This window comes from Halichoerus grypus, chromosome 14 (assembly GCF_964656455.1).
Source record: "Halichoerus grypus chromosome 14, mHalGry1.hap1.1, whole genome shotgun sequence".
NCBI classification, from domain to species: domain Eukaryota; kingdom Metazoa; phylum Chordata; class Mammalia; order Carnivora; family Phocidae; genus Halichoerus; species Halichoerus grypus.
Genome location: NC_135725.1, coordinates 64,615,652 through 65,192,367, shown reverse-complemented (window position 1 = coordinate 65,192,367; position 576,716 = coordinate 64,615,652). Strand labels below are relative to the sequence as shown.

The 576,716-nt window shown below is 40.2% G+C and overlaps 9 protein-coding genes, 2 long non-coding RNA genes and 2 pseudogenes across 24 annotated transcripts; 8 read left to right on the top strand and 5 right to left on the bottom strand.

Moving 5' to 3' along the window:
* Positions 1-130,135: 130,135 nt before the first annotated feature.
* LOC118518881 (single-stranded DNA-binding protein, mitochondrial pseudogene) lies at positions 130,136-130,571 on the top strand (annotated as a pseudogene).
* A 48,082-nt stretch (positions 130,572-178,653) lies between these two features.
* LOC144380163 (uncharacterized) lies at positions 178,654-192,094 on the bottom strand. The gene is made up of 2 exons (XR_013443994.1): positions 191,973-192,094; positions 178,654-179,552 (listed from the first exon to the last, which is right to left on the bottom strand). It is a non-coding gene; the product is annotated as an uncharacterized LOC144380163 (long non-coding RNA).
* Positions 192,095-249,154: 57,060 nt separating this feature from the next.
* Positions 249,155-397,841, top strand: GRIN3A (glutamate ionotropic receptor NMDA type subunit 3A). 4 transcript variants are annotated; one of them, XM_036065886.2, is made up of 11 exons: positions 249,155-250,672; positions 292,637-293,241; positions 308,228-309,275; positions 346,885-347,030; positions 350,965-351,080; positions 359,507-359,658; positions 387,944-388,108; positions 389,363-389,439; positions 390,862-390,990; positions 393,800-394,128; positions 396,061-397,841. In XM_036065886.2, exons 1-11 carry the CDS (start codon positions 249,974-249,976, stop codon positions 396,105-396,107), a joined length of 3,513 nt encoding a protein of 1,170 aa, XP_035921779.2. In that variant the 5' UTR covers positions 249,155-249,973; the 3' UTR covers positions 396,108-397,841. The 4 variants fall into 4 exon arrangements, with proteins under 4 accessions (XP_035921779.2, XP_077917657.1, XP_035921780.1 ...); XM_036065887.2 differs by lacking the exon at positions 390,862-390,990 and having other exon boundaries at positions 249,157-250,672; XM_036065888.2 differs by lacking the exon at positions 390,862-390,990 and having other exon boundaries at positions 249,157-250,672; positions 393,800-397,841.
* On the bottom strand, positions 278,320-278,381 carry LOC144380177 (U4 spliceosomal RNA; annotated as a pseudogene).
* Positions 374,526-375,038, top strand: PPP3R2 (protein phosphatase 3 regulatory subunit B, beta). Its single transcript, XM_036065889.2, has one exon. The coding sequence runs from the start codon at positions 374,526-374,528 to the stop codon at positions 375,036-375,038; it is 513 nt and encodes a 170-aa protein (XP_035921782.1).
* Positions 397,842-403,738: 5,897 nt separating the features above from the next.
* On the bottom strand, positions 403,739-429,641 carry RNF20 (ring finger protein 20). Of its 3 annotated transcripts, none has more exons than XM_036065890.2 (20): positions 429,495-429,641; positions 428,235-428,389; positions 423,005-423,172; positions 422,741-422,888; positions 422,405-422,587; positions 417,799-417,917; positions 415,983-416,129; positions 415,729-415,806; positions 415,412-415,531; positions 413,231-413,410; positions 411,924-412,059; positions 411,474-411,595; positions 410,988-411,358; positions 409,478-409,595; positions 408,724-408,873; positions 407,167-407,379; positions 406,171-406,296; positions 405,879-406,019; positions 405,079-405,180; positions 403,739-404,846 (listed from the first exon to the last, which is right to left on the bottom strand). In XM_036065890.2, the coding sequence occupies exons 2-20, from the start codon at positions 428,361-428,363 to the stop codon at positions 404,670-404,672; spliced, it is 2,928 nt and encodes a 975-aa protein (XP_035921783.2). In that variant the 5' UTR covers positions 428,364-428,389; positions 429,495-429,641; the 3' UTR covers positions 403,739-404,669. The 3 variants fall into 3 exon arrangements, with proteins under 3 accessions (XP_035921783.2, XP_077917658.1, XP_077917659.1); XM_078061532.1 differs by having other exon boundaries at positions 428,235-428,385; positions 429,495-429,631; XM_078061533.1 differs by lacking the exon at positions 429,495-429,641 and adding an exon at positions 429,061-429,083.
* A 15,644-nt stretch (positions 429,642-445,285) lies between these two features.
* LOC118518877 (uncharacterized) lies at positions 445,286-450,363 on the bottom strand. Its single transcript, XR_004908907.2, has 3 exons — positions 450,235-450,363; positions 445,862-445,948; positions 445,286-445,430 (listed from the first exon to the last, which is right to left on the bottom strand). It is a non-coding gene; the product is annotated as an uncharacterized LOC118518877 (long non-coding RNA).
* On the top strand, positions 450,218-482,926 carry PGAP4 (post-GPI attachment to proteins GalNAc transferase 4). Of its 7 annotated transcripts, XR_013443780.1 has the most exons (3): positions 450,643-451,049; positions 466,077-469,167; positions 482,868-482,926. XR_013443780.1 is itself a non-coding variant. In XM_036065896.2 (2 exons), the coding sequence occupies exon 2, from the start codon at positions 466,154-466,156 to the stop codon at positions 467,363-467,365; it is 1,212 nt and encodes a 403-aa protein (XP_035921789.1). In that variant the 5' UTR covers positions 450,218-450,352; positions 466,077-466,153; the 3' UTR covers positions 467,366-471,839. The 7 variants fall into 7 exon arrangements, 6 of the variants coding, with proteins under 6 accessions (XP_035921789.1, XP_035921792.1, XP_035921787.1 ...); XM_036065896.2 differs by lacking the exons at positions 450,643-451,049; positions 482,868-482,926 and adding an exon at positions 450,218-450,352 and having other exon boundaries at positions 466,077-471,839; XM_036065899.2 differs by lacking the exon at positions 482,868-482,926 and having other exon boundaries at positions 450,642-450,892; positions 466,077-471,839.
* A 15,430-nt stretch (positions 482,927-498,356) lies between these two features.
* On the top strand, positions 498,357-512,041 carry ALDOB (aldolase, fructose-bisphosphate B). Its single transcript, XM_036065901.2, has 9 exons — positions 498,357-498,471; positions 502,907-503,028; positions 503,847-504,058; positions 505,117-505,171; positions 506,042-506,202; positions 507,104-507,187; positions 508,010-508,184; positions 508,596-508,795; positions 511,522-512,041. Exons 2-9 carry the CDS (start codon positions 502,917-502,919, stop codon positions 511,615-511,617), a joined length of 1,095 nt encoding a protein of 364 aa, XP_035921794.1. The 5' UTR covers positions 498,357-498,471; positions 502,907-502,916; the 3' UTR covers positions 511,618-512,041.
* Positions 512,042-520,133: 8,092 nt separating this feature from the next.
* ZNF189 (zinc finger protein 189) lies at positions 520,134-532,550 on the bottom strand. Of its 3 annotated transcripts, none has more exons than XM_036065891.2 (3): positions 532,223-532,550; positions 531,402-531,528; positions 520,134-522,873 (listed from the first exon to the last, which is right to left on the bottom strand). In XM_036065891.2, the coding sequence occupies exons 1-3, from the start codon at positions 532,253-532,255 to the stop codon at positions 521,153-521,155; spliced, it is 1,881 nt and encodes a 626-aa protein (XP_035921784.1). In that variant the 5' UTR covers positions 532,256-532,550; the 3' UTR covers positions 520,134-521,152. The 3 variants fall into 3 exon arrangements, with proteins under 3 accessions (XP_035921784.1, XP_035921786.1, XP_035921785.1); XM_036065893.2 differs by having other exon boundaries at positions 531,402-531,483; XM_036065892.2 differs by having other exon boundaries at positions 531,402-531,486; positions 532,223-532,549.
* Positions 532,551-532,770: 220 nt separating this feature from the next.
* MRPL50 (mitochondrial ribosomal protein L50) lies at positions 532,771-541,598 on the top strand. The gene is made up of 2 exons (XM_036065902.2): positions 532,771-532,919; positions 535,587-541,598. The coding sequence occupies exons 1-2, from the start codon at positions 532,828-532,830 to the stop codon at positions 535,972-535,974; spliced, it is 480 nt and encodes a 159-aa protein (XP_035921795.1). The 5' UTR covers positions 532,771-532,827; the 3' UTR covers positions 535,975-541,598.
* On the top strand, positions 537,333-554,777 carry LOC118518876 (bile acid-CoA:amino acid N-acyltransferase). The gene is given in 4 exon segments (XM_036065903.2): positions 537,333-537,459; positions 547,514-548,029; positions 550,647-550,849; positions 553,351-554,777. Coding segments are annotated over 3 exon segments (1,266 nt in total). The 5' UTR covers positions 537,333-537,459; positions 547,514-547,563; the 3' UTR covers positions 553,948-554,777.
* A 4,588-nt stretch (positions 554,778-559,365) lies between these two features.
* On the top strand, positions 559,366-573,572 carry LOC118518879 (acyl-coenzyme A amino acid N-acyltransferase 2-like). The gene is made up of 4 exons (XM_036065905.2): positions 559,366-559,523; positions 566,981-567,480; positions 567,746-567,948; positions 570,776-573,572. Exons 2-4 carry the CDS (start codon positions 567,018-567,020, stop codon positions 571,367-571,369), a joined length of 1,260 nt encoding a protein of 419 aa, XP_035921798.1. The 5' UTR covers positions 559,366-559,523; positions 566,981-567,017; the 3' UTR covers positions 571,370-573,572.
* Positions 573,573-576,716: the final 3,144 nt, after the last annotated feature.

Sequence of the window (576,716 nt, the reverse complement as noted above, 5' to 3'; positions counted from 1 at the left end):
TCAACTCTTTTGGAGCAATTCTTGAGCATGGATGTAAAGTAGCAACCATCCTCTGCAAGCAGGTGTTTGTAAGGCATACAAATCCATCATTTTTTTTCCTACCCACTGAAATCTGATAATGAATTCCTCATGAAATGTGGGTTGAGGGAGAGGCAGTAAGGCAATAGGAGCAGATGCAGCTGCTTGTGCCATTTCCTGGAACCTCCTGGGCTTGCCACTGACTCTTAGGAAGTATTTCTATTTCACAATGAAATGCAGAAACACACTCCAGTGCATGCAAACTGTATGGTCCAATGAATTAGTAAGACATATTTCATGATAATTAGTTCGACTCAAATTGTTATTTGGTGTCCAACAATCATGAATTCAGTCATAGTGGTTTAGCGGTCCCATCCACAGAAGCTTCTTTCAAATGGAGACTACGTTGTCCTCAGAAAATGTCATGACTTATTCCAAAACCTTAGGGAGCTTACTAGTGATTGCCAGAGGCTCCATACAGCATCTCTGTTTGCCACAGACCTTGCCAATATATTTGGGTGTGCTGAGTCATAAGGACCCAAATGACGGGGCGGCTTGTAGCACAGCCTGGACCTGCTGCAAGATTTTTCTTGCTCTGGCCCCACTCAAAACTGGCAGCCTGCAGGCACATTTTGGCAAGAGCCAGAAGAGCCTACAGAGCTGGTAAGACGGCAGTCACAGTGTGGGGAAGCAACCCAGCCAATGCTCAGTGGATTTAGGGCATCCATGTAATATTCATATAGCAACTTCTGCTAATCAACAGATGAGAACAGATGCACTACTACTTTCTTTTGTAGCAAAAAGTAAGTTAAATTAAAGTTAACTTACAATTAAAAATTTCTCACCCAGCCTTTCAAGAAGAGGTACAAGAGTTAGGTTTTTTAAATTAAAATTAAATAGCCCACTACCAACAACAGAACATCTCTTTGGAGGCATTGCATTGGAGAACAACCATCTATGATCTGAAGACCTGATGATCCAAGATCTGGGGGTGGTGGGGGGGAGGAAACATATTGAGGTAGTGAGGGTGACCTTCTCTATCAGTTTTCCATTGGGTCATATGCCAACTAGAGACAATGGCATGGAGACCAAAGAGAAAGCAAAGCACTGGAGATTGTGGCTGTCTTGTGTGGCCAGGGAAATGAAAATTGGAGTTGAATCACCCTAAGGAAGTTGACCCTTAATATGTCATGACCAATGAAGATAATAACTTTGTGGAGTAAATAGTCCTTGCTCTATCAGTCAGGAATCAATGTATGAATTCTGTGGTTACTAAGTGTGTATGTATGTATGTATTTATCTATCATATATTTTAAGAATGGGGAGGTAGCCACAGTGGGACAAAGGACCACACAACCCCAGGAGACACAACTGGAACTCAAACTGTCGATCCTGTGACCTCCATGGAGTCCTGCTATGACTCAAGAAACATGGAAGACTTCTGGATCTCTAATAATAAGAGTATATTATAAGTTGACATCCAATAATCTCTAGAAGGTCTAGTTGTCTCCCTTTTCCCAGTATAAAGTCACCCTTGTAAATTGCTATAGAACGCTATTAGGAAGGTTCATACTTATTCAAAGGAAACACTTAGTTGACCCAAAGATCCTAAGATATGAAGGTTTATATTTTATTCTTTGTTTATATATAAAATTATCACATAATTAAATTTACTTTTTATGTACAGTTTATAAATTTTAATATATGCATAGATTCATGTAACTACCACTACAGTCAGGATACAGAACAATCCCAAAAGCCAAAAAGCTCTCATACTATCCCTTTGTAGTCACAGCAACTTCCCAACCCTGGCAACCACCAATCTGTCCTCTGTAATTATAATTTTGTCTTTTCCAGAATGTTACATAAATGGAATCATACAGCATGTACCTCTTCGAGACTGGTTTCTTTCACAGAGCTTAATGTGTTTGAGATTCACCCAAATTGTTTTATGTGTTGATATTTCATTTCTTTTTGTTGCTGGGTAGTATCATATAGGTGTGCCATAGCTTATCAGTGCGCCACCTATTGACGCACATTAGAATTGTTTCCAGTTTTGAAAATTATCACTGGAGCTGTTTAAACATTTGTGTATGGATTTTTTGTGTGAACATACATTTTTATTTCTCTAAAGTAAATACTTAGGAGTAAGGTTTCTAAGACATATGCTAAGTATATGTTTAATTTTACAAAAATGCCAAATTGCTTTCTAGAGTAGCTGTACCATTTTGCATATTCACCAACAATGCATGAGACCTACGTTTGCTCTACAAACTTGTTAGCACTTGGCATTGTCAGTACTTTAAATTTTAGCCAGTTTAACAGATGTGTCTCATCATGGCGTGGTTTTAATTTGCATTTCCTTAAAGGCTGATAATAGTGAAATCTCTCATGTACTAAGTTGCCATCCATATAGCCTCCTTTGGTGAAGTGTCTGTCTTTATCCAGTTTTGTTTTGTTTTTTTTTAGATTCAATGATATTTTTTCTTTCTGTTGAATTTCTTTAGATTATTTTGTTTAATCTCAGATTTAGATTTTCATTTTAGATTTTCTATGTATGCCTAGCATAATGGAGATTGGTAGTAAATAAGTTCATGATATTGATGGCCCTAATGTGAGACCACAAGAAAACAACCGAGGAAAGAGAAAACTTCACTTGCTGCAGTTAACATAGAGTTCATATGTTAGAGGTACTTAAGTTAGGTACTTAGGCAGGTCCTAAGGACAAGATACAAAGCAAATACTCTGTTTATTCTCAGAAGTAGATGGCCTATTGTAAGAAAATATAGAAAAATGCATCCTGTGAGCTCAAGTTTGACCAGGGAAAGAAACATTCTAAGTAAGTTGTAGAATATGTTCCTTGGCTTCAGGGTTAGTCAGAAAAAAATGGGTGATTTAGGCCAGAAGCTTACATTTGTTAGGTAGGTGTGACAAAAGAAATAGTTTTTGGATATATAAGAGTTGCAAAAAGATCTTTTAACCCTTTACATAGAAAATTAGTAACTGATTGTTTTAAGTTTTAGAATCTGTGATCCCATTATTACTGTGAATAACTAAACATTAGTTCTATAATACCTAGCTATTAACAGCTGTCTCATCATTTCCTTCCAAATCATTTGTAAAGGACTCTAGCACACTGTGAATTTTCCCAGGTTAAATATTATTTGGCTCATAAAACCATCTCTCATTTCTTAAAGCATCAACTAGCAGAGCATCTTCCACACACAACTTTGTTTTTGTCTTTCATCAGTTTTAAAGTCAATATGTAAAGTGGATAAAGTGATTTATCATTGTTGTCAGTCTGTCTCTTTTCGTCTGTGAAAGAGAACTTTCATCATGAAGGAAAATTTATGGCCTTATGTTGGTTTTATAAGATCATCTTTGTTTCATGAACTGTTTTATAATTACTCAGATAAACTCTACATCTGATTCTTTAAACAGAAACTACTATTTTATGTTTTATCTTGAAGAATAAATTAGATCTCCGGGGAATATACATTAAAGCATAGGAATTTCTCCAGTTTATTACAGAATAAATCAACCCACCAAAAATTAATCTCCTGGATTCCAGACAAATAGTACGGGGAGCTATTAAAAAGAACAGTTAAAAAATGAGGTGTAATACTGGAGTTTAAGACCACTGCAAAAATTATAAACTTTTCTTGTAGAAAAACAAAAGAACTTTCTTTAGGTAATCTGCTTCTATGGAAACTATTTCCCAAATAACTTTAAGGAGTTAAATCCAAAGTCAAATAAGAAGTATCAACAGAACCTGAAAAGTGAAGATAACAGTGAGGGAGGCTATTTCAGAAGAGTCTGAAGTGAGGAAAAAATCATCAAAGGATACTGAGTAATATGTGCCAGGAGGGACTTTAAGAAAAATAGATAAATAAGAGCAACAGTGATCTTCATATGTGAAAAAAAACTCGAGCTTACCAGTCAGACGACATTCTGCTGGAGTGCGTCCTGGCTGTGTAGACCTCATAGATAGGATTGTGAAGAACTTTGCTCTTACCAGTTTGTGACAGAGCCTTAAGTGCCATAGCTTACAGGTAAGGCTTACAGGTAAAGTCCAAGTGACCGGCATATCATACAGGTTTGGTTAATATCTGTTTTATGAATGAAGGAGTGAATCTACTGAAGTTAAAATTTCTCTCAAAATTACCCTCCCTACACTTGCATTTAAAATTAAAGTTCTGTTACTCACAGTAAAAATATGTTGTAGGCAAAATGAAAGAGAGAGGGAGAGGGACTGAAACAGGAAGCACATTAATCCCACAGCCCAGAGACACCACCTTACTCCTTTTGAGTGCAACCTCCCTCCCTGCCATGGCAGAGGCTCACACCGAGGAGCGAGTGCTGGGAGTAGAATCAGAATTGAGCAGAAAAATAACAAAATTTCCATAGTTTGGAACACTACAAAAAAGCAATAGAAAAGGAAGATCTGTGAAGTTAAAAACATTACCTTGAACCTCAGTATTATGTTCAAGAGAACTAAATTTGCATAAAGATTAAGTTCTAGAAAACTAAATTTACATAAAAATTAACAAGAGAAAAAGTATCAAAGCCAAATCCCCATGCAAAGTTAATGTAAGAAAAAAGAAAATAGGGCGCCTGGGTGGCTCAGTTGGTTAAGCGACTGCCTTCAGCTCAGGTCATGATCCTGAAGTCCCGGGATCGAGTCCCGCATCGGGCTCCCTGCTCGGCAGGGAGTCTGCTTCTCCCTCTGACCCTCCTCCCTCTCATGCTCTCTGTCTCTCATTCTCTCTCTCGCAAATAAGTAAAACCTTAAAAAAAAAAAAAAAAAAAAAAAAAGAAAAAAGAAAATAAGGATCAGAATAACATTCCCTACAGACCAAAAAAGACATGACTACAAAATAAATTAAAATTGTATGGTGACTAACATAACATAATAAAATTTAAAAAAAAAATTGAATCTTCTCTTTCATGGCATTAAGAAAATAATACAAAAGATGCAAGTATAACAGAAATCAGAATTGGAAAATCTCAGAAATGTTCAGAATTCAGGATAGATTAGAAAGAAAAGAAAAAGATCAGAAAATGAATTCATACGAGAAGAAACACAGGACTGAATAAATACCCTTTTGATTCAAGAAAAAGTAAAAAAGAAGACTATTTTAAATCAAAAAGGAAGATATAGGATGGTTTAAGAGAAAGTGATAGGAACCCTTGAATAAGAAAATCAATTTTAAAAAAATCAATTTCATGCAAAGAAACAGCAAATACTAAAAACTATAACTTCAGAACAATTTCTAAAATAAAAGATGATTTGAGGAGTATACCATGTGCTCTGGAATATCAGTCCAGAATGATGCACAAGACCTAGCAAAATTCTTAGACTTAGGAAAAAAAGAAACAAAAAATTCCTTGGGCATCTAGGGAAAAAACAGTACTTGACATACTGGGATAGAAAATTAAATTATTTTATTTTCAACACAATGTTTTATGTCAGAAAAAAATGTAAAATCATATTTAAGAGACCCAAGGAAAGAAAATATGAGCCAAGGATTTTTATCCAACAAAACTCACTTTCTATAAAGTGTACAAACTGTTATCAACATACAAGAACTAGTAGATTTTTTTTCTTATGAGAGCTTCCTGAGCAATCTGCTAGAGAAAGGGCTTCAAATAATCAAAATGACTGGAGAGACTTTGACATAAGGACTGCTAATTCCTTTTAGAACTAGGACTAAATAAAGGTGTGAGGAGAATATATAGTAATCTTGAAAACTGACAAATACAGGGAAACAATCCCGCCTGTGATTAGAATTCTAGAAATAGTATCACTTGGTTACAAAATAAATAGTAGATATGGTAAATCATGTCTTTATAATGGTTTTTCCACTTAACAAATTTTAAAAGAATTGATAGAATATGACTAATTTACAACCCTGAATACTTAGTAGATCTAAAGGTGATCAGCAGCAGCTACAAGCATCATAAAATATGAAATGATCTGACATTATGCATGTATTAATGAAGGAGTACACCACTCCTGACAGATTTGCAAAAAGGAATCAGATATTAATTTTAAAAAGCCTCTGGATCCAGCTGACAGTGTGCAGGAAATACAGAGGACAGAAAAACAAATTAAAGTGTACCAAGCATATGCAACTTATGAAATCCAGACCAGAAAACTCTACAGGTCAAAATACTATCAGGGTCTTCAATATATACATTGCCAGGAAAAGAAACACAAGACACAGAAGAAAACCTACAGATAATGAGAGACTGACAAGGCATATCAAAATTCCTTTGTATTTTTGTTTTTTTTTTTTTTAAGTGGCAAGAATGAATATTCAAGTGATGAAACCAATAAAGAAATAAGGAAGTGATTGCTCTAAAAGTCAGAATAGTGGTTATTTGTGGAGATTGGAGGGGATGGGATTGAGATGGGACACATGGAGAATCCCTGCTGGGGCTGTTTACAGAGGCAGTCAACTCGAAATAACTCATTAAGCTATACATATTTCACACGGTCTTCCATATTTGCATTTCACTGTAAAATAAAAATATATAAGAAGTTAATTTCAAATGTACCTAATCTTTTAGTGTTTGGATATACAGTATTTTATAATTCCAAATCCCTATTGTATTTAAGTTACTTCTACTGTTTTACTAGGCATATAATGTTGTTATGAACAGAATTTTGCTAAATCTTTATGTACATCTTTAATTTTATCTTTTGAATAAATCTTAGAAAGGGAATTGTTGGATCAAAGGATATGCACATTTTATGGTTTTCAATATACGTTGCCAAAACACATTTGAAAAAGGTGGTAAATTCTTATTTTACAGGCTGCCACAACCTCTTGTCTTGCTTCCATTATTGATTATATTTCTGCAAGTTTGATTTTTAAAGCATTCTAATTTTAAAACATTAAAAACATTACTGAGTTTCAGTTACATGGATAGAAATGCCCAATTATGAAAAAATGGCTTGGGATAAATCCAATAATACATGCCAGGTGCATCCAGTTGTGTTATTACTGCTATTTGTATTAATTAGAGTGTAACAAAAACTTCAACAATGATATATACAAGAAAATCATTCAATCTATTTTAATTTCAAACACATAGAATAAAATGTACTTTCTGCTATTTAGGTCAATTGCAACTATTATGCTAAATGGAGCAACATAAGAGACAAAGTAACCATAAATTCATATTTTAATAGACTTGTCTCTACAATGTCAAAATGGCATTATGTGGATTCATTGCTCTAGGAAAATAGGGAATGAAAGGAACAGATTTTTTTCATTGTTGCTAAAGCCTATGTTGCTGACAACTGATGTCTATATTGCTGACAACTGTTGTCTCAATGATTTTAAAACCAGCTCTTAATTTTAATGGAGGGGAAGTATTTTGCCTTTCAATACTCATAGAAACTAAAATTTACTTTGTGATGGGACAGCAGGTTAGAAACAGATAGAAATTGACCCTGTAAATATTAGTGTGTCTGTGCATATGTGTGCATGATTTCTATTTCTGCCATGAGCCGTGTTTCACTGCCTTCTGTTTCCTACATTGTAATGCAGGATCCCAACACTCTGAGAAAACCAAGTGACCAGTCAGGGAGTCACAAATGGTTCTATCACCTACCATGCGACATTCCCTAGGCATCACTGATTCTTCTGGCTGTATCAAAATCACTGGGTTCCACTCTTCCCTTCTCACTCTGATGATGTGAACATCACTCTTGTTTCAGTTGGGTTCCAGTCCATACACTGGACTCCACTCCCACCAGGTCCTGCCATTCCTCTCCAACATGGGTGTTATGAAGGACACTGCTTTGTCTCCTGCTAGGTTTAGCCATGCCCACTAGACACCACCACTACTCTAGACAAAGATATCTCTTCAAGCAGGTTACTCTAATTTTGCTAACACAACTACTACTGCTAAGTTCCATACTCTGTGCCATGTCAGGACGTCTCTGCCTGATGCCATTGTTGTCCCCGACACATATGGCACAAAGCTGCCGCAGAAACCCTGTACTCCTGCAGTCCCCTGCAACTGCCCAGGGCTCTGGAGCTCCTGCAGTCCCCCGCAACTGCCCAGGGCTCTGGAGCTCCTGCAGTCCCCCGCAACTGCCCAGGGCTCTGGAGCTCCTGCAGTCCCCCGCAACTGCCCAGGGCTCTGGAGCTCCTGCAGTCCCCCGCAACTGCCCAGGGCTCTGCAGCTCCTGCAGTCCCCCGCAACTGCCCAGGGCTCTGGAGCTCCTGCAGTCCCCCGCAACTGCCCAGGGCTCTGCAGCTCCTGCAGTCCCCCGCAACTGCCCAGGGCTCTGCAGCTCCTGCAGTCCCCCGCAACTGCCCAGGGCTCTGGAGCTCCTGCAGTCCCCCGCAACTGCCCAGGGCTCTGGAGCTCCTGCAGTCCCCCGCAACTGCCCAGGGCTCTGCAGCTCCTGCAGTCCCCCGCAACTGCCCAGGGCTCTGCAGCTCCTGCAGTCCCCCGCAACTGCCCAGGGCTCTGCAGCTCCTGCAGTCCCCCGCAACTGCCCAGGGCTCTGGAGGTTGTGGTCAAGTGGCTGTGATTGCCTCTCTCCTCTTTGTTACACTTCTTGACAAAGATACTGAAGCTGTGCTGCTTGCAGCTTACGTTCCTATTAATACCTTTGTGTAACAGAGTTTCTAGCTTGTACATGCATTCCTATGTTCTAATACACAGCCATGGTCAGAGAGTGAAGAGTAGACCTACTGACCTCACCAGTGCTGACTCAAAATCTCTCTTCCCCCAGACCACCAAGCTCATTGAGTCCTACTTTAAGATGAATTCTCTCATAAATAATAACTCTTACAAGTTAATAATTTAGCTATAGCTCAAGTAGGATGAAGAACAGATTAACTGAATTTAACTGAGCCACACACCTTATCATGCACCCGTCAATCTTTCCTTCCCACTGTGTTGTCTCGGCCTTGTGCAAACATGCTCCAAGTTTGGACTCGCCCAGAAATTCTCTCACTGAGTGATCACATGAAGCTTAACCCAGGATCTGAAGAAGAATTAGAACAACTATTACCAGATTAAACTAATAAGAAAATAAATAAAAGTGTCTATGCTCCTATTCTAAGAAGAATAAAAGCTTCTATGACAGTCTGCTACCTACCAGTACTCCCACAATGTTTTCACTTTTTCTCATCTACTTGTCTATTTTAGCTGATAGCCAGTTACTACTTGAAGAGTAATATATATGTCCCTGACTCTTTCTCTGTCTCTAAGTATGAGAGGGAGGAACTGAAAAAATAGCCATTAAATTGTAGAATAAGTCATCCCTTAGGCCTCATGCTTTCAAATTTCTGTATGTGTTGTAGGTTCTTCTTATCAGTCAATTCCAAGTTTCTGTCAGACTCTTTCTTTCTCCATCCTCTCTCCCTCTTCCCACTCTTATCCTCTGTTCCCTTGCTACTTTGAAAATTTTAAGCATATTTTGGAACTACCTCTCACAACTATTTTAAATAGCTTTACTTGGTTCCACTCTTTCAACAAATGATTATTATCAGCATTTTTTTCTAAAGGCTTAATTTCTTACCCACGAAATTTTAAAATGTAGGCAACATAGCTTTCAACAAGTAAATAACTTTCTCCTTCAGAAAATATTAATCATGACTTTTGATTCGAAAGCACTAGAAAACCTGACTGATTCAAATGGACTTGACTAAAAGAGAGGAGGTTTTGCCTCACATCCCAGGAAATTTCAGTTAATATCATCTTGAGAAATGGCTGAATTCATGACCTAAACTTACTGGTCCTATTTTCCTTAGGGTGGCTCCATTTTTTGGTAGGCATGTGTCCTAGCAAGATGGCTGCCAGACAGACATTCTAGGCTTATACTCAATCCTCCTAGAAGCTCCAGTGGAAAGCATGCATGCCCCTCATAAATATTTCAACAACTGGCCCAGGAATGAGTCTCATCAGGTCTAACTGGTAACATACCCGTCACTGTTACCATGAGTAAAATGTCTCCAGGAAGGGGATAATTCCTCAGAGATCAGAATGCCATTAGTAAATGGAGGGTGATCAATGCTGAGCCAATAAAAACAACAGATATCCATTGTAAAGGATACCTAATATTTTCATGTGATCATTTTATGGGGAAAGGAATGAGTGGTGAAATACATGATTGGAGTGCATGGCAGGACTCTTCACCAACTGTAATGCACTATCCAGTCATTCATGAGTCCTCCATCTAGTCCAAGAAATCCATGGAGCAGTATATAAAAATATTTCTGCTGTATTTGCAAACAGTATTAGTTCTTGAAATGTCCTCACTCTGAGGTATCCTCGTTCCTTCTGGTCATCCTATTACTGATTCTCACCCTTGGTGCATCTATTACCAATTATTGCCCAGCCACTCCATTCCATATCTTTGTTCCAAGACCTTTCTCCCCATATTCTAACTTACGTTTCTTCTCCTAGCCCAGCATACTCTTGACTTTACTAAAGAACCTTCTAAATGTAGCCCCAGACCTCTCATACATGAATATTGCCCTTACAGACAGCTCTATTGGTAAATAGCCAGTCTGATTTTTACACACTATTCTACTTTTGGAGTATGATTAGGTTAAAGTATTTAGATTTATTTCCTAATGAGAATTGAACGTTAAGGCCAGTGCATGTGACCTGAGAACAAGTTAACTCAGGAAGGATGTAGTGCCTTTATCCTAAGGAGGGTATATGTGGCAAGGGAGGCAGTGACCCCAGTTATGTACCTTGTCAAAGAGTCAAGCATTTTACCATTTAGTCTTTTATACTTTTGTAAACAGTGCTATCCCAGAGCATGCCCATCAGGTTGATAAATATCTACGTCTGATAAGTAGTCTAGAACAACGATTTTCATTTGGGAATAGAGAGCCTGGGAGTGGGGGATGTAACTGAGTAACAGGCAGAGTTTTCTTCCCCACTCCATCCCATACCAAGATTTGGACCACTGATATAGAGCAGTGATCTGCAAACCTGAAATATTTATCTGGAGCTTATTTCAAATTTCTATACCCTAGCCAAGATATAATAAATTGAAATTTCTGATACTGATATTTTTAAAAGCCCCCTGGATGATTCTGAAGATTAACCAGGTTTGGGAATTACTAGGATACAGCATCTGGTCCCAAAGCAAAAAGAGAATTAGAACTCAGTGAGCATATGCTCCAATTGAACAAACAGTTGCTTATCACCTCTTGCTTGCTTTGAATCAAAAATAACCCAAGCATTTCTTCATTTGGGGTTTAAGCAGAATGCATCAGCAGAGCACCCACTCTGCAGAAGCAGCACATTCAAATGTCCTTCATGGATGGATTCACTTTAATAGGAAAGCTGTTCTCTGTGCAGGTGACCAGCTGGCTAAACCTGCCACCACACCACTCTACCAATTATCACGCTGCCCTATTAAAAAGTCAGGGCAGGTCAGTTCCCCATCTGAAAGAGGCTGTAAAATTCCTTGTGCAGTGAATATTAATGTCTTTAGAAGTTTGTTGGTTATATACAAAAGCTAAAATAAAAACCAGAATATTCCATTCAACAGAAAAAATGTTCAAGCAAATCAGGCACTTAATGTGATATGCACTAAACTACCAGTGTACATTTTCACTTTTCCAATATTTATTTTTGTTAACCCCCGTCCATAGCCTCTGAGATGTTAGAACATTTTCTACCTTTCTAATGTGAAAATTGGACAACTAGAATAGTGTAAGTGTACACTTAATGAGGTATAAGGCAATTCAAAGTTAATGTATAAATAAAAATACATTTTTGTGCTTCTTTGTGAAGTGTATGTACATGTAGTGAAACGTGGAAGGTCTCTCACCACCAGGAGTTACTGTATTTCCTTGCTGTCTCTCCAGCTACTCGACATCTGTTCCTACAACAGCTTCTGTGCCTATAGGCAGGGGCTGTAACCACCCAAGGTCTGTGACAGCCCTGTCCTACCGCACCTGCAGTCCAGACCCAGCCGCCAGCAGTGAGTCACCAGGCTTCTGATGGTACTGGGGCCTCAGTTTTCATCAACACTGAAACTGGTTTTCAGAGTTATGTTTAAAACAGCAAGATGATTAATAACACCATTTTTTTACATTGCTATCAATGATAATCTCCCTAACTGCCAACCTTTCTCTACATTTTTCCTCTCCCCTCTTCTCATCCCCACACTGCTCATTGGTACCCCTCCTTGATTCCACGCACTGGAATCCTTGTCCATATTTAATTTATTTATCTGTTGTCCTTAACTCAGACTAGGCTCTCCCTGAAACACCCAGATTTGCCAGAAGATACCTCCGATCAGACTTAACCATTCTTGCACTCTGCCTGGACCTCCAAGTCAGAAAATGAAATAGGATTCCTTTTTCCAAACCTGTTTGCTATAATTACTATTCTACCCTCATTTAAATCCTAGCTCCCTGGAATTTAATTGAGCCATACTGGTCTCTCCTCATCCCTGATATTTACTAATCTCATCATTCCACATTCTTTGAATACTTATACACCACAGTTCATTCCATATATCTAAATTCTCTCATAATTCTGAGGGATTTCAAAACCATATGAATATACAAGACCTGATCATTCTTTGACCTCAACTCTAATGATCTTCAAGTCCTCTTCAGTTTGGTCATACATTCTTGTCATTAACTAAAATGGTCCCATCTTTGAAATATTGAACTTCCATTATGATTCTAATACTATTTACTCTTGGGTGCTTTGTCTACCCTCTTACTTTCATTCCTAAACTTAGTTTAACCTCACTGAAATTTCAAAACCATTTTTCTTCTCATTTTCTACCATTATATCACATCTGTCTTGGGTTATCTTCCATTGTTGGTCTAGACTTGATGCTTGATCATCTGAAAAAATATTTCATAAACCCTAAATGCATTATTGCATAAGCCTAACAAAACCCCAACACTGGAATAATTTTAAAGTCTATCTTCTCTTCTTGTTTGTCATCCTTAGTAAAGCTGAAAAAAAAAGTGTATAACCATAAAGCCTTGTGTCATTACAAACCCATATGTGTGTGTGTGTGTGTATGTAGATATACACACGGTGATTTTATATGCATATATATAAAATGATCCAAAAAAAATCCTCACTTTTTTAGGTTATCTTCCAGTTAGAGAAGAGCATTTGGTTGACTGCATTTGCTCCTTCCAGAGATTTGGAATACCATGCACTTTGTATCTTAATTCCACTAGAACATAGCATAGAGAGCCTGGCTTATTACTGTGTTCACTGAAGTGGGTAAATTCACCCCAGAGTTATCAGAACATGTCCATGAGCAGTTAGCACTCAAGAAAGCATAATTTATTTAACAGGAATATATGGCAAACAGCTTAATACAGCTGGTGCCATGGGATTATGATGTAAAAAATATAAGTACCACAAGAAGAGATTTTAATGGTCATGTTTTACCCTTTCCTATTCTATGTTCATACCATAATCAACTTAGAATAGAAAAGAATAGCTATTTCTGAATTGTCTCTAAGTAACATTGGACTGTTATCACTCCTGTATTTTTCTGTTTCTGAAGTGCAATTCAGAAGAAATTGGGCTTGGTTACTTTGGATGCTTGCCTCATAGAACTATTTATGTTAAAAGTCACAAAACCCCCTGGACTACCATCTGCTCTCTGCAGCAGCTCCTTCTAATTTCTTTTCACTTGCTCCAAATTTCTTATTATAGTACAAGTTTTGTCCCCAAAATAACTTCTATAAGTGTGTCTGCCTCTCACCTGCTGCAAGTCATCTTCTAGCTCCCTAAGTGGTGTAAAGGCACTCATTCTGGGTTACGTGCAGTGTTATCACTACCAGAATACTTAGCTTTTGTTTAAAACAATGTTTGGATTTATCTATAAATGAATATTTTATTTATTTTAGGATATGTATAAGAAAGGCAGTAGAGGAGGAATAATGGAGAGGTGGGAACAAGACTGGGAGATAGTAGAAACTGGGGAAGCTTAGGTACATTTTAAATAGTGAAAAGGTTTGATAAATCAAAGACTGGCTAGAAGCATATATTTACTCAACCATGCTATTTTTACTATACTTTCGATTAAGATAAAAAAAAAAGTGTGTCCACATTCTCTTTCAATGATGTGTGGCATATAATTATCAAAAATACATATTTGTTCAGTGAATTATTTCATGGGTAGGAGATGGAGTAGGCATCAGTCAAATAAAGGACTTTTGATGTGAACCAAACACAAGCACTGGCAATCAGAACATTTCAATAAGGGCTGACAGCTAAAACCCTGACTAACAAAAGACCTTCAGGATGTTAGCAGCTTATAGACTCATTCCCATCAAGACCACAAGACCTATAGGCCTACAGAGAAAAATCAAAAGTAAAATTACCGAATGTTAATTATTTTATTTTTAACTTGTTTTGCTTCAGGCTAACATATGTGTGTATATGTGTATGTATATAGAAATGAATAACAAGTTCTATCTAAATTGCTATTAAATAAACACATGTGGATGGACACACATACATACATGAACATAAATTCACTCTTTAGTTCTATATTATAAAGACACAAAGGCAAAGGTTGATATGATAGGAACTGAGAAGGTCAACTACAGGGAAAAAAAAACAAAAACATCCACATCACAAATAGAAAGGTAGATTGAAACAATATAAGAAGGCTCCACTTCTTTTTTTTTTTTCAGTTTTTTAGTTTTTGATGTAGTGTTCAACAACTCATTAGTTGCATATAACACCCAGTGCTCATCACCACACCTGCCCTCCTTAATGCCCATCATCCAGTTACCCCATCCCCCCACCATCCTCCCTTCTGTAACCCTCAGTTTGGCTCCCAGAGTCCAGAGTCTCTCATGGTTTGTCTCCCTCTTAATTTCTTGCCATTCAGTTTTCCCTCCCTTCCCTTGTGGTCTTCCACACTACTCCTTATGTTCCACATAATGAGTGAAACCATATGATAATTGTCTCTCTCTGCTTGACTTATTTCACTTAGCATAATACCCTCCAGTTCCGTCCATGTCAGTGCAAATGGTGGATATTCATCCTTTCTGATGGCTGAGTAATATTCTATTGTATATATGAACCACATCTTTATCCATTCATCTGTTGAAGGGCATCTCGGCTTCTTCCACAGTTTGGCTATTGTGGACATTGCTGCTCTGAGCATTGGGGTGCACATGCCCCTTCTTTTCACTACGTCTATATCTTTGGGGTAAATACCTAGTAGTGCAATTCCTGTGTCATAGGGTAGCTCTATTTTTAACATCTTGAGGAACCTCCATACTGTTTTTCAGAGTGGCTGCACCAGCTTGCATTCCCACCAACAGTGTAAGAGGGTTCCCCTTTCTCCACAACCTCTCCAACACTTGTTGTTTCCTGTCTTGTTAATTTTTGCCATTCTAATTGATATAAGGTGGTATCTCATTGTGGTTTTGATATGTATTTCCCTGATGAGAAGCCTCCACTTCTATAGTCAACTATAAGAAAGACGCCACCCCTACCCCGATTCTTGTAGGTGTTAGTATATAGAAGGGTTCTGTGGACGAGTTAGGAGGAAATACCCTCAAGAGGCAATAAGAAGAGAAATACTACAGTCCTTAAGGATAGAGAGAGAAGGTACAAATTAGGTTCTCTCCACCAGCTAAATTAGGAAGAGTTCAGCAATGTGAAAGCATGGGTTGAATGAGCAGGTTAAGTAGCTGGTGATAACCACATGATTTGTAGATTCTTAGGAATGTGTAAAGATGGCAGTACAGGTGGAGTGGTTCAGTTTGGAAGGTTTTATACACAGCCCCAAAATGGAAGGTACGTTGTACACAAAGACTGGTTCTGAGAAAAAAGGGATCAACACACCCGTTCAAAGATGTGTCCAGAATGGGTCTTGAAAGCTGTTCAAGTTAGTGTCTTCAGTGGAATTCCAGGAAAGTGGCAGTCCTTACAGTTGTACTATAAAGCGAATACCCCCTCCCCATGCCATTCCTAGCATCTAGCTTACACCAGGTTGTATATGTGGACCCAGGGTGTACTAGTTTTCTATTGATGCTGGCAAATTACTCCCAACTTAGTGGCCTAAAACAATGCAACAGGTCTCATTGGACTAAAATCAAGATTTCAGAAGGTCTGCATTCCTTTCTAGGAAAAATCTTTTCCCTTGCCTTTTTAAACTTCTAGAGGCTGGCTGTCTCCATTCCTGTTTGATCTTCCATTGCCCTTTCCTCTCTCTTCAAAACTCTAACTGTTGCTTCTCTCTGACCTTCCTCCTGATGTCACCTCTCTCTAACCCCAGCCCAGAAAGGTTTTCCACTGTTAAGGACTTGTATGATTAGATTGGATCCATCTGGATAATCCAAGATAATCTCGCAAACTCAAGGTCTTTATCCTTAATTATACCTTCCAAGTCCCTTTTGCCATGGAAGGTAACATTATCACAGTTTCCAGGGATTAAAATGTGGAGATCTCTGGAGGTCATTATTCTGCCTACAAAACAAGGATATAGAATATCAATAGATACAACAGAGACAAATGGGCTTTCAGAGATAGACATTAGAAAGAAGAAATGCTCAAGGCACAGGGGCAGGCCTACAAAAGGTCCAACATAGTCATTTTTGATAATCATTTTCCTATAACTTTGTGATAAATGATATATTGATTTTTTCTGAGAGCAACGATTTTATTATGGACAGAATGTTAACAGAATGAACCAGGATAGTAAGAAAGCAATTTAATTTCTTATAATAGTGTAAATATTACATGGTAGAAGGTTAGCCTATTATATTTTTTTTATTTTTTTATTATGTTAATCACCATACATTACATCATTAGTTTTTGATGTAGTGTTCCATGATTCATTGTTTGCATATAACACCCAGTACTCCATTCAGTACATGCCCTCTTTAATACCCATCACCAGGCGAACCCATCCCCCCACGCCCACCCCTCTAGAACCCTGCTTGTTTCTCAGAGTCCATAGTCTCTCATGGTTCATCTCCCCCTTCGATTTCCCCCCCTTCATTTTTCCCTTCCTACTATCTTCTTTTTTTTTTAACATATAATGTATTATTTGTTTCAGAGGTACAGATCTGTGATTCAACAGTCTTACACAATTCACAGTGCTCACCATAGCACATACCCTCCCAAATGTCTATCACCCAGCCACCCCATCCTTCCCACCCCCCACCACTCCAAAAACCCTCGGTTTGTTTCCTGAGATTAAGAATTTCTCATATCAGTGAGATCATAGGTTACATGTCTTTCTCTGATTGACTTATTTTGCTCAGCATAATACCCTCCAGTTCCATCCACGTCGTTGCAAATGGCAAGATTTCATTCCTTTTGATGGCTGTATAATATTCCATTGTATATATATATACCATTTCTTCTTTATCCATTCATCTGTCGATGGACATCTTGGCTCTTTCCACAGTTTGGCTATTGTGGACATTGGTGCTATAAACATCAGGGTGCACGTACCCATTCAGATCCCTACATTTGTATCTTTGGGGTAAATACCCAGTAGTGCAATTGCTGGATCATATGGTAGCTCTATTTTCAACTTTTTGAGGAACCTCCATACTGTTTTCCAGAGTGGCTGCACCAGCTTGCATTCCCACCAAAGTGTAGGAGGGTTCCCCTTTCTCCGCATCCCCGCCAACATCTGTCGTTTCCTGACTTGTTAATTTTAGCCATTCTGACTGGTGTGAGGTGGTATCTCATTGAGATTTGGATTTGGATTTCCCTGATGCTGAGTGATGTTGAGCACTTTTTCATGTGTCTGTTGGCCATTTGGATGTCTTCTTTGGAAAAATGTCTGTTCATGTCTTCTGCCCATTTCTTGATTGGATTATTTGTTCTTTGGGTGTTGATATTGAGAATACAGATTTTGGATGCTAGCCCTTTATCTGATATGTCATTTGCAAATATCTTCTCCCATTCTGTCGGTTGTCTTTTGGTTTTGTTGACTGTTTCTTTTGCTGTGCAAAAGCTTTTTATCTTGATGAAGTCCCAATAGTTCATTTTTGCCCTTGCTTCCCTTGCCTTTGGCGATGTTTCTAGGAAGAAGTTGCTGCGGCTGAGGTCGAAGAGGTTGCTGCCTGTGTTCTCCTCTAGGATTTTGATGGACTCCTGTCTCACATTTAGGTCTTTTAACCATTTGGAGTCTACTTTTGTGTGTGCTGTAAGGAAATGGTCCAGTTTCATTCTTCTGCATGTGGCTGTCCAATTTTCCCAACACCATTTGTTGAAGAGACTGTCTTTTTACCATTGGACATTCTTTCCTGCTTTGTCGAAGATTACTTGACCATAGAGTTGAGGGTCTATTTCTGGGCTCTCTATTCTGTTCCATTGATCTATGTGTCTGTTTTTGTGTCAGTACCATACTGTCTTGATGATGACAGCTTTGTAATAGAGCTGGAAGTCCGGAATTGTGATGCCACCAGCTTTGCTTTTCTTTTTCAACATTCCTCTGGCTATTCGAGGTCTTTTCTGGATCCATACAAATTTTAGGATTATTTATTCCATTTCTTTGAGAAAAGTGGATGGTATTTTGATGGGGATTGCATTGAATGTGTAGATTGCTCTAGGTAGCATTGACATCTTCACAATATTTGTTCTTCCAATCCATGAGCATGGAACGTTTTTCCATTTCTTTGTGTCTTCCTCAATTTCTTTCATGAGTATTTTATAGTTTTCTGAGTACAGATTCTTTGCCTCTTTGGTTAGATATATTCCTAGGTATCTTATGGTTTTGGGTGCAATTGTAAATGGGATCAACTCCTTAATTTCTCTTTCTTCTGTCTTGTTGTTGGTGTATAGGAATGCCACTGATTTCTGTGCACTGATTTTATATCCTGCCACTTTACTGAATTCCTGTATGAGTTCTAGCAGTTTTGGGGTGGAGTCTTTTGGGTTTTCTACATAAACTATCATATCATCTGCAAAGAGTGAGAGTTTGACTTCTTCTTGCCGATTCGGATGCCTTTATTTCTTTTTGTTGTCTGATTGCTGTGGCTAGGACTTCTAGTACTATGTTGAATAGCAGTGGTGAGAGTGGACATCCCTGCTGTGTTCCCCTAAGGGGAAAGCTCTCAGTTTTTCCCCATTGATATTTGCTGTGGGTTTTTCATAGATGGCTTTTATGATATTGAGGTATGTACCCTCTATGTCTATACTCTGAAGAGTTTTGATCAAGAAAGGATGCTGTACTTTGTCAAATGCTTTTTCTGCATCTATTGAGAGGATCATATGGTTCTTGTTCTTTTTTTTATTAATGTATTGTATCACATTGATTGCTTTGTGGATGTTGAACCAACCTTGCAGCCCAGGAATAAATCTCACTTGGTCGTGGTGAATAATCCTTTTAATGTACTGTTGGATCCTATTGGCTAGTATTTTGGTGAGAATTTTTGCATCCATGTTCATCAGGGATATTGTTCTGTAGTTCTCCTTTCTGATGGGGTCTTTGTCTGATTTTGGGGTCAAGGTAATGGTGGCCTCATAAAATGAGTTTGGAAGTTTTCCTTCCATTTCTATTTTTTGGAACAGTTTCAGAAGAATAGGTATTAATTCTTCTTGAAATGTTTGGTAGAATTCCCCTGGGAAGCCATCTGGCCCTGGGCTCTTGTTTGTTGGGAGATTTTTGATGACTCCTTCAATTTCCTTAGTGGTTATAGGTCTGTTGAGGTTTTCTATTTCTTCCTGGTTCAGTTTTTGTAGTTGATACATCTCTAGGAATGCATCCATTTCTTCCAGGTTATCTAATTTGCTGGCATAGAGTTGCTCATAATATGTTCTTCTAATTGTTTGTATTTCTTTGGTGTTGGTTGTGATCTCTCCTCTTTCATTCATGATTTTGTTGATTTGGGTCATTTCTCTTTTCTTTTGATAAGTCTGGCCAGGGGTTTATCAATCTTGTTAATTCTTTCAAAGAACCAGCTCCTAGTTTCGTTGATCTGTTCTACTGTTCTTTTGGTTTCTATTTCATTGATTTCTGCTCTGATCTTTACTATTTTTCTTCTCCTGCTGGGTTTAGGCTTTATTTGCTGTTCTTTCTCCTGCTCCTTTAGGTACTGATATTTAAGATGTTTCTAGAAATGCTGGGAAAAGGTATAATCACATGAAACCAATTACCTGGAGAAGTTCGCAAAAATAGTAACACAGAAACAGGTGCTACACAAAGCCAGAGACAGGAAAAAAATTCAAGTACCTACTACATAGACTGAAACTCAGTAAAATTGATACAATTCATATCTCACAGCCCCACATATACACACACACCTACAGAGAGGCACAAAAATTATCCCTCCTTTTTCATATAACTTGCTATTGATGTTATTTTTAATGGCATAAAATCTTTGTAAATCATGCATTTAGATTACATATTTTCATATGTGCTCTGTATGCTAGATATGATAAAATAAGTGTTCAAGAAGACACAGTATCTATCCCTTTAGTAAAGTATTGGAAAAGTTAGAGATTTCTTGCAAACATATTAGTGCTTTGTTGCATGATGAAAATTCCCCTTGTCAGAATTTGTTACTACAACTAATTCAGTTACGTTCTAGTTGCAAATTGTAATCATTTTGTTCCACTTCTGACTTGCTATGTCTAAACATGCAAAATAGATCAAAGAATTGAGATATAGTGATGCTAAGAAAATACTTTATCTTTTTCATCTGAATTATCCAAATAATTGAGGCCAGAGGTTTCAAGCATCCATCATTTGAAGACTTTCCCAAGTCTCTAAACTTTCTGTGCCTAGAGACCATCTTGGGAAAGCTAATAATTTAGTCAAGTTTTCAGTATCAGTTAAATTCTTGAGTATTCTTCATCTTCTGCCTTGAAATGTATTTGTAATTTGGTATGTTTGGTACTTATCATCTTTGTACATTAAGATGAATGTAGGAGCACCTGGGTGGCTCAGTTGGTTAAGCGTCTGCCTTTGGCTCAGGTCATGATCCCAAGGTCCTGGGATCGATCCCCACATCGGGCTCCCTGCTCAGTGAGGAGCCTGCTTCTCCCTCTCCCGCTTCCCCTGCTTGTGCTTGCTCTCTCTCACTGTCAAATAAATAAATAAAATATTTTAAAAAACAAACAAGGAATGTAATGAAGGAAGGGTATTTACATTTGTGGTGGACTTGTCATGTACCAGGCACTGGCTTTATGCTTTTTATACATTTCACCATTATACCAATCATGCAAGTATTTTTGTTTTTATTTCACAGAAGAAAAAATATAATTCAAGCACAAGGAATTTAAATCACTTGCTCAAGATCACACAGATAAGTGGCAAAACGGAAATCGGAATTTTGATTTGAAAAACAGGGCTAAGTATATTATTTTTCAGTAAAATATGCTGCTTCCAAAATTACACCAATCTGAAAGGTACTGCAGGATCAGAAGAAGAAAAATACAGCAAATTTCTAGGATCAATTGTCCCAACAATGTCACTGAAACAATAGCCACTTCCAAATAATTCCCTTTGATCCCAGAGTGGTGCACAGCATGCTCACATTTGCCCATGAGAAGTGGTTGCCGTCTTCCATCACTTCCACTGATTTTCCTGTGCTTGGCACCCCGGTTGTCGTAACACCCAAATGGAGAACCAGACTTCCCAACTACTCCCAAAAAGGTGCGACTACAGGAATCCTTCTTGGCTGTCAGCTCTCCATTACCCCCCACTGATCTTTCACGGACCCTTGCTCTTCACTGGCCCTGATGGAGACTTTCCTCCTCTCTGCTTCAGTGATTACTCTGCGGACATGACATAGAGAAATGCCCTTCCTCTCTCAGCGTGGCCCTGGGTCTTTATTACAAACTTTCATGTCATCACTTTCTATTTGAATCAGGCTTTATTGAGGTCACTTCTCCTCGAGACTTTAGCACTAGTCCAATGGCAAAGACGGCCTAACACTCTCCTCAGCTTGACTAAACTTTACACAGTTTTCTTCCTGATCATATGCCCCTGACCTCCCTTTTCTTAGAACATTTACTTTACAAAATTTGCAATTGTAAATTATTTCTCTTCTACTCTGAAATGTATGTAAATCTCCCAGCCTCTTGCCAGTTTTACAACCCAAGAAATGTCTTTCTCAAGGACCAGGGAACCATCTCTTTGAAATGTTAAACATTGAAGGAGATAGCTTCAAATTTCCCAGTCTCTGTGGGAGAATAGGAACCTAACTTGGGTGGGTGCCAGTTAGCAAGCATAAATGGTCTAATAGCCTAGAAAAACATTTGCAAACTCAGGAATAATTCAATGTGCTCAACACATCTCATTGATCAACCTATCCCCTAGTGTCCACCAGTATTTGTCCACTAGCTCACCCCCGTGCTTAAAAGCCTCCCACGTTTTGTTTCAGTGTAGTTGAGTTCAGTCTCCTTCCCTGTTGCAATAGTCTTAAATAAAGTCTTCCTTGTCTGTTTAAATTTATCAGTGCAAGTTTTGTTTTGACACCAGTGTAGAGGCTGGAAGATAGTCTTGGTGTCTTAGAACAGCATATATTGGACATTGGTGCCCCCATCTGTTATTATGCACCTCAACCTTCCCTTTACTCAAAATGAGTCCCTTCCCCTTTGAGCACCTTGCAATGAGGGGAGACCCTTCTATCACTGTAGCTTTGATGTCTTAGTCCTGAAAGTCTACATCATGTCAGAATCCAGTCAGGTGTCCTTTCTGTAAAACTGTGTAGTTCAGCATGTAAATCAGTTCTCAGTTGGCTGATGCAGTGAGCACTCAGAACAAGCCTAGACATGCACAAATTGATCATTTGTATGCAGCTGAGGCTCTCATTCTGGTGACACTGCTAGAGTAGTAAAAAGAAACTCTTTATTAACAGGCGATTCAACAAGCCTTAAACCAGGAAGACTTGTATATAATATTTAATCTTTCATAATAATATATTCACAATATATATATTTTTTAAATGACCAAATCTATTATCACACAAAGAAGGACAGACAAAAATCTTCTGGCATAGAAAAGTACAATTACATTGTTGGCTGCAGACACATGGGAGATAAATAAATTAACTTCTTTTTCTTCCAAATCAGTAATGCAATGTTATACTCATTCAGAATAAAACACTATATCATCCCTGTACAGTATCTACCAGATATTTGTGGAATACAAAGCTCTGCAAATAAAATAGCGTTCAGGGATGCCATGACACAAGAGGCACTTAATTTTTGTGACACCTCACGGTGTCTTTAACATTATTCATGTCCAAACATTCTACATAATGGTAATCTGTTATGAAGTCAGTTCTAAGTTGTTTAAGTCTGGCCAGTTTCAAGTGATAAAGAGATAAATGCAAATGACTCACATCGCACATACACTTCCAACTTGAAATGGCAAACTTGCCCATGGTTTATGGTAATCATAACCCAGCATCTCTTTGTTAAAAACATTATCATTAACAGTATAAAACACTTGAGTAACTTAAAACCACTTTGTGCCTGCAGAGAAACCTCTAGTGTTATCTGTTTGAATATGTTTGTACCTTTATTTATCTGTTGATTCAGAGAAACAAGTAAAGTAGTTGCTGTCAGGAGCCAGCCAGTTCGCTTTTCTACAGGAAATATGGCCGGGCAGCTTCAATAAAAACAGAGGCTTCCAATTAACTCCCTCTATTACATGGAAAAGGTAATCTTTCAGCCAAGCCCAGAATAGAAAGAAAGGCAAACAAGAGAAGAATGAAAAATAGGGGCAAAAAACAGACAGCGTAATTCTTAACTGTGACTGCACATTCAAAATACCTGGGGAGCTTTCAAATAATACTAATGTTCAGGCCCCATCCCCAGGGATTTTAACTTAATTGGGATGGTGGACTCCATGTACAGTATTTCTTAAAACTCCCCAGATAATTCTAATGCGGAGGCGAGTTTGAGAACCACTGAAATAGAGGATGTCTATGAGCCATGAGATAATTCTTGATTACCTATTAATTTACAATATTACTTGGTAAGATTTCTTAGCTTTTAGGATTTTATGAATGCCACAGTAATCTGAATGAATATATTAGCAAAATCAGAGTTGAGGCTCTAAATGTCAACACCAAAAATGACACAGACTCTCACTTAATTTGAATATTTCAATAAATTATAAGCAAAGCTATGATTCTTAATCTGTTTGGCTTCAGGGGGAACAGATATGGCCAGGATATAGAGAAATATTATAGAAACTGCTGAAAAGATGCTTTGTACTCAAAAGAATGAAAGAAACACACAAATTTCATGCCTGCCATTTAAACAATTTGGATCCCAACATAGTTCTTCCTCACCTCTAGCTGTTATCACTGTGCAGAGAATTAACCTGCAATTTATATGAACCAGAGGTAAACATAGAATTATATGTTTATTTGGTCCAGCCTGGTTTACTTTTACTATTTGTCTTAATCATTCTGGGTTGCTTTAACAAGGTACTGTAGACGGGGTAGTTATAAGCAATAGAAACTTATTTCTCACAGTTGTGAAGGCTGGAAGTCCAAGATCAGGGTGTCAGCAGTCAGGTTCTGGTGAGAGTCCTCTTCCAGGTTTCAGACTTCAGCTAGAGAGCTCTCTGAAGTCCCTTTCATTAGGGCACTAATCCCATTTGGGAGCGCTCCACCCTTATGAGCTAAATCCTTCCCAAAGGCCCCACCTTTAATACCACCACATTGGGGGTTAAGATTTTAACATAAGAATTTTGGAGGAATACAAGCATTCAGTTTATAACACTATTCTAAGAAAACATTGTATGGTGATTAACATAACATAATAAAATTAAATTAAAAAAAAAAGAAATGGAAAAAAAAAAAGAAAACATCCTCTTTTCCAGCCAGCTATGTGAGAAACATGATCAATGTCTATGGTAGGCAGAATAACAGTCCCCCACAGATGTCCATGCCCTAATTCTCAGAACCTCTGGATGATATGTTTTGTTACATAACAAAGGGGAAGTAAGGTTTCAGATGGAATTAAAATAATTAAGGTTGCTAATCAGCTGATATGAGATGAGGAGATTATCCTGGATTGTCCAGCAGAGTAGAATGTTATCATAAGGATCCTTATAAGTGGAAGAGGAAGGCAGTGGGTCAGAGTCAGAGTTATATACTGTGAGAAAGATTCAACAGACCATTACTGGCTTTGAAGGTGGAAGGGGGCCATGATCCAAGGAATTACAGCAGCTAGAAACTAGTAAAGGAAAGAAAATGGACTCTCACCTAGAGCCTCCAAAAAGGAACACAACCTCAGTGACCATTGATTTTAGCCCAGTGAGGTCCATCTTGACCTTCTGAACTCCAGAACTGTACAATAATAAATTTGGGTTCTTTTAAGACACCATATGTATGGCAATTTGTTACAGCAACACTAGGAAAGTAATACAGTACTAGTGGATTTAGATACTAGCTTATCTTAACCTCAGATTTGGCCTCTTTTAGGCTCCAGTCTGTAATGTCCTTGACTTCTGACAAACTGCATAACTGTTTACAGCCTAGTTACTCAGCTTCCATTTGGACACTTGGTCCAATTTTTCTTAGCCTTTGACTTAAACTGTTCTATTGATTTAAATTCCATCTCTTTTCCCTGCCTGGAAACTTACATAAATTACTCTTTAGTTAAAAAAAAAACCCTTTCAGCTGAACCTAGCCCCCAAGAACACCCCTAACAATGATATACTTATAAGAGGTATCTTACAGGCACACACATGATCTGTTTCAATTTCCCAAGCAGAGCTCATTCACCATATTCCAACTATCTGTTTGTGAAAACTATTGTGAGTAAATTTTATAAAGTGAGTAAGACTATAATTTGTCAAGAGAGCATTCAATAGATGATAAATCTAAGATTTCTTTTATTCCCTTTTCACTAGAAGAGAAATAGGATACGGCTGGCCTCATGATAAGGGAAATAAATCTGCCATCTACTGGTATCCAGTGAAAACTACAGGCATGAAGCCTTTAAATCCTAGCACTACACAGCTATGGTATAAAGTTTAACTATAAAAACAAATTTTCCCCCTTTTACCATTTCATGAAACATAATAACAACCAATATATTGTTTTGTGCCACTTTTTGTACCACAAATTCATTTCCCTTGTTTCAATTGCCAAACCCTAATTATGATCGCAGGAACAGAGTAAGTTCTAAGATTCATAATTAAATTATGTTTATAGACCCATTGTAAGAGAGGCCATTTTCAAGATTATATCTGTTCTTACTGCCTGAATCAACATCTAAAAGAATCTTGTAAATGCAATATCACTCTATGTACCCACTATTACACATGCTGCACCCAAGCACTTACACACACACACACACACACACACACACACACACACACAAGCATTTTGCTTCCATGTAAAGTAAGTGCTCTAAATCAAAACGACAGATCTGCGGGTGTCCTGCTGAGTAAAGGACATCTTGAATATTACTGGATAATAAAGATCAGCCTCTGATAAATAAATTATATTATAATGGTAAAATCAATCCCAATTTTGACATTTATGTGTATTTCGTTTTCACGGTCACTTTAGGAATATGATGGCACTATAGTTATTTCTGTAATAATTTACTGTCAGTTCTTTTTGATTAACCTTTTATTTCCTAAATTTCTTTATACTGTTCTTCTATTGAAAAACAAACAAACAAAAAACACTCTATTGCTATAGTTTGAAATGGGACCTTCCAGCCAATAGAGGATGTAGATTCTATTATTATAATTTACCGTCTGTACACCAAGTGATGAGAACTTGGTGAATACACATGTGAAGGAGCTACACAATTATATCTGGCCTAGTGCAGAAGTAAGTCACTCAGGATACAGAAGACACATCACAGTGAATAGAATAAACAGCCTTTGCAGGCGGGAAGCTTAGATCTCAAATTAAGAATTTTCTAAATTTCCCAATAGTGGGTCTACATGCAAGACCTGGAAACATTGGAAACAGTTATGAGAAATTAAAATTGGTGCCATTCTCATGTGGGGTAAATCCTGGTAATATGGATGTCACCCTGTTGCAGGTTCTTAGAAATACAAAGCCACCTAATTGAGATGACTGAAATATGGGGGTGATTTGTCACAGCACTTAGCTTTACTTTTGGTAATAAATGGAGAGATTAAAAGTCAAATGGGGCAGCGCCAAGTTTCTACAGTGGAAAGATTAAGAAACTATAGTCCCAGTGTAAAGATTAAGAAACTATAGTCCCAGTGTGATAACTCTCAAAACTTTGAAAAGTTTGCATACACTTACATCTTTTTACCTAGTTGTGATTAGCAAGGAAACCTTTAAAACCAAAAAGAATTCAGTCCTGTCTTTTTTCCCCATGCTACCCTCTTTAACATCCCTTCTATATATTTTATTCAAAGCACTGAGCAAGCCAAGTAATAAATATAGAAGAAATATTGGAGGGGAAAAATTATCAATGTTTAGAAAAATTAGTGAGAAAAAGTTTGATGAGAAACAGAGTATTTGCATAGTCTCAAAGACTCTCTCCACAAATTATTTATTAACTTAAAAGGGAAACAGAGTCAAGTTACAATGGAGAAATCTGGCAATTACCATCTTACCCCAGTAAACAAAGCTGACATCACCATTCTTAGGACAATATCATGTGGCTTCTGAATATGATGCATTGAGGATGCAATATCATTTCTGATATCCATGCTGAAAATGTATAGCCTGCATTTAATCATGAGGAAACATAAACACGCAAACACACACACACACACACACACACACACACACACACGGTCTGTCTTCTTCAAAAATGTTAAGGTGGAGGACAACATAGAAAGGCTGAGAAACTGTTTCAGACCAAGGAGACTAATGAGACATGACAACTAAATGCACGACATGACCGGGACAGCATACTGAGCCAGGACAAAGGTGGTTATAAAGGACATTACTGAGGCAATTGATGAAATTCGAACATGAACTTCAGATTAGATAATAGTGTTGTGTCACTGTTATAATTCTTGATTTTGGTACTTGTACTGCAATTATGTGAGAAAATTTCTTATTCGTATAAAGTACATGCTGAAACATATAGAAAAAGAACATTTTTTAAAGTTATAAAGTGAAATGTGCTATACAAAAGAGAGGCATAACTATAGTGGAAATGTTAACATTTGATAAATAGAGAAATATAATTAATAAGGTTTATATAGCTAATAGAAAATATCTACATATGCAACCTGCAGGAAAAGAATATGCTTTTTATCAATTACACGTGAGACATTTATAAAAATTATGATATGTTAAGCCACAAGGAAAATCTGGGCAATTCCAAATGAACAAAAATAAGGACTGTGTCTTCTGACAACAATGAGAAAGGGCTAGAACTGAAAACCCATTAATATATGCACTCAGAGGAGAAGCCTGCCTTAAACATATTACTCACTAGACAGGAAAAAATAGATCAGTTAATCACTGTTGGTTTGCCAGTTGACCCCTGTACATGGAGGGCAAGGAGAGACAGAAGAAAGAGGCAGGTCACTCCAGATTGGCAGGTAGCAGGTTTAAAAAGCAAGGGAACTTCTTATGAGGCTTGTCTTAGGCAGCCACAAGATGGAAAAGTCTCTGCACCACCAGAAACTTAAAAGTTTACATAGAGGCCTTGGGGCACATGGGTGGCTCCGTCAGATCTTGGTCATGATCTCTGGGATCCAGCCCTGTGCTCAACAAGGAGTCTGCCTGAGATGCTCTCCCTCTGCCCCTCCCCCCACCACGAGCTCACTCTCTCTCTCTCAATCTTTCTCGCTCTCAAATAAAAAAATAAGTCTTAAAAAAAAAAGTTTATATAGAGGGCTTAATGGGCTTCAGTCACATCTAGTCCAGATGGTCTCAACAACACATTGCTCTCTCAAGGCTGCATCCCTGAAAATGACTCCCACTATGGGAACAGTAGGCAGAACATACATTCCAAGGGCAGGGAAGGCGGTGAGGAGCCTCCGATTGCCCACATCCAGCTCGCAGTTCAGCCAGTGGTCACATCCTCTCTATTACCTCCTCCAACAATTACTAACTTAAAAGTTAAAATCAGAACAAAATACACCTTTGGAAATAGAAGTAAGGAATTATAAAAGATAAACTTGGAAATGAGAATGGCAAAACAATAATCAAAAACAATTTAGAATTATAAAAAGAATTTATAAATTTCCTTATTGATACATTTGAAAACCTTCCAGTTTAAACATTAAGTCACCTTGGAGATTGGGAACCCAAAAGAAAAAAATTGTAGTATGATCCTAAGCAATTTAAAAATTAGTAAAGATATAAGACATCCATGTAACATTGGGAGATAATGGCATTGATGCTACATAAATGCTGGGAAATATAAAATGAGATGGATCAGTCCAGATCATGTTCTTCACTGAGCATGTTCTGACTTGTCAGATTATTCCACCCAGGAATTTGTATCCTGTAACAACAGAGAGCAGAGCAAGACATATTCATCAGTCCTCTCTCTCTACTCGTGTGTAATGGGACATTTATATGCAACAACTGATCATGTCGATGGCAGAAACTGTGTAGAAGAGATAATGTGATCAATCCCAGTATCTCTAATTAGTGTTCATATGGGCTTCACTGTGTCAGGAAAGCCCGGGAGAGGACACAGCTGGTAGTACTAATTACAGTTAAGGATCAAGCAATTAAAATAAAATGATCAGCCTTGTAGAGGCCAAAGTTTAAGGATAACAGGAAACAGCAGAGTATCTTTGATGTAACATTCTAGAGGTGTTCCTCAGAAGAATAGAGATAGGGTCTAAGCATGCTTCTATTGAAGGCTCAGAGAAGTGATGGGAAGAATATGGTTTATTTGACTTTTTGAACTTTTTGGGATGCGACATTTGGACACTGATCTTGGACAAAGGGATGTAAGCATCTTACAAAGAAATGAGCTATATTATATAATTTTTAATAAATTATCTATTTATAATTTTCCCTCTTCACGTTTGGTCTAATACTAGTGTGCGAAAAGGATTATGTATTAAAGTTTGATTGGGAATTTCAAGCCCAAAAGATGGGGGGGGGCCCTAGACGTACAAACTTCAAGTGATTATTTCTTCCTCTCCTAAAATCTCAACCATAAATAGAGAATTAAAATCACAAGATAGTCCACAAAAATCCTGGAAACTCATTTTTCTGGTATCAGAAAATAGTTCAGGCAAATGTACAATTTCTATAGTGGAATAAGTTAACATTTATTTATCTTCTTTAATTTAAAGCATATATATTTTTAGTGACACAGACCAATGAGAAGAATATGGGATGCAGAATGTGAAAATTAATGTAGCCCTAAAACACTTTTTGAAACTTTTTCTACATATTTACTCTCTGGGAGTCCTGAGATGGTGCTGATATACATTGGAGGTTTCTTTTTATTGGGGAGAGCCCTTGAGAAAAATTACTACAAAGTCTAGCCAGGTCCCTTTACATGGATTAAGATACTCATAAGAAATACAGGACATTAAACTTGCCGTTTGATTGAGCACTTGACAGTGGGTGAAGTACTGTTCTGGATGATTTTCATATATTATCAGTAATTCTCATGACAGTCCTGTAAGATGAGATTTATGTTAGTATTTCGCAGGCATTAAAAAAGGCTAAATGACCTGACTTCATAAGTGGCAGAGCTGAGACTGGGTCCCAGGTTAACTTGACTCCAGCCATCATACCTTGAGGACTCTCTATAGCTGGCCATACCGGGACTCCTTAAAAGAGAAATTTAAAAAAAACAAAAACAAAAACACCTTGTGTCCCAGACAAGGGACGGTCAGGGAATACATTCACTTAGTCATGGCCACAAAGAGAGTTTTGGAAAAGAAAATCGCCTCAGCGTCACTTCCCAGTTAATTAGTCTCCATTTCAGACTCCTGAGAACTAGTCTAGTTTTTTAACAGAAGGAGAGGTAACTGTAGGTGATTGCATTCGTCAGGAACCCTAAGCTAGCTGAGATCTCATTCACTTTTTGTGCTCCCTCAGATAAGGGGCTTAGATGAGAGTGAACTTGAAGGGAACCAAAGCCTTGGGCTACCGGCAGTGACCACCGCTGACGGGGGCTACAGCCTACAGACAGGAAGACGGATTCTGGCCCAAGGTATAAGCGCAGCAGTGGCACAAATAGAAGGCTGCAGCTGCTGACCTGAAACAGGCAGGTTGGGGAAGGGATAGACTTCACCAAAGGTGAAATTGAGAATATCCGAAGCCAGCACACAGGACAGAGGAGGAAGGGAACCCAGACCTTTGAATGGACCTCTCTGCATATATATCACTGCTCCCACAGCGCTGGAGTGTCTGCCTACATTAAATAAGCTGAGAAGGATGGGTAAGGACTTTTCCTCCTGGGGACACATCATCTAAACACAGGGAAAAGACACATGGCTGCCAGGAGTCTGGTTTAAATAAAGTCCCAGGAGATAATAGCCTCTCTTTCAAAGCTCGGTTCATATAAAGGCTTGTGCTTCTTGTGCTAATCAATCCTTCAAGTTAATGCCCATATATCATTATAATAGAGCTATTCTAAACTGAATTCAATATGGTGACATGTTTATGATTATTTTATTTACTTTAAAGAACATTATGGAAGGTGTGTTTATTTTGTACTGCTGTTAGCAAACTATAATGCCACAAATCTTTAGATAATTCTTTCTAAGCAAGGCAGCAAACTCAAAAGCTATAAAGGAGGAAAATGAACAAATTTGATTACACTAATTTTTTTGATATTCTGTATACCAAAATATACTACAAAGCAAATGAAAGTTATTGGGAGAAGGAAGAAAAATATTTGTAAAACACAAAATAGGCAATGAATTAATGTCCATATTACAGAAAGATATCTGAAAAATTATTTTTTAAAAAATACTGAATCAAAAAATAAAGGATTAAAACTGCCAAATCTCTGAAAAAGAAAAGCAAATGGTAAGTAGGCACATTAAAGGAAGCCCACAATTAATAATCAAGAATATACAAATTAAAACAATAATGAGAAAACATATTTTACCCATTAGATAGTTTTGACAAATAGAGTACTTATCTTTAAGAAGATGGCTTATTAGAGAAACAGAACCAATAAGATATATAAATTTAAAGAGATTTATTATGAGGGATTAGCTTACACCATTATGGAGACTGAGAAGTCCCACTATCTGCCATCTGCAAGATGAGACCCAGGAAACCCAGTGGTGTAGCTCCAGTCCAAACCCAAAGGCCTGAGAACCAGACAAGCCAATTGGTTTAAGTCCCAGTCTGAGTATGAAGGCCTGAGAACAGGGAGCACCAGTGTCTGAGGACAGAAGGTGGATGTCCCAGGGAGCAAATTTACCCTTCTTCTACCTTTTTTTTCTATCCAGGCCCTCAGCAGATTGGATGATGCTCACCTGCATTGTGAGGGGCAGTCTTCCTCACTCAGTCTCCAGATTCAAATGCTCATCTCTTCCAGAAACACCCTCACAGGTAATGCCCAGAAATAATGTTTTACCAGATATGTCAGTATCCCTTAGCCTAGTCAAGTTGTCACATAAAATTAACCATCACCAATGGGCAGGTTATACCCTAGTCTCTTTACACCCTGACTGCCATTCAAGAAGTCCATTCCTTTGCTGGAGGGATGACATGAAGAGGCCCTGAAGGAGAAGGGCCCAGCTGAGTCAGCCTTCCACCATTCCCACCAAGGTGTCAAATATTTGAGTGACAAAATTGGGGGCCTACCAGACCCAACCAGCTACCCACCAAGTGACCCTAGTCAGTGTGCTGCAAAAAAAATTGCCCAGCCAAACACTGCCTGAATTTTTGACTGACAACACACACACACACACACACACACACACACACCATACGTGTATATTATATAATGAAAATATATTAAATATATTTGTGTATATATATACATATATATGTACATATGTATATATATATATCCATTCTATTTTTGAAGTAGTTTGTTATACAGCAATAAATAATCAGAATAGATGCCAACCAGTAAACAGCAGAACAGCCCTCTCAATGGAGAGGTCTTTTAAGATATCTGAGACAAAACAGGCAAGAGGCCAGAGAAAAATCAAGAATAAATTGCACCAAAGACAAGAAAGGAGAGAGAATATCAAGAAGGAGAGTGAGGGTGAATAATATCGATAATAAGAAATGCAGAAAGATGTTCATTACATATTATAATTAGAAACTCACTAGCAGTGGGGTGTCTGGGTGGCTCAGTCGGTTGAGCATCCAACTCTTGATTTCAGCTCAGGGCATGATCTCAGGGTCATGAGATGGAGCCCCGCATCAAGCTCCACACTGCTTAAGATTCTCTCTCTCTCTCCCTCTGCTCCTCACCCCTCTAAAAACAAAAAGGATTCTCTCTCTCTCCCTCTGCCTCTCTCTATCTCAAAAAAAAAAATTAAAAAGAAAAACTCACTAGCAACTTTAGTGGGAACAGTTTTGGGTGGGGGCGGGGGCAATGGTAGTAAGCTAATGAGTGAATGAAAACCCAGCAATTCATTCCTAGGTTTATACATAGACAAAATTTCCATACGTAGAATGTATAGTAGTGGTGTTAATCCTGGAGGAAAAAATGAAACAACTCAAATGTCCATTGGCAGAAGAATAGATAAAAAACATGTTACATTCAGCAGCAAAGTGGAATAAATATGGCCATATGCAACATGATGGATGAATCTCAGGCACAGAAGCACATCTCAGAAGATTGTGCAGAGTAGAATCTTTTTATAAAGCTAAGAAAACTAAGCACATCATATTTATGTATGCATATAATATATATATGTATGAATGTATGTACATAATAAAAAAGCCAAAGAATGTCAAACACAGAATTCAGAATAATGGTCATCTTACAATGAGAGTCAAAGTATGCATGTGGGGTGGGGGGGAAGAAACACTTTAGTAAATGGAATGATATTGGTAACGTTCTTCTTCTTGCATAGGTGATGGGTTTATAACTTGTATATAGGCTCATATGTTCTTGTATACGTATCAAATATAACATTGCAATATTTACAGGAAATTTTAAAAAATAAAATGACAGGGATAAAATGAAGATAGCACAGAGTCTACTTTTCTAGGAAGCTTTGCTAGAATAGGAAGGCTAGAGATAGACCAGTGTTAGAGGAGAGAAAATCTTAACATACAATTTTAAGAGGGAAGAAACAGAAGCATATTCCTAAACATATAGGGAAAGTCATTTTTGAGAGATACTAACTATACTTAAGGGTGTGGGGAAAAAATCATTGACTTCATGTCAACACTGACTGATGGGGCCTCTGGAGATTCTGCTGACATGTCACATCCCACTGAAACTCAGGTTGCTAATTGTGAATGGCTATCGTCTGGCTATTATTTTTTACTATATCCCTCTATCAATTTTTTTGTTTAATAAATGTGTATTGTCTTTAAAAAGAAAAGACATTTTGCTGTTATGCTATATCTGACAGGAAAATGCTAAGCATGCACTATTTACAAATCTGTATTTAGCTTTTGATGGACAGGCAGAAATTTTCTGAATATAAGTCAAATAAAAGAGTATGTTGAAAAGAAAATGGATTGTTTCCCATATAGAATTACATTCAAATATGTACCAAGGAGACTAACAGTTGTCAATCTCCATGGATACCCTTCAACTTCTAAGAGGACTCCAATGTTTTTTGCCTCCAGAAACTGCAAGGAAGGCTCTTTAGCAAACACCAAGGCTTTCCCCCAAAAATATGATGTGAAGATGTATCTGATATCTATCTCGAGCTTTATGGCAGTGCATCAACCAAAAATAATTCACCTGGTTCTTGGGGACTGAGCCATCATCCCTATCATATATCTTGGGGAGATATTAGACAACTCTTTTTACTCTGGAATCAAAAGCAAAACTTTAGAAGCAAATATATATATTTTAATGAACGCTAGCACAAGTGTATTTCTGAATTCGTTCAATGCCTGTCCTGTCCTTGGTGTTTTGCTAGATACCAAGCAACACGGCCTTGAATAGCAGATTCATCTTCAAGGAGAGATGGCCCTAACAATGTAACTAGCTACTGAAGCAACAGCTGAAGAGGAGGTCAAATCTCAGAAGCCTGCGGTTAGCAATTCTCTTTTATCTGCACTTTCTATTCTCTACCTCTTCCTTTTCTCTTTTGAAAAGGAAAGTTTTTTTTTTTCCTCCTGAGGTTTGAAATAATAGGAAAGGGCAGCTTATGCCTTGATAATGGACCAGTGAGAAAAATTCCATTTATTGCCACTCATTCCCTTGAACCTAGGACCAAAATAGAGGTGCCCCTGATGTGTGGGAGCATGAAGGCTATGGGTCTATCTGCTGAGGCGCTTGGGGGTGTGGCTGTCCAGGAGAAAAGCAGGCAACTACAGTTTGACCATTAAAATGAAGTGGACTATGGGCAGAAAAACGGTTGGTCAAAAGGCGTAGAATCAGGGCTAACAACATTTGAGTAAGAATCTAGGAAGAGAAGTTTTTCTCACAAAGCCATAGTTTAACTTTATGAGAAAATGAGGATTTGCAAACATGCGCTCAAGAATGAAAATGCCAAGTTTCAAAATCAGGAATGAGGTGAGTTGAGTATATACCAGGGTGCTATTCCTATACTGTTGGATTCTCATGGCACTAGGATTCAAGCATAAATGAGTCATAAAAAGCCTTCTGTTCATGTTGACTTTTTCTTGAATTAGAAAGATCTGAATCTCTCTGTTCCATATATCATGGTTCCAATTTATTTTTAATTGCAAATATATGACATCATCAAGACTTAATCCAGTTTGAGCTGTGGAGTTTGCAGGGGCATAAGCCTTCAGCTTTATTAAAAAGCCACAATATTTTTGGCAAGACAAAAAAACTACTTGCATCTCTTCATTGGAACAATATTCAGAGAACATAGAAATATGAACCATAGCCTAAGAAGATGCTCAACATTATTAGCAACATTATATCATGCCTAACACTTGTAAATCATTCCTAACATATACCAGAAAAAAGAACTCATGCTTCAAGATATAAGATCTGTTCCTGAAATGGAAATAAATAACTCTCTAGCCGGCTCCCAGACATGTCCTTGTATTTATACAAAATTGCTCGAGTCAGTTCAGCCTTCTGGGACTCACCTCTGCATGGAGCAAGCTTCTGATTCTCTTACGGGGTCTCCCTCACCTTCCATTCCTGTCACTGAAACGGAGTGAAGGACCCTAAAAATGGGAAGGCCTTTGCTCAGACTTGAAGTCTGGTTGTAAACCAGACTGTCTTTAAGTGACTTGTTTAATAAGCCTGGAACAACTTTCTCAGAAATGTTTTAAAGCCTAATTTTCATACCCCCGAAAGATATATCTAAACAAGCAAATCTCTGAACAGTTTTAAAGTACCATTCTGAGTTTTACATCTTAAAATAGGATATGACCCAAAGATTAAAAAGTAGTCCTAGATTTATGATGTGGGCATGCAGAGAAGTACAAGATTCACCCAGGGAGAAAATAGGCGTATCCTGGTTAAAATCTAATCAGCATTATGCCCTTTAGGCAAGTTGGAAATTTAGTATAAGAAAAACCAGTTTTTTTCTCCCAGAGCAAGAAATGTCTTTTTTTTTTTTTACCATAATTTAGAAAGTTATCTAAAACAGAAAAAAAACGATCTTTTAAAAAAACATCTTAGCTTCAAAGATTATCATGACTTTCTAGAATTAAAAAAATGTCCCCCTAAGAAATTTTTATTTATATTGATATTATTTTCATTTGCTTGCCTTTTCATCATAGTAGTAAAAACTGTAGCAACTCATATGGATAGCTGTTTACCCGAAATCTGCTCAGGACTGTCCTCAGCCAAAAAGTCTGTTTTCTTCAACATTGAATCACCATGCGGCGGTGTGTCAAGTATCCATTTTTTGCCTTTCTGCTCAGAATGTACTCTTCAATATATGTTCTATGATAAGCAGTGGAGCCCTTCTAAGTATTTCTCGTTTAAATGGACAGGATGTTAAGCTCATGTAGAGGTGCTTAAGGGACATTGCAAGAGGAAGAGCCTCTCCTACCTTTTTCAGTAGGGGCTGAGGTTCTATGTTGTGGATATGAGGATATCCGATGGAAAACTCCCCCAACCATAGATTAAAACATAGTCCCCTCTGTGACCTCATAGCCTCAGCCTTGAGAAAACACACGGAAAGCAGAGCTCTCATGCAACAGACATAATCTCAGGGCCTCTTGTGCCAACTGGCACCAGACACCCCCGCATGGTCCATATGCTTTGAAGACCACTTTGCCCCCATTAGCACACTTACGCCACCAATCACTGACCAGCTGCTCCCCCACCGGCATTCTGTAGTGTTGCCTATTGCCTGCCTAGCAACCCCAGCCTGGCCAAACCAGCCAACTTCTCTGTGAATTGGTGGACTAAATCACACCTTCTCCAACAAGGTCTGAACCCCTTCCAAACCTGTACTTCCTTGAGTACTCTATTTCAGCTCCAGTGTACCATATAGAGTTTACTCGTATGTCATAATTACTCTTTTCTCATATTTAGTCATTGTTTTTATTAAGTTTTTCCTGCTTATCCTACTGTCTGCTTTCAATCTCCTGACGGGACCCAGACTGCTACATGCATAGTTCCTGGAACTCAGCAAGAACTCAACAGTAAACTAAAACTGCCTCTGAGTGTTCTAATTCTTCACCCATTTTCTATTTATTATTCATTTTTGTGTCATTTTGTGGTCTGTTCTACCACTAAATAATCCCATATGTTGCATCAAGATTAAGCTTGCTGGAGCATAACTGACATCATGCACACAATACTAATCTCTACTGAGTGCGGATGTGACCAATACTGTTCTAGATGCTTTGGATATATCATTATTACTTTTCACAGCAATTCTGAAAACTGGGTATTATTTTCCCAATTTAAAAAAAATATGTAAAATGAGCTCAAAGAGGTTAAGAAACTTGGCCAATATCACATAGTTATTAATTACTGTAACTAGGATTATAAACATGCTTGATTCTAAGGCCTGTGCTCACTCCATCCATGCTTCATGTAATTCTCTATTTTAAAAGCATTTATTGGTGTCCCATCCACACCTGGGCCCACAGCAAATGCAATCTTGATTATGAAAACTTTTCTGATCTCTCTCTCTGAACTCTAGCAGTACTTTTTAGTGAATACCTCCTAATAGCAATATGCCTTGAATTATATCTATTTATGCTTGAATTATAAGATGATAAAGAAAAGAAAACCTTTTATTTTTATGCCCCATTCTTCCTACCAGAACTCTCAGAATATTAATATCCCCAAAGACAAAAGAAAGATCTTTGATGAAACTACAAAGATGGATATTCAATTAAGTAGGTAAAAGTGAATGCATGATGAAAATGTTGTAAATTCCAGGAAAGGAGAAATAAAAGTATACTATCATAAGGTTCTTACATTATCTGTGAAGTTGTATTATATCACTTAGAGATAGATTGTACTATAAACATAAAACAAGTACTGAAATAACAAAGCAGAATTATAAGTAAAAAGCCAAACATAGAGATAAAATGGAATTGTAAAAAATACTTAGTACAAAAAAAGGCAGAAAAAGAAGAAAAAAGAAACAAAGAAGAGATGAGAAAGACAGAAACCCAGAACAAAATCTTTGGTTTAAACTTAACCACTGCAGACTCTTTAAGATTAAGAAGAAGTTGGAATGTTTGTTCTAATGACATTATTCAACATTGTACTGGCAATTCTAACCAGTGCAATACAGTAAGAAAATGAAATAAAAGCCATGTAGATTGTAACTGTTTTTAATCACTAAAAACATGATCATCTATGTACAAAGCTGATGAATCTACAAAAAAGTAACAGAACAAATAAGAATTTAAATAAAAACTTGAAACAAAAAAAAGGAAGAAAACTTTCAAGTCATCATTTTACAACTCCATGTTATTTATAAATTAAAAGATAACAAAACAGAAAAGTTAAAAATAAAGTTATGTACAAAAGACAATGTAATTTAAGTCATAATACCCTAATTGGATAAAGGGATTGCTAATTTTGAGGAAAAGTACAGCCTATAATTAATGTCATAATCTTTTTATAAAAACATGTCAAACATTTAAAAAACTGAAAAAAAATAAAACCCATTAACCATCATTTATATTAAATAAATGTTAATATGTAATTGTATTTGCTTTAAATCCTTTATTTTTAAATTAACATTTACAGATATAAACAACCCCTTTGTATCTTTGTGTTTCTATGCTATCAATAACAGTTATTAATAAATTATTTCACTAATAAAAAGAGTTTAGTGAAGTGTAGGATATAAGATCAATAAGCAAAAATAACTGTATTTCTACATAATAGAAATTGGAAAATGATAATTAACAATATAATACCACTTATAATAGCACTAACATATGAAATTTTAAGGATAAATCTGACAACATATGTGAAATTTTTGTATACTGACTATCAAACAATGTTGAGAAAAAAGGCAAGACTTAAAAATAATAGAGATATACTGTGTTCATGGATCATGAATCAGAAGACTTAAAATTATCAAGATATCAGTTTATCCCATATTAAGTTAAGAATCAACAAATTCCAAATCAAAATCTCAGAATGCTTTAAAAAAAATTACTAGCTGATTCTAAAACTCAAATAGAAATGCAAAGAACAAGAGTAGTATAAACAACTTTGCAAAGAACAAAGTTGGAAAACTAATACTATTTGACTTCAAGTTATATTATAGAGCCATACTAATCAAGACAATGTGGTATGGGTGAAAACAGAAAAAGAATTGATCAACGAAAGGGAATATAGGGTCTAGAAATACACTCACACACATATAGACTACTGGTCTTCAACAAGAGTGCACAGGTAATTCAGCAGAGAAAAGATTATCTTTTTCAACAGATGTTGCTGGAACAATTGGATATCCATGTGCAAATACATGAACTTTGATCCACACCTCACACCTTACCCCAAAATGAATTCAAAATAGAGCTAAAACTAAACAAAATTTCTAAAACTATGAAAGTTCTAGAAAAATATGCAAGGAAAATCTACGTGAGCTTGGGTTCAACAAAGATTTCATAGATATGACACCAAAAATACAATTTTTAAAATAAAAATTAGATAAATATGACCTCATCAGAATGAAAAACTGCTGCTCTTATTGTATGTCAATTATACCTCAATAAAGCTGTTAAAAATAATTCAGAAAAATAACATAAGATGACCTACTTTTTATTATGCCAAATTAAGAAAAGAATTATTATACTATTACTATTATTTCATAAATAATTTCACATTTTTTCAAAAAGAAAAAAGAAAAATAATTTCATAGTAATAAATGAAAGTCCTTTTGATTAAATTAATATATATAGTTTAAGCTTACTATGTGTTGTATTTATTTTTCTCAATTTTCAAGGACTAATGAAAAGCATTTCACTAAATTTCCCTGGCATTGGCAAATAGCTGACCTTCAAAATTAGTAAGATTAGCCTGCCTTTATTAAACATCGTTTATTGCAGCTGGAGATTTTGAGGAGGCTAGAAAATAGATATTTCAAGGTTATTATTTTTTGAGAGTCTTAATAATGGCATTAGTATTGTTTCTTGCTATAATAGATGTTTAACACGTATAAATCATTGAATCAATATTGTCAGTAAAAAACAAACTGTCCCACAAAAGAGACCAATATAAATGCTTCTAAAGAAATAAAATATTTTTCATTATAATACACCCTTGGTAATGTATTTCCAATTTGTGTTTTACTTTTTCTAGCATTGTTTAGTGTGCTTCAATTAAAAAGTTCAAAAATGGCCTTCTCCTAATTGAAACTTAAGCACAATCCAATGGATGAGAAACATGCTGGGAAAAATTTGTCATTACAAATCCCCAAATAAATCTGTTGGTTTGCCATTTAAGAAAACTTATGAATAAGCTTGACAAGATTCCAGGTCTGCACACTGTTATCTTGTTCTGACTTTCCTATTAAGACTTAAAAGCCTAAATATAGAGCCTTTGGCTGATTTCTTTTTTGGTGAAACTATAGTAACTGGATATCTAATGCAACAGTTTAAGCCATGACAATGATAAAATTTGAGTATTTTCCTTATCCATTCTCTAGACGCTGATTTTAGTAAGTTGCCCCAGGGGTGCTTTGGGTGAGGCTTTGAGATCTTAAGAAAGTACTTTTGAAGTGGTCTCTGGGGAAAACACATCAGCACCAAGACAGAAAGTCTATAGAGCTGTCTCAGCTCACAATTACATGGTCAAGGATGCTCCATAAGCTTAAAGAACGAAAATGCAGCTTTTGAGCAATGGAATAAAGACCCGAGTCAACCTGCAGTTTTAAAACAAACCAACAGAGTGAAGAGAAAACTAATAAAGAAAAATCCAAGTTCAGCGAAGTTTCTGATTTACTCCCAATTTGATGCATATGGGGTGTGAGAATAACAGTTAAACAATAATTTATTAATAGGCTGTAGCTTCAAGTTTATATGCTGCATTCCCTAAGAAAAAATGAAGGAAAAAACTTTCCTTGAAGAATGAGGACATTTTAATTAGAACTGGAGAACTAGAAGAATAAAACACTATTCTAGATTTTGTTAATTCCCTATGGATGTAAAAACATGTCATGGATTGAGACACAGCTAATTAAAAGGTAAGTAAGCTTATTCATAAAAAATAAGCCCAATTTAGCACTTTTTTTATAGAATCAAGATTTAAGTTTCTGAAGACAAATGAGATTGTGAAAGTGTATCTCAATACTCTGCTCATTAAAATGACTGTATTTCTCACAAAATAACTTGAATATTTGCATTAAAGAGCATATATCCAGGGGCACCTGGGTGGCTTAGTCGTTAAGCATTTGCCTTCAGCTCAGGTCATGATCCCAGGGTCCTGGGATCAAGCCCCGCATCGGGCTCCCTGCTCCACGGGAAGCCTGCTTCTCCCTCTCCCACTCCCCCTGCTTGTGTTCCCTCTCTCGCTGTGTCTCTCTCTGTCAAATAAATAAATAAAATCTTAAAAAAAAAAAAAAGAGCATATATCCAGTATTCAAGGAGGTCTGTGTAACATACCACACACTCTTTGAGGAATACAGTGACTCCTAGAGAACCCTTTTGGCTCCTTTTATGGCTTCTTTTATCTGTGCCCTTGTCTCATCGTCAACTACCAGTAGAAAATACTTGTTTGAATAGGTTAGCCAACTCCAAAATTCATGATGGGCCAACATGAAGCACTATGGTAGTAAAGACTATAGCAACACTCTGTGTGTAATTGTGAACTTTCAAATAATTAAACGTTTAGTGTATTTAAACACAGTATAAGTTTTTGTAATAACAAATTCATATACCGAGGCAGCAATTCAAAGATTTAGGGGGAAAAAGAAATACATAATCTTAATTTGTTTTGCACTGTGCTACTCTTGTGTTTATGTCCAAAGCTATATAGCTTAAGAATTTCCATTTTAGGGGCGCCTGGGTGGCACAGTTAAGCATCTGACTCTTAGTTTGGCTTAGCCTCAGGGTGGTGAGATGAAGCCCCGAGTCAGGCTCTGCACTCAGCTGGAGTCTGCTTGAGGATTCGCTCTCTCCTACTCCCTCTGCTCCTCCCTACCACTCTCTCTCTCTAAAATAAATAAATCTTTAAAAATGAATTTCTATTATACCAACATATTGTACTCATTGCTTTATCGTGGGTTTATCCCTATTTTATTCAGTGGAAGGGACAGAGTCTGTACAGTTCATGTGTTTACATAAATATCCACATTCTTAATTATTGGAGAGATGAATAAGAAAAAAAGACTTACATCATAAATGACAGAAGACATAGGGCTCAGGGTATAGAAAAAGAGTATCTGTTTTGTGTTCAGAACACAATTCAAAAAATGTATGGCAGGAGGGGCGCCTGGGTGGCTCAGTAGGTTAGGCGTCAGACCCTTGATTTCAGCTCAGGTCATGATCTCAGGGCTGTGAGATGGAGCCCTGCACTCCACGCTGGGTGTAGAACCTGACTGAGATTCTCTCTCTCCCTCTGCCCCTCCCCCCAGCTCCCCTGTACATGCGCGTGTTCTCTCTCTCTCTCACAAAATAAATAAATAAAAATTTTAAAAAACGTATGACAGGAAAGATAACAATTATGGAAGTTAGAGAATGGTGATCCAAATAGAGATAAGTGTTCCTTAAAAAGATGTTAGATAAATACATCAGAGGCAAAAATATGACAGCTATTATACAGACAATGGAAAAAAAAGCATATTCTCTGCCGAGCAAATATTAGGAATTTATCAAGTAATCAATTTTATTGTAACGTGCAAATTTACTTGAAACTTTAACAGAAGTGTTAAAACTTCCAGGAGCAATTTTGCATTTGTCCACTTCTTATATTTTAAATTGATTTTGCTTTATGGTTTTGATACTATAATATTTGTATAATAATTTAGTATCTATGACTCTTTATCTTTAATCACTATAAAATAAACTTCATTGTGTTGACTCCATGTAATCATGGCTTCACTTTCATATGTGTTTGATTGCATCCAAATTGAAAAACAAAACACTAAATATCATGGAAAATATCATTTGAGAATAAGATCATTCTCTACCTTTAAGTTCTTTTTAAATGTAATTGCTAAGAAATGACACACATATGTGAAACATAAATAATAATAAATTCAGCATATAATTTCAAGAGTGTTAAAGCAGAAAAAAAGTTTTAAGCGCTTGGTAATAGCTGCGGTGATTAGAAAATGCAATGTAGGGGCACCTGGGTGGCTCAGTCGTTAAGCGTCTGCCTTTGGCTCAGGTCATGATCCCAGGGTCCTGGGATCGAGCCCCGCATCGGGCTCCCTGCTCAGCGGGGGGTCTGCTTCTCCCTCTCCCACTCCCGCCCTGCTTGTGTTCCTTCTCTCGCTGTGTCTTTCTCTGTCAAATAAATAAATAAAATCTTAAAAAAAAAAAAAAATGCAATGTAAGGAAGGCAAGATTCAAGTGCTGATTTGAAATATAAAAGAATAGAGAGGCATTTTAAGAGGGAAGCACAGTTTAAGAGGGAAGCACAGGTAACACTTACCTGCTGGAAAAAGAAGAATCTTTAAGACAAAGTCCATGCCTATAGGAACCTACAAACTTTTATTGGTAGTGAAAATCTGTTGTTTTACTTTCTGCCTTATCTGATCACAGAGCCTCCGTTTTGGGGGGGGATCCATTCTCTGCTGCTTCCAGATCATATGATTCAGGCTGGTTTGGGATCACTTCACCTCCAGTTCTTGAAATAACCATGACCAAGTTCATTCTATAACATGGGAATCATGGGATTGTTGCTAAAACTATTGAAAAGAAGGAATTCTCCTGTAGGAATTGCTAAGCTGGGAGTATATAAATGCCTGGTGACCAGTGTTCTCCTTGAAGAGGGAGTATAAACAAAACCCACAAGGAAGAAAGCAGAGCCAAAACAGAGATTTTTTTAATCACTTGAAGACCTGGATCCACCTGTGCCTGAAAAGTTACCCTTGATTTTTTTCATCATATGATCTATTAAATTTCCTTGTTTTCCCCTCTGCAAATTTTAAATTGGAATTCTGGGTTTTGCTACTGAAATGTTCTGATTAATTTACTATTATGTTAATCTAAGAAGGCAATGGGTCTGGCTGGAACAAGTTCGTATTAGAGAACAGAAGGAATTAATCTTGGAAAGGCAGGTAACAGAGGTTAAGAAATATCCTTACAGCTAAGGAGAGGCACACCTTTTTGCTCTTATATTTGGTGATCCCCTGAGATTGTAGAGAGTACCAAGTTAAAATTGAGTGGGATTCCCAGGTATAACTACAATTTGAGTGGGATCACCAAGTATAACTATTATTTGTCTCAGGATTAAGGCCATGAAGGTCCTCCAATTGCTGCGTCTTAGTAGATATTAGAGTTAATTCAGAACCGATGCTGCAGGGTTATAAAAGGCAACCTGCTCCTTTTCATCTTTTTATCGTATAAATTCTTTCAGTAAATTTTGGATTTCCCATTGGGCAAAAAAATAAAAATAAAAAATAAATAAATTATCCTTAAAGAGTTTGGGCCCACTGAAAATTTAACAATATTAGAGGATCATTTTAATATCATAATCTAAAATAGTGTGTAAAAATGATTGAAGAAGAAGAAGAAATCAGAACAATGATGCTTAAGCTATTTCCAAAAATGAATCAATAGTACTTGTAGGCTAATTGGAATTGGAGGTGGAGGTGAGGAAAGAGTTAAAAATGATTCCAAACTCCCATAACTGAGACAGTAGTACAGCATTCACAGAATAGGGAGTCCAAAAGGAATACACATTTGAAGAAAAGATAAAGTACCATAGGACAGTGAAATGTCTAGTTGGAAACATCTGTATGGGAGATATAAGTATAACACTGAAGCTTTGTTAAAAGTCACTTATGAAGAATATATTTGAAGTGATATTTGAAGTAAAGATTCTGTTTATACTTCCTGGAGAAAATGAGGAAAGAGATGAGCAATATATTAGGGTGATGGTATAATTTGTTTCCAAAATGGGATACTCTGGAGAGGCAATCACTCACAACCTGTGCCAGGAAAATAAAAGTAAATCAGAGTGTCCCTGGGAAACTGGGATATACAGTGATCTCAACTTCAGTAGAATTAAAGTGAATGAAGACTTCTGTTTCCAGCAAAGACAGAGTAGTGCCATTCCTTCTGGGTCTTTCTCTTACAACTAAAACCCATAGATACAACAGAGCAAACAAACATAGGGAGACTCTGAAGGTGGAAAGAAGACAAACTGCTTAGGGACCTCAGGACTTGAGGAAATGAGCCTCTAAACTTCCTTATTATCTCCATACATCCCTAACAGAGCACTCTAGAAGCCTCCAACCCAAAACAACCAACAGGCACAACGTCTGCACACACACACACACCCCCGCCCCCCAAAAAAAGGCTACAAGAAAAAACTATTCCCCTAGCCCAAGGACCTGGGAAAGGATTACCTGATAGCAGAAAACCTTTGTTTTTGGAAATTCCTGCCCAAATCCAATCAAACCCAGTGGGAAAATCACACTGTTGGTGATGGTGTGACTAGGGAACTTGGTTTTCACTCCATCTTCCTGCCCCACAGAAGAAAGCCTCCAGCCCCGATTCCCCAGCCCAGCATCTAAGCAGGGAGCTAATCTTCCGTCTCCTGCCTGGTTCTTCCATTCTCTTCCTGGGTGGTGTCTACAAACTTAGATGGAACTGAGTACAGAGCCTACCTAATCCCTGCTTGCTGAATGTAGGCAACTCTGACTCCTCAGCAGAAGAAATATTGGAGATCTGAGCATGGAACTGACTTTCTATTCCCCCATCCATCAAAAATAAGTGGTGATTAGATTTTTTCTGCCAGACAGCAGGGTCCAGCAGCATGGTCATTGGGAAACTCTGCTAATGGAAGACAAGAGCGGAAACTGCAGCATCAGATAAACCGTTTTCTTCGAGATGTAGACACATGTAAAAATAAGCAAACAAATGAAAAAGCTAGACGGCATGAAAATAATGAAGGCAGTGTAGATAAGCATGACCACCAATAGCCAGATAGCTGGGCAACGGTGAAATCCAAGATGCGGGCCTGTGGGGGTTCCTCGGAGAAAAGAAAAGTGCCTTTCATCTCAATCCCTGAGAAGGAGAAAAAAACAAAAGGCAAAGGGAGTAGGGGCAGAAGACTATATTTTGGATGGTTTCACTCTCCTAATTAGGCAAAATATCCTGACAATAGATGCCTCATTTTGTGAGGAGTATAGGATAAGAATTATTTTTCTCTGCTCCAGTCTGCTTCCAGTGTTTCTTTGGGGACTCTGTTCTTAATGGTTTGCTGATGGCTGACTCCCTGATTGCTCTCTCTCCAGAGGGGGGAAAAAAATGAGTAAAATTAGGCTCTTGGGAAAACCCTAACGGTGCATCAGAACTGCACTTTAATGTTCCAGTAATTAGGAGTAATTATTTCTGCATAGTTTTGGCCTGAGAACTCTTCCTTTTTGATGGTCAGAAGCAGCAGCCTGAGAAGTCCTGTTCGGTAGTGTAAGTGGCAACGACAACAAAAAATCTGGGTGAAGAACGTATGTTTTACCTGCAGGAGGCAGAGTCACTATGATGGAGGTGTCATATAGGCCCTCCTCACCAGAGAAGCCGTTTAGGTATCCGCCAGGCTCACGGTTTGAGGCTGTTGTTTCAATCCTGGCTATCTGAGACATTGATCAAGTATTTGTATCCATTTCTTCCTTCCTCATAACTACATTTCATTGTGGTACAAAGTCTTTGAAGGGAGACTCATCAATTGGATCAAAACTGTCAGACTGATCTGACAAAAATTCTATCTCCTATTGCTATTCAGGAAAAAGCTTTCCATCTTCACTGTTTTATTCTAAGCAGTGTTAAAGCCAGCTCTCTTCTCTTTTCAGTTTGGATTACCTGATGATAATCTGGTTTCTCTTATTCTCTTATAAAGCTTTCACCTTTCCTCCAGAGGATATTAAAGATTTCCATAATTTTGGTACTCACCTGACCTAGTGATGCTGGAAGCAAAAGAAGATCCAGTTTATATACATATACATGTACCCTTGGCTATTCAAGAACATATATACAGAGAGAGACAGAGTGAACGACTCCTCTTAACTCATTAGTTAACATTCTGCTTCCACCTCATATCAATCTATATGAAAGTTTACATTGTGAAGAGAGGGTAAAATTGGAAGACTTTGGAACATTTTAAAGAGATTTTTTTCTTATTAATTATATGATTTGGGGCTAAGATGTAGTTCTTTGAGTTAAGTTCAGCTGAAGTAGCTCATTGCCATTTTTAATGGGGCTCCTTGACCTCATGAGAACAATAAAACGTCCCAGGCTACTACCAGTCATGTCAGTCTTTCTATTTCTGTATCAGTTGTGCATACATGTGCCAGAAGCCACATGGTAATTTTTCGAACAAGGAAGTTTTAATATAAGGAATTATTAACCTTTTACAAGAAATTAAGAGCAAATAAAGGGAACTCTAGGGCTGAGGGAAGATACCCAAGAAAGGAATAAACTTGGAAATAAAGGAGTGAAGTTCCTCCTTAGGGTGGGACTCAGCCCTATTGAAGAAGGTAAGGTTGCAGCCCACTGGATAACAGAGAATAGTTCTGCATGTCCTAGGCTAGAGCTTGTTCAAAGTCAGCAGGCCAGGGGTAGAAACAGAACCATCTTCCAGAGTAACCACAAAGTTATCCGGGAGCTATATGTTAGGATTGCTGTTGAACTTGCTGAGAAGCCAGTTGGCACACCAGTTGGCATTATCAGAAGCTACTAGGAAGCCGCCACAGAGAACTCACCAAAAGGCCATCACTAGGAGGGCTCCAGGAAGCCAACTGGAGTGCCCTTGGAACTTGCCCTGTAGAAGCTAGCTATGGTAGCCATAGAACTTGCCCAAAAGCTGAGTGCCTCCGACCTTCCTTCCAGGAAGCCAGCTGTAGTGTCCATGAAACTCACAAAACTACCTGCTGAACTCATCAGGGAGATACAGATATCTCCACGGGATGCCTTGCATGCCAGCAAAGCACACCAGACCCAGGGAGAGAAGCCCCTTCCCCTCAGTGTCCCTCCAGAGACTTTTAGTAACAAAGATTAGCATTGTGCCAGCTGGTGAGAAAGAAATGTTCCAGTATCATAAACAGGGCAATGAAGGGTGGATATGGAGCTAAAAGGCAATAAATTTGTAATGGGCACAGTACCCAAATGAACAAACTAGTAATACATTCGCCTTCACTTAAGTTATTAAGATTCTGCTATGTACTGTCTGAAAGAGTATGAGCCTCCTAAAGAATAACAATGTATACATTTCACAGCATTAAAATCATGCTATTTTCTAAAAGAACTTCAAGATTTAGCTTACCTTTGATGTTAAAAGACAAAAATGATATCCCTTCCATAACACAACTCTAAAAACAGTTGTTGTTTTATTCAATTAGGATATTGGAAATCCTAAGGTAAATCTAGTGAAATAATAACATTCCATTTATCTAGCAAGAAATCAACATTTTACTGTGATTTCCTTGAATGTTCCTGTGGGCAAGTAAGTCTATAGCTATTTGCAAGGGTTCAAGCCCCAGCAAGGCTGGAATTGACCTGAATTGTTCTGCTTAAAATACCTGTAAGGTACAATCGCTGACCGAGGCATGAAAGATGTTGATTAATAGTGTTGCTTTGTAACCACGAGTCTGAGGAGTTTCAGGGCCATTCATGCCATCTTGTCAGCTTTGTTTATTGATAAAAGTGAAATTGGCTGGGGCGCCTGGGTGGCTCAGTCGTTAAGCGTCTGCCTTCGGCTCAGGTCATGATCCCAGGGTCCTGGGATCGAGCCCCACATCGGGCTCTCTGCTCGGCGGGAAGCCTGCTTCACCCTCTTCCATTCCCCCCTGCTTGTGTTCCCTCTCTCGCTGTCTCTCTCTGTCAAAATAAATAAATAAAATCTTAAAAAAAAAAAAAAAAGTGAAATTGGTGATTTACAACTCATCTTGGCAGGACCCCTGCAGCCAAGCAGTGGGTGTGGGATGCTTTGTTTTTAGGGCTGGTTATAGAAGAAGAATATGCCTACCTGACCAACAGGCTATGAGAAACCGTGGCTAAGACTCCATTTAGAGCTCCTTGGTTCCAAGATATTCTGTGCCCACGTCTGTGCTTCCTGGTCCAAGAGAGGAAGTGTTTCCAATATGGCCCTTACAGAGGGAAGGCAATTAGAAGTCACATCTGGTTTTTCTGGACCCCTTGCTGCCAGACAGCCTTTGACAAGTATGTATATTCGTCCTTTAATAATGTTGCTCTATTGTATGCTTTTATTGAAACAAAGCATAGATTTATAAGCATTGTCATTTTGGGTCCCGTCTTCTTTAGCAGTCGTTCCCTAACTGCCATTGGTAGTGCAGCAAAGCCTTTTTTAAGGTATAATAATTCCAGGCCTCACAAGGTGAGTGGAAAATGTTCCAAAGGGTGAATAGGTTTTGCCCCAGAGAAAACCACTGGGAAACTATTTTGTAAATACTTTATTTTTTAAGAGCCTCAGAAACTTTCCATTGGCACCGCCCCTCTTCCCTTGCTTGAAATTTCTCTAGATTTGACAGCTATTAACAGGATCCTACATCCCATCATGTTGCCTTTAATATTTCCAAGCCAGTAAGTTTTTGTCATTTTTATAATGAAACTCAAATGATGAAATGTGTTGGCTCTGGGCTGCATTTTTCTTTTTTGTGAAAAGCCAAATATTGAGAATAGTTTGCAACAAATGATACTTACATTTTTCATCTCATTTTTTTGTCTAGTATAGGATAGTACTATCACTTCATCTCCTTATTCAGTGTCTGAGGAGTCCATTGAATTTGCTTGATTTTTGTAAAGGATCATCCCCTCCCAATAAAAGCCATTAATTCCTCCTGCATAGATATGTCTTTCATTTTGCAGAGGTTATTTCTTAAAGCTCTGATTGTGAATGTTTAATGTAAATTGGGATAAAAAGTAAAGTTTTAGACATTTTCCAATATATTGTTACTTTAATAACATTCAAATATAATTTATTCTCCTTTAAAAAGTAGAAATTACAAACTACAGTTTTATTTAGGGCTTAAAACAGTAATTATGTTTAGATTTTATGTGATTAATGTATTGGACATAATTTTTTACTAGTTATTGCAGTCTAGCTAAAGGCATGTCTTAATTTCTAAAATTGCCAAGAATTGGGGCGCCTGGTTGCTCCGTCAGTTAAGTCCGACTCTTGATCTCAGCTCAGGTCTTGAGCTCATGGTTGTGAGTTCAAGCCCTGATAAAAAATAGATAGATGATAGATAGATAGATAGATAGATAGATAGATAGATAGATAGATAGATGGATAGATGATAGATAGATAAAATTGCCAAGTATTAAATGCACAGGTAAGGCAAAACATCAAGCCACTCCACCCCACCTGCCATTTCTGATGTGATAGCGTCGGGAAAGAGTCTAGTTAAGACCTAGCCCTATTTTGATGGATACCATCTGAGGAAGAAGAAGCATAATCGAAGAAAAGAGAAGTGGTCACAGTGCATAGCTTTCTTGTTTAGATTATTTAAGGTCCAACTCACACCTCTGAATTTCCATAATAAAATCAAACCAAGCAACCTAAGATAAGGACCCAAAATCAGCATAGGTCCAAGAGAGACAAATCATCACCTCCATCTCTAGCTACCTCTTTTACCTGTGGGGCCTAAAGCAAGAAATTAGGATGAGGGCAATTGGGGCTAGTTCTACTTTTTTTCCATTCTTACCAGTAAATAGCCCCCCTCGCTCTTTTCAGTTTTTAAAGCTTATTTAGTTTAGTTAAACCATGAGGGTGCAAGCTAGAGAAAATTGAAACAGGCTGCCTATAAATTAAGTGAGCCCAGGAGCCATACCCAGCACATTTCAGACTGTTCCTTTAAATGAAGATATTCCTCTAAAATATTTCTATTTTATTAAATTTTAAAGGAGGATGTCCGCCTGCAGAAGGTGACAGTTTATAAACTGCAAATATATGGCAAAATCATTAGGATAGGTATAATTATAGATAAGTATATGTAGTTGTATAAAAATGTCTTTAAAATAGTTGCAAAAATCTTTCATCTATAACTCCATCTTTGTTAAACAGAAATAGTCACTCAGCAAATCTCTCTTCTCTGTGACTTTCCTGCAATGTAGCAGAAAGACAAAGCTTAATTGATAGGATTGTCAGTCTTTGAGCATAGATATTCTCAGTGGAAGACATTTCTTTGATTACCGTATTCAGCTTGCTATCCTTAGTCACTGGGCATAGATGTAAAAGGAAAGAAGGGATGAGTTAGCAAACCGAAAAATTAGCCCAGACTTTAGATTGCTCCAATCTAGGTATAAATCCCAGCTCCCAGCTGCACCACGGATGATTGTATGAAATAAGTTATTTGAATTCTCTGAACTTCAGTTTTCTCTCATAAAAAAATGAAAATGGTATTGTGCTTATTTTAAGAACTTAAATGATGCCTAACCTACGGCCTGTAACATCAGACATATTTAAATCATTGTGGATACCATAATTATATTTATTATATGGTTCATCTGAATTTTATGCATGGCTTTTTGTGTTTTTCTCACTAGGCCTCTGTTTGCTCATCTATCAAATGCTCAATTGCTTTAGACCTACGATCATTGACTTGGCATTATCTGTGCTACATGAAGGTAGCACTGGGGTCTCACTTCCCCAGGTTCACAGGAAAGCTCCCTTTAATTCATCTCTTAGAATATCTCTCAATACAAAAGGCTAGTGTGGTCAGTGTGACTGTAGAAAACATGCACATTTGAGAATCAATAAGGAAGAGGTAAATATGCTCAATTATACATCAAACATTACTATTTACGATGGTTAAAAAGGAGCATATGCACATTTTGCACAAAATTTTTTAAAGAAATATGATTGCTTAAAGCAAACAAATTATGTTGGAGTGTATAAGAATTTAAAAGGCAAGTAATCGGGGCGCCTGGGTGGCTCAGTCGTTAAGCATCTGCCTTCGGCTCAGGTCATGATCCCAGGGTCCTGGGATCGAGCCCCACATCGGGCTCCCTGCTCGGCAGGAGGCCTGCTTCTCCCTCTCCCACTCCCCCTGCTTGTGTTCCCTCTCTCGCTGTGTCTCTCTGTCAAATAAATAAAATATTTTTTAAAAAAATAAATAAAAGGCAAGTAATGGATGTATTATAGTTGGAATTTCAAAATTAGTAATATTAATCAATGCATTGGAACCAAATGCCTAAATATTGGGTGAAGGGGAAGATAACAATTAAGTTAGGTCCCTACCATATACCATGCAAAAATAAATACCAGACAGAGCAATGGTTAATTTTCTTTAGAAACTTTTAAAAATAATAATATCGAATATATTTTTTAAGTTTTATAGTGGAAAAGGCCTTTCTTAACATATTACCAAAGTCAGAAAAAATATAGGAAAAGACTAACAAATTTAACTACCATCCCACATGAAGTTTCTCTATGGCAAATATTCTTTTTTTTCAAGTGGATATTTCATCTTTATTTTTTATTTTTATTTAAAAACTAGTTAGTTAACATACAATGCAATATTGGCTTCAGGAGTAGAATTCAGGGATTCATCACTTACATACAATACCTAGTGCTCATCGCAACAAGTGTCCTCTTTAATACCCATCACCCATCTAGCCCATCCCCCACCCACCTCCCTCCATCAACCCTCAGTTTGTTCTCTATTATTAACAGTCTCTTATGGTTTGTTTCCCTCTCTCTCTCTCTGTCTCTCTCTCTTTTTTTTTCTTTCCCCTATGTTCATCTGTTTTGTTTCTTAAATTCCACCCATGAGTGAAATCATGCGGTATTCATCTTTCTCTGACTGACTTATTTAGCTTAGCATAATACACTCTCACTCCATCCAGGTCATTGCAAATGGCAAGATTTCATTTTTTGATGGCTCAGTAATATTCCATTATATACATATACCACATCTTCTTTATCCATTCATCAGCTGATGAACATTTGGGCTCTCTCCATAGTTTGGCTATTGTTGATAATGCTGCTGTAAACATCAGGGTGCATGAACCTCTTCAAATCTGTATTTGTGTATCCTTTGGGTAAATACCTAGTAGTGCAATTGCTGGGTTGTAGGGTAGTTCTATTTTTAACTTTTTGAGGAACCTCCAAACTGTTTTCCAGAGTGGCTGTACCAGTTTGCGTTCCCACCAATAGTGCAAGAAAATTCCCCTTATGGTGAAAGATATTCTAAAGAAAGTTTAAAAAGACAAACCACAAATTTTGAAAATACTTTTCAATGCATTCCAGACAAAGGGTCAATATCATTTTGGATGAAGTTATGATAGCATTTGAAGTCATTGCTACCTTGAATCCAAGAGATATCCCAATCCATTGCCAACCCAAGCCATTCCTATCTTCACACAAGAGGTTTCCAAGGGAGCCTTACATAAGGAACCAAAACAGAACTTAAGTCAAATTACCATTTAATAACAGCTAACATCTGTGCAAGCAACTAATATTCCAAATGCATTAAAAGTTGATTCAGAATACAAGCCTTGGTCTCTAATTCTCGCCTTTCAACACTCCCCCTTCCTATATAAATAAGGAAGAATATTTTCAGGAATGCCTACATAGAGAAAGCAAGGTGACCAGGCCTTAACAGTGTCCTTAACTTGGTTTGTCAGTTCTGCCATATGGAATCCAAGTAGGAATGGCAAGCAATTAGCCATCTTGGCCTTGGTGCCTGAAACTGGAAGCCCTAAAGAGAAAGGGAATATAGCTCTCCATGATTTTATTTTATTTATTTTTTTTTTAATTTTTTTTTTTTAAGATTTTATTTATTTATTTGAGAGAGAGAATGAGAGACAGAGAGCACGAGAGGGACGAGGGTCAGAGGGAGAAGCAGACCCCCCGCTGAGCAGGGAGCCCGATGTGGGACTCGATCCCGGGACTCCAGGATCATGACCTGAGCCGAAGGCAGTCACTTAACCAACTGAGCCACCCAGGCGCCCGGTCTCCATGATTTTAAAGTTACAGTAATCTTACCTATTTTTAATTGTGACCCAACCAATGATACAAGCTTGGATATATTAACAATATATTTCTCCCTTGGAGAAAAGTGAGTGACAAAAAAAGAAAACACTAGTGTGTGAAAGACAAGGAAATTCTTTGTACTGTCAGAAAATACTAAGCAGAGGGGCGCCTGGGTGGCTCAGTTGGTTAAGCGTCTGCCTTCGGCTCAGGTCATGATCTCAGGGTCCTGGGATCGAGCGCTGCATCGGGCTCCCTGCTCAGCCAGGAGCCTGCTTCTCCCTCTCCCACTCCTCCTGCTGGTGCGCTCTCTCTCTCTCAAATAAATAAAATCTTTAAAAAAAAAGAAAATACTAAGCAGAAACCCAAGAATTTATTCTGAGAACATTATAAACACCTTTGTTCTCACTGAATTCTGAAACTACCCCTAATCACAAAGCATAGGAGAGTTATTAAGAAAATGGCCCTAGAATTAGAAACCTGTCTCCAGAATGATCAATTGTGTAACCATGAGTACATATCTTGAGCTCTTCAGCTCGTTCCTTTACCTATTGATTTGAAATAATACTTACCTCTTTGGTTCTGTAGCAAGCATTACGTGAGATAAACTCAGAAAACTCTAATTTATGATACCTTGTACTATGGTATTTATCACTGAGAAGTAATCCAAATTGTAGGGTTAATCCTGTGCCTAACGCATGGTAAAAAAAAAAAAAAGTAACTGTTGTATATTTTAGCCCTCTACCAGTCTTAAGAAAATATCAAATTTCTCAGGAGTATCTTTTAACTACCACAACAATAGCCAAACCAACATGTCCAGCTTTTACGCTAACAAAGAACCTGACTCAATATATGGTGGATTCTCAGTACATTCTTACTTCATCAATGAATTTTATGTTCAAATCTTGTACAAGTGACTGCCAGAGGTGAAATCATTCAGCAAATGTTCTGAAAAAAGTCTCTGACTTCCTGGTGGCTTGTCACTTTTGATTTAATGACTTGTTTCCAAGAAATGAAACATTTTCTTTGGAATTTAGTGCATTGGCCTTTGGTCCAAATCCTTAGAAAACTTTTACAACTATTGAAATGACTGTTGGACAGATTAGACCTCCTCTTCGGTCCCACCGTTCATGCTCAAATCATCCTGGGAGTGCTACAAACTACCCAAAGTCAAAAGCTGATGCTAAAATATCACTGTAGGCTGCTGGAAATAAGCCGGAGTCTTCTTAGAGGAAACTAGATTGACAATTTTCTTTAGACAAGAGAGTTTTCAAATAATTTGCAACTGTACATCCTAAGGGCTCCATAAGAGTTTTTTTTCCTGTCTTCTACTTTCTATATTGAAATTATAATGACTTTTAATTTAACTTGTAGGTGTATTTGCATGAGATAAAATGTAAGTCCCTACAGCTTCAATCTGCCTCACATTATGAAGTCTGCTATTATTGGCTAAGGGCTTTACAGAGAGAACGTATAAAGGGTATAAAACTGGCTTAATCAACTTACCTGTCCACATTTTGCTACCAGGCATGATTAAAGCTACATAAAACCAACATGCAAAGTCACCTTATTATTCTCCTTGGGCTCCTAAGATTTCTAACCCGATATTTGAGATAAAACTGCTTTGATAACATATTTAAATATATTTTCATTCCAAACCTTGATCTCGGTCACAGCTAAACCATGGAGTTGATGAACCCTGGTAGGACAAAGAGAAGAAGTCATTCTCTCTTATAACTCATGTAACACTGCGTTCTTACAAGTAACCAAAAAAAAAAAATCGCAGTTCTTTTACTTAATGTGTGACTGTACATCTTGAGTCAAATGAGAAACACAGTAGTCCCTCACACAGCAATAAGGGCTAAGCTATGTTTTATTACACGGACATAGCTCTATTTTAATTTAGAAGGAATATAAAGATGGCTGCCTCACAAAGATTTCAGAGCTTTTAATATTTCATTCCTTTTTAGTTACTACAGAAACTTAAAATCTGAAAAGTCAAACTGTCAGTGAAGCAACACATTCTTTTCTTATTCTTTCATAGCTGTTTTATATTAAATGCATCTCACGTAGCAAAGCTCTTTCTCTCCCCCAGAGAATCTGGCAGCCACAAGACTTAGCTTTACCAGCGTCTGTGGTTGTCTCTGAGTAACAGTCAAGCACTCTGAGAGAATAACAGAGAAGTCACTGATATTTTCTAGAAAATCACTCCGGCAGCTCATCAAAACTTTGGCATAAAGAAAATTAATTTCTGAGATCCTTAAAGATTTTATTTAAACTCATTTTTGGATACCAAAGGGAAATCATATTTTTAAAATCTCATATAAATGACTTCCATGGTCCATTAAAATCTTTTTGCTTTGTATGATTTTTTTTTTTTTTTTTTGGTAGTAAAACGCATTGGTCATGAACACATTTCCACTCTATAGGGCCCTTAAATTAAATAACAGAAAAAAATGCAGGGGAAAAGGGAACTGACATTTGTCAGGCACTGATGCTTTGTCAAGAAGATCATAATTCACTGTATGTACGTTATCTCTTTTAGTCTTCATCACAGTCTTTAAAAATGTGGTGGCCGTAAGTACAGTGGTTAGAGACACAAGCTTTGGAATCAGCTTTGTTTGGGTTCATATCCATTTACTAGCCAAATGACAGTCAAATTACTTAACCTTTCCAAGTTTCAGTGTCTTCCTCTGTAAATAAGAGTGGAATGTGTCATGATGTTATGTTGAGCATTTAAGTAGGTAATGAAAATAAAAATCCTAGCAGAGGACAATGCACATAGCAAATACTCAATATATGGAAGCAAAATAAAAGATCAGCACTATGGTTCACTTAACAAATTCTAAAAGTGAAGCTCAGAAGTGAAATAATTTGTCCACACCAAAAAGGTAGATATCAATGGGACTCTAGTTTAATTTTTATCTCTCAAGTCCCAAAGTACGTGGTGCTGTTAGAAGATTACTCTAAGAATTAGCTTCCACAATGAAAATCAAAAGAAATGTTGATATGGACTTGAAAGTTTGTGTCCCCCTAAAATTCATATGTTGAAGCTGTAATTCCCCACATGATGGTGTTTGGAGATGGGCCTTTCGGAGGTAATTACAGTTAGATTAGGTCATGAGGGTGGGGACCTCACAATGGGATTAACTGGTTTATAAAACGAGGAAGGACAGAGCGAGGAGATAGCCATCTGTAAGCCAGGAAGCGAGCTCCCTGGCACCCTGATATCGGACATCCAGCCTCCAGAACTGTGAGGAAATAAATTCCTGTTGTTTAAGCCACCCATTCTATGGTATTTTGTGATGGCAGCCTGAGGTGATTAATATAAATGTTTTAATTCTATTTGGGAAGAGAGAAAATATTGTGCGACTCTTTCCTGCCCCTTCAGTGTCCCTTTTTGTTTATGTATGAGATGAATAATGCAGGTATGCACTCTCTTACCCATCCATATCTCATAGGAATAATTGGAATGTTTCCCACAGAGAAGGGTAAGTAGGCAGATGAATGAAGTTGAAATGTCACATAGTAGAATACAAAGAGTCCGTGAGCTGGGTAGTCTCTTCAGATGGGACATGGGCAAGATGGAACTGTGACTGACATTTAGTTCACAGATGCTTCCAGAGGTTAGTGACTTTCCCATGGCCACACAACTGCTACAGAATAAAACTAGGATTTGAAAAGCATAATGTATCTTGCACTCTCAGCTACAGGTTTAAAAATAATAAAAACTATACTCTTCGAGTCTTGTTTTTAATCACAGTAAAAAATATATTTGTTCATATGTCAAAAAATCCAAACAAATCCATTCCAGAAAATCTATGTTTTCATAAGACGTAATCCTAGTGACGTTTTTAAAAATAGGCTATTCTCACCCATACTGTTTTCTTTTTTAAAGATTTTTTTTTATTATTATTCATTTGAGACACACAGGTACAGAGAGAGAAAGAGCATGAGCAGGGGGAGCGGCAGAGGGAGAGGGAGAAGCAGGCTTCTCCTCCCCCTGCTGAGCCAGGAGCCCAACGTGGGGCTCAATCCCAGGACCCTGGGATCACGACCCAAGCCGAAGACAGACACCCAACCATCTGAGCCACCCAGGTGCCCCCCGCCCATACTGTTTTCTTAAACAGTGTCAAATTAGTGATTGTATTATATGAAGCTTTTCTTATTGTTATTTAAAAAGATATATCTCAGATAGCAATGCCAATAATTCCTTTTATCCCAGAACATATAACGTTTCATGGTTTCTTGCTTTTGCACATGGAAGGCCACTTCCTGGCGTATCTTCTGTCCTTCCCTCCTTGTCTGTATGGCAACTCCAAGTTACCTGGTTAGCATTTTAAACCTTAGTTCAAATATAGTTTCCTCCAGTAAAACTTCCCAAGCCAACAGCCCTGAATTATAAATTGTTCCACTCTCTAGGAAATACCTGTTCCTTGTGTATATTTACATTGCAGTGATCATACAGTGGAATAATTTATTAAGATCTCTGTCTTCCCTACTAGACTAGAAACTTGTTGTGCATATAGGTACTGTATCCTAGTCACTTTTTTTGTGTTGTTGCTTTTATTTATTTTTTCCAGGTTTGTGTTTATAAGGCATGACCAGGTGAATGAAGTAATGGCTGGCAAGAACCATCGCACTCTCAGCCAGTTGAACTTCTGCTCATTCACTTTTGCATTCATTCCTTCAGTCACTCATCAGTTATTTACTGGGCTCCCATTACATCCCGGGAACTATAACAGGAGCTGGGAGTGGAGTCGCTTTGCTTCTTTGCTCACCTGTACCCTCCTGATTTTATTCCCCATCTGGTCTTGTTTGCAGGCACTTTGAATGTATCACATTTATCACACTACCTAGAACATTACAAGCAACCAATAATTTTACTTAATTGAGTTTACACAGAAACCCAGAAAATAAGCATCCTGTTTAGGATTATTTAAAGACCTAATTCCTTTATAGGAAGTCCAGAAATAAATTTCTACATACATTCTACTCTTTCACAATCATTGCAAAAATAATATCTTAAGGTTTTAAGATTTATACGTCTGGTTATCCAGGCATAACTATCACTTTATAATTGGATTTTTATGCCTACAAGTAGCCATTTATAAATAAAAGTACTACAATAAAAACTTGGATATTTTGAATCTATTTGTATTTACTACTTAAAAATCATGTTAAACCTATGGCTCTGTTCACATTCTCTAAACTTTAGGTAATTCCAAAGTGACTAGTCTAAAGGTAGAGTTTTCCAAATCCAGATTATTTTAAAGAATTACATTTAATAGTTTCCAACTAGGGGTGCCTGGGTGGCTCAGTTGGTTAAGCGACTGCCTTCGGCTCAGGTCGTGATCCCAGAGTCCTGGGATCAAGTCCTGCATCGGGCTCCTGGCTCAGCGGGAGCCTGCTTCTCTCTCTGACCCTCTCCCCTCTCATGCTGTTTCTCTCTCGCTTGCTCTCTAATAAATAAATAAAATCTTTTAAAAAATAGTTTCCAAAAAAAAAAAAAAAAAATAGTTTCCAACTAATAACCATTCTGCCAAGGTAGGAATTGTTACGCAATGTAATTCTCTTTCCCTCCTTCTTAGTATTTTTGGTTTATAAATTATATTGGAAAGCACTTTTGACAAAGATCACCAACTATACATGGAAATTACCGTGGCCTTTAAACTTAACCGCAACCCTCAGCTTGTGCTCCCCAGGCAAATAACAAAAGGCAGCAGAATCATCCACAAAGCTAATATGAAGTGCTCCCAAGCCCATCTGACATTCCAGTATAATCACTGCTTAGAAAACCAAAAATATATCTGTGCAAAATTATAGAATATTTGTAACTAGCAGGACTTTCTTTCAAGACGTTCATTTTATAGGGACTTCTGATTCCTTAAAAACATACCTCCGCCTTTATTCTCCTCTCAAGGCATTGTTATATCAGACGTCTGCTTAAAAAGATCCTTGGCACTATTTGGAAGGTTTTTCACTTTACCTGAATTGCATTTCACTGACCTCCCAGTGGTTCCACTATTTCACACAGCCGGATCTGCCCTCTATGTCCCCTTAGAGTGTGGAAACGGAAAAACATAAAGGCCGTTCAGGTACAGGAGCCTCACTGTGAAAAGTCTGGTTGTTCTCAACAGTATTCATCAAGACAAATTGGTTTTCTGGCAGGCTGTTCTTGAAAGTAGACATTAGTACAGTTGCTTGTGTGTTTGGGTAATTTTTCATTTATTCTCTTCTGTTTTTACTCTTCCTTGATTGGCAAGTTCTGTTTATTTATTGAGTACACATGGTTTTAGAAGTGGAAGAGTCATTTCTTAGCTACCCCCGGTCTATAAACTATTTAGTTGTAACTTCACTTCCCTAATGTTGCTGATTATGTTTTTGACTCATTAGTACAGTTGCTATTGATGGCATATTTCAGGAAACTCCTTGGCTCATGTGTCTGTCTAATGTTAAGAAATCTAGTGGTAGCTAATGTATGGGGATTAACATAACAATAAAAAAATTAAAAAAAAAAAAGAAATCTAGTGGCAGCTGAGACTGGGCAACTTTAGAGTTGACTCCATTTTCACATCCATTTCATTCACTCATTCACTCAGCATTTAGAAGGCAACATTATCTTCAAAGTACACATTAGAAATTGGAGATAAATACCACTTTCATCCTCAACAACAAAAGTATGGTGATTCCAGGTGAGAGTGATGATTCTTTGAAATTTTCATTGTTTAATTGACTTAACTTGACTAAAATATATTGTTCTTTAGAGTTTAAGTTCAAAATCAAATCCTGACACATGCTACAACATGGATGAATCTTGAAAACATCATGCTAAATGAAAGAAGCTGGTCAAAAATGACCACATATTACATGATCTCGTTTAAACAAAATGCCCAGAATAGGCAAATCCATTATCTATAATAGGGATAGTAGTAGATAGGTGTTTGACAGGGCTGGGGAAAAAGAATGGGTGCAACCACTAATGGGCTGGGGGTTTCTTTTGGGAGTGATGAAAATATTCTAAGACTAAATAGTTGAGATGATTGGATAACTCTGTGAACATACTAAAAAACTATTGAATTGTACACTTTAAATGCATGAATTGTATGGTATGTGAATTAGATCTTTATAAGCTGTATAACGTGCACACACATACATATTAACATATACCAATGAATTTTTTAAATATTTTAATTCTATGTTCTGACACTTTAAAAGTTTTAAAGAATTTCACAACTATTATGAAATCATTTTATCTATGTGGTTAGCTGGTAGAAACTGACAAATTCTATAATTCAATAATGCCAATAATTCCTTTTATCCCAGAACATATCATAACGTTTCATGGTTTCTTGCCTTTGCACATGGAAGGTCACTTCCTGGCGTATCTTCTGTCCTTCCCTCCTTGTCTGTATGGCAACTCCTAGTTACCTGGTTAAGTTAAATATTTTGGTTACGTTTTATTTTAGATTTTATATTTTAATTAAGTTTAGTCACATGTTTTAGATATCATAATTAGGCTAGTGTGTAATTACATGATTATGTGTCTTTCTTATCTAAAAACTTAAGATGCTAATCCTCACTGCTTGAAAAATTACAAAATGCCTCTTTTGCTTTTACCTGCTTCAAAAGCTTCTCAAAACCATTTAAATTCATTTGTGATCACTGGCTATACAAAGTGCCAGCAATTGTCTAGAAAAGTACAATTATCTAGAAAAGCATACCAATAAGAATATACATACTATTTCTGAAGTTTTTTTAAAGTACAAAAAAGGCTTTATTTTATGAGAGCTTTGTTTTGCTTTGTGGACAAATGTGTATCTAGTTACACAAATAACCCATTCATTTTTTCCAGTATTTATTTATGCATACATGCTTTGGGCAAACACTGAATACTGGCTATGTCCCACACATTATCTACTACACTAAGGAATTCAAGGTCAAGTCACTGTCCTTGAGACACTCACAATCCAGTGAAACTATTGCTGCTAAATGAATCAGTAGAGATGAGAACATAAATGTCAATGCTAGTCTGAGAAAAAGACATGTGAGTATATCGTATTATTGTCTATCATCTTCAAAGGACATTTTTTTTAAGATTTTATTTATTTGAGAGAGAGAGAATGAGAGAGAGAGAGCACAGGAGAGGAGGGAGGGTCAGAGGGAGAAGCAGACTCACTGCTGAGCAGGGAGCCCGATGCGGGACTCGATCCAGGGACTCCAGGATCATGACCTGAGCTGAAGGCAGTCGCTTAACCAACTGAGCCACCCAGGCGCCCTCAAAGGACATTTCTAAGAATAGTATTTCATTCTACATATGTAAAAGACAAAGCCACATCAGAAAGGATAAAGTAACCTGTTAATCCAAAAAGTTTAACTACTTTTAGCTCTGCCCTTTGCTCCCGGTAGTTCTCTGAGGTAAAGGATGCAAATGACTAAAACATAGAAAAAGGTCAGAACCAAATTTTGATCCCCCCCTTGAATAACTCCTCTCACTGTGACTTCTAGAATCCTATTTCTTTTCATTTATATTTTCTCTAGGAGTGTAAACAAACTCCAAGATTTTTAATCTTCATAGAGCTATAAATATCTGGACATCTGTAGATAAGACCACTGGCCAAGTGGGCTTTAAACCAGACCTTCAGCATCTTGAGTATGGATTATCACAATTGCCTCTCTTTTTCATTGTTTTTCTGTAAATAAGGTATTGTTTTCTTTCAATATTGCTTCCAATATTTTCCCTTTGTTTTTAGTTTTCAGAAGTTTAATTATTACGTGTCTTGGAAAAGATTTCTTTAGATTTATCCCATTTGTGTAGGTATCTTGCCAAATTTGAGAAGCTTTCAGCCACTATTTCTTGAAGTACTTTGTAGCCTTGCCCACTTTCTCCTCTTCTTGAGGGACTCTGATGATACCAGTGTTATGGTCTCACATATCTGAGGCTCTGTTCTATTTTTCAGATTGGATAATTTCTGTTGTTCTGTCTTCCAGGTCACTGATTCTTTCCTCTGCCACTTCTATGCTGCTGTTGAGTCCATTCAGTGATCTGTATATTTAACTCTAAATTTTTCAAATCTATTTTCAACTCTAAATTTTTCACTTGGTTCTTCTTTATATCTTTTATTTCTTTGCTGAGACTTTCTATTTCTTTGCTGGTGAGGTGTTGAGGTGCCTTATTATAGCTTCACAAGGTGAAAGTCTAAACTCCCACTCAGCCTTCGTTGTCATGACTAGAGATAGGCCCCAATTTTTTTATATTTTGGAGTTTTATTTTGTTTTTTTGTTAGAGTACTGTGATTATGGTCTAAATATTTTCTCTCTTTCTAGGCCAGCACTTTCCTGGTTTTCTGTTGGTGGGCCCATTTTTTTGTTTTTTTGTTTGTTTATTTTTTAAGAGAAAAGTATGACTCTACCATGTTTCCAGAAGCACAGGCCTGAATTATAAAAATATTGTTGAAATAACAAAAGCTTAAGAAATTTGAAGAAACAAAATGTGATTTCTCAAAATTATAAGTGAAAACAACTTTATTTTGATGTAGTATTTTTACATTTTTCTGAAGAGTATACCAAAGCTATTGGGTATAATGAAAAACATTCCTGGCCAAGACAAAAATGGTATGGACTGGGCTCAACTTTTCCACCCAAGAAATGACTGTATTTGGATTACAATCCATAGATATCACTCCAAAAATATGGCCTAAATAATATACCACATAAACTCTCTGTGAAGAATTGCAAAAATAAAGAGAAAAAGGGGATAGACAAGCCAACCACAACTATAGTATCTGCACACACGGTAATGGAAAAGATTTATAATAAAGAATTTCATCATCCCATTGAACAGTAATAGAGAAAAACTAAACCAGATAAATGTTAAGTTTTAATACTCTAGAAAATTTTAATGTACATTATCACTACCATTCCCCAATTTTAAGCCTTGTGCCTCTGTTCAATGATTGCAAATGGAGTGGTTAAAATGAAATTGGTCAAAATGTTAAGTCAGTTAAAAATAAATTTTCCTCATCACTGGTTTTTATATAATTGTAATGTTAAAGTAACATGAGACAGTTATGAAATGACTTCTATAATTTAAACATTTTCTCATTCTTAAGAATTTTGGAAGGTTTCTCCTTGTTTTGAATTTCTAAATAATTTTAAATGTATTTTAGCCAGTTAAGTGTTCTTTATTTTATTAGCAGTTTCCTAATGAATCAGTCAATTTACCTACAGTTGTATGTCAATTATCCTAAAATAACTTGGTGGGGTTTTTTTTTTTTTCAGTAAATAGTCATATTTTTAAACTTTATGTGCTTTAATGTGATTTTGTCAAGTTGGTAAATGTAGACTTTCTTCTAAGTTATTTTGTTTTCATGACTTTTAAATTAATTTTTAAGCAACAAGGCCAATTTTCCATATTGGACTGTATTTTTAAGTATTCTTTGTATTATTTTGTGTTCACATTTAAGCAGTTTTATATGAAACAATTGTTGCAGCTTCAAAAGTGGTTATCATCACTATTTGATACTTTTGTGCTGTAAGACTTGAATCCACAGTACACAACATATGTAATCTCAATACAGGCTCCTGGAAGAAAATAATGCTGGGCCTGGATTACACAGAGAAGTGGGGATTTTGTTTTATCTGCCAGCATCCCTTCCTTGGTAGGATTGTCAATACATGAGCACACCACAACTCTCACAGTAGATGGCATAAACACACAAGGGCCAAGCATAAATCCTTCTATGAGCCATAGTATTACTTATTTTTAGCTTATGGTTATAATTTAAGTTCAGGAACTTGCAACTGAAAGTCCTGACAAATACTTCAGTATTTGTGAAGAAAAAAAATTTTTTTTTTCACAAAAAAAAAAATTTGTGAAAGAAAATGAATTATAAAATGTCAACAAGAAATGGGGCTGTCATATGGCCAGCATCATGTAGGTCATAAAATGATGAAAGAATCTAAAATCATTGAAGATAATCAGTCAAACTGAATTGGTGGATAAAAATGCAATTCATTTGCACCTTCATATAAATTACTAGAATTCAAAACATTGCAAATAATCAGGACATACATAACTGCCTATAGTAAAATTAGGAAAATAGATTCAAGTGTTTTTAATAAATAGAAAAATATGCTTAAAGATGAATAAAGCCCACCAAACTCTAAAAGTATTAATTTGATAAAAATAGTAATGACAAAAAGACATAGATATGGGTATGAATACATGTAGAAATATAGATATTTCTCAATTTGGGGGAGCCTGGGTGGCTCAGTCGGTTGAGCGTCTGCCTTAGGCTCGGGTCATGATCCCAGGGTCCTGGGATCGAGCCCTACATGGGGCTCCCTGTTCAGCTGGGAGCCTGCTTCTCCTTGTCCCTCTGCCCCTCCTCCCTGCTCGTGCACACACACTCTCTCTCTAGCTTAAATAAATAAATAAACTCTTTTAAAAAAGAAAAAAAGATATTTTTCAATTTGTTCTTTTGGTATGCTCTTTTGACCATATTGTTGTTTTCTATCCCTTTTTTTTTCATTATAAATTGCCATCCTCAACAAGACAGAGTTATACATATGGATGCAGGTATTATTTTCCATCTAACAAAACTAAAATTAACTGTTAGAGCAGTTTCCTACTCAACCATTTGAAATAGTGGCATAGTGTCATGTAAGTGCAGAAACAGCCAAGGCAAGAAATGACTGTGTCTTAATTAATCAGACCGATACTGCCCGCAGTTCTTGAGTAGGCCTACCTAAAACAATTTAATCTTCCCTATGGAATATGAGACAAAAACAAACAAAATGGACTGGATTTATAGAGACAATACCCAATGAGAAAAAGAGAATAAAGGAGTAGAAATTGGGGGAAAAAAGATTTCCATTTGAGTCTTTACACTCACATATTTTTCCATATCTCCTATTACAAAGTACTTTTAACATGTTGTTTATTTTCTTCTCTGGGTTTTCTCATGGAAGCAGGACCAGCTACAAAATCTGGGGGGGGGGGGGTCCAGTACAAAATGAAAATGAGGGACCTCTGTTCAAAAATCATTAAGAATGTCAAGATAGCAATAGCAAGGAGCATTAAACCAAGCATGGGTCCTTGCGAGTATGGGTCCCTCTACAGCTGCAGAGGTTATGTACTCATGAAGTCAGCCCTGCAGGGAAGTGTAAATCGTAAAACATGTAGAGTAATTTGGTGATAAGCATCCAGATCTCTGTAGCTGCATATGCTCTTTCACCCATTTATCCCATTTCCAGGGCTCTGTATATGGGAAATATTCGTTTGTATATTTGTATACAAAATACATTTGTCCCAGCGTTACTGTAATAATGGAACATTGGAAATTTAATAGCAGAATGATTTGTGGGCTTTTTAAAAAGATGTTAGTTAAAAGATTTCTTAGTGAAATTATAAAATGTTGTTAAATGAGAAAAATAGGACACAAACCTAGAAATACAGCGTGTTCCCTACCTCTACTATTTTCTTCTATACGTATTCTCAACACCGAAGTGGCATTTAGTAAATATTAATAGTGGTTAACTATGGGATATGGAATTACACGTGACTCTTATTTTCTTTATGGTTTTCTGAGTATCCTATATTTTCTGCAGTGAACACTTATTACTTTTATAGCTAGAGGGAAAAAGAAGAAAACAATGAAGTAAGCCTTTCACCTAAAATGGACAGTTTCTAAGCCCACAGCTGGGAACAGTAAACTGTTTGAGCAGTTATTACAAGTGGCCCGACTGCAAACATGTCTTACTTTCTCCCTCTCTCCAATAGCGTCCTCTGGAGAAACAAAATTTAGTGCAGTAAGGAATGTTCAGTTGAGTTTGCATAGTTTTCCTGGTCTACTTGCCCTGCTACCTTTTTCCATTTACTCCATCCCTGAGCAGACTTAGTGCTTGAACTGTTTAGCAAATTTTGGACATGATACTATTGAAAATGGTTTATTATAGAGTAGACGCCAATGACTTAGACCCAGAACAACGGTTATCCTATTGTCAAAGCAATAATGATCACGTGTTGACCAAGACTACAGAGGATTAGAAAAAAGAGTTCAGAATTTTGAAGTGTCTTAGCTTAGGTCCTCCACAGCAAAGCCTGAGATAAAGACTTGGGTATAGGTAGTGTATTTGGGAGGTGATCATAGGGATCACCCATAGTAAGGGAGCAAGCATCAGAAGTGAGGGAAGGGGGACAATAAACCGTCACAGGATCATTACTGAACTGCATAGCAATAAGCTATGGGTAACTGGGGCTCAGTTGCTCTGGGGACCCTCCCAGGTGCTGTATGCAATGCTTCTTGGAATTTTCCTACCCAAAGACAAAAGCTGAGGTATTAAACTTCTGCACTGGTTGTGGGTTTTCCTGGAGGCATTCACCTCCCTGTACTTCTGGACTAGCTACATACAAGTTGAGCAAGGCTCCCAAGGCTTTGGAGAGGCCCAGACATGACTGAGATGGGATGCTGCCAAGGTGCTTGGAACTTTCCATCACAAACACAAATGAAATTAGAGGTGGGCTGAAGGAATCTGACACAGGGCTCAAAAAATGTCCACAATTGGAGAATAAAATAAAAAGAAAGTAGAGGTGCAAGAACGAATGTTTTGCAGTGTGATACTGGGGCAGATAAAACTGAAGAGAAGTAGATCTCAATCCATCTGCATCTGTTAGTGAGGAGGAAGAGGAAACTAGGGAAAGGAGACTCGTAGAGCAGCAGGGCCATAGTCCTTTTATGTGAGTTCTGCTCTGGCAAAAAAAATAATAATAATAATAATTATATATATATATATATATATACACACACACATATGTTCTCTCTATATATAATGGGCAAATTAAAGATACAGGACATTGCATCTTGGGGAAGCAAATTGGAAAAGTACTCTCAGATGCATGTGGGAATCCTTCACTTGCCATTTTATGAAGGCAAAATATATTTTCCCTATAACTTTTTCCTTTGTCAAATATCCAAATAGTTCTGCATTTCTGGATGTGTATCAGAGTCTGTTTTTAGGGATTATTCTTTCAATGCTTCTTATATTCAAACCAAAAGTAACCACAATCATGCAGGTCTTTGCACTATAGTAGAACTAGGAATCCCTTGGACAATCAGGTCATTTCTGCAGGGTCCAGAGTTAAGTTATGTGATATATCCCCTCTCACCACAGCTTCCTTGAAAGAATGTTCAGTGACTTGGAAGGACATGACAAAAACATCATAATAAACTGTTTGGTGAGTCCCTCCTCAGTGATTTCTCAGCGTTTTATCCACGTCCCCATTGTAGCACTTAACACAGTCTACAGTAATGCATCTTGTTACGTGTTTAACTCCCCAGAAACCGGCAAGCTTCACAGTGAGCAAGACCTTATTTTATCCACCTCTGTGCACATAATTCCCAGCACATTGCCCAATGCAGAGTTGGTGACCAATACAAATTTGCTGATTGAGTAGGCAAAATATTTTCCAGGTTAACATTTTCTGATTTGTGTCAAATAGATGAATACTGACATGGCTTAACCCATCTGAGATCTGAACTTGGTTCTGCTACCATCAAGTGGGTAACCTTGGATAAGTCAAAAACCTCCTTTCGATCTCTGTTTTTTTTTTTTATCTTATAATTAAGGGGGTTGAGAAGTTGATCCCTAAGGTAACTTCATTCTCCTGCCATCGATGATCTATGTGTCACAGCTGTTAGTTCATTAGAACGCACTGAAGGAATTCTGTCCCCAAGTCCCTACCTAGCTTTCTAAAGCACCTTCGAGTACCCTGTGACTAATGGTATGTTTATATGTAAGTGTGTAGATATGATAAAAGGGAAATTAGACTTTTAAATCAGGAGACTAATAAGGAGGTTGGCACCTTTGTTCTCTTGAAGTTTTAAAAGCTGGTACCAGTGTTTTCTTTGGATTTTCTGTCATCTTCCTTATTTTCCATTTCAATTTCTAATCTTTGGTTTTAGGGATCCCTAGGCTTGCTCATTAACCTGTCCATAGCAAGAAGCAGCATTTGTGTTAATGCACACCTTTTTTGCAACTCCAACTTCTGGCTAAGCAATAAACAACAAAAAATCAAATTTAATTCGTTCTTTCAACACACCTTAATGGAATGTCAGGCACTGTACTAACTCTAGAAACTGGGAAACAAATTAGAGCTGTATTAATGGGCTAAGAAATAAAGCTAAGGCCATTCATGAAGACCTAGGGAACTAAAAATTTTTATTTTAATTTTTTTTTAAAGATTTTATTTATTCATTTATTTGAGAGAGTGAGAGAGAGAGAGCACATGAGAGGGAGGAAGGTCAGAGGGAGAAGCAGACTCCCCGCCAAGCAGGGAGCCCGATGCGGGACTCGATCCAGGGACTCCAGGATCATGACCTGAGCCGAAGGCAGTCGCTTAACCAACTGAGCCACCCAGGCGCCCTAAAAATTTTTATTTTAATAAATAAATGTTTATCCTTAGTACTGCTTCCCTCGTAGGTATTCTAAAAAAACAAAATAGCAACTGAAGAAGCAAATGCAAGTAAAAATCACGGAATCTATGTTCAGAACAAGGCAATCAATTGAAAGCTATAGTTTGATGGATTGAAATCTTTGAAGGGTGAGTGGAGAGATTTTTTTAAAACATACTTTAGAATAGCCATGATTTTAGTCAGGTAACCTGATCCCATTTTGAGGGGTTTTTAAGTGCTTTTTTCAAATTTTTATCCCAAAAGTATACTTGAACGACTTTGCCTTACAGAGCATACACTAAATCCACGTTAGAATCTCAGTCTTTCAGAGCACTCACTAATAGAAATTAATGCACACTACATGTGGCAGTATCTCAGGGTCATGACTTCAGCAAAAGTGTAAAAATGTACTCACTGTACCACAAGGGTGAAGAGGGAAGTTTATATAAACTGACAATAGAAAAAATAATAAATAAATAAACTGACAATAGTTCCTAGTGATGGTATTGGAAAAAATATAATGGTGGGTCACAAAGGAGAAAAATCAGAAAGGAATGCCACGGAAATGTGGGTATATTTACATTAAAAGAATGACTGGGCAACAACTTGGATGAATCTCCAGGGAATTAGCCTGAGCAAATAGAGAGGTTACATGCTATATTATTCCACTTATACAACATCCTTGAAAGGACAAAATTGTAGAGATACAGAAGAAACTAGTGGTTATCAGAGAAGGTGTGGAGAGGATGATTAGGAAGATGGATGTGGTTATAGAAGGGCGATAGTAGGAATTCTTGTAGTGATGGAACTGTTCAATGTCTTCACTGTGGCAATAGATACACAAGCTTACATGTGATGAAATGGAAAGAACTAAATATGCATACATGTACAAACACACACACACAAATACCAGTACATATAAAATGAGAAATGTGGATAATATCTGTGGATTTTATTGATGTCACTTTACTGATTGTAATATTATTCAGTAGTCATGCAACATGTTACCATTGGAAGAAGCTATGATTAGTGGGATTTCTCTATATTATTTTGTTACCATTGCATGTAAATCTACATAATCTTAATTTTTTAATTTCATTACAAAAATCAGTAAGAAAAGTGCAGACAATGAGTTAGAAATATGAGTTGAAGATTTGAACAGGCACTAAGTGAGAAGGAAACTCAAATGACAAATCCGTGAAAAGTTATTCAGCTCATTGGCAACCAAGAAAGTTAAAACTAAAATCACAACTAGATACAACTGCACAGATTGGCCAAAAATCAGAACATCATATAAAATTAAATGTTGGTAAGAATGAAACAATCAGAAATCTAATCCACTGCTGGTGGGAGTAGAAATGAATATAACAATCTTGAAAAACAGAGTAGCATTTTCCAATGAAATTGAAATGTTCTTACCTTTCCACCCAGGAATTTCACTCCTAGGCATTAGAGAGATGCTTGCTATGTATGTACGAACATACATGCTCATAAGAATACTCACAGTGACTTACGGTGTTTTTTTTTCTTTTTGGACAAAAACTGTAAATCCATTTACAATAGAAAGGTTAAATAAATTGGAGTATATCAATACAATGTAATTCTATGTAGCAACTCTATATATGGAATTTTATATATGTGATGTATAGCCACACGCATCAGCATGGATGAATCTATGAGTAAATAAATATGAGTAAATACACAAAATAAAGTCAAATGAAAGTTACCGCATCTCTAAATATTAAACATTTTATCATACATTCCTTTTCCACCCCCACATACATGCTAATAAAATATCAAATGCAAAGGGAAATAATTAGGTATCCATAAACACAAGAAGTCTTATTAAATGGTGTATGGAGAATGAATAGGCATAAATAATTTTAGCCTTTTGTAGGGACAATCTACATTGACAACTTTGGTCTTTGTTTCTCCTCATCTAGAACATTTATTTCTGATATTGAATTTTTTTCTGGTACCATAGTAAGCACTTCATAAATCTTTGTAGAATAAGTATGTTTTTATTTAATTTAAAAAATTGTATTTTATATTTTACATTATGCCTTTAAATGGCAACAAATTATATTTTTATGCTTTCACATGCATAGAAAAAAGACTAGAATAAAATAGACCAAAAATGCTTTCTTCTTTTTTCGCATTCTGGTATATTTTACATTTTCTCATTTTCTGCATTTCCTTTTTATTATTAGAAGAATAAACAATAGGAAAAACCTATTTGAAAAACAAAACTGAAAGCCATAATTTAATGATCAATTTAATTCACTGAAAACATAAACAGGAATTAACCATCATTTTGACTGTCCATTACCAGAGTCTTAGGAAATGTGACCTCACTACCTTATTTATTTATTTATTTATTTATTTATTTATTTACTTTAAGTAGGCTCCACACCCAGTGTGGGGCCCAATGCAGGGCTTGAACTCAAGACCCTGAGATCAAGAACTGAGCTGAGATCAAGAGGTGGATGCTTAACTGACTGAGCCACTCAGAGGCTCCTAGACCTCACTGATTTTAGATTGGCTTCGTTTAGATTGGTTTTGTTGCCACAGATACCGTGGTGTTGCCTCATAAAGTGAGAGATATCAGTGAAAACAGATATTCCTTAAATTATTCAGTTACAATTTTAGCCTTTGCAGTTCAATTTGGGAGTTAAAATTGATTACTGTATTCAAATGTTTGTAAGTCCTTCTTCCCACATCCTGCCTTAATCCACAATTTAAGTTCTGCACGTGATAATTACTTGTGCATTAAATTTGCATAATTTTGTAGACTAAGGATCTATGATCTCTCTGAAAGTCCTCATTTCCCAAACAAGAAAAATTAATATAGTAGCATTAAGATCGTATCTCCTAAATTCTCTTATAATCCATGTGTGTATGGCCTCCCATGGCCAGTATCCAAATTCAGCCTGTATCAGTCTTGAAGCAACTCTCATTTCTAAAATGCAAATCACTTCCCAAGGTTTTAGTGAGCTACTGGGCTCCACTAAAGGTTCCACAGAGACCATAGGCATGGAGGTATATGTGGCAAAATACAGCATTTTTATTTCAACATAAGGAAACTTCACTCAACATCTCTTTCCAAGACTGTTTTCTTCCCCACTGGCTTCTAAATCTCCTTTCCTCTCTTCAAACCTCGTCTCCCCAGGCCTCCTTCAACCTCCGTGATTGCTGCTCTCTTCCATTACTTTCCCTTTCTTAACCAGAGAAAAGTATCTGTGTCTGATCCTCCAAATTTGCATCACCATACCCATCATTACAGTTGTTTTCAAGTATGCAAAAGGCCAGTAAACTAAGGATAAAGATTAGGGATGTGTGTGTGTGTGTGTCACACGCACACATGGGTGCTCACATGTGCAAGCACTTAGGAAGTAAATGGTAGTTAACAGACATGCCCTCCTCAGAAAGGGGAAAAGAAATGGGACAAAAGGAACATAACTAATAAAAATGTTTTCCTGTCCCGCTAAGTTTAATTTTTTCTTCACCTTTGTGATGCTTCTGAATTTGGGATGCACCCTACACCTGATATGTATATTTACTACGAGAGTATTCTATTTTTCTACAAAACTTTTACCCAGACTGGTAGCCATCTCACAATACATAGTATGTTGAAATTGAAGAATAGGGTATGTATTTTTTAGATTTTCTTTATTACTTTTTAAATTATGATTTTACATAAGTCATACTAACTTACTGCATTTGATGATGTAACTGCAAGGATAAAGACATACAAAAGTATATGAAGAAGTTAATAATCTCTTCCTAACCTCATTCCCTCTCCTGAGCTTACCAACATTGGCAATGTGCTGATATCCTTTTGTGGAGGGCTCAGACGTAGTATGTGTACCTGTGTAGGGTTTTGGTTGTGGTGATTTTTACAAAAATAAAATCATATTACTCCACTCAGTTTTCTAATTTAAACACCATGAATATCACCTACAGTTTAATAAATAAATCTCTAACTTATTTTTAAATGTCCATAGGATAATCCGTAGCATAGACAGGTCAGAATTTATTCAACCATTTCCCCCACTCAAACAATTTCCAGTTTTTCTTTATTTCAATTTCCAGCAATTTTTCAATACATACTGTTGTACAGATAGCCTCATGTATCAGTGCATTTATTTCAACAAGCTAGAGCCCCCAAAGTGAGATTGCTGGATTAAAGTATGTGTGAGGCGGCCCACTTCCCTACACTCTCTAGTCATTGCTTCTTTTAATTTTTCCTGTCTAATGGATAAAAATGGTCTCATACCCTATAATTTTCATTATCCTCACTACTAGTGAGGTTAAGTGTCTCTTCACACATTTCTTGTCCATTTGGGCATTGTACTCTCTCTCTAGCCTTTGTACACTCTGGGTATTTTTCTACTGTGTTGTCTTTTTCATATAAAACAATTTGTAAGATCTTATTACTCATTAGAGATACTCTTTGTCAGGCATATATGTGACAAGTACTCTTTTACGGTTTACCATTTCTGGTTAGCCTCATACTGTAATATATATTCTTAAATTTTTATGTAGTCAAGTATGTCTGTTTTTTACTCTTTTGTTTAGGAAGCTATCCCTTACCCTGAGATTATAAAGTCTCCTAAATTTTCTTCTAATGATTTTAGTGTTTTATTTTTATTTACTTTTTTGGTCTTATTGAGGTGTAATTTACATACAGCAAAATTCACTCATTTTAAGCATACAGCTTGATGAATTTTTGTAATTCTATATAGTCACGTAACCACCAAAATCAGGCTGTTGAACATCCTAAAATGTTTTCTCATACTACTTCACAGCTGGTACCCTCTCCTGACTTCTGGCCACAGGCAACTACTGGTCTGCCTTCTCTTTCTATAGCTTTACCTTTCTAGAATTTTGCATTAATCGACTCATGAAGTATGTGTCTTTCGTGTTTGTCTTCTCTCATTTGTATATTTGGGATGTATCCACATTTTCACATATGTTAATGTTTAATTCATTTTTATTGCTGAATGATGTTCCATAGTGTAGATAATGCACAACTTGATTACCTACCAGTTAATGGATATTTGAAATTACTTTTGGTTTTTGGTTATTACACATAATGTTGTTATTACATTATTATAGTATTATTATATACTACAATATTATTATTTACTCAAATGCAAAAGTCTTTGAGTAAAAGACTTTGTACAGACATACCTATTTCATTTCTTTTGAGTAAATATCGAGATGTGAGCTTGCTGGGTTATATGGTAAGTGTATGTTTAACTTTAGAAAGTACTGCCATACTATCTTTCCGAATAGCTGTGCCATTTTGCATTCACAACAGAAATGTATAGTGTTCAGTTTTTCCACATTCACCCCAGCACTTGGTATTGTCGAGCTTTTTAATTTTAGCCATTCAAATGGTGTGCGGTGATCTCTCATTGCAGTTTTAATTTGAATTTACATGATAACTAGTGATGCTGAGCATCTTGTTTATGTGCTTATATCTGCCATTTATAGGTGAAGTGTCCAAGTCTTTCCCTCTTTTTAAAAAAAATTGGGTAGTTTTCTTCTTAAGTTGTACCTGTTCCTAATATATTCTGGATGCAAGTCCTCTGTCAGAAATATGTTTTGCAAATGTCTTCTTGCAATCTATGGCTAGTCTTTTCATTTTCTTAACTGTGTCTTTCACAAAACAAAGGCTTTTATCTTGATAAAGACATTTTATCAATTTTTTAATTTTTGCTTTTTCTGGCATGTTTAAGAAATCTTGGTCTAACCCAGTGTCACAAAGATTTTATGTTTTCTTCTAACTATCTAATAATTTAAGATCTTATGATTAGACCTCTGTTCCATTTTGAGTTACTTACTGTGTATGGCATGTGGTAAGAGTTGAGGGTTTTTTTTATACAGATAAATTTAGCTATTCCAGCACTATTTTTTAAATTGTTGATCCATCTAGCATTAATGTTTTTGTATATGAGGATATACTCCAGCTTAATTTTTTCTTGACGAGTAGCCAATCACATCCATATTTTCTATTCCCTAAGTTATCCTCTACTTACAGTATTGAAATATTTGTGATTTTTTTTAATTTCCTATTCATAATTGTGATGCTTTCGAGACCTTATACTCTTCCACTGATTTATTTTTGTGATAAAAGTCCAAAACAGAATTCTTGGTTCTCAACACCTTAACCTCTTTCTCTTTCCATTTTTCCTTATTTTATTAAGTGGTACTACCGTCTCCCCAGTGGGTCAAGCCAATAACATAGGTATTAGCATTTATGTCCCTCCTTTCCTCGCCCTTATAATCAATCCATCACTTTGCCCTTTGTGTGATAAATGTATCCACTTTACTCCATCTCCATTGCTAACAGACTCATCCAGTCCCCATGCCCTTATCTCATACCAGGCTTTTCCTTGCTCCCTAACTCTGTCCACATCAGCCAGCTTTCTGTTCTTTCACCATCCAAGTTTATATCTGTCTCAGGGACTTTGACCTTGCCATTCCCCCTGCCTTGGGTAATCTTCCTTCATCATAACTATCTTTTGCATCTTTCAGGCCCCAGGTTAAGTGATAACTCAGATCTTTTGAAATATCTTATATGTGTAAGTCCCCCTGAGGATAATTCCCCTATTGCTAGTTTGAGTTTAAAGTGGGTTCTCACCCAGGAATTTGCATTCTTAATAAGCGGCACGTCTGCAGCATCTACTGAGCTCAGGCACTAGATCTTTCCTTTCTTAAATGATGTCTTCCCATCTTCGTAGTCTGAGCCAGAAGCCAGCCCAGGGTTATTGCTAAGGGACAAAGAAGAGCAAATGATTAGCCTTGATCAAACTGATTATTATCCAGTATGGTGCTCATAAAAATGTGGTGCCCCGTGCCTTCCAGAATGTCACAGATTTCCAATATGAGAATAGCTCTGGCTTCACCCTCAGATGAGGAGTAGAAGGTTCTGGGACCACATGGCATATTTCTAAATATCAGTCCATTCCAGAGGGACAATTACATAAGTCCTGGAAAGCAGACCTGGAGAAGTGAATCCTGCTGACAAATGGACCCTTACACTTGGAGGGGTCTCTTCTGGAGGCCTTGAGCATCATCCAAAGAGAAAGATCACACTGGCCTGGCTGGCCCATTCTACTGAATTCTGTGTGTGTGTGTGTGTGTGTGTGTGTGTGTGTGTGTGTGTGTGTGTCTTTACTCATTCCAGCTCCCCTTCTCAGAAGGTCCTGTGTATTGAATATATTCAGTGCCAAAGCTGCAGCTGCCACTGCCCTTGTTGCTGTGACAACGCATAGCAATTTGTTGTTCAATGTGAGAGTGAGCCCTGGGGTACACCTTGCCCACCAAACCTCTCCCTCAAGCTCCAAACACCATTTGACTCATTTTCCATTACAATCATCAGAGGACCTTTCGCAATACTAAGGGAGTTATCACTTTCCTTCACACCTTTTCTCAAATATCTGATTGCAATTCAGCTCTCCAGAGAAAATCCAAGCTGCCTCTTTAATCTTTATGAAGAGAAAGTGTGAATTTTATCCTAGATTCATCATTTTAAAGCTGAGAGGGACCTTGAATACAATCTAATTATATCTTCACATTTTATACATGAAAATAAAAGTGTCTGATCTACCTAGAACAGGATCTGGCATGTGTGGCAATCATTCAAAAGCTTGTTCAATGAATGGATGAAGTTTGGGAAATCATGACTTCTCCAACATCACACAAGTCTGTGGCAGAACAGATATTAGAATATAGATTTTCTCATTCCAAACTTGAGTCCATTTATAAAAATAATTTGATCATATTTATTTATTGAAATAATCTAAAGAAAATACTTTTATATTTTAAAGATTTGCCATAAAGGTATAAGTCTTATAATAACATCATTGTTAGCTGAAAGTAGCCTTAAAAACAAAGCAGTCTATTTCTCAGCCTAGTAAAAATAAATACATGCAATGTACCTATTTCAATTTTTTAAACATCTTTATTAAGGTATAATTGATATTCCAAAAAAAAAAACTGAACATATTTAATGTATACAATTTGATGAGTTTGGAGAGAGGCATATGCCTGTGAAACCATCACCACAATCAAGGTAATAAGCATGTCCATCACCTCCAAAATTTTCCTCCTGCTCCTGAGTTGTCTTTTTGTTTGCTTGTTTGCTTGGTTTGTTTTAAGAACACAACATGAGCTCTACTGTCTTGGCAAATGTTTAACTATACAATACAGTGTTAACTATAGGCATTATACTATACATTAGATCTTTAGGATTTATTCATCTTGTATAACTGAAAACTTTGTACCATTTGATTAATACTTCCCCCGCTCCCAGCTCCTGGCAACCACCATTTTACTCTATGTTTCTATGAGTTTGACTATTTTAGATTCCTCATAAAAGTGGTATCATGTAGTATTTGTCCTGGGTCTGATTCATTTCACTTAGAATAATGTCCTCTAGGTTTGTCCATCTTATTTTATACGGCAGGATTTCCTTCATTTTTAAGGCTGAATGATATTTCATTGTATGTATATACCACATTATCTTTCTCCATTCATCTGTTGATGGATATTCAGGCTGCTTCTATACCTTGGCTATTGTGAATAATGCTGCAGTGAACACAGAAGAGCAGCTCTTTCCTCTCAATCCTGATTTCAATTCTTTGGGATATATTTTCAATTCTTTGAGGAACCTCCATACTGTTTTCCATAATAGCTACACCATTTTACATTCCCACCAACAGTATACAAAGGTTCGCTTTGCTTCACATCCTTGCTAACACTTACCTTTTTTTTTTTTTTTTTTTTGGTAATACCATCCTAACAGATATGAGTTGATAACTCATTGTGGTTTTGATTTGCATTTCCCTAATGACTAGTGATGTCGAGCATCTTTTCATATACCCATTGGCCATTTGTATGTCTCCTTTTGAGAAAGGTCTATTCAAGTCTTTTGTCCATTTTCCTAAGTCAATTTTGACAAACTCTTTTCCCCACTTACTTATTGTTAAATGCACATTTCCTAATTTCAAATTTAATTAATTTTAATTGGCTAAAACCAGGACAAAATCTTCAAGTTTGACAGATATTTTTAAAAGCCACAATAGGAAAAATAATTAAAATGCACATCACACTGATGTTTAAATCAGGTAGTATCAATAATAGCATATGTCTAATAGCATGTGATTCAAGGAGTGGAAGGAACTCCTTTCATCTCAGAACTGAGCTATCTTAGTCCATGTAATTGTGAAATGTTTTCCTTGAGAGAATTGGAAATAAGTGGGTAGAAAAGAAATAGAATGACTTTAGAGCCAGTATCTTGGGAAAAAAAGTTTTAATTTGATAAGGAGCATAAAAGCACTCATTGCTACAATCAATTCAAAGTTCAAACTAAGACATTCTCTACTTTGTAGAAGAAGCAGCTTTGAATTCAGTTTTTTTGCCACCCAATCATTTGTAGTGAGAAAATTCCCAAGAAGTGTCATCTGAAATGGTGTAATTTGTGAAACTGGTTCTGTATGACAATGTAAAAGGCCATCAAGTTTCCCAAACTTGTCTTGCTTTAGAACCACCTGTGGCACTTTTTGAAAATATGCATATTCTTGAGCTTCAAAGAAAACCCACCAAACCAGATTCTCTGTCTATGAGACCCAGACATTTGTTTTAATAAGCTTTTCTGGGCTTTTTTGCAGCCAGCCTGGCACTTCAGCAACAGGGCTCGTGTGTATTGACCTATCTTTGGAGAAATAGTTGTGTCTTAACTTTATGCTGTGTCTACAGGCAGTTGGATTTTCTTGTGAAAATGTGAATTTCCCATAGATATGTAGAATACAGACCTGGAATATGCCAGGAAAAGCTGTCAGGTCTTGCCTTTACCTGTCCCTCAGAAAGAACCATAAAAACGGTGTGATCTGTTTTAGTCTAATAACTCAAAATTTGAGTAATGTTTCCAAAGTTATTGTTTTGCACTGGAACAATTCTGATGAGAGGCCACAAATCATGAGCAATCCCCATCAGCAGAAAGATTATTTTTCCAAATGTGGTGAATATTCCAAGTATCATCCCAGGAAAAAGATCCAAGATCAGAAGATAAGGACTTAGGCAGGTAGTAAGACGGGAACTCCTCATTCTAGGTCTTGGGGTTGATAGAATCTAGACTAGAAGGAGTAGCAAACCCCCCACCCACAAGGAGCCACCTGGATTTAAGGAGAAAAGAAAGCCAGCTTCTACCACTCATAGGCAGGTTAGGAATTAGGCAACGATGGATTGTGTGCTTTAACAGAGCTGTGGTGGTCCACACTTCCAAAAAAAAGTTAGAATGCCATTGTTAGAATGGGCCATGTCTCTATACCCATAAATTCATCCTCTCTATGGTGGTTTAGAGAGTGAACTTCTTATCTTGACACCGAATTTCAAGAGGACTTGTTGATTGAACTATATGCTACCCCCAGATGGATTTAAGGCTGAAAAGCTACAGCACATCTTACTCCCTGATTAGAACTGTGGTGATATCCCATGGCTAGGGCTAGAACCAGTTCACATAGATCCATATCCTGACTCCAGATATAAAACAAGGTGAAATAACATAATTTTATACACTGTGCAGTGTGGCAAGTCCAGAATATGAATAGATTTCTAATATAATGAAAAGTGATAGAACTTTGTGAAACAGGCAACCTTGTAGTGACAATTACATTTCCTTGGCATTGATTTCAAAAATCCAATTAATGGTCAAGGATGTTTATCTTTCATATTTGTCCAGAAAGAAGGCCTACTTTCATCTTGAAAGGATTACCGACTTGATTACAAAAATATTGTCCTTTTATTATCTAGGACCAAAGGCTTTTGTACTTGACACAAATGCCTGGTGAATAAAAACTACTATCACATTAAAAAAAAAAAAAAGGTGCCCATTTAAAGAGCATCCTACATATGCACTTGTTTTATTAACATAGCACCAAAACAGCATGCTATTTGTACTACAACTCATATACCTAAAATCACTTCACATTTTCTCCTTTAAAATATGTCATTCTAAGATTGAATCTATATAAATCACTTGACTATAACAAATAGCCTCTTAGAAATAGTGTCTTCAAATTTTAAATAGCCTTCAGTTTGTTTTTGGAGATAAAATAAAAAGGACTCAGAAGATTCTCTTCAATTGCTTCTTGGTAGTTAAAAAGTGCTTAATAGCAGAGTAGCTATTGGCCTTGTCAGAGTGTCGTACTGATGCCCTGACTTTGTGATGATCTGGGATCCTACTCAGGGGTTGCTTGTAAAGGTTTGGGTTCATCTGGTTGACTAATGAGATTAATTAATTACCCAGCAAGGGTATGATTTCACTCATGAAGCATATGCTATTCAGAAATGTCCTGGAAAGATCAGCTCTATTTTGCTTCCAGGATAAAAGAGAGCTATGGATTGCTCAAGAGAAAGAGATCCCTTTAAATGCCCATGCCAGATGGGAATTCAGGCATCATCTAGAGGGAGTCAGGTACAAATGGGACTGGACTCTGGCAACTTACCAAGAGGTATTCAGGATCATCACACTGGCCTTTGTTATGCCATCTGTTAGTTAAATTTATAAGATTGCACTGTGTGATCCTCTCTACTTGAGCTCATTTCTCATTTCTTTCTTACACCTGACAGTGGACAAATTAGATCTGAGTGATTTTAAGAAGTATGCATTAAACAACATTATTTCAAAATATATTTTTAATAAATTTTTATGACAGACCACACTTTTAGAAGCATCTGGTATATATATATAAATATATCTCATCTCATTTAATTCTCTCAATAATTCTGTAAGATGTGTATGATCACTACTTGCATTTTGTAGCTGAAAAAACTGAGTTTTTCATCCAGTTCAGAAACTTGACAAAGACTGTATCATTTATACATGTCAGAAACTGTGATTTCAATTCAAATGTTCTAATCACAATTTTTTTCGTATTTTTACTACAATACAAACTAAAAAAGTCATTTTAAAAAAGATTATCTATATCTTTTCCCTTATAAGTCACATGCTCTTTTTTTCTAGGTGTTCCCAAAACATATTCTCTCTTCTTTTACTATTTTTTTAAGGTTCAGCAATTTTATTAGAATATGCGGTGGTGCTGATCACTCAGTGTCAATATTCCCAGGCGCACACACATATTTTTCTCAATATGTAGTTTAGAATTTTTTTATTGTTTTATCTTCAGGACTTTTTTATGTTATTTTTTTAAATTTTATTTTATTATGTTATGTTAGTCATCATACATTACATCATTAGTTTTTGATACAGTGTTCCATGATTCATTGTTTGCGTATAACACCCAGTGCTCCATTCAATACATGCCCTCTTTAATACCCATCACCAGGCTAACCCATCCCCCCACCCCTCTCCCCTCTAAAACCCTCAGTTTGTTTCTCAGAGTCCACAGTCTTTCATGGTTCATCTTTTTTTTTATGTGATTGCTTTCAGTATGTATTCTATTTTCTTACTTTGGTTTTCTACTTCTGTGATTTTTCTTATCTGTATTTTTAATTTCTTGTGTCTATTTTCAATATCTTGCTTATTTTCCTCTTAACTCTTTTTACCTCTTCCTTCAATTTTTATGGGTATTTTAAATTTTCCTATTTTTCACTTTGTCTAAAGGCATTAATTTGTTGTTGCTGTTGTTTTTGTGTTCTTTCAACTTCAGTATTCTTTTCTGAAATATTTTTCTATAGTTTCTAATTCTTTCTTGAGTTCTTTGATCTAATAGTTCTAATTTATGTTGCTCTTCCATGTTCATATTACTTTATTCATGTCTTTTAGCTCGTTTTAACATAGTAGATGTTAAATACAAATACAGCTTTGCTCTCTTTTGTGAGCATGTCTTTCTGACATGCTTTCCTTGTCCGTAGAGATATTATTCTGTACTTTATTCTCTTTATTCTTATAATAAGTTTGCATGGGATTTGATATCTATGCCTTTCCTTTTTTCATTTTTTGGTAAAATTAGTCTTCCTGAACTATATAATTAAGCCAAGTTCAGGAAAGCTTTTCTGTCTTCTCAGAGGTTCTGCTTCTAATGTTTTTGTACGATGTTCAGCAATACAATGGCTTGCTTTTCTGTGAAATCCTGGTTCTCTTTCCCTCTCTAACTTTGATCTGGACCTTCTCTTTTGTTCATCTCTGTCATGTTCAATTTCGATTTCACTGGCATCATTACTCCTCAGAGTGGGGCCTTGTCCAACAAGGAAGCCTTCACAAGTCAGTTTTGAGAGTGACCAGCATTCGTATATTCCATGTCCTTCAGGCCTTCTTACTGCCAGTACCACCTCTGACCCATGCTGGAGAGGGCAAACCTCCAGTTTTAGCTGTTCTTCTGCAATCAGCCATCTGTGGTTTTCACTGAGTCCATACTGGCTCTTTGGAGGTCTGCTGATCTTTTGTCAGACATTATTCTCATGGCTCCCTTTTCTTCCCCACACACAGGACTGTAACCAACTGCTTGAATTTGGGGATTGGTAGGGATGCCTTTTCACCTAGTTTGGTTGTCATCTGTAGATACTTTGTTTTGCTATCTATTTGCCTGTCAGTTTTACTGGAGAGATGGAAAGAACATAGTATCGTTGTCATTGCCATCTTTCCAGAATCCCAGCTATATAAAAAAAATTACAGTATCCAGAGAGCAAAAATGCACAGAATGTATAGCTTTATGTATAGATTTACAAAGTGTGTTAGCAGTACCCAGATAAAGAAATACTTCATCAATTGAGGATTGTTAACATATTCTCCCATTTTTTTTCTTCTAAATCTTAATTTTTAACAATCTGAAAGCAATATATTGAGAACAACAGAATATGAATTGAGGTAATTATGGCAGAGTTACATAGTCAATATATATTTTTATGTTATTATAACTTTATTAAAAAATATGTATATATTTGTATTCCTCTGTCCCCAACTACATCAGACTTACACATGGAAATACTTGTGCTTGAACTTATACGTGATGCTGTAAATTAAATTTCTGGCCCCAGTTCTTCATCCCTCCATTATTCATATCTTCAGCAGATAACTTTGCAGTCCATCCTGCTATAGGTACAGGATACATATCTCTTTACCTTGATGTTAGCTTTAACTCTTTGACTTACTTTGACCAATGAGGATATAAGTTCATGGGCCACAAGCAAGAGTTTAAAATATGCTCTAACACTTACTTTTTTGTTTGTTCTTACACTCTGCCATTGCCCTCTTGCCCTGGCCTAGCTAACCTGTGGGGCTCGGGAGGAGTGAAAAAGACATGTGGAGCAGAACCATCCCAAGCTAACTCCACTGTGAAACAGGTCATACCAGCCGACCTGTGAACTCAGGAGGAGAAAGAACTGCTTGTATATTTCACTGAGGATGTGAGATTATCAATACTGCAGCATTATTGTAGGAAGTACAAACAATCCTCATGCAATGTGTTGAAATTCTCAAAGAGAGTTTATGGTTGTTGCATGATATAATTTGTTGTTTTTAATAATTATCCATATATGTGCTGCTGTTTATGTCTTTATGATTTCTTCCTAATTGCTTTAGCTGCTTTTCCCTTTTTGCTCTAGTTAGATGTTATTTAATTAAGTTCTTTTTTTTTCTAATACATGTATTTAAGGCCATAAATTTCATTCTGAATATTTTGGGGCTAGTGTATCCCATTTGTACATTGAGCTTTTATTTTTCTTATTTCTAAGTAGTTTGTAAGTTTTTAACCTTCCTTTTTAACATGGAATTAGTTAGGAGTGTTTTTGTTTAATTTACAGGTGTTATTTTATCCTGTGTTTTTTTTATTTTTAATTTTTTTCTAATTTTTGCCTTTAATAAATTCTTCTCAGATTAAATAAATAAATAAATGATTATCCAGATCTAAGTGAGAAAATAGCACTGTTCTGGTAGCTCCAACTCCAGGTAAATGTTATTATTCTTTTTTTAATCCATGACTCTGAATTTCCAGACACTAATAAAGTAGAATCCTTTTATACTACCCAGATTTAGTTAGTTGAAAAATCATTTAAAATCATTTTAAAATGCTATACTCATATTTTAGCTTAAAACAAACTACATAAATATTCATTTATTCCCCTTGATATTTTTCCAGCTTTACTGAGATATAATTGAAGGTGTGAAATGTTTATTTGATACAATTATATGTTGCAAAATGATACCCTCTTCTATCATGTCACATAATTACCTTTTCTTTTTTCTGGTGAGAACATTTAAGATCTACTGTCTTAGCAACTTTCAAGTATATGATACGGTATTATTAGCTATAATCATCATACTGTACATTAGATTCCCCAGAACTTATTTGTTTTATAACTGGAAGTTTATATCCTTTGATCAACCTCTCCCCATTTCCCTGAACCCCTAGCCTCTGATAACTACCACTCTACTCTCTGTCTGTATGAGTTCAGCATTTTTAGATTATACCTTTAAGTAAGAGATTATACAGTATTTGTCTTTCTCTATCTGACTTATTTCATTTAGCATAATGTCCTCAAGGCCCATTCCTATTGTTGCCAATAAGAGGATTTCCTTCCTTTTTGTGGCTGAATAATATTCCATTGTATGTATATACCACATCTTCTATATTCATTCATCTATTGACTGACACTTAGGTTGTTTCCATGTCTTGGCTATATGAATAATGTTGCAAAGAACATGGGAGGTCAGATATCTCTTCAAGATAATAATTTAATTTCCTTGGATATATACCCAGAACTGGGGTTGCTTGAAGTTCTATTTTTAATTGTTTGAGGAACCACCATACTGTTTTCTGTAGTGGCTGTACCAATTTATATTCCCACCACAGTGCACAGGTGTTCTCTTTTCTCCACTTCCCCTACCAAATACTTGTGATCACTTATCTTTTTGATGATAGTCATTCTGACAGGTGCAAGGTGATAATTGTGGTTTTGATTTGCATTTCCCTGATGATTAGTGATGTTGAGCTCCTTTTCATGTACCTGTTGGTCATTTGCATGTCTTCTTTGGAAAAATATCTATTTAGTTCCTCTGTCCATTTTTTAATAAGATTCCTTTTTTTGCTATTGAGTTGTGTGAGTTCTTTATATATTTTGGATTTTAACCCTTTATCAGACGTATGATTTGCAAGTATTTTCTTCTATTCTGTAGGTTACCTTTTCATTTTGTTGATTGTGTCTTTTGACGTGCAGACGCTTTTTAGCTTGATGTAATCCCACTTATTAATTTTACTTTTGTTGCTTGTGCTTTTGGTATCATATCCAAAATATCATTGCCAAGACCAATGTCAAAGAGCCTTTTTCCTATATTTTACAGTTTCAGGACCAAAGTTTTGTTTTATAGTCTGGTCCAATGCCATTTTTTACTAAATTGCACCAATAATGCATCATTTACAATTTCTACATTATTTAAAGTATTTAATGATAGTTTTGAAACAAACTAAGGAAAAATGTTCTATGATTTTTTTCCATTTTTCAGCTGTGTTGTTCACACCTAATTTTTTAGGGAGCTGACTTTATTGAATCTTTCCAAACTTTAAGTTGATTTTTTAAATATTTTAAGGATTTTTAAGCTTTATTGAGGTATACTTTTTTTTTTTTTGTATATATCTCTTTTATTGGGAATCTGCAGAGTTACAAATCCTTGTGGAAATACTTTCATTGAATTTATGAGAAATGTAATTGTTATAGGGAAAAGTTAAGGTTGTTCTACTCTAAAGAGTGAGAACTAGGATCATCATTCCCTCAGGACACTTACATGAAATTTCAAGTGATAGGTTATTATATCTCATTCTAATTTGTAAAGGGATTCAAGTAGATTTAACAAACCTGAAACATTATAAAATAACTACCCAAGTTCTTTTTTCCATTAGAAATTCTTGTTCTTATAAATAATATTTAAGAATATTCATAATAAACTTGTCTTAAAAATAATTGTGTTTCTGTTGTTAGGTAAATCATAGAGATCTTTTTTTCCCTTACTGAACTTACAAGTAAACAATTAAGACTAAGCAAAATGTAGAGCATAAGCTTTTCCAGTTTCATTAATCTAAATGCTCATAAATTGAAAGACTTAAATTACAAATATCAAAGATATACTTGATCTGAATGAAACTTCCCTCAACAGCAATATTCTATGCTAATTTTTTTTATTATGTTATGTTAGTCACCATACATTACATCGTTAGATTTTGATGTAGTGTTCCATGATTCATTGTTTGTGTATAACACCCAGTGCTCCATTCAGTACGTGCCCTCTTTAATACCCATCACCAGGCTAACCCATCCCCCCACCCCCCTCCCCTCTAGAACACTCAGTTTGTTTCTCAGAGTCCATAGTCTCTCATGGTTCGTCTCCCCCTGAGGTATACTTAACATACAAAAAATTGCACATATTTATGTATACATTTTGATGAGTTTGGGCATGCATATGCATATATCCATGATACCATTATCACAATAATTCGATTTTAATAAAATCTATAATTTTCCTTATCAATCATATATTGTCAGTTAATTATATTATGGAATTACAATAACAAAACAACTGGAGTAAATAGGTTTATGAACAAACACAATATTTTTAAAGATTTTATTTGTTTATTTGTCAGAAAGAGAGAGAGCACAAGCAGTGGGAGCGGCAGACAGAGAGAGAAAAAGAGACTCCCTACTGAGCAGGGAGCCCGATGTGGGACTCCATCCCAGGACCCTGGGATCATGACCTGAGCTGAAGGCAGATTCTTAACTGACTAAGCCACCTAGGCGTCCCAACAAACACAATTTTATCATGATCAGCAAACAGCCTAAATGGTGGGAGTGATAGTAGTGAGCATACAAGCTACTACCTAGGGCTTCTATCAGTGCATGTTACAGATAGAATGGACAGTCTGGGTTAATCTAGCAATTCAATTAAGTGGAAGTCAATAAGAAATCTAAAAGCAGGAATATTTGTCTCCCTTCCCCACAATGCAGTGTATTTGACCAGTGGGTCCCTTAGACTTGAGAGGGGCATCTACATTAAGAAGTTAAGAGGATTTTCTAAGGAGCTGATATGGAGAAAGAAGACTCTTATTTAGGGCACCTGCTATCAACCAGGCCATTCCTTTATTTTGACCTTTTCATTTTCCCCATAAACCTCCAATAAAATGTAAAGCAAATGGAAAAAATCCCTAAGAGATAAAATATTAAATATTAAAATGCTCACATAATAAATGTTTCATTGAAGGTCAAATAAAGCTAGACTTCTAAACTGAAAGCAATGAAAAACTTCAAGATAAATGGAATCAGAGAGTGCATGCAACTTGACCTACTTTGCATTAGGGTGCTTGAAAGGATTCTTCAGAAAATAAAATTAAGAAAGGATGCATTCCAGGCAGAAGACCTCAGGTGGAGACTCAGGCTTATCACAAAAGACCCAGGCCAGATGCTGATAAATAACATAGTTTTTTGAATCATAAAAATTTTGAACCTCCATTATGTGTGCTTGGGACATAGTAATAATAAAAATAGACCTGATCTGTGCCTTCAAGGGTTTACAACCTAGTAGACAGAGAAGACAAATTTAATCAGTATGTAAAAAGGAGTAGTACAGGACCTGCCTTAGAGCAAATGCCAAATTGGCCCCCTGATATTCAAACTTGAATGTTTAGTATGGATAATTGATATGCAAAGTATTTTAAAAGAATTATCCAAATTATATACATAGATCACTTTGAGGAAAGATTAAAAGCCAAAATTAAGAGTATTTTGATTCTAGATGCCTAAATCTAGAACTCCAATTCTCTAGAATTAGTGGGTCTTCTGTCAGGGACTCCAGACCTCTAAGTCTTCACATGTAGTAAAAAAAATGTCCTTTAGCTGGTTTTTTTGTTTAGTTTTGTTTTGTTTTGTTTTAAAGATTTTATATATTTATTTGAGAGAGAGAGTGAGTGAGAGAGAGAGCACAAGCAGGGGGAGCTGCAGAGGGAGAGGGGAGAAGCAGACTCCCTGCTCAGCAGGGAGCCCCACATGGGGCTTGATCCCAAGACCCTGAGATCATGACCTGAGCCAAAGGCAGACATTTAACCGACTGAGCCCACCCACGTGCCCCAAACTGTTTTTTATAAAACAAAATCCTCTTAACTTCTTAATGTAGATGTCCCTCTCAAGTCTAAGGGACCCACTGGTCAAATACACTGCATTGTGGGGAAGGGAGACAAATATTCCTGCTTTTAGATTTCTTATTGACTTCCACTTAATTGAATTGCTAGATTAACCCAGACTGTCCATTCTATCTGTAACATGCACTGATAGAAGCCCTAGGTAGTAGGTTGTGCTTACTCTCAGTAATACAAAGAACAATTAAAATTCTGCCTTCAATCAGACTTTCCTTTATTAGGGATCTGATTCAACCAAAAACTGATTGGTATTGATGGTTTTTATGAACTATAGATACAAAGATAAGCTTATTAGCACTTAATAAATACAATTTGGGGGTAGATAATGCCTTATAAAACATGAAGTTTAAAGAATAAATAATTTTTTAGAAGCCTGAGAAACACTACAGTAGACTAAATGTATCTTTACTCAGAATCACAAAATCAATCTACAAAACTATTTTTCTAAATTTATCTCAGTGGTAGACTTCTAAAACACACCCTGTGTATGGTTAATTTTACTTTTAACCACTGAAAACCAATCTTTGAGTCTATTATACATAACAAAATAGCCCAGGAATGAGAAGCCTCCAAATATTAATGGTGACCCCCTCTCCCATAAAGAAAATGGGGGGGAAGAACAAGAGAAAGGAGAGGAGGCAGAGAAGGAAGAAAAGGAACTTTCTGTTCTCTGCCTGGAATGAGCTTCCTTTTTCCAACTATGGATTGCTTCTTCTCATTTTTCAGGTATTTGCTTAAATTCCTATCCTCTGAGAGACCTTCCCTAGCCAACCTATCTAAAGTTACCTGCCCCACTCCGCCCAGCTCTTTACTTTCTCTCATATACATTCTTTATTAACTTTATGGCTCTTATCACAGCCTGCAATTATTTGGATTATTTATTTGCTTGTGTGTATGTTATCTGATTCTCCCACTATGTAATGTAAGTTCTGTGAGGAGGATGTTGTATAACTTATTCCCCTATTTATTTCCAACTGCTAGTGGGCACTCAATAAATATTTATTGAATAAATACATAAACAAGAACCAAAAGCTCTATTTGGAGATTTACTGCTATTCTGCTAGATACTTTTCATCTATATGTCATCTTTACAAGATCTCACTAAGTAGGTGTTAACTACCTGGATTTAAAAAGAAAAAAAAAAGGAAACTGAGGCTTAGAAGAGCTCGTAATTGGCTTTACCAGTACCAGTTAAGATGGGACAGTGATTCAAATACCTTTCTGTCTGCCTCTTAGGTCTATGTTTAAATATAGCCTTTTAGCTGAGAATCTCAAGGTACAATTACCTCATCTGTATTGTACATGTTTGTGTGACAAGAAAACACAATCTCCCTTAACGATTTATTCATCTGCTATGGCATTTTCCATGCTGAATTATAATGGCATCTTGCTACCTGGATGCTTCCTCCCTCATTCTCAGCTCCTCAAGGGCAATGAATTATTCTGTGTACCAAAGAGCTTCCCCCATGTTCAATGGCATGAACGAAATGAATGGGTTGAGGATCAAGGTCCTATTAACTTTTCAAAGTAAAAGAAAAAAATCAGGCTCTTTCTAACAGGAAGAATTCTGGAAGAGATGGTGGTTTTTCTACAATACAATATGTATTCAGTGACATACAGACATCTAGATTATTTCACAACTTTAGTGAACTTGTTATCAAAAGTTTTAACTGAGGGGGTGCCTGCGTGGCTCATTTGGTTGAACATCTGACTCTTGATCTCAGCTCAGGTCTTGATCTCAGGGTTGTGAGGGTTTGTTTTTTTTTTTTTTCCTTAAGTAGGCCCAGTGTGGAGCCTACTTAAAAAAAATTTTTTTAGGGCGTCTGGGTGGCTCAGTTGGTTAGGCGACTGCCTTCGGCTCAGGTCATGATCCTGGAGTCCCGGGATCGAGTCCCACATCGGGCTCCCTGCTCAGCAGGGAGTCTGCTTCTCCCTCTGACCCTCCCTCCTCTCATGCTCTATCTCATTCTCTCTCTCAAATAAATAAATAAAATCTTTAAAAAAATTTTTTTTAAAGTTTGAACTGAGGAGTAAGAAATTTGAGTAAAGAAAATTAGGTAGTTTGCCCAAGGTCACACAGCACTTTTGCATTTAACAATGAGCCTAATAGTCACATAATAAGGAGGGACTTCAGGTCAAAACTAAGGATGTTATTTTTTAATTAATGCCACTTAAAAGCAACAAGTAAATATTTTGGTGGGGGGCTTGAGGAAAGATGTATTATGTGGACCAGCATTATCTCTCAGCCCTCCATTTAAATTTACTAAGAAATGTTGATAGGAAAAACCCAGTTTGGCACAAGAGTCTATGTTCTTAATCACTAATAATAATAGCCCATATTTACATAACATATACAGTGAGCCAGATATTCTTCTAAATCCTTTACATTTACTGACTAATTTAAGCTCATAACAAACCCAGGAAGTAGGTACTATTACTGTCTGTATTTCATAGTTGAGAAAACTGAGCACAGAGAAGGGAAAGCAATTTGCGCTGGTAACGTGATTAATAAGTGGCAGAATGAGAATCTGAATCCTGACATACTACTCCATGCTCCTTTTAAATGGAAGCAGAGAAAGGAAAGGAGGAGGGGAACTCTCTTTTGGTATAGGGATTATGGACAATTTCTTTCTTTTTCCTTTATTGCCCACAAATTATGTGACAAATGCATTTTTCTAATGAGAAAAAAATGCTTTTAAAAAGATATATTTTAAAATAAATAGCTGCAGGAATAAAAATATTCATAAAATCATAAACCTATGACTTGGATATTTACCTGAGTGCTTCTCCAACTTGCTCTCTGATGTTTGTGTATCCTCCACAATACCCTGACAAGTGGATTTCCAGCCTCTTCTAGATCAGCCTCAAGTGTTGGCTGATAATTAACATGCACCTCAAGAAACTGTGGAAAGTCTACCCATGAACACAGGGCTAGCATCGCCCCTGCATTCCAACAGGAGATGACCGCAACCAAAATCAAGTGACTCAGTTTTAAAATAATTTTACACTATGCAGAGGCTGTGAGGTACTGGGAAAACTGGGCTTTCTCAAAGAAAACTATTCTTTTTTTAAGTAGGCTCCTCACCCAGCATGGAGCCCAATGCGGGGCTTGAACTCATGACCCTGAGATCAAGACCTGAGCTCAAGACCTGAGCGGAGATCAAGAGTCAGACACTTAACTGACTGAGCCACCCAGGGGTCCCTCAAAGAAAACTGTTTTTTGAAATAACATTTCAGCCTTTTATAAGGACTGCTTTCAGACCACCTAAAGAAGCAGGTGGAATATAATATTTTAATCACAGCAATTAAGATCACTGAAATCTATATGATTTTTTTTTCTGACAAACTTTTCTGAAGAAAAGGTTTTTATGTGTTTTTCTTTTTAAAACTGGTCTTTTTATGGCCCCTTAATTGTCTCTTTCCCTATAGAAATAGTGACTCCTTCCCCACTACCCCCGAAGTACCCCGTATGTATTTCTGCTACAACTTTAACAATTTATGCTCCTCATTATTTACATGCCTGCTCCTCTGTGCTATTCCTACTTTTACTTTGTTTCCCTGGCCTCTAACTCATTTTAGGAACATTAGGTTCTTAAAAAAATTACCAAAAAGTAATTTTATAATAGCTCAAACTCTTTACTTGATTTTTTTACCCATTAAAATAGACATATGTGAATAATTTCTTTTTTTAAAAAAGTTTCCCCTTTTTCAGGCACCTGGGTGGCTCAGTCGGTTAAGTGTCTGTCTTCTGCTCAGGTCATGATCCCAGGGTCCCGGGATTGAGTCCCGCACTGGGCTCCCTGCTCAGTGAGAAGCAGGGAGTCTACTTCTCCCTCTCTCTCTACCCCTCCCCCCTGCTTGTGCTATCTCTCTCTCTCTCTCTCTCAAATAAATAAATAAAAATCTTTTTTTAAAAAATAGTTTCCCCTTTTTAGCATGTTCTTCACTCATCTTGTCTACTTTCTTATTTCTCAGACCCCCAACTACCCTGGAAAAATAAGCCATCCCTCAGCCCCTTCCCCAGAGCACCTCTAGTTCTCTCCTTTCCCTTCTTCCTTCCATTCTATATTAAACCAAAGAACTGAGCTGGCAGAGAAGGAAGCTTCTCAGAGCTTCCCAGAATCTGCTTTTTTACCAGCAAATATAAGTAATTTGGTCCTGTGATAAATATCTGTTAAGTGGAAGGGAGGGTGGAAAGGAGGGAGAGAGGACCAGGAAGGAGAGAGGGAGAGAAGGAGGTTGGGAGGAAGTCACCCTAGCCAACTTTTATGTCAAAAGTTTGACAACTTTCTTCTGCGGTTCCCTTTTTCTTTTCCTTTTCCTATCCCCAAACACTAACTGCTAGTTATTTAATATGGTCTGTAACTACTGTCCTTCCATATCATTGGCTTGAAACAGACTCAAAAACTTTAATGAGAGGTTATCATGGAACTATTTTAAGACTAATTCTAAGTGGAGAATAAAGGTCATAATACCACTGTAGCAGCTAAAAGCACTTTTGCTGACATTATCTAATTTTCAAAGAACTCTAGAGACATAGGCAATTATTTTGATTATGCTTTTACAGATAAGGTGTTTTAGGCACAGTGAGTGGAATAATAGAGGTCAGTCACTGCTTGCACCAAAAATAGACTTTTATCTACTAATATTCAGGGGAGACCTATTTGGATGATACAACTTGGCCTTCACAAAAGGATCTTTTATTATCCTTCTCTTGCCTAGTACTGAAAAACCCAGACTTAGATGTTTTCATTAGTAAGTTGGAGTAGCTGCACTGTTTAAGTCATACATCCTAAGAATGAGAGATTTCCCTGCCCCTCCACCACAAAAAAAAAGTGCTGTCTCTGAGCATAAACAGATGATGGCCAACATTTGTATGGCAGCTTCATTTAAAAGAAATACTGTATAATAAAAAAAAGAGAGAGGCTTATTTTCACTAAAAAAAAAGCCTCCTCAAGTTGTTGATTAATTGAAATTAGTGGAAAATTCTATCACTTAAAATGTTAGTTACATATATTATTTTATATATTCCATTTTATTTAAAAAGTTGATATCTGAATCACATGTTCTTATTACAATTCCCACTGGAATACATTCTGGAAGTGTATAAAATCCTTTACTTAAAATTCATCTGGACCATTTCCCCTGGGTCATACTTCAGAATCTACTATTCCGTTTAACTTCATATATTCATCCTAGGTACTTTCCACAAGAATTTCTGCCCTACTAACCCATTCTGGATATACTACCCAGTTTAAACTTGAATGTAGAAAGCAAAAAGATGCTAATACTTTACCTGGAAGGTGGAAGTACAGGATGCATGAGTAAGAGAAAAGAGGAAGTGAAGCAAGGAAAGGAAGGTATGATACGATGCTACGTGTTTTGCAATGTGTTTATCATACCTCTTTCCCTTCAGAATATGCTACAAAAAGACATAGCTGATCATTCAACAGGCGTGTCCACTCAACATCCAAGAATCCTTCAGAAGGGTTTCAAAGAGGAAGTGAACCTTAAGGTTCACCTTAAGTAGCCTACAGGAGGAAGGAAGGAGGAGAATTTTGCTTAGCCCCTTCCTGTCTCATACTTCACATTGATCTTACCATGGAGAACTAACTTCCCTGCACTAGTAGGTTTGATTATCCAGTCCCTGAGACATCTCAAGAAGCCAGAACTCCTGCCCCATTGTGTGGGGATTTATCCACGTTCAGAAATGCAGGGGCTATCTCGTGTCTGTGGAGTGATGATCAAGAGAGAAAGAAAGAGACCGTGTGAGGAGGAATACAGAGTTACTATCCTAACACTGATACCTAGAACATAATTATGATATATACCTACTTGCTGAAAACACTACAACTCTTGATAGATAGAATATTTCTGGCCTTTCTCGGCTGGGCAATCAATATGTTTAGGGATCAAAAAAGGATCAGACAACAGAGCTGCAGGACTGGAGTTCAGATCCTGACCCATAATTAAGCCAGGGTAATAAATCTAAGAGAGCCAGAAATAGAAACAGAGGCTGAGTACAAACCAAAGTTTTTAGAAAGTACTAAAAGTTGAAGTTGAGAAAACCAGAAGCAAACACCAAAGCTGGGGTCATAAGTGGATTCAAAGTTTGTTGATGAAGCCCAAGACTAAAAGCAAGAAACAAAAGTGCAGCCATAGCAGAACAGAAGGAAAGTAAGCAGAATCCCATGTAGCTTGCTTTCAAAGTGCTGAAAAGATGGGACTTACCTTGATATGCCATTAGGCATGTGGCAAATGAGTAGGCAGGTCTCTCTTAAAAATGTGGCAACATGCAAACCAAGGAAATGCATGCGAATGTAAGACTTCTAAGAGCTTCTGAAAAGAAACTTTATGTAACCTAAGTATCCCTTGGCCACACCAGTCTGACAACTAAAACGAAGTCACATTGTCATTAGTAAGCATACTATTCATTTAATCAGAATTTTGTATCAAGAGCCCATAATGATCAAAGAACTACAGTTAGGACTGCATCATGTGGTGCTCATTTAGTCATAGCCCCTGCCTTCATGGATTTTGTAGCCTGGTAGGGAATATAGATAATTAATAAACAAATATGTATTTATCATTGTGAAGTACCGTGAAGTAAGTGAACAAGATGCTGTGAGAGAGAAAAACAGGGAAGGAGAGAAGCGAGTACACTTAAAAACCATTGTCAGGGAAGACCACCTTAGACGCTGCCAATTAAGCCGAGATCTGAAGTGCAAGCAACAGAAGACAGAGCTGGTGAAAGAGTCTCCTGTACAGAGAGGACAGCATGGCCCGGCCCCCAGAGCTAGAGGGAGAGAGAGCGGCTTGATTAAACACCAGACAGAAGCCAGGATGGCTGAAACCTGCGATGAAGATGTGGAGGGCCTTCGAAGCTTTGATTAAGATTTGAATTTTATTTTTACTCCAGTGTGAGGCCGTTGTTAGGTTTAACTATTTCAGTTGTAATGACTTAAAGCCCTCATCCTGCTTACCTGCTAGAATCCCCCTAACAGGTTGCCCAAATATGACCAAGAATCCCTGGAGTGCAATTAAATGTTGCACAGATATGTCCTGTTGTCACTTGCTGCCTTGACCCCTGTCCTGCTGCAGATCACTGACCTGAGTGCTGGGATTACCCGCTCCCTTCACTGTCTCGTTTTCTCCCTGAAACTGTTTTGCCGCAAGCATGAATAGCATTGCTAAGACAGGCTGAAATCTTAATGGTCTTTACCGAAAGTTGAGAGGCATGAACGAGAAGTAGAACTCAGAGAGTAGCTTATAACCACTACTAGATAAATGTCCTCTTAGGGCTAATAGGACCAGATCTATCCTTGTGTTTGGACAGTATCACAGGAACCCAGACCATCCCAGACAGTCTCCATGACGAAGAGAGGCCAGATTACCTTCCTTCTATCCCACCCTTACCCCCAGTTCTTGTTTTCTATCCCAGGACCAGTCTTTCTCAAGGATGTTTGATAACACAATGAATTACCTTCAAAGGAAAAGTTAACCCCCAAGGACTTCTCACCCGCATGAGCTACACTAGAACCCAATAATCCAACATCAAGAAAAGCTGAGCACATATAGTGTTTGGGATATTAACATGTCAGTCTAGTTTGAGCTTATCCAAACTAAGTCTCATTCTTTTCTATAATTCAAGATAAAGATTAGGCTTGCTACACATCCTTTGTGCAGGATCTCTGTTCATAAGATGAAGCAGTAGGTTTCAGGCATAGTTCATTCTAGATCCATATTTAAAGTAGACATAATTCTCTCAAGAATACAGCCACAGCTATGTAACCCCATCCATCATGTGGACCATCTTTAGTGTTGCCACAAAGTAGTTTGCTTCCTTCACATCACAAAATCTTCACGTCTGGGTTATGTCTCCATTTTACTTTTGCATACCAAAAATATTTCTTTGGTTCCTCCAAAACAAAGGCATAATTTGCAACAAAAGTAAATCCAAATCTCCACCCTGAGCAACACAAAATGCTGAAAGCTTGGAAAATATGCAAATAGTTTTCTTCCTTTCTAGCTTGGTGGGGGGTGGAGGAACAACCGTTGCATTTGACTTCTTCTCACCAATAACGTAAGCTTGTTTTATTTAGAAGTCACTGTAGTAAAACAGCTGTCTTCAAACTCCAGCTTCAAGGGTTCTCTTCAGTCTCCTACCACTCCCTTTGGCCTGCCCACTGTTGCAGACCTTCACTTTGATTCAAGTTCTCAGTCTTCACCCACCCATGGGAACTATGTTTGCATCTTAAGGAAGGCTGCTCTACCTGTCAGAGCAGTTTCCCTTGTCATGGATCTCTCAGTCTGAGGCTCCCATGATGGGATCCAGCTCCTGAGACCCTAGCCTAGTTTAGAATTCTGTTCACTCACCACCCCAGCCTCCAGTATCACCTGAGAAATAGACTGGAGCTGCTATTCTCAAGAAGTTGCGGTTTCAAGAACTCTCCTGTGAACTGTGTGGCACACACAACAGCATGTCTGAAGCCAACATAGCTCAACTTACTTCCACTCTGGTTCAGTGCATTGTAGAGGACCTGCACATTTTATTAAGCATGAATAAAGAATGTGTTTGAAACTTTTAATGCCAAGTTCCCTAGCCTTACTTACTCTAACCTTTGCCTCCTCACCTACTCTAATCTTTTCCCAGTGGCCACTGATGGCTAGGGTTTCATTCCAGAGCCACCCTTTCCACAGCTATTCTAATAGTGCCCTCCAGTGGCAGATGATTCAAATGCAATTAAAGAATCATACCATAAGTGGTCCGCTAATTCAGTATCTACCGAGTGCCTAGGGACTCTCCCTGAGATATTCACCTTTGACCTGGATACTTTCTTGTTCTCTGTCTTGCACAGATATATGAATACATGAAATAAGAGTCAGGCAGCAAAGAACTAATCAAGCTTTTTCCAGCTGGGAATTCCACTGATCAAAGACCAGTCTGCCTGTCAGATAGTACTGAGTAAGCCATATCATCAATAGTGCCACTACCATTAGTCACAGACATTGATAAGGGGAAAAGTGGAAGGCCTATAGCTCCACCTGTCCTACAGGTATGGCTTCTCATAGAGAATCTAAAAGAAAATGGTCTAGGTCTATGGTCTCAGTTCTGGAATGCACTTAGATATGAGCTCTTTAATAACTCTTCCTCTGTTATTTAACCCTTTTGAAGATAAAAACGAAAAGACACTGGGTTCACACTTTCTAGGCTAAGTTCTATTAAGTAGTTCGGGGTGGAGGAAAGAGGCTATATAGAGTAGTCAGCCAGGATGTCCAGCTCTAGCTCTACAGAGGAACCCTCTGCTCTCTCATCACCATGTCATGTAGCTTAATGAACGGATGGCAGGGACATGCATTCGTGTGAAAATAATTATGTACTCAAGTGTGGTGAACAGCTTTATAGACTAAACAATTATCACTTATGTGCAGTTTCTCACAAAACCCATAAGGGCAAATATTGCCAATGGCCCCATTTTGTTCCCCATCCTATTTGTCACCTCTATGCCATGAGTCCAGATAAATATACCATCTATGGAGAAGAAGAATCAGACAAGGAAGTAAAAAGCTCCCTTGGTGATTATGATACATAGTCAGATTTGGGAAGCAATGCAAGCTACCCTCAAATACCTTCTCACTGTTTGGAATCCCACGATGTTTATGTGTTATAGTTTAACTATTCTCTGTAGGTGAAATTTGAAATTTGTGTTATTTCCAATTTTTCAATATAAAAAGCCCCTACAATTCAGGGAATGACTTAGAATTGAGTTTCTTTTTTCTTTTGGGTAAATTCTTGGTCAAAGGACATGGGCAATTTTAACCCTTTTTAGACAATACTTAATTGTTTTGTGGAAAGACTAAATCCTCTAACAGTGCCACCAGCAGTGAATGTACTCCCTAACCTCCTATCACCATTGGATTTTATCATGATCATTAAACTTTGTGAGAGTAATGGTTATGTAAAAGACAGTCAAACTGCTCTAGTTCACACTGCTATGATAGCCTGCAAGCTTCTACATGATCGAAGCCTTTAAATAGCCTCAGATACCCACATCTAAGCAAGATACTTCAAGCTAAATATTACCTCACCTAGTAGATGTATTTATGTAGTCTTGTGATAATAGAGGTTATTCTTTTCTAGGACAAAAGTATTCAATGAATATGCAACGAATTTAAAAATTCTAAAGGGATTTGTTTCGGGTATATCGGGAATTTCCTTATGTCAACATTCTTTGTTACTATGATAGCAAATTAGGCAAAATCAAACACATTGGTTATCTTTCAACTTTTGTGATCTCTGATGAATAGCTAGAAGGTTTTTTTAAAGTGCAAATTAAGGCAATTTTTAGAGAGCTGAGTGGGTTTAATAAATCTATTTAAAGCTATTTTTATGATTCCACTAGTGTAAACAATAAATGAGACCAGGATAGAGTTATAACATGCAGGAATCTTGTTTATGCCTTTGGCTGCCACTAAAATCTGAAGGGAACACAAGAGTGTAGTCCCAGGGTCTTTTCATAAAGAACAAAATTATGAAAAATTTCGGGGTCATATACCCATGGTTGTGAATCTTTGGTAATGGGCTGGGGCAGGCCTAAAACTGTCCCTAGGAATATAAACACTTTTTCTATTCTCTCTCCTGTTATTATTACAAAGAAGATGGAATAAGAAATATCCATTAAACAAATATCCCCAAAGTTTGCATATAAATAAATTTCAATGCAATACCACAAATACATCCTTGCTTCATTCTCTCCAAAGTTTTATCTATAAACAAACAAGAAAGCACACTCATAAATATGAATGGGATAAAGAACTTGAAAAGATACCAGATATATTGAACGACAGATTCCAGATCCCAAAAGTTCCCATTTGGACCATAAATAGGGAAAATGATGCCAGAGGTCAGGCATCTAGTTTGGGAGGGGGGGTTTGGGAAGGGGTATATGCAATGAACACTGTGAGGCAAAGAATCCCAAGATACCTTCCTGTTGCATGCCAGCCGTAGGGCACAGTCTCCTATTTACTGATTTCAAGTCATCCTTACTGAAAGCAAGCTCATCCTTCACACTCCTTTCACCTTACCTTCTCTCAGGCACTGTTAGAAGTACCACAAGTTACTTTCCGTCTCCCTGAAGTATAACATAATCTTTTCTTATAGGCAAGTATGTAGTAAAGTTGGCTTTGCCCAAAGGGAGATAATGGCTTTTTCCCTTGACTTCTGGAAGGTAATTTATGTCATACTTGATAGGAATGTCTTTGTTTAGGTGAGGGTGGCCACCCTGGATTTTCGGGTGTGGCCAGCCACTCTAATAGTTTTAAAATGGGGGCTGGCTATAAGATAAGGGCTTTGGATCATTCCATACCAGTCAACCTGAAGACTGAGCTCAGTCATGTGAGCAATCAATCAATCGTGCCTATATAATGATGCCCAAATAAAAACTATGGACTAAAGCTCAAGTGAGCGCTCCTGATTGGCAAAACTTCATGAGTGTGTCACATATTGAGGCTAAGAAGGTAATACTTCCTAACTCCATGGGAGAGGACAATGGAAGCTTCTTTGTAACCCTCCCAAACTCTATCCTGTGTCTCTTCCTTTACCTAAATTTCCCCCCAGCCTTAGGGAGATATAATTGATATATGACATTGTATAAACTTAAGGGGTACTACATGATGATTTGATATATATTACAAAATGATCACCACAATAAGGTTAATTAACACAACCCCATCACCTTATTTTCATTAGTCTTCATTTTATCTGCACCCTTTCCCTGTAATAAACCTTAACCATGAGTATAATAGACTTCCGTAAGTTCTGTGAGAACTTCTAGAAAGTTATCTAACCTAAGAGTAGTTTGGGGAACCTTCCAGATTTGCAGTTGGCATCAGAAGTGAGGGCAATCTTGTGGACTGCGTCTTTAAACCTCACAGTTTGGCTAACTCTAGGTAGTAACATATACATGTCTGCTATGAAGTATGGCCTTCAACCCATCAACCGTGTGCCTTTCCAAAGTGTTACTTTATACATGGGGGTCAACTTACCCTATTTTTATGCAAAATCTAAGTTCACTGCACTGATATGAGGACAATCTTCTTACATAAGGGAAAACTAAAGTTTTTTGTTGTTGTTTTTTCTCTTTTGAAAAGATGAAAGTTCTTTGTGTTTTATAAAGTTCTCTCAGATTTTTGAGATTATTCTGTTTAATCATTAGGAACAGAACTGTAATTTCAGGTAAGTCCCATCATAGGTGCTAATTGCAGTTGGTCAGTAATCACACTCACACAGAAATCTATGAAAAGTACTCTACAGTAATAAAACCCAGGCACTCCGCTTCCTAGCTGCTGCTTCCTTCTCTCAATTTTCTCATCTTCCTGACCTACTGAAATAGTATTTTATCTCTTCCAACCTATGTTCTAGGTACCCCAGAGATTGTGTCATCTATTAAATATTCTTTGCTAGAAGATATGCCTGAGGTCAATTTCATCAGCTCTTATTTCAAAAATGGAAAATAGGCCTTTTTAAATGAAAAGGCCTCCTATTGCTCAGCAGAATTTTTATATGTTTAGTTTATGTGTGTGGTTGTATTTAATTATTTTTATTTATGTAAAACGATCGCCATTCATATCAGTCAGCTTCAGCTGCAGTACTACTAATGCTAAGAAGAAGAAGAAGAGGGAGGGGAAAGAATCATCTAAACCCTCAGAGAGTTATGTTTCTTTCTAGCTCTTTTTACATGTCCACTGTGGGATGGCTTTAGCTCTGCTTTATATCTTCTTTGGACACAGATTAAAAGAGCACACCCCTGCCCAGTTTGGGACTACCAGTTTCATGATAAATAAAAAAGATAGTGGGACCATGCAATGACTTGCAAAGCGTCTGCTTTGATATTGCTAAATCACTTCCATTCACATTCAGTGGGCCATACCTAGTCACCAGGCTAAGCCTATTCACGGGATCAAACCCCAAAGTCCCATTCAATCATAGCCTCATACTAAAAGTTCAAGATTTCGTGATAATCTTTTCATTAGAACTAGTTGTTTCTTCTCTTGATCCAGAGACCCGTGACCTGGAAAAAACAACGTATTTGTATCCTACACAATATAAAATGATGGTAAGAAGTCCAAAAATGCACAGTAAACACTTCCTACCAGAAACAAGAAGACTCACTGTAGTCATTGTTCATAGCATTTTGAAACCCTGCTGGACAGATGTCAGAGAGCCCCCTACCTGGGCTGGGGAATGCTTTTTGATTAGAAGCTTCCTGTTGTAGCCTGGAGTCCATTGGCCTTCTTGACCAATATGGAGCTTCCTAAAAAAAATTAAAAATATAACTACCATATGATCCAACAATCTTACTGTGAGGTATGTATCCAAAGGGAATGAAATCACCCTCTCAGAGAGATATCTGTACCCCCATGTTCATTGCAGCATTATTCACGATAACCAAAATATCAACTGTTCCAATGTTCATTGACAGATGTACAAATATGATAGAGAAAAAAATGTGGTTTATATGTAGAATAATAAAAAAGAAAGGAATTTGTCATTTGCAACAACATGGAGGAACCTGGAGGACATTATGCTAAGTGAAATAAGCCAGACACAGAAAGACAAGTACCACATGATCTGACTTTTGTGTTAGAATCTAAAAAAAATTGAACTCTGAAAAACAGAGAGTACAATAGTGGTTACCAGAGGCTGAGGAGTGGGGGAAACAGGGAGATGTTAATCAATGGGTACAAAATATCAGATATTCAGGATGTGTAAATTTTAGTACAGCATGGTGACTGTAATTAAATAATGTATTGTATACTTGAAATTTTCTGAGAGTAGGTCTTAATTTTCTGAGAGCACGTCATGCATATGTGTGTGTGTATAAAATATATATAATAAATATGTAATAAAACAAAGGGTCAGAAAGCCATATCCATGTTTAGGTCTTTATCAAAAGGCTGAATTTTAATCAGCCTATCAGTCTTTTTTATTCATAGTTGATTCTGTTTTATAGCCCAGGTGGAAAACCATCATTAATGGTCTGTTAAATTCAGCCATAGTAACCAGGAAGCACCACTGACACTGTTTCCCACATCTCTGCCTAAAGCCTTGAGACCACTTGGTATTCTATCTGCCTTCCAAGTTATCATAGCAAACCTTCTATCAAATATCTCACCATTGCAGAACTAGGCTTCCATCTTTCGAGCTTCAATAACAAGTTCTTCATGATCCACTGCTCGCCTGAAAGCCAAGGCCAATATATAGCTTCAGTATTTGTTATAGCAGGTCTCCGCTTGGTATACCAAGAATTGACCCAGTCAGTTTAGGCAAGTCATACTGTGGTAAAAAGTGATCCCAAATTACCATTGGCTTACAATAACAGACATGGATTTCTTGTTCATCTTTCATGTCTATCATAGGTTAGCTTCAGTTCTGATTCACAACACCTTCACTCCAGGATCCAGGCTGAAGGGAAACCCACACAGCCAGGCCTCATGGCAAAAGGAAGAGAAAGGCTGGCAGAACCATGCAAAGGCTCCTAAGCTTCTGATGGAAAGAGGTATGTGCCACTTCTGTTCATATTTCATTGTCCAAACAGTAACAAGACCTACTCTTATATCAAAGAAAGATAACCTTCCTATAGGGAGAAACAGTAAATACTTTGAACAAAAGTAAATCTGACATACCATTATTCATAGGTAATGCATTTTTATTTAATCATTGACTATGACAGTGACGTATGAGAGGTGTTAAAGAATATAATAAACTATGCAACTATCCCTTTTTAATTACCAAGGACCTTCAAGTCACATCACCCTTGCTAGTAGGTAAACAAGTATAGAGGACATATACAGATAACTTGGTCTATCTGACTTCAGCCTCATCCTCCTCCAGTCTTGCTATAAGCATTTTTTGTTATTGCATAACAGATCACCACAAACTTAAGCAACTCAAAATAATACCCATTTATTATCTCATTCATTATCTCTAGAAGTCTGGGTGGGCCCAACTGGGTCCTGTGCTTAGCATTTCACAGGTCAAAATCAAGATGTTAGGATGCCTGGGTGGCTCAGTTGGTTAAGCGTCTGCTTTCAGCTCAGGTCATGATCTCAGGCTCCTGGGATCAAGCCCCACATCAGGCTCCCTGCTTGGCGGGGAGCCTGCTTCTCCCTCTCCTTCTACTGCTCCCCCTGCTTGTGCTCTTTCTCTGTCAAATAAATAAATAAAATATTTTTTTAAAAAATCAAGATGTTGGCCAGCTGAGCTTTTACCAGGAGACTCTGGAAGTAATCGTTTCTAAGCTTATTCAAGTTGTTAGCACAATCCAGTTTTTTGCAGTTAAAGGACTGAGGTCAGCATTTCCTTGCTACCTGTCAGTCAGAAATTCTCCTTCAGCTCTCTGGGGCTACCCACACTTTCTCACTTCACCCCCTCCCGCTTCAACACAAGCAACAGTGCAGTAAGTCCTACACAGACTTCAAATCTTTCTGACTTCCTCTTTGGATGCCAGCCAGAGGAAACTGTGCTTTTAAAGACCTATGTAATTAGATCAGGCCCACCTGGGTGGTAGCCCTATCTTAAGGTAATTGTGCCATATAACATAATGTAATAATAAGGATGATATCTCATTATATTCACAGGTTTCAGGGATTAAGGAAGGAATCTTTGAAGGCCATTTTAGAAAATTTACCTACCACAGCATCCTTTCACAGACTTAAAACATGCAAAATGATTGCTTATATCGAATCAATGATCTTTTATGTCTCACTAAAGCTAGTACGAGAAAATCCGATTATTTTCCTTGTTTTAGAAAGGCCTTCACATACTACTTGGCACCTACCACACAACTTCTCACTAACTTCCAAAATGAACTCTTCATTCAGAGAGATCTATTCTCTTGCAGATTCACATTGGTTATTTCTACCTTTATTATTTTGTTAAGGTGTTATTTTGTACGTGTGATATTTTCCCACCTCCTCTCTACCTGTTCAAGTTGTCTGATTCCTTTAAATTGAAACATAAATTTTATATTACTCATTAATTCAACATACATTTATTATATATAGTACATAGTAAATGTCAGGAACTGTTCCAGGCTTAAAGAGTACCTAGTAACCAATGGAGATAAGGCCCTTGCCCTTGTGAAGCTTATATTCTAAGGAGAGACTAAAGCCTTCTCTAATCACAAAACCGTGGCAAATCTTTCCCTGTCGGATTGAAGTGTTTATTAACTGTGGCACTTACCTTATGCATTTCATACCATGTATTATATCATATCCATATTTCCATGCCTCTACCCTGTCCACCCAATGAGATCCTGACCTCCTGCTGGATATGTATAGTATAATATCCATAACTCCTAGCATTCTGCATTGAGGATTGAGTATTTACTTGTTGAATGATCAATTCCTATACTTGAGTTTGGTCAAAGATTGAAATATATTTTCCCCAAGAGACACAATGGAAATCTCCTTTGCAAATATGTTCTTTGGGGGGAAATGCAAGAAAGAAGAATATTGACGAGAGGACCAGCAGTATCAGGAAGAAAAGTAGAGCGAGGATCAGTTTTCTGAAACATCCATAACCTGTAGAATCCTCTTCTGAATGGTTGCAAATTATGTCTGCTCCCTGTGACAAAAAAGTTCAAAATTAAATGTTAGGTTTGGGTACCTCTGCTGGGGAGTTATCTTGCAGAGCGTCTGTAAGAAGACATTCTTATGTGATGGAAGTGGAACTACTATTTAATATGTGAATAAGAAACTTGGTGTTTGTTATATCATTGAATCCAGAATATTTTTAAATTGGGCAGTATTGCTCCTCTCTACAAACTTCAAGATGGTAAACTGAGATCAAGCCAAGACCATAAAAGATTAGAAGAGAAAAACAGGAATTTTTAAATGTATAAACCCACCACAACAACACAAAAAGAAAACAAGAAAGGGAGCATTAGCTGAAGATGGATTTGAACAACTTTCTGGAAGGTAGATGTTGGAACGTTAACTAATGAAGCAGATAGAAGAATGCTGTAACATCAAAAAGATGTGAAGAGAATGTAGCAAAGAAGGTATCTATTCAACCAACAAATCCCTAGAAAGATTATCTTGATTTTCTTAATACAGTATAGAGCAGAAGTGAAAAGTGGGACTAAGAAGATTAACTTATACTCCATGTAACATGTAGAAAATTTTCTTTCCACAATTTTTAATCTCTGCTCACCAGGATATAATAGATAATAGATAATCAGGGGTATTGGTCTATAGGAAGGCATTTACCCCCTGTCAAGAAAAAGGGATGGAAGCAGAGTTCTTTTGAAAGAAAGAACTTTAATTAAGCAATTAATGAAGTGTTTAGGGAGAACTACATTATTAAAATTAAATGGCTGAGAATCAACAGACTTTTGAAGGAAAAAAACATACGGCATAAAAAAGAAGGACCAAAACAAACAAAAGAGGAGGAGATGACCCCAGATAAATCAAGGAAGAAAAAAACAATTTAAAATGTTATAATTAGTATTCTAAGGAATAGCCCAGACAATATGATATCCATAAATCATGAACAGGCTACTGTGAAAAAAATAACAATAAAAGAAGCCAGAAAGAGCTCTTGGGAAATTACAAAATAATATTAACAAAATAAAAATTTCAATAGTCAAGTTGGGAAATAAGATTAGGAAAACCCCACCAAGAATGGAAAGAAATGAAAAATATAAGAGCAAATATAAAGGCATACCAAAGCACAAACATCAGTATCTGTGCCCAAGTAATAGGATTTTCAAAAACAGATTACAGAGAACCTAGAGAAAAAAAACAAATTACTAAATAAATAATCGATCATAATTTCTCAACACTGAATTCCTATGTCTTCAAGATGAAATGAAAGCACCAGCACAGGAAATAAAGATCCACGTCTAGGTCCATCGTTGCAAGATCTGAAAACACAGGCAATAAGAAATCCTAAAAACATGAAGAATGAGACACAAAGGCATTTTGTTACTTGCTTAAAGTCTTCAGGGTGAAAGGTGGCAGAAAGTGCTACCCCAAAATATGCCACCTTGTCATGTGGAGCTGAAGCCAATTAAGACAGAACAGACTCAAGAAAAGCTTTTTACCTCCCCTCTTAACTGCCTAAAAGAATTTAGAAAGGAGGCCTACATCAGGAAGAGAGCCATTCCCAGAGTTAACTTTTCCTCTGAGAGACTTACCTTCATGGCTCTGCAAAATTTGTTTACCAAGCATTTCCTCTTCTCATCTTTCTGTGAAGTGCCTCCCTCCCCTTTGAAGCCCCAGACCCTTGCAAATTTCCTTAGCTCAGGATGGTATATAAACCTCAATTGCTTGGCTGCCTTCTTTGTGAGGCTCTCGTATGTATGAAATTTAATTTATTTTTCTCCCGTTCATCTGTCTTATGTCAATTTAATTATTAGACCAGCCACAGTACCCAGAAGGGAAGAAGTGAAAATTTTTCCTTCCCTACAGTCTGGCAACCTTAACCCAGTGGCTGGTATTACTTGCTCTGAGGCTGATAAATTTCTTATCTTGATTATTGTGGGAAGTTTCACAGGCCTACATTAAATGTCAAAGCTTATACCATTATACATACTATTCACAGTCTACTGTATTTCAGTAACACCTCAACAAACCATTTCATACATACACACCACACATTTTTTTAAAGCCTGATGTTATGGGCTGAATTGTATCCTCCCCAAATTCATATGTTGAAGTCCTAACCCCCAGGACCTCATAGCGTCTTAAAAGAAATAATTAAATTGAGGTCATTAGGGTGGGGCCTAATCTAATATGACTGGTATTTCTATAAGAGGAGGGGATTAGGACATAGTTATAAGAAGGGAAGACCATGTGAAAACACAGGGAAAAGATAGCCAACCACAAGCTCACGAGAAGAGGTCTCAAAAGAAATAGTCTACCCTGCCAACACCTTGATCTTAGACTACTAGTCTCTAGAACTGTGAGAAAATTAATTTTTATTGTTTAAACCACGTGGTCCGTGGTACTCTGTTATGGCAGCCCTAGCAAATTAATCCATCTGGTTGGACATTATTCCACAATATATAAAAAACACATGCTCTCCATGTGGCTGTATTATTTATTTTTCATCTAAGTGATTTCCTTTGCTTTTTTTTTACAATAATTACATGTGTCTGTTATAATTATAAAAATAGTCATAAAGTGTTACATGGAACCATCCATGGAATTCCATCTGAAAATCCTAACAAAGAAGGCATGATGGAAAATCGTCCCATTTTCTTATTGTAAAAGAAGTATGTTTCTAGTATAGGAGAAAACATGGTAATTTTAAAACAACAACTTAAAGAAAATTGGCAAGTATACTTTAGAAATCTTTCTATAAATATTCAGGAGGAAGCCTGCCAACTCTAAATTGCTGATACTGCTGTTTCAAAGATGCCTGCAACACAGGAAAGACTCAGTGGAACTATAAACGAGCTGTTCATTAAAGATACCTATGTAAATTACAAGACAAAAGGTAATATTCAATGTAAAATGTTCCTATTTTTTTCAGGAAGCTTCACAAAATGAGTTTTAAGTTGGCAGTGATTACCAGCAATGTTTTTGTTAGGAACTTCACATGGCTTTCTTTTATTCTTAATTACTTTTGTAACTACCAACACTTATTCAGTTAGATATGTTAATAGTCCCTGGATTTCTGTACACCTGTTTCTTCCAGCTGTCTGCAAGGCTGGTTCTTCGACATCTATATGGAGTTGGTAGCTCCATTTCCTACCATTAAAATCACAGGAAAACCAGTCGTAGGATCAGGATGGGGCAAAAGAGCTTAAAATAAAGACAAAAGGCAGTTTAGTGTGAATATTCTTCCAATGAAATCAGTGCTATAAGGATAAATTCTGGGATACACTGAATAATTACCAGAAGGTCTCCTATGCTCTCATAGATAGAAAGGAAGTTTCCCCTACTTTATAAACCCTCTGGTGATTGTGTTGTATTTACAACCACATACATATATAAGGTCCAGGTTGTAGAGTAATTTTGGCTATGAAAATTAAATACTTAGAAATTGAGTCATTTATAATAGACTAAGGTACTATCTAAAAATGCTTTCCAGAATATGCTTTCCCCCATAGAAAGAAAATACTTACTGTGTACTTTCTCTGCACTGTAATTTAGGATGTAGGGTCTTTAGAGAAGTAATTAAATTAAAATGAGGTCATTTGGGTAGGACCTAATCCACATGACTGGTGTCTTTATAAGAAGAGAAGATTAAGACAGACATACATATACAGGGAGGAAAAACCATGTGAAGACATAGGGAAAGTTTCCTAAATTCAGGGAGTACAGGAGTAAAGACAATGCCCCTGACCTCATGGAGCTTAAAAGGGAGTGGGAGGGACCAATAAATTCAGATTAATTGAATGTTATGAAGATGATATGATAAAATTACAGGGAGAAAGAAACTGGTTTGCACAGGAGAAATGCTATTTCTGTAGGGTGGTTAGTCTTTTCAAAGGGGTAGTATTGAAACGAGATAAAATCTTTAACTTATACAACCAAGAAAGATTAAGGAAATAATTATTTTAACCAAATGTTGGTGAGACTCCTGTGTAATGAGCACCCTAAATTGAAGAGAATGGAGGCATAACACATTTTAAATGTACATAAATTAACCTACAATTATATCTGTAGGATTTTATCTAAAGTGTTTGCACCAAGAGTTTATTCTAAGGTTGTTCATTGTACCATTGTCTATAGTCATAAAAATTGGAAGAAAACGGAGTTTCAACTACAGAACACTCATTAAACAAATAGAGTGCAGCAGCAAAATAGAATATCCTGCATTCATTAAGATGATGCTGTACTGTTTCTGATGCAAAGGGGCAAATCTTCCTCTCCCTTTCAGACTCTTTCATGATAGTAAGGGAATGTTTAAAAGGTTTAAACCTACCAGTAGGAAAAGAGAGTAGCCAGCAATAAACAATGGGAGGTAAATGGAAAAATCTCAGTAGATGAGGCATGTCAGAGGAAGCCCCAGGCTGGAACTCATGCACTGTGAGCATCAGTAAAGGAAGACGTTAATCCACCCAGCAAGTACAACATGTATGGCAAAAGGAAGAAATAGTAAAAAGGGCTACAAATGGCAGTAGATGAAGTCTATGTAGAGATATTCATGAAACAAGTTGTCCCCCTCCCTTGCCTCCCTCTAGTTGCCTGAAGCTTTATGCTCAACCCCAAACAAACAACACCAAAAAAAAAAAAAAAAATAGCTAAAGCTTATGGTTGGTGCCGTAAGATAAACAGCTCCTCATTCTATTATCTAGACGTACTCTAACCTAATAGCCAGTTCTGGCCCTTAGCCCAAAGAAAGCCTGGCAGTCAGTAAACCATAACTAGCAGTTTGGATCATGCAGTCAGACTTACTCTCACCTAATTCTAAATATAAACAAATGAGACATTTGCAGAAAGGCTGCAGCATGCAAGGGAAATACCAAGATTTAAAAAGAAAAAATAACCTTTGGAAAAAGTAAGAGAAATAAGAGATTACAAAGAAAGAAACACCTTCAAGTTAGAGTTCTCAACAACGTTTAAGATATCACTTCTCTAAAATAAAACACTACATTATAAAAGCAAAACCAAGTCAGAGAATAAGAATGAATTCTTAGAAATTAAAGATTTGGATTTGGAGAAGAGAACCATGTAAACATATTTCTACTGCCCTGCCATCCCAGTTCCAATCTATCTATCAGCCTCTTGAGTGCAGAAAATGCCAGACAAGTCTGGAGATCATAAATAATGTCTTGGGCTCTGCAGGATGGAGATGAGCCCGGATGGCACCAAAAAGCCCAGGGACATGAAGTATCCTTGGCTGGCAGAGGACCAACATCTCTTCAGGAAGGGAAATTCCTGATAACTACATGGAAACTTAACAAAGTTCATGACCCTGGCCATGAGGCCGGTAAAGTTCTATCTAGCCCAGTGCTTCTCCAAATTAGAAACATCTGGGAAGCTTGTAAAAATCCCATTGCCCAGGCCACATGGCCTACCAATTAAATCAGAATCCCTGGGGGTGAGATAGAATCATTAGTATTTTTGAGGTTCACTACATGATCCCAAAGCACAGCCAAGTCTGACAACCAGTGCTCTAGCTACCGCCAGCAGCAGCAGTAAGAACACCTGGGAATTTGTTAGAAATGGTGAATCAGGTCCTTCTCCAGACCTCTAGAGCCAGCATCTGCATTTCAACAAGATGCCCAAAGGATTCACATTTGCATGAAAGAATAAAAAAGTCCTGCATCTAGCCTAAGGACTAGAAATCCAGACCAAATAAGCCAAGGATGGGGACTAGGCATTGCTACCCAGTGCTAACTGGGAATACTCCTAAGATAATTCCCATGTGCACACAGGTTGAAGACCCCTGGCCTAGACATGACAATTGAGGAGACAAGAATAGCAGAAAAGTTTTTCCCTGGGGGCCCAAATGGGAAAATGACAAATTATCAGCTGCTGTATCGTTGGCCTTCAGGGAATGAGATTGCTACAGTTCCCATTTCCACATAAGGTAGACCCCACACAAGACAGGCAAGCAGCCCCATGCCCAAAAGCTGAGACATGAGCAGATGAGGAAAAAAAGACACATCTTTAAGGCTTCAGCCAAGCAGAACACTCAGAATAGGCAGCTTCTAGCAAAAAAAAAAAAAAAAAGGCATTAAAAACATGTAAGGAGATTCAATTACAACACAAAATAAAGATATTTTTATCAACAAAAAACATTTTTAAACAATTTTAAATTTTAATAGATTAATTAGAAGTGATACTAGCTGTTGAAATATATGTCCTTGATTTTTCATCTTTAAAGTAATCTCCATGCCCGACATGGTTGATCAAGAGTCGCATGCTCTACTGACTGGGCCAGCCAGGCACCCCAAAATATGTGTCCTTGAATATAAAGCATAAGTATATAAAGTTTAAATGTCTCACAAAGAGATGGATATCATGAGGTTAGAGACTTGGATGATGTTGAATTGTGTCCTCCAAAAAGATGTTGAAGTCCCAACCCCATACCTGTGAATGTGACCTTACATAGAAACAGGGTTTTTATAGATGGAAGCAAGTTAAAATGAGGTCATACTGGATTAGGGTGGACTGTAAATCCAGTAACTTGATGTCTTTGAAAGGAATGAGATATATCAAGACGCAGAGGAGGCTCAAGGAAGAAGACCATGTGAATAAGGAGACAAACAGAAGGTAGGCTCCCACAAGCCCAAAAGCATCAAGGATTGCTGAGAACCACCAGAAGCTAGAAGAGGCAAGAAACAGTTCTTCTCTAGAGACTGAAAACAGAGCATGCCTTACTGGCACCTTGATTTTGGACTTCTAGTTTCCAGATCTGTTAGAAAATACATCGCTATTGTTTTAAGCCACCCTGTTTGTGATATTTTCTTACAGCAGCCCTTGGAAACTAATACAGACAACCAATCTGGAAGATCTAACATATACACGGAAGAACAAAATAGCAACTAACAGACAACAATTTTATGTCCCTGAGAAATTTTTGAAGCTTCAGATTGAAAAGTATCACTGAATTCCAATACTGACTATAAAAAAAAAAAAAAAAACCATGCACCTAGATATATGTATATCCTGGTAAAAAAATTCTGTCTCCAAAGATAAACCCCCTACCCTCTTGCACAAAAAAGGAGAAATTTCTAACAAAGAAAAAAAGAAGCCATTGGACTTCTCATCTGAAAAACTAGAAGCCAGAATTTAGTGCACTCGTGTCTACAGACTTTTAAAAGACTGCAGTGTAAGAATCTGATGCCTAGGTACGCTATAAATTTCATCACCTGCATAAATGCAAAATGCAGAAATAAACAAGCATATGTGAGATACCGTATCTGAGGAGAATAATGGAGAATGGATTATAACAGAGCTGCCAATGAGTCAGAATACAGACTTCAAAATAAAGATGAAAACAAGAGATTACAGTGGTATACAATCGATCTTATAAATGTATAGTTGAAACAAATAATACATTATATGTTAAAAAAAGAAGAAGAAGAAGAAGATAATGGGAAGGGAAAAATGAAGGGGGAGAAATGAAGGGGAGATGAACCATGAAAGACTATGGACTCTGAGAAACAAACTGAGGGTTCTAGAGGGGAGGGAGTTGGGGGATGGGTGAGCCTGGTGATGGGTATTAAAGAGGGCACATTCTGCATGGAGCACTGGGTGTGATATGCAAACAGTGAATCATGGAACACTACATCAAAAACTAATGATGTAATGTATGGTGATTAACATAATAAAAAATAAATAAATAAATTAGAAAAAAATCTAAATGAATAATGAGAGAGTGGGAAATAGGTTAAGTACAAAATAGGTTATGATTTAAAATAGGATGTGGGGGCACCTGGGTGGCTCAGATGGTTAAATTTTAATAGATTAGGTCTTGGTGTCATGGTGGTGAGTTCAAGCCCCGTGCTGGGCTCCATACTGGGTGTGGAGCCTACTTAAAAAATGAAATAAAATAAAATAGCACATGAACCTTACTGGTACTTTGTGCCCATCTCTAAGTCCACCTATTTAGACATAATTTTTGGCTGAAATGGATTCAAAGCTAATAACTGATTATTATATATCCCCCACCCTGTACTTAGAAGTTCATTGTTTTTATTTGCCCATAGATTAGAGTATCTTCAGAAGTTTTTTGTTTGCTTGTTTCTTTCCACCCTTAAAGTTATCAAGTGATCACTTTCTACTACTTTTATATTGAAGAAAAACTCTTCCTGTAATAGAAATTTTTAACTTGTTTTGAAATATTGTTCTACTCTTTCTAACATCTTTTGTGACTGAGAAGCAACCATAAGTTTGTTCTCCCTTTTAGAAAATATGTTTCTGCCCCTTTTACATACTTGTACAATCCTTCTGAGTTTTTGAAATACAGTAACCTCATCAGAAGAGATCTCAGTGTTGGTTGCTTTTCATTAATTTTGCCTGACACATGGAGAGCCCTGCAGGTAGACAGATTAAGATCTACCCTCAATTCAGGAAATTTCTTTTATATTTAATTTCTACTCTGTTTTATTCTTTTTCATTTCTTCTGCTCTGTTCTATTTCCTTCCCTAGGAACACAAATTATAGGTATATTGAATCACCATTATCTTATTCTTCACTTTAATCTTTTTTATTATAACTTTTATAAAAATCTTACAGCTTTCCTTTGGTTGGTGTTCTAGGTAATTTTCTCAACTATGTCTTAATGATCCCATTTTCTGCGGTGATGATTTTTCTCTTTACTACTTGGAATGCTTTAGTAGTATTATTACATTTATTAAATCTATTTAATTCTTTAACAAGAATCTCTGTGGCTCATTATTTAATATAACATTCATGTTCATTTCAAACCCCATGTTATCCTTAATATTAGTGCAAAATAGATAGCACCTAAAATATGATTTTGTTTCCTTGGGTAAGTCTTTAAAAATATACTCTTCAACTAAATTTTTCACACTGTTGTAGGATGTGATCATTCCATTGTTTATCATAGTATAAGGGTTGTCAGTTTAGCATAATGGATTGAGAGCAGGAGGGTTTCTGTTGACTCAACTTTCTTGGTTTTTCCTAACATCTTAAAAAATATACTCCTGGAAAGTAAGCTAGAAGATGATCGTGTAGGTTAATGTTGTCACCTCAAATCATTCAATGGTTTAAAGAGTGTGGGAAAGAAGTTAACACTGTAGGAAGTTGTAGCCAAAGTATGCCTTGCTAGAAAGCATTTTCTCTACATCTGTTGAAATCCATTGCATGGAGGCCAACTCAGCTAGGTTTGGAGAAATGTTTTTCCCATTGTGGGGGGCACTTGGTTCTCTTCCACTTCTAACTCAGCTGGCCATATAGGCAAGAACTTGTGTCTGGGAGGTGGGGGATTTCTTTTTCTTTCTTTCTTTCTTTCTTTCTTTCTTTCTTTCTTTCTTTTTCTTTCTTTCTTTCTTTCTTTTTCTTTCTTTCTTTCTTTCTTCCTTCCTTCCTTCCTTCTTTCTTTCTTTGTTTCTTTCTTTCTTTTTCTTTTTTCTTCTTAATTGATACTTTTACTACTACTGATATAAAAATGTTAAATGACTCTAAGTAGATATTCCCCTATCCTTCCAATGACTCATCCTTATTTCCAGACTTCTTTGATCTGAATTAGTAGATGTGGTAGCAGACAGGCTCTAAATAGGTCCCCGAAGGTCCCTATCTCCTGGTATTTTTGCCCCAGTATAATCCTTTCCCCTGTACTTTGAGTAGAATCCATGAGTTGCTTCTAATAGACAACAGCAAAAATGAAGGCATGTCATGCATGTGACAAGAAACTGATAGTCAACAAAGAGCTGAGGCCCTCAGTCTGACCCTCTGCAAGGAACTGAATATTGCTACAACCACTTGAGGTTAGAAATGGATCCTTCCCCAGTTGAGCCTCAGGTGAGACCCCAGGACAAGACAAAACATTGATTTATGTTTGTCTGAAAGCAGAAGACCCAGGTGAGCCATGCTTAGATTCCTAGCCCACAGAATGTACATTGTTTTAAGTCACTACATTTGTGATAATTCATTTTGCAACAGTAGATAAATACTATAGTGTGTTTCCTTCTCAAATAAGAACATTGCTACTAGAAAAACATTTCAGAGAAATGCAAATAATTTCGACTGAGCCACTTTACTTTGGAATATAATATAGATCTATGTCAAGGGGAAACAAACTCCAAAATGGATTTTCTCAATCCTTCCCATAACCTATTAAAACCTCCAATGTCTGTAGGCTCCCAATTAGGAGATATTGGTAGAATTCTCCAGAAATTTTTCCACCTGCTTTCCACAATGAACTCATAAGCTATCTTTGAAACATCTAGTTCCCTAGAAGCAGAGACATAGAAGGGGATTATAAGGTGTTTTATTGTGTATTCTCAGGAGGAGAATAAGAAAAGCAGGAGAGAGGAAAGGAAGACAGCTAAGCAAGATATGGTCTCTCAGCTGGAGACTAACTTTAATCTTATTCCCTTAGGTACCTTTAGAGCAAACACCGCACCTCAGAATTTATTCCATCTTTAGGAAGGGGCTCGGTCTTTTTTTTAAAAATTTTTATTTATTTATTTGAGAGAGAGAGGGAACAGAGTAAGAGAGAAAGAGAGAGAGAGAAAGAGTGGGGGGAGGGGCAGAGAGAGAGGGAGAAGCAGACTCCCCACTGAGCAGGGAGCCCAACTTGGGGCTCGATCCCAGGATCCTTGGGATCATGACCTGAACCCAATGCAGACGCTTAATCGACTGAGCCACCCAGGCGCCCCAAGGCCCTGTCTTTTGTCCCCTGTAGTGATTAGTCATTGGTCACTGGCTATCCTGAAGCAGTCTGGGCAGATTTGTATGGAAAGGATGAGTCCTTAGCAGCCAGCACTCACAGAACCTGGAGGAAAGTTGCACATGCTCAGTGAAGGGCAGGGAGCTGACAGCACCATCAAAAAAGGTAAGTTGTGTTCTGCTTCTTGGCATCATCTTTGAAAGTGTGCTAAACTATGTTATATCTGACAAACAGTCTTAAAATGTTTGTAATTGGCAATATCTTTAGTTTCAGTACTGCAGGCATTTTCTTCCCTATCTTTTTTTAATCAATTAATATGTGAAAGTTTACAAATTTGCTTTTACCCCACTATCTTTCCCAAATGTTTCAAAGTTTATGAAAATGAGGCAAACCCATGTGGTGAGTTATTTATGCATTCTGCACTGGTAGTACTCTGAATTAGCCAAATCTGTAGTTTCCATTAAGGACCTGTTGACCATTTCTTCCCCGCCCCCCACAAAAGAATCTGTCAGAGCTCATGAGTGAGGGATTCAGGCTTCTGCTTCCGGATAAAAAATAACTACTGTCTCACACAGATTGTGTGTTTGCTGGCCCCGTTCCCAACGAGTCAGGGGCACGAGTCAGGGGCACGGTGTCTGAAAAACAATCCCCAAGGCCCGGGTTACCCTCCCACAGTGCTGCTGGGGTGGCTGGCAAGGTTTTTCCCGTCACAGCTGGTATTATCCCAAGTTACTCAGCCAGAGGAAAATTGCTTCCTAATGGAAGCCCTAAGCCCTCCATTCAATTTTCCCTCAAGGTCTGAAGAGAGCAATCCCAAGAACTCATGCTAAGCAGGGCCTCTTAAAAAATTATGGTCTGTGCTCACTTGAGAATCAGAAATTTTCAATTATATAGCCTCACAGGATACATTTTAAGGAAAAACAAAAGACAGTTGTTTTTGCTCACTTGTTAAACACGAACCATTTTGTTCCTAGCTCTGTGACTTTTTTTTTTTTACTTTATCCCTTTTATGCAAATAAGCAGCCCATTTTCAATCTTCCTTGAAATAAGCAATGTAGGCTTTGTGTATGGGAAATCTGTAGTTCTAGAGTTTGCTTTGAAAATTATCTTTGGGAGCAACTTGAAGTTTTCCAACACTTCAGAGATTCATAAATGCTTTCACACCCATTGTTCCATCGAGTTTCGTCGCAAGCCTGCAAAGCACACGGGTGTTATAACCCCCAATTTACAGACCGGAATTCAGAGATCACCTAACTTCTTCAAATCGTGTTGCTAAGAACAAACAGACCTGAGACAAGAACCAGATTTTCTGAAGTGAGTCAGATGCTGTTTCTCCTCTTCCATGCTGCCTTTTTAACTGTCAGCAATAGGCATTCTCAATTTCTTTCTTGATCCTGGGGGTGCTTGCTTTATTATTATTTTTCACTCAGGGATTCCACAAACACACAACAGGACTTAGCAACGCCCCATTTAGTGTCATTCAATATTAGCATTCCCTTTATGGATTTCCACAATCTCTAATGAGGACCCTGACTTAATTGCCTAATCCAGACATGTTATTTTATCAGTGTGACTCCAAGATGGACTGGTGAGTCCCGAAACTGGCATATTATTACAGTTTATTTGAATTTTATTGTATCACCCTTATGCTTTATTTCAATCTCATTTCAAAGCAATCCTTAGCATGTGTAATATCACTTAAATAAGACATAGTGCTGCAAAATGAGAGTTCTCTAAATATCCCCTGTGCAACCACAGGAGGCCCCTTCCAAACCGAAAAGCTGTGAATCTTATCTATGGTTCTGTTGTAAATTTTGATCTGGAGGCATGTTTAATAGCTTCTCAGTGACTATTGTAAAGGGAGTATTTACTCGAAATGATGTCTGCTTATATTATTTCTTTGCCAAATTGCTCCCAGCAACTAGAAAATCTGCTTGTACCTCTCCATCAGTATCCTCCCTGGAAAGGAGACATTTTCTGTTTGTATACTGCCTGAAGTATTTGATTTTTCTTGATGATCTTTAAAGTTCAGCCAAAAGGACAAACAGCACATCCAGTGATTTTCAATCTTTTCACCACTTAGGATACTTTCATTACTCCGCTCCTTGATTTGAAATATTTCATCTGCCAAACCTCACATTTACCAAGGAATTCTTTATTTTCCCACTTTTAGTAACATATATATAATGATAACAAATGCACAGGGCACTTGATGTGCTGGGTGCTGTTCTAATGATTCACTAATTAACTTCTTTAACTTTTCTGACACTAGAGGAGATGAGTACTATTATCTTCGTTTTACATATGCGGCACAGAAAATTTAGGCAACTGGAGGAGCTAGGAGCTGAGACTTGAGCACAGGCATCTGAGCTCTGGAATCAATGCTCTTAACCTCTGCACGTGCTGTTTCCCATTTGTAGTATCTAATTAGCAGAGATCGGGGAAAGCGTGTGCCTCTTTTAATTTCAGAAAAATGGAACCGGGAAAAACATGATTTCCCCCAACGGGCAGACACCCCAGGTAGAAAAACCATTCTCCCTGGAGTCAGGTCACTAGAATCCAAGGTCCCACCTCTCCCTTTGACAGCTTTATACCCGTGAGGACATCTTTTAAATTGCCAAGTCTCTAATTCTTAGAGTGCAAATAAGGGTATAAAGATTTATCCTGCCTATCTCATTCATTACTTCAAAAAAAAAAAAAAAAGAAAAATCCTTCATGGCACAACCTACCATGTGCCAGGCACTGTTGCTAGATCTTGGCGTGCAGATATGAATGGGGTGAAACTATTTCCCTGAAGGAATTCAGCATCTAGAGTGGACGCACGGGAAAATAACCACATACACCCAATGTGACAGGTTGATGCCATAGGAGTTATTGAATACTAGCAGAGTGGAAAGGAAGAAGTGTGTCCCATTTCTCTGGAGTAGGCTGATGGGGAAGGAAATGTCAGGAAAACATCATAGAAAGGATGATTCCTGAAATGAGTCTTGAAAGACCAGGAATATTTCACATGGCACATAATGATGGGGAAACAGGATATGTGAAAACATGAAGATACAAAAGGAAGATATGTTCTAATTTCAAGCACTTCTAAAAGTATAGAAGACACAACCTTTTTACCCCTTCTCATCCAGAATTTCAAACGAAATACTGTAGTTCTCAATTAGATGCTTTGCAGCTAGAGAAGCCAAACTTGTGCTTCTGACAGAACCTTAGAGAAATCACAGAGGCCTAAAGGATTCTAAACAAAGAACTCTGGCCATCCCGTTTTGGAGAGACATGAGGGCCGGGAGACAGGCTGGATTATTCAGATAATTGTTTTAATTTTCTATTTCACTTTGCTTTTGTAAATGAGGAAGGAAATGATGAGCAGAATAATTTAACTTAGGTCTCCTGAAAACACATTTATTCTCCCTTCCCTCATTCACTCTTCATTTTACTTTTGGAGAATTTCAGTAAAAAATAGGAATATGCATTGTCTAGGGGAAATTACACTGGCATAATAAGTCCATGAAATTTTCAATGGGGCACAGGTGGGAAGAAGACAGCTGTTGCCCATTTAGGCAAACGTGCATGTTTTTTAAGAGGAAATTATGTGTAAATGACCAAAATAACAGCTTTCCTGAATAATTGAGATAATTGACACCATTCTCCTTATTACTTTGTTGGTGTAAGCAAAAGTTTTGTGGACTTTAAAGATGCTACTCTATTTCTTTTACCTTCACTTTCGCAGGTGTACAAGGAAGATGTTGCTAACTCTATGTACAAAGCTCACATGGATTTGATCATTTCATTTGCAAGCAAACGAATAAAATCTTTTTCTTTAAAGGTTTTATTTATTCAACAGAGAGAGAGAGAGAGCACAAGCAGGGGGAGGAGCAGACGGAGAGGGAGAAACAGACTCCCGCTGAGCAGGGAGCCCGATGCGGGGCTCGATCCCAGGACCCCAAGATCATGACCTGAGCTGAAGGCAGATGTTTAACTGACTGAAGCCACCCAGGTGCCCAAAAATCTTAAGGACATAGTAGCTTGTTTTGTTACATGTGTAGTCTATGCTACCTTGTGTCAAATAGCAAAGTCAAATCAATGTTCATAGAGGAGAAATTACCTGCAAGTCACCAGATTAGGTTTTAGATAGTGAAAGAGAAGTCCTACAGTATTATAACAGCTTTCAGTTAAATTAGGGATAAATGTGTAACAAGTTTGCAAAATTAACTGATACCTCAACTTGGATTTGGAGAAATATATAATTTTTTAAACTAATTTGATGTTTATCTAAAGCCCCAATCTGTTAGGAAAAATGATAATGATATTAACTTCTACTCCTATCCAATTTAGACTTTAATCTGAACCAATATTATAAATAGCCCATTTAGGCAATTTTTAGTATTTTCTGAGTGAATATATTTAATTTCTCAGATAGTTTCCACTTCCCGGTTTTTCTCCCCAGGACGATACCCAATCTACAGGGAAGAGGAATGATATGCCAAGGCTGGCAGCGGTGGGGAGAGGTGGCAAACAGGACCCCTGACCTCATGGTTGTCCTCGGGCTTGCACTGGCTCTCACATTCTGACAGGGGCTCACCTTCCTGCATTGCAGATGCTGGTATAACTCTTGATCCGAATTCTTTCAATTCTGTGGGCCTGCTACCTGGCACTGAATGAGCCAGCCTCGCAGGGCCTCCTTCCACCACCCCCCAGCCCTGCAGCCCATACTGGCCTTCTGTAGTGCCTCCCCTCTCCTGCCACACAGACCCATTGCCCCTCAGTTCACATCAGGACCACACAAGAACCTCAGAGGTGTCCCCAGCCCCTACCCACACCTCACCAGCTTGCCTCCTGACAACAATGTGCTCTTTGCTCCATGTTACTCTCAACTATCTCAAACATTTCCCGATGCCTGAGCCCTGACATGAAAAGAGAAAATCAGGAGACCTCTCTTTCCCAACATTTATGTATTAAACATATATTAAACATGGAAAGATTCTAAACAGCAGCTAAAGGGTTTTCTGTTATGATCTGTTACCATAACAACAACAAAAAAAATGTTCCAGAAGTCAAACATGCAGCCCTAACTCTGTCCCTTCTTCCCTTCTAAGAGCAAGAGGTTATTTGCCCATATTCATTTAATTCACTCAAACCAGGCATGACAGACACTCGTCTAGGCCTGGCATCTCAGCAATGAAAAGCAGCCAGGCCATCAGAATGTTACTTCTCTAAGGGAGAAGACAGAGAAATAGATGCAATCAGAGGACACAGAAATCTGCTGTGATGGAGGAAGCACAGGGCACTGGAGAGCCCGGAGCCAGATGTGGGAGGCCAGGGAAGACTTCCCTGTGCGTCAGCCAGCGCCTGAGCCGAGTCCTCAAAAAGAAACAGTACTTGTCTAGAAAAAAGCAGCAAAAAACGTGGACTGCATGAGAGGCAGAGGCACGGTAGGATGGGGAGGTGCGAGAGAGTGTGGCTCAGTAGCAGAACTGCCAAGTTCCTTGGCCTGGCTCCCCTGCACAGATTATACATTCATCTTTCCTGTCCTCTCCTGAGAGGCTTTGATTTTGATTTGATTTCCCACAGCTGTGAACAAAGGCTTAAATGCAAAGTAGAATTGAACAGGGTCATACAAAATGAAAAACTTGTAGATGGATACCTTTTGGAGATGAAAGCAAAAATATTTTACAATATTCCTTAAAAGCATATGATTTCACTTCTAAAGATTTCAGGCTGCCTCTTGATTTCAAACAGCAGAATAACTGGCTGTTATTATTGGTTTCTTTTTTTTTAAGATTTTATTTATTTATTTGACAGAGAGAGACACTGCGAGAGAGGGAACACAAGCAGGGGGAGTGGGAGAGGGAGAAGCAGGCTTCCCGCTGAGCAGGGAGCCTGATGCGGAGCTCGATCCCAGGACCCTGGGATCATGACCTGAGCTGAAGGCAGATGCTTAAGGACTGAACCACCCAGGTGCCCCTATTGGTTTCTTTTTTTTTTTTTTTTTTTGCCTATCTAAAAGATTTTCCTTTAATATTCTCCACCAATTACAGAATAGTGGAAAGGTAAATAACACAGGAAAATTCCAGAATTTACAAATGCCATAGTAACAAGGCAGGATACCTAAAGAATGCATTGCTTAAACTATAAAATAATTAGAAAAGAATAGCACTGAATATTTTTGTCTTCGTCCTATTTTTATGTAAATGAGGATTCTTTAAAATGTGCACATCCCACATTTATTTAGGCCATGTAGAAATAAATAAAATAAATTAAAGGCAATGATGCCACAAAAAGGAGGACTCCCAGTAGAACACAAAAGTATGTCAAGAGGATGATAAATCAGTAAAGGTTGAGTATATTCCTAAGGTGAAATTCCTAGGAAATTAGCTAATTGGAATGGTTGTCTTTATAATGGATGAAGTTTACCTCTAAACTGAAAACTACAAATGTTTATGCAGCTCACCAGAACTACCAAGATTGTCTATCTGTTCAAGCTGGTTAAGAAAAAATATTTAGAGGGGTGCCTGGGTGGCTCAGTTGTTAAGCGTCTGCCTTCGGCTCAGGTCATGATCCCGGGGTCCTGGGATTGAGCCCCACGTCAAAGGGGAGTCTGCTTCTCCCTCTCCTCCCTGCTCATGCTCTCTTCTCCATATCTCTGTCTGTCTCTCTCAAATAAATAAAATCTTAAAAAATATATGTAGAGAAAAGGTGAACATATCCATTCAAAAATATGTTCAATATCATTTTAGTCAAGGGAATTCCACCTGCTAGCATGGCATATAAAAAAGTTTAATTTGAAATCTTGAATCTGCCTTCTAAAAAAAATAATACTTATCCCCATAAGAATGTATCAGCATTTCTACATTTTAGAGAAAAGAACCTATGCTTTCCTTTCGGTACACAGGTCAATCTCTTTGTTCAAACCAGTAGATTTATCAAGTACTACTCATTCTTCTTACCTTGTAATTAGCTGTGATTTCCTTCAGGGCTAAAGTTCTTAAGACATGCCTTCTAGGGGCACCCGGGTGGCTCAGTTGGTTAAGCGTCTGACTTCGGCTCAGTTCATGATCTCAGGGTCCTGGCATCGAGCCTGGTGACAGGCTCGTCTGCTTGTCCCTCTTCCTCTGTCCCTCCCCCTGCTTGTGTTCTCTCTGTCTCTCTCTCAAATAAATAAATCTTTAAAAAAGAAAAAAGACATCCCTTCTAACAGAATTAGCTTGGGGTGTAGAGGGGAGAGAGGACATGGAGATCAAGCTGAGAGAGCATTTATGGAGTCAAGAGAGTTCCTTACTAAATTCATGTGATTGTTACAACTCCCTTACTCCAAAGGTCCCAGGGTAGAATTCACTCAGTGTTTCTGAAGGATTGCTGGGGCTAGTGTCAAGAGATCAGTTTACACGAAGAACTTTGAAGTCTCCCTTATAAGGCTTTATCCTCACAACAGAGTTGCAATGGCACACAGGTTGGATCCAAGAGTAACAGACTGGGTGGCTCAGTCGGTTAAGCGGCTGCCTTCGGCTCAGGTCATGATCCCAGGGTCCTGGGATCGAGCCCCGCATCGGGCTCCCTGCTCGACAGAGAACCTGCTTCTCCCTTTCCCTCTGCCTGCCACTCTGCCTACTTGTGCTCTCTCTCTGTCAAATAAATAAAAAAAAAAAAGAGTAACAGGCCAGTGATAGAAATTGGACAAAGAGGGGAGAGGATTCTAGGCCCAGAGCAGTGCCTGTCCCTGAGATTATTTTCTGACCCAGCCTTGATAGTCCAAAACATGAGTGTGGGGCAAGGGGCCAAAATAGAAGAACCAGAATCACCATACTCTCTAAAACACTGAAAATAAAAGTTAGTACCTGTAGGATCGTGCCAGAGATTTCATTTGTTTGACAGGAAGCTTACAGATGCTTCCTTTGCATCAACAGGCTCCGCATGGCATCAACACCCAAAGTCGTCACTAGCAGCCACCACTGTAGGACTCTGGAAGTAATGGGTAATTGTTGGTTTGACACCTAGACTTAGCTTTTGCCTGAGCGTGAGAGCTGGGGTTCTCTTAGTCGATCTGACCTCCGTTTTCTCACCTCTAGTCCTTCATGGGTTTTTCTTAAGGATATAATAGAACATTTGGGGTGACTGAAGATATCATCACATTATTCCTTTCAGTGTGTCATTCCTTACCAAGATGTATATGGGAAATCTTTGCTTTGCAACTGGAGAATGAGGGAGTTTGCTCTAGAGAGAAGTGGTGAGAGAATGACGAGGGGAGGAACAAGTCCCCAGCGGGCTCCTAGGCCTGTGTTTACTATCTCTTATTGGAAGGGTAGAGGACTGACAGCCACACACCTGTCTTCATGAGGTTTTTGTCAAGAGGGATGGCCAAAATTATACTCATCCATTCAAATGAGACTTTTGGAGACAAGGAGAGCTGCTTTGAGGGCACTGATGATACAGTGAGGTCACAGCCAAGGAGCAAATAGATCTTCTTCCTTCATCAGCTTGCATGGAACTCAGAACAAGTCTGTCCCCTCAGGGTTGGATTATTTTAAGAGCAACTGGAGTGGGTGTCCTTAGCAGGTACATTGCGGTTCTCAGGGGAGGCAACTGGCAGCATTGTGGGTTCTCTGGACCATAATATTAGTGGGTGACAGCTGTGAGGAAAGGGAAAACAGAATAAGAGAGGACAAACAGCATGTTTGCTGGATGCAGATGGCTGCCACTGATTCATTGTAGGCACAAAGAAGTCCACCTTCAGAAACTCTTGAAATAACTCTTTTCAGAAAGAAAACTGTGTAAGAAATTGGATTTTTTCTCTACTCAGTCCCCCATGTCTGGCACTCCACATATATTTGTTGTGGAACACATTCAGGATGCTTTAGGGAAGCTGATTTCCAACAATTAGTTCAGTGAGCACTAGAGCTAGCATCCGTTGATCATTTAAATATTTGTGACATAACTTTATAGACACAAAGTCGTGGGTGATATTTGTCTTGTGGGCAGAGCAATTTAGTTTAGGTCACTCTGTGAAAGAGGCTTTTCTCTTTGGGATGGGGGAAAGGGGGTAGAGGGGCAATTAGGGCAAAGGGTGGGTGTGATTTCTGCAGTGGCAAATCCAGTGAATCTGGGCACTGGTTCTGTTTTTATGTATGGAAGGATGCTGCTATGCTCTCCCAATTCTCTTCGGCTTCACTGATCAGACAAGGCTGCCCACAGCCATGTGAACAGCCTCGGGGCCCTCTAGAATTGAGCTGTCCTTGGTGCGTTTCTCAAACACCAAGACATGAGGTATTCTTTTTTTTTTTTTTAAGATTTTATTTATTTGTTTGACAGAGAGAGACACAGAGAGAGAGGGAACACAAGCAGGGGGAGTGGGAGAGGGAGAAGCAGGCTTCCCGCCGAGCAGGGAGCCCGATGTGGGGCTCGATCCCAGGACCCTGGGACTATGACCTGAGCCAAAGGCAGATGCTTAACGACTGAGCCACCCAGGGACCCCAACATGAGGTAATCTTAAGGATATAACAGAACATTTGGGATGACTTGAAGATATCATCACATTTTTCCTTTCAGTGTGTCATTCCTTACTAAGAAACTTTTACAAGAAATTTTTGCTTTGTAATTGGAGGGCCCAAAGTTTCCTTTGAATCAAAAACTTCCTCACACCAGTCTGTGCCAAGGATCTGATCATCCACATGAGGCAGTCTCGGTGTAACATGCCTGTTTAAAATGCAAATATACTGGGGCACCTGCTTGGTGGGGAGCCTGTTTCTCCCTCTCCCTCTACTGTTCCCCCTGCTTGTGCTCTCTCGCGCTGTCAAATAAATAAATAAATAATCTTTAAAAAAAAATATTTAAAATAAATAAATAAATAAAATGCAAATATACTACCTTGGAGGGGTAACATATTAATCCATTACCAGCCATTAATACCACAACACAAATTAGTTTGTCAGCCACTGAGTAGGCATTGCCTCAGGGAATGGGACATAGGGCAGATCTGTTACTTTTTCCCCATCTTAGATTATGATTTATGATATAAACGAAAATTGCAGCAGCAATAAAAAAGTCTAAAACAAGGACCAAATTCCCCCCATGTTGCTACTGCAGTAACATATTAATTGTTTTATCTGGGTTCCCTTTCAGTTCCTATTCAAATTCAAAATCAGCCTTAACTCAAGTGTTTCCCATTTTTTTTCTGAATAATAATAGCTAACATTTATTAAGTGCTTACTGTGTGCCGGGCACTGTTCCAAAAACACTTAAGCAAATTAAATCATGTCATTGAAACAACAGCTCATGAAGGAGATACTGTTTTATCTTCATTTACACATGAGGGGACAAAGGCCCAGAGTAGTTAAGTAACTTGCCAAAGCCAGTAAATAATTCAAACTCAAGCATTTGGCTCCAACATCCATGCTTTTAACCCCAGGACCATGCATCCCATTTACCAGTAAGGAAACTGAGGCATTGGTGAGTTAATTAACTTGCCTACAGTTCCTTAAATAAAATGTGGCAGAGCCAGAGTTTGAGCGGGCTGCCGGGTCCTGAGCCCACCGTCTTAACTGCACTGTGCAGATGACTCAACGCTTTACCCTCGTTGATACAGGTCTTGAATGAGGTTGATGGCATTATACCTATTTTACAACGTGGGGGTTCAAGACAACTGATTAATTTGCCCGAGTGCAGATCATAAATGACAAATCCAGGTTATAAATCCAGATTTTCTGACTTTAAGTTCAGTACTTGTTTGTTTATGTTCCTTTTTATCTGCCTCTATTGACGTTCAGTTTTTTTAACATAGTTTAAACAAAACATATGATCTGTATGTGTCCATATAATATAATTCAAGAACACTTCCCCTTGTTACTAGGTAGTTTTTATAATTTTCATTGTATTACCAGCCCAATAGTACCCTGGGGTTATGAATCATGATGTACTTAAACACCCTGGTTGAATTTTTGTGGTTTTTTTAAAATATTTTTCTGCTGTTATAAATAAATGTCACAATAAAGCCATCTGTGCGGTATCATTTTTCTTTTAAACTCTTTTTTCAGGAATGACAATGTATAGCATCTCTCATTTTGTTTGATTTTCCAACAACGATTCAACCTTTTTACAAAACAGAGCATCATCTCCTTGCAGACAATAGCAACAGGCACTTTCCCGGCAGCCTCTATAATGTGAGCTGCCTGGAGAGATTTAGACATTTCTACTCTGTGGCTTCTTCAGAGGCATTCAGCAAATCAAACTGTGCTACCCATTTGGTGACAGAGTGACCATTAGCTGGAACATGGCCTTCTCCTTTTTGGTGCCAGCTTTCTTGTGGGCTGCTTTGTGCAAGGACCCAAGCCTGAATCTCAGGAATGATTGCCGAGGTTGGGCTTTGGATTGATACCACCTCTGGGAACAGAAACGTACTTCTTAGAATTGCCCAAACCCCCCAACACCTGCCCCAACTGTGCCTACCCAGTTGGGCTAAAGAGCACAGATGCCCAGTAATTAGTTGTGCATCTCTCTTGGTATTGTCACCAAGGCAAAGTAAATTCTTAAAAGTCTTGCCTCATCTGTCTTCTAGAATATAAATTCCTTGGGAACATAAACTATGTCTTGGTTGGGTCTCATTGTGGGCTCTTGATCCAGCCAATTCGCAAATGTTAATTGATGTCTTCATATGTTGGTCAGGATGGGTGCCTTATGCTTTATAGTTAGTTAACTCTAACAACCATTTTCCCTAAAATGAAAGATTGATGATTATAGGGAGACTTTGTGTACTTTGGAACACATTGCAGAAATAATCTATTTATGCTAATTATCATGTCTCATTCCATAACATTTTCACAAAGTGAAATATTGATTTTTAAAAATAAAAATAACCTTGAAAAAGTGATAGGTAACATATTCTGCACAGAACTGATAAAGAATTATTTTTGATTAATCTCATTACATAAATATATTTGAGAAAATATGTATTTTGCAAAGGTTTATTTTTTTATAAATTCTTCTCAGGGTTATATTTTTCTAAGCACTCTGATTTAGAAAAAAAAAAGGTCATCATAATGTCTTATTTCAAAATAAATTATTAAGTTAAACAAAATTTGGAGTTAAAGTGTTGATGCCAGGATATTCATCCATCTCAGCCACAGCCAAGAGCTTTCATTATGGGCCGAGTTCTTGAGAAAACCTGTATGTCTTAGGACTGTTTATGTCATTGCCCCTTTGGACATTTTCAATATTTTAATTATGAACTTTAAATTTGTTTATCTCACAACTGTATTCTATGTAGCAACTGAACATGAATTGTAACCAGCTGGAGGAAAGAAATAGAAATATACTGTGATAGGGGCGCCTGGGTGGCTCAGTTGTTAAGCATCTGCCTTCTGCTCAGGTCATGATCCCAGGGTCCTGGGATCGAGCCCCGCATCGGGCTCCCTGCTCGGCAGGAAGCCTGCTTCTCCCTCTCGCACTCCCCTGCTTGTGTTCCCTCTCTCGCTGTGTCTCTCTCTGTCAAATAAATAAATAAAATCTTAAAAAAAAAAAAAAGAAATATACTGTGATAACCTCTAAATATAAAAATATCAATACATCAGTGTTGATAGTCAATAACAAGTGAGTTAGAAGCTATTAAATATGACCATTAGATAATTTCTCAAGTTCGATAGTTTTCATAATCTATAGAGCAAAATTGTTACTTGTGTCATGACCTAAATTTCAAATTCTGTTTTATAGAAATTAGAAAAAAAGGGGATCAATTATAGAAATAATTAAATCACTTCTGAGGCTTGCCTCTGGAATAAAATCCCTGGAAGTTTTCTGTTCTTTTCCAACTCTACAGTATCCTAGGTTCCCAACGATAAGCCCATAGGGCATCAGAATAGTTGATCAATGATAAAATATAATGGTTCTCAAACTGTTACGAGAAAGTGTAGCGTCCTGTGGAAGTATATCACTGACTACTGCAACAGCAGAGAGAGGCCAAAGACTCAAGGACCCCAACTCTCCCATGACTTTCCAGCCAAGTGGTGCCATGTTTGTCTGTTTTATAGATTGTCCTTCCATCTGAAAGTTCTTTCTTTTTCTTTTTTTTTTTTTTAAGATTTTATTTATTTGACAGAGAGAGACACAGCGAGAGAGGGAACACAATCAGGGGGTGTGGGAGAGGGAGAAGCAGCCTTCCCACGGAGCAGGGAGCCCGATGCAGGGCTCGATCCCAGGACCCTGAGATCATGACCTGAGCAGAAGGCAGACGCTTAACGACTGAGCCACCCAGGCGCCCCCTGAAAGTTCCTTCTTGGGAACTCACAGGGGATGAGGAGTTCCATTGATAAAACTATTGCATTAATTTGATGATGATTTCATAGTCCAAGTAAAGAATAGGTCAAGTCAGTCATTTATCTTTTTAACTTCTTTTGGCATTCTAGACAAAACATAATTTTAGGTTAGATTTAACTGGTTACTTAAATCAATCCACAAAATAAGAGAGGGATTAATAGAGACCAAAAGGAATGTGTTTGTATCTTTAAGTGATTTAATATACTGAAGAACAGAGATAAAATTGAAGAGGACTAGCAAAGTAAATCAAGTGGTAGAGAAAGAGAAAAGAATGTGAAAGTCAAAAGTCCAGTCCTAGCTCCAAGCTGTTCCAGGTAGAGCATCAGGGAGCAACTACACTCTAGCAAAAGCAAATAGAAGCCATGTTTTGAAGACCTGTATTACAGGCATTTCATGAGTTTGTAAGACATGAATCTGAAATAGCTAGCAGCTTGGTTCTCAAAAGATCTCTGAATCATGTGCAGTTACTTAGGTGAATGGGTCAGGATCTCATCATGAGACAGGTGGAAGGGAAAAACCCAGCCAATATTTTCTCTAGCAACGAATGAGATATGCAATCGGGAAATTTTCGTGAAACATACCAAATGGGTGATGTCAGTCAAAAGACAATAAGGCACAGAATTTCAGTATTCTGATCAGGTCTCAGAGATGCGGCACATTGGTATGTGAAAAAGGGGTCCCAAACATATGCAGAAGGGGAGGTAGACGATGGTGAATACACAGATAAAAACAATGTGAGCAACAACAATCATGGCTAATAACATATTTCTGAGTGACCAAACCAAAGACAAGGCATAGATAGACTGGACAATTCTTCTTTGGCCATTGTTTAGTACAGCCTCATTTCCAAATCATGTAGAGTCTTTATAGTTCCTAAGGACAAGAATTAACATATTCTTTTATATATAAATTTTAAAAAGAGCTGAAAGTCCAGAGGGGAAAAAATGTAAAAATATGTTTTCACTTCAAGCTTTGATTTAGATATTTAAAGTGGGAAATGTTATTTTTTTAACAGTGATTTAGGCTTATCACTGCCAAGATTTTTCATGGCTCTTGTAATCTGAGATTATAAACTAAAAATAGAAGAAAAGAGGCTTACCTGGGAAACAAGACCCAAAGGAGTGTAGACTGTAATAAAGCATGAGGCTTCCCCAGGAATCAAGGTCTTTCTCTGTCTAGTAGAAATTTCAGTTTACTCTTTTACCACATTATTCCCTCAACAAGTATTTACTAAGGCTTTGCAATGTGCCAATTTATTCTAGGTCCAGGAAAATATGATGAATGGCTTTATTGTCTCCATTAGAGAAAAGGAAAGTAATATAGTTGGAAATCTTTGAACCCCCACTCTTATCCCACCTTCTAGGTTTCGACAGTTCTTTCTAATATTTTTTACAAGTATTTATCACATTTTTTTTAAGTAGAGTTATTTTTTCATGTGTTAAAGGTACCTTAAAGGTACAAACCATGTCATGCTCCTTGAGCCCTGATATGTTGTCTTCTACACAGCGGGTATTCAATATATGTTTAGTGAATTAAATGTTTAAAAAACATAGATATCACTTAAATTTTCATAAAACACACCTTCAATAGTGATTGTAGAGCAGGCAGAGGATGAACTTTCATTTACTTGCTATTGTACTAGGACACCATGTTACACAGTACCTTTCCTCAAAGAGCTATCATATTATTTCATTTATTTTCACAAGTGGCCTCAAAGGTGAGTAGAGACAGGTATTATTAACTTTATTTCTTTGAGGGGGGGAGGAGCAGAAGGAGAGGAAGAGAGAGAATCTCAAGCAGGCTCGCTCCATACCCAGCATGGAGCCAGACCTGGGGTTCAATCTCATGACCCTGAGATCATAACCTGAGCCGAAATCAAGAGTCGGATGCTTAACCAACCAAGCCATCCAGGTGCATCCTTAACTCTACTTTAAATATGGAACAGATCAGTAGCTGAAATCATACTAAATATCATTTATTTTATAGGAGAGAAATCCAGGTCAAGAATACAGTTTTCAGGGTGCCTGGGTGGCTCAGTTGGTTAAGCGACTGCCTTCGGCTCAGGTCATGATCCTGGAGTCCCTGGATCGAGTCCCGCATCGGGCTCCCTGTACAGCAGGGAGTCTGCTTCTCCCTTTGGCCCTCCCCCATCTCATGCTCTCTCTCTCTCTCATTCTCTGTCTCAAATAAATAAATAAAATCTTTAAAAAAAAAAAAAGAATGCAGTTTTCATACCTCATACTTCAGTTGGTTTTTTTTTTTCCATAAGTTTCCACTATCTAATTATTAGTCAATGTGCCTGGCCAGCCACTCTCTCTATTTTGGTCATTTAGGTTGATTATATAGGGAGAGAAAACCTCACATTACTGTTCGCACACCAGATAATTCTTGCCAAATATCTTTTTGAATGATCAGATCTGTATGTCAGTGAAGATCGCTTGAGAGTTACTTAATGCCATGTTCAGACATGAGATGCTTATACTGCATACAGATGTGCCAGATGGTGAGAAATAAAAACATCACCTTTTCATCTGTTTATACAATACATATTTTAGAATATTTAAAATATGTATTATGTGCTAGGCACTGGGCAAAACTTCGAGTTTACAGTGTAGTGGGGAGATAAAAAAATAAGCAAGCAAACGCTTAGTGTGTTTAATTTAATAAAAATTATTAAATTCAAAATGCAATGAAAGAATCAAATGTAGTACTATGACAGAGAACAAGGTGGAGAAGAAACCTATTAAGAAAGTGTAATTAATCCTGTATCACCCTTAGGAAGTGATAATTAAGCTGCGAAGGATCCAGCCATGTGAAATTCCAGAAAAAGCATTTCATAAAGAAAGAATAGAATGAAAAAATATTATAAAGTGGGTGAAATCCTAGAAATGAAAGTAAAAGGCAATGTGACCAGAACATAGTGAAAGATAATGAGTTGAGATTCTAGAGATAAGGAAGAGTCACTCCACACCAGGCCTCTTAGGCCAGTATATGAAGTTTGGATTTAACTCAAAGTGCAATGGAAATCCTTTGAAATATTTTAAAGCAGACAAGTAGCAAAATTTATTTTGAAAGATCATCCTGGATGCTACAAGGAGAATAGATTGCAGGGAAAGGGTCAGTTAACAGAGTAGGGAAGCTTGGGAGATTGTTGAAGTAGCTCCAAGTACGACTATATTTATATGGCTTAAATTAGAGTGCTGGTAATTGTGGAGAGCAGTGAAATATGAGATGTAATTTGTTAGTAAAACGTGCAGGACTTATTAATAGATTAGAAGTGCAGGGATTGGGAGAAGAAAGAATAAAGGATTTTTTCCAGGTCTCGGGAGTAAGCAGTGAGGAGAAAGGTTGAACCATTTATTGACATGAAGAAGACTGTGGATGGAATAGGATCAGAAGACCAAGGCTAACTATGGGTTGTTCCTAGAATATCCAGACGAAGATATCAAATGGAGAGTTATATACATATTGGTGGTCTAAGAAAAGGTTGGGCCCAGAGATATAAATCATAAGTCACCAGGATACAGATGGCATTTAAATCTGTGGACACATGAAATCTACTACTGAATAAGGCCTTTATAGGGAAAAAAAGGTCTATTACCAAACACTGAAGAGCCCAAACACTTAGAGATCAGTAGAGAGGGGAGGAATCAGTAAGAGAGGCTGAGAAGAACAAAGGGATAGGAAAAAACTAGGAAACAGAGACATTACCAAGGAAGAGAAGGAGGCTGCAGGAGGATCCTCAGTGTCAAAGTACAAGGAGGACAGAAAGCATAGACTAGATTTGGCAACATGGATATGTCAGAGATCTTAACAAGAATGGTTTGGGAGAGATGCTGGAGGCAGAAACCAGACTGGACCAGATTTGGCGAATGAAGAGCACCGGACATAGGGCTTAGAGAACTCTTTGGAAAAGGTTAGCAGTAGAAGGACCATTCATGCGTTTGAGTCTTTTATTCATGTCGCTCATTAAATTAATTAAGCAAAGAATATCTAATTCTAGCAATGAAATTTTCTGATGATACCTTCAAGATATATGAGTTGCAAAATGTGCTTGGAAGTAATGGAACGACTTGATCTGACATACAGAATTGTTGACAGCCAAATAATTGTAAAAGAATGTCCAAAAAACGATAATTTTTGTTTCAGAACAGTTGATTGTAGGCCATTTTTCTGTCAGTAGTTAAAAGAAAGGACTAATTGTCTATTGAGAATTTTGCTAGCATTTATTAATAAAACCTAATCATGAAAAAATAAGAATATATGTACCCTTTTTATCTCAGTGACAGGAAGCATATATATAATTCAACTAGGAGTTGCTTGGCGTCACTGAGGAGCACAGTCAGTGCTAAGCTAAAATATTTGTTCTCAAGATGCTTAAATGGAGACGTGACATCAGCACTTTTAAATTATACAGCAGGATCAGCATGAATGATAGATTAAGATCTGTGAGAGTTTGAAGAAGCATGAAGATACATTCCTTATGTGTTTTAATTAAACTTATATGTTAAACAACAAAATTTTATGGATCTGAGCCTTTATATAACTATGACAAAACTGTAGAATACAAGTTAAAATAGATGCTTCATTGAGCCAGGGATATATTGTGAATGTTATAATGAAACCTCACTCTCGTATAAAAAGATATGATTTTCCTGCCAAGCTGTGCCTTTCAGAAGCATGGTGACACAATCTTTTCCAACATTTCCTTTTTATCCAGATAAAAGTTCTACAGGGAATATCATCTATTACAAAAGGAACAAAATTAAGTCCTGTAGCTGTTAGTAGTCTTTCAGTTGCAAGTGACAGAAGACAGAACTCAAAATGGCCAGTGGAAGAGGTAATCCCCCCTGAATGACATGACAAGAAATGAGAGATGGAGCCTTTACAAAGGTACTCCTAGGAAGGTGGACAATGGATATTATGCCATAAATAAGGAAGTTGCATTCCAACCAAACAGGATCAAAACCACATTATTGACTAACCTTTCTAAAAATTTTCATGGGTTGTAGAGATAAAGACTAGAGAATAAAAACTATCTTTTCATTAGAATAAGCTACCGCTAAGATAAAATGCCTTATCTAGGTCAATTCCTTTGAGAAAGTAAAACTTTAATTTTTTTTAAAAAATGATTTTAGGTATCTTTACTGAAATAAAGAGATTTCCTACTGTTCTAATTAGCTTCTCATGTGCTTCCCCAGAGATTTTTCTGATGTATAAACAAGTGTAGTACATGAAAGGTTTACCTATATATTTAGAAATAATTGCCATAAGTCTGAATTTCTATCAGGGAACTAAAACTATATATAAATTACTCTGACCTATCTTTCGTCTATAAGCAGTGGGTTATCTACTAGTTAGTATCTTCCTAATTAAATGATCTTTCAAGTTCTTCTCACTCTTAAAGGTAGAATTCCTAAATCTGTGTTATTTCAAGTAGAATACAACACAGATTATATTTTCATTTTTACCTAGGAAGGCTTGTATTAGCTAATCAAAGGAAATGAAACTGTGTAAGATTTATACCATATTGACTTTACAATATGTATATATGAAAAAGTCCTCATGTGTGTATACATATGGTATCTTCTCAACTTGGAAAATATCTCTGGATGACAATCCTTGTACTAAATGATGAATGAACAGAGATACTTTTTAATTTCCACATTTACCATCTTTGGGGTTTTTTATGTTAATTCCAGTATAGTTAATATACAGTGTTACATTAGTTCCAGGTATACAATATAGAGTCCACAATTCTGTACTTTACTCAGTGCTTATCATGACAAGCATACTCTTAATCCCCTTCACCTACTTCACCTTTCTCCCCACCCAACTCCTCTCTGGTAACCATCGGTTTGTTCTCTATAGTTAATAGTTAAGAGTCTGATTTTTAGTTTGTCTCTTTTTTTTCCCCTCTGTTTTGTTTCTTAAATTCCACATATCAATGAAATCATATGGTATTTGTCTTTCTCTGACTGACTTATTTCACTTAGCATTATACCCTCTTGATCCCATCCACACTGTTGCAAATGGCAAGATTTCGTTCTTTTTTATGGCTGAGTAATATTCCCTTGTATATATGTACCACTTCTTTATCCATTCATCTGTTGATGGACACTTGGGTTGCTTCCATAATTTGGCTATTGTAAATAACGCTGCAATAAACATAGGGATGCATATATCTTTTTGAATTAGTGTTTTGTATTATTTGGATAAATACCTAATAACGGAATTAATGAATCAAATGGTAATTCTATTTTTAATTTTTTGAGGAAGGTCCATACTGTTTTCCATAGTGGCAGTACTAGTTTTCATTCTCACCAACAGTGCACGAGGGTTCCTTTTTCCTCACATCCTTGCCAACACTTCTTGTTTCTTCTGTATCTGATTATAAACAGGTATGAGGTAATACCTCATTGTGGTTTTGATTGGCATTTCCCTGATGATTAGTGATGTTGAGCATCTTTTCAAGTGTTTGTTGGCCATCTATATGTCTTCTTGAGAGAAATATCTGTTCATGTCTTCTGCCCATTTTTAATTGGATTATTTGTGCTTTGGTGTTGAATTGTATAAGTTCTTTATATATTTTGGATACTGACACTTTATGGGTTATATATCACTTGCAAATATCTTCTCCCATTGAGTAAACTGTCTTTTAGTTAAGTTGATTATTTCCTTCACTGTACAGAAGCTTTTTATTTGATGTAGTCCCAATAGTTTATTTTTGGTTTTGTTTTTCTTGCCTCAGGAGACCATATCTAGAAAAATGTTGCTATGGCCGATGTCAGAGAAATTACTGCCTGTGCTCTCTTCTAGGATTTTTATGGTTTCAGGTCTCATATTTAGGTCTTTTAAACAATTTTGAGTTTATTTTTGTGTATGGTGTAAGAACGTGGTCTGGTTTCATTCTTTTGTATGTTACCTGTCCAGTTTTCCCAACACCATTTTGTTGAAGAGACTATCTTTTTTCCTTTGCATATTTTTGCCTCCTTTATCAAAAATTAATTGGCCATACAATCATGAGTTTATTTCTGGGCTCTCTATTCTGTTCTATTGATCTATGTGTCTATTTTTATGCCAGTATTCTACTGTTTAGTACAGGTTTGTAGTAAATCTTGATATCTGAGATTGTGATACCTCCAGTTTTGTTCTTCTTTTTCAAGATTGCTTTAGCTATTTGTATCTTTTGTGGTTCTATACAAATTTTAAGATTATTTGGTCTAGTTCTGTGAAAAATGCTGTTGGTACTTTGATAGGGATTGCATTAAATCTGTACATTGCTTTGGGTAGTATAGACATTTTAACAATATTTGTTTTTCCAATTCCTGAGCATGAATATCTTTCCATTTGTTTGTGTCATCTTCAATTTCTTTCATCAATGTTTTATAATTTTCAGAATACGGGTCTTTCACCTCTTTGGTTAAGTTTATTCCTAGGTATTTCATTAATTTTGGTGCAATTGTAAATGGGATTGTTTTCTTAATTTCTTTTTCTGCTACTTCATTATTAATGTATAGACATGCAATAGATTTCTATACATTGATTTTGTATCCTGCGAACCTACTGAACTCATTTATCAGTTCTTTTCATTTTTTTGGTAGTCTTTTGGGTTTTCTGTATAGAGTATCATGTCAACTGCAAATAGTGAAAGTTTTAATTCTTCCTTACCAATTTAGATGCCTTCCTTACCAATTTTATTTCTTTTTGCTCTCCGATTGCTGTAGCTAGGACTTCTAGGACTATGTTGAATAAAAGTGGTGAGAGTGGATATCCTTGTCTTGTTCCTGACCTTAGAGGAAAAGCTCTCAGTTTTTCCCCATTGAAGATGATATTAGCTGTGGGGTTGTTTTTTTTATATATATATATAACCTTTATTATGTTCAGGTATATTCCCTCTAGACCTATGTTGTTGAGGGTTTTTATCATGAATGGATGTGTTGATTGGTTTGCGAATATCAAACCACCCTTGCATCCTGGGAATAAATCCCACTTGGTTGTGGTGAATGATTTCTTTTAATATATTGTTGGATTTGGTTTGCTAGTATTTTGTTGAGGATTTTTGCATCTATGTTCATCAGAGATATTGGCCTGTAGTTCTCTTTTATTGTCATGTCATTATCTGGTTTTGGTATCAGGGTAATGCTGGCCTCTTAGGATGAATTTGGAAACTTTCCTTCTTCAATTTTTTTGGAATAGTTTGAGAATAGGTATTAACACTTTAGATGTTTGATAGAATTCACCTGTGAAGCCATCGGCTCCTAGATTTCTGTTTGTTGGGAATTTTTTTTATTACTGCTCATTTCATTGCTGGTAATCAGTCTGTTCAAATTTTCTATTTCCTTCTGGCTTGGTTTTGGGAGGTTATATGTTTCTAGGAATTTATCCCTTTCTTCGAGGTTGTCTAATTTGTTGGCAGATAATTTTTTATAATATTTTCTGTGGTGTTGTTATTTCTCCTCTCTCACTTCTGATTTTATTTGAGTCCTCTTTTTTTTCCTCAGTGAGTCTGGCTAAAGGTTTATCAATTTTGTTGTTCCTTTTAGGGGGGCTTGGGTGGCTTGGTCTGTTAAGCATCCAACTCTTGATTTCAGCTCAGGTCAAGAGATCAAGCCCCGCATCAGGCTCCGTACTCAGTGGGGAGCCTGCCTGAGATTCTTTCCATCTCCCTCTGCCCCTCCCCCTGCTCTCATGCTCTCTCCCTCTCTAAAATAAATAAATAAATCTTTTTAAAAAATTGTTGATCTTTTCAAAGAACCAGCTCCTGGTTTCATTGATCTGTTCTATTGGGCTTTTTTTTTTTTTTTTAGTTTCTATTTCGTTTATTTCTGCTCTAATCTTTATTATTTCTTTCCTTCCCTGGTTTTGGGTTTTGTTTTTCTTTATCAAGCTCCTTTAGGTGTAAGGTTAGGTTGTTTATTTGAGATTTTTCTTGCTTCTTGATAGGCCAGTATTGCTCTAAATTTCTCTCTTAGAACTGATTTTGCTGCATCCCAAAGATTTTGGACTGATGTGTTTTCATTTTCATTTGTCTCCATGTATTTTTTTATTTCTAGCTTGATTTCTTGGTTAAGCCATTCATTGTTTAGTAGCGTGTTATTTAACCTCCATGTATTGTGCTCCTTCCAAATTTTTTCTCATGGTTGATTTCTAGTTTCACAGTGTTGTGATCAAAAAAGGTGCATGGTAATGACTTCAGTCTTTTTACATTTGTTGAAACTTGTTTTGTGGCCTAAGATGTGACCTATTCTGAAGAATGTTCATGGTACACTTGAAAACAATGTATATCTGCTGTGTGTTGCATGTGCACTACTGTTGTGACTAAGCCATGTTTGCCTTCAGTCCAGTTGTCTGCAATGGCTCTCTGCCTGTTGTGGGCAGGGGTTGGCCCCTATGTTGTTAATGGGCCAGTCTAGGGCCACCTTGGGCTTGAGTTGAGTCAGATCAGTCATTTGCCAGAGATGTGGCAGCACCAAACTGCCAGGGCTGGTTGTACTGCCATGCTCATGGCACCACTTTGGATGCGCTCCGGCCAAGGGTATATTAGAGGGGGCGAGTCCTCAAGAGAGAATGGGGGGTGGCGGGGGGGGGAGCACTGGTCTGCTGTGGGAAGGGAGCTGCAGCCACCCGAGAAAACTCCTGTCCAGGCTGAGATGCAAGTGGCATTTCCGCAGGAGAACACGAGGGCAGGTTGTGTGGTGCCAGCAAGGTCTATGTCAGTCCTCTGCAGGAGGAGACCTGCAGCTGCCAAGGAAAACTCTACTGGGAGGGGGCATTTCTGCAGAAGAATGCAGGCTCGGGCATGCAGTTGTAGCAAGGTTTGCACAGGTTTGTTGTGAGAGGAGACTTGGCGCCGAGGCCATGATGGAGAGGGCAATCCAAAAAAGTGCAAGGAGGTGGGGCACGCTGATATCTAGTTAGCTGGAGAGTGTGGGTGCAGCACTGTTTCCTGCAGGTGGCCATGTGTTTATTCTGGGGATGGGGATGGCAAATGGTGCCTAGCAGCTCTTTTGTTCCTGGAGAAGTCTCCCAAAGATCCCTGCCCCTCCAACACATGCTCTGAGATTAGTAAGCATATCTCCCTTCCATGTACCCCAGGTGTTTTTCAAACTGCCACTTTTATGCTGTATGTCCATGGGGCTGTTTGTTTTGCTGTCTCTTTAAGGGTGGGGGACTCAGTTTCCTATCACTGTCCCTACTCTCCCAGAGCCAAGCGTCCTGAGTTTTAAAGTTCCCAGTGTTAAGCCCCACTGATTGTTGGGCTCCTCTGGTTTTGGAAGTCAAATGTTAGGGGCATTCGTCTTACCCATGCAGGATCCCCATGCCTAGGGTACCTGGCTTGAGGATCTGCTCCTCTCCTCTCTCTACACCCACTGCGTCCCTCCCTTCCTTGGACAGCCCCTCAGGTCTGTTTGTCTTTCCACCCCATCGCTGCCCTTCCTGCCCTCTTCAGTGTGGCCTCTCTCTCTACATTTAGCTGTAGAGAGTTTGTTCTGGCAGTCCTTGCGTCATTTTCTGGTTTACTTATACTGATGTATGTGCTATCTAGTTATATCCATGGGAAGAGGTGACCTTAGGATCCTCTTACTAGGCATCTTCCCACTTTCTCCCACCATCTTATGGTTTTAATCCCATTTTCAAAAGTTAGATATTTTAAAAGTAGTTAAGACCCTGTTTCTCTTCTCTAACATTCCCCCCACTTTGCCTTTTATCTGGTGATGTTAGATCATCTGTGGCCACTTTGGCAATCTAGCTAAGGGGATATTCAGTGGTTACAGTTAGCTCACATATGAAGAAGATTGATATAGAATTCCTAAAATTTGACAGCTACTAAAAATGTATGTGACATAACCAATAACAATTTGTGAAACTATATTATCAATAAAAACAAAAACACAAAATTCTTTGCTTCTGGCCATGGCAGAGTAATGGGCTACAGACTTACCCTTGCCATAAAGACAACCATATCACTGGACAAATAGGTGACAGAACTGCTTTCAGGCATTAGACTATGAACAGAATTGTAATTCTTGAGAGAGGGACAGCTCTAGGGGTGAGTCACCCTTTTGCCCTGGTTTCCTATCAGAGAGCATCGTCCCTTCCTGAAGCAGGGAGTTGAGGCCCAAGCAGAAAGCAATGGTCTTGCTGAGCCATGGTAGATTGGCTGGACTTTGCTGAGCAGGATATCAGAAGGGCAGGAGCTAGAAGAAGAAGCAGATATGGCATCCCCATAGGGCTTTGGAGGGGGCTGGGCTGCACATGTGCAGAACAAAATTCTGCAAGGCCTAACAGATAGGAGTGGCTCTGAGGTCAAAAACTGAACGGAGAGGCCACATATTGTACAGTCCTGGGAAATGTCGAGTTCTTACCCAGAGTGGACAGACCTTGCTAAACCTCGAAGTCATTTAGTTGAGACCCAAAAAAGCTGCACATAAGAGCCATGCTGTAGGACAAAGAACAAAATACTCAAGAAGAGCAAAAGATGTGATAATGTCAGGGCCTAATCCATATGTGTATTAAATTAAAAAGCTTCAAAGTGAAGAAGCAGTGTATCTCTGTAAGTTGGCAACTAACAGAGGCAGAGATTCCTGGGAGGCCTGTCATCAGTTAGTGTCAGGAAAGTCAAGGTTCAGCCACCAGCAGGATGGGGTTTAGGACAGGGCTCTAGCCCTGAGAACAGCCTGAGAGAGAGCATGCTAGCATTCAGGACGTGAGAAACTTGACATCAAAACAGAACCCCAGTCATGACAACAGGACCCCAATTAAGAGAACTTGGGCACATGTTAGGATCAGACCAACAGCAATTGGGACACTTTGGAGAGAGAATTATTTTGCACTTCCTGTGTCCAAGCAGAGTTAGCTAGATTAGCAGCTAAGTGGTTCCAAACATGAGGATCTAAATGGCGGGGGAAGATGGGGAGATCATACAATCAATGAAGGGAGGAAGCTTGGTGACCATAAGTCTAGGTTTGGAGGAGATAACCATGGCCATACCTGGACAGGAGAGGCCTAAATGGCATGAAGGGAGAAGAAACACAGGGTAAGATCAGGTGGGCAGAGGCTGTGAGATCCTCTGATCAGAGAGGACAGGCTAGAACTAGGAAGGCAGCTTGCCTCCAATGCAAAATTGCCTTGGGGGAACCATCCTGAGTTTTCTTTCTGCTGTTTTGAATGCACAGAGTCTGCTTCCTAATTAGGACCATGTGTCACTCACAGACCAGGATAACAGTGGCCATTAGATGCTTCTAAAATTACCAACAAGTGTGTATGTGAAAGAATAGAGTTGCATTCCCGAGATGACATTGCCACTCACTAGACTGACATTGTTAATACAGATCAAAGAACTAATTAACAATCAAAGGGAATATTTTTGCCACACAGAACTGTCTAAAGCTGACTGCATCTGAACACCTTGGCAGTCCTAGGAAATCAATCATTAGGAATCTGCTCTGGATCCTTCAGGCCTGACACAGCCTTGCCAGTGATAATTATAAGAGACTGACAAGGCTGAACAACAAAGGAAAGAATAAGCCAATCTCGGTGACTGGGAGTTCTGGAATGCGGGCCTTGCTAGTTGCTTTCGGTAGCAGCAGAGGGTTTTCATGTTTATTTCTGCAAAACCTGCAGAGAAATAAAAAGCAGAAATAAGAGACAAAACTATTGTAAAGGAATAGATTTTTATGGAAAATTATAGATGGAATGATTGTGTATATAAAAACACAAGTAGATGAACTTTCTGATCATCATCAAGATGGTTAGCTACAAAAATGCATGCAAAAGTCAATACCCTTCTAATGTTACCACTTTTATTTCTACCAACTTCCCCCACTCACTGCCTAATCTAGAATTTTATACCCAGGTTTTTATTATTACATTTTAATAATTTATATTATTAATATGCTCTTTAAAATTTGTTTTGAAGTTTATATTTTGATTATGATTGTAATCATTATAATTACTTGCATTATTCATTTAATTGATTTTACTACTCACTGCCAGCGCTCCTATAATATAACTTCACCATTCTCAGTGGCTCTTTATTATGATTCATCCTTTTGTCAGTTTGAGAATATCTCTGAGTAATATCATCAGGGATGGGACTTGTGTACTACGTCTCATGATTTGTGCATATTATATGGTGTCTTTTTGTCACCACTGCTCAAGAAAGGCAATATCCCTGCATGTGGGATCTTTAGTCATTATATTGTCATTGTCTCCCTCACCACTTTAAGTATTGCTCCTAGCATTGCCATCCAGCAGTGGAGACATCCTAGACCCACTTCATCTTTTTCAGCACCAATAATCTGATTTTTCATACTTGAATGTTTGTGAGATATTTTTTCTTTATCCTTTGAAATTCAGATATCTCAGCAGGATGAACCTAAATATTGGCTTCATTTCATTAATGCTGCCTGCTTCTCAGTGAGACTCTTCATTCTGCAGACTCAGCACTTTCTTCAGTTCAGGAAAGTGTTCTATAGTCACAACTTTGATTACTGATTTTTTACCATTGGCTCTGAGCTCATTCGTTTATCTGTTATGTTGGTTCTCCTGAAGCTTTCATGTGTTATCTTTGCTGTCATCATCTTCATATCTTAATTCTTTCCCTCTGTATCCTGGAGCAGTTTCTCAAATGTGTGTCTCCCATCACTGATTCCCTTTTCTGTGGTGTCAGTTTTTATCTTTATTATATCCAATGCATCTTGTGCTTCTCATATGGCAGTTTTTAGTATCACACTAATATTTAATTACCTTGTCTGGCTCTGTTTTCATCTCAGCCTTTTGCCTTATTTCCTCTTTGTTCTTTTTGTTTCAAAGTGTTCGTGTTTTGGATTATTGAAATTATGAAACAACAGCTTTAAAATTTACCTCCATGTGCTACAGTGTATTATTGTCATATTTGCACCAGCATCTTAAATGTTCTTTTCCTTCTATGCCACAAAATCTATTCGTAGATCTCATATCAGTATATATTATTTTCCTATATACTCATCTTTGAGATCAGACATAATATTTGCCCATAATGGGGGAGAGGGCAGGGATTCTTCATGATTCCCTACTATCCATCTGTATCCTCTTAAACTCTCCACTGCAGGCGTTAATCTGGAAACCCCAAGTGATCTGCACATGTCCTTGGCATTGTTCCAGCACTTAGCAATCCCTTATTGAGTGTCTCCGCTGGAATAAGGAGGGGGGTCCCATTCCTGTACCTGGTTAGCCAAATGCATAGACGGATACATATTGTTTGCACAATCAAGAGGGGGGAAACCCAGAGCTAACAAAGGGCAATTTGCCCATGGTTGCCCTTTCTAACTAACACCTTCACATCTCAGAATGAAAAACATTGTTTACACTTCTTTTTTGCCCCCAACTGATGTTAAATTACTAGGAATTTTATTTTTTTTATTTTTTTTTAAGGACTTTATTTATTTATTTGAGAGAGAGAGAGAGAGAGAAACAGCATGAGAGGGGAGAGGGTCAGAGGGAGAAGCAGGCTCCCCGCTGAGCCGGGAGCCCGATGTGGGACTTGATCCCAGGACTCCGGGATCATGACCTGAGCTGAAGGCAGTTGCTTAACCAACTGAGCCACCCAGGCGCCCCTTACTAGGAATTTTAGACCCTCAATGGATATAAAAAGAGAAGCTCACTGGAAAGATCAATATAATAGTAGGGTAAATTGGCCCTAGCTACCTCTGACATTTGGTTGACTAAGATCTTATCTCTTTGTGATAGATGCATTCAATGAGGAGAATGGAAATCTCTCTTGCTTTTCCTGTCTGACTTATATTGTGCCCTAGATCTCCATGATGTCAACATAACTGGAAATCTCTCCTGGGATCTGGCAGAGAATTGGCCACATATTCCTAATGCTGCATGTTTTTATGAATGCATGTATTTCTGTGGCTGTAGTAATATTTAATTGGAATTTGTGACTGTATTTAATCAAGATTAATTTGTGAGTATTTGTATTTAATCAAAAACTGTAAGCCACTGAGATGCTCAGGGTTCCTGGCTGGCTCAGTCGGTTAAACATCTGACTCCTGATTTCAGCTCAGGTTATGGTCTCAGGGTTTGTAAGATCAGGCCCTGCATTGGGCTCTCCACTCACTGTGGAGTCGGCTTGAGATTCTCTTTCTCTCTCTCCCTCTGCCTTTTCCCCCACTCGTGCATGTATGCATTCTCTCAATAAATAAATAAATAAATAAACAAATAAATAAATAACATTAAAAAAAAAAAGAATGAGACATGCTCAAGACTCCTTCCTCCCTCCCTTACTTACATTCTTTCTCCTTCTTGCTCCATCCTGCACATGTTGGAAAGAAGAATCTGATTGATCAGGGGCATCTGGGTAGCTCAGTCAGTTAAGCATCTACCTTTGGCTCAGGTCATGATTCTAGGATCCTGGGATCAAGCCCCACATCAGGCTCCTTGCTCAGTGGGGAGCCTGCTTCTCCCTCTCCCTCTGCCACTCCCCCTGCTTGTGCTCTCTCACTCTCTGTCAAATAAATAAATAAAATCTTTTTTAAAAAAAAGAATCTAACTGATCAGATTCAAAGAGAATGATCAGACCACCATTACTAATAGAAGTAACTATATATTAAAAGGTCTCAGGCACAGTTAAAGCCCCTTTCTCCCACTGCTGGGAAAGTAAGGTTCCCCAGAGTCTGCCTTCCCTGAACCCACCCTCTCACCTTTCTCTTTCACCTGTCCTTTCTCCAACTAGTGGGAGAGTAGTAAGATCCAAACTGCTTTGGACTGGGAAGGGGTACTATCAGCAAGAAACTGAAAAGCCAGGCTCTAGCCCAGTTTTCCACATTAGTGGATTTGGGACACAAACCCAACTGATGGTGAAGTGGCCACTCTTTATGTCTTTATCACTTTTTAGAACTATACAAAGTGGAGAAGCAGTGATTTGAAGCAAGATAGAGACGTTCCTTAGTCTTTGGCCTAATTTTATCTAATATACCTTAATCCATTACAGATTCACTGGAGAGTAAGCAAATAGTCATTTGTCAGTTGCTTAGACCAGCTTGTATTTGTACTAATTTAACCCATATTTGAAATATTGAAAGGAAGTTTATAATATAAAATGTAACCAAGATAACTTCTATAAGGAGCACATTAAGGAAGGCAACAAAAAACAAACAAAAGAGGCTTGTGTTAATTAGTTTTTCATTGCTTGAATCTTCAAAAAAACTAATTTTATATTGACCAAGTAGTACTAAATTCTTCAAATTCCATCTCAATCCTCTACTAGTGTAATAACAATTTTGTCTTAGCTCTTCAAATAGTACACTTATATACATACATTTTTATCTTTCTTTACATGATTTTTTGACAATTTTTTAATTGAAGTATAATTAACATACAGTGTTATACTAGTTTCAAGTGTAGAATATAGTGATTCAACATTTCTACACATTACTCAGTGCTCATCACGATAAGGGTGCTCTTAATCCCCTTTATCTATTTCACCCATCCCCCCCACCTCCCCTCTGGCAACCACCAGTTTGTTCTCTGTATTTAACAGTTTGGTTTTTTGTTTGTCTCTTTATTTCTTTATTTATTTCTTGTGTTTCTTAAATTCCACATATGAGTGAAATATGGTATTTGTCTTTCTCTTTCTCTGACTAACTTATTTCACTTAGCATTATACCCTCTAGATCCATCCACGTTGTTGCAAATGGCAAGATCTCGTTCTTCTTAATGGCTGGGCAATATTTCTTTGTATAGATATACCACATCGTCTTTTTCCATTCATCTATTGATGGATATTTGGGTAGCTTCCATATCTTGACTACTGTAAATAACACTGCAATAAACATAGAAATGCATATATCTTTTCAAATTAGTATTTTCATATTCTTTGGATAAATACCCAATAGTAGAAGTACTGGATCATATTCTATTTTTAATTTTTTGAGGAATCTCCATACTGTTTCCCACAGTGGTGGCACCAGTTTGCATTCCCACCAACAGTGCATGAGGGTTCCTTTATCTCCACATCCTCACCAACGCTTGTTCTTTCTTGTCTTCCTGATTCTAGCCATTCTGACAGGTGTAATGTGATATCTCATTGTAGTTTTCATTCGCATTTCCCTGATGATTAGTGATGTTGAGCATCTTTTCACATGTCTGTTGGCCATTTGTATGTCTTCTTTGGAAAAATACCTTTTCAGGTCCTCTGCCTGGTATTTGTTAATAGGATTATGTGGGGTTTTGGGTGTTGAGTTGTATAAGTTCTTTATGTATTTTGGATATATTTGTAAATATATTCTCCCATTCAGTAGGTTACCTTTGTTTTGTTTTGTTTATTGTTTCCTTCACTGTACAGAAGCTTTTTATTTTGTTGTAACCCCAATAGTTTATTTTTGCTTTTGTTTCCTTTGCCTGAGAAGACATATCCAGAAAATTGTTTCTACAGCCAATGTCAAAGAAATTACTACCTATTTTTTCTTCTAGGAGTTTTATGGTTTCAGGTCTCACATTTAGGTCTTTAATCCATTTTGAGTTTATTTTTGTGTATGGTGTGAGAAAGTGGTCCAGTTTTATTCTTTTGCATGTGGCTGTCCAGTTTTCTCAACACCATTTGTTGAAGAGACCCTCTTTTCCCCATTGTATATTCTTGCCTCCTTTGTCATAGATTAATTGACCATATAAGAGTGGGTTTATTTCTGGGCTCTCTATTCTGTTCCATTGATTTATGTGTCTATTTTTATGCCAGTACCATACTGTTTTAATTACTACAGCTTTGTAATACATCTTGACATTTGGGGTTGTGATACCTCCAGCTTTGTTCTTTTTTCTCAAGATTGCTTTGAGTATTTGGAATCCTTTGTCGTTACATACAAATTTTAGTATTATTTGTTCTAGTTCTGTGAACTCAGATGATGATTTTTAATAAGCATAGCCCCTCCCACTCAAAGCTCCAATTATATCAATTACATATACAACATATAATTACATATAATAATAACATAATTATATGTAATATTATATGCACACACACACCACCAATTATTGGAAGATATTAACAGAATTATATGCAGTGCCCATATACAGTTTCAGGTGTGTCTAATATATACAAACATTAAGAATTCCTAATCAATTTCAGTTTGCAAACATCAAATTCCTTTATTTCTACTTATTCAAAAAATATTTTCTGTATGACTCTTTCTTAGACACTTAGAGTATAGACAAGAATAATAAGACAGCAACAATCCCTAGCATGTGACCATTGATTTCATTCCTTTTTCTTAATAAGCAAGCAAGGTTTTGGTTACACTTGCTTGCTTGTTTAACCTTGCAATAATTTAGAATTCTTCCACATGGACAGAATTTAAAAGGGCCACAAAGTTTATCTCAGCTTGATTTCAAGTGGATTACCAGCCCCTGGTTCTCAAGCACTGGAACCACCTTCTTAGTTACACAGGGATTGTGATAGGTTCCTATCCTGGAAAGCACAGGCCACACCTAAATTACTTTAGGTGATCACTATGTCATTCTTCTTTCCTTCCTAGATTTTCCTGACTCCCAGTCATTTCTTAGCACCAGTTGGATTTTTCCCAAGTGTCCTTCAGCTTCCCATTCTGCACTACAATTTATCACTTTATTGTTGCCTTACTGTATCTGCCACAGTGGAATTGCTGCATGCTTTCATTCCATATAGTGGGTCTGCATTTAACTGGCTAGAATTTGTGGGTGAGCAAAGTTGTCGAGCTGTCACAATTACACTTCATCACCCTTAAGCCTCCCATCGGTTAAAATATTGGGTTAGTTATAGGTGTTGAAATGTTCAGTAAGTTTTTGTTCCTTTTGACTTTCTGCAATCATTTCCTACAGTGATTTAGGGTGAAGTTAGCCTAGGGTAGGTATTTGTAGCAATAAAGCACTGTCCTCTGGAAGATTTGCTAGTTCCTTACCTGTTTATTTCTGCTCTCACATTGAGTACTGAAATGTAATCACCCTTTATCAGAACACTTGTTCCCCCACTTACGATGAGCTAGTCTTTCACAGGGTATGACAGAGCCTATGTGAAAATTCCTTGTAGGCAGAGTTTTAGACAGCTACAATCTTAAAAGATTTCCCAAACACAGTTCCAAGAAACCCATTGTTTCTGGCTGTAACATTTGTACCTTTGAACTCTGCAGTGTTGGTACATTCACAGTAAGTGACATACAGTGAAATCTGTCGTTTCTGTAAAGAGTGGAACGCACTAGAATAATTCAGGCATCATGTTGCAGGGTTTACATGTATTGCATTCTATGCTTTTTCCTTATACCTGAAACCTAGTCACCAGGAACTGCCCATATTCCAGACTAAGAGAAAATGAGTATGTTACTAGAGAGATCAAGGTAAAAAGCTATTAGATGTAATCTGTGCTCAAATAGATGTCCTGGAAGATATTCACCAATAACGAATTGTGGAGGTGTGCTCTCTTATGCCTACTTCTTTGAGCTGTGTGTTGCCTTTTTGCTTCTTCAAAAAGAAGGCAGTCAACCCTAGACTGTCCAATATGCCTGTTTTCACCCAATACCTGACTTTATCACCCCCTTCTCATACATTTTGTGATTAAAGGCTTGACCTTATCTCAGCCTCATACTACCAGTTTTAAAAGGTAGCTCCCAAATTTGCCAGACTATGAAACTGGATCTGGTAAAATCTTTTTAATGAGTGAGAGAAGATCCACATCTCAGCCAACCAGCAAAGATCCATCTTCTGACTTTTTATCTGACTGCAGTTTGTGGAATGGACCAGACTGACCCATGGACCCAGGTACCATTGGATTTCAGGGGCAGATAAGGAAAGTCAAACAGTCCAACTAACCTGAAATGTCTGTTCTGATAAATCTCCTAAACTTCTTCCTCTTTCAGTAGTAAATATTGAGTTTGTTACTTTATTTTGGTGGGTAGGAGGAAGAACTGTCAAATTATTGCTTTCAACAGCCCCATCCTACCGCATATACTCACTAGATAGTAAAAGGTTTAACTTTGTTTCCTCTCCACATTTTTAGATACTGTGCCTTAAATTTACAAAATACCTGTGCACTGATTAGAAAGTAAAAAATAGAGATTATCATAAGTTCTCTTTTCTTCACAAAGCTTGAAAGAAGCAATTCTTTGATGGATATATGGGGGTTTGATTTTCAGTGATTTAGACTTCAGGCAATGTGATGTAATAGCAAAACCCAGACCCAGAGTCTGGGTTTCACACACTGTTACATTCCCATCCAATAATTTGGTGACCTCATCATGACATCTCTCTGAGCTCCAGATTCTCCTTTCTAAAATGAAGAGATGTAGCTAACTGTCCTTTTGGAGTCTTTGTTTTTTGTTTTAATGGAAATATTTTGTTGACTAGAGGGGAGGAAAGAGACAGAGCAACTGAACGTGATCTAGAGGTTAGATTGTACAAACGTGCCTGATTTGGAAATTTATTTGGTTGGTTTTCTTTTTGTTTTCTTTTTGGTTTTCTTTCTTTCTTTCTTTCTTTCTTTCTTTCTTTCTTTCTTTCTTTCTTTCTTTCTTCCTTCCTTCCTTCCTTCCTTCCTTTCTTTCTTTCTTTCTTTTGATAAAATGGGCCATTTGGGGGGCATCTGGGTGGCTAAGTCAGTTAAGCATCTGACTCTTGGTTTCAGCTCAGGTCATGATCTCAAGGTCCTGGGATCAAGCCCATCGGTCTCCATGCTCAGCAGAGTCTCGCCAGATTCTCTCCCTCTCCCTTTGCCCCTCCCATGGCAACATTATCATGAGTGGTTGAAATTCAGGCTCTCTGCACATACAGGCAGGGCAGTTAGCTACCTTCAAAATGTGAAAAGTACAAGTACCAGGAATGTATTCACTATTCATTTAATGAAGAAGTCACTGAAATAGTGCATGTGCTTCCCAAAATCAAATCATGGCTCAGACAGGAAGAATATTTAGACAGTGAAAGCCATGACAGATAAAAGATCATGCCGTTAACTTCTAAACAAATCAACACCTGATTTGAAAATTATTAAATTGGATGAATGATTTATGTAAACAGCTGTATGGTTTTGTACATATACATGTATATTTAACTTAGAGAATAAAAGGAATTTTAAACGCATTTTCACTTACACATTAGTTTATATTGACATGGCAGTTGTTATGTATTTTGAATATCATCCCTGATCATTCTCAGATAGAAGCAAGTCTTATTAAGTTAGAATTTTGTAAGAAGAGTTGCCTTTCTGCTTTTCACACTCTAGACATCAAATTCCTGACGCCATTCAAGACCTACTCAGTGATGATTTGTCTATCTATAAAAATAGCTGAGGGATATTTTACTTTTAGACTTCATTTAAAAAAAAAAAGCACTTATGATGAAATGACATCATTAAGAACAATAAAACACCTGTAATGAGAAAAGAACTATAAAGATATCACAATCAACATAAACTACAAAACACTGTGATCTAACATTAACTCACAATCCATCTCTAGTAGGAACTGATGAAACCATCCGCTAGGTATTTGTAAGGGAATTGTGTCTCTTCTACTTTACCTACTCTTTTGATTTCACCATAAAGATTCTCCAGTTCTCTTTTTCCATGTTTCAAACTCTAACAGTTTTGGAGGTTGTTCAACTTCTTGTATCAAGAACTTTAATAATTGCAAAGAATTCTGTCTCCTCTCAATTGTTCTTCTCTCAGACTTAATTAAAATATAGGGTCTTTATCAACTGTATTTGTTAAGATTTTTCTTTCTCTCAATTATGATCTGCAGAATTGTTACCCCCAATTACTAAAAGCAGTGGTTTTCAAATACTAATCTTTTGGCCCAATGCATCAGAATCAATTCAAGAATTTGTTAAATAGGAGCACCTGGGTGGCTCAGTTGTCAAGTGTCTGCCTTTGGCTCAGGTCATGATCCCTGGGTCCTGGGATCGAGCCCCACATTGGGCTCCCTGCTCAGCCAGGAGCCTCCTTCTCTCTCTCCTGCTCCCCCTGCTTTTGTTCCCTCTTTAGCTGTCTCTCTCTCTCTGTCAAATAAATAAATAAATCTTTAAAAAAAAAAAAAGAATTTGTTAAATATTCACATTTCCAGACCGTGCTCCCATAAAATATTCTAGGTGAGCCTAAAAACTGTACTTGAGCAAGATCTCCAGCCCTGAAATCAAAATAACAGCCATATTTGAGAAACTGATATTCAGAGAAAGGCTGCCCTTGCTACTTGGTGAGGCTGAAGCACTGCTCTGATTTTTTTCCCTCTGTAATCAAGTTCTTTAGGATCTTCCCCTTACTACAACTATTGGGTCTGGAATAGGAAAGGGTTTGAAGGCTCACTCTGAATTTTGTTAAATAGATGTACTTTCCAGAGTCAAACATGGTATGAACTCAGTGTGGAAAAGTTCAATCTCTAAGAGGCAGAAATTTGTATCATGTGTTTCTTCCTCAGAGACATCATCTCATAACGCCTATGGTTGCAGTCAACCCGGGGTTCACTGTATTGCACATTCATTTTTGGGTAACCAACTTAAATAACTCTGGGAAACAACAATGAAGAATTATTAAGAAAACTGTAGAATAAACAATGAATCATGGAACACTACATCAAAAACTAATGGGGGGGCGGAGCAAGATGGCGGAGGAGTAGGAGACCCGGATTTCGTCTCCTCTCAGGAATTCAGCTGGATAGGGATCAAACCATTCTGAACACCTACGAACTCAACAAGAGATCGAAGAAAAGAAGAGCAACAACTCTCTGAACAGAAAAGCGACCACTTTCTGGAAGGTAGGACGTGCGGAGAAGTGAATCTGAGGCGATATTCGGGAGGATAGACGGCGGGGGAGGGGCCTCCATCAGCCGCTTCCAGCAAGTGATAGAGCCACGGAGCACAAAATCGGAACTTTTAGAAGTCTGCTCCGCTGAGGGACGTCACTCCGGTGGCTAAGTGGGGGGTGGAACCCTCGCGGGACAGTGTGGTCTCAGGACCCTTGGGGTCACAGAAAGACCGGGGGTGCCTGAGTGTGGCAGAGCTTCCAGGTATCAGAGCAGGGAAGCCGGCTGCAGAGACGGAGCCGAGGCACGGGCTCTCAGCTCCGGGTTGCCATAAACCGTGATCCGGGGCACAGTCGGGCCACTGCTCCTCCAGCAGGGACCCAACAAGCAGCAGATCTGGGGAGACTCACCTTCTTCCCCCGGGAGGAGAGGTACGGGAGCGCACCGCAGGGATCTGCTGGGTTTGGAGACTCCACCCGGGGTCGGGTGCCAGATATAGAAAGGCGCAGTCACAGGCCGGGTGAGCACAGAGTGCGGCTGGAGACCGGGGAGACGGGAGTGACTGACTGCTTTTCTCTGGGGGCTCACTGAGGAGCGGGACCCCGAGTTCTCAGCTCCTCCGGGACGGAGACTGGGAGGCCGCCATTTTCACTCTCCGCCTCCAAAGCTGTATGGAAAGCTTGCAGGGAACAAAAGCTCCCGAGAGCAACCCAAGCAGATTACTTAGCCCGGACCGGCAAGGGCGGGGCAATTCCGCCTCCGGCAAAGACATTTGGGAACCACGGCAACAGACCCCTCCCCCAGATGATCAGCGAGAACAGCCAGCCAAGACCACGTTTACCGGTCAATGAGAACGGCAGAACTCCACCGCTAGGGGAATACTGCACATAGAATCCATGGCTTTTTTACCATGATTCTTTAGTCTTTCAAAGTTAATTTTTTTTAACTGTCTTTTTTTTTTTTTTGAATTTTTCTTTTTCCCTTTTTTCAACCAACATCTTATCAATCCCTTTTTTAAAAAAAAAAATTTTTATTTTTCATTTTTATTTTTCATTTTTAGAGTCATATTCTATCCCTTCATATTAGTTACTCGTATTTTTGGCATATATATATAAGTTGTTCTCTCTTTAAAATTTTGCGATAGTTTCTTCTAACAGATCAAAATATACCCTAAATCTCTAGCGTATAGTTTTTTTCTGCTGCCCTGCCTGATCACATTCTCTCCCTTTTTTTTTCTTTCTTTTTTTTTTTAAATCCTCTTCTTTCTTTTTTCAAACAACTTCTTATCAATTCCTTTTATAAAATTTTTTATAATTTCCATCTTTACAGTCATATTCCATCCCTTCATCATATCAACCCTTATTTTTGTACATATATAAGTTTTTCTTTCTTTAAAATTTTGGGAGGCACTTTCTTCTAACAGACCAAAATACACCCAAAATCTAGTGTGTGGCACTGATCTACATACCAGCCTGATCATATTTGATCACATTCTGGTTTTTTGTTTTGTTTTGTTCAGTTTTTGTTTGTTTTTATCTTTATCTTTTTCTTTTTCTTTTTCTTTTTTCTCTCTTTCCCTTTCTTTTCCCACTGCTTCAGGTCTTTAATGATTTGTTTAGAGTATATTTTCTGGGAACGTTGTTACCCTGTTAGCATTTTGTTCTCTCATTAATCTATTCTCCTCTGCACAAAATGACAAGATGGAAAAAATCACCTCAACAAAAAGAACAAGAGGTAGTACTGACTGCCAGGGACCTACTCAATACGGACATTAGTATGATGTCAGATCTAGAGTTCAGAATCATCACTTTAAAGATACTAGCTGTGCTTGAAAAAAGCATGGAAGTTATTAGAGAAACCCTTTCTGGAGAAATAAAAGAACTAAAATCTATCCAAGTCGAAATCAAAAAGGCTATTAATGAGGTGCAATCAAATATGGGGGCGCTAACTGCTAGGATAAATGAGGCAGAAGAGGTAATCAGTGATAGAGAAGACCAAATGATGGAAAATAAAGAAGCTAAGAAAAAGAGAGGTAAACAACTACTGGATCACGAGGGCAGAATTCGAGAGATAAGTGATACCATAAGACGAAACAACATTAGAATAATTGGGATCCCAGAAGAAGAAGAAAGAGAGAGAGGGGCAGAAGGTATAATGGAGCAAATTATAGCAGAGAACTTCCCTAATTTGGGGAAGGAAACAGGCATCAAAATCCAGGAAGCACAGAGAACCCCTCTCAAAGTCAATAAAAATAGGTCAACACCCCGACATCTCATAGTTAAACTTACGAGTCTCAGAGACAAAGAGAAAATCCTGAAAGCAGCTCGGGAGAAGAGATATGTAACCTACAATGGTAGAAACATTAGATTGGCAACAGACCTATCCACAGAGACCTGGAAGGCCAGAAAGGACTGGCAGGATATATTCAGAGCACTAAATGAGAAAAATATGCAGCCAAGAATACTATATCCAGCTAGGCTGTCATTGAAAATAGAAGGAGAGATAAAAAGCTTCCAGGACAAACAAAAACTAAAGGAATTTGCAAACACAAAACCAGCCCTACAAGAAATCTTGAAAGGGGTCCTCTAAGCAAAGAGAGAGCCTAGAAGCAACATAGACCAGAAAGGAACACAGACAATATACAGTAACAGTCACCTTACAGGCAATACAATGGCACTAAATTCCTATCTTTCAAGAGTTACCCTGAATGTAAATGGGCTAAATGCCCCAATCAAAAGACAGAAGCTATCAGATTGGATTAAAAAACAAGACCGATCGATATGCTGTCTGCAAGAGACTCATTTTAGACCCAAAGACACCCCCAGATTGAAAGTGAGGGGGTGGAAAACCATTTACCATGCTAATGGACACAAAAAGAAAGCTGGGGTGGCAATCCTTATATCAGACAAATTAGATTTTAAACCAAAGACTGTAATAGGAGATAAGGAAGGACACTATATCCTACTTAAAGGGTCTATCCAACAAGAAGATCTAACAATTGTAAATATCTATGCCCCTAACATGGGAGCAGCCAATTATATAAGGCAATTAATAACAAAAGCAAAGAAACACATTGACAACAATACACTAATAGTGGGGGACTTTAACACCCCCCTCACTGAAATGGACAGATCTTCTAAGCAAAAGATCAACAAGGAAATAAAGACTTTAAATGACACACTGGACCAAATGGACTTCACAGACATATTCAGAACATTCCATCCCAAAGCAACGGAATACACATTCTTTTCTAGTGCCCATGGAACATTTTCTAGAATCGATCACATCCTAGGTCATAAATCAGGTCTCAACCAGTACCAAAAGATTTGGATCATTCCCTGCCTATTTTCAGACCACAATGCTTTGAAACTAGAACTCAATCACAAGAGGAAAGTCGGAAAGAACTCAAATATATGGAGGCTAAAGAGCATCCTACTGAAGAATGAATGGGTCAACCAGGAAATTAAAGAAGAATTAAAAAAATTCATGGAAACCAATGAAAATGAAAACACAACTATTCAAAATCTTTGGGATGCAGCAAAGGCAGTCCTAAGAGGAAAGTATATAGCAATACAAGCCTTTCTCAACAAACAAGAAAGATCTCAAGTACACAACCTAACCCTACACCTAAAGGAGCTGGAGAAAGAACAGCAAATAAAGCCTAAACCCAGCAGGAGAAGAGAAATAATAAAGATCAGAGCAGAAATCAATGAAATAGAAACTAAAAGAACAGTAGAACAGGTCAATGAAACTAGGAGCTGGTTCTTTGAAAGAATGAACAAGATTGATAAACCCCTGGCCAGACTTATCAAAAAGAAAAGAGAAATGACCCAAATCAACAAAATCATGAATGAAAGAGGAGAGATCACAACCAACACCAAAGAAATACAAACAATTATAAGAACATATTATGAGCAACTCTATGCCAGCAAATTAGATAACCTGGAAGAAATGGATGCATTCCTAGACATGTACAAACTACCAAAACTGAACCAGGAAGAAATAGAAAACCTGAACAGACCTATAACCACTAAGGAAATTGAAGCAGTCCAAAAATCTCCCAAAACACAAAAGCCCAGGGCCAGATGGCTTCCCAGGGGAATTCTACCAAACATTTAAAGAAGAATTAACACCTATTCTTCTGAAACTGTTCCAAAAAATAGAAATGGAAGGAAAACTTCCAAACTCATTTTATGAGGCCACCATTACCTTGATCCCCAAACCAGAAAAAGACCCCATCAAAAAGGAGAACTACAGACCAATACCCCTGATGAACATGGATGCAAAAATTCTCACCAAAATACTAGCCGATAGGATCCAACAGTACATTAAAAGGATTATTCACCACGACCAAGTGGGATTTATCCCTGGGCTGCAAGGTTGGTTCAACATCCGCAAATCAATCAACGTGATACAATACATTAACAAAAGAAAGAACAAGAATCATATGATCCTCTCAATAGATGCAGAAAAAGCATTTGACAAAGTACAGCATCCTTTCTTGATCAAAACTCTTCAGAGTATAGGCATAGAGGGTACATACCTCAATATCATAAAAGCCATCTATGAAAAACCTACAGCGAATATCATTCTCAATGGGGAAAAACTGAGAGCTTTCCCCCTAAGGTCAGGAACGCGGCAGGGATGTCCACTATCACCACTGCTATTCAACATAGTATTGGAAGTCCTAGCCACAGCAATCAGACAACAAAAAGAAATAAAAGGCATCCAAATCGGCAAAGGAGAAGTCAAACTCTCACTCTTTGCAGATGATATGATACTTTATGTGGAAAACTCCAAAGACTCCACCCCAAAACTGCTAGAACTCATACAGGAATTCAGTAAAGTGGCAGGATATAAAATCAATGCACAGAAATCAGTGGCATTCCTATACACCAAGAACAAGACAGAAGAAAGAGAAATTAAGGAGTCGATCCCATTTACAATTGCACCCAAAACCATAAGATACCTAGGCAAAAATCTAACCAAAGAGGCAAAGGATCTGTACTCAGAAAACTATAAAATACTCATGAAAGAAATTGAGGAAGACACAAAGAAATGGAAAAACGTTCCATGCTCATGGATTGGAAGAACAAATATTGTGAAGATGTCAATGCTACTTAGAGCAATCTACACATTCAATGCAATCCCCATCAAAATACCATCCACTTTCTTTCAAAGAAATGGAGCAAATCATCCTAAAATTTGTATGGAACCAGAAAAGACCCCGAATAGCCAGAGGAATGTTGAAAAAGAAAAGCAAAGCTGGCAGCATCACAATTCCGGACTTCCAGCTCTATTACAAAGCTGTCATCATCAAAACAGTATGGTACTGGCACAAAAACAGACACATAGATCAATGGAAGAGACTAGAGAGCCCAGAAATGGACCATGTACTCTATGGTCAACTAATCTTTGACAAAGCAGGAAAGAATGTCCAATAGAAAAAAGACAGTCTCTTCAACAAATGGTGTTGGGAAAACTGGACAGCCACATGCAGAAGAATGAAACTGGACCATTTCCTTACAGCACACACAAAAATAGACTCCAAATGGTTGAGAGACCTCAATGTGAGACAGGAGTCCATCAAAATCCTAAAGGAGAACACAGGCAGCAACCTCTTCGACCTCAGCCGCAGCAACTTCTTCCTAGAAACATTGCCAAAGGCAAGGGAAGCAAGGGCAAAAATGAACTATTGGGACTTCATCAAGATAAAAAGCTTTTGCAAAGCAAATGAAACAGTCAACAAAACCAAAAGACAACCGACAGAATGGGAGAAGATATTTGCAAATGACATATCAGATAAAGGGCTAGTATCCAAAATCTATAAAGAACTCATCAAACTCAACACCCAAAGAACAAAGAATCCAATCAAGAAATGGGCAGAAGACATGAACAGACATTTTTCCAAAGAAGACATCCAAATGGCCAACAGACACATGAAAAAGTGCTCAACATCACTCGGCATCAGGGAAATCCAAATCAAAACCTCAATGAGATACCACCTCACAGCAGTCAGAATGGCTAAAATTAACAAGTCAGGAAATGACAGATGTTGGCGGGGATGCGGAGAAAGGGGAACCCTCCTACACTGTTGGTGGGAATGCAAGCTGGTGCAGCCACTCTGGAAAACAGTATGGAGGTTCCTCAAAAAGTTGAAAATAGAGCTACCATACGATCCAGCAATTGCACTACTGGGCATTTACCCCAAAGATACAAAAGTAGGGATCCGAAAGGGTACGTGCACCCCGATGTTTATAGCAGCAATGTCCACAATAGCCAAACTGTGGAAAGAGCCAAGATGTCCATCGACAGATGAATGGATAAAGAAGAAGTGGTATACATATACAATGGAATATTATGCAGCCATCAAAAGGAATGAGATCTTGCCATTTGCAATGACGTGGATGGAACTGGAGGGTATTATGCTGAGCGAAATAAGTCAAACAGAGAAAGACATGTATCATATGACCTCACTGATATGAGGAATTCTTAATCTCAGGAAACAAACTGAGGGTTGCTGGAGTGGGGGTTGGGGTGGGAGGGATATGGTGACTGGGTGATAGACACTGGGGAGGGTATGTGCTCTGGTAAGCGCTGTGAATTGTGCAAGACTGTTGAATCTCAGATCTGTACCTCTGAAACAAATAATGCAATATATGTTAAGAAAAAAAAAAAGAAGAAGAAGATACCAGGAGGGGAAGAATGAAGGGGGGGAAATTGTAGGGGTAGACGAACCATGAGAGACAATGGACTCTGAAAAACAAACTGAGGGTTCTAGAGGGGAGGGTGGTGGGAGGATGGGTTAGCCTGGTGATGGGTATTGAGGAGGGCACGTTCTGCATGGAGCACTGGGTGTTATGCACAAACAATGAATCATGGAACACTACATCTAAAACTAATGATGTAATGTATGGGGATTAACACAACAATAAAAAATTTAAAAATAAAACAAAAACATTAAAAAAAACTAATGATGTAATATATGGTGATTAACATAACAATAAAAAAGTTTTAAAAAAAAGAAAACTGTAGAATAACCAAATGAAAACATAAAGAATCATGTCCAAACATTGAAGAGGGCAGCAATCATCAGACAAAGCAAAATGAGACGTTTTGAATTCCAACCAGATTTGAACAGATAGGAATCTGAAGTCGGAGGAGCCAGTGGGTCAGGAATCCAACAGGTCTTGCAAACTGGGACTCCTAAAATAGAAGTCTGAAATCAGCAGAGAGCAGGAAAGGGTTAAGTGCATGGTTTTAGGCAACAGTGGAGAGATCAATAGAATCTTAAAGGTCACAGCAGGTTCAGAATCCAACAGCTTCTGAATTTGAATTTGAAAAATTTGAAGAAGCGGCATTCAGTAGAAATAGTAAAGAAGCTCTGAGCCCAAGGCAGTGAGTGGTTTTCATACTCAAGTTTTTCACTACCTCCTGTTGGAGACGCGTGGCCCCAAGACCACAGGTGTGTAATCACTGACAGGATGATTAGAGACTGAAAGGTACACTGTGTACCTGATTAAAGTAAGGACAGAAGCATGACAATTACTGGAAGCTCTTCAACATTAAAAGTGCCCAGCAGGCAATTCATTCCTCCGTGTTTATTAATCCTTCCCTTGTACCTCACAGTGTACAAAGGCAAGTTCTGGTTCCTGCCTGCTGTATGTTTACAGTGTATAAAAGACCTAGGAAAATCTTTCAAGTCTCTCAAGCAGCTTAATTCTTCATTAGCTTTCACAAAGGCCAATTCAGGAGGTCAAACTCAGTTCTATTTTTGTAGAAATTAAAATATTCTAACCAGTGAAAGGTTTTAGCATCCACATGAATAAGAAAATGGAAGATGTTAGTGGGAAGCATGGAGTGCTCAGCCTTCACCATAATGTGGGATAAAATAATAAATAAATTGTGACCTTGAACAGTCATTTAACATCTCTAGGCATCAGTGTCCTCCATTATAAAATCTAAGGATAGCATTTGCCCAGAATATTTCATGAGATTGTGATGTAGTCAAAATAAGTTAAAATATAACAAAGCACTTGAGAAGAAAATCACTATTAATGTCATTATTAATTATATTCATTATATTTCTTTGGCCAGTATTTTATTTTAATTGGATATATTTACATGAGTATGTTATTGCCAATAATCACATTTCAATAACACTGAGACCAAAAACATTCATAAAATGGACCAAAAAAACCCAATAGTTACATTATTTTTAAAAGATTACAATAAGAAAATCCCACACCAGAGAAGGAGAAAATATAATCAAAATTTAACCTTGTTTCTTCATTGGTCAAAAACCTATGGGATACTGCAAAGGCGGTCCTAATGGGGAAATACATAGCCATCCAAGCCTCACTCAAAAAAATAGAAAAATCCCGAATTCACCAACTAACTCTACACCTTAAAGAACTAGAGAAAAAGCAACAAACGATGCCTAAGCCGTGCATTAGAAGAGAAATAATTAAGATTAGAGCAGAGATCAATGAATTAGAAACCAGAAACACAGTAGATCAGATCAACGAAACTAGAAGCTGTTTCTTTGAAAGAATAAGATCAATAAACCACTGGCCAGACTTATCCAAAAGAAAAGAGAAAGGACCCAAATTAATAAAATTATGAATGAAAGAGGAGAGATCACGACTAACACCAAGGAAATAGAAATAATTATTAAAAATTATTATCAACAATTATATGCCAATAAACTGAGCAAACTGGATGAAATGGATGCCCTCCTGGAAACCTATAAGCTGGCAAGACTGAAACAGGAAGAAATTGACAACCTGAATAGGACAATAACCGTAACGAGATTGAAGCAGTGATCAAAAACCTCCCTGAAAAACAAGAGTCCAGGGCCTGATGGATTCCCTGGGGAATTCTACCAAACATTCAAAGAAGAAATAATACCTATTCTACTGAAGCTGTTTCAAAAAATAGAAACAGAAGGAAAGCTTCCAGACTCATTCTATGAGGCCAGCATTACCTTAATCCCCAAACCAGGCAAAGACCCCATCAAAAAGGAGAATTTCAGACCTATATCCCTGATGAATATGGATTCCAAAATCCTCAACAAAATCCTAGCTAATAGGATCCAACAATACATTAAAAGGATCATCCACCACAACCAAGTGGGATTTATCCCCGGGATGCAAGGGTGGTTCAGCATTCGCAAATCAATCAATGTGATAGAACATATTAATAAGAGGAGAGAGAAGAGCCATATGGTCTCTCAATTGATGCAGAAAAAGCATTTGACAAAATACAACATCCTTTCCTGATTAAAACTCTTCAGAGCATAGGGATAGAGGGAACATTCTTCAAGTTCATAAAATCCATCTATGAAAAACCCACAGCGAATATCATCCTCAATGGGGAAAAGCTGAGAGCCTTTCCCTTAGGATCAGGAACACGTCAAGGATGCCCACTCTCGCCACTATTGTTCAACATAGTACTAGAAGTCCTAGCAACAGTAATCAGACAACAAAAAGAAATAAAAGGTATTCAAATTGGCAAAGAAGAAGTCAAACTCTCTTTTTTCGCAGATGACATGATATTTTATGTGGAAAACCCAAAAGACTCCACCCCCAAATTACTAGAACTCATACAGCAATTCAGTAATGTGGCAGGATAAAAATCAATGCACAGAAATCAGTTGCTTTCTTATACACTAACAACACAACTGTAGAAAGAGAAATTAGAGAAACAATTCCATTTACAATAGCACCAAAAACCATAAGATACCTTGGAATAAACCTAACCAAAGAGTAAAGGATCTATACTCTAGGAACTACAGAACACTCATGAAAGAAATTAAAGAGGACACAAAAAGATGGAAAAACATTCCATGCTCATGGATCGGAAGAATAAACATTGTTAAAATGTCTGTGCTACCCAGAGCAATCTATACCTTCAATGCCATCCTGATCAAAATTCCAATGACATTTTTCAAAGTGCTGGAACAAACAATCCTAAAATTTGTATGGAATCAGAAAAGACCCTGAATCGCCAAGGAAATGTTGAAAAAGAAAAACAAAGCTGGGGGCATCACATTGCCCAATTTCAAGCTATATTACAAAGCTGTGATCACCAAGACAGCATGGTACTGGCACAAAAACAGATGTTTAGACCAATGGAACAGAATAGAGAGCCCAGATATGGCCCCTCAACTCTATGGTCAAATAATCTTTGACAAAGCAGGAAGAAACATGCAATGGAAAAAAGACAGTCTCTTCAATAAATGGTGCTAGGAAAATTGGACAGCCACATGCAGAAGAATGAAACTCGACCATTCTCCAACACCATACACAAAGATAAACTCAAAATGGATGAAGGACCTCAATGAGAGACAGGAATCCATCAAAATCCTAGAGGAGAACATAAGCAGTAACCTCTTTGACATCGGCCGCAGCAACTTCTTTCAAGATACATCTCCAAAAGCTAGTGAAACAAAAGCAAAAATGAACTTTTGGGACTTCATCAAGATAAAATGCTTCTGCACAGCAAAGGAAACACTCAACAAAACAAAGAGGCAACCCACAGAATGGGGGAAGATATTTGCAAATGACACTACAGGTAAAGGGGTGGTATCCAAGATCTATAAAGAACTTCTCAAACTCAACACCCAAAAAACAAATAATCAAGTCAAAAATGGGCAGAAGACCTGGAAAGACACTTCTCTGAAGAAGTCATACAAATGGCTAACAGACACATGAAAAAATGTTCATCATCATTAGCCATCAGGGAAATTCAAATCAAAACCACATTGAGATACCATCTTACACAAGTTAGAATGGCAAAAATGGACAGGGAAAGAAACAACAAATGTTGGAGAGGTTGTGGAGAAAGGGGAACCCCCTTACACTGTTGGTGGGAATGCAAGTCGGTACAGCCACTTTGGAAAACAGTGTGGAGGTGCCTCAAAAAATTAAAAATAGAGCTACCCTATGACCCAGCAATCGCACTCCTGGGTATTTACCCCAAAGACACAGATGTAGTGAAAAGAAGGGCCATATGCACCCCAATGTTCATAGCAGCAATGTCCGCAAGAGCCAAACTGTGGAAAGAGCTGGGATGCCCTTCAACAGGTGACTGGATAAAGAAGATGTGGTCCATATATACAATGGAATATTACTGAGCCATCAGAAAGAATGAATACCCAACTTTTACATCAACATGGATGGGACTGGAGGAGATTATGCTAAGTGAAATAAGTCAAGCAGAGAAAGTCAATTATCATATGGTTTCACTTATTTGTGGATCATAAGAAATAGCATGGAGGACATTAGGAGAAGGAAGGGAAAAATGAAGGGGGGGAAATTGGAAGGAGAGATGAACCATGAGAGACTATGGACTCTGAGAAACAAACAGGATTTGGGGGGGGGATGGGTTAGCCCAGTGACAGGTATTAAGGAGGGCACATATTGCATGGAGCACTGGGTGTTATACGAAAACAATGGATTGTGGATCACCACATCAAAAACTAACAATTTGTATGGTGACTAACATAACATAACAAAATTTTTTTAAAAATTTAATCTTGTTTCTTATTGTCACATGTATTTTCTTCTTCCCTTTAATTGCACAAAAACATCAGACAAAATTATAAGTAGTGTTTAATGAGGTGCCAATGGATATTTACAACTAGATAGATGGTCAGTTCTGCTTTTGACAAGCAAATTCCCAAGGAACATATGGACATAGAGGCAGTAGAGCATCTCAAGGGAACATACTGTTCCTGGCCAGCTTTCTTCTCCACATTCCAACAGAGGACTCTGTTGGACTACTCTAACCTTGAGAAGAACCTCTAGTCTTCTTATCCAAATGATTCTGAGAGACTTGGAACCAAGTAGGCTGAAAGTCTTTGCTTATTTCTATAAGCAATGGTCAAGTGCAAATCTCTATACTCTTACCTTCTTACCTCCTTACCCCTCCAATGCAAGTAAAGACCAATAAGTAGGATATGAACAAATGAAAATTAAAAGAGGAGCGGAAGAATTTATGACAGTGCCTAGAATATAGCTGACATAGTCTTCATACCCAGACATGCTCTCAGTGTTTTCACGACAGAAGTGTAGCTCACATGTGGGAAAAGAAAAACATACAGAGAAATGACAGCCGGAAGTACTCAACCCTTAGCCCTCTAAAAACTACTTGCTGGACATTTTGCCCTATAGAGTATCTCAGAATAACTATTGGTTATATAGTTAACAAATTTATGCCTAATTAATAATTCTTTTTTTTTTTTTTAAGATTTTTATTTATTTGTTTAACACAGAGAGAGAGAGCACAAGTAGGCAGAGCAGCAGACAGAGGGAGAGGGAGAAGCAGGCTCTCCGCCGAGCAGGGAGCCCGATGCGGGGCTCGATCCCAGGACCCTGGGATCATGACCTGAGCTGAAGGCAGCCACTTAACGACTGAGCCACCCAGGTGCCCCTAATTAATAATTCTTTATATCAAATTCTTTCTGTTGAAATGACAGTTGTGAGTTCTGAATCCTGGTTGGACCCTGACTGATAGAAATACAGACCTGTACTGTACTTTCTTTCCCCAAATTAGGGAAGTTCTCTGCTATAATTTGCTCCAATATACCTTCTGCCCCTCTCTCTCTTCTTCTTCTGGGATCCCAATTATTCTAATATTGTTTCATCTTATGGTATCACTTATCTCTCAAATTCTGCCCTCGTGATCCAGTAGTTGTTTCTCTCTCTTTTTCTCAGCTTCTTTAGTTTCCATCATTTGGTCTTCTATATCACTAATTCTGTCTTCTGCCTCATTTATCCTAGCAGTTGGAGCCTCCATTTTTTATTGCACCTCATTAATAGCCTTTTGGATTTCAACTTGGGTAGACTTTAGTTCTTTTATTTCTCCAGAAAGGGTTTCTCTAATAACTTCCATGCTTTTTTCAAGCCCAGCTAGTATCTTTAAAATCGTCATTCTGAACTCTAGTTCCAACATCTTACTAATGTCTGTATTGATTAAGTCCCTGGCAGTTGGTACTGCCTCTTGTTGTTTTTTTTGAGGTGATTTTTTCCATCTCGTCATTTTGTCCAGAGGAGAATAGACAGAATGAGAGAACAAATGCTAACAGGGTAACAATGACACCAGAAAAATATACACTAAACAATCAGAAGAGACCTGAAACCAGTGGAAAAGAAAGGGAAAGAAAGAAAAAAGAAAAAGAAAAAGAGAAAAACAAACAAACAAACAAAACAGAATATGATCAAGAAAGAAAAAAGAAAAAAAAGAAAAAGATAAAAACAAACAAACAAACAAAAACAGAATATGGTCAAATATGATCAGGCTGGTGCATAGATCAGTGCCACACACTAGATTTTGGGTGTACCTCTGAAACAAATAATACATTATATGTTAAAAAAAAAAAAAAAAGAATTAGAAGAAGATAGCAGGAAGGGAAAAATGAAGGGGGGGAATCGGAGGGGGAGACGAACCATGAGAGACTATGGACCCTGAGAAACAAACTGAGGGTTCTAGAGGGGCGGGGGGTGGGGGGATGGGTTAGCCTGGTGATGGGTATTAAAGAGGGCATGTACTGAATGGAGCACTGGGTGTTATATGCAAACAATGAATCATGGAACACTACATCAAAAACGAATGTAATGTATGGTGATTAACAGAACATAATAAAATAAAATAAAATAAAAAGAAATATAGATGGTATTTAAGCCATGAGGCAAGATGACATTACCAAAAGAGTGAATGTAGATAAAGAAGGCAACAGTTCAAAGAAGTGAGCTTTGGAGCACTCCAACTAATTTAGAAGTTTCAGGGCATAAGAAGAAAACAGCAAGAAAAGACAGAAAAGAATTAGCAACTAGTGAGTTAGAAGGAAAATTACATGATGTGATACTCTGGAAGACATGTAAAAATAGTCTTTCAAGGAAGAGAGTCATCAGTTACCTGTTAGTGGTAGGGGGAAATGCTGATTAGTATGTGTTTAAAAGATACCAGAAATGATTATCTTGATGTCAGGTAAGGTTGAATTCAAGGGAGAATGCATAAATTATAAAAATAGGGTATTTGGGGGATGCCTGGCTGGCTCAGTTGGAAGAGCATGTGACTCTCGAATTTGGGGTCATGAGTTTGAGCCCCACATTGGGTGTAGAGCTCACTAAAAAAAAAATAACCTTTAAAAAATAGGGTGCTTTCCAATTATAAGATGCACAATTTATACTGAAAGAATAACAGTTATTAATATATGCACCAAATAACATTTATAAGGCAAAAATCACAGAAGATACAAAGATCAATAGGTCAATATTCAAAATAATGGGTTTCCATTTTTTCTCTTAGCTCATGGCAGATCAAATGGACTAGAATACATTTTTAAAAACTATCAAAAGTGAAAAATATATGTAATTGATATAAATATAAAAGTCTATACTTTGAATATAAGTAATAGACCTTCTTTAAGTTAATGCAACAGTCACAAAAACTGATTATAGAGTCAACCACTAAGCAAACTTCAATAAATTCCAAAATTTAGAAGAAGTATAGGCAACATTCTCTGATCATAACAAAACCGAGAACAAAAATTCCTCCAACTGGGGTGTTACACTAGTGCTTCTCATCCATATTTCTAGTATCTCTACTTTTTGTCATTCCAGAACACGGTAGGATTGTGTTTCCCTACACTCCTGAATGTAGATATGGTGACTTGAACTAGCCAATAAAATGTGAGCAGACATATTTAAGGTGCGATTCTCGATTCCTCTCCAACCTATGCTGCAGTGACTGGCAACATTTCAGATGGTTCTGGGTAAGCATTGACTGAGCACAGTCTTCAACTGACCCTAATCAACATGAAGTTAGCATTAATCTATCCCATATTGACTGATACAAACACTTAACTAAATAAGTCCAAATTGAAATTATAGAACATCTATAAAAAAAATAATAAAAACATTTTATCAAAGCCTATAATATACTTTTTTAAAAGCTATGCTTTAAGTAAACATAAAAATATACAAGAAAGGCCTTCCTTCTAGAACACTGCCATTAATGTGACCCACTTTCAAAACTTGCAGTCTCTCTTCCTCCCTCTTCCAAAATTCACAATTCCAGGAAAGGAAACCCAACTGGCCCAGCTTGAGTTAGTTATATAAAAAAAAGTGGGGGATTCAACAGCACAACCATGGCCTCTTAGGCTTTCAATGCCCTCCACTGTGTTTTGAGCTATTTCCAGATGAGAAAAATTATTTTATTACATTTCACTGTTTAGTCACCTGCTGCCTACAATGACTCAACTCTGTAGATCCTGGACTTTGTTTTATTTTAAGATTTTATGTATTTATTTGACACAGAGAGAGAGAGAGACAGCACAAGCAGGGAGAGTGGCAGACAGAGGGAGTGGGAGAAGCAGGCTCCCCACTGAGCAGGGAGCCTGATATTGGGCTCGATCCCAGGACTCTGGGATCGTGACCTGAGCCAAAGGCAGATGTTTAACCGACTGAGCCACCTAGGCGCTCCAGATCCTGGACTTTCTAAACAGTGACATCAAGATATAGTTGCTAAATGGAAGATTACTACATGATGTTCTACTGTCTCCCACTGAGGAAGTACTTGGCATTAGTGATACATGTCCGGTGGACAGGGCTATCACTTGAATAAGAAAGTTAATAATATGCATTGAAAACTATATGTTCCTTGCCAGTTTCTCTCAGAATTGTCATGAATTCTAAACTTAGAATCTAGAAATTTATAAAGTTTTATGATAATGCTAATGTGCTGTGTATATACTGTACAAAGAGAAATAGTGTTTATGGAGAAAAATATGAGGAGAAGCAACATACATTTCTTTGAATTAATCAGTTGAGGCATTTTGGTCCAACTTCTTTTGGCATGGTTGTTTGTATGTCCTGACTCCTAGAGCCACCACAAATGTCTGGTACAGGTTTTCCAAGTTTTCTCTCTTGTCCTCTCCACCCAAACAAAGGATTTTCATCCAACTTGACTCTTGCCTTTGATGGGACAAAAGCCAATTTAATTCAGTAAGGCCCACTCTTTAAACAGCTTCCAGAAGTAGAATTGTGTACTCTATAAGGAATCATGGACATCACTAAAGCCTCTTCAATGGCAAGAGCAAGGGAAAAAAAAAAGAACATCCAGATGGCTATGCTGGAAGTCTTTTCTCTCTTCTGGATCTACCCAGGGATGGATTCTGATCAGATGAATGCTACTGGACTCCTTTCAAGGCATTAAATGTAATTAGCTGTTAATTGTTATCGTTAAAGGACTCTGCTGAGTGGCTATCAGGGCACCATCTGGACAACTCATCGCATTCACTGGGGAAACCCTGAAATCTCCGTCCAAAAATGTCTGTGTCACTCGAAGACATTTACAATACCTGTCAAAAACCTTTGTATCCAGTGGGAAAGTTGTTCACAGGTGGTTGATATTAAAGACAGAAATGCTCTTTTGTGGGTCAAAATTTCACTTTATTTGCTCTTTAAAGCAATCAGTTTTGAGTGAGTATAAAGAATAATATGTTTTCCTACATCTTTAACAACACCATCTATATCATCTGGGCATTTGGTTGCAAACAACAGAAAATGACACAGATAGTCTAAAGCACAAAGAGAATTTATTGGAATGATATCGGAAGACTGGAGGACCAGGCTTGTAAACTTGACAGGTACCAAGTGAGTTCTGGAGAGCTATGCAGAAGGTAACCAGGGAAGGTCACACAACTCCAACAGTTACCGATTTGCTCAAGATTCCAAGTCCTACAAGATAACACCTGTTGGCCAAGCCCATGTCTGATTTTACTGGGATAAAGAAAGGGGACATATGTCTCTCAGTTCATACAGTAGAAGGTAACAACTGCCTTCAAGTAAAAGGCCTCTGAATGCATACAAGAATACAACTAAGAAGCATGCCTGGAAGCCAAACATCCCCCAAATGGCAGCTATTTACGTTATTTTTACCACAAATCAAACCCCTATATGACAGCTGGAAAAAACTCTCTTCCAGTTATATTTGGAAAATCATTCTTGACCCAATCATTAAGCAAATCTAAGCGCATTTTATTTAGAAAATATTACAGGGGGAGGGGCACCTGGGTGGCTCAGTCAGTTAAGTGTCTGCCTTCGGCTCAGGTCATGATCCCAGGGTGCTGGGATCGAGCCCCACATCAGGCTCCCTGCTCAGGGGAGCCTGCTTCTCCCTCTCCCTCTGCCTGCCGCTCCCCCTGCGTGTGCTCTCTCTCTCTCTGTCAAGTAAAAAAATAAAATCAAAAAAAAAAAAAAAAAAGAAGAAGGTATTACAGGGAGATCCTGGCAATTGTGGAGGAAGCAGTACACTCCTTACTTTTTGAGATCAGTATGATAAAAGGAAAAATCATGCTGTTCTCCAAGATAAGCTACTGGGCTCAGTAGCCATTTTCATGATACATAATGTTATTTTTAAAGTTTCATTAATTTTTTTCACTTATTCAGTCCATATGCATCTGTTAAGTTTTTTATGTGTCCCCGTGTATGGGGATGGTGGATGGATACGAAACAGTATTCAGCACTGTCTCTACTTAATCTAATTGGGAAAACAAGATGTATTTACCCCAAACAATTAGTGAATAATATAATATAAATTATATACTTTGATTAAAGTCAATTAAAATTCTGAATATCCTGATGCTTTCTTAATATTCAGTTCCCGACAAGTCTTTCTGGGCTTGGAAAACAGATATGGCAGAAAAGCTAATTTTATTTTCTACTTCCCATCTGCTACATAATAATATGCCAAAATGTTACCAATTTTCTCCTTTTACCCAGATATTTAGGTACATCCTATCTAGTTCTAGCAACCTACCCGCTCCTCCTTTTTCATCCTGTTAACTCCAGTTCATCCTTCAAGAGTCACTTCTGATGCACCTCCCGTACGAAGAATTTCCTGATACACACTCTATAGATTAGGTATCTTTAATCTGTGTTCTGGACATCCTGTTTCATCCCCTAATCCCCCAGAAAATTCATCACCACCTCTACTCCCCTACTTCACTTCCCTTCACCCACCCCTCAAAAAGAAGGAAGAGTACCAATGAGGATCAAGGACAAAATGGAATTCTCAGGGACATACATGTAAACCAGAATACCATGGGATGACATTCACGGTCGGGGGTGGGGGTGGTGGATGACAGGATTATAAAGAGAATTAGAGGAGAGAAAATGCTGGCCCTTGGAAATTTGGCAGGGCCCAGAAGTTCTAAACAAGTTAAATAATGACCTCTCTGCAGAATCCAACATGTTTCCCTTCTTTAGCATGCTTAGCTGATTGATCGTCAGCTGCCCCGTGGCAAGACCTGTGGATCAGCATCATTATTGTATCTGTGTGTGGAATAGAGAGGAGAGGTGCAGGCTGTGCGCTTCTACGGTGAAATCAAAGTAGCACTGGGGCTACTGGAAACATTCCTGCGAAGTAGATGTATCAGTCACAGTCACACTTATCAGTGATTTACTCTAAAGAATTAATGAATAGGATAAAAGGAGTAAAAAGGCAAAAAATAAATACTGAGGTATTACAGAAATGGTAAATGCAAGAAGCAGCTACTGGCCTAGGGAACTAAGAACTTAGAAGCTTAGGAGAAAGGTTCTAAAGAACTGGGCATTCACCTCTAAAGGGGGCACTGCTAGCTGGCCCTGGTACCTCCCAGCTCACAAGAGGCCCTGGGGGGGGGACACAGCTGGCGAGTGTTAGTAACCTGGAAAGATTCAATGAGGCTGGCCCAGGAAATATAAAAAAGGAAGTGAAACCTGGAGCCACCTGCTGCTACTGGAACCAATGGCTGTGTTTAAAATGAAGACCATTGGGGCGCCTGGGTGGTTTAGTCGGTTAAGCGTCTGCCTTCGGCTCAGGTCATGATCTCAGGGTCCTGGGATCGAGCCCTGCGTTGGGCTCCCTGCTCAGTGGGGAGCCTGCTTCTCCATCTGCCCCTCCCCACTCATGTGCTCACTTGCACTCTCTCTCTCAAATTAATAAAATCTTTAAAAAAAAAAAAAAAAATGAAGCACCATTGCTAGAGTGGCCCTGATGGGATTAGGAGACAAAACAGAGCAGTCTCCTCTTCCATCCCTCAGGCTTCCCATTTCTCTCTAGTGCCCCATCTTAAGAGTGTCTACTAGGAGCCAGCTGGTAGAAGGGGACTGTGTAGCTTGCCGAATCCCAACCGCCAAAGTTGGGAGATAAGCACTTCATAGTCAGTAGGGAAGGCCAGTAGGCAGGGAAGGAATCTCTAAGGTTAAAGTTAGGTGTCAATTCTTCTCCTTTTTTAGATTTCAGACTCTCAAGTTTAGGTTTTCAACACTTCTGAGGCCATCCCAGACACTGCCATAAGCCTCACAATTATACTTTTTATCAGACCTCTGACATGAACCAACTTGTCCATCCATCAGGGAATGGCCTCTAAGTTGCCTCTAAATTACCAACTTGTCCATTCTTTAAGTTGCATTGCTGATTTTTTTTAAAGTTTCTAGAAAGTGACTAATTTCTTGCTGCTTCTTTCATCAGTGTAATTACTGATCCAATTAGAAACATTTCTTAAAAATGCAAATTTCCCTTTAGTTCCCAGGAACAGGGCTTTCTTGATCTTGTCTGCAAAGGTAGGGACCCATTTCTACTCTGAAAACTTCTGACCTTTAGACAAAGAAAGAATTCGCACACCGTAGAGAGAGTAATGAGTCTGATCCCTAGGCAGCCATGAGCTGTCAGGCACATCTCGTTTTCATCACATTTATCAATTTTTGTTCTTAAAAAAAAAACATGTTTGTAATCTCTGCATGCCCTTCTTTAAGCATGATTAACCAATACAACAAAAATGAAAGATAAGTTCTCTGTGAGCCTCATAAGGCTGTACTCCAGCTGAGCACAGTTTTATCAGTGAAATAATGATGAATGGTTTTTTTCATACCTACGCACAACATTGAGTTAAAATCAACACTGCATGACTCTCTTTTAAAACTCTTCTGACAGTTCTACCCTGTAGCTTGGCCTTAAGCCTGTCTTGTCTTTATGGGTTATCAGATTTGTTCAGGAATCTCCAACAAGCTGGAGCCCTCAGGACATGCAGCTTAGTGGTACACAATGGAGGAAACATTCTTTCCTGGCTTTGAATCTACTAAGCAATTTCTCCCCCTCTGATTTTACAGCTGGTGTCCAGTTGGTCAGTGAAGCATATCTGCAACGAAAGGAAAATAGCTCTGGGGAAGTAACACGCACTGTAGAGTAAAACAATCAACAACGGAAAGGTCCTTTGTGGTTTATTCTCTCTCAATTTTTGGAAAACGTCTTTCATACTTCCCCTCAAAAATTAAGCAATATAAAATCATTGTTCAATTCAAGAAATTAACTTTTACAATGACAGCCTTAGCACTGTGTTAGAAACAGTAAACCGGAGTCTTAAAATTCCCAAAGTTTTTTTTACAATGTAGTAGGAATAACATACTTTTTTTCACTCAACATTTTAATTTGACCATGGAGAGGTGAGGGTCTATGCCCCTTCCCCCTGATTTCGTGTGCAGTCTGTGATTGCTTTAATGAACAAAATACTGCAGGACATAGGAAACGGACAGATCCACTTCCTCACTTCCTATTTCTTTTGGAACACTCCCTCTTTTTTTAAAACACATATAGCAATGTGTAAGTTTAAAGTGTACAACATGTCGATTTGATAATTTCTATATTGCAGTATGATTACCACCATAGTACTAGCTACCATCTCTATCACATCACGTACTTATCATTTCTTCTTTGTGCTGAGAGCATTTAACAGTCGACAGGCACCCACTATACAGGGTTCGTCACCTAATGGAAGATAGCATCCTTAAGACATTTTGAGGTTTTTAGTCGAGCACACTAGTAACCCCCCTTTTTTTTTGGCCCCAGCACACACATATATCCCACCTTTGTGTAATGTGTACTCTGAAAGAGGGAGAAAACGTTGACATACAAGAGTCCATGATAAGGTAGACAATTCTAAGTTCCATGTCCTATGATTTACCCTGACGTGAGCAGCATCTCAGGAAGGAGGATTAGTAGGCATTGCCTCTGATTTCCCTCCCATCTTTCTTTTGCTCCTCCTTCAGCCGTAGTATCTTCCTCACTCATTCCCACCTCATCTCTGTATTTGATCTCACCAAATCCAGAATGAAGACTCTGGCGACAGAGAGGGAGAATAGAGCAGGAAAATGAGTGTCAAACCACCAGAAATAATCCTTCATCAGCCGCAAAGCATTGTTTTTTGTTTGTTTGTTTGTTTGTTTGTTTTGGAGTGGTGTAGGGGGTTTTTTGTGTTCACGGCTCCTGGAGCTTTTCTTCAGCCGCTGCAATGAAAACCACCTATTAAAATTGCAACCCTGGGGCGCGTGGGTGACTCAGTCAGTTGAATGTCCGACTCTTGATTTCAGCTCAAGTCATGATCTCAGGGTCGTGAGATGGAACCCCATGTTGGCTCCGCAATGGGCTGGGCATGGAGTCCATTTAAGATTCTCTCTCTCCCTCTTCCCTCTGCCCCTTCCCTCCCACTCACATTCTCTCTCCCCCTCTTCTCTCTTAAAAAAAAAAAAAATTGCAACCCTACTGATACATTCCACGTTCCTCTATCTGATTTGTTTTTCTCTATAGAACTTATTGCCAGATGCTATACTATGTGTTTACTTATGTGTCTTGCTTATTTTTGTCCCCCCAATAGAATGTAAGTTCCAAGAAAACAGGAATATTTGTCTATTTTATGCACTAATATATCTCTGTCCCCTAGAATAGAGCCAGGCCCATGTAAGATTCCCAATGAATATTTGTTAAATTATTGCTGTTAAATGAGCTTGTATAGGTAACCCTCAGAACATATCATTGTTGATATTAGAAAAATGTGCTCCAAAATTCAAAGGGCCTACTTTGGAATATTGCCTTTAAAGCAGTCTACTCAGAAATAGGGGTTTCATTTTTTATTTATCTTTGCAGCATCTAATTTTTTAAGAAACTCAGCAGTGTAAAAATATTCCATAAATTAGTGTTAAATAATATCAAATACATAATTTTCTTCTCGGATTTTTCTCAGCCTTGACCTTGGTCAAGACAAACTATTAATAACTTGCTAAGGAAGAAAATTTTGCTTCTTGCTAATGAAAATTTTCTATACTTAACCCATTTCTGTGAACACAATCTGGTGACCTTTTTCCGTATCTAGTTTTTAGCATTGGGCTTTTCTCTACTGTTTCCTTTTTTTCTAATTATTTGTAAGTGTTAAGAACTTCCAAGCCATTTGTACAAATAATAGGTGACTACAATAAATATATATCACTTTGAACAACAACAACAACAAAAACCACATTGACATAATAACTTGAATGCTTGGATAAATGCTAGAAATAACTAAAATTAAAATAACTAAAATCTATGTCTTGTCACTCTTCTGCGTCTTCATCTCCAATAACCCGTATCTTAAGGATTTTTTAACTCGTATGTGTATATATTACTTCACAGTTTGCAAAACTCATTCATGCACACGGTCTTACTTAATTCCCACAGTAACAATGAAGTATTTTTATCAGTTAGCCATTGTTGTATAACAAACCATCACAAAACCTCAGTGGCATAAATCTTTTATCTTGGCTCATGAGTTGGTGGCGTTGGCTGCACTGTTCAGCCGAGTTCAGAGGGGGCTCATTTATGCATCTGCACTTAGCCGCACATCACCTTTACAGCTTTGGTGACCTGACCTGGGTTCCCTCACATGCCCTGGGCCTTAGCTGGTCAAAGTGGGCTGTCTTAACTGCTTCATATTCCTCATCCCTTAGTTTGGGCATGTTCTCATGACAAAAAGTAGAGGAGCAAGAGAAAAAAGCCAAGCCTCAGATTGTTTTATTTGCTACTGTACCATTGGACAAAGCAAGTCACATGCTTGACCCCAGAGTTACAGTGTGAGGGAAAAAAATGTTGCTATAGGAGTGCCATTAATTAAGGTCATGAAAGAGATCAACCTACAGCAAGGACTATTATTTTCATTATTTTATATATAAGGGAACAAGACTTGAGGAGGTTAGATAATTGCCTGAGGGAAATCAGCCATGTGAATGAGCCAAAAGCTCAGGTCTTCTGACTCCAAATGTGTTCTTTCCTCTAACATGACTGACCTATTCATTTATACTTATAGAAGCTGACAACTTCCCCCCAGCCCCCACACTCTGGAAGGATAGAACCACCCACACTCTGGAAAGATAGAACCATTTCAAATGACATGGTACTTCAGTATTCCAAAAACAAAAGTTAGGACGTCAATAAGATTACGTGCCCTTTTGTTTAGTAGATAAATGCAAATCCTATTAGTTCATACTAATCCCTATTGTTTTTAATTATCAAATTGTTATTGAACCTTTGATGTGCATTGTTTGTCCCTCCAGCTAAATTACCACCTTCTTCCAGAGATTCCACGTCCTATATGTTCTATGGCTTTGTATTTCTCCTCGTGCCTGACAGAGTGCTGATGCAGATAGTAGCTGTACCCCGCGATCGATAAGCTAAAATAACATGAGGTCAGCTTAATAGAGTTCTCTGTTGAAGAAATTAAGATTAAAAGGAGAAATCAAAATTGATCTGGGATTGAGTGAATGGTAAGAAATGATTTCCAACTGTGCTTCCTTAAGATCATTCCAGCTAATATATATGAATATTTTCCTTATATTTATTTGCTCTGCTCTCACAGTTGGAAATCAACTAAGGTGAACTGCCAAGGGCTAATTGGGGAACTAATTCTTTTATTCAGTGTAATAGCCATCACAAATGTTGGGTTCAATGAGGTAATCACTTTTCCATTACAAAAATCGCATCTAGATTTTTTTTACTACACTCAGAAATAACTGGGTTAATGTCATTCTCTATCCTCTATAGTTTTTTAATTCAATGACTTTATCAGAATTGGAAAGGGTAACTGTTGAAAGGAATATAAGGTTCTGCAAATATTTTTGTGTATGGGTAAGTCAGATTGTCCCCTTTCCCATGTCTGAGTCACCCTCTGGAAATGGAAGAAGGGAACAAAAAGGTAATGTAATAATTTTCTGTGAAAACTCTGAACACGCCATTCTCTTTTAGCAGTGTTTGAGTTTTAGAAGAAAGCACCAGATGATGCATGTTGTTTAGTTCCCATTGACAAGACTCTATAGAGAAAGGTAATGGAAAAACTCTACGGTGCTAAAATATATGGGCATCAATTTCCACAGTTCAGTAAAAACTGAAATACTTTCTTTAATGTTGAGTTTTAGATCTTCAGTTGGGAGCAACTCAAAGCCAAATCAAAGTATATTGGCACCTCAGAATCTTTGAAAAGGGGAACTTATCTTCCTCATAAATAAACCTCTCAAAAGGATCCTGTTCATAGTCAAGGCTAACTTCACTATTAAAGCAACAATTAAGTGGCTATAAATGTGAAGAATGCTTCGCATCACCTATAAATAGGTCTATACTTTTTGAAGCACATTGTGGTAATGCCTGAGGATAATGCTATTTCCTTCTGACTTAGAATGACATTGGCTGAATTGTTACAGATATGGAAACATTGATTGATAGTGACAGGCAAACCAAACTGCTGTACGAAATTTGAGATAAGGGTGGATTCAATGGTAGATTATTTTTCAACAATAGGACAACATAGACACTGGAATTTTGAGTTCACAGTTAATCAATGTCAGTTTCTGAAAATAAAAAACATAACCACTATGATGGTTGATTTTATGTGTCAACTTGACTGGGCTAAGAGATGCCCAGATAGCTGATAAAACATTGTTCCTGGGTATGTCTGTGAGGGTATTTCTGGAAAGATTAGCATTTGAATCAGTAGACTAAGTAGATCTGCCATCACATTGTGGGCAGGCATCATCCAGTCCACTGAGGAACCAAATAAAACAAAAAGGCAGAGGAAAGGCGAATTCTCTTTTCTTGAACTGGCATGTCCATCTTCTCTTGCTCTTAGACATCAGAGCTCCTGGTTCTTGGCCTTTGGATACCAGGATTGAATTACACCACTGGCTTCCCTAGTTCTCCAGCATGCAGATGGCCAATCACAGGACCTCCCGGCTTCCATAGCTATGTGAACCAATTCCCACAATAAATCTCCTCTTTAATCTCTATTTGTATCCTATTGGTTCTGTTTCTCTGGAGAACCCTGATTAAGACAACCACTAAGAAGAATCTTTTCCTATGTGCAGATTGACAATAAACAACTCATCCCTCTAACAACAGCATTCACATAAAATGCATCATCAGGAGCAGCTTCATTGTGGAATAACACGGCCAACAGCATGGCCCTAAAATGTTTTCCTTCAAGACTCTTTATAAGTTGTAATAACAACAGTTTGTGTATGTGAAAATCAGACAAGGCCTAAAGGAAATAAGATTTCCTATAAGAAATTTTTTAATGTATAATAATGAAGTATATTTTTAAGGGACAGCAGTTCATAATCACCAGATATATTTCATGGTAATAATGATGAGGCTGAAAAAGATGCCAAAAAAATTAGGGGAATAATGATTACAACCAGCGTGATTACAACAGTTATAAGCTATTTTAAGACTGGATGTTCGAAGAAATGGGTGCTGTATCCCTATATGCCACCAACAAGTGTTAGGAAAGTCTCTTTATGGTTTTCTCTCCAACACAGTGGGAGATTGGATTATATGATCCCTTCTGCAATTGGGACACATTGACCTTTCTCTCTCTGGATTTTGGGAAACCATACAGTGAACCTCATTATTACCTTTTCTAATTTTCATTATGCTTTAATTTATTCTCTATGATAATTTTCAAAAGTTATTGAATACCAGGGAATAATACCTCTTATTTGATTCACAATGATGATGTGGTTATTAGGTCTCTAGCATTTATTTTAATTTCTTGGAAGAAAGCAATAGAAAAAGGACATTTTATGCTTCAAATACTGTTATATAATGGTTGTCATTTTTTATAAAATCACAATTCTTATGAAGAATAATTTCCCTTATTAATAATGAAATATTAAAATATTCTTCAAATGATATTTTATTGCTGAGGATTATGTAACAAAAGTTGTACTTTCATAAATTGTTAGTGAATAGATTAGTATAAGCCTAGTAGAATGAAATTTGATAGCCTGATCAAGAGTGACGAAAATGTTCAGTATTTTATTTCAATGTTGGCTGTAGAATTCAAGTAGCTCAGTCCTACAGAAAAAAGCAACTTAGAGCTTAACTCTGTATCATTATATCATATTTGAAAATGTGTTCAGAAGATAGAAAATGGGATCAAGCACGAAATCACAAAATCAGCACTTAGGCTTGTGGATCTTAAAAGATGTTTCCCAAGATTTCACATCTTGAAGTTCAGGTTGTTTCAACTGTTCTATTCAAAGCAAAAGTCACTATTCCTGAAGTCCAGTTCCAGACATAGAAAGAAAAGGAAGAAGCAAGAATAAGTCAATACATGGAAAAGCATGTCTCTTACTGCCTAAGTCTAAAGAAGTAAGATACCAGTTTATCAGCAGTAAAACTCATTTGATTACATCAAAAAATAATGGCTATCTTTACATTTTTGTTGTCATTGTTGTCATTGTTGTTGATGTCCAGGGGAGAGTTTGCCAAAAATAAATAAAGAAATACAATAAAATAAAAAATAAAAATAAATAAATCACTGTAGCTGGTGGCAGGAAGGCAATGTGCTGTGAGTTGCCCAATGCTTGGAAATAAGACATCAGGTGCTCTGCTCATCTAGTCCACCAGGTGCCGTCTCAGGATGAAGGACTAGGCCTATAGGTACTTTTTAAGATTTCAAAAATGTATATCTTCTTCACATGTGTTACTTTTTTATTTTTCCTTTTTTGTATGATTAGCAGCTAAGCCATTAAAAACAGCCATTTCTAGTTGCCATCTTGGTGTGTGATAGCAAAGTCAGTTGAGTGGAGAGGACCACTGGGAAGGCTGGGGAGATGGGAGACCGTTCCACTTCATAGCCATATCCTGGGGAAGCAACGCCCAAGGCGTGGAGTAGATGATAAACCAACTGCAAAGAAAAAAAGGAGATACAGTCCAAATCTGAGAAGTGGGATTTAGCTGGAGAAAAATTGGGGGAAGGGGATGTGCGAGGGAGTTCAGGCAGCCTAAAAATGACCATAACAATTTTAGATACAGATTTAAGATGAGTCCAGAAAATCAGTTTGCTAGAAAAGTGAAGTAGTTGTTTTTCTGCCAAGGTTCATGACTCTATTATTTTCATGCATCTATACTAAAATCCTTACATTGCCATGTTCCCTCCAGGGCCTCCCCCATTGTTCCACACCTCTAGCACACACTGCCGAAAGCTGACTCTGGATTTCACCTCAAATGAAAATGTTCACAGTTTGAATTTGCAAAGCAGTGATACTAATTCCCTCTAAGGCACCAACAACCTATAGAGAGGTGAGAAGCTTCATATTTTTTAAATTTCTGGAATCTATATAGCAAATATGACTATATACATACATATGCATATATATACATGCATACATATTTACACCTTATGTGTATATATATACAAACATATTATCCATGCATATATATACAAAATATACAGACACACATGTTAGGAAATGTTAAGGAAGTGACAGAACCAAGAAGTTGTTGTATTTTCCTAGGACATTTATCCTATTTCTTGGTAGGATTAAATCCAAAGCAGTCCATTTTATAGGAACTGAAAACTAGGGAGAAATAATCCAGAAGCTCCATTTCAAGTGGTTTTCAGGGGGAAAACAATTAATTTAATCATGACCTAAACATAGCACAAGCCACAGATATTGGAAGAGCAATATTGTCCAGGAATACTATTGCACAGAGATCAGGCATTGCTGATTTCATGTAATAGTAACCTCTTGGATGTGGTTGACAAGCATACTCCAAGTTGAAAAAGAGAGAGGAACTCACAGTTATGAAAATAGAGCCTAAATAGAGCTTGAAATGCTGTAAGATGGTATTCCCTGAGTGGGTCCTCCTAGTCTGATTCACTTGGGAGTGAGAATCACTAGATTAATACAACATAAACCAGAAAACCAGCACTAATTTAATCTACTTGTAGTATTAAAAACCCCCTTCCCAGGGCACCTGGGTGGCTCAGTTGGTTAAGCATCTGACTCTTAATTTCCGCTCAGGTCATGATCTCAGGGTCATGAGATGGAGCCCTGCATCAGGCTCCATGCTTAGCACAGAGTCTGCTTGAGATGCTCCTCCTCTCCCTCTCCCTCTGCCCCTCCCCCTACTCTCTCTCTCTCTCAAATAAATAAATAAATAAAATCTTTAACAACCCACTTCCCTTCTTTCTTTTTTAAACTGGCAACTCAGAAGAATTTCTTGCTACTAGATAAATAACTTAGTGATAAGCACCAAAAAAGTTTAAATTCTTGAGAACATCCAGTTTCCCTTAATTACATCATCTTTCAATATTCTTGTTAAATATCATCAGTTCTTTAACAGTTGTGTAATTTGTGCCCTGCATAAATGCATTCGGTCACGGGGTGCGAAGACAAAAGAATCCAGCCTCGGATCTCTTTAAGTCATGCGCCCTGGGAAGGGGTTGCCTCTGCCAGGAAGGAGGGAGGACCTTTTCCTAATTCACCTCCGCTGGCATTCTCAAGCTAACATCGGCTCTGCTCTAGCCTCCTACTGCAATACCGAAACTTCCATTCTCTGTCTTCTCTCCTCTTTTCTCTATCCACCTCCAAAATCCTCTTCTTTTCTAAGGCAAACTCTTTTGGTTGTCACCTAGTTTCTTGACCCCTGGTGACCCATTTTCTCAGTCTGACTTTACCCAGAAGTTTCTTATTTTGGTGTTGACCATGATCACGATCTCTTTTAACCCCATGATTTTTGCTCCTGTTTCTGTGACAATGCGGCTTATTAGCCATAGCTCTTGTAGCAACGGGGCACGGAGCTGCCTGCAGTGAAGGCTAATACATACAGCAGGCTGAAGATTGCTTTCTCAGGGCAGGAAGCCGTGCCAGGGACATCAGGCCCAGGTAACTACAGTATACACATTGATGGGCATCTCCAGAAGTGCCGCATTTCCTTCAGAAATAGTTGCAAGGGGACTTAAAGTAAGAATGGAAAACTCACACAGTGAAGTGCAAGTCAACCTAAAACTATAGATACAACCATATTTGAGAACTTAGTTGGATTTAGAAAACATAATTTGTTTTTGTAGCAAGTTTATATAAAGTACATAGTGGACTATCTCAGAAGATTAAGTTCAAAACATTTACTTAGGCAATAATTTGTACGGTTGTGACCCATGTCGAAGTGAGACTATACAAGTATATCTAGTGCTAGAGTATGGAACATCAAAGTTTAAAAAATATAATCTGGAGTTGCACCTGGGTGCTCAGTCGGTTAAGCATCTGCCTTCGGCTCAGGTCATGATCTCAGGGTCCTGGGATCAAGCCCCACGTGAGGCTCCCTGCTCTGCTGGGAGCCTGCTTCTCCCTCTCCTTCTGCCCACCACCACTCCCTCCCCCCACCGCTTGTGCTTGCCCTTTCTCTCTGTCAAACAAATAAATTCTTTAAGAATATATATATATGTGTGTGTGTGTGTGTATATATATATATATATATAAAATATGGAATATAGAAAGTAGACATGATAGCCTACAGAAAGAGAGGGACTAGTTATAAAAAACAGTGATTGCATATTCAGGGGATGGAAACTATAGGCCAGTAGATTCAATAGGTATCTATCCTCTAAGGGGTAAAACTATAGTCTTAGTTTAGTCTCTCCTTAATTTAGGAGAGGCACTCCCTAAAATTAAACAAATCTATTTTCATCAAATGAGGTTTCTGATTAAATGTTGTAGCCTTTGTCTATTGCCTACAGGGAAAGAAAATGCTGATCTGCTAACAAGAGTAATTCAATCCTAGCTATGGTTATATTTTTTCATTACACGTGAGTAAATTGATATTCTAGTTTATACATCTCTCTGTCTTTATTGAAATGAAACAATTTCCTAGGGTCTAATTGTCTCAGAGTTGTGACAAGATCAAATTTCTGGCCTTGCAAAGCTCAAGACTAGACCCTGGAATGTGATGAGTCAACCACTAGACCATATCTCTAAATGGTCTAACCTGCAGTCACAATCCCCAGTGGACATCGCAACATCATGAACCTGCAAAATCACCACACCTTGCTTTCTGAATTTCATATGAATTTCATTTGTTTGCTTTCTTAATACTTTCATTTGGTATATTTACTAAAAGATGTTCACCACATTAGCAGTTAGGGGACATATATAGTTTATACATCGTGAATAATTTAAATTTAATAACTTAATTTAAAAAGAGTCATTTTTTACACATGCATAATTTAAGTTAAATTCCAGGATTTCTAAGGCTGAGGGTGATATTTAATAACATAAAATAGGAAAGAATATGAAGCCAATATCTTTTGCATCAAATGCAAAACATTTTCCAGTACTCAACTAGAGGCTATTGTCATTCAATCAAAAGCTAGCACAGCCTATCTGGTCCTGATAAACCACAAGAGAAGAGACAGAAACCACTCTGGGCCAAAGGTAACTTCAGCCAGAATGTTTCAAAGCTTGTATCACAGGAAAATTAAACTCCTCACTTTCTAATGAAAAGAGCTAAGGGGTTAAATAAAGAATTGATGAGAACTGCACTTAAAATTTTATAGTTGAGAAATTACAGCTAAAGACTGGGAATTCTCTGCAATTTGTACAATATTAAAGATCTAATATTCTTCCCCATTCCTGTGCCACAAATAAATGCCTATTGTAATACTGTGATTTATAATGGAAATATATATTTGGTCTTCATCCCCATTTCTGGCACAAAACTCCTAAAACCCTTGGAATTTCCTAAGTGATTAGAGTGATAAAGATGTCTTTTGTTGTATTACTGAGGTGACTTTTGGAAAGCACCTAAGGCTAGAGGCCAGTTGCCAGAGGACCCAACAAAGTGGATCAGTCATTAATGGCCAGTGATTAATCAATCATGCCTATGTAAGAAGCCTCCATAAATACCCAAAAGGACTGAGTTCAGAGAGCTTCTGGGTCGGTGAACACATGGAGATTTGGAGACAATGGTGCTCTTTGAGAGGGCATGGAAGCTGCACATCTTTTCCCATACCTTGCCCTATACATCTCTTCCATCTGACTGTTCCTGAGTTATAGCCTTTCATAATAAACTGGTGATCCAGTAAGTAAAATGTTTCTCTGAGTTCTGTGAGCCTCTCTATTAAATTAATCAAACCCATGGAAGGGGTCATGGATACCTCTGATTTATAGCCAGTGGGTCAGATATACAGGGGCTCTGTAACGACCTAGGCTTGCAGCTGGCATCTGAAGTCGATGTGGGAGGAGGGGAGTCTTGTGGGACTGAACCCTTAACATGTGGGATCTGATGCTATCTCTAGGTAGATAGTGTCACAGTCAAGCTAAATTGTAGGACACCCATCTGGTGTCTGACAATTGCTTATTGGTGTAAAGAAGCCCCCACTGCCCACCCCCCATACACACACACACAATCACACACACGTCAGTATTGGTTTCAGGAACCCAAAGACCTATGCTCAGGTAGACCAGTGCATCTTGTGTAGAGGTCCTAAGTAAGTGGGTGTGCCATATGTTTGTACACTTAAAATTTGCACATGGACCATGAGGCCAAAATGTCTAATATTCCTTTCTAACCACAAGGAATTTACCTCCCCATCTAAAAAAAATTAAACTGTAAAAGCTTTTCAAAAAGTTTGTAGAATTGTCTTCAGATATATGTACATAGCACATTATAGAAGAAGCAATGAATAAAAGACTACCACTGCCTTCTGGCTTCCATTCAGTGGGGAGATCATATAATGTCCCTGTGTTCCCATATGCGAAACATAAATAATCAAACCAAACGATCCAAGGTTCCTTCCATTTCTGACTGTCCAAGATTCTCTAAGACACCAAAAGTGGGAGGTTTTGAAGAACAGTTGAAGAAAAACCATAGTGCCCTGCAAAGCAACAATAACATATTGGCAAGGCATTATGCAATTATGTCCAGTAACATTCTCAGTTGATAGTTCCTCACCAAATGTGATTCTCTGGTGACATTTTTCTGCTTATAGCAGCTAGAATTTTCAGAGTACAGTCAATAGTGGAATATTAAACAGTGTTTTCACTAAGCATCTTCAAAATACCTTCATTATCTCCCATAACTTCATTTTTTAAACTCAGAGGTTTTATCTGAAAGACACATGGCTTTTCTTTACTAAATGTCATTTCCTGTTTTTCTACATATACAATAAGTATGTTTATATTTTACTAAATTTGGAAAATATAGCAAAATAAAAATTATTTGCAGTTTCTCAGATGACTCTCACAAAGATCAAAGATATTCATTAATAACACCTTTCAGTCTTTTTTTCCATAAAAAGAATAGAATGTTGTAATTTTTTTAAAGATTTATTTATTTATTTGAGAGAGAGCAAGCAGGAGTGGGAGAGGGGGAGAGGGAGAGGGAGAGAGAGAATCTCAAGCAGATTCCCCATTGAGCACGGAGCTTGACACAGGGCTTGATCCCAGGACCCTGAGATCATGACCTGAGCCAAAACCAAGAGTTAGTCGCTCAACTGACTGAGCCACCCAGGCGCCCTGAAAGTTGTTATTTAAAATTAGACATTCTGGGCGCCTGGGTGGCTCAGATGGTTAAGCATCTGCCTTCGGCTCAGGTCATGATCTCAGGGTCCTGGGATCGAGCCCCGCATCGGGCTCCCTGCTTGGCGGGGAGCCTGCTTCTCCCTCTCCTTCTACTGTTCCCCCTGCTTGTGCTCTCTCGCTCTCTCTGTCAAATAAATAAATAAAATCTTTAAAAAATAAAAAAAATAAAAAATAAATAAAATTAGACATTCTGTAAATATGTTTATAACTTACATTTTCCATTTAACAATATATCTTGAGCACTTAAATATGTCATTAAATAGTATTATTAAACATGATTTTAATAATTGCACAATACTTCATTCAACTCTTTATGGGAAGACATTGAGTTTGTTTTGAATATTTCAATATTATAAATCATGCCTCAACAAAGATTCCTGTATGTAAATCCTTTGGTGGATCTCTTTAGATGTTCTAAGAATATATTCCTAGAGGAGAAATTACCCAGTCAAAAAGTGCAAGGATGTTAAGGCTCCTCTGGCATATTGCATCACTTCCCTCCAGAGAAGTCATAATTGCACCCTAGCCCAAACTAGGCATTACCATTTTTCAAAGCATACACATTTGAAAATTTAAAGCTGATAACATGCTTCTATTTATTTTACTTTGGTTGTTCTTGGAGTTGAATATTTTTCCCATATTTTATTGGCTAGTTTTCTGCTTGTGAATTTTTTGCTCATGTTCTTGACCTATTTCTCTATTGGGGCATTTGTATTTCTCGTATTGATTTCTATCACTGTTTTTTATATTAAAGATATTAAACTCTCACAAAATACCCAAGATACTTAAAGCCAGGTTGACATGTGACCTCCAGTAGGCATATATATTTATTGTTCAGATATTTTTAGTAAAATCTCATTATAATGTTCTTTCCTTTGATTTTATGTTTGGAGAATCTTTTCCTACCCTAAAATTAGAAATATATTCAACACTATTTTCTTCTATTTTTCTATACTTTCATTTTTTTCTCTTAACCCTATTCATACTGACTTTATTCTGATATGGAATCTGAGATAGAGAACTAACTTTATCTTAATTCCAAAATGTTTATCAATTATTAAAATAATATCTGTTTAATAATCCCACTGATTTGAAAAGCTAGTGATTCATCCATTCAGATGTTACTGAGTGCCTATTATGTTTACTTTTCTGTCATACAAAACATTTTTTACTTATTCTGTTTTCTGTACCTAGGTTCATTTGGATTCATTGACCTATCTGATTATCATCAGGCCAATACCATACTTTTTAAATTATTATAGCTTTGCATATCTCTTAAAGAATTTCTCTGCAACTGTTCTAAGTAGTCTTCAGCCATCACTTGACTTTAATTTTGGCCCAATGCTTATTGAGAATGTCTTTTTTTTCAATTCCCACAAAAGTAAGTTTGAGTTTACATGGGGGGTATATTAACTTACATTAATTTCAAATTTTAGCCCATTTTGATCAGAGAATACGACCTTTCATTTGCTGGTTTGGAGAGTTAATTGATGCCTTTTATAGCCTAATTTAAGGAAAGGTTTGCACATGTTCTATGGAATTTTAAAAAGAAAATATATTCTCTGTAGCACACAAAGTTTGCTAGTTGTCTATTAAATTAGAAATGTTTTTCTTTAATAATTTCAACTAACTAATTTGTTTAAGTTATTCCATTTTCTTCAACAAATGATTATTTGAACTCTCCAAGGCACTGGGTAAAAAGTGAGCAGCAAGCTACATGGTATTTATCTTCAAATATGAAAGTTGAATATGTTGATGTTTATCTGAATGATTTACATATTCCAATTTGAACTTTGTTTCTGCTCCTCTCCACTCATTGGCTCTCATTGCTGTTAACTCTTTTTCTTCGTGTCTGCCTTCAGGTAGAGTGTTTCAGTTTTATCCACCCATGATTGATATGATTTTTTTCATGTTGTTTATCTTGCTTTTTCTTGTCAATAATGCATTTTAGTTCGTTTTGTTTTTAAATAATGCATTATAGTTTTAAATCCTAGATAAACATTCCTTATTTCCTCAATCTCTATTTTTATCTAAACCTATTTACCATTTTGACTTCTTTTTTTTCTTGACCCTATATTCTTGCATCATACTGGAAACACCAAACAATCGTCTCTGTCCCACAGTACGAGTTTTCAGAAGTATACGTTTGTCTGAGTCTTCAGGATGTTGTTCCCTTTCTTTTGTTCTGCTTTATTCATTCATATGTTTATATTTTTCTCTTTAGTCATCTTCAAGCAAGATAAGATTAAATTTAATTCTTGTCATTAGAGAAATTTTGCATTTTGCCTTCAGCTTCAATCACTTTATTATTTACGTGACAGTTGGGTTCTATTCTCAAAATCTACAGCTGGAAGACAGACAAGCAATTTTCAACCCAATTTCCTAGAAAATATGTATTTATAATCAGGTTATCTGATTTTTTTGTTTTGTTTTTGTGGTGTAAGAGTTCTTGGTGTATTTGGATATTAACTCCTTATCAGATATATAATATGTAAATATTTTCTCCCATTCTGTAGGTTGCTTTTTCACTCTGTTGATGTGTCCTCTGATGCCCAAAAGTTTTTAAGTTTGATGTAGTCCCATTTGTCTACTTTTGCTACCAGTGGTGACATTTTTAATAGTATCCCCAGACACTTAGTCAACAACAAACCTTATAATTTTCAAATGGCCAGAAGATTAATCTGTTTGTTTACAAAGTATGTTATTAGAGATACAAATCCTAAAGGGTCATTGTGAAGGGTTGTTATCTAAGCACTGTGTGAAGTTTCCAAATTTTCTCAATTCCTAACACCCTTAGTGTCTTCTGAAAAAATGTCACCCCCTAAGTCAAAAGAAACACTGAACATTTCTGTTTATTAAGTAGTTTGGTACTAATAGGCCCTGGAGCAAGTCTACTAGCAAGATGGCATCTTATATATTGTAACAATCAGTGACATCCTATCACCTTTGTCCTATTCTGTTAGTTAGAAACAAGTCACAGATCCCACCCACACTCAAGGGGCAGGGATCACACAAGCACATGAACACTAAAAGTTGGGGATCATGGAGGTTACCTTAAAGTCTGTCCACCACAATAGTTAATATGAAAATAAGTACATGTTTAATCGGTGTTAATATTTGATACTCAGTGATATAAGTGTGCTAAAAAAACTTGAAGAAACGTTAATTATCCAAATCAGGTCTACTATCTTAATGAGCATTAGTTGTTATTGCCTTTATTTAAATGTCAATTTTGACAAAAATATAACAGCACCTCACAGGCAATTTCAGAAAACTGAAAGTGTTTTTAGCAATAATTTGGTCCTACATCAACACTCAGCAGTGAGGAACGTGACTGTCTTCGTGGAGGCATCATTTTCTCTTCATTTAATGACATGTCATAAGTATATTACCTGTTGGAAGGTGTTAAGGTGTAAATGGGCAAATCATACCAAGCAAGCAAAGATCCAATGCAGACTGTACATTTTTATGAAAGAGTACTGTGGTATGGTTTCTAAAAGTTCCCTTATTTATTTATTCAGCAAATTTTTTTTAATATATATATTTTTTAAAGATCCCATTTATTTATTTGACAGAGAGAGACACAGTGAGAGAGAGAACACAAGCAAGGGGAGTGTGAGAGGGAGAAGCAGGCTCTCCGCGGAGCAGGGAGCCCGATGCGGGGCTCGATCCCAGGACCCCAGGATCATGACCTGAGCTGAAGGCAGACACATAACGACTGAGCCACCCAGGCACCCCTTATTCAGCAAATATTTATTGTTCATTTACTATATGCCATATACTGTGCTAGTTATTAAAGACACAAAGAGAATAGTAGGTAGTTACAATGGATCTGTCTTTGTATTAGTCCCTAAGTATTTCCCTAGGAACTTATCCCAGTCTGACTTACTTAAGGTCCAGATTTCTTACAAATTACATTTTTATTAATGGTTTGGCAAGATCTTCATTACTCTCTAATCAGCCACATTTATTTTCTTTCCTTTTCATATTGATGAGCAATGGGCTTATTATTGCCTTCATTTTAGAGTCATTAATTTTACACTCTTCATTTCTTGGAATAATAGAATAGAATGACAGAAAGGATCTTCAAATGTCATTTTTATGTAAAAATCCATCTGATCCTGGAATCCTGTATACAACATCTCAGCCAACAGTTATGTCTAGTTCATTTCAAATACATTCTGTGATGGGCAACTCCCTCCCTCCAAAGGCAACCTATTCAGTGTATGTGCCCAGCCAATGTTTCTTAAACTACTGCCCATCAGTTGGGTATTATACGAGGTGCTGGTTACACAATTGTTGTGTTGTGGGAGTCAAACACTCATGGCCCTTGCCCCTCAGGGGAAGACAGACAATAACCAAGAGAGAAATTAATGATGCCTACTGGTAAGTAGTAATGGGCTCAAAAGGGAGGGAGCACAAGGCTATGATAGAGAATAGCAGAGGATAGTCAGAGAGGGAGTTTCTTGGGAAATAACAGTTAAGATCTTAGGGATGATGAAAATACAACTGTGTTGGTAGTGAGGCGGCCCGAAATGTCTGGGTATGCTTAAGGAACAGAAACAGAGCTAGTGTGGCTCTGGCCTGGCAGACAAGGAGGGAGAGTGGCATGAGACAAGGCTAGAGAAGAAAGTTCTCATTTTAAATGGAAATCAGTCTCCCTTTCATTCCTACTCATTAGTCCCACTTTTCTCCCTTTGGGCTATTCAGAACAGATGGACCTGATCTGCCTCTAAGAGCATTTACTAGAAGCATCTCTCTTGGACATCTGTGGCTTCCCTTCACTCAGTGAAGCCTCTCCATCCCTTCACTCCTTCCTAGGACTGAGAGGCCTCACTTCCAGAGTCTGGTCTGGGTTTCAAAGGATGTTCTTCTTCTTTTTTTTTTTATTACTATGTTATGTTAATCACCATACATTACATCATTAGTTTTTGATGTAGTGTTCCATGATTCATTATTTGCGTATCACACCCAGTGCTCCATGCAGAACGTGCCCTCTTTAATACCCATCATCAGGCTAACCCAAATGATGAAAAATAAAGAAGCTGAGAAAAAGAGATAAACAACTACTGGATCACGAGGGCAGAATTCGAGAGATAAGCGATACCATAAGATGAAACAACATTAGAATAATTGGGTCCCAGAAGAAGAAGAAAGAGAGAGAGGGGCAGAAGGCATATTGGAGCAAATTATAGCAGAGAACTTCCCTAATTTGGGGAAGGAAACAGGCATCAAAATCCAGGAGGCACAGAGAACCCCTCTCAAAATCAATAAAAATAGGTCAACACCCCAACATCAAAGGATGTTCTTCTCAGTAAAAACACAATTAGTTCAAATTGCCTTCTAACCAAGAAGGAAATACCTCACTACTTCCCGCTTCATCCCCTGGGTTTGAGTCTTTTTAAATATCTTCTTTAGACTTAGGGATTTACCAACTCTCTCCCTGCTAAACCTCCCCTCATTGTTCTAACTTCTGTAAAGAGCACCACCTTAACCCTGGCATCCCAAACTCTCCGGATTTTGTATTCTCTCACACCCTTCTCTGTACCACGTCAAATCGCCTCTGGTCTGTGACTCTCTGCTGCCCTCTTTCGGCCATAATCGGTGTGAGCTGATAACAAGCACTCTGTTGCCACTCATCCCCCTGTACACTGAAGGCGGGAAAGCTCCATCCTAAAACAGAGCAGCCCCTCCCCTGAGTACAGGCAGAAACCATTTCCTCAGACAGAAGGTACAAAACCCACAGGATATACCAGCCCTACCCACACACTGTGAGTGTGTGTGTGTGTGTGTGTGTGTAGCCAAGTTTCTGGAAATACAGTAGGTCAGAAAGTTCTTGCCCTTTAAAAGAGTATGGCCTAATGGGGGATCTAGCTATATAAACTGGCAATACTATACTTTAGCCAGTGCTATGATCAGGAAATTATATAATGCTGTAGGAACATTTATAAGGAGGAATATAAGTATGATTTGGGAACCAAAGAGGCTTCAGGTCTCAAACTGTGATCTGAAAATGGGAGTGAAGACTGTTTCATATAGAACAAAGTTTAGCACATAGAACCCAATATGCTTGGCCACCTGCAGAAAATTGTGTAACTCACATAACACATGCCGTCACTTCAGACCTTGGGTCACTTATTCTGCTTCAAGATCTACTCATCCATCAAAAACTAGGGCCATCTTTTGGCCAAAGATGATTTCTTTTTTTAAAGATTTTATTTATTTATTTGACAGAGAGACGCAGCGAGAGAGGGAACACAGGCAGGGGGAGCGGGAGAAGCAGGCTTCCCGCCGAGCAAGGAGCCCGATGCGGGGCTTGATCCCAGGACCTGGAATCATGACCTGAGCCGAAGGCAGACGCTTAACGACTGAGCCACCCAGGCGCCCTGCCAAAGATGACTTCTAAGAAACCTAACAGTTAAGCCCACCCACCTCAAATCTCTGCTGTCTTTCCTAGCACCCAAGGAAAGCCTTCTTATTTGCTATCTTTAACCATATCACCAGCTCATAATACTCTGTGCTGCTTTCCCCGAACACAGCCACCATTGCTCTCCTCGGTCCCAAACCTTTCCACTGTGCCCTCTAGAATCCTCAGTTGAGTTATAAAATCCCTTTATATCCACAGGCTTTTCACTGTTTCCTTCATCCCTCTCCTGCCATAAGTTAAACTTGTTTCAGCCATTTCAGGCTGCTAGAGTACTATAGACTGGATGGCTTGTAAACAACAGAACTCTATTTCTCACCGTTTTGGAGGCTAAGTCCAAGATCAAAGTGTTGGGGATTCTCCTGCAAGGACCTGCTTCCTGATTCATAGACGGTGTCTTGCCGTGTGTTAGCAGAAGTGAGGGAGCCCTCTGGTGCGTCCTTTATGCGGGCCCTGATTGCACTCATGAGGGCTCCACCCTTATGACCTAATCACATCCCAAAGGCCCCACCTCCTAACACAGTCACACTGGGGATTACGTTTCAACATTTGAATTCTGGGGAACACAAACATTCAGTCTGCTGCACTCCTCTCAAAATCTTGTTTCTCCTGCAACCTTCTCAAAGGAAGATTTCTCATTCTCTCCCATTCCAAACGCTGTTCTTATCACTGTGAAGGATGTGGCATCCTGTCATCTAGTCACTCTCCCCTCCTAGTCACTATCAGTCACATCATCTCCTGTCACCTGATCATTAAAGACCAAGCAGTAACTGTCTTCATCCCCACTCTGCTCTGGCCCTGGAGAGCTTCAGGATCCACATAGATGATAGAAGCTACCATGGTCCATCACTTATGAATGTGGTTTTCCTCTTTCTCTCTGGCAACTCCATCTCGGTGTCATTTACAGGATCTTATTCTCTGCATATCCCTGTAGTAGTAAACCACCGTATTGTCTCTCTTTTCTTCTCATTCCACACCTTCTCCCTGGTAAATCTTATTTACAACTACAGCTCTAATTTACATCTAAGTGCTAATAAATGCCAAATCTTTGCCTCCATCGTCATATCTCTCTTGAGCTCCAGAGACACATACCTAACTGTTTAAACAGGTAATATTTTTGATGGCCCACGGGTAGCAAAACTCAGTATGTCCACAGATGAATTCATCCCCTTTTCCCGAACGAGGTGCTCGTCCTCAGAGTGACACATGTGTAAGCCAGAAATATGGGTTCATCTCTTGTTGTTCCTTCTCCAGTTCTTCTGCCCACCCCACCTCAAGGCCATTTCTAGACCTCCTCTCCATTGCCATTTGTCTAATTCCAGGTCACCATCTTCGCTCAAGTAGATTGTCCTGGATCTCATCCTGCCATCCTGCCAGTCCTCTCTTCATACTGAATCCATAGTGATTCTCCACATACGCTAATCTGATTATACCATTTCCCTGATTTAAAAATAAAGAAATAGAACGCTTATGCCCTCAGGATGAAGTTCAGACTTCCCAACGTAGAATGACCTTCCCTTCTGATCTGACTCCTTGTCACCTTGCCTTTCATTCTTCTTTCATTGTCTTCCATTCCTCTAGTACCATACACCCCCATGTGCCCCAACCATGCTGAACCACTGAACCTAAAAAGCTTCTCGGAACAATGACAACTCTACTTGCATCTAAGACTAGAAGACTTCCTTATTAATTGTCTGAGGGTGGAGGACAGAGGTTTCTAATGAAACCCATCACAATGAACCCCCAGATTTGTGAATAAAGTTAGCTAGTTACACATAGATTTGGTTTCTACAGAGAATTCTGATAAGTTCTGAGGGGGCCACTAGAAAAAGAGGGGGGGAAAAAACACCATTAACAAGAAAATTTTAGCTCCATCGGCTCTTTAAATTATGACAACACTTACACATGATTGGCCCAGAATTTAGGCTGCAGTGAACCATCTCTAATGACTCAATTCCAAGGCTAATAGAGCCAAGCAACTCCTTGAAGATCCTCTGTGTCCTCTCATTTTTAAATCTCCAGATGCTGGCACATAATCAGTGCTTCACTGTATGCTGAAGACCCCTTGCAGGGATTGTAGCCATGTAACCTAGATTCTCCAGGACAATAATAATCTCAATTATTCTTCTCTGTAAACCATGGAAATGTTACATAAATTACAGTTTTTGTGAAAATAATCATGGAGAGGATCAAGTAAGTAAGCATTGCAATAAAATTATATATGTTTAAAGACAAAGAATGGAAAAGATTTGAGAAATCAGAAGCCAAGAAAGTACTGTGATATGTCATGAAAATAATGCATGCTAACCCATGTCACACATGTCTGGGTATATCATGTTAAGTGTGTATACAAATAGATCAGATAAAAATAAATCACATTAAGGCAACATTCTGCAAGGATGTTACTCTCCTGGTTGGCACAATCTTAGTATCAGAATTAAAATGAAGAGCAAGAGGACTTGCCACCTTCTTGTGTTCTTTCTTTCCTTTTAATAACTCTTGGGACTTCATGAATTAATTTGAGAAAACAGAAAAATCTGAGTCAATTATATGAAAACAATATACATTTTACAATGGAGTTAAGTCCACTATAGCAATTTATAACCACTTTGACCACTGTTTTGATAGACTCTCATAGCTTCATTTATTCACTTAATACTGAGCACCTCCTATGTGTCAGATACTGTTCTAGGTACTTGGAATATGAATAAAACAAACAGAGGTCCCTGCTCTTAAGAAACTTATATTCTAGCAGTAGAGACACAGTACCAATAAATGTGTAAATTAGTATGTTAAGAGATGATAAAGTCTATGAAAAAAAAGGTGTAGGGCAAAGGGATTGGGAGTGCCAGTGAAGGCAGTTGGGGTGGCAGTTTAATATTAACAGGATGATCGGGGAGGGCTTTATTTGGAAGGCAAGAGTTGAGCAAACACATGAAAAGGATGAAAGGGAGAACATGTTTCCAGGTGGAGGGGCCAACAGGACTGAATGTCCTATGATGGGAGGACTTTTCACAGTGTGATTTCACATTTATATTTTGATTATTTCCTTAATTTGCCTCCTTCATTAGCCTATAATCTGCAAAAAGGAAAGACCATATCTATTTTGTTCCATTTCTCTCCAGCATGTCATCCAGGGGCTGGTACAGATTAGGTGCTCAGAAAATATTTGGTGAATGATTAAATAAATGAAGATTAACTTGTACATTTAACCTAATGAACTAGAAAAACTCCTAACCTGCTTTGACTAAGACAACATTGTCTATTCTAGCCTACTCTGGATTTTGCTCCTTCATTCCCTTTTGGCTAATTCTGGCCTTACTCCATTACTGACCCAACCTAATCTGAAATGGGATGATTGTTTCCTTGCATCAGATACCTATTACTAATTGCAGAAAATCTTCAGCCTCATTCTCTATCTGCTAACTTTAAGTATGAGAATTCTCATAACCCTTCCTATACTTCTAATAAATGTCTGCAACCAATTACTTTTCTCCACGGGAATTATTTCTGCTTTCTCTTGCATAACTGAATAGGTCCTTTTCTCTTTATTCTCTGGCTAGCTGCCTATGTTCGGCAGGAGCAGTATTCTGCTCTACTGTGTGTTGGACAGGGGGTTATCCCACTTGTTTTTGGCAGGAAGAGGATCTTCAAATTTGGCTCTGAACTGAAAATGGGTAACACATTAAAAGATAAGGTCACCACTATTCTTCCTGTGTAACTTGCTATTAAACATTTTCTTTGCATGAATTAACTCAGGAATTTTGCTGTTTAACTATTTGGGGCTCAACACCATGAAAGATATAAAGATACAATAAACTGGTTGAGCTCCACACAGACATTTGAAAACCTGCACAACTGTGGTTGAGAGAAAAACAAAATGACATTCTTGTAGTTCAAATTTGCATGAAGTAAGTTTGAAAATATTTCATTATTTCTTTTACTGTTCAAAATAAAAACAAAGAAAATCAAACAGAACACACAGGGAAGTGTCCATCAACAGATGAAAGAATAAAGAAATTATAAGATATATATATATACAATATACATACATATATATAATATATATACAATATACAATAGAATATTATTCAGCCTTCAAAAAAAAAAGGGGGGATCCTGCCATTTGCAGCAACATGGATGAACATGCTGTTATGCTATGTGAAATATTATGCATATTATGCTAAGTGAAATAAACCAGACACAAAAAGAAAATAACAGAATGATCTTGCTTATGTGTGAAATCTAAAAAAAAAGTGAAATACATAAAGACAGAGAAAAGAATGGTAGTAACCAGCGGTGGGAAGGTGGGAGAAATAGGGACATGTTGGTCAAAGGGCACAGAGTTGCAGTTATATGGGATGAATACAATCTAGTGTAACCTAGAGATCTAATGTACCACATGTTGACTATAGTTAATAATGCTATATTGAGTACTGGAAATTTGCTAAGGGAGTAGATTTCAGGGAGTAGATTTCAGATGCTCTCATCACCAAGAAAGAAAAAAAAGGTACCTATGTGAGAAGATATGTTACTTAGCTTGACTGTAGTAATCATTTCAATATGTATATGTCTATCAAATCATCATGTTGTACATATCAAGCATACATAATTTTTATTAATGAAATTAAATACACAAGAGAAATCTTTCAATATAATATGTAAAAAGGAATACTTTCCTAAATGGACCATTTACTCATAATATTTGGTGTTATAATGGAAATAAGGTTTATAGAACACCTACTATGTTCTAAGATTAAATAATATAATACATGTAAAATGTGTCTATTCATAATAGACACATAATGAATGTAAGATATTTTTATCAACATGAGTTCACCTTTATGCTTCATTCATCCATGGGCTAAGGACAGAATAATCTGGAAATAAATTTTATAGTAGAAGAATCTGATCCCACTTAACAAATTTAAGCTAAGAAATACCAGTGAGCCCTCAACTGTGTAATATATAGAGATTCAACAAAGGTGTCAAATAAAGTTTGTATCAAAGGAGGAGATAATTCTATATTGTAATATTTAACATTTATCAGTTTAGCATATTGATTAAGAATATACTTTCTAGGGGTAGCCTCCCTGAGTTGAATCTGTTCTGCTGCTTATTTGCCATGTGTCCATGAGCAGATTATCTCATCTTAAAGCCATAGCTTTTTTCAATAAAATGAGGCTAAATTCCACATATAAGTGAAGTCATATGCTATTTGTCTTTCTTTGACCAACTTACTTCACCTAGCACAATATCTTCTAGGTTCATCCATGTTGTCACAAATGGCAAGATCTCATTTTTTTTATGGTTGATTAATATTCCATTGTGTATATATACCACATCTCTTATCCATTCATCTATCAGTGGACACTTGGATTGAATAGGGAATATAGTCAATAAGATTATAATAATGTTTGGTGACAGATAATAACTACGCTTACCATGATGAGTACTATGTAATGTATAGAATTGTTGAATCAATTGTTGTACACTTGAAGCTAGTATAACAGTGTATGTTAACTATACTTCAATAAAAAAATTAGGCTAAAAATATTACCCACCTGTGATGGTTAATGTTATGTGTCAACTTGGCTAGGTTGTGGTACCCAGTTGTTTGTTCATTTACCAGTCAAGATATTGCTGTGAAATATTTTTAAGAAATGATTAACACTTAAACTTTGAGTCAAGCAGATTACCCTTCATAATGTGGGTGGGCCTCATCCAATCAGTTGAAAGCCTTAAAGAAAAGACAGACCCCCCCCAAGAAAGAAGGAATTCAGCCTCCTGACTATCTTCACTCTCAAGACTACAACACCAATTTTTTCCCTGGGTCTTCAGCTTGCCGGCCTGCCTGCAGATTTTGGACTTGCCAGCTCTCAAAATCTTGTCAGCCAATTCATAAGAATGAATCTCTCTTAAGGTGATAGACAGATGATAGATAGATAGATAGATAGATAGATAGATAGATAGATAGATAGATGATAGATAGATAGATAGATGATAGATAGATGATAGATTTCACACCCTATTGGTACTATGTCTCTGGAGAACCCTAATATACTACCCTCCCTCATAGTAGTATTGTAAAAATCTTTGCTCTGAAATTTACTTTGACTTGACATTAATATAGTCACTTCAGCTTCCTTGTAATTATTGTTAGCATGTTTCTTATATTCCATCCTCTTACTTTTAATCCATTTGTACATTTAATGTAGGTAACATATAGTTGAGTTTCGCTTTTTTTATCCTGACAATTTCTGCCTTAAACTACGGTGTTTAAAATATTCCTTGTTTAGCTCCACACTTATATTTGGTATTATTTTCCTTCCACCGGAAAGACTTCCTTTCATAATCTTATAATACAATAGTCTTTTTTATTTATGAAAGATATTTATACTGGGTATAGAATTCTAATTTGGCAGGGTTTGTTTTTTTTTTTTTAAAGATGTTACTCTACTGTCTTCTCATTTGCATCACTTCTAACATGAAATCTGCTGCAATCCTTATCTGTGTTCCCCAAGACATGATGTATCTTGTTCTCTGGCAGCTCTTAAGATTTTTCTCTGTCACTGGTTTTGCAAAATTTATTTATGATGTATTTTGGCATAATTATTTCACATTTCTTGTGCTTGGGGTTCATTGAGTTTCTTGCATCTGTGGGATCATCCAATCAGAAATTTTTCAGCCTCTATTTTTTCAAATATTTTTCTGCTTCTCCCTTTTTAGGAACCCTAATTGCACGCATTGTAGGTGACTTAAAGTAGTCACACAGCTCACTAATGCACTCCTAATTTATTATTATCATTATTATTATTTATTTATTTATTTATTTTTCCCCTCTGTGTTTCATTTTGGATATTTTGTACTTCTATGTCTTGAAATTCAGTAATCTTTTTATTGGCAGTGTCCAGGCTGTCTTTAATTCCATCCTGTATACTTTCATCTCAGGCATTGGAGCTTCCATCAATAGAAGTTCAATTTGGATTTTTAAAGATATATTTCATATCACTACTTAACATATTCAATATTTCCTTTAGTTTCTGAACATATAAAGTGCAGTTATAAATAACTGTGTCAATGTCAAGGTCTGCTAATTCTAATAATGTCTAATACCTGGACAGTTTTAATATAGGGATTTTTCTCCTTTTTATGAATTTTACTTTCCTGCTATATGACTGATAATTTTTTATTGGATGCCAAACTTTGTGAATTTTATCTCATCTGGTGCTAGATTTCTTTTTCATGTCAATAAAAACCCTTGAACTTTGTTTCAAGATGCACAGTTTGATCTTTTTGGGCCTTGCTTTTAACATTTGTTGGGCAAAACCAGAGCAGCGTTTAGCCTAGGGTTAATGATTCCCCACCCCTGGGAAAGACCCTTCTGAATGTTCTTTCCAATGCTCATGAATTTTGAGGTTTCCAGTCTGGCTAATGGGAACAAGCACTATTTCTGGCCCTGTGTGACAGCCAGCTATTCTTCCCTCCGGAGCATTCAGATTTGTCTTTCTCCTGTGCCTCAGTGGTTTCTTCATATGCATATGTTAATTAGCACTCTGCTAAATACCCAAGGGGGAATCTCTGCAGATCTCCAGAGTTCTCTGTGCCTTCCTCTCCTCTCTAATACTCTGTCTCATGAATTCCAGCTACCCTGATCTCTCCAGACTCTCATCTTTGTCTTCTGGACTCAAGAAGTTTCCTGGGGCAGGGGCACCTGGGTGGCTCAGTCAGTTAATCATCAGACTCTTGGTTTTGGCTCAGGTCATGATCTCATGGGTCATGAGATCAGCCCTGCATCAAGCCCTGCCTTGGGCTCTGCATTCAGCAGGGAGTCTGCTTGAGCTTCTCTCCCTCTGCCCCCCACCCCACTTGCACTTGCTGTCTCTTTTTCTCTCTCTTTCTCTCTCTCTCAAATAAATAAATAAATCTTTAAAAAAAAAAAAGTCTCTTGGGGTAGACCTAGATTTCCCCCTCCCTATATCATGGCATGGAAATGTTCTCAAGTCAGTAAGGTAGAAAAATTGCAGAGCTCACCTCAATGGTTTCCCATCTCTCAAAGATATCTCTCTTCCATTGCTTCATGTACAATGTCTTGAGAACTGTTCGTATGCTGTGGTATTTTTTAGTTATTTCAGACAGAAGGGTAAATCATGTCCTTGCTAGTCCATCTTAGCCAGAAGAAGTCCAATGTTATGGAAAATTTAATAAGATAATGTAAGAAAAGTGCTTGGAAAGGATTCAATGAATGTTAGCTAGTATTATTATTGTTATTAGCGTTAGAGTTTTAAGCCATTTAGATTTTGAGGCACTTTTAGGCAAATCTCATTGTATGAACTCAGTTTTAATAAATATGAGGAAAGTGTGGAACAATGAAAATATTAACAGCAATAATAATTGAGCACTAAGTGCTTTAAATTAATTGTCCATTTAATTTCAGTTCAACACTATAAAGTAAGGTAATATTATCAGCATTTTATAGATGAAGAATCTCAGGTCCAGAGAGGTTAAATAAATTGTTCAAGGTTAAATAGCTCCCAAGTGGTAAGTAGAGAACAGAGCCAAGGTGTGTCTAACCCCAGAGCCCAAACTCTTAACCATCATACATCACTGCCAGATCACTTCTAAGCAACTGTGAGAAAATTCTTGTTTCATAGACCCAAAGACTTTGCAAAATAATTGATAAAACTATCTCTTAATGTTGTTATGGGTTTTTCTAACTGTTAACATCAGAAAGTCATTTCCACAGGTATACAGTATCTTATAAAAGCATGGGTTCCAGTGTGACATTCTTGAGCTTGAAGTCCTGCCACGTGGGGCAAATAACAAATTTAATGATGGTGTTTACTCTTCTCAGCGCAAAGCAGATTTGCTGATAAGATGCTTAGCACATCAACGGATAACAGGAGCTCCAGGTTCAGTAGTGCAAAACATAAAGGTAGTAAGAATGATTTAATGAAGCTGTCAGTTAACTGCAAAAGAACAAGATTAGGACTAAGGGGCAAGGGCCAGGTGTGCAATCACTGTGCCAAATAAGTCATCTGATGCTTCTCCAGTTGATATGGTAGTTATTATAAAATATTCTATTGTTTCCATAGATACACCATACAAAAAATTAAACTTAAGACATTCTATGAATTTAAGTAAAGTTCAGACAGATTTTCTCATGTGCAAATGTAAGATTTTTAAAGCCTGTGCTTAATCCTAAAATAATATCAATATTTAATAGTTATTTTAATACAGAAAATTTTAAAGAAAAAAAAGGTCACCATAATTCTGTCCTGTCAACTTAAAAAAAAAAAACTAATCCATATATGTGGGCAAAAAATTCAAGCAATAAAGAAAAGTTAAAAAAAATGAAGTAGGGGCACCTGGGTGGCTCAGTCAGTTGAACATCTGGCTCTTGATTTCAGCCCAGGTCATGATCTCAAGGTCTTGGGATCAAGCCCCACACTGGCCTCCATTTGAGGATTCTCTCTCTCTCCCTCTGCCCCTCCCCCTGCTCCTGCTTGCCCTCTCTCTCTCTCAAATAAATAAATAAATCTTTTTTTAAAAAATTAAGCATTTCTTCTCTGTTCTTCTCATCCTCTCACCCCTACCCCTTTGGTTCTTCTTCCCAAAGGTAATTATTATTAATTTTTGCGATGTTCATCTTTGAAAAAAGAGAGATACATAGATATGTAGAAATTTTCTTTTTAAAAACCTATTGAAATTACTTTCATTATTTTTAAGATATTTTTAAGAGATTATACCACCACATATACTCTAGTTTCTATCACTAATTGAGTCTATTTCAATTATTTTCCATAGTATTATTTTCAAAATGTGCAGGCAGAATGTATCAGCTCAGAATGTATCAAACCAAAAACAAATACCTGAGCTTACATTGAAATTTAAACTGCTAGTAAAAGTGAGAAAATGGAGCATGCACATGGTTCAGTGGTAATCACTACAGTTGGACCAAGTGAAGGAGGTGCAAGGAAGTTCTATGGTAATTGAATGGATTGTCCAGGTCATTGAAAAGAAATACTGCACCATCTTATCAGTTTTCCTGATTATAGCTAATAAAACAGTATAGAGATAATCTATGAAAACCTGGCATCTTTACTCTTTCCTCTCTTTTTATTTTTAATCTGCTTGCTTCTTTGCAGTTTCTGGAAAGTTGTTCTCATTTGGGGTTTGTTTTGGGGTTTTGTGACACTCTTTAGCTATCTTGCCTTTTGTTTTATGATATCCAATTAATAAACTCTAATCATGGTGAGATATGATTATCTATTTGGGAGTCACTCTCTCTTTACACAGCATCTTGACTTATTCCCAAGACTTAGATTAATTGTATCACTGATCTGAAAATTAGTCTCCCACCTGAACTAAATCTACCTTTTGCAAAAATCAAGAAAAAGTGGGACTTTGCGGGGCGCCTGGGTGGCTCAGTTGGTTAAGCGACTGCCTTCGGCTCAGGTCATGATCCTGGAGTCCCGGGATCGAGTCCCGCATCGGGCTCCCTGCTCAGCAGGGAGTCTTCTTCTCCCTCTGACCCTCCCCCCTCTCATGCTCTCTCTCTATCTCATTCTCTCTCAAATGAATAAATAAAATCTTTAAAAAAAAAAAAAAAAGTGGGACTTTGGGCATGGGTTCTATTCTTAATTGCTGTGATTTCATACTTATTCTCTCCTTTGAGAACTAACAAGAAATTTTATAGAAAGGAAAAATGGGGGGAAATTGAGTTCTTCCCACCCTTCTCAAGAAAAAAGTTATAAGAACGTGGATCTAGGGGCACCTGGGTAGCTCAGTTGGTTTAGCTTCTGACTCTTGGTTTCAGCTCGGGGATGTGGGATCGAGCCCCTCGTCAGGCTCCACACTCAGCAAGGAGTCTGCTGGAGATTCTCTACCTCTTCTTCTCCCTCTGCCCCTCCCCCCTCAAATAAATAAATCTTAAAAACAAAAAAGAATGTGGATCTAGAGGATTTCCACTGAATAAACTAAAAACTAAGTCAAAAAGGAGGCTATGAAAAACTCAGTTCTGATAATATTTAGAGTCTATAACTGATAAAAGGATGTAATTTTGAAAGGTCTTTAATTCCCTACTTATTTCCATTTTTCTCTGCATAGTATCCTGTAGTGAACAGCAGCACAACATCCAAACAAAAAGTATCCATGTGCCTGTTTAAAGGGGACTTACGGATATAACCTAATAGGTAAACAGTTTTCTAACTCAGTTTTCTCACTCTGGTATTTGCCTGGGTTCACATTCTAACTCTGTATTTTAGCACTCATCTTCAGACAAGTTATTAAATTCCTCTAAGTCTTGGTTTCCTCAATTGTAAAATAAAGTAATAATAGTTAACCCACCAACTGTTGTAAGGATTAAATGAGGAAAATGCACCTAGAACCATCAGTACTTAGGAAAAAGAGAGAAAGAGAGGAATCTAATGTGGTATTTTATGTCAACTCTTGCCAGACATTTATGCAACTTACTGTGTGATTTCTAATTCTCACACACATAGTAGCCATGATATTTTATCTCAAAAATAAGGAAACAGAGGCTCAAAATGAACAACCAACCCAAGAGCAAACATTTGGCAATTGGTGTAATTGGGATTCAAATCCAGGTCTTTTTAACTTAAAAGATTTCTTTCCCTTCATACCACAGTGTCTTGCAAACAGAGCAAACTGGATGCAAATATGCACATAGTTCTTACCAAGAGATGGTATTAATCTCCATAGGGTTACTTGTGAATGTTTTAAAAAGATAAACTGTATTAAAGGTTTAAGCCAGTGCTTGACACATACTCTTCATCATTATCATGATGTCCCATTTTGCTTCCTAAAACCCTTGTGGAGTGTGGATTCTGTCTTCCATCCCCATATTGGTCAGCCTCTGCTGCACTTTCTTTTTAAAGTATATCAGAGTTGATCACTTGATTCATGGGTTAGATAACTAGACATTCTTGTTCTGTATTAATACCAGACACACGTATAACACTATAAATAAAATAGAATGCATGATGTTAATTTTAATATTAATTTTTTCCCAAGTACACACATACCCCAAGCTACCCTGTTACTTCAAATGAGCCAAGCCTAAGGGGATATCTTCAAGTCAAGGAGCCATATTTGTGTGTACAGATTAATATAAAAATATGAGAAAATGCAGAGTCCATATTATCCATACTATTCAATGTATCTGAATTTTTTTTAAAAAATTTTTCCAGCTTTGTTGAGGTATAATTGACATATAACATTATATAAACTTAAAGTGTACAATGTGATGATTTGATACACATATATATTGCAAAATGATTACCACAATAAGGTTAGTTAACATATCTATAACTTCACATAATTGCCACTTGTGTGTGTGCACATGTGCACACGTGTTGAGAACATTTAAGATCTACTCTGCAACTTTCAAGTATTTAATATAGTATTATTAACTATAGCCACTATGCTGTACATTAGATCCCCAGAACTTATTCATCTTATAACTAGAAGTTTGTATGTACCCTTTGACCAACATCTCCACATTTTCCCCATCCCCCAGCAACTAGAAACCACTATTTTACTCTGTTTCTATGAGTTTGGCTTTTTTAGATATCACATATCAGTGAGATCATATGGTCTTTGTATTTCTTTACCTTATTTTACTTAGCAAAATGCCCTCAAAGTCCATCCATGTTGTTGCACATGGCAGGATTTTTTTTCTCTCTCATGACAATAATATTCCACTGTATATATACCACATTTCCTTTATCCATTCATCCACTGATGGATACTTAAGTTGTTTCCATGTCTTGGCTATTGTGAATGGTGCTGCAATGAACATGGGAGTGCAGATATCTCTTCTAGATCCTGATTTCATCTCCTTTGGATAATATGCCCAAGATGGAATTGCTGGATCATATGTAGTTCTATTTTTTTGTTTTTGAGGAGCCTCCACACTGTTTTCCATGGTGGCTGCACCAATTTTCAATGTGACTGGATTTATTCAGATGTTTTACTTAAGGTATCATCTCTTCCACAAAGGAATTGGAAGGCAGCTCACAGCACCTATCTGATTGTTCCTGGTTTTATTTGGTCTGATCAGTGGTTCTCAAGTGGAGGCAATTTTGCCCCCCAGGGGAATTTGCCAATGCTTGGACAAATTTTTAGTTGCCACCACTTGATGGGCAGAAGAGTGCTCCTAGGCACCTAGTGGACAGAGGCCAAGGATGCTGCTAAACATCCTAAGATGCACAGCACAGCAAAGAATTACCAGCCCAAAATGAAGAGTACTGAGATCGAAAAACTGTTGCTTAGATCAGTAGTTCTCAACCCTGGCTGCACATTAGAATTACCTAGAGAACTTTTTAAAATGGCAAGATTGCCTGGACCTCCCCCCAACCAAAAATTTGGACCTGAGTGGCCTGGGGTAGACGTTGGCATATTGGTATGTAGATATTTACATATGCCAGTTCCACAGGTGATGTGCAGGTTGCTGCACAATTCAAATTGTGAACCACTCACTGGTCTAGATGAAGCTATTGAGTTTAAATAAAGAGATGGAAAAGATAGTTACAGTGGGAGGAAATCCTTATTGCGATTTTTGCCAGAACTCCTGCCCTCCCTCCTTCCTCTCCAGCTGTGCCAGGACTGTCTTTTGCCAGAGAGCCCATCAGAATTCGCTCTTCATTACAGCATTTCCCCAAATGGTGTGTTTGCTAATGGGAATAAATCTCATTTAAGTTAGACTCAAAAAACTCAACATGTTCACCACTCACAACACCGTGTTTATGGCTTTTACCTAAACTCCTTCCTATGAACAGCCATATGGTTATTTTTGTTTCTCTGTCCCCAAAATGCCTTTGTTTACCTCTCTTAACTTGGATCTGCAGTGTTGCTCTCCTTCCTGCAAATTCATCCTGTTCTTGGCTCCTCCTTCACATGCTCTCTTTGGTCCATTGCTTAATTACTTCTAACTCATCCCAGAAACGCACCTCTTCCAGCCAGATTCTCTCACATGATCCTAAGTCAAAGTGCAGAAAAATGTGGAGTCCTCATGAAACATCAGTGGTTCAGAATCCCTCCTGGCTATCTTCTCTGTACCAGAAGTAGCTTATTAAATTACTGCTGTTATTGTTTAATGGGAAGTCAAAATAAGTGGGGGGGAGAAAAGAGGTTATTTAATTTCTCTAATTTAAGTTTCTCCACACAGATTGACTTACAAAGCTCACTAGGTGAGTGAAAGATTTAAAAATATACTATGGAAAATGATTTGGGGCACATTTGCAACAGGGCTGATGATTGTGAATGTTGTACAATAAATGTACAGATCATTCCCTCCTCCAGATAACAGTTTTACCATCAGCTGCTGGAAGTCCAATTTCTGCCAAAGGAGCAAGGTTATTTTAAGTTATTTGACAAAATGGTTTTAACTCCCAGAAATAAAGCAAGTTGCTCTAATGCATATCAGCTGTAGGCTTTATTTCCTCCTCATGTAACATGCTTCTGCAGAGTAAATGGAAAACTCCTACAGACTATGGAAGTTGGACATTTTCTGTTTTAGAAAAATGGCAAATGAAAATGGTAGAAGCAACATAGTTAGAGATTTCAGAGCTCTGAGAGATTTCAGAGCTCTGATGGCTGCCATATGGCAAAGGTAATCCTGTAACACAGACCAAGGAGAGCAGAGCATTAAACATAATGTGATTTGTATGATGGAAATATTTATCATCAGTGCCAAAGAGAATCTGAGGAGTGTTTGAACAAGAAATAACTTGGTGCAGCCATAAAAAAAGGATGAGATCTTGCCATTTGCGACAACATGGGTGGACCTGGAGGGTATTATGTTTAGTGAAACAAGTCAGACTGAGAAAGACAAATACTGTATGATTTCACTCATACGTGGAATCAAAAAGACAAAGCAAACAAAACAAAATGAAGAATAAACAAACAAACAAAAAACAGAACCAGACCTATAAATACAGAGAACAAACTGATGGTTGCCAGAGGGAAAAGGGTGGGAAGATGGGCAAAATGGGTGAAGGGGAGTGGGAGATACAGGCTTCCAGTTATGGACTGAATAAGTCATGGGACTAAAAGGCACAGCATAGGGAATATAGTCAATGATATTGTAATAACGTTGTATGGTGACAGATGGTAGCTACACTTACAGTGAACAGAGCCATAATGCATGGAGAAGTTAAATCACTATACTGTATACCTGAAACTAATGTAACATTGCATATCAACTATATTCAAATTAAAAATTATTAAAAAAAGAAATAACTTGGAAAAGATAAACACCTATGCTCATGAATTACAAAGGAACTATTCCTTTCTTAGCCATTTTACCTCTTAACTCCCTGTATTGGGTAAACCTGTTACAGCTGAGGTCTATAAATTTTTTTTTTTTCATAAAAGACCAAATAGTAAATATCTTGGGCTTTGGGGGCCATACTGTATCTGTTTCAACATCTCAGCTGTGCCTCTGTGGTTTTAAGGCAGCTACAGACAACACATAAACAAATGGGCTTGAGTGCATTCATTAAGATCACTAATAACCTCCACATTGCTAAATTCAGTGTTCAGTGTTTGGTCTCCCCTATGTTCCTCCCAGCATTTGACAGAGTTGATCATTCCCTCCCCGCTTGAAACACTTTCTTCATTTGGATAACAGGACACTTCACTCACCTGATCTTCACATTCTCTCACCAGCTGCTCCTTCTTGCTTTCTTTCCAATCTCTGGTATTAGTGAAGTGGCCCAAGATTCAGTTTTTGAGTCTCTTTTCTATCCTCACTTTCTATTGGAGCTCATCCAATCCTACAAATTTAAATACCTTGTATGTATTAATGACTCTTAGTCTCATGTCTCCAACCAAGTCTTGTTCACTGCACTGAGATTTATGTAGCCAGTTACCTTATGACATGTTCACTTCCATATTTAATTGGCATCTGAAATTATATAAAAAAATGGATCATCCAATATTTCCCGTTAACCTGTCCTGCCCCCAGCCTTTCTCATTTTGATTGATGGCAACTCCTTTCTTCAGTGGCTGAGGTCAAAAATCTTGAGTAATCTTTACTCCTTCCTGTCTTTTTCTCCCATGTCACCTCCAATCCATCGGAATATCCTGTTGTCTCTACCTTTAAAACATCCAGAATATAATCACTTTCCATTCCCTTGGTCCTACTCAAATCCAAAACATCGTCTTCTGGCACCTGAATTATTTTAGTAATAATAGAAGGCAATCATTTCCCAGCTAGTCCCCCCTCTTCCCACCCCTGCCCCCTACAGTCTATTCTAAATGCAGCAACCAGAGCAATCCTTTTAAAGTTTAACTTGGATCATGTCACTCCTTGGCTCAAAACCCTCCTATGGCTTCCCATCTCCCTCAGAGTAAAAGTCAAATATATTACTGTAGCCTACAGAGACCTAAATGCTTTTGCTCCTTGTTATTTCCCATATTGGAATGTATAGTAATCCCCCCAAATTCATTGTCTACTTGGAACCTCAGAATCTGATCTTATTCGGAAACAGAGTCTTTGCAGGTATAATTACTTAGGGCAAGGTCATACTGGATTAGGGGGGCCCTAATCAGTGACTGATGTCCTCATAGGAAGAGAATCAGAGATAGAGACACACAAGGTGTGGGGTAGGGCCCGGAAGAGAGAAAGACATGGGGGCAGAGACTGGAGTGATGTATCTACAAACCAAGAAATGAGAAGAATTGCAGGCAACCACCAGAAGCTAAGAGAGGCAAACAGAAGCTCCAGAATGAACCAAACTGTCAACCCTTACAATCCAGACTTCTGCCTCTAGCACCATGAGAGAATACATGTATGTTGTTTTAAGCCACCCTTAAAACAACTTTGTGGCACTTGCTTATGGCAGCCTTAGGAAATTACACTTCTTTCATCTCCTTCTGCTCTTTCTCTTGCTCCATCTCCTCCAGCTACAACCTTCTTGCTACCCTCCTCAAAATTATCCAATGCCTTCCACTCTTTCAGAATAAAGTTTAAAGTTCCTAACAGAGCATACCGCCCTAATTATCCAGTATCTGTCTACCTCTCAAGCTTTATTTTCTGACACTCCCACTATTTTTCAACTTTACAAAAATATCCATTTCTTCATTCTTTTTATTCAGCCATTCACTAAGCATTTGTGGAGCACCAACCCACGTATGACAATTCTGTTTTAACAACAAGAAATGTAATGAAGGGGCGCCCAGGTGGCTCAGTTGGTTGGGCGACTGCCTTCGGCTCGAGTCATGATCCTGGAGTCCTGGGATCGAGTCCCGCATCGGGCTCCCTGCTCGGCAGGGAGTCTGCTTCTCCCTCTGACCCTCCTCCCTCTCATGCTCTCTGTCATTCTCTCTCTCAAATAAATAAATAAAATCTTTAAAAAAAAAAAAAGAAATGTAATGAAGCTAGATGATGTCCCTATTCTCGTGGTGCTTATCATATTCTCTCTATTGAGACAATAACTAACAAAATTAACACATTCAAAGAGGAATAAATGCTATGAATAAAATAAATCAGAAAACTGTTATGGAGTAACTAGATGGGAAAGGTGGTCAGAAAAGACCTGAGTACCAAGAAGTCAACCTTTGAAAATCTGGAGAGAACTTTCTAGAGAGGGAACAAGGGCAAAGACTGAGGAGAAAGGAGGTCAGCAGATTCAAGAAACAGAAAGGTCAGTGTGTTTGAAGAGCCACTGGCAGGGAGAGAGTGGACTGGGAGAAATAAGGGATTGGCATTATGAAGCCAAAAGAGGGTACAGCAGGGAAGTGATATAACAGATTTTTCTTTTAAAAGGAGCACTTTGGCTGCTGGGTAAAGAGTGAATTATAAGGAACAAAGGTAGAAGCAGAATTTGTAGGTTCCTGAGCACACCACACTTGCCCACACTTCTCTATTTTACAACTTCAGCAAACTTTTGCTCATCCTATAGATCTCAGCCAAAATACTGGCACCTCTCTGAAGCCTCCTGTCATTTACCGAGGAAGATCTGAGTACTTTTTCCTCCAGAAATCCCGTTGCATCCGAGGGAATCAGAGCACATTGTTAGAGCCCACAGTCCTTTGGAAGGATCAGAGAATAATGTATGTTTCTGGTGTCTGTGTTATTTTTCTTTATATACTAGAGAAAATGTTGCCACTGTCACTCTGTCTCAATTTACTCCAGCTCCCCAAGTTGAAGGTGGATGAAAGAATCGGTTGCACTTTTAAAGGGGTCATAGCCATTTCTATAAAAAGCCAACATGCTAGAGCACACCTTATCCTAAATTCAGTACATACAAGTTAAAAGGAGAGCTTTAAAATATCAAGTGCTGAAAGAGATGGCGATATATATGATAAATGTTTTTATGTTTGGTTTTTGTTTGTTGCTTCTAATGCTGATCTCAACACTATGGAATGGATACTACCCTGGACAGCTACCAATATCTTATTTAACCCTCCCAATAGTCCTGAGAGAGAAGTCTCCCCACTATAATCCTTACCAAGTGGATTTCTTTCAAGTACATCAGAATCTTGCATATTTATAAAGTTCATGCTGCTCAACTTTCAAATTCAGTCTTCACTGAACAAGAAGTGAAGTATACATTTGATGGTTTCTTGCAGAAGAAATACATTTTTTCCTCTTTCCCAACCAGTTTTTGATTTTTCTCTTTTGTCCTCAGAATACTCCTGTGGGGATTTTCTCATCCTCTAGCCATTGTCAAACCCTAATCCTTCTTACAGGCACCGATATCTAGATGCCGAACCCACAGATGAAAAGCAATTTCCTCCTGAAGTTTCCTGATGGGAATAGCAGTGGACTCTCAAGAACCCACGCTGGGAAATATTATGGAAACTTAGAAGGAATTACACCCTTTCTTCCAAGCCTTCAGACTGTCTGAAAACAATTCAACACATGTTGAGTGCCTAAGTGCCCTTAGGCTAGCTAGTTTCAGTGAGGTTAAAGGGATTCTGCAAGCTCTCCCGTAAAAACCAAATGAAAAGCTGCACTGAAACTCTGAAAGTCTAATCTAGAAAGGCGTTGCAGTGGAACCCAAGGTTCCTTGATTAACACAATGCTTCCCGTTCCCCTTTCTCCTAATGAATGGGCCATTGCCTCCTTGTCCAGTCGGTGTGACTTTGAGTTGCCACAGATGAGAAGGCCTTTGCATGACCACAGTTGCCTACATGGAAAAAGCAGCACACTCACGAAGTTGTTCGGGGCCAGCTGTCAAATCAGAGATGAAAGGACTGATTTTTTTAGGAGTTCGCGGAGCAGATGAGGAAAACACTTAAAGTGCTGTCAAGGTGTGGCTGTCCTTGAAGAAATGGCTTCCTGACAGCTGCTGGTACATTCCTTCCTGCCAATGTTTAATTTCTCTCGGAGAGGCAGGGCTTTAATTAGGTTCCTAGGGCAGCTAGCTCTGTATCTTTGACCTTATCAAGGATGCAGGATTTCAAAGCACAAGCTTAGATAGGTCTCCCTTCATTACTGATCAAAAGTCTCCCCAGGAACACTTCTGGGCTCAGACTTCAGTTCCTCAAAAACCAAAGCTGCCTTTTCATGCTTCCTTCTAATGGGTAGTCTCCTACTAGCATCCCTGTCATTGCCTGGTTCTTCAAGGGAGCAGGGAGTGTTCAGGAGACAGAAATTAGATGCAATTCGTATAAGAAAATTTTCATGTCTGAAGCTACTTACATACTCCACTCTAAAGGCCTTCTAATATTGGAAGAGGTTTGCATCTGGTTTATTGACTTGATTTTCAAATATATAACATTCTGAGTGGGAAGAAAAAAAATTCCTGTAATTGAATACCGGGGCTTAGTTTCAACCTGGTTGAGAGTGAGTAATTCCTCTAAAAAGACAGATGTTGAATTTTAATAATAGAATTTTTCTGGCATGTAAAATTAAGCATAGAGCATCTGCTTTTACAATGCCAACATCTGTTTCTTTGACATCCCTGCCTTCCCTTCTGCTAGATCCAACTGTGAATTTGCTATAGAATCTGATATGAAAAACAGATAAAATTGTTCTTGACATGTTGAATTCTACAGGGCCAGCATAAACCAGACTATCAGGATTAAACTCACATTCTAAAAGAAGAAAAACTTCTGAGTCATTCCTGCTCATGATACTCAGATTTCCAGTTGAAATCAGGAAATGCAGACTTTTTCGAGGAAAGGGTGATATCATTTACAAATGACATTGCATGTTACAGGAAGCTTTTTGAAAAATTATTTAAAAAGCAACTGTTGGGGCACCTGGGTGGCTCAGTTGGTTAAGCGGCTGCCTTCAGCTCAGCTCATGATCTTGGGTCCTGGGATTAAGCCCTGCATTGGGCTCCCTGCTCTGGGGAGAGCCTGCTTCTCCTTCTCCCTTGCCTGCTGCTGCCCCTGCTTGTGCTCTCTCTCTCTCTCTCTCAAATAAATAAATAAAATCTTTTTAAAAAAATAAATAAAAGGCAACTGTCTGAGCCTGTCATTAATAAAATCATGTAGCAGATGTCAGTCACTGAGAAAATTCACCCAAGAAAAGACATTTCTTTGATTATAAGCTTTAAAAAAAGGCATTCAGAAAGACTAAAATCACTAAAAATGCAATACAGTTTTACAGTGAGAAGAAAATTATCATTAAGTGACCATAATGATCTTGTATTGAAGGAAAGTAAACACGTGGTTCAATAATGGACTGCTCAACTCTCTACTCCTACATCACTTTAATTTCCATGTATTTATTTATTCATTCATCAGATATTATTACAGGTTAATTCTGTACCAGTAGGGTTAGGTGTTCAAGGATATAGACATTACTATGGTAAATATTGGCCCTGCCCTTGTGAAATGTAAGGTTTAGTGGGGAAACATACATTGAACATATACACGTGCAAGTAAAGATTACAAATTTTGTTAAGGGCTCGAGGTAAAACTATAAATTGTTCTGAGATAAAGTAGAGGTGTGGTGTATTTTGGAATTATTAGTAAAGGAAGGTGTTCAGAGGAAGGGACATTTAAACCAGTACCTGAAGAACGAGTAGACACTAATAATGAGGAGAAAGTAAGGTCTTGGGGTGGGGGGAAGGGCAACATATGAGAAACTGAGAAAGGCCAATATGGCTAGAAAGTATAATGAGTAAGGGCAGAGGATGAGATGAGATAAAAGAGATACAACTGGATCCATGTTGATCTCTGCAACCATCTCAGGATTGCCCTAGATTCAGAAGCCACTGTTGTTCTTGGCTTAGAAGAACAAGGAAGCCCCAGAACAGAGACTCACTGGTCTACTGACTGGTGGTACGACCTCACTGCTGGCATGCCCCTGGTCACAAGTGCAACCCTATATCCCAATCTGAGTAATGGGTCACTTGCCATTTTACTCCTTGGAGTCCCACACGGAGGACTTCCCCCAGTGTTCCCAGTTCTGCTGGGCCTGAGGTCAGGCTGGTGCGGGCAGTGCTCCTGCGCTGATCGTCAAACCTCTGCACCATGGCTGAGCATTCTTGTACTACACTCGAGGGTTATAAAAAACAGCAGTTCATCTAAGTTCCTGCAGGCAATGGGAGTGGCTTTTAGAACCTGGACATCCAGGCCTCAGGAACAGAAGAAACTAGAGATTTGTGTTGGGTCCTTGGCAGCTCTAGGGACCTTATGCTTCTTCCCTCAAATGCTTATCAATTTATATAACATAGCTGCTCTCTCCCTGCCTGTGTCTCCTGGCTTCTCTACCAGCTTTGCGTCTATTACCCATGGCTCCTCCCTTGTAACTTTCATTCTACATGATTCTGCCATGTTTTCTCAGTATTATCCAGAGATAGAATCTGATGGAGTCAATTTGTCTTTTTGCATCAGCCCAGCTTATTGATTACTTGAGCTTGGATCAGTATCATCCTTTAATCCCATCAGCTGTGTCCGAGGGCATAGGGCCTGATATCAAAAAACATTGCTGCCCTTCCTGCTTTCAAACTATACTACAGAGCTATAGTAATCAAAATGATATTGTGCTGGCATAAAAATAGACACATAGGCCAGTGGAACAGAATCAAGAGCCCAGAAGTAAGCCTTCCCATGTACAATCAACTAATATTTAACAAAGAAGCAAAGAATACTCAGTGGGAAAAGGATAGTTTCTTCAATAACTAATGTTGGGGAAAATGGATAATCACATGCAGAATGAAATTGGACCCCTATCTTACTCCACTCCCAAAAATGAACTCAAAATGGAGTAAGGACTTAAACATAGGTCCTAAAACAAGAAAACTTCTAGAATAAAACAGAGGAAAAGCTCCTTGGCATTGGTCTTGGCAATGATTTTTAAAAATATGACACCCAAAGCACAAGCAATAAAAGCAAAAAAATAAATAAGTTACCCTGTATCAAACTAAGAAGCTTCTACACAGCAAAATAAATAATTAACAAACTCAAAAGGCAACCTACAGAATGGGAGAAAATATTTGCAAATCATATATCTGATAAGGAGTTAAAAAATATCACCTCACACCTGTTGGAATGGTCATCAAAAATACAGGAGATAACAAATGTTGGCAAGGATGTGGAGAAAAAGGAACCCTGGGCGCCTGGGTGGCTCAGTTGGTTAAGCGACTGCCTTCGGCTCAGGTCATGATCCTGGAGTCCCTGGATCGAGTCCCGCATCGGGCTCCCTGCTCGGCAGGGAGTCTGCTTCTCCCTCTGACCCTCCCCCCTCTCATGTACTCGCTCTCTCTCATTCTCTCTCTCTCAAATAAATAAATAAAATCTTTAAAAAAAAAAAAAAGAAAAAAGAAAAAGGAACCCTTATGCACTAGTGGTGGGAATGTAAATTGGTATAACCACTAGGGAAAATAGTATGGAGATTCCTCAAAAAATTAAAAATAGAACTACCATATGACTCAGCTATCCCACTTTTCTGCATATATCCAAAGGAAATGAAATCAGGATCTCAAAAGAGATATCTGCACTCCCATGTTCATTGAAGCATTATTCATAATAGCCGAGATAGAGAAATAACCTAAGTGTCCATTCACAGATGAATGGATGAAGAAAATGTGCGATATATATATAATTCTGTATACAAACATACACAGTGGAATATTATTCAGTCATGAGAAAGAAAAAAATCCTCCCATTTGGGACAACGTGGATAGAACTTGAGGGCATTATGCTAAGTGAAATAAGTCGGACAGAGAAAAACAAATGCTGCATGATCTCACTTATATGTAGAATGTAAAAAAGCCAAACTCAGAAACAGAATAGAATGGAAGTTACTAGAGGTTGGGGGAGGGGGAAGATGTTGGTCAAAAGGTATAAACTTTCAGTTAAGATGAGTAAGTTCTGGAAATATAATGTACTGCATGGTAACTATAGTTAACAATACTGTGTATATACTCAAAAGTACCTGAGAGAGTAGAACTTAAACTTTCTCACCACAAAAAAAGAAATGGTAATTATGTGAGGTAAAAAAGGTATTAACTTTTCCTACTGTGGTAATCATTTCACAATATATAAATCTATTAAATCAACGTGTCGTATGTCTTAAAATTACATAATGTTTTATGTCAATTGTACCTAAATAAAGCTGAAAAAAAATAAAAATGAAAGAACATTGCTGCCAAGGTATTATCTATTTAGCACACATTGTATCCATAACGTGGCTGCTCAGAAAGAACTGTCTTAGTTGTTAAAACCTGTTTACCTCAATTTCCTCATTTGCAAATGAGGGCAATGCCACCTTTACCTCCTTCAAAAAGATATTATGATTATAATATGAGATGTGGGTTGTAAAATCACCTAAAAAAGTTAAAATCACATACTGTGGTTCAGGCATTATTATACCTAAAATATTATTATCATCATCAAATTAAAGATATAACACTAGAACTCCACCATATTTGCTACCATATTGAAGGGAGAAGGATAATACCTATGATCTTCGAATATCATCTTTCAGCATCATTTCTCCTTCTTGTTCCTGTACCATTTATTGTATGTTTATATCTCTATTTCCTCCACTAGACCATTAACTCAGCAAATATTTTTTGAGCCAGACACTATGCTAGGAATCTGATACGCAACACTGGGCAATATAGAGTGGTCTCTGAACCCAAGAAGTTTATTGTCTAACTCAAAAGACAGACAACTAAAAATCCATACCTATAAGCAGTGATAAGCATACGATAGCTTCGTATGTCCTCCTTAATATCCAGCATCTAAATAAGTATTCACAAGGCCATGACCATGTGTAACTGCTATCATCATGCCTCCCAGTAGATAACGGAGTGTTTGCTGGAGGATGAGTGCACATTTAACAAGTTCAACCTTCTGGGACCCAACCAGGAAAAGGATATCTAATCTAGTCTGAAACTGAGAGGAGGAATTCCCAGGCAGAGAGTCTTTTTCAAGTTAGAGAGGCCAATATCAAAAAGTCAGTTGCTGAAATATATATGAAAGTAATAGGCACGTGGTAAGCACTCAATAAATGTTAGCTGCTATTATTTTTTTAATTTTTATTGTCTCTGGACTACAAATATACCACTATAATGAAGAATCAAGTGAAGCATTTAGAGGCTTTTCATAATTAAAAAGCTGCAACATAAACTGTGTACAAAGAGCAAATTATTTGACTCACGTTATAATTGAATTGGGGCTAAAATTAGGTGTCTCCTAGTGGCGGCATCAAAATCATTTTTATTTCCTTGATTGTCTTTGAAAATGATCCTGTGAACACATGATAGAAACAATAAGAACAAAGAGGGAATGATCAAATGAGGTACAGTTTGTGAGAACAATGACTGTTTGTTGTGTTTAAACGTGATGCACTCCATAACTGTGGTTTCACTCTCACTGCATTCCATTAAATTTGGGAGGTTGTTGGTTGGTTAAGCTGAGTGCTTCTTTTCATTATCCTTAGAGCACAAATAATAAGTTGATTTTCAAACTGCAAATGCTTTCTTTTTAATCAAGCTTTTGCCAGAGTGGAACTTAAGTTCAAGAGTTGTTATTACTTTAAAAATCTGTTTTAACAACACAAATCACTATGGTTTCTAAGCACTCTATTGCCTCCAAATCGTGTTAACATGTGCACCCAGAGACTTGGGTGTTGGGCCAAATCTTATAAATCTAAATGAGAAAGAAAACAAAGTTCAACGACTATAGATAGAACAACAAGTACTGTGAAAGCCCTGGTTTTAAACACTTCGGCTTATTTTAAAGATCATACAGATAAATGATGTGAAGACATTGTCTACATATTTGTTCTCAAATTACTAATTCTGAAAAGTACAAAGAATACCTTTATTGGGTACCTGCACGTATGCCGATTTAAAGAAAAAAAATCTTTTTCAACAATAGGATCTTCACATTTGGGAAGATGCCCTATGAATAAACACCTCTATTGAATTTATTTGGGAACATTTAGGGCAATAGTCCAGTCAATTAAATAATAAACCCAGGGTCCGTTACCCAAATCAATGGTAGAATACCTATTGCATTGCTTTTTCCAAAAATTCAAAACATACTACACTGTATTTCATAACCCCATATAATGTTTGACTAACACTGAGAATTTGATCATTCTAAATCCTGGGATTGCAGGGCTCCTTATCATATCATCCCCCTATCATTTAAGTTCACTTGCCTTGAAGGTAATGTACAAACACCAGGAAGCCTTTGACGTTAATCTGCTTTGACGGTAGAATAGCCTCTTCTGAGTAGATAGAAAAGGATCAAAGAATAGCCCTCGTCCTCAGTCCTCTTTTAAAAAGCAAATAAAACAAGGAGGGAGAGAATGAAAGACACAAATTCTCCGTAAAAAGACATATTATACTTTTTTTTATTTTAAAAATTTACACAGAAAGCCATGAATGTTGTTGTGTTTGTACGTATAAAAACTTCAAACAATAGTGTCTCTACTTTCCAGATGCTTTCCCCAAGACAGCTGCTACTCTATTTGGTTTATAAGCATACGGCACACATGTTCATATACAGATATGTAATTTTGTATTTCCTTTTTAGGTTAACCAGTGCCTTTATTTATTTTTCTGAAAGTTTCTTTTGGGGTGCCTGGGTGGCTCAGTCAGTTGGGTGTCTGCCTTTGGCTCAGGTCATGATCTTGGGGTCCTGGGATCAAGCCCAGCATCAGGCTCCCTGCTCAGCAGAGAGTCTGCTTCTCCCTCTCCCTCTGCCCCACCCCTGCTTCTGCACTCTCTCTCTCTATATATATATCTCTCTCAAGTAAATGAGTAGAATCTTTAAAAAAATAAAAAGTAAAAGTTTCTTTTCTGCCTAGTAATATATCCTGGAGCTTTTCAAATGTCAGTACATATATATCTATCTGATTCTTTGGAACTGCTACAGACATGGTGTTCTATGAATGTGAGCACCACAATTTATTCAACTAATTACCAATTGATTGATTTTGTCCTTACAAATAATGCTGTGGTAAACACACTTGTACTTACTATACCCACATCTGAATACCACTCTGAGATAGATACCTAAAAGTGGGATTGCTGCCTTGATGATTACACTTATTTAAATCTTTATGAGCAGCTGCCAAATTACCATCCCAAAAGGTTATACCAATTTATACATCCAGCAGCAGAGCATAAATGGGACTTCCCAGTTCCCACACTCTCAAGATTATCGTGATTAAAATTTGCCAATGTGTTAGGTGAAAATATCTTATTATTTTTATTTCCATTTTCCTGATTATTAGTAAGGTTGAGTATCCTTACATGTGTTTATGGGGCATTTGTATTTCTTCTTCTGAATTCTGTTACTTTTTACTATACATCTTCTGTTAGGATTGCTTTTCTCCTGATAAGACAATTTGAAGAACTGGGCTTTGAGGGGAAGGATGGTTCTTCAATGGGGAAATGAGAAACACTGTAGACAAACACATCTTCTATTGTTACTGAATATTGTAACCCACAACCATGACTGAGTAGTAATTGAGTAGATTTAATGTACTAACATAAGATAACATAAATTCTAAGATTCTGAATGCTATGTAAGTTTCACTTAATAGTATTTCAGGTAACCTTCGACAAATTGCTTTACTCCTCTGCAGCTTAGTTACCTCATCTGTAAAATGGAGAAAATCTTACCTAAGTGATAGAGTTGTTTTGAGGGTTAAATGAGTTTGATGTATATAAAGTGCTTGGAATAGTGCCTGGCCTAGAGTAATTGCTATACTAGCATTAATTATTATTATAATTTCCAGGAGGAAGATTGTGTAAATAACTCATTGTACCTCGTACATGTGCAGTTGAATAGAATGTATGTGAAAAATGGTGATATAAAGAGCAATGCAAGAATTACATTATATATATAGTGAGAATTTCTCATTATGTGAGTGCGGATGGGGTGGTGAGCAGTAATTATGAAATCTCCCAAGAGAGGAACAGGTATCTGAGAAGCCTATCTGATGTTGCCAACCAGCTGTTTTGGTTATATTTCTCTTCCTGGAGTGCATGTAGGTGAGTGTGTGAAGGGCAGGAAAGCCAACTAGGGCAGGAAATCCTACCAGAGGACATTCAAAGCAGGGAGTACTAGCAAAACATCCAAGTCAAAATCTTTGAGGGCGACATGAAAGTTAGGAGCTCCTCAGACACAATGTGAAGAGTGGGAAGGACTCAGCCCAGTCCCAGAAACAGGACAGAAGTTGAGTCAGAATGAGAACAGGCAGGAATTCAAGAACAGGAAGTGAAACAATTGCATCACTCTTGCTTGAACTATATGCCTCACTTTTATGAGTCACTGGATGTTAGGCAGGCTTACACACAAAGGACAAAAAGATTCAACACTGAAACAAAATGGGCAATTAGCGTGATCTAGATTGACTAGACTAAAACCACCATGATCTCAAGTGTGTGTATTGTTGCTTTGTGCCACGGACATGATATGCAGCAAGCACTCTGAATTCAGGGCTCTAAGGACTCTGAATATGACACTAAGGATCTGCTCATCACACTGCAGTCCAAGACTCAAAGACATGGATCAACTTTATAAGGTATCTAACCAGTGCACTTCCAACATTAACTCCACTCTCCATTGATAAATGTTAACATTAAAATGGATTTTAAAGTATAAAGAGGCTTCTGTAACTAGCAAAAAAAAAAAAAAAAAAGGACATAAATGAGAGAACAAGAGATTAATTTGCTTTCCTAAACCCTGGAGTTGAAATCATGGTGAATTCTTCCTAAACTAAGACAACTGCAATGAAGAGTTTACTTCCATGCCCTTCTCCTGCAGCTTTTAGGCTTCTGCTTTGTATTTGCAGAAAGGTATCTTTCATTTTCTTTTTAAGATTCTGAATATTTAAGCTTGACATATCCTCTGAATTATTTCTGGAGACTCATTCTGGTATTGTGACCATTCACAGTTTGACATATTTGTATGTTATTGAAACCTTGCAGAGATTTTCCATGAGGAATTTTAGTGATAGTATTAATTTTGAGTATCAGGTGTGTGCTATTATAAAATTATATCCACAGCATGAATTGTAACAGCATCTTGACCATATTTTGTTAGGGAGGAGAGGGCGAGGTGTGAGGGGGTGGGGGAAGGGGGGGCTTGAGGAGGGAAGCAGGTTGTGGAAAAGGCCCTGAACTTGCGGTCAAAAATCCATGATTGAGACAATTATCACCACTTACCAGCTAGACAAATCACTGAACTTCCTTTCTTATATTTGTAAAATAAATAACTGTGGGGATTAAAAATCTAGTATGTGTGAAATTTCTCCATAATAATAATAGCTGACACTGTGGAGTGCATACCATGTGCCAAGAACTCAGCTAAGGGCATTATATGGATCATTTCACTTAATCCTCACAACAACCCTGTGAGTTAGGAATTAGTTGCATCATTTTACAGATGAACAGCTTGGAGAAGTCAAATAACTTCCCCAAAACTACAATGCTTGTAAGTGTAGTAAGTGGGGTTTCAAGCTCAGTACTAACTCCAAAATTAAACTTAATCACTGTTTTATATACTACTTCCTTCCATGTTTTATTGGTTCCTAATACACATATCAGCACAAAATAACTTTCAGCTGTTGTGCCAACTCTGACTCAAGAATTCTATGTTTGACAAGGATTTTTCTTATAGCCACTATTACTCAATAAAACATTGTGCTAAGTGTTTCATTTAAAAATTTCATTTCATTTAATCCTCATAATAATCCTATATTGTAGAGTTATCCCCATTTTACAGAGGAGGAAAATGAAGCATAGAGAAGTTAATTAAATTCCCCAATATCACACAGCTAGGTATGTGGGAACCGTGATTTGAACTCAAATTCACCTGGCTCCAGAGTCCATTTGCTTAAAGACAATACTATACAGAGTCACATCTTATTCAGGGGGTAATTCTAAAGTCAGTATATAAGGATAAGGCAAAAATTGCATTTAATCAAAGCTACCACTAAGAGTCCTTTTAATCACAGATCAAGTACCATACATGGACATATTCTAGACTACAATGGGGACCCATAAATGCAACACCAGAAATTTTTCCTCCAGGATTGGAACAGATTGCTGTTCCTTCAATCGAGCACAGATGAAATAGTTAGTTTATGTTTAGAGGCCATGTTTTTGAAAAGTAATTGTCTTTAACATAAGAATCATGCCCAGCTCAATAAAGTGTTCTTATTATAAGAAGTAAATGGAAACTGAAGCCAACTGACTGAATAGCGAAGTAATGTTTCCCATTTCATGCTCTCTCCTGGGCATATAGCCATTGAATGAAATGGCTCACCTGTAATACTGAGTTTTTACTTTTCTTTCCTTTTGAACACATGTAATGTGCTGCCACTACACTGTGAGGTCACATCAAGGGTCAGGGGGAAATAGCGTCATTATTAATGATTCATGGAGGTTATAGTATAAGAGTGGCGGTTTTTGCCATAACTGTAGTTCTTAAGTATCAGCTAAATCTGAAGCTCACTTTTCCTCTCATCTCCACGTAGTTTATACTTCTCTTTTGTAATATTTAACACATTTTTCTTATTTGACCATAAGTCTGCAAGGGCAGGAACAATGACTGGCCTGATAGCCACTTTATCCCAGAATCCAGAAGAATAGCTGGAACAATGGCCCAACTCAAAAAAATGTTGTTGAATAATGAATGAATAGACAAATAAATGATTATGTTCTCTTTAAAGTTAGAAGCTTGCTGCAATGTCAGAAGAACCCATATTATTTTATGGCGTTAACCTTCACTCAGTTTGACCCTCTCATCCTGAAGCCATGGAAAACATAATCTGTTAGGTTTCCTGGACCTCTACCTATCAAATATGCTGAGTGCTTTATGACACAAAATGTTGAGTCAAGGTAAGAGAATGGACTCAGTAGTCAGACTGCCTGAGTTCATGTGCCCAGGCATTTACCTAACCTCTCCAAGCCTCAGTTTCTTCATCTGTAAAATGGGTAAGATAATAATTATAATTAACCTTTCTTAAGTATAAATTATGTGACAGGCACTGTTCTAAATGCTTTATACAGTTAAGTTCATTTAACATTCCCAGACGCCAAGCAAGATGGCATCTATAAATTTAAGGATCTTGTTCTGATCTTGCAGCCAGGAAGCAGGAAGCTGGGCTGGCATTTTACCCGAGCATTTCAACTCCAAAGCCTGTGTTTGTAACCAGTGCTCTCACAGCATGGTCATGCTTACAGTGGCCAGCCTCAATAAGCATTAGGCACAGTGTCCACTACATAAAGACGTCTCAATAAATGTTAGGTCTGATCATTAATAATAACAATAATAATATAATAATTGTATGCTCTGCATTCAACAGGGCATGGTAACCACAGGGAATGCTGTGGTCAGGCTGCCCTAATCCCCCATCAGAACAAAGACCTCCTTATCCCAGCTACAAGGAATGTTGATGGCTGACAACTCATGACCAAGGCCCAAGTCTTTGGGAAATGCCCTCGGATAAAGGCACCTAGATTCACACCCTCTTGAGGCAGTTCTCTTCCAATGTCTGGTTGATGAGAGAAGGGTGGGGGAGTGGGAGCAAAGGCCCTGTCCCCTTGCCTCAATTTGGAACAACCCTGAGAGACCAGCCCTGCTCCCGAGGCTTCCTGTGGGGTCTGCTGAAACTTCTACTGCAACTGCATCACCTCCTCCTTCTGCAAAATCTTGCTTCCCTCATCCCCTATGGTGCTGTTCCCCAGCACATTCTCCAGTAAACTTCTTGCATTCAAATCTTCATGGGAGAGTCTGTTTCCAGAAGAACTGGCCTAAGACAATAAGAGAAGACTGCACAGTGCCTCACACCTTCCTGAAGCCATAGGATGCTCCATGAGCCCTTGGTTTCTCAAAGAGAATTGTATCCCAGGTGTCTCACAGACCTGGGAGAGCAGGAGCTTCCCAGGACGGGCCCACTCTTTCTGGAATCCTCTTTCTTTCTTTGTTACATTCCTACCCAAATGCTTTTCCTGATACACACCTTTCTCTACCCACCAATTTCCATATTGAATTTTAAGCTCAGGCCCCCAACTTTTTCATTGATAAGCTGATGATAAAGGTATATAAAATTACTTAACAAGGTTGGAGTCAATTTATCAATCATAATAAAAACATTAAAACATGTTAAAACTAGAATTGCCAAGGAAATATAAAATTGAATCCAATTTAAAATGTCCTGGCATTCACTTCTTAATTTTGGTGCCTAAATAGGAGCACCATCCTCAAAATAATCTTGATTTGACTTATGCACAAATATTAGCTCTTACATTTATAGCTTAAAACTCAAGTTATTAAAAAAAAAACAAACTCAAGTTATTAATACAGAATTGGGGGGCACCTGGGTGACTCAGCCGTTTAGCATCTGCCTTCGGCTCAGGTCATGATCCCAGGGTCCTGGGATCGAGCCCCGCATCGGGCTCCTTGCTCAGCAGGGAAGCCTGCTTCTCCCTCTCCCACTCCCCCTGCTTGTGTTCCCTCTCTCGCTGTCTCTCTCTGTCAAAAAATAAATAAAAATTAAAAAAAAAAAAATACAGAATTGGTGATAATCTTGCAATTTCCCTAAATCATACTGTAAAAACAGAGTCTCCATCTCAGATTACTCTTTGATGGAGCCCAAGTGAGGCTGCAATTTTATATGCTCTGGATTGGCTGAGTTGAGCTTTCCTGACCTGGGCCCAACAGTCTCCAACCTTGATAGGCTGTGCAAAGAGTTATGTATAGGTTAACGGAATTAACCAGGAAAAAAAAAGGGGGGGAAAGAAATGTTCATGAATCTTCAATGCCTGAGCATAAAAACACAATGATTCACTCCTAATTCTTGCAAAAGAATTATGTGGTTCACTTGCCGTGCTCCAGTAAGCAATGGTGTTTCACCTGACAATTGATCAATTCTGATTGGAATATTAACTTTTGAGTGATCTTGGATTGACATTATTTTGAAGATAAAAAGCCTGTGTATTTTATCTATATCCTAACACTTGCTCATATGACAATAAAGTAATTTTACACTAATTGGCTAACTGAACATGTGATATGCTGAAGCGATACTAACAAAGCACAAACATAAGAGAAAGAGAAGAGCAAACACAAGCTGTCGTTCCAAGACTACAATCCTCAGAGAAAATGCAGCAGGCATTTGCCCATGAAGAAATGCCCATGGTCTTCCATATGGGGACATCCCTCAGCCTATTTTGGGTGCTGGTATAAATTTAAAATTGAGGGACACAAGGAACATTTTCCAGAGGGTTTGCTATGGTTGAATGTGTGTGCACCACTTCCCCCCAAATTCATATGTTGAAATCCTAACTCCCAAAGGTGATGGTATTAGAAGGAGGAACTTTTGGGAGGTGATTAGATCATGAAGGTGGAGCTCTCATGAATGGGATTGGTGCCCTTATAAATGAAACCCTCTAAACTCCTTAGACTCTTCCACCATGTAAAGATACAAGGTGAAATTTGCCACCCAGGGGAGGGCCCTCACCTAACCAGGAGGCACTCTGATGGCAAACTTCCAGCCTCCAGAACCATGAGAAATAAATTTCTGTTGTATACAAACTACCCAGTCTGTGGTGTTTGGTTCTAGCAGCCTATCGGACTAAGACAGGGTTCTCACATCTAAAGATGACTTCTCTAGGCAGCCACAGAAGCTTTCCCCTACAGAAGGAGTACTTGAAGTTTACCCAAAATAAGTAACGGAAGCTTTTCTCCCTTTCCTTATCAGGGAAAGGAAGTGTCACAACCATCTACACATGACTCTGAGTCTCTTAGAAGGAAGTGATTCCACAGAACAGTGCCTGTGAAGAGACTCACTGAATCCAGAAAGTGGATGATAAAAAGTTCAGGATTCTACCCCAGCAACTTAGAGAAACCTCTTCTCTCAACACAGTCCAGCAGCCCCAGCTGTGATGACTGCCCATTCCTCCATAGAACCAGCCATAACTAGCAGTTTTATTTTCATTGGCAGCTCCTTTTATGATTCAGATGTTCCCAGTTTCCTCAGTTACTTTTCCAGAGCTACTAAGCCATCTTTCCATATTATGTGCAAATTGACAGGGTGTCAGGGAGGTGGATGTAGTTAACTGACTGTATTCTTTGCAGTTTTTATCATTTTACAGCTAAGGGTATACAGGCCCTGTGTTGGGGATTAACTATTTACCTAGTTTCTAAGTTTTTTTTAATATGCTACATTTTAAGCTCAGGCCCCAATTTGAATAATGATGAAATAAATTGCTTTACCTTTTTTTTTTTTTTTCAGATCCTAGAAAGGTTTACAAAGACACAAATTAGATGCTGTTTTTAAATAGCAGGTAACTCTTACCTCCCAGCATTCAGATGCAGATAAGTAACTCAGTTACAAGTGGTCTGAATGAACCTTAGGATATTTATGAATATATAAATTATGAGCAAAATAAAAGGGATCAAAATGCGTTCTCTTTTAGTTAAAATTATTTGATGTGCTGCAAGGTACATTATCATTATTGAGCATTCCTACCTTAATTTAAATGAGTGTGTTTTTAAAATGCTTGTTTATCACAAGATTTTAACGTGGAAGAACTATACACTAAGCTTTAAAAAATCTTCACAAGCAAACCAAGAAACAACTCTTAACTATAGAGAACAAACTGCTGCTTACCAGAGGGGAGGTGGGTGGAAGGTTGGGTGAAATAAGTCATGGGGATTAAGGAGTGCACTTGTGATGAGCACTGGGTGATGTATGAAATTGTTGAATCACTATATTGTATACCTGGAACTAATATAGTGATGTATGTTAACTACACTGGACTTAAAATAAAAACTTAATAAAAATAAATAAAGAAAAATTAAAACACTAAAAAAATCTTTAGAAAATATTATGTCAACAAGAATGCAAAAACTAAGAGATCAAATGTATAAGTAGGTGACCTCTGAAGTCCTTTCATTTATAAGAATCTAACATCTAAAAATTCTTTGTTTGCATTTGGGTTGAGTATGCCCCTTATCAAATTTAAGAAATTTAGATAAATGCATAATGTGTCATTTACACACTTCTCTCTTAAGTCAAACAGAATACACAGAACATGGTGGGATTGATTGATTGGTTGGATGGTTGGATTTTGATCTATTATTTCACACAAAGGATTTGAGACAACTGGCAAACAAAAACCATGAAAGGCAATACTGGGATATAAATGCACGTAAAACACAAAATCAAAAAATTAAAACAAAAAAAGCAAAACTATCCAATTTTCCCAGCACCATTTATTGAAGAGACTGTCTTTTTTCCATTGCATGTTTTTTCCTGCTTTGTCAAGATTATTTGACCATAGAGTTGAGGGTCCATATCTGGGCTCTCTATTCTGTTCCATTGGTCTATATGTCTGTTTTTGTGCCAGTATCATGCTGTCTTGGTGATCACAGCTTTGTAATATAGCTTGAAATCGGGCCACGTGATGCCCCCAGCTTTGTTTTTCTTTTTCAACATTTCCTTGGCGATTCGGGGTCTTTTCTGATTCCATACAAATTTTAGGATTGTTTGTTCCAGCACTTTGAAAAATGTCATTGGAATTTTGATCGGGATGGCATTGAAGGTATAGATTGCTCTGGATAGCATAGACATTTTAACAATGTTTATTCTTCCAATCCATGAGCATAGAATATTTTTCCATCTTTTTATGTCTTCTTCAATTTCTTTCATGAGTGTTCTGTAGTTCCTAGAGTATAGTTCCTTTACCTCTTTGGTTAGGTTTATTTCGAGGTATCTTATGGTTTTTGGTGCTATTGTAAATGGAATCGTTTCTCTAATTTCTCTTTCTACAGTTGCATTGTTAGTGTATAAGAAAGCAACTGATTTCTGTGCATTGATTTTGTATCCTGCCACATTACTGAATTGCTGTATGAGTTCTAGTAATTTGGGGGTGGAGACTTTTGGGTTTTCCACATAAAGTATCATGTCGTCTGCGAAAAGAGAGAGTTTGACTTCTTCTTTGCCAATTTGAATACCTTTTATTTCTTTTTGTTGTCTGATTGCTGTTGCTAGGACTTCTAGTACTATATTGAACAACAGTGGTGAGAGTGGGCATCCTTGACGTGTTCCTGATCTTAAGGGAAAGGCTTTCAGCTTTTCCCCATTGAGGATGATATTCGCTGTGGGTTTTTCATAGATGGATTTTATGAGCTTGAGGAATGTTCCCTCTATCCCTATACTCTGAAGAGTTTTAATCAGGAAAGGATGTTGTATTTTGTCAAATGCTTTTTCTGCACCAATTGAGAGGACCATATGGTTCAGAAGAATGAAACTCGACCATTCTCTAACACCATACACAAAGACAAACTCAAAATGGATGAAAGACCTCAATGTGAGACAGGAATCCATCAAAATCCTAGAGGAGAACATAAGCAGTAACCTCTTTGACATCGGCCACAGCAACTTCTTTCAAGATATATCTCCAAAAGCTAGTGAAACAAAAGCAAAAATGAACTTTTGGGACTTCATCAAGATAAAAAGCTTCTGCACAGCAAAGGAAACAGTCAACCAAACAAAGAGGCAACCCACAGAATGGGAGAAGATATTTGCAAATGACACTACAGATAAAGGGGTGGTATCCAAGATCCATATAGAACTTCTCAAACTCAACACCCAAAAAACAAATAATCAAGTCAAAAAAATGGGCAGAAGATATGAAAAGACACTTCTCTGAAGAAGACATACAAATGGCTAACAGACACATGAAAAAATGTTCATCATCATTAGCCATCAGGGAAATTCAAATCAAAACCACATTGAGATACCATCTTACACAAGTTAGAATGGCAAAAATGGACAGGGAAAGAAAGAACAAATGTTAGAGAGGTTGTGGAGAAAGGGGAACCCTCTTACACTGTTGGTGGAATGCAAGTTGGTACAGCCACTTTGGAAAACAGTGTGGAGGTGCCTCAAAAATTTAAAAATAGAGCTACCCTATGACCCAGCAATCGCACTCCTGGGTATTTACCCCAAAGACACAGATGTAGTGAAAAGAAGGGCCATATGCACCCCAATGTTCATAGCAGCAATGTCTGCAGTAGCCAAACTGTGGAAAGAGCCGAGATGCCCTTCAACAGATGGCTGGATAAAGATGTGGTCCATATACACAATGGAATATTACTCAGCCATCAGAAAGGATGAATACCCAACTTTTACATCAACATTGATGGGACTGGAGGAGATTATGCTTAGTGAAATAAGTCAAGCAGAGAAAGTCAATTATCATATGGTTTCACTTATTTGTGGAACATAAGGAATAGCATGGAGGACATTAGGAGAAGGAAAGGAAAAATGAAGGGAGGGAAATCGGAAGGAGAGATGAACGATGAGAGACTATGGACTCTGAGAAACAAACAGGGTTTTAGAGGGGAGGGGGGAGGGGGGATGGGTTAGCCCGATGATGGGTATTAAGGAGGGCACCTACTGCATGGAGCACTGGGTGTTATACGAAAACAATGGATCATGGATCACTACATCAAAAACTAATGATGCATTGTATGGTGACTAACATAACATAATAAAATTTTTTTAAAAAAGCAAAACTAAAAAAAATAATAATAATGTCATTATACTTGCTTTACCTGAATCTCTAAGTTGGTACTGAGCTTTTTGGTAAAGGCAGTGAAAGGGGTAATTAGGACCAATTATCCTTCTTATTTCTAGAAAGGAGGGAATATGATAATTCTTAAAGGGAAACCAAGATTTTTCTGTAAATTATTTCTAAAAGAGTTGCTCACAATTTTATGTAAGCACAACTAAGTTAGATGGTAGAGAAAATCTTCAGCCTTATTTCCAGCAAATGCTTTAGCAAATTTTGTTGTAACAAGTAAAAAAAAAGATGAGTGAATAATATTAAGTATAATTTATTATGTGCAATTCTTAAAGAGAAACAACTAATGCAATCTAAATATACGGGTTTGTGGTGGTGGAATCCAATTTGGAGAGGGAGAATAAACGGATCTATGCCTTCTGTTGCACTCTATTGAAATGTAGAGAGGTTTTCAAAGACTTTGGAGTTAGGTAATACAGTTTACCTATATATCGAAGCCCTGTATTTTTCATAGTTTTGGTGGTGGTGGCTTTTTATGGTATATAGAGTTTATGTTTAGTCAGTAATAATAGCTAATATTGAGTGTCTATCATGTGCCATTGTGATAGTCCAGGAGTTCAGAAAATTTACTCCATCCAAAATTTGAGCCTTCCTTCCTACTCAGACGTTAGGTCCTGGGATTGATGATTGATCCATTCTTTTCACTCTATACACCACTCGGCTTAACTTTCTCTTTATGAATTTTCCAAAATCACCAGTAACACTTCTCATCACATCCTAACACTTATGTCACCTTAACACAAAGAAATATGTATTAGAACATTTCAGCCTAAGATGAGTTCCCAGCTGTGGCTGAGTCTATTTGGCCACAATTGTAAACTCATACGTATACAAGGATTGGCATTTTAGAGAGATTGTCCGCATCTGTAGGTCCTGCTCCCAGCAGCTTCTATCAGGTCCTTCTTTGTCTTGTCTGTTTGTGGGTGAGGACTTTTGTTTTGTTGTTTTCTATTGTTTTGTTTCTGCTATGAATCACTTTTATACTCGAGCAAACCAGAGGTGGAGGGTGAGAGGGAGGGCCAAAGCTGAAACCTCTAGTGGCCCCTACCACTTATTCATGCATCAGTCCATATATGTGATATATCTATTCTTCTGATTGCTAGATAGCAAGTAAAATATGGTTAATACAGTACATACCTAATCTGCTGGAAGTAGGAAAGTCTGCCCCCTGTTACTGCATATTTATTTGGTATCATAAGCAAGTTTGGGGAGGTACCAAAGAGTTAAGTTCATATATATCATCCAAGGAAGAGTGGATCTCAATATCTCTTTGTACAATCGAACCTATTTTCCTTGGTTCAAAGGTTCACTTATTAAAACAAACACATGACAGAAATGCAATACAATGCATTTAAGACTATAAATGTCAATGCTGTGTGGTATGTGTGTGTGTGTGTGTGTGTGTGTGTGTGTGTGTGTGTGTGTATGACTGATGAAAAATTACCAGCACCAAAACTGTTTCCCTGAGCAGTAGTTTCATGAATTCCAGAGAATCTAGAAAATATCAATTCATCTGGCTGAAAGGACTTTAGATAATATTAACTACTTCATAAAGCCAAAAGACAACACGAGAAAAGATAACATGATGCTTCAAGCTCACTTCAAAGGAGTATCATTTGACTCAGGTTTCTATAGATCACAGAAGTCTTTGTTCATGATGTTCATGATGGAAGCTTTAAATGTCCATTTATTCAGGGCCTTGTCTTCTAAAATCCATGATATAAAGGAGCACCAAGTAGAATTCTACATATTTCCATTCATTAAGATGTTCTAGAATGAAAATTGGCACCTGTATATGAAAAAAGCTCAGTGTTCCTAATTTTTTATTCCATGATTAGAATGAATACCATGGAGGTTAAGAGAAGTAGGAAGATTCAGAATCGCAAGGATGTTCTAAAAGAAAAGAAACCAACATCTATACAATTGTATGACCACTGAAGATATTTCACCTTAAAATAATGTCAAATCCAAAAGGAATAAATAGTAATCTGTCTATTCAGTTTATTCTGTATAGTGTCCGAACTTTAAGTACATGTTTACTATAAGCATTTAAAATTTTCCATACTACTAACTAGCCACTCTGCCAAGCACTTCACCTGCATCTTTTCATTTCATCATCACGAAAGCCCTATCAACGCCTTCCCCATTTTATAAATGAAGAAACCGAGGTTTAGAATTGTCACAAAAGAGATAAATCAGGAGGCTGACTTCAGTCTGATCAGGAACCTGCTATGTTGACACTCCAAGTTGGCAGACAATCAGATGTCACTTTTCACTGTTGTAAGAGGATGCACTGAAGGTAAAGAGATTTAGGAATTTGAATTTAGGACATCTGAGTTTAAGTTAGGTGATCTTGGACAGTCACTTAACACTTAACATCTCAACATCCTCTTCTGTAAAATGGACACAATGAAAAAATAATGTCTCAAAGTTTTTGTATAAATCAAATGAAATAATGCATGTGAATGTATTTTTATCAATATAAAATTTTGTATGGGTCTTATTATTATCATTAATTTCCTGAGGTTTAATTCCTCTCTTCTGATTATCTCTTCAGATCTGCACTGGTATAGGAATCAGGCTCATTAGAATGCTCTAAGTAAAAGTTGGAAGTGTTTCTCTATAAATAAAATGTGTGAACTTAAAAGCATCAGCACTGCAATGTTTTTTGGTTTTTGTTTTTTGGCTCCTTAGAAATGTACTTGCTTATTTCCTGCCTCCTAAATATGTTTCAAATATGAGAGGTAACTAGGTGATTACTTGCTAAATTAGTTATAACTTTAATTTGCATATCACTTTTTTACATTAAAATGTGTAAATGGGGTGCTGCTAATTTTTAAAAAATGATAACCATTATTTTTACTAATATTTTTTGGTCATCTCCAATGTGTAAATGAAGATTTTATAGACAGAATTATAATCAAAGTGTATGCAATCCATACTTGGTGTTTTTTTTTTTCATATTTATAGGTAATTTACCAAATGCTAAAATTTCCATATTCATCATTTTTACTGACTGAATGAAATAACATAGAATTAACAGGCCATAAAAAACTTACTCATAGCCCTATTGTTTATTAATTATTTATGTTGCTTTCCAGGTTTCCACAATGTTTCAGTTGTGCAGCAAAATACCTTTCTACCTCTACTTTCTGGTTTTTCTTCCTTTCTACCTTCTTTCTGTTCTTTTTCTCTTCTGTTTTCTCATATTAATTTTTCTGAAGCAGATCATTTCATCAGAAAGCATTAACGGGAGGAGTAGGAGACCTAGATTTTGTCTCCTCTCAGGAATTCAGCTGGATAGGGATCAAACCATTCTGAACACCTACAAACTCAACAGGAGATCGAAGAAAAGAATAGCAACAACTCTCTGAACAGAAAAGCGACCACTTTCTGGAAGGTAGGACATGCGGAGAAGTGAATCCGAGGCGATATTCGGGAGGATAGACGGCGGGGGAGGGGCCTCCGTCGGCCGCTTCTGGCAAGTGATAGAGCCCCGGAGCACAAAATCGGAACTTTTAGAAGCCGGCTCCACTGAGGGACGTCAGTCCAGTGGCTAAGTCAGGGGTGGAACCCTCGTGGGACAGTGTGGTCTCAGGACCCTCGGGGTCACACAAAGACCGGGGGTGCCTGAGTGCGGCAGAGCTCCCAGGTATCGGAGCGGGGAAGCCGGCTGCAGAGACGGAGCCGAGGCACGGGCTCTCAGCTCGGGGTTGCCATAAACCGTGATCCGCAGCACAGTCGGGCCACTGCTCCTCCAGCAGGGACCCGACAAGTGGCAGATCCGGGGAGACTCACCTTCTTCCCCGGGGAGGAGCGGTGCGGGAGCGCACCGCAGGGATCTGCTGGGTTTGGAGACTCCACACGGGGTCGGGTGCCAGAGATAGAAACGCTCGGTCACAGGCCGGGTGAGCACGGAGTGCGTAGGGAGACCGGGGAGACGGGAGTGACTGACTGCTTTTCTCTGGGGGCGCACTGAGGAGCGGGGCCCGAGTTCTCGGCTCCTCCAGGGTGGAGATTGGGAGGCCGCCATTTTCACTCTCTGCCTCCAAAGCTGTAGGGAAAGCTTGCAGGAAACAAAAGCTCCAGAGACCAACCCTAGCAGATTACTTAGCCCCGACCGGGCAAGGGCAGGGCAATTCCGCCTCCGGCAAAGACATTTGGGAACCACGGCAACAGGCCCCTCCCCCAGAAGATCAGCCAGAACAGCCAGCCAAGCCCAAGTTTACCGATCAATGACAATGGCAGAACTCCAGCGCTAGGGGAATACTGCACATAGAATTCAGGGCTTTTTTACCATGATTCTTTAGTCTTTCAAAGTTAATTTTTTTTTTAACTATCTTTTTTCTTTTTTTTTTGAATTTTTCTTTTTCCCTTTATCAACCAACATCTTATCAATCCCTTTTTTAAAAAAAAAATTTTATTTTTCATTTTTAGAGTCATATTCTATCCCTTCATAGTAGTTACCCGTATTTTTGGCATATATATATAAGTTGTTCTCTCTTTAAAATTTTGAGATAGTTTCTTCTAACAGATCAAAACATACCCTAAATCTCTAGTGTATGGTTTTTTTCTACTCCGCTGCCTGATCACATTCTCTCCCTTTTTTTTCTTTTTTTTAATCCTCTTCTTTCTTTTTTCAAACAACTTCTTATCAATTCCTTTTATAACATTTTTTATAATTTCCATCTTTACAGTCATATTCCATCCCTTCATCATATCAACCCTTATTTTTGTACATATATAAGTTTTTCTTTCTTTAAAATTTTGGGAGGCACTTTCTTCTAACAGACCAAAATACACCAAAATCTAGTGTGTGGCACTGATCTATATACCAGCCTGATCATATTTGATCACATTCTGGTTTTTTTTGTTTTGTTCTGTTTTTGTTTGTTTTTATCTTTATCTTTTTCTTTTTCTTTTTTTTTTCTTTTTCTTTTTTCTCTCTTTCCCTTTCTTTTCCCACTGCTTCAGGTCTTTATTGATTTGTTTAGAGTATATTTTCTGGGGACATTGTTACCCTGCTAGCATTTTCTTATCTCATTAATCTATTCTCCTCTGCACAAAATGACAAGATGGAAAAAATCACCTCAACAAAAAGAACAAGAGGTAGTACCGACTGCCAGGGACCTACTCAATACGGACATTAGTACGATGTCAGATCTAGAGTTCAGAATCATCACTTTAAAGATACTAGCTGGGCTTGAAAAAAGCATGGAAGTTATTAGAGAAACCCTTTCTGGAGAAGTAAAAGAACTAAAATCTAACCAAGTAGAAATCAAAAAGGCTATTAATGAGGTGCAATCAAATATGGGGGTGCTAACTGCTAGGATAAATGAGGCAGAAGAGAGAATCAGTGATAGAGAAGACCAAATGATGGAAAATAAAGAAGCTGAGAAAAAAAGAGATAAACAACTACTGGATCATGAGGGCAGAATTCGAGAGATAAGCGATACCATAAGACGAAACAACATTAGAATAATTGGGATCCCAGAAGAAGAAGAAAGAGAGGGGCAGAAGGTATAATGGAGCAAATTATAGCAGAGAACTTCCCTAATTTGGGGAAGGAAACAGGCATCAAAATCCAGGAAGCACAGAGAACCCCTCTCAAAATCAATAAAAATAGGTCAACACCCCGACATCTCATAGTAAAACTTACGAGTCTCAGAGACAAAGAGAAAATCCTGAAAGCAGCTCGGGAGAAGAGATATGTAACCTACAATGGTAGAAACATTAGATTGGCAACAGACCTATCCACAGAGACCTGGCGGCCAGAAAGGACTGGCAGGATATATTCAGAGCACTAAATGAGAAAAATATGCAGCCAAGAATACTATATCCAGCTAGGCTGTCATTGAAAATAGAAGGAGAGATAAAAAGCTTCCAGGACAAACAAAAACTAAAGGAATTTGCAAACACAAAACCAGCCCTACAAGAAATATTGAAAGGGGTCCTCTAAGCAAAGAGAGAGCCTAAAAGCAACATAGACCAGAAAGGAACACAGACAATATACAGTAACAGTCACCTTACAGGCAATACAATGGCACTAAATTCCTATCTTTCAAGAGTTACCCTGAATGTAAATGGGCTAAATGCCCCAATCAAAAGACACAGGCTATCAATTGGATTAAAAAACAAGACCCATCGATATGCTGTCTGCAAGAGACTCATTTTAGAACCAAAGACACCCCCAGATTGAAAGTGAGGGGGTGGAAAACCATTTACCATGCTAATGGACACCGAAAGAAAGCTGGGGTGGCAATCCTTATATCAGACAAATTAGATTTTAAACCAAAGACTGTAATAGGAGATGAGGAAGGACACTATATCCTACTTAAAGGGTCTATCCAACAAGAAGATATAACAATTGTAAATATCTATGCCCCTAACATGGGAGCAGCCAATTATATAAGCCAATTAATAACAGAAGCAAAGAAACACATCGACAACAATACACTAATAGTGGGGGACTTTAACACCCCCCTCACTGAAATGGACAGATCGTCTAAGCAAAAGATCAACAAGGAAATAAAGACTTTAAATGACACACTGGACCAAATGGACTTCACAGACATATTCAGAACATTCCATCCCAAAGCAACGGAATACACATTCTTCTCTAGTGCCCATGGAACATTCTCCAGAATCAATCACATCCTAGGTCATAAATCAGGTCTCAACTGGTACCAAAAGATTGGGATCATTCCCTGCCTATTTTCAGACCACAATGCTTTGAAACTAGAACTCAATCACAAGAGGAAAGTCAGAAAGAACTCAAATACATGGAGACCAAAGAGCAACCTACTAAAGAATGAATGGGTCAACCAGGAAATTAAAGAAGAATTTAAAAAATTCATGGAAACAAATGAAAATGAAAACACAACTGTTCAAAATCTTTAGGATACAGCAAAAGCGGTCCTAAGAGGAAAGTATATAGCAATACAAGCCTTTCTCAAGAAACAAGAAAGGTCTCCAGTACACAACCTAACCCTACACCTAAAGGAGCTGGAGAAAGAACAGCAAATAAAGCCTAAACCCAGCAGGAGAAGAGAAATAATAAAGATCAGAGCAGAAATCAATGAAATAGAAACCAAAAGAACAGTAGAACAGATCAATGAAACTAGGAGCTGGTTCTTTGAAAGAATGAACAAGATTGATAAACCCCTGGCCAGACTTATCAAAAAGAAAAGAGAAATGACCCAAATCAACAAAATCATGAATGAAAGAGGAGAGATCACAACCAACACCAAAGAAATACAAACAATTATAAGAACATATTATGAGCAACTCTATGCCAGCAAATTAGATAACCTGGAAGAAATGGATGCATTCCTAGAGATGTATCAACTACCAAAACTGAACCAGGAAGAAAGAGAAAACCTGAACAGACCTATAACCACTAAGGAAATTGAAGCAGTCATCAAAAATCTCCCAACAAACAAAAGCCCAGGGCCAGATGGCTTCCCAGGGGAATTCTACCAAACATTTCAAGAAGAATTAATACCTATTCTTCTGAAACTGTTCCAAAAAATAGAAATGGAAGGAAAACTCCCAAACTCATTTTATGAGGCCACCATTACCTTGATCCCCAAACCAGAAAAAGACCCCATCAAAAAGGAGAACTACAGACCAATACCCCTGATGAACATGGATGCAAAAATTCTCACCAAAATACTAGCCGATAGGATCCAACAGTACATTAAAAGGATTATTCACCACGACCAAGTGGGATTTATCCCTGGGCTGCAAGGTTGGTTCAACATCCACAAATCAATCAACGTGATACAATACATTAACAAAAGAAAGAACAAGAATCATATGATCCTCTCAATAGATGCAGAAAAAGCATTTGACAAAGTACAGCATCCTTTCTTGATCAAAACTCTTCAGAGTATAGGCATAGAGGGTACATACCTCAATATCATAAAAGCCATCTATGAAAAACCTACAGCGAATATCATTCTCAATGGGGAAAAACTGAGAGCTTTCCCCCTAAGGTCAGGAACGCGGCAGGGATGTCCACTATCACCACTGCTATTCAACATAGTATTGGAAGTCCTAGCCTCAGCAATCAGACAACAAAAAGAAATAAAAGGTATCCAAATCGGCAAAGAAGAAGTCAAACTCTCACTCTTTGCAGATGATATGATACTTTATGTGGAAAACACAAAAGACTCCACCCCAAAACTGCTAGAACTCATACAGGAATTCAGTCAAGTGGCAGGATATAAAATCAATGCACAGAAGTCAGTGGCATTCCTATACACTGACAACAAGACAGAAGAAAGAGAAATGAAGGAGTCGATCCCATTTACAATTGCACCCAAAACCATAAGATACCTAGGAATAAATCTAACCAAAGAGGCAAAGGATCTGTACTCAGAAAACTATAAAATACTCATGAAAGAAATTGAGGAAGACACAAAGAAATGGAAAAACGTTCCATGCTCATGGATTGGAAGAACAAATATTGTGAAGATGTCAATGCTACCTAGAGCAATCTACACATTCAATGCAATCCCCATCAAAATACCATCCACTTTTTTCAAAGAAATGGAACAAATCATCCTAAAATTTGTATGGAACCAGAAAAGACCCCGCATAGCCAGAGGAATGTTGAAAAAGAAAAGCAAAGCTGGCGGCATCACAATTCCGGACTTCCAGCTCTATTACAAAGCTGTCATCATCAAGACAGTATGGTACTGGCACAAAAACAGACACATAGATCAATGGAACAGAATAGAGAGCCCAGAAATGGACCCTCAACTCTATGGTCAACTAATCTTTGACAAAGCAGGAAAGAATGTCCAATGGAAAAAAGACAGTCTCTTCAACAAACCGTGTTGGGAAAATTGGATAGCCACATGCAGAAGAATGAAACTGGACCATTTCCTTACACCACACACAAAAATAGACTCCAAATGGTTGAGAGACCTCAATGTGAGACAGGAGTCCATCAAAATCCTAAAGGAGAACACAGGCAGCAACCTCTTCGACCTCAGCCGCAGCAGCTTCTTCCTAGAAACATCGCCAAAGGCAAGGGAAGCAAGGGCAAAAATGAACTATTGGGACTTCATCAAGATAAAAAGCTTTTGCAAAGCAAAGGAAACAGTCAACAAAACCAAAAGACAACCGACAGAATGGGAAAAGATATTTGCAAATGACATATCAGATAAAGGGCTAGTATCCAAAATCTGTAAAGAACTCATCAAACTCAACACCCAAAGAACAAAGAATCCAATCAAGAAATGGGCAGAAGACATGAACAGACATTTTTCCAAAGAAGACATCCAAATGGCCAACAGACACATGAAAAAGTCCTCAACATCGCTCGGCATCAGGGAAATCCAAATCAAAACCTGAATGAGATGCCACCTCACACCAGTCAGAATGGCTAAAATTAACAAGTCAGGAAATGACAGATGTTGGCGGGGATGCGGAGAAAGGGGAACCCTCCTACACTGTTGGTGGGAATGCAAGCTGGTGCAGCCACTCTGGAAAACAGTATGGAGGTTCCTCAAAAAGTTGAAAATAGAGCTACCATACGATCCAGCAATTGCACTACTGGGCATTTACCCCAAAGATACAAAAGTAGGGATCCGAAAGGGTACGTGCATCCCGATGTTTATAGCAGCAATGTCCACAATAGCCAAACTGTGGAAAGAGCCAAGATGTCCATCGACAGATGAATGGATAAAGAAGAAGTGGTATACATATACAATGGAATATTATGCAGCCATCAAAAGGAATGAGATCTTGCCATTTGCAACGACGTGGATGGAACTGGAGGGTATTATGCTGAGCGAAATAAGTCAAACAGAGAAAGACATGTATCATATGACCTCACTGATATGAGGAATTCTTAATCTCAGGAAACAAACTGAGGGTTGCTGGAGTGAGGGGTGGGGTGGGAGGGATGGGGTGACGGGGTGATAGACACTGGGGAGGGTATGTGCTCTGGTAAGCGCTGTGAATTGTGCAAGACTGTTGAATCTCAGATCTGTACCTCTGAAACAAATAATGCAATATATGTTAAGAAAAAAAAAAAAGAAGAAGGTAGCAGGAGGGGAAGAATGAAGAGGGGGAAATCGGAGGGGTAGATGAACCATGAGAGACGATGGACTCTGAAAAACAAACTGAGGGTTCTAGAGGGGAGGGGGGTGGGAGGATGGGTTAGCCTGGTGATGGGTATTGAGGAGGGCACGTTCTGCATGGAGCACTGGGTGTTATGCACAAACAATGAATCATGGAACACTACATCTAAAACTAATGATGTAATGTATGGGGATTAACATAACAATAAAAAATTTTAAAAAAAAAGAAAGCATTAACAATTGTGTGCCCCTCCATCGATGTCGATAGCTTGATTTTACAATCAGCATAGAAGTAGTCCTACTTCTTCAGAGCATCAACAACGTGGCCTTAAGCACTTTAATCTCTATATTTTAATGTTCCTATGTGATTATACGTAGCTCTTTAATCTCACTGAAGTATATTAGGTAAAGAGTGAGTTTTCTCAATGTCACTTCCAAGAAGAGGTCACTTAACAATAGCATCCCCCACTGTTTTTATGCCTATGGACAGGAATTATATTTTGATATATTTTTCCTTCTTGATAATCAATTTTCCTTAAATTGGCCAATTTAAGTTTTTCACCATCAAAAATGTACATTTGAAAGCTAAATTAAATTTTAATTATGCAGAAGTAAAGTGACATTTCTATAACTCAAGATGCGACCTAGTTGGAGACCATAAAATTTGGAAACCCCTATGGTTACTATGACAAATACAAATATATATTTCTATGTCTGTATACATATATTAACCTTATATTTAGGCTTTATTTTATCCTATTAGCCCCACATTATGATTTCTGGAATATATTATATTTTCTTTAATCTGTCATTCTTCTGTCGATTCCTTTGTGTTTGATATCCTTACAAAGAACCCAGTTGCAATTCAGGAAGTATCTTCCATTTCAAGCTTTATTCCTCATATCTTTTTAATGCTTTGTTAGAATGATAAAATTCTCCAACACTAGTGAGATCTCAAAGCAGGGACCTTTTCATTTGTTTCTGCATTCTACACTAGCATGCCCCTAACACAGAGCCATGACATGCGATGTGTCAACAGTTAGTAAATTATGAGTATTCCCAGCCTTTATCTAACTCTGGCGACTGAGGAAGATTCTGGCTTAAAGTCCTCAGTCACCTGACAACTGGATTGGGCCTGGTTCCTTTGGGGGAAGAAAGCTAGAGGCAGAGAAAAGACTGGGAGAAAACAGGCTAACACTGAGGAAATCTTCAAACAGGATAGGCTGGCAGATTTTAGGGACAATTTGGGATGAAAGAAATGTGAAAGCACTTTCAGTGAAGAAAGAAATGAATGGGAAAGATGAAAAATTTAAATATTACTGCAGTGTATGTATATCTCTTCATGCTATTTGAAAAATGCAAGTAAAGTATTTGTTATCTTAAGATTACTTTGTGACTGGATGTGACCACTTAAACTAGGTACCGTGTGAATACATGGAATGTTTTTTCATAAGTCCATGCTGAGTATGTTCAATTTCATGATGGTTGAAGATCTTCATTGTGTTGGATCACGCAAAGGATGTGAATCTTCACCATGTGAGAATGTAGAAGTAAATTAAAGTGCTTAGACTGAATGTAAACTATCCCCAGAATATACTATGGAGACATTTGAGGGTTTTTTTCTTAACCCATAAATCTCTGCTTTATCTTTGGAATATTTCTCCTAAAAGTGAACAAGATACATCTAATTAAATTTTTTTTCCCACAGATTTATACTTGTGTCTCAGTCACTTTGCTGCAAAATGGATACCAAGAAAACCTCAGCAACATAAACCATAGCATTTATTTGTCACTCACCAGAATATTGTTCACTGGGGCTCAGCTGCAGCTCCCACCTGCAGTTAGGTCCAGGTCTGTTCTACAAACCTCTCATGGTCTTTGAACCAGCAGCCATTCAAGGAATGTTCTTCTATGGGTGAAAGGCATAAGCCCCCAAAAAAACAAGCTCAACTGTGTAAGCACATTTCAAGCCTTCATTTGCATCATGTCCACTAAAATCCCATTGATCAAAGCAATGAGTTAGCCAACCCACAAGTCAAAGACTAGGTAAATACACGTTACCATAGCATGAGGTCATATTACTACTATGGGGAATGCAGAATTGAGATGGATTTAACTTATACATACTGCTAAATTATATTTTCATTATACATATATTACATTTCACATTATATTATATGTGAATACATTGCTAAAGCCTTTCATACTACACTCATATTCAGTAATTATCATATTTTCTGATCTTATGAAAAACACAAAAATTGTATTGGCTAGTTTCATTTCTTTAAGCCCTATCCCTTCACTGTGTAGACAAAGAAGACTTACTGGTATTAGAAGAATCAGAATGAAATAATGCCTGGGAAACCTATAGACATTGTCGTCACTTCAAAACTGTGGATGCCAAAGTGAAAAACTATAGGCAATCTCCCTAGCCATCCCATACACACACAGATGCCTGCACCACTAACTGTGGACGCTGCCAGGACGAGGTTCCTGGCCACCCACTTCTGGAATGAAGATGAGGTATTTTGGCACTGGGGAAGATACCAGTAAAAAAAAAAAAAAATTCGTAATAGTAAAAAACCCCATGGTGGAGAGGCTGATAAACCAGGAAAATCACAACTTGATTTAGAAAGCAGCAGGGAGCTAGTAGGGACACTTAAAGAGGAAGATTGAATAGCTGGTACAATAGAAAAGAAGATTGCTTTTGCTGAAGACCCTTTTGAAACTCCACAGAAACATGACTGTGACGCTAACCAGATGAAGGACTTTAGGAAGAGCCATACTAAGGTGGGAGGAAACTGCAAATCTCCCAGTTAAAAAACATGAATGAGGATTAAGACAGATATGGTCATTAGAAACAAATGGGCTGCAAGTGTTTTCATTATCAGAAAAGCTCAGCCCTCAGCTTAAAGGCATCAAATGTCAGAGCCAAACAGGGGTCTTTTTGCCTGGGAGCAGATCAGAAGAGAAACACCAGCCTACACTCCACCAGCTCCACCAGCTGCGGTCATCATAGTAGATGTTGTCTCCCTGTTTTGATTGCTATAGAAGAAATGGGGTTGTAGTTCTGTGTCTGCCTTAAGCTGTGGAACCTTGGGCTACCATTTATTGACTCTCTGCCTCAGGCATCAGCTATTCATAATTGATTTAAAACTACATAAATATATTAATATATCTAATCTCTTTGACTTGAGAGAGAATTAAAAAAATTCTGCAAGAAAGCATTAAGCTCTTCAAAGAGGTGTCATCCCATTCCAGAGTACAGTAGTTACTATTTTCATCCTGCCTCATCTTAATCAGTCTCATTAGACCAGCATTCTTAATGGATGAAATGTTTTCCCATTGAGTTCTTGGTAGAGTTCCATGTGATCACAAGCTAATCATTGCTGCTACTGCCTGAGTCTTGCTCAGTTTGCTCTCCATAGTGTACCCTGCAGTGATTGTAGTGTTGGCGGTAGGGGCCAACTTATATTTTTTTTAAAGATTTATTTATTTATTAGAGAGAGAGCATGTGCCAAAGTGGGGGGGGGGGCGGGGAGGGGCAGAGGGAGAGGAAGAGAATCCTCAAGCAGACTCCGCACTGAGCACAGAGCCCCATGCAAGGCTCGATCCCAGGATCCTGATATCATGACCCGAGCTAAATCAAGAGTCGGGTGCTTAACCCTCTGAGCCACCAAGAAAAACCCAACTGATTTTTCTAACCCAGTGATGGTACACCAAAAGAAAAGGGACAATGTATTTCTGAGGGGATTTCAAATTCTGGAAGAGATCGTTTCTATTTCGACAACAATTTCTAGATGACTAACTCTTATTTCAAAGAGAGGCTCAGTTCTCAGAAGGTTCTCCTTCAGCATAATCATGAGATTTTTTTTTTTCTGTCTTTATCAATGATAGCACCTGGAAATGGCATGGAGGATAATTCTGCTCAGCAAAAGGTCACACTCCATAATATGACGTATATATCCAAACTCATTTTTGAGTGATCTAGCTTATACCATGCAAACTCTTCAATCCTTTGATCAAGATAGAAGCCTTGTCAATACAGTATGTGAAGAGGAGACTCCAGTCATGCCTTAGAGAGCAGAAAGTTTCCCTTTGAATTGAACTTTTCCCAATGAGAATATTCCAGAAGCACCATCTCAAATCACAGAGATTTTCACATATTAAAAATATTCCTTGAGATCCTAAGTATGCGGTTGCTGAAAAGAGATCCTAAGGAGGATAATAATGAGTTATAAGATAATATTTCCAATGACATTTAAAACCATAGCCAAGAGGTGCCTGGGTGGCTCAGTCATTGGGCGTCTGCTTTCGGCTCGGGTCATGGTCCCGGGGTCCTGGGATCGAGCCCCACATCGGGCTCCCTGCTTGGCAGGAGGCCTGCTTCTCCCTCTCCAACTCCCCCTGCTTGTGTTCCCTCTCTCGCTGTGTCTCCCTCTGTCAAATAAATAAAATAAAATCTTTAAAAAAAAAAAAAACCGGGGCGCCTGGGTGGCTCAGTTGGTTAGGCAACTGCCTTTGGCTCAGGTCGTGATCCTGGAGTCCCTGGATCGAGTCCCGCGTCGGGCTCCCTGCTCAGCGGGGAGTCTGCTTCTCCCTCTGACCCTCCCCCCTCTCATGTGCTGTCTCTCTCTCATTCTCTCTCTCTCAAATAAATAAATAAAATCTTTAAAAAAAAAAAAAACCGTAGCCAAGGTTAAGAGTCATTTCACATATGAAATAGACAAAAAATATCTGCTAGAAAGTTTATGGCCCAATAAGAAAATAGAAAATCACAATCATTCATGCCTATTTATGTGTAGTATTAAACAGTAAGAAATCCATTTCTTAAGATCTCCTTAAATATTAAGACTTCTAGAGTTGGCATTTACATACTCTGACAGTGATAGTCAAGTAACTTTATGATTATGTTCATCTCTGTACATTAGCTAGATAGTGGTTCCAGAGTCAGTCAGGTCTGATCATCACGCTTCCATTCACACTTGGAAGTGGAAATGAAAAGAGTTTGGACTTTGGAGTCAGAGGATCAAATCTGATTTTGCTTCCCAGTTCTTAGCAAATGATTCAACCTCACTAAGCATGACTTTCATCATCTATAAAATAAGGATAACACAGTGTATTGAATCATAAAATTAAAAGATTATGTATGCAAACCGCCCCACGTGTAGAAGTCACTCAAGATAATAAGTTCCAGAATGATAAAGATTTCATAATTCTTTTCTGGTGAAGAAACCTCCCTTAAAGCCTCTTTCTAAAGAAACAAAAACTGTTTTTCCTAAACAAAATGCTTTTCCAGATGTAAGGCATGAGAACCATGAAGGCAAATAGCCTTTGCAAAAGTCCCCAATTCTTTGGCTACAGCTATAAAATTCGTGCTACAAACTGGGCATGAAAAAGTCCTTTAAAAATGTTGCAGTTTGTGATGGGCCAAGTTTTATTCCAAAACTCATTTGGATAAACACTAAATTGGAGTGATTATTACCAAAGGGGAAAAAAAAGAGAGAGAGAGAGAGACTACCACATTGGCCTTTCCAAGTCCTATTTGAGTTTCCTATAGTGTGTGGTTTAGGAGAAGAATCAAGAAATCCAAACACTCAGCTAATAATCCCGGTGGATGTTGAAAAGGCCACGCACTTGTCACAACTGATAACTTACTCCCCTGACAATAACTAGACTGAGAACACCCCAGTGTTCTTTTTTCATAGCTGAAAGGCAAAAACTATTGGCAGTTCCTAATTTGTTGATAGGTAATAGTCCTGGCCTGAATTTGGTTTCCTGGGTGTAGGTGATCATGTGGTACAAAGGAGGAGACATTCCCCTTTATATTTTCCAGTGTCACGACAAAGACTGAGCACTATTTGAAATAGAAAAGACAGACTAATTTTTTGCTTCCCTTTCTTTGCCCCATTTTCCTAGCTCCTGATGCTCCGTTTCTCTTATTCCAGTCCCTCGGGTTGCCTAAAACTCCTTCAGTGAAATCCTACTTAGTCCTTTCTTATGTCCCTAAATCCCCTTGTAATGCAAAATGAACTCCTTCCCCCATCAAAAAAAATTCCCAACAGGATATTAATTTTACAATAATCAGGGTTAAATAATTTATCCTAATAATCCCATAACCATGAAAGTTACTTGCATTTTTTGAAGAGAATGACTAGTGCCAAAATTAATGCCTAATGAGTAGAATATAGAACAGTATTATAAGGTATCAAGTGAATATAGGCGTTTTTTTTAAAGGGGGAACAAAAAAGAATAATTAGGCTTTAGATAGATTGGCCCTTAGGGTCTGCTCCTCAAAACTGACCCGATTTGTCTGTGATTCATTCCTTCTTCAAATTCTGCTACCATCGCTTCTCTACCAATTCCACATATTTTTTTAAATATTTGTTATTTAAGTATAGTTGATATACAATGTTATATTAGTTTCAGGAGCACAACACGATGATTCCACAATTCTATACATTACACAAAGTTCACCACAAGTGTAGTTACCATCTGTCACCACACAATGTTATTATGGGATTATTGACTATATTTCCTATGCTGTACTTTTCATCTCTGTGACTTAATTTATTTTATAACTGGAAGCTTGTGCCTCTTCATTCCCTTCACCTATTTTGCCCATCCCCCCCAACAGCCCCCTGCCTTGTGGCAACCACCACTTTGTTCTCTGTATTTATGATTCTGTTTCTGCTTTTTGTTTGTTTGTTCCTTTGTTTTGTTTGCTTGTTTTTACCCAGGAGGATTCCCATAAACACAGGGTCTCTGGCAATAGAGACAAAGACGTTGATGTGAGGAGGGCACAATTTGGACTTAGGGAATTATTAGCTAGAGGTGAGCATGTTTTTCATCTGAATATTGATCAACAACAACCACCACCTACATTGCTAATATTGCATAAAAGTCTGACCCGGAGATAGGAACATGGCATTTAATATTATTGCCCATTTACAAAAACAAAGCTAAATATGGGTAGAAATTGAAATCTGTCAGGGTATAGGCAAAAAGAAAGAAAAAAGGTAATTTCCCAAGCCTTTAGAAATATGTGACTGAACTGAAAGGCCTAAAAAAGCCTCCCACTCCCATGGAACTTGAAAGGGTTCACAGGAGTCCACACACTGCCGGGTAGACAACTGCCAGGAGCTGTCACCACAACCCCAGTACAAAGGAGAAATCTGTGCTTCAGGAGGTTAAATGTTGCACCCATAGGGAAACAGTGCTGAAAATAGAATCCAAGTTTCTGACTCCCACAGCATCCTTCACTGCAGCCTCTCTTGGGCGACCTCCAGAATTCTCAGCGTTTGGTTTACCGGTTGCTGGTACCAGAAAGCACAGATGTGCACAAAAGCACATTTTAAATTGTGAGCATTTGGATTTGCTTTTGTTTATTTGACTCTCCAACATGAGTTCTTAGATCAGTAGTTCTCATTTAGAATCTGGTAATAAAAAGAGCTTCATCTTCTCTGGGTGAGCCAATGTTGAAATTTGGCTGATTCTTGCTACCAATAATGCAGCTGGGATGAACTCAGAATCTCGAATCCACGCTGCCACTCACTAACTATGCAATGACTTTGTGCAAATAACTCAACTTTTCTCAAATACAATTTCCTATCCTATAGAATGGGAATAATTAACATTAATCTGATAAAATGGTTTATGATTTGACAGTAATGTCCTCTCTCACATGGATTATTGCCAACAGCCTTATATCTGGTCTCCTGACTCCTACCCTTGCCTACCTTTCATCTATTATCAACAGAGCAGCTAGCTAGAGTAGTCCTGTTAAAACATAAGTCCTGTCGCTCTTCTGCTTAACACCTGCCCCCATACCTTCTCACCCCCTTCAGAGTAGAAGCCAAAATTCTTCATTGGCTTACATTATCTGCCACCTCCTCATTGCTTCTCTGGCCTGACCTGTCACCACTCTTACCTAGAGCATTTTGCTCCAGCAACTCTGGATGCCTCACTATTATTTTTTAAGATTTTATCTATTTATTTGAGAGAGAATAAAAGTGAGAGAGATCACAGAGGGAGAGGGAGAGGGAGAAGCGGACTCGCTGCTGAGCAGAGAGCCCGACATGGGCTCAATTGCAGGACCCTGAGATCATGACCTGAGCCAAAGGCTGACGCTTAACCGATTGAGCCATCCAGGCGCCCCTGGACCCCTCACTATTCCTCAGACATGCCAGAAACACCCTGCCTCAGGGCCTTTGCACTTGCTGTTTCCTCTACTTGGAAATTCTTGTCTTGAATGTTTATATGAATCACCCCGTCACTTCCCTTTAACTCTTTATTCAAAAGTTATGTTCTCAGAGGGGTTGACCCTGGCTCTGCTCTCTAAAATTACAACCCACTCTCCTCCTAATGCTTCCTCTTTGCTGGTCTACTTTTCTTCTTAGCATCAACTAACATATCCTACATTTACTTCTTCATATGCTTTATTGTCTGTCTCTCCCACTAGAATATAAGCTCAATGTCAGCATTTTGCTCACTCATTAAATATGTGGTTTGTGGGGGGAAAAACCCTCAACTTCCCTGATCTGGAGTTTATTCATCTACCCCCAGGACAGTTCTGCAGCAATACCTGCCACAGAGTAGGAACTTAATAAATGGTTGTTGAACTGATGACTGAATCTAAAAGAGCTCTCAACATTATGACCATTGAAGCATGAAAAAGGAGAAGAAGGAAGGGAAAAGAGAAAGGGAGATGTGAGGAAAGGAGAGAAAAGAATCATTCAGAGACACTCAGGTGACAGTGATACGGATAAAAAGAACCAAGCAGCAAAAGACAACGGAAAAGGGAGCCAGTACATCATCCTCAAAAAGCCCAGGAAAGAAACAAAAAATGAAGCACAGGAAGGAAGGGCTGTTTGTTACCGTGAACACTCAGTATTTGCAAGATTTAGCTATGGTTTTATCATGAGCTGGTAGAGCACGTTCCTCAGAACCTTGGGAATCATCTTTTCTCCTGTGAATAAGCAGTTCAGCTGTTCCCTCAAGGGGTCATGGACTTGAGAGGCCTAAAGAACGTAGGATCAAATTAACCACCAGACCCATCTATTCTTCATCACCATCTATTTTCTTGAGAACCTGATTTGAACATGTATGTAATGCCAAGTACTAAGATAACCACTCTCGGGCATGGTCATCATCTGGAATGTCACACTCCTCAATGCACACACACACGCAAAGCAGCACATCTTCTGACTACACAATTAATAGATTCCCAGTCTTCCTGCAATGCAAGGACCACAAAATTCTATACTTTTCTTATTCAGTGCCCAATCAGTGGAATCCTCTGAAGCAAGCAAGAATTTCCAGCATCCATACATGGGATGCTCTCCAGGGTCTCAGGAGGGACCATTTCCCTTGCGGTTCACCCTTTATTATGATTTTCACTCCTTTTCTTTTCTGGCACCCCAGGCTTGCAGGAGCTATTTTGGTTGTCAGATAAGTTTTGCTCTGAGACGCCTTTAAAGGTCTGTTTTGAGGAAAACAGCATTCACTTCGCAACCTTCTTGGGAATTTTATTTAGCGAGAGCCTCTTCATCCCAAGGATTTAAAGCATGATGGAAACTTTAGCTCATGAATCAGAACAGCCCTCCAGAGCTAAAAGCTAGCTGTATTTGCATAACAATTTAGCAGCTCCAAACAGCAAGGCAAGGTCAGGTGAAATAAATTGCCAAGGTCATGGTTCTCTTGAAGTGGTATTGAAATTCAGAACCTGCAGTTCCCCAGTCTTCCTTACCCCAAGGATGTGTCTCCTAATCTCCTTCTAAAGGATACCGTGGCATAAAATAAATCTACTGCAGGCGTGGAAACCACAGGCCTGCCCTTAACCCTCTATTGTGCTTCTAATTTCAGATTCAGATCCTGGAGGAAGAGACCAAATCCTAAGCCACTGACTTCACTGCATTACTATACAAATGAAAGAACTTACTAGAAACAGTGATCTGGAGGACTCTTGGTCTAAACTAGACACTGCTGTTGATCGTGCCTGAAACTCCAAAAGTATTTTGAAGCTCTTTAATTTCTTGATCAAATAATTGCTTCAAATTCACTTTTCACTTCTGAGAATCTAAAAACATAGGGAATCCTTAAAAACCGCAGAGGCCCACGTGCCCGAGAGAAGGAAGCTGAGGAGATTAAATGTGTAAATTATTCTGGCTTTGGTGCCCTTAGCGAGAAAAACCTTTAAAGCGACACACCGAAGAGAAGCTCGTTAAAGTCACAGCTTCTCAGAACCTATCCCAGTGAACCACTGGAATTCAGAATCCTCAGGCACAACTCCGAATTCGGAATTCTCCGCGGCTCAGAGTCCTGCGTCGCACGGAATTTCGCAAACCAAGACCCGGCGCCTTTGAGGGGAGCGGACTTTCCAGGGGCGCGGGAAGCGCCACCCGGGATTCTCACCATCAGTGGGCGTTTAGCGCAGCCAAGCGACAGGCTGGCGCCAGGGCTCAGCAACAGGGAGGCGCCGGCTGAGGCGGGGAGAACTTTGCGCTCCGAGCAGAACCACCCTTTGCTGGCCAGTCGCGTCGCTCCTCCAAGGAAGCAGGCGGCGGCGGCGGCGGCGACAGGGCGGAAAGAGGAGCGAAGCAAGGAAGAGAGGAAGTAGCGAGACAGGAAGAAAGATGAAGCCAGTGCCGGGGGGCCCCGCCAGAGGGTGGCCGACGGTGGAGCAGGGAGGATTTGGCTTCTTTTTCGCACTCGGGGCGTGAACGCCTTCTCCTGCGCGACCCCAAGGAAATTAAGTGGGTCTCGCCTGGGCAGAAAAGGAAAAGAAAAGAATCCAAGTGAGCGCGTCGCCCCTCTAGGAACTCCGGCTGCTTCCCAGCCCAGCCTCCCCGCGGGGCCGGACGCAGTGCCCGAGCCGCCCTGCAGATGGGGCGGGCAGGGAACGGGCGCCCAAGCCGCGGGTGACCGGCTACGGCCCGCCCGCCTGCCCGGCTCCGCGCAGGGACCGGGCGGGCAAAGGATGCGAAGCGGAGGGACCTGGGCGCACTAGGCTCCAACCTGGATGGCCCGGAGACCGCTTCGGCTCCTGGGGGCGCTTAGCCGTTCAGAGTGAGCTGCCCGCGGGACCTGGGGGCGGAGACCTTAGGCAGCGGCTGCAAGGGGGGTGAGCCAGGCGCAGGAGGGGGCGCGCTTTCTCCCTGGGGATCTCAGTAATGAGGAGACTGAGTTTGTGGTGGCTGCTGAGCAGGGTCTGTCTGCTGCTGCCGCCGCCCTGCGCTCTGGTGCTGGCCGGGGTGCCCGGCTCCTCCTCGCACCCGCAGCCCTGCCAGATCCTCAAGCGCATCGGGCACGCGGTGAGGGTGGGCGCGGTGCACTTGCAACCCTGGACCACGGCCCCCCGCGCCCCCAGCCGCGCTCCGGACCGCAGCCGGGCAGGCGCCCAGCGGGATGAGCCCGAGCCAGGGACTTGGCGACCCCCGGCGCCCTCGCCCGGCGCACGTCGGTTGGGGAGCGCCCTGCATGGCCGGGGCCCGCCGCGCGCCCGGAAGCCCGGGGAGGGCGCGGGGGCCGAGACCCTGTGGCCTCGGGACGCCCTCCTCTTCGCCGTGGACAACCTGAACCGCGTGGAAGGTCTGCTGCCCTACAACCTATCTTTGGAAGTAGTGATGGCCATCGAGGCGGGCCTGGGCGATCTGCCGCTCTTGCCCTTCTCCTCCCCAAGCTCGCCGTGGAGCAGTGACCCTTTCTCCTTTCTGCAGAGCGTGTGCCACACCGTGGTGGTGCAAGGGGTGTCGGCGCTGCTCGCCTTCCCCCAGAGCCAGGGCGAGATGATGGAGCTCGACTTGGTTAGCTCTGTCCTGCACATTCCAGTGATCAGCATCGTGCGCCACGAGTTTCCGCGGGAGAGTCAGGTGAGAGGAGTGGGGCGCCACTTGGGGGCCGGGGACCTTATGGAGGGGAGGAGGGGAGAAAGGGGAAGGGTGAAGTCCGGAGGGACTTGGGGCTTTACAACTTTGATATTGTTTAAGGACCGGACCATATCCATAGATGGTTCGTTGAAGAAGTTCAGTAAAAGTAAAATAAGACAGTGTAAGTGCGGATGGAAATAAAATAAGAGGTAGGGGTAGCAGATGGAAGAAAGGAAGTGGGGGAAATAAGCGTAAAAAATACTCCTGTTTTGACCAGCTGGGGAAACCTAGTGAATGCCAGAGGGAAGTAGAAGTCAAAGTTCAGGAGCGTGGAGAGCAATGGATTTTCTAAAGACGAGCGCGGGGGAGGGCGATGGAAGATCCCTGAGAATGCTGGAGTCTTTCACTCCCAAGAGGAACTAAGCATGTGGCGCCAAGAGCTGCATCTGCTCTGACTTCTTTAGAAGGTGTGCCTGAGGCTTGGGCGGTGGTGTACGGAAGGAAACAGCCCTCTGAATTCCTATGAGTAAATAGGAAATCTGCAACTAGTACGGAAGCAATAGGGTAAAGAAGGGCGGTTAATTACGCTTGGGCATTGAAATGCATTGGAATTATTATCTGGTAGCGTAAAAATCGATGGGAGGACTCATTTGGGATTGGTTTTTTGGTCCCTACCTTTCTGTGTCATGTGGGCTCAGAGACTGGCTGTCTGCAGTTGCTGTGTTCAGCTCATTTCTGTCTGAGTGATCTAGGACTAAAGAAAGAAGAAGCTAATGCTTTCGTTTCTTATAGGTTAAAAAATTGAACCTATTTTTAATAAAAGAAGCTATTTGTGAATTTACTGTTGACAATATAAATATTTAAAGAGAGGGCGGGGTCCTTTCAGCAATAGGAGTTTGCTGCCTTTTGTGCATTATTTTTATCAAAATATCAAGCTTCATTAAGCCTTGCACAAAGTATTTATGAAACAAATAGGTAATCGGTGTTGGCCCCATGTTAAAGATTGAGGAACTAAGGAAAGTTTTGGTCAGTGTACTAATAAAAGAGTCCAGACACTGCAGAATTTCTAACTCTACATATCATTTCACTATCCCTTTAGCTGGAAAAAAATATTTCTAATCTCTTTTCTTCCACTTTTGATATATATACAGAGATAAAAGCTAAAATGAGTAAGGCCAAATACAAGTGAAAAGTTTGATAGAATCTATGCATAAAATATCAAGAGAGTACTAAAGATTTCTTTTTCTAGAAAAATGAATCTTACATTTTTAATCTTAGGAAGGCTGGGCACCCGCTACTTTCAGCAGTTGCCCAGAAGATTGCTATTTAATGCTGAACTATAGAGATTTGATCTGCAGAGTGCAGGCTAATTAACTTTTATCTAAGACATTTCCGTCACCTGAATCTGAATGACTGTAGGCAGCAGATGGGAAGGCAGGGAAAACACAGGTGCACAATGCTGCCAATGGCCAAAGTGTTATAAACATGAAATTGCATCCATAGGGTGCATCATTATTAATATATATGCAGAATCAGATTGAACGAAATGCAAGAGTCAGCATCACGTGCTTCTCATCATTGCTTCTTTATTACCTAATACTTCATTAGTTGCCAATAGTGTTCACAGTCTCCAGACTCCTTTCCATTTGTAGATTGTTTGACAGATCTTAAATAGCAAGAATTTCCCCCAAATTAGTGTTCCTTAGTTAGAAAGGAAATTGTGTTCCATGCTGGATTTGTGCAGCATCCAGCACATTACAACAAGGGGACTAGAGAAACCATGAAGCAGCGTCTAGAATCAGACAACTTCACAGCTTTAGGACCACTGTGGGAACAGTCTTCCAGGGACAACCCTTACAAGCTGACAATAAAATGAACACTCCGCCAAGCACATTTTCTTCTGTACTTCAATTCAGAAATGGATTTTAAATCACTGTTGTCACTGTTATTTTCATGGCACACATCTTGAAAGGGGGAGATTATTATATTAACTCAGATCTCGTTTGCCCAACTGACATGTTCTTTCATTTATCTTTGTATTTTAAATTCAAACATATCTAACTTGTCTTACTTTTAGTATATCATTTAAATGTCATTCTATAATGTTCTATATTAAGAATGTCCAACTCAGTGCCAAGTCACCTAATATGTCATTTTAGGATATGACCATAATCTGCTTTCAGCAAAAATAATAACTGATCTTTCCCTTGCTTCTGCTAAAAAGTAGACCTTTCTCCCATACACTGATATGATTAAAAAAAAAAAACAACTTTCAAAATATAAAAGAATGTCAGAGTCATTTTATACATTAAATAAAATTGACTTAATTGAGCCACTGTTCTCATTGGATTCTACTGCCCAGTGACCTAATACATTGATTGGGCCAGTGCCTGAATAAAGGATTCTAGAAGAAAGAGGACTTGTCCACACAACCAAGTAAAATAAAATTGTGTCTCTTATTCAGACAAATCAAAATTGCTTGGAGCAGTAGTGACAACAGTGTTTTCTCTCAGTTTCTTCTGGGCTGTTGATTTCCTTCATATGAAACCTTGAATTAATAAATAGTGGTTTTGATAATATTCTGCCACAGCTCATGAATGGAGAGAGAGAGCACTGAAATGATCAAAACCCTGAGGAAAGCATTATAGTTTTATTTCACTATTTATCGGAAACAAACACATAAGATCATCAGCTTGTAAGGAACCAACATTCTTCAAGCAGGGAAATCCATTATCAGTAAGATAATAAACTACCCACTTTTAGAAACCATATGTATTATCACTACATAATAAAAGCTTCATACAACATTACTACATAGGATAGGATTAAAGCACGTTTCCATCTGAAAAATTCTGACTTTGCTACACACTCAAACCTCCACTTGAGGCTAACTCATTTTATTAAAATGATAATTTCTTAGTTCTAAATTGTATTCCCATGACCTTCAAGTAATAATTCTGCAAATGGATCCAGCTACATTTAAGTTATAGTAAGTTCCTAAAATTGTTCTTTCTCTTCCATTCCAGACCACCTTTTCTTCTAGGGTTTTGGTATAGTTTCTCCAAGGTTAACTCCTTGAAATTTGCCTGCTCAGTGACAGATACAGGTTTCTTTCTAAAATGTATATCTCATGTTAATTCCATAGTGGCTCCATTAGGCAGAGTTAATGGAGTAAGATAATTGGCTTAGATCCAAACCCATACAACCAAAAACTGACTCAGGGCCCCAGGTTGGCACAGTTGGTTGAGCAGCTGACTCTTGATTCCAGCTCAGGTCTTGATCTAAGGGTCCTGAGGTTGAGCCCCACGTGGGCTCCCCGCTCAGCAGGGAGTCTGCTTCTCTCCTCCCTCTCCCTCTACCCCTCCCCTTGCTCATGCATGCACACACACACTCTCTCTCTCTCAAATAAATAAATAAATTTTTAAAAAATAAATAAAAAACAAAAAGTGACTGTATTACTATTTTCAACTCCAATTGAACATACCAACCACAGTTTGCCTGTCTCATGAGCCATATATTCCCATGGAAATAAAAGTGTTTTAGATGGTCCCTTTTCTCTGACAACACAGTGCTAAGTACCGAAGCCTATTTAGTAGTTCGGCTAGCACACTGCCACTTCTGTATGATACAGGGACCAGAACAGTAATACCACTAAGGTACAGATTTCCCCCACTATCTGAAAGTAAAGCATTCCTCTGAAACCTTTTGTAAGCCCAAGTGGCATAAAGTGAAGAGCATTCCCCGCTTTCGAACAGTTCGCGTAATGCCACTTCACTTTGAGGAAAGACCTACCTTAGCACCTGTTTTCCCCGATGGAAAAAATTCAGAAGGGGATTTTCACTTTTATGAAAGCAAAGCAGTCGCGGTCCGCTGTCGGGAAGCAGGTGATTTCTCCTCCCCTGACGTAGCGTCAAAAGGTCAGAGTAGCTTCCCGCCCCCCCCCCCATGCCTACGTCTTCTTCCTCAGTTCATCTTATCACATAGACATTGTCTCATCTCACATCACAAGAGGAAGGTGAGTGCAATACAATAAGATACTTTGAGAGAGAGACCATATTCACATAATTTTTGTTACAGTATATTGTTATGTTTTATTTTGTTATTATTGTTAATCTCTTACTGTGCCTAATTTATAAATTAAACTTTATCGTAGGTAGGTATGTATTGGAAAAAAAACAGTATTTATAGTATAGGTACTATTCGTGGTTTCAGGCATTCACAGGGGGTCTTGGAATGTATCCCCCACGGATAAGGGGGGACTACTTTATATATCAGGTGTGTCATTAGGGGATGAGTAAAGGACATTTATTTTTAAAAGATCTGCTCTCAACTATATCGGTTTTCCTTGACTTGCTCCATGCAAAGCATTGCTTTCTGTCCTCCGGGGGAAATATACTCTTCTGTAATTCATGATGAATGGCTGATAGTAGCACCTAATTGTTGCTGACTTGAAGATAAATGATTTCAAATTAAAGGTCAAGTGATACAAAACTTTTCTTAGAAGTGATCTTTTACAGACTCCTTTTGAGGTACAGAGACTTGGGATTAATTTGGAAGTTTTTATTTTTAATTTGGGGATTTTTTTTTTTTTAAATACTTAAATTTTTTTCCAGATAAATAGATCAGAAGAGGTTAGCAGATACATTCACTGGGCAATGAATCTGTCTCACCCACTTTTCTTGTGCCTGCCACAGTCTAGTCATAGAGGATATTTGGTCTTGACCTTCTTTGACTATTCTGTCTTGGAGTTAATTTATGATTGAATCAACTGAACTAAGTATCTGCATCATCTGAAGACCAGTTTCATTGTTTAATTCCTTAATGTTTTATCTTTTGGTATTGCAGAATCCACCATGGATTTTGTGCCATTAGACTTTATTTCATGAATACCTCCAGTCAAATTCCAATCATGTTGGTTAAAATGGCACAATATAATGGAAGGTACATTAAATAACAATCAAAAGACTCTCAGCCTTCCTCTGCCTCTCACTGCCCATGTAATCTTGGGCAAGTGCCTCTGTCTCTGAACATCTATGCTTATCAGTCAAAAGAAGGTACTTACCAATCTGACAGAATTGTATTTGTGAATCAAATAAGAAAACAGAGTACTTCGGGAAAATTTATAGTGTTAGCCAAACAACTGGTAGAGAAGTGTTGGTCTGATAAGAATCATCCAAGTCCTAATTTTCCACTAATTCTCATTAGTAGTTACCAATCAAATTGGGATGTGATTCACAGTGTAACATGTCTTCATCCTCCACCTTACTCTCTATCCCCTCATTTTCTTTCTCTTTAGAAAAAAAAAAGTAGGTTTAGCTCTCTCACAGAAAAGGGAAAAAAAAAAAGAACTAGACTTCTAAGTACATTGTGCACTTGCCCCAAAATAGAAGATGTGCCATAGGTACTATTTCTATACCGATGGCAAATTTTCACCTATGACCATCTAACACAGTTTCTAGAGACTTAGGTTTTGCCATCGAAGCCTCAATAAGATGCCCACGGTTTTTCAGAAATGTTGGTTTCTCACATTGGTTATAAGTTTTTCCTATAAGCAAACTTAACAATAATAGATTGTTCATGAGAGTATGGCCTCTCCACCTACTATATCACTAAGCACACTGGCTCATCTGATATTATTTTCACAGCAAGTTTTTCTTGTTGGTTCATACTGGCACAAGCTCCTTATCTCATCATGGACAGATAAGAGTTTGCAAACCAGATACTTTGAGTACCATTGCCCTAGACAACTATGGGGGGCTCTCATAGCAAGGTATTGTTCATTTTGGTGACATCAGTAAATTTAGAGATGAAAATCTCATTGTCTCTTGTCCTGCCAACTCTAGCTACTGCCACTCACATACACAGAAAAGTAGAGGAAGTGTACAACACCAGAAATGTGATGCTGAATCTATAAAACTAGGCAAGAAGGAAAAAAGAACATCTCAGCGTCTGCCACATTGCTTTTTGAGTGAATGCATGAATAACAAACTAATGGAAATCTTTAAGCCACTCATTTGTCTTTCTCAGATCTTTTCTTTATGGGATAGTGGGAGAAAAGAGCAATGGGGAAAAGGTGAACTAGGAGTAAGCTAGCTCCCTGTCCCCGCTCTCGCCCCGTCCCTTCCCTTAAGCCAACCTAACACCTCAGCTAGATTTTCAGTTCTCCTTCTGAATGTGTAAGATTCAGTCACTTTCAGGGGACACTGTGATCTCCTGCATTGAGGGAGCAGGCTGATCATACAGACCTGGACTCTTACTGTGTCAGTTGGAGTAAATACTCACCCTGAAAGGCTAGTATCTGGCTGGCCAGGGATGGTCTACTGGTAGAGATGAGCCTTTAAGGATTCAAGTGGTAAAGAATTAAGCAGAATGACTTCTTTTTTCAGTCAGGCTGAATTATGCCCCATTGTTTTTCATTTGAGTCATAGATTTAGAAAAAAAACTCAATCATATATATTTTTGTAGCATTTATACTTTGCAAGTCTTCTTCACAAATGTGCTCACAGAATCCTCCTAACAGTCCTGTGAGGTAGACAACAATGCATACAACATATAGAGTACTAGAGGAGCTATGCATTCTAGGAAAAGAGAAGTCACCAAGAAGACAGACTTATAGCTCCTTCTAAATTCAGTGTATTTGTTAGCCTACAATCCAAGAACAGACTGGATCCATCACTGCTTTTGAATTAACTCAGAAAAGAGGATAAAAGAGAGAGAGATCTACGTCAGGTTTGATTGTTAAAAGCATATTTCATACTAAATAACCAATAATGGGAATTGACTTAAATGAATCATGATATATCTTTACAATGGAGTTCCACATACCCATTCAAAGGAAAATATATTGACACAGAGATAGAAAGAAATTTATATAATTTATATAAAGTATGACCTTGGTCCTGGAAACTATGAAGTCTAGAATTTTATTTATAAAAATTGTAATAGAAGTCCATTTTTTCCCTATCCATGCTTTTATTTAAAAAAAAATAAGTATGTATTACCTACATGATTAAAAATATTAAGAGAAAAAAGATAAGTTACCTGCATATTTCCTCACCAATGCTTTTGATACTTCAATATGAAAATATAGATTTTAGGAAAAAATAAGTGGTAGAGTATGCTTAGATTTATCAAAGTCCTTTCACATCTATTTTTCATTTTATCCTCACAATTACTTTGTGAGGTGAGCAAGACAAATAGTATTTATTACCTTTATTTTGCAAATGAGACAATAGGAACATAAATGAAAGAAATACAAAGTTGGAGTTAAGAGAAGAGGCTTTTGAGAAGCACAGACTTATGTTTGACTCTTAGCTTTACAACTTCCTAGACATCTTACCTTGGGAAATATGCCTCAATTTCTTGATCATAAAATATGACCATCTCCTAAAGTTGTGATGAGGATGACACCATGTATGCAAAGTTCTAAGCACAGCATCTAGAGCACTGTGTGTTCTTATGATAATGATCATTCTTTTGATATAAAGTGTTGACATGGTAAGACTAATAAAAACTAAAATTATCAGAATAAGAACTCAAATATTCTGGGTTGCTCTCCAGAGTGTTTCTGTATGCATTTTTTTTTAAGATTTATTTATTTATTCCAGAGGGAGAGCAAGAGAAAGGGAGGGCATGAGCGGGGGGGGGGGGGGGGGGGGGTTGCCGCAGAGGGAGAAGGAGAGAATCTCAAGCAGACTCCTGCTGAGCATGGAGCTGGCCCTGGGGTTCCATCTTATGACCCCTGAGATCATGATCTGAGTGGAAACAAAGAGTCTGACCCTCAACTGACTGAGCCAACCAGGCACCCCTCTATATGCATTTTCAAGATGCACAGGATATTCAAGCTTAGGAGATCCAGTTCCCTTGGACCAACCTAAGAAAAACAAAGAAAACTGCTGTTTTGAAACCCCACTTAGAGTTCCATTTCACTGACGTGCACCCTCAGCTTAGGTGTATATAAAGTTGGTTAGCAAAAAAGTGAACTTTGAGGTCCAGTTTCAACTAGTTGCTCCTTTGTATTGGTTCTGAATGATTGGCTCTTTAGATCAGTTACATCAGAGGTAAAAATAATGTTCTATTTCTATTCGTTGGTGTGAGGAACTCATAATTCTTGCTTTATCTACTACCCTAATTTCTCATAGGAGGCTCCCAGGAATTAAACTTAAGGAACAATAGAACCATGAGCCAGTTGATAGTTTAGACTTCTTGGGGGAAATGAGGTTGTTAGAGAGGGGAGAGTCTAATTTGACATGGATTGAAGGTTCAGAAGTTTCCCCTGTTTCATACAGACTTTATCTGTACTAATGTAACTGACTTGTGGCATATGTTAGCTCAAAAGGTTAGAGACCGTAGCACTATTATATACTGAGGTTTACAGAAAATGGATACCCATAAGGCAAACTATGTTTTATTGAATGCTGGCTGTATCAAAACTGTTTGATACATACAACTTTGAGGGACTTTTTACATGCCTATTGCTGTTCTGATTATAAAAGTAATGCATATATATGCTCTACTCCTCAAGGGTGTCCACAGCTAACCTTGAGTAACATTTTGATATATTTTATTCTCTCAAGGCCAATGGTTTAAAATTTTTGGAAACCACTTAAAATTTTTAGAAACCATTGGGTATAATTAAAGAAAGCCCTACTGTCAGTCCAACTAGGTATTGACATCAAAGGACAGGAGAGAGGAAAACCTTTTTTTTTTTTTTTTTGTCCTAAAAACTCAGAATTGACAGGGCTTTTTGAAACTTGGCAACTCTGAGCTGATGCTATTTCTATATTAAAAAGTGGTATTTTCCTTGGTATTTGCAATCTAGCTTTATGTTTTCAACATTCTGCAAGTGGCTGAGTCTGTATAGTTCCAAACAATGGCTCAGCCTGCATCTTTCAGTACCATTCCTGAGAATGGCTTGGAAATGGGTTGTCACTACTCTCTTCTCAGTTAGGGGTGGTCGTTAGCAGAACTTTCAGCATCGAGCACCTTGATGGCTGCAAAACCTACGTACAATCTATTGGTGTTTTTCGTATTGAAAGCCTCAACTCAAAGCCAAGCCAAACAAAAGTTGGGTTAATACTCTCCAGATTAAAAATAAATTTTTTTTTATTTCCATAAGCGAAGTGAGATGCTCAGCATGTCTTCATCTAACAGAATCACAACCTGGCAGATTGCGGAATTCTATTTGTTCAGTCCCAACCAGAGGTACTTAAACGGGGATTCCATTAAGTAAAGAATTTGCTTCTGTATATTGTGAATTTAATAGGTTCAGATGGAGAGCTGTTCTTGTTTTGATGCTATACAAGGAATTAATTTGAGTCACCTCACATACTGTGTTACACACATAAGGAAATGCTTCAGAGTATATCTGAAAATGAATGATAAACCCATGCCTGAGTTAATCCAGTGTGCCTTCACCTGGTCACAGGCACAGAGAGCCATCTAGTGGTCCCTAAAGTACAGCTTTATGTTCAAGCATCCTAGAAATACAGGCTGACAAGGCAGGAAAAGGATTCCAAACAGCTTTCAGTCCTTGTCCCAGTCTTTTAACTGTGGGAAATCTAGGTTAATCCATCACAGAAAAGACCTGCTTCTGCCTTCCAAGAAGACCCAACAGTCTGCTGTTTGGCCACCATATCTATAATTGCAGTTATAAACCTTAAAGATATCTGAAAGTGTATGTCTGGAAGGGAGGGGAGGCAAATGTGAATGACTCTTACTAACTTCAGCAAGGCAGAATGGCTAATTATTGTAGTACTTACTCTCACTTTGGTTTATAATGCAACTTGAGAAGATGTAGCCATTTTATTGTGTTAAGCGTATCCTTTGCTCCTTTATTTCTAATTATTAAAAATGTATGCTCTTTGTGGATAATTCCAATAATTAAAAAATGCCAAAGAATAAAATAAAAATCACCCATAAACCCAAAACCCAGAGATCTAGACATGTGTATATATTATAAAATTGGGAACCATGCTATTTTATGATTTTTAGCTTGCATATTATAAATATCTTCCCATGTCATTAATATTTTTTTCATTATTTTAATGGCTAGAAAATTTGGCTTTGAATAGATTGTTTCATTCGTTTAACCCCTGTTGTTTGAATCCAGGTATTTCCCACGAAAAAATCAGTAACACGTTAACTAATGGGACTTTACCAGACTCGTCCTCCTTAACATTCTTGTCGTTTTTGGTGCTGTGGAGCACCCTCTTCTTGAGTTCTAGGACACACCATCATGGTTTTCCTTTTTTTGGCTCTTTCATTGTTTTTTACTGATTGTGCTTCTTGTCTTTGACCCCTTGTGGTAATAATCATAGAGCTGTGCTGTCCAGTATGGTAGCTGCCAGCCCTGTATGAATACTGAAGTTTAATTAAAATGATGCAAAATCTAAAAGTCGGTGTCCCAGGTGCTCTGAGTGCTCCGTGGCCTCATGTGGGTCGTGGCTACTGTATTTGACCGCACAGGTATACAACATTTTCTGTCGTCACTGAGAGTTCTGTTGGGTATTTCTATTGCTGTCGGAGGGCATGCAGTTGTAAGGAAAAGAAACTCACTCCAAGGAACTCAAAAGGGAGGGGTCTGTGCTGGAGACTCTAGGACCCTGACCAGGAGCTGAGTTGGCAGGAGCACAGACAGCCCGCACTGCTGGAAAGTGCTGGGGCAGCTACTCCCTTCCCCCCTCTGGGGCCCACAAGCTCTTCTCTGGGCTCCTCACTTCCCATCTGCTCCATCCTTCTCTCTGGATAGCAGCTTCTTCCTCTGCCCTGCCATAACTTCTGCATGGATGGGGTTCTGATTTACCGTGACAGGACGTAGCCAGAACTTGGTAGGACTTCCACCTCTAATCATCTGTGGGTTTTATATCTCTTAGCTCACATTCTGCAAACATCTAATGGGCTCAAACTACATGGATTGCTTCCCCCTCCATCTCCTGTTCTATGTCCTCCCTTAATCCAATCAGCAATGGCCAGATTTCAGTGTTCAATAGAAACCTTAGAATACAGCAGTAAATAACATAGCAAAACTCCTGCTCTCAAAGAATTTACATTCCAGTGGGGGAGATAGACAATAAGATATGCAAACATAAATATAATAGTTTTAAGTAGAGGCTAGTGCAATGGAGAAAAATAAAGCAGGGTCAAGGATTAGAGAATGACCGTGGTTAGTCACGAAGGCCTATCTGAAGAGGTGACACCTGAGCAGAGAATGAAGTAAGAAGTGAATCATGCAAATTTCTAAGGGAAGAGCATTACAAGCAGAGAAAACAAAGTACAAAACCCCTGAGGTAGGAATGAGTATAGCAATAAATATTTGTTGAAAAAATGAATAAATGGACTATCCCGAGGTAGTAGCCATTATAACATTTGTCAGTGGGCACATTTTCAAAAGAAGGTATAAATAGTGAGGAAATAACCAGATCTAGCATACTCCGACACAGGGGTATTTCCCAAGGTGTAACTGCTGAATTTGTTTCCTTGCCTAAGGCAATACCAGGAATTTCTAACTGGAATTCCCAGTCATATCTCTTATTCTCACCTTAAATTCAAAATATTTAAAGATACCCTAAGGTGGTGTCCCCTCTCACCTCTAACAAGAATTCACAGGCCGTCTTGCACCTCTCTCTTTTCTTCGCATCTGGTTCTGTTGCCTTCCTTAGTATATTTCCCTCTTCATCCTTCTTTTCGTAAGACATTAGCTCCTCCCAGCAATACTCTTGAATAGCCTCTGTAGCTTTCCTTTCTTTCCTCCAAACCATTCTGCACCCTGCTGCTAGATAAATCTTCGGAAAGCAAAGCAACTTTCATTCATTTATTCATTCTTCATTTTTTATTCAACAAACACTTAGCAGGTATAATGCACTGAGCTTCAGGCCGCCTCCCTGCCCAAAAGCCATTTTACTGTGGCAGTATTACCATTCGTCTTCCACGCCCCAACACTCCTGAGGGACGAAACACACCTTAAATAACAATGATTCACTACAAGAGTAATTCCCAGAATTGGAGCAGGGTACACCACGCTTAAGAGAATGTATCAGATTCTCCAAGTTTTGTGAGTATAGTTCAAAAAAGCCTTCCATCCCCCACTCTCAAGATTCTGACATGCCTCCCCTGAAGCTAGAGAAACACAGTTTAATAATTAGCAAACTTACAGAACCTGGTTCTCAAGACCTTTGACAAACATGTGCAAATAACTCTAATTCATGACATTCTTCTGAGATACAGGTGTCCAGAAAGCATAAGATCTCTAGGGATAGAAATGTGTGTGTGTATGTATCATATGACCTCACTGATATGAGGAATTCTTAATCTCAGGAAACAAACTGAGGGTTGCTGGAGTGGGGGGTGGGGTGGGAGGGATGGGGTGACTGGGTGATGGACACTGGGGAGGGTATGTGCTCTGGTAAGCGCTGTGAATTGTGCAGGACTGTTGAATCTCAGATCTGTACCTCTGAAACAAATAATGCAATATATGTTAAGAAAGAAAAAAAAGAAGAAGAAGAATGTAGCAGGAGGGGAAGAATGAAGGGGGGGAAATCGGAGGGGGAGAAGAACCATGAGAGACGATGGACTCTGAAAAACAAACTGAGGGTTCTAGAGGGGAGGGGGGTGGGAGGATGGGTTAGCCTGGTGATGGGTATTGAGGAGGGCACGTTCTGCATGGAGCACTGGGTGTTATGCATAAACAATGAATCATGGAACACTATATCTAAAACTAATGATGTAATGTATGGGGATTAACATAACAATAAAAAAAATTTAAAAAAAAAAAAAAAAGAAATGTGTGTGTGTGATTTAAAAAAAAAAAAAATCAGTAAATGTAAGTTATTATATTAGAAAGCATTTCTCTATTATGTATCTGTATAAAAAGGCAGATATAGACCCAAGCTGTCATGATTTGCCGATGAATTATGCTCCTATTCAGAATTGATTTTTCCATTGAAACAATGTTATCTTTGGCTGTTAGGACCTCAGGCCAGGCCACAAAATCCTGTTTGGCCCGTGATATGACAGAATTCTGGTATTAGTTCTGCAGACACCAAACACTATCTGTTACAGGCTCTTTCTGTTTGAGACCAAGGGGATATAGAGTGAGGAGGAAAACCAGAAGACCTGGCTTTTGATTATAATTCCAGAGTCATCTGTACAATCTTGGAAAACCTCTCTGAGTCTCACTTTTTTCTATTACAAATTAGAAATATTCACTCATTAAGCAGGTATTGGTGGAGTACTTCATGTGCTATTTTAAAGAATCGATATGGGTTTCAGGAAGGTAATATACATAAAAACACTTTGTAAATTCAGATTTAAAAAATGGACGAGGGAGCGGCCTGGGTGGCTCAGTGGGTTAAGCATCCACTCTTGATTTCGGCTCAGGTCATGAGATCAAGCCCTGCCTTGGGCTCCCTGCTCAGTGAGGAGTCCGCTTGAGAGTCTCTCTCTAAAATAAATAAATAAATCTTTAAAACAACAACAACAACAACAACAGATGAGAAGCATTCTTATTGAAGCATCTTTTTTGTCAGGTAAACACTTCTCGTTCCACTTTTGGAAAGCCAGGACTTACCCTCCCCAGTACTGATTTGGCGGTGGGAGCAGCCCACCCTTGTCCTGTCCTCCTGCACTGAACCAGGGTGGTCAGACCGTAACTCCAAAACGGGCAGCAGCCGCTGGGAAGGGAGGAAAGGAGAGCAGGGCCGTTTCACATTTACAGAGACGTGAAAAGTGCCTCTCCTGAACCCCCCTAGAGTCACGTACTCCATCCTAGGCCTGAGGAGGAGAAGGGGCTTTGAGGAGCTGACAGGATAGGGAAGCTACAGCCAGGACGCAGGTTAGAATGAGAGACACTTTGGGAATCAAATATGAAAGCTCAGATTGCCCACTTACGGCCATAAAAAAAAAAAACTCCGTTAGTTCAGAGTTACGATTTCTTCAGTTTCTAAATAATATTTCATAATGGACTGGGATCCTGGAAAATAATCAAATCCCATTCTAACCTTCATTCCAAGTCTGCCTTTAATTAACACTTGCTGGGCAGGAGCCGCTTAGAAATCTTTCAGTTTCCATCTTTCACAATTATTTCCGGATTCACCCCCGCTCCCGGGGCAGGAGAACCCTGACGATCCCCTTTGTACAGGGAAAGATCAGGAATAAACCAGCAGGCTTCACCTTGGCCACACCATCCATGCCTCCAGTACTTGATTGTCCTCTTAGCTGACTTCTCTGCCTTCATTCGTGGCTCGTCCCTTCCAGTCTCCAAGCTGCTGTCAGAAAGAGAAGTGTTCACTGGCCGCCTTAACCCCGAACCCTTAACTCCTTCCCGAAAACAACAGCGGCATTATTGCCCAGTTCAGGCCTATGTGTACTGCCTTCGTAACTCTCGCCATATCTCGGCATCACCTATTGCTACCAATTTTTTAAATTACTGTTTTACTTAAATAAATTTATTTTTTAAAATCTTTTTATGGTGACGTCAGTGAAGAACCAGTCCCCCTTGCCATAAATAGAAAAAGGTACACCATGACATAAGTACACCATGAAAACGAAATCATTCTAGCTCGGTAGCCTTGCCCGAGCCCTTCTTTTAAACCTCACTGAGTTCCACTAAATTATATGCTATGGCCTCATATATGCTTTTTTTTTTTTTTAAAGAAACTCCCCCAGGTGATTCATATATTTCCAGGCTTTCTCCTAGATGTAGCAGAAGGATTAAACACTAATTGAAAAGCGATTAACTTTCTCACGGTGTGATTCAGTGTTACTTAATGTCAAGTCCCTGATCAACCTAAAATTCTCTCGTGAACCACCTCCCCTCTGCAGCCTCTCACCCGTAGGCTGAATTCTAAGCAGCCTGGTGTGGCAGTCAGGACCCTTTGTTATCTGAGCCTTGCTTAACTCTTCTCATTTCTTCTTGATACTAACCCTCGGCCCTTGCACTCTGCTCAGCAATGCACAATGCTGTTCCAAGCCTTGGCACGTGCTGTTCTCACTGCTTGGAATGCTCTTTCCCCTCGTGTCTGCCTGAAACTCCTGTTTCACCTTCAGACCTTTGCTCAAATGTCAGTTCACCGCCCACCCTCTCCCAGCCACAGTTGGCCACTTCCACTTCTGTATGACATTTCTACTTAGTACATTCTTCTTTACTAGATCTTCTTTATTCTTCTTTACTAGAGCTATTGGACAGGAGTGTTAATTATTTATTTACGCGTGTGTCTCTTTCCTCCGCTAAATTAAACCCTAAGCTTCTAGCACGGTGCATGGCTCATAATAGATGCCCAGTGACTATTGTTTCAACTGAATGAATGGTCCGTTTCCATCCCTTCCAGTGTAACAGAACTGAGCATAAAACCTACGGAAAACCCACTGACTGCTCACGTGGGGTCATGTGAACCTAAGAAAGTGTAGCACCTTGTGAAAAATGATCCTCATTCACTGTGGTGGATAGAGTTCATGACCACCCAGAATTTACTGTTATGTAGAACAAAGCTGGTAGAGTCAGGCCTTGAGGAAATTGATTTTGTAAGAAGTAGAAAACCTGTTTCTACTCCCCTCTTAAGATTTTTTTTATACATCCTTCATTGTCCACAGATCGGTTTTCAATTTCCTGGAGACCACAAGTGACAGAAAAGTGACATTGTTCTCAGGTCTTTAAGCCACTGCTTTCCCGAATTTTAATCCTCTCCGCCTTCAGCCAGTTTCGCTATATTGTATAGCCAAAGATTCTCGACATGTAAATTAAAGAAAGTCAGAGTGGATGAAAAGTAAAGTTACTGGAATAATCACCAGTTAAGAAGAGAAAAGGCCTGGAATTGTATTTTATCCTGTCATCCCTTGTCAAACAAAATAATCAGAAAATCAGACAAGAGCTCAGATCCGGCCAAGACTAACCAGTTCTATTCCTGGCTCCTTTTCTTCCATTACGTATAATTCCTTAGGCTTTCAGACCTCTGGAGCGGTGGCCGTCTGTGTGTTAGCAACACTACAGATAACATTTCAAAATTTGATTCCCAAACTTATCAAATCAGAACCCCTGGGACTGGAGCACAGAAATCTGCCTAAAAACAAACAACCTCACAGGTGATTGTGTCCACAGGTGATCCGGAGTATCATATTTTGGGATCACATTATCCTAAGAGTCTCCCCTAATGTGATTTTCAAACTGTGACCAGGCACCACCTGAAAAAAAAAAAGCCTAAGGTAATGTTTAAAGTGCAGATCCTCTCGACCTCACTGAGTTCCACTAAATTATATGCTATGGCCTCATATATGCTTTTTTTTAAAGAAACTCCCCCAGGTGATTCATATATGCACAGTACAGTTTGAGATCAATGACCTGGGGCAGAGGTTTCAAACTCAGATGCCTTATAGGGGCCAGGAAGGTAATGGAAATGTGAAAAACAGTCCCAGATAATACAGTAGGGAGTAGTAAAAACTATAGGCAACTGAAGAGTGCCTGACCTTTCTAAAGGAGGCAGCCAGCCACCACTCAGCTGCAACCAGCTTTTCACCCATGGGGATGTTGCCAGATACTGTGAATTTTTGAAGGAAGCCAGGCTGGGGATTTTTTTTAATGTAAACATTTCCCTAAATGTTGACAACGAACTCACTTTTTTTTTTTTTTGGCTTTATTGAGGTGTAATTGACAAATAAAACTGTAAGGTATTAAAAGCATACAACATGATGATTTGATACACACACACACACACACACACTGTAAAAGGATTCCTTCCATCAAATTAATTAAGTAACTTACATTTTAAAATGCAATCTGCAGCCTCGCCAGGGCCAGAGGGTCACCAATTTGACACGTCTAGACTGGGAAGTGTCAAGGCATTTATCTAGACAAGTATTAACCAGAAATGCCTCAGCGACTGGCTAAGCAATAGGAGGTGACATAGGCCTGTCACCATAAGTACCGTAGCTTTAAGGTGCAGCGAGAAAGAACTAAAATAAGTACCTGTTGTAAAGGACAGGTGGCCACCCTCATTTGAAAGCAAGAGAACAAGAGGGAAAAAAAGGCACTAGAAGATAATGAATGTAATCAATTCCAGGTGTGCTCATAAATGGACTCTTAGAAATCTTCCTCATAAAATAGAGATAATGAGATAATGATAACTACTCGTGGTGTCTGAGGTATTGATTAAGTATACTATATCAAGTGGGTTAGCAACATCACCTGACATACAGTAGGTATTCAAAAAAAAAAAAAAAATGCTGCTACTCTTATTTCACCTTTCCTTAAGCCTCTCTTCCCTCACATTAAAATTCAACAGGCACTGAAGAAAAGTAAGCTCATGGCAAAAAGCTGACAAATTCCCTTGATATTCTTGTTTTTGTTTTCAAGAAAGCTGATAATACTTCTATAATGAGATCATTAACAAGGTAGTGATGACAAAGTGATTTGAGTCCCTCATAAGAATGTCATTTCAGAATACAGAAATGTCCTTGAATCTCATCATTGGGTTTCTTTCCTCTATCATGAGTTCAGTGATTCTAAATCCTGTACAAAGGAAGTTGCTAAACAAGTGGTCTGAAGAATTCTGGATAATTTTGGAAAAGCTGGTAATACTCTGGTCTAGGAAGGTTACCTTCACTTTATAGCACTCTGTTATTCATTGACTTTAAAAAAAAAATAACAATTTTTTTTTTTTTTTTTTTAAGATTTTTTTTATTTATTTGACAGAAAGAGACACAGTGAGAGAAGGAACACAAGCAGGGGTAGTGGGAGAGAGAGAAGCAGGCTTCCCGCTGAGCAGGGAGCCCGATGCGGGGCTCGATCCCAGGACCCTGGGATCATGACCTGAGCCGAAGGCAGACGCTTAACGACTGAGCCACCCAGGCACCCCAAAAAAAATAACAATTTTTTAAATACTTTTATATAAAAACAATCTAATGGTGATGTTAAAAAATGTATTTACAGTTTTAAAGACTAATCATTTCAGGGCACCGCTGTGGCTCAATTGGTTAAGGATCTGATTCTTGATTTCGGCTCTGGTCATGATCTCAGGGTTGTGAGATAGACCCCCACATGGGGTTCCATGCTCAGCGGGAGTCTGCTTCTCTCCCTCTCCTTCTGCCCCTCTGCTCCCCCCCAAATAAATAAATCTTTTTTTAAAAAAAAGAACTAACAATTTCATCACCTTCGCATCTATTTCCTTCCAATTTTTATCCTCTTATGTACATTTTTATCTCTGTGAGGTCAATGTTTTCTGTTTTACTTGCCATTATAACCCAAGGACCTATTAAAGTCCTTTGCACATTGTAGTCACTTAAATACTTATTTAAGGAATGAATGAATGCACTTCTGAAATGATAAATGTACAGTCAATTTTGAATTCTGCTTTGCTGTCTCTCCCATTAGGTCATGAACCTTATGTCTCCACAAACTTCAAACAAATCCTATTGCTCTACTTGTTTTCTTCTAATTATAAAATCAGGAAAATATGAAAGCCTAGAAAAACTCTCTTAATCCTGCTGTCCAGAAATGCTCACTGTTAATTTGCTGAGATATTTCTCCTAGTGTTTGTTACATAAAACTTTTTCTTTAAACATGGAGAGTTTCTATTCAGAGTCTTTCATTTGATGTGGCATTGCTAGTGTTTCCCCATGTCATGGGAAACACATTGTCATGATTATTTTATTAACTGCATATTATCCTAAGCTTTGGGATATGCCTAGAATGTTGACATTTAAGTTTTTTACAATTTTTTTCATAAAATTTTCCACACTAAAGATCTTTGTTCATAGACTTTTTGTCTACTTTATAGATTATTTCCTTAGCATCGATTCCTGGAAGAGGAAAATAAATGCTGTGTAGTTGGGGCATATGGATGGCATATTTTCTACACCATTATATTTCGGCATGTCTTTCTCATTTTTCTTACAAATAAAAGACAGATTAACAAGGCATAAAATTCCCAAATAAATTCACTTCATTGTCTTTGCGCATTTAATGTAGCAGAAATGAGAAACCCACGATATTTATAATTATCCTTTGGAAGGTTACTTTTTTCCTTTTTTTTCCTCCTAAGCGCTTGACGGTTTTTTTTAATTAAAACACTTTGCCAGATAAGTCTAAGTACAATTCATCCCTATTGATTATGCCAAGGATGAGCTAAATCCATCAAATTGAGGTTTTTGTTTGTTTTAAGAGAAAATTTTTCTTCAGAGATGTCTTCAATTAGTCCTTCTGGTCCTATGGTTATGGTTTCTTTCTTAGAAAAACCATAATTCTTAGGTTTGTCCCCCATATTTCGGTGACCAAATAGTTTATATCCAAACCAGGGCAATTTTGAAAGTGAAAGGGGTTAATAATTACACAGGACAATACACATGAAATAGGAACTGTGTGAGCACAAACTAAGACACATAACTTCCTGCCATTGTTTTTCATTATTTACAGTTCTTGATCCTTTTGTTATGTATCCTGAAAGATTTTCTGTATTGTGTCTTCCATATCACTAATTCAATCCTTTGCAATATCTATTATACCTTTTATGCTTCCAGAGCATATTTGAAATCTATTATTGAATTTTTAGTTTCCCTGTTTCTTTCCATATAACACTGTTCTTTTCATTCCATCCTATTATTCATCTCAACATGTTCTCTTGTGAATTACTTACATTTCATAAAAGTCATGTTACCCTGCTATTGATTAAATATCAGGGGTTTTGTGGGTTTTGTTTTTCTATTTTTTCTTTGGCTTCTAAAATAAATCATTTTCCTTTTCTTTGCCTGTTCTTCAGCATTTGCATAGGGCCCATGTTGTTTTGTCTTTTTCTTGGGTGAGGGAAGTTCTTATTATGGAACAATGAGAAATCTATACCTTGTTTGCCAACAGACTAGCTGCTTAGATTGCTAATTGCCTTACTTTGAATTCACTTATGTTCTGGCTAAATCTCCATCTAATAAAAACAGGTGGACACAAAGTTGCTGTGTATATCACCTAAGCCAAATTTCAGTCTTAGCAGCCATCAAGCATGTGATGTGACTGCTGAACCAAGCTGGAATCTACTTCTCCCCTGCTGAGTTGCTTTTTGATGATATGAACCAGTGGCTCTCAATCAATTCCTCAACCTAGGGAGCCTTTTCAAAATTCACACTTAGGCTCCATCCTAGATCTCCTGGCTCAAAACCTTAAGAAACATAGGCTTGTGAATGTAAAAAAAATTCCCAGTTGTTTCCAGGTGCCACTTGGTTGAGAATCACTTATCTGAACCAATGAAATACATGAAAAGAACACCACCACCGCCACACACACAAACACACACACACACACACACACACACACACACACACACCTCTTGGTTTGCATGTCTATTAGGGTGATTTCTGATTCTGCTACCTTCTATGGTGCTTTTCTTATGGGAATTAAACCTCTCCCATACACACTTCCCTTGGAGATGCATTCTATCTAGATTCAGGAATAAAAAATACTAAGCAGAGGAAGAAAATGATTGAATGTCATTCTGACTAACTCAAAAAGCAGGACCCATACAGTAGAGGGGCCATGGTGACTCTTTAATTGAACTAAGTGGCAGAAGGAAAGATATTGTAGTCAGTATAGGAATTAAGAGCTAGAGGACCCAGATTACCTGCTTGAATCCCATCCTACTACTTACAGTAGCTAAATGCAACTAGACAAGCCACTTACCCTCTCTAAGTTTTAGTTTCCTCATCTATGAGACAGGGATAATAGAATCTATTCCACTGGATTTTAAAAAGATTAAATGAAGTAACCTATAGAAAGTGTTATGAAAGGCCTGGTACATATGAAATATTCAAGAAATATTAGTTACTATTCTTTTCAGATACAATATTAATTTCATATTTTTTCTCGTTCTGCCAGCTTGCAGTTTGTGCAACATCCTTGATTGTTAATAGAAGTTTCTAGAGTTGTGAGTTTCTGTATTTTTACGTCTCATTTGATATTTTAGTGGAAAGTTGAGGAATGCTGCATCAGATCAGTTTGTGCATTTTATTGGAATTTTATGAATAAGTTCTAGAATGGTTACCCATCACTGTGGTTTTAGCTTGAATAGAGAATCAATCATTTCATTTCTGTCCATGCCTTCATGCCATTTCCTGCTGGCTGCCTTGTCTACCTCATTTCTTCCTCCACCTAGTTCTGTGACTTTAGAGCAGTAACCTGGTCTGAAACATGCCAATACTGGATAAGCTAGTGACATTCGGGACGAACGTTGTTCTGTGTGGTTCAAAAGGACCCCATGGGTGCTAGTCACTAGGAGGAAGTTTAGCTCAAAACCAAGATCTTTCAAAGCTGTCCAAGTGATTAAATAAACTGTCATAGATATTGAGTGTATCAGTGAGGGCCACTCAGGACATAGAAGCCACACCAATTATTTAAAGAGTAAAATCTTAATATAATGGTACAAAGTTGTTAGTCAGGTAGCTGGAAGGATAAGAAGAAAACTCCCTGGTATGAAGACAGCAAATCCTGGAAGCAGTTACCTTCCCCAAGCTGAGGAAACAATAGGAAGAGGCTGCAAATTTTAACACTTAGAAGCTTAGAGGAAGAGCTTGTGAAGCTGAATCTCGGGTATTTGAGAAAAGTAGTGCTGTTCAGCTGCTGATGGTGGCTTTGAGCGCTGAGGAGGGATCCTAAGGGGCTCAGATCCAGACCCTAAACGGGCTCCTTGGTGTTGGTATCTTTGAGGTGTAAGATAAAGTGGTTCTGCAAGTGTTACAAAGGCTGCCTTAGATTTAATGCTGCCCTGGGAAGGAACCGCTGAAGGGATGCAAATGCATTGCTGGGGTGATGCTTAAAGGAACCAGAAGCAGACATAAAACCCACTGGAAGTGAAGAGAGGACAGGAAGAAGCAAGTCCCTGCTCTTCCTCCAGCCTTGCAGTCTCCATCTAGTTGCCTTTATTGGCAGAGCTTACCAGGATCCTCCTGGCAAAGCAGAAATGTGATGTGTCCTAGAGTACTAGCTGGCACTAGAGTACTAGCTCTTGCATCCCAAAGCAGAGAAGGGAAAAGTGGGTTTAGAGCCAAGAGACAATAGCCACATCCACACAGTGAGTCACTTAAAGTATCAAAGAAATGGTAGTGTTGATTGCTAGCATTCATTGCACCATTACCATGTGCTAGGCATCATGCATTTTCATATTTCTTACTAAATCTTCTCAGGTTAATATTTTTTACCCACATATTATTGGTGAAGAGATTAGGAATTACTTGGCTAAGGGCACTTATTTAAGGGCCTCACTTGCTCAAGGTCACTCAACTACAAAAAGGTGTAGCTAGGAGTCAGGTTCACTCTTTGTAGCTCCAAAGTCTCTACGCAGCTCTGCCTTCTATCGTGTACGGCATTGACGCTATGATTTCTTCTAACTCTGAGATGTGTTTGTGAGTAATTAATGTCTCTTTGCTCAACATTGTTGATTTTGTTTTATTCTCAATAAAATTATTATTTCACAACATTTAACTTATTATGTTAGGCATGTGTGCCTAACTGCTGAGAGCTGTGGAGACTGGGCAATTTTCCAATTCATCTGAACTAAACAGATAGTTGAATCAGACAATACGAAGTTTAGGAAAATATATTGATGTGAATTATTTGCTTTGGCCATGTACTTTGTCTTTCAGATTGCCTGGAACAATGCCTGGTTGCCAGTTGACTTTATGCCTTGTAATGTCACTGTAATTGTTTGGCAAAATTCCCCCCTTGGGTACCTCATCATCAGAGGTTGACTGTCCTCAGTAGCGTCTCTATTAGAAAAGCATCTTGGATAAACTGATTATACATTTTTGCCATAAATAGAAATCTCTAGGTTATAACATGGATCTATGGAACAGGGTAGAAATCGGAAAGAATTAACCTATTATAGATCTCTAACTAGTAGAGATCCCTCTTTAGATAATAAATTACTGCTCTTGAGAATAGACATAGGACATCAGTCACCTTCAAACATTAATATAGCCACTAATGTCTGCAAAAGATTACTAATATCTGCACACACTTTGGCATTCTCCATGTAACAATAAGTGAATGTTTATCTTAATTTGTATTTCTGTTTGAGACTCAGAGAAATAAGAATTCTCTGATAGAGAATTTGGTTGGAATACAAAACTACTATTATCTGTTATTCAAGATTTTTTGATAGTTGAGGTTTAGATCCTTAAATATGTTAGCTCCCTAGTTTCTACTCACCCACCCCTACTCTGCCCAGACTCCCAGTTATCATTTACCTATAAATACTTCTCCAGTTTTTAAAGACTGGATGATACTGCCAATACTTCAAATCTCTTGATAGCTCTTCGTCTGGCCTCCCAAATTACTGGGATTCACTCAGAATTCTTAAAACAAAGGATTTCCATGAAAAACAATTCAGAGGAATAAGAGTAAAAAAGATTGTATATAGAATAAGTTTAAGTTGGGGATATCCAAATAACACTTTTTGAAAGGCCCTTTCTTTACACCATCATATTGATAGAGTATGGAAATACCATTCCTTTATTTTCTAACAGACTCTATCATAACTGAAAGAGGAGTAAGTCCAGTGTGAATTTAGGGTAGAGTGTCTCATTCCCTTTAGGTCTTGGGTACAGGGCATGGGACTTTTTTGGTATGTGTATAATAAAGCAATCACTCTCATTTGATGAGGATTTTACAATTTACAAAGTAATTTCCATTCACATAAGCTACGTACACACAACAACCTCCAACACTCTAGGAGGAAGGTGTTACTTCCCTAAAATACAAATGAAGTTATAAACTGAGCCTCATGTAGACTGTTTTACCAAGCAAGTATTAAAATGAAATTTGTTGATTTTAAGTCCAGTGCTCTGTCCTCTAAATCACTGTGGATTCAGAGATTCTGCTTCTGAGAGCTTAGTAGCGAATGTATGAGCTGTTGAGGCACCAACTTCAAAATCCAAAGGTCCTGACTCCTCTCTTGAGACTTTAATCACCGGGCTCTGCTGCCTCAACAAAAACAGGAATATTCCACCAAAGGTCCCATAAGCAGAAAGTTGTACTCTATTTCAATAAATGATATATTCTTCAAAACTGCCTGTAGATTACCCCTTTGGCATCTTAAAACATTATTTATTATCATCTGAAGCTGCTGAGATGGATAAATAATCTTATTTCTTTCTGGAAAAGATTGTTTGAATTTTCTGAGACCTATTTGACCTTGAGTACATATGAACATTGTTATCATTAGCTTCCCTTATTCATGTCCAACTTCTAGAAATTTTAAACAACCCATCATCTCAGGAAAAGTTAGCTTCAAAAGAGAAAAAAAAACTACTTAAAGAATTGCAATACAGGTTATGGCTGGGAGAATCGGAACATGCAGTTAAAAGAGAAGGTCCATTGCCAAGGGTCACTGGAGCATTTTGGAATTGCCTGTGTGTTATGGTCATTTTGAATCTTTTTCAAAGGTTTATGAAAACATTTATAACAGTTACAGTTTTAATCTTGAGCTTTCTACTATTATATGGGATTCATAAAATATGTCCTATGACATATTCATATGTTGGGGATTTACTGCAAAATTTTATGTGAGAGTCTGCAAAGTTACTTTGAGGACTTTTAATAAACATCTGGGAGACATTAGTGTAGACCTTATAATTTTGGACCTGGATGCTCAGTCATCTGGTATAAAAATGTCAGGCTAGCCATAGAAATGCATAAGACAAATCATTATCCCATTATTTCTGAAGATTTATGCCTTAAGCAGATGCTAAATTTAATTCTGGATCTCTAAATCAAAATGACTCATTCATTATTAAGTATAATTATATAAATGGCACCCTATCATGGTAGGTGTCATATAGGTAATTCCTAGGCCATATTAATATCCATGACCTTGAGCTCACTGGGGGGGGCTAACCCACAGTACCTCATCTCTTCTTCCATGCAGAGCATTCTATTCCCACCCTGTGGCTTAGCAATACTAGCACATAGTTCCCCAGTGTGAGTGGAGCAAAATATGCTTTAATTGGTTCTATCTGTAAAGCCATCACAAAACCCACATTGTCTTTTTTTTATTATTATGTTATGTTAATCACCATACATCACATCATTAGTTTTTGATGTAGTGTTCCATGATTCATTGTTTGTGCATAACACCCAGTGCTCCATGCAGAACGTGCCCTCCTCAATACCCATCACCAGGCTAACCCATCCTCCCACCCCCTCCCCTCTAGAGCCCTCAGTTTGTTTTTCAGAGTCCATCGTCTCTCATGGTTCGTCTCCCCATCCAATTTCCCCCCCTTCATTCTTCCCCTCCTGCTATCTTCTTCTTTTTTTTTTTTTTAACACATAATGTATTATTTGTTTCAGAGGTACAAGTCTGTGATTCAACAGTCTTGCACAATTCACAGCAGTCACCATAGCACATACCCTCCCCAATGTCTATCACCCAGCCGCCCCATCCCTCCCACCCCCCACCACTCCAGCAACCCTCAGTTTGTTTCCTGAGATTAAGAATTCCTCATATCAGTGAGGTCATATGATACATGTCTTTCTCTGATTGACTTACTTCGCTCAGCATAACACTCTCCAGTTCCATCCACGTAGTTGCAAATGGCAAGATTTCATTCCTTTTGATGGCTGCATAATATTCCATTGTATATATATGCCACATTGTCTTGTTTAAAAAGATATTTAAAAGACACGTGATGCCAGTCTCCCCCACCATTGGACAACCCATTGCCCATAATAAATAATGTTAAATCTCTGAAAATCATAAAATTAGCAATTCAAGTCCTCAAATGTGAGTGCATTAGTCACTTAGTGATCTATTGACTACTCTTAGCACTTAATCACTGACATGGCCTCAGGGCCCTTTAGAATGTAAAATATTTTTACCCTCCTCAGCTAACTCATTTTACACTTTTCATCCAAATAGTAGATTTGTTCTCATTCCCTTTTTATCTAAATCTATTACATATTCAGTACCTCTAAGCACCACTGCCACCCCAGCATTTTCATTGATGAACTCCCTCTTTTCTTCACCTGATGTTCAGCAAGATACAACTGGTTAACATTAAGGGGAAAGTCTTGCCAAAGAACTATCAAAAGAGAAGTGAGCCACTTCTGACTTCATGCTCCCTTCCACTCTCCTTCTGTGCAGAAACATTAAATGTGGGGGATAGCAGAACATTACCCTTGCCTGGAGGTACCTAGCATTCCAAGAGGGGAGTAAAAGTTCACTAGCTACTAATCCCCAATCCTTAGGATAGATTGTCTGCCAGAGTTAAGAATGAAAACAATTGCACTGATACTATCTTAAAACTGTAGGCATATTATGCAGTGTTCAAAATGTTTCTGTTAGTACAGGGAGCAATTGTAAAAATCTAAAACAAAACAAAACAAAAAAAAGTGCTTACTTAAACTAGAGAGAAAAGTGTGTTAATAATGAGTCTGTGTTTAAAATAATATGAGCCCCATCTATATCCATATCTTATATCTGAGGAGCTGCCAATCTGGAATATTTTAAAACACATATGAAGAAGGCATCACAAGGGCAACCAAAAGGGAGGCCTCTCTGCTGTGCCAAAGATATGCAGGATTGAACAATAAACTAGCCATAAATAAGAGCAGTCAAGTGGGTGTATATGGGATTTGCATTGAATGCTATAGTTTTACCTTATTAGATATAAATAATTATTGGTGATAATAAATTAAGCTAGCCAGTGTGTCCCCAGTTCAGTTCATTAACTATTACCATGGACAGAGAAGTAGAGATTTCTGCTGATGTAGCTACAACCCTGGGGCTACTGATGGACTATTGTGCATGATGCTACACTCCGTAAGACAAAATATACTGTTGGGAAATTTTGCTCTGCATTTTTAACATACTATTTCCACAGTTGACATTTCAACATCATGATTGTTTGCTCTCGTGGGAGATACTGGCATCTTTTGCAAATTTCAGTGGTTGTTGAATAATTGCTGTTGGGATGTTTCTTGCTTCTCATTTGCTGATTTAGTCTCACCACCTCATTACAAGTCTGTGATTTCTTTCCTGAAATCTGTAAGTTTCATCTGCAAGTGAAAAAAAAAAAAAAGGCGATCAATCCTCTTGGACTTGAGAGAATTTGGTCATTTGGCAACACATTCCTTCTTGTTCTTTCTCTTGGTCTCCCTTGTGTGCAACGTTCTACATTTTTAGATAAGTGCTGGGGTGAAGAATGAAATCTGTGTCCAAAGAACAAATTGAAGCTTCCTGGCCTATCTGGGAATTAAATGAGCTGTTGCTTAAAAAAGAACCTATGATGACCTCCTCTGGCAGCACATTCTAGTGTTCTGCCACATGGACAGTGAGGAGTGTTTTCCTAATGACCTGCATTAAAAGGAGAGGCTCCATTTCCCTGAAATGGTTTACTGTATAATGTGTCATGAATTAAATGCAACAATGTCAGTCCTTCCAGCTCCCTGATTGCATAATCCGATTATATTGTTCTTAAATAATTCCTCTCCAAACTATAGCTTTATCTACAAGTGGCGAGAATGGGTCAGGAAAGAATCATAGTTAATATTGTTTACTTCTTAGGGTTATTACTGAAGGCATCACATTCATCCTGAATTCACCTTCATCTTGAGACAGACCATGGCCACCCAGGGAGTTTTTAGTGCATCTGACCCATTTTCATTTGTTCTGACTTTGCATTATGTTAGCAATAATCGCGCCTTGGATAAACCTCATTGGCTACGATACTGCCACTGTGCAAAGCTTGACTTTGCATTATGTTAATCAACAGCAGAGATTGATTATTTTGCAGTAAGTGGAAAGGTCAGAAGGATGAATTAACTACCAAATTGTTGATGAGGAGCCTCTGTATTCCTTTGAAAAGAAGGTTCTAGTAGTAGTAGGTAGGGCAGAACTAAGTTGGAGGGAATGAAATATAAATTAATTAAATCCTTCCCATCTGAATTTTAACACCATTTCTGTAAGAAAATCTTGCCTGATTCCCCAGACTAGGTCACTCTGGAATATACTCTCTATACCCTTTACTTCAGGTTCTTGGAACTTACTGTTATAATTACAAATTTGCTTGGAATGAATTTCGCCTCTCATTTTTTTTTAACAAGTCTCACCAGGCAGTGAAATGTAGTGTTTAAAAAGATGGCTTCTAGAGACTCATTTTGAATCCTATCTTGGCTTCTTACTAGTTTTGTGACCTCAGTTTTATCCTCTGTAAAATGGGCACATTAGTAGTTCCTATATCATAGAGTTATTGTAAGGATTGAATGAATTAATAGTTGTAAAACACTTAGAATACCACCTGGCACACAGTGAACATTCATCCATTAAGTGTTACCTGTTATTATTCTATATTAATGTTCTATTTTATTAATGTCTGCCTCCCCCCTCGAACTCTAAGCTACGTGAAGAGAGAGGGCACGTCTGTTTTGTTCATTCCCATTACATTCCCAATATATGTTACAGTGCCTGACATATACTAGCAATTCAACAAATGTTTTCTGTATAAAAAAATAGCTAAAATATATTGCCTAGAAACCTGAGATACTCTGGAAGTGAATATGACCTCAAACACCAAAGGATTAAATTTTGTTTCTCTAAGCATTACATTAAGGTATCAAATGAATGAGCCCTATTCTATCAGAAAATACTTTATGAGAATATTTTAGGAAACATGATTTGATCCACAGTTATCCAATTTTGCAGTAAAGAGCCATGCCATAATGACTTTTTTCAAATACTATCTAAAATGTATCATCTTTTGGGGCACCTGGGTGGCTCAGTCAGTTAAGCATCTGCCTTCGGCTCAGGTCATGATCCCAGGGTCCTGGGGTCCCCTGCTCAGCGGGGAGCCTGCTTCTCCCTCTCTCTCTGCCTGCCACTCTGCCTACTTGTGTTCTCTCGCTCTGTCAAATAAATAAAATCTTTAAAAAAAAAAAGTATCATCTTTTAGGACAATAGCAAAGCAGCAAGCTGTTTAGATACAATGATAATTGTTTCTAATGCTTAGTAAATACAGTCACTTAGCATTAGTATGCTTCTTTTAAAGAAAGCCCTTTGTCTTGTGTTTTTACACAGGAGAGAAAACTAGAGAAACGGCCACAAAGGAGGTAAATGTTGAGATAAAGAAATTTAGAGACTAAGATAGAGATCAAGAAGAGACAGGGATGGAGGTGGAAGTGGGGGCAAAGGGAGCACCAGACAGGCTTGGATGGAGACAGAGGTAGCAAAGAAAGACAGGTTTCTGTAGGTCAAGCATCCCAAACTAATTCCACGGGGACAATTTCTGGGATATGTCTTATCAGTCAAAAAATGAGCTTTTGGAAATTTTTAGAGGAAAGGTAAGTTTTAATATGTAATAGAGAGATATCGAGTCAGTGTCAGTCAACGAACAAATGCCATTAAACAGTATTCTAGGCCCGGAGGATGTAGTGTCTGGGCGCTCCAAAAACTTTCAGCTTCATAGTGAGAGGGTGTTGAACAGATCCATCAACAAATAAGTAAGTTCATTTCCATCACGAACCAGTGCCCAAGAACATGAAGTTGTGTTCCATGAAGGTGATGGATTTGATGGTGGGTGGTTCATGGGGAGGCTGCTAATGTTAAATAGAAAGCCCAGAAATAAACTGAATAGGAAGAAATCAGAGAGGGAGACAAACCATGAGAGACTCTAGACTCTGGGGAAACAAACTGAGGATTACAGAACGGAGCGGGGTGAGAGGATGGGGTAACCGGCTGATGGGCATTAAGGAGGGCACGTGTTGTGATGAGCACTGGGTGTTATACACAACTAATGAATCATTGAACACTACATCAAAAACTAATGATGTACTATATGTTGGCTAACTGAACATTAAAAAAAAAAAAAAAAGCCCAGAAATTTGAGCTGAGACCTGAATGTTGAGAAGGAATCAGCCATCTGGGGGAAGTGTTCTCACTTTGCATAAAAAAGGAACAGCAAGAATTGTGCTGAAATTTGGTTGTCAAGTTCCCCCCCCTCCACACCATGTATCCTGTGTCTCTGAATTCAAGTAAATAGAAGCCTGATTACTTGCTTTTTTATGCTAAATACTAAGATATTTCCAGTTGTGCATAGTAATAATAGGTTATTTTTAAGTTTCAAAATCCTAATAAAACTTCTGTCATCTTCCTTTATCTGTCCTCTTTCTCTTAACATATTCTTCTTTATTTACTGTCATTTCCATGTACTTTGTTAGAATACCTTTCTCAGTTGGTCACTGGGATTCCAAAGTCATTTCTCTAGGGCTGTTATGGTACTTCACTTGAAATAACAGATGAGCAACTGAACGGTTGCCTCAACATTGATACCTCCGTATATTCAGTTATGTTTTAGATGCATCAGTGTTGAACATTTAAACAAAGTCGACTATGAATAATTTATAAAGCACAATAAATATTTCCCCGCAACCGTCTTTAGTGTAAAGAAAATGAGTGACACACACTGAGTTTGCACATGTCATGATTCACTTGTATTTCTAAACAGTGCCTTGGGCACCTATGCAGTTGAGCAATTCTGTCAATCTTCTCAGCATTCAGGTGCTACTTTCCTGATTGACATCAGAGAATTTTTGTGTCATCTGGAAGGAGAAGATTTTATGGGAAAGCAGATAATAATTACTCTTGCCTCTAGAGAGAAACCCTATTAGTCAAATAGGAAGGAAAATGACTCATCAAAAATAGGCCCACATCTCAGCTAAAGGTCAGGCTTCTCTGTCTAAATCTAAACTACACATCACCATTTGTTCATTCAGGCAACGAATCTTCGCCGTGAGTCTCTTCTTTTCTGGGCACTGTTACTCAGGATTTTACTATAAAAGACAATATATCTAGCCCCCAAATGGTCAGGGAAGGAGAGAGATGAGAAAAGGAGTAATGCCTGTGTCATGTTGTAAGCGGTTGGGGGATGTGCAGAGCGCGGAAGGGCAGCAGATAAAAGGGAGGAAGTAACACAGCTCAAGGGTGAGGCAAGTCGGCCATGTTTAACTGAAGGAAAGCTGTCTGGAAGTTTGTGAGGCCAAAAGAGAGGTGAAGAGAGTTCCTGGCGGAGAAAGTGAACTCCCCACGAATGTGGAGGCGACACAGCCGGGGCACTTGGGAGGTCCAAGTTTGGGGGGATGGCTTCCAAGATAAAAGGAAACTGATATATTTAGGCAATTGGATAAACAGGACAAGATGACACCACTGTTGTGCTTCCGAGGAGGTAAGCGTGAGGGCGAGAATACATAGAATGTCACTGACTGCTCTGATGGATCCTGTGTAATCTGGAAAGGGAGGCAGGAGATAGGACACCAGGGTTCTCCAGGACCAGCCAGGACACAGAAAGGGGAGAGAATCATCAACATTGTGAATTTAGCATTTTGAGTGCTGGTCTATATTATAAAGACAGAGTTATCAATTCCCTTTTTTTTTTTTTTTCTGGAAATAGTAAAGACCTCTCAGGGTCCCTGTTCTCTTTTTGGGTCTGTGCTCCATGACTGACTTAGAAAACTTAGTGATGGTCTTTGGAGGTTCTTCCCATTTGAAAGCCTAAAAGCTTTTGGCAGGAGTTTCGAAGAAAATAATGCCAACAGAGGCTAAAAAATGTTAACAGAATGACTGTATAAGGACAGTAAATAATTCCAGAAAGACATAATTCCAAGGCTTATACAGTAAATCAGATGGAAACCCAGAAAACTCATTGTATTTGATTTGATTCTTTTTAACACTAAATATATTAGTAATTAATTGTTCTGTGCTCTCAGAATATGATGTGATTATATATGTTTGTCACAGTGGGGAAGAAAAATTATTGAATTCATAAATCAATGCACTCTTTCTACCTCTTTTATAAAGGGCAGTTATTTGTGGCTTAAGGACTACAGAGAGATTAGAGTGTGCAAATTTGGGCTGAGCCCGAATCTTTCCTTTAAAATTCAGGAGATAAAATTCAACACAAGCAGATATTCATAAATATTAAAATGCAGTCATATTCATTAAAGATCATAAGGAAGACAGACCACCTCAAAAAAATTAGTAACCTTCCTCATTTGAGAAATGCCTTTAAATCATTCTTACCCTTTAATTCATGGCATTCCTTAAACAGTACAGGAGTTTGTGTTAGGTGAACCTTAAGGTGAACTTCCAAACCAAACCAAATGATAAAATCATAAGTACACTAATTGGCTTTTGGTAGATCATTTAAACTTAATCGTTCTGCCCTATCTGATTATTACTGGGCTTGAATGGATACAGGCAATGATTTGACAAGTGAGTTCACAACAGGGCCAGTTGCAATACAAATCTTAATTTTGATAACTAGCCAAGTAGGTCTTTTTTCATTTCATAATCAGTGACAATGCTCATACAGACCCTCCTGGAAGAACATAGACCCGTTCGTTCAGGATTCATTGTCCTAGACCTGAGGTCGCCACAACTGCTTAAAAAGCCTCTGAGTTTGATCACTAATTCATGAGAAAGTATTGCCTTCTGACTAGAGACTTTAAGAACTAAATCAACATTTCCAGTGCCATCTTACTCTGAAACAGGACTTGAAAGGTACAAAGAATTAATTATGCTAATGTGTGCCTGGTAATGCAAGTAAAATAAAATGTCATTGCAGCAAAGCTTAATCATAATTAGTGGATCACAAGTTTTGAAATAAGGTGCTAAAATGGAAATTTACTGAGATACTGTTTAATGGCATGCTAATACTCTTTATGGTGTTAAACTGGTCAATGTCAGGTAGCAGGCAAGGAATGTGAGTATATACAAATTTTTTTAATTTCCAAATGAAATAAGAAGCTGTTATGCAATTAAACTGATTTAGTGTTAATCTAGGGCACTAAACCAGTATATATGAAAGCCATATTACATCACAATTAGTTGAACCATGGTTTAAATGTACAAAACCTGTACTTGTATCAGTAAAAAAAAATGGCTTAAGGAATTGAGAAAAAAAGCTTATGTCAACTGTGGTGTCAGTCCTAGAGGGTATTTAAAAATAGAAATAATCAGCATTTAGCTGAGTTTTCATTCTCACTGTAATAAAGCAAATTAGCATGTGACATAAGCCATCTCTTAATAATAGTTTCAAGCTGCATTGACCAAAGTAATCAAATTTCCATAGGAAATTTAACTTGCATGCTAGACAGTTTAATTATCTGGTGCACATTTCAATAGTTCCCATTATAAGAAAATATGCCAGAGTTTGTCACCGAGAGTGTCTATAACAATAGTTTGAACACTTCGATAAATTTTAATTATCTTATAAATCATCTGCCTGCTGATACATACAGATGTGTACATTCATTCAAATATTACTTAATTTGACCAAAACCTGGGTGGTGAAATAGTAACTAAAATCACTCTTAAACTAACAACTTTATTCCAAAAGTTCTTAAAATATAAAAATAATCTTGTCTTTTTGTAATATGAACATTAAAAAGTTGGCATAGAATTTGACGATTAAATCTAGCTTTAATATCCAACTCCAGAAATGCCTCCTTTACCTCTCTGTAGGTTATTGATCCTGCCACCCCCTACTGTCCAGAAAATAGATATGCAAACGGATCGTGTCATCTGTTTTTATAATGCTCTGTAAAGTGTTTGTAAAGTACCTTCACAGGCACCCCCCGCCCTGAAGTAGTTGGTTGACTATTAGTAATTATTCTCTCGTCACGGTTGAAGAAATGGAAACCACAATCCCCAGAACAGTCCTGATCTCAAAACCAGTCCACAGCCTCCTCAGTACTGCTAAAGCTGATCCATTTTGCTTATAGGGTGGTCTTGATGTATGTTATTCTTATTTTAGACAAAATTGTGAAATGAGAGTTAGGCTCTTTTTTTGAGGTCAAAGTATCTTAAAAGGGGCTTCAAGAAGTTGGTGAAGGTGGGCACACTGACACAATGAAAAGGGATGGGAGATAGCCTGACACCATGGCAGGAAAGAGAGAAAATACACTTTCTAAAGAGGCTCAAGAGTTCCAACATCGCCATAGCTCAACTCCCCTTGGTTCAGTCAACGTTGACACCTGCTGGCCCCGTGGCCCTGCAGTCAGGTACAAAGACTACTGCAGACATCAAAATGCTGTGAGTCATCAGGGAAGGATCAACTGTGTCAGCCCAAGGAAGTGTGCTAGTTTTATTCACAACACTAATAATGATAATGATAATAATAATAATAAGGAGGAAGAGGCTGATATTTACCAAATATTCACTACACATTAGGCATGTGACATAGCCTCCCTAATTATCATATTCTCCCTCCATCTAGCCTCCTCTTCTCTTCGCATTCATCCGTGGTCCCTTGACCTCCACCTGTAGATTTGGTCCTGCCCCAGTGTCCAGGGCTTGTCCAAAATGTGAGCAAGAATGCTGTGATGATATTTGCCTCTTAATCTAAAACCGAAAAGCCAAATCAACATTCCTTTTAGTCTGGCTTAGACTTTGGGCCCTGTTTCTTGTCACTGGTCACCTGCTTTATTTCTAAACCATCAATTTGTGTCCTGGTGGTGATGATAGTACCCTATAGAGTTTAACGTCCATGAAAGAAAGGACAGTATCAGTCTTATTCACTACTGTAGTCTCAATAGTCAGCATCCAGTGACTGGCACAAAATAGGTGCTCAAAATACGTATTCAACTGTTCGTTAAATAAAGCAAATGGACCACCAGTCTAGCCCTTATACTTAGATTCTCTTGGTTTTAACGCTCCTAATCTCAGCAGCAACAGCATTGCTATGAACTACCACTTACTATTTACTGTGTGCTGATGCTTTAATGTATTATGTTATTTAATCCTCACAAACCTTGCAAGGTAGGTAGAATCATTTTCATTGCACAGAAAAGGAAAGTGAAGCTCCATGAGGCTAAATGATTTTCACAAAGTCTGTTACACACAACTGGTAAACGAACCACAGTTCAAACAGAGATCTGAGTTACTCCACATAGAGCCACCGTGTTCTCCTCTGGACTCTCCTGGGAATTGCCGTGACCTGAAACCCAGACCAAGGTTTTGGATCTTCTTGCTTGCTGATAGTCTTTCCTGATCTCAAATGCCTCCCTGTCCTTGGTTCACCCTTTCCTGTGTTGGGACATTTTGCCTGAGCTGACTGCTCCCCTAAGCACCATACGACTACATATCTTCGGTAGCCACATCCTTTTGATCGAAGCCCTCCATTCCCCAAGTGACAGTTTTAAGCACCAGAAGTTGCCCCCTGGGTAGGGTATATCTTACCAGGGCTCAGAAAGTGAGTGGCAGCCAGAGACTTTAAAGATTACAAAAGGTCAGGTGAGAGAAACAAAATATAACCACCTAGATACAAAAGGCAGAAATGGGGTGGAATATGGATGAACAAATTGGGTATCAATAATTAAATGGAAATCGAATGAGAAAAAAAAATATGTGATGAAAAGCTGAGTGTGGATAACTTGAGTAATCACCACAAACCAACCTGCTATGCCCCTGACTTCCCTTTTTGGAAATCAGCCTGGAATGAAGAAGGATTAAGTTGGTTCAAAGGGTATAGCACGCATGCTTCCAGTGTTTCTTCTGCCTGGAAACATGCGTTGCTCTATCCATCGCCCGGCATGTCATAGGCTTTCAACACTTTTGGTTGGATGAATAAATCAGCCAGATGTTTTTGAAGACAATGTTATGCATGCCAACATTTCCTCTTAAGACCAGGTCAGTCTAACCAGTTTCCTCTCTATTCCAGGAGGTGAATTCTAGTCTTCCCCATACTGCTGCAGTGAAAGAGACTGCACCCAGCCTGACTGGCAATATTATGCCCACTGCACCAGGCATCCATATTCCTGCCTTCTGAAGCATTCATTGTGTTCTACTACTTTGTTATGTATTGTCTTACATATCACTCAAAAATCCTGAGGGATATGTCCTAAGTAATCTTTGCTGACACCCTCATACGTTATGGTGGAACGCCATTACAGATTATAGTTTCAACCACGAAATTCAGTAGAATCTAAATGAAAAATTTAAGTGAGCCTTTCCAAACTTTCTTCTTCTACCAAACACAAAAACAGATGTCATCAATTATACAACTGACTTTCTTTGTTCAACTGCTGTTAATGAAGAAATACAAGTCTTGTCATTTCACAAGAGTTGCTGCAAATGGAAGGACAAGTGAAGAAAACTGCTGGGAAGCCATGTGCCTGCTGAGTGGCAGGTTCAACCCCTCCCTGGCTCCCACGTGCCAACCACAGGGGGCATGTCATTCTAACCCATGCCGTGACACATTTTTTTTTTTAAGATTTTATTTATTTAATTGACAGAGAGAGAGAGACACAGCGAGAGAGGGAACACAAGCAGGGGGAGTGGGAGAGGGAGAAGCCGGCTTCCCGCTGAGCAGGGAGCCCGACGTGGGGCTCAATCCCAGGACCCTGGGATCATGAGCTGAGCCGAAGGCAGATGCTTAACGACTGAGCCACCCAGGCGCCCCTGCCATGACACATCTTAAAAGTGACTGGATTCCATGAGCCTTTAGGATTACTTGCAAATAATCGGAACTGCAAATATTGTCTATAAATGTCAAGGCTCTACCTCACAAGTGCTTATCAAGGGAAAGGAGTAGTATAGAGTACTAGCCAAAAGCACAGGCTTTCAAGTCCTACAAAGCTGGGTTTTGGATCCAGGCTCTTATTTCTTAGTAGCTGCGCAACCTTGGAAAAATTACTCTTTCTGAGCCTCATTTTTGTCGTTTATTTAAAAAAGCTAATCATTGTCGTCACCTCAGGAGGCCATTGTAAGGATAAAATAAGACAATATGCATAAAGCACCAGGGCTGTTGGTAGATACTAGCTCTTCATTTGTATTATTATTATTAGATTACAATTTCTGGGCATGGACTATGCCTTCTGTTTGCCTGAATCCCTGATGCAATGGTAAAAAAAAAAAAAAAAAAAAAAAACAGTTCATTTATTTAAAAGCCTGGACTTCTAAAGGAATAAGCTTTAATATTCAGAAAAAATAAAAGTCTTGTGTATAATATAGGTCAAATGAGGTGTGAGATAATGAGAAACCACAAACCTCCCACAGCCTCCTTGGCTGAGGAGAAGTGATAGCAGGGAGAACACCAGTTCTGAGCCCCTTGAACACTTCCAATAATCAGCAGACTCATGAAAGGAAGGGAATTTCATCTCTGTTAAAAGTAGTGGAAATATTGTGCTCATTTGAGCTTTCTGAGCTTTGGCCTAGAAGGCAAAACTAAATGGTTTGCTTGCCTGGGAAAGGCTGAGAGAATTCTACTTTTTTCTTCACTCTCAAAGCAAACCTGGCTTCGTTACCTCTTTTCTTCTGTCAGGGAATGTCTCAAAGCATCTCGCAAGCTCTTGACTGCAGCCAATCCTGTTTCTGAAACTTGTACTGATCCAGAAAATAGCTGAATCTCTGCTCTGGGGAAGAACAAAGATTGATGGATTTCCAGCAATTGGTGCCCAAAGTTCCTTAACTTGTAAAGTGACACTAGAATTAGTACCAAAGAAAGAGGGGTTTGGGGTTTTTTTTCTTTTGGGGGGGAAGCAGATACTCTGCAGTGAACACAATGTCTCCCAAATAAATAGCCTCCCCCAGCCTGAGATAGAGTTGCTGTTTTCCTGCTAGGGAGTTGGTGTAATTGGTATTAGTAAAAGATGCATATTGCAGGGACTATTGTGTGAAAATAGACGAAAAGGAACAATAACAAAGAAAAAAAACACATTGCAGTCACTTTAAAAGCACTTCCAACACAATGACTTAACTCTAGGCAAATTGTAATAGCTACCACTTCCTAGGCCTTCCCTGTGCACCAGGGAGATGGGGAATTTATGACTCAGAGACACTAAGTGACTTGAAGAAGGCCGCTCGGCTTATAAATAATGGAGCCAGAATTTAAGAGATTACCAGGATTACTGTCCCTAGCCATTCTACTTCCCCAGAAAAGGAGAGACAAGCTCAGCTGACTGAAGAAGACCGTGGCCGAGCCCCAGATTTTGATGGAAGTTTTATTTACTATTAGGCTTGAATTTTAGTGTTACAGGTTTTCATATCTGTGTGTGTGTGTGTGTGTGTGTGTGCACGTGTGCACAGACATGCGCACCTCTGCTTTTATTATTATATGGAGAGGAACTGGAAGATGTTGCATCTGAGGCTACTAGATAAATACATCACTAGATGCTTCCAAACTATTATTTAGTAAATATTTGTTTGAAGAATGGTGTTAAAGGATAAATCTGTTAAAGGATTAACTTCAACAACTGGAATTTCTTAATAGAATTGTTTGTGGGGACTAGTGTGATTATACAGATTAATAATTATCCATGGCAGGCTGGGGGGGAAGGTTGTCCTTCATTTTACTGCCATGTCACTCTCATGCCAAATGCAGTTGTTTCTGCCTGGTGCTAAATGCTAATTTCACTTCTCTATTTAGCAAGAGGAGAATATTTTCATTTCTTTTTCATTTCATTTCTGCTTCCATTAAAGTTTGCTCCTTACATACCTATTTAATGAATCCCTCTGAAGGAAGTTTATGGAGGAGACTTTGTTCCAACTAGGGGCAAAATATTGGGTCTTGAAGCTCTGCTGGAATTGGCCTTCTTCTCAGTCTTTCAGTGCAGAGATTATTATCATAGCCTAGGACTTGAGGTGAGCAAAAGAAAACTGCGTTTGACAAATACTATCTCTGATTAATTAAGAACCGTGTGGTAAGAGATGGCTGAGTTATGGTCTTTATCCTAAGGAAGCTTCCAGTCTAGTGTGGGAGATAAACACTTAATTGAATAGCTACAGTCTGGTGTGAAGAGTTCTGTATTAGAGGGATGACCAAAATGAGACCATGACACAGACATGAGATGATTAATTCTGCTTGGTCAGGAGTCAGAGGAACAATCAAATTGACAAAAACCTAATTCACCATTACAGGAAATCAACAGGGCAAAAATATTGTGAGAAAAAAAGATCAACAGTTATGTCAACTATACTTCAATTTTTATTTTTTAAAACAAAAAAAAATTTTAAAGTTTAACAGCAGCAGAAATGGTAGTAAATGTTACATGAACTAGTTTCTGGAAATCTGCATGGAAGAGCTGAGTTTTGAAGGATAAATATGAGTACAGGCAAAAGCATCCTGGAGATGTTGAGAGATCAACATACCCCATTTGTGTAGGTGTGAAAATGCTCACTCTGATACAAAAAAAAAAATAAATTGTCCACTATGACTCATCTTGGTTTGCATGTTTGGAGTGTTGGAGGTGAAGTTAAAGACTAGAAATGGCCTCCTAAGCCATACTATTGATTCTGAAATTTGTTCTATGGGTGACTCAGAGGTTATGGTGCAGAAGAATGGTATGGTCATATTTATGTTTTAGAAAGAAAGCTGGCAACAGAATAGGGAGCTGAGGCCAAGAAGTTAGTTGGGAATAATTTGTTCCTGCCGGCTAAATGTAGAGCTTGCCCTCCGTTCCTTTTTGCTTCTGGAAGAGGGTTAAAGCAGAGGAGGAAATAGAAAGGAAGAAAAGCTAAAAGAGGCCAAGAAGAACATTCTGGAGGAATTTATATTGATCAATAGTAGGAGTGAAGAAGGGAAGCTTCCATTCCTCTCACCTCAAGATCTTGTATGGTGGCATCTCAAGCCTGGAAACCAGGAACTACCTACTGGACGCCATCTCCTGGTTTCTAACACCCCTCCCTTTTTTGCCTCTCACATCTGATCATGTCATTAAATTTTAATGAAAAAAAAAAAACTTTTCTCATATCCTTCCTGCCATGACCAACACTGGCTTCCAGTTTAAATATTTAGCACCTAGTAAACATGCTGAAGGGCTTATTTTCCCTCTCCCTGTTGAATGCTGCCCACAGCTGATTCTCCAGAAGTTCTGCTTTTATCATTACAAACCCTGCTCAAAAGCTTAATTTGAAGGACAAAAGTTAAATTCTTAGAATAAATTTTAAAACTCCATCCTACCTACCAACATGATTGCTCTCATTTACTGCCTTTGGCCATGGTCTTTCTCCCATAAATCCCTTCTGAGGGCGCCTGGGTGGCTCAGTTCGTTAAGCGACTGCCTTCGGCTCAGGTCATGATCCTGGAGTCCCGGGATCGAGTCCCGCATCGGGCTCCCTGCTCAGCGGGGGGTCTGCTTCTCCCTCTGACCCTCCCCCCTCTCATGTGCTCTCTCTCTCTCTCACTCTCTCAGATAAATGAATAAATAAAATCTTAAAAAAAAAAATAAAAAATAAAAAAAACAATAAAAAAAAAAATCCCTTCTGAATCTTCACCTCTTAGTCTGCTCATATTAAAATTCTTTTGGTCCTTCATAGAATTAAAAGTTCAGCTCAGGGCGCCTGGGTGGCTCAGTTGGTTAAGCGACTGCCTTTGGCTCAGGTCATGATCCTGGAGTCCCGAGATCGAGTCCCGCATCGGGCTCCCTGCTCAGCAGGGAGTCTGCTTCTCCCTCTGACCCTCCCCCCTCTCATGCTCTCTCTCTATCTCATTCTCTCTCTCAAATAAATAAATAAAATCTTTTAAAAAATTTTTAAAAATCTTTAAAAAAAAAGTTCAGCTCAAATCTTATTTCTCGTTACACATTTTTAGGTGGGTAAGGGGAGGCCACACTTACCTTTTATTCAGCGCTTGAAACTTTATTGAGAAAACCTTCCTTATTTCTCTACAAATATTGTTTGCCTGAATGTTTAGAAGTTCTCAAAAATAGTCCTATAGTCTAATAGTTTCCAGTGGGAACATGTTTAGTTCGATTCAGCCAATATTTATTGTGCACCTAGTATGTGGAAGGTACTGTGCTAAACATTCTCAGGATGTCAATGTTAAGGGATAAGTAAGTCAAATGTCTGCTCTCAGGAAGAACAGTTAACAAATTTATTCATTGGAGAACTATTTCCACTTCACCTGTATGATTAGTGATTTGTGACTTTTCAAATAAGAAAAGATAAGAAAAATACTCTTCCTTCATTGATTTGGTGAATCCGATAAGTAGATGAAATTGTGATGGAAGTTCCATAAATGTGTTTAAATGGCACACATTTCACATTTCACAGCAAAAATCCCCTGTGAGTAGACACAAATGCAATCAAGTCTTCAGTACTAAACTATACACTTTATCCTAATGTATATATTGCTAATTATAACAGGTCTTCACCCATTCGGGCTGTTATAACAAAATACCACAGACTGTGTGGCTTGTAAACAACAGAAATTGATTTCTCACAGTTCTAGAGGTTGGAAGTCAGAGATCAGGGTGCCAGTATAACCAAGTAAGGGCCCTCTACTGGGTCACGGCCTGCCAGCTCCTCACTATGTACTCATACAGTAGTGGGGGCTAGGGAGTTCTCAAGCCTCTTGGGCATTAATCTTATTCATGTGGATTCTGCCCTCATGACTTTGTCACTTCCCAAAGGCCCCACCTCCTCCTACCATCACATTGAGCATTAGGATTTCAACATGAATTTGGGGGGAACACAAACATTCAGACTGTAGCGCCATTATATTAAAAATGCCTTCCTCAGAGGCTAAAAGTTTAGGAAACTGGTGTATCCATTTTCCACACCATCCTTATATAAGTGCCTGCACTGTTTTAGACTTCTCTGCTGTTCGTTTTAAAGGAAAGCAAACATAATTTCTTTTAATTATTTCACCTGAGGAGAATTTAACAAGTGAGTTAATAAGAACCATAGTTAGAAATGGAATACATGAAGGAGACAAGCTATAAGGAAGTAGAAAAGCCTGATAAAAAGACCAGTTGCATCAGCCCTGACATTTACACCAAAAACCATTTGCCCTCTGGTACTCTTAGCAAGGAAAATCAGTTGTAAGGATTCAGTAGTTCCATTAGATAGGAAACATAGTTTTCCAGATGATGGGAATTTTATCCCAGAGGCATTTGAATATCGCAGGGAAAAATAAAGGATTAAGTAAGCCTCATAAGAAAGCAAACATACCCTATGTTACCATCTTTGGCCAATGCTTTCTAATTCTTCTTTTTCATATCTTTAAATACAGAATCCCCTTCACCTACAACTGAGTTTAGAAAATTCATTAAGTTCTGATGCTGATGTCACTGTCTCAATCCTGACCATGAACAACTGGTACAATTTTAGCTTGTTGCTGTGCCAAGAAGACTGGAACATCACTGACTTCCTCCTCCTTACCCAGAAAAATTCCAAGTTCCACCTTGGCTCTATCATCAACATCACCACCAACCTCTCCTCCACTGAGGACCTCTTGAGCTTCCTGCAGGTCCAGCTTGAGAGTATTAAGAACAGTACGCCCACCATGGTGATGTTTGGCTGTGACATGGAAAGTATCCGGCAGATTTTTGAAATTACCACCCAGTTTGGAGTAACCCCCCCTGAGCTCCGTTGGGTGCTGGGGGATTCCCAGAACGTCGAGGAACTAAGGACAGAAGGTTTGCCCCTCGGGCTCATTGCTCATGGAAAAACAACGCAGTCCGTCTTTGAGTACTATGTACAAGATGCCATGGAACTGGTTGCGAGAGCCGTAGCCACGGCCACCATGATCCAGCCAGAACTCGCGCTTATCCCCAGCACGATGAACTGCATGGAAGCAGAAGCCACAAATCTTACTTCAGGACAATATTTATCAAGGTAGGACGCAAGGCCTGTCTTACATCCCCACTCCCAGGGTTTTGACAGGAAGCAGAATTTCCCTGTCTCTCTCCTCTTTGCAGAAATCTTGACTTTGAGTAACTTTCAACTCTAATAATATTTCTGAGAGGCTTCTGGTTACACAGGTGAGTATTTCATGATCTGTCATCTGGAATTTGATCTACAGATTTGAAAGCGCATGGTGTATCGTAGGGAACACAGAGTCCTGCTTTTAAGCCCTGGCTTAGCCCCTTACTAGCTATTTGTTCTTGACAAATTGTTTAAAAACTCTGACCCTCAGTTTTCTAATTAATAAAGTAGGATTACATTGAATAGTTTGATAGATGATATTTAAGATACCATGAAATTATATATGAAAAGTACCTAACGCCGTGCTCAGCTCATAGTAGATACACAACAAATGTCCCTGCCCACTCTTATATCAACGGACTTAGACAAATCTCTTGAAATCTATACAGAGAAAAAAATTAGTCGAGCAGGAAATGGATTTTTCTCTCTCCTCCCAGGCTGTGATGCTTAAAGCAGTGTAGAGTTGCAGTTAAAGACACAGACTCTGGAGCCAGACTCTCTGAGCTTGAATTTTAGCTCTGCCACTTACTGCTTGTGTGACTTGGTCAAGTTACTTAACTTCTCTGAGCCTTAGTTTCCTGTGTCCTATATCCATTTTTGTAAAATCGACATAACAATAGATCCTACTATCCATGGGGTCCTTGTAATAGATAGGTGATAGGTAGTTAGCTAGCTAGCTAGCTGCCTAGATGATCGATAGGTAATAGATAGCTGGACAGAACTAAGAGTTCTACAAGAGTTTTATTGCCAAAACATGGAGTTATATGTGTGTGTGTATATATATATATATATATATATATATATATATATATATATATATATAATTAGGTACCTCTAATTAGGTACCTTTTTATTTAGGTACCTTTCTTCTCCAGTTTCTCAGTCTGGTTCAGAAGCTAGAATGAAAAAGCCCATTTAATTTAAAGAATAACCCATAATATGGAAGTAGTTTTCATGATCCCTGGGAAAAGGAGACTATCCTTAAAAGATATTTTGTAGGGGCCTAGTTTTTTTCATGAAAAGGACCACCTGTGATCAGACCAAATCAGAGAAATTTTTGCTCTTTTAGAGGTGAAGGCTTAGCTCCAGACTGGTCCCATTTTTAAAGTTTATTTACTTATTTTTAGTAATCTCTAAACCCAGCTTGGGGCTCAAACTCACAACCCTGAGGTCAAGAGTCACATGCTCTTCTAACTGAGCAGGCAGCCCTCTTGAAGCAAGGACATCTTACTATACTGAGAAACAAAAGACAACCTCACAGTGTCTTGCCTTTTAGAAAGACATGACTATTTGAGGGGCGCCTGGGTGGCTCAGTCATTAAGCGTCTGCCTTCGGCTCAGGTCATGATCCCAGAGTCCTGGGATCGAGCCCCACATCGGGCTCCCTGCTCCGCGGGAAGCCTGCTTCTCCCTCTCCCACTCCCCCTGCTTGTGTTCCCTCTCTCGCTGTGTCTCTCTCTGTCAAATAAATAAAATCTTTAAAAAAAAAAAAAAAAAAAGAAAGACATGACTATTTGATGAAATGTCAGGTGGTCATAAGCATTTTACATTTAATCTTACATATATGGATTGAGCACCTACTATGTGGAAGGCGACATGCTAAATGTCATATATTGGCAGTTTAATTACAGCCTATACAGTCCCTAAAGAGTGTTGTTAACACAATAAAATAATTCAAAATTCATTTATTAGGAAACTACTGATGATAAAATTAGGTATTCTGTCATCATCTGAACTTTCTGTTTTCCACATATTGTATTTGAATTTCCACAAGATTAAAGTCTATGCACATTTTATTTTACAGTTGCTATCAAGATTTAATCTACTGTTTTTGAACTAGCACATAATTGAGGCTCAGGATTTTATCTGGGATAAGAAAATTCTTCATAACAAAAATATAAGCAAAACTTTGATGTGTAGTTTTGAATAGTCATTATTTTGGAAGGAAAATCATAAACAGCAGACTGGAAAAAACCCTTATGAAAGCTACATTCAGTTATTTAGCATCTTTTTGCCTCATATAAAATGGAGGACACAAGAAAAATGATTCTGTTTGGATCCTAAAAATGTTTAGAAACTACAGGGAGAAATATTTGTTGACTTGGGTTGTATATACCCTAGGGGTTCATTTTATCAAGATCAAACTGATCTTTCTGCTCCTCACGGTTTAATTTATATTAAAGTATGTGCCTCCTCTCACAAGGATCCCATGGTACTTTGTACATGAAATTATATGATGGTACTTAGCCCATTCCATCATCATTATTTGTCTATGTGAGCTAAAGTTTATAAATTTATACTCTGAGCTAAAGTATAAATCTTATTAAGTAGAGACACTATTATTCAGCCTAGTTTAATGCCTAGCACATAGCAGCCACTTAATAGACATTTATTGAAATAGAAGGAAGGAAAGGAAATTTTACATTATATTTACATCCTATATTATCTGTGGCCGTAGAAGAAAAATAGGTGGTTGGTAGATAAATAAAATTTTGTCTAAATTAAAAACATAGTCTTTTTTTACTTAGGTACTTAGTGTCTTTCTTCTTTTCCTTTTTTTTTTTTTTTTTTTTTTTTATGGATTGTTAGGTCTGTGGATAACCTTTGCCCCTGTGGCTGTTTCCAAATGTTTATTTCACAAAGTTTGAAAGTTTAAAAGAAGAGTGTAAGGTTTGGAGCCCAGCAGCAATTCGCAACGTATAAGGGTCAGTGACAATGTTTTCATCGCTATAGATGTGTTTGAGAGTGAACTCTCAAGAACTTCAGGAAATATGCCTAGGACTTCTTAGGCTCCCTGAGGAATATGGTCAAAGAGAAAGTTTCAAAGTGTTCAGGAAAGGTTCAAGGGAAGTGGGCTAAACCCTGGAAAGAGTCTTTATAATGAATAACTGAAAAGCCTCCTTAAGCCATAAAACATCTGTGGAATTTCCATCAGTCTTATTTATTTTTGTTGAATACAGTCTTTTAGGAAGTTCGTTATTCTCAGTACATAAGTCACATCTGCATACAGTAATTCTCTTCATTGTCCCTAAATTTTGTGAGGCTGACCCCACTCCTTCACTGTGTAATGAAAGCCGTGAGGATAATGAGCCATGAATAGCCGGCGTCAGTTATGCAAGCTTGCATTTCTCACACAGTCATTTTCAGTTTGGCCTGACAGAATTGTTAACATTTTAAAATGTTAATGAAATCACCAAAAACATGGATTTTTCAGCATAGGCTTCAGACTTGAAAAATGATTTCTCATGACAGACTACATAGATGCAATTATAGGTATAAGGGATTTTATTCTTCCAGGGTCCCCACTCGCCAGAGCTAATGTCCATCATAAGTACATGAAGACAAAACCACTTGGAGGCTAAGTTCATAGTGTGATCTTTAACAATTTATTTGCAAGTTGTTTTATTAAATGTTAATTATTTGAAGCGATGATGTCTGGTATGTTATTCAGTAACATGAGTGTTTTTGTGCAGCCGATGACTATTTGTTGAACTAGGGTGAGGTAGACAGAATGAAGACATGCATCCTGCCATTTTCAAGCTGACAGCCTAGAGCCTGAGGTTGAAAAATAAGGAAATGATAAAACAAAAAGACACGTGATTCTTAAAAATAGAGATATGTTCATATAGACAGAGGAGAAAACAATTAACTCTTCTCAGAGACTGAGGAAGAAAGACTGGAATTGAATCTTGCTAAACGAGTCATTTTCTGGTTTGGAGCAAATTCACAGTCATAGGAAATGGCAAGACCCTAAAGAGAAATTTGGTACAGTTGGAGCATATATTGCATATGAAGAGGATTTGACATGATCCTGGAAAAGTAGTTAATTTAATAGCATGCCACACAGGGTTTTTATGCCAAGCTAAGAAGTGTGCATTTTATATGCATACTGGATGTCACTTGAATGGCAGAACATTAGCCATGACGTATTTATAAAGTTATAATCCTGTAACGAATTAACCAGATAAAGTAATACAGCATAAAAACCTTGAAAGTAATTTTTTCAACCATTATGATAGAAAAATTGTTTTTACTTCTCAAAATTAGTTTTAGCCTACCTGCATTTTCTCCCTTATTGCATTATAAACGCCAGATTCTGGCGAAAGTAAGTAGGAGTTTGACCTACTGTTTCTAGGGTTAAGATTTGTCCATGCTTACTTTAGGCCCTGGATGCTGATGAATCTGTTGTTCCTAGAGAAAGAGCTCCCTAGGGTTAGTCGTAGCATGGTTGAAGACTGTTAGCCTTTCTTTAAGGATTCCAAGAGTCTAAACACAGACCCTCGTTCTCTTGGCGTAAGAAGTCCCTGACCCTTTAGCTTACTAATTATGGTCCTGATAGTTATTCTAGCTTCTCAACAGGCCATAGAATCTTGCCTTTATTCTTGGAACAGCTCCTGCAGCTGAGTTCTGTATCAAGTAGGCAGTGATTAGTTCATTTATTCATTCAAAACCATTTCTTAAAGCTTACTAATACTAGGTGAGGCTTTTGGCTAATGCTGGAGACACAAAGAGTAGAACATAGGGGCCCTGCTCTCAGGAAGCTTACAATCCCCTTCTTCTGTTCTTTCACTAAGAGAAGATAAGCTCCTCTAATTATCGGCATCTTTTTATCCACTTTCTTTGACCTAGCTATCTATCATTCTTCATTGGGACAGCACCCATTCTACCTTTATTGTCTGGCATTAGCTGGCATTGTTAGGCCCCCTCCTCATTTGTCCTTGAAGAATGGTCCAGCATGCTAGAGACCCTTTCTCCCCCAAGCTCTGTTCATCTTCATGCTTGCATGGTCAAGCAATACCAAGATTCGCTGGCCTTTCATTCATAGTAAATGTTGCTTTATTTATTGATTCTGCACATATTGTTTACACCCTACTATGTGCCAGGTATTGTGAGGCACTAGGAAACTTCAGAAAAGAAGACCAAAACAAATATCCATTCAAAAATCCCAAGATACAAATTGATGGGCCCCGTTTTATTCCTGGACATTAAAAGAGTTCCAGAAGAACTTGAGGTTGCATGATATAATTCTAATTTTGGATGTTCTTGCCCACCTTTACAATAATTTGCTGGCACTGTGACCATAGCAAAGTTATTTAACCTTTGGAAACTTTAATTTCCTTAACTATAAGTAGTCCCACCTTGAAAACTCTAAGTGGTGTATGCCTAGGGTCATACAGCTAGTACTTTATAGGGGAAGATTTAAACCGGTTCATCTAAATCCAAATTCCCAATTCAGAATTAATATAAACCTTCCTTAATTGGGATCCCATTACTTTGCAGTTCATATTCTTTCAGTCAAAACTATATAAAATCAGCAGGCATGATGACCCATGTATAAGCGTTCTTGTCCTGAGGACCCTACTGAGTCAAACTAGCTAGCCTATAGGTTTCATCAGGTACTTAGAAGAGATACAGTTGCATTGAACATGGGAGCCAGGGGGTGGAGGCTGGTAACACCGGTTCCTTGTATCCCCAAGGAGTACCATTGCTGTGAGGTAACCTGGTATGTCCAGCTGTTACTCCTAAGTTAACACTCTCTGCTCTAGAAAGCACATGCCTTGGTGTCATGAATCTCAGGGACCAACACTTAAGGTCTGTTTCCAGATGTTTCCAGTAGGAACCCCTATCACTGGACTAACTTGACTGAAATCCTTTGAATTTGCCTCGCTCTCTCACTTAAGTCATGCCAAGAGCTGAGTCTGAAATTTTCACTAAGTCATGGAAGCCTCAAGTAAGGAACATTGGAAACTAGGTATTCCCTCAGGACTCTGTTTTGATGAAAACAGCTCAAATTTGCTTAGTCCAGCATCCAGCAGGTTTTAAACTGTGGAATTTTTCCAAATTAGGAGAGCTTCCAAGCTTTTATTTGCCGGAGAGGAAATTGTGCTCTTTGTTGACTTTTTTACTTTGTATGCATCTACTATAAAATTTGGAAATATGTCAGAAAGAGGTATGAAAGTACAGAGGGTAATACTGCAGCTCTACTCTGAATTCCAGATCTATCTCTCAGGCCACTTCCATCTCCAGACCCTATAACCCCTTAAATGGATGAGGGACTGGTAAATACTGCATGATGTGCCAGTGCCAGGGCTCTGCTGCTGGAAGGGGTATGAGCACCTGGGGTAGTGCTGGAGCCAGATCCAGAGAGCAAGAATGAAGCAAGTTGGGGTATTCCACAAAGCAACCAGGAGTAGTCCGAGGCTTGGGCACAGACCACAGGTGTGGAGAAGAGTCAAGGTCCATACCAAAAAGCAAAGGGAAAGGAAAACAACTTAAGGTTATGGAACAGACCTAACCACGATGTGAGAGAAAAACACAGAAAGAAAAAAGTGCCAAATTGTCACTTGTGGCACACGAAAGCAGGAGGAGGAGTGTTCTATCCATGTGTCTGATTTTTTGATGTGTATGTATTCACACCGGAAGGTATATTAACACAATCGCATAGGCTACTATTTTTCTCCTCTTGGGGAAAAAACCAAGAAGGACAGGAGCTGTCCTTCCACTGTACAGTTCACTTGTAAGTAACTGAGTTTTGCTGATGTTGGCAAAGCATAGACTCAAAGGATTCATATGTTTGTACATATGTATATTTAGCATGTTATTAAATTGCTCTTATCCCTTAACTGATAGAAATTTATTTTAAAAGATGAGCTTTGTAAGTTGATGTGATCAGTGATTAAAATATGTGGGGGGGGGCCTCTGCTCTAAGGGTTGAAATTTAGCAATTTCTAATTCCTATTAAGTTCCTTATCATCGGAGAGGTTTCCCATTGAACTAATTTCTATTTTTGATACTATGCATTATTCAGGGTGAACAATTTGTAAATTGCAGATGCAGATACTTCCTGGCTGGCTGTTTTAGCCCTATTCTTCTGGCAAAGTGATGAAGAGCTCTTTAAGAGATACATGTCTGATCTGAGCAAAAGACATGTGTTTAATTTCATTTATCCCACAGACATCACTGAGCAGTAACCCTGGCCAGGCACTGTGCTGTGCCTAAGATCCAAAGATGGCTCGGTACTCTCTAGGTGCTTAGATGCACGCTGAAGTCTCTTTCAGCTTGACAGCCTGCAGTGTTACAGCAGAGCAGTGGAAAGGGAGGGTTTGTTTATTCCTACCAGCCACTCTGTGGAAGAGACTGCTCTCGGAATGTGGAGAATGTCAAAATCCACACCCTCACAGATTTATGGCCCACAGAGTCAAAGGTGGAGGTGATCATCTGCCAAATGCTTGCACTTTAGGATCACTACGAAGGATTAGAGAGGACAGTGAAGGCATCATTTCACATGGAGCTCAAGAAATCATCTATGTTTAATATTTAATTTGGAGAGCTGTCCCAATCACAGAGAACAAAATGGAAGAAAGCAATGTCCTCCGGCAGAATTGGACCGTGGGTAAGCTCTGTGGCTGAGGTGGCAAATTCATGTCGTCGGGCAGGGGTCTGCTGCAATGAAAGAGGCTGCAAAGTCAAAGCTGAACTAGTAACAGCTGGCCATACAGATAGGCAAAGGGTCCCCGGGGCCATTTAAAAAAGGAAAGGGAGATGGTATAAAAGACGTGAAAAGAATAAAGGGAGGTAAATAGATGGATTGCAGAAAGAGTGGGAGAGGGCCTGGAGTGTGGCAACAACAACAACAAAAATCGTAAAAATTAACTAGGGATGATCAAGAGCTGATTCAAGAGAACACCTCCTTTTAACAGGACAGAGTATTGGTGATTCTGTTCTCCAAAGTCCACTGACAGGAAAAGAGGGAAAGAGAGGAAGAAGAGAAAATTCAGAAAAATAAAATAAGAGAAAGAGCGTAAAGAAATAATGAGATAACCATGGATTAACCCACATGTCAGAAACTGTGAGGAACCTGGAGGAAGGGGAAGTAATCTAGAGCCCTGGAAAGAGACACAAAATGAGGGTAATTTAGAGAACAAGGGGCACGAGGGAAAAGTCTTGGAGAATGAAGGAAAACCACACTCATGGATTAAAATGCAAACATAAAATATAAATAGCTAATAATTCAGACACCTGGATATCTGTACTGATTGTAAGAGATCAGAACTGCATGTGAGTTCTCTAAAAGACATAAGACTATCCAAAGACAGAATAGTTTGGGGCTCTCCAATGAAAAAGAGCAGGAAAAAAACTGGATGAGTATGAGCTTGTCACAAATGTAAAAGTGTAGAACTTTGGAGGATGTGACTTTTGACCGGCAGATTCGTTACATGATTATAGATAATGAATCATGTGAAGAAAAGATGGGATTTCTGAACATTAGTAGATCTCTTCCCAACTTTCCTCCCCTCCCCCCCTCCCCCCGCCCCAGGGAAAGGAGAATGGGAAACTTTAAGGATATTCCTTTGTCTCATACTAGAAGGGCTTTATTGAGCTTCTGCTATAGTCAGTAGCTCTAGAGCTAAGTTAAAAGGGACCAAGAAATAAATACTTAGATTCACTGTATAGGAACAAGTCAACCTGACAGAATTAGGTGGTGCTGCTGCTGGGAGGGAAGTTGGAGAGAATGTCACTAACAATAATAGAAGCAAAGGCAAAAATTCAAAATTAAGTTCTCACAGTCTAAAAAATTTTATAGAGCTTTATGGAGGATGAAAAAACTCTCATTCCTCGGGGGGCTGGGGGGAACATTAAATACGATGAGATGATCATGGGAAAAGAAGTTCAGCTCATTTTTCAAGATATAAGAGAATGAGGATACGGATTCTTTTAATGATACAAAAGAAAGTTCCCAAAGGGGAAAATACATTTTATGGCTTTACAGAGTAAAATAGATATGCCCGTGTACAAATAAGATTAATGGAAGGCGACGGTAGGGGAAAAGCAAAACAAAACAAAACAAAGATAAGAGGGCAATTTAAAAAGAAATAAAAAACAAATGAGAGAAGTAGATATACAAAGGTAAGTTGAGTGAAAAAAGATCAAAGTAGAAATAAATATCTGACCTATAAACACCTGGGCACCGAAGAAGACACGGGAGGTTGATGATGTATTTAAGGAATATTCGGTTTGGTTTCTACCAAAACCAAAAACTTGGAAACAATGGGATTATTACAGAATTAGTTCATAAGCAAGAAAAGGTACAGATTTATAAAAAATATAAAAAACATAATACTAGCAAAACTATACACTGAATAAGAAGAAAAATCAGGGGGCAACAGATCTTAAAATCTGTTAAGAGCATGGCAACATTATTTGTAGTGGGAGATTATTATTTAACTTTAGTAAATTTTAGACCAAGTTTTTACAAAGTAAAAATAGTACATGAATAATGTAATTAGGTAAATTAAGATAAACACTGCAGTTAACATTCTCTTATTAAGGAATATAGAAATATTTGACACAGTTGATCACTGTCCCTCCTTGAAACATCTCTTTTTACTTGGCTTCTAGAACCCAACGCAGTCTGCTCTTCTCTTAGCTTCTGGTTAACTTTTCAGGTCCCTTTGCTAGTTCTTCCTCAGCAGCACCACCTTCGAGTGTTCGAGTGCCCCAGATTTACTCCTGGGTTTTCTCATCTACAGTTAACTCAACTTGTGATCTCATTTGGTCTCCTTAAATACTGTGTCTAGAGGGATGGCTTCCAGTTTCGTAGCTCCTGTTCGCACCTCATTCCTGAGCTCCACATGATCTCCAACTACCTACTTGACATCTGCCGTTGGATTTCTAGAAGTTACCTCCAACTTAAGCTGAGCAAATTGAACTGGTAGTTCTCACCCACATCAAATCTGATTCTCCTACAGTTTTCTTTACCTCGGTGGCAATTCCATGCCTCCGCTTGCTTGGGGCAAAAACTTTGGTGTCATCCTTGTGTCTCCTTTTCCTAGCAACCATATCTGAGCCATCAGCAAATCCTATTATTCCCAACTCCAAAGTATATCAAGATCCGACCTTCACTGCTACCATCTCAGGCTAAACCATCATCACCTTTTGTCTGGGTGTTGGAAACAGTCCCCTAACTGGTCTTTCTGCTGCTGCTCTTTTCTTCAGTTCATTCTCAACACAGCACTGTGGTGATCCTGTTAAAATGTAAGTCATGTCATATTGCTTCTCCTCTCAAAATCCACCGATGGCTTTCCACCTCATGCTGAGAAGAAACAAAGTCCTTACAATGACCCACAACATGATATTTCCCCAACTCCCACTACCCATACATTTTCTCTGACTTTGTCTTAAACTCTTATGCCCCTCACTCCTATAGGTGTTCCTCAAGCAATAGACACGACCACACTTTAAGAAAGCTGGACTCGGTGCTCCCTCTATAGGGAATGTTCTATCTAGATCTCCTCCTTCTGGTTAGCTTCTTCCCTTTCTTCTGCTCTTTACGAAAATACCTCCTTCTTTGCTGGCCTCTCTAGTTTAAAATTTCACCCCACTGTTGCCAACCCAGACACATCTTGTCACAGGGATGTTTTATCCTTTATTTTTCCTCCTTTGCACTTAGCAGCTCTAATATCCCATACATAGTACCTATTTATCACATTTATTCTGTCTCCTTCAGTTGAATATAAGCTGCATAGATTTGTGTCTGTTTTGTTCATTACTATAGCCCCTAGCCCCTAGCCCCTAGCACAGTGCCTGGCACACAGTACTGTTGAATGAATCAATGATTGAATGGATGACGTGTTGTTTTTTTAACATCTTTGTTCATTTGTTTTAATGAATAAGAAAATCCTTTAATTAGCATGTCAAGTTTTGTGTGCAAATGTGGCTTCTAAAATATATCTTAAATGTATTAAACACTGATCTTGCTTATACTGTGAACTGTCTCAAAAAGAGTTTTTACATAATTTGCAAAGTACACGTTTTATCTTGGCTCCTATACAAATCGACACATATTCTTAATTAGCGAGATAATTGGGAGCTTTTACTAAAGTGATAAGTTACCTCAATGCAAATTCACTAATGAGCTTCATTCTTTTGAGCAGAGCGGTATCTTGGGAGGTATGCTGATAAAAAACATAGATACCTGACTGCTTTGTTAAACACTAGACAGGAAAGGCACGGTGCTAAACTAGGCTCTTACTCAGAGAGAGATCCAAGCCCTTATTACACATGACAAAGCTACCGTACTATTCTTCTAAGTGGTCTCCTGGTCACCATCTCTTCCTTCCTATGTACACAGAGTACCTGTTTCCAGATCAATATTACTAATGCAGACCTCTGCCTATATCATTACTCTGCTCAGAAATCTTCATGGCTCCCCTTTTCCCATTAAATAAAATCCAATCTCATAAAATGGACATGCAAAGCCTCTACAGTCTCGTTGCGATCTGCTTTTCCTATATTATTTTCTCCTGTTTCTCTACCCTGCTCTGCAATCGGATTTTTGTGCTTCCTACCCCTTGTTATATTTTCCACCTCCTTACCTTCCCTCATAACATTCTTGAAGCTGGAAAGTTTATTTAGAATTCATTTCTAGGCTAGAGCAGTAGTGCGATCAACACAGAGTGTGGTGATATTATTGGTCCCTGTGACCCAGGCTCTAAGTTTCTATTAAAAGAATTTAAGATCGCTTTTCTCCTTTTTTATACCCACATTGCTCTATGGGCTTACACTGAGCTGATATTCAGCTAAATACTCCGGGACTTATTTATGTGACCTTCCATCAAGCTGAGTTTCACACACCCTTAGTGTGGTTTGTGGACGAAATGCAGCCCTCTGCATTTGGTGCCTTAAAATGACTACTTTTCTTTTTGAAGACTATCTCTCCTGATGACGCCATCATTTCTCCGCTTACACAGCTATTACCTTAGCTCTTGCCACCTTAAGTCCCTTATGAAACAAGCAGAGAGAGAAGGAGGGAAGGAGTATTATTCTTCACATATGAAAGTGTGCTCAGCCCCCTCCTCCCTCCAAACCATTTTCTATATAGCTAACAGGGGAAAAACCTTTTTAAAATCAAATCTGATGGCCATGTCCTTCCCCAGATAAAATCCCCTCAGTGGCTCCCCATTACCTTCATCATAAACTCAGACCTTTTGAAATTCATTTCCCACCTTTATCTCCCATCTTATTTCTCACCACGTATCACCCTGCACTCCATCTCTGGCTTTGGCACACACAGCTCCCTGGGATGATAATATCAGTCCCCAGCTTCTCTTCCCGGCTATTTTTTCATACACACTCAACTCTGACACCTTCTCTAAGCAGCTTCCCTGTCATGTCTGCAGTAGAATGTGCAGGAGCCCTTGGTCTCTGTCCCAGTGGCACCCAGATTTACCTCTATCATGACCCTCGAATTGCCTCTTTACTTTTCTTTCTCCACATCGGAAGACTTTCACGTCCTTGAGAACAATGACTGTGTCTTTCATCTCTGTAACTCTAAGGTTAAGAACGGTATTTGCATCAGTTTCTCCTGTCAATAAATTTATTCCTGATTTTTCGTTTTCTTGTTCATCCAAGAAGAATCCAGGCAGAATAAAAAGGACCATGGTAGAAACTGATTAGAGCAAAAGTGACATTTCAACCATTTAATCAGTGGGCATTTCAAGTTTGCTTTTGCGTTGTCATCACGTTACAAAGAATATATAGTGAAGGGGACTATAACTAAAAGCTATCAATGAGATTATTTTACTTTACCCTCTCTGTAAAACTGAAAATAAAATAGACCGAAATCATCTGTCATAAATGGGGATTCTCTGAGACCCAATTTCTTGGTGCCAGTTGCATGGTGAAACAGGCACTGGGTTTTCTGGTGTGGGAACACTGAAGACGTTTAGATCCTGGTAGATTTGCGTTTCTGTGACAAATGGATGCCTCAGAGACAACTGAGCATTGTCCTTCAGTCACCACCATCTTGGATGTTATTGAACATCAATAATGAATAAGTTTTACTGGAATGAAGGAGTTACGTAATCTCTGAAAGATTTCTGAGATGAGTATATATTTTTTCAGTGGTAGTCCTTCAAGGGTCTATCCAGCTAGAAATCTATAACAAGTAAGTCCCGAATATTCTTAAAATAGTGAAGGGATTCTCTTTCTACAACTCCAACTTTACTGATCATCAAATTGACCAAATGAAATGTTTACTACAAACCAGTTTGTTCCCTAGGCTATGTCAGTGTGTGTGTGTGTGTGTGTGTGTGTGTGTGTGTGTCTGTGAGAGAGAGAGAACACATCTAATTGTAGATTGCTCATTAGAAACACAGTTGTAGTCAATCTTCCTTTATAGTACCTAGGTAATTTATCAATTGGTTAATCTGTATATTTTAATGATTTGGTTCCCTACTTCTCTAAAGAAGCATAAAACTATTTTAAAATCTAAGAACTGAGACTTCGTTACTTGTTGCAAAATAAAATTCATTTTAAGTGGTAGAGAGTCCCACTGGGGAATGCTAACATGAATAATTACCATTACATGCAATCTACCAAAATGAGCAGTTTCATTACATTTAGTGATAGGAGCATCTTCAAATGTGATTTACATTTATATCTCTAATGAAAATTAGTACATTCTTCACACAATTTGATTTTTCTAGGTCCTTTCTGTGGCAGCATAACTTTTTACTACTTGTGTTTGCATTTGTAAATTACTGAGTAATGTTGGTGGGAGGCAATGGATGAATGTGTTTTGCTGAGAGTCTAGACTTGTATCACCTGATTCCTCAAAAAAACTTCTATGTTACGTTCCACATTTCATTATAATTCCTTTTAATTTAAAATGTGTCTTGAGTACCCTCTATGAGTTTCTCGTAATGCAATACTTGGTGTCTCCAACTAGAGAAGTTCTGTTAGAGATTAGGGAAAAGTGATCTGGGGACAGCCTTGATTGAAAAAACTTGAATGACATTGAATAATAGGTACCATATGTGAAACATCTGTTCTAGGTCAAAAGGTAGGGTATATACTTTCCATGTATTATTTCCAGCCATTGTAACGGAGGCAGTATCATTTTTCCCCATTTTGCTGAAGACAAAACCAAGGACAATGCTAGAAGGTGGCTGGACCAAAATCCAAACAGAGGTGTGTCTGATGTCAAAGTCTAGGCTTTTCTTTGGGCACAGGCCATAATTAAGAGTAAGAAAGTACCACAAGTTTATATATTACTTCGTATTGCCTTATCTTCCCAGACACTGACCAAGCATTTTCCTGCCTTGCCCGTATCAGAACATATATTTGAGAGTGCCAGGTTCCCTAGGTTAGGAATCAGTATATCATTCAGTTGGTAATTTTCCTTTCTTTGACTTGGGCAGAGAAACTCTCTCCAGAGCCAGAGCCAATTGTTTTTCTCTAATGACTTAGAGGGAGGGTAGCCTGAGGTTATCCTGAGATCTGCAAGTCTATTTCTCATCTTTTTCTTTGTTCCGTGGATGATATCCAGGAGGCCACTTTGACTGGCCTTATGGGGACAGATGTGTTGATTGTTTCCACTGTGAAAAGAGAAACATTGAAAGTAAGATTAGGCTATTTTCTGGAATTATGAATGCAGTTTTAAAGCAATTATAAAAGGATAGGCATACTTACTAAAACTTGCACCAAAAACAGTATTGAGCTGATTTCATTGCAATTGAATAGAGTGAACAGCAGAAATGAAACATGTTAAAGATGCTGAGAACCTCCATAGCTTGGAAAGTTGTGAGGATATATAATTAACAGTTTACAACAGGAAACAATTAACACATCCCTTAACTAGGAATAAAGAGATTTGGAGTAAGACCAAGAGTCACGCACCTAGCCCAAATGTTAAACCTAAGGGTAAGATCTCATTTGCTCAATGAAATAAGACTCTTCTCTTAGGAATAGTCTAGCTTATTAATTCCTGAGGAAATTATAGGCAGGGCCTTTAAAAAAAATTAGAGTTTCTTTTTATTAAGGCAGAGATGAGCACTCCTTTCTGTCTTTGGCCTCACCTCTTTTCCTTACTTTTTGCCTTTGCTCCTCTTTGCCAGGTTTCTAGCCAACACCACTTTCAGAGGCCTCAGTGGTTCTATCAAAGTAAAAGGTTCCACTATCATCAGCTCAGAGAACAACTTTTTCATCTGGAATCTGCAACATGACCCCATGGGAAAGCCAATGTGGACTCGTTTGGGCAGATGGCAAGGGGGCAAGATTGTCATGGACTATGGAATATGGCCAGAGCAGACCCAGAGGCACAAAACCCACTTCCAATACCCGAGTAAACTACACTTGAGAGTGGTTACCCTGATCGAGCATCCATTTGTCTTCACACGGGAGGTAGATGATGAAGGCTTGTGCCCTGCTGGCCAGCTCTGTCTAAACCCCATGACTAACGACTCCTCCATGTTGGACAGCCTTTTTAACAGCCTTCATAGCAGTAATGATACAGTGCCCATCAAATTCAAGAAGTGCTGCTATGGATATTGCATTGATCTGCTGGAAAAGCTAGCGGAAGACATGAACTTTGACTTTGACCTCTATATTGTTGGGGATGGCAAGTATGGAGCCTGGAAAAATGGGCACTGGACTGGGCTGGTGGGTGATCTCCTGAGTGGGTCAGCCCACCTGGCAGTCACTTCCTTCAGCATCAATACTGCACGAAGCCAGGTGATAGATTTCACCAGTCCTTTCTTTTCCACCAGCTTGGGCATCTTAGTGAGGACCCGAGACACAGCAGCTCCCATTGGAGCCTTCATGTGGCCACTCCATTGGACAATGTGGCTGGGGATTTTTGTGGCTCTGCACATCACTGCCATCTTCCTCACTCTGTATGAATGGAAGAGCCCCTTTGGTATGACTCCCAAGGGACGGAATAGAAGTAAAGTCTTCTCCTTTTCTTCAGCCTTGAATGTATGTTATGCCCTCTTGTTTGGTAGAACAGCAGCCATCAAACCCCCAAAATGCTGGACTGGCAGGTTTCTAATGAACCTTTGGGCCATTTTCTGTATGTTTTGCCTTTCTACATACACGGCAAACTTGGCTGCTGTCATGGTAGGTGAGAAGATCTATGAAGAGCTTTCTGGAATACATGATCCTAAGGTAATGCTTCTTTTTACTCTTGTCCGTTATAACTCCATATATTATGTCCTATGCTGTAGTATGTCGATGTTCTTTCATCTAACAGAATATTCTCTCAGCCATCTCTAGAGACCAAGAGCTAAATTAAATATTTTGTTGTTTTATTGAATGAAACAAAAAGAGTGAGGGGTTTTAAGGGGGTGTTTGTTCTAGAGAAAGTCTTTCTGCTGGGAATATCTATTAGTAAGTTTTTTTTGTGTTATTTATGCATCTGACAGAATGGCCATCAAGGAATAGACTCACAAAGTATTTTCACCCAAAGCAGACTTCAAAAACTGATTAATTACTTCTCTTGGGAATTAATGGAAATAAATGGTAGGATCCACATTTAAATTGCAAGGAATCTTTTTTTTCTTTTTCTTTTTTTGCCATTAAAAAATAGTAAAATGGATGCCTGGGTGGCTCAGTCGGTTAAGCGACTACCTTCGGCTTGGGTCATGATCTCAGGGTCCTGGGATCAAGCCCCATGTTGGGCTCCCTGCTCAGCGGGGGACTTCTTCTCCCTCTCCCACTCCCCCTGCTTGTGTTCCCTCTCTTGCTATGTCTCTCTGTCAAATAAATAAATAAAATCTTTAAAAAAAAAATAGTAAAATGGAAAAAACGAACATTTTATCATAAACACCCAAAGTCAGATGCTAGAGAACTCAATGGGTATAGAACAAGGAGTACTGAACAAACTAAGATGGCAAGATTAGCTAAAAACTGGGTGTCTTTATGTACAGTAAGGAAAGCCATACAGCTGGCCACCTTGGCTGGATGGTATGGTGCCAGCAGTCACATTATAATGTCCAAGGTCATTCAAAGAAAGGATATCTATTCTAGTCTGCCTTTGATATCCTGGGCATCTGACCCTAAGGGGAGAAGGGAGGAGTTGGATGGAGTTCAGGTATACAGGTAAAGCGGTGGTGATACTCAAGTAAGGAGAGCCATACCTGTGTTCTGTCTGGATTAAAACAGGAACCCTTTCAGTGACTAGTCCAACCTAGGGGGAGTAGTAAGGAGGTGGTAGTTGAAGCTCAAGGAAATTGGAAGAAGGCCCAAGGGCGTACTACAGTCCTGACGGGAAACAGAATTCAGATCCAGAGCAGAAGCATGTCCCAATGCATACGACCCATCTAGGAGAGATTAGAGTAAGTTGCAATTCAGTGGGCATACCCGGGACACGCTGTGTTTAAAGCAACTTGAGCTCAGCTGAGCATTTCAAATTGGGAAACTGTCATCATGCCTTTTCAAATACCCCTTTTCACACCAAGTCTCAAGGTATTAAAACTTTACTATAAATTTCTATTGAACATTTAAAATTAATTTCATAGAGCATCAACATATAGGACATTTGCAACTATCTTTATCAAACGATGAAGTGGCCCAGAGGACTGCCTGCAGCTTTAGAGACTTCTCGTAAATGGTTTGGATTAAGATATAAGGTCTGTTCTGCAAACAAATGAACATGAGAAACTTGGCCCATAACTGCAAACCTCCTGGTAAGTGACATGAACCTCATGAAAAGGTTCAACAAACAGTGGCTTACTGATTAGGCAAGGATTGCATTGTCTTCTAATGAACACTCAGGGCTTCAGGTTATGAGCTGGAATCCAGTGAACACCAATAAGTCTGTAGCATAAATAGATGTGTCACCCTAAGGAGAGATTTTCGTGATGCTTCTGCAGTGGTATTAGCAGCTGCTGTTTATGCTTTGTCCGAGTTGGCCTGTAGATCTCCCAAAGTTTCACTGTCTTGTTAGAGGCTTACCCAGATTTTTACATGAATCTTGCTAATGTAATGCTTAAATTAGAAACTCGAGGTGGGGGGCACCTGGGTGGCTCAGTCAGTTAAGAGTCAGCCTTTGGCTCAGGTCATGATCTCAGGGTCCTGGGATTGAGCCCTGCATCGGGCTCCCTGCTCAGCTGGGAGCTTGCTTCTCCCTCTCCCTCTGCCTGCCTCTTTTCCTACTTGTGCTCTTTCTCTCTCTCTCTCTGTCAAATAAATAAATAAAATCTTTAAAAAATAAAGACTAACTCACAAACTGGAGCTCAAAAAATGTTTGCCTAAGGAGTTGGAGCAGAAGGCTGACTGGGAAGAGGAGTTAAGTTGTAGCATTAGTTCAGTTCTGGTCAAAATCTGAAAAGAATTTTTTTTGACAGAAGTTATTCCAAAATTCATTTGTAGGGGTGCCTGGGTGGCTCAGTCGGTTAAGCGTCTGCCTTCGGCTCAGGTCATGATCCCAGGGTCCTGGGATCGAGCCCCACGTTGGGCTCCCAGCTCAGCAGGGGAGGAGAAGCCTGCTTCTCCCTCTCCCTCTGCCACTCCTCCCCCTGCTTGTGCTCACTTGCTATCTCTCTCTCAAATAAATAAATAAATAAAATCTTTTTAAAATTTTAAAAAATAAAGTACTTTCAATTTGAGATAATAAACTAATTTCCACTAAGGCTCCCCCTCAAAATGTATATTTCTCCTCCTGTGTTGTTTCTGTGGTAAAGTCTCTCACTTATGGGTTTTTATCATATAAAGATACCCAGATCATTTGACTAAGCAATACTTGACATCTGGACTTCGGACGAATACTATTGGTGACAGAAGTGTTCCATTTTCTTCCAGATATGTGGTATTATGCAAATGACAGTGCCTTTACCCTCCCACAGAGAGATATGATTAAAATAATTTTCCTACCCTTTCAGTCACTCAGCATTCATCCTTAAGTGTATTGCAGTTACTTACATGAGTGCTTTTTGGTCCTACCAATGCTAAACTCTTTAGGAGACTGTATCTTTTTTCTTACACTAAAAGACGTAGAGAAATTCAGAGGTAAATAAATCTGGCAGAGGAGAAAACAACTTAGAAACTTGTAAACATGCTGAAGTTTGGAAACAGGAAATAGTGTCAAAGTTCAAGGACAGGGCAGTCTCCTTCCACTTAGTACATCGAGGGAAGGCTTAATTAACAAGATAAAAATGTGTGCTTATTCTTGAAGAACACTTGGAAACTGGACACATGTGTCAAGGGGGGAATGGTCATTCCAAGCAAAGGGACAGAATGAGCTGCTTTGCAGTGGAAAGTGGAAGGCACAGTTAGGATATCTTGAGGAGTTCGGTTTAGCCATAGCATATGTTCCATGAAAGGAGGGAGGTGGGATCCACGTCTAAAAATTAAGTTTAGTTGACATAACAGAATATCTTTGACATCAAGCTAAGACTAGTGAACTTCATCTGACAGTAGAGATGCACTGACATTCTTGAACAATGGAATGGCAGAGTGGAAGATACCCATTTAGGATGGTTGCTGTGGTAGCAGCACATAAACCAGATTAGAAGAGAAAGACCGTGAACAGAAGTTGTAGCTCTAGTCATTGACAGAAAGAAGACAGATGCAAGAAATCAGGTGGTGACTTGGCGATGAACTGAGTGTGAGAGGCAACAAAGAGTCACCTTCCAAGTCACAGGCCTCAGTGTCTGAGATGCTGGTACCATTCAAGTGAGCGGAGAAGGGAGTTTATTTTCACTAGAAAATACGGTGATCAGTTCAGTTTCACATGTGGCATTTAAAAATCTGTTTTGGTCATCCAGGGGAGATCCAGCAGGCATTCGGAAGCCAGAGTTCAGGAATGAGTGAAGCATGGGAATCCTGGCCAGAGAGGTGATCTTGTGTATTAAAGCTCTCGGAGAGTATGAGATCCCCAAGGGAGAAGGTGGTAGGGAGAAAAATTGCTGTTTGAAAGAAAGCAGCAGTCATGAAGAAGTCTCATGGTGTTGGAGAACAGGATTTGTGGAGAGACGAGGTGGAGAATTAAGGAGATAAAGGTGCCCTGTATCAAAGTCACACAGACCCTTGAGTGCCCCTCTCTCTAGAGCTTGGATTTTTACTTTTTTGAGGTGAAGATTGATATTATCCTATCTGCCGTGCCTAGCTTCTTGTCAGCAGTTATCAGAGGACAAAGGCCGATCAGGGCCCAGTCCAAACTGAGAATTGTTAGTGCGTGCGTGTGCCTCTGTGTGTGTGTGTGTGTGTGTGTGTTTTATGTCTGATGAAGCTGGGCCTATATGGTTTGCTTTTTCCTAGTATTTTTCCAAACTCCATTCAAATTCGCTTGACGGCATTTTATTTTTTTTTTAATTTTTTTATTGTTATGTTAATCCCCATACATTACATCATTAGTTTTAGATATAGTGTTCCATGATTCATTGTTTGTGCATAACACCCAGTGCTCCATGCAGAACGTGCCCTCCTCAATACCCATCACCAGGCTAACCCATCCTCCCAACCCTCTAGAACCCTCAGTTTGTTTTTCAGAGTCCATCGTCTCTCATGGTTCTTCTCCCCCTCCGATTTCCCCCCCTTCATTCTTCCCCTCCTGCTACATTCTTCTTCTTTTTTTCTTTCTTAACATATATTGCATTATTTGTTTCAGAGGTACAGATCTGAGATTCAACAGTCTTGCACAATTCACAGCGCTTACCAGAACACATACCCTCCCCAGTGTCCATCACCCAGTCACCCCATCCCTCCCACCCCACCCCCCACTCCAGCAACCCTCAGTTTGTTTCCTGAGATTAAGAATTCCTCATATCAGTGAGGGCTTGACGGCATTTTAGTTCAAGTAAGTGAAAATGTATCATTTATGTAGAAGTCACAGATCTCTGTAGTTTTCTTGGGACATTTGTTTGTCTGCTGTAAGGTAAAAATCCCCTCAATCTGAATGAAATGTGACATGATGGTATATTGGTCACACTCTGAAGATTCTTCTACCCCGGACTCACGATCTGTCTAATTTCTTTTCATCTCCTTTCGTGCTCCTCACTTGCTAGATATTAGGACCGCCCCCAGGATACCATGCTGCCATTCTCATCCCAGTTCCAGTCCTCACAGCTCAGTTAATTCACCTCAGGCAAATTTCCCTGTGCCTCCACATTAATGCCTTCTCAAACTCTTCTTTAGTTACCTCGGAATAATCTCCCGGTGCCTCCCTGTTACGATTGTGTGCCTGCAAACTTTGAGAATCACACCTCTCAGACTTTTCTAGAAGCACCTTTTGAAGAAACGTGCTCCTAGGAATAGATGTCTTCAGCTCTTAGAGGCCTCTAAGCCCCCAGATCTGAGAAAGGGACTCCCCAGGTTTCATCTCCTCTTTCCTTAAAACTACTTTTCTGTTGCATATAATATTTTAAATTGTAATAATAGTGGGGTTTTCTGGGAAATGGTTTATATTTCTAGCCGAAAATTTGAGCTACAGCTTTTTTTTTTTTTTTTTAAATATCAGTCTTGGAATCCAAACATCACCTATAAAATATTCCTGTGGGAAGATGTGTTTGGATGAAAACCTATCGACTTAAAAAGTGAGATTTGTGATCTGTATTTATATACAACCCATCAGTAAATTGAGTCTTGGCCACATAAGTATTTGTAACCATGATATCAGATAACTTAGAGTGAATGTAATAGCACCATATTTCTTCTCGATCATAATTGTTTAGCATGCTGGCTATACATTTATCACAATTAATAAAACTGTTAAGAGCATGAGTATTTTATCACCATTTCAGAGTTGAGATTCACTGACTTCAGCCAACCACTTTGAATCAAATAAAATTAAAAGCAAAATACTGTGCAGGGCAGACCAGTTTATGACCTCTTGCAGGAGCCCAGGCAGGTTGGAATACTTCTTTCTTTTACTGACGGGGGTCAGACGGAAGAAATCATCTTGTTGCTGGCTTGTTAGCTGCAGCTAACCCCAAGGAAGAGGGCCTGGGCCGCAGTGCAAATGAAATTCAAGAGGATGGTTCTATCCTCACTTAACTATTTTTGCCAGAATAATTTATTTTACACTAACAGTAATATATGTAGCTTCTCCCGGTCTCCCACCACCTCTTCTGGGAAGTAAGCTCCATGCTTCAAAGTGGGTGGGCTCCTGAAGCATGAGACCATGAAAGCGAGAATTTATGAGTGATATATTTAATAGAGCTTATGTGGGTATTTCTCCGACATAAAACTAGCACTATTCATTATAGGCAATGCAGAACATAGGGTAAAGTAGACAAATGGAAGCAAGCACTCATTGCCTCATCATCCAAAGCCATTTCCTCTTAGCATTTGGGGATGATTGACAGGTGGATAGAAACCGCAGTATTATTTTATCCAGCAGAGTCTTCGTCTAGGTGTGTGATCTAAGGTGTAGACCTGGGAATTCTTAGAACCTCCCAGCCACTGACATTCGATCTGCAGAGATATAAGACAAGATGAGAACATCCCTTCATAAAGCACAAAGTACACTAAGAAATAAAGCCCCACCTCTTCTCATTGAGTTGAATTGGCCCAGCTGAAAGGATACATGAGCATTCGAAATGAGCTACTTGCTGATTTTAATGGACCTTCTAGTTCTTTTCTAGCTTCTCACATAAAATGCCCCTTTAGCTGTGTGTGTCTAATACCAAAAAAAATCAGCTCCTTAGAGGGAATATGAGGTTAGGGTCATTTTTGTACAGGCAAATGATGGTGCTGCTTTAGAAAAACAATCCTGGTGAACGTTCAAGAAAATATTAAAAATTAAATAGACTGCTGTGAAGGCAGAGCAAACTTTAACCAGAAATCCTGAAGTAAAGGACACTTCATAGCTCTAGTAGGAAATGATAAGCATTTCCCCAAATAATAAAAACCACCTTTATTGATCTTCATATAACAGCATGTGGCTGCCCAATAAAATATATGAATTCATGCAATAAAGGCTGGCCTTCAACAAAGGAGGGGTGCCAGAACTCCAAGGCAGATGAGACTGAACATGGAGTTGGAGGTGAGGTTAATTCATCCAGTAACAGTAGCTTCTGTTCTGGGCACCATGCTCGGTGGCTGAGAGTTTAGCAGTGAGAAAACTGACACCACCCTTGTAACATGGAGTTTAGTGGGAAAGAAAGACACTCATCAAGGGAGCACATAAATCAGCTAATGATTTAAACCATGGTAAGTTCCTGTAGAAGAAAATACACCAGAATCTGAGAGTCTCACAGGAGACCCGATCCCCTGGAGAATCAGAGAAGGCCCCCAGCCCGGCTGAGATCTGAAGAATGTAAATGAGCTAAAAAGGAGTCTCAGGAGGTGCTAAGAAAAGAGCCTGTGCAGAAGCCCCAAGACCAGAGGGAGAGAACTGCAGTTGTGGCCACTCCATCATGAGCTACGAGAGACTGGAAAGCCGGAGAAGGGGGGACAAGAGTAGGAAAAGTAATAAGGTAAAGGACAGATATTCTAGAGAGAAAATTTCTCAAAAGAAGAAAAAAATCCAAGAAATGCTATAGTCTGAGAAGAGCCGCCATTCCCACGGGCTCCATGTACTTCCAGCTAGAAAACTTAATAGGAGGCACATCCCATTCTCTCTGGCAGCAAAAACTCTAATAGATCAGGGAAGTGTTCTCCATGAGAATTGCATTAAAACACTTTCTAATGTACAAATCAAAATGGTTTGGGTAGAAAATTGAGTGTGTTGATGGTTCTGTGTATCTTACACATACTAAAAACTATTGAGCTATATACTTTAAATGGGTGAATTGTCTGGTATGTGAATTTTGGCTCAGTAAGACTGTTTTAATCAATTATAAACAAATAAGCAAACTGCCATATTACTGAATTGGAAGACTGAATTTTTAAAGATGATAAATTTCCCCTTGGTTAGTTAATAGGTGTGAAACAATTCCAAACAAAATACCAAAGGACTTTTTTGTTGACTTGGGTGATTGTTGCTGAATCTTCTAAAAATATATATATTAAATTTAATCTTAAAAAAGAAGATTCAAGGGATTTATTCTTCTAGATATTGAGATACTTAATATTAGTAATAATAACAGAATATCTAATACTCATTGACTACTCCCATAAGACAGGCACTGTTGTAAACGACATTAATATATTACCCGCTCCCACCGAGTGATTATGGAAGTTAAAATAATCCAAGTAAAGCAACTTACATTGTGTCTGACAACTAGGGGATACAATATAAGAATAGTGAAAAGTCTTGTCAGATTTTAATGCCAGTATTAATTATATGTATCTTGAACAGTTAGTTCTCTGTCTCTCTTTCTCGTCACTGTGAACTGGGTAAATGGCAAGATTCTCCTTCTGAGCTAACTTCTAGAGAGCTTGGAGGCAAATTTCTTGCCCACTAACAGCAGATTTATTTTCATTGCAGTATGCCTTTTAAAAAACATCGTTCCTGGCTTCATTTTGGGTTTTTTTTTTCTGCTTCATCCTATTTTAATTTATACTGTCTTGTATTTTGTGTGACCTTTAAGCTGCTGCCTTAAATCTTTTCAGGAAGAGAGCAAGGTATACATTAAGTAATGTCAAAATCAGATAATAAATAAGGAATATTAATAGCAATTCAAAAAAGAAATAAAATTGACCAACAAATACAAAAAAAAGTTAAATCTTACTTGTAATCAAAGAAATGCTAATTGAAACAGTAATGAGATGATATTTTTAGCTATCATATTAGGAATCTTTTACTGATAGTTCTCAATCTTGGTTGAAGTACATTGAGACTGGCACCAGCACACCCTGCTATTGGGAGGCTAGGTTGGTACAATAGTTCATAAATCAATTTGGCCATTTCTATCAAGAGCCTTAAAAGGGTTTCTTTATGCCCTTTCATCCTTGACTTCCACTTCTAGGAATCTACCCAAAGGAAGTAACTTAATATATGGACAATAATATATTACAAAGATTCATTGCAGTGTTACTCAAAATAACAAAAACTTGGAAACCATGTAAATGTCCAACAATAACACAATTAATGCATTATAATATTCCTATGTGCCATAAAAATGTAGCCAGTAGAGATGATTTTGAAGAGCCTTTTAGAATGTCAAAAAACCATACACCTGAAACATAGTAATATATGTCAACCATACTTCAACTAAAAAAACTATAATAAAAAAAATTTTAATTAAATATCAAAATATAAGAGAAAATGAAAAGTTGGAATATCAAGCCATATGCTGTATTTCCAGTTTTGTAATATGCATATGTACAACTATAAAGAGAAGGGACGAGAAGGAAATATAACATTAACAGCACTGATACCTGAGCAGTGTAATTACAGGAAATATTTATTTCATTATTTCCACTCCATATTTCCTACAATGTTCATGGATTATTTATGAAATGAGGAAGGACATAATAAGCCCAGTAAGAATGAGAATAACGTAGACATGAGACAGTAGTCACAACAGTGTTTTCTCCACATGTACTGCTGCTGTCTGCAGACTTTCACATCCAGGCAGGTAGAGTTCCTCAATGAGTAGCCCTCCGGTAGTGAAATGTTTACATTTTAAAGATGCTGAGCTTTGGGGCGCCTGGGTGGCTCAGTCGTTAAGCGTCTGCCTTCGGCTCAGGTCATGATCCCAGTGTCCTGGGATCAAGTCCCGCATCGGGCTCCCTGCTCTGCGGGAAGCCTGCTTCTCCCTCTCCCCTCCCCCTGCTTGTGTTCCCTCTCTCACTCTGTCTCTCTCTGTCAAATAAATAAATAAAATCTTAAAAAAAAAAAAAAAAGATGCTGAGCTTTTCCACGGAGACTTTCAGAAGCAAATTGTCATTACCACTCAGTTTATTCATAGGACTTAGCACAATCTGAAATTATCATGTCATCCATTTGTTTTCTTGTTAATTGTCCCACTGTGTCCTCCTCACCACTAGATTCTCACAGTGTTGGGTGAACAGTAAATATTCAGTAAATGTTGTTCGATTAATAAATGAATGAGGGGCGCCTGGGTGGCTCAGTCGGTTAAGCATTTGCCTTCAGCTCAGGTCATGATCTTAGGGTCCTGGGATCAAGTCCTGCATCAGGCTCTCTGCTCAGTGGGGAGTCTGCTTCTCCCTCCCCCTCTGTGTTCTCTCTCTCACTCGCTCTCAGATAAATAAAATCTTTTAAAAAATAAAATAAAATGAATGAATGAAAAATGGCAGCATCATTGGAATAGGGCTATAGTTTTCTATAGGGATTACTTTGAAATCAGTTCTTTTGATTCAAAAGCATCCTTTCAAAAGACCATTTAAAACCATGCTCCTCCTAGAGGCTATGGAACAAATAGAAGGAAAGCCACAGTAAGGGGCAATGTACTATATGATACAAAGGGCAAAATTTAGTATTGGACAGATCTAAGTGTGATGTATGCCTCAATCGTAGTGAGTTTAGCAAGTTACTTGCCATGGCCTCTGTGAGGATTACAGGAAAAAATGGATGTGAAATATCTAGCTGAAGTTCTGATTCCATCTACACTAAATTATAAACTCCATGAGAGTGGAGACCAGATCTATATAAAATAAAGCACGTGTATCCCTAGAGCCTATGCATATAGCTACCACTCAGTTAGATAAGTGTTGGGTAAATAATGGACTTGTCATGAGGCCAAGCAGAGGTGATCAATATGTGTCCAGTAGAAGAGAGGTAGAAGATAGGAACACCTTTCACTTGCAGTTGGAGAGTATACCCAGATGAGTTCCAAATGATATCCAAAAAGTGACCTGGAGTGTTGGAGCCATGAGTTTGGTACAATCAGAGCATCAGAGCAAAGAAAAGCTAAGACCATGATGCCCATAGTGGAGCCAAGGATGGAGTTGGTTTCCTTGAATGAGAGCATGAGACAGGTAATGCTGCCCCAGCCTGGGTGGTTCTGGGTCCCTGGCAGCAGATTGTGGAGTTGGGTTAGAAACATTTAATGCTCCAGTAAAGATCAGACACACAGTACCTGATACCTATTAGGAGTTGAAAAACTGGGTATTTCCCTTCCCTTCCTGACTGTTCTTCAATTCAAACAACTTTGGAAAACCAAAAAGATTTTGCTAATTCACATTGATAAATGGAAAACTGAACAAATGAGCATGTGATCTGTTTACTTCTTCACCTACTTCCAAAATATTTTTGAGATAGCATCTTCATAGAATTTTTTGAATAACTGCAGTTTTATGACTTTCAAATAGATACAGTAATTCATACTAACGGCAGCAAAGTGTTTTCAATTAGACACCCTGCTGGGTTTGCATTAATGAATGTCTAAGATCACTTCCTTCAATTGAATACAGAGAATGTGCCAAATTTTTGCAAACCTTTCTCTTAAATTAGGGGAAAATTGGTTTCTAGCTTTCTTTACATTATTAATCTGCTTAGCAAGCACTATCTTTATGCATACTTTATCAATAAATATATCATAGGATATCTATAAATATTCACATCTTACATAATTATAAACAATTATTAGTACACATGTCTATCAACTGTGTGTTCATACCAGACATTTATATTACTTTAAAAGTTAACACATGTTCAATGGACACACATATTTGTAATTAGGGAGAGCTAAGTTACTCCAAGTCTTTCTTAGACATAATGTGGAAATCTCGTGGCTACACCCTCCAACTGCAAGTGAGAAGGGCTCCCACCCTCTGCCTCTGTCCTGCTGGACACATCTTGGCCACCTCTGCCTGATCTCACAAGCATTCGCACCACGCTCATATTCAATGCCATGGAATGAATAGAAGGAAAGCCCCAGTAGGAGACAATATAGGGTGATACAAAGGAGAAAATCCTATTGTTAGATAGATAAAAAGTTTGATGCAACTAAGGTTTGAGAGTTTGCTCTGTGATGAACCTCATTTTCACGCTCAATAAATCTCTCTATGTGTCTGAAGAAGTTGCAGGCAACTCCCGAAGGGGCTTCTTTTATGTCTAAAATACATATTTTAGCTCCACAAACAGTGTGAATTAAGGTGAGTGTTGGATTCTTATGATTTAGCCTCAACTTCACATTTTGATCCATAATCAGCTTAGAAGCTAGCATGACCTAACCACCCTGTGTCTCCATCCAGTGGCATGTCAGGAAGCTTAACTGGGAGCTCAGCTCCATTGTGAACTCGGTCTGGGAAATTAAGCCAAGTTAGGGCTCACTTTTCCCAGCTGCAGCTGTGTACAAGACTGCTCCAGCCAACTGCACAGATACATCTATGTAAAAAATATGTATGTATATATAATGTATATATTGTATATATTATATATACTGTATATAATGTATGTATTGTGTATATATCATATAGGTATATATGTATAATGTATACATAATACATAATGTATATGTAATATATATGATGTTATTTATAGCTTGAATTCAGAATGATGTTTTGTCAGAATCCGTTAGTATTTTTCGAACTCAAGAACTGCACTTATGGCATTTTACTAGGAAGTTGCTACCTACAAAAATGCCAAATGACAGAAAATCAAACAGTGTCAACCAAAACAAGACCTATTAATGTTTCCTTAAATTATATTTGAACTGGGATTTTTTTTCTATAAATGATCTGAACATATAAAATTAATGGAGGTGACTCTATTGGCAAATAAGAATATAAGTGAATGTAGGCATATAAAATATGTATCTCCTGTGATTTACATGTTTAAAATGATCAATCCTGAGGGTCATACATATGAACCTTCATATGTATGTATGTATTAGCTTTATAATAAGACCCCTGATACAGTTTCAGGGGCAGGAACTGAAAATAGCATCAATGAATAATAATGATAATAAATTTGTTGGATACCATGTTCCAGGATTGTGCTAACTGCTTTACACTGATTTTTCTCATTTAAATTTTACTACATCCACACAGATGAGGAAATTGGGCTAAAAGAAATTAGGTAACTTGTCCAAGGCCATCTAACTAATAAATGGTAGAGGCAGGATTCATACCCAACAAAACCTGACTTATTATTCCTGTTCAGTATTTCATTGTCACATGCAGTAAGAATGTTCTTCCCAACTTGATGTATTTTTTTAAAGATTTTATTTATTTATTTGAGAGAGCGCGAGCAGGGGGAAGGGCAGGGGAAGAGGGGAGGGACAAGCAGACTCCCCATTGGCTAGGAGCCTGACGCGGGGCGGATCCCAGGACCCTGAGATCATGACCTGAGCCAAAGTCAGATGCCCTGAAGTGACTGAGCCACCCATGCGCGCACCACCCCCACAACGTGATGCCTTTGAAGTAGTCCTTTCCCCACCCCTGGACTTAGTCTGGGAAAGCTGCTCACACACAAAGGTGACTCAGGGGCAGGGACTGCTGCTGAGGCTGCGGCATTTGAATTTGTGCACACGGTTCGTATGGGATGAAGTGAGAGACACGCAGATCCAGGAAGGCTTTACTCCTACTCCACCCTCACCGCCGTCATCACTAACGCCCTACCCAGAGAAGTGTTGCCGCTGGAATATGTCCTTCCGGGCACTTGGTAAACTAAGGATGCGTTATTCATCCACGCTGTCTCCCTGTGGCGCCGCCGTCACAGCCGCGGATGCCGCCCTGCTCCCCGCCACCACTCCCGTGACCTGGCAGCTTCTCTTCTCTGGGCTGCGGTTCGGGGTTTCCAAAGGAAGCATGAGCCCTGGTGCTAATTAATCTCTGGGAAATCCCTCAAACTGTTACTCCACTCCACCTTCAGCACCGCTCAGTTCACATCGGTTTTATTCAGAAGAGAGACTGAATCAGTCTCTGTTCATCAGGATATTGTATATACTGTTGAAAGTCTAGGAATAATCTCTAGTCATTAAGAGGAGATGGGCTAAAGTAGGGCACATTCTTCCACTGAAATACAATGTTGCTGTTAAGAAAAAAAAATGAGCTAGATACGTAGTCAAGTTAAAAAAAGTAGATTATACAAAATAAGCATATAAAATAAAACAATCTGTAAAAACATGCTATAAACAGTCTTAGTTGTACTGAATTGGCACCCTTGTACAAGGGTTGCTCACCACTAGAATACAATGATATCAGGGGCGTCTCAACTCTTTCTTCCTGGCACAGGTCCTGAAATTCTCCCAACAGCCATTTCTTCATATTAGGAAATGTTCCTCCAGGTGACTCCTATATAACACTGCATATATTTCAAGATAAGACAAATGTTCCCTAAAAGAGGTGATACTTCTGTTAGTTTCCTGTATGGGTTATTAATTTAGACTAGATAATTCTACCTATACAGAGAGCAAGGAAAATATGTACCATTGGACCATTTGATGAATTTTAGGGAGAAGACACCAACCATCAAATCTGTCGAGAAGAGTACAGAGGAGGAGGCAGGTAGCCTAGCTTGCTGCCAAGACTCAGTTTCCCCTCACTCTTGACTTCTTAGAGCTGAGGCCACTTTTGCCTCATGTTCAGACACAGGCCTCTTCCTTACCTTTCCCCCACAGGCTCAGAAAACAATCCCATTCTCATTCAGGGAGAATTAATATGCCCTATCTAGATCCTTTCCCCTCAGAAGTGAGGTCCAAGGACCAGCAATGTTAGCATCTCCAGGGGCTTGTTAGAAATGCAGAATCTCAGGCCCTACTCCAGTCCTACTGAACCAGAATCTGCATTTTAACACGATCCCTGGGTGTTTGTTTCATTTCTGTGGTAAAGCTGGAGAAGCATCACTGTTGGTCCATTCCCACATGACCCAGCATCTGGTCACTTTGCTGCTGGCCCCATTCTTACCTTTCACCTCCAGTCAGGGACGTATTCCAGGACTAAACTCCACATCCATCTTAGAATTAGTGTCATGTTAATTTCAAGGTTCTAGTGACTTCTAGCTCTCATCCTCTCCCAACATCTGGGAGATGTTTTGGCTCAGGGCCCTAGCCGGCCAGTTACAATTTTAGCCCAGCTGGTAAACATCTTGGATAATGGACCTATGCAGTTTTGCTCTTCCTTGTCCACCTGCCTCACCATCACACTGATCTACACTACCTTGTGCCTTCTAGCCAGACCAGCAACACACCAGTCCATCATCTAAAGAATTTCAGAAAAGACTCCCTGGTCTCTGTTACTGGTCTGCTGTCAGCGCAAGGAAACCTTCTTTGTGTTGCTTCTTAAGCCTTTTTACTCTTGTTCTTTCCTCTGTGGAGATAGTAACCAGTTTATCAGCTTCTTCTCTAAACCATGATTAACCCATCTCTCACCCCGCTCTTTACATCTCGTGAATCACTTGACAAGCCATTGTTTCCAGCTCATCCGGAGGAATGAAAGGTGCTGCCCCTGGATTCACATCACGTTACCACAGGCATGCTCTTGCACAAGTTCTTAGCTACAACGGAGTACTGAAAGAAGAAAAGTATTACATAGAGGAAACTCAAGCTTTTATCCTGATCCAGCAATTTTCTTTTCACTTCTACATGCTTTTAGAAAACGACCATTTTGTTTCTCTGGTATGACAAGTAAGAACGACACAAACCATGTGTGAAGCACTCCATTGCCTCCCAGATGCTTCAGGCCAGCACCTCAGTGTGGCCCCTACATCTCTGTAGCACAAAAGGCATTTAAATAGGAGAAAGACAGAGGCTAAGGAGAGTTAAGTGATTTTTTTCCAAAGTTCAAGCTGCTACTTAAACCGATGCTTCCTAATTTCAGATCCATCACGATTTCAGTACAATGTGCTGCCTCATATAAACCATATTCAAAAACTTATTCAGCATATAAGGGTAGGAATATTCATGGCTCCCAAAGCTTTGCTCAGCATTTCAGGAATATAATTTGAGGAAAATAATTATCAGAACAAATAAGCAATTCACCTGTTTACTGCTTGATGTAGATCTAGTATTTGTGAATTACCTTAGGTTTTTGGATGGTTTGAACTTCCAGAAAGCTGAGTATTTTGCAGGTCACATAATGAAATCAAGCAGCCAGTATGCTGAGAGCCAATCTGAAGTCCAAGAAAGCAACACGTATTTGCTTTTTCTGTCATGTATCAAATGACTAATAGGCAGCAGGGGCTTTCAGGGTTATAATTTTAGCCCAAGGTTCTGGTAACTACATGAAATCCTTGAGTGGTTTATGATATCCTAAGGTGAAATTATAGCTCCCCATGGGCAAGAGTTGTTGAAATGCTTTCAGCCATTGAGTACCATAACTAGCCTGTTCTCTGTAACAATTATAGGAAAAACTATATTAAATGCCTAGTCATATTGACTAATGACTTCAAATATAGAAATTATTTTTTAAAATGAGAATGGCAGGCAGGGAGGCAATTCATCCATCCATTCCATAAATATGTAAAAGTCACCATATGTCTACCTCTAAGGCAAAGGCTGGGGCTACAGCAACAGACAAGTCCGACCCCTAACCCTGCCCTCAAAGAACTTTCATTTTAGCAGAGGAATCAGACATTAAACAACCAAAACTCTGAGATAAATGTTATGATGATGAATAGAATATTATGCCAATGTATTAACAGGAACCTGACCAAATGGGAAGGGAGGGACACAGAGAAGGCCTCCTTGAGGAAGTACAGAGCTAAACTCTGTATGATGAGTCAGAATTATAAAGTATAAGAAGAGGGGAAAGCTTTTTCTTACCAAGCACATATTGAGAGTAAGATATTGAGACCTTGAAAAGAAAGCACAGCAATCTAGCCTCCCTCCAAATGGTAGGAACAGCTGTGTGAATATGCTAGAGGAAAAAGTGAGAGAGAATCAGAAAATAATGACCTTGAGCACATTGTGCTAATTGAGATAAGTTAGAGAAAGACAAGTACTGAATGATAACACTCATATGTGGTATCTAAAAAAGTCAAACTCATAAAAAACAGAGTAAAATGGTGGTTACCAGGGGATGGGGAATAGGGGAATAAAATTGATGTTTTTAAAGGGTGCAAACTTGTAACAAGCAGTAAATAAGCCATAGACATCTAATGCACAGTATGATACAGATAACAATATTGTACTGTAACTATATAATGTGATAAATATCACTAGGATGGCAATCATTACAATATCTAAATGTATCAAAGTAACACACTGTACACCTTAAATTTACACCATGTTACATGTCAAATATATTTGCTAAAAAAGAAAAAGAATACAGTATAGTAAAATGTATATACATACTTCTCATATATATACACCTATATACAAATATGTGCATATATATTCTATATAATATAATGTATGTATGTGTGATGTATGTGTGTATGAGAAATAGATAGTATGTATAATATAGTATGTATGTACATTTGATATGTGTGTAGAGATGTATATATGTACATGTACATGCACCAGAGCAGAATTTGCAATGAGAAAACACTAGGCCATTTTTTATTATTATTATGTTATGTTAATCACCATACATTACATCATTAGTTTTTGATGTAGTGTTCCATGATTCACTATTTGCGTATAACACCCAGTGCTCCATGCAGAACGTGCCCTCTTTAATACCCATCACCAGGCTAACCCATCCTCCCACCCCCCTCCCCTCTAGAACCCTCAGTTTGTTTTTCAGAGTCCATCATCTCTCATGGTTCGTCTCCCCATCCAATTTCCCCCGCTTCATTCTTCCCCTACTGCTATCTTCTTCTTCTTCTTCTTCTTCTTCTTCTTCTTCTTCTTCTTCTTCTTCTTCTTTTTTGACATGTAATGTATTATTTGTTTCAGAGGTACAGGTCTGTGATTCAACAGTCTTGCACAATTCACAGCACTCACCATAGCACATACCCTCCCCAATGTCTATCACCCAGGCACCCCATCCCTCCCACCCCCCACCACTCCAGCAACCCTCAGTTTGTTTCCTGAGATTAAGAATTCCTCATATCAGTGAGGTCATATGGTACATGTCTTTCTCTGATTGGCTTATTTCGCTCAGCATAACACTCTCCAGTTCCATCCATGTCATTGCAAATGGCAAGATTTCATTCCTTCTGATGGCTGCATAATATTCCATTGTATATATATATATATACCACATCTTCTTTATCCATTCATCTGTTGTTGGGCATCTTGGCTCTTTCCACAGTTTGGCTATTGTGGACATTGCTGCTATAAACATCAGGGTGCACGTACCCCTTCGATTCCCTACATTTGTATCTTTGGGGTAAATACCCAGTAGCGCAATTGCTGGGTCGTATGGTAGCTCTATTTTTAACTTTTTGAAGAACCTCCGTACTATTTTCCAGAGTGGCTGCACCAGCTTGCATTCCCACCAACAGTGTAGGAGGGTTCCCCTTTCTCCGCATCCCCGCCAACATCTGTCGTTTCCTGACTTGTTAATTTTAGCCATTCTGACTGGTGTGAGGTGATATCTCATTGAGGTTTTGATTTGGATTTCCCTGATGCCAAGTGGTGTTGAGCACTTTTTCATGTGTCTGTTGGCCATTTGGATGTCTTCTTTGGAAAAATGTCTGTTCATGTCTTCTGCCCATTTCTTGGTTGGATCATTTGTTCTTTGGGTGTTGAGTTTAAGAAGTTATAGATTTGGGATACTCGCCCTTTATCTGATATGTCATTTGCAAATATCTTCTCCCATTCTGTCAGTTGTCTTTTGGTTTTGTTAACTGTTTCTTTTGCTGTGCAAAAGCTTTTTATCTTGATGAGGTCCCAATAGTTCATTTTTGCCCTTGCTTCCCTTGCCTTTGGCCATGTTTCTAGGAAGAAGTTGCTGCGGTTGAGGTCGAAGAGGTTGCTGCCTGTGTTCTCCTTTAGGATTTTGATGGATTCCTGTCTCACATTTAGGTCTTTCAACCATTTGGAGTCTATTTTTGTGTGTGGTGTAAGGAAATGGTCCAGTTTCATTCTTCTGCATGTGGCTGTCCAATTTTCCCAACACGGTTTGTTGAAGAGACTGTCTTTTTTCCATTGGACATTCTTTCCTGCTTTGTCGAAGATTAGTTGACCATAGAGTTGAGGGTCCATTTCTGGGCTCTCTATTCTGTTCCATTGACCTATGTGTCTGTTTTTAACACTAGGCCATTTTATTTTTTTTTTAAGATTTTATTTATTTATTTGACAGAGAGAGACACAGTGAGAGAGGGAACACAAGCAGGGGGAGTGGGAGAGGGAGAAGCAGGCTTCCCGCCGAGCAGGGAGCCCAGTGCGGGGCTCGATCCCAGGACCCTGGGATCATGACCTGAGCTGAAGGCAGACGCTTAACGACTGAGCCACCCAGGCGCCCCAACACTAGGCCATTTTTTATAAACTGCCTCATCTCCAGTCGCAAAAAAAAAAAAAAGAATAAGATTCAAAGACTATAGAGATAATATTCAAGGAGTAACTAATTAGGATGACAAAATCAGATAAGATCATAAAATATTGTGTTGCCTGAAACTAACCCTGTATGTTAACTATATTGGAATTAAAATTAAAATTAAATATTGTGTTGAATGGAACAATAGGTACAAGATTCTAAAAGAAGAGGTTATTTAATGTGAAACAGTCACCTAAGGACGGTGTCATTCATTTTGGAGAATATAAAGTTTGCCACCAAATGGAAAAGGCAGGGAAGATTTACTGACTACACAAGTCATCTCGCAACAATATTTCAATATCATTTGAAATGATTTCAATATCATTGCAAATTATTATTTGCAGTGATAATATTTTCATTTGTATCACACTTTATATATACATATTTTCTCATCTTGTGAGGGGGTACACTGACAGTTTTAGCATAGTTAAATATAAATAAATCCTCTAAAGTCACACACATTAAATGAAAATTAGATACAATAAAGACTGTATTTCAGAATATCAAATAATAGGTAGGAGGAAAAAACAAATTAGAGACACAAACCAATAGGACAAAATACTGACTTAAACACGTGCCCCAAATTCTAAATAGAAATCCTTAGATATAGGAAGAATTGGTTTTGGTTTTATGGTAATTATTAGTAATTCTACTTGAAAGTTGGTTTCACTAAGAAAGTGACATTTTTAGAAAAAGTCTCAACAATGTGCCATTTACAGGAGACACTTAAAACAGACCTGAGCTGAGCCACTGGGTGGCTCATGATCTCAGGGTTGTGAGGTCAAACGCCACGTTGGGCTCCTGTGGAGCTTGCTTAAGAATCTCTCTCCCTCTCCCTCTGCCCCTCCCCCCTCTAAAAAAAAGACCTGAGCTAAAAAGTTAAAGGCTTGATTAATATAGTTCAGAAGGCATAGAAATTATTTTTAAATGTATTTTGTTACTTTAGAGTTCATCATAAATTTAAAAATATTAAAGGTAACCTAAATATTTATTTCCTCTCTGAAAAGCTGTGTGCCAATCAAACATTACAATGAAACTCTGAAAACAAATATTTTAACCATTTTGCAGTAAATAATATAGTTATATAAAGAAAGAATCTAGCTGACCTCCGAGACAAGTGTCATATATGACTGAAGTGTTAATAGCCATTCATACTTGGAATTTTTTATGCATTAATAATACTTGGAGTACAAATGAACAGCATTTTCCAACTACAATAACTCAAGAATAAATGGAAACATTGTGCAAGTGTTTCATTTTTCAAAATCACCTTGGGCTGAGTCAAACCATGGAAAATTTTAGCTCAAAGGAAAATTCTTCCTTCCCCCTAAAAAATCATAAGGATGTGAAAACGGGATTATAATGGAAGCCGTCTTGCAACATTAACTGCAGTGTTCATTCCCCTAAAAGCCATAATTCATGGCTGTTCTATAGCCTTTTTCTTTCAGCAATTATGCATATTAGAGGAAAGTTTGAATACATAAAAACTAAATACTGATGGAAAACCAAGTCTCATAAAAGACACGTTGACTTGACTAGTTTGCAGTGAAGAAAAATATGAGAGCTCACCAGCCTGCCCAAGCCCCAGGCGAACCTGGTCCATGGAGGTTGGGAAAAGCATGAAAACTCCAGCCATAGGGCATTGCACAGCATTTACTGCCTGGCATCCGTAATCAGCTGGCGGTCAGTTGCATCACTAGGGGACTGTGCCTTCGGCGGGGAGGAAGATGTTGGCAATTACTGGCTGTCTGGGGAATTGAATGCAAAAATTCCTTTTCTAAACAGACAAACTGCGACAGAGAATACCTCAAACCTATTCCTCCTTCTTTCAATTTCTCTTCTCTTCTCTCTTCTTCTGAGGTTTATGGGTGACATGAAAGCATCTCATGAGAATTGGCCCATGCCATTTTGATTATGTATTTCCAGAACCTAGTGCAGAGCCTGGCACTTGATAAATGTTTGCCAAAAACCAGTGAAAGTTCTCTACATTCTGTTTCAAGTCAGAAAACTTGCCTTTGAGTCTTATCTCTGCTATATAACTGGACTTTGTGATCCTGGACAAGGTGCTTAAACTCTAAACCTCAAATTCCTCACCTAAGAAGTAGAAATGAAAATAATACCTACTCCTAGCACTGTCCTTAAGCAGTTATAAGATAATGCATATAAAATCCCTGAGCAGATTGCAGGCCTCTGACAATGTTCTGTGATTATTTGCTAAATCTAAATTCTCCAGAGTTGTAGGTGACCAGAGGAATGAAGAAGGACAAATTATATCTAATACAAGGGCTGAGGATGCACTCTAGTTACTTTTCTTAGACCTCTAACAGTAGGCCAAGACCAAATGCATCCTTGACTTCTCCAGGAAGAATTACAGCCAACATTCATGGCACTCAGGATTTATGCTTTGACATACATCTTTAAAATAAAGCCTGTGACCATTTTTAAATAGGAAATCTCGGAAGAAGCCCAGAAATATTACCAAGGAATATGAAATTTATTTGTAGAATTTACAGACTTATAATAACCCTCCAAGCAAGTAGCATAAATTTTAAAATCTGAAAGGAACACACACACACAATGAACTTATTATGCCCCCTCGTTATCAGATTAATAAATCAGCCAGCAAGTTATTCTCCATGCCTAGAGTCTGTGGAAGATATAAAGAAGATTGCATATAATTTTTGTCCTCAGAAAATGTGTAATCAAGTTGAGATTAAAACACCACAGTAAAGGAGGAAAGGAAGTGTGTTCATCATTAAGTACCCAGTGAGGATATCAGTATCCCTGACCGCCCTATCAGAAGTGGCCTCCCCACCTGACTTTCTGTCTCATCATACCATCTTTTCTCTTCTTCTCTTCAATTTATCACTAATCTGTAATTATCTGGTTTGCTTTTTTTTTTTTTTTTAATTTTATTTTTTTGTTTGAGAGAGATCGGGAGCACAAGCCGGGGAGGGGCAGAGAGAGAGGGAAAAGCAGACTCCCCGCTGAGCAAGGAGCCCGACGTGGGGCTCCATTCCAGGACCCTGAGATTATGACCCGAGCCAAAGGCAGACGCTGAACTGACTGAGCCACCCAGGTGCCCCTGTGGTTTGCTTTTTGTTAACTATTTTTCTCTATAAGAATAGAGACCTATATTAGTCCTAGTGACCATCAACTAGGACACGGTATATATGATATATATCTGATCAATCAATGAATTCTTAGTTCTTCCTATCACCTGACTCAGGGACCCTTACTGAGATGGCAGGCAAGACTAAATCAAAATATGCTTGAAAACTTTTAGCAAGAAGTTATTCATTTCTTCTTCCACGTTCTTCCTACCAATTCATTTAATTCCAAAACTAATGATGAGGCATTGTGGTGGGTTCTAAAACAGTTTTCAAGGAAACTCATATTCCCTTAAGAAATACATTCACGTAAACAACTAATCATGCCACACAGTGATTAGTGAAATAATAAAAATATGTAAAAGGGAGAAGGAGCTCCCATGAGGATAGTTAACTCTTTCTTGGGAAGATCAGAGAGGCTTTTAAAAGGATATGTATCTAATCTGGATTTTCTAGGAAGACTAGGAGGAAGGGAAAACGGGAACTTCAGACAGAGGTAATTGTGCAAAGGCAAAAATTGGGCCAGATGACATGAGCACTAGGCTCAGAGACAGAAGATCTTAGTTAAATTTCTTGGATCTTCATTTATAATTGTTACCACTCTGTCAGTTACCTCTTACTACAATAATACCATATAACAAACCACACAACATCCCAGTGGCATACAACAGAAAGCATTTATGTAGCTCTCAAAATAGCCAGATTCAGCAGACCGCGTCTGGGCTCACTTACATACATATTTAGGGGTCAGCTGTCTGTTAGCTCATCTGGGGTTGCTTCAATACTTGGTAAGGTTACTTGGCTCTGTTCCACATATCTCATCCTCCAGCAGACTAATCTAGGTATGTCCTTCTCATGGTGATAGCAGAGGGCTATAGCACAAAGCAGAAAGATACCAGCATTTTCCCAAGACTGTGCTTGCATCATTTCTGCTAATATTCCAGTGACCAATGTAAGTCACCTGGCCAGAACCAGAGTCAAAGAAGGAGGGCACTCATGGTGACATGGCAAAGGGAAGAATCGGAGCCATGAATACAATTAATAGACTGTGCACACTTAATGTCTCTAGAGTTTAGTTTTCTATTCAATAAATGAAGAACACAGCAGTTCCTCCCTCTTGACATCCCAGGGTTTTGGGGAGGATATGTATAGAAGGTGTTTTTGAAGTTCTTTAGCTGAGAATAAATAGAGAAATAGCAAAGAAAGTTACTATGGAAATCGAAGAGATCGGTGTGTCTCTGTATACACCAGCTAACTAGACATTTAAACTTAAACTTCTATTTCATGTTCCTTAAACAAAACGATCAGCTCAAACAAGGCTAGTACATTTTCTAGGCTGTAATCAAAAAAGGACCTCTAAATACCAAATTCAGCCCCTTAGAGCTCAAGGTAAACACAAGAATATTCATGATAACCACTACAATATCAGCAACAGCTACTTCTAGAGGAGGCAATAGAATCAGGGAGGAAAAAGAGATACTATAATGGTTTATGCCATGAAACTTCTGTTTGCATTATTTTACAGTGAGAATAGATTCATGTATTACTTATAGCATTAAGTAAATTATTATGTTTTGGAAATTTTTTTTATAAAGTGAAACTAGTTAAGTTTTTCCATAATTACCATTTCAGTAGTTTAAACATTAATCCAGATATTCAGGGTTGTTTCTATTCACTTTTCATTCTTAAGTATCTGTGTGTTCACCGAACATTATTTTAGTTTGCATGACTTATATATTCTCAAGAGTCTAGGAAACTAGGTTCTTCTCTCAACTTTGCCATAGTCAAGTCTGTGGTCTTGGGTTATTCATTTAACCTTGGTCAACTCTAGTTTCTTCATCTGCAAATTAAGGATTATTAATTAAATGGTTCTAACATCACCTTAGGTCTAGCATGCTATAATTCTGGGAAGAAATGGTTCATTTGCAAATGAGCCTGCTTATCTGAATATTACCAGTCAGAATATAAACCCAAAAAATTTTTTAAAAAGAGGAAGGAAGTGCTAATTCGGGGTTTAATAAGTAAACATTTTTAATTTTTTTTAATTTTTTTATTTTTTTTAAAGATTTTATTTATTTGACAGAGAGAGACACAGCGAGAGAGGGAACACAAGCACGGGGAGTAGAAGAGGGAGAAGCAGGCTTCCCGCAGAGCAGGGAGCCCGATGCAGGGCTCGATCCCAGGACCCTGGGACCATGACCCGAGCCGAAGGCAGACACGTATCGACTGAGCCACCTAGGTGCCCCTAAACAGATTTTTTAAATCAATATTTTTAGTTAAAAATAGTTCATTATTTTTAATGTATACTGATGTACCAGATGATGATTTTAAAACAAATAGCGTCCACTTACAATTACTTTTTTAAACTGATGAAATACATTTAACCTGTTTTGGAACATATGCTTTTTAAACTCGGTATAGATTAACATCATGAATTTTGCAAGTTCTGAGTCAGCTTTTTTTTTTTCCCTTCTCTACGCTATGGGCATATTCATTCATCAAACACCTACTAAGCATTTACTTCTACCGTCGAATCACTAGAGACAGTTCATGGATCTGTTCTTCTAGTTTGCTCCAAGCCAGTTTCTGCCGGTTTGCTGTGAGGATGGCTCAAGCGAGTGGGGTCAGAACTCACATTCAGGTAGTGGCAGCGGCAGCGGACAAGTTCGTGTGTCCAATGTGTGTACGACGTAGCTCCACTTAGCGGTTTATAAGCGTGGCCAAATTGCTTAACCTTGCTGATCCTCATTTTTCTCAACTGCAAACTTTATGAATCATTGCATGCTTTTTTCTTTTTTTTTTTTTTTTACTGCTACATGAAAATTCTCTCCAGTGTGCCGAAGAAGAACGAAAATGCGTTTTTAACTCAGCTGACTGCCGCCCTCTGGTGCTTAGCTCACAAAGCAAAATGCTACTCTGGTTGGGCTGCTCTTGCGATTCATTTAACGGGAGCAAATGTGCTAAACAGAAGAGAAAGATAAGCAAACACCAGCTCAGTCATTAACTGGGAGATGGTCTCAAGTGGGAAAACTGGGAGCGACAGTACAGGCAAGATGCCCTGGTGGGAGGAGAGGCATCTTCTCTTGGATACATTGATTCAGAATCAATGCTTGAATCTTTGAGAGCCCCTCCACCGTAAGGGCTCCATCACTGATTCCCTGAGCTCCAGAGCAAAGACAGATTGCCTATTCAGCCATGGCAAATAAAATTATTGGATACAGCCCAAGTCACCCCCAAGGGCTAGCCTAGGAGAAAAATAAAGCAGAACGAAAGGATTTCTTTTCTTACTGTTATTCAGTAGCTTGTCTTTTTGTTTGTTTGATGTTTTGCTTTAGCAGCTTCTCGAAGAGGCTGGCTTCCTGGCGCCCATGCTGTGGGATTACTGACTTTTAGGCTAAACCTCCTACGGTACTTTTGCACCCAACCCCGCCCTGAATGAAGACCAAATTGGACATGCTTTAATATTTAATTCTTCTGGGTTATATAATTAAGTAAAAACTGGCATTAAAACAAGTTCCTGTGCCACAAGGATTTGGGTGGAGTTGTGCCAAAAAGCTTACATCACTAGACTGGAGGTAAATTTATAGCGGTTTTCATTCATTTGCATTTAATCAGCCCAGAATTGCTGACTCTAGGTTCATTGAGGACTTTACTGCCTGCTCAGTCTGCAGGGTACAGTACTCCTGGTGATGGGCAATGACTCAAGTGAGAAGTTTGAGTTCCACAGTCCACAGGTCATTTTTCACCTTGAAGTTTGGCTGGGTAGCCAGTCAATTATAGAAACAAAAAGCCAGGGTTATTCTGATGCCATGGGCTTAAAGGAATCCTCCCCTTTTCCGTAAAAGGTGTTGCTTCTGACCTCAGCTGACCTGGTTCATGCCCCAATTCTGCCACTTACAGTGGATTCACGTCTTTGGAGGAATTATGGTCCTAGACCACTGCATAATGATCAGAATTACCTTTGAAAATCCCATTTAGACAATATCTTACATGTAGCTGGGTTCTAGAGTCAGCTGATAAGTATGTATAACAACGGACTCCCAAGAGCATGGGCTGAAGAGCCAGGGGAAAGTTATTTCATGTCTCTGAGCTTCATTTCCCCAACCAATGAACTGGGGTTATTAACAGAACCTACCTCATAGGGGTATAGGAAGGCTGAAATGAGATGATGAATGTGGGGGGCCCATATATATAATCAGCACAATAAATGACAGCTATGGGTATTAAGAGATTGTTAAGAGCTAATTAAGCTCCTGGAATCAGCTCTTGGGTCCATGTACAATGGCTGAACTCTTTCAGGTAACCATTTTGCAGATAATGGGTCACAGCAGTTAAGGGGATAGCCGGTAAAACCATAGTGGTTGAGAGAGAAAACAATAGAGGCACACAGACTGCCCAGTTCTGTCATTTACGGGCTCCCCCTCAGACAAGTTAGTTGCTCTGTGCCTCAGGATTCTCATCTATAAAATGGATAAAATGAGAGAATCAGCCTCGTAGGCTTGGTGTAAGGATTTAGAAAGTTGAGATGTGTAAAGCATTTGAACAGTGTGTGGCAGGTGGTGAGCTCCATCATCATCATCACCACCACCACCGTTGTGATTATGATTATTCCATGCTTCTTCATTTGGAAACACCGGTAGTGTGGGTAGCATCAGTAGTGAAATAATTCGTCTGACATATAAGAGAGAAGTGGACTTTGCTCCACAAGATCACTGAACATAAAATGGGATTAGAAGGGGATTTTGAAGGGGCGCCTGGGTGGCTCAGTCGGTTAAGCATCTGCCTTCGGCTCAGGTCATTTTTCAGGGTCCTGGGATTAAGCCCCACATCGGGCTCTCTGCTCAGCAGGGAATCTGTTTCTTCCTCTCCCTCTGCCCCTCCCCCTGCTTGTACTCTCTCTCTCTCAAATAAATAAATGGAATCTTTAAAAAAGGGGGGGGGGGATTTTGAATAAGACAATTGGAAGGGTCTCAGTGAATTGAATAGGAGAGGCAGTCCAGATGAATAGAATACAGCAGTGAGACTAGGTCCAGAGAAGAAGCCAAAGAGACTTCCATGGGAGAAAGGGAACAGGAAATAAAGACATAGGTAGAACATTTGTAGTAGAATAGCTACAAATTCCCCTGCAGAAATCCTATAATTGTTTGGTTTGGTCTCTCTAGTGTCTAAAGGCTAGATACTATAAAAACCATGATAATAGGAAAAAACAAAACAACAACAAGAAAAACCCATAATGGGCTCTCCCCTTGTATTACTATACCTGACACAGAAATACACCATGGACTTCCAGAGGCCTAGGAAATGAGTACTGCAATGCCATTTCATGCATGTTGCTGAACAAATTTAATTGTTTAAAGAAGGAAATAAAGACCAGAAACTTCCAGGGGCGCCTGGCTGGCTCGTTTGGTGGAGCATGTGAGTCTTGATCTCAGGGTTGTGAGTTCGAGCCCCACGTTGGGTGTAGAGATTACTTAAAAATAAAATCTTAAAAAAAAAAAAAGACTGGAACTTATGAACTTACAGTTTCATAAATCGTAGATGGGGAAGTGTTGTTGAACATAGCATACTAAAAAGAAGAAATAATTATTTTTATCAGCCATATTCATTTGGGGAGGGGATTAGTCACTCGACAGGATTATATCTGAGCCTGATTTAGGGTTTTTCAAGGTCACCTTTGCCTTATTTGTGGGACCTGGAGCAAGTCCCTTCTTCACTCTTCTCATTCTGGACCTAAATCTCTCTACAGTATTGATCAAGAAGTACTATAGGGGAATGTTTAGATTCAAAGACTCTGGAGTCTAAGTTCAGAACCTTCCCCTATGCTTATTGGCTGAATGATCTTGGACAGTTTATTTAAATGCAAGTCTTAGTTTCTTGTGTGAAAGTTGGAGAGGATAGTACATACCTCATAAAGTTGTTTTGAGGCTTAAAATATATAATCCAAGTTAAGGTTTTAGCGCAATGCTTGACATACAGAGAGTGACTTAATAAATGGAAGCTACCTGTATTATTAGCTATAAAAATAAATGATCTGTAGCATGTCATCCAGCCTAGACTCCATATTTTTATAGCCTCCCTGACTTTGGCAGCTCTTTTCAAGTTCAGTCCCTAGACCCCACCAGTAGCTTACGTAGAGTTGGGGAGGGGGGAAGCATTCAGATGGTCAGTGTGGTAGCAGAGACGTGCGTGAAGATGTGGGAATGCTGGTAGGGGAGGAAGGAGCAGGGTTCAGTCCTCCCACAGCCACCCCAAGACTGCTAGATATTGAGCACAAGCATTTTACCCCCCGCCCCCCCCCCCCCCAGGGATGCAGGATGAATGTGCTTGTTTTCGGGAGCTTGGCCAATCCATCTAGCTTGTTTTTTACCTTTTATAAATAGAACACAGAGACCATCAGACTGCCTGTGCCTTGTGAATGGAGTAATATGCATGAATGAGTTTTGTAAACCGCACAGTTCAAATGTTGCTGTTTTTGCCGCTCTTGCTATAACTGTGATAAATACCTTGTTCAGAAACCCGGAGGGTATCAGCTCTCTGTCTTATTTCTTTAGGCTGGCACTTGTTTGCATTAAATTGACCATTAGTCTTGAGGGAATGCCTATCATACTTATAGTTTTTTCACAGAAGGAGAATCTTTCCTGAAGGCAATATAAACTAGAGATTAATGGTGTAAGTTCTCCGGATTCAGTTCCTGGGTCTGCCGTTTTCTGGTTGTATGGCCTTGGGCAAGTTGCTAAACCACTTTAAGCTTCAGTTCCCCCGTCTTTAAAATGGGGATAATGATTATACATACCCAGAAAGGATGCTGCAAGGATTAAATGAGGTGATGAATGTAAGATCTTGGCACAGTGCCTAGAATGAAGGAAACATCCAGTAAGGGTTAGCTATTACCATTATTAAAATAATGAAAGAAATACTATAGGAATCATAAATAACTCCAGCTTTGATGAGATGACAGATACACAAAGGCTGCATCTAAAGGATGAGGAAGGGAGGAAAGTGGCAAAGAAGAGAACGAGACAAAGGGAAAAACTCAGCTAGAGTGAGTGGATGTGTCCCTGGCCAGTTCTAACTTCAGGTCTGTGGAGACTGCTCTGGTGGCACCTGCCCTTGGATTTAAAATTTAATTCCAAATTAGTCCAAGCATCATACTAAGGCTTTGATTTGAACTTTTGTGACCAGAGTTTTTCTAGTACTGACCCTAAAAAGAAACAAAAGACTGTCGAATTCGGGACCCCCTGTTGGGATACGGATACTACACGCAGCTAGACAGGAGACGTGCGGTCATTCTAAAGCCAAAATCTGTGCAGTGCCAGGAAGCCTGCTGGGATTTATCAGACCTACCTCTGTCCATTCACCTGCGAAGGTGGCATCCCATAAGTGATGGATGGGTTTTTAGAATGGAGAGTAACATTTCAAATACGGGAATCAATGAAATAGTTAGGTCAATATTGTCTATACCACATTTTCCGTGTGGGCCAGATAGGAATATTTTAGACTTTGTGAAACCATATAGTTTCTTTCACACCTACTCAGCTCTACTGATGTAGGACAAGAGCAGCTGTAGACAATATGTAAATCAATGGGCATGGCTGTGTTCCAATAAACCTTGATTTACAAAAGCAAGTGGCAGGCTGGAATTGGCCCATGCGGCCTAGTTTGCTAACCTCTAGTCTATACAAGGGTTTTGAGGCAATGACTCAAGTTGTCAGAAGCACCTGGACTAAAGCTCATATAAATCAAACATGATGTCAAAGAATGTTGTTGACTAGAGATGAGCTGACCTAACACAGAGGGCTTCAGACTAAAAATGAAAAGAGAGGAAGTAAAATGCTCAAATGTAAATACAGAGCCTAGCTTTTGTAGAAGAAAATAGGAATAACACACACACACACGAATTACAACATAAAATGTATTCAGTAATTCACATTAGAGAAAGACTGAGCGAGGCTCAGGAACATTGTTTCCAGCCTCATTTTTCTGTATTCCAGTGTTCAGAGCGTGAGTAATAACTCAGTGAACACACATCACTGTTTGCTGGGAATAGTCTTAATGTGCCTGTTGCCTCTGTAATAATCAATAGTGACCCCTTTGGGAGAAGTGCCCTAGTTCGCAATATAAATTATATGGCCACACCTCTAAGAACCAAAATAGTTTTTTAAATTGTAGCAGACAGGTTTGCATTAGTTAAAGTTAAAATATGGACAGTAACACAAGTCTGTAAAGGCAGAATGTAGTGCCAGATAGGGTGAGGGCTTCAAGTCATACAGAGTCGGATTCAAATCTTCATTTATCACTTCCTGCTGGTCTTATACAATGTGCCGAATCTCCCCGAATCTTAACCCTTCATATATAATAATAAATAATAAAAGTAACAATCTCATTAGATTTAAATGTATTAACATATAGTAAATATACAAAAATATTCACTGTTATTTCATTATTATTATATATTTAAATGGGTAGACTGACTAGGTGGGACATAGAGTCATCCTTCCTATACAGAAGATAGGCTTTAAGAGGAGTGACTTCCTTTTCTCTGAAGACATTCAAGCAGAGATGTAACAGGCACTTAATAGTGATGTTATAAATAAGCCTTGCTACTCAAAGTCTGAGTAGCGTGAACCAAGTGTCAGCATCACCTGGGAGCTTGTCAGAAATGCAGACTCTCAGGCTCCAACCTAGACCTAATGAATCAGAATCTACATCTTAAATACCAGGTAGTATGTTTAGCTTTGCCATAAAGGATTCAGAAATCAGTGGATGATTATAGTAGATGACTTTTAAAGCCCTTCAGAACTCTGAGACCATTCCATATTATTGAGTCCACAGGTTTTAAGTGGATAAAATAATGGCATGGGGAGGATCTATGGTCTCAATAGCTAGTATATCCCATTCCGCTGGGCAGATTAAGAATGGCCCTGTCCACCCAATTCCGAAGAACATTAAACATTACATTCCATTTCTTAAAGTACAATCTCAGATAAATACAAATATGGACATTAAATGAAAATACCCAGCATTTAGACTGTTTTTGTTTTTTTTTTTATCTAAAGCATCATATCTCCTTGCACATAGCCCCTTGATCGTTCCTTGGGTTTGTTTCCATTTTGTTTTGAGCCACTTCTCTCCTTTCTGCAGAATGCGTATCTGATTATTCTTCATGCAGGTGCTCTGGGTAGAGTTCAGTATTCCATTAATACCGAACAGTTCACATACAAATAGAGAGTTTAACCTTAGATATTTCCCCAAGGCCTGAAGAGGTTGAAACAAATATAAACAGAACTAGAAGAGCTGGTGAAACGGTTAGCTGAAACTTTAAAGAGATTTTCCTCTCCCTGGGACGTCCTGGTGATAGCTGTAATGCAGCACAACTGCTTTAGCTCTTTGTAAGCTTTTACCGTCCCTCCCTGACGCAGGCTTCCTGACGTCCCTGGCTGTTCAAGTTACACACCACGTGGACACACAGGATGGACTGTGCTGGCCCATCGGGTTGCATCAATTGCTTCATAGATCCCTTTTCTGATTCCATTATCCTGTGACTGCCTGAGTAGCCCATTATTTTTTTCTATTAGAATCTCACACACAGAAATAAAAAGAATATATCGCTTCAAAAGAATTAAGATGAGAATTCAAGGGAAAAAACTAATTTTTAGGAGGAAAGAAAGACAACATGAAGTGTGACAAAAGTATATAACGTGTCTATCCTAAGGAGATTTTATGTTAGTAATGATGACTTATTACCCCAGTATTTATCAGGCAACTATGTGTGCCAGGCACTGTGTTTGTTGCATGATGATGATGATAGTAATAGTAGCTAGTATTTGTTGATGACTTAATGAGTACTCAAATGAGATAGGCATGGGCCCTGCCCTCATGGGAACTTACAAGCTAATAGGAAAAGCAGACATTGCACAAATAATTCCAAGTTTTATCAATACTATGGCAGGGCATAATGGGAGAGCGTGTCAGGTGGCCTAATCTAGTCTAGGGGTCAGTGAAAGTTTCTCTGGTAAAGCAATATTTAAGAGTGAGCTACACAAAGGAAAGGTGGAGTTGAGGAGAAAAAGAGCATTCCAGGCAGAGTGAAGACTATGGGCAAGAGCTCTGGTCAAGCAAAAAGTATATGTTGGAAGAACTGAGAGAACTGCTAAAGCTTAGAGGACCAGGAGGAGAGTGGGGAGATGAGGCTGGACAGAAGAAAGCAGAGCAAGGTCATGCTGAATCATGGAGTTCCCATGAGAAGGCCACATTTATCCCAAGGCCAATGGGGAGCCACTGATAGGTGTTAAGCAAATGAGTGAATGATTAGCTTTGGGCTCCAAGATTACTCTGACTGGAATGGAGGGGAAGAGAGGAAGTATGCAGAGGGCAGAAATGATGGTGACTTGGACCAAAGAGGTTGGCAATGTTTCTCCAACGTAGAGTGGGGTCCCTGTCAGGCTAATAAAATACTTCTTCCCATGGAACACTATATCTAAAACTAATGATGTAATGTATGGGGATTAACATAACAATAAAAAAATTTAAAAAAAAAAAAGAAGAATGTAGCAGGAGGGGAAGAATGAAGGGGGGGAAATCGGAGGGGGAGAAGAACCATGAGAGACGATGGACTCTGAAAAACAAACTGAGGGTTCTAGAGGGGAGGGGGGTGGGAGGATGGGTTAGCCTGGTGATGGGTATTGAGGAGGGCACGTTCTGCATGGAGCACTGGGTGTTATGCACAAACAATGAATCATGGAACACTATATCTAAAAGTAATGATGTAATATATGGGGATTAACATAACAATAAAAAAATTTAAAAAAAAATACTTCTTCCCATTGGAGTTTGGTTATTTGTGTTAGTGTTGAAGGAAATTTCCCTTCTCAAAACCTCAAAACTGTTCCCTTCACAGGCATCAGAGCCATGGCCATGAGCAAAAGGCAAACTGAAAGGCGTGGAAAAGAAGAAACACAAAGGGCTAGTTCTCCACTGGAATATGAGCCTGTATCTGCTGGTTCATGACTCCATCCCATGACACAGGAAGGAATGAAGTACTAATGCACTCAGCAGAGAAAAGAGGGTCAGGGTTTGCCTAGAAATAGTTCAAAGGCCATAAAACTACTGTCCCAGAATAATGTGAGAAAATGGGCTTCTTTTTTTTAAGATTTATTTATTTATTTGAGAGAGAGAGAGAGCACGAGCGAGGGGAGGGGCAGGGGGAGAGAGAGAGAGGATCCTCAAGCAGGCTCCCCGCTGAGCCTGATGCAGGGCTCAATCCCAGGACCTTGAGGTCATGACCTGAGCTGAAATCAAGAGCCGGCCACTCAACGGACTGAGCCCCCCAGGTGCCCTGAGGAAACGGACTTCTAAAAGGGGTTCTTTTCATATATAAGACAAAAGTATTTTAATTACTGGTCTAAGATCCCTATACCCTAAAAGGAGGATTCATTTCAAAAGCCGGAGCTGTAAGCTAAATTGTTAGCTCCTTTTGTGCTAAGTGGGATGACAAAGCCCTCACTTCCCTCTGGGTTCAAAGAATAGTTATTGATCATTTGTAAAGCATTTTAATTGAACAACTACATGATAAAAGGCATTGGAATACAGTGGTTCATAACATGTTCATCACACACAGCTTCCAGTCCAGTGAAGAAGCTGAAAATCTAGACATTAAGCTGTTACACAATTAAATTTAAGAAGTGCAGGGACACCTGTGTGGCTCAGTCAGTTAAGTGCATCTGACTCGTGATTTTGGCTCAGGTCATGATCTCTCAGGGTCATGAGATCAAGCCCCGCATCGGGCTCTGTGCTGGGCATGGAGCCTGCTTGAGGTTCTCTCTCTCCCTCTCCCTCTGCCCCTCCTGCCCAACTCATGCAAGTGCTCTCTCTCTCTCTGTAAAAAAAAAAATTTAACAAGTGCAACTGTGATAGGTTCTAGCAAAGAAAATTATGTGTACTGTGAAGGCTTATGGAAGGATGGTGCCGCACAGACAGCAAGTTAGGGAAGTGCTGAAAGCTGAGAGAAGTCAGGTGGGTGGAGAGAGAATAAGACAAGTGGTAAAGTGAGTTAATTTGGCAAACACATATAGCACACCTGTCAGGTGCCAAGTGTCATATAGGTCTCTGATATGCAAATAAATAATTCAGTCTGCATGTTGGGGAAAAGAACATGGGCTGAGTCTTGCTAATTACTAACTGTGAGAATTTGTCACTTTAACTACCCAAACCTCAGCATCTTAATCTGTAAAACATGAAAATATCTATCTTGCAGGATTATTGTGGGAATTAAAAATATTTAAGGCCCTTAGCTCACTGCCAGACACATAAGTAGCAAGTTTTGTAATGACCATACCAAGAGTCAGTATAACATAGTATCAGAAGTGATGTTCACAGTGTTCAAAAACTCACTTATTTTCCATCAGACTGCCTGGGTTCAAATCCCAGGTCCACCATTTACTAGCTCTATAACTTTGGGCAAATGACAAACTATCTGATCTTTAGTTTCTTCATCTATAAAAGGAAGATAATAGAAATACCTCCTAAGTTTCTTGGGAGGATCAAAGAGGTAATGCATGAGAAGTGTGAAATAGGGTTACATAAATAGCTAGACTACATATTATGTACATGCAAGATACTGTACCAGCACAATAAATAAGCAGTAAATTGTTTTTGTTTTTATTCAAGATAGGAGAGTGAAGCGAGATAAGACCAGAGATTTCAAAGACCAAGTCTTGATCTTGGCCTTAAAAAATGAGTAGGTGTTGGGGCGCCTGGGTGGCTCAGTCGTTAAACGTCTGCCTTCGGCTCAGGTCACGATCCCAGGGTCCTGGGGTCGAGCCCCGCACCGGGCTCCCTGCTCGGCGGGAAGCCTACTTCTCCCTCTCCCACCCGCCCTGCTTGTGTTCCCTCTCTTGCTGTGTCTCTCTCTGTCAAATAAATAAATAAAATCTTTAAAAAAAAAAAAATGAGTAAGTGTTGGGCAGACAGAATGCTGTTAGATTTGTGTGGGCTGAAATTTGCTACTGTGAGAATGCTAAGGGGGGCCTAAGGCATAAGGTGAATATTTTAAAAGACTAATGAGTTTATTCTAATAAACATCTTCTCTCCAGTTGCTTCCATGAGCTGCAAAGGCAGGGTGATGTGGTTGATAATAACATGAGTTTTGGAATCAGATAGACTTCGGTTCTAATTCAGTCTCTACTACTTCTGTGTGATCTTATGCCAGTTACTTTACTTCTCTGAGCTTCAGTCCACTAATCTTTAAAAAGGAAGTAATAACAGTGTCCTCTTCATGAAGCTATTATGAGGAATAAACAAGATAATGCATGTAAAGCACTAAATACCATGTCTGGCACATAATAAATATTCAGTAAATGTTAGCTATTGTTATTATTGTTGATGCCTCATTGAGGTTATCCTGGCACAGAACATTAGAATTTATTCAGTGTATGGAACAATTACATTAAACACAAGGGTATGCCTAATCACCTACTCAACCGTGGCATCTCCAAAATACATCATAGACAACCAGGTAGTGAGTTCCTATGTGGCAATGATTGCAGGGAATTTACCTTTGTGGCCCCAGTAACTTTGAAAGTTGTACAAAGTAGGCCCTCAATAAATGTTGAATAAATTAGTGAGGGATTTGCTTTGCTGTTCATAAAATAAACTTTTTTCTATTTATAAACATGAGACATGTTTCTGTAAATCTGTAAATAAGTAAGTACACCTGTCATTTCACCACCAATGAGACAATCATTGTTAATATCTTGATACATCTTCTTCCAAGGGGTTTGTGTGTGTGTGTGTGTGTGTGTGTGTGTGTGTGTGTGAGACATATATGTTGGGGATCATAACATTTAAAGTAACTATATAGATATTTAATTTGATCATAACATACAAAAGCTTTTTCTCCATTTGTCATACAAACATTTGCCTTGTTTTATTAAATATGCTTCAAAACATGATTTAGACATTGCATAATATTCTATAAGGATGTGCCATGTAATTTATTAATTATTATCAACTTATTGCCATATTGTTAGATTTTTAGCATGTGACAAAACTAATTCATCTTAAATATAAGTTGTTACCATATTCAGCAAGTTCTTCACCTTTTGGGGTTCTGAACAACTTGAAAACCTAATTATTAAAAAATGAAACTGTACTATTTTCCTCATAGAAGACAATTACAGGGGCGCCTGGGTGGCTCAGTCATTAAGCGTCTGCCTTCAGCTCGGGTCATGGTCCCAGGGTCCTGGGATCGAGCCCCGCATCGGGCTCCCTGCTCTGCGGGAAGCCTGCTTCTCCCTCTCCCACTCCCCCTGCTTGTGTTCCCTCTCTCTCTGTCAAATAAATTAAAAAAAAAAAAAAGAAGAAGAAGACAATTACAAACATAGTTACATAAAATGCTGCCTACAATTTCAGGAGCTTTATAAACTTCACAAAGCCCATCCATGGATTCCTGTCCCAGGACTTCAAGTCAGAAGCAATGACATCAAATCTGTTAACATGAAGCAGAACAAAGAAGTGCAGGAAATCTAATGTGACAATTGTGGAGAAGTTGCCTCTCTAAAATACTCCTGACTACAGGATATTCAACTCTCTTTATAACACAGCCCAATCCCAATTCATTCTTATATTGGAAATAATGTTAAGTCTAGATGTTACATTAACACTTCTGTACCCCTTTCACAAATAATAATGTTGCATGTGCTATATCTTTATTATCCTTTAGTGACAGAAAGGCTCTGCAGAGCACATGTGCTACTTCTCACTGCAAGGTCCTATACCCTGGAGAACTATAGTAGTGGGTCTACCCCGGCTGCCCTTCTCCTCTGTGGCTCCTAAGTGCCTTATATCCCATTCCATTTGGGCAAATATGTAGCATGACTCAGCACTGGAAAATACAGTTACAGTTATCTAAAGGAAAGAGATAATTTCATAATTACACCAAAAATAAATTCAACAAACTTAAAATACAGCATAAAATGGATAAACATAAAAGGGATGTATTCACTACTTTGGGTCAGGTGTGTTTCAGTCTCAAGATACAGGGTTTTAACTTGGTCTTTGTGTAGTTCTAACCAAGGAGAAGCACAGCCTTTAATTTATTATCTTTATACTTTCTCCAATATGCAATTTATAATAATGAGGCTGGTTCTGCATGCCAATTTATAGTGTCTAAAGAATTCTGATAAGTTCTCAGCATAAAGCAGAAAACTGTTTTATGTTTTATGTTTGTTGTTTCCATACATTTGCTTCTGAAGATGGAACAATTACTTATGTAAAAACTGGGGTATGAAAGAGTATGTCCATGTCTGCACATTTCTGTGTAGGTGTTTATATCGCTGTGTGTTTGAAAAGTTCTAAATCACTAATCAATTCCAAAGAGTGATGGAAGAGATAATTTTTGAAAACAATCCTAAGAATAATTTGTATTAAAGACATTTCTTTCTCCCTCATAGCTACATCATCCCTCTCAAGGCTTCCGCTTTGGAACTGTCCGGGAAAGCAGTGCTGAAGATTATGTGAGGCAAAGCTTCCCAGAGATGCATGAGTATATGAGAAGGTACAATGTACCAGCCACCCCTGATGGAGTGGAGTATCTGAAGTGAGTGTCAACCTCTTGGGTCCAGAAAGTTCTTACCGAGAGAGAAGTCTTAGCTACTGTATTTGTTGGTTTTTTAAAATGACAGCTAAGTATACCCACTGTGTGTTCGGTAATACCTCACACTGTGTGAGAGCGAGAAGGCAGTATGGAATAGTGTGCATTTAATTATGTGACCTAGATTACTAGTTACCTGCATCGTCCCCAGTTGGCAGTAGCTTTGCTCAAAGTGCCAGTGGGGGCATTAGTGTAGCAGATGGTGGGGGAAGTAAATGTTGGCTTGACATCACTTGAGAAAACAATGGTGCTGAAATGATCAAACACTCAGGGAATGTGGCCAAAGGATAAAGTGTCCCAAAGCAGCCCTTTCCTTCACAGTGAATCTCTAAGCCCATGGACTGTCTCCTCTTGCCACAAGGAAATGGAATTTATCTTAGAGATTTCCTGTAGAAGGGAAATAAGATAAAAGGCAATGATTCCCATGCCTGCATCCTTCTCATCAGAATTTATGAGAAGCAATCAAGAGCAATCACATTGCCATGGCAGATTATCAGAGCCTGTAATTCAGCAAAACTGAATGCAAAGGAGGGTGGTGCAGTTATGGATCTGCTCATCTAGTCCGCCTGGGAGAAGGGAATGAAGGCTCCTGATAAGCACCACACCACAGTGTGAGGGTGAGCAGTCCTCTCCCTTGTGCCTGATAGTCCCAGGACAATGACACATGTCCAAGCCCCCAATCCCTAAACTCATGCAGCCTCAGGACTCTGGTTTTATCTATGGCCAACCACAGTAATCTTCCCAATGGACAGAAGGACTTGCCACCTCAAATTCTCTTTTAGGGGAGAAGGGAAACAAATAAATAATTGTATGAGACGTAAGAGCTAATATGTTTCTGAAGAGCTCTGGTGACAGGACCCTAATACTCCTTATGGACTTTTATAGAGTCTAGAGAGGAAGGCTTGTGCTCTCAGATTTGCAAAGTTATGTAGGATGAAATGCTACTTTTGCACTATGAAATGGCACTTTTGGTTTTGCAAGAACATTAAAATGTTAGAGTCCTTCTCTAACAGAGTTGACTGCTCCTTTGCCTTCCAGCTCCTCTTCTGTATTCTCTTCTTCAGTCAAATTCATGGCTGAGAGAAAGAAGAAGATGTCAGGGGGATGGCAATGGCTCCCCGCTAGATAGTAATCGCTGACAAAGCAGACCTTTCTGGCAGTGTGAAAAGAGCGAGATGCACCACTACTGTGGTAGTCCCCGGTTCCACTCCACTCAGGGTATTCATTTATTCTGGAGGCTTCACCTGAGAAGGGTCCAATACTCCGAGTTGTCCCCACTCTAGCCTGGAGAGATGGAGTCGTTAGAAAAGCAGGCACCAGTGAAGAAGCTGAGACCTTAAGGAAGCAACTTGTCCACAGTAATATAGCCAGCAAGTGACAGAGTCAGGACTAGAACCAGGTCTCTAGAATCCATTTGCTGTTGCAGGACAGTCTAGGAACCATAACAGAAAAGTAGGTCTTTGATGTTCAAAGAATAGTCTATGTTCCAGCAGCATCCACGTTCCCGTTAGCACTTGGGAGTTTGTGAGAAATGCAGACTGCCAGGCCCCATCCCGGAGACTGCATATTAACAAGCTCTCCAGGTGATTCGCTGGTGGAGGTGACATTGGAATATAGGCAGAACTTACCATTCATGCCCTCTTGACTTCTTGTCTTTGGGCTTCTCTCTCCATGTTTGGTCCCAGTCACTGCCTATGCTCTTAGCCACCACTCCAAGAAACCACAGTCCTCATATTATCCCCCTGATATCCCAGAGCCCTAACCTGCAGAACACACCTCCAGAGTCACTTATGAGCATATGTATTATGGTGGCATATGTATTATTTTGTGGCATATGTATGATTAAATGAATTCTTAAAAAGGCAGAGCATGATTTCATAGTGGGAGAAACAACTGGGGAACCTGCCAACTGGAAGGATGATTCAACTAGTCTGGAAGCTGCTTATACCTGGATCATACCCATCCACTTCCTCACCAGTGATTCAGGGCCCCATGGGAGTCTGTGAGCTAATTGCCTCTTGCCTTCCTATGCAAGAGAGACCTGTCATAACTAACTTCACTTTGCAGTCCAAAATCAGGAGTAATTATTTAAGGATACCACTGAAACTGGACCTCAGTAATTATTGCTTAGAAAAACTGAACCCCGATTTTTTCTATTGCCATTGCTACCTCAAATATTTGCGGAGTACTGGTAAATGGTGACTAGTTGCTGTGTAGCTCCCAAGGTACGTTTTGTTACTGTGGCAGTAAAACTTTTATTGGAGAAACATCTTTCAGCTTGATTTTTATTTTATTGCCAGGATTCCATTAAGCTTCCTCATCATCAGCTCCTAGGAGACAGTTCACATCCTCAACCCTTTCTGAAGCTTCCCACAGCTGTGGAGCTGGGAGATGTTTTTTATTTTGGTTAAAGTTAAACACAGATCTCATTATGACTTCCATCCAATACCCCTGGAAAAGGGAATGCATTTTGAATAGGCTGGAAGAGTAGAAAGAGGAAGCAATGGTCACTGGCATCAAGAAAAGGGAAGTTGGCCTATTTACTCTGTCAATGTATGGCCCAGACAAAGCCATCCATGTAAATATGTACTTCCTTCGGACTGATGATGAGGTGTCTAAGTGTGTCTTTCTTTTTTAGATTTTTGATGGGCCCTAGCCTTGTTCTATTCTGAGTTTAAGGCCACTCCACTCTATGAATTCCAATAGACTCATTTTTGGCTCTGAGACAGGAATGACTGAGTCTAGATGGAATAGAGAAGAGTTGTTCTCTTTGCCAAGATGTTTGGACAGTCCTGAGGTCAGAAAGCCTTTCTTAAATGGCTGTATGTCCTACACCTTTCCAGAAAGGATTTGAGGTGGCTGAAAACAAGAGTCATCGCATACAGCTTAAACGGTTCCTTTTAAAACGCCCCCTTCCTTGCCTCCTTTGTAATTGGGAACTCTGCCGGTGCTGAGACATACCTTCCTCTGGACCGTTTCTGTGCCTACATTTAAAAAATGGGGAGAACACATGAAGGATGCACAAGGCATCTGTTGGCATCTGGAGCCCAGTCCACATCTGATTCACTGATAACAAGCCAGGGACACCTACCTTAAATGATTCCTGCCTGAATCGCCTCCTAGGATGGGAGTGAAACATGAATCTCTGGAGATATATTAATAGAGCAGATCACTAAGATCTATTACCTATGCTTTCCCCTCCAGGTAATGAATGCTAGCCCATGGACTTTAAAGAGACCTCTCAACTCCCTTTTCCCCAGGACTGCTAGATCTCATATTTGTATTTCCTTACTATGTATTCCTAAGTATGAAATGATACCTGATTGCTGAAGAATATGATAGTGATCATGACAGAAAGAAATAAAAATTTCCACATATTGATTAATGAGATCACGTGACTCCCACACTTACTAGCTATGTAACCTGGATCCAGTTACTTTGACTCTTGAAGCCTCAATTTCCTCATCTACTAAAATGGGATAGTACCAATACCACCCACCTCACAGCCATTCTGAGTGATACAGTGTGTGGAGAACAATCAATACTGTGCCTCGCACAAACGAGTCACTCCGTTAATGTAAGAGAAATGAACCTTCCCATTCAATTCAGTCACTCTGGGTTTATTGTTGGATTTAGAAGTAATAAAAGGAATTGGTAGATAAACTCATTGGAAAGATGTCATGCTGTCTTAGAAGAGTGTCTGTTTCCCCTGGTCTGTTCTCCATGGGTCAGTGAGATGTCAACAAGGCTGAGTCAGCAGCTATCTAGCTTGGGCTGCCCTTTCTTTCCAGGTTTCTGTCCCCTAAACAAAAGCCAGCTGTCAACCTCCTGTCTATTAATGAATGATTTTTCTCTTTTCTTCTCTTGGTCTTAAATATAGGAATGATCCAGAGAAACTAGATGCCTTCATCATGGACAAAGCCCTTCTGGATTATGAAGTGTCAATAGATGCTGACTGCAAACTTCTAACTGTGGGGAAGCCATTTGCTATAGAAGGTATGAGCCAGTCACTCTTGATTCACTTTAACTCAGGATATGCTCAGTTTGCCAACCAAGCAAGTCATAAATGCCAGAGTCAGAGCAAAAAGCTATTCATCTTCCCTTGTTTTCATCTTCAACTCATAAGCACTTAGCTATTAAGTTGCTGAAGCTAGGAATTTATTTTTCACCTACTCCATAAAAATTTATTTATCCAATTGTTTGAAAAACAACAACAACAAACATTGTTACCCAGATGATGTTGCCTCAGATATCTGAGAATAGTGCATAGTATAACAAATGGGGAGTCCAATTTTGATTTAATCTGTATTTTCTAATTCCTGTGATGAATCTGATGCAAAAACTAGAATGATCGCATTCTACAACTGGAAGGACCTCAGTGTTGATCTAAGCCAATCTACTCCATTTATCCACAAGAAAGCCCAGGGACATTACATCATTTTTTCATAATCACACAATTAAATGATAATACTGGAATTAGAATCCAAATCTCATGGTTCCTAAATAAATGTTTTTTCCACTAGGTGGGAAAACAATAGAAAAAGAAATCTCCTTCTATATCTTAGTAACGTTTAAGAGTCCTAAACAAAACCTTGTTTGGGATTTCAGGTTTGCCTTTCTCCCCCGCTGACAGCAAATTTTTGCTCCCAACTTGATCAACCAATCAATCAAACTTCAGGGCCAAAGAAGGATTGCTTTGTCAGTTGCTCCTTTCATTCTGGACAACAGTTGATATATGGAGCTGATAGTTTGAACCAGCAAATTTCACATCTCCCAATTCCCAGCTTCCCTTCTCTGACAGTACATGCTGGCTCTCAAGACAGCCATGCTCACTTGTCAGAAAACACTTTGACTTGAAACAATCCCATGAGGGTGCCCAAGTCCTATTTCCAGAAAACTCTGCTTTTCCGTATGTTAACTAGTGTATCAAAACTATTCTGATTTCAGTTTCCCAGCCACAGTTGGTCTCTGTCTCCCCTAAACATATCAGCAAATTTTTTACTTCAGTCTTTGTTTTTATGATGAATGAGAATGTAAGAGCTGATGTTGTTTCTTTGAGCCTTCTCCTAAGAGAAATCAATCTTCTCTCCAGGCAAAGTGACCTCCACCTGAACCAGGGATAGAATTCAGGAAGAGAGAGATTTAGTGGTAGTTGTCTTCTATTAAAACTACAATCTGAGATAGAAAAGTCTAAAAAAAAAAAAAAAAAAAGAAGAAGACAAAGAAGGCAAGAAAACCAAAAGGACATTTATCATATAACCCCATTTTGATGTAACAATGGAAAAATTCCCATTTTTTTGTGGCATCTGGGGATCTGGAAAGGATGTTACATTTTTTTTCTGTCCTAGATGTACTGGGTAATTGAGGTCCCTTCTGCCTTTAGCAGCTACTAACAATGAATCATTTGTAGCGGGCATAAGAATGAGGGACTCCATTCTCCACCTTTGTCTTCAGGGGGCAACCCTATCTTGTCAAAAGACAGTGGTGAGATGGCTTGTTTGCCTCTGCTAGACCCCAGTGCCAGATGCCACACAATTAACTCCCCACTGGTTTCCTGTTTACATTTCCATCTGTGCTCCTGAGACTGAGTGTCTTACAGTTCCCATCATCCCCACACACCACATTGTTTTCAAAGGGGATAAGCACAAAATGGTGCATGAAAGAGCTCTTCGGCAAGAGAACAGAAAGACCACCGATTTGAATAGAAAGCATTCCCCTCATTGTTGGTTTATTCAAAAAAAAAAAACCATTCTGGGTGAGGTGCAAATCAGAAAATTCAATTCAGTACTGCCCCTGCCACCAAGTTCACAGCCTGAAAACAGAACTTGGTGAAACACAAAGGGAGGATACTTACAAGTTACAAACAGCAATGTGATAGAGATACCAGCAAAAGTCTTGATCACTGCTTTTTTAAAAAAAATGTTAATCTCATAAATTTTTAGGGAATATTTCTCTCGATGAAATTTTTGAAAATATCATATGCTTTGACAACATTTATGTTTCTTGAACTTATAAAAATGTGGACTTATTAATTAATCAGACTTTAGAGGCATAAAAATGTCATGAAAGCAATTTACGAACAATTCTTACCCTTTTAGCTTACAGGAATGTTTTATAGATGTATCTGTATCCGCTGTGTAATAACAGTTATGTAATAGATGGTGTATTACCTATTATGTAACTCATGAGGTTAAATTTGAAATAAGTATCTAATTCACAGACTGATGCATGATGCAGTTCATCAAGGGACCCTGATAACTGCATATACTTTCCCAGGTGCTTCCCTGGCTTCAGGAACTTAGGAGGGAAGGGAGAGTCCATTGATTGCTTCAGGTTGAATGTACATTCACTTTATATAGTATTGATATCACACCAGCTCCTTGTGACAACTGCTCACCCATCCCAACTCCACCATTCTGCATTTATTTAGGCTTAAAAGGTAAAGGTGGGGCCCGTGTGAGCCAGTGGCTCCACTTTGAGTTTGAAACCTTTTCCTGAGGACTCAGCACAGCAAACCGAAACTCTTCAGAATTCAGAAGCCCGTGGAAAGTCTTTCGTCATGTTTTTTTTTTTTTTAAAGATTTTATTTATTTATTTGAGAGAGAGAGCGAGCACAAGAGGGGGGAGTGGGAGAGGGAGAAGCAGACTCCCTGCTGAGCAGGTAGCCCGATGCAGGACTCGATCCCGGGACTCCAGGATCATGACCTGAGCCGAAGGCAGTCGCTTAACCAACTGAGCCACCCAGGCGCCCTAGTCTTTCGTCATGTTAAATACCATCCACCAGGGACACAAAGACGTATAGTGTGCTCTGGAAAAAAAGAAAGTGTTAAGATAAATGAATACGTGTCCCAAATTTATGCATTGGAGTTAGCTGACAATAAAGGTCAAACAGGAAGAAAGAGTAATGGAACAGCACGGTAATGATTTGTGACCTTTCTGCCAAAGATCTTTGCCTGTTTTTTGAGTTTGTTCTTTTACTTGCTTCCCACTAATTATTTAATACAGTGCTTGGAGCACTGGCTCTGGAGTCCGAGCGCTTGGGTGAGAATAGAGTTGCTGTTACTCACGATGCCCCATGGGACAAGTCATTTTATCTGTTCTTCAGGCCCCTCATCTGCATAATGGGTCTATGAATACCACATCTAGAGTGGAGTTGTGAAGGTTAAGTGAAATAATGCATGTGAAGCATGGACAAGCACGGAGTGCCCAGTAAATTATTGCTATTATTCAGTATATTGAATTAATAGACTGAGACCGATTTCCCAGAAAATTATCCTAGGATAGATAGCCCTCACATATCTCAGCTTCTCCCACACACTTCTCTTCCACTCTCATGTGGTGGGGGTAAGGGAAACCCATTTTTAAAGTCTACTCTACAGCTGGGGCTATTACAATATGTTCTCAACCATTGCCCCAGAGTAGCTAAATGTGGTATTCCAAGGACAAACAGCAAAAATGAATTAATCTTTCTTTCCTGAAGCCTTTTTAACCCTATCTAAGATCTCATTTTCAAAATATCTATTACCCAACTACATTTCAGGAAGATTCTTTTAGTCTATGACTTTCTAACTATACATTTGCTAGCCAAAATATATTTCCCCCACTCTTAGCTGAGTAAAGCTGATTTATCCATGGGGAAAAGATCAGGATTCTGTTCTGAAAATTGTTCTCTTGGGCTATTAAGCTGTATCCAATTTCCAGGGTGCCTGATGCCTTCATCTTTAGGGTTGAAGGATTCCATTTTGCTTCATCCATCAACCACAAAATAGTCAACCTCGTCTTTATTGCAAAGCCACGTTTCTAATGATAATGAAAGCAACTCAGGCTGCTAGGTTGAGTCAGCAATTTAAAAATAAGAATTCTTTGACCAATGAACACAATCAAATTTGAAAAGCAACCAATAAAGAGAAGGACAGAAATGAAACCTTCAAAGTTTTACTATTTTATGTTTCTGAATAAAATGGATTTTTATGTCTTTTAACAAATACCTCATCGAATCACCACATAACTTTTTTTCCTATGAGAAATTTCTCCCCTGGTTCTATATGCATAGTTTGTTTTAATTAGCTCATAATAACTACTATTGATACTAATAATCATTTAAATGTCAATACTCAATATATGTATTAAAATAGAGAATTTAAAAGGACAGTAATCTATTTTTAGCAGTCAATTGCAAATTAACCTTGACATGATGGAGTAGAGTGATTTAATATTTATTATTTCCTATGTAGCAATTTTTTATAAATGTCCCTGCAACTTCAACATAGCTTTTTCCCTAAGGCATTTTTAATACTTTTGTTGTAGTGCCAAAAATTCTATTCTTAGAATTATATAGATTTATCATAAGTATTAATTCCAGCTTTTTAAACTTTGCATCACATATTTCTGTCTCATCTACCCCAAATGCCACTATCAAGAATCAATCTAAGATGCCTCCTCTCATCCTCCCATCGGGTAGCAAGTTCTCATTCCTCTGAACTCCATAAAGTTGTATCCATCCTCCTCATTGCATCTAGTTTTCATATTTGACCTTTATTGAATTTATGCATCATCTGTCTTGTTTTCCAGAAAAGTACTGTAACTTTCTCCCACGTTGTCTAGTTATTTATGTCTGCCTCATCGCCCCCATAGCTTCATAAGGATAGAATTGGTGTCTGAGTTAACTTGGAAACCTCTAGAGCCCTCAGCGGGGTATCTGGCACAGAATAAGCATTCAACACATGTTTGTGGAATTAATGAATGGATGAATAGGTGTGCAATAAGTGCGTATCAAGTGAAAACATTTCTGCCATTATTACACTAAGCTGGGCTGGAATTGTTGGCTTTGAGACGATTTTTAGAAGAAACGGTATAGTCAGGGGGTGTCCTTGCTAGTTAATTTCTCTTCTATGTAACATCATGTACCAGGTAGGGCAGCACTTACAGTTTATTTCCACAACTTACTGAAAAGTTTATAAACAAAATCTGCCCATGAATAATATATATTTTGTCTGCTGAAAACCAACTGTCAGTTTAGATGATTGTGGTTTTTTTACTGAATTGCCTGGTTTGGGGAGATTACATCAACATGATTTCAGTGATAGAGCCTGTGTTGGAGGGGAGGAAATAGGCCAAGTATTCCCTTGTCTTGGTCACATGCTATTCTGGACACAGTGGAAAGAGAATTGGTTTTAGACTCAAACAGACCTACTTTCAAATGCTAGCTTTGCCACCTACGAGCTGCGTGACCTTGGGCAGTTTATTATTCACTCTTTAAGTCCTAAAGTAATACATATCACGCTTAAGTTCTTATAGGGATTAGACACGTGTGGAATATTATCTGGTACACAGTAGGACTCAATATATTCTAGTTCTTGTTATTAAATTTCCAGAGTGATTTAACTCAACTACATACCACAGTCTAGTCTACAATCTTAGTCTAGTGCATGATCTACAAAATGGGATAAGGTACATACAAAGTTTATTATAGCGCATAGTATATGGTAATCTCTCAATACATATCAGAAATTGTTGTTGAAAATTATTGCCTCAGGGGGGAAATACAGTAATATTCAGCAAACCTGGTCTAGTTATCCTGAAGATCAACCCACTTCCATCAGATAGTTCCAAGTCCTCCTACTATATGTTATATATGCCCCAGTTCTCTCTCATGGCATTTATCTCACTTGTAATGAAATAATCATTACATAGTGCAATAATAACTATCTCCCTAATAGCGTATACACTCAATGATGGCAGGGCCTGTATCTGTCTTGCTCACTGCTAAATCCTGATCGCTTAACACAGTGCCTAGTCACTCAGTAAATATTTGTTGAATGAGTGAGTGATGAATGCATGAGCCAGTAAGTCATTGAATATTATTATACACATGACTAGTGTTGTGCTGACATGTAAATAAGTACTGAAAGAATGAACTTGCAGCTGAATTGTCAATAGCATTCATTATAATAAAAGTTTCTAAAGAAAACTGCTTACTTCCTTATGGTTAGTTACCCATTATAAAAAATGTTATTTAATGATAACATCAGCAGAAGAACAGGCTGCCTATGTAAAGTCTTTTATTGTTGGTCTTGCTTTTCAAGCCAAAACTACTAGGCACAAAGTAGGCGCTCAAAATAGCTCTTTGAATGGAAAATTCTAATCATGCTCTTGACATTGTCATCACTTCCCTGACTTGCCATTGTTAGGGAACAAACAAAATTATCAGGGGGGAGAAAAACCATACAGCTCTTTAAAACTCAAAAATGTTTTCTGTGTTATTTATTTCTTCTCTTTTATTGGTTATAAACACATCTCAAGCCTCATTTTTTTAAAAAAGGATTTGTGTATACACAATAAAAAAACGGAACAAAAACTAATGTCCTTGGAAATAAATTGTAAGATAGAATAATTATAGCAAGTATTTGTTTTTATGAAGTATCTTTGAATTCTTGACAGCCTTTTAGTCTTTATCAGTGAAAAAAGAACGAGCTATACTCTTAATTTATCCTCCTCAATCACCCTGAGGGCACAATGTCTTTTTTTGACTATGCTGTGCTAAAGACAAAATGTAGTTAATTAGCTCTTTCACATGGCTCATCAAAGAGCTTAACAGTGAATTAACAGTTTGGGAGGGAAGTAAAGCCACATAGAGCGAGGATACATAGTCCAAGCTGATTAATTAAACTCTGACAACACATTACATCCACCTTTGTGCTCCTCCTTCATCCTTTCCCCTGCCTCTCTTGCCTTAAATAACCACTGTCCTGGATATTTGGCTTATTAGTTCCTTGCTTTTCTTCTGACTGTACTTCTGCCACATACATATGAATTCCTAAAAATATACTATTTTGTTTTGAATATGTTTACGTTTACACAATGGATTCATGCTGTAATCTTCTGGGACTGATCTTTTTTACTCAGTATTGCTTGGAGTCATCCATATTATCCCATGTAGTTCTAATTCATATGTTTCACACTATATACTATTCCAATTATGTAATATTCCACAATTTATTTACCCATTCTCTTGTCAAAAAACATTTGGGTTGTTTCCAAATTTTTACTATTATGAACAATGCCTCTAAGAACATTCTGGTACATATCTCCTGGTGTGGTTGTAGAGGAGCTCTTTAGAAATGTACTTAAAATTATTGGTCTTAGAGCATATGAATGTTCAACTATACAAAATAATAGCAAACTATTTTGGAGCACCTGGGTGGCTCAGATGGTTAAGCGTCTGCCTTCAGGTTAGATCATGATTCCAGGTTCCTGGGATCGAGCCCTGCGTCGGGCTCCTTGCTCAGCAGGCAGCCTGCTTCTCCCTCTCCCTGCTGTTCCCCCTGCTTGTGCTCTCTCTCTCCCTCTCTCTCTCTGTCAAATAAATAAGTAAAATCTTGAAAAAAATAGCAAATTATTTTCCACAATGGTTATATTAATTTGTATTCGCAGAAGCAACATATAAGTGATCTTATGGACCTACATCTTCTCCAATGCTTGGTCTTACCAGACTCTTTTTTTTTGGGGGGGGTGGAACAAGTTTTTGTGGATGTTTTAATTCTCATGCTATACTGTATGTTCACATGGTCTCATTATTAAAAAACTGACAAAAGTATTGCTGGAATTTCATCTTCATTTCTTCATGTTGGATGAAATTCCAGCAATAAGAAATGAACAAAAGATTGGAGCTGAAGACCTTAAGTGCTTGCTTTTTGCCCATTGACCAGATAAATAGAACTATCTGCATTATCTATGCAGCATGGGATTTTTATTATTTTTACCTAAAGACGTCTCTTTTTGGTAATGACAAACGTGTTTAAAAAAAAAAATGCCTGGTTTTTCTCAATACACCTTTAAAGGTTTTTAGATTGTTTCATATCTGGTCAAGTTGAGATTTTTAAGAAACCTCATTTTTAATTTGTAATAAAAGTTTACAACTTGATCTTTCTCAGAAAAGTCAACAAACGGCAAGCACCCATTAATAAAGGTCTTAAATAATAATAATTTTTAAAAACTGACAAAAGTAAAAGAGGGTGATGCATGACCAATGACTAGAGAATGTCATAAACTAGAGATTATATATAATCCAATTTTGTGTGTTGAAGGTTCAGAGGAGGGGTTCTAGGAGAGGTGGATAGGGAATCCTAGTCCTGGTAAAGTCTTCAAAGGTATCATCTCAAAATTATCTTGGAATGCAATGTGCCACTGGAACACAGTGCACAGCCCATTTCTCTCCTTTCCAGATTCATCTGTTCTACTCAGAAAGGCAGCAGATGCACAGTAATCATACCTTGGACCTCTCTGAGTCCTTTGAAGGAAAGATGCCGAAAGCTTACCCCCTACCCTTGGTACCGGAGCTGATGGCAAGATCACACAAGTGTGGTGACACCCCTTAGGATCCTCTCAGATGAAAGCTGATCTGAGATTATATTTTCTTCTAGGGTATGGTATTGGGCTCCCACCCAACTCTCCACTGACCTCCAATATATCCGAGCTAATCAGTCAATACAAGTCACATGGGTTTATGGATGTGTTGCATGACAAGTGGTACAAGGTGGTTCCCTGTGGAAAGAGAAGCTTTGCTGTCACTGAGGTAAGGAAAAAGTGCTGATCATGTTGATGCTTTGTGTTGCTTTACCTTGAAGACTATGAAGAAATACTGTTACATGTGTCCTGTGGTCAATAATCCAGGCTATTACATCTACTAGAACTCACCATGATATTTGCATTACTCCTAACTTCACTTGAAGAGTGCCCATTCCGGTAGGAATTTTCAATAAGACAAGTTCGTCTTCGATTAAAACGTGATGTTATTTTGATGAATGAATGTCTGAATTTCCACTCTTTTTCTATATGTTGTATCCACAAGCGCAGAAGAAACGCTGTTCGAAATACAGCAATAGTATCTGAGATTGTCATTAATAGTGTTTGGTTTAACTGTTAATTGCTGGACATGATGTGGACTTCAGAATATCTTTCAAGATCTAATCAAAGCTAATTTCCCAGTGGTCCAACCATGAATCCTTTGTGGGTTTAGAAAAATAGACACACCTTATGGGTAATTCTTAGATTACTGGATCATAGATTTTTTAAACTGAAAACAACCAATACCGTTCTTTTACAGATGAGAAGCTAATACCTAGAGAGCCTAAGTGATTTGCCCAAAGCACACAAATAGTCAGAATCTACATCTTTCTATTGCAGTGCTCTGCCTTTACAATGTAATTAGAAAGAAACCATCAAAGTAGATAATTGAGATAGGAGACTAAAAGATATAACAAGAACCATAGGTTCAAGTATTTAAGAGAGAAGCCAAATAAACTAGTAAAGGTCAGCCAGACATTAAAAAAAAAAAAAAAAAAAAAAAAACCACACACTACAGCCAACAACAATAATGACTTCAGATATCCTCTATTTTGGCAAATTTGTATTTCTACACAGACGCTTCTGAGCTCTGGAACCATATGCTTATCTTCCCGTTTGACATCCCCACTTGAATATCCTACAGGCATCTTTGACATTTAACTTGTCAAAAACTGAACCTTTGATCTTCTCTCCTAAAACTGCTTTTCCTCCTGTGCTTCACATCTTAGGTAATGATGCCTCCGTCCATTCAGTTACTCATTCCAGAAACTGCCAAGGATCCTTCATGCCTCCCACATCTCACCTTCTGCATCCATCAACAAGCCATACTTTTCCCTTCTATAAAATATGTCTCAAGTATGCCCGTTTATCGCCATCTTCACTGTCATCGCTCTAGTTCAAGCCCTCATCCCTCATCTGGACCACTGCAAAAGTCTCCTAACTGCTCTCTGTTTTCGTGCCTGCCTTTCTCCAATTTGTTTTCCACGCGGCAGATCACTCTTTTGCTTAGAAGTCTGCATTGGGCTGCCATGTGAATTAGGGAACAATCTGAAATGCAGAACATGGCCTACAGTGCCCTGTGGGACTTGAGTCTGCTTACATCTTCAGTCTCATCTCATGCCATGTTCCTCCTGACTCACTACAGCCCCACCACCATGGTCATTTAATTTATTTTTTAAAAGATGTATGTATTTATTTATTTATTTGAGAGAGAGAAAGAGAGAGTGCACGCAAGTGGAGGGAGGGGCAGGGGAAGAGGCTCTCAAGCAGACTCCACACTGAGCCCAGAGCCTGATGCGCGGCTTGATCTCATGACCCGGAGATCATGACTGGAGCCAAAACCAAGAGTCGGGTGCTCAACCACCTGAGCCACCCAGGAGTCCCCACAGTGGTCATTTTAGATAGAGACATGCCAGTGGCTTCCGTCTTGACATCTTGGCACATGCTATTACATCCTTCTTCCCAAATACTCTTACCCCTGCCATTTACCAGCAAATGCCTCTCATTATAAACTCCCAGCTGAAATCTCACTTCTCCAGAGCCTGTGCATAATCCTGGTTCCAATCTGAATCATATCTTCCTTTTTAACCTCATATTATATCTCATTGAGAAGATAGTCATACAGCAAAGATTTAAAGGAAGCAAAGAGGAAAATGGGGAATTAGGGAACTAGCCTGTTCTGTTTCTTACCATGTGGCAAAAGCTGTATTAGGGAAATTAACTCGTTGGTTCCTTCTACAGCCCTGTTAGGCAGACATTTTTATCTGTATTTGGAGAGGTTTGCATGGCTTTTTCTAAAAGAAGTAAAATTGGTCTTATACTGGTCAGCTGAATTAAGTCAGCCAAGAAAGCAAACAAACCAGTTGCTTCAGTTGTACAAAGCAACAATCACTTGGTGTTTTCTACCATTCGCTGTGACCATGGCTAACTCATGCCAAAATCTCCAAGTGATTCAAAGTCGACAGCAAGACGTTAGACATGACAAAAGGAGCTTCACAGACATGTCCCCAGAGCCAGCCATATGGAATGATTTGCACCTCCTTGATCACATGCACACCTCTAGGCTGTTGTCATTTCAGAGGACCATCAGACGGGTATCAGCTGGAGGGACCATCTGACTCCACTGGACAAGCCTTTGAGGGTGCAGGGTTCTGCAGACTCAGAGAACCTAACTCCACTGGGCACATAGAGGGGAATGTCCTTTTGGAGACTAACATAAATCTATTTATTCGAGTATGAAAAGAGCTACTACAAAGCATGATAAATTTGAAGCCATACATTTCTGAACTTGTATCCTGAATCTACCAATTACCCACTGAATGACTTAACTGCTATTAGGTCTGAGTTTCCTCATCCATGAATGAATATGATAAAACCTGTCTTGCTATTTTGTTCTGAGAAGAGGAGATCATTTTTGGAAAGACCTAGTAAGAAAACTGACACAGTAAGTAGTAAATAATGGAAGTGTTCATAGCTCCTCTCCCTCCATCAGGAGAATTGCCTGAGGTTCATAGATATCTTCAGCTATCTTCCTGCAGCTCTTTTTAGAAGTGAGGAAACCTTCCCCCAAAGACCCTCAGTGGATTTCCTCATGTGTCATTGGCCAAAATGGTGTCATCTGCCCTGCATAATCCAATCAATGTGAGGGAAATGAGATCATCATGATGGATTAGACCAGTCATGACTCATCCCCTTGGACTGAAGATGGGCCAGCTTCTCTTGAAATACATGATCACATAGAGAAGACCTAAACAAAAGCAGGATTCCCTTAGGAAGAAGGAGATGGGAGAATGGATGCTGAATAAGCAATCACCCACCTCTTCTACACCCACTCAATCGATGGAAAAAGTTGCTTCCTTTCATCCCACCCACTTCCATTCATCTATACAATCAGGTATTTGGATTTTATCATCTGCAAGAGCCCTCCCAGCTTTGATCCAGTGATGATGGTTTCCCTTTATATTATCCTGAGAGAAGAGTATTGATATTCTTTACAGTATAGCATCATGGTTGAAAACAGGGGCTTTGGAGACAGTTCTGGATTTGAACCCTTTAAGCTCTGTGTTATGTTACTTGGCCATTCTGAGCCTCATCTTCTGCAAATTGGGGCACTTTATAGGATTGGGGTAAAAATTAAGTCAGATAATGCTTGTAAAATATTGAGCTTATGCCCAAATATGCTAACCACAAGGTCACTTACGTTAAGGATTTTGAAGTTTCACCATAAATGTTCCAGGACTGTGTGGACTTATCAGTAATCTCAAACAAAACCAAATTAAGTGTGGACAAATAAGAAGACAGATTTTGAATAACAAATAATCAGCAGAAGCCAAACTCAGGGGAGGGGGATTTGGGGAAATCTGGATGTAGTGAGCCAGGAGGAGTTGGATAAGAGACTGACATCAGGATCAAGTTATGGTTGTTAAGACAGCCCTGGGCCCACAGATCAGCTGAATTTGGAAGGGGAGAGAGGTAGGAGTAAAGAGAGTGGAAGAGATGTATATTCTTAATTAGAACCTCAGAGACCGAAATGAAAGAAGATTCTGTGTGTGTGGTGGTAAGAGAGCCACCCTGAGCCTCAGGGAACGTTCTGAACACACATGGAGCTATTCTTTCTGAAGAACGGTGCTCTGCACTATGGCAGCTCCTGCTTTATGCAATAACTACTCTATGATGAGACGCAGGTATGTCCTGGAGGGCACCTCTCCCAACAGGGGCTCTTGAGGAAGATGTTCCTCTGTTTATTTCTGACCTGACCTCCCATTTCCCAGATCAAGTCCCAGTCTATATATGTTGCCACAGAGTAATTGAACACCCTTGCCCTCCGAAAAAATATCCTAGTTTGGCTAATGAGTAATCTGGTCACCTAGTAACACGACATGAAAGATGCTTTTTCTTCCTATTTCTGGTAATTGGACATTAGTACTTTGTCCCCTGTGAGAACCTTGATCTATTTACCTCCCATCTCTTGGCAACCCCAGAGCTGTCTAGCTGCAGTCTCTCTGGAAGATAAACTCATGTTTTTGAATTCCAGGGCTTTATCCGGTCCCCAGAGTTGCCTAGAAAATTGCAGGTCCAGTTCTGCCGACCAGACTTCAGCAATTCTCAGAGGAATTTTAAATCGACCTCAGATGTTTCTCCATGGTCCTCCTAGCACAACTCTGCCTGTGCCCATGGCAGACTCATTGGCACTCAGTTCCACTGGGGAAAACATATGGCAGACTTTAAGTTCCTCCATTTTCTTTTGATTCAGGGGGAAAAAAAAAAAAATGTCATTTTTTGGTAAAGTCACTGAGTGAATTTAGAGTTCCAGAGCAACCGTTTTGTGAAATCTGTTATTTGCAAACCAGGAAAAGGAAGGTGGCAGATTACAGTTTAGCAAACTCCCAAGATTCTTCAAGAAATTAAGATCTATGATGATATCTTTTTTTTGAAAGTCTCTTTTAAATAATGGATCGAGTAAATAATTGGTTGAAACTTTCAACCAACTGCAAATAGCAAAGAAGGAGAGGAAATAGTGGTCTTGGCAGAGAATGGATGCACACTCAAAGAATCCGAGGAATTTCCAAGAAACCATTTGCAAAGGTATGGTTTAAGGAAACCAACAGAAAGAGTACATTCTCCCAGGGCAAGTAAAGTGGAAGAGCAATTACCACATCGAGGCTCAAAGGAAAAAAGGGAGAGAGCCATTCCTAGAACCCGGGGGGAGGGGATAGCAGAGGGCTTTCTAACAGGAGCTGTAGGCTTTGACGAGGAACATAGCCAACCTGCAGTAACCTGGCTGGGAGATGGCCAGAGAATAAATACCTGACCTCAGCTCCTCTAACCTCTTCATCTCCTACCATGGCCTTAGGTCAAGGGAGCCTGTCAGTGTGGTCCACAGAGGACCTCCCCAGGGCACAAAGCTGGATGGAGAAAGGTGGAGAGTGGGTCTGGAAGGGCAAAAGAATGTCCAGCATAAACCCTCACAGCGGATGAAGATGGGGGATGGGACTGCTAGAGGAATGTGCCCGCAGCCTGACCATCTGAGAATGTGTAGCTTCTGCACCCAAACACAGGTCCAGCCTGCAGGGAGATAGACAGCTCATGCCTTGCCTTGGTCAGAAAGAGAAGAGAAGTACAACCACCGGGACAACACTGATCTTGGAAGCCAGGCCACCCTGGCTCTACCATGACTATGAGGAGGCACTTTATGTCCTTGGAAAGGTTACGTAACCTCTCTCAACTTCAGTTGAATCCGTATCTTGCTGGATTGTTACAGGGTTTTCTGCCTCTGAATCCAAGGGTCTCCTTGTTGAGTGCTGAGGTAAACAAATACATACTGAGCAGGAAATTGAGCATTGCCATGAAAGGAGTTCCATCTCTAGAATTCAGAGGCCTTGATTACATGGTGTAAGGAAAAGGAGAAGTAAAGTTTGGAACAGTATAAAAGTAAATCATTGTACTTTTCAGTGTTTCTTAATATCAAGGAAAGTGCACGATAGGAAACTGCACCATTCCATCTCTGAGCTCATCCTCAACTTGACCTTCATTCCATCCTTGAAATTACTCCATCCGTGGCCTCCCCAGTCCTGAACTTCATCTAATAAGGGACGGGACCACTGGGAAGGAATGAAGTGAGATGTCTGCTAAGCTCATTATTAGTTTGTTTTTTAAAGCTGAAGTTAAATGGTTTGTTTTCAAGAGCACTGTAGAGGTGCAAATGTAAAAATAACCCGTTTCAAAATTATCTACATCACAAAGTCATGAACACAAACTACTTAACCTCTCTAAGTTTCCTCTGCTCAATGGAGAGAACAATATTTGATGCTCCTGGCTTGGTGTAAGAAACAGAGATAATGTACATAGAAGTGCCTGACATCTACAAACGTAGGTGTTGAGTGAATGGTAGTTGTCATATTTGTCTTGACTCTGACATGAACCAACTGAGTGACCTTCAGCACATCACTAAAGTTCTCTAAAGCTTGTTTCCTCACCTTAAGATTGAGCTGTGTAGCATGTTTGGCTTAGAGAATGCTGTAGTTCCCAGGCTGATATGACAGGTTTGGAGGGATCTTGACCTAAAAGATACAGATCCTGGGACACAGAGAAGGACAGACTGGCTGGCCTCCAGTCTGGGCTCTCCATCTCTGACCACTGCCCCAGTCCACCAAAATGTGCATCCCATATGAAACTTCTTAATATTTGTTCACTGAGAAAATGGAGTTTTCTCTAGGTAAATCCATTCTTCCCTACATTAATTTTTTGTTGGGAGGAGGAAAGGGTTAGTCAACTCTACATTGAAAGCCAAATAGATCACACAAGTCACATCAAGAAACTTCAATGCTGGTCAGTTTTCTTTCCAGTTTGTCTTTAAAAACCCAAAGGAAATGGCATGGGGGTGGGGGAGGGGTGAGTTTTAATGCAGTCTTTTCTGCTCTTGACAACTAGGTCACATCTCAACAGCCTCCTGCCCCTCTCATCCCTACCCCTTCCTTTTTCAATTTAAAATGTCACTGCTATTCAACCTGATGAAAGTTATGGTGAGGCAAGGAGAGTTAATGACTGTAGATTGCTTTAAATTAAAATCCCGTGTATCGGGAGCCACCTTGACAGCTGAGTGCTTCCCTTGGCATAGCCTAAGTAATTAAGTTTCATATTTAAGCCAAGCATAAGGTCAGATGGATCCCACCCAGGTAATGCTTTCTGGAAACCTGAAGAAGCACAAAGCCGTACGTGTGTCCTTTTATGACGTGGAGTGGAATTGCACGTGGAGAAAGGGAGGCCAATCTCCAAAAGGCCTCACCTTCTTATACTCTGCTACCAAAATGAATTCATTCATTCATTCCTCCATCCATGCATCCATCCATACAGATATGTATTGAACGCCTGTGTGCCGGCCCTGCACCAGGGGCAGCTGATGCAGAGATGAGTACAGAACTCACAGGCAGGGAGACAGACCTGTGAACAAACCCCCGACGCCACACCGTCACAGGGGCAGCAGGAGAAGATACAAGGTAGAGCAGTGACACAGGCAAGCCCGTGAATCATTCATGGAAGAGCAAGAATGAATCCGAGAAGGCTTCCTGGAGGAGGTAACCCCTGTCGGGGGAAGAACCCTCCAGTTAGAGCATGAGCAAGACACTGAGGCATGGAATTATAAACAGTGCAGTTCGGCCCCACCCTTTAGAGACACTGCACCCAGTGATGCTGGATGGACAGGACTTTATGACCTCCTCAGGGATGCTGACATCGTACGTAGATGACCACCTTTCCTTGTGTTCTGCCTTACAGCTCCCCTGCGACCCCCACAAGAGCAGACACATCTTTTTAAATCTCCATATGGAAGGCAGTCTGAAATAATTGAAAAAATTTCAGCTCCAAATTAGACATACTGAGGTTTGACACCCCGCTCCATCCCTGTGTGTCCATGCAAGCCATGCAACTTCTAAAACTTCAGATCCTTACCCCCAAACTGGGGATAATAATAGAATCTACCTATAAGTAGTGAAATATATTTAATGAGCTATTTTAGGAAGAATGCTTAGCTTAATAAATGTTCCCTCCTCTTCCCCTGAGTATAGAATTATGTGTACAGAAGAAAAAATATTTGGTAAATAACAAGCACATGCAGGAAATTACAGTTGGTGCACCCGCCCTTTTGGACCCATCTCCAAGAAAGCAGGAGCATCTTACAGTTAACAAGCATCTTACAATTCCAACGTAAAGATTCTTTTATGTGTTATTTACATATGTTGTAAAACTGAAGACTGTTTTACTGGAGGACTTGAGAAATACATGATTCTGGAATTTTCTACCTTGCAAAGTGCTGAATTAACCAGATTATCATATCATGTGGTTCCTTTCTTCCAACTCAGCTTCTAGGTTTGAGTGGGGAAACACTTGTGCAGACCATTACGATACACTTAAATCAGATTTTTAAAGAAACAACAGTAACTATTTTCTTTAAATGTGATCAGTGGTATTTCCAAGTCAGGTGACTGGGTGGGCAGGCTGGAGCCCTACAATTCTCCCCTGTTGCTTTCCTCTCATGCCACATCATCACAAAGGTGGGACTGTTACTCTGTTGCTCTCTGCTTACAGTAGATGACAGAAGTTGAAATTTTGCTACAAGGAAAACTAATTCCAGCCAGCGCCCTCTTCACCCTTGTTAATGACCAAGTAAACAGACCTCATGGAATAAGGGTCTCTTCCTTTGTATACCAGAGATGCTTGGGCATAAAATATACCCAAGACCGAATACTGTTAATAGTTTTTGCTTTTTCCCTTGGTTACATTCAATGGACTCATGAATATTTATGAATATGGTTATTTACTATGCAACTAAAAGGCGTGAACAGTGTTCAAACTGATTAGGACTATTGTGAGAGACGGTCTTCCTTCCACTTTTTGAGATTTCCATACACTGAAATCTATAGGGGAATCACATGAAACGGGACTCCTCCCTAATTATTCCCTGTGCTAATAAGTAGTTGCTTCCAGGCTCTCAAGATTCTGGCTTGAAAAAAAACAGAAAGCTTGGAAATGTGTGAAGATTGCCATCTAGTGGCTGTGATGTGAAGTGTCACAGACTATCAGAAAAGCCATCTCTTTTGTTCCTCACAAACATCGTTAACCAAGTCTAAGAAGGTGAGAAATTGCCCTCATATTCCCTCTGTCACGTCCAAGGTCTCTGAAGACACTCTCTCCCAATGGAGCTGTCGGAGTTGGTGGAATTTCAGGACATGTTAGATGAGAAGGCAGCATCGTGGGGGAGCCCAGGGATCCGTAAAGGGTGCCCCTCTCATCACACATCATAGGTGGCTTCCTGCAACATCTGAGCACAGGGCTGGTTAGCCCGAGAAGTCAGTGCAGTGCCATGTGGAGCCTCACCTCTGCCCCCTCCCTCTATCCTTGTCCAGTAAGACGTCAGGTCTGGTTGGTATGGGTTGAATTATGTCCCCCAAAAAGACATATTGAGGTTCTAATGAACTAACCCCTCAGAATGAGGTACCGGTTTGGAAACAGGGTCATTGCAGACAGGATTAGTTAAATTGAGGCATGGTCACACTATAGAAGGATGGGTCCCTGATCCAACATGCCCAGCGTCCTTATAAGAGGACAGTCACTCAGGGGAGACAGACACAGGGAGAACACCATGACCATGAGGCAGAGATTGGGTTTATGCAGCTGCAAACCAAGGGATGCCAAAGACTGCCAGCAAACCGTCATATGCTCGGAATCCGTGAAGAAGGAGTCCTCTACAGGTTTCAGAGGGAACAGGGCCCTGCTGACGTCTGGAGTTCAGACTTCTCTAGTCTCCAGAACTGGGAGACAGTCAACTTCTGTTTAAGCCCCCAGTTTGTGGTTCTTTGTTATGACAGCCAAGCAGATGGGTACACCTGGCCTTTCACCTCCAGCGCCTCTTTCCGCCTGCCGCACTCTCTCATTTTCCAGACGAGCACGTGTGGTCGTCCTCGGTGGCTGGCTGCTCATCTCTCCCCTGTTTAGTTCACCCTTCACAATGCCAGAGTCATCTTTCTAGAATAGAATCCTGATTCAGTCACTCTTGTGCGCTTTCAGTCACCTTTCTGTGTCCTATAGAAACCAAATGTCTTGGCCAAATATTCAAACTCCCATTGATCTGGTTCCTTCCATTTCACTTTGGTATTTTACTCAGGTACTTCAGCCACATGGCACCAGGTGCTGCCATCCCCAGCTGCTCCCTTTCCCACTTCTGTGGTTACGGTACCTGTCCCCCTTGTCTTTGTCAGGATCAAACAGTAGTACTTCTTGCAAAGAAAAGTCTTTCTCCATTTGTCCCCAGCAAGAATTCTAGGAATTTCCAACCACTTCTCAGTTCTCTGAATTCTTATAGCTCTTAGCCTTTACCTTTCTGATGACATCTTGCCTTTTCCATCGTGTGTTATAATTAATTACAACTTCCTGATGCCTCAAGTCACTCAGCAGTCAGTAAGCTTTCTGAGTAGGGACCATCCCTGAATGCCGTCAGTGCTCTACATGTTGAAGAAACACGATTGGATAAGTGATGCCCTGTAAGGAATGACTGAATAAACGTTGCACTTTCTTCAGTGTCTAGGGAACGGTCAGACATTTCTTCACTTCATCTAATACGATGCTCTCCAGCAACCGCCCTGTTCTGGCCACAGTGGCGTTTTTCAAGTTCGCCTACTTGATATGCTCCTCCTGCCCCAGTGCCTTTGCACATGTCGTTCCTTCTTCCCAGAACACTCATCCCTGCCCAGAACAACTGGTTAATTTCTTCTTCTCCTTGATATTTCAGCTCAGTCATCACTTCCCCAATTAAGGTTTAGTTCATCTTTCTGACTGGATCAAATTCCCATTGTGTGAACTCCCCTGGCACCACAAATCCCTATTGTGTTACCTCTTACCTGCAACACTCACCGCAGGTGCCCCTTTAACATTTCTGGACATGATAATTTGGTTAATGTCCATCTTCCCTGCAAAACTGTAAGCTCCATGAGGACAGAGACAGCTGGAAGAGTATCTGCTTTAGATCACCACAGTATGCCTCTCGTATCGTAGATGTTCAATAAATATTTGTGGAGAAAACAAATGAATAGTTGAGTGTATCTGCATGTATGTATATGTAAACAGTCTATTAAAATTTTCCAGGCAAGCCTAAAGTAGGCAATAATTATAACATCTATCATTTTGGTACCTACTACGTGCTAGGCACGGGGGCCTAATTCTTTAATGTGTGCTATCTCATTTAATCCTGAAAATGATGCTATGAGTTAGCAGTTGTCCCTGTTTTCCAGATGAGCATGATTCAAATAAATAATTCTGCCCAAGATCAGAGTTGTTAAATAGCAAAACGATGATTGAATACCAGTGCTCATATTAAATACCATGCCAGAATTACGAAAGAATATCAAACAGATTATTCTTGATCCTTTTGAATACACATGATAAACATAAAAGACTGACCAAATTGCACTACATCCTTCCAGTCATACTCTTTATTAAATTGTGGATTTCTCAATAGCAAAACTATATATTTCTCAAGGGGCTGTATCTTGTTTACCACAGAAGACCCATCAGCTGACACAGGGCCTGGCACACAGTAGGTGTTCGATATATATTTGAACTTGAAACAAAGTTTGTCACATCCAAGAAAAACAAAACACATATAGCCAGAGCCAAACATCTGCTTTGGAGAAAGCAAATAAAGGAGTAAGAAAGGGACAAGAAAGAAGATAGGGTACAAAAGGTATTGAGAACCTACTGTACACCGGCATGCTATTTTAGATGGCTTTTTTATTATTTGAGATGTTCTCTCACTTAAACCTAAAATAACACTATGACGCCATTATATTATTCCTGCTTTGCAGATGAGAAATCTGATGCTCGGTTTTAAACTCAGGGCTATGTGGTTCCACAGTCTGGAGGATGGCTAACGCCAACACAAATTGATGTTAATGTGATGATTGACGACATCACAGATAGGTGAGGGTTTCCAGGTCAAGGTCAACAACCCACCGCCTGGGAATCTCCCAGAATGACTGTGTGATACTGCTCAGAAACCCATTCTCCTAACTAATTTGAAAGATGAGGCCTTACATGAGCCACAGGACTCATCACTTCCATTTTTGTTGGTTTTATTTTCCATTGGCAGTTATTTTTGCACATGACCATCTCATAGTTCTTTCCCCGAAAACTCTTGAGGAAAAAAATAATGACTTGCTGAAATGGAAGTGCCATCCGGCTCCTGATTTCTTCCGGAAGTCAACCCTTTTAATTTACTTACTTCAGTGAATGTCCGAAGGTCCAGATCCCTCCACAGTGATAAACAGAAAGAGTAACAGTGAAAATGACTAGGAATAACAGCCAGAGAAAATGGAATCAATGGCATTGAGCCCCATAATAATGCTGAACTACAAAGTTTATGAAATGTAGAGCAATGGGGAACTCAATTTCACATTGACTAAAACTTAAGCTCCAGCGTGACATTGCATCCTCTCCAGGGCAGGAATAAAGCAATTCTTGGTTGCACCCTGAATTGTTTTAGGGAAGTGGTACCATCTTCCTGGTAGTGTCTGTTCGACCATGAGTTAACTTTTGTGACAATACTTCTCTTATGTAACATTTCTTTTTTTTTTTTTTAAGATTTTATTTATTCATTTTAGACACAGAGATACAGAGAGAGAGAGAGAGAGCATGAGCAGGGGGAGAAGCAGAGGGAGAGGGAGAAGCAGGCTCCCTCCCGAGCCAGGAGCCCAATGTGGGGCTTGATCCCAGGACCCTAGGATCATGACCTGAGCCAAAGGCAGACGTTTAACCATCTGAGCCACCCAGGCGCCCCTCTTATGTAACATTTCTATATGCATTCCTGCATCTCGCTCTCAGAATAACCACATGCAGTGGAGAAGGCAGTTATAATTACTATCACCATTTTACAGATGAGGACACTGAGGCTGGGGCAGGAATGGCTCCTCTAAGGGCTCACAGCTAATCTGAGCAGAGCAGGGACTAGAACCTGGTCCACTGAATTCTTTTTTTTTTTTTTTTTTTGAAGATTTTATTTATTTATTTGACAGAGATAGAGATAGCGAGAGCAGGAACACAAGCAGGGGGAGTGGGAAAGGGAGAAGCAGGCTTCCCGCTGAGCAGGGAGCCCGACACGGGGCTCGATCCCAGGACCCTGGGATCATGACCTGAGCCGAAGGCAGACACTTAACAACTGAGCCACCCAGGCGCCCCTGGTCTGCTGAATTCTTATGCTCTCTCCACTACCCTTCACTACCTCCTAATAAAACACATAGAGGAATAGAGGAATACACTTACTAAAGTTTCCACACTAATATCTCCTTTCCAAATGACGACCATCGGGGTACGTCAGTGAGGACTCCAGAAGTGTGCTTGATGGGCCAGTGAGGTCCTCGAGCCTGCGATTGAAGGTCTGTAGTCAGTCCTCAAGGAATGTGCTGAACTGGGGGAGCCAAAGATAATGCTGAGGGAAGTGCTTAGAGCAATGAGTGACGCGCTGCACATGGTACGAAGGAATGCTCATTAAATGACACCCATACATGTAAGGACCCTGGCTGCCAACTGTTCATTCTTTAAGACTTCATCTCCACCAGCAGGGGCAATAGTACTGAAATTAGTAAGAATAATAATGATGATAATGATTTATCATGTTGGCTAATACCAGCTTTAATCCTCATACAGCTGTACAAAATGTATGATTAGCCCCATTTCACAGGTGGGAAAACATGTTAAGCGAGTTGTTTAAAGCCTTACTGCTACTAAGCGGGCAGTTCAGAGCTGATGCTGGGTTGTTCTGTTTAAATTTTTTCCATCCTGTCATGCTTCTTTCAGATCCAGTTCATTCAATCAGTTGGGATAATAATTCAGTCATTAAATATTGTAGCCTACAAAACTTCCCTTTCCCCTTAAACTGTCTAGCTCTTGGGTGAGGTATCCCATAGCTCTGTGGTGCCAGTTTCAGCATAGTTGCCTTTAGAGTGATATTTTGGCTGAACTTAAAACACGAAGAAGGTGCTAGCATTTTTTAAGTGAATGTTTGCCCCCTTCAGTTTGATTTAGTGGCCTGGGGTTCCCCCTAGTCCCTGTGAACTGCATTGCTCTTGAGTCAAATTTATTTCTTATGCATTTGGAGTAATTGATGTGCTCCTAAAGGAAGAAGGAATATGGGGTGGGGGGTGCATGAGATTCATGTTTAACAAAAAGAACAAATCCAGTTTAAGCAAAGAGGAAAGAGTGAGACAGCAGAAGGACCACTGTTGCTCTCAAAACATGCAAAAGGCTTCTCTGGGCACATTACAGCCGTTCCAAACGTGGTCCGCAGGATGGCCACCAGGCTCTGGTTCAAAAAAGATGAAGACCAGCCATAAGATGATGGCTTCCAAGTATTAGGGCAACCAAGGCTATATTCTTGGGAACTGTGTTTTCTTGAAAGATGCCCCGAATTCAGCATTGTGTATATTCCTCAGGAATATGTTACCACTTATCAGTGATCGTGTGAGAAATTCTGTGTGATATCTGAGTGGTCTCTTACAAAGACCCTGAACCCCATGTCTTGAAAAAGGTCAGGGACCACTGTACCGGAAGGATGTCAATCCTGGTAGAGAATTTAGGAAATATGTATAAGATCGACGTTTTAATGTATTACTTCATTTAGTCCTTGCACTAGGCCTGCGTAAGAAGCATGAAGAGCCCATGACTGCAGTTCGCTCAGTCATTCTGTACATATTGATTAAGCACATACCGCACGTCGGGCACTGTGCTGGGGATACTGCCGTTTTGGAGTTTACTAAGGAAAAGTGAGGAAGTGAGAAGATAAAATATTAGCAAGGGAACTAGGGAGAAAAGAAGGAAGGAGGGCGGAGCAGCCTGTCAGCCTGTCCCTCTCCTGGGGGTCCATCTCCCCAACCTCCACCCCGCTCCACTCTCTCCTACCTTCTCCCCGTCCCTCCCCTCCCTGCTCCATCGCTTCCATGAGGTGGAGGGGGGGACCGGGAGCCCTCCAAGCCTCCGCCCCCCCACCCCCGCCCCGCCGCAACCGTCAACCCGCCCGCGCCCACCGCCTTTGGGAGCGGTGCTGCGTCCACAATGGGAAATGAAGCCAGTTACCCGGAGGAGATCTGCTCCCGCTTCAACCCCGATGAAATTAAAAAGCTAGGCAAGAGGTTTAAGAAGCTGGACTTGGACTGTTCGGGCTCTGTGAGTGTGGAAGAGTTCATGTCCGTGCCCGAGCTGCAGCAGAACCCGTTGGTGCAGCGAGTGATCGACATCTTCGACACCGACGGCAACGGAGAAGTGGACTTCAAGGAGTTCATCCTGGGGGCCTCCCAGTTCAGCGTCAGGGGGGACGAGGAGCAGAAGTTGAGGTTCGCCTTCAGCATCTACGACATTGATAAAGACGGCTACATTTCCAACGGGGAGCTCTTCCAGGTGCTGAAGCTGATGGTGGGCAACAACCTGAAGGACTGGCAGTTACAGCAGCTCGTGGACAAAACCATCATCATCCTGGATCAGGATGGAGACGGGAAAATATCCTTCGAGGAATTCAGCGCTGTGGTCGGAGGCCTGGAGGTCCACAAGAAGTTGGTGGTGATTGTGTGAGCTTTTAAGAGCACCACCCACCAACTCTTACTTCCCTTTCTGTCTCTTTTAAGATCAGCTCAAGGCAGCCCAGCAGCTGTCTCTCTGACTTATTTGGAAGTGTTTCTCTTTGTGAAGCCACATTTTTCTAACACGAACCTCATGACCAACTCTGTGTTGTTAATTCTTTTTCTCTCAATGATTCAGGGTAACACCCTGATTGGGGGAGACCAAGATGAAGGAGAATGGTGGGGAAAGAAAATCAAAAGGCCTTTCTAAACATCCTTTTCTGTGTTTTGATTCAGAAACCAAACTATAAAGAGTCAAGAAGAACTTTAAAAATCCAAAAATAAGAAAATATACATATCTTTGCCTTTATTCTCATAGTTTTCTAGATGGGAGGAAATTACACAATTTAAATCAGGTGTTAGGTGAACTCTTCATTTACTCGTATCCAGGTTCTCTTGACAGATTGTTAACTTCCTGTTATGGCAAGAGAAACAGATCTGTTTCTCTTGGCTGAGCAACTTTCAAGCAGCTCTCTCTGGGCAGTGAAAGCCCGTCTTTCCCTTTCCTAGGCTGCAGCCTGCTCCCCATCTTGCATCCAGAAATCCCTGAGCCCGCCTGGAGGGCTCCTCCTGTCCTGTCGTTCCAGCTCCTAACCAGGAACTGGTCTCAGGGCTCTTACAAGAAATGCTAAGCCTGGACTAAGTGCCCAGCCCAACTCTCAGCCTCAGTGGCAGTTTTTCAGGGTGGGCTACCCATCCTGATATGAAGTTCAGTTAAGATTGCTTCCAGCCAAACAGGGCAAGGACCTTCCCAGAAAGCTCTTACCTCCAAAACCCAGCCCCTCCATCACCCCCAGTTAGAGGGGGGACAGATTCAGAGTCGTTCTTCCCACAAGACAGAGGCAGAGATGGGCAACTACGTCTCTGCAGCAGGGGGAAATGCCATCTGCACTAGCTAAACTCAGTTTTAAACATCAGACCTGGGACCTGGCAGGGAAGCTGAGAGCTCTTTCACCCCAGGAAGCCTTTTCTCTAATGGAACATTCAGCCCAGAATTCCTCACATGAGGATACACCTGCAGCTAAGGTGTGTACTGGAGCCTAGTCACCCTGGGCGAGGGCAATGTGTGTGCACCTCTTCCTAGCTCCGGGTTTAGTGATGTCATGTTGATAGATTGAAATTGGCCATGGGAGGGACGCCTGGGTGGCTTAGTTGGTTTAAGTGTCTGCCTTCGGCTCAGGTCATGATCCCAGGGTCCTGGGATCGAGTCCCGCGTCGGGCTCCTTGCTCAGCAGGGAGGCTCCTTCTCCCTCTGCCTGCCGCTCCCCCTGCTTGGGCTCTCTCTCTCTGACAAGTAAAATCTTAAAAAAAAAAAAAAAGAAAAAGAAAGAGATTGGCCATGGTGGAACTGGCACATCACGGAAAGGAGCAAAACCTTTTCCTGTTGTTTGGTTTGGAGAACTCGTGTACCAATAAATATACCACTGCCTATACTCCAGATGTTACCAGCTCTCCAAGGCCCCACGTACCGTCAGTTCTCAGAAAACCAGCTGCCCTTGGTCCCAGCACTTGCCACTTCACACCAGTCCTCTTCCTTACGGTGGACCACTGCCCATGGAAGGGTTGAAAGCTTCCCAAACACCAGGACAATGAAACCTACTTCCCTACACAGGACAAAACTCAGGTGATTTTTCTCAGGATGAGGAAGATCTGTTTGAAAGATATTATTATCCTTCTATTTTGAAAAAGCCAGTCGCTAGTCTTAAAAAAACAAAAGTAGGAAAAATAAGTCCACACATTTAATTACTGTCAGGGCACCCATCTACCAAGGCTCCCCGCCATACTTTTTATTTAGTAGATTATTAAGGAACCACAAAAAAAAAATAGGAATCTCTGTCCCTTTAAATCCTGTGCAGTTCTAAAAAATGTATTAATAATAAATGGTCCCAACCCTGTAGTGATATGAGTCATAGCCCTATTGCAGGATAACATCGTTGAAAGATTCAGACACACCTGGGTTTGGAGTGTGTCTTTACACACTCCAGCTCCAATTTACAACTGGGTTCTTAGGAGTCATTTATTAGCTGTGTGAACATGAGCGAGTTACTTAACCTCGCAGTATCAGTTCTCCTAATTAAAACAAGGATCCATTGTACGGTTATTTTGAGGATTCAAAAATATACAACATTGGCTGGCTGGCTTGCTTGGTTGGCAGAGCATGCAACTCTTGATCTCCGGGTTGTGAGTTTGAGCCCCATGTTGGGTGTACAGCCTACTAAAAAATAGTAAGACAAGTGCCTAGGGCACAGTGGGTTCATTCTAATTCCCTTCCCTTCCCCCTTACTCCACTTCTATTAGATCAAGATACATAAGGGAAACAGGACGCTTAATTTTTCCTTTTGAACCCTTTCTTAGTACTTAGCTACACCACTCTAAAATTAACTGGATGTTTGTGTAAGCCTAATCCAGAAAAGAAACAATGTCATAGTTCTCCCCACCCCCTCATTTGCAGAGGGAACAATAGACTTCTTGACTAGAGAAAGTTTAAAAGAAAGACTCTTGGGCAGCCTGGGTGGATCAGTCGGTTAAGCATCTGCCTTCGGCTCATGAACCTGGGATCCTGGAGTCCTGGGATCAAGTCCCGCATCAGGCTCCTTGCTCAGCGGGGAGCCTCCTGTTCCCCCGGCTTGTGCTCTCTCCCTCTGTCTCTCTCTCTGACAAATAAATCTTTAAAAATCTTTTGAAAAATAAATAAAAGACTCTCATTCTAGCCCAACCTATTTGACTTTGTGGAGGAAACTGTGCATGAGGAAAGCGAGCATGTGTAGTGCTAGCCGAGAAGGCCTCCCAGAGACATTTTTTGTATACCCTGCAATGTACACATTAAAATATGGAAATTTAAAAATTACGACCAAGGGTTTGAAACATGTTGGATTTCATGTTTAAATTCAACAAGAGGAGGAAAAATATCTCAGCTTCTGGAATGGCTGGAAATAAGTTAATTGCTCGATCAATCTACTTAACATAGTTACCCAGAGCTTTATGGCAATGACCTTGAACTGAGAGCCTGTTTACAGTTTCAGCAACTGGAAAGATCTGACTGTATGGATATTTGGGAAGAAAGATCACATTTACTTCCAAGTTAGAATGCTCTGACTTTTCTGTTAGTTGCTGGTTGCCAACAAATGTAGTTCTGTACAACTCCTTGGGTGATAATGGTAGTTAACACTTAATTGAACCACTGTTCCAGATTCTGTTGAAGTTGTTATAGCATTTAATCGTAATAACACTGTGAAGTAGGTGACATCATTCAGTTTAATACATGATGCTATAGAGATATCTAGAATCTTCTCTAAGATCTCCCAGCTGGTAAGTGGCAAAGCAAGAACTTGAACCAGGCTTCTTCTTTTTTTCTTAAGATTTACTCATTTGAGAGAGAGTGTGCACCCAGTGTGGGGAGGGGCAGAGGGAGAGAATCTTCAAGCAGATTCCCCCCCGCCCACCAAGTGCAGAGCCTGTGGGGCTTGATCCCACTACCCATGAGATCACTACTGGAGCTGAAACCAACAGCCAGACGCTTAACTGACTGAGTCACCCAGGTGCCCCTGAACCAGGCTTTCTGACCCCAGATGCTGAGCTCACTGCATTACCTCTTATTTTTATGGTTCCTATATTTACCTGCTTCAAAATATTTCTGATGGTTTTATTAATATAATCAAATCAAACCTCAGTTTTCAGAAAAGGGATGAATTACGTGTCAGGGAGCAAGCAGCCCCCACCTCTCACCTCTTTGGTTTTACATATTGAAAAAAAAAAAAAAGTTAAGCAAGGCAGTCTTGAGTCATCTTCCACCTTCATCTCATTTTGAAAAATAAGTGACGGTATTTAGATTAAACTGATAACAGCAACCAATACAGTTGTAGGCTGTAGAGATCAGTAACAGTATGTTGTTATGAACCCTATATTAATGGATTGTATCTGCTCTCTATGTTGCAACCCCAAACCACTAGACACTTCTTTTTTTTTTTTTAAACATAGGAGAAAATATGGCTGCAGCACTGTTGGTTTATCCTCTAAGTCTATCATGCTTTAGAGGCATTCTCAGGGAAAAACCTCTCAGGAAATTTTTTTTTGGTTTAGTTACAAACTCTGTTCTTCACTCATGCTGTTGATTCCCTTTGTTAGCATGTAGGAGGTCATTGATCTGGCTACTGTGTTTTACCTGTTTTGCTTGCCTTGAAAAGGGAAAGGCTTGGGTGTTCTTAAAGACAAGGTGGCGCCGTAATAGGCCACTAGACTGAGAATCAGAACTGGACCCCCCTCCTTTCATATTGGCTACCGTAGCTATCCCCAAGGCTGGTGACTGTGCGAATAGCAGCAAATCATGTGTCCGCTTTAAAGGCATTAGCTGATTCACAGTGAAAAACCACAACACTGAAGGGACACTAGCTGCATGACAGCTGTGTACATCAAAAGATACAGTCTGACAGCTCATAGGCTTGCTCTGACCCACCAGTACATTTTTTGTTGTTGTTAGTTTTACATGATGTTTGTGCTCACAATTTTTTTATTTGCCAATATTTTTAAAATCTGAAGATCTTAAATCAAAATCAAAATGAGCATAAAGGAGTGCATGCTACCCCAAGATGAGAGTGCCCTTTTATTGGCTAAGGTACCTCTGAAGCATGCGGCTAAAATGGAAAGGCTCAACGAAGAGAAAATAACGTGCTCCACTCTTTAGTACAAACACTCAAGATGCCTAAAATGTTCATTATTTTTCAAAAATAAAGCAACTGGTCATAAAACACTTATCCCAACAACGGATATTTTCTAACAGCTGAAACAATACACAGGTTTACCATAGTCAAAACAAATACAGCCATATAAAATTTCAAATTTCCACATAATAAAATCTAACAAAAGCTAACAGTAAAGCTTAAAATTAGAGAAACAGAAATTGCATGTAGGAAAGAGGTTAATAGCTTTTTTTTTTTTTCAATAAAAAGCCTCACCTTGTCTGAAATGCATAATTGGTAAAGGATGTAAATATATGATTCATACAAAAGGAGATGGGAAAAACAAACATCAAAAAATAGCCTCACTAAGTAAATACAAATCAAAATGTTTAAAACCAGGGAAGTGGGGCTCCTGGGTGGCTCAGTCGCTAAGCATCTGCCTTCGGCTCAGGTCATGACCCCAGGGTCCTGGGATCGAGCCCCACATCGGGTTCCCTGCTGAGCAGGGAGCCTGCTTCTCCCTCTCCCACTCCCCCTGCTTGTTTTCCCTCTCTCACTGTGTCTCTTTCTGTCAAATAAATAAAATCTTTTAAAAAAATAAAAAAAACCAGAAAAGTGATTACGTGTAAAACAGGCTTGCAAGGATGGGAGCACTCTGTGCATTGGGGTAACACCAGGAACAGCGTTCACACTTGGTGAAAGCTCACCGTACATTACGAGGCATCAAAACAGTTACATCATCTGACCTGTTAATCCCACCCACGGCATATATATATCTCAGGGAATCAAAACCAATTTTTTAAATGCTGTACACAAAAGATTTTTTGTTCCAGCAATATTTATCACATATAAATAATAAATAATATTAAAGAAAATTAAACACCTGACAGTTTGAGATTAGTTAGGTCAATTATGGTAAGTAATAGGCGATAATATAAAGCCATCAAAATTAATAAAGTCACCGTATAAATGCACACATTTTTAGAAAATAATGGTTTTTTAAAAAGCATAGTTGTTATATGCTATGTTAACATAACTCTGGAAAATACATATGCATATGGTTCATATGCAGTTCAGGAGAGAAAAATGGAAGAACAAAGTATTTTGTAGGGACACCTGGCTGGCTCAGTCGGTTAAAGCCTATGACTCTTGATCTCAGGGTTGTGAGTTTGAGCCCCACATTGGGTGAAGACAATTAAAAATAAGATTTTTTTTAAAAAAGAGAGTATTTGTGTAAGAAAAGGATTATGATTAATCATGTCTAAGTTTTAGAAATATTTTTCTGAGTTGCTTTAAAAATAAATAAGATTTCTGAAAGACCACACAATGGAACTGATGTAGCAAATTGAGCACCAGGTTCAAGGCTAAAAAATGGTTCCCGAAGCCTAGAAGGAGCAGGGGTTTGGGGAACGCAAGGAACAGAGAGGCAGCCCTTCCTCAGCAGCATGGGCAGTGCCGTGTTGATGGAGCCATGAAGCAGATTCCAGATTAAAGAAGACAGAGGTGCCCCAGCCCCAGGGCCTGGGAAGTGATGGGACATTCCCACAGACACCAGCTGCTGTCCATCTAGATTATTTTGCTCATCCAAATGTGTGAGCACTGTTAACTTCGCTTATGCGTTGTTGTCCTGCTGGATTTTGCAAATCATCTCCCTGTTTGTTTCTTTTATTAAATGTGATTTTTCAGTCTGCCTTCATTGATGAGGAAATTCCAGATCCTCTGAGTGAACATCCTCTTTCTCCCTTTTCATGATTATTGTTAATTTTTTTAGAAATCCCAAATGATTACCCCTTACTCCCTTACCCTACTGTCCAGCCAGGCAAACGCTATCCCCTGGGAGCTGTCCTTGGTGCCTCGGAGCCCACACCTCATGCAGGTCTCCATCTTCTGTCCCACTCCCACAAAGGGTCATATGTATGGACACAACAATGAATCTGCCAGATTGCTGGAGCTGCTGCTCCTCTGGACAAAATAGTGGGTGGGAAAAAAAGTGTATAAATAGAAACAGCATTTGCTTCCTACGCATCCTGCTTCCAAGTATCCAGGAGTCATCCATATTTCAGAAGCTCCATAGCCTTTCTTTTCTTTACCTCTCACTAAAATCATTATTCCTCCCCTACACCTGTTCTTACTAAAGAAGAAGAAAATTAGTTTGAACACCAGGATTGGGCTTTACAGACAGGAGATAATGCAAAGTTCAATGCACCAGATCACTAAAATATAAAATGATTTCCTCTGGTTCTTGTAGTTATTTTGCTCTGGGGGAAGCCTACTTTAATAGGTACTGGAAATCTTGAGATTAATTGTAACTAAGTTTCTTGTCAGATATATACTTTATTTAATAATAGGCATTTATTGAGCACCTGCTATACACCAAGCTTTTGGAGGCATGCAAAGAAAGGCAAAGCCTCACTGTGTCAGAGAAAATTTCCTAGAACAGACTCATGCATTCACTTTGGTGTTCTGCCTGAGAAATAAAGTCTATCTCAAGATAGGTTCTATTTACACCTCGGAGCTAGAGGAGCTTAGTCCTTCAAGCAGTCAATCAGGTCAGGTTCTTTGGTTGCAAGCAACAGATGAATTTAAGCAAGAAAAAGGGGGATTATCAAAAGAATAGTGGGGAGCTCAATGTTCTGAAGTAAGGAGGAGAATGACTGATGATGTCTCAGGAACCACAGGACTCCAGGGACGGTAGTGGCAGGAAACGGGGCACCGTGTCTGTGAGGCACTAGCATTGGAAATGACTCAGACTCAACCACTTTCAGTGACAATGTCTCTGCCTCAAATGCAAATTGACTTACCTTGGGTCACATGCTTGGCCTCAGGGGACCAAAGAACCGGGAGTCTGTGATTGGTAGACACACCAAAACATATGAAGGGGGAGAGGGCGGTTCCCCAAGGAAAGGGTCCTAAGCAAATAAAATCAACACAGTACACACCCAACACAAGCCAGCTGAAATTAGGGCATTCAATCTCTAACTGTTTATTTTATTAATTGTAAATATATTTCCCCCCAGTTAAGTCCCCAGAGTGATGAACGCTGGCATTATGACGTCAGGATGGCAGGTTTTCCGAGCTCTCTCTGTTTTCTCATCTATCAACTGAGAATATCCGTCTCTGTCTTTTCTCCCTCACAGAATTATTCTAAAACTCTCCTGAGATATACAAAAGTGTTTGGGGGGGAAATCTGTATACATTTACATTATACAAAAAAGATTCTAGCTTTCATATGCTTTCATCCATTCATTCAAAAATATTAATTGAACACCTAGTAAATGCTGGCACTGTTCTAGGCAATCAAGGTCCACTCTGAACAAAATGGCAAAACCCCTGGCCTCTTGGAGCTTACATTCTATGTGAGAAGGGAAATAGGCAATACACTCATATATATTATGTCAGGAGAAAAATAAAACAGAGTAAGGGGCATAGATTGTGTCCAGGAAAGGAAGGGGAGGGGGACAGGTTTTGCCTTTTTAACCGCATGCTTAGGGTAGACTTTACCGATAAATGACATTTGAGTAGAGACTTGCAGAAAATGAGGGGAAGGAACAGTATTGATGGCTGACAGAAGAGTTACAGGCAGAGAGAACAGAAAATGAAGACCCTCAGCTGCTCCATAGACTTAAAGGAGCAAGGGGAAGCCCAAGTAGCTGAGCAGAGTGAAGTTAGGAAGTGTGGGACTAAATCGTGGAAGGTCATGTAGGCCATAGGTTTACTCTAGATGAGACGGAAAACCATTGCCGGGCATTGAATGACATGATATGTTGAGGGAGCCAAGCTGGATGCTGTGCAGAAGACAGACTGAGGGGGTCAGGGAACCAAAGAGAAGGCTATTTCAATAGTCTAGGTGAGCGATGATGGTGGCATAGACCAGAGTAGTTGGTGGAGGTGGTGGGAAGTCATCAGATTCTGGGTATACTTTGAAGGTGGGGTCCACCATATTTGCAGACACACTATGTGTGGGATGCTAAAGAAAGAGAGCAGTTAAAGATGACTAAGGTTTTTGGCCTGAGCAACAGCAAGGACAGAGATTCTCTGAAGAGAAAGACTATGTGAAGAGCAGTTTTCAGTGGGGAAAATTAGTTTATTTTAGTGTGTTAAGTTTGGGATGTCTGTTAGATATCCAGGTAGAGAGACTGAATAGGGAGTTGGGGAAGATATAAATTTAGAAGTCATTGGCAGATAGGTAGGATTTAAAGCCATGAGTCTGGATAAGAAAGTGCTAAAGAATCAAAGGCATGCCAATATTTATGATCGGAAAGATGAGGAAACAGTAAACAAGACTGAAGTAGAACAAAGAGAGAGGTATCCCAGAAACAGTGAAGAAAATATATCAAAGAGGATGAATAATCCTCCTGATTATGTATCCAACCTGATACATGAATACAAGGTGAAAAATGACTGTTGGACATGGCAATGTGGAGGTCTTTGTGATGGCTTTGACAGGAGTTGTCTAGGTTATAGACCAAAAGTGAATGGGGACAGAGGAATTGAAAACAAGTATAGCCAACTCCTTCGAGGACCAGAGAAAGTGTGTAGTTGGGGTGTGTGGAGAGATGTGCACTGGGGGCTGGGGAGGCTTAGCTCTTCGGACTCAGTAACATCTAAGGCATGATGCATGAAATACTCGAACTGCATTTCTTGCTGGAGGTTTCAGAATTAGTTATCTCACCAGCTGTCAGATGTTTCAAATGTCCACATCTGAGCAAGATGCAAAGCACAGTTTAGGCAGCAACGAAATTGGTGGTCTTGGCCTCTATGTGTCACTGGGAGCGCTCATGATCTGGGCAGAGACCGCTCAGAACATTTGCCAGAACAGGCATCTCCCTTTATCTGAATCTCGTCCGTTCCTGGAAATACATTAGCTAGTGAATTTCCAGATGGTAGAAGTCCTTTCCATTGTTTTGAATGGGGGAGAAAAGAAACCACCAAAGCATTCCCACCTCATCTAAAAATCCCAACGAGTTTCTTTAAATATCACTAAAACACTCCTAGACACATGGGGCACCTGGGTGACTCAGTCAGTTAAGCGTCTACCTTCGCCTCAGGTCTTGATCCCGGGATCCAGGTGGCAAGGAGTACCTATAAATGGGATTCACTTGAAAGGCAGTGCAGGCTTTAGCATCAGACAGTCCTGGATCCACAGCCTGGCTCCCCCATTTATTAGCTTGTAAGATCTTGGGGAAGGTGGCTAATCTCTATGAGAGTCAGTTTCCTTGAATGTGAAATGGGGATAATAATACTTAAAGGGTTGTTAAAAGATCATAATATGCGTAATGATGCCTGGCACACATATTAGATGCCCAATTTAAAAGAAACAGTAACTATATCTATTAATCTATTAGTATGTGGGTGTAAACAACAGAAATTTAAATAAAAAAAAGAGGGGGCGCCTGGGTGGCTCAGTTGGTTAAGTGTCCAACCCTTGGTTTCAGCTCAGGTCATGATCTCAGGGTCGTGAGATCAAGCCCCACGTCAGGCTCAGCTCAGAGTCTGCTCAAGATTCTCCCTCTCCCCTCTACCCCTCCCCCTGCTCATGCTTGTGCGCACGCTCTCTCTCTCTCTGTCAAATAAATAAATGAATAAAATCTAAAATAAACTGAATCCAGCCTATTTGTTATTGAGGTAAGGAGAGGAAAATTAGATTAGTTATTGTCATGCACAAAAAAACGGAAGGGGAAGCCATGTGTTTAAAAGGCAAGATGTTTCATTGTAAGTTACATCTTTCTCCCTCATCTTGGCAGCACCGTACAAGAAAGCGGTGCCGGTCTATTGTTTTGCTGATTGTTTGATGATGTTAAGTCAAAAATGAATTCCCCCATTTTTTCCTTCATCCATAGCAGTAATAACTCATTAAATCCTTATATAATAGCCTTATCCTGTACACATTACGACAGGTCCAGCCCAAGGGCTATTTTCAGACATATTTGTAATCTGCTTTCTGGAGGTCAGTGTTACACAGTTGGTCACCACTTGTCCTAGGAGAAGCCCTAGTACTTGCGTAGCTCTCGGGGCCCGATACACCTCTTGCCTTTCCTAGACCAGCATTCCTTATTCCCTAGCGCTGGGCTTCTGCCTCATTCTCAGGTGATCGGCCTATTGTCCTGCCTTGTGCTCAGTTGCCTAGACCAGGCCATGCTCTATGTCCCTGCTCACCTCCAGTCATTAGTTCTCCAGGGATCCGAGCAGCCGTCACTGATACGGAGCCACTGCTGGGGGTACCGTCATGGGGGAAAAGAGATTTCATGGCCCAGACTCCACTGGAGTCGAAATCCCCAAGTTCTGCCTCTGAACGCTGCCCCCAGGTGGACGTCCTGGCATAACCGGGAGATGGATCCGTGCCTGAACCACGTCTGGCTAGCTGTTTCTTCAGGACTCGGGTGGGGAGAATGAAAGAAGCCCTGCAGGAGAATGGGGAGACACTGACGTCAGTCAAGGCAGGGTGGTTAAGAGTATAGGCTCTGGAGCCAGACTCCCTGGGTTTGTACACCAGCTCTAACCTTTGCTAGCTGTGTGACCTTGGACAAGTTGCTAAGCTATTTTGTTCCTAAGTTTCCTCACCTATAAAATGGAAGTGATGACAGTACCTACCTCATAGGTTGTTATGAGTAGTAAGCAAGTTGCTACAGTGATAAAGTGCTCAGAGCTATGCCTTCCACATATTAAGTGCTAAATAATTACTGATGATGACCAAAAACCCCGAGCAGAGGGATGACGTCAGGCTCCTTAGCACTGGTATCCAAGGGCTTGCTTAGTATGGCCCTGTTTCTCCCTCACGGTGCATGCCTCCTGCACCAGACCTGCCCCTCAGCCACCATGGTCTGCTTCACAGCCCCCACATCACTGTGCCAGACATCACTTCTTTCCCTCTGTTTCCACAACCTTCAGAGTGCTTACTTTCCCACCCAAGCCTCCACATTCTACCTCTCTTATGAACCAACTTCTCCACAAAACTGAGACGACACGGATCAGTGTCTGTATCATGGCATATGAATGTTTGCTCCATCCCTAGACTCAGGTTGATTAAAGGCAGGGACACAACCCTCCTATCTTCATCCCGTGGTACCTCAAAGAGTGCCTGAAGTAGTGTGTCCAAAGTCTTTCTTTCTGCAGGATTGACTCTTGTCATTGATGTCCGTGACTGAATAATACCCATTTCATAGAGAACTCGTAAGGATTCTCTTAGATCTCATATGTAAATCACATAGTAAAGTACCTGCCACATACAGTTGTTGTAACTATAGTTGCTGTAACTGCTGCTGGCTTTTTTGGGGGGGAGGAGGGGAGGGATGGGGAGAGGGAGAGAGAGAATCCCCACGCAGACTCCACGCCCAGTGCAGAGCCTGATGTGGGACTCACTCTCACCACCCTGAGATCATGACCTGAGCCGAAATCAGGAGTCATGCACTTAGCTGACTGAGCCACCCAGGTGCCCCAGCTGCTGTTTTGTTGTACAGCAGAAAGAGCCCAGGCTTCACAGCTAAACAAACATGGGCTTATGGACCAGCTTGGTCACTTAAAAGCTGCACGGACTTTAGTTTCTTCAACTGTAAGTTGTGGTTTTTATACCTATCTCAGTGCAAAAAGATAAGCAATCAATAAATATTAGGTCCCCCCCCCCCTTTTTTTTTCCTCCTCTCTGGCTGTCTAATTTTGTGACCTGCCTGAATTTACTTCACTTCCCTGGTCCCAGGTTCCTCATCTGTAAAATGAGAACACTGAAGTAGATGATCTCCATGTTCCTGCCAGATCTAAATGTCGAAATTATTGAAACTCGTCATCCCTTCCCCTTAAACCTACTCATTCTGTGTCCCGGAGAAAGGTTCTTTCCTTGATAACTAGTCAGTGCTTCGGGATGTTAAATTGTTTCAACCCTTGGTCTCTATCTCTCAGTCTCCCTCTAGAGCCAGTAGGGCGGTCCAGACCCCGGGACCCTTCATGCAAGAGGACTGTACGTGCGCGGCTCCCCAGGAAGCGTGCTGCGCGGCGGCCGTCCGCCCCGGCTGGGCCCCTCTCACAACGCAATCCAGTGAAGCCTGCCAAGCCCCCGGGGAGGGCTGGGGAGGGGTAGCTTCCAGCTCTCCTGCGGTCCAGGGGAAAAAAAAGTATCTGCATCTAAAAACAAGCGTGGGGCCAGGCGGAGCCTCGCATTCACGGCCTTTCCTTCCCTGTTCTGCCACAGACTTTGCAAATGGGCATCAAACACTTCTCTGGACTCTTTGTGCTGCTGTGCATCGGCTTTGGTCTGTCCATCTTGACAGCCGTCGGGGAGCACATGGTGTACAGGCTGCTGCTGCCGCGGATCAAGAGCAAATCCAGGCTGCAGTACTGGCTCCACACCAGCCAGGTGAGTGCGCGGGCGGCCTGCTCCAGTGTGAACCGTCCGGACTGCCACGGATGCCCGGCGGAGTGCGGAGCCCCACGTCACACAGGTGCCAGGTTCCCAGGAGAACCGCGGTGGCGTAGACAACTCCGTGTAGACGATGGAGCTCCCTCTATCCCATTAACGCACTTTCCCCTTAGATCAGCCTGTCCCGTGACGCCCCCGCCCTGCTTCCAGCCCTCCGCTGTTGCTCACACGGAAGCGATGGGAGTTGTCTTTCACCTGGTTTCCCTTAGTAGTGACAACCTGCGGAGACGGTGTGCGAGTTTCTTCCTACAGACTCTCTCCTAGCCAAAACGGAAGCTCATTCAATGAGCTTGAAGCCCCTACTTGCCTGCCGATGAACCCAGCGGCCCCTGTTCCGTCCGCATTTTCAGGGGCCCCGAGGGGGGAGCCGGCCGGTGCGCAGGCCGAGCCGCGCAGGATGGGCGTTCTGTGCCTGGACGCGGGCGCGCTGCGGCCCCGGGACCGGAGACCGCCAGGCCGAGCCGCACGCCCCCTCGCACCGCTCGGCCTGACGGCAGGGGCCGCCGAGAGCCCGCCGAGAGCAGAAGGGGCTGTGGCGGCCGTGGCATCTGCCCCCCGGGAGGTGGGGGCGCCCGGCGCCAGCCTGATCGCCCAGCCGGCCGCTCCCTCCTGCCGCCGCGGTGGCCGCGCGCCGGGCCGTGAGGCCGCCCCGCTCGTCGGTGACAGCGACCCTTTTTTACTAGTTAGGTCACTGTCCTTGATTCGGTCACATGGGACCCTGCTCTTCCTGCTTCGTCCTGGAAAGGAGCTGGTCTCCTCAGGGGAGCTCCGCAGACAGGTGGCCTCCGTCGGGTGCTCACGTGACTAGCGGAATTCTCCGGCTTCTTCCCTTCTTGGTTTTGGCTGCAAAGACGTTTTTGACTCACCTTTAGCAATTCTGCAAGGTCCTTTGCCACACACTAGTTGTGACGATTCTTCTTTATATCACATACCTTTTTACGACCCAGAGCATATCTAAAGCTTCCTTGGAATTACTTTTTTCCCCCCTCTAGATAGAATAAGAGGTTAGAATTAAAATTTGGTTCTCTTGAGATTTAGGGCTGAAGGTTGATCTGTTTTCGGGCATCCCTGGAAATTTGCTGGAGGCCCAGATTTGTAACAGTGAGATACATTATTAAACTCAGGTGGTACTTGGTCCCCAGACTGTGTGTTTCTAATGATCTGTATGTGTGAATCTGTTCTTTCTGCCAGAGATTACATAGAGCACTAAACACATCGTTTGTAGAGGAAAAGCAGCAGCGTTTCAAGACTAAACGTGTGGAAAGGAGGTAAGAAGAGGCCAGCGCCAGGTGTCTTTAATGTTTGTGAAGATAAAAGTGGAGAGATGTAACTGGGACTCCCTGCTCAAAGGGGAAATTATGTATAAATAATTCAGATCAAACCGGGACCAAGTTGTTGGTAACACAAGCAGTGCAAATATATGTGGTTTCAAACAGAAATAGAACAAAGAAGAAAAAACATGTCTGTACCTATATGGACAGGGAAATGCAGGATAGGCCGGGTACGTCCTGGTGAAGGGTGCAGCTGTGGTCTCTGGAGTCACGCGTCCAGACCCTAACCTGTCACGGACCCTTGCCCTACATGGGGCGTAGCAAGGTATTTCTCTGAACTCGCTGTGCCTCCATGTCCTCGTTTGTGAAATTGAGATAAAAACAGTACCCACTTCCTAGAGATGCTGTAAGGATTAAACAAGACAATACATGGAAAGGCCCGGAAACAAAGCCACTTTAGCTCTCATTACCGTGCACAGAGTACACGCAAGCCTGAATTCACGAGTCCTGCAGGCCGTTCGCTTCGTGCCGTTTTGCCTTTCTGACATGTGTCTGTTCCCCACTCCTTTCCAGCACTCCTAGGAATATTTGAAATATGCAGCGGACGTGTTCTGCTTCATCTATTTCCTGGCATTCTTACTACAAACTCGCCAGAAAAGCCTCCCAGTGATAGGGAGTACCAAGCATTAAATGCCTGGAGGACCCCTTCCCCGCATGCAGCCCGTGGGTGACTGTGGTGGCTAAAGATGCCGGCAGCGTTCCGTCTGGCTCCTGGCTGGCCTTGGCAGCCTGCTCCCTGGGGCGGCCCTCCTCCTTTCTGGTGCCCAGAGGCCTCTGTTCAGGAGCAACTCTCACCGGTGGCAGATCTTCAGCTCAAAGCTTGGCTTTCTGGGTAATTTTGAAATCTGCCACTCACACTTCTCACTCATGATAGAGGAAAAGGGAAAAAGGGGTGAAAAGCATCATTCTTTTTCATTGTTTATACCTCCTCTGGGACTGCTGCTGGACCCCTGTCCCCAGTTTGCATCTAGCTTGTCAGCATCATTTCCATTCTCTCTGGAAGCCTCTCTTTCCAGTCAGTGAGCACCTCCTGCCCTCTCAGGCTGTGGTATTCCTGCATCGTGTTGCAGCCCTGTCGGCGACAAGCTGGAGACTAATCAGGTCACAGCTGTTCTATGTCATGTTACGTCTATTTTGTCTATAATCATTTTTTAACACAAATTTTTAACCAGAGGAACGCAAGAAGACATAGTGGTGAAGACAGTGTCTCATGACAAAGCATGTGTTTACCATCCGTAATAGAAACAGGAAGCCCAGTGATCCCATTTCCAACTGTGATGTGGTTCCTAGTCACATCTCTCTCACCTCCGCTGAGAACCAAATGTGTCTTTCACTCATTATGTCCACTTTTCTTGGCAGATTCCCTTCTGGAGCCCCTTATTTTGAGAAGGAGCTAAGGCAGAACCTGCCCTCCTGGCTTATGCTGGGCCCACACTTCCTGTGCCACCTCCCTGCAGCCCAGCACCCAGCTGTGACCTTTCAAATGCAGTGAGTGAGGCCCCACAGCTGTCATGTCTCTTCTGAAGGCCGTAGTGGAGCATTGAATTCCGAGGTTACAGAATTGATATGTGGAAGCTCATTTTGCTCATTTTTAGTGCCAGACGCAGTTCACCTACTGGTCATCTTACACACTAAGGCTGAGGAAGGTTCGATAGAAAACAGAACGAGACACTGAAGAGGCCTCCAATTAGACACCAGATCTGACATCAGTATCTGTCATATTCTATTCACAGGTGGCCCAGAGCCACATGTCGATTACTGGGACACTTGTTATGCTAGCAACTTGAGTCTGTCATGGAATCCAGCTTCTGCTTCTGCTTCTGTATTCTATTCCCAGATATGTGTACAAAGCTCTGCAGAAAACCAGATCGGTTAGCTCTACTTAATCTGATTTTGTGGTTGCCTGGGTGCCAGGAAACTGTGCAGATGCCCTCCTCCCAGGTGCTCCCTCTGAATCATTCTATGGTACTGCAGTTAGGTCTGCTGGGTTGAAACTCTTTCCCCGTTTTTTTGGAAGAGTATCTATGCAAATGCCTATGTCTGCTACAATTCGGCATTCCTCCAGCATGCTCCATATTTATAGAATGAATAAAACAATAGATAAGTGGGTGAATGCAGATGAGTGTGGCCCTGAGGACCAGGGATGGTGGATGTGTGTGCACCTGCTGGAGAATAAAGATTTCTTTGAGCTAAAAAAAAAGATAGATGAACAAATTCTTAACATGTGGATTTGAGGAAAGGCATAAAGAAGTTCTGGGCCATGATACAAAAGTAGACGTTACTCCTTTTCTATTTAAAGCAGAGGGAAAAAGTAGATATTGCAAGACACTATGCATAGTCTTCGATTTATTCAACCTGGGATTTCATGTAAGTTTTGGTCTATACTTCACCCCACTGGGTTTCCAATACACCCCCATTTTCCCTTGCCCCAAGATATACAAAAATTATAAATGGTGTAACACACACAAACAAGATTGTCTTGAAATTTTTCAAACTCAATTGGAAGGGATTTGGAGGAAAACTTACAGGGAACTGTACAGCTCAAAGTAAAATTGTAACCGCCCCCCCTGACCCAGGTTTAAAGCCAGCAGAGCTGTAAGTGGGTTCATTGTAGACTCTTACTAAGCCCAGGACACATGAAAGCTAAACTGTGTTGCCACCTGCTCATTATATGCCACTTAAACTATGAGAAATGTAAAGGAACTGCAGGGGAGTTTGGAATGTGTGTTTTAATGGCTTGGGGCATGTATCTTAGTTTTTGCTGTGTGAGAAAATTATCTCAGTAACTTAGTTATTTTAAACAACAGCAAGTTAGCAATCTGTGGGTCCGCTGTGCGATTTGCTGGTCTGGGCCGGACTTGGCTGATCTTGGCTGGATTTGCTTATATGTCTGCAGCCAGCTTGTGGGGGAGAGGAAAGCAGCTAAGGGCTGGCTGGTCTATGGCCTCAGCTGGGTCCACTGGGAAGACTGGGGACTCTCTCCACACTGTTACCATCAGCAGACTAGTGTGGACTCATTCACATTGCAGCAGCAGGGTTCTGAGAGAGACCCTCAGGGGACCTGCACGAGGCTTCTTCAAAGTTTAGGCGTGGAACGGCCACCTGCCATTTCTGCTAGTTTGGCCAAAACAAGTCAGGAAACCAGACTAAATTCCAGGGGGAGGGAAAGCCAGACTTTCTTCCCTTGAATCCTCCTTGATAGAGGTGAGCTGCAAAGTCACATTACTGAGGGACATGGGTGGAAAGGAGAAAGAAACTTTATTAGCCCTCCCTCTGTCCCTCCCCTTCCCCGGAAAGAAAGAGTCCAGAAATAAAGTCTTGATTCAGTGACATGGATGGGAACAGAAACACAAGGACTTAATAGAGTGTTTCTATGTAGGTTTGCCCTGTGGTGGATTGCAAAAGCGGTCATAACCCTCCTCCTCCTCCAACAAGGCTAGAAGAAATCCGCAGCTATGCTGCTTGGGGCTCTAGTCTGTTCTTGTAGCAAGAAACTCTCCTCATTACATCTGTCAGAGTTCCTTTCAGGCACCAAATCCCCTCCTCTTGTGCCCACCCGGCAGTAAGTCTTGCTCTCTACAGCCGTCTCCCTGACATGGTGGCAGGTGGTTTGACGCAAGCCTGAAAGAGGACTGTGAATCTGTTTCTATTGACTTTCATTATTCCAGCAAGAATTTGAGGCTTTCTTGGGGTTTCTTTTAAAGCTTCAGACCTGAGCTGTCATTCTCGACCCACATAAAATCATCCCTATAATGGAAAACTTTTTGCTGAAACCTGCAGCTTGTATGTTTTTATTCTCCTCAAACTCAAGTAGTAAACTTCAGGGCAGTCCTGTGGGACTGAGCATGAGCCGTTTTATAGTCTCTACCGGCCGGCTTATGCTTAGAGCCCAACAGGTGGACAAATAGGCTCTCGCTTTTACTAAAGCGCCATCTTTGTAGCTAGAGGCTGTTTCGAGCCGGTGCTGTGCTCTGAGCCTCGCTGGCAGGATGGGAGTGGGAAGACATCCAGGCTTCTTCAAAAAAGAATACGCCACTCCCTGGTCCATTAGCCCTCCAGATGATACGTCCATTCCAATTTCAGGGCAGCTTGAGACTTGGTAAGAACTTCAGTTGAAAAGCATTGTAATGGCTCTTTTTGTCCCTGTGCCACTCCAGCAGGCAGTCTGTCCGTGGCAATCTGTCTTCTGAATGCATGTCCAGCTCCATATTCACAGTTTGAAATGGCCAACAGCTGGGGAGCAGCACTTTGAGAGCCGCAGAATGGAAGGTAAATCTAAAATGTCTTTGTTTCCTAGGGCCAGTGTGGGACCCCGTCAGCTCACTGTGTGGAATACTTCCAATCTGAGTCAGGATAACCGACGAAAATACATCTTTAGTGATGAGGGAGGACAAAACCAGCTGAGCATCCGGACCCACCAGGACATCCCGCTCCCTCCAAGGAGAAGAGAGCTCCCTGCCTCGCTGACCACCAACGGGAAGGCAGACTCCCTAAATGGAGCTCGGAACTCAGTGATGCAGGAACTCTCAGAGCTCGAGAAGCAGATTCAGGTGATCCGTCAGGAGCTGCAGCTGGCTGTGAGCAGGAAAACGGAGCTGGAAGAGTATCAAAGGACAAACCGGACTTGTGAGTCCTAGATGACCATGCTGCTCCCCTTCCCAGTTCCCAGCATTCCTCTGAGCCCTTGAGACACTTTGTAATGCTCTTTTGTAACTACTGCCAAAAGTGTGGGGAAGCGGAGGTCTTGGTCTCTCTTAGAGGTCAAGTCTGCCCATCCTAGCCTAAAAATCAGCCACAGCTCTTCCCAAGCTGACTCCCTAGCTCTCCAGGGTAGGGGTCTTTCAGAGCAGTGATGGTAAATTAGGAGTAAACTCCGTGGAAAGGATCTATGAATGACCAGGCAACCCCAGCTCCTCATTGGGTACCATACTAGTAGTTCTGGGTTTTAGCCCTTTCTCTGCACTCGCACCAACAAGAGATAAAATGTTACTCATATGTGGTTTTAATCTTTGCATAGAACAGGATTATCCAGGGTTGTGGCTTTTGATACAACTCCCCCAACTAGATTTGTTCCTGCATTCTGAACGGGGAGCCAGATAAGGGCCAGAGGTGTGGGTATGCAAACAATTAAGCGAACTCATTAGCATCACAGCAGACCAAGGATGGACCAGATCAAGCAGGAGCCCTGTTTTTGAGAGGGTCCCGTGTCTCCGACACCATCCTGACCAGCATTTAGTAGGAACAGCTTACGTGCCACTATGAAAGGGGACAGGGATGTGGTGAGCGGGAATAAGACAGGCAGAAGAGGCATTAAAAATGTACACCATGTTGAGAACAAAAGCTCTGGGCCAGAAAAACAATTTGGCTAAGGAAGGAATACGACAATACTTCGACTCTAACTACACATCTCCACCACAGAGTGTGCCTTTTATAAAGGAAAGCAAAGCAAAGCAAGGACATGGCCTTAGATGAAACTGGACTACCCCTGCTTATTGCCCGCACGGGGCATGCAAGCTGGTTCTGTGGGTTAAGTGGAAAGGCTCAGCAAACCACACACTAGCCCGCTCTCAAATCGGCAGTTGCGTCTTAGCTTTAGGAATTCCTAAAGCGGACCCCCCCCGCAAACACCACAAGCTTTAACATATGGGATGGTGCCCTGTGCGGTCCAGCTCTGTACAGGTAACTAGCACGCGAGTCTCCCAGCCCCACACCTACTCCCGTTCTCTCCCAGGCCCCCTCTGATGCCCCCAAGGAACTGATTATCAGTAACCTGGCTTCCTGATCCCAGACATCCCTGTCCCGGGTGCAGTGGCGTGGACGTGCGTGCAGGAAGGAAAAGTCACGGGGAACTATGGAACACCAGTTCCCAGTGCTAGTGTAGATGCGAGGCATCTAGGAACCCATTAGAATGCTGACCGACAGAGCCTTTTTCCCCGGAAGATGGGGTGAGGTGGGGAGTCTGGCTCAGAAACCTGTTAACCAACTCCCCCAGGTGACTGACACGTGTGATCCAAAAATTACTCTTCGAGAAACACTGTTCTAGAAGGATGGCTGCTCCCGGCCTGGGGAGAAGAGCCTTTTTGAGAGGTTTTTACATCGTAGCACACAGCTGCTGATTCACCTTCCATACAGCCGCTCCCACCCCTGGGCACCACTTGGGACGAGACTTGCTCGGTTCTCACTTACTGTGCCCCGGCCTCATCTGTCGGGATGCCCAGCACGAATTCACAGCACTGTCCCAAGCACCGTGCTCTGTAACAGCTGCACAGCACTGGAAAGGCTCCGCAATCACAAAATTTCCCCTGCGTTTCCACCAGGAGCTACCCAGTCCCCGGGGAGAGACAACACCTTCCGCTGTAATTAGATAACACTTTAGTTGTTTTTGTCTGAGAAAACCCTGGGGTGGATGGAGGCACAGAGAGACTGATGAGGGAGGTAAGAAGCTTCTAGTTAGACTTCATCCACCTCGCAGATGAAACAGTGAGGAAACGGGGAGCCCAGGAAACAGAAAGGACAGCCCTGCTTTGAAATGCCCTGTCCTCCCGTGTTCTCCCCCAGGCCCCGACGTAGATTTGCACCTGCCTTTGGAAGACGTTGCCTCGTAGCCGCCCCCAGCCATCTGCAGGAGCCGAGGACGCCGCAGCGCCTGCCGTCCTGCTCTGCGCGGCCCGATGAGCCGGGGCACCTCCCGACGACGAGCCAGCCATGCTCCTCATGGACTCGGGCCCTTTTCTAACTCAGCTCCTCCTGACTGTTCTTGAGAAGCTGGCTATTTAAAGGAACCCAGAGGTGAATTCTTTTGTAAAGTAAAGAATCCTTTTGTAATGCAATTAATTCTCCCTTAACGTATCTGTTTTGTAAGTTTGGATTTTTGTATTGTGTGCTTAAGGGGTTTACCTTAAGCTTCTCTCCTGCGGTGTTCTGAGCGGCGGTAGCAGCCGCACGGCCCTGCCTACCCACGAAGGGGATGGCCAGGGGCTGGCCAGCAGCAGCAGGGGCTGAAAGCAGGTTGCTGCCGTCCGCATCGCTTGGAATGCCTCCGTGTTCTGGATGAAGAGGAACCGCATAGCTGCTTGTGGTGGAACGAAGCGGCCCCAAGTAGCGGTGGTTGTCGTTATCGGTAGTAACTGAACAGTGTTTTGCAGTCTGTGAAAGTGTGTTGTGTTTTATAAAAAGAGTTCATGAAATGGTGGGTCCTTTGAAAACCCTCCTTTCTGTTCTGCTCCACCTGTCCTTTCAACTCCCCTCAGGCTCAAAAACCACAAAGATCAAAGTCTTCAGGCGGAGGATGGTATTTTAGTGAGGAAGAAAGAGGTAAGGGATTGCTCCCTTGCCTCCTCGTCCGGGCTCCTATTTCATGAGATGAGGAAGGTCCGTTCTTTTCCAAGCTCTGGTGCTAGGCAGCCGGACGACCTGACTGTGTCGCAGACCCCACCCCGTTTTCCAAGGGGAAGTTCCTGGCACAGGAAGCACACAATACAATATGGTGGGTGAGCAGGAACAGATAGGCTACGTGCTTCATGTAAATAATACTGAGGGCCCCAGAGTGCGGATGCCTCGAGGTAGAGGAGCAGCAAGGGGACCCCTCCAACTATTAAAGACGAGTTGGAAAAATGGGACAGCCAAGTGAGGCAGCCACAGGGACACAATCAGTTGAGGTCTTTAACGTGCCTGGAGGTGACTCCATCATTCATGGTTCTTGCTGTTGCACAAACCCTCTGCAGGAGCTGCTTCCGTGCCGACCAGGGAAGTGGTCAGTGAAGCAACTGCCAAGTAAAACCCGGCTACATCGGGGCAGTGGGCTTCTCGGTGTTGGATCTAATAGGGCCTTGGAGCTAATAAGCACTTCCTTGGCATGGATAAAGAATGAAGGCGAAAGAAAGAAACTACTTTAGAGCCTCTCTCCTCCCAACTCATTTTTGATAAGCAAACCAGAAAATCCAACCAGTCATGGAAAGAACTTGTGTTTTAGTCATCAAAACCACTCCACTAGCTGCACTGTTGAGTTATTCCTTTCTTCACCTACCTACGCCACCCATCTAATCCAGGAGTCCCTCACTCTTTTTCGTTTTGTTCCCAATCATTTTATGAAAATAATGTACTTAGAGGTATTTTCTTAAGGTTTGTAAAGAGTGTTTGCATTGTGTCTTCATTTTAACGTGTGTGCAATCGCTCCAGTCCAGGAAGAACTGAAATGCTGTCTTGTGAGCATGAAGTGAATAGGCTGTTTTGCTCCAGCCACTTTTCTTGTACAACCACGTGGATGGACTAGATGTTCTCAGGTCTTTTCCATCTTCAGTTTCTATGACTGTGGAATAAATGTTCAGATAGAAACTTCATTTTCTGATGTACTGCTGGCATTGTCTTGGGGGATTCAAATGTGGACGTGGTACCAGCCCCTTCCTCACAGGAGACCCACTCATGCTAGGATTTATACTTGTTTCCTTAGTAGAGTCGACGTGGCACAAAATATGCTGAGAAAACTCAGAGCCCAGGCATCACAAAGTTCAATCGAAATGGCTTCATCTGAAAGACATTCTAGGAAAAGCCACAATACTGAGAGATGTCTAAAAAATTCTGCCCTGGCCACCCTCGTTTAGTAATTCAACAACCAGCTGCTACACAGCCTGTGTTTACGTGCCAAGTGCTGGAGACACAGAGTGAATAATAAGATGGGCGTGGTCTCTGAGCTCAGGGACCTTCTCACAAGCTGTCCTTTTCACAACCTGTCAATAGACAATACTATAGTAGCTAACATTTATTGAGCATTTATTTTATTCCAGCTTCATTAAAACCCCATGACACAGGTTCTCTAGACCTAGTCTACAGTAGATAAACTAGACCTCCAGTTTACAGATGGGAAAACTAAGGCTCAGGGAATTATGGAAGTTGTCCAAGGTCACCCGGCTAGGAAGAGGAGTGGCCAAGACAGATTCACACACAGGCAGTGCAATTCCAGAACACCCATTTTACACTGTCAGGATTCTGATCGCTGCCTTACAACCCCCTCTCCTTCCTCCAACCCCCCCTTCAGTCTTTCTGCCATCACGGCTCCGGCCCATGCCTCAGCTGGGCCCCCAGCTCCACAGGGAAGGAAGCCGATGCACAAACTGCACCTGCCTTGCCACGTCCACTGAACTCAACACTGTGGCCCCAAGTCTCACAGAAAGAGCTGTTGTAGGCGTCTCTCTTGGCTTTCTGGACCGAGAACTGGTACAGACACAGCTGAGGATCCCTGAGCAGTCTGGCAGTCTCAGGCCCGCTGCGGTTTCTGACGCACCCGGCAGTTTCAGCTGCTTGGCCACCTTGCCAGCGTGAAGCTGCTAGCGGGACGCATTCGTCAAATCTCGTACAAATACACACCTACTGTAACCTAGCTCAACTGCCAACTTACCCAAGGTTGTTTTGCATCAGTCACTCCTTGTTTGGATGCTGATTTTGAGCCCGGCATTGGGCTAGCTGCTCGCGAGAGAGAAAAAGCAGATTCTGACCCCATGGAGCTCAGTCCAGCAGGGAGACACAAACTGGCAAACCAATGTGGCGTATATTCTGATAAATGCATATCAGGTACTGTGGAGGCGAAAAAGACACTTGTCCTCTATGTGTGCGTGTGTGCGTGTGTGCACGTGCGCGCACCTGCAGTGGAGAAACTAAGAGGAGGGTTAATAGGCACCCCAGGTAAAAGAAACAGAATGTGCTAAGTTCCAGAGTTGGGAAACTATGACAATCAAAAAACATAGGAACATCAGATAACTCAGTATGATAGAAAAATAAAGCACAGGTGGGTAACAAGCTGTAAGGACTGCAAAGAGAAAAGCAGAGGCAAGATCCCTATGCTAAATCGGATTTGTATCCCAAAGACTACAGGAACCATTAAAGGATCTTAGGCTAAAGAGGGTTATAGTAGAAGATCAGGGTCCTCACTGCTGGGTGGTACTGGCTATCATTCACATACGTTCTATTTGTTTGTAGGACAGTGAGCAAATGAAGTTAACTTTTTGATGCCTGGGCATGACCTGGCCATGATATCATTTAACCAGCACAGGTGGACTTAGAGATAGACATAAATAAACACATACAATCTAGATTCTAAACATGTCAGTCTTCTTTTTGCCTAGAAATAAGGAGAAAATGTAGAAGAAAAATTGACCTCTCAATTTATTTGCAATACTAGTATTTTTTTTTTTTTTAAAAGATTTTATTTATTTATTTGAGAGAGAGAATGAGAGAGAGCGAGTACATGAGAAGGGGGAGGGTCAGAGGGAGAAGCAGACTCCCTGCTGAGCAGGGAGCCCGATGCGGGACTCGATCCAGGGACTCCAGGATCATGACCTGAGCCGAAGGCAGTCGCTTAACCAACTGAGCCACCCAGGCGCCCTACAAGTTAGTATTTTGAGCATTTACTAGTTGCCAGGCATTCCGCTAAATGTTTTGTGTATATTGACTCATTTCATCCTCAATACAATTCTATAATGTAGTTATTATTTTATAGATTAAGAAACTGAAACAGAGAGCTGAAATAACCTAATAAGAGGCAGGGCCATACTCATCCTAAGTCTGGCTTCACGAGAAACATGTTTAGCACAGCACCTGGCATCACAACGCATCAAAGGGCTGGGCTGGGTGAGCAAGGAGAAATCTAAGATCCCTTTGGTTCAGTTCTACTCTGGAACAAAGTGCTATGGGAACTCTCAATGAATAGGGGAAGAATATGCAGTCCTAATCTAGGGCCTGGCAGAGAGCCTACATAAATTAGAAATCTTCAGAAAGACTTAAAAGACTCAAGTATTTTCATTTATTATCTTCCTGATGACATGCATTCTATTGGTACATGTCTCTACTTAGGGTAAAAGAAAAAACAGAGGTCTGATTGCCACATTATGATTCTGCTGCTAAACTGAGTGACCCTGGGACTTGTTTCCTCATCTCTAAAATAAGGACATGGGAATACAAAGCTGGTGCAGCCACTCCGGAAAACAGGATGGAGGCTCCTCAAGAAGTTAAAAATAGAGCTACCCTACAACCCAGCAATTGCACTACTAGGTATTTATCCCAAAGATACAGATGTAGTGAAAAGAAGGGGCACATGCACCCCAATGTTCATAGCAGCAATGTCCACAATAGCCAAACCATGGAAGAAGCTGAGATGCCCTTCAACAGATGAATGGCTAAAAAGGATGTGGTTCATATATACAATGGAATATTACTCAGCCATCAGAAAGGATGAATACCTACCATTTACATCAACGTGGATGGAACTGGATGGTATTATGCTAAGGGAAGTAAGTCAAGTAGAGAAAGACAATTATCACATGGTTTCACTCATATGTGGAACATTAGGAATAGTGAGGAGGACCATTGGGGAAGGGAGGGAAAACTGAATGGGAAGAAACCAGAGAGGGAGACAAACCATGACAGACTCTTGTCTTGACTCTAGGAAACAAACTGAGGGTTGCTGAAGGGGAGGTGGGGGTGGGGGGGAAATGGGGTAACTGGGTGATGGGCATTAAGGAGGGCAAGTGATGTGATGAGCACTGGGTGTTATATGCACCTAATGAATCACTGAACACTACATCAAAAACTAATGATGTACTATATGTTGGCTAATTGAATTTAAATTAAAAAATTTTAAAAATAAAATAAGTACGCGGTTTGAGGTCCCTTTTAGCTCCCACATCCTAGCTTTCAAATCATTCCACTCCGTAGATTTCAGTAACCTGAAATCCTCATAGTATTACTCTATTAATGCAAATATACTATGCTTCCAACTTTGTCTACAATTTCCCTCAAAAAAAAAAAAAGACTAAACCTATAAAAGAAGCCATAGCTATCACGGATTGCCTCAAACAGAGCTATCAGTTTCAGAATTCATAATAATTTCCTTTGTTACCACCATGAAAGGAAATTTAAAGCTATATATTTCAGGATGATCCAAATTTGAAGGGTTACTTCCAATATATGAGGAAAAATTGTTTCCACTTAGGGGGTGAAAAAAAATGAGTCAGGTTTGAATTACACACTGGTCCAATAAAGCAGACTTCTGAGGAACTGTTAGCAGAAGCAAGGAGCTGAATTAACTTAACCATGCGGACCTTCCCTGAATGCTGTGGGCCAGGCCTGCTGCTGGATAATGGGGACTATGTTGTTAAGACACTGCTCTTTCTGTCCTAATTTTAGGACCTGTGATATATGCCACAAATAAGACCTTAATATCTAACATTAGGAAGAGACCAAATCTGGGGAGAAATCCCCAGAAAGTAAAGCTCAATTTCTGTGTGGTGGGACAATTACAGATCTAGGAAATGTTTAGGTTATTTCCATACCAGAGGTTTCCTATTATGTAAACCCAATCCAACATGTACACAACGCACCAGTTTCTACTTACTCTCAATGTAGCTGTCTTATCACGTCGAATCAGGCAGACTTTCGTGGTAAGAACTAGTCAAAACTTCTCTGCATACTCACTGGTACTTGGGTTTATCTATCAATTGATAATCCTCAGCAAAAACCTTAAAGTCCAAATCTGAAAGGCATTCCACACCAACAAATGATCATGGAAACTGATGAGAGCGGATATACCTTCCTTCAAGAAGCGAGCATCACCATCCCAGTAGGTCTAAAAGAAGACAAGTGATCATTTCTCTATTCTCCAGAATCTTCCCATGAATCCCCACAATATCAGACTCCGGAGTGCTGACCATACACCATGGGGCCCACTTGAATCCTCACAACATCAAATCACATTCATCACTCAAGTGGCATGTACGTAGTACTATATAGGTGCACAGAACTCCTGCCCTTGAAGAACAAAGATGCCTTGTGGATCTGGACAGAGATTAAAAAAAGCAAACAAGGAATCCCAATGGGAATTCATATAAGAATGCAACAGCTGGGGCGCCTGGGTGGCTCAGTCGTTAAGCGTCTGCCTTCGGCTCAGGTTATGATCCCAGGGTCCTGGGATCGAGCCCCATATCAGGCTCTCTGTTCCACGGGAAGCCTGCTTCTCCCTCTCCCACTCCCCCTGCTTGTGTTCCCTCTCTCACTGTGTCTCTCTCTGTCAAATAAATAAAATCTTTAAAAAAAAAAAAAGAATGCAACAGCTTGCAGAAATAGCTGAGATCTTGAAAAAGATCCCTATGGAGGTAAGAATTTAAAAGCCAACCATGTAGTTAAGATATATGCCTTAAAGCATTATCAACCCTGATTTTGGTCCAAATTGCCAAGACAATTTCCAAGATAACAACAAAATAAAGAAAAAAGAGACCATCCCCACAAGACCTGAAAAAAAGAAAGGGAAGACTCTAGTACTTCTCCAATAATCCTTGAAGTTGGCATTCTATATAAGCATTAAAGAAATTTTCTAAAAAGTTCCTTATGGATCTAGAACAATGATTCTTTTTTCTTAAAGATTTATTATAGGGGCTCCTGGGTGGCTCAGTCGGTTAAGCGTCTGCCCTAAGCTCAGGTCATGATCTCAGGGTCCTGGGATGAAGCCCCACATCGGGCTCCCTGCTCAGCGGGGAGTCTGCTTCTCCCTCTCCCACTCCCCCTGCTTGTGTTCCCTCTCTCGCTGTGTCTCTCTCTGTCAAATAAATAAATAAATCTTTTTTAAAAAAATTTATTTTAGAGAGAGAGACAGTGCGTGGGGGGAGCAGAGGGAAAGGGGGAGAGAGAATCCTCAAGCAGACCCCCCACTGAGCAAGGAGCCTGATGTGGGGCACAATCCCAGGACGCTGAGATCATGATCTGAGCCGAAATCAAGAATCAGATGCTTAACCAACGGAGCCACCCAGGCGCTGTGATTTTTTTGGAGGATTGTGAGGTTTCAAATTTCCTTTGAGAATCTGAAAAAAGCTGTGAATAAAGTGCATACAACACAAACAAAATTTTGTATACAATTTGTGGGTATTCCTGAAGCCCATTCATTGGCCTCTTCCATAGTAAGAAGCCAGACTGTCCAAAAATCATCACCATTTTTGGTAATTATCTCAAAATGTCTCTAAGAGCTATGTTGCTGGGACTTCAAACTAGTTGGGACTAGAGGCTCCCTGCTCTTCCCAACTAGAGGAACTTCCCCTAAATCCAGCTCCCCATGGGACTAGTGGTTTTCTGCCACAATATTCCAGAGGCTGCAGTCCCCTGATGCTGGGCAGCCAGCCTTCTTAGCCAAATGTCATAAACAGTAACTATCCCAACCCAAACCACCTGCTGCCCAAGAAAAACACGAACACTAAAACAAACTGAATCCTGCTTTAATTGAAGCTTATGGAGTATAAAGTCCTACAGAAACGTTACAGAGAATCTTCCGGAAAACAGGGATCACAGCAATCCCTGCAGAGAGGCAGATGAGAGTAATTCATAGCTCACTAAGGCCTCTCTGTACCAAGTTCCCAGGTACCCAGAAGATCTCTTTATCGTCTCAGTCCTGCTCCCCAGCCTCCCCAAGCTTGATTTCATTGTAAGATAAAAACTAAATTTGAAATTATTCTGGCCTCAAGAAATTTAAAGACTTTTTAATGAGTAGGACATTCAAAACTTAAATAACTTCCAACATGGAACCCAGCTGACCTTAACAAGTTACTTTGTTAGTGAAGAGAAAATGGACTGAATCATCCTGGACATAATTTCATTAAGGCTTCAAACCATCCAGGAAAAAGTGGCACAATTATACCATTTTATAATCCAACTTTACAAAAAGTTTACTACCCAAGTCAAGAAATGTTTGTGCCCACAGAGAGCTTATTTCTAAAAGATCCCCCTCACCCCCCAAAACAGCCGTAGGTCTCCACTCTTCTTTGCTCCCTTCTCCGTGTCAGAAACACCAATCTACTTCTTCAGGAGGAATGGAAATCCAAGACTATATAGTAAGCCTGAAGAAGAAAATGCTAGGAAATCTAAAAGCAGGAAAGAAATAAGCTGGTGGGAAGACAAATGAGAGTTGTTTGTTTTTAATTCATTCTTAAACCCAAGACTTGCCTTTACCGGTCCTTTTCCCTGAAATCATCTAGCTATTAGAGAGGAGAGCCTGGACGTAAAGTCTGTGAAGGAAAGGTCGCTGGCAGACAAACTGCCCTGTAAGTGACAGTCAAGGAGAGAAGAGGTAGAGGTTTTGGTGCTTAATGAAGAAGTGCCTGTCTAGCCACTCCCTCTTCTACTCTTGGCTTGGCTCAACCAATATAGATGCGATGGAAATCATTGGCACCAAACGCGGCGTTACACTTGGGACATTTGCGCTGACGGGTGTCATAGCGTGTCTTCACACACTCAAAGCAGAAAACATGAAAACACTTGGTCAGTACGGCGTCCTTTTTACGCATGTTGCAACATGGACAGGTCAGGCGTGCCTAAAAAAAAAAAAAGAAGTAGTCAGAGTCTGATCGACCATAAAGGTTTAAATGGCTATCATATGGAAGCAAACGAGCACGAAGACAAGAGTGCCACCGCCGCCCAAAAGAAACCATCCTCTGGTTCCCTTCATGTAAATAAGTTCGGTGTTTATTCTCCCAGTCTATTAGCAGGCCACTTCAGGCCTGAACAAAAAGAACACAAAGAAATCACCGAGGCAGTTTTCCTAACCTTGTAATCCTTAATCTCCTCCATCAGGATCTCATCACATTTGGGCACATTGTCTGGTTTCTTTGTGGTCTCCAGCTTCCTTCGAAGTCGAGAGATGTCCTCCTGTGGTAAGAGAGCACACCCATTAGACGCACTCCCCCAGACCTGCCATTCTGAGGAAAAAAATTGCTCCAACTTGAACTTTCTGCTCGGCAAAGAAAGGACTTTCTGTCCTCTCCCGGCCAATTATCTCTTAGGAATGCAGAGAACCGGAATGGCAAATACCTTCTTTTGTTCCAGAGCACAAAACCATAATCCTATTACCAAACTGAGTTGCACCTAACTACTGTCAATGCAGTTCTGTAAAAATACAGTCTAAGAATTAAAAAAAAAAAAAAGATGAAAAACTTGATAAGCAACTTTATTTTAAGGCAATTACTTTCAAGCTGAAGGTAGAGTGGATTAAAATAATTTACAGATGTATGGATAAGGATAGAAAGTCATCATGAGAAACACTGGACATGCCAAAAATAGAAAAACTATAGAACTTTAAAATCCTCTAGTTTGATATGTTGCTACTTCTTTACAAATTTACCAATTCATTCAATTCATAAGTACGTATTTCATGCCCACCGGTTGGTAGGCACCGTGACAGGCTTTGGGGGATATGGCAGTGAAGAAAACAGACTTGGTCTCTTCACTCAAGGAACTTATAATCAAGTAGGAGATGACACACATCAGACCAATGACTCTTTCATAACATTTCAGAGCTCAGAACATACATAAAAGGTGAAATGTAAAGAAAACACAATTGCTCTTGCCTGGGCTCGTTTGAAATTGAACATGTCCTTTTCTTTGGTAACACTGTTCTCCACGATCTCATCCTGAAAATCATGGAGCTTCTTCTGAGCCAACTCCAGTTGCGCTTTGAGGTCATCCGCCAGCTGGGCTGCCTCCATCGCCTAGGTGGGATGTACAAATAGCGTCCACTTATTTCTAAGGAGGCAAAACGTTAACCCGGTCCAAAGAAGAAAGTGAACCTATAATTTCATCCGTGTCCTACTTATTTGTTCCTCTGAGACTAACTTTAGATTACAGAGTAAGCAATCCTACCTTGCGTTTATTCATCTCTAAGGCTTGAGTCCTAAGACCCAGCTCCTTCTCCCCCGTGCCAATGTTGCTTTGTAACAGATGCTCCTTCTCTTCCAATTTCCTTACTACCTGTAACTGCGCATCAACCTTTGAAAAAGAAAAATCATACTTTAACACAAACAGGAAAGAAAAAAACTATGAACTTACTAGGCGCTGTTAATCCATAGGCCCACAAAAAGAGAGTCTGTTAGAAATCTCAAATCATCACTCTCTTTACCCATGAACCCTTCAAAATACATGCAAGACCACAATACTTAAAAGCTTCCCTTTTCATATGAAAAAAAAACAAAAAAAATCATTGTTGATGATTCAAGCAAGAGTTTAAGAAACCACTGAAAATTCTTCTCCAAAATTGCCAAGAGCAAAAGGAATTACATTTACAGATATTCACCTTTTTCAGTCATACTAATTCTCGAAGTCTGGCAGTTCATACTAGGCCATGTAAATTATAGCTCAAACAAAGGCCATGTGTATCTCTCAGAATGGTTAGAAGTTCTAAAGCAATCTTTTTCTTGAAATTCACACACAAAGTGGAGTCACCATGAAAGGGTAAAAAGTCAAGTCACACCCCCACAGACTCTCATCCCAACATCCAGAGGTAATCAGGTAACCACTCTGTTTCTCATGCAGCCTTCCAGAAATTTGTAAACTACACAGCACACACACAAAGACGTACACATTTTTAACATAAAAGGGATAATAAAACAAATCACTTAATGATAACATCTTCCATACTAGCAGATCCATATTTGTTTTAACAGCTAAACTGTACTTCTTTGCAGGGATGTATAATTTGTTTAAAAGAATGCTAAAAATATACATTTATACCAGAATGCTAACAATACACATTTTCAGGGTTTGTTGTTTTTTTTTTTTAAATGCCACAATAATCATTCTTTAATGCATGTAGAAAGTGCCCTACTTCAACAGAATTCTGGCAAGCTCTATTCAAATTACCTGAGTCTTTAGAGTCAAAACCTGGTCAGCTAGCTCCTCCTTCTCTTCTTTAAGTAACTTGTGGATCTGATTTGACTTGATACGCTCAGACATGAGCTTGAAATTTGCATCATCCTTCTCCCTCAACTGCTGCATTAAACGGATATTTTGCTCTTGCATGTCTTCAAAGGCCTGGCCTGTAACATCCATCTCCGAGAGGAGAGCCTCTTCTTCCTAAAATACGGAGAAAGAACCCTCATTTTAATAGAATCTTCTAACTCCAAAGAAACGAGCACTGGAAACTAAACTTTCCCAGTGTTCATTCAGAAATAAATTAACCTAGTGACAGAGAAACTCAGTTTTAAGCAGCTTAGTTTTGTCAGTTAGGTTAGCCCGAGGAATACAAATGAAGCCCTTATTATCTGAAGCCACTGGCACTGATGATCTGATGCTCAGCTGATTTATATTCAGAGTAAACAAAACTTCTACACACCATAATGCAGCAAACTGATCAAGTAGCAGTTGGTGAAGAGAACTTCTATCACAAAACCTCCCATTTTCCCACACTTTTCCACAACTGTAATATCACATTTCACTACAGACTTTCCAACAGTACCGCACAACAATCTGATGGGTGAAGATCAGTACCTAAAAATATGTATTTTTTAAAGATTTTATTTATTTATTTGAGAAAGCATGAGAGCAAGATTGAGAGAACGAGTGGGGGGGGAGAGGCAGAGGGAGAAGCAGACTCCCTGCTGAGCAGGGAGCCCGACATGGGCCTCATTCCCAGGACTCTGGGATCATGACCTAAGCCAAAGGCAGCCGCTAAACCGACTGAGACACCCAGGTGCCCAGTACCTAAAAATATTTTGACTTATATTTTGTGTTATGAGGAGACTGTGAGGAGAAAAGTCTTTACAGTTCTGTGACCCAGAAACAACCACACTTAACACACTATTTATTTATAACCTATTTGGGGGCATGTTTTTCTTAGTTTTGTATATTTGGTTTTTTGTTTTGTTTAGATTTTATTTATTTATTTGACAGAGAGAGACACAGTGAGAGAGGGAACACAAGCAGGGGGAGTGGGAGAGGGAGAAGCAGGCTTCCCATGGAATAGGAAGCCCTACGTGGGACTCGATCCCAGGACCCTGGGACCATGACCTGAGCCGAAGGCAGACGCTTAACGACTGAGCCACCCAGGCGCCCAGTTTTGTATATTTGTAATCATAATGTATATAAAACCTTATATATATATATATATATATATATTTTTTTTTTTTTTTCCCCATTTAGACTCACTCCTGATTCCAGATCAGCAGAGGAAGGATAGATCCCTCCATAAACAATGTTTGAACAACTGGCTACCCAATTTGAAAATAAATTTCCTGCCTCACAAATACATAAAACAAAATAATAAAGAATGAAAGACGTCAGTCTAAAAACAAATGTACATATAGGAGAAAAACATTCACAAAAAGAAAAAGACTGGAATGAAAGAGCACACTGCACTGTCAATAACTTATCAAGTAACATTTATTTAAAAACCCAACTAAACAAAGAGAGTGTGCCCACCTGCTTGGCCATGGCCAGCTTCTTCTGCAGGTACTCTATCTGCTCCTCAACTGCCCGGATCTTCCTCAAGGCGTCCTCATCAGCCATCTTCTTGTTCTCCTTTTTCTCCTTATCCTCTAGATCCTTGAGTCTTTGCCTTAGATCTTCCAACTAGAGAAGGTAAGGAATCACACGCATGAGAAGAAAAAGCTATAATACAATTTCAAAAATCAACTGATCCTGTGTAGATGGAGGGCCCACAATACCAAAGAACCTTGAGAGAATTCGAAAGGGAGAGAAACGCTTTACTGGCAGGCCACATCACACTGCTCTAACTTCCCTCCATTCGCACATGACACACTTGTATAAGCGACGCTGGTGAGGAGTGCACGTTCACCTCTCTTTAGGATAGTGGTTCTCACCCTTTTTTTAAGGCCCCCAAATTGTAAGAGAATATGACATTCTTCCCAAAAGTAATCAGAAAAGTGACTCACTATAACAAAGATTTATGGGAAAAGCATTAATGGGAAAGGGGGAATAAAAAGCCTGAAAAGGTTACTCCTATTCCCAGAAATTGTGATACACCTTACCACCTAGTGGACAATACAGAAATCTGTTTTATTTTAGATGGTCTCTGAAAGGGAAGAAAATGCTGCTGAGTTTTAAATGCTAACTTTAAAGATGAAGAAAGAAACTACATCCTTCACAAATGTGAAGGAAAATCCCATAAATGCAGACTGTAACCAGAATGACAGGTAATGGCAGACTACATTACCTCTGCCTTAGACTTCTTCTCAGCCGCCATCAGCTGAACTTTGTCTCTCTGTTCCTTTGGGGCAGAGCGGTACATATCTAGTAATAGTTTCATCTCCTTTTGGCTCTCTTGTGCCTTCCTATGAGGAGGGTGGTAGAGGGAAGGGAAGGGTGTAACGAGAAAACACAGGACATCAGAGCAAGGGAATTTGGAATTGAGCAAAATAATTTACAACAGTTCCATGTACACCTTACAGCACAGCTCTAAAAGAAAACTTCTGCACGGACCATCAGGAGACTTGTGGATATACTCAGAAACTATAGAAAAGCAAGCTAACTAATGGAATCATTTCTCCTTCAGACCAAGTTCTCCAACATAAAGTTATAAAATAAACACCTTGGCCCTAATTAAAGAGGCACAATTCTGGGGCCCCACTCTTAGAAACTGAGATTCAGTAGCTCTGTGATGGGGTCCAGGAATATATTTTAAATAAGTCACCCAGATGATTCTGATACCACACCTGAAAAAAGCATTTGCCTTAAAGAGATCAAGAAGAAAGAATGAGAAAAAAGGGAGAAAACTAGATTCAATAATGGAGTGATTAGCCATCAGCTGAAGACTGAAACTTCACCTCCTACTAAATTATCAAATCTCTCTTTTTTTTTAAGATTTTATTTATTTGAGAGAGAGAGAATGAGAGAGAGCACATGAGAGGGGGGAGGGTCAGAGGGAGAAGCAGGGAGCCCGATACGGGACTCGATCCAGGGACTCCAGGATCATGACCTGAGCCGAAGGCAGTCGCTTAACCAACTGAGCCACCCAGGCGCCCTAAATTATCAAATCTCTTAACTATACTTTTATATACCAAAGAAGTTCAAATGTTTTGAGCACAGTTGTCCTTCAAATCCACGTATCAATAAAGGCACAACCATGACCAATGTGAAGCAAGACGTAACCAGTTCTACCAGAGAAGTTACTGGTTATGCAGGAAGAGAAGGCACAGTATGTGACATTATGTTGGTATTTCATTAACCGACAGGTCTGTCTTACCATTTCCATGCCTGCAGGAATAAACCTAAGACATCTCTTAAAATGATCTGATACATACACAAACTAGTTAACTGCTAGGCAAACAGATCAACGTTGTTCAAGTTATACTGATATAAACTCTACCCATTATGATTTTAAATTATAGTTCATGCCAGCAATCTGCCAGCAGTTAATTTCAATAATTCTCATGAGTATTGCTTAAATCTGACACCCTGGTCCCTTAATTTGGATTCATGAAGAATAAGGCTACAAGTTCAGGGCTTACTGAGACCCGACCACTGAACCAGACTATGCAAGAGCCCACACAAGCCATTTTGACTGCACACTTGATTAAAAATTGAGGGCACAATTAATTGTACATTTAGTTATACCCAAGATACTATGATGGTCTGTAAGTCATGCCATCCACCAAACATTTCATGCATGATGTCCTAACCTCAGCTTCTGAGTCAGAAACAGTTTCTCTAAATTCTGCTCTTACTTGAGTTCAATCTTCAATTGTTTGATAACTTCTGCTTCCTTTTTCCTTCCATCGTCATGTTTCCCTTTCTCTTTATCCTTAGCAGAGTCTCTTTCTTTCTCTGACTCTTTCAGTTTCTGCTTCTCTCGTTCCCTCTCCTTTTCCTTCTCCCGCTCTCTTTCTCTCTCCTTCTCTTTCTCCCTCCTTTCTCGTTCTCGTTCTTCCTCGTCCCGTTTGGACTTAATTTCATTGACTTCTTCCTGAGATGCCTTTGACGCGGAGGACTGGGCAGCTAAGTCCTCAGGATCTTGCTTCAGTTCTGCAGGCTCATCCTTCGGGTCCTCAGTACTGGACTGAGACTGCAGGAGGGCAGTGCCGCTGCGCAGACGGGTCTGGGGGACAAAGAGGGGAAGGAAGCGCATCACTGACGGCAACCACCCTGCTCGCCTCCCTCGAACCCGGCTACACGAACGGAACAGCAGCACTTAGTCTACCCCTCCTGGTTACCTTGTTCAGGTCAGACTGGGCTTCTCTCAATTTCCGCTTGTACCTCAGGACCTCGCCTTTCAGCTGGTGATTGTGATTCTGGAGGCTACTGATGAGGTGGCGCATCTCCCGGTTTATGGGGCCTTAAATACAGCAACAGCAATGTTATGAAGAACTGTGACAAGGGCAAAGGCACAAGGAGAGAAAGTGCGGAACACATCAGGGACCTCTGAGAAACAGGGAAAATTACCAAAAGAAAGATTCCTTCTCAGAAGAAGAAAACAAAACTGGCCAGTCTGAGTTGGGAAAAACAAGCACCAAGCTGTGAGCCAAAATGAATTCCAGGATTTGGTTTAAGGGTCTTTAAGACATCTGAGCTCCACTTAATCCTAACAAGTCCAGGTAACCATACGGTATTGTTTAAGGAAGGCATTTGCAGTAAGCTGCAGCGTGAAGCAAGAATAATCATACCTGCTTGCTCATTGGCGGCAAGGGTCTGCTCAAATTCTATCCTCAGCATCTCATACTCCTTGCGGACCTGGGCCAGCGTATCTTCCAGCTGGATCACTTCGGTCCTCAGCTTCTTATGAAGACTAACTTCATCTCGCTACGTGCAAAAAAGGGAACCAATCAAAAATTCTTATCCAAATGTGGAAACATCATCATATTCTATTACTAGGTTTCCTAATTTTGACCCATAAGGATCTAAGAAGAAAAAAAGGAAATACTAAGAGGGATTACTCTGAAAAGTTCCAATTCAATCAATATATAATAAGGGGGCGCCTGGGTGGCTCAGTTGGTTAAGCGACTGCCTTCGGCTCAGGTCATGATCCTGGAGTCCCGGGATCGAGTCCCACATCGGGTTCCCTGCTCAGCGGGGAGTCTACTTCTCCCTCTGGCCCTCCCCCTCTCATGCTCTCTCTCTCTCATTCTCTCTCTCAAATAAATAAATAAAATCTTTAAAAAAAAAAAAAAAAGAATCAATCAATATATAATAAGCACCAGGCAGCTACGAAAAACTGATTTGAGAACTGGCAGGATATTAAAGAAATAGGGGAAATAGCCCCTTCCTGTGAGAATGTTATAATTTACAAGGATTATAAACAATAAAACGGGATATAAACATTGTAAGGTAAGATATATTAAATTCAATTCATTTGTCAGACATACAGTAAAAGACCAACTATGACAAATATTACCTTAAGGACTATGGAAGGTATAGAAGTGAACACATGAATAAAAGTTTTTGCCTTAAAAAAAAAAATTTACATTTGCCCGGACACATATAATGGCTTATAAACGGTGCGGCAGCTTCTACCCACTACTCTCGCCCATGCACATAAGGCTGCAGCCATAGTAAACTATTTCTAAATCTGTTCTTCTCACTGCTGAGAATGCCCTTCTATTTTGTCTACCAGTAAACTTGCATTTATACAAAACTTGTATTTACGTTTTCTACCAGTAAACTTAAGATTCACACTTTACTCTGGCAAGTGGTTATCAGGAAGGTTCCACAGGAAATCAGATGCTCTGTCTCCTTTATTACTGCCTCTTTTGGGTACGCCTCTGTTGTCCCATACCTCATTCTAATGGTCACTACTCTCCCCGCTAAGCTGTATGATCCCAGATGCCAGGATGCTCACCATCCAGCAGAGTAAAGACGTATGGCCACTCCATACACGCTTACTAAATGAGCGATAATTGCTCACGAGAGGGTAAAATTATAAAATTTACGAGGCAGAAAAGCTTATATACAGAAGACAGAGCGAGGCTGTTACCTCAATGAGCTCCACTTGGCGCTGGTGGGTCCCCCTGGTGCCATGAAGCAGTGTCCGAGCCTCATCCAAGTGCGCTTTCAACTGCAGGCTCTCATTGTACAGGACGGAGAACTGCGACTGCATACAGCGGTACTCCGGGGTCTCCTTAACCGCCTCCTCCACCGCGCTCCGCAGCTCCACCTGAGGAGGGCCCAAAAACGAGTCAGAAGCAGAAGCTAGCGTCTGTGCCCTAGATGCCAGACAGGGAATAAAACCTTAAACTCAGTGATGTCCTGTGCAATTGAGACAAGCTTTTTTTGTTTTGTTTTGTTTTTGTTTTTTAAGATTTATTTATTTGTCAGAGAGAGAGAGCACATGCAGGGGGAGCAGCGGACAGAAGGAAAAGCAGGATCCCTGCCGAGCAGGGAGCCCAATGCAGGACTCAATCCCAGGACCCTGGCATCATGACCTGAGTCGAAGGCAGACACTTAACCGACTGAGCCACCCAGGTGTCCTAAATTGAGACAAGCTTTATGAAGATTATGGATTATATCTACCCACTCTTCTAGTTCTGTAAAATCTACATCAAATTAAATCTGACCAGCCAAGAGGTGACACCAGGTAGGGGCGCCTGGGTGGCTCAGTTGGTTAAGCGACTGCCTTCGGCTCAGGTCATGATCCTGGAGTCCCAGGATCAAGTCCCACATCGGGCTCCCTGCTCGGCAGGGAGTCTGCTTCTCCCTCTGACCCTCCCCGCTCTTGTGCTCTCTTTCATTCTCTCTCTCAAATAAATAAATAAAATCTTAAAAAAAAAAAAAAAAAGAGGTGACACCAGGTACCTGTGTTCTCCACCCAAGAACTGTTTTAATTGATACATATTTTACATTATGTATCAACCTACACCCAATGACACTAGAAGAGCCCTATGAAATTTGTCAGATGTGGGGACACAAAAAAACCCTATGAAATTTGTCAAGATGTTTAATTCTTAAAACATAGTTGAGGACCCTCGTCATTAACTTGTTCTTTTTATTAACAGTCACAGAGAAATATATATATATATATTTTTTTTTTTTTTAAAGATTTTATTTATTTATTTGGCAGAGAGAGACACAGCGAGAGAGGGAACACAAGCACGGGGAGTGGGAGAGGGAGAAGCAGGCTTCCCGCGGAGCGGGGAGCCCGATGCGGGGCTCGATCCCAGGACGCTGGGATCATGACCTGAGCCGAAGGCAGACGCTTAACGACTGAGCCACCCAGGCGCCCCGAGAAATATATTTTTGACATTGTATCAAAAATAGTTATGCTTCTCTTAAGCAACGGTTTGCTTTAGTTACCCAAACACTTTAATTGATTTAACTCAGGTTGGGTTTTTTTTTATTTTTTGTTTTTTTCAGTACAAACATCTTTATTTACCTAGAAACAAATCAAATTATAAAAGACATGTGGCGGGGCACCTGGGTGGCTCAGTCGTTAAGCGTCTGCCTTCGGCTCAGGTCATGATCCCAGGGTCCTGGGATCGAGCCCCACATCGGGCTCCCTGCTCTGCGGGAGGCCTGCTTCTCCCTCTCCCACTCCCCCTGCTTGTGTTCCCTCTCTTGCTGTATCTCTCTCTGCCAAATAAATAAATAAAATCTTAAAAAAAAAAAAAAAAAAAAAGACATATGGCTATGACCAAAAGAGGGGCAGGAAGACTTTCAGAATCCATGTTCTTCCCGTACCCCCAAGAACCTGGGGAGAGAAAATTCTAACAGGCAGGTTTGAAAACCAACAGGAACCATCACTGATCATGTCTCTTTCTCTGTTTTGGCAGGTAGGAACTGCAGAGCCAAATTCTATGACCCACATTTGGCAACTCCTGACACGTGAGTAGCCTCCCCTGCTACAGGATGTATGTATTCCTTGCACAGATCTTGTACACAAGCCCCATTTTTTAAAATCCATTTTGGATCATCACCCCAGTTTACCCTACTCATTTTTCTCAACAATTCCTAAGTTAGAGTACCTTGATTCAGTCTTTGTAGGTTGTTTTAGATCCTTTTCAGAACAAGGCACAGTACAAATAATTAAGTAAATAAATAGATACATCAACAAAACTCACATTTTTCTTTTCCCTCATAAGTTATGAGGGCCGACCAGCATGTATGTGAGTTGATCAGTGAAAAGTTTCATTTTATGGCCCTTCAGAAAGGTTTCTCCTACCTTCAGCTTCTCATTTTGGGTAGTGACCTCCTCCAGGTCTTGCCGAAGTTTCTCCAGCTCACAGTGACGGTTCTGAGCCAGCTCTTTGTTCTCCTCAAGCTCTGCATTCATTTCCTCAAACTGGAGAGAAGCAGGAAAATAGCAAGATGAGCATAAAGAAAGAATTCTTAAGTCGTTGCCATTCCTAAGCTTCCACCTCACCTTCCCATTCGTCTAGCACAACCCCACCCTGCCACCTGTGAACTCCTCAGTACCAAGCACGACAGCTGACATGAGGTCAAAGACGCGTCGCGTCCCGAGCGAGTGGCGGACTTTACCTTCCGGGCATTGATGGTGATTGTGCCACCATACAAACTGCTCCCCGCTCCATATACCTTATAGCCTTTCGAATTCACCTAAAGGAGGGACAGAGATTCTTTAGTGAGAGGAGAGCCGAAGATTTTAGTCTGATAACCAAAGTACTTTCAAGAGTCCATTTTGTCCCCAGGTACTACTACCCAGGTCCGTCCTTTCTGAGTAAACTCCTTAAAAAGGACTCTAGTCTCTAAACCGTGAATGAAACAGCACTTGCCCGTTCTAGGACTTCTGCTAAGTGTCGGTTGAGTCGCTGTTCCCTCTTCCGAATTTTGTCAATATCCCACTGCAGGTCATCGATCATGGACTCAAGGACAGACACTCGTGACTCAGCCGTCTCCACTTTACTCTGCAACTTGGAGAACTACATCCCAAAGACAGGCATCCAGAAAAAGAAAGCCAAAAAAAGACAGAGTGAGAAAAGCAATACCTTCCATCACTATCTTACATCCCAAATCTCACAAAACTAACCCTTGCTTATGTATCTTGTAGACAAAATTTAAATAGAAGTTGCTTCACCTTCTTCCCAATGCATGAGTGTAAAAATAAAATCACGAAAACTCTAATTACAAAACTGTTACATGTTCACATTAATCTATATATACCCTTTGTGTTGGTTTTAAAAAATGGCCCCCAAAATCTTTGGTAGTCCTCCCATCAAGAGGTGGTGGCACTGTCCCCTCCTCTTGAATCTGGGTCAACTTTAGTGACCCAATGGAAATGATGCTACATAACTTGGAGGCTATGTCTGAAAGGCCATGCAGGTTCTACCTACTGTTCTTGGGACACTCATTCTCTGGAAGAAGCCAGCTGCCATGTTAGAAGCCCAACTACCCTGAAACTGCCACGCTGGAGAGGCGACATGCAGGCGTTCCAGGGGACAACTGAAGGGGAGCTCCCACCCAGCTGACAGGCGACATCAACAGCCAGCCACAAAAGCCACGGTGGACGTCAGCTCAGCTGAGCAAAGCAATGTCTCTCTCCAGGGTTAGTAACGCTACATGAGATTTGGGAAAGGGCCAGAAGAGGTGAACCTTCTCACCCTGGTCGCACCTAATTAATGTCTCAAACATGACAGAAAGTTATTCTATTTTTCAATACACTCCGATCTATTTATAAGCACTGCTATACTCTACACATTAATAAACTTCCCAGAAGATTCTCATGCAAACAGCCGGCATGGACCTTGGCACTCGAGTTTACAAAACAAGAGCATAATGAAGAACGTGGGCTTCGAAGTAAAACACCTACATTCAAATCACAGTTCAATCACTTGCTGGCTGTGTGTTCAGACCAGTTACCAACCTCCTTGAATCTGCTCCCTTGGCAGTAAGATGGGAATTGTTTGACCATTAGAGATGATACTCATCAAGTACCGAAGTGCTAGGCACTAAGTAGATGGTAACTACTAACTAAAGTATGTCAAATTTCAGCACAATATCCTTTCAACTAAACTGAAATGATAATCAGGTGTGTCAGAAAAATCTTAAAGGCCTATTATTACTTTATCTCAATCACTGTATATAAATAAATAAGTACCCGAGTCCTGACATGATTTGGTCATGGTACTATTTATGCCCAAGTCTGGGCTGAAAACCCATATTCCTCAAGTTCCCAGGCCATCATCAATACAGTAGTTCCTACTGTCCCTTTCTCAGATGAATTTCTACCAACCCATTCCTCAGTAACATTGTGCATGGTATTTTATATTTGGGGTAATTCATCATTTGGGGGATTGGTGTGTTGTTTCACAAAACCCCACATGATGGTATTTCTTCCTAAAAACTAACATCGTAAAGTTTTCTATTTAACAGAGGCACAAGTCTAGGAGAAACATTTGATTTTTTTTTTCCCCTTAACCTTTCCTCAGATTTTGATTTCTCAGACCTGGCTGCTTTAGCCTGCCCTGCATGCTCTTCAATATAAAAACAGGCTTTCTACAGTCAGATGATCCTCAAAGCACTCAAAATTCTGAGTCTATTCTAGTGCCACAGACCACTAGAAAGTAGCATCTCTCCTTTCGGGTCAAGTACCTCCTGAGACATGGTGCGATGCTTCTCCTGAAGGAGGTCTGTCAATTCCTGGAGCCTCATGTTCTCCTGTCCAAGGAAGGAATTCAGCTCCTGCACCGCCTCCTCCACTATCAGATGATCTGAGAGAGAAGAACTGCACTTTAGTTTAGCATCTATAGTGTCCAGTTTTAAAACTGCACCTCCCACCAAAATATTAACATGCTATGTCACTTTATTCTCCTGAAAACCTTCAAGAAGTAGGCTGGTTTTTATTATCCTCACGTGACTGATTCAGTACCCAGACCTTAGCTGACTTGCTTAAAGAGATGAGCCAACCTTGTGCTTCAGGAGAGGATGACACAGAGCCAAGGTCACCTAACGCCCATCCCTTTCCACAAAGTCAAAATGTAGTGAGAAAAGAAATGGAGGTTCTGTAACTTTATTTGGATAAGGCACAATCACCCAAAAAATGCATTTTAAAATTGTAGACAAGGCAGAGGTATCTCTCATCAGTGTCAGACTTCATAGCAATAACATTCTATTTCAAAAGGCTATCACAAATTCCTATTATTCACTAACAGCAACATGAAGCATCTCTCTGTTGAAAGAGAGAAGGGGGGGCAAAGGGGCAGAAATTTCCTTGCTCAAATGAGCACCTATAAAATCACAAAGGATAAAGATAAGAGCCTTCAATTACTTAACATATTCCGGAATACGATGCTAGGGGCACTCCTGAAGCTCAAAAGCCAAAATGTACACTATAATTTACAAAGAAGGGAGATAAATTTACAGAACTTATTACACCAAGTTAATATGTTTAAAACTAGAGTCACAAATATAATAGCTCAAATCCAAATGTTAGCAAGTGAAACCAGATACTCTCAGGATATATAGTGCCCTGGAGAGAGTTATCAGGAGGAAGAATTGTGGGCTCTCCTACTACCCCTTGGCATCACTCAGAAACACCATACAGAACAGGTTGGTCATGTGGTGGTTTTTGTGGTTTTTAACCAGGATTGCCTGTAGAATCACTTGTGGAACTTTAAGATTAGACACTTCCCTAGGACCCGTCCCACACCTACTAAATAATACCACCCATGGGCAAGGCCAAAAAAACATATGCTCCGGGAGCTCTCAAAGTGATTCTGGTTCATAACTCAAGTTAAGAACTAGGAGCTGAATTTTAGTCCTTTTAATGTCCTGAGATACTCAGAGGCCTAGAATACAATAAGAGCTCAATAAATACTTACTGAATTAATAAACAAGCTGTTAAATGCAATTCTTTTGAATCAAGGATAAAATAAACATGGGGAAAAAATGAACTGCCAAAAAAGTATAGTTGATGCTACAATTCATACTTTATAGATCTTTATCTCTTAAGTTCAGCTTATCAATGGCAATTGCCTTTTATGCTATAAAAAAATAACTCAGTGATTTGTAACTCATAATGTATTTATTTTTGAACTTAAACTCTAACCTGTTAAAATGCATGCCATCAAAAATAATTTTAAAATACTATTCAGTATACCACCCATTTCAGTTCCTTCTTAAATATACCAATTATTTTACTGGGTATTCATTTATAAAATCAAGTTTAACACTGGCATAACCTCTGCAGAGGGCATGTTATCTGCATATAATATGCATATGGTTCATCCATGCGGCATATTACTAGGATTTAACCGTGTCAGCCACCTGTTCCAGTACAGCCAAGGGAGAAAGAAGTAACACCCAGCTCAGTTTACATTAGGTGACAGGGAGGATTTATAGCCACTCATTCACCATAATTAAGCACGCACTAGATACCAGATACAGAGATTAGCTAACCCACAAGTGGATGTAATATATGAATACGAAAGTCTGGGAGGACACAAACCACACTGCTTACAAAACGGTTATCTTTGAGAAGTGGGATGGGAGGACTTTTATAGTCTACTTTTATCTATCTCTGATTTATATATTCTAAAACTGGTATCCAAATAATTAAATACACAAATACGCTAATATACTTATGCAAAAGCAAAAGAAACCCTTTCCCATCAAATTTTCACAAGTCTTTTACATCCCTCATCTTCTAATTCTGTTGATAATTTAGCCCAAGTATCCTTAAAAAAAATTACAGAGTAGGAGCGCCTGGGTGGCTCAGATGGTTAAGCGTCTGCCTTCGGCTCAGGTCATGATCCTGGAGTCCCAGGATCGAGTCCTGCATCAGGCTCCCTGCTCAGCAGGGAGTCTGCTTCTCCCTCTCCCCCTGCTTGTGCGCGCTCTCTCTTTCTCTCTTGCTCACTCTCCCTCTCTCTCAAATAAATAAAATATTTTAAAAAAAAATTACAGGGGCGCCTGGGTGGCTCAGTTGGTTAAGCGACTGCCTTCGGCTCAGGTCATGATCCTGGAGTCCCGGGATCGAGTCCTGCATCAGGTTCCCTGCTCAGCAGGGAGTCTGCTTCTCCCTCTGACCCTCCCCCTCTCATGCTCTCTCTCATTCTCTCTCTCAAATAAATAAAATCTTAAAAAAAAAAAAAAATTACAGAGAGCGCCTGGGTGGCTCAGTTGGTTAAGCGACTGCCTTCGGCTCAGGTCATGATCCTGGAGTCCTGGGATCGAGTCCCGCGTTGGGATCCCCACTCAGCAGGGAGTCTGCTTCTCCCTCTGACCCTCCCCCCTCTCATGCTCTCTCTCTTTCTCAAATAAATAAATAAAATCTTAATAAAAATAATATAAAAATTCTTATTTGCCCACCCAATGGTTCATTACATCCAACATACTATTTTCAGAAACAAAAGGTTAAACATCTTTCTTTTTAAGTAGGCTCCAGGCTGAATGTGGGACTTGAACTCACAACCCTGAGATCAAGAGTCACATGCTCTACTAAGCCAGCCAGGCACCCCGAAAGGTTAAACATCTTAATAATAATCAGAGAAATTATGGTATTACAACTAGACCATGATCATTAAAAATGTGAAATCAGGGCATTTAAGAAGATGCAACCTAGCTACACAAATACTTTACTATACTGTAAAAGTTTAAGTTTCTCCATTAACACTGACTAGCAACATAATTATTTCAAATAGACACTTCTCCATCCGTGTAATATTTTCTTTTATCTTTTTATTTTTTTGAGGGGGAGAGGGGCAAAGGGAGAGGGAATGAAAGAATCTTTTTTTTTTTTTTTTTTAATTTATTTATTTGACAGAGAGAGAGAGAGCGAGAGAGGGAACACAAGCCGGGGGAGTGGGAGAGGGAGAAGCAGGCTTCCCGCGGAGCAGGGAGCCCGATGCGGGCCTCGATCCCAGGACCCCGGGATCATGACCTGAGCCGAAGGCAGACGCTTAACGACTGAGCCACCCAGGCGCCCGGGAATGAAAGAATCTTAAGCAGGCCCCATGCCCAGCACAAAGCCCAACGCAGGGCTCGATCTTATGTCCCTGAGATCATGACCTGAGCCAAAATCAGGAGTTGGACGCTTAACCAACTGAGCTACCCAGCCGTCCCTCTTTTATCTTTTTAAACACAGAGACCATCTAACAATTCTAAAATCTGAGCCAACTCTTTCTGAAACTATTAGAGATAACAGATAAACAAAAAACAAGAACATATTAGAACTAACTCTTTGAGGGGGGCACGCCTGGGTGGCTCATTCGGTTATGTGTCTGACTCTTGATTTCAGCTCAGGTCATGATCTCAGGGTTGTGACATCGAGCCCCAGGTCGTGGAGTCTGCTTAAGATTCTCTCCCTCTCCCTCTGCCCTTCACAACCCCTCCCCCCACTCTCTCTCTCAAATAAATAATTATCTTTAGGGGTGCCTGGGTAGTTCAGTTGGTTAAGCGTCTGCCTTTGGCTCAGGTCATGATCCCAAGGTCCTGGGATCGAGTCCTGCGTTGGGCTCCCTGCTCAGCAGGGAGCCTGCTTCTCTCTGCCCCTCCCCCTGCTCGTGCTCTCTTGCTCTCTCGCTCATTCTCTCTCAATCTCAAATAAATAAATCATTAAGAAAAATAATAAATCTTTAAAAAAAAACTGACTTGGGGCGCCTGGGTGGCTCAGTCGTTAAGCGTCTGCCTTCAGCTCAGGTCATGATCCCAGGGTCCTGGGATCGAGCCCCACATCGGGCTCCCTGCTCGGCGGGAAGCCTGCTTCTCCCTCTCCCACTCCCCGGGCTCGTGTTCCCTCTCTTGCTGTGTCTCTCTCTGTCAAATAAATAAATAAAATCTTTTAAAAAAAATAAAATTTAAAAAAAAAACTGACTCTTTGAAGTCAAAGTTCAACATCTAATAAACTAAATTTTTTAAATATAATTACCAATATTTAAAATAATATCCAAAAACAGAGCTACTCCTTAAATAGTAAAATTAATTTTGCTACTTATAAAAGTGTTTAATTAACAGAGTATCAGAATGGGGCTTTCCTCAGCTTCTTACAGGACCGTCATGTGGCTCAAAATATGAAGCACTTGTAAAATATTAACATGCCATAGCAACGACATTACTGGTATTACCGGTAATACTGGAGATTGGATTCCAAGGAATGTAATCAAAAATAAATACATAAGTCTGCAAACTACAAATGAGCATGCAAAGGTGAGCTCTTATTCCTCCCCCTTTTCTCCCAGTCTCCTGGTTCTTGCCTCACCTCCACTGTTCAGCTTCCGCGATAAGAGCTCTACTTTTTCTTGTAATTTATCATAGACAGTCACAATCTGGGACACAGCTCGGCGGGAGGACTCCACACGCTCCTGCAGCTGAGACTCCATTTCTTCACTGGAACTGCTGGCCAGAGTAGCAAGGAAAGAGAAAGCTGGCTCTTGCCCTTCCCCTGAGGACACAGGGGGGGAAAAGAAGCTGTCAACGTTATAAAACTGGAAATATCAAAATCTTCTTTCTTTCCTCAAATGGAAATCCTGAAAGCAAAGCTCTACTTCAAAAACCCACATGGCATGTGGTGGTAGCATCCACCACACATACTCACCTCTCTCTCGGTCATCTTTCCGTTCCTGATTACTATCAGAGTCTGGTTCTGGTTCCGGCACGACAAGGGCTTTTCTCTCCGTGAGGAGATCTCCCAAACCCTGCTCCAGATCGTAACGTTTAAGGATGATACGGATGTTTTCATCAAACTGGAGAAGGGTGGGCACGGTTATGAAAAAACAAAACACAACTTGGGAAATGAAGAGAGTGCTAAGGCAAACAAAAATGCTCAAATAAAAATCTGAGCAAATAAACAGTGAGCTACCTGACTCCAGTACCGGTTGACAATCAGCAGTGAGGCGTCATCGGTGGCCTGTCTTCGTTCCAGTTTTTCGATGTGCTCACGGAGTTCATCTTCAATGGCCTGCCGTTGATCCAGCATTTCTGCCAGCTTGCGATTTTTGGTTTGCAGTGTTCGAATGTCTAGCTCCTCCTGCCCCAGGAAACCAATCTTATTAGTCTCCACAAAGAAATTAGGCAAATCAGCTGTTAAATTCAACAGGGTCATATTAATTAGTAATTTCCTGTGACTAAAGCTATTCATTTTTAAAAATCTTACAACAAATAATTGGATAAGTAGGAACAGAGGAAGTAAAGGAAAGAACCTGCGATGAAGCGAAGTAAGAATGACACTAATATACTAGAACTTGGACCTCACCCATCTCACTGTTCTCTTCTCGTGGACACCCACAGTCCTGTGAGGCTCCACTGTCCAGCTCAACCACCTTCTATCCTGACCACAGCTGCCATCTATCTCCTCAGCACTGCCCCCCACTCATTCAAGAAGCTTGGCACCTGGGTCCTTCTCTGCCCCAGTCCCTGCCAACATACCCCGTGAGCGCACTACACATGTGGACGTGTACACATGTGGACAAACCATCGAATCCTCCAGTGTCTAGGCTGCGTTCTGAATTCCTTAACTCCAATGAGTATCTCCCCCACTGTGCTTCAGCCACACAATTCAAAAGCCACATCTTGGACTTCTGTCATTATCTGGAACTATGCCACAACTGAAATCTTAAATTCCCTGAATAAAACCTTATCTTTCCAGGTACCTCATGCCCTTATCCCCATATACTGATCCTCATCTAGATCTCCCAGAACTTTGAATTCTCTCCCTTTTCCTTGTCAGTCCCTTCTGTCTCCACTATCTTCCATACCTTGACCTCAACTTGTGCTCAGGATCTCATTCTCTTCTGTTTCTGCAAAAATATTGCTCCACCAGTAATTCCACACCTTTCTCAATATCTTTCACTTTTCTCCCTAATTCCTTCCCTAGGACAAGGTGGGGGCTGGAAGTGAGGAGGGTGGGGGGAGTATCCCAGGCAAAGAAACAGGATTGGAAAGGATTACATTTTTACTTTACCTAGGAATTCATGAATATTTTAAAGCAAGAACTGTTTATTAGAGCACCAATTTCTTGTGTTGCTTTTATTTTCCTTCTTCCATTTTGGCTAAAACATTCTTGATATGCCAAATTAGTCAAGAGTTTCCCAAATGTACAGCTTATTAATACTATTAATAAATGAAATCTTCGGGGCGCCTGGGTGGCTCAGTTGGTTAAGCGTCTGCCTTCGGCTCAGGTTGTGATCCCAGGGTCCTGGGATCGAGCCCCGCATCAGGCTCCCTGCTCGGCGGGAAGCCTGCTTCTCCCTCTCCCACTCCTCCTGCTTGTGTTCCCTCTCTCTCTCTGTCAATTAAATAAATAAATAAAATATTTTTAAAAATAAAAAATAAATAAATAAAATAAATGAAATCCTCAACCTCTTCTCTGAGCCCTCCTTTTCCCTTCTTGCTCTAACTGAAACCTGGATGAGAATGCTGTTGCCCTGCAGGTTTCTCTGGCACTGCACTGGGCCTGGAGACAGGCAGGCATCTTCCTTGTTCTCCACTGCCACTTCCAGGCCATTAGCCCACCTGCCTCCCTAAAACCTCCTAGCTTTGCAGCTCATGCCACTGGTCCACACCACCTGCCACCCTGCCTTCCTGCACTGGGCTATAAACGCCCAGATCACTTCCCCATGTTTCCTGAAGATTTAGCACCTAGCTTATTACTACTTTCCAATGCTATTCCTGTCACAGTTCTTACTGATTTCAATTCCCATACAGATGATCTTTCCTGTATCTCAAATCATCAAGTCGTTGACTTCCTTTCCACCAATGATCTTGTCCTCTACCTCCCGCAGCCACCAAACTCCTAGTTAGTCTTAGTCTTAGCTGTATCTGTCTGCTCTCTAAGCTCAATTTCAGACATCCCATTCTCCACAATTACCACCTACTTTTCCAGCTCACTCTCTCTAGTTTCCTGATTCCTATAGTTCTTCACCTCCTCCAGGATCTACAATCCATTGGTTCTATACCTTTCCCATCCTTCATTCCTCTCACTTCCTCACTCCCTTCTTTATTGAACTTAAATTCTGCAATCAGTCATAATCACACCCTTTTCTAACCTCCTTCTTCCTTGCTCCTTTTTCACACTTACGTGGTAAAAACCCCACCCCTGGTAACATCCAACTCTCCACTCCTCCAGGCCTACATCCACGCAGCTGAACGTGACCACAAAACATAAAGTACCATGCTGCCTGGGCTCACTTTGAACTCATGATCACAGAGTCAAGTAGGTCCTCAGTGCTGCCCAGCAACAATACTTGATCTCTCTAGTCCGTTCCCTCTTCAAGATGACTACTTCATACCTTCTCCTGTCTCTTCAAACCTCCAACACTTCCTCCCCCATCCTCACTCTCAGATGAGTCGCCTCTGATTTCACTGAAAAAAAAATAGAAGCAATCAGAAGAGAATGTCCACATCTATCTCCCATAACTGCAGCTACCGACCTACCTACATCTGAACTCATATTCACAGCCCTCCTCTTTGTTGCTACGGATCAACTGCCCCTGCTCCCAGTTAAGGCCAATCCCCCACTTGTGCGTTATAGCACATGCTCTCTCCCCTATTCGTGGAAATCACACCAGCAACCATCTCCTCTTTCTGCTACCTCATCAACTTTAGCATCTCTACCAAATCATTTCAATCAACATGCTGTAATAGCTCCTACTTTAAAAAGAAAACAAAACCACTTCCCTCAACCCCACATTTCCATCTGGCTAATGCCACATTTTCTTTGTCTTGCTTTACATCAATACTCTTGCAAAACATGGTCTTTCCCCCTTTCCTCTTCTCTTCTCTTCAGCTCACTGCAATCAGGCTTCTAGCACCACCACTCCATGAATACAGTTCTTATCAAGGCTCCCGAGAACCTTCTACTGCTAAACCTAATGTCTCACTGCTCTCCTCACTCAGTGCTCTCCTTACTCAAACCATCAGCAACACCTGAACAACTCCTTTGTGAAACACTCTCTTCATTTGGCTTCTGGACCCCCACTCTCTCTTGTTCTCCTACTTCATTTTCTGTCTCTTTGATCAGTCTCTTCTCATCACCTTGACATGAAAATATCAAAGTGCTTCAGGGCTCTGTTGTCAGTCAAACCTCAAACCTCTTCCTTATCTACACTCACTTAGAGCCTCTAGTCTCATGGATTTAAATACCTCCTACAAAATGATGACCCCCAAATGCACAGCATTAGCCAGACCTCTCCTCAGACTGCAGATTACAGTATCCAACCACCTACCCGCTCAGATGTCTAATAAGTATCCCAAACTTGCATGTCCAAAATCAAACTCCTGCCTCATCCTCCACAGCTTCCCAAAAAGTCTGCTCCTCTCTTACTCCTCCCCAGCTCAGCAAGTGGACAGTCTGTACTTCCAAAATTCTGGATCTCATAAACTTTATCCAATCCATCAGCAAATCTTGTCAACACTACCTCCACAGTGACCCAAGCCACCACAATCCCTCATCAAGATTACTGCAACAGCCTCCTGTTGTGGACACTTTTGTGCCCCATGCCATGTCCTGTCAGCCTGCCAGACTTCAGCACAGCTGTGGTGGACAGCTCCATCCACCGCCAGCGTTCCCACCTCAAGCTGCCCAGAGTCTTTTCATTTTTTGTTCCACAACCTCAGCTGGCTCACTACAACAACCCTGAAGCGCAGAGGAAGAGATATTGCCTTTAAGGGTAACCTTCAACCAACTGGCGCAGGAATTAGTGGGTATATGCCCCAGCTCCCCACCCTTAGAGACATGAAATGGAAAGGAGAAGAGGCAAAAGGAACAAGGGAATGACTTTGCCAACTGAACTCATAAACCTTGCTCCTCTACAATCTATTCTCCAAGCATAAGTCAGAGCATGTTACTCTCCTGCTTAAGACCTTCCAAAGGCTCCTCACTACCTTGTGGATAAAGTCCAAACTGGGATGTATCCTCTCTGCCTCCCTTAGAGCATGGGGCTATTTATCCCTACGAACAGCACTTCTCCCACTCGTAACTGTAGAACAACCTGTGCCCTTGGCAGGGCCGCCTTACAAACTGACGTCCAGGGCTGTCTTCAGTGTAAAGCATAGTATCTGGCAAATAACAGATGCTCAACAAAGATTTATATTTATTGAGTTAGCAAATGTCCTTGGGATGCATGATGAGATCCAGTGTTAAAACAAAATCACCTCCTGGCAGAGTATGGAGTAGCTGAACCCCAGAGAGACTCAGAAATGACACTTCATCAACAATTTACTCTGAATGTTCCCATTATTCTCTCTGATCCTGAGCCTAATTCAAATAAGCAAGAGATGTGGTTTTATAAGCTATTCAAATGTAAAGCATTTTAACACCATATCCCCCTGGCTGAGTTCCAGAACACAGACTCCTGATCTAGATCCAAACCAATTATAGTGAGCTTCTGATGTCTAATGGACATATAATATTACTCTAAGCTTCTGGTGTATAACAGTCTAATGAAACTGTCAACTCCATAACAGCAAGGACAGAGACTATTTTATTCGCCATTATATTCATAATATCTAGCCCAATAATAATTACTAATAGCTCACACATATTGCGTACTTACCATATTAAAGGTAACGTTTTAAGCCTTAACAGGGGCTCTTTCATTTTATCCTCTCAACAACCCAATGAGGTGGGTATAATAATTACATTTTATACACAAGGAGAAGAGGCACAGGGAGGAAAACAGAAGGCATGCAGCTAGGAAGTGGTAGTGCTGAGGATAAATTCCAGGTCGTCTGGCCAGACTCTGACCCTTCATCACTCTGTCAGTGATTTTGCTACACTGCCTCTTAGTACCTAGCACCTAACTTTTCAGTGAATGAAAAATGAATGTAGTTTCCCACTGCTAATGCCTATAATCAATGTGTATCAGGCACCACACCCTCCAGAGATTAGAAGCATACCTTTGAAAATAAACACCAAATGTCCATATACTCTTTTCAGAACTGACCACCACATCATTTCACCTACTTCTGACTATTTCCCTCTTCTTTTCAAATAAATTTCTCTGACATCAGAAAGCTTCCTAAACTCTTACTTTCAGGATGCAACTGAGAAAAAAAAAAAAGCGTACTCTCATAGCACTGTTTCCACATACCGTTGAAGAGACACCCCCGAGCTTAATCGTCTCCACTGTGGTCCCTGAATCTTCAACAGCTGTTTTCTTCTCCGGGGGCATGGATGTGCCAGGCTCTCCAGCTGCTCTTTTATTTCCAATTCCTGACATCTTGGCACCAGATGATAGCAGTCTTCCTGGAGGGGGGGAAAAAAAAAACCCCAGAAACTTAGGTAAGAGATACAAGAAGAGCAACAATAAAGAGATCACCTATAATGTAAAAACTAGCAATTTTTCTGGCCAGCCTTTTAACCGAAATCCATTAACTTCATACCAAGTGACACAATCTCCAAATTCCTCTTGGAAAGAAAAAAGTAAACTGTGGAGTAAAAATCAGGGCTGAATTTACACAACCACTAATTTCTGAATAGGATGCTGATAAGAAATGAGAAAATGGGCAAAGGATGAAGACATCAAGAAAAATGTCAGAGAAATTTCACTTCCTGAAATGCCAGAATCAGAAAAAATAGTTTGATTAGGACAGGAACTAATTCTATTGTGTTGGAAAAATCACAGAGCTGAAAGAGATCTCAGAAATGTCTACTAAATCATTAATATTGAACAAGTCGTGTATCATCACTGAGGCTCAATTTCCTAAGCCAGAAATAAGAGTATATAATTACTGTGCCCCTTTCAAGGAATGAATAAGTACAGAAAGAACGTAGCACAATGCCTAACACGAAGAATGCACTCAGAAATACTAGCTCCCTTTCTTATACTTGCAGTTTCTTCCCTATTTGCAAACGTTCTCCTCATGATTTCGTGCAACCCTAGGGAGCCTGGACCTGAGAGTGAATCACAATTCTACCTCTCAGGGAGCCGTGTTGCCTTGAAGGAGTTCTCCAAGAGCTTCGGTTTCCTCCCACGTACAGTCGAGTGGAACAAATACTCCGTCCACCTAAACTGCCTCCCAGGGTTTCGGAGCTCAAAGGAGAAACGGATGCTAAAGCACTTTGCTGCTTTAGAAAGCAGCCCTGCCATCACCGAGACTACACACTACCCTGCTTCCTATTCAAGCTCCAGGAGAAGGCGTTATCGGCGGCAGTAACCTGAGTCGGACCTCGCCTGGAGAGAGGACACAGAGCGGCAAGACAAGGGCCGCAACCCGACCGGCAGGCGGCAAGGACCCCAGCCTCCCGCGCCGCCAATTGCAGGCCCAGGAGAGGGAAGCCCCGGAGCCGGAGAGGGTGGAGATTCCCGAGGGCCCGCACAGTCCCGCAGCGCCCTTGGCCGAGATCTAACCTGGGTCCTAACAACTGGCGCCGCTGGGCAGCGGGACTCAGGCAGTTATTCACCAAGGTCCGCTCAGCGCCCCCACTTCTCACCCCTGACCCGCAGGCGAGGACCCATCGAAGCTTCCGGGAGGCGGGGCCAAGGACAGGAAGAAGGTAAAGAAAAGAGGAAGGCGCTTCAGCGCGGCCGGGCGGAAGTGACGCCCCGCGAGGGCGCCGAGCGCCCGGAAGCAAGTGCCGTCTCTGTAGCAACGCGAGGCGCCTGACCTCGGCGTGCACCCCGTCCCCGCAGTCGTTGGCGAGAGCGCAGTGACTTTTTGGCTTGTTGGCCTATGTTACTGCGACCTAGTTTTTCTACTGAAATAAGTGCCTCTTACTAGTGCTATGGAGACTCGTCCAGACTGCCGATTGGCCGATGGTCCGGTCAACCTCCGGGTGGAAAGAACTAGCCTCAGCCATCTCAGGAAGTCGTTACTCGCGGCCCATTCGTGCTGAAATGAAGGGTTCTGGAGAAAATCCAAACGATTTGATGGGTTTCGGAGGCTTGTAGGTTTTTCTTACGGGAAACTATATACAGTCGTGCCAACACATTAGAATTCTTTGGGGAGTTTGGGTCCTTCTAGGGTAGGGCCTGGCATGGGCATCGGTCTTCTATCGCTCTTCCACCCCCGAGATTCTAAGGTGCAAACAGGGTTGACAGTTACTGCTTTTTTGCTTCTTTGGAACAAGAAATTGACCAGGGAAAAGATAAGAAACATAATAAGTAGTTTCTGATCTCAACATTAGTCTATTTTAAGCTAATTAGGCATTGATTTGTAGTCAGTAACAAACTGCTATTTCCCATTCAATTAAGCTAAATGCCTAATGAAGGTAATCAATCTAACTTATCGATAAAAAACTATGCCTCACAGAACTATGAAAAACTACCTAATGACATCATATAGGGGCTCAGAGGTGCAAGAATGATAGCTGTATCTTAACAAAAGGGAAGGAAAAGAACCAATGGAATTTAGGCAGCTTTGCAAAAAGGATCAAACCTAGGCCACGCTGGATTTCTGGTAGTATGAAGACTTTGGTTCCTGTACCCACAGGGTCTTACCTGTGCATGAAGTAAGAAGGTAAACAAGTGTTTGTGGTTCGGGGTATCAAAGTAGTTTGCCTAGTCAGGAAAGGAGTAACTAGCTCCAATGGAATTCAGATTTTGTTAGGTGAAGCAGAAGCCCGAGAACTGAGGTTTGGAGACCTAAGATATAGGGAAACCAAAGGAATCCATAAAAATCTGCGTTTTGTTCCTTTTCCTGCCTCTATTCTTGCTAGGATCTGCACCCCACCCCACTTTACACAAGCCTTGTAATGCAAATAGCATATGTCCTTTTGTAAGGGACAAGGAGTTAATGATTTCTCTAGTATAGATGACACCTAAGGAAGGACCAGGTGAGAATGACTGGAGGAAGCTATCATTAGAGTGCTCCAGACCACCAGAGCTAGACATCTCAATGCCAAGACCCCCAGCTCCAAGGAATAACACCTGGGCCCTTGTCTTTGTTCTAACCGGTACCTGGATGCCTGAGAGGACACATACACCAGACCACCATCCTCAACAAAACCCCAGACCCCAAACAAAGAGAAGACTCATGCTCCTTTCCTTTCTGAGTTTCCTGGATGCTCCATCTGTATCTGCTCTCTCTCCTCAATAAACTCTGCTCTCACTTGCTGCTGGCTCAAGTTTTATTTCCATCTTTCACGAAGCCAAGGATCCTCTTGGCTTATCCTGCAGGACGCCTCTGGGTCCCTGGACCTGGCCTGCTGGCATCAGACCCACCTGCTGAAACGTATTGCATGAGATAATGACACTAACTCTCTGACCTCCCTCCTTGGGCTGCTCCGCTCTTGATAAGCCTTGCATCCACAGGACCACCGAATGACAAGCAATTGTTCTTCTAGCCTAAAGTTTGTAAACTAGAGTTTCACAGGCTGTATTTCATCAACAAATAAGCTTTGTTTATTTTGGACAGTACTGGCTGCCCTTTGTGGTTAAAAACAAAAACCAATTTAGTTTCCAACATTTAAAATAGGATATTTGAGGGATGCCTGGGTGGCTCAGTCCATTAAGCATCTGCCTTCAGCTCAGGTTATGATCCCAGGATCCTGGGATCAAGTCCCACATTGGGCTCCCTGCTCAGTGGTGAGCCTGCTTCTCCCTCTGCCAGCTACTCCCCCTGCTTGTGCTCTCTCTCTGACAAATAAATAAAATCTTTAAAACAAAACAAAAAAATAAAATAGAATATTTGACATAAAAATTCAGATTATCAATTCCTCTTGAAAATGTTGAACCTCTAACATGTTCATATATTCTTGTATTCTTGCATGGTCACATTGCCTAGAACTGAGTAGTGCTTTCTCTTCTATTTCTGTTTACTATAATCCCCACTAATATCAGTTCCCTCACACTAGTTCAGTTTGAGTATCATCACCTGTGTGTCGTACTGTGACAAATCAATCACTGATACTAAATGAACATTGTTGGTTGCCTACCCAGCATCCATCCCCCCTCCCCTCACTTTCTTAACAGAACACAACCAGGATTTTATTCAAGTACCCATTTAGCCCCCTTTATTCTCTATGTCTTAGGGGAAGCTTACTTCACTTTCATCTCTAAAGACTGTCTTAATATAAATAGTAAATCTCATTCCCCAAGCAAAGTTCTGGTCTTAACAATGGACCATTTGATCAGCGTTAATTGCTTGGAATATTACAATAGGAGCAATTTACTTATCTTCTAAGTTTTTTGTGTGAGGACTGAAACTACTGGAAACTTCTTGCCAACCAGCTTGATAATGAAGCCAACACAGAGGTGGGCAGAACTAAGAGAGTGTCAGGGAAATGGTGAGAACACCCCTAACTTCAACCCACACTTCAGAGTGCTAACTTCACCCCTAACTTCAACCCACACTCAGACAAAAATTGAGAAAAGACCACCACTCTTCAAAGAACCTTTCAGTTCTCATCATGTAGAAAACCATATTCTCCAGCTACTGGTGAGATCTATCTTTTCTGAAAGCCCCAGTCAGCCATCTGACACCTTAAGAATGAGACTTTTCACATTACGTCTGACATAGCCTGATTCAAAGAGGTAGCCTCACCCTAAATATTGGGGAAATGGAATAGATGAAGGGGAGGATGACAGAGACCTCTCTCATTGAACACAATCCCTATTTCTGACCAGCCACCTCCTGTTCAACATCGTAATCCAGAGAAAAAAGGATAGCCCTAGAAAAGGAAGTTTGGCCCTCATAAATAGTAGACCAGCATTTGCTATTCCGGCTTGCGACCTGTCTTTATTAACTACACAATTCTGCCACGAGGTGGCAGCAGGCGACATGCTCTCATCCCAGTTCCTCTCCTAAAGCTTTGGTTGCCCAGTACTGCACTGCATTATTCTTTGGTCCTGTCTTCAATTTAACTCTTAAAAATCTGGCCAACTATTTAGGGTGGGCTTAATGCTCTCCTAAAGGACAAAGTTAAGATGCTTTGGATTTTTGCTTACCATTTTGTCTATGCTCCTTTCAAATGTTCTGCTGTAAGATTATTGTTATTATATCTCCATGCATTCAAATATTCCTAGAACTCTAGATTGGATTATTTGTGTGCTAACCATAATTCCTTTATTTATCCTTACTTTTAGTCAAGTCGTATTTTATTTAGTCTGACATCACTTGTTAAATATGAACATACAGATTCCATGGCTTAGTGAATCAGAATCTCCAGAGGAAAACTCTCTGGAAATGCAAGTTCTTACTTTTGTTAATTATGCCCTCTCCTTTTGGACATGTTTGAGGAACACTGCTCTAAGTGATGATGTCCAGCTCTGCCTGATTGAGAGTGTTCTGCAGAAACCAGCTCCCTCCTCTTGTTCTCAGCTTCTCCTCACTCATGGACAGTCACCACCACCACACATCTTTCTTCTTCCTCATATCCCTGCCTCCTTCTCCCCAGATCACTGGGTCCACTATGTTATGCCCTCTTCATATGATTTCTGCAGATTGTGTGGTGGCTTTAGTCCAGGGAGCCAGGAAGCATGAGAGCTGATATAGTCACAAACTGTCAAAGAAGCCACCCTTCATTTAAGGCTCTCCTAAAAAGCTACGTTGTGTCTATGGTACAGTCATAGAATAGGTTATTAGTATTTTTATGATTTTGATTTCCATTTGTTGACAGCACACCACAGCATCCACTGGATGACCAAAGGATAGTGATAACCAGTGCTGGAGGTCCCAAAACTATGAGAGGTCAAATGTCACTGTGTCTTGCCAAGAGACACAGAGGTCTGGGCTCCCACCTGACTCCTGCAAATGAACATGGAGTCTTGCTGAAAGGTGGTCCTAGTCCCAGCACACAGGGACCCTCTTGATAGCTCAGATGGCGATTTGTAAGGAGATTATTGTATTTTACTCCAAAGCTATGGGCCGTGTTTACTCCTGCAGAGGGGAGAATGGAAGAAGAGCCTATTTCTCAACTCTTTCAACAACCCAGTGTTATGGACTGAATTGTGTTCCCCCCAAACTCATATGACCCCCCCCCCGCAATGTGATGGTATTTGGGGAAAGGGCCCTATGGAAGGAACAGGGAATCAAAACAATTTGTAGACTTTACAAACAAAATTCCATTGAGATGTTGATATAGTGCATTCTATTTATAGAATAATTTAGGGAGAAATGAAATTTTCTAATATTTAGTCTTCCCAACCAGAAACACATCATACCTCTCTATTATCTCCAGTCTTCCTTTATGTTTTAGTAAGATTTCATGGGTTTTCTTCTTATAAGTCTTTCAAGTCACTTATCAAGTTTATATCCAGATAGTCCCGAGGTTTTGTTGCTTTCAATAATGAGACTTTTTACATTATGTTTTTCCAATTGTTTATAAGTGCTATATAGGACAGCTATATATATTTTTTGCATTTGACTTATTCTTATTATCTTAGAAAACTTTGTGTTGAGTCTCTTGGGTATGGGGAGGGGCTGAGGGTAGAGAATAATTGTAGCATCTGCAAATAATGATAGTTTTTTCCTGCCTTTCCAATATGTTGTAAGTAACCCAGGAAGAAATAAACCTTTATTTTTTCAAAGCTTCCTGATAGTTGTTATTGAGTTGAATCTTGCAATCATGTCTTTCAGAAGTGAACAGCTGACTGACCCACCTGGGTCAACCATCTAAATCATATCTGTCTTTTAAGGTCCAATTCAAGTTTCTATTCCTTTGACTAAGACTATCCAGATTATGTCCCAGCTCCTGTTGCTCAAACCCATCAGCTCTGACAATGAAGGTAGTGTTAAAACTTGAAATACAATGGAAGGAGGAGGCATCCCTAGAGAAGACTGGCTGATCAGTATAAAGTTTCCTCCCCAAGTGGTATTATATAGGTGAAGTCACCTATTTCCCACTCTGGGGCAAACACACAGAGCTGATTACAATTTTAGGAACTCCCAAGGGTGATCAGGGATAAATAAAACATTCATTATCCAAACTTATATGCAATGTTATAATCAAAATGCTGATTTGTTAATTATTTCAACAAGACCAGATATTTATATTCCTTGTAGCTGGTCTGTGCATGAAACTACATTTATAAATAATCAGAAGGCTACTTAGTGAATCCAGAATCAAAACAAACAAGATTAGATATATTATTTTAATATTGGTGGGGCCTATTAAGAAGAGCTGGCTTAAGTTATGGAACAGCTTCACAATGGAAAATGTGTCCAACTTTACAGCGCTAACATGAACACCATGACATTATGAATAGTACGATCTCATTTTCATTTCTAAAATTAAACTATGTTGTATGATCAAAATTTGCTAAGTAGAACTTAAATGTTTTCACACACACAAAATTCGTTTCTCACCAAAAAAATTTTCTTTCTTTTTTTTTTTAAGTAAAGCGATAGAAGTTTATTAAGTGAAGATACAGAAAAAGCTCTCAAGAGGGAGAGGGATCCCCGATAGGGTTGCCAATGAGGGCATTTAGGGTTGGTCTTTTATAGAAAGCTAACCAGGGAACTTAAATCCTTTTAACATCTCTATTGATAACACCTTCACAAAAAATTGCTTACACACACACAAAAATAATCATTATCCCAGGCCAGGATAATTGTGCTTATCCTGTTCAACCCCTCTGAAGACAAATTTGGAGAGTCAGGTTTCCAGGCACACTCTCCCTCACCCTTGGAGTTCATAGAAATCTCAGAAGAATCCACGTGAATAGAGATCAGGCATCTTCCCCAGAGGCCATCAAGAGTGGTGAGCTGGATCACTGAACTCCAAAGAATCTATATCACGCCAAGTTCATAGTATAAGTATGGTCTTAATTTCAGCAAAACAACATCAAGCATCATGTCAAATATTGTTCATGTGAAGCTTGTTTGATTTTCTTTATATTTAATTTGTATATGTTTTGATTTGTGTAACTATATAAGCACAGGCATTTATACGACTATTACATTTATACGTGTTTTAACTAACATTATAATAAAAATAATTTAGGTAAGCACTAGGTGGTCCATGAGAAACTTGTTTTCCTTTAGAGAGGGGCCCGTACATTACTTAAGTTTGAAAAATACTATTTATTAATTGTATATGTGCTGTCCTGTGTGGCTCATGATGATTATATATTTCTAGCTTTTAAATAATTCTGAGATCAGTAAAGAAGAATTCATATCAGTATAACAGACATAGTGTATCAATTTCAACCTTCATTGACTCTAACAAACTGCACATATTAAGATGTTACTCACATTCATTCCAATACATTCAGTTATGAATTTCTATTGCCTGAATGCATAGTGGCCAATCCAGTTAAAAGGAGGTCTTGGGGTGTCTGGGTCGCTCATTCGGTTAAGCATGGGACTCTTGATCTCAGGGTTGTGAGTTCAAGAGCCCTTTTGGAGCCTACTTTAAAAAAAAAAAAGGAGGTCTTGCAGCAGAACTATATGTTTCAAATCTTACCCTTGAGCATCACTTCCCACCTCAGAGGAATAATAAGGCTGACTACACTGATCACTAGCACAGTTACAGTTTTCTACGTTGTGAAGTCAACAGAGACTGTCCCAAGCACCTCAGCTCATGTAAAGTCTTCCCAACCAACATCAGCCACATCACCTCCTGAGACTTCTGGCACTCTGCCAACTCCCCCTCTGTCACTCTCAGAACCTCAGGAAACACACTGACCTCACACACGCACACACACACACACACACTGACTACTGTGAATTTAAGTTGATGTGTTACCTCTCACAGGTAGCTCTTAGAATTTGAAGCTAGCTTGATCTTTACTGCAGGATGGTGGTATCATTTCCTGTTGAAGAGATTCATAAAGCAGGAGACACATGATCTCATTTGGAGCAGGTGGGAGGGAGTTAAGGCGACATCCCTTCCCTACCTTTTCTCCTAAAGCGTCATCCTGCCTGGTAGCATTTTCCCTTCACAATAGATTAAGTCACTTTGCTTTCATTATTGAACCCAAACCTCAAATTACAATTTATGCACCAATCTAGAAGCTGAATTTATTTGCAGCCTATAATTGCATAAGGCTTTAAAAGTAATTGGATGCCAGGGTAATAGGCATTTCAAAAGTATAGTGATAAAGATATTGTTCCTTGAACATGTCCAAGCCATGGAGAACGTTTTGACACTGCATTGACATTTCAAATGTCAGTTGACCTTGAAGACTAATTCCCTCTAAGACCTGTATGGTATGGTCTCTTCTTGGCTTGTGTTTATTTTTATTAAGCTAATAATGATATGTGTGGACATTTACCCCTGAGTGGTCACCAAGCCTAATTTGATCACGTTATTTGAAAAGTGGCCTTAACATGTAGAATAACAGCAGAGATGTGTGGTTACAGCTGCTTCTAAATGCTAAAATATCTGAAGTACTGAACATCTGGGTTTATATTTTTTTTGTTCTTGTGAAGACTGTCCCACTTTTTAAAATGATTGCCGATCAGTCAACTTGTACTAGAAGTTTAAAATATAAGTCATACCCAATGACCCAACAATTAGAACACATAATTCTAATAATGTATTCTAAAAAAAACCCAAAGCAAATAATTGTTTAAATATGACTATACAAAAATGTTTATCACAGCATTATTTGTAATTTCAAAATTTTAGAATCAATCTAAATACATGATGGGATGTCCATAATATAGAATTCTCTACAGCCATTAACATTGTGATATAGAGCTGTATTTCTTAAAATGAAGTAAGCTTGCAATGTGTTGCTGAGTGGAGTAAGCAGATTACAGGATATGTGTAGAGCATCCATTTTTATAAGAAATGAGAAACATTTAAAGCCAATGTGCTACCAGGTGAGGAGTTACACTGATTTCTATTTCCACAGCATTTACCATTCATTCCATTTTCTAAATCAATATTTTATTTATCAACTATTTACATACAAATAATATGAAAGGGTTTTGATACGTAAATTGAGCAAGCACAAACCTAGCTATTGAAAGAGAGAGCGTTGTTGCCATTGTTAAAAGACCTCTTCTCCTCCTACAACAAGAAGCTGGATAGAGCCTGGCTTAGGCTTTGTTAAAAGAAACTGAGGCATCTTAAAAATTGTAAGAGTAGGGTACCTGGGTGGTGCAGTGTGTTAAGCATCCGACTCTTGGTTTTGATTCAGGTCATGATCTCAGGCTCATGAGATCAAGCCCCTGCTTTGGGCTCTGTGCTCAGTGAGGCTAAGACTCTCTCTCCCTTTCCCTCTGCCCCCGCCCCCCCCCCCCCCCCCGCTCTCTCTCTCTCTCACACATAAATAAATAAATCTTTAAAAAAAAAAAACCGTAGGAGTTTATTTGAGCAAAAATCTATTCCAATCAGGCAGTGTCAGATTGCAAGCGGTTAGGAGTGCTCTCCCAAGAGGAGCTGACAGAAAGATTTTTATAGAGAAAAGGCGTAAGCAAAGTAAGGAAATTACTGACTGGCTGTAGCTTAAAGCCTAGTTGGCTGTTTGTGATCAGTTGCCCTTAGCTTTTTGATTTCCATAAGCTTGGGGCATTTACAGGCTCAGATTTTGGTTTGCTTAAGTAGGCCACCACAGCATGAGAGCCACATCCTCCTAGCGGCCTCCTCGTTTAATTAATTTAACAGCTTCAAGGAGTCAGGGGTGAGTCCTGAGAAACACATTGCTCATGGCCGTCATTGGGCTGGACAGCAAACCTCCCCAAACAAAATGAGGGCCTCAACAAGAACTTCACACTCAACCACATGGTGTTTCCCCCCATCCCACTCATTGCTTCTGCCAAAAGAACATTCAGAGAACTTTACTTAATAGGACTCTTTTATTGAGCAAGAAACAGATTGTTCCAGAACAGGGAGACTTCCTAGGGAAGGTGGTTGAGAAGTTCAGCTCTCAGTAGTTAACAGCTCAGTTTATGAAGCATGAAGGAGTACATCGTTTTCTGTTATGATTGGTTCCTGGAAACTTACATTCCATTTCATTGCATACACTCACTCTGTGGCTGACTTGCTAGGAAGCTGTATGGTCATGCCATGAGGACATGAAGAAATCTTAAGTTTTGTTTAGGGTCAGAATTAGGAAATCAGGACCCTCAGGTGGTTATGATGATCATCCCATAGTATTTGTCGATGAGGAAAACCTTTCTCAAAGGCAACACCATCAAGAATTTATTCAAGGGACGACAGAAAATCTCAAAGTGGCCAATAGAGAGTTGAAGATAGATGGACTCCTTTATATTATAATTTATATGAAGAAAAGAAAAAGGTAAGCACTAGTCAAACTACTTTTGATACTTTCTTTACAAAGAAATAAAATATTTAATTCTCAATGTTTCTAAGATTTAAATTACAATGCACTAAATAAATATTAGTTTGACTGTGTTTTTCATTTCCCCATACATTTCCAACAGTTTTTAAAGTTTTGGCATATTTTTTTTAAAGATTTTATTTATTTATTTGACAGAGAGAGCACAAGCAGGGGGAGTGGCAGGCAGAGGGAGAGGGAGAAGCAGGTTCCCCACTGAGCAGGGAGCCCAATGCAGGGCTCAATCCCAGGACTCTGGGATCATGACCTGAGCCAAAGGCAGACGCTTAACTGACTGAGCCACCCAGGTGCCCCTTGGCAAAAATGTTTAAGGTCATGAAACAACCATAAATTTTCTGATCATTAAATTTGGTTCCGTGTGGCTCCCACTTGCACAAACATTCTGGCCCTTCACTTTTGTGCGAAGGGAGGACTGCCTGTACTTGAGAAGAGTTTTGTCATGCCCAGGTATCTGAACAATAGGTCGTTGGATATAAAATTCGGGATTCTAACTTTTCTTCCTTTAATCATTTGAAAATCCTACTGTATTGTTGATTGCTTCCATGATTGCCGTTGAGAAATCTAATGGCAATCTGATATTTGTCCCTTTGTATATGATCTGTTCATCCTTATAAGCTTTTATAATTTCTCTTTGCCTTTTGTATTCTTCGTAAATGTCCCTAAAATGTATCATATTGTGGGGTTTTATTTACCTCTTCTCTCTGATATGCTTTTTCATCTTTTTTTTAATTTCAAAAATTTATCTTTAAAAAAAATTTATCTTTTATTTTCTCAATATTTTCTCCTCTCTTGTTTTTTTCCCTCTGTCTTTCTGGAACTCTTACTTCTAACCTCTGTTATCTTTCAGCTTCTCTTTTATATTGTCCTTTCTTATTTCTTTCTGGAAAACTCTTCAATCTGGTCTTCCTCAGCTTTATCCATTCTGCTATTTCACCTATCTTTTTGTACCTAATATTTCTCCCTAATTCTCTTTTTTTTTTACATTTTCTTTTTCTTGTTTGATATTATTAACATCTTCTCTTTCCTCTTTTAGTATGTTTATTTTAGCTACTTTAAAATTACTTGTCTATTTGTTCTATTACCTTTTGATGGAATTTATAACCTAGTATATTGTCTTTACTTTGAAATAGTTCTTCTTCTCGTATGTCGTGTTATTTTGGCCAGTGGGCTTACTTTTCCCTGTGCACATATCAGGCAATATACTAGGGGGAAGGCCAGCCCTCATGTCAGCTCCTGGTTATGATGAATGAGGCCTGAAGTGGAGAGCCCAGACACCAAAAAAAAAATCTAAGTTAATCACACTCACTTTTCAAAATGATTTCTCAGGTCAAGACTCTAATTTTTCCCAGGGAGAAGAGCATTTGGGTACTTCCAAAAATGTTGCTCACCAGTCCTGGAGTTCGGAAAGGGAAGGGTGGGAAAGTTATTGCCCAGAGTGAGTCAATCCCATCTATTCCCTCAACGCCTTATACACATAAGACTCCGGCCCTACTGTGTGATAGCAACATCTGGGCCTGCGCTCTCAGTCACCGCAGGTGGAAGCACAAAGCAGGTTGTCTCAAAGCAATGAGAGAAGCAAGGACAGATTCCCACAGCTCTTCTCCTACCTCACCCTCCCACCACAATGCCTGGCCACCTCCTGTGCCCAGTTCAAAGTCCTCATTCCACCCCCCCCCCTTGTTTATATGCCCCCATTAGTGAAAAGTGATGAGGGAAATGGTGGAGACCTGACTTCACTACAAATGGTCTGTTCTATTTCTGACTCTAATCAGAGTTTCTTCCCCGTTCAGCGGGTAGGATGAGACACACGCCATCCTGTTCACACACCAGGTAAAAACAGCCTCCCATCCCACCACAGGCATTTCTCCATTTCTTGCTTCCTCCAGGATTGTTCTCGATGGAGGGAGCCAGCAGTAGGACTAGAAAAGTGTCTTGGTTGGAACCAGAGCAGAACCTACAGCCAGCCCATCTCCACTCTCCCCTCCCTCCAGCTGCTTTCCATTCTCCAACATTCAGTTGTTCTTACCTCCTCACCCACTCCTCCCTTGCCTTTATTCCATTTGCTCTTTAACCTTCTCCAGTCTGGCTTCTGCCCCCAACACTCCACTGAGAAACCTCAGCATCTCAATAGACTCCAGTCTTGCTGCTCATCCATGTTATGTCCTCATTTCTAACACTTTGACACAACTGATGAATGCCTTCTTGAAGAACGTGTGCTTGGTTTCTATGATACCATCACAGTGTCCTGATTTTCTTCCTGTTTCACAGACTCATTCTTTTCAGGCTCACTTGCTTATTTCCTCCACCACCACCCAACCCCTAAATGTTAGAGGGCCCTAAGCACTCAGCTGGCCATAAAGGGTAGATAGTGAAGGGGACCCTTCCAGTAACTTTCATTCACTTTATAGCAATTAGAGTGAACTTTTATTTTTATTTCTTTATTTTTTTAAAGAGAAAGAGAGAGTGTGCACACACAGGTGGGGGGGGGGCAGACAGAGAGGGAGAGAGAGAATCTTAAGCAGGCTCCATGCTCAGCCCAGAGCCCGAAGTGGGGCTCGATCTCACGACCCTGAGATCATCATCTGAGCCAAAATCAAGAGTGGGATGCTTAACTGACTGAGCCACCCAGGCGCCCCTAGAGTGATCTCTTAAAAACACAAACTGAATAATGCCACCTCCTGGCTTCCCATTGCACTTGGAATAAAATCTAATCATGTGGCTATGGTTTATAAGATTTGCATGGTCTGATCACTTTTCCCACCTATTCATTAAGCTCCAACTCTGTTCAGGCTCAGAGCTTTCTTATTTTAATCACTACTATCTCTCTGGAACTTAAACAGTAGTGCCTGGCAAATAGTAGACACTTGTAGTAGGCTGAATCATGGCCCCCAGTGATGTCTACATCCTAATCTCTGGAACCTGTAAATATGCTTTTTATATTGCAAAGATGTAATTAACTTAAGGATCTTGAGATGGGGAGGTCTGAATGTGTGCCCCCAAAATTCATATGTTGAAATCCTAACCCCCAAGGTGATGGCAGTCGGAGGTGGGGCCTTTGGGAGGTGGTTAGGTCATGAGGGCAGAACCCTTATGATTGGGATTAGTGCGCTTATCAAAGAGACCCCGGGGAGCTGGCCTGTCCCTCTAGCATTGAGGTTTCAATGAGAAAACAGCCATCAACGAGGAAGCTGGTCCTCACCACACACCAAACTTGCCAGCACCATGGTGCTGGCCTTTCCAGCCTCCAGAACTGTCAGAAAGAAACGTTTGTTGTTTATAAGCCACCAGTTTGTGGCATTCTGTTATAGCAGCCCCAATGGACCAGAACAGGGAGATTATCCTGGATTACCCAGGTGAGCCCTGAAAGTGATCACAAGGATCCTTAATAAGAGGGAGGCAGGAAGGTTAAAGGAGGAAGAAAATGATGGGCTGATAGAAGAAGGGGAAAAAAAGGTGATGAGATACAGGGCCACGAGCCAAGAATGTGGTCAGCCGCTAGAACCTGGAATAGATCAGGAAGCAGATTCTTCCTTAAAGCCTCCAGAAAGAACCAGCCCTGCTGACATCTTGATTTTAGTCCATAAAACAGACTTCTGACCTTCAGAATTATAAAAGAATACATTTGTGCTGTTTTGCAACAGCAATAGGAAACGAATATAGCACTCAAAGAATCGGTCGGAGGATTGAATGAATTTAAAATACCATCACTTCATATGTATGTCCAAATATGGTATCTCTCACCCCTCCCCAAAGCAGAAACAGTCCTGGTGGAAGTATCCCCTGGTCGTTTTGGGGACTGATTTCCCAACTGGAGTTGTTTATATGCCCCCATTAAATGTGAAAAGTGATGAGGGAAATGGTGGAGACCTGACTTCGCTACAAATGGTCTGTTCTATTTCTGACTCTAATCAGAGTCTCTTCCCCGTTCAGCGGGTAGGATGAGACACACGCCATCCTGTTCCCTTTAGTTTTTCTTTCTCTTTGTTCACCCTGCCTCCGACCCAAATGTTCTCTAGTTCCAAAATAAAAGCCTCAGCATTGCAATGAATGCAAATACACAATGGTGGGAAATTGTAGTGAGGTCACCGCTGACCTCAAACAGCCAAAAGTGTCCTGTTACACACACACACACACACACACCCCCCACAGAATAAGAGAGATGGGAACACATAAAGATATGAATTTGGATTAGATTTTGATTTTTACTTTCAGGCAATTTTGATTTTCTTTTTATTTGACTGTATTTGTACATTTTTCACATGAGCATAAACTATTTATAAAATAAGTAAACTTTAAAATAGAAACTATATCAATTAGGTATAACCTATTTTTAGAATCACTGTGCGGTCGGAGTGCCTGGGTGGCTCAGTTGGTTAAACATCTGACTCCTGGTTTCAGCTCAGGTCATGATCTCAGGGTTGTGAGATTAAGCTCCACTTTGAGCTCCGAGCCGGTGTGGAGCCTGCTTGAGATTCTTTCTCTCCCTCTGCCCCTCCCCTTCCCCTTCCCCCTCTCTCTCTCTCTCCCTCTGGGAAAAAAAAAAGAAAGAAAGAAATCACTGTGGAGTTGCAGCCAAGAGCTTGACAAAAATACAAGAGGATGGCGCACCTGGGTGGCACAGTTGTTTAAGCATACGACTCTTGATTTTGGCTCAGATCACGATCTCAGGGAGGTGAGATCCAGCCCCACATTGGGCTCCACGCTGGGCATGGAGCCTGCTTAGGATTCTCTTTCTCCTTCTCCCTCTGCTCCTCCCCCCATCCCCACCCAGCTCTCTCAAAAAAAAAAATAAGAGGTTCAAAAACTAATGATGTAATGTATGGTGATTAACATAACAATAAAAATTTTTTTTAAAATGAGAGGAATGTAAATTGCTAGGACTGCCTCAAAGAGTCTTAACACAATCAGGTGATGGAAGTTAGTTACTAATGCAAACACGGCAAACAAAACTGTTCCTGAAAGGCATGGGTGAGCGAATCCCCAGCATACAGAGTGGCATCCTGACTGTAACAGACCGCTTGGCATATATGCATCTGATTCCTATTCCTGAGGTTTTGACCCAGTATCTTCAGCTTCCGTGAGAAGCTAAAACAACAACTCTCCTTAGTTAGGTGTGTGGCTTTTCCTTTTTTTTTTTTTTTAGATTTTTTTTTTATTTATTTATTTGAGAGAGAGAGAATGAGAGAGAGCAAGCACATGAGAGGGGGGAGGGTCAGAGGGAGAAGCAGACTCCCTGCCGAGCAGGGAGCCCGATGCGGGACTCAATCCAGGGACTCCAGGATCATGACCTGAGCCGAAGGCAGTCGCTTAACCAACTGAGCCACCCAGGCGCCCAGGTGTGTGGCTTTTCAATCCTGGGAAGATTTATAATTAAGTATAGAGCAAATGAATTGAATTAAGCACATAGTTTTGGGGCGCCTGGGTGGCTCAGTTGGTTAAGCGTCTGCCATCAGGTCCTGATCGCAGGATCCTGGAATGGAGCCTGCATCCGGCTCTCTGCGTCTCTGCTCAGCGGGGAGTCTGCTTCTCCCTCTCCCTCTCCCTCTGTGCTCTCTCTCTCTCAAATAAATAAGTAAAATCTTTTTTTTAAAAAAAGCACGTAGTATTAATACTTTCATTTAATCCAGGAAAAGCTGTGTTTGTTTACAATGTTTAAGAGAATCTGGCAGTCAGTCTTATAATTTTAGGTTGAAAGACGTAGGAGAATTTGATTGTAGAAATTGCTTTGAATGTTACAAGATTTTAGAGGTATTCTATACAGAAATGTATTAGATGTTCAAAAGTTGTTTAAATACTTAGTAAGCTTTTGCTTACAAAAGTGTTGAGTTTATGGTGAGATAACTAAAACATGTAAGAAAATCAAATACATTTAAATATACAAATGTAATTTCGAATCAATTAATTAAAAAAGGAAAATTACTTGTTTACATATAAAATTATCAGATTTATAGATTAAACTTACAGGGTTGGGACACCTGGGTGGCTCAGTCATTTAAGCGTCTGCCTTGGGCTCAGGTCATGATCCTGGGGTCCTTGCTCAGCAGGGAGCCTGCTTCTCCCTCTGCTGCTCCCCCTGCTTGTGCTCACTCTCGCTCTCTGACAAATAAATAAATAAATAAATCTTTAAAATAAAATAAAATAAACTTACAGAGTTAAAAAAGGTAGATTGTAAGAATCTCCACATTAATATAGTCACTTAATTTTCAATCCATGTAATACCATGTAGGTATTCCTCAAAAAGCAGAAAAGCAATTCCTCTGACATTAAAAAACATAAACTCTCATTATCATAACTAAATACTTATAGCAACAATAGAAGAAAACAAAATCTCATGTTTAAAAAAAGCTGATGATATGTACATTATATTTAAATAGGAAATTTTATAAAAATATATGCCAATCAAATAAAAAGTTAGTTTGGCATCCCTCTAGAAATTTGGATAAGTTATTGCTCATGAACTCTGGGTCTCAAATAAAATAAATTGGACATCAGACAGTAAAAATGAGCACAATTTGAAAAAGACTCACAGTAAAAATACCATATTATATTTCATTAAGCAACTCTTGCTTGTAGATATCAAGGATCAACTATAGCTTCCACCTGATCGAGGCTACCTGAAAGGATAATAACACAGGTAGTATCCAGACCTACTTACAACTGGTTCCTTCATCTCCTTACTCATTCATTCATTCGTTCATTCATTCCAAAAACACCCATTATAACCAACTGGTCTATGACAAGACTGCTACATGCCCACAAGGAGCTCATTTTCCAGAAAGGTAATCCCCCCTAGGGCAAGGGCTATTGGCCGAGGCCACGTTATGCATGGCTTTAACTGTCACGCAAATGAGCTTGAACTTCTGGTCTGGTGGAGTGTTTTAAACCGGAGAGAAACCTGATCTGGTTTATATTTTTAGAAATTCACTGGGTTAGCCCCCTGGAGGTTTGTTTAGAAGCCAAAGACTACAGAGGCTAAGATTGAATAGGAGACTATTAACAGGTGAGAGATGATGTCTTTATCTATGCTCTGCTGTCAAAGTCAGGTGAGCAGAGTGAGGAGTCTATTTATAGATGCACAATGTTAGTTCCGGCTAATCAAAGTTTTACTGCAATAAAAATAGATTAGAATGTCTACTTTGGGACTTAACCCCAGAAGGTCTCTGCTTTGGGTTTTTTTTCTCTTTTGTGAAATGGTTAGAATCGCAGGATTAGGTGATGGTTAGAGGTTACCATGACACAATTTCCAATGTTGAGGGTGGTGAGCAATTGGAGATCCTATTCACGGTGGATGAAGAAGGAAACCAAGAGTGTTCAGGTAAGTTGTAGGCACTTCTTGGGACAGTCTGCAGCATATCTTTAATGAAATGTTTATGGTGTTTTGGTAAAGTAACAGTTTCAATAAAGTTTTTCCTCCTCATGGGGGCGCCTGGGTGGCTCCGTCAGTTAAGCACCTGCCTTTGGTTCATCATGATCCCAAGGTCCTGGGATCAAGCCCCATGCACATCTGGCTCCCTGCTCAGTGGGGAGCCTGCTTCTCTCTCTCCCGCTCCTCCCCACTCATGTTCTCTCTCACTTGCTCTACTCTCTCTCTCAAATAAATAAATAAATCTTAAAAAAAAAATAAAAGTTTTTCCTCACAACTCACAAAGATTCTTTGCTTGACCAAACTTCAGTCAGGCTCCTGAATCTCCTCTTAGGCCCTTCTGTACACTTCCTTGTAAATTCCAGTGTTAACCAGAACCCTGCTACATCAGTTTAGCAGGAAACCCTGTCCTGGACATCTGATCACTGCGGCTTATCTTCAGCAAGAATCCTGTGAAGTACCTTTAACCAAAATCACCCTTTACACCGGATGCTTCCTTCCCCTTAGTAATTTGCTATACACCAATCCCTATCCTGTTCCTTGACTATATAGTCCCATTTGCTCATGCTATCTTTGGAGTTGAGTCTAATTCCCTTCTGCAAGACCCCATTTCAGGGGTCCGTACACCTACCATCATGGCCCCCCTTGATGCCTTACCGTCTTCATTAAGTGCCACTGAACAATTTTTTTTTTTAACACAAGCAAGAGGATGGACAAGTAAGGATCATATACACAGATGGAAGCTGTTGTCAGGGTGCTAGTTTCTGTGTTGGGTGGTGATTTTTTTTTTTTTAAGATTTTATTTATTTATTTATGAGAGCGAGAGTGGGGAGGGGCAAAGGGAGAGGGAGAATCTCAAGCAGGCTCCACACCCAGGTCGGAGCCTGATAACAGGGCTTGATCTCCCGACCCTGAGATCATGACCTGAGCCAAAATCAAGAGTTGGCCACTTAACCAACTGAGCCACCCAGGCCCCCACCATGTTGGGTGGTGATTTCAAGGGCATTTCTTGTATTATTATTATTATCATTAATAGATAGAAGTCCTTACATAGACACGTAATGAGAATTATGATTAATCTCTCTCTGTGACCCCAAAGTCCAGTCTTATAAAAAAAAGAAGAAAAAAAGAGAAAACACCCTCCTTACCACAAGGGAGGGAAGGTAGCTAAGGTGGAACAAAGAGGGGGGCTTACCAAATGAGAACCAGAATCTTGGAATCTAGTCTTTCTAAGAATTTTCCCAGTCTTTCCTATGTTACCACTCCTCCTACCTCTCTCTAGAATCCCTCAATTTATTATCTTTCATAAAATCCCTTGATAGCTTTCAACTTTGGGCTTTAATCTGAAAAACTGGCTCCCTGTTCTTCTTGTATTAGAAAAATATAGTTATTATTACCTATGCATAACGATAATCATATAAAATAATAATAAGCACCCTTGAAACTACCATCCAACATGGAAATTAGAGACTTCCCATATGATTTTAACAAATGGAGTATGAAACAACCTCAAATCATTGTGTATTTCTCTTCCTATTGGATGAAGTTTAATCACATATAATTTTAAAGAGCCAACATCACAATAATAAAACATTTTTTAACCTCTCATGTAGAAGAAATCTGGAAGGAGAAGGTCTAGGACTGGTCCAGGAAATGGGACCAGCTTCCCAAGCTGTTCTCTGTGCCAGATCCAGCTGTCAGCCTAGGCAGTCTTTCCTATACTTCCAGACATTCCTAATGACAGACTCCATGAGAGCAGGACACACATCTCATTCTTATCTCATTCTCATCCATGGTGTTGGCACTATGTCAGAACAATTCTTCTATCAATATTGGCTGTAAAATAGAGGACGGACGGATGCCCTGGTGGATGGAGGGATGCTCAGGTAGATGGATATAAGATTCTAATGAAATTTAATATCTAGTACCAACTAGATACGGTGTCCGTCACAACTCTTCAACTCACTATGGCAGGAACAGACACATATAAAGGAATGACCGTGCACCAGTGACGTGAAATTTGGATTTCATATAATTTTCACATGTACCAAAATATTCTTCTTTTTATTTTTTAACCATCCAGTAGTATAAAAACCATTCTTGGGGCACCTGGGTGGCTCAGTTGGTTAACAGACGGCCTTCAGCTCGGGTCGTGATCCCAGGGTCCTGGGATCAAGCCCCAAGTCGGGGTCCCTGCTCCTCCGGGAAGCTGCTTCTCCCTCTCCCTCTGGCTGCCACTCCCCCTGCTTGTGCTCTCTGTCAAATAAATAAATAAAATCTTTAAAAAAAGAATAAAAAACATTCTTAGTTTGTGGGCTGCACAAAATCAGGCAGTGAGCTGTAGTTTGCTAACCCCCAGCCTAGAAAGGCAACCTGACAGAATTAGAAGCACTAAGAAAGACAATAAAACTATGAGGTGGAAACCCTAGGAAGCCAGAGTGGAATCTAGCTGGCTTTTATTTTCCTTTCGCTTTCCTTTTTCCTCCCCAGGGTCATTCCACATTGCTTTCCTGGGCTCCTCGGGACTTGTTTTCAACCAATGTGCCCATTTTCTCACACCTCCAGTGTTACATCATTCAGAACAGTATTTGCTTAAAATAGGATTCTGGAAGACCAAAGAACGTTCGAGACCCAAAGTAATAGCTTTCTAATGAAGGGCTTTCGTACACTGAGAGATGTCATTTCATTTTTTTTTTTTTTTTATTTGACAGAGAGACACAGCAAGAGAGGGAACACAAGCAGGGGGAGTGGGAGAGGGAGAAGCAGGCTTCCCGCAGAGCAGGGAGCCCAATGCGGGGCTCGATCCCAGGACCCTGGGACCACGACCTGAGCCGAAGGCAGACGCCTAACAACTGAGCCACCCAGGCGCCCCGAGAGATGTCATTTCATTAATATGAATAAATCTTTATGCGTCCCCATGATGAAATATCATGCCGGCTTCTATTCCTCTCACAAAAGAAACATGCTTCCTGCTTGCATGACTTGGGGCAGCCCTGAAGGCAGGAACAGATGTACATACCTATGCTGGAACGAGTAGTGACGACCTATCCGAGAGGAAAAAATATTCTGCAGTTCTCATGTGGAGACTGAGTTGACTTGAGACCTCACTGCTCTTTTTAGAAGTGCTTAGATTTTAGGTAGTTTCACATTCATGATATGTGAATAAAATAAAGGGTACAGTGTATGACAGATCACATCGTCACATATCACTTCAATGAGCATTTATTATATACTTAGTGAATACTTGGCACTTTGACAATGAGCACTAAGTTATCTCCTTCAGCTCTCACCCAGTTATTTTTGGATCTCTTATTAAACCTCTGTGGCCTGTTAACTAAATGATTTCTGAGAGACGAAGCTCAGAAATGACCTCTCTCAATGCATGAAAGCCCTTCATTAGTAATGAGAGCCACTTTTCAGACATCTGTCTCATGAGTCTCTTCTCCCTTTGCTCAGCTCTCTCTCCTAGATGTTCTGTGCAAAATTTTTAACCTTCTCATGTACAAGAAATCTGGAAGTAGGCGGTCTCATTCTTACCTCATTCTCATCTGTGGTGTTGGCACGACGTCAGAACAATTCTTCAATAAATGTCTGCCAAAATGAAGGGTTGGGGATGGGTACTGAACCACGGAAGCCACTCCCAGGAGACTGACAGGTAAGTGGAAAGGGCCACAGACCTAACTCCCATGCCTGGCTAGGTGACCTGGTTAAACCAAACCTTTCTGATTTTTTAAATAAATGTTCACATTTCTGGCTTTTGGAATAAGGAAGGGTTTGCACTTGGCAATTATCTTCTCAAATCTTTCGCCGTTTGCAAATTGGGGATGATAATCTGTCATGTCCAGGAGTGAAGTGACGTTCATAAGGCGCCTGGTATAGGTTGGGTGCGGTAGGGATTTGGGGCGGAAGTGGTGTCGGCTGTTATTTTTATTATGGGCAAAACCAATTCCCTCCAGCGGAGAACACGCTTGCAGGCCGGCTGGGGCTGTGAAAAGCGCAGAGACCTCATCCTTCCAGCATTTCAATTTCCTTAGCCCTGAGCCTGCTTTTCCCTTTCTGCCCATCAGTTGGCGCCTTTTGCCGTCCTTTTTTTCCCTCAAGCTGGTTTTGGGGGCTGCGGTCGCTCCGCAGCTCGCAGGTCACATGGCCTGCCGGAGCAAGGGGACCCGGCGCGGGAGCTGCGCCGCGGGAGGAGGTGAGGCTCCCGCGCGCACCCGAACCGCGCGGCGCCCGCTCCGCCCGGGCCTCGGGGTTGGGCGATGGCTCCTCTGTGGCGATGAGCCAGCCCGCCTAAGCGACACCAGAGGCGGCCCTCGGCGTGCGCGGCGGACGGAGCTGACCGCCCCCACCGGGTAGGTTTTCGCTGCGTGCGATCTGCCCAGCCTCTCTGGCATCGCAGCCGGAGCGCGGGGACGAGGATTACCCGGGCCGCCGCTGGCGCGGGGAGAGCCGCAGCGGGTGCTGGCGTAGCTCCGGAGGGCCTGCGCCCCCGGCCGTGCGCTCTGGGCAGGCGAGCTTCGCTGAGGCCCGGCCCGGGGCGCCGGCCGCTTCCTGCCGGAGGACCGCGGGGACCCCAGAAAGGCGTCCCCCGCGCGGCCCGGGCCGGTGTCAGGGCAGGGATGAATGAGTGTCGCGGCGAGGGCGTCTCTCCACCCCTCGCTCGCTTCGGCTGCGCCGCGAGGCCGACAGGAAGGCGCGAGCCGGGCGCGTGCGAGCCCAGGTAAGACCCTGCTCCTGGCCCGCCTGGCCGGGCCGCACAGCCAAAGGGCGCATCGCCTAATGGCCGCCCGCACGCGGCGAGGGTCCCTCGCGCGTCCGCCCCTCCGGCCAGCCGGGCTCGCCAAAGCGCTGCTGCGGCGTGGGGTTTCTGCGCGCGACCTCGCAGCCCGGGGACCGAGGAAGGGCGACCCGGCAGAGGAAGGCGTCCCTCCCAGCTCCCGGAAAGACCAGCCGAAGGGAGCCAGCGCGGCGATCGGAACCGTTAGCCTCGACCTACGGGTGGGGAAACTGAGGCCCGAGCGCGATGGGGACTGCCCAAGGTCAGCAGCTGACGCTAGATCCGGGACTGTGGTCTTCCGCTCCTATTCTCTTTCCGCGAGGACTGGAGGGGACCACCCCCCGCTAGTCACATCCTCCTCCTGGCCTCTGGGCGCGGGCGTTGTCGGTGCCGCACTGCGCCCGAAGTGCCCAGGGGCGAGAGCTCCTGCAGGGTGGGTGTGACCCTGGCATCCCCTGCTGGTGCCGGGCTGCCCCCGGGAGAAGCGCAGGGCGGCTCCAATGATGATCTCTCTATGCGGCCCATTAGCAAAACCTGCAGGGGTGTGTGCGTGTGCGAACTGGAGAACTGAACTGGTAAAGGGGATAGCTTTTTTTAGGGGTGCATTTCTAGAGTGCACTGTACCAGGTACTTTGGGAGGTGACAAGAGAAAACTACGTGTGTCTAACACCTAGCCTTATTAAAATTATTAGAATTTTTTGAAGGATTAGCGTATTACAAAGCATTCAGGAAACAAAAATGTAAAGGAGAAAATAAAGATAACTTAAAACTTCATCTAGATTGTTGAGACTTTTTGGATATCGTCTTAAAGTTTTCTCTGCATACAAACATCTAAACCAATAAGGTAGACAAAAATAGCATCTTGTTTTAATTTGCACGTCTGATTACCCAGGGGGAGCTAGTACCTTTTCCTCTGTGTACTTGCGTTTTGCATTTACAGGGGTGAACGTCTTAATTCTTTTGCCCCCCCCCTCTTTTAAAAGTAATTTCTATGCCCAACCTGGGGCTCGAACTCACAACCCCGAGATCACCAGTTGCACACTCCACCGTCTGAGCCAGCCCCTCCTTTGCCCCCTTTTCAGTTGGAGTGTCCTTCTGTTCCTGATTTTTAAGCATTCTTTATATATTACGCATTAAAGAAGTAATTCTGTCATTTATGTTGCATAGTCTTTCCCAATCTGCTTGACGGGCTTTCCTAAACCTTTAGGCTTTTCCTAAAATATATAACTATTCTTCTATATTTCCTTCAGACACCTTTAAGCTTTTGTTTGAAAATTTTAATGTGAAATTTATCCTAGCTTAAGTTATAAAGTGGAGAGCTAATTTGCTTTTCCTGAAGAGTTCGCCAGTTGCTGCAAAGCTATTAAGTCCATTTTTCACCCCGATTTAGATTGCTTTAGTTATGGGAGATTAAATTATTACACGTTTGTATCTGTGTGGATTTTCACCTCTATTTATCAGTATATTTTGGTGCTGGTGCCATGTTATTTTAAGTACTGAAGTTTTATAGTAGGTTTAAGATCTGGTTAGGCAGATTCGCTCTTACTACCCTGTATTATCATTTTCCTGGCTCTTAGAAAAATCAATTTTATTGAAGTATAGTTTACATGCAATAAAATACACCATTTAAATGTATATTTTGATGAATTTTATCAAAGGTAACCACCATCACAATAAAAAATTATGAAGTGCTACATAAAATTGATGTTATTATTGTACAGGGGCCCTGCTAATCTTTGATACATCCTCCTAATTTTAGTATATGTGCCAGCAAAGCGAGCATTTCCTAGCATTTTTTATTAGTACTAATTCCAGAAAATCTTTTGAATGCTTTGGTCAAGTTAACTAACCTCTCCCTCCCTGCGCCACCAAAGGAAACAAACAAAATCTTGTCTGGATTTCTTTTTTTTTTTTTTTTTAATATTTTATTTATTTATTTGACAGAGATATAGAGAGAGAGTACAGGTAGGCAGAGAGGCAGGCCGAGGGAGAGGGAGAAGCAGACTCTCTGCTGAGCAGGGAGCCCGATGCGGGGCTCGATCCCAGGACGCTGGGATCATGACCTGAGCCGAAGGCAGACGCTTAACCGACTGAGCCACCCAGGCGCCCCTCTTGTCTGGATTTCTGTTGGATTTTGATAACAAGGGTCCTCAGAGTATAGGGGCCCTGGATGTCATGTTCACCATCCCAATGCCCGGCACAAGACTCAGTATTTGTTGAATGAATGTTTAATAATTATCATAAAAGTAATATATACTCTTTACAAAAGTGTTGAAAGGGGACGCCTGGGTGGCTCAGTCGGTTAAGCGTCTGCCTTCGGCTCAGGTCATGATCTCAAGGTCCTGGGATCCAGCCCCATGTGGGCTCCCAGCTCAGCGGGGGAGTCTGCTACTCCCTCCGCCCTTCCCCTCTCCCTGCTCATGCTTGTGCGTGTGCGCTCTCTCTCTCTCTCTCTGAAATAAATAAATAAAATCTTAAAAAAAGCAAAAGCAAAACAGGAAGCTTCTATTCCTCCATACCTTCATCTCTCTTTCCCTAAATTATACTCCATATTAAAAATAGAATGACCATACTATGTACATTTTTCTACAATTGCACTGACATAGTTGGCATTATTTTTCCCGTAGAGACTTAAAATCTGCTCAAATTGTAACAGATTACCATAGATTGAGTGGTGTAAACAGCAAAACATTTCTTTCTGGAGGCTGAAAGTCTGAGATCAGGCTGCCCTCAGAGCTGGGTTCTGCTGAGGGCCCTCTTCCTGGTGTATGGATGCTACCTTCTCACTGTATTCTCACTGTATTCTCACTGTATTCTCCCTGGCAGAGAGCAGAGTGAGCAAGCCAGCACTCTCCCACCTCTTCGTATAAGGGCACTAATCCCAACATGAGAGTTCCACCAGCAAGACCTAATTACCTCCCAGAGACCCCATATCCAAATACCATCACGTTGAAGATTAGCGTTTCAATACACGAATTTGGGGGGAGTGCATTCAGTCCATAGCAGAGACCTAGATAAGACTTTTTAAATGTTAGTATATTTAAAGCTTTCTCTTCCTTTTTAATGGCTCCTTATAACCCCTTTGTTTAATTATCTAAAAATGTGTTTCCTGTTGCTGGATATTTTCTTTCCCTGCAGTTCCTTCCTCCTTCCTTCTTCCTCTCCTTTTCTCCCCTCTCTTCCCCTGTCCCTCCTCCCTTCCCCCTCTTTATCTTTCTCTTTCTTACTATTACAAACAAAACTGCCATGAACATTCCTTGTCCATCTTTGGTAGCAAGTGTTGGCATTTCTGCAGGATAGATATCTAGAAAGAATTTCTATGTCAAGGGGGATGCACATATAAAATTTTTATAGATATTGGTTCAACTTTCCTTCCAAAGGTTGCACCAATTTATACCAAGTGCCCATTTGTTGAACTGGGCCACTCCCTCCTGAAGTAAATTGAACTGACATTATATTAAATATAGAGATTAATTCTAGAGAAAGAGATCTCTATCCTGTTTCATTAGTGAGGCTTTCCAGTGGGGAAAATCTTATGTTTCTCCACTTACTAAAGATTTTTTAAATATCTTTCAGTAGAATTTTATAGTATGTGTGTATATTCTGCATATTTAAAAAATTTATTCCTAGGTTTTTTACCCCATTTTCATGGGGATCTTTTATCCCATTAATTCATTTGGTTATTGTCTGATTAGGTGAAGCAGTTTGTGTATGTGTATGTGTGTGTGTGTGTGCGTGTAATACTATATATTATTTTAAAATATTTTTACATATTAATATTTACATTTACATTCTGAAACTCTGTTACCATTTCTAATGATTTTTCAGCTGATTTTCTTGGGTTTCCAATCTCTGCAGAGACAGTATTGCATATTGGTTGGGAACATGGGTTCTGGAGCCTGTCTGCCTAGGTTCAAGTTTTCCCACACACTTAAAAGCTTTGTTAACCTTTGATACAATTTAATTCTGTCTTTAGGTTTTTCAGGTATAAAATGGGCTGAATAATAGTATTTCTCATAGGCTTCTTATGAGGATTGATGAGATGCTTAGAACATTGCCTAGCACATAATACGTGCTCAGTAGACATGTACAAATAAGTTGATCTCTGCACACTATAAGGCCACGCTCTCTGATACTCCCAATTTTAAAGGTGAAGGAATTGAGACCCACCGAGGTTAAATGACTTGACTGTGAGCATTTATTTGCTTAACAAACATTGAGCCTCTCCTATGCATAGAGTACTGTGATGAGTCTGCAAGGGATATCAAAGATAAATCATACTGAAATCCACTAACAACAGATTTGTAAGTCCAATTGGGGCATAAGTCAGGGGTCATGAATAAAGCCATGGAGGGCAGCAGGCCTTGTGGACAAAATATGGGCTTTGGAATTTCTCCTCTGTTTTAATTTCCTGCTCTCAACTTGGTAGCATTTATTTTTTTTCCTCTAAATGGGATTAGTTCCATTGCTATTCAAGAGTTGCTATTTTGGTTAAATGAAATAGATGTAAGAGTCTATTACAGAACTTGGGTATGTAGTAGGAGCTTAATAAGGGGTAGCTATACATAGATAGAGTCTGAAGTAGCAAGTGATAAATGAATGTTCTGGGAGGGAAATTTATGTAAAGGGGCCAAGCACTTGAAAAACAAGAGTCTATTTCTGTTTGGGGTAGATGAGGGTTGGCTTTTAAGAGGTCCCTTTTGAGCTGATTCTTGATGGTTGAGTAGCCTGTGTGAGGAGAAGAAATAAGACTGGAGAGATAGTTGAAACTGGATTGTGAAGAATCTTGGTGAAGAATTTGGACTTCATTCTGTAGTCATTGGGGAATCATGAACAGTTCCACAGAAAAGAGCGTCGTGTTCAGACCTGTGGTTCAGAGCATCAGAGGGATGCTGATAATGTAAAACGTTACCATCATTTGCAGTGTCTTCTGTTTGAAAAAGGGCTTTCATAGCCACTGTCCCATTTCATCCCCACAGTGCCTCCATAAACGAGGTATTTTTCATTTTCCTATTTGGCAGAGGCAGAATAGTCTCAGATAAATGATTTCTTTACAAATGGACCTAATGAGTGAGTGCTGGGACCAGACACGGACCAAGATCTTGTGGCTTCCAATCCAGTGCTCCTTCTGGAAGTCGGAGGCCTAGTTAGGAGCCTGTTGCTATCAGCTGGCCTGGAGGTGATGAGGAGTAACAAGGGAGGCAGTGCAGAAGGGCATGGCTGTGGCGGGGAGAGGAGAGAAGAGAGGCGCCAAAGAGGCCATATGGGTGGCATTGCTGGGACTTGGGAAGTGACTGGATAGGGCTGAGAAGTCAGAACGTACTGGTCTTTTGGACCCAAGGTTCCTGGGAGAGTGGTGGTGCCATTCACGTAGGAGGGCAGCAGTGGGAAGCAGTCTTCTTGATTGCTGATCCCCTGACACTCAGCCTGGGGTACTCCCTCACATGCCCCTGTGACCCCTTCAGCTTAATTTTTATTTATTTTATTTTATTTTTTAAAGAGATTTATTTATTTGAGATAGAGAGAGTGCAGGGGGAGAAGGAGAGAGAGAGAGACTCTCCAGCAGATTCCCTGCTGAGCACGGAGCCCGATGCGGGGCTCGATCCCATGACCCTGAGATCATGACCCGAGCCAAAATCAAGAGTCAGCCGCTTAACCGACTGAGCCACCCAGGCGGCCCCAGCTTAATTTTTAGAAGCTGCAGGAAAGTATAACTGTCACTGTCACTCCATTTATTCATTCTAGCCCTATTTCCTGTTCATTTCTTGGTGTCTTTGTCTTCTACTGTCTTTTCTGAGCCCTCCATCCGAGACACAGTAACAGACATAGTCCAATTTACAAAATGGTTGTGTTTCAAAGTGTACCAGGAAGGCATAGATAAGAACTCAGTAATCATTACGCCGTCTGAATCGGGTCTGTAATGGTGTCGTTGTTTTCGGGCCGCCTCACGAATGCCAGGCAGCCCACAACATTGTGGAGTGTGGTCCTGAGCTGGTGATGCCATGGGTGACTATGGAATTCTGGGAAAAGACAGAGTGGTAATGCACACATGGTCCTACTTCTGTCCCACCCCCATATTGGGCTGGGAGTAGAGACCTCCTTCCCTCAAACTACCACTGCAAAATCCTGTTTTCAGGTAAGTTATCTTAAAACCAAATCAGTAAAGTGAAATAAATTGTAGGAGGCCTGGAACACCACACCCCATAGTGCAGCAACTGGTTAAATCCTTTAAGAAGATGTTTTAAAAAGCAAACCAGAACATAGTCTTGAATATCTACCAAACTCCATGTGGCTGAATTTTAGGCAAACCAGTCATCTGATCATTGAAGGATCTGATCCCACCTCCCATGGCCCAAAATGGGTGTGCTAGATTGCATTATTGTCCAAGATATTTTCTGCCTCTCCCTAGAGAGACATGTATTTCCCTCACCATTAGCTTCAGGCTTGGCCGTATGTCTTTCGGTACCCCTTCTTGCAGGAAGATTACATAACTCTGTTCTCTTGAACTCAAGGGTTGTTATGTAACTTGTGCTGGTCAATGAAAGGTAGGTGGACGTGACGTGTGTCATTTTTGAGCTGTGACCTTGAGCTGTGTCTCTTTCTCCTCTGCCACAAAAGCAGCAATTTCTAGAAAAGAGGCAGTTCCATCTACCTTGGTCCTGGAGTGTGAATGACAGGGAGCAGAGTCTTCACTGATCCATAATGGACAAGTAACATGAGCAAGAATTAAACCTCTTTCCTTATAAACCCCTGAGATTTAGGGGTCATTACTCTAGTCTGTCCTGACTCATACTGTGTATAGTGATATGGGGGCCAGATGCCTTGTGAGCATTTTACAAATATTCCAGACTCTGAGCAGATTGCTAGAGCCTTTCTTTTTTCCCGCAGGCTTAAAAAGTGGCCTGCTGCTTTTGCTTTCCATTGAACCTTCATCAGAACAGCACTCTGGCACTGTATTTTTAAAGCAAGCTATTCCTGAGATGTTAATGATTTTATTGCCCCCAGTGGGGAAATTGCCTGGGATTAAAGGTCCTCTTGATGTCAGTACCAGGTGCTCCAGTTCCTGACCCACCTGCCAGAGGGGAGAGAGAATCAGGAGCCTGGGGTGTCAAGGGGCAGGATAATAGGGCCTGAGGGCAGCAACACAGGGGGGCTTGGAGAGGACTGACATCTTAACTTCTCCTGCCCCACACAACGAAACTGAAGGAAGATCATCATGCTCGCTTGATGAACAACTTCAAGAAAATCTTCTCCCCTTGTATCCACCTGGAACTTGTTACAAGCCTCTTTTGTGAAGAAAATTTGAAGCCAGCCCTGCACGCACACCAGGCCCCCTAGCAAGATCCTAGAAAATAAAGCAGGAAGCCACGGGCCTGGGAAGGCTGGGTGCTTTTAGGGTCCCTCCAGTCATACCTGGATTTAAGAGTGTGCCCTTTGAGTATATTTCCCCCCTTTTGCTACACAAATAGTAGCATGCTAGACAGACTTTTCTAGGTCTTCTTTCACTGAAAATACATCTTAAAAATTTTCCATATCTGTATATGAAGTTTGCTTTTTTTTTTTTAAGATTTTATTTTATTTATTTGACAGAGAGAGAGAGAGACAGCTAGAGAGGGAACACAAGCAGGGGGAGTGAGAGAGGGAGAAACAGGCTCCCCGCTGAGCAGGGAGCCCGATGCGGGGCTCGATCCCAGGACCCTGGCATCATGACCTGAGCCGAAGGCAGACGCTTAACCGACTGAGCCACCCAGGCGTCCCCAGAATTTGCTTTTTTGAACCTTTTTTTTTTGTTGAGAACACTTAAGTTCTACTGTCTTAGCAAATTTCAATATTGTATCTTAGCAAGCACAGTATTGTCAGCTGTAGTCATCAAGTTATGCATTAGATCCTCAGACCTTATTCGTCCTATTACTAAAAGTTTATACTCTTTGACCAACCTCTCCCTACTCCCACAGCCCTCCCCTTAGCACCTGGTAACCAACGGTCTATTCTGCTTCTATGAGTTTGACTTTTTTTTTTAGATTCCACATACAGATGATACTATGCAGTATTTCTCTCTCTCTGTCTTATTTCACTTAGCAAAATGCTTTCTGGATTCATCCATGCTGTCACAAATGGCAGGATTTCCTTCTTTTTTTCTAAGGCTGAATAATATTCCATTGCATAGATAAACCACATATTCTTCATCCATTCATCCATCCATTAGTGGACATTTGGGTTGTTTCTGTATCTTGGCTATTGTGAATAATGCTGCAATGCCAGATACCTCTTTGAGATAGTGATTTTTTTTTTTCCTTTGGATATATACCCAGATGAGGGATTGCTGGATCATTTGGTAGTTTTACTTTTAATTTCTTGAGGAAGCTCCATACTGTTTTCCCTCCATATCTCCAGAGTGGCTGTACCAGTTTATGTTTCAGCCAATAGTAAACACGTGTTTCCTTTTTCCACATCTGTGCTAGCATTTCTTATCTCTTGCCTTGTTGATAACAGACATCTTAATAGGTGTGAGGTGATATTTTATTGTGGTTTTGGTCTGTGTTTCCATGATGATTAGTGATGTTCAGCACCTTTTCAAGTGCCTGTTGGCTGTTTATATGTCTTTGGAAAAATGTCTATTCAGATCCTTCTTTGCCTGCTTTTAAATAAGTTGGTTATTGTTATTATTATTGCTATTGAGTTGTATGAATTCTTTATATATTTTTGGATATGAACTCCTTGTCTAATATGTGGTTTACAAATATTTTCTTCCATTTTATAGGTTGCCTTTTCATTTTATTGATGGTTTCCCTTTGCTTTGTGGAAGCCCTTTAGCTTGATGTAGGCGCACTTAGTTATGTTTGCTTTTGTTGCCTGTGCTTTTGGTGTAAAATAAAAAAAAAAAAAAATCATTGCCAAGACCAATGTCAAGATGCTTACCTCCTGTGTTTTCTAAATTGCCCTGGCTCTCGAAGGTCTTTTGTAGTTACATACTAATTTTAGCATTGTTTTTCCTGGAATTTTAATAGAGATTGCATTGAATCTGTAGATCCTTTGTAGATCATCTGTAGATCATTTTGGGTAATATGGACATTTTAACAATATTAATTCTTCTAATCCATGACCACAGAATATCTTTCCATTTATTTGTGTCATTTTCAGTTCTTTCAACAATGTCTTACAGTTTTCAGTGTACAGATATTTCACCTCCTTGGTTAAATTTATTCCTAAGTATTTTATTCTTTTTGATGCTATTGTAAATGGGATTGTTTTCTTAATTTCTCCTTATTAGTGTATAGATATGCAACTGATTTTTGTATGTTGATCTCATATCCTGCAACTTTACTAAATTCATCTATTGGTTCTCGGTTTTTTGAGTCATGTACCATTGGCAGTTAGAGCCAGGTGATCCAGGGGCCCATCCCTCAGGTGTTGCTGCAAAAGCTGGGGCACCAGGCCTTTGTATAAGCTCCTTCCAGAGAGATGCTGGGCATCTGGTTTTATCATTGGAGTGAGCCCATGGGAGAAGGTGGGAGAAGTGCCTATCAGTTCCCCTGGGTTCTGGGGAGAATCTCAGCCAGCTCCTAGATATGTGCTAAGTTAGAAGCTGGACCCTGTGGCAGGAACTTGTAAAGTATGCACTCAAAACCCTTCCAGGGAAAAATTAGGGGATGGTCATTTCTGCCTGCTCCCTGCATGCTGAGCCCTGGAGGGGATAGAACTGGCAAGTGCTCATGTTCCCACAAAGAACTGCTTCTTTGTTTGCTATGGTCCTGTTGGTCTCATGGATGCAAGCCCCATTGGCATTCAGAGCTAGATGTTTTCAGGTGGGAGTCTTAAAATTTGGGGTGCTAGATATGTGGCCCAAACCCTTTACTCCTCAGGGAGAAGCTGGGAATGGGAAGTTCCCTCCCCGTTATAGGGCACTGTATTGGGGGTGGGGTTATGGTTGGAGTGTGTCTCAGCTTTCTTTCCTACCTGTTTCAACGTGGATATTATCTCATTTTCCCTAGGTGTAGGGGTTCCTCAGCTAGTTTCTGGATTTCTCTCAGGGAATTTCTCATAATGTAGCTGTACATTTAATGCATCCAGTGGGAGGAGAGAAGTTCAGGAGCCTTGTTGCCATCTTGGTCCCTTCCAAGTTTGCTTGCTTTGAATGGGCACTTTGTATTCTGTTCTTTGGATGTATCATAATTTATTTGACTCACTCTCAATTGATGAGCACTTGGCAGTATTTTGCTATTACAAATAATGCTGCAAGTCATTTCTCACACTTGAGAATATTTATCTAGGAAGGAATGTTAGAAATGGAATTTGCAGAGTCATTAGTGGTTTTCCTAGATATTCCCAAATTAATTCTACAGAGGTTGTGCTGATTTATACTCCCATTAGCAAAATATGTGAGTGCCAATTTGGTAGGCCCTACTTTGCATGGGTCAGGGAGAGAGTATTAAAGGATGAGAAGAAGCTATCTACATAAAGAAGCAGGGAGGGTAGGGGAATAAAGTGTTCCAGGTTGTGGGAGTTGTGTGAGCAAAGGCCAGGAGTTGGGTAAGAGTGTAGCATAGTCAGTGTTCTGAAAGATCAGTGTGTCTAGAGCTACTAATTGGTGACATGTGGCTATTGATTACTTGAAATGTGACCAGTCTGCATTGAGATATGCTGTAAATGTGGGGCGCCTGGGTGGCTCAGTCGTTAAGCGTCTGCCTTCGGCTCAGGTCATGATCCCAGGATCCTGGGATCGAGCCCCGCATCGGGCTCCCTGCTCAGTAGGAAGCCTGCTTCTCCCTCTCCCACTCCCCCTGCTTGTGTCCCCTCTCTCGCTGTGTCTCTGTCAAATAAATAAATAAAATCTTTAAAAAAAAAAAAAAAAAGAGATATGCTGTAAATGTAAAATATACACTGGATTTCAAAGACTTAGTGTAAAAAAAACATAAAATACCTCATTAATAATTTTTCATATTGCTTTCATGTTGAAATAACAGTTCTGATGTATTGTATTTAAAATATATTATTAAAATTAATTTCATCTGTTTCTTTTTACTTTTTTACTGTGGCTGCTGGAAAATTTTAAATACCTAAGTGGCTCTTGCATATATTTCTATTGGAGAGTGCTAGTCTAGAACAGGGATTGGTGAACTATGGGCTGCTGGCCAAATTTGGCTTGCAGCTTGTTTTTATGTGGCTGGAGCACTAAAAATAGTTTTTATATTTTTAAAGAGTTTTACAAAAGAAAAAGTCTAGGAAGAATATGCAACAGAGACAATATGTGGCCCGCAAAATCTAAAATATTTACTATCTAGCCCTTTACAGAAAAATATTGCCAACCTCTAATTTTGAGTAACTAGCGCACAGTCCAGATCATAAAGGGTCTCGTGGACCATAGTAAGAAATGTGGATTTTAGTACCAGAGCAATGGGAAGCTAAAGAAGGGCTTTAAGCAGGAGAGTGATATGAGCAGATTTATGCGTTTAAATGATAACTGTGTGTGTGTGCACACGCACACACACACACACACATACACACACACACACAATCCTTAAACAGCCCACCCCTGGGACTGATCTGGACTAAAGAGCGTCACATTCTTGCTTTACCAGAAACTGTCATCACAAATGTGTCGAAGGAGTGTGGATGGGGATTTTGCACCAAACAGAGCTCTGCAGTGTCATATTGTCACATTATCATGTCTGTGCTCACCATGGGCCTGGCATTCTCCAAGCTGCAGGCCTTATCTTGGTGACTGTATTTTGTTCCTCCTTATAAGTGGGTACGGCTCTCTTGGGTAATAGCAAGCGCAAGGAGAACAAGGTGAGCAGAAAGACACCTGAATGACCCCATTCCTTACCAGGAGTATAAGCTCAATGCAATTTCAGTCCTTGGCTTCCACTAGGAGTGATGTGCATCCACGTGATTTAAATTAACTCCATTGGCCTGAGTAGCTCACAGGGAGAAGCATCCCATCTATCGTACTCTGAACGTTCACAAACCAGCAGGCCTGGGATTGCCTGCTATTCAAACCTCTCCTTGCTATTTCCCTCTTCAGGTACTACCCAGATCTCTTACTAGTACTGGGGTAGTCTGTCTCACCTCTGGGTCCCACAGTATAATGTGCTTCTGATGCTGAAATGAGCCTTTATTGAATTATTATGTCATTATCTTATAGAGAGAGGTGTGGTATTGTACACAGTTCTAGTGGGCTGGACAGGTTACTGCTGTAATAAACAAGTCCAAAAATCATTAGTGACTAGACAGAGTGGATTATGTATTACTCCCCACACAGCCCACTCTAGATTGGAAGGCTCCTGGGAGGTGAGCAGTGGGAGGGACCTCTCTTCTCTGTGTTATTCAAGACCTCAGGCTCCCTCCATCTGCTGGCTCCACCCTCCTCCAGAGCCACTCAGTTGGTGAATGGAGAATGAGAAGGTCAGGAAAGCACAAATGCTCTCAACCACCTTGGCCCAGGAGTCACACCTGTCACTTTGCTTATATTTTCCTGGCAAATCCTACTCACTGGACCCCACCTGGAAGAAGATGAGCTAGGGAATATGGTCTTTCTGTGTGCCCGAGAAAGGGAGGACACGGAAATCACAGCCCTGAATGCAGCACCACAACCTCATGGTCCCTGGGCAGCCCTTCCTTCAAGATAACTCACAAGCGAGGCGGTTTCCTCCAAATGTGTACACGCTGTATTATGCTTCTGACATAAGAGGTTTAGGTTTACCTTCTGTTCTTTAGACACCGCTTAGTTTTGCATTGACATTACTGGTGTTATACTGGTTTTGTCCTTTTAATTCTGTTTCTCAGTATGAGTCTATTTTCCCTCAGATCATTAGGCCTCCTTACTCCCAAGGTATTACTTGAGTTTGTATGTATGAATACATTTTTATTTTTTTATTTTTAAAGATTTTATTTATTTATTTGAGACAGAGAGAGGAGAGCACAAGCAGGGGGAGCGGGAGAGGGAGAGGGAGAAGCAGACTCCCCGCTGAGCAGAGAGCCCGACGAGGGGATCACGACCCGAGCCTAAGGCAGAGCCTAAGGCAGACGCTTAACTGACTGAGCCACCCAGGTGCCCCTGTATGGATACATTTTTTAAAAGATTTTATTTGTTTATTTTATTTGAGAGGGAGAGACAGAGCACAGGCGTGAGTGGGGGGAGGGGCAAAGGGAGAGGGAGATTGAATCTCAGGCAGACATCGTGTTGAGCACGGAGCCCGACGCTGGGTTCGATCCTACAACCCCGAGACCATGACCTGAGCTAAAACCAAGAGTCAGATGCTAAACCAACTGAGCCACTCAGGTGCCCCCATATGGATACATTTTTTAAAAGTTTTATTTAAGTAATCTGAGCACCCAACATGGGGCTCCAAGTCAGGACCCCGAGATCAAGAGTCACAGGCTTTTCCAACTGAGCCAGCCAGGCGCCCCAAAGCTGTGGAGAAATGATGGGACTTTCCACCCACTGAGTGGCCGAGTTGGGAGTCACATGTCTGCCTGACCTCCAGCCTGCACTGCAACATCCTTTCTGGACCAGGCTGGGGGTAACTGTCTCTTCTATCTTCATTTCTGTGTATCCCTCCCTCCTTCATTGCAAAGCTGCTCATGGACCTTTCTTCAGATATTTCCTCCCCTCCCACGTCTGGGGCTCTGGAGTTCACTTGCATATGGGAGATACTGATTCCTATGGTAGTGCTATAAAAAATAAAATGGGAGAACAATCAGAATTAAACTAAGATGCAGTTTTAAGTATAGTTTCATGAGATTAGAGAAATAAGAATGGAAGATTTTGACAAAGACATCTCAGAGAATCCTAAAGAGTCCTTTTCTTGTTTGGGATGTGCAGAAAAGACAGTTTTCAGAAACTGCTCTGCATAGTCAGTCAATACACACTTGCTTTGGAATTTACTTTAAATGTGTATTTGCTTTGTGTCAAGTCTTGCTTTTTCTTTTTTTTTTTTTTTTAATGTTTTTAGTGACACAATTTTATTTTTTTTTTTTTAAGATTTTATTTATTTATTTGACAGAGAGAGACACAGCGAGAGAGGAAACACAAGCAGGGGGAGTGGGAGAGGGAGAAGCAAGCTTCCCACTGAGCGGGGAGCCCGATGCGGGGCTCGATCCCAGGACCCCGGGATCATGACCTGAGCTGAAGGCAGACGCTTAACGACTGAGCCATCCAGGCGCCCCAAGTCTTGCTTTTTCATCTGTTTTAAGAACACAGGTCTATGTAGCTGCTGCATCGAAATAAGGATCTTACTAGCCAACCTGGTGACTTCCTGGCACATTGTAAACCCAGCTAACCATCTGAGGGTGTGGCAACTTGCTTGGATACACCAAGATTTCCTTACTCATAGAAATAATGAAAGAATCCTGGAGATCATTAACCCACACAACCGAAGAATAGTGTACTGGAGAAAATACTTGGAAGTCTCTAGTAGCTACAACTTAGAATTGGAATCAGTATCTCCCATATGCAAGTGAGTGTATTGGAGAAAATACTTGGAAGTCTCTAGTAGCTACAACTCCCTGGGTTGATATGTGCTGCATCCTGTCTCTGGATTGTTTTTTTGTTTCTTTGTTCTTTAAGGCCTCTTACCATTCTGTACTTGTCTCTCTCTAGGTTTGACTTGTGCAGATTCGGGCCTGCATTCCAGGATGGTTTGTTCTTGGGACCAGACCTGACCAGAAGTTGACCTCATGAGCACATCAGCCCCTCCCGCTGCCATGCTCCTCCGGAGGCTGAGGCGGCTCTCCTGGGGCAGCACCGCTGTCCAGCTCTTGATCTTAACGGTGGTGACGTTCGGCTTGCTGGCCCCCCTAGCCTGTCACCGCCTCCTGCACTCTTACTTCTATTTGCGCCATTGGCACCTGAACCAAATGAGTCAAGAGTTCCTGCAGCAAAGTTTGAAAGAGGGCGAAGCTGCCCTCCACTACTTTGAGGAGCTGCCGTCTGCCAATGGCTCGGTGCCCATCGTCTGGCAGGCCACCCCCCGCCCCTGGCTGGTCATCACCATCATCACTGTCGACAGGCAGCCTGGCTTCCACTATGTCTTGCAGGTGGTGTCCCAGTTTCACCGGCTTCTGCAACAATGCGGCCCCCAGTGCGAGGGGCACCAGCTCTTCCTATGCAATGTGGAACGTAGCGTGAGCCACTTCGATGCCAAGCTGCTGTCGAAGTATGTCCCGGTGGCCAACCGCTATGAGGGCACTGAGGATGATTATGGTGATGACCCTTCGACCAACTCGTTTGAGAAAGAGAAGCAGGACTATGTCTATTGCCTGGAGTCCTCCCTGCAGACCTACAACCCAGACTATGTCCTGATGGTGGAAGACGACGCCGTCCCGGAAGAGCAGATCTTCCCAGTCTTGGAGCACCTTCTGCGGGCTCGCTTCTCCGAGCCGCACCTCAGAGATGCCCTTTATCTGAAGCTCTATCATCCCGAGAGGCTCCAGCACTACATCAACCCAGAGCCCATGCGGATCCTGGAGTGGGTCGGCGTGGGCATGTTGCTGGGGCCCTTGCTAACCTGGCTCTACATGCGGTTTGCTAGCCGTCCAGGGTTCAGCTGGCCCGTCATGCTCTTCTTCTCCCTGTATAGCATGGGTCTGGTGGAACTGGTGGGCCGGCACTATTTCCTGGAACTGCGGCGGCTGAGTCCTTCCCTGTACAGCGTGGTCCCTGCCTCTCAGTGTTGCACCCCCGCCATGCTCTTCCCTGCCCCTGCGGCCCGCCGGACCCTCACCTACCTGTCTCAGGTGTACTGCCACAAGGGCTTCGGCAAGGACATGGCACTCTACTCACTGTTGAGGGCCAAGGGGGAGCGGGCCTACGTGGTGGAGCCCAACCTCGTGAAGCACATCGGGCTCTTCTCCAGCCTCCGGTACAACTTTCATCCCAGTCTGCTCTAGAGTGCCAAGAAATGCCTTTCTGAACTTGGCCGCTTCTCGGTGATTCCGATACCGAGTTCTTTATTTCGACATGGTTGCTTGCAGTTATTTCATTGTTTCATGTTGTTAGGGATCTAGGCACTGAGACAGCTGAGAACGTACACGTCAAGAACCTTGGATTTCGTAACTCTGGCAGGAGTGGATGTTCGCCCCGAGGCGGGACCCCTCTCCCTCCACACAGCCACGCTGCCTCATGGAGTCTGACCCGCCCGCCCAGGGGGCATTTAAATACCAGTTGTGTTCTGCAATCGTCGTCAGCTCTGCTTTGTGATCGAGCTTGTGACTGCCAGAAATATTGTGCACAAAGATAATGACCGTTTTAGGATTTTAAGGGTAGGATTTGGTGAAAGGTGAGATCCTTTCGAAGGGATTTCTTTCTCACTGGGCATGAGAATGGATGTATGTCTAGAACATATGTCCAAAGAGGCAGGACCATATTGGCGGGTTCCATTTGTTTTTTGACCTGGTGTAGTAAAAGCCGGTAAAAGCCGTTGGCAGGGCCTGACGACTTGGCGGCAGGTGATCTTGCTTCTGTTACGTGGTGTTTCTTTCCCATGCATCTGTAGTGTACTGATGGTCAGTATTGTTGTGAGAACTTTAAGGCACAGCAAGATCTGGAAGCGCCTTCTGGATCATCAAGGTCAGACTGCTTATGTTCAGTAGTGATTTCATATTGAACGTTTCTATCATATTCTGATTCTTTGAAAATTGGACTTTGAAGGATGATGTAAACTGGGTGAGCTCTTTACTAAGAGCATATCCTTTTCCCTAACTTTGCTTGCTAACCGTTCAACCTCATTATTTTTTTCCTTCTGGTTATCATGATGTTAGAGAAGCAAAAGCGTAGACTGTGAAGTCGGAAGGGCCTGAGTTTTTATTTCAGATCTCTGCCATGTCCTAGTGATGTGCACTTGGGCAAGTCATGACCACTCTGAGTCTCTGTTTCTTCACGTGTAAAATGGGGATGGCCATACCTACCTTTGAAAGTTGCCTTGAGGATCAAGTGACAGAACGTATGTAAAACACCCAGCAAGTGCTCACTTAGCCCATGGAAGGCACTTGGCAAATGCTAGTTCTTTTCTCTCCTGTAATGAGCGTATAACACTCAAGTGTATTTTGGATAAAGATATTAGTGATACTGCTTCAAGTGTGTAGTAGGGCCCTAGGGCTCCCACCCGGGGGGTAGCCATTCTGGACCAAACTCCTAGAATAAAGGCTGGCTTGTCGTTGTGATTTGTGAAGGAGATGTAGCTCAGCTTTCACCTGGCGCTGCCTCCAGCCAAGACAAAAGTAATGGTTCGTTCGAACTGGAAATGATCTGAGACTGGTCTTGAGCTTATTCCAAGACCTGCGTCTGAAAACTGCTCTCCTCCAAAGTTACACTTAAATGTCCCCTGACGATACTTACCAAGCCAGAGGCCAGTAAGTCCCCTCGTGAAGATGGATGTGGACATCGGAGGTCAAGCGTTGACGGGTCGTTTCAGCGCCACGGCTTCATTTGCTTTTGAAATTTCCAGTGAGCTTCCATCCGGAGACCCCCTGGAGAGCACTGAGACAGGACCTGGGAGTTCCACACCATGCTTTGCAGATGGACAAACTGAGGCCAAGGGAGGTGAAACCGCTTCCCCAGGGTCGCTCAGCTGGACAGCAGCGGACTTCCAGCTCCGGCACTTTTCTCTTAAGCACATTCATTTTCTAAATATCCATGCCGTCAGCATCTCTTTTGTAGAACCTGATTGTAACCTGGGCGGAACAATGTCTCTGTAAGCTCCCATGGTAGAAACTCATTGTCCTGTAGGTCTTGGGGAACCAACAGGTCTACGTGTGTGTTGTGTTGTTCTCGTGAGACGTCATGTGTCGCTCAGTAATGTCCAGAGTGAGCAGAGCTTCTGGATGACTTGTCAGGATGTTCAGATTCCACTGCTTCATTCATCCTCTCCCCATCCCTGGCTCATCCCATGTTCGGGGACAGAAGCACCCCTGGCCTGCAACTCTAAATTAGAGTCTGTTGCATTAACGATCGGATCTCCTCGGGAATGTTTTTTGCCCAGCAACAGGAAAGTTACATCTAAGCTAGCTAAGCAGAAGATAGGGAATCATTGCTGGTTGATATTTCTGCTCTTTCGGATTCAGTTGTCTACCGCATGCAGATATCTCCTCCCTTGACTCCTTCATTCTGGACGGCTAAAGCCATCTTTGCCTTGTCTAATTTCCTACGTATCCACTAAGATGCCTTCCCCCATCGATCTTAACTAGAGCCTACTGTCTTTGGACATTTTCTGCAGAGGCAAGCTCAGTTCTGCTGTCTTATCCTCACCCTCTTCTAGATCTCCGTCCCTTTTGTCCCTCATTCCTAGAGTCCAGTTTTTGTGTGCTGTCCTTGGTTAGGACAGCTGGCAGCTTTACACCAAAGCTGAAGTCTCGTTTAATCCTAAGCAAGGGGGCTAGAGGAGAACTAAAGGACATAGGTCACCAGGAGGGTGAAGGTCTCTAACAGAACCTGCTCACCCTTCAGGGTTTAAATAATTGTCAGGCCTAAGAAGTTCCCTATTGCGACTGGGTATATTTGCATAGACATATCAGTTCAAATTAGAACACCTGTTCCACTGAGGCATCCTGAGAAGACTTTTGTCATTCTCTCTCATTCCTTTTTTTTTTTTAAGATTTTATTTATTTATTTGACAGAGGGAGACACAGTGAGAGAGGGAACACAAGCAGGGGGAGTGGGAGAGGGAGAAGCAGGCTCCCCGCAGAGCAGGGAGCCCGATGCGGGGCTCGATCCCAGGACCCTGGGACCATGACCTGAGCCGAAGGCAGACGCTCAACGACTGAGCCACCCAGGCGCCCCTCTCTCTCATTTCTGTGGATGGACTTTTCTAATGTGAATAGTATCAAAACTACACACACACACACACACACACACCCCATTTTGGAGTCCCAAGGTAGCCATTCACAATTATGGGCTGTTGGCTTAAAAATTCATAACTGATTTTGTTGTATTTCTTAAGTGGAAACATTTGAATTGTGCATTCCTTTTTATTGTTGTTTAAAGAAAAAAGGGTGAGAATGCAACCGTGCAACTGGAGAATACAAATCGGATTAATATGATGATAGGATTAATCTAATTTACCTTGGATACACTCCTTATTTGGTAGAACTTATTTAGTTGGTAACTTAAATTTGGGTAGAGAGGCATTCTAACTGGAGTTGATTGCTGTGGGATTTTTATATACCCTATGAAACATTGTGAGTTACAGTAGTACACAATATGAAGTTGGCTAATTTTAAGTCACATGAACCACTTGGATATTTTTATCCCAACTACAGTGAATTTGCTGAGAAATGCTCATTAACTGGCACGGGTTTTGTTTTTGTTTTTAGGTTGGATTTTATTTGGAAAACCTTTGGGGGCTATGTCAAAGATGATCGATAATGTAATTAAAAAGTACTTAATGTATTAGAACTGCAGTGGAAATGTGCTGTGGCTTCCAGCTCTCTCCAGGACTTGGGTTGTAGCATTGTCGTGAGTCATCACTCTTAAGAATGGGGATTTTTGGCTTAGAACTTAACAGATTTTCTTGATTTTTTTCCCTAATGCCCTACACAGAAATGTGAGTGAATGAACTGATTCAAAAGAGGCAGCTCTACTAATAATCTGGGGTAAAAGCAGATGAAAATCCAAAGCCAAATGATGAATTTATGCAAAAGAAACACGGAACAGATGGTGTAAGTATGTAGGAATGGGGTAGCTTTAAGATGTCTGAGAGATGGAAGAGGAAGACAAAGATGTAGAGTGAAGCAGAGGATCTCGCATTTGTCACCTGTTTCTGTGTGTCCCAAACTCCATATGTAATAAATTCCTTTTTTTTTTAAGATTTTATTTTTAAGTACTCTCTACACCCAACATGGGGCTCAAACTCACAACCCCAAGATCAAGAGTCATATGGTCCACTGAGCCAGCCAGGCGCCCCTGTAATAAATTCTTCCTGTGTGTCCCACTGTCATGAAATCTTTATAGGACCAGCCTATGGAGAATGCATAGGAACTAAATAATGAATAGTCAGTGTTCTAGATAAATAGTTCATTACTTTGCTAGGACCTGGCTTCCTACTGCATTTAGAATAAAATTCAGCCCCCCTACATTCCCTTCCAGGCCAGGTGGAATCTTGCCCCTGCAAACTGTCTGACTTATGTCTTATTACCACTCCCATCCTTGTTCTCCAGGCTCTAACCATGCCAGCTTGCGTTCACTTGCTTAGACTTGCTGCACTGATTCTTACTGCAAGGCCTTTGTGTGGCCATCCTCTCTATCTGGAACACTTTTCCTGTGGCTGAATCTTTCCTATAATCTAGGCCTCAACTTAATTTTAATCCTTCCCAATAGACTTCCCATCCTCTCTAAAGCAGTCGTCCCCCTTCCCGACCCCCAGGCCCATCTATCACTTACCCAGTTTGATTCTCTTCAAAGCTCTTGTCATGACTGAAATTCCCTTATTATCTTGGGATATTTCCCCCTTCTTCTCCCCCCACAGGATATAAACTTCCCAATATCTGGACTCTTCCTTTTTATTTATGCTGTATGCCCTGGAACAATACCTGACACATAATAGGAAATGAGTGAATGAAAGAGGAAGGAAGGAAGGAAAGAAAGGCAAGCAGGAAGGAAGGGAAGAAAAGAAAAAGAAGGGTAGAAAGGGTAGAGGGGTCCACAGTGGAACTGCCTATGGAAAAGAGAAATACTAGTAGAAGAAAAAAGGGACTAGGGAGGAAAATTTAGGAGAGACAGAGTAGAGTCCAGGTAGTGAGAGTTGGTTATGATGTACAATTCTGACTCCACTGAAAAGCTTTTTACATGCATTCCAGGCAGAGGGAATGACAAGCACGAAAAGGAACTTTTGACACCAACCACACAGCTGCTGTTTTGGGTTGTTATGGTTTTATTTCTAGTGTGTGCATTGGGAGTTGTGGGGGCGGGGAGGGTCCTGTGTGTTACTGTCAGGCGAAGGCTGGGATTTTCCCTTCGGGCTGCAATCTTCCTGGTGCTGCCAGTGGGAATCATCTAGATATGAACACCACGCATGGTGGGTCCATGGCCTCTTCTAGGACTTTTAGGCCAAGAGGCTGGAAAGAGAGTGACAGAACAATCCCCACACTGTACCGGTGAACTCAGGTTATAGGGGTGAGTGGCTCTGGGTGGTAGGAGTGGTCTTTGGCAAAACATTATATGATTTAACACAAACCAAGAATAGAGACGTAAAGCTTCCCAGAGACGAGACGTGAGGAACAGGCCACTCTTAGAGGATCGTTTTTCTTTCTTTTTTTCTTTTTTTTTTTTTTAAAGATTTTATTTATTTATTTGAGACAGAGAGAATGAGAGAGAGAGAGAGAGAGCACATGAGAGGGGGGAGGGTCAGAGGGAGAAGCAGGCTCCCTGCCAAGCAGGGAGCCCGATGTGGGACTCGATCCAAGGACTCCAGGATCATGACCTGAGCCGAAGGCAGTCGCTTAACCAACTGAGCCACCCAGGCGCCCTGAGGATCGTTTTTCTGATACATGACTTTTGGGTTATTTTCTGTTCTGTTAGCATGGCTTTGTTTATTTTTTTTTTAAAGATTTTATTTATTTATTTGACAGAGAGAGAGACACAGCGAGAGAGGGAACACAAGCAGGGGGAGTGGGAGAGGGAGGAGCAGGGAGCCCGATGTGGGGCTCGATCCCAGGACCCTGGGACCATGACCTGAGCCGAAGGCAGACCTTTAACGACTGAGCCACCCAGGCGCCCCGTAGCATGGCTTTGTTTAAATGGGAATTCTCCGCAAAAGTTGAGTCCTCTGCAAAACTCATACACTGGCAACACTTTAGACAAAGAATATATGGCACCCCATTTGGTTTTATCCAGAAAAAGATGTAAGCTCTGGCATTGCTGTTACTCCAAGACCTGGTTGCTTGTACAGTTAGCAGCCCATATTTTATTTTATTTTTTTAAAGATTTTATTTATTTACTTGACAGAGAGCCCAAACAGGGGGAGCAGCAGAGGGAGAAGCAGCAGAGGGAGAAGCAGACCCCCCGCTGAGCAGGGAGCCCGATGTGGGGCTCGATCCCAGGACCCGAGGATCATGACCTGAGCTGAAGGCAGACAGACGCTTAACCGACTGAGCCACCCAGGCGCCCCTAGAGGCCCATACTTCAGAAACACAAGTCAACTAGTCTGTGTAGATTTCTTTCGAGCACCATGTTTGGGCAATTCCTCTTGTCCTTCTCAACCATACTTTGCCAGCCCTAATATATCCAGAATCCATAGCCAGCTAGGGTTCACCAAATGAAGGTTGGCTTCCATCTAGCTCCTCCTGCAATGGAGTTTATGATAAAGGAGGCAGGGTCCCTGGAATCTACACGTGGAGTGCTCTCCTTTTGAACAAGAAGAGGAAAAATCATCTAAATTTTAAAAGTTATTAAAAAAAATAATGGTGTCTATCACATTCATAATCATAGTTCATGTATTATTCTGCAAGGAATTACATCAAGCAAAGTAATCATATGTAAATCTAAATATAGTGTTTTATCTCCATCTTAAAAAATGCCTAAATCACATTAGCAATATTCATTCAGATGACTCAAGTTGTTTTCTCATTTTAAAATGTTTTCCCAGTTTTACTGAGAAATAATCGACATATATCACTGCATAAGTTTAAGGCATACAGCATGCTGGTTTGATTTACATATATTATGAAATGATTACCATGATAGGTTCAGCTAACATCCGTCTTGTCATATAGGTACAATAAAAAGAAAAAACAAGAAAAAAACTATTTTTTCCTTGTCATGATTTTTTTTAATTTCACTGCACTATTAGCTGAAACACCCCACTCTGCAGAAACACACTCCCATATCTGAAACAGAAAAAGCTTTGAAGAGATTAGAATCACATTATCTTTCATTTTATCAGTTAACACCAGAGGAAGAAAACTTAGCCAAATTAACCCCTACAGTCACGCTTAAATATGAATCCTCACACTAAGGCAGAGACACACATTAAAATTCAAAATTACATCTCATACATCAGGAAGGTGCGTTGCAAATTTTGCAGGTTGGTTTCAGTGCAGGAGATGGTTGTAGCATAAGGATGCATTTAGCTGCAAATAACAGAATCCAGTCTCCCAGGGCCTCAGGCAATAATGATGTTTGAGTCTGGAGAAGGCAGGCTCAGTAATGCAATGGTGTCATTCAGGACCCAGGTTCTGTCTCTCCTTCTTGTCCGCCATCTTTCGCTCATTGGCTACTGCAGCTTCGAATACTACATCCTCACAGGGCTACATTCAAAGATGGAAGAGACTGGGGTAGAAAAAAAACTTTCTCCTTGTGAAGTTCTATGTTTCTTTTCCAGGAAGAACAATTTCAGGACGTCTCCCTGAGACCTCTCCTTTTGTTTCATTGGCCAGATATGGGCCAGGCCCTCTCTTTGACCAGTCCCAGGCAAAAGGAATTTGGATAAACCCAATCCCAAATCCCTCCATTTTAGCTTAGGTGGGGGCTTATCTTTCTTGACCTCAAGGGCTCTCTACCCATCACCCAAATAGAATGGGGCTTTTGTTAGCCAGAAAGATGGATGTGGATTGCTCATGGTCAAAATGTGAACAGTGACGGACCTGTTTCTGGAGGAAGTAGTCAAGACTTAATATTTTTCCTGCACAATCAGTTCTAGAATTGCAAGCTCTCCCCAACAAAAGATATCCCCCCAATTCAGTCAATTAATACTAGTGACACCTAGTCTCACCAGCCTGTGAGTGCAAATGAAGTCATGTTAACATTAAATAATGCAGTTTCCTTTGTTGACACACTCTTCCCCACCCCCTAAAATCCTCACTCAAATATTTCTTGAGAACCTCCAAAAAGGTACCTTACATGTATGTGTCACATAGCAATTTGCTATCCACAATTACCACACAGCATCTATCTTGTCTTTCCTCTCCTATTCTGGCCCCACACTGCCTGCAAAGTAACTCTAAAGGGCCTCTCCTTTCCCTGCTATGGTAGTCTGTGCCAGGGTTACTATTTTTTAATGCTTACCGAACTATCAGTCCTGGAGGCTAAGCCAGACTTTGGCACAACAAGAACAAATGCTAAAGTCTCAGCAACAAAGGTTTATTTCTCACTGCCATAAAATCCAATAAAGATCTGGGCAACCCTTTAGGACAACTATTTTCCATGTAGCAACTCAAGAATTGAGGCTGAGAGAGGTTTCACCATCATGTAGCTGCCCCATCAGGAGCAGGAAAACTCCTTGGTCAACCAAGCAGGCTTAAAGAAAGATAAAGAAAAGACTTGCTCGTTACTCAACAGCTCTTTGCGTCAGACTGCAAATGGCCAGAGCCGTGGCCTCATTGAACTGCAAGAGGGCTGAAAAGTACAGAGAGGTCCTCCATATATATGAAAGAGGAGAAGAACAGTAGTGAAACAGTATTTGGTGAACAGTAGTAATACCTACTTTACAGGTCAGTGCTGGGTTCTGGGAAAAAGTGGAAACAATGACCCTCTCCATTTTTGTTTTTTAAGATTTTTTAAATTTATTTATGTATTAATTTAGAGAAAGGGAGAGAGAGAGAGTGCAAGCAGGGGGAGGGGCAGAGGCACAGGGAGAGAGGATCTCAAGCAGACTCCCCACTCAGCACGGAGCCCTATGCGGGGCTCAATCTCAGGACCTGAGATCACAACCTGAACCGAAATCAAGAGTCGAACTTTTAACTGACTGAGCTACCCAGGCGCCCCTCTCTCTCCAGTTCTGTGCTCTGTTTTGTCACCTGATCCTCAAATCAGTACTGCTTATGTCCAGAGTCCCAGAAACTTTCTCATGAGTAAGCTCCATTGTCAGGGTTTAATCCATCATTTTTTCTTTGTTAGGAGCTTCTTTCTTTCTTTTTTTAAGATTTTATTTATTTATTTGGCAGAGAGAGAAAGAGCACAAGCAGGGAGAGCAGCAAGCAGAGGGAGAGGGAGAAGCAGACTCCTTGCTGAGCAGGGAGCCCGATGCGGGGCTCCATCCCAGGACCCTGGGATCATGACCTGAGCCAGAGGCAGACGTTTAACAACTGAGCCACCCAGGCGCCCCAGGAGTTTCGACATAGTCCAAGAATGGGGACATAATCCTGCGCCATCTCTCTCTCTCTTTTTCATGACAAATCGGCATACACCCCTTTGTTTCTAATCCTCCTTCAGACAGTGTCTGACGTGTTCACTACTGTATCATTAAGTCACAGCCCAGTACCTGGAACTCCAAAGTGTGTTAATGAGTGGATGGCTGGAGGGATGGAAGAGGGGGGCGGATCGATGAATCATAGTTCTGTCTCCACCCAGAGAGGAAGCTCAAAGGAGGCCTGTTACCACTTTCTATTTACCTCTGGAACCTCTGGCACTTCGACCCTAGCTGCGGTCCTTCTATCTTGGACACCATTTTTACCTCTTTTTTGGGGGCTCCCTTTGGACTGGGACCTTGTTTAAGATTAACTATGGGAGGGTGAGCGTTTCAGTTTAGTGGCTGAAATCCTAGCACTCAGACAACTTCAGGGATTCCTAATTAAGGGATGTGCACGTGAGAATAATAACTACATGGAAAACGAAATACCTTTTTATTAACTGATAAGTAAGCACCCAATTGTCTGCCAGGGCAGACATCTTGGTTAAGCCAAATTAGATTATGCTGTTTAGGCCTGTCACTCGGGGGTGATGGAAAGGTCTGGAATAGACCAGATGCAATTGGTGCTGAGGCACTTAGGTAGAATGGTGAACGGCCAGGCCCCAACCCAGTGCACTGTAGTAAAGGGACTGTTTGCAGAAGAGGGAATTTCAGCTGGGACGGTCCACCCTCTCGTAGAACGGTGTTGGTAACGTCCCTGTGCTTTCAGAGTGTGAGCAATCCCTCCTCCCTCCAGAAGCAGCTGGTGAGAAGGGTGGACAGAAGGTGTGGGAGCAGCAGAGGGAGCAGAGACGCTCCCTCCCCTCCCCTACAGGCCAATGTGGAAAAGGGAGGGGAGCTGGCTGGGGATTCCCCATCTCCTCTTCCCCTCTTCCATGCCTAGCTCTTTACCCTTCTTCCTCTTGAATGCCATCTTCTTTCTCCCCTTTGCCCAAACCCTTTGGTCCTTTACACGGGGTCACACCCATTCCACTCCATGACAGACTGTCTCCAGAACTCCAGTCTAGGCCACTGTCCTCGCTCTACTACACCTGTTTGTTAGAGATAAGTGCAAACTGTAGGCTTATTACTGCATTTTTGTACAAAGTCCTTTTTTTAAAAAAAAATACAAAACTTACTACACATTAACACTGGTATGTGGATACACTTTCTAATTTTTTTAAGATTTTATTTATTTATTTGTCAGAGAGAGAAAGCACACAAGCAGGGGGAGCAGCAAGCAGAGGGAGAAGCGGGTTCCCTGCTGAGCAGGGAGCCCGATGCAGGACTCGATCCCAGGACCCTGAGATCATGACCTGAGTTGAAGGCAGATGCTTAACTGACTGAGCCACCCAGGCGTCCCATGGATATGCTTTCTTTTGCCTATACATGGGTTTCTGATCAAGTGGCCCACTATGAACGTTCTTGGGAGCCTTACCACAAGGAATAGCCTGCAGCTAGATTCTGCCACTGAGCTAAGGTCCCCATCTCCTTTACATGTTTGCTATGAAAATAACAAAAAGTTCTTCCATAATCATAATGAAAAAAAAGTAACTTGGGGAAAAAAGACTGAAAGTTTGGCCATGATAGAGGCACTGTGAGAGGAAAGACTTTGGATGGGGCAGAGTTAATATTTCCCTGCCTGGCTTCTTTCTCTCAACCCCTCCCACTCTCTCCCAATTATATGCCATTATTTCCCCCATTCACCTTCATTTCTGCTAGCCTGAGTAAGTGTAAAGAGTCTTTGTCTATGCCATAAGTACCAACCTATTTAGATAGCTGTTGGTTAACATCGATCTTCTTCGGTTTCCAACTAATTGTGCTGTTTATCTAATAGTTCTGTCAATAAAATTTTAGAATAGAAAAATAGAGAGCAAAATGCCTCAAAGCATTCTCATAACTGCAGAAACTTTACAAGGAAAAAAAAAACTGAAGAAGCTAAAAGACAAGTAACATACAGACACTCCACCCAGAAGATGGCAAATAAGCACATGAAAAGATGCTCGAAGTTATTAGTCATTAGGCAAATACAAATTAAAACCACAATGAGATACCCCCACACATGCACTACATGGCTAAAAAAAAATTTTTTTAATGACCATACCAAGCGTGGGTGAGGATGTGGAGCAGCTAGACTCTCATACACAGCTGGTGGGAACATAAGATGGGACAGCCACGTTGAGAAACCAGTAGGTGGTTTCTTGAAAAGTTCAACATACACCTACCATTTGATCAGCTCCGGCCATTCCACTCCTAGGTATTTATCCCAAGAACAATGAAAACATATGTCTCCATGAAGACTTGTACATGGATATTTATAGAGCTTTATTTATAATTTCAGTTAAAAACTGAAAACCACTCAAATGTCTATCTGCAGCAAGCAGGTAAACACAGAAGGACATCCGTCTAATGGAATACTAGTCAGCAACGAAAAGCTTGAATATGGGTGAATCTCAAAATAATTACGCTGAGTGAAAGAAGCCAGAGCAAACACACACAAAAGCATGTATTGTATGAGGTCATTTGTGTAAAACTCTAGAAGATAAAAACTAATCCCTATAGGGACAGGAAGCTTGAAGATGAGATGGGATGAGGTAGGGAGGAAGGGTTTATAAAGGTACATGAAGAATATTCAATATCTTGATTCAATATCTTGATTGCAGTGATGGTTTCATGGGTGTATACGTGTCAAAACGTCAGATGTTACACTTTACTAATGTGCAGTTTTATTATGTCAATTATATCTCCATAAAATTGTTACTTAGAAAAGACTCACATAGTGGTTTTTGCACCAGACAAAGATGAAGAGGTGGCTTGCATCTTTTCATTAAGTTTCAAACCGCTCTTGAAAAGCTCTTTTCAAGAGTGTAGGTCAGCAGAGAGGAGGGTGAATGTGGTGGGTTATCTATCACCTCACTGTGCTTTGATCTGTTGGTTTCTTTAGAACTTCTCTAAAGACTTATTTCAAAAAAGCCCAGATTTAAGAAACAATGGAAAAAGCCTTTAAAATTTGCTGGATCATCTGATCTTTAACGCCCACTTAGTTATAACATTTTATGAATCTAAAGTTCTATAAATGAATTACGTATACTATCCCTTTGATTTGAAGATGCCCTCAAGTATAAAAGACATGCCATATCTCAAGCTTTTAACAGCTTTTTATGGAGGATAAAAGCAAAAGCAATAAAATTACACTTCTTATGAGATTCACTCCAACTTCAAAAATATTAGAAAGTACGATAGTCTTTGTAGCAAGTAGTCCCAAGGCTGTCGGGAAGGATGCATAGGGCCCGCCTTTGTAAGCTCAAGGTGCCCCTGTGTGGTCTCAGCACTGTGGCTAGTCTCAGGCACAGTCTCTCAATGAAGAAGCAGCACATTAAAACCCCAAACTTCATACTTAGTATAAGTTTCCTCTTTGCCTGGAATCTGTAGAAGCCCTGATGCTAGGGTTGTACCCAGAACCCATCTTATCTTTTAAAAATGTGAATTGGTTTCATTTATGCAAATTGGGTCACAAATCATCATGGAAATGCAAATCAAAACCACAATAGGATATCACCTCACACCTATTAAATGGCTATTATCAAAAAGACAAGAGGGGCGCCTGGGTGGCTCAGATGGTTAAGCATCTGCCTTTGGCTCAGGTCATGGTCCTGGGGTCCTGGGATCGAGTCCCGCATCAGGCTCCCTGCTCTGCAGGAAGCCTGCTTCTCCCTCTGCCTCTCCCTCTCTCTCTGTGTGTCTCTCATGAATAAATAAATAAAATCTTAAAAAAAAAAAAAAGACAAGAGATCACAAATGGTGGCAAGGATGTGGAGAAAAGGGAACCCTCATGCACTGTTGGTGGGAATGTAAATTGGTGCAGCCACTATGGAAAACAGTACAGAGGTTCATCAAAAAATTAAAGATAGAACCACCGTATGATGCAGCAATTTCATTTCTGGGTATACATCCGAAGAATTGAGATCAGAATCTAAAAGAAATATCTGCACTCCTGCAGCCATTGCAGCATTCTTTACAATAGCCAAGTCATGGAAGCAATCTAAATGTCCATCAACAGATGAATGGACACAGAAAATGTGTTGTACACATACGATGGAATATTAGCCTTAAAAAAAGAAGGAAGTCTTGCCAATTTTGAAAACATGGATGAACGGAGAGGAAGTAAAATAAGCTAAACACAGACAAACACTACATGATACCATTTATATAAGGAATCTAAAATAGTCAAACTCATTGAACAGCGAGTAGAATGGTGACTTCTAGCATCTGGGGGTTGCTGGAGGGGGAAACAGAAAAGTATTAATCAAATGGTAAAGTTTCAGTTAGCAGTGAGCTTATACCAATGGTACACTTTAAAACTTGATAAGATCTTAGGTTAAATCTTCTGTTAAACCTTGGGGTGCCTGGGTGGCTCAGCTGGTTAAGCAGCTGCCTTCGGTTCAGGTCATGATCCCAGGGTCTTGGGATTGAGTCCTGCATCGGGCTCCTTGCTCAGCGGGGAGCCTGCTTCTCCCTCTCCCTCTATTGCTCCCCCTGCTTGTGCTCTCTCTCTCTGTCAAATAAATAAAATCTTTAAAAAGACAAAAGAAAAAAGAAAATCTTCTGTTAAACCTTTGCTAAGATCTTATGTTAAACGTTATCACATACAAAAAGTAATAATAATTAAAGAGGGTGGGAGGAAACTTTTGGAGGTGATAAATATGTCTGGTATATATTGTGGTGGTTTCATGAATGTATACTTATCTCTAAACTCATCAAGTGGTATACATTAAATAAGTACAGCTTTTATATGTCAAAAAAGAAATAAACCAAATTTAAATTAAGTGAGAAAAATTGTCCATATCTCCCTTCATTTAGATATCATACAAACTGAGAGACTCCATCTTAACTTTCCACTGAGACAATCAGAGACTATTTTAGACTTCCTTATGTAAGAGTATGCAAATGGAAACATTGACAGATTATAAAAATATACATGATGAAAAGAAGGAAATCCATCTAGGAATTAGAGACGTATTTTCCTATAAAATATAGTTGCTGCAATTAAATACATTCTAGAAAATTTCTGATTCACGTTTTTGCCAAATTCTCAAGAGAACCTGACTCAACAAATCATGTAGTCATGAAATGATAATGAAAACATTAATAAATAATAAAATGGAAATATCCAAAATTATCTGTTAGTTGTGGTGAGTGGTAAGTATGTCGGGGTCCCAAATTTTTGAACCCTGTCTTGACACCTCCTTTCAATACCTTGGCAAAGGCCACCCCCTTAGAGTACATGTGCACAAGCGACTATTATGGGAAAATCATCCCCAAATCCTGATGTCGTCTATCCTCGTACGTTGGGCTAGGAAATATGACTTGTGCCTAGATGAGTCATCCTCCTGCCTGGTGGGACTTCACTCTGGTTCTTGCTTCATCTTTGAAGAGAAGGAAGCAAATTTTTCGAGTGGGAGGAGGACTCAGACTCCTCCTACGGTACCAGCTTGAAGAGGAGGGAAGCGATTCAATAGGAAACATCTAAAAAGACCAAGAGGCACCCGAGCATTTATCTTAACCCAGTTCTATTGAAGCGATCTCTACCCTGACTAGAACTAGCAAGCACCTCAGATCTCAGAGAAAGAGCACGAGCTCCCTCTAGAGGACAGAGCACAATCCTGCACTTCCCCACTAGGTGCTCCCCATACGCTTACCTGGGATTTTACTTCCCTTCTCCAGAAAAGGCGTGGGAGACTCCCTTACTGCTATGAGCATACCTCTCTTACAATACTTATCACAGGGCATTATTTGTTACAGCCCATCTCTCCCCTGCAGGTGTGAGCCCCGAAGGAAACCAGAAGATGTCATCTCCAAAAATGTCACTTTGACATCAAGATTATTTTGTGTTAAGCCAACCTAAAAGACAGCAGATGCAAAAAGGACACTCTGACCTTCCTTTTTATTCCTGAAAGCAGGAGATGAAAGTCCTGTGTGAAAGATGCCTCCCCTATAACAGAAGGAAAGAAAAATTCTTATCACCAGAGATGGGAGACTAGGCTGAGAGAAATCTGTAAAAACCAACCTTGTTAAACTAACCCTTCCATCTCAGTCACTTCTCCACCATTGACTGTCCCAACGCTTTGTCTTTTCATGTTTCCACAATTTACTACTTTTGCTCAATTAGTGTACGGACATTCATCTCTAACTGCTTCTCTGGGTCTTCATTTTCCTGTGGGGCCTCCCATCTGCATGTGAAAATCTGTTTGCTTTTCTCCTGTTAACCTGTTTTATGTTGATTCAATTCTCAGGCCCAGCTGAGGAGACCCTACGAGGGGAGAGGTCAAGTTTCACCTCCCCTACAGCCCTTGACTGGAACACAGTCGGCTGTCAGCGATGGTACTTGGAGGAATGGAAGCATCTGTAAGAAACAAAAACTGTTTAACCACATTCTTATCTTGCAATGTTCAGTTATTTTTTCTACTTTCTCTTCTGTTCTTTTATCTCTGTCACATACTATAATTAGCATTTTATATGGCCCTTGCATATGCCATATTTCATTGAATTCTTACAGTTCTGTTGGGGGCATATATCTGTGCCTGCCTTTACTAGATGAGAAAACTGACATTCATACTGGTGAACTGAGTAGTCGAAGGTCCCAGAGCCAGGCAGTTTGCCTATGGCCTTTTCTCTGTAGCCCAAGGACAAACATTCAGGAGGCAGCAAGACAGGGATACTCCGAAGTGGATGCCCCAGCAGGCAGTCCACAAACCACAAGAGGTCACTAGGGGATAAAAGACCACAGTTTCTCTGAGCAGAATCTATCTGGCTGAACACATTAATTTTTAGGGTGTTTGTTAGCAATGGCAGGAATCATAGGGACTGAGTGATCTGAGAGGATACCAGAGTTCTGGATTGATTGTAGACAGTGATTTGCCCAAGATGTAAAGGAAAACAGTTCTTTTGCCAATCGTTCCAACAGCTGTTGTTTTAGGAATTATCTTGTCAGCATAGAAAGCGTGAATAGAAAGAAGTGGTTAAGCACCAGGGCGTGGGAGTCATATCTGCTGGGGTCATGTCTCAGCTCAGTATGACCTTGGGCAAGTTACATAAGCTCTCCACTTCCTCATCTGGAAAATGGTGAGGATGAGGAAAATAACCTACTAGTAGAAGGAGGTATGTAACGTGCTTGGTTCGTGTTAAAGGCTAAATAAATGCTAGTGGTTCTTGTGTCCGTGGTTGATAGTGGAGGGGATGTGAGTTCACTTTGGGGCCCTTTAAGTTTGAGGTGGTGGAACATTAAAATGGAGACTAACCAAGAGCAGAGTGAAGTGCGTGCAGTCACAAGTAGCTTACGGAGGGGATTAACCAGATGTTCTCTCTGGGTTATGCAATCTGGAAGTATGTTTTGGGGTCTTTTTTTTTTTAAGATAGATTCTATTTTATAAACAGTAACGCGTTTTTATAAGAACCTTCAGGAAGTGCTACTATAGACATGGATCAGACATGAAGAAAAAGTACATGAGTATAATTAAATGGTATCTATGAGATGCCAAAATATTTAAATGAGGAGATGAGGAAATAGGAGGTTATCTGGCTGACATTTGGCATCATGAGAAATTTCTAAAAATACTTTAATATTCATTTATTCATCCTCATCACATAGCTGCTGCCTTTTTAAAAAAGATTTTATTTATTTGAGAGAGAGAGAGAGCACAGAGGGAGAGTGGGAGGGAGAAGCAGACTCCCCGCTGAGCAGGGAGCCCGACGTGGCGCTCGATCCCAGGACCCTGGGATCATGACCTGAGCCGAAGGCAGATGCTTAACAACTGAGCCACCCCGGCGCCCTGGTTTGGAACATTTTTATTATTCTTTTACGTTTCCCTCACAGAATTCTATCTAAATAGAATTATATATGATATATTTTTAGACTTGGAAGTCTTATTATTCACTGTATCATACTTCTCTGCAACCAACTTAAAAAAAAAAACTTTCTTAGTTTTCTGTAACCTTAAGACTTTAAGGCAGCACTGTTCACAGGTGGCTCTAAACACTTGAGATGAGACTACAGTAAGTAAAGAACTAAACTTTTAATTATATTTTCATTTTAAAATTTAAATAGTTTTCTAATTTCCTTCATAGAGATCTTACCTATTTGTTAGGTTTTTTTCTAAGTAATTTGTGTTGTTTGATGCTCTTGAAAATTACTTTTTTTGGAAAGTTACTTTTTAAAAGATATGTTTTCTGTTTTTTGATGGTATTTGAAAAGACATTTGCCCTTTAATACCGATTTTGTATCCTGCAACCTTACTAAACTATGATTAATTCCTTTTTTTTTTTAAGATTTTATTTATTTATTTCACAGAGAGACACAGCAAGAGAGGGAACACGAGCAGGGGCAGTAGGAGAGGGAGAAGTAGGCTTCCCGCAGAGCAGGGAGCCCAATGCGGGGCTCGATCCCAGGACCCTGGGATCATGACCTGAGCCGAAGGCAGATGCCTAATGACTGAGCCATCCAGGCCCCCCTAAACTATGATTAATTCTAATAATTACTCCATCCAAGCAGACAATCTTATCATCTACAAATAATGAACAGTTTTGTTTCTTCATTTCTAAACTTTATAGTTTTTATTCTTGTCTTAATTCACTGGCTAGGACAATACTGAACAGAAGTGGTGATACCAGGGACCTTTGTCTTACTTCTTATCCTAAACAAAATTTTTCCAGTATTTCACCATTAACGATGATGCTTGCTATTGGTTTTTCATAGATACTTTTATTAAAGGGCAGTTCCTTCTGTCGATAATAAGTCTTGAATCATGAGTTTTGTCTGACAACGTCCTCTAAGAAATGATTATTTTTCCCGTTTAATCTGATAATGTAGCCACTTACATTATTTGATCTTCTCATGATAAACTAAGTTTGCAGTCCTGAGATAAACCCATGTCATGGTTACTTGTTCAAGTTATTGTATTCAACTGGCTAAGATTTTCTTCAGAACTTTTCCATCTATGTTCACTAAAGAGATTGGCTGTAATTGTCCTCTTTCATACTATCTTGTCAGGTTTTGGCTGCAGGTTTATGGAAGTCTCATAAATAAGTTGGGTAGTGTCCGCTCTTTCTGTACTCCGGAATGGTACTGACTCAAATCAGAAGCATTTGTTCCATGGTTCATACAAACCAATAAAATTGTGTGACCTTACAATTATCTTTGTGGTAAGATCAACTTCGGCTTCTATTTCTTTAATGATTATTCTATTTTCTTCTTGAGTCATTTTTGTTAGTTACATTATTCCAGTAATTGCTCATTTTAGCTAGGTTTCCAGATATGTAGGTAACAAGTTTCTTTCTTTTTTGTTTTTTTTTTTAAGATTTTATTTATTTGACACAGAGAGAGAGAGAGAGAACACAAGCAGACAGAGCAGCAGGCAGAGGGAGAGGGAGAAGCAGGCTCTCACTAAGCAGAGAGCTGGACTTGAGGCTGGATCATGAACCCAGCTGAAGGCAGATGCTTAACCAACTGAGCCACCCACGCGCCCCAGTAACAAGTTTCTTGAGATCCTTCTTGCCTTTTTAATACCCTTCCTTTCATTCTTAACATTAATAAAGGAAAAAAGAAGACAAGTAAACAGTCTTGGCAAAGGGTTTGCCATTTTATTCATCTTCTCAAAGAATCAACTTCTACCTCTATTTTGTTTCATTTGTTTCTACTCTTATCTTTTCTTTGGGTTTATTTTGTCTTTCAACTTGAGTAGCTTAGCTCAATTTTCAGTCTCTTTGCTATTGTGATATAAACATTTAGAACAAAAAAAATGTCTTTTACTTTAAACTTTCTGACTCTACATTTCAACTGTGTCTCTTATAAACAGCATATACTGATTTTTTTAAAAATCCAGCATAGGAAATTTATTAATTGGAGACCTTAATCTATTCACAATTATCACAATTGAGTTTTTGTATTTATTTCTACCACCTTATTTTGCACTATCTCTTCTTCCATTTTTGTTTCCCTCTTTTTCCTTTGTTCCCTTTTGGGGGGTGGAATACGACTTTTCTCCTTTATTCTTGAAGCACACGTTCAATCTGTTTTGGAAGTCAGGATGATGTATATCTGTATTTTCACCTACATTTTTATCTGCCTGCCGACGCACGGTTTATATGATTGCCCTTCCTCTGCTCTCGCACGGATGTGCGCGATTCGCTCAGATAGATACTGCCTGCTCGTGGACGGTCCTATGGGCTTGATGCCAAGACTAAGTCGTCAGGTGGCTCCGCTTACTGCGGCCCCCGCAAGTGTTGGCGCTGCTGCCCCTGGCATCCAACTCTGCAGGCTCTGCTTCCGCCGGGGCCACCGCCTCCTCGTGCGCCCTCTGCAGGTCGTCCGGCCTGCTTTCCGCAGGCATCGGGGACGCGCAGAGGGGCAGCGCGCTCCCTGCAGAAGGCCTGGGCTCTGCCGTTCGCTCCCCCTTCCCTGCTGCGGCGCGCCCCCCACCCCGCCTGGCACGGCGACAGCCCCTCCCCCAGCAGGAGCGCGACCTGCCGGGACAGAGACCCCCCGCCACACCCACCTCGGCCCCACCTTCCCTACTGGGTCCCACAGGTCCCTGCAGCCCGAGCCCGCACCTGCTGCCCGGCTCGGGCAGGGTCCCCTCCTCGCACCCGCCCCGCCAGCCCCTCCTACAGGCCCCCGCGCGGCTGCCTCGCCCCAACGGAAGCTAGTGCTTCAGCGTTCCTTCTGGTGCGAAGCCAGACCATTTCCTAAAAACGAGTATCTCACACCAAAAAGTAGTATTACGCTTAACAATGAAACACTGGTAGATTGCCATGAAAAATAATTTAGAAATAAAGAAGGCCACTATTAGCACAAAATTTTAGCCTTGTCTGTAAGTTCTAACCAATGTATAAGAGGCTATTGAAAAGGACTATGGCAGTATTTTATTATTTGTACAAGATATCATTTCTCTTAGAGTAGGATATTTAAAATGGAAGAACGTCAACTGAAAAACTATTAGAACTAGTTATGAATGTCAAAAAGAAGGTAAGTTACTAAAGAGCTTTTCTATAATGAAAGAAACGGATTTTCTAAGAGCAATCGTTAAGTTAAAAATATAAAGGAAAAATATCTCACTGAACACAGCAACATAGCATAAACTTAACAAGAAATGCATAGAGCCAATTATCACAAGAACTATGATAATTTTGTGAATACAAAATAAATAGAGGTGCCATTTCATCTTTGTTGATGCTAAGTTCTAACAACACATCAATTATTTCCTATAATTTCGATCAGAATGTCAAATTGAAAATTTCACAAAACCCTCAAAGGGTTCACTTGGAGAATTAGAAGATAAGAAGAACCAAGAAATCTTTGAAGAAGATTGTAGGGGAGGTCATCTAGATATTTACATGTATAATAAAGTAATTAAACAGCACTGAGTACTACAAGGAAAAAGTAAAATGCATTCATAGAAAAATAGAAAGCATAATATGTGTGTGCTGTGCATGCATATACATATATGTATTTTTTAAAAAGATTTTATTTCTTTATTTGAGAGAGAAAAAGCAAGCATGAGCAGGGGGAACGGCAGAGGGAGAGAAAAAGGGAGAAGCAGACTCTCCCCTGAGCAGGGAGCCCAACGTGCTCGATGTGGGGCTTGATGCAGGGCTCGATCCCAAGACCCAGGGATCATGACCCTAGCTGAAGGCAGACACTTAACCGACTGAGCCACCCAGGTGCCCCTCCCTACATATATGTATTAATCAAGTATATTATGAACAGTACCTCAAAAGAATGCTGAATTTTTTTTAGAAATAGTATCCAGATTAAGGTAACAGAACTCTTCATCATGGCGGTCCAACATTTTTTAACACCCTCTGACCTTTCTCACTTTGTAAACAAGTCCTGCTTTCCCAGGAGAATCCATAAATCGGGCATATGACTTAGGTCTACATTCCCCCTACTCTGCCCCAAGACACCCAATGTGGAAAAGAGCCACGTGAGGAGGCATGTTCCGGGAGAGACTGTTCTTCTGGGACGTGTGGTGTCAAGAGCGTTTGCTCTTTTGGAGCAGCCATGTCAGAGCTGCAGGTGTCTCACTGAGTCAGTTTTGTTTTTTTTTTTTTTAAGTTTTGGGGTTTTTTTTGTTAGAACCATCCTGGGGTGTGGTCAGATGTGCTGACCATGCCTGTCTTGTTCTTGGCTGTGTATTGTAGCCTACAAGTCTAGTTCTCTGGCCCTCACAGAGGTCTGTGAGATACCAAATATCCTTTAACAAATCCCTCTCTGCTTAAGTTGGAGTAGTGTCATGGGCTGAATGTTTGCGTCCTCGCAAAATCCATATTCCTAACCCCCAGCGTAATGGTATTAGGAGGTGGGGCCTTTGGGAAGGTGGAACCTTTGTGGATGAGATTAGTGCCTTTACAAGAAGAGACAGGGGAGAGCTTGCTTCCTTTCTCTCTGCTCTCTTCCAGGTGAGGGAGGATACAATGAGAAGACAGCCATCTGCAAACCAGGAGACATGTCCTCACCACACCCTGGATCTGCCAGCACCTTGATCTTGGACTTCCCAGCCTCCAGAACTGTGAGAAAATAAATGTTTGTTGTTTAAACGACCCAGTCTATCATATTTGGGTATAGCAGCCCAAGCAAAGACAAGTTGAGTCTGTTATTTGCATTTAAGAACATGCATGAAGAACATTAAGAAGATGCATGGTTGGAACCCCTGGGTGGCTTAGTGGGGAAAGCTTCTGCCTTCAGCTCAGGTCATGACCCCGGGGTCCTGGGATCGAGTCCCACGTTGGGCTCCCTGCTCAGCAGGGAGCCTACTTCTCCCTCTCCCTCTGTTCCTCCCCCTGCTTGTGCTCTCTCTCTCTCTGACAAATAAATAAATAAAATCCTTAAAAAAAAAAAAGAACATGCATGGCTCATACACTTTACTATTTGGGGGAAAATACATTTAAATTCCTGCTTCACTATTTGGGGAAAAATACATTTAAATTCCTGCTTCAAACTATTCACAAAAATAAAATACATCTGGATTAATGAATAAAATGTAAAAACACACACCCATACACACACATAAAACCAAACATACATTAAAACACCAAAAAACAAAGATAAACCTAAACAGAACAAGCCAAACTAATAACAATGAACTAACTAACCACTATGGTTCAACACTTGATATGAGTAGATCAAAAATATGAATGAACTAGCAGGCAATGAGAGATGGAAACGTGGTCAGTTAAGTGGTTTCACAACATTAGAAGATAAAATTAACTGACTGTCCAGGAGAAGCACAACTCTTCTTAGTTCTCAGGTCAGGCAGGAATTTTTGTCTGTGCACTTCATACCGAGCACAGGCTGTGAGGGGATTATTGGACAATGGCCTGAGAGTGAGTAGCACAGACTGATTTCTGGTGATGGCCCCCAGGCAAGTCAGAGCATAACATACCAAAAGCACATTAGCGCTATTCACCCAAAACAGTTCCAGCAGGAAAGGTGTAGGCCTGGGTATGCAATGTGCCCATTCTCTTTACCTCTGACATTATCAAACTGGATGGACTGCATATTCTTCCAGGGATCCTCTCCTGATGTTTCTTTCAGGCGATCTTTCCAATAATTAAGGGACTTAAGCCCAAGTTTATACTCCTTTGCTGTAGAACAAAGATCTCTCTCTCTCTCTACATAATCAAGATAGTCATGGGACAGGGCCTCTCAGAGGCCATGGGAGATCCAAGCTACTTCCCTATTTTTCAGCTTCCAGTAAGTATATTAAAAATGAAGAAATGGCAAAACCAGAGTTAATTTGCATGCATACGTTTAGCATGTTAATGCTTTGAATACACACATATAACAATAATTTTGTGTATAACTCATTTGGTGATAACGTCAAAACTGAATTTGAGGCCTTTCTTGAATGTGAAGCTCAGATCTTCCTGGTCTTCTGGTGTTGGTCCTGGTTAAAGTTATATTCCCAAAACTTAGAGTCTATATGTTAATAGCCAAGTAGTTCTAGGCTTGGCTAGACACCCTCCTTGGCCAAGATAAAAAACCATTGATATATACCTAATGAAAACAATGCTGTTCCTGACTTTATAAGCAAACATGTAAAAACCACACTAGTGTGGGCTTGATTTTTAAGACCCCCTTTAAAGGGGGTGAATGTCTATGAACAAATAATTTAAAGTCAGAATTGTGCAGATCTTCCCTTGCCTTTCTTCCAGGCCATGATTAACTAACAGGGTCACAGTCTGTCCTTGTCATGTCTAGCTCAAGAAAATGAAATTACATCATCTGGGTACAAAGGAATACTTGTCCTTTGTTCACTCTTCTCTGGTGTTTTCTGGTTCTGTTCCACTCCCACATTCAGAGCAGTAGGGCACGGGGAAAACAGGCCCATGGGGGGATTGCTCCTCCTTGCAGCCTGGCACCCACCTCCATCCAAAACACATACCTGAAGTTCGATCTCAGAGCTGGAAAACCTCGACCCTCTCACTGCTGGTCAGCAGGTCTGCGTTTGGATTCTTCCCTGACCATCTCAGAGAAAGAGATGACCCTCCTCTGAACTCACAAGGGGGCTTGCCTCCCTTGTGGCCCTCACCACACAACCTTGGAATATGCTTACAAGAGAAACCAAAATTGTGATGTAATGCCAAACACCCCTGAAGGAAGGTGGAGCGGGTTGGAGAAGTTTCAGGGTTTCTGAGTGGCTTGTCCCAGCAGAGCATAGGGCTCCGTCTGACAGCCCAGAACGTTGATTTTTTGGAGATACAAAGGTCTGGAGGTGCATGGTGGGGTACTGCCTCAACCTACTGGTTGAGTAAAAACAAGTCAGACTTCTAAGGACAACCTGAGAGGGAGGAAATGAGCAGGGGACATGGCAGAGGAGAGAAGTAGAGCCTCCAGCAGTGAATGGAACAGCCCGCCTGGGTGTGGGGGTGTTTCAAAGGACTTTTATTTATCTTTATTTACTTATTTTTAAAGATTTTATTTATTTATTTGACAGAGAGAGACACAGCAAGAAAGAGAACCCAAGCAGTGGAGTGGGAGAGGGAGAAGCAGGCTCCCCGCTGAGCAAGGAGCCTGACGCGGGGCTCGATCCCAGGATCCTGGGATCATGACCTGAGCTGAAGGCAGACGCTCAATGACTGAACCACCCAGGCACCCCTCAAAGGACTTTTAGGAACAGGGATGACTAATGTTCAATTTTAAATTGTATGTCTTCTTTGGAAAAATGTCTATTCATGTCTTATGCCCATTTTTTAACTGGGTTATTGGTTTTTTGGGTATTGGGTTTTATAAGTTCTTTATAGATTTTGGATACTAGCCCTTTATCAGAAATGTCATTTGCAAATAGCTTCTCCCATTCCACAGGCTGCCTTTGAATTTTGTTGATTGTTTCCTTCACTGTGCAGAAGCTCCTTATTTTGATGAAGTCCCAATAGTTTATTTTTGCTTTTGGCTCCCTTGCCTCAGGAGAGGTGTCCAGTAAGAAGTTGCTATGGCCGATGTCAAAAGGGTTACCGCCTGTGTTCTCCTCTAGGATTTTAATGGTTTTCTGTCTCATATTTAAGTCTTTAATGCATGGCCATCTCTTTATTCAACTCTCCTCCTTCATGCCCCTTTATGCTTTCCACAAATCACATTGCCATTTTCTTCCATCTCCTCAGGCCTGTTTCTACCTCTCTCTTCATCTCTTTCAAGGGATAAGTCACACTTTCAAACTTTGGATACCATAAGGGGTGAAAAAAATCTTTCCTCATCTAAAGCTCCCCACTACCCTCTGGGGGGGAGTGTTACTCTTCTTGGGTGTGGGTACGCCACTTTTGAGATGAACTCAGGATCCAGCTTAATTTTTCTGCCTATTAAATGAAGAAAGCTTTTGAGGGTGGGAGTGAGGTGGGAAGATTCAGGATGAAGGACACGGGATATGATGAAGTTGGGTATTGTGGGAGCAAAAGTTTTAGAGTGACTCTTCTTTGGTGACTGAGAAGGAAAAGGGAATTTGGAGAATGTAGGAGAAGGGGATGATAGCAACTGTTATTTATCCAGTAATTAATTTTTGCCAGGCATTATGCATAACCCTTTTTGTTCACCATCATTCAATCCAATCCTCCAACAATGTTGTAGTTTACGTCTTATTATTATCCTTTCACTGCTGAGGAAACTGAGGCTCAAAGAGCTTAGAGGACTTGGCCAAAGTAACACAGTGAGGAAGCCCTGAGCCAGAATTTAAGAGTAAGTTCTATTTAACTTCAGAGTCCAGATTCTTAATGATGAAAAAATATTGACTTGCCACAAAATTTTATGTCTGGATGTTCAGAAAGGCACAAGGTTGAGTTTGTAGGTAACTGGATTAATTGCCTGGGAGGCTGAGTGACCCTGTTCTTCATTTTGTGGGGGAGTAGATGGCTGAGGCGGTCACAAAGCAATGGACTGGTCCACTCTTTGCAGATGCTGGCTGGTTGCCTGCCCCTCAGAGTCTGAGCCTTTTGTCCAGCTTTCCAGGATCTGGTCAGCCTGGCACTCTTCATTCCTATGGGATGAAGCAACCCGAGGGGTAGGGGAATAGGAGACAGGTAGTTAGAACTACCCAGGTTCTTTCATACACACCAGTATTTTGAAGATTTTTCTTTTCTTTTGAAGATTTATTCATTTATTTTAGAGAGAGAGAGAGAGAATGAGAGCAGGAGCTCGAGCAGGGGGGAGGGGCAGAGGGAGAGAGAGTCCTTCAAGCAGACTCCCTGCTGAGCACGGAGCCTGATGCCCTGATGCCCAGCTTGATCCCAGGACCCTGAGATCATGACTTGAGCTGAAATCAAGAGTCAGATGCATAACCAACTGGGCCACCCAGGTGCCCCAGTATTTTGAAGATCTCTAGTCAAAAAATAATCTATTTTAACAATAATTCCCAAAAGAAAACATTTTTATGGTCTGAGTTTCTTATATTATTGTTTAAAACCATTGACTTTGTTTTAGGACAACCATGTGTGTTAAAAAAACATGCAATTTCAGAGGAGAAGACCACAGAACATGGCCTTCACTAGAAGGGATCCCTCCTTCACTGCAGAGATGATGAGTTCAAGGCCCTAGGATGGCTTTAAAATCACAGATTGATATTGAAGTCCTTGCCCTGTTACTTACTAATGGTGTGACCTTGAGCCAGAGACAGGATCAACTCCTTCCCCTCCAAAACAATGCCTAGCCAGCTGACTGATGTATTCTATGTGAGGTGCCCAGAAAAGGTCCTGTGAGGAGGAAGTGTCAACAAATTGTACTACTCTCCCTTGGGTAATATGTTCTACCGCCCAGTGTAGAACTAGGGCCGGAACCTTGTTTTCTGATTCTCACGTGGGGTGTGTGTGTGTGTGTGTGTGGACACGCACGCACATGCATACCACAGGAGCATTGGTAATGTTTGCCTATCCCCGAAGCAACATGGTTTAGTCATCCTGTAATTAGGTAGGGCTTTATCGTTTCCAAAGCACTCACTTAGATGCTATCGCTCACTCAGTGGGACCACATGGAAAAGTTATACGGGGGGGGATTCCTAGGCCCACTTTGCACATCATGTATGGGAGGCTGAGAGAACGTGGTTTCCTTCAGTCCCCTAGCTAGCCAGGGGCAGAACTAGACCACCACCTAGATCTTGTGCCTCCCTCTCTGTACCTCTTTCCACTGGTGCACAATGCCTACCCACCTAAAGGCCAAACAGTTCCACCAAAGAGATAAGGAATAGTGAAAAAAATACAGGCTGGGGGTCATAAATGACATAAGTAACTGACAATCCTGATTAGATAGTGAGGGAAAAACTGGACTTTGATATGATTAAGCAAAAGGCAAAGAGAAAACACTGACAAGGCAGTAAACAACTCGCTAGGAGGGAATATGGGACAATGGGGGCTGGTGGTCACTGCTGACCCCAGTGTAACTCTTTCCTGTCAGATAACTACTGGTCACTCATCCTGAAAGTCTGCAGCCCTGTCCTTTCTGCCTCTGCCTCTGCAGCGTCCTAACTGCACATACATGTTTCCTCAGACAAGGCAAACCTCGTTCTTTATCACATTCAGGCTTTAGTTGTCTCTAGTCTCAAGGGGAGTGGTATTTCTAAGCCCTAGAATTTAGATCATCTTAAATTCTCACTGTCCCTCTGTGCATAGGTCTTACAGTCTCACGCACTCGGTCAGATGCTATGGAGCACGATTTAGCCATGTAGCAGTCTGGAATATCTAGACTTTTCTTTCATGTTACTTCATGGAGTCTTCATTGAACACTACCACCACCACCACAACAACTTGGTACTTTTTTAATATGCATTCTCTTATTTGGTTTGATTTGATTTGATTCTCACCTCAACTTTCTCTTCCCACTTCTTAGATTAGAAGCCTCTTGACAACAGGCCAGTCTTATTCATCGTGTATTCTCTACAAAAGTATACTCTCTGCGAAATGCCTCTGGAGCTCACCAAATGCCTTATACATAGAACCTCAATAAAAATTTTGTGAACCATGCTGAAATAACACTAGCTCTATCCCTATGACCAAAATAATGACTGCTGGTTTCAGGGTGCTGAAACTATCCCGACCCCCACAGCAGATTTCAAGACAATAAGGAAACATCTGCACCACAGATTAGAAAAGAGATTTTAAAATGCCATATTGACCCAACCATGGATCTTCCTTGCATCGTGTAGATGTGGCCCCTTTTTATGAAAGTTCTTCCCCTATAATATTACTAAGCCTCTACTGATTGTAACTCTATGATCCAGGAGATTTACTGGCATGTACAAGTTTGTTTGTGGACTCAGACGTCATAGTGCTCACGAATACATTGAATTCGTGGCCCGTCATATTCAAATCAGAACTATCTAGAGTGGGGTGGGGAGTGGAAAATAAACATGGCAGTTATTGGAGGTATTGACCGTAATGCTCACAAATGACATCATCTTATTTTTGCCTGTTAGGAGAGTCTGCAGTTGGAGACCTCTAAACCAGAAGTATGCATTCAGATTGGGCCATTTAATAAAAATGTACTCTGTGCTACACCCCTCATCATATGTCGTTTCATTCCTGCTTCATAATCAGTTTTGGATGGAGGCATGACCAGCCCATTTGACCAATGGCAACACTGAGGGTCAGAGAGGTTGGAGGATTCCCCAGTGTTTCACAGCCCCCGGGTCCCACGCTCTTTCCACATATCATATCATATCTCAGTTTTGAACATATTGCTAAGTTAAGAGACTTTAAAAAAAACCACCCAACCCTGCAAGCAGTCTGTGTTGCTCCGGGGTTGCTGTTTCTCTAAGCTCCAGGAAGCCTTGCCCTTGCTTTCCTGCACTTTGAGTTTCAGCAGCACATCCAAGCCCGGAGGTGGCCAAATGCTGATGCCACGGGAGCCACAGCAGGTGGCACCAGTCAGAGGCGAATGTGCTCATGCTCCTCTGACACGCTGGCCAGGCTGCTGTCCACGTGAAATGATACCCAGCAAGAGCAGGGCCACCCAGGTCTGCCGACGCAAGGCATTCTTCCCTGATGAATGCAGGTTTAATGTCCAAGGTTATAAACTGCTGGGAGGGGGAGAGGGAAAGGGCTATTCTTACCTTTTGGTGGCAGCCAAAAGGTAAGCAGCCCTGCTTTAGATCACTGGCTTGGAGGAAACAGGAGTCCCCGTGTACCCGTCCTGTGACTCCAGGCAAGTTACTTGCCCTCCCCGAACGAGAGTTTCCCCACCCAGAAAACAGGAGTAATAAACCTCTCCTCAGAGGGGTGCTGAGATGGCAGATCACGTGTAAAAAGAACCAGAGGCATCCTAACACCTCAAAAAAAAATAGCTACTATTATTGTTATTGCTGTCATTGTTATAACAAGAATAATTCGTGCTGCTAGCGTAAGTAAAATTGTTTCTACCATGCATCTCTTGGCAGGTGGCACGTTTTAGTCACGATTCTGACACTCCAACCCTGACCCCCGACAGCTGTCGCTAGCCCTGCTCTCCATTGTATCATCACTATCCTCCATATTCTTCCTCCATTCTCCTTTGACAAAAATCAAATCTGATGAAACTCACATATCCCCCAGATCAGGCCATCTTGGTCTGATCAGGGGCTTGCATGAGCATCAGGTGGAGATGGGGAAACCAGAAAGTGTGCCTTCAGGGGGCACATGGAGTCAAGAATGCTGATGACCTTTACCTGGCCTGGCCCTTTGCTCTCCTTAGGACAGGTCTTGGCCAAAACTTCCGTTGCCAAATGGGCCTCAGTTTTGTGTTTCAAACATTTCAATTTCCTTTAATAATCATGTTCTATGTCTAATGCTCCCCCACTTTTAGAAGCTGTCTGAGCCTAAACTCTATTAAGACAACTTAGTTCTCTGCTTCTTTTTCCTTCATTCCATTGACAGTTCACTTATTAGAGCATCACACCGTATACCATCAAGCACTTTGATTTTTAGGGTGTTTTTTTTCCCTTCCATTTTATGAGTTATCCCAAAGGAATATAGTCCTGAGAATTTTATCATGGTCATTCATTATTTTTAGATTTCCCCAGAACTTTTATTTGCCTCAGGAAGAAAATTTTATTTGCCTTCTCTTGACCTAGATTTTGGTTTAGTGCTCAGGAAAAAAAAAAAAATCCCTGTAAAACGAACCCTTACCCAGACAGTGCCATAACTAGGGAAGCTGGTAGCTTACAGCAATCACTTTGAGTTTTATTCTAGTTTTTTTTTTTTTTTTTTTTTTTTTTACCACGTTAAAGACAAATGCATAAAGGGTGAGAAAGAGTGAGAATGGGGTAGATACAGTGTGTTCTGGTATTATCAACATCAGGGGGCCCAGCTTGGTTTTGGAGGACAAGGAGGGATCTCATGCCTACTGTGTGCAGGCACTCTACAAACTCATTTAATGCTCTTGTGAAGTTGAGATCCCACTTTACAGAGGAGCATATTAAGGCCTAGAGACATAGGAAGGAAGGAAGGAAGGAAGGAAGGAAGGAAGGAAGGGAGGGAGGGAGGGAGGGAGGGAAGGAGGGAAGGAAGGAAGGAAGGAAGGGAGGGAGGGAGGAAAGAAAGAAAAAAAAAGAAAGAAAGCGAGAGAGAAAGAAAGGAAGGAAGAAAGAAAGAAAGAAAGAAGGAAAGAAAGAAGGAAAGAGAAAGAAAGAAAGAAAGAAAGAAAGAAAGAAAGAAAGAAAGAAAGAAAGAAAGAAAGAAGGAAAGAAAGAAAGAAAGAGAAAGAAAAAGAAAAGAAACCTTGGCCAAGTTCGTGTGTTTATTTATTTATTTTTTTTTAAAGATTTTATTTATTTATTTGAGACAGAGAGAATGAGAGAGAGAGAGAGAGCACATGAGACGGGGGAGGGTCAGAGGGAGAAGCAGGCCTCCCGCTGAGCAGGGAGCCCGATGTGGGACTCGATCCAGGGACTCCAGGATCATGACCTGAGCCAAAGGCAGTCGCTTAACCAACTGAGCCACCCAGGCGCCCCAAGGTCGTGTGTTTAGTAAGTGCTAGAGCTAAGGTGACATTCTTCGCAGGTTCTGTTGGTGGCTCTAGAGCTCTGTCATTTACTAGTTGTGTGACTTAGGGGAATCCCCTAGTCCTCTGTTTTTCAGTTTCCTCACCTGAAAAATGAACCGACTGGATGAAGAACTACACGGTCTCCAGATAGCCCCTGTAGCTTTAACATTCCCTGAGTCCAATGAGTGTGTGAGCATGATCAGGACTGGCTGTTTATGAGCCAATCAGGCACTGGATAAACAGTGGGAAGGGGAGGGTGAAAGTTAAAAAAAAAAAACCAAACCAAAAACAACAAACTTTGACAGGAGGTCTATAAAAACTGCGTGTTCCCAAAGGTTCGTCCTATTTGGCAGCTGCTGACTCCTCCACAGCTTCTGATCGCTAAGAGGACTTTCTTCTCCCAAACTGTAAGTAACAGAACTTCCTTTGTCTACCTGGACTGCACCAGGGAGTGAGGGTTACTGATGGTGCTACACATGTAGCCGAGAAAGTCTGTTTGCTTTTATTTTCAGGAGAAACTTGGTGGTGGCCGAAAACGTGCTGGTGTGCTGAAATGGTTGTTTTTCTCCCTAAGCGTAAATGCTCATCCACAGCTTTGCTGACTCTCTGAGTGGAGGCAAATGTTCAAGACCATTCCCAGTGTTACCCATATGAAGGCGCTTCTGTCTCTGGCCTGGGAGAAACAACTTGAATACACTTATTTGGCTAGGTTCTAATCACTTCTCGAGATTCCTGCTCATTTCTACTCTCTCCGTAACAACTACTTATTTCCATGATTTATTTACAGACCTGTCGTCTTACGTCATTTTCTTTATTCTCTTCCTACACCCACTAGTGTTGGCACTGATGTTTTTTGGTCACACAAATGAACTCCTTGCCTTCCCCCACGGCTCAAATGAGAACACGGAACAGGCTTGGAATCGCCACAGAGCACCGCCGTCATTTGATTATGAATTATCAAACTTCCACTCATTTGATCGTTCCTATAACATGTCCTACTTTGAAGATCCTACAGCTTAAGTTATTTGGAATCAAAAGCGGCTGATGTCCTTTGGGACGTTTGCTCTACTATCTGAAAAATAGACATGTTGTGAGGATAGGTTGCCTTCTAAAATAAACTTCTCCTAAATAGTTACCTAGGGCTCCATTTGCCAGTTTGGATCCAGCGGGGGCTTAGCTCTGCTGCCGTTAGGCCAAGGCACATCTGGGCACCCCCCAGGCCGACGCTAGAGCCCGAGGTGCTGAATGCAGTGTAGATGCTGTAATCCTAGAAGAAAGAGCAACACTCAGCTCTCTTTCTGAGCTACCTCACCTGTGTTCAAAGGCACCAGGCTGTCATAAGGCATCTCACTGCTTTTGTCGCTGTGACACGGGGGTGGGTAATGAAGCTGTGGGCATCTTCACACATCTGTATATAAAATTCTTGCTCACAGTGCCTGGAGATCATAGGCTTTCAATGAATAAGCCCCTCATGTCCTCTTGAAAACCCATCTGCCTTGTACACTGGAGAAGTGAATGGACTCTCTACTCCCTGATATTTCTCCAGGAGTTAAATATTCATATTTTACAAATCATTCTCTTTTCACAGAACCTCTTGAAGGAAGGCAGAAAGAACCATACTGTAGGTTTTATGTGCTATTTTGCTGAAAAGGATTGGAAAAGGGATTCCAAGTCATAAGCCAGTAGGATGTGGTTTATAATCCTAGAGCATCACAGTTTAGAAGGGGCATCAGACATATTCTTTCTGAGCCTCAGTTTCCCCATCTTTAAAGTTGGCAGGGTTGATATAGATATCCCTGAGGTCATTTGCAGCTGTTTTTCTGAGATTGCCTTCTATTCTTATATTTTCATATTCACAACCTCTTCCCAGATTTGTATATGTATCACCTGTTAATATGTATAATACATAATGTCATATATAGACCTATTTGAGAAATCAAACATTACAAAAAATTTATAAAGTAAAATGTGAGAGTTAGTCCATCCCATCCCAATCCCCACAGATAACACCAGGGTGGTTATTCTCTGCTTATATAGATCTACAAACCGTATGTACCATATGTGTTATACCATTTTTTTAATTAAACAGGAATGATATTTTATATCACATACTTCTCTGAAACTTGCTTTTTTTTTCTTTTTACTTAATAATATAATGTGAACGACTTCCCATCACACTTTAAAATCAAATTGGCTTGAGACCTCAATGAGCAGAGGCTTAGGAGCCCAAGATCATTCTCTATGGTTACCCACTCCCACCTGGCCTCCTGTCTCCCAGGGATAAACATTGGTCTGTGACCCTGTTTTATGATTAACAGAGGGGCAACATTTGTGCTGAGGTGGTATAGACCTTTAATCCCTCTGTAGAAGTTTAACTTCCCATAAACAGTATTGGTTCAATTTGACCTTTTCTCTGTTTTTTTTCTGGTCGAGTCAGCACATTCAGACTGAAAAAATAGCTTGGTAGTAAATAGAAACATGGAATCTCAGGCAATTTTTTTTTTTTAAATTTTTTTAAAAATTTAAAAAGAGAGAAATAGTAATACCCAACATTTTCATAATATATTATAAAACATCTTCATATTTATCATACAATTAACTCAACAAATATATTTTGAGCAACTATGATGAGTAGGGTGCTCACAGGTCACAGGAGATCCACTTGGCAATGAGACACCCAGCGCAGATATTAGCACCATTTATTCCACAGTAAACTAAGACTCAGAGAAGTTACTGACTGGCCCGTGGTCCCAGTGAGGAGGAAGCAGAACTGGTCCTTGAACCCAGGTCTGTCTGATCTAGTAGCTAGAACCTGTGTGAATGTGTGAGATGTTTATGAATTGAAGAGGTCCATGGTGTATGGATGATGAGCCACAGCCCACGGATTTTGAGTACTCTGGGGGTGTCCTCAACAAGAACTCTGGGGGTGTTATCAAGAGTCACCTTAGAGTCACCCAAAGGCCGATTCCTTTCACCAGGCTCACTCTTTCCTGGAAGGAGGGGAGTACTGCCCCTTATCCCAACTTTGCGCCTTATTAGTTAAATGTCCTTGGACAAATAATTAAACTCCCTTATGTTCTTTCCTTATCTATTATGTGGCAGTGGTGGGGGAAGCCCAGCTGCCTTTGGAGGTTATAATAAGGAATGAATTATACAGTGCTTGTAAAGTAATTAGTGGAGTACTTGGCATTAATGGTGATTGGCTATTATTGGGCTATGTTTTCCTTTTGTTTCATTAAGGAAACATCTTTATTTCTTAATTGTGAATTCCTTTATGCAGTTACCTAAACTGAGAGAGAGAATTTGTATTTTGGCCTGAAGTTTGCCAACTTCAGGTTGGCTTTTTCCACATAAAGATCTAGTGACCAGATTTACAGCTAGTAATCCCTGACTACAATATTAGGAACTCATGTGTAAACAAGGGGAAACATGATCGTTAGGTGGCTGGGATAGGAGCAGCCTTGGAAGAATATCTTCTCTAGAGATCATTGCCCACTAGCCTGTCCTGTCCCCAGTGACAGCACCGTGGTTCCACCCTTTGGGGTTAAAATGAGACTCTTGAAGTGAGAGTAGCATCAGTGATACCAATACTTTTTCAAGAATCAGTTCAGTAGCCACCCACTTCTTATATCAAGCCTGCCTTGAAGGGATGCACAAAATGTGAAGAAATTGATTTACCAGGAGGGGCAGGACCGGGTGGGGAGCTCTGCCTCCCCCTAGCTGAGACCTTGGACAAATCAGTTAACTTCTCTGAGTCTTAGCTTGCTCATTAATTAACAAAGATACTAGTTGCCCTGGTTACCCGGTTGCTGAGTGGATCAACCGAGGTGTCCCTGGGCTTGCAGGAAGTAGAAAGCAGGCATGGGGCGTCTACCCTATGGATGAGTGTATGAGAGGAAGGAGACCAGGGAAAGGAGGTCATAGGATTGGATAGGAAACCACTAAAGATAATCTTTACTACCATTTTTTTTTCTTTGATAGTCCAACACATGCAAAATTACTCTTTCTAACATCCAAGATGAGAGCCCTGTGAACTTGCATTTTCAAGACTGGCCCAAAGTGGCAGCCCAACAAAAGCAATGATCCCCTTCAGAGGACCACTGCTGAGAAGGGCGCTTGGATAGGGGATCTTCAAACCAGAGTCCTTCCTTGCTAGAGCAGTGAAGCTGAGAATTACTGGGGCAAGGATCACCAGATGACTTTGGCATCCTTAGAGTCCATGGGAGCCTCCAGCCCAGAGGCACTTAGGGAAAATCTTCCCCATCTATCCCAAATGCTGTCATAGGTCATTGAATATAAGAAAAAAGAGCCTTACACACCATATTCTCTATGTCCCAAAGCTAAGGGAGGTTAATTGCAAGGCCAAAGCCTCTCAAGCTTGCTATCCAGAGAATAACACAGGCTAACAGAACAAAATGGGAGATGGCCATAGAGGCTAAAAGCCTCACTGTCCTGGCCTCAAGTCATCCAGAGCACACAAAGGCACCAGCAATCCACAGAGAGATAGTCAAGTACCGCAGTGCCATCTATTTATCAGATTTGAGTGGGTCACTAATGAGCTGGTTCAGTCTCCAGATCAGTGAACCCAATGGTCTCCTGGAAGATATTCTATTTAGGATGACCAGGAAATTTGGCATCCCACTTTCATCCACTATGGCTAATTGCAACTACTTAAGCTAAAGGGGGAAAAACCCAGACCTCATTTGTTCATCCAGTTATGGAAGCGGGTCAAAAGTGTAAGAGGAGCCTAGAGGGTTTGTTTGTACACCTTCCCTGCCTTGGTCACGAATCTGTCTGAGCCACCTGCAGTTCTGTTCAGGACACTCCTGCACTCTTTTCCAGACCTGTCACCATGGCCCACCGATTTCCAGCCCTCACCTCAGAACAGAAGAAGGAGCTCTCCGAAATTGCACAGCGCATTGTTGCCAATGGGAAGGGGATCCTGGCTGCAGATGAGTCTGTAGGTGAGTGCAAGTAACGTCATACAAGTGTGTTCTTATTTCTACAACTTAGCCAAGGCAAGCAACAATTATATTCTCTTTCCTCTCAGAGGAGTGAAGGTACACAGGAGTGGGAGCAGAAGACCCAGCAAGCATAGACAGACATTTTGAGTCCTGTAGTTCCAGTAGGCAGATTTCTGAAAACCAAGGGAAGAGGTTCAAGCCCCCCATTTCAAGGCCCCTTGCCAGGGATCATGGAATCTAGACTGTAGCAAGGTCAAGAACTCAGGAACCAGAATGAGATCAGATACATAGACCTCTGCTGCTAATGAGAAGTCAATGTAAGGTCAGCTAAGGAAGGGCAGGGAGGGCAGGGAAGTGTCCTCATCTGGAACAGGGAAGGGCTTGTGGCTGAGAGAAGCCCAGAATGACACAAGGGAGGGTTGTGGCAGGCCTGTCTGGCCCACCATAAAATGATAGAAACCAGGGAAGTCAAGAGCCCGCCCCACCCCTCCTTCTATTGTACATACATCTAGTTAGATTGAGGCCTGGACCTGGATCGGGGTGGTGATGGCTAGAGAGGCCTGAGGGCCTAATATACACACTTGGACCCACTGGTGGCTTCCATCGTGACCCTGACATATCCAGTCCATACGCTTCCTATCCAACATCCTGGCAGCAGTCAAGGTCTTTCCCCTGGGAGCCGAAAAAGGAGACGGGAGTTTTAAAGATCTGAATAAAAGAGTCTTGCCCTTCATCCTGCTGAGGGTCACTAGAGGGGAGGAGGCCGGCGGTATAGACCTGGTTGGCTCCTCAAGCTGCCTTTGTCCCGCCCACCCTAGGCACCATGGGAAACCGCCTGCAGAGGATCAAGGTGGAGAACACCGAGGAGAACCGCCGGCAGTTCCGAGAAATCCTCTTCACCGTGGACAACTCCGTCAACCAGAGCATCGGGGGCGTGATCCTGTTCCATGAGACCCTCTACCAGAAGGACAGCCAGGGAAAGCTGTTCAGAAACATCCTCAAGGAAAAGGGGATCGTGGTGGGAATTAAGGTGAACACTTCCATTCCCATTTCCCTTCTGCCTCATTCCAGCCAAATGCCCAGCCCAGTCTCCGGGCTGACGCTCTGAACACCCTCTTCATCTAGTTGCCGTTCCCTCTGCCCTTCCTGTCATCAGCCTCGCCCCTGAGAAACAGGTCCTCTTCTAGATTTTTCGGCCGGTGTCTTCTTCTTTCAACCAAGTTTTATGCAAGGTACTCAATCTCCTGGTGTCCCAATTTTCTCATTTCTGAAATGGGAATAGTAGTGCCTACCTCATAAAGCTCTTATAAGGATGAAAGGAGTTTGTAAAACAGTTCCTGTCACATAATTATTATTTAGTTCATGGTCACTATTAATGATTAAACCACTTACTATTCAGGTACAACTCAGTCTTCCAAAACTGCAAGAACTTCTCACGAGTGAAAACTAGTATCTGTTGAGTGCTTACAGCTCCAAACGCTCATTTAATCCTTCTCGTAACCCCTGGAGGTCAATTCAGTTCTTATCCTCATTTTAGAGATGAGGGGAGAAAATGGACTTACAAGGCATAGCATAACTTGCCCACAGCAAGACAAAACCAGAGCCAGTTCACACCCAGCCTGTCTACCTCTCAGGCTCATGATCTCAGCCTCTGCTATGCCGAGAGTAGGGGCTGCATCTTTATTCTTTCGATTTCCTGGAATAATGTCGTGCTCGGTATGTGTAGGTGCTCCCTAAATGTCCCTCGAACAAATAAGTTAAGAGAAACTGCTCTTATATGGCCCCTCTGCATCCCAGGTGCTGTCAGATTACTTCTTACTTCCCGAGCTCCAGGCCTGTGCTTTCCATATTTTCCATCCTCCTAGTGTTGACACTTGCATTTTTTTCTTCCAGGTACTTCCCTTCTGCTATGGATTTAATTGTGTCTCCCCCGCCCACCCCACCCCCCCACCCCCGTGACTAATACACCTTCCTAAGTCAACTCCTTAGCTTGTGGAAGATGAGAACTATTAGTACCAGGGGCTCTGCTTTTGTTTTCCTGGGACCCCTGACACCTGCTAATTACTTGTTAATTATTTATATTCACAGTTAGACCAGGGAGGTGCTCCCCTTGCAGGAACCAACAAAGAAACCACCATTCAAGGTAAGGATATCACCTGCTGATATGAATCATGCTCATATATGCTAGAAATGAAGGCAAGCAAAGAGGTGAGCAAGGGAAAACAAAATATGAATCTCACCCTGGTTTTAGAGCCACACACATCTGCTTTTCAACCCTAGCTCCTCTATTCGATAACTATGTGACCTTAGGCTGGTCATATACATGTCCTGAGTCAGTTAAAATAGGATGACAATATCTACTTTGCAGAGTAGTCATGGGGATTAATTAGACAATGTACATAAAAAGTGCTTACCACGGTGCTTTGCACAGAGAAGATATTCTTACCTGAGAATGTAATTTTTAGAGAAAAATCCAGCAGCAGAAGAGAGGAAAGGTCCCAAGCTTTGGGATCAGACCCACCAGGGTTTGACTCCTAGTTTTATCATTTACTAATTAGACAATTTTGCAAGGTGCTTCACTGCCCAAGTGGACAAGTACAAACCATAGCATTAGGTTAGTTAAGCAGAATTTGAATGCCAGCTCTGTCACTCATTAGCTCTGCAAACTTGGTAAAGTCACGTAACCTCTTGGACCCTCAGGTTTCGCATCTGTAAAACAAGTATAATATTAACTATTAGAATTGTTATCATAATTAAATGAGATTATGTATGCAAAATGCCTAGAATCATGCCTAGAACGTAGTAAATACTAAACAAATATTAGTTCCCTCTGTTCTTCTTATTAAGTATAAAGCCCCAGTTTGGGCTTAGTATTGGGATTAATGTTTTCAGTCCTTAAGCTCTGCTGACTGAAAGAAAGGTAAGGCAAGGAAGAACTCCTTCACTTTATCAGTGGCCCCATGGATCAGGGACATGGGTGCAAAGAAGCCTTTCTCTCTTTTGTGACTTGCAGGTCTTGATGGCCTTTCTGAGCGCTGTGCTCAGTACAAGAAAGACGGTGCTGAGTTTGGGAAATGGCGTGCTGTGCTGAGGATTGACAACCAGTGTCCATCCAACCTTGCCATCCAGGAAAATGCCAACACCCTGGCCCGCTACGCCAGCATCTGTCAGCAGGTGCTCTGCCTTCCCCTTGGGCTAAAAAGCAGTCAGAAAGAGCTTTCTTCAGAACCTCTCTTTCCAATTTTACTACAAGTACCTGAACCTTATCTCACCACTATATCCTGGTGGCATTTTCCACCACTTCTGCTATAGCCAAGCGTGGTAGGGAAAGATTTGGTCCCACAAGTCGGCTATGAGCCCGAAAGGCCAATGCCGTCAATGGCTGCCCTCTGCCGAAGTTCTACAGGCTGAGTCTTAAGAGTGATCCAGCCCCTATGGCCAGGGCACTTGCTTACCTATGCTCCATCACATCTAAAACATGATCCTCTTAGATCCCTAGCTCGAGAGTGATAGCTCTGATTTAGCCCCAGTCCAAATAATATCTTGGAGGATGGTGACCTGACACTAGTTTCCAACATAGTGTCTCTGGGATCGATCCCAGTTAAGTCTGATTTGCTTGTGTGGGTGCTATGTTGAGGTTACCTGAGTTGTGGGTACCTGGAGAGTCCCAATTAGAGCTATACACAGTGTTTAATTCCTTAATTAACCCACACAAGGGGCATCCTTATTAGTGATTGAAGTTTGACTGCCCTAAAAGGGTGACAGCTAGGTTCTGAGGTAGCTAGAATAGTCTCTAGAAGAATCTCTAGCTATAGAAATTAAGGATTTGCATTATTTTACCCACTCCTAGGAGAACTTTCTTTTTTTTTTTTTTTAACCTCATTGTTCTTTTTTGGCTAAGCCACAAATGCTCACTAGAAATCCCATTAAATTTCCTGATACTGCCTTTAAGTCAGTGAATGGCACTTCTCTATAAGGGCTTCATTTTATCCCAATTGCAACTGTCAAATATCTTCTTAAGGAAAGGATCACAGTGAGCAGAGCTGCACTTTATCTCCCCCTTTTTCCTTTTTAGAATGGGCTGGTACCCATTGTTGAACCAGAGGTCATTCCTGATGGAGACCATGACTTGGAACACTGCCAGTATGTTACTGAGAAGGTAAGTCTTGAATATAAAGGTCCCAATTCCAGTTGAAATATCTTATTTTTAAGTAAGACCTGTTACTTAATATATATCAGCTGTTATATATGAAATATTCTTCAGTTGGAATCATTATGTAGCATTGAGAAGATAAGGGGGTACTTATCAAACCTTCTACTCTTTTGGTACAATGGTATTCTCCACATGGAAAAAGGATAGGATTTGCAGTACCAAGACTGGGATATGACAATCCATGTTCCCAGTTGTGGGCCCATGAGTAAATCCTATTATCTTTTGGGATCAGTTACATTATATGTAAAAAAAAAGAAATTTAAAAATAAGATGAGACTCACATGACAAAATGTAATTAGAAGGTACTTTGTTCATATCTGCAATGCAACCTGATTTCACGTTCTCCACTTGCAAAAGTTGGTGGAATGAGGTCTGAAAGTGCTTCTGTCTCTAAAATGTGTGTTTCTGTGACTCCTCAGCTTCTATGGGGATGGAGAATGGAGGCCAATTTAGATGTCCCCAACTAGCTAAATCAAGGCAGGCTCAACTGGCCAAAGGGAGTGATGGGAAAGAAAGAGTGAAGGGGCTCCAGGAAGCAGAGCCATGCCACCTGTCCGCAGTCAGAGTAAGGGAGGTGGGGCTAGGCCAGCTTGGCTGTGCTCAGTGGCCGCGGCGTGCGGTTGCCTGTGCATTGCTCTGATGAGGAAACTTGGGCCAAGCCCCATACGAGGATTCCTTTGTCTCTCAGCCCTGCAACCTGAAAGTGTCGAGGTCAGGGGACTGTCAGGCTGGCGCTGGGTTTCAGCTTTTGGACGTCTTGTCCCTCAGGTCCTGGCGGCTGTCTACAAGGCCCTGAATGACCATCACGTTTACCTGGAGGGCACCCTGCTGAAGCCCAACATGGTGACTGCCGGACATGCCTGCACCAGAAAGTATACTCCAGAGCAAGTGGCTATGGCCACCGTCACTGCTCTCCACCGGACTGTTCCCGCAGCTGTTCCCGGTAAGGCTTTCCTTCTTCTCTGACTTGAGGTCTAAGCCCTTATCCCGTGAAGGAGCTCCACCAGCGTTTGTGCTTGCCCGGGAGTCTTGTATCCAGGAAACGGACCTCTGTGTCTCACAGGCGGCCAGCACGTCCCCTCACACTCCATGATACCACAAGCTTGCATCTGTCCAAATGCACACAATCCATTGATTTCCTCAATAGGTCACCACCCTCCTTATTTATTAAAGCCCTTCTCTCCTTAGCCCCGCTAGCCTCGGCAGAAGCAAACTAATTTTTCCAACCCAGTTCCATGCAAATCAAGTAGAGAAAGGATGGAGGCATTCCATTTCTTTTAGGCTCCTGGCTTGCTCTCTCCAGCTGGGTAAAGAAGCTGGGAAGAGTAGAGTGCAATGGCTTCTCACCTTCCAGGCATCTGCTTCTTGTCCGGGGGCATGAGCGAAGAGGATGCTACTCTCAACCTCAATGCTATCAACCTTTGCCCTCTACCAAAGCCCTGGAAACTCAGTTTCTCCTACGGACGGGCCCTGCAGGCCAGTGCACTGGCTGCCTGGGGTGGCAAGGCTGCCAACAAGAAGGCCACCCAGGAGGCTTTCATGAAGCGGGCCCTGGTAAGATGCTATTCCTTTTTGTTGTTGTTGTTTTTAGAATTTATATATTTATTTTAGAGAGAGCGAGCGAGCAGGGAGAGGGGCAGTGGGAGAGGGAGAGAGAGAGAATCTCAAGCAGACTCCCTGCTGAGCACAGAGCCCAGTGCTGGGCTGGATCCCACGACACTGAAATCACGATCTGAGCAGAAATCAAGAGTCAGACACTCAAACGACTGAGCCACCCAAGCGCCCTAAGATGCTACTACTTCTTATCTACTTGATCGAGTGGATACTAGGAGCCTGGCTCTCTTACCTGGAGAAGCATTGTTTTCTTCAGAACGTGATGGTAAATACAGAGAGTGTCTACTAGATAGTTGAAAAGGTGGCATTAGAGCTCAGTAGGAAGGTGGGGGTTGGGGAGAGTTGTGGATGATCCGCACTGGGAGTATAGTTGATGACAGTGGACAGTAGATAATCTCCACAGAGACACTTGAGAGGGAAGAGAAGAGGGCCAAGGACTGAACCAGAGCACCTTTCATTTTAGGAAAAAATAGAAGAAAGCCACTAGGACAAGCAGCAGTAATAACATAGGAGGTGCCGAGGATCCTGGGAACCAATAGAAACAAGTTTCAAGGGGGTCGGTCATAATACACTATAGAGAGATTCAGAATAAAGGCTGAGAAAAAAGCTGAGATTGGCATGTGGGAGCCTACCGGTGACCCTCAACACAACAGTTTCCATAGAGAGAGAAGAACAGTGCCCATTCAAGAAGATGGTCAGGAAAAGGCCCAGAAGAAGGACCAGGAGAAATGAGGACAGAAAAGGATTTTATTCAGTCAGGAACCATTCCTTTTTGAATATCTACTGTGAGCCAAGGACTGGGGTGAACAAAGGAGACACATATACTGGCCTCAGGGAGCTTAGAGTTTAGCCAAATAGGAGACAGCTGGGCATGTTTAAATGTAAAGCACAAGGGTGATGGGTATTAAGGAGGGCACGTGCGGTGATGAGCACTGATGAGTGAGCAACTCACGAATCGCTGAACACCACATCAAAAACTAATGATGTATATGTTGGCTAATTGAACATTATAAAAAAATAAAGAAATGTAAAGCAAAAGGAGCCAGAGGAGAGATTAAAGATGAGGACAGTGGGGATAACTGAGAGGACACGGAGTTAGAAGAAACAGAATTGCGTGAGACTATTAAATGCAGGTGGCTGAGTTGGTCTCAGAAAGCAGGGAAGAGACAGCAAAGAAGAAAAAAAAAATGGGTTTGGAATCGGGTCTGTAGACGTGAAGGGATGTAGCGGTTGATTACCGTCGAGGGCATCTGTTGAGGGGGATAAGGGAATGGAGACTTCCCTCTTCACAGCAGGGAAGCCTGGGATAGCTGTTGAAGTAGTCCGCTAGGAGACTCCCAAGACAGAATGGCCAAGCATCAGGCAAGGTGCGGCTGAAATGAGAGTGAGTTTGCAGTGCATTAACTTAGATCTGAAATTTTCCTAATAGCTCTCTTAATCATGCAGGAAGATCTAGAGCAATCTAAATGGGAAATAGGATAGAAGAGTAAAAGTTTAATAGAGAGGAGTGCTGAATTTGAGCAATAGCCGTATTCAGCGGCTTGCTGATCACAGAGGAGGCTGGGTGAGGAATCGAGTGTAGGAGGAGTTTGGCAATGAGGCACTTTTAAAGGGAAGGCAGACCCCAGAGAAGCTTAGAAGACATCTCAGGGGCATAAGAGAGGTGTAAGATGTTAGAGGTAGTTCCTTACTTTGTTAGGATGGAGAGCTGGGTGTGGCTGTGCTGGGGTGTGGCTGATGAGGGGCAGGGAGATGTGGCTAATACGAAGGAGGGATTGTGAAAGTAAGGGTCAGAAGAGCCATCCACACAAAAGAAGGGAAGCTGAGCTCATTTAGGATGGTGGTTCTCAAGCTTGAGTATGTATCCGAATCACCTGGACGGCATGTGAAAACAGATTCTGGACCCCAGCCACTGAGTTTCTAATTGAGACGTCTGGGGTCAAACCAGAGAATTTCCATTTCTAAGAAGCGCTGAGGTCCATGCAACATGCTTTGAAAATCACTGTGGATGTAGAAACAAGTCCCAGAGAGAGCGAGATAATAGCAACAGGGACTTGAAGACATGGTACCATGGAGTGGCGCTCAAATTCTATTATTGCAGGTTTCGTAATTCTGAACTCCCCTTTAATTGGAATTTACACAAGGAACCAAATGATAGTATGATTACAACTACAAAAAATGATATATTCTTATGGGCAAGTATAGGTGGAAAATGGAAATTTTTTAAAAAAGAGTTTTTAAAATTTGCTCTTGTACGTCTGGCTGCACCTTGCCTGATCCTTCGGCATAATGTCTGGTCCATTTTCTAGCAAACTGCTGCAGCAGCCCCTGCAATCTTCTCCACTGGAAACATCCATTCCCTTACCACTGTATCAACTTCAGTTTCTAATACTGTTGTTGCAATACTGTTGGTACTAAAAAGAAACTTTCTCAGTAACTGACACAAACTTCAGTTTGCCTGAGAGATGCTCAGGAAACTGGGATAAAAAAGGAGATAATGTATTACAGAAGGCAAGAAATGCTATCAGCACTAATATTTAGCAAAACCCCTGTAAGGAGAGAGAAATCCAGATGCAGGTGGAGCTGGTTTCAAATGAGAGCCAGAGGGTCAAATACAGGGTTGCGTTTGCTCTGACCCCATGTCCTTTTTCACGCTTGTTTTTTAGGCTAACTCCCAGGCAGCCAAAGGACAGTATGTTCACATGGGCTCTTCTGCTGCTACTTCTACTCAGTCCCTCTTCACAGCCTCCTACACCTACTAGAACCCCAGGCCCACCAGCCTGCCTCCAGCTCTTCTGGGTGTCTTGGTAGGAGGGCTGAAAGAGAACGACTTTTCTACTGACCCTGGAAGTTAGACAAAATCAGAGTGGAACTACTGGAAACACAATGCATGTTAAATTCTTAGACACAACAACAACAAAAAATCAGTTCTTGAAACGTAGCTGTGAATATCAAGGATCTGACGAAATTTCATGCAATTTCCTTGCAACAGCTCCAGCTCCCCATGCCCCAGAGTATCCACCCAGGAAAAGAATAGACTTGAAAACAAAACCAGCTCTCCGTTCGAATAATGACCACCTCAGAAGCTGAGTGTGGAGAAGTGTGTCTTATTCAACAATCGTAGCAGTGGTAGCTTATGGAGGCAACTGCAACCAAAAAAGAAATAAAATATTCTAGAAGCCTTCAGCTGGTATCAGGTTTTACTTTCCGCTCCTGCTTCCAAAGGGCTCAATATAGTTCATGACCTTTGACTCTACTAGACATGACTGGCATTAATGGTCAGGGTCCTCAACTAGGGCTACTCATTGAAATCATCTGCCAAAAATGTAAAAACCCAGATGTTCAGACCACACTCCAGCCCAGTTAAATCAGAAACTCTGGATGTGGGATCCTCTAAATATCAGGGTTTCTTAACAGCTTCTTTGGTGATTCCAAAGTATAGCCACATTTGAGAACTACCATGCTAAATTTCAAGTCTGAGGATATTTTAAAATGAAAGCCCTTCATAATAGGAAGCAAGCTACACTGTAAAATGATTTCAAGCAACATGCAGAGTGTAATGGGAGAATCAGTGTGGCTATGATGCTCGCAGCGTTCCTCGTGAAGTGACCCACGTTTGGTGACACACACCCACTCCCTATGCACATCTGAGCACACTACCTCGGTTTGCAGGAAATACAATTCACATAATTATACTTTATTGCAGCTTTCAATGTTCAGAATTAACCGAGAGAAAAAGCATTAAAGACAACCATAGTTACAAAAGAGAATTTAAATATAATTTTGTACAATATAAAAATTATGATTTTGGTGGAAAAAAAAAGTAATGACTTCACTGACAAGCTAGGAAATTAAAGGAAGAGGAGATGTAGAGAGAAGTGAAGGGAACATTCATTTACTTAGTGGGGAGTCAGGATACTACTTAAAATTGATGGATTGAGAAACAGTGCTTAAAAAAAGAAATAGTGCTTTAAGTCTATTAAAGGGAATGGATATAAATCATTAAAATATTTCTACGTATAATTAAATATAGGAGAAAAGTAGTAAACTAAATTCTTTGTCTTGAAGAGTGCAAAGATAAATGATATTGCTTAGAGTAGATAAATTAAGAACTAGAGGCATACACATAGCATTTAGAGGAGTAAGACAGAATTAGTCCAAAGGCACTTTGTCTGAGGAGAGAGACCTGGGAATGAAGCACGGGGAAGATTTTTACTCACGTGTCTCTACTACAATTTGGGTATTTGTTTCCATATACCTGTATTAGTTCTGTAAAGACAACTGTATTCATTTGGCCTGAGGCTTTCACTTTTACTAGGATGATATAACCAAGCCGAGAGCAGTTAAATTACTTGCTGATGGTCACACATACAGGGGTTTAGGGGTTGAGAGCTGAGAGATTAGAATTCAGGTCTCCTTCTCCTATAACGGGCACATGACCAGGGAGGAAGGTAAGGACAGGGCAACAGGCAGTGTTCAGAACCTCTGCCACCAGTGTTGTAGGTCTTCTACATGTCCTTTCTTCTTCTTCTTCTTTTTTTTAAGATTTTATTTATTTATTTGAGAGAGAGAGTGTGTGTGTTGTGTGAGTGGGGGGAAGGAGCAGAGAGAGAGGGACAAGCAGACTCCGCACTGAGCTCAGAGCCCAACGTGGGGTTCCATCCCACAACACCGAGATCATGACCTGAACCAAAATCAAGACTCAGATGCTTAACCAACTGAGACACCCAGGTGCCCTGGTCTTCTACATTTTTTACTGCATTCATTCATTCATTCATTCAATCAGCAAACAGGGGAGCTCCTACCATGGGTTAAGCTGTCCTAAAACTGGTAATATCTGGTGTGACAAAACACTGCTGCCAGGAAATTTTTTCTAGAGCTTACTTTAGCATCACTGAGCCTATGTTGTAAAGAAACCTCCTAGATTCTCATTTATGGTTTTAGCGAGAATCTATAATCAAGGTTGAGTTATTTAAGTATTTTGATCCCGGCCAAATTACATTTCACTGGGGATGAGGATTAACATAATGCATTGTCCTGGCTATCATCTGATATATTTTCCCAACTAAGGCACTACAGTTGTCTTTGAAATCTCAACCCCAGTACTTTACTCCACTGAGGGTAATATGAAGACAAGTGTTGTAAGTCTATAGACTTTAATTTCTATTAACTGTCTAATCACTGAGTGAATATATTAGTGGCTTCCTACCTTTTGGTACACCCGTCAGATTTATTCTAGTAGTTATTGAACACCTACTAAAAATAAAATTTGGTACTAGGCACTGAAGGTAATTAAGAGAAGTTTCAGCTTTAGGGTAGGCATGACGTTTGCATACCACACAATGAAGCTTAAGTAGCTAAGCAAGAAACACAGATACCACTGACTGGGGGTTGAGAAGTGGGAGGAGATAGCATTTAGGGTGGGCATCAAGGGAGGGCAAAAGGCAAGGAACTCTTAGAACTGTCGTTGTGTAAGAAAATTTACTGGGAGAAGATGATAACTTGAAGGCAAAAGTATCAAAAGCCAAGGTCACAAAAAATTATTAAATTCTGGAAGGAATAAAAGAGGAATTTGGTTTTGCTCTGAAGAGGAAGGAGGAGAGTAGGGAGAGAAGGGGCAGGGAAATGAGCGAGGATAAAGGATGAAATGAGAAAGGAGGGGAAAGGGTGTAGGCAGGGAGAAGCCAAGGCAATATGGAACTGGGAGAGGTGACTAAATAAAGCACTTTTCAGAAGGTGGAGAAATCTCAAGCAATCTAAAGACATTTGTCTGCTTGAGAGGAAGAGCTGAGTTTCACATGAGTTTACATCCTGCTATTCAAAAACAAGATCCTGAGATGATTCATAATGATTCACAATGTGAATTAATTTAGCAGAAGCTGAAGCCAACTGTGACAATGAGAATATAAGCCTCTAGAACTTTGCAGAAATCTTGGAGCAGGCTTTATGCAATGCAGGAAGGGACTTCCAGTCCATCTGATTTAGCCCTCCTGGGGTGAAAGCCTCCAGCTGACATCTACATTTCCTTGCAGCAACAGCAGAGGACCCGGGGTCCAGGGCACCAAGGCAGTTGTCCAAGGTCACATCACCAGTCGGTGAGACTTGCAAAGTCCTCTTGGAAGGCAGTATTTGGGGTCGTAAAAAGCAGCGGTTCTGGAGTCAATCTAAATTCAAATGCTGGCTCTGCCACTTACTAGCCATGTGACCTTGGGCACATTGTACAACCTTTCTGTGTTTCTTCATCTCAAAAAAAAAAAAAAAAAAAAGTACAGCATTGCAAATTACTGAGAGATTAAATGAGTCAATACATCTCAATAACAGGTTCACATCCCTTACCGCGATTTTCACAATCCTGAAATCCAAAAAGCTCTGAAAACCAAGTTTTCTCCTAAGTTTATAGCAAATTATTTGATGGCAGAACCTTACTTGAGGCTGTCATCTTTATTCCACTTGATGGGATGCGGAGCTACTGTGTCTGATTTTAGGTGCTGACTCAGACCCTGCAGAGAGAGTTATACAATATATAGCATAAACTCTATATTTAATCTCTAAAATCTGAAAAATTCTGATTTCTCAAACACATGCACCCTCAAAGCTATCAAAGAATTGTGGACCTGTCCTTAGAACAGTATCTACCTCACATGTAGGGTAAAAATGAATTATCTATGCTCAAGAGAGCCCAGAGGGCTCATGTAGTGCTACCAATTCCCTAAGGCCATTTTCTAGAAAGGATGAATGAAGAGACAGGAGTAATGGCAAAGCTCAACACAGCCAGTCATAGCTCTTTTTTCATTACTCAAATAAGTATGTTTTCCAGGTTGTAACACAGTCTGTCCTAAGCCTCCTGAAATGGTCACTCAATGCTGGGTATCAGTCTCTATAAACATTTATAAAATCAGTCAACAAATATTCATTTATCACCTGCAGTATGCTCAGCGATGTGAAGATACTGAGACGAGGAAGACAAGGATACAGTTAGGAAACAAAATGGTACACAATAATGTGCTAAATTACAGTGGCATAGGCGAGGTGCTGGGATCAAAGGGGCTTTATAAAGACCGTGGGATGAGTTATATAGACTTTATAAAGACCGTTTATTGCTAGTTATATGACCTTGGGACCCAAGCCTCAGTTTCCTTATCTGTAAAATAGGGTTGCTATGAGGTTAGAAATATTTTATGTAGAGTGCCAGATACATAAGTTGTGAATAAATATTATGTTTTTTCCCTGTCAGTTGGCTCTTGGAGAATGGTAAAGGCACTTGAGTGGCTGTGTAAGATGAATTAAATTTATGACTCGAGTACAGATCGTATATGTTGAGGACACTGTTGGAAATTATAGGGTGAGGCCAAGTGGAGCAGCACAGTGAAGGGGAAGGGGAGATTGGGCAGGGATATTATGGAAAGTCTTGCCTTGAAGTAAGGAGAAATAGGTACCTGTGAATAATTCTTGAGCAGAAAATAATGTGATAAAAGAATAGTGCTTAAAATTATTTTTTTGGAAGGTAGGAGACTTGGAAGAGATTGGGAAGCTGGGAGTAGCTAAGTGTGTAGAATGGCAAATCCAGCATAGGGCCTAGCCTCTTGGTGGTGGTGGGTGAGTGGACATGAGATCTTTAGATTGGGGAAAATAACAACAAAAACTCATGTTACGTTGCTATTTACCACCCTAATAGACCCAACAAGTCTCTGTTTTATTGCAACTCAACAGGGAAGTACTGGGATAAATAATTCACCTACATCTACTTCTCAAAAAGAGGCTTACATACATGCACAGACTCAGCCCTTTGAGTATGGTGGCAGCATAGTGAAATATAAAGCATCTTCTAAACAAAATATAAAGCATCTTCTAAGCACTAATTCTGGCAGTTCAGAACAACCAGGACTAGGCTGTAGCCCGAGGTCTCGGATGTCAGAGAAATCTATCCTGCCGTCTTGAAAAATTCAAGGTCAAACATCTTTCTGTGGCCACTTCCAACTTTCCCTTGTCCTGGTTTTCCCTGGGGCATTTTATAGGCTAAAGAAGTCAGAATGCATTTCCTGGTCCTAGGGAGGCAATGACTGTCATGTGATGTGGGCTACCTTAGTCATTGAACATGAGAAGCATGTTCTTGAGAACATGGCTCCTGGACAGGAAATAGCACAGGTAGAGATATACTCTTTTTTTATTTCTGCAAAATGTATCAAGACTCAGCATTTTGGAAAGTTACATGATTTCCCCCCATTCTTTACACTGTGGAGTACATATGGCTTACTATTCACTTCTCAAAGTCTCCTTGAGGATAAAGGACTCCTTGAAGCAACTATGCAACTAATACAGTATTAACATAGCACCCGACAGGTATTTAAAAATACATGTTAATGGAACTTGTACTATTTGTGCAGTAAAGTAAATGTATCTATCCTTCTATTTTCCATGCATTATGGTTATAGAGATGGCCTTAATTAAAAAGAAATCAATCAACCCACCCCTGCCAACCACCCAAGGCCACAGAACACATTTGAAGGAGAGAAGGAAGGTGAAAGGTATTAAATACTGATTAGGAACAATGACTTTCAAAAAAAATGCTTGTAATATTTGGTCTAGATTTTTTTAAAAAGTTGAAATTAAATATTATGCTCAACTGGGTATGCTGTGTATGCCCCTAGATTTGCTGATGACATCCTTCTTTTGGAAGACAGATGAAAATGAAATGCCTCACTTATCAGAACTAGAGAAATAGAGCATTGTAGTGATTCTCAATTTTTTTTTTTTTTTTTTGCCGCCACCAAAGACTCCTTTTACCTGCTAGTTTTAAAATGTTGTCTACTGTGGGGGCGCCTGGGTGGCTCAGTTGTTAGGCATCTGCCTTCGGCTCAGGTCATGATCCCAGGGTCCTGGGATCGAGCCCCGCATCGGGCTCCCTGCTCTGCGGGAAGCCTGCTTTTTCCCTCTCCTTCTGCTGTTCCTCCTGCTTGTGTTCTCTCTCTCGCTGTGTCTCTGTCAAATAAATAAATAAAATCTTTAAAAATAAATAAATAAAAATAAAATGTTGTCTACTGTGATGGTTAACTTGTTTAAATTTGACTGGGCTAAGAGATGCCAGTAAAATACTCTCTCTTGTGTTTGTGAGGGTTTCTGGAAGACATGTGCATTTACATCTGTAGATCAAGTCAAGATGGACTTCACCAATGGTGGTGGGTATCATCCAATTCATTGAGGGCGTGAACTGAACAAAAAGGCAGAGGAAAGGCAAATTCACTCTCCACCTGGGGAAGCTGGGGCATCCATCTTCTCCTGTCCTTGGACATCAGTGCTCCTGGTTCTTGGGTCTTTGGGCTGGGACTGAACTATACCACTGGCTTTCATGGTTCTTGTTTGTAGCTGGCATGAGACTCCTCGGCCTTCGTAAGTACACGAACTCATAACTTTCTCCTCATATTCACTTCCACATTGTCTCTTAAACTAGAACGGAGGTACCACAAGATGTGCTGTGTGTGTAGTTTTTGGAAAGGTACCCAGGTGAGTATCAGGGGTACCAGTAATATTTCTTAAGCTGAGTGCTAGTTACATAGATTTAGTTGTGAAATTGAGCTGCACACTTAAAATATGTGCCCCTTTCTCTTGTGCACACACACAATTTAAATACAAGGAAAATGTTATCACACAATTTTTGGCAGCATAAAGTCCTCTCTCTTTAGCAGGCAACTCTCACCTGCCACTTGCCCATTACCACACAAATGGAGGCTCACGCTGTAGCTAGTAGGTCCTCTGATAATTCTGTCTTCAGTTTTTTCCTGGTACTCATCTTTTAGTCTCATCTTAAGCATCATTTCCTCTTGAAAGATTTAACTTTCTCCGTCTCTCCTCTTTACGTGCCTCCCTGTTCTTTTACCATCCTCTTAGAAAACTACCATGAACACTGCAATAACCTTGCTTTAAAAATGTTAATCTTTTTGGCTATGCTTTACATAAGCAATGAATTGTATATATAATCAAGAATTGTTTCACTGCAACTGGAGTTTTGAGCTATCATTCCAGATTCACAACCAAGGATGTTAAAAATTATGTTATTTTAGTAGGAATATCTCACATGACCATGTCCCCACATGATGATGAGGTCAACAGCCAGAGCTCCTGCTAAGCAAGACAACCATACATGAAACAGATGCAACTCCGGCAAAAAGCACAATGCTTAAGTGTGCGTGCAACTATCACGTACGGAAAACATACTTCACATTAGGCTTTTCAAAATACTGAGAACAGGTCTAAGAACCTCATTATTAGTTGAGATGCTGGCCTGAGAATGACTCGTAGAGAGTAAGTAAAACGGGACATTTCAGGCAGGAGGATAATTGAGGCATCAAGCACATTTTCAGTTATTTTTTGTACTTTTCATTGGGCTACAAACTCTTGTTTTGACAAGTTAACCGTATGCTGACTACGAGTACCTAATTTGAATAGGAGGGAGCACGATTTCTACACATATACCTTCACATTCACATGTGCACACACAAATATTCCCAGGGGAAGATGAAAGTGTGGAGGAAACGTTCAGAATGTCTGTAATATAGACGAAAGGGAGGTGTTTTGCTCAAACTATTAGGTAGTTAGAATTACAGAGCTCCAGTGATTGGGAATTCTACACTCAGAAACTAAAGAATCTGGATTTAACCCTAACTGAACTACCCCAGGAAAGGTCAGTACAGGCACACCTCGATCTATCGTGGTTTGCTTTACTGTGCTCTGCAGATACTGCCTGTTTTCACAAATTGAAGGCTTGTGGCAAACCCGCATCAGGCAAATCTCGATTCCATTTCTCTAACAGCATTTGCTCACTTTGTGTCTGTGTGTCACATTTGGTAATTCTTGGAATATTTCAAACATTTTCATTACTATTATATTTGTTACACTAATCTGATTAGTGATTATGACTCACTGAAAGCTCAGAATGATCATCAGCACTTTTTAGCAACAGGTACTTAGGTATTTTAAAATTAAGGCACGTACGTTGCTTTTGTAGACGTGATACTATTGCACACTTATTAGACTACTAAAAAGTGTAAGCATAACTTTTATATGCAGTAAGAAATAAAAAAATTAACTTGACTTGCTTTATTGCAGTATTTGCTCCATTGCAGTGGTCTGGAACCAAACACAGTATCTCCAAGGTATGCCTGCAGTCACAAGTACAAGTGAGAGCAATTTCTTTAAAATCCTTGATTCTAATTTTTAAGTGCAGCATTTATTTGACAGGATAGATTTTGCATGAAAATAACAAAGAACTCTTACACAAAGCAAAAAACAAAACAGGTTTAATGATTAAAACAGATGAATTAATAGGTTTATATAACCATCAACTAAGGGAAGCCCTAGAACCAGAAATAAGGATTTTAAAATCGCATGCAAAGTCTAGTTACCATAAAAACCAAAGCAATACCAAAATATCTCAGCTTCCTAGTACAGACTCCAGGTCTTTTTATTTCCAACTCTTGGTAATCAAAATATGTACACTTTCGCATGCTACTGGTAGTGGAGGAATAAGGTTATTTGTATAGGACTACAATTATGTTTCACAGATGGGAGGGCACAAAAAGAAGTGTCTTCCTCCACTTTTTCGGGCCCATCTTGAAAAAAGGCACTCCCAAAGGTTCCTTGGTAACACCTTTGCTACATTTGTTAATTACTCACATAATCTTTATATGTAAGACTAATGGTCCACTCATTTCACAGATCTGGGAACCACAAGGCATTGGAACTGCTTCTTTAAATTACATGCCAAACAACTGGCTTTCTTAAGCAATGACCAAAAAAATCTTTGGATATCAATTTGAAAAAAAACTGGGGCTCTGTTTCCTCGAAAACTTATATGCTTAATTACTAGGCTTTGGCATGCACTGCCAAACATATTATGGAACTGAATGAACCACCATATGATGGTGGCAGGGGACTCTCTTGAATAATTATTCTAGTTTTCTAACTTCAGCTCCCTTGTACCAATGCAACTTTGTCCTTGTCCCTTTATTAATTATAATACCAAGTGCTCTGAACCTGGGTTTGACCTCTCTGCTGAAAGATGTGTGACAAAAAGATGCTTCAATAAATTACTGAGTCTTTATGATCATCAAAAAAAAGAGTAATGGAAGTCTTCAGCTGCCTGTGGGCAGTTGTCCACCTTTCACAGAACCTTTAGAAACCATTTGCCTGAGGCCAAGGAGAATTTGCTTTGTCACTAAACCTGACTCATGGTGAACCATACTGAAACTGCACTTGGGTAGCTAGTCTCAAGTCAAACTGAGCTTGAATATTTCTCTACATTTACTGCATCCATGTAGTGTGCAATTTTTGATGCTGAATAAGAGATACATGGCAATTGAAGGCTTCGCCACAAGCATCACATTCATGGGTTTCTTGGGTTTGCGCCTCTGCGTGAATCTTCTGATGGTTGACAAGGCTGCGCTGTTGACTAAAACTTTTGTCACACTTCTCACACTTGTAAGGTTTCTCTCCTGTGTGTATTCTCTGATGCTGAATAAGGCCTGAGTTCCGGCTAAAGGCCTTCCCACATTCATCACATTTATGGGGTTTATTACCTGTGTGAACACCCTGATGTCGAATAAGATTGCAAAGCTGACTAAAGCTTTTGCCGCACTGTCTGCACAGATAAGGTCTCTCACCAGTGTGGATTCTCTGATGTTCGATAAGAAATGAGCTCCGACTGAAGCTTTTCCCGCATACAGTACATAGATAGGGCTTTTCACCAGTGTGGATTCTTTGATGTTGTACAAGATGAGCACTGACACTAAAAGTTTTCCCACATTCATCACATTTATAAGATTTTTCCTTGGGGTAGACTTCCTGCTGTATAACAAGACTGCAGTTCGGATCAAAACTTTCCTTGGTTTCATTGTATGAATAAGTCTTCTCTCTGGTGTGGATTCTCTGATGCTGAATAAGACCTGAGCTTCTACTAAAGGCTTTTCCACATTCCTCACATTTATGGGGTTTGTCTCCTGTGTGAATTCTCTGATGACGAGTAAGGTTGCACAGCTGACTGAAGCTTTTCCCGCACTCTTTGCACTGATAAGGTCTTTCACCTGTATGGATCCTCTGATGTTCAATAAGGAATGAGCTCCGACTGAAGCTTTTTCCACATTCGATACAAAGAAAAGGCTTCTCACCAGTGTGGATTTTTTGGTGTTGTATAAGGTATGTACTTAATCTAAAAGCTTTCCCACATTCACCACATTTATGGGGTCTTTCCCCAGTGTGAATTCTCTGATGTTCAACAAGTAATGAATTTCGACTAAAGCTTTTCTTACATTTGGTACAGTGATAGGGTTTCTCACCAGTGTGAGTTCTCTGATGTTCAATAAGGTGTGACTTCCAACTGAAAGCTTTCCCACAGTCACTACATTTATGGGGTTTCTCACCTGTGTGAATCCTTTGATGTTTAACAAGGCTCCTTCTCTGGCTGAAGCTCTGTTTACACTGATTACACTGATAGGGTCTCTCTCCAGTGTGGATTCTCTGATGTCTAATAAGGGTTGAGCTCACACTAAAGGTTTTTCCACAATAATTACACTCATAGGGCCTTTCCCCAGTGTGAATTCTCTGATGTTCAATAACAAATGAACTGCGACTAAAACTTTTCCCACATTCGTTGCATTGAAAAGGCTTCTCACCAGTATGGACCCTTTGATGTTGAATGAAATGGGCCTTGCGGACAAAACCTTTTCCACATTCTTCACATTTATGGCATTTCTCTTCTGAGTTTGGTCTCTTACGAATAATGTTAGTGTTTCCTCTGAACATTCTCTGTTCCTGGGCCAAAGATTCCCTTGGTATTTCCCATAAGAAGATTCCTCTCTGTTTATCTAACCTACCAACAAGTTCAAAGGTTTCTCTACCTATGGGATCTTGGTCAATTTCACTTTTGATTCTTGTAACTATTACACCCTGTGGTTCCACTTCTTCCTCAATCTCCTCAATTTCTTGTTTCACAGTTGGCTCCTCATCCTTATCTCTGTTCAAAACATCTGGAATAATAAACAGAAAATAGATCAGCCAGGCTCTTTGCTAGCAAGGAGAAATGCTTAGGAAAATAAGATTAATATAAATTAATCTACTACATCTATAAAGTGCAGATGACTACTCCACAGTATAGTGAAGATTAAATTAGTTTATATACATAAAGCATTTAGGAGCTATATAATTATTATTAGTTATCTGATGAAATATTTTTCTTGGAGAAGAGGTATGAAAAGAATGTGTATGTGTATGTGTGTGTGTTTCAAAGGAGCAAGCTTTTAAGTTTTTATTTTTTTAGTAATCTCTACACCCAACATGAGGCTTGAACTGACAACCCCGAGATCAAGAGTCGCATGCTTCTCTGACTGAGCCTGCCAGGCACACTACAAGAGTGTTTTTATGAGGCAAATGATGAGTTAGTAGGGGCAAGCAGAGTTGGGAGGAAGGGCAGGTAAATCAACAGACAATTTTGCAAGGTAAGATGGGCAAACAATGAAATAAAACAAGTAGTGGTGTGATGAAGTATTCTATCAAGGAAGAAAGGATGATGCAGAAAGAAAACAGTAGGTTCAGGAAAATGTGAGGTAAGACAGCATTACTGGACTATGAGTAGGCCAAATAACTGACAGACATGAACACAAAATGATGCTGAGAAGGATAAAAGACAAAAACAAAAAACAAAAACAAAGCAGGGGAAGCAACAATTCATCCATTAACAAGAATTTACTGATTGCAGACAAAAGCACTCCAGGCATCGTGTAATGATTCAGGATTCAAAGGTAAGACATGAAGTTCCCTACCAAATAAAATGAATGACAGGTATACTAGGGAGAGAATATAATATGATAAAATATTTAGGTAAAGCAGTTCCTATAGTGAGACAAAATGGCTTTTAAAAATAAAATAATGGGTTGGAGTGACATGGAGTCTATGATACAGAAAGACATAATAAATACAAAGGAACACGGTCGGGGTAATGAAAGAAAAGAGAAAAAGCAGTCTGTGGTAATTTATGCCCTCACCTACCACAAATCCTACCATGTTCTTCAAGTATATATGATTCTCACTCTTCTAGAGATATAAGAGCCCAAGCTGGAACCATTTAGTTCCAACTGAGAGTCTCTAAGACATCTGAGAAATGAAAATCTTGCATGCGTTGAAGGAAAGATAACATAATGGTCTCTGATGAAACAGAGTGGCATACAGAACCCTCGAGTCTGCCTCTGACTCTTTTTTCCTGATTTTCTACCTCTTACTGTCTGCTGGATAATTTCGCTACAAGAGCTGATCAGTACCAAATATATCTATTTGGCCCTAAACAATTTTCTTTTTTAGACTTCCTCTTTTCTCTCAATTTTCTAATCTTCTACCTTTGGAGTCATCTCTGAATTTTCTTTTCACTTACCTCAAATCAGTCATTAAGTTATTTTATTCCAAAAAAACTTCTCTTACTCCCCTAAGAAATTAGTAGAAACTTTATTTCTGCTTACGTTCCTAACAGTATTGTTTCTTAAATTCACTTCAGTGGACTGCTTTCTTTCACACAATGAAAAAGGATGAGAGAACTCCCTCAACTTTTTTTTTTTTTTTTAAAGATTTTATTTTTTTGACAGAGAGAGACATAGCGAGAGCAGGAACACAAGCAGGGGGAGTGGGAGAGGGAGAAGCAGGCTTCCCGCTGAGCAGGGAGCCCGATGTGGGACTCGATCCCAGGACCCTGGGATCATGAACTGAGCCGAAGGGAGACGCTTAACGACTGAGCCACCCAGGCGCCCTCCCTCAACTTTCTGCCCCCCTGCCTATAAAATTATCTGCAATGGTACATGAAGATATATCCCATTCCTATCCAAAGCTAATTCATCTACCTTCTCTTGATCCCATGTGTCTCTTGAGCACTTGTTTAATGACTACCATTGCTTCCTCTTTCTTCCATCTGTTCTCCATTGCCAACATACATACAAATACGCTCAGCATATAAATATTCCCAATTTTATCTCGAACCTGAAATCCTTCTCTTAATGAAATCTAAGTTTGTTTGTTTGTTTGTTTTTTAAGATTTTATTTATCTATTTGACAGAGACAGACACAGCGATAGAGGGAACACAAGCAGGGGGAGTGGGAGAGGGAGAAGCAGGCCTCCCGTGGAGCTGGGACCCCAAGGCGGGGCTCGATCCCAGGACCCTGAGATCATGACCCGAGCTGAAGGCAGACGCCCAACGACTGAGCCACCCAGGCGCCCCTGAAATCTAAGTTTTGAAATAAAATCTTAACACTGTAGGTTTCCATTTCCCAGGTATGTTTCCCATGCCCACCTCTTCCCCTATAACCTACTGTGAAATCTGGCTTCTGTTTCCAGCATCTAGAAAAGCTTCTATGAAATCACCAATGACTCCTGAATAACAAATACAATGAACATTTTCAGTCTTTATTCAGCAGCAGCTGACACTGTTGACCATTTTGACACTATCTGTTTTTTATTTCTATGCCATTATATTCTTCTAGTTCCCTCCCTACTTCTTCTTTGGCCTTTTCTAATAAATTTCCTTCATGTATTTCTCTTCCTTCGTTAACTGTTGAAGGTTACTGTTACCCATATTTACATTCTTACCTTGCTCTCTACATATACTCTGGATATTGCCATTTACCTGTCTCAAAAAGGGCTTACAATTAACAGGATCATCATCATTTGCTGTCATGTATGTCTCCACCTCTATTTATCTTCTCTTGACAGGCATCCTCATCCATTACCCAAAGCAGAAAATCATCCTAGATTTCCCCATTTTTCTTATTGGTAAAAAATCACCAAAATCAAAGATTCAACTCTCTAGTATCTACCTTCTTTCCATGTTTTCCCTGGATTATGCAAAAGCCATCTAATAATCCTTCACTCTAGCCTTTAAGACTGTCCCCACACTATATCTACTTCACTGCATCCAGAGAGATGTACATGAAATGGAATTCCGGTCACATCACCACCTGTAGATTCACTAGCACTCCAACACCTGTGAGAGCAAATCAAAGCTCTTTACACCATGATACTCAGCACTTCACGAAAGGTTCTCTAAACCTCAAGTCACCCTCCTACCCACTGTCTGACAGTGGAAGTGGGCAAATTGCTTATGTTACTCTTTTATGCCATTTCTTTGCATATCTCATTTTACTAAATGTCCCCCAACATTGTTTACCTGGCAAACTCTTGGTTTCTCTGTAAGATTCAATTCAAAGCAACAGCTCCTCTACAAAGCCTTCACTAAGTCCACTAGGCAGACCTAGGTGTTCTGTTTTTTATCACCAGCCCTCATCCATAACTGCATTATAGCTATTATATGCACTGTGAATGCAATGTATTTATCTCTTCTATGGGCCTGTAAATTCCTTATGAGAAGGGCAAGTCTCCTTATAATGTTTACCCAGTATTGTTGTTCCAGGGGTTTTACTCAAAGGAGTAAGACAAAATTATTGTTATTTGCAAACACTATAAATGTCTATGTAAAATTTCTAAAAAAATTAAGTGAAATATAATAGCAACAAGAAAACTAAGATATAAAATAAGTAGTGGTAAGTACTTACTACCAAGAGTAACCAATTAGTAAATATTATAGAAAAATAAAATATGCCTTGTATGATAATAAAAACCATAAAACAAGGAGTAAATCTTACAAGAATTGTATGAGAGCCATGAAAATGAGCCATAAAAATTTTCTGAAGGACGTAAGACAGACAGAGTCAAGCAAGCTGCTAAAGAGATTCAATGTTATAAGGATCTTAATTCTTCCTAAACCAATTTATGAACCCAATTGTATTCCAATCAAAATCCTATGAATGAATAAAAAAACCCCAATGAATCTAAATTTCAACTGGAAGTATATCCTAAAAAAGAATATAAAAGAATGATTTATTATACCAGGCATAAAATGTAATACACTGCTTAAGTAAATTAAACAGAGAGGCAATGGAATGAAAATAAATAGGTCAAAGAGATAGACAGGTAAAGAAAACAAGTGAGTTTAGGCTTCCACACAGAGCAGCATAGAAAGGACTATCCATTAGATCTGGGCTTGGTAGATAAAATCACCTTCTGCAGTCTCTGCCATGCTTGTATTCTATGTTCCCATCCTGAGATCATACAGCTAATTTGTCTAGAGTAGAGAGTTGACTCAAAAGTGCATCTCTCCCAGGAATTTGGAATTAAAACTGAAATAGGCAGTTATTCCAACATGACTGGAATTGTAATCTATCAACTCAGAAGCTATAGGGACAGAAGCATGTGGATATGAGGAGGAAAGACTACTCTACCAAAAAGAAAGAAACAGAATGCAAAGACAGAGTTCATTCCTGACTTCCTGAGCGATCCAATTTCTGGGTGTAGTTTTTTTTTGCTTTTGTTTTTTAAGTAGGCTCCATGGCAGGTGTGGAGCTTGAACTCATGACCTTGGGATCAAGACCTGAGCCAAGATCAAGAGTCAGATGCTTAACCAACTGAGCCACCCAGATGCCCCTGGGTTTAATCCTTTTCTGACATCCAGTTGCAGTCATGCTCATATACTCTGTGTGCCACCTCTGTCCCTACAATAAGTTCTTGTGTTGGCTTAAGCTAGTTTGAGTTGATTTCTACACTCTTTAATCAGTTTTAATAATATGGTAGCTGCAGAGAGACAGAAAAGGCAAGGAAATGGTAAAGTGGAATTGGCTAAACTTTAGGACAGAACAAGAGTTACCACACATTTTCTAAAAAGGGCCAGACAATAAATATTTTTGGCTTTGTCAGCCATATGGTCTCTACCGCAATTATTCAACTCTGCCAATACAGCATGAAAGTAGTAATAGATAATACATAAAAGTGGGCATGTCTACATTCCAATAAAACTTTATTTATAAAAACAGTGTGCCATATCTGGCCTGTGGACTGACGATAGCTGCCAACCCCAGTATCCAAAAGAGTACAGAAAGAACAGTTTTTTGGTAAAAGAATGAGAGAATGGGGAAGAATCTGCATTCCTAGCGCTAGCACAGTGCTTGATTAACTATTTATTGAATGTATGAGTAGTTGAATAATTGAGAAAAGACTATAAGAAAAGAAACAATGAGTTAACATCTTACAGAAGCAGCAATTCCCAATGCTGTCAAGGTCCAATATGGCTCAAGTAGACTAGAAAGAAGTCATTCAAACTGAAGAAGTCCATTTCATTTGAAAGAACTGAAAGACTGAGAACTAAGATTAAGCTGTCAGCTGTATTATCAACAGAGTTACTAAAGTGTTTAAAGAAAAATCATCATAGAAAGGAAAGGTATGAATAAAGGACCAAAATTAAATTTGGAAGAGAGTTGTACTAAGTAAAGCAGCAAGATGACGTGCAGGAAAACACTACATTAGAAAAAATCAAGTAATAGTGATCTTTCACCAAGGGGGCTCTCATCAAAGGAGTGGAGACAGAGTCTACAGATGAAAAGATTGTGGAGGGAGAAATAATAACTGATAAAAAGTTGTAGTTCAGCTAAAATGAGAGCCTGAAAGTAGGAGATCACAGATGGGCTCACTGCCATGCCTTCGTCCATATGGTACTCACATTTTACAATAGTAGGGGCAGGCAAGGCTGGGCATTTGCCTGGTTCTATCAGCCAGGATACCATATGTGTGGATAAAGCTGACAATGACTCAGAGACACCATGGCATATTGGGGAAAAAAATCAGCAGCTGATATGGCTGGAGATTGAAGTGGTGTGCAAAAATAATAGATGATGCTAGAAAGCCAGGCAGGGGCTATTTAGAGAGGCCCTAGTAGGTACAACAAGAAATTAAGATTTTTATCCTTTAGGCTATCAGGAATTGTAAATTGTAAGCAGTTAATTAACAGAATCACTTTGGTGGCAGTAAATAGAATGTATTAAAAGAAAGGGAGATTGGAGGCAAGGGGCTAGTTTATGGATTAATGCAATAATCTAGTCAAGAGGTATGAATCTTGAGTATATTCATTCATTCCGTTACATAAATATTTAGAAGCATATAATATATATGCTTCTGTCCTAAGCATATAATATATATGGCTCTATGCTAAGTGCTGGAGAAATCAAATGAAAAAAATATAGTTACTGTCCTCATGGAAACCAGTCTGGTTAGAGAAATAACATAAAGAATGATTAGAGTACAGTGTGATAAATTCAACAGAAGTGTATACAGTAGCACAGAAAAAGGAGTACTTAATTCCAAAGAGGAGGCTCTTGAGAGCTGAATGGATTATTTGAAATTTGCCAGGTGTGAGTTATTTATGTGGTCTTCAAAAGAAGATGACAAAGATTTTAGAGCTCTTAGAGAAGATAACGAATACAATGACAGCAATCAACATTTGTATTACACTTACTACATGCTAATCAGTGTCCTAAGTACTTTACCCATATTAACTCAGTAACCCAAAGAGGTAAGTGCTATTATTATTGCCATTTTGTAAAAAAGAAACAGGCATGGAAAGGTTATGTAATTCACCCATAGTCACAAGGCTTGTAAGTGGTTGAACCAGGATTTTTACTTAGGCAGTTAAGCTCCAATTGCTTCTCTTAGGTCAAAGTAAAGATTTGGGACTTATCACATAGAGGTAGGTGATGATCTGAGTGTAGATAAGCTTTGCCAAAGAAAGGATATAAACTGAGAGGAAGTGTGAGAATGCAAGGCAATAGAAGGAAGCAATAAAGAGTTTCAAATATCTATAGAGAGGTGAAATAAAATAAGGTCCAAAAAAGGGTCTACTGCATTTGACAACTGGGTTATTACAGACCAATGTTAAACAATTTAAGGGGAATGGCAGAGGCAAGAAAAGGGGCTTAGAGATGATGGAAGGTAAAGTACAAAACACTCATTAACTACTCTTACAAAAACTTGGCTATTAGGTGAATGAGGAGCAGGTTACAGGGAGCAGCAAGGAGACCGTGGCTCAAAGGATCGCCACCCGCCCCTCTCCTTTCCCCAACTTGAAGAGTCATAAACATACCTATTATCAAAATAAAGGTACCAGGGCAGAAGGAATAGAGACTAAAGTTGTAAGGGGGGGAAAAAAAAAGATTACAGATGGATAAGTTCTTGGAGAAGTGAGGAAACGGGAACAGTCTTAAGCATGCCCGTGAAGGGCAGAAAAGTTGAGAGTTCACGTTTAGTAGCCTCTATCTTCTCTGTGAAACAGAAAGTAAGGTCCACTACTGAGTGATGGACCCAAGGAAAACTTTTTTAGTTTTTGGAATAGTCATTAAAGGAAGAAGGGAATGAACAAATCAATGATAAAAAATAGGCTGAGATGTAAAAACCCACTGCAGACTATAAGAAAAGCCATGCATACATATATACAGAGCACCAATCCTTTCAGTTAAAGAATTTCTCCTGCTGTGTTTAGCAACTGTGGTAGGAGAAAAGGCAGATTTTATAACCAATACAGAATTTGAAATTTGCAGAATGCGTAGAGCACAATGACAAAGTGGCAAGAGAGCATGCTGGTGATAATTCACATGTAGGTCCTTGGATTAGATGAGGAGGTTGAAGTTAGGAGAGGACTGATAATCTGGGGGGAGAAAAGGAGAAGTCAAGGAACAGGAAACATGATTAAGAATAAGTAGTTGTAGGAGGAAAGGAGCAGGAGAGGTAGAAAGGTAAGAAGTTAGAGTAAGCTCCACATGGGCAGAGATCATGTCTGTTTCGGTCACCCCTGTTTAGTTAATCTAAAATAATAATTAATAATGCCTGAATAATTTTCAAAGAGTAAGATATTGGGGTTAAAGATTTGCCTGCTTTGACAAAATTGAGGGTTTGATCACTGATGTGAGTTGAACAAAAAAGGAAAGCCAGGTCGCTGAAGAGAATATGGTCAGGGAATATAGTGAGGCTTAAGGAATGACTACATCACTGATGGCATAGGTGAGCATAGAGAAGATTCTGAAATGTGACAAAATCTATGGTGAGGGCCCAAGACATGTTGACAGATGATAGTGAAAAGGAATTGAGTGGGTAGAGCAAGACTGCTGAGGCCTCCCAGGAGAGAGATTTTGCTTAAAGGGTTAAACTAATACTTTGGGAATAGCACTGAAAAGGTAGGAGAACAGTAACTTCTCCCTTCTAGCCTTGAGAGAAAGGATAGGGGGAAAAAAGAGGATGTGGGAGAAAAAGCAGCCTCTGCCAGAGAAATGGTGTTCTTGGGAAAGTGCCAGTTTTCAGTTAAGGCCAGGAGGGGTAACGAACATTATGTGAAGAAGAACAGGGGCTCCAGAAGGCAGAGCGAAAAGGGGTGGGAGGAAAGCAGTGGGAGGATGAGCCAGGAGGGAAAGTACAGAGCAATATGGGAATGAGATTATGAAGATAAGAAGCCAGAAAGGCATGTATTTTGGTTATTGCAAGGATGCTAGGGATGATAGTCATGGACACAACTAATGGCTGAAAGATTTGAATCAGAACTTTGGAATAAAGCAGTTTTGGTACTGGTAGTGGTCCAAGTGTTCTCAGAGTCTGATTTCTTACAGCCTCTTAGATATTTTAATCAGAGAAACAAAAGATTCTTACCCAGTGAGACCAGGTTTCCATAATTCTCCATCATGACATCTTTATACAGGCTTCTCTGAGCTGGATCCAGATAATCCCACTCCTCCTGGGTAAAAAACACAGCCACATCCTCAAATGTCAGCAACCCCTGAAATAGTACGATTTCTGTAGTCAGTTCTTGTTGTCTCAAGGACAATTCTACCACTGAAAGTAGCAGAAGCAATCACTTATCAGGGCCGGGTAGGCTAGAAGGAACATGATAACCAAGAGTTCCAAATGGGGCCCAATTCTGTAACAAACAGGCACCTCAAACTAGAGGATAACTGAACTGGATCTTGTCAGTAGTGATGGTCCTAACGATAGAGCTTTTCCGGTTTAATAATTATACCCTAACATTTTTATTCTAGTAAGCTGCCCCCAAACTCCCCAAGTTTCCTGAACCTCACTGCCCGGCTCCAACTCTCTCCGCACTGGCTTGGAACCCTGTTCAATTCCATGAAGTTCTCTAAGCGTCTACCTTGGGTCCACGCATCGTGACAGGCGCACAAGACACGGGGGAAGGTAAAAAATGGTGCCTCATCTGGAAGAACTCACAAATGAGAGCGCTTGTCTGGAGCATTACTAATTTTCTTCAACTGATTTACCAAGTCGCTCTTGAAAAAAAAAAAAAAAAGCCAAGTGGGCGATCTGGTCGCGAATCACAATCCAGAGCACTACGGGGTACTTCCTTGCACATCGCTGGCCCAAAAGACCACGGTCAGGGAGGTGGGGGGTGGGGGGGCGGTGGCGCGGCCTAGCTCCGGTAGTGGCGAGAGAACGGGGTACCCAGAAGGGCGACTTACCTTTGGCTCCGGCGGGGGGCTCGGGGAGGCCATCTCCCGGACAGAAAATCAGGGCAGGAACCCGCGCGGTCGCACGAATGGGAGCCTTTCGTGAGGCCTACCCAGCCTTTAGAAATTAGGCCCGACGAAGGCGAGGCCTCCAGCCTGGGTCTGGCCAGGTCCTGCCTCGGTCCCCGAGCGGTCACGACCCCAGCAGCATATCAGACGCGCTACTTGGCCGTCCCGCAACCCCAAATTCCCACCCCGCCTATCTGCGCAGCCTTCAAGGCCTCGCTAGAGCCTCCTCCCGGTTGCCAGTTCCTCCTCCTTTCAGCCAAAGAGCGCTATGACCGCCCGCCCCCGGACCAGAAGGCGTCACCCGGAACCTTCCCGGGACGCCCCCCAACTACAACTCCCGTCATGCTCTGAGAGAACGCCTCGGTCCAGCCTCCGCCGGCAATGGCCACCGGACTACATTTCCCGGCATGCAAAGGGGGAGGGAGAAGCTGGGGACGCTTAACAGGAAAAAGGGAACACCTACCACTAAGCTTACACCTGACTGGCTGGTCTTGGCGCGTCACACTGCCAGCTGAGGGCAGAGCTCTATCACGCAGCTCTCCTCCGAGATGGCGGCTCTGTCAGTGTGTGGCGTTACCAGAAGAGGTCTCACGTGGATCGTCTTAGGGGCACCACGCAGAGAATTTTGGTCTCGATTCAGGTAAAGCGGAAGGTTGGATGGTGGGTCTCGTTCAGGGAAAGTAAGGAGAGAAACTGAGGAGGATGAAAGGACGAATTCAAAAGCGTCATGCTATTAAGACGGGACCCGGGTCCTGCGCTTGGATTATGGTTCGGAGTTCAGAAGTGTAAGCGCGGGTCTGCTGGAGTGGTGGGGCCCAGTCTAGGCCTCAATTTCCTCATCACGGAGATACCGCTCTCTTTCCCTCCCATTTCACTCATTAATTTATTAAGCAAACAGTACTGACCACGTGTTCCAGGCATCAAGTGCGGTGTCTGGAAACAAGTGACTCGTTTGGAACGAGCAACATAGAACATGAACGTGAAAGCGCTCGGTAAACTAAGTTCATTTGCGCGGTATATTTCTTCACATGGAAGATTCAGAAACGAAGTGTGGCCTCATTTTGTTCATTTGTTCATTCATTGATTCACTCAACAGATAGTTATTAAACGCCAGGACTGGGCCAGCATTTCCCTAAGTAGTTTACAGTAGCGAAACGAAGTCCCTTCTCAGAGCCCTGACATGGGGAAACTGAGGCTCCATGGAGAGGAAGTATTTTGCCAAAAGCAGGTTAATGGCAGAGCTGGAACCAGAACCCAGGTCTTTGACGCCTCCCCATCTCCTGCTTTTCCCACAGCACCATGTGGAACATTTTGAAGGTAAATCTGTTTGACTCACAGTGTTAGGACATCAAAACTTGTGGGAACCTCAGGGAGCAATTTATGCCCTCAGGTTTCAAGCAAAAACTCTTTCCACCCGGAAGGATTTTTGTCATCTGTTCATGGATTTATTAGCTTCCCCTCTTTTTTGGTTAGTAGTATTATCTCAGATCTTCTTCAGGTTTGTTTCATTCACTCATTCATCACAAATTTATAGAGTGTCTGCTAAATGTCAGCTGTTTAGGTGTTAGGGATACAGTTGTTAATAAGTCAGACCAAATATTTGTCTTCATAGAGCATATATTCTGATGGAGGCGAAAAAACGTAGGATATAATTTCAGCAAGTGGTAAATTATGTAGAAAACTAGAGCAGTGTACAAGATTACTGAGATGGAAGGAATGGATACATTTCATTCTGATGAAATGTGACTGGAGTAGTTTGAGGAGAAAATGGGAGGTGATGAAGTAGACATTATAAATGTAGACAACTCTTTGGGAAACTGGATAGGAACATGGAGTCTAGGGGGTATTTTTGTTTTTCTTTGAAGATGGGAGATTTTTATAGCAGCATATTGTGTGCCCTGGGAATACTGTAGTAGGTAGAGAGAAATTGATAAAGAATTGATGCAGAATGAGGGCTAAATTGCTGGAAGAGTCTTTGAGTAGGCAAAGGGAAATAGTGCTACAAACCATATTCATGGCCAGACATCTTTTCTTTCTTTTTTTTTCCAATGCCTCTAATTTCTGTAAGGACGACCAATCCCAGTCCGATACCAACTCCATGGAAAACAAGGGTCAGGTCATGAACTGATATTTCAGTAAGCCCTGAGGTAGTGTTATCAGGTAGATTTCCTAACATTGGCCCATGTACTCAGTAGTAGTTATTCAAGCAGTTTTCAAAGGACCCCAAATCAATAAAACAGGTCTTTATAATAAATAAAACAGGAAGTATAATTTGGTACAGTGGTTCTTAACCAGGGATAATTTTGCCCATCTGGACATTTGGCAATGACATTTGGTTATGACTTGAGGACAGGAATGCTATGGCATTTACCCTACTCTGGATAGAGGCCAAGGATGCTGCTGGGCATCTTACAATGAACATCATAGTCCCCTACAACAAAGAATTATCTGGTCCAAAATGTCAGTGTTTGGGCTCAGAAACCCTGATCTGGTAAGAGAAGTAGATTGTAAAAAAATTAAAACTCAGGTAGGATGTGATATGCTGTTAAAGCAATATAAAGTGCTATAGTAGATCATAGGAATTTACAGTTATATTTGGGGAAATCGAGTAAAGCTTCTTGGAAGAGAAAAGTTCTGTTCTAGGATTTAAAGTAAGATTCTGTAGGTGAAGGGGCGCCTGGGTGGCTCAGTCGTTAAGCATCTGCCTTCGGCTCAGGTCATGATCCCGGGGTCCTGGGATTGAGCCCCGCATGAGCAGGGAGCCCGCTTCTCTCTCTCCCACCCACTCCCACTTCTTGTGTTCCCTCTCTCACTGTCTCTCTGTCAAATAAATAAAATCTTTAAAAAGAAAATATTCTATAGGTGAAGATGAAAGCTAGGCATTTCCAATAGGGTATAACTTGAGGTAACACATGACACCAGGAAAGAGGGAAACAGAATGTAGTAGTTTAGTTTGGGTAGGGCATAGAGTGTATATAGGAGATTAGTAGGAGATGAGGTTAGAGAGGTAGGATTGGGTTTAGAAACGGAATTCCAGGCAAATGATTTACCTCTTCCTGTTCTTGGAATTCTTAGAGCATGTAAAATCTGTAATTTTCTTTTCTGTGTGTACCAGCCCAATTCAGTTACAAGCTTCCAAAGGCAGACACCTATCTTATTCTCTCCACAGTGCCTGGAAAAGTAGTAAGTGTGCATATTATTTATTGATTTAGATACATAGGTAAGGTTGGGTCTGGTGTTCGTCAGCTTGTCACCTACATTAGTGCAGTTAACCAAAGATTCACATATTTGTTTTTGATCATTCCAGAAAAGAGAAAAAGCCAGTGGTGGCTGAGACAGTAGAAGAGGTGAAGAAAGAACCTGTTTTGGTGTGTCCACCCTTACGAAGCCGAACATACGTACCACCTGAAGATCTCCAGAGTCGTGTGGAATCTTGTGTGAAAGAAATTTTTGGCTCATCTGTTCCTAGCAATTGGCAGGATGTGTCCCTGGAAGATGGTCATCTGAAATTCGGTTTGTTGGCACGTTTAGCTGATGACTTGGGCCATGCAGTGCCCAACTCCAGGCTTCACCAGATGTGTAGGGTCAGAGATGTTCTTGATTTCTATAATGTGCCTATCTATGATAGATCTAAATTTGATGAACTTATTGCCAGTAATCTGCCTCCCAATTTAAAAATCACTTGGGGTTACTGAGCAGTTCAGAAGAGGAAATGTTGAAATCATTTTGTCCTGAGCAAGGGGTTGGTTATTAGATTTGATACTTTACCATGTAAAATGATCAGAACTGTTCTCTAAACCCACTTTTTCTGTGGAAGAATTAACAGCAGGATTTTCTTTTTTCACATTTGCTGAAATTTTGTTGTTGTTTTTTTAATGGAATCAGATCATTAATCATGTATGAAAATTTCCTTCTCTGGAGGACACAGTAATTAAACTTGTTCTTTAGATATGAGGCTATTATATGTTCAGACGTGACCTTTATTCTTCATACGCATAAAATAATAGATGCGAAAACATGTTTTAATCCTGTTAGGACTCTTAAATCTAAGGTGGTATTATGTATAGTACAAATACAAATAGGAAACTTGGATAAAAGAAATGTAAAAATCTTTGTTGTTTATTATAGCAAGTTGTTTCTTTCACTGCTTTACTACACAAGTAGAAATAGTAGAAAATGATAGTGTTCATTCTAGATTAATCTCTTTTGGAATTAAAGTACATTTTTTGAAGAGTGTTGTGTGTTGGGCGCCTGGGTGGCTCAGTTGATTAAGCGACTGCCTTCGGCTCAGGTCATGATCCTGGAGTCCCTGGATCGAGTCCCGCATCGGGCTCCCTGCTCAGCAGGGAGTCTGCTTCTCCCTCTGACCCTCCCCCCTCTCATGTGCTTGCTCTCTCTCATTCTCTCTCTCTCAAATAAATAAATAAAAAATCTTAAAAAAAAAAAGAGTGTTGTGTGTTTTTGATGTTTTTAAAGGTGAAATTTGCTTCTCTGCCTTGTCATTTCCTTAATTTAAGTATTATAAATGAAAAAAATTAGAGTATATGCCAACTGTGAAGTGCTGTGACTTTCTTTAAATAAGAGATATGCCAGATTCTATGTCTAAGTGAATACTCTCTTTAAAAGAGATGATTATTTCAACCTTTTATCTTTTCTGTCACTTTTTTTTGAGAGAGAGAGAGGGGGCATGCACTCAAGTGGGGCAGGGGGCAGGGTGCAGAGGGAGAGGGAGAGAAAATCTTAAGCAGGCTTCACACTCAGCGTGGAGCCATGATGCAGGGCTCAATCTCATGACCTGAACTGAAATCAGGAGTTGGCCACTTAACTGAGTAACTCAGGCGCCCCCTTTTCTGTAACTTTAAAAGTGGTTTTGAATACCTATGGATGTCCACTAGGGTGGTATTTGTAGACTTTGGTGTAGATACTCAATTTGTGGGAATTACTCAAATAGCTAGTTACCAGATAGTTCTGAACTACAGATGTTAAATGAGGAAGTGATTAAATTAGGAATTATTTTTGTTTAGACTTTAGATATGGCTAGAGAGTAGTAAGACGGAGAAGGAATTTCGTGTATATTATCCTATTTAATAGTTCTGGAAGAAAAGTGATAGTTTTTATACAAAGGAAATTGCATGTATTCTCTTTTCCAGGGTGACTACTTTGAAGAGGGCAAAAATCAGGTGGGTGTATAAATTCTGGCATATTAATAAAATCGGTTACATTGTAGTTGCACCCTATAAATGTCATCAGCAGACAATCAGATTTTTAATAATCTGTACATTAAAGAACTTAAGAAGTTTCTGAAGTCCTGGAGCTTAAATATCAGGGCTGATACATTCCTTCTATGTGAGAAGGTTTCAGTATGGAAATAGTTGAATTTAACTTACAGGATTTGATTATCTCATTTCCCACACAACTTTTACTTCTGATCTGGAAACACAGAAAAATGTGCAAAGGGCATGATGGAAGTAATAGATGGTAAAGGGAATGTGGAAAAACACTTGGTTTCACCTGGAGAACTGCAAAACTAGGCTTCATATGGCTGTAAAGGCAGAAGAAATTACTTCTTTGTAACCTGGAGCAGTGTTTCTCAAAATTTAATGCGCATATGAATTACTTGGAGATCTTTTTAAAATGCAGATTCTGATTACATAGGTCAAGAGTGGGTCCTGAGCTTCTGTATGTCTAAAAAGCTCCTAGGCAATGCTGTTCATGTTTTGGGTAACATGGCCCTAGACCCTAGTATTAAAGTGGGAAAGTACCATCCCTGAAGCAGCGGTCCTGGAAAGTTGAGCTAGTGGACAAGATAAACTGCACATCCATCAATAACTAGAAGGTGTCACTGTTTGACAGTCCAATACAATAAATTTATCAGAATAATGAGCTTTAGTTTTCCTGAAAAGGTTACATTGGGTTTGCTAAGTTGTTTACTGAGGTAACCAAGCATGGTGTAATTATAAATCGTTTACATTTAAAAAAATTAAGTGATTGCTGTATAAAAGAGTTCTCAATTATTGTTAGCTGGGCCTTTGAACTCAGTAAATATACTTACATAAAACCTGGTAATAAAATATTCAGGGTTGGGGCGCCTGGGTGGCTCAGTCGTTAAGTGTCTGCCTTCAGCTCAGGTCATGATCTCAGGGTTCTGGGATCGAGCCCCTCATTGGGCTCCCCGCTCAGCGGGAAGCCTGCTTCTCCCTCTCCCACTCCCCCTGCTTGTGTTCCCCCTCTCGCTGTGTCTCTCTCTATCAAATAAATAAATAAAATCTTTAAATTAAAATATTCAGGGTTAATAGAAATAGATTTGCACAGACAGTATGTATTTTAAGCCACATAAATAGACTTCTTTTTTATTTTAACATCATTTTTCTGATTATAAAAGCACATTTTTTAAAAATTTGGGAAAGACAACAAATACCATTTTTGTCTTACTAAGATAATCACTAAACAGACTGGCGTATTTCCAAATGAAAAGAAACTTTTTTCCTGTATTTTAAAATTTACTGTCAAATTGTCCTGTTCCCTTCACTCTATGAGTGTTTCTACTTATTTTAAGATAGTCTTGGGGCACCTGGGTGGCTCAGTTGTTAAGCATCTGCCAGCTCAGGTTGTGATCCCAGGGTCCTGGGATCGAGCTCCGCATCGGGCTCCCTGCTCAGTGGGTAGCCTGCCTCTCCCTCTCCCACTTCCCCTGCTTGTGTTCCCTCTCTCGCTGTGTGTCTCTCTCTGTCAAATAAAATCTTTAAGATAGTCTTAAGAGTAACAAATTTGAGGGGCGCCTGGGTGACTCAGTTGGTTAAGCGACTGCCTTCGGCTCAGGTCATGATCCTGGAATCCCTGGATCGAGTCCCGCATCGGGCTCCCTGCTCGGCAGGGAGCCTGCTTCTCCCTCTGACCCTCCCCCCTCTCATGTGCTCTCTCTCTCTCTCTCATTCTCTCTGTCTCAAATAAATAAATAAAATCTTAAAAAAAAAAAAAAAAAAGTAACAAATGTGATTAATAACATATTCCATAACTGGATGTTAGGTACAGTAGTCCCTTCTTAACCATGGGGGGGATACATTTCAAGGTACCCAGTGGATGCCTGAAACCCTGGATAGTATTGAACCCTATATATGCTATATTTTTTCCTATACATTCAGACCTATGATAGTTTAGGCACAGTAAGAAATTAACAATAACTAAGAGTAAATAGAACCATTTTAACAATATGCTGTAATGAAAGTTATGTGAAGGTGATCTTTCAAAATATTGTATTATATTCACCCTTCTTATGATGATGTGAGATGATAAAATGCCTATTTGTGATGAGATGAAGTGCGGTGAATAACCTAGGTGTTGTGATGTAGAATTAGGCTGCTATTGACCTGATATACATCAGAAGGAGTGTTGTCTGCTTCCTAATGGGGGTTGACCACAGGTAACGCAAACTGGAAAGTGAAACTAAGGGTGGGGAGGACCACTGTAATTTTTCAACCAATATGCTATTACTCGCTTCGGCAGCACATATACTAAAATTGGATATTTAAGTTATTGCCAGTTTTTTCCTTTTATTTTTATTTATTTTTTAAAATCTGGCTTTTTTAGTTCTTTGAGTATTGGTCTGTCATAAAACTCTTCAGAAGTGGAAGTCGTTCCACTGTAAATTTCTTGACCTTGAACCTAGGAATGGGCAACTTGGTCCTGCTTCTTTGTTTTTTCGTTTTATGAATATTAATCTCAAGTCATCCTTTTGGCAATATTTTTTTTAAGCAAGCTCTACACCCAAGGTGGGGCTTGAACTCATGACCCCAAGATTAAGATTCACATGCTCTCCTGACTGAGGCAGCCAGACACCTCTGTCCTACTTCTTTGATTTGTAATCCCATTAGCATGTGTTCTGTGTATCCTAGAGGATTAAGTGACAGGTAGCTTGAACTAAGTCATACCTGCACACATGAACTTAATCTTATCTGCAGTTATTTTTCTATCTTATTTTTACTAGGTTATTTCACAGTGTAAAAGTCCTAAAGTTTTTACGTGAATGATTTCTAAGTTCAAAAGTAGTCTCTTAACTTCTGATTCAGCAGAATTCCAATGTTGGTTGTACAGTAGCAAACTCAGGAAATATTAAATTCAAAATATTTAACACTGATGTAACACTAATCGTACATTGTTCATATTCAAATTTCACTGATGTCCGAGAAATGACCTTCATAGTAATTTCACCCCCTGATGCAGGATCGAATCTTGGTTCATGCTTTGCATTTTTGTTCTCACCTTTACTTAATCTCCTTTACTTTGAAACAGTTCTTCATTAAATTGTATTTTACAAGGAATTTATTCATTTCATATAAGTTGACAAATTAGTTGGCATACAATTGTTCATAATCTTTTATTTTTCTTTTAATGTCTATTGGATCTGCAATGATAAGCCCTCTTTCATTTTGGGTATTTGTTATTTTATTCTTTTTATTTGATCAGTCTGGCTTGTAGTTTATCAATTTTGTCGGTCTTCTCAAAGAACCAAATTTGTCTTTGTTAATTTCTTTCTATTGTTTATTTTCTATTTCATGGATAATATATTTTTCTTATTTCCTTCCTTCTACTTACTTTGGGTTTACTTTCCTTTTTTTTTTTTTTCCTAGCTTCTTAAGGTAAAGACTTGGGCCATTGATTTTAGATGCTTTTCCAATATAAGTCACTAAAATTATAAATTTCCCTTTTTTAGCTTTAGCTTCATCCTACAAATATTTTCATTTTGTACTTCCATTATCACTCAGTTTAAAATATTTTCTAATTTCTGATGTGATTTCTTCCTTGATCCATGGATTATTAGAAGTGTGTTTGATTTTAAATATTTGGGAATAAATAAGGAATAAGATATTCTACATATTTTATTCAGTTCTAATTTAATTCCATTATGGTCAGAGAACATACTCTGATTTCAGCATTTTTGCATTATTAAGATTAATTTTATGTCGCAGTTTATGGCTTATCTTGTTGAATATACCATGTGTGCTTGAAGTTGTTGGGTTTAATGTTCTATAAATAGCAATTAGGTGAAGGTCATTGATAGTGTTGTTTAAATTTATGCCTTTACTGTTTTCGTCAAGTTATTCTATCAGTTGCTGAGACAGGAATGTTAAAATCTTAACCATGACTATGGAATTATTTATTTCTCTCTTTAATTCTGTCAAATTTTGCTCCATACATTTTGAAATCCATTATTAGGATTTATGATTTTTATGAACTTGTCATTATTTTTTTATTTCTGTTAATACTCTTGATATTGAAATGTAATTCATCTGACATTAATAAAGCCACTTTGGGTTCCTTATGCTTAGTGTTGCATGCTATATTATTTTTCGTCCATTTACTTGCAGTCTATCAATGTGAAGTACATTGATAATTTTTCACTACAATCCTGACTTTTGGTAATCTCTTCCTTGCTTTTGTTTAAAAATTTACAAGTATGTTCTGTAGTTTTTTTGGCATATATAAATTTATGATTCATTTATAAATTTATGACTGGCATCTAACACTCAATATTAGGTTTGTGAAATTCAGCCAGGGTTATTGAATGTAGTTACGATTCTTTTATTTTTATTGCTTTGATACGTTTATTTTTAATGCTGGGCTTTGTAGTATTCTACTGTATAAATATACCAAAATCTATTCATTTATTTTATTGTTAATGGACATTTGGCTGTTTCTAGTTTTTAATATCTTGGAAAATGCTGCTGTGAATATTTGTCTACAATTCCTGATGCATCTGTGCACACATTTCTGTTGGGTATATCTCTAGAAATGAAATCGCTGGATCAAAGGTCATTCATATTGTCACATTTAATAGATATGCCAAATTGGTTTCTAAAGTGATTGCACCCATTTACATTCATTCCTCTAGCAGGGTTTGAGTCTTGGTGATCCACTTCTTAACCAACTCTTCTTCTTTTCAGAATTTACAATTTTTGCCAATCTTACAGGTATAAGTATACCCCATGATTTAAATTTGCATTTTTAATTTTAATTTTTATTTATTTATTTTTTTAGAGAGGGAGAGAGTGCTTCATTAGTTTGGTTAGACTGCAAAGACCTATATGAGGTTTTGACTGATAAGACGACTCTAGATAGTGCCATTCTTTACTGAGGGGAAAGGAAGGTTCGAGAGGAAAAATCCTGGTACTTTTTAGCTTGTAATCAGGGCTATCTCTTCTGGGCTGGTTGTAGATGGGTTAAAGTCTCAGGTCTTGAATGAGAAGTAAAAATAGATTCTTAATTTCAGTGTTTGGAATTTAGCAGTTCATGCAGACAAATAGTCTTTTTGTTCATTTATAACCTCAGCTATGGAGTTGAAAGAGTGCTCAGATAAGTGCTCTGTTGGAGTTTGTTTAGAAAAGATATCAATAGGGACTTGTGATTATGAAGATATCAAGCCAGAATTTATATTTCCGAGGGAGAATGACTCAAACTATTTGTTGACTTTTCTTTATTCTATCTTCCCCCATCTCCATTAATATTTCTCTTTCTAAAAACTGTTTCCTAGAATATTACAGAAGAAACTCTCTTAGTCTGGGATTTTGAATTGTGGTCCTATTTTTATATTGTTTGAAGGATGATTTTTCTTTTAATGTCAGATGAATGGCTTGTTAGAATTACATTATGTGAAAATATTTCTTAAAGGTCATATGTATTTATGCAATTCAGAAATGCTTTCTGGTAGTGAAATGTAGTAAACCAGGGATATGAAGGAAAAAGTGATGATGTTTGAAAAGAAGTATAAGTTGAACTAAAGCTAATGACTTTTCATTTACTTTTTTTCTGTTTGGGAACACTCCTTGATCCATGTGATATTTAAGTAGAAACTTAATGGATAATGTATGGAAGGAAGACTACACCTTTAGGCTTACTTAGTGTAGGGACTGTGTCTAATCTCCCTGTGATTATCACAGTGTAGACCCTTGATAAAGTCTTGTTGAACCAATGATGAATTTGACTAAGAGTTGGAGATATAAATTCCATTCCTGACTCTGCCATGTGTTTTTGTTTTTGTTTTTTTTAAGATTTTATTTATTTATTTGACAGAGAGAGTGAGCGCAGGAACATAAGCAGGGGGAGTGGGAGAGAGGAAAGTAGGCTTCCCACCAAGCAGGGAGCCCGATGTGGGACTCGATCCCTGGACCCTGGGATCATGACCTGAGCCGAAGGCAGACGCTTAACGACTAAGCCACCCAGGCGCCCCATCTGCCATGTATTTCTGTGTGCCTTATGTATACTCAATTTCTTGAATATTTTTACAAGGGAAATAGGGTACTTTTGGGCTATAAAATCACTTGTTTTTAAGCTTTTCAGGGAAAAATGTCTTATTCACCATCAAATTCTCATTTTCAGTACTTGTCTCTCTGTAGGCTCATTCTCATCAGCATGTATTCATGCCTGTGTCTATCCCATCTCTCTCTCTCTCTCCCTCTGAACACACACACATTAAAAACAGAATACAGTGTTAGCAGATACTGTCAATACCTTGCCTGTATATACTTCCCCTAGTGGCATTAGTGCGCAGGCCTGACTCACAATATCAGACCTTGGATTCCTGTGCCTGATAGTTTTTTTGGGCCTCCAGAGTCCACTTTACCTCTCAGCATGGCAGGCTAGAAGTGGTAGGAAATTAAGGCTCCTTCCTCCCCCCACCACTCAGCCCTCAACCAACCATTTATTGGACACTTCCGTGGCTCATCTGCACTCATGTTTCCTGGAAACCCCTCAAAGTACACTACTTACTTACCAGTTCTTATCTCAAGGCAGGCTTCTCGAGGAATGCAAGGTAGGACACGAAGCGAACTCTTGACCCGTCCTTCAACTACCACGCTATTTCGCTTCTTATTCTGGAATAATTAAGCTGTCACATTCATTCCTCATCCCCATTCTTACCAGGCAGTCTCCTCTCTCTAAAGATGCACAAGGATTTGCACATGGTATAGCGAATAGCAGTTTCAGATCTGAACTTGCTTAAATTATCAATTGATGATTGTCTTTCCGTTAGCCTCCTTCACCCCCCTGATCTATAACTATTAAGGATTTGATCTTACACAGTTGTGAGAGCTGGTTTAGTTGTCTCCAAAAAGTTATTTTCTTTGCAACTGAGGCTGATCTCACTGAGCCCTGTCCTGACGTCCAACCCACAGAACATATGAGCATAATAAATAGCTGTTGAACATTTTTAAGTTTTTGAGTGGTCTATTACATAGCCATAGTAACTGGAACACCTGTTTCTTTTGGGGTTACTTAAATATTTGTGTGTGTGTGTGTGTGTGTGTGTTATTCTAGAGAATATAATAGGTACCTGAGAAGTCTAGCTCTTGGTTAAAACTTACGTGTGATTTTCCAGAACTGACTATAGGCAATTACAAAGGCTTTAGTTGGCAAGCATCATGGTGGAATGCTGCCCTTCCAGCACCGGACTTGGGGTACAGCCAGTGCATGGCAATCTCTGGAAAAAGTTGGAAGCAAGGACTCAGGCCACTCCGTAGTTACTGGTCTCCCTAGTCATTAGTCACACAGGCCCATCATATTCTCATACTTGCCCTCCCTGCCCAGGAGCCCTCATTATAGCTCTATCAGACCTTTGCTCAAGGTCCGAAGTCTTCTCCAGGTATGCGTGCTGAGGGGATGCTTGAAGACACTTTCACTGACTCAGCAGCCAGTTATTTTCTACTTCTAGCCTTTCCCCTCACTCTGCCCTGACCTCAGAACTGCTGGACGCTTGTTTTGGGGCTCCCTCAACAGTGAACCCGCCCCCCCCATCTGGCTGACCTGCCGACTTCAGACCCTCAATCCTTGTCCTGACCAGGCACTTTCTCCCTCACAGTAAGTGATTAAAGGCTTGACTCTTGTTTTTGGCTTGCTGCTTTCATCAGTACTCTGACACCTAAGCTGCTAGGCTTTCTCTGTCTCCCTGGGCTCAGCTGAGCTCCTAATAGTACCTTTAAGTTGTTACGGTCTGCCTGCAAATAAGCTTGTGTTGCTTGAAAAATAGTAAGTAAGATGATAATCTTACAACAGTATAATTCTATTTACTCCATACCCACCTTTTTGTCATTATATTTCTAAACCCCACAAGACATTATTATTTTTATTTTAAAGTCTTTTAATTGCATTTAAATACACATACATGTGTGTATGCATATTAAAGATTTTTTTTAAGATTTATTTATTTGAGAGAGAGAGCATAAGCAGGGGAAGGGGTGCTCTCTATGTCTTCTAAAAAAAACAAAAACAAAAAAAAACCCCACAACAACCAAGTTCTTGTCTGATCATTCCACCCTCTTGGCTATGTCTATGCGTCTTCCTATGGACTGTTTGCTCTCATCATGATTATGGGTCAATTTTCTTGATTCTGTTGTGTCTTGTAATTTTTAAAATCATACTCCAGATATTTCATATAAAAGAAATGACTAGAATAAGTAATATTTACCTCAAGAAAAGAGCAAAGCCCTAATCTGTCAGAAAGTTAGAATTAAGGGCTAAACCAATCTGACCTGTGGTTGAGCTGGGTCTGAGCTTTGTTGCAGCTTTGTCTGATTCAGTGCACCCCTGCCTTCAAATATTTTTGGGTATGGGATTAGGCCCTTCTCATCAGAAGAAACTGGGTCTAAGCATTGCTGAACTTCTGGAGATATTTTTGGTTTTTTATGGCCATGTTGCTAGCTTTTCTCACTGTAGGATATTTCTCTCTGATTTATAATTCTTCTAGAAAGAGGGTCACTAAGGAAATTTCTTTGCTCTGAAGTCCCACTCCTGGCTTTCTGAGCCTGGGGAAGTCTCTCTATTTGACTGTTCTCCCCATCCTTTGGAAGTTAGCTGCTTTGCTTTATACAAAGACCTGCAATGCCTCAGACAGATTTCTCTCAGCTCATGTCTCTGCTCTCATTTTTTGATGTATTGTCCTAGAGCACATGGCCAAATCCTTAAGAGTTGGCACTTGGAGAAGGACTCTGGCTGGAGTTTCTCAGAATTCTAATCTATCAAACCAGCCCACACACATCCATTAAAATTGCATTAAATTTTCTGTTGATTTCTCCTTACTTTTCTTTATGGGGGATTCTTTTTTTGCTGTTTTATCTTTGTAGAAGAGAAAGTTTCCTCTCTCCTAGGAGGAACCTATCACTCACTGGAGTTTAATTCATTTAGATTCCTGGCAATCTAGTGAGTTTAAGAAAACAAAAAAAATTTATTTTGTATTTATCCAGATAAGGTAAGGTTATTAGAATGGGAACAATCGTCATTTTTGTGGCTTTCTTCACACTAACCCAAAGGAGAAAGGCATTCCTTAATCTTCAAGAGGGAGATTGTGAAAAGCTTAGCAAATTTTTGTATACCTGAAGGGCTTGCCAGCATCTGGTTTTGCTTAGGACTGGGTAAGCCTAACTATGAAGCTGTGAGTATTTTTTCTTTAGGGAGTAATACATATGTCAGCCTCCTTGTTCTCCCCAAAGATTTTGTCCTCATTCTTTTGAGAAGACTTGTCTGTTTTTTATGCTCTGTTAGAGGTGAATTCTTAGACGCCAGGCATTCTGTTTGCAGGACTTGGGGAAGGGATTAGTAACGGAGTCCCCAGTTCCATATATGTAGATGTTTAATAAATCCCGTTTTCTTTTTTTTAGATTTTATTTATTTATTTATTTATTTATTTATTTATTTATTTATTTGCGAGAGTGTAAAAGTGACCGCAAGCGGGGTGAGGAGCAGAGGGAGAGGGACAAGCAGACTCCGTGCTGAGCAGGGAGCCCAATGTGGGGCTCGATCCCAGGACCCTAAGATTGTGACCTGAACCAAAATCAAGAATCGGACACTTTAACCGACTGAGCCACCCCGGCACCCCAACAAATCCCATTTTCAGCTGCACATCTCACTCGTATCCTCCACTGCATCTAATTTTTCAAGGGCTCTGGATGGCCAATTGTGATACCTTCCTTGGATGTGTTGATACCATTCATGCATATTTAGCTGCTGCTTCCTCCACCCTGGTTCATAATTACTACAAAACATATCTACTTGTTTTATGTCTTCTACAAATTTGCCGAAAGCTCTCAGGTATCTTGCACTTGAAGATTATATCAGGATATTTGCTAAATAACTGGAGAGTTAGAGCTGAATCCCAAGCAGCCTGGTTTCTGGTCCAGTTTGCCTTTCATTAACCTGATCATCACTGCCTTATTTTATTTTCCTATATATATATTTTTTTATATCCAGGTTTTACTGCAAACATTACTGAGGATCCTCTAAGGTGCCACACTGTAAAAATGATTCATCTGACAGCTACCCCTGCAAGTGCACTTATTGATGAGCCAGTGCATATCCGAGCTACAGGCCTGTCTCCCTTTCAGATAATGATTCTTCAGGCATCACTGAAAGATGAAAAGGGGAACCTGTTTCATTCTCAAGCCTACCATAAGGCCAATGAAGTTGGTGAGGTAGACCTGGAGCATGCCCCCTCACTGGGAGGTGACTACATAGGAGTCCACCCTATGGGTCTCTTCTGGTCCCTGAAACCTGAAAAATTTTTAACGAAATTGTTGGAAAGAGATGTGATGAATAGCCCCTTCCTGGTCCAAATAAAACTTTATGATTCAAATTTACTATTAACTGACATCGCCACCACTGCTCCAAAAGTCAGCCTGACTTTGGAGAGGTGGTACATAGCACTTGGTGTCAAACGGATCCAAGTTCGAGAAGGCCACCTTCGGGGAGCCCTCTTTCTCCCTGCTGGTGAGTAGAATTAACTTGGTTACTTTCATCCTTGTATTTCCTCTTTTGAGTGCCTAATCCTTCTACAGGTTTAACTTGGATATGGATAGTACCTAGTGTAGTCCTTTCCAGCCTTAGAATCAGGGCTAATTCTGGGTCAGAACAAGAATATGGTGATGCCCATTCCAACTCAAGTTTGATCTCAACAATTCTGGAGCTTGTCTAAGGATATGACTAACATGTAGTTTATGGAGTCCCTGCATTATGGGGTTTCATAGCTTTGGATTTATATGAAATTCATCTGTATTGAAGCCTGACTATCTGAAGACCCACATCCTGATATCATGGAACTGTGTCCCAGCTTCTTTTGGGAGTTCTGTCTTGCCTGAGTTTCAACTTAGATATAGGTCATCGCATGCAATAAGCTGATGATACAATGGACTGAAATACTGCAACAAATACAGAGGATACAAAGAGACTCTATATCCTCTAGTTCCATAAATATTGCATATTTATAGAATATTCCATAAATATTGCATATTTATAGAATATTCCATAAATCCACAGATCATACAACCTGCTCCCTAATGGCTATAAAACCTACCAGAAAAGTCAGTTTCCCACAGTGATCTCCACATATCAATAAGTGGTTCAAAACATCTACTGGTACATTTCTCAGGATTTATTGTGGGACTGAATGAAGCAAAGTTAATTTCCCAGAAGTAGCCCTCGACAGGTCCAGGTCTCAGGTGTGTCCGAGATCCCCTTCTTCAGGCATGAGCTTTGATCCGGGACACAGCCATCATATCATCAGGACATACTGCACCTCTCTCTGCTTTCAGAAACATAATCACTGTGTAGAAGTGAGATGGGTAAAGGCAGCCTGAAGTGTTAGAGGTGGTTCCTGACAGCAAGAGTTATAGATGATGTAGAAGGAATAAAAGCTTCCCTTTCCAAAATCGTCATGACCCATGCAGTCGTTTGGATAAATCTCAATGTTTTTACACCCCTAGCATACAGACAACATCATTGTGTGTAGTATCAGGAGCTAAGTAGCACAAATGTCTGTCCACCTCGTTAGAAATCTATCGGTGCAGGCCTCCCACCTTGGGATCATGTGCTGCCTTAGAGAGTGCTATCTGTGGATCTTCTTAGACACTGCACATGCTGTGTGTCCTGCTTGTTCTGCGGGGGATACAAAAGAGCTTTGAGCTGTGTGGGGCCAAAAGAGGCTGAGTCAGGTGTCAAAATAGTTCTCAACTACAACATTCTTCCATGATAAGAGGCTCAGTACTCTTAAGTCCTCCCTCTTCCTGTCAATCAGGAGATGAAAAACATCTTTATTCATTTATTGAAGTGGTCTTTTAAACCAAGATATATTTAGTACCATTTTATTTCTCCTTCTCTCAAGGTGAGAAAACATAGCAATGTTTTGTTTTGAAAATTCCCAATACTCCTTTAAATCAAATCGCTCTTCTTTCTTTTTTATTTTTATTTATTTTTTTTATTTTTAAGTAACCTCTTACTTACTTATCTCCTTAAGTAACCAACATAGGGCTTCAACTCACAACCCCAAGATCAAGAGTCGCATGCTCTACTGACTGAGCCAGCCAGGTGCCCCCATGGATGGGACCAGTCTTCCTTAGTTAAAATCACTTACCCGAGAATAGGGTGCCCCCAGTAAGTGCATCATAAATTTTTTTCTACTTTATTTAGGAAACTAGCTGCCTACACAGAGCGTGAGTGTAGAATGATACTCTGACCATCCCTACTTTTTACCATGTGTTAAGCTGCAGTAATAAACAGATTGTTATTGCATGGAAGAACTCATCATTTACATCTGCTTGGCTGCAAGATTTTGTCACTGTATAGTCAGATGAATGGAACAGAGCAGAGTTAAGTTGGGATTTTAGCTAAAATATTTATTTCAATAGCTTTTTTTGAAGTCATATACTTTTGAAGGCTTTTTTTTTTTTGAGTTATATATACTTTGAGAACCTAATTAAATCTGTAGAAGCTTTCATTAGTAAAATGCACACATAGGGGCACTTGAGTGGCTCAGTTGGTTAAGCGTCCTACTCTTGGTTTTGGCTCAGGTCATGATCTCAGGGTCGTAAGATTGAGCCCCGCGTCAGGCTCCATGCTGCACGTGGAGCCTGCTTAAGATTCTCTCCCTTTCCCTCCGGCCATCCCCGTGCCATCCCCACCCCAGGTTGCAAGCTCTCTCTCCTAAAAAAAAGGACATATAAACCTATACTTTGCATACAATTTCAGGGCCTTCATTGATTTCCTAAAGCCTAATTGTGTACCTTTTCATAAGTTAAAAAGCCCTTGTGTAATTTCAATGGCTTTCTTTACACCAATACTATAGAAATGAACTACTGTGAGTCCGCAGGACCCCCTGGCTACAGAGATTAAACATGGTTCCCAATCAACCTTCCTGATATTATGTTCCATGAATGTATCCAATCAGCTTTAATTCTGCCCCAGATACAAGGCTGAAAACTTGGGGAGTCTACTGAAAATGTATGCTTCAATTCCAGAATTTGTGATGCATTTCTTCGTGTTGTCGTATTTTTCTTCTCTTTTCCTTCCTTTCCCTTCATACCCAGTTCTGTTTTGTTTTGTTCTTTCTCAGGAGAGGGCCGTTTCCCAGGGATAATTGACTTGTTTGGTGGTATTGGTGGACTGATTGAATTCTGGGCCAGTCTCCTGGCCAGTCATGGCTTTGTTGCCTTGGCCTTGGATTACTTTAACTATGTAGATCTGCCTTCCCAACCAGAAAAGACATAATTAGAATATTTTGAGGAAGCTGTCAACTTTCTCCTGAGACATCCTAAGGTAATTTTTGCCTTTTATTTTATTTTTTTTAATTTATTTTTATTTTTATATATTTTTAAAGATTTTATTTATTTATTTGACACACAGAGAGAGACAGCAAGAGCAGGAACACAAGCAGGGGGAGTGGGAGAGGGAGAAGCAGGCTTCCCGCTGAGGAGGGAGCCCGACACAGGGCTCGATCCCAGGACCCTGGGATCATGACCCGAGCCGAAGGCAGATGCTTAATGACTAAGCCACCCAGGCAGCCCTGCCTTTTCTTTTAGTCCCTGTTTTTAAATAACCATACACCCTGTGGCTTCCCTTAACTTCCAAGTGGGATTCTCCTCAATGAACTTGAAATTCTATGACATATCCATATTATTCACATGATTTATTTCACACCCAATGTCTTTTGCTCAGAAAGACAAAACAGGAAGTTAGCCTGTGTCCATGATGGAATCAAAACACAATGGCTTTAATTATTTATTTTAAAGATTTTATTTCTTTATTTGTCAGAGGGAGAGAGCACAAGCAGGGGGAGTAGGAGAGAGAGAAGCAGGCTTCCTGCCAAGCAGGGAGCCCCATGCGGGGCTCGATCCCAGGACCCTGGGATCATGACCCGAGCTGAAGGCAGATGCCTAACTGAGCCACCCAGGCGCCCCTTAAATAGCTATTTTTGATGCATATGATGGAGTTGTCTTTGAACTATCACATAGGTGATGTTACTGTGTTGAATTTTCTGCTTGGCTTAGATGAGAAATGAGGAGGTTACGTGATTCTGCTGTTCACTTTCTTAGCCTGGTTGCCCTTGTACTTGTTGCATGACTTTTCCATCAGTGTTCTTACCAGTGTCACTTAGATTTAGTCAATGCCTAATGAGACCTGGAAACCAGTTTTCTTTCCTAGGCTCTTAGTACTTGCACTAAGCCTGCTTCATGCTCTCTCTTCTGTGAGAGGAGAGACCACCCATATTTCAATTCCTTGTAGGTCTTACTTCTCCATCTGTTGATTTTAAGTGTCTTCTAAGCATTCTAAATTCCCTGATCCCAAATTTGGTGGCAGAAATTATAACAAGAGTTAGTGTTCTGCCAAAAGCCTGCACATAACTGAGTCACTTTTTTTTTTTTTGTTCATCCATGTTATACTTCCTTTTACTTTGTCTTCCCTGGCCAAATCCATTCTGAGTTCTCACCTCTCATTGCCAAAACTATGACTCTATATCTTTTATATTAAGACATAGAACTTCAGAGCTTGAAAGGTCTTTTTAATTCAAAAGGAGATGATTGCAGTCACCCCTCTCAATATCCAGGATAGGACCTCAGGTAGAATGTATTGGCCTTACAAAGAGGCTGAAAAAATATGTAGCAAAGGGGAATAGGTTCAGATCCATCAGAATTTATCCCCTGGGACTGGATACATGCCCCATAAAATAAAAAGAGAATGGCCTCTATCATTCTACACTATACAGCATACAATCAATGCCTTTCCTTCTTGTTTGCTCCCATTGTCTTGGTATAAAGATCCAAATCATAGCCTATTTCCTCTGAGAATCTTTCTCTGATCCTGCCTTTATTCCCTGCTAATCTGGAGTGGCAGCCTGGCCTATGTGCATTCTTATATCGCAGAATTTGTAAGCTACTCTAATTATCTGTTTTTTTCCCTCCTGTCTCTCCATCTGGCCGTGAGTTCCTTGATGATAAGAGATGATTTACCCCTTTTCTTCCTCTGTGTTCCCCAGTGGTTAGTACAGTGTGGATGATCTAAAAGTGCTTGCTTGGGGTGCCTGGGTGGCTCAGTTGGTTAAGTGTCTGCCAGGGTACTGGGATCCCAGGGTCCTGGGATTGAGCCCTGCATCAGGCTCTCTGCTCAGCAGGGGAGTCTGCTTCTCCCTCTCCCTCTGCCTGCTTCTCTGCCTGCTTGTGCTCTCTCTCTCTCTGTCAAATAAATAAATAAAATCTTAAAAAAAAAAATGCTTGCTTGATGACTGACGGTGGAAGAAGAAGCAGAGCTAAGCCTCCTTTATGAAACCTTCTCTAAAGGAGAAACCTTCCAGGGAAACCACAGCAGATGTTTCTGCTCACATTTCCATGCTCTGTTCTACTAAACTCATTCTTTTTCTCAGTCTTTTCCTATAGAGTACCCTTTCCTCTGCACTTCTAGAGACCCCAGAATTGGTACAACAGAGTTTACTGATCAACTGTACCCTGACTCATATTATTCACAAGAGTTACGTGGCTCTTTCTTATTTTTCCTACTACATTGGTATTTCTTTAGGGCATTTTAAACTCAGCACCTAACACCAGGCTGAATCCATAGTATTTAATTTGGAAGGCCTGACATGTTCTTGAAGGAGTATTTCCTTTGAACATTCATTATGTATTCCAGAACTCTAGAACTGGGCATGTGGGTGGGATTAGTCCTTGCTTGGCTCCCACTGGCCATTCAAGTTCTTTGGTTGTTTGAGATGGTAGGGTTTTGCTATACGGTGGACAGAGTCAACATCTCATTTCCATTATTTTCAGGTCCTCGGTCCAGGCATTGGGATAGTTTCCATAAGCAAAGGCGCAGAGATTGGACTCTCCATGGCTATTCACCTAAAACAAGTCAAAGCCACCGTGCTTATTAATGGGCCCAACTTCACATTTAGCATTCCACAGGTATATCGTGGTCAGATAAGTCAGCCCTTGCCCTTCTCTCCACAATTGCTATCCATCAACGCCTTAGGGTTAGCAGAGTTCCAGCACAGCTTTGAGGAAGCTAGAAGTGATGCCAGTGAGACTTCTCTTCTCCCGATTGAAAAGGCCCAGGGACATTTCCTTTTCATTGTGGGAGAAGATGATAAGAATATCAACAGCAAAGCGTATGCTAAGCAAGCCACAGAACAGTTGAGAAGATATGGGAAGAACAACTGGACCCTGCTATCTTACCCTGGGGCGGGCCACCTGTTAGAGCCTCTCTATTCCCCACTATGCTGTGCCTCAAAGATCTCCAATCTCCACCTATTCATGCACTGGGGTGGAGAGGTGACCCCACGCGCCGCTGCCCAGGAGTATTCTTGGAAGGAGATACAGAAGTTTCTCAGGAAGCACCTTGTTCCAGTTGTGACCAGTCAACTCTGAGAAGAAAAGATATTCCTGAGAAACAGAGAAGCAATACCAGACCTTCACTTGATTTTCATGAACAACATCTTTGATTTCTTACCGTGGGAGGTTATACTAAGAGAAAGCAGGAGGGTGACAATCGTCATGTCTTGACTCTGGAAAGGGAAAATGGTTTCCATTTAATCAATATCATACATGGAGAGTTTTATATTTTTAAAAATAAGTTTAGGGCTCTACCTGCCCTAAAATATTCTGGTTTATTATTATAGCAATTGTTTGGTGGAAAAAAAAAAATGACGAAAATGAATGACAGAATCTCCTGGTTTATAAAACAGACATGAGTAGAATCAGGTGCTGATATTTGTTGATTTCTTAAAACTCAAATGAAATATGTTTAGATTTCTCATATTTGAAAATATGCTCATGGTTCATGGTTACTTCATTGTCATTGAAAAACTAGAGCTGGGTAAACGAATTTATTACTTTAAGGCAATATGGAAGTTGATACGGAGGTAACATGATTGAGTCAGCCTACAATCGATAATTCAACAAATGCTAATAAAAGAAAATAAAGTAATATTTGTGTTGAAACATACAGCATTTTGAGAAAAACAATCTGAGATTCACAGAATTGCACTTTGGGAAGGAGCCATGCTGGTGTAGTGTGTGTACCTTAGGGGCTGGCAGACTGTTTCTGTAAAGTTCTACATAGCAAATATTTTCAGCTTTGAGGGCCATGAAGTCTCTGTCACTGTTGAGTTCTGCCATTCCAGCACAAAAGCAGTATAGATAGGCCGTAATGAACGATCGTGGCTTTGTTCCAATTAAACTTTATTTATGGACACTGACATTTGCATTTCATATAATTTTTACATGTCACAGAATAGTAATTTTCTTTTTATTTTTTTCTAAGCATTGACCAATGTAAAAGCCATTCTCAGCTTATGGGCAGGAGAAAAACAGGTTGCTGGCTGGATTTAGCTCACAGGGCATAGTTTGATGACCCTGGGTGTAAACAATCCAAATTACCTTGTCCAAGGTCAGATATGACGCATTTTCTCTAAGGGGCACGTCACAGCCCACATATTCCTGAGCTACTGAATTGCAATGGATGGAAGTGGAAGGTGAGTGGGAGATAAGTGAAGGTGAACTAGTAAAAAAGGGTTTTTAATGATTTTGTAGGTGTGGTGGGGAAGCCAGTGAGGAATGAGAGTAATAGAAGTAATAGGAAGACACTTCATGGTATCTGCCTAAACTCTTTTTCTTTCATCTGCTTTCTGATGCTCCCTCTGTTTAGAGTAAAATCATTCCATTCAGGATGAGTGAGGCTACTAGCCTCCCTCCTTTCTCACTCAGACAAGTTTTCACATTTTCCAGACCCAGTCAATCAGACCACATCACTCCTTTGACTCTAATAATCATGTAACTGCAATGGCTAATACCACCTATGCTGTATGCTACATAGTAACTGTGTAGGTTAGATGTTATATCATTAGTTATATACGCCATATGCTATATAATAGTTATCATAGTGAGTTTAATGGGTAAAATTATTTTTGTTTCCTGTTTTGGACTTTAGGAAGAATGCCTATGTTTATGAGATATGATGTTTGTGTTTGGTCTGATATATATCCCTTGGTTTACATTTTGTGGATTTTCAGAACCAAGAAGGTTTTGAATTTTTTTTTTCATATATTCTTTTCCGTACCACTACTACAAAGGTTGGCAGGAATGCAGATCAAATAACCATTCTTGGCCAGCTTCTCTAACCTCTTAGAAATATAACTGGTCTGATCTCCAGGCATCGACCTCTTTTTTTTTTTTTTTAAAGATTTTATTTATTTATTTGACAGAGAGAGACACAGCGAGAGAGGGAACACAAGCAGGGGGAGTGGGAGAGGGAGAAGCAGGCCTCCCGCCGAGCAGGGAGCCTGATGTGGGACTCGATCCCAGGACCCTGGGAGCATGCCCTGAGCCGAAGTCAGACGCTTAACGACCGAGCCACCCAGGCACCCCAGGCATTGACCTCTTGTGTGCACCGATAAAGTATCTGCACCTGGTTAGCTGATAGTGTGTCCTCTCAGCGTGGTCCAGGCCGGCTGGCAAAACCACTCTCACCCTCTGCTTTTGGCCCACTTGGCTTTTATTGTCCTTGCAAATTATCTAAGTGTGAGTTGTGTCTTCTATCAGGTCCCTGGTAGATGCATATACCCCATCTCCTCTGCTAAAGGGTCAGCTCACACACGGCCACAACAATCCCAGGGCAGACTTGCTGACCTTCAGCTCTCAGCTGCCTTCCATGCCCATCACCTTCAGAATCTGGGAGCTTGCTGAACCAGGAGTGCAAAGGGAGACTTGCATGTGCTATCTCCTTCTGCCTAAACACAATGTCCTGTTAACACTGTGCTTTTCAGAACTCCAAACAGGAAGCAGGAAAAAAGCTTCTGCGGATTTCGGTTTCTCATAATCCATTCCCACCTTGGTCAAGGTTCAGACCTTCTCTCTAGGCAGGGTTGCCTTTTTCCGAAGGACAAGCCCCAGGACCTAGACTTAATGTAATAAAGCTTCCAAGGAAGAATAAAGCAATTACCGAGAACATCACTGCCGTCGGGGAGGCATTAATAAAGATCATCCTTGCCTTATAAGAAATAGGTCAGGGGCGCCTGGGTGGCTCAGTCGTTAAGTGTCTGCCTTCGGCTCAGGTCATGATCCCAGGGTCCTGGGATCGAGCCCCGCATCGGGCTCCCTGCTCAGCGGGAAGCCTGCCTCTCCCTCTCCCACTCCCCCTGCTTGTGTTCCCTCTCTCACTGTCTCTCTCTGTCAAATAAGTAAATAAAATCTTAAAAAATAAATAGGTCAGAGTACACAGATACAGCTAAACTCATGAAGGTGCTACTTAATGACAAGCATTTTTTGGAGTACTGATTTATGTCAGCCTTCTCATAGCTGAGTAATAGAGGTGCAGAGAAATTTTCACGATGAATTGATAGCAGGGCTGGAATCAGAACCCAGGGACTTAGACCTGAATTTTCTCTGTTACTCTGTGTTGAGATTTTCCCCCATGGCCTGTTAAACTCTATTCTCTGGAAATTTGAAATAAATTTGGGTCTATACATTAACACATTGTTTTGGTTGTTTTTAGCTTAGGAAAGCTAAAGACACTTCAAGTTCTATATTTACTCTGATTATGGAGAAATTTTTTAGGTTCTAATGATGACTAGGGACACTGCTGGGTCTACCATTGAGAAGAAGTCAGTTTTCCACTGATTGTTGCAGCTATGTGGAAGCTCAATGAAAGTACACCTGTAACTTTACCCCAGTAGAATAGTCTTCATTCCATAGTTACTAATTTTCACGCTCTTCTTCTCTCTCCTTTGAAGGAAACCAGAATATGTCCCCCCAAAATATGCCTCTTTAACAAAAATTAGCAGTTAAAAAAAAAACAGCAGATACAAGAAGGGCCCTCTGACCCTTCCTTTTTCCCTCCTGAAAGCAGGAGATAAAACTCCCAGTTGGAAGGTGTCCTCCTTATACCAGAAGGAAAGTAAACTGCCCACAGTTCAGTTACTTTTCCACAATTGTCTCTGTCTTTGTTCAAGCTAATATAAAAGCAAGTATTTGCTTTTCTTTGGGTCTCATTCCTTATGAGGGCTCCTGTGCCACATAAAACTTACATTAAATACTTTTGTGTGCTTTTCACCTCTTAATCTGTCTTATGTCAGTTACATTCTCAGGCCCTGTAAATATACCTAAAGAAGGTGTGCATAGAGAGAGGGAGAGAGATTGATGGATTTTAAGGAATTGGCTTGTGTGATTGCAGGGGCTCAAATCTTCAGGGCAGGTCAGCAGGCTTTGGGGTCCCAGGTAAGAGTTGATGTTGCAGACGTGGGTCTGAGGGCAGACTTCAGGTAGATATCCTTCTACCCTAGAGGACCTCAGTCCTTTCTGCAAGGTTCACGCCTGCTAGTGATAACTGCTAAGGTCTCTTCCCTACACGGTCATCACTTCACTGCCCAGTGTCCCTACTCCTCATTTGCTGTAGCCCTTAGGGGCCCATGGACTGCTAGGTTCCCCAGTGTTTTCCATTCTGGGCAGCAGAGTGGAGAAGACCTGGCTCTGTGCCAGCCTGACCTGCTCCCCCTTGATTACCTGGGTGCTGAAGCCTCCTGACTTGCCCACCCTTTCCTGCACTGCTCTTAGAATCTTCATGAAGGGGTGCCTAGGTGGCTCAGTCGGTTAAGCGTCTGCCTTCAACTCAGGTCATGATCCCAGGGTCCTGGGATCGAGCCCCTCATCGGGCTCCCTGCTCAGTGGGAAGCCTGCTTCTCCCTCTCCCACTCCCCCTGCTTGTGTTCCCTCTCTCACTGTCTCTCTCTCTGTCAATTAAATAAATAAATAAAATCTTAAAAAAAAAAACTTAAAAAAAAAAAAGAATCTTCATGAAAATGACACTGATCCCACCCTGGGACCTGATCTTGGGAATTAGTCCCTCAGCTGGGAGCCTTGCTATCCTGCCAAGGTACCTCTCATCCACTGGGAGAGCTGTGTGCGGAGGCACCATTCTCTTTCCTTAGTACCTCCAACCTGCCCATGACTTCCCTTGACTTCCAACATCAGCCCTCTTCCCTCAAGGCTTATATTTCACCTTCAATACATTTACATATCACTCCCATTTAAGAAGTCAGAAGCACAAGGAAAGTTAAGCAATCTGCCTGAGGTCAGTCCCACGGATAGTTGAGGAGTCCGGGTTCCAGTCTAGGTCTCTCTGGTTCCAGAGACCGGTGGTCTCCCAGCTACACCTCACTGGCTGCAAAAGGTGCAAAAATGAAAAGACACAGTGCCCTCCCTCAAGCAAGTCACCACCTGGAGGCACAGTCTACAATCTGTAAACTTGATCGTTTGTACATTTTGACAATGGACATCGGCTGAGGAGATTAACAGTGGGGCAGACTTCAGAGGTTCTGGCCCCAGGGAAGCATTTTTGCATTGGGAGGGCTTCTGTTGTCCCTTGGAAGAGTGGTTGATAAACCCAGCTATGCCTTAGCAATCCCCTGCTAAACATACAGATCCCAGGACCTTACTCCAGTTGGAATCTCCAGGTGCGGGGACCCAGGAACCTTGACTTAACAGGCCCCTCGGGTGAGTCTTCAGCCCACACTGCTTGGAGGCTAGATATCTGGGACTTTCCTTCTTAAACACGATCAAAAAAGGCAGTTGCCTAAGAGAGCGCCGACTCCAAGGAGGCAATGGAGAAGGGTTTGCAGGAAAGGAGACCAGAACTGGGAGTGGTGAGGAGTCAGGGAAGTGCTTAGAAACCAGAGCTATGTGATGAAACCGGAGATCCATTGTGAAACACCTGGACTGAGAGGTGCCCCAGCTGCACTGAGACCCTGCCCTGACCCCGTGACAGCAGGGCCCATAGTCCTGTCCCTGGGGACATAAGAGGAAGGAGCAGCTGACATTTTGGTGAGGGAGAGCAGGCTAGAGGGCGCCTGGCTGGCTCAGTTGGAACAATAGGCTGGGGAAGCTCCAGTGCCTCTAGTTGGCTCAGCAAGCCGCCCTACTCCAGACTGCTCCCGGCAGCTGAATTCAGGGTGAGTGTGGGGGAGTCGGGCTGTCACGGCCTGGCCTGGCTGAGGGCTGCGCAGTATTCAGCAGGGCACCCGGGAAGGCGGCTTTCATTCAGCTGTGTGCGCTCCTCTCAGCTGGGCGGCTAGCGCAGCTCGCTGGGGGACCTGCGAGGACCGATGCCTCCCTCATGGGTGGCCGATTGCTCGGCCACGCGGATCTATGTTTTAGAAGCATCCACCTAGGGTGCCTGGGTGGCTCAGTTGGTTAAGTGACTGCCTTCGGCTCAGGTCATGATCCTGGAGTCCCGGGATCGAGTCCCACATCGGGCTCCCTGCTCAGCAGGGAGTCTGCTTCTCCCTCTGACCCTCCTCCCTCTCATGCTCTCTGTCTCTCATTGTCTCTCTCGCAAACAAATAAAATCTTAAAAAAAAAAAAAAAGAAGCATCCACCTAACAAGAGATCCTTTAGAGACTGTTTTGGGGGCAAAGTGCACACTCGGCTGCAAAGTCAGGGTCCTCTTACTCGTGTGAGCAGGGAAACGGTGTGAACTTATGGAGAGATTGTTTCTTGACTTGGGAAATTTGTCTCTGAGACTTACTGCTTGGAAGTTTGGGGGGGGGGTGGTAGGGAAGGAAGTACCTGTGATGAAGAAAAGCCCCTAAAGGGAAAGGACTTTTGTTTCTTGATTAGTAGGTTTAACTCCTGTGGGTGACCTTTTGCTCTCTTTATTTCTTTGTTTCCTGCCATCTATTGTGTTAGCATCCTACCAGTTCCTGGCTGCCTTTTCTCCAAGATAGGTCAAGTTCTCCCAGGGGTGTAACCATACCCTTCCCCATGGGAGTCTGGAACCTGCTCCACAAAATGGCTTTCAGCTTTCAGCCCAAGAGGTTGCTTCCACATTGCCGAGGGCTCTCTCTTCAACCACTGGGAGGCTCATCCTGTTTGAAGCAGCTTATGTGCCTGGCACTATTCTAGAAACTGAGGAACAGAATGTTGAGCAAGGTGTAATTCTCGCCCTTGAGGAATAATTAACAATCCGGACTAGTGCTGTTCAGTGGAGTATTCTAGGCTGATGGAAATAGTCTCTATCTGAATTGCCCGGTGTAGTAGCCACTAGTTACGTGTGGCTATTGAGCAATTAAAATGTGGTTACTGTGACTGAGGAATTAAAATTTTGTTTGTTTTTAATACATTGAAATTTAATTAGCTATATGTGGCTGGAGGCCACTACATTGGCTAGAGCAAAAAGGGAGGGAGATAAAGAAGCAGATTTTTACAATATCATATGCTAAGTGTTATAATGAGATGGCTGGACTAGTAAGTAGGTTGGGGTGACTTGTAAAAGCTTTGATTGAATCAGATTGTTATAACGGGCACCAAACACAAAGGGAAGTCCAACTCCAAGACTGACAGATTCAGCTGGTAAAGAAATAGTGAGCCCCTGTTAGATTCAGACAGTTTATTATTTACATAGATAATGAAGGCAAGAGAAGCCAAAGGCACCAGCTGTCTGAGTCCTGAATGATGGCGCTGAAACAAAAGGGGGCCCGTGACCTCAACACAGTTGCAGGTACCCCGTTGCTGAGGATCCAACTCCAGACTGCAGCAAAGCTGTCCCAGAGCCTGCAGCCGTGCCCCGAAGTCCTCTATGCCTCTCTGGAACCAGGGAGGTGGGGGGAAAAGCTGTCTCATAGCAGCCTCCCGTAAGATAGGGAGAGACAATTAAGAGCTACAAACTTCCACGTATAAAATAAATGTCATCAGGTACAGCATAGGGAATATACAGCCAATAACATTGTAATAACTTTGTATGATGACACATGGTAACTAAACCTTTCACGCTGATCATTTGGTAACGTACAGTTGTCCAATGTTGTACACCTGAAACTAATCTCATATGTCCATTCTATTCCTATTTAAAAAAAAAAAAAAGGATAAGAGGGGCACCTGCGTGGCTCAGTTGGTTAAGCGACTGCCTTCGGCTTAGGTCATGATCCTGGAGTCCTAGGATCGAGTCCTGCATCGGGTGGGCGGTGCGGGGGGGCGGAGGGGGGGGGTCCCTGCTCAGCAGGGAGTCTGCTTCTCCCTCTGACCCTCCCCCCTCTCATGTGCTCTCTCTCTCTCTCTCTCTCATTCTCTCTCTCAAATAAATAAATAAAATCTTTAAAAAGAAAAAAAAGAATAAGAGAGACAGGTGAGAAAACAATCTTGTGAGGCCCCCTCGAAAGATTGCCTGTCTTGCCACGTTCTTGCGATTGCAAGGCATCCCATCCAGATTTAGGTCCTGGTGGTGCAAGTTTTGCCTGTGGACACAGGGAAACCCTCCAGGGTGCTGTGGTGGAACCATTCCCCTGCAAAGGGTCTTAATGCCAGGCCAGAGGATTTAGACTTCCCCCATCACCCTTCAGCCATTGGAAGTTTAAAGCAGGAGAGAGATTCAATTATTTTTGTGTTGAGATCTGTCTGACAATATTGCAGAGATTAGACTGGGAAGTGAAAAAGTCTGTAAACAGGGAAGAAGAATTAGGTAAATGGATGAGAGTTTATGAGAATGAAGTGGAGCACGATCAATAAACATTTTTTTTTTTTAAGATTTTATTTATTTTTTGACAGACAGAGAGAAAGAGCGAGAGAGAGAACACAAGCAGGGGGAGTGGGAGAGGGAGAAGCAGGCTTCCCGCCGAGCGGGGAGCCCGATGTGGGGCTCGATCCCAGGACCCTGGGATCATGACCAGAGCCGAAGGCAGACGCTTAACGACTAAGCCACCCAGGCGCCCCAATCAATAAGCATTTTGATTAATCAGTTGAATACCAGGAAGTGAAGGGCTCCATGTGCAGTGAATGTGACAAAGACAAATCAGACAGGATCCTGCCCTCAAGAAATTTACAGATTCACAGGAGAGCAAAAACCCGGCATAAATGGCTCTAGGATAAGTTTCAGCAACATATTAAGTGCTCCGAGTGGCATGGCAGAGAGCCCAGAGGATAGAGTCATCTTCAGCTGGGTGTCCCTGTATACAGTAGGTGCTTTATTGATGATGATGACAATGCAGCGTTGGACAGGATAAGCTTTCAGGCTTCTTACGACTTATTCTAGAAAATCTGTGAGGGACTGCTTCTGAGAGGCAATAAGCCTTATTAACTAACAAAGGTATTAATTCCTATCACAGTATGTGGATTAGTTGGGATCCAATCGAGAATAAGACAATAGAAGTAGAATACAGGGAAAGCAGGAAAAAGTCACAAATATTAAGTGTGGTGAGAGGTAATAAGGAGAAAGTTGGAGGGCTTTGGATATTAGGGGCAGGGCTAACTTGCCATACACCACTGGAAATAATATTGTACGAGTCCTTACCTCCCACTTCCCACCACTGTATTTTGGTATTTCCATTTTACCTTGTTGTCCTTCTACCTGAGGGAGATCGGTTCCCCTCAGTGCCTCAGGAAACGGTGGCACAACACAAAGGGAAAAACAAAAAAATGCTTTCCTGGCCTTTGGGTTACAAAAAAGCCTAATAGGATGATGTGAATTCCAAAAGTCACAAATAGGTGTGTTTTGTTTGGTACCCACCTTGGGGTTTTTGTGTGTATGTGCTGTTTTGTGTTGTTTTGTTTTCAGGAGAACACATTTGAATGCCTTTAGATTGGGCAGATCTTCTTCAGTTCACTACAGTCTTATATTGCATTCCTTCTCACCTTTATCTGCAAACTGGTATGACCTGCTCGGCCCCTCCAGGTATCTGAATTTGGACCCCCTGGCATTCATTGTAAAATGGGTTTGGAAGAAGGCATAAAAACGTAGGAGCAGGGCGTTCCGGCCAAGTCTTTTAGCACCATACAAGTCACTGGGACTTACTTGGACTGCAAGGAAAAGCAGGTGCTTTAAATTCTGTGAGTACATCTGCCACCTGGAAGAACAAGGATTCAAAAGAGAAATTACGTTGAATCTCGAATAATAGGAAAACATCGCATTTTGTGCACATGTGGGTTTGTGGACTAAAATTCAACCCTACTCTTCCATCATCAGTCCTGCCATACTGTGCATCAGGCCGTATCTGTCACTAAAAGCTTCAGAGTCAGGGAAAGGAAAAGATGAAACCAAAGACAAGAAAGTAGTAAAAAAGAAACAAGGGTGGGAGAGGCCAGGAAACAAAATGCACATTCACATTTCTACTGTCATTTGGGGAAAATAAATAAGATTTAAAAGAAGGGTCAGATGGCCTGGGTTAAAATTCTTGTTGCACCGTTAACACAGGCAAACTTGGCTAAGTCACTTGCTGAGTTCGATCTCCTAACTTATAATGACCACAAAAGGACCTTGGAAATTGGAAAGGCTTTATTATGGGAATTAATATCACGCGCGGCTAGCTTTTAGTAAGTGCCCAATAAATGTTCGCTGTTAGAGAAAAAAGGGAACCAAGGGGAGAGTAGAATTCCAGTAGCCATTTAAAAGAACCAGGCCCTTTACTTGTCAAATGATTGTGGTATATGATTGCCCTTTCAGTTTTCCTGGAGCCATCGCTGCATTTTAAAATTATTTGTTAAAGACAATGCACATGGGACAGGACAACTTATATTACCAGCTAGTGTAAATCCCATCGGTTAGTAGCTTCATTGTAAAGACAGACTTTTTGGCATGTCGACTCTTGTGAAATGACTCAGAAGATGGTAATTCTCCATTTCTGATCTCATGAGACATGTGTCTGGTCCTTTAATCCTCTTCCTCCACTTTAAATTTATCTTCAAAAATCAGCCTGTTGGACCATCAGACATGTTTATAAAAGGCAAATGCTTACTAAAATATAAAAGAGTGGCATAATAAATAACAAAGGGAGGAAAATTCTTTTTTTTTCAAAGATTTTTTAAAATTTTATTTATTTTCAAGAGGCAGGCAGAGGGAGAAACCGGCTCCGCACTGAGCCGGGAGCCCGATGTGGGGCTGGATCCCAGGACCCTGGGATCATGACCTGAGCCGAAGGCAGACGCTTAACCGACTGAACCACCTAGGTGCCCTGAGAAAAATTCTTGAAAAAAACGATTCCTTATTACAATGCTCTTCTGATCCTGCCCCTACTTTACAATGCCTTTCTTACTCGGTCCACACTTGGTAATGCTTACAAATAACAGCAAAGTGTCAGAGCTCAGAGAAGAGTTGCAGTGTGTAAGAATTCATTTTTCGGAATGCAAATTTCCCTCCAATTTTCCCTTACAGCAGTAGGGTTTGTTTACTACCTTAACTCATTTCACAAAGTGGAAAGGGAGTTTGGAGTACGTGATTGAGGAAGGAGAAGCAAACATCATCAGCCTACCATCCTCCTCCCCGTGCAATAGAGTGCTCGCTAACCATCAAGGGCCTCCTCTCTCTTGGATCCAAAACCGAAAATGAACATGATCCTTTTTCACACTGCCCTCATGGGATGAAAAACTTGTAAAGAAATCACTAATAGGACCACTCAATCACTATCCATCATTATGTGCACTATAATCACATGACATTTGAAGTTCAAAAACAGTTCCTTTTTTTCTCAATTAAGAACTCTAGTGGAAACCCCTAGTAACATTTCACAAAACCTCAAGGTTCCTCAGAACCCCAGGTGTATAGGTACCAAGTCTTCTTTCACATGTGTGTTGTGTATGTGTGTATTTTAATTCTGGCTCTTCTTGTTTCTTGAATATAAGGGAATGATGGCACAGAGGCTTGATAAGTCTGAGGTCTGTTAGATTCACAGCCAACTTCTGGGAAGGCAATCTGTCAAACTTCGCCTTGGATCCTTACAAAATCCTCACAAAGGTACACCCATCACAAGATACAAGGTGTGAAAGACACTGACTTTATTTAGCCCATATTGCAAGGGTCAGTGACTCTGGGGTTACTGATCATCTGGTCCCTTCTTTGTCTTTGGTAGGAAAACCTGAGACAGCATTCACAAGCACACACTGTTGGCCTGACAAGTGGTCTTTCTCTCTCTCGTTTATTTGTTTCATGGTTCCTTTTTTGTGAAATCCATATCATTTTCTTGAGAGAACTGCTTCTTATAGGAATGTCACTCTCATCTAATCTCTGGCACACACTTTGGTGGAAATAGCAAAAATGTACACATAGAGTAAGAGTGACCATTATGGGGAATTTCTGACAAATCAGAGTGACTGGTGATCTCTGGGTCCCCATTCTAAATAGGCAAGGGGAAAACATCCCTGGCACATCTTGAATCAGGTATTCAGCCCTGATCCAATGCGCAGTGGCCCCAGGTTGAGGTCACATGGTTCAACATAGCTGCTGAGTCTCCATCCCTGGGCTTTAGAAGGCTTTTCTATCATTACAATTTGTATCAAGATTTTGTCAAAAAATTGGCGCATACCTAGGTCAAAGTTTCATATAAGAAATTTCTTATAGAGCTAAACATTGGAAAGACCTCTCTTTTTCCTTTCCCTTGAGGACCTGGTAACTTTTTCTATGATAATAATTAGAACAATGGAACTGACCAAGTTACCTTTTCTCCTTTGGCTCTCACTAATTCGGTGCCAAACTTACAGCCCGCAAAAAGCTTTACTTTTCATGCTCTAGGTTTTCTTTGACCTATGCCTGATTTTGGTTCATACTTTCCCAATTCTATTTTATTCTTATTTTACTCTGCATCTGTTATCGGTAAATAGGTTCAACTTTTTTTTTGTTGATTATGAGGTATGGAAGAAAGGAGAAAAGTGAGGAGAGAGAGAAGAAAGGAAAGGAGAAAGGATGTAAAGAAGGAGGAAATACCCCAAATTTTGCTCATTAATGGAGCAGAGTACGAAATAGCTGACCCAATGTCTTTTATAGTCTCTTTACCACAAACGACATTTTGATGTTTATCAGTCCATCAGAAAGGCATAAAAGCAGAGACAAGATCATGGAGGTTTATTTTCCCTTAAAAGGAATAAATAATGGGAACACAAAAAAAAAGCTGCAAGTTGGTCTTATTTAGAGACTAAAACAAAAAATATACAACACCATAGTATATTTCTTGTTTATGTAACTCTACCAGGTAGGTATGTGGCTTGAAAAGTAGCACTGATCCTTCCTGTAAGGGCTTTTCCATGCATTACCTCCTTAGATCCTAACAAACACCCTGTGAAGTAGGTCACACGGGTATTATCTCAACTGAGGAATTAAAGCTCAATTTACCCCAAACCATAAAATGAGGGTTTACTACAGTGTTATAATGGATAAGAGAGGAGGCTGCGGGTATCAGCCTTAGCTTGAATTTCCAGTTTTACTGTTAATTATTTATGAGGTTTTGAGCATGTCATTCAACCCGTTTCCTCATATGTAAAATGAGAATAATGAGTCCTCTTGCACGTCTTCTTTTCCCTCCTCTGAATGTTCTATATATTTTGCATGAGGTCTCTAGAAGTAGAGCTTGGCCAGACCTAACGCAAGCCTTGTCTCGATCTTTCTCCTGGGATTTCGGTCTCCAGCTCAAAGTCTCCTCTTACCCTCCAGGGCAGGGAATACCACTTGGTCCCTTTGTGAGTTGCCAATGTTCCAGCTGACAGCCACCCCAGCAAGCGCCCTTGCAGATGAGCCAGTGCATATCCAAGTGACAGGCCTGTCCCCGATGCAGTTGGTGACCCTAACGGCGTCTCTGAAGGATGAGAAGGGGAATGTGTACCAGTCCAAAGCCTTCTACAAGGCGAACGAGGTTGGTGAGCTGGACCTAATGCAGGCTCCTGCATGTGGAGGCGACTACGTGGGGGTCCACCCAATGGGCCTCTTCTGGTCTCTGAAGCCCCAGAAGGGTTTCGGGAGGTTGCTTAAGAAGGATGTGATGAACAGCCCCTTTTGGGTCACTCTGAACCTATATGACTCAGTTTGTTTCCAAGATTCCATCATAGGTGAGCCCCTGGCCAGCCAGGTGGTCCAGCGCTGGTTCTCAGCCCCTGGAGTAGAGCGTATTCAGATCCGAAAAGGTCGGGTGCGAGGAGCCCTTTTCCTGCCTCCAGGTGAGACTAATCGTTGGTGATATAGGAAATGTTGTTGATGAATATGAAAACAAAAACAAATGGCATCACATTATTGGAGAACTAGTATTTCTCACAATAGTTTAAAACCAACATGCCATTTTGTGTGTGTGTGTGTGTGTGTGTGTGTGTGTGTGTATGTGTGAAGGTGGAATTCAGTTTGTTCACCTTGTACTTCCCTTCTTAGCCACTTGACCCTCTTTCCACTCTTTCTGATCCCATTCTCTTTTCTTTTTGTTGCTTTCAGGGGAAGGTCCTTTCCCAGGAGTCATTGATTTGTTTGGGGGCGCAGGGGGTCTGATTGAGTTTCGGGCCAGTCTTTTGGCTGCGCACGGCTTTGCAGCGCTGGCCTTGGCCTACTTTGCCTACGAAGATCTGCCCAATATACTGCAGGAGATCGACCTGGAATATTTTGAGGAAGCTGCTAACTTGCTACTAGCTCATCCCAAGGTAATTTAGAATACTTTTCATTCTACCTTGCAACATTATAGCAAAAAAAAAAAAAAAAAAAAAAATCAGAAATGGCTGTTTTGCCTATTTTACCAATCTGTTTAGACTTGGGCATAGCACAGTTTACCCTTAAAATGGGGATGATAATGTCGACCTTGTAGGATTGTTGGGTTGCCGATCAGCTTCCTGGCACAAAAGACAATAAATGGTGGATAGATTATGGTTATTTTCAGCGGGGAAAAAAAAAAAAGCCAAGACTCCTTACGTTTGAAGTGCATGTGACTTATTCATCAGTGGCTCTTCTATTTTTATCAGCCACTGATCTCAAATGATGAATTCTCTGGCTTGACGTGGTTTCAAACTTCAGTGATTGTCTCTGCATGGGGTAATGCTCCTGAGACTGAGAACACGCAGAAGTTCAGTTTTAGAGCTGGGCCACAGGATCAGAGCAGAATTATCAGCAGAATGGAGGTGGCTGCACCATCAGATTAGCTGAATTAGCTCTTCAGTTAGTATCAGATCTCGGGGCAGAACTAAGCCCTAAGTAAGTATCCAAGGCCCCAAGCCGGGAAAGGAATCTAGAAAGGAAGGATCATTTTAGTACTCTGTCAAGTATTGTTGTACCATTGAAAATGTGGTCCACTGTCCAGAGGCCTTGGTATGACCAGAGAGCTATTTGAATGCAGACTTTTAACAAGATCCCCAGGTGATTTGGATGCACATTCACATTTGAGAAGGACTGAACTAGTACATCTCTTAATCCAGCTTTTTTTCTAGGAATTAACTATTACATGAATTATAATCTAGACCTCTTGAAGAGGTCTCGAAGTACTGATGTTTGTGTTAGTGACTAAAAACAGACACATAGGAATAAATATCACACGGTCAGGTGTCTGGGTTGACATTCTGTTAAGTTGAAACATAATAATTCTGGTTTTCCAGTTTGAAAACGTTCAAATATCAGCTATGTTTTATGGCTCAACCTGTCATGGTAAAACAATCATACCGGCCAACATTTATTAAACGACTCTGTTTGACTCTCTGCTAAATACTCTAAAAGCACTCTTATTTAACACTCACAGTTACTTTGTGATGTGAGTACTGTGGACATCCTCATTTTTCAGATGAGAAGGCACACTCAGATTAAATCATGTGTCAGAACTAGACAGCCCTTGTGGCAATGTCTTTGCTGCAAACCATTAGGTTATCCTGATTCCGTGACTTGGATCATTCTCTCTCTGGAGAGCCTTGACTCTTCTCTAGGAGGCATGAGGCCCTGTCTCCTATCAGAGTATTATCAGTATCTTCATCTTCAGTGTTACTGCTATCATCGGCATCAAATATATGTGTGAATTTTCTAAGCATATTTGCCTCTCTTTTAAAGGATTGTTTGGAAGGGATTAAATCCCAGATAAAATGTTTTCAAGTTAAAAAAAATTTTTTTTTTTTTTTCATTTCAAATGCCCCTATTTGTGACATTATCTGAGGAGGAAGTGCAATTGGCAAAATTCAATTTAGATTCGGTATCATCAGAAGAGAGTCAATTCCCACCTTGGCCCCTGGATACTGTTGTAACCTTAAGCAAGACTTGTAGACTTCCTGAATCTCTGGGTTCTTATTAGAAGGACAAGCTGAGACAATTTATGTGTAAAGCACTTAGCTGAGGACCCAGCATACCGTAAACTCTCGATAAATCCACCTTGTCATCCTTGCCCATCTGTTTTTCCCCTCTCTCCCTTCCCTACATCCTCAACCAGTCCCAAAGTGCTTTAGGGTCTATTCCCCAATCTTTTGCAATACGTCACACCTTCTTCACGCTCCCTGCCACTGTTTAATTTGCTCCCTCATCACTGCCCCTTTGTGGTATAGCCATTGTGTAGTTTCCCCTCTCCAGTGATGATAGTCTCCTCCCTTGCTCCCAAGTCCGTTCTTCTTATGGATGGTTCCCAAACGTAGAAGCACACGGGATTTCCTGGGGGCTGTGCGCTAGTATGAGTTTCTTGGGCCCACTCAGACCTATTGAAGTAGAAACTTGAAAACTGGATCTCAGAAAGCTCTAATTAAAAAAAAAACAACTTTTTTTTTTTTTAGGTGATCTGATGACAGGTGCTAGGCATACAACTGTAAGCAAAGTAAACATATCAGGTTGCTATGTATTTGCTTCTCTCTGTCCAAAATGCCCTTCCTTTCCCTACTCATCTTCCAAACTTCTTCCTTCCCTCTGCTCCCTCAGCCTTCCACAGAATTAAGGACCCTTCCTACGACCTACTACTTTTCCTATTAGACGGGGCTCTGGAATTCAATTGTTTCTAAAATCCGAGTCTTTTATCTTTACCCTCCCAATGCTTTCATGATTAGCTCTTGGATTAATGGATGTGCAAAACCTGTGCAGCTGTAAACTGCTATTTAAACATGAATAACACCTACATAATATTCAAAAGAACCCGGGAAACCTCTTTTCCTAGCTGGAAAGAAGAATTTGATTCCTAAGTTTACCTGCTTCTACAGGTGATGTTGAATGTTGCTGGTGCATTTAAACTCTTTTTGCTTTTATGGAACTCTGCCTTTGATGAAGAGTTTTTATTTCTATTGTTTCACTAAATCCTTCTAACAATCCTGCAGGGTAGGGAGTATTATCACTCCCATAAGACAGTAAGGCTTCCAGAAGGCAAGGAGGTAATATTTTCAGTCACAGAAGCTGGTAAACCCCAGCGCTAGGACGCCCATCCCATATTGTCTGACCGTTCCCATGACACTAGCTTGCTGGCCTGCAGGGCAGCTCCTTCGAGTGTGGCATCTGATGGGCTCCCTTTATTTTGTGCTGCAGGTCCAAATGCCAGGAATCGGAGTGATGTCTGTGAGCAAAGGTGCAGAGATCGGACTGGCCATGGCCTGCTTCCTGAAGCAGGTGGTAGCTACCATCTGCATTAATGGGCCCAATGCCATCTATGAGTTTCCGCTCAGGTACAGAGATCTGGTTATAACACCCATCCCCTCGTTTATGGAGCGCATGCAGTATGACATCTCAGGGTCTGTGCGACTCCGCCACTACAGGGGGGACGCCCGGGATGAACTGAATCAGCAGAGCGTGCTTCCTATTGAAAAGGCCCAGGGTCCCATCCTCTTCGTGGTGGGAGAGAATGATGAATGCTTGAATAGCAAGGAGCATGCTGAGCAGGCCCTGCACCAGCTCTGGAGCCACGGGAGAAACAATGGAAGGATGCTGGCGTACCCTGGGGCGGGCCATCTCATAGAGCCGCCCTATACACCCCTGTGCTATGCCTCCCCAACCAAGAACTCTTTTTGTCTCCTGCTCTGGGGAGGGGACCGCATTGCCCACGCTGCAGCCCAGGAGCACTCCTGGGGAGAGATGCTGAAATTCTTCAGGCAACACCTTATTCAAACCAGTAGGAAACTCTGAGCCAGGGCTCAGTGTGATGATGAAGTGGGGAGACAAAAAATGAGAATAAGGCAAAGATATGATGGGAAGAGGGGGTTCTTCTGACTTCTCTAGATTCCCAGTTATCTTGAATCAGTTGGAAGGAGATAGGGCAAAAATCAAGGGCCAAGGGCACAGGTTCAATATCTGACAAATTTGTATGTGATTTGAATTTTTTGTAAACTGAATCTTAGTTTGTATGCACCAGGGTACATTGCTATCTCAAAATTGTGATACCCTTGCAAATTGAATAATCTTTTGTTTCCCAGGTAGGGATCCCTTGGACCCAGGTATTGCCAATCTAGATGAATTCTCTGGAACTTCCAAGTTACTTGTGGAAAAACAAGTAACTTCTGTTTAAAACTGAGTTTCTGACATTTGATATGAAAAGTTCTAAGGCCACCAACAAATGTAACGCTCATTATAGATTTCCGATAGATGCTTTATTTTTTTCTCAGAGTAGTGATGTTTCTTTTTATCCCTAAAATATATTTCTTTTTATAATTTAATCAGGAATGGGATTGAATTTAATCACATGCCTTTATAGCATTTATTGAAATTAGTTATTGAAGTTAGTTAATATAGTTAAAGCAATTACAACAGTCCAGGTATGCAGCGATCAGTGTATCAGAATTGGCTATAATTATTTTCATAATGCTTTTTTTGTTTTTTGGGGTTCTTTTTGTTCTTTTTTGTGTGTTTTTTTTTTGTTGTTGTTCATAATGCTTTCTTCCTTCAATCTGTTAATGTGGTGAATTACATTCATTAATGGACTCATGTTGCTTTTGCATCTAATTTTACTAGATGATTTATTCATATTGACTAATACGGGTTTTAAAATTTCTTTTGGAGCCAACCTGGTCATTCCTATTTTCTCAGAATTTCACCCATATTTTCTAGAACAATTTTTTCACTTATAATTTTGCACATATCCCCTATTATTTATTTGCATGCTTTCTCTTTTTTCCTCTCAGTCTGACTTACCAAATATTTTTCTATTTTTATTGATCTTTTCCAAGAACAGTTTTTGGTTTGTTTTTTTGGTCAAGTCTTTTCCTCCTGATTCCTTGATTTCTGTTGTTTTAAAATAAATTCATTCCTTCTTCCATTTTTGTGTTTATTTTTCTGGCAGTGTTCTCATTTTGTTAATTTCTAGATAGTTTCTGATTTACTCCCCCCACCCTTTAAATCCAAGAGTAACTCTACCAAAGCACAAGGTATCAGACTGTAGATACTTATTGATCATAAGGGGAAGGCGTGAGGAACTTTGCAGTGGAGGATGAGATTGTTACCACCTGAACCCACTGATCAAACTTAGCATCTCTTAAAATAGTCATTTTTACATAATGTGCTTCATGATGAGATGTAATGTGGAGTGCCTAGCACTACTTAGATTACTTCTAACAACGCGATTAAACTTGCACCTCGTCAAACTTTTAGATCAAACTTCTTATTGATACAGTGGCTAGAGACCAGTTAAACAATCCTATAAAGAGACAGACAAATCCAGGTTGTGGGTCATCGTATAACTTGGTCTCGCCATAAGTTAATTAGCAACTGACCTGGTTTTTTCAGAAGCTGGTTGCATGAAAAAATTTGGGATTTTTTTTCTTTGTGGGAATCCCCCCCCCCCACTTTTTTTGAGTTGGAGTGAGCTGTGGGACTATCAAACATTAAGAGACTTAAGAGACATATCAACCAAATGCTATTTGTGGGCTTCGTTTGAACAAAATAACTGTAAAAAGATATTTTGGGGACAATTAGAAAAATCTGAATATGGAATGGCTACTAAATGATACTGTGAAATTGTTATTATCGTGTTAGGTGTTATAACGGTATTGTGGTTATGTAAAAAGTCACTTTTAGATAAAGATGCATACTGATATATTTAAAGGTGGAGGGTTGAGATATCTGGGAATTGTTTTAAAATACTGCAGGAATATGGCAAAATGTGAATAATTATTACTTCTAGATTATGGCTATAGTGAAGTTTGTTATAATATTTTTTTATGTGTGGCTGTAATTTTTCATATAAAAAGCTAAAAAATAAAAGATACAATCAATATATTTACCTTTCTTCCCCCAAAGGCAAGAACTTTGGCATATACTAAATCTTTTTCTCCATGGCAGCCCCATTAATTTCAGATTACTGATGGGTTTCACAATAAATACATATTTAACATAACTATGCTTCAATGTGTCTTTCCTGCTTTTACAGCCCGTCTTTTAAATTCTTGGCTTTATCTTCCACTTGGCCATTTCCTAAAGGATAAACTCAAGTAATTATCTTAAAAGATTCCTATTCACCTGAATCTTAGCAAATTTAAAAATGTCTCTATTTTGCTCACTTTGCAATAATGAATTTTATACTTGTAGAATTTGATGTTAACAGACTTTGATCTTTTTATTTTGGCATCCATTGTTGTCAGTGAGAAGTCTGAGTCTTCTTTGTGGGATTTTTTTTCTCCTTTAGTTCAGATTTTCCCAATTCTATTTTATTTTTCTTTTACTCTGTATCTGCAAGCTTTTTACAATTTTCTCTTTGTTCTTAGTGTTCTGAAAATTCTTCAAGAAATGAGTAGGGGTGGGTTTATCATTACTATGTTAATTAATTTTGCTTGGTCCTGTATGTGCCATTCCAAACTCAAGACGGCTGTTTTCAGCTTTATTTATTTATTTTTTTAAAGATTTCATTTATTTATTTGAGAGAGAGAGAGATCACGAGCAGGGAGGAAAGGTAGAAGGAGAAGCAGGCTCCCCACTGAGCAGGGAGCCCTATGTGGAACTCAATCCCAGGACCCTGGGATCATGACCTGAGCTGAAGGCAGAAGCTTAACCAACTGAGCCACCCAGGCGCCCTGTTTTAGATATTTGCTTCTATTAATTTTATGATCACTTTAACCTTTACATTTTTTCTACTCTCACCTTCTGGAACTCCACTTAAGAGAATTTTGGAGTTTCTGAATGTACCCTCCATGAATATTAAATTTCTTTCATACTTTTTTTGTACCTCTCCCTGCCATCCCCAGCTCCCTGTATTCTTGGAGAACTTCACAGTTGAATTTTCATCTCACTAATTTGTGTTTCAGCTGTGTCCAATTTGCTGTTTAGCTCATCTCTTGGGTATTATTTTGTTGATCATTATTTTTAATTTTCCCTTAAAGCCTGTTCTCATTTTTCCTCTCAGCTTTATTGAGATATGATTGACAAATAACACTGTATAAATTTTAAGGTGTACAGTTGATGATTTGATATACATATATATTATGAAATTATTACCCGATTAGGTTAGTTAACACATCCATCACCTCGCATAGTTATCAATCTCTGTGTGTGTGTGTGTGTGTGTGTCTGTGTGGTGAGAGCATCTATTCTCTTAGCAAATTTCAGGTATATAGTACAACATTAGTAACTATAGTCACCATGTTGTACATATCCTGTTCTCATTTTACAGATAGATCATTAGATCATCCTTTCTTATTCCTGCTTTCACCTGTGGCCTTCATGAACACACCCACATTCTGTGCAGGTTACTGTCATTGTATTTAAAAATCAGTATAAGCCATTGGGATTAAGAAAACCCACTTATCCCAGCACCACATGGATATTACTTTTTAGGGATCTGATTTCAGCAAAATGAAACCTATCTTCTTTATGGTCTTCTATCAAGGCTTTCTAGGATCTCAGCTTCCATCTCCACTATTTAGTTTCCCCCTGTTAGTTGGTTAGAAAAATCTGACTAAAAGTGGTTTACACAATGGGCTAATTATTGTCTCTTATATAAAGAAATCCAAAGGAAGGATGGCTTTGGTTTACTCACCAGTTCAGCAATGTCATGATGAACTGAATTCCTTCTATCTTTCTGCTCTGCCATCCTTAACAGGTTAACTTATTCTCTTAGGCTAGCCCCCCTATTGTTCTAAGATGTTGACCACCAGCCCTGGTATCACATGAAGATCTCTTAGATTTCCGCATGTCTCAGTGGCCAAAACTGGGTCACATGTGTATGCCTAAAGCAATCGCAAGCAAGGGAAGGGAGATCACCACGACAGCTTAGACAATCAAGGCTTAATGTTATGGGCCCAGCATCGCTGAAGAACGTGTCCACTTGGCAGATGGTGAACAAAAATGAAATTCATTATTGGCAAGGGCTACTGAGTTGCCAATCAGCACAGTTTGCCCCACATGTGTTTCCTATTCCCTCTACTGTTTTCATAACAAATGAAAATTGTGAGTGGGGGAGGGGCTCTTCTGGTTCCCCATGCATTCCAAATGTTTTCTTGAACGTGTGGACCAAGATTACTCTTGAATTGACCTGTCCAGGCATTTTGATTCTCTGAGCTATGCTCTCCTTCCTTGTGTCCTTTGGCACACTGCAGCTGTCCCTCTGGTTTAAATAAATACGTAGGATACAACGTATCTTCCTATTTATGTGTAATTAGGAGTCCCAGTACTTTCACTCTATAGTATTCCCTTTCTAGGGTGGTTAGACAGTCTACCTCAAAGGCAAAGATTTATGTGCCTTTGAATATGTATAATTTGCAATACAGGATCTGGCAGTGCCTCAATCTCTGGATTTCTTTATTCCTAAGGCTTGCCACTCTTTATTACACCGTGACTGAACATTCTTGTCTCATCCTTTTTACGTGCTCTTCACAGATTACTGTTGCTTCTGGTAGAAAGTTATATTGGTTTCAAAACTCTGTGGCATGTACTCTTGGTAGCCTAAAATTCCTCCCTTCTAATAGTACCCAAATGTGTCCTTGTGCTTCAGTGGTTCTAGACTTACTCCAGCCCCCATAGGTGAGTGCTAAGTGGTGTAGACCAATCATGGTGGTTTTTTTCCTTCATCCAGTAAGTAGTGTAGACACCAACATGAGACATAATTCTTGTCAATAGGGTGTCAGAGACATCTGAAGAAAATGAAGATTGTCTGAAAGAGACATTCTGGGAATTTGCGGGAAGTCTTCCTTATCTTAAAAAAGCAAAGAAATGCGGGGCACCTGGGTGGCTCAGTCGTTAAGTGCCTGCCTTCAGCTCAGGTCATAATCCCTGGGTGCTGGGATCAAGCTCCACATCAAGCTCCCTGCTCGGCAGGAAGCCTGCTTCTCCCTCTCCCACTCCCCCTGCTTGTGTTCCCTCTCTCACTGTGTCTCTCTCTGTCAAATAAATAAAATCTTAAAAAAAAAAAAAAAGCAAAGAAAGGCGACTCTTCCTTTGGAAGCTGTTTTATCTTAATGCTGACGATACACTGAGGCCAGTCTGAGGACAAAACCAACACACAAGGTCTGAGCCAAATGAGTTGCAGAGAAATGGAACCGAGGCTCTA

Excerpts from the sequence above, each read along its gene's own strand:
- PPP3R2 (XM_036065889.2), top strand. The coding sequence starts at position 374,526 with ATGGGAAATGAAGCCAGTTACCCGGAGGAGATCTGCTCCCGCTTCAAC.
- RNF20 (XM_036065890.2), bottom strand. The coding sequence starts at position 428,363 with ATGTCAGGAATTGGAAATAAAAGAGCAGCTGGAGAGCCTGGCACATCC. Across the intron at positions 416,130-417,798 it reads ATCGCACCATGTCTCAGGAG|TTCTCCAAGTTGCAGAGTAA; the intron begins GTACTTGACCCG and ends TTTGGGATGTAG. Across the intron at positions 413,411-415,411 it reads CCCAAAATGAGAAGCTGAAG|GTGGAGCTGCGGAGCGCGGT; the intron begins GTAGGAGAAACC and ends GGCCCTCCTCAG.
- GRIN3A (XM_036065886.2), top strand. The coding sequence starts at position 249,974 with ATGAGGAGACTGAGTTTGTGGTGGCTGCTGAGCAGGGTCTGTCTGCTG. Across the intron at positions 250,673-292,636 it reads AGTTTCCGCGGGAGAGTCAG|AATCCCCTTCACCTACAACT; the intron begins GTGAGAGGAGTG and ends CTTTAAATACAG. Across the intron at positions 309,276-346,884 it reads CTGGAATACATGATCCTAAG|CTACATCATCCCTCTCAAGG; the intron begins GTAATGCTTCTT and ends TCTCCCTCATAG.
- LOC118518879 (XM_036065905.2), top strand. The coding sequence starts at position 567,018 with ATGTTCCAGCTGACAGCCACCCCAGCAAGCGCCCTTGCAGATGAGCCA. Across the intron at positions 567,481-567,745 it reads AGCCCTTTTCCTGCCTCCAG|GGGAAGGTCCTTTCCCAGGA; the intron begins GTGAGACTAATC and ends TGTTGCTTTCAG. Across the intron at positions 567,949-570,775 it reads TGCTACTAGCTCATCCCAAG|GTCCAAATGCCAGGAATCGG; the intron begins GTAATTTAGAAT and ends TTTGTGCTGCAG.
- PGAP4 (XM_036065896.2), top strand. The coding sequence starts at position 466,154 with ATGAGCACATCAGCCCCTCCCGCTGCCATGCTCCTCCGGAGGCTGAGG.
- MRPL50 (XM_036065902.2), top strand. The coding sequence starts at position 532,828 with ATGGCGGCTCTGTCAGTGTGTGGCGTTACCAGAAGAGGTCTCACGTGG. Across the intron at positions 532,920-535,586 it reads GAATTTTGGTCTCGATTCAG|AAAAGAGAAAAAGCCAGTGG; the intron begins GTAAAGCGGAAG and ends TGATCATTCCAG.
- ZNF189 (XM_036065891.2), bottom strand. The coding sequence starts at position 532,255 with ATGGCCTCCCCGAGCCCCCCGCCGGAGCCAAAG. Across the intron at positions 531,529-532,222 it reads GCCCCCCGCCGGAGCCAAAG|GGGTTGCTGACATTTGAGGA; the intron begins GTAAGTCGCCCT and ends GTACTATTTCAG. Across the intron at positions 522,874-531,401 it reads TGGAAACCTGGTCTCACTGG|ATGTTTTGAACAGAGATAAG; the intron begins GTAAGAATCTTT and ends TTATTATTCCAG.
- ALDOB (XM_036065901.2), top strand. The coding sequence starts at position 502,917 with ATGGCCCACCGATTTCCAGCCCTCACCTCAGAACAGAAGAAGGAGCTC. Across the intron at positions 505,172-506,041 it reads CAAAGAAACCACCATTCAAG|GTCTTGATGGCCTTTCTGAG; the intron begins GTAAGGATATCA and ends TGTGACTTGCAG. Across the intron at positions 508,796-511,521 it reads CTTTCATGAAGCGGGCCCTG|GCTAACTCCCAGGCAGCCAA; the intron begins GTAAGATGCTAT and ends CTTGTTTTTTAG.